The sequence below is a fragment of the Budorcas taxicolor genome, chromosome 1 (genome assembly GCF_023091745.1).
Source record: "Budorcas taxicolor isolate Tak-1 chromosome 1, Takin1.1, whole genome shotgun sequence".
Taxonomy (NCBI): Eukaryota; Metazoa; Chordata; class Mammalia; order Artiodactyla; family Bovidae; genus Budorcas; species Budorcas taxicolor.
In genome coordinates this window covers 4,116,126-4,574,532 of record NC_068910.1, presented here as the reverse complement: position 1 = coordinate 4,574,532, position 458,407 = coordinate 4,116,126, and the positions used below count along the sequence as shown (strand labels likewise).

The 458,407-nt window shown below is 51.4% G+C and overlaps 11 protein-coding genes, 2 long non-coding RNA genes and 2 other non-coding genes across 19 annotated transcripts; 9 read left to right on the top strand and 6 right to left on the bottom strand.

The window, feature by feature from the left end:
- Positions 1-9,896: 9,896 nt before the first annotated feature.
- TRNAG-CCC (transfer RNA glycine (anticodon CCC)) lies at positions 9,897-9,969 on the bottom strand. Its single transcript has one exon. It is a non-coding gene; the product is annotated as a tRNA-Gly (tRNA).
- Positions 9,970-14,790: 4,821 nt separating this feature from the next.
- Positions 14,791-21,953, top strand: LOC128057555 (uncharacterized). Its single transcript, XR_008200326.1, has 3 exons — positions 14,791-14,816; positions 21,637-21,731; positions 21,824-21,953. It is a non-coding gene; the product is annotated as an uncharacterized LOC128057555 (long non-coding RNA).
- Positions 21,954-30,455: 8,502 nt separating this feature from the next.
- Positions 30,456-79,158, top strand: PLXND1 (plexin D1). The gene is made up of 37 exons (XM_052660632.1): positions 30,456-31,784; positions 47,927-48,103; positions 50,821-50,952; positions 51,200-51,300; positions 51,385-51,514; positions 52,725-52,902; positions 53,059-53,167; positions 53,588-53,690; positions 58,264-58,368; positions 61,003-61,092; positions 61,306-61,399; positions 62,336-62,490; positions 63,248-63,399; positions 64,477-64,576; positions 64,660-64,799; positions 65,506-65,673; positions 65,762-65,852; positions 66,018-66,281; positions 66,691-66,840; positions 67,617-67,731; positions 69,851-69,958; positions 70,483-70,595; positions 71,290-71,394; positions 71,892-72,022; positions 72,380-72,578; position 72,703; positions 73,157-73,302; positions 73,418-73,574; positions 73,900-74,003; positions 74,083-74,146; positions 74,817-74,851; positions 75,071-75,175; positions 75,640-75,803; positions 76,815-76,962; positions 77,889-78,029; positions 78,208-78,282; positions 78,580-79,158. Exons 1-37 carry the CDS (start codon positions 30,456-30,458, stop codon positions 78,694-78,696), a joined length of 5,796 nt encoding a protein of 1,931 aa, XP_052516592.1. The 3' UTR covers positions 78,697-79,158.
- Positions 79,159-83,635: 4,477 nt separating this feature from the next.
- Positions 83,636-100,583, bottom strand: LOC128056815 (histone H1.8). The gene is made up of 5 exons (XM_052649625.1): positions 100,478-100,583; positions 87,983-88,242; positions 85,959-86,307; positions 84,170-84,234; positions 83,636-83,872 (listed from the first exon to the last, which is right to left on the bottom strand). Exons 1-5 carry the CDS (start codon positions 100,581-100,583, stop codon positions 83,636-83,638), a joined length of 1,017 nt encoding a protein of 338 aa, XP_052505585.1.
- A 7,815-nt stretch (positions 100,584-108,398) lies between these two features.
- On the bottom strand, positions 108,399-113,344 carry RHO (rhodopsin). Its single transcript, XM_052642022.1, has 5 exons — positions 112,984-113,344; positions 111,108-111,276; positions 109,731-109,896; positions 109,373-109,612; positions 108,399-108,509 (listed from the first exon to the last, which is right to left on the bottom strand). The coding sequence occupies exons 1-5, from the start codon at positions 113,342-113,344 to the stop codon at positions 108,399-108,401; spliced, it is 1,047 nt and encodes a 348-aa protein (XP_052497982.1).
- A 7,853-nt stretch (positions 113,345-121,197) lies between these two features.
- Positions 121,198-186,980, bottom strand: IFT122 (intraflagellar transport 122). The gene is made up of 31 exons (XM_052636854.1): positions 186,879-186,980; positions 180,172-180,238; positions 178,754-178,838; positions 174,533-174,611; positions 172,709-172,785; positions 170,069-170,135; positions 168,762-168,908; positions 167,474-167,650; positions 165,424-165,499; positions 162,585-162,776; positions 162,297-162,435; positions 160,941-161,143; positions 159,314-159,451; positions 157,233-157,397; positions 153,758-153,955; positions 147,973-148,113; positions 144,262-144,315; positions 141,289-141,450; positions 136,856-137,022; positions 134,116-134,287; positions 132,688-132,790; positions 130,678-130,818; positions 129,619-129,713; positions 127,086-127,186; positions 126,699-126,701; positions 125,061-125,226; positions 124,044-124,155; positions 123,407-123,532; positions 122,502-122,581; positions 122,081-122,245; positions 121,198-121,613 (listed from the first exon to the last, which is right to left on the bottom strand). The coding sequence occupies exons 1-31, from the start codon at positions 186,917-186,919 to the stop codon at positions 121,524-121,526; spliced, it is 3,729 nt and encodes a 1,242-aa protein (XP_052492814.1). The 5' UTR covers positions 186,920-186,980; the 3' UTR covers positions 121,198-121,523.
- A 188-nt stretch (positions 186,981-187,168) lies between these two features.
- Positions 187,169-196,304, top strand: MBD4 (methyl-CpG binding domain 4, DNA glycosylase). 2 transcript variants are annotated; one of them, XM_052640824.1, is made up of 8 exons: positions 187,169-187,446; positions 188,935-189,165; positions 189,576-190,378; positions 192,766-192,840; positions 192,918-193,052; positions 194,079-194,228; positions 194,706-194,809; positions 196,051-196,304. In XM_052640824.1, exons 1-8 carry the CDS (start codon positions 187,358-187,360, stop codon positions 196,126-196,128), a joined length of 1,665 nt encoding a protein of 554 aa, XP_052496784.1. In that variant the 5' UTR covers positions 187,169-187,357; the 3' UTR covers positions 196,129-196,304. The 2 variants fall into 2 exon arrangements, with proteins under 2 accessions (XP_052496784.1, XP_052496793.1); XM_052640833.1 differs by having other exon boundaries at positions 187,169-187,450; positions 188,939-189,165.
- A 4,007-nt stretch (positions 196,305-200,311) lies between these two features.
- EFCAB12 (EF-hand calcium binding domain 12) lies at positions 200,312-221,137 on the top strand. Its single transcript, XM_052640845.1, has 9 exons — positions 200,312-200,360; positions 204,445-204,896; positions 207,090-207,272; positions 209,126-209,282; positions 209,630-209,826; positions 210,679-210,892; positions 218,023-218,185; positions 219,799-219,858; positions 220,879-221,137. The coding sequence occupies exons 1-9, from the start codon at positions 200,312-200,314 to the stop codon at positions 221,135-221,137; spliced, it is 1,734 nt and encodes a 577-aa protein (XP_052496805.1).
- Positions 221,138-222,759: 1,622 nt separating this feature from the next.
- On the top strand, positions 222,760-226,938 carry RPL32 (ribosomal protein L32). The gene is made up of 4 exons (XM_052642564.1): positions 222,760-222,837; positions 223,665-223,765; positions 224,316-224,497; positions 226,760-226,938. Exons 2-4 carry the CDS (start codon positions 223,670-223,672, stop codon positions 226,887-226,889), a joined length of 408 nt encoding a protein of 135 aa, XP_052498524.1. The 5' UTR covers positions 222,760-222,837; positions 223,665-223,669; the 3' UTR covers positions 226,890-226,938.
- Positions 223,445-223,584, top strand: LOC128058409 (small nucleolar RNA SNORA7). Its single transcript, XR_008200466.1, has one exon. It is a non-coding gene; the product is annotated as a small nucleolar RNA SNORA7 (small nucleolar RNA).
- Positions 226,939-227,522: 584 nt separating the features above from the next.
- On the bottom strand, positions 227,523-255,327 carry CAND2 (cullin associated and neddylation dissociated 2 (putative)). Of its 3 annotated transcripts, XM_052642538.1 has the most exons (16): positions 255,207-255,327; positions 254,262-254,344; positions 250,047-250,190; positions 246,740-246,894; positions 245,927-246,050; positions 244,390-244,655; positions 242,945-243,050; positions 242,623-242,765; positions 240,189-240,481; positions 238,943-239,084; positions 237,089-238,591; positions 234,766-234,861; positions 232,039-232,208; positions 230,787-230,951; positions 229,377-229,484; positions 227,523-228,462 (listed from the first exon to the last, which is right to left on the bottom strand). In XM_052642538.1, the coding sequence occupies exons 2-16, from the start codon at positions 254,342-254,344 to the stop codon at positions 228,235-228,237; spliced, it is 3,726 nt and encodes a 1,241-aa protein (XP_052498498.1). In that variant the 5' UTR covers positions 255,207-255,327; the 3' UTR covers positions 227,523-228,234. The 3 variants fall into 3 exon arrangements, with proteins under 3 accessions (XP_052498498.1, XP_052498507.1, XP_052498515.1); XM_052642547.1 differs by lacking the exon at positions 254,262-254,344 and having other exon boundaries at positions 255,207-255,326; XM_052642555.1 differs by lacking the exons at positions 254,262-254,344; positions 255,207-255,327 and adding an exon at positions 250,280-250,541.
- A 112-nt stretch (positions 255,328-255,439) lies between these two features.
- LOC128055227 (uncharacterized) lies at positions 255,440-258,228 on the top strand. Its single transcript, XR_008200100.1, has 4 exons — positions 255,440-255,636; positions 255,725-256,025; positions 256,283-256,436; positions 258,004-258,228. It is a non-coding gene; the product is annotated as an uncharacterized LOC128055227 (long non-coding RNA).
- A 6,342-nt stretch (positions 258,229-264,570) lies between these two features.
- Positions 264,571-297,400, top strand: TMEM40 (transmembrane protein 40). The gene is made up of 12 exons (XM_052646251.1): positions 264,571-264,604; positions 282,566-282,637; positions 283,483-283,617; positions 287,063-287,152; positions 291,323-291,376; positions 294,077-294,112; positions 294,477-294,521; positions 294,880-294,927; positions 295,610-295,681; positions 295,765-295,839; positions 296,341-296,403; positions 297,267-297,400. Exons 2-12 carry the CDS (start codon positions 282,574-282,576, stop codon positions 297,284-297,286), a joined length of 702 nt encoding a protein of 233 aa, XP_052502211.1. The 5' UTR covers positions 264,571-264,604; positions 282,566-282,573; the 3' UTR covers positions 297,287-297,400.
- A 46,039-nt stretch (positions 297,401-343,439) lies between these two features.
- Positions 343,440-417,806, top strand: RAF1 (Raf-1 proto-oncogene, serine/threonine kinase). Of its 2 annotated transcripts, XM_052635749.1 has the most exons (18): positions 343,440-343,808; positions 386,757-386,989; positions 396,491-396,603; positions 398,496-398,598; positions 398,895-399,052; positions 401,120-401,218; positions 403,246-403,399; positions 403,999-404,058; positions 406,386-406,413; positions 406,522-406,649; positions 406,969-407,086; positions 412,505-412,589; positions 413,249-413,425; positions 414,554-414,600; positions 415,648-415,766; positions 416,104-416,235; positions 416,344-416,478; positions 416,838-417,806. In XM_052635749.1, exons 2-18 carry the CDS (start codon positions 386,783-386,785, stop codon positions 416,979-416,981), a joined length of 2,007 nt encoding a protein of 668 aa, XP_052491709.1. In that variant the 5' UTR covers positions 343,440-343,808; positions 386,757-386,782; the 3' UTR covers positions 416,982-417,806. The 2 variants fall into 2 exon arrangements, with proteins under 2 accessions (XP_052491709.1, XP_052491717.1); XM_052635757.1 differs by lacking the exon at positions 403,999-404,058 and having other exon boundaries at positions 343,441-343,808.
- On the bottom strand, positions 417,716-457,035 carry MKRN2 (makorin ring finger protein 2). The gene is made up of 8 exons (XM_052635767.1): positions 456,924-457,035; positions 436,295-436,423; positions 435,228-435,409; positions 433,915-434,219; positions 432,804-433,018; positions 430,198-430,308; positions 419,145-419,289; positions 417,716-418,995 (listed from the first exon to the last, which is right to left on the bottom strand). The coding sequence occupies exons 1-8, from the start codon at positions 456,947-456,949 to the stop codon at positions 418,858-418,860; spliced, it is 1,251 nt and encodes a 416-aa protein (XP_052491727.1). The 5' UTR covers positions 456,950-457,035; the 3' UTR covers positions 417,716-418,857.
- Between the last annotated feature and the right edge of the window lie 1,372 nt (positions 457,036-458,407).

Sequence of the window (458,407 nt, the reverse complement as noted above, 5' to 3'; positions counted from 1 at the left end):
GTCACGTCTCCCTGGATTGTGCAGACTTCATTTCAGACTGGCACTTTGCCACAGTTCCTTTACACTGGTAGGTAAGACTGCCTCCTGAGGGCTTCCCAGGTAGCTCAGTGGTAAAGACTCCACCTGCCAATGCAGGAACCACAGGAGGCGTGGGTTTGATTCCTGGGTTGGGAAGATCCCCTGGAGGAGGACATGCCAACCCACTCCAGTGTTCTTGCCTGGAGAATCCTGCGGACGGAGGAGCCTGGTGGGCTACAGTCCACGGGTCGCAGAGAGTCAGACGCGACTGAACACAGAGGCACACAAGACTGCCTTTTCGTTTTTAGGAGGGAGTCCTCTAGAGGCAGGACCTTCCAAATTCAGCACCTGATGACCCGAAATAGGTATAATCATCCATGTCCGTTTTGTTAATTAACAGATGTTACGATGGGACTAAAAACTTGCTTAGTAAAACGTACCATTTGAAGTTCTGCATTCAGGCAAGGAGTTATCTTGTAGCCTGTCTCCATCTGTGGTTATGGTATTGATGTAATAGTTCTGTGATGGTTTTTTTTTTTTAATGATATCTGGGAGGCCTCTGGAAATGGAGAAGCTCTGATCTCGCCTTCGACAGGACACCAAACGGGGTCCTCCTGATTTTGATCCTTCACACCCCTCCCATCTGAATGTCAAGATGTGTAGGTCACTCTTCTGGCTTGCTAGCTCTGTGCCTCCCCTCCCATCTGTCAGCTAGAGTATCTCACCCACCTTGATCCTGCCTGGCAGATGATGTGAAAGGAAGAGACGCCTCTTACGAAAACTTTTTAAATTGCTGTGAGAATGCCCTTGCTGCTGCTAAGTCACTTAGTCGTGTCTGACTCTCTGTGACCCTGTGGACTGTAGCCTGCCAGGCTCCTCTGTCCCTGGGATTCTCCAGGCAAGAATACTGGAGTGGGTTGCCATCCCCTCCTTCAGGGGATCTTCCCAACCCAGGGATCGAACCCACGTCTCTGTGTCTCCTGCATTGGCAGATGGGTTCTTTACCACTAGCGCCCCCTGGGAAGCCCCTTAAGCTGCTTGAAATATGGACCAGCCTGCTATGTGCAGATGCTAAGCTGGCCGGTCTCAATGGGCCCTAAGTAAGCTACACCATGAGTGACAAGTCCTAGAGTTTTCACAGTGAACCCTGACAGCAGATGATGGATAATTTCAAAGCCTGATTTATTATCATCCATTAAAAACATGGGAGTATGGAAGACTAGAAATGGGCTTCCCTCATAAATCTGTGAAGCTGTGGTGTAGAAAACAGACTAGGGAGGCAGGGAATGAGCGTGTGACCAACTAGAAAGTGTCTGCCTTACCTGACAGTCAACTGTGTTATTTTTAAACTAGGAGCTAAACTAAACTCCTAGCTGACTTGTGACCCCAAATCTCGCTAATGAAGAGCTGCTAACATTCACTGAGTCTTTATCGAACTCTGGGCTTAAAGGCTTGGCACTTGACACGCATGCACTGTGCTTAGTCGCTCGGTCGTGTCTGACTCTCTGCGACCCCATGGACTGTCGCCCACCAGGCTCCTCTGTCCATGGCGATTCTCCAGGCAAGAATACTGGAGTGGGTTGCCATGCCCTCCTCCAGGGGATCTTCCTGACCCAGGGCTCGAACCTGGGGCTCCTGCAGTGCAAGCAGATTCTTTACCAACAGGGCCACCAGGGAAGCCCACGGGACGCAGAGCTCTCAATTCTTCCCGAGGCTCTTACACAGGCCTTGTCATCCTCACCGTCTAGCTGAGAAGCAAAGCTTGAGCTAAAGCTTGCCCAGAGTTACACTGTTCAGTTCAGTCCAGTCGCTCAGTCGTGTCTGACTCTGCGACCCCATGAATCGCAGCACGCCAGGCCTCACGTCCATCGAGTCAGTGATGCCAGCCAGCCATCTCATCCTCGGTCGCCCCCTTCTCCTCCTGCCCCCAATCCCTCCCAGCATCAGTCTTTTCCAGTGAGTCAACTCTTCGCATGAGGTGGCCAGAGTACTGGAGTTTCAGCTTTAGCATCATTCCTTCCAAAGAAATCCCAGGGCTGATCTCCTTCAGAATGGACTGGTTGGTTACACTGTTAGGAAGTGGTAAATGAATGGGGTGGAAAATAGGTCTGTGCAACATATGTAACAAAAGATGAGTGTCCACAAAGGGTTAATGGAAACAAAATCGTCAACCAAGTAGAAAATGGGCGGAGGTTCCCAGGAAAAGGAATGAATCACCAATAAGTATTCAAAAGAAAATGTTCAGCCTCATGGGTAAAGCAGTGTGTTAAATGGGGGAAAAGGTCCGTGGTGAAACAGAATATTGTCTACTTCTGTGCAAAGTATTGGGTTGGCCAGAAAGTTCCGAACAAACTTTTTGGCCAACCCAGTAGTTTTGTTTGCATAACTCTATGTATGTAAGTATATAGAAATGAAAACCACATTAAAACTGTTCCCAGTAATTACTTCTGGGAAAGGGAGTGGGAGGGATGGTGATGAAAAAGGACTTTGATGTTTGATTGTAAAGTATGAATCTCTTAAACATGAATGTAGCTGTGTATCTTTAAAAAAATCAAAAGCTTTTCTTTTTTTTTTTTAAGTAATAGGTCCATTGAGAAGCAGGAAAGAGTTGACAGTGTTTCCTCATGCCAGATTGTAATTTAGGTTTGCCTTAGAAGGAGATCCGAGCTAAGTTTGGACCACCCATTGGGTTTCTTCCCAGCCTGGATTTCTGGGTGTGGTGGTCAGCTGGATGTCCCCCTCGGGGGCAGGGGGGTGCCTGGGCCAGGGGTACGTGGGGCGGTGGGCTTGCAGCAGCTGCTGCCACCTTGAGTTATCCTCCAGCCTTTGGGAGCCACTCCGTGCACCAGGCTGGGCAGTGGAGGTGTGCTCTCGGTCAAGGGGGTGGAGCCTGTGTTGTAACAGAGCCAGGAGCCATGTGTGGGGGCGGAGAGGAGGCAGCTGTTCTGAGCCAGCAGTTGGGAAAGGCTGGAGGAGGAGGCGTGGTGTCTGGGCTGAGAGACGATGGGTTTCTGGTTGGTGATGAGTGAGGGGGGCCTTGCACGTTGAAGGAACAGTACTGTCAAGCACCACCCCGGTGACAAAGGCCAAGGCGAGTGGTTTCAGCAGCGGTTGAGAGCCTCGGTTGGCTGCAAGCATGCTGGAAGAACGTGTGAATCAGAGACAAAGTTAACAGCAGTTCTGAAAGATTCTGAATGCCCTGCTGAAGGTTTACCCTGTGGCTGCAGGAAGCTGTCAGGGTGCAGTGACCCACCCTGTGTTTAAAGGCAACTGTAGCCCTTTCGCAATGAACCAGTAGCCTCTTTCTCATGGCATTTGGCTGGCTGAGAAACGCTGTCCAAGGTATTTGGTCATTTGCCTTTTTGATCCTATAATGGAAGAAGCTCAAGTTTTGCTTTGATCTGCTAGGTAAGGGTATGGTGAGAGCATAGGAAGCTCAGAGTTCAGTTCATATACATAAATGGGAGTCAATTCTGGCCTGAGAACCCTTAAAAGGATCATCTACATCAGGAGTCCTTAACAGCTTATTTAGGCTTCTGCATTAAAGAATGCTTAAAAATGTCCAAAGGAATATTCGTTTAGAAGACTCATTTCAGTAGCTGTTGAGACAGTTAAAAGGTACAGCAAACCACGAAGAAAATCCATTATAATAACCACTATACCTAAAAGGTTGTAAGGATGAGATTAAATAATTGCACAGTACCTCTCCCAGCTCCACAAATGGTCTCGATTCTTCATGCTATTATTAATAGACTGAGGACTTTTTGAGGACACGGACCTCTCTCACTCATCTGGATCCCTTCAGATTATGTCCCATCTCTCATTCTTATCTGATGAAGGAACCAGTAGCCAGAATCTGGGCTCTCTGTTGCCAGCTCTAGATCGTAAGTTGGCTTGGGGGGTTAAAAAAAAAAATCAGTATGTCTCAACAATACTGTGACCATGGGAACAGCAAGAGAGAGCATCCCATCCACAGAGAGCAGAAACTAGCAGATGGACGTGAGTACATGGCCCAGGGGCTGACGACAGACTCCACTGGGGACTCTTTTCATATATTTGTTTATTATGTATTTGGCTGCCTGGGATCGTTGGCTGTGGTGAGCGTTAGGCTTCTCTCTAGCTGTGGCGCAGGGGCTTAGTTGCCCCCGAGGCACGTGGGATCTTACTTCCCTGACCAGGGGTCGAACCGGTGTCCCCTGCATTGGAAGGCAGAGTCTTAACCACTGGACCACCAGGGAAGCCCCCAGTGGTGACTTCTTAACCACAGGTAAGGATGGTGCTCTGTCCGTGGCCATGTCCTCAGTGCCTGGTTTGGCGCCTGGCACAAGGTGAGTGCTCTTTGAAAAGTGGAATTTTAGGTCATTTCAAAGAGAGCCAGTGGGACCGAATCCAGGCGCTCTTAACGCTGTGACTGAAGATTGAGTTCTCCATTAGGCTCAGGAGTCACTCGGTGGCGCTGTGTTTCCTGGTGGAGATACAGAAGCCTCTCATAATCCTTGATTGGCGATGTGAGAAAGTAAAGATAAATGTAAACTTCTCCCAAGTTAAAAAAAAGGTGGAGTTTTTAAATTGCTACATATAGAATCCCTAGTCTGTGCCAGGCACCGTGGCACTTGTTCTATTTCTAATTCTCAACAGTTGCTCTGAAGAGGAGATGGTGTGTAATCGCCATGTTGCACATGAGAGCAAACTCAGATAGGTGTTTAGGTTTTATTCTCTGGGCCGGTCATTTCACTCATAAATGGCAAAGGCAGGATTTGGCCTCAGAGACCGTGAATCTCACTGCTTCATGCACCAGAAGCATTTTTTTTTTCCCCTCTTACATTTTCAGTAGGTATCTTCCAGAACATAAACACTTCCTGCTGAAATTCATTTAATTATCATGGCCAGCTTGCCAGCCCAGAGAAGCTGAGTTGGGTAATTGGAGTGTTATGCTATTTGCCCCTGCCCTAAAGTAGCCCAGACTACTGTACTTAATCTTTTTGGAAAATAGAAGCTTTATTGAGGGAACATGCGGTTTACTCATTTAAAGCGTTCTGCTCAGTGGACTGCTGATGCGTCCAGCATCACTAATCCCAGACCATTTCCATCACCTAGAAAACCTTCCACCCATAAACTGCCACCCCGCTACTCTCCCAACCCGAAGAACACTAATCTACTTCCTGTCTATAGGCTTGCCTCTTCTGGACATTTTACATAAATGGAATCACACAGCACATGGTCCCTGGCGACTGGCTTCTTTCACACAGGGCGTTGTCAAGGATCCTCTGTGTGGCCACATTTCAGCACCTCGTTCCTTTTTGCTGCTGAATAATATTGCATTGTGTGGACACACGTTTCTATCCATCCATTGGCTGGTGGGTATTCGGGTTGTTTCCACTGTTTTTCATGGGCTTCCTAGGTGGCTCAGTGATAAAGAAATCTGCCTGCCGATGGAGGAGATGCAAGTTCAACCCCTGGGTCAGGAAGATCCCCCTGGAGAAGGGAATGGCAACCCACTCCAGTATTCTTACCTGGGAAATCCTAGGGACAGAGGAGCCTGGCGGGCTGTAGTCCACGGGGTCGCAGAGAGTGTCAGACACGAGTGAGCGACTTTCACAAGTTTAACTGGGTCCTCAATGACCAGGACTTATTGGGTCCCCATCAATAAGTACGATAGGTGTTTGGGCTTTGTGACTGCTGATCAAGCAGCTTTGAGACTCTTGGTGCTTAGCACCAAGATTTTATTTAAAAGAGAGAGGAAGGAGAGAGAGAGAAGAAAGCCTGGCTTCCCACAAGCACTGTTCCCCGACGCTCCCTTCACGCCTTGTCCTCTTTGCTCGTCTTCTCCTTCTTGCAGTAACCTCCCCCAGCCCTGTTTGTCTGCCTGACAGCTCCTACTCTTGTATTTAACTCTTTATTTAGGAATTTTTCAAACAGGGACCGTCAGTAAATAGTGTCCTAAACCTCAGTCATCAGTCACCAACTTGTGGTCAGTCCTGCTCATCCACACACCTGCCTTCCCCTCCCGTCTCTCTTCAAACTGGATCCTTTGGGAGGAAATAACCAGGTAGCATACATTTTTTGTCCTTTTGGGGTTTTTTCTGCTCAAAATAAATTTTTTTTTAAACTATGGTGAAATTCACATGACATAAAATGAACCTTCCCCCCCCCCACTCATTTCAAATGAGTTGGTTTAATTTCAGGTGGTACAGAGATCAGGATAGAACACAGACTTAAGAACACACTTTGGCAGGATTCTGGACTGGGTTTATGTGCATCTCATGGCTGAGGTAGAAATGGCTGAGAAAAACTAAAGACAAGATGAACCAGTGTGGGATTTTTTTTCCCACAAAAGTTTATTCTTACATGTAGAATGGGTTCCATGACAACACTTCCTTCGAGACGTCGGTGGCAGCAGATACTGTGGCAGCGAATCCAGGCGTTCACACAGGAATGGAACTAAGGGCCATCGTCGCCTCAGGCACAAGGACCAGCTTCCCTTTTGGCCGGATTCCTCGACTCCACCGGGGCCGGGGCCTTTCCCCGAGGCCTTCGCTTTCAGCTCCTTCCCCTCTTCCTCCTGCTTGCGCCTGAACGCCTTATCTTCCTCCTCCACCTCCTCGATGCTTCTTCAGCTGCTTCTCGGGCTTCCTGCAGCCTTCGCGGCCCCACGCGGCTCCTGCCACTAAAAGGAACCGGGTTACAGAGACCGGCTCGGTGGCGTTCGGCGGTGCTGGGCCAGAGCGCTGCACGACCGTCGCCGCCTCCGCCTCGCGTGACAGCCGTGCCCTCGCCCCCGCGCCCCCGCCTCCGCACGCCGCGACCACCGCCCTGGGCTGGGTCCCCGGAGGTTCTCTGCAAGTGCAGTCGCCCCACACGGGGCCTTTCTGGCTGGCTCCTTGCCTCGGCGCGCTTTCAGCGTTCATCCGCGCTGTGGCCTGGATCGGCACTCCTGCCCGCGGCTGAAGCAGATCCTGTCGTGGAGTCCCGCGCGCTTCGCCGCCTGATGGCCGGTGGGACCGTTCCCACCGTCTGGGTGCTGTATGTTATACAGACACCCTGCGGCCATGGGCGCGGGCCCGCACGCACTGGTTGGAGTCCCTGTTTTCAGTTCTCTCGGGGTGTACGCCTACGAGCGACCTTGCCGGCTCACGTGGCACTCCTGTGTGTGACCTGGGGACGTGAGCAGCCTGCCCCCTGTGGAGCCTGCCCTGACTCCCCCATGCACACTCGGGGGACGCCGGCTTTGCCAGCCCCTCCGTTACAGCAGCCCCCTCAGCGAATGACGTCTTTGGTTTACGCGTGGTTTTTGCCACGCCACATGGCTTCCTCCGGTAACCAAGCCCTGGGTTAGGAAACACCCTCCTCTGTCCCTTCTCAACGCCATTCAGGTGCAGTAATCCCATGATCCTGGCTCAGGAGATAGAAGAGTGATTCCAGGCAGGGCAATCCGCCGTCGGTACGGAGGCTCTTGCTGGCTGAGTTGGGAAAGAGGAACTCTTCTGTTTGTTATCGACAGGGACCCTGTGTGTCCAGGGCTGCCAGGAACACAGCCCAAGGTCAAGAGGGAGGGAGGCAAGGCCAAGACAAGGACAAAGCAGGTTCCCGCCAAACCAGTTTGACTCCTGATGCAGCCGTGCTTGAAGCCAGCTTCGGTTCTAGAAGCTCCCGGTTCAGGAGCCAGTGCCTGTGTGCTCACACGCTTCAGTCGTGTCCAGCTGTCTGCGACCCTGTGGACTGTCACCTGCCAGGCTCCTCTGGCCATGGGATTATCCAGGCAAGAACACTGGAGTGGGTGGCCGTGCCCTCCTCCAGGGGATCTTCCCAACCCAGGGATGGAACCCGTGTCTCTTACGTCTCCTGCCTCGGCAGGCGGGTTCTTTTCCACTAGTGCCACTGGGGAGGCTCTCGTGGACCAGTAAATTCCCTTTCTTGCTGAAGCTAGTTGGAGTTGGGCTTTGTTGCCCGCAGCCAGGAGATGCACGTGACGGTGGACTCGTGAGAGACTGTCCGCCAGTCCCCTCCCTCCCGGGACCACAGCGCCCCGCGCTTCAGCCATGCTGTCTGCGCGGGAGTGGCCGCATCGTCAGAATCGAGCGAGGGACCGGGAGGGGCAGTTCCAGTTCTTGGGTTGTGGAAGCAGGTGAGTGTGACATCCGTGAGAGCTGTCGGCAGGGGGAGAGTCCACACAGACAAAGAGAGGTGAGGCGGGGCACAGCCCGGCACCTCGGGCCCCGGCCCAGCTCTGCAGCCGGCCACACGGTCCCCGCCGGGGTTCACTTGTGTAGGACGTACCTGTGCTCCTCTTAACTAGGCACCCTTTGGGGGCCCAATCTAAGAAGGAGCTGTGTGGAAGTTCCAACACCCAGCTGTGTTTTTTGAGCTATAAAACTGGCCGTATCATATGGCGCAGTGTGGCGTGAACAGTGTTCTGCTGATGAGGCCAGAGAGGTCGGGGTCTGGCCCGAGGGACTGTGTGTGCTCTGTCGTGTCTAATTCTCTGCGACCCCGTGGGCTGCAGCCCGCCAGGCTCCTCTGGCTGTGGGACTCTCCAGGCAAGAACACTGGAGTGGGGTGCCATTCCCTTCTCCAGGGGCTCTTCCTGGCCCAGGGATCAAACTCGTGTCCCCTGCATCGCAGGCAGATTTTTTTTTTTTTTTTTTTTTTTTTACTGTCTGAGCCACCAGGGAAGCCCAGGAGGGTGTCGTGAGTTACCTCGTCAGGTACCCAGATCAGCAGCCAAGAGGCAGTGGATACTCAGCGGAAGTCCAGCAGCCCTGCCGGTGTCCTGGACGCCCGTCGCCTCGCCTGACAAAGCGCTCGCTGTCGCCTCCACCCCTTCTCACGCGCTGTTCTCACGGCCCTCTCCTCCATCCGTCTGCTCAGGCGTTTTCTTCCTGCAGAGAGCCCCGCTTCTCAGAAGTCTTCTTTGACCAGCCCTTCTCTCCACAGCCCCCAGACAGACCAGGAAGCCGTCTTCAGTCCCTTCTCCGTGTCTGGGGCCCAGCGGCAGCTGAGCAGGGCTCTGGGATCCCACCATGAGCAGTGGTCGAACAGTTAACATAACTGTCAGCCTCGCTGGGGCTGTGAGCGGACCTGGGAGGGGCCGGTTCCTCTGCTCCGAGACCTCGGGCTTTCACTGTTCTCAGGTGTGAAACAGTTAGCAGTTGAGGTAGACATGTCCCGGACATGGGACAAGTACCCAGAGGAGCCTGCGTCTGCAGGGAGCCCGGCCTGACACTTCAGAGCCAGCTGCCTGGACCCACCCATCGGAGAACTGCAAACTGCTTATCTGGCAGCCCCTGGGAAAGAATTCAGAAACACCGCACCCTCTTACACGTTCAAAAATTGACATCGACGATGTCAAAGCCAAAGTGGAGGCACAGGGTTTACTTTTCGGGGCATGTTAAATATTGACACTGTAAGCTTGAGCTGTTTAATCACTCCACGGTACACATCCCGTGAAGCTGAAGAGCGCAGTGGCCCCGTGTACACTCGTGTAGACAGCACACAAACCAGCTCCTCTGTATTAATGAGGATTCGTGTCAGTTTCTCTGAAACTTGTCTTCAGTTCCACTCCTCTCACTAAGTTTTAGCCCAGTGTAATTTATTTTTGTGGGCTTCCCTGGTGGCTCAGCGGTAAAGAATCCACCGCCAATGCAGGAGACACAGGTTTGATCCCTGGGTCCCTGGGTCAGGAAGATCCCCTGGAGAAGGAAATGGCACCCCACTCCAGAACTCTTGCCTGGAGAATCCCATGGACAGAGCCTGGTGGGCTGCAGTCCAGGGGGTCGCAGAGTCAGACACCACTTAGTGACTAAACAACAACATACACTTTAAATATATATATATTTATTCAACTTTGCTGGGCCTTAGCTGTGGCATGTGGGATCTGGTTCCCTGACCAGGGATTGAACCCGGGCCCCTTGCATTGGGAGTGCAGCGTCTTAACCACTGGACCCCCAGGGAAGTCCTCCACAGTATATCCTCATGCCTGAAAGTCGCTTACTGATACTACCATCTTCTCTGTGACAACAACTATGGATGTAAACCGGTTTTAAATTTTAAAAAATTTTCTGTGCTCCTAAGTTACTAAGTGCAAACTGTTATTCTGCAAAGGTATGATTACAAATACTAGTACGTGACTGATCAAAACTGTAAATATAAGTTTTGATAGATACTGATGACACAAAGTATTATTTCACATGACATTTGTAATGGTTTAACTGGATTTCCCCCGTCTTGTGTACCAGTGGAGAAGTATCTACAGCTCCGTCTCTTCTTCATTCTTATTCTTACGGCTGTAAGCACTCAGAAATCTTGTCACATAAATAAGGAACAGAAAAGGAAGGAGTCCCGGAGGAACGCTAACCATGTTCCCTCCGTTTGCGTTTTACACCAGAAGTCAATAGTAATCCATCAGAAAGAGTTATTTTTTGTTGCCACCTGGTGATTGGCATTATGTGTGCATGATTCCATTTTTCTTAATAAAAGTTAAAGACATGATTACTCTCTGTTAGTTGACAAAAGGATTGGGTTCTCCTGCCATTTTGCTGCAAGCAAGAAATGGAAGCCACTGGACCGGCCAAAGGATTTATCTCCCAGTGCTGGCAGCCCTTAGAGCCCTTCTCCCTCTCCAGACCCAGTACAGGACTTCCCCTGGCCTTGCCAGCTGGGGGCATTTGCCATTGTTTTCCAAAGCAAGAAGCTGTTTCCTCAAGAGGTCATTTGAAACCCTTGGTGAATGGCTGGGGAGCAGCCCTTGGCCAAAGGACCTGGACAAATGGGTTCAGGCCAGGAAGAATGAAAAAGAAAGACTCCATCTCAGGCTGTAAGTGCATTCTCTGGCCCGCTCCGCCTCTCCCACACACCCTGCCCAGAATCTGCTACCTTTCAGTAGAGAAGACCTGAGTGGGACCTGCCCCGGGGACGTGTGGTTAAGGAGGGTGAGGCTGGAACTCTTCACATGCATCTTTTTCAAATACTTCAGCCTGAGAAGGCTTAGTGAATACAGTTCATTTAACATAAAAACGAACAACTAAATGTGATCCGGGATTTGGAATGCAGATGGGGTACGGGAATGCTATAAAAGGCCTCGTTGGGACAACTGGCAATATTTGAATAATATTTTGCAGAGTACATAAGTCTTGCATCACCATTACATCGCCTGATCTTGAAAACCCTACTGCGGTTGTGTAATAGGATGTCCTTGTTCTTGGGAAAAACACACTGAAGGATTCAGGGTTCAAGGGGCAGCACGTCTGCAATTTACTCTCCCCATGCTTGGGGGGGGAACTTGAATATACATAGAGGGGGCTCCGAATGCTAACACTTGATGAATCTTAGTTAAGAAAGTCCTAGAGTCCTCTGTACTAGTCTCAGAATTTTTCTGTAACTTCAAAAACGATTCAGAAGACTCTGGCGCTTCAAGCCCGGTCTCTGTCGCCGCCTAGCGGCTACTGAGGGGATCGCACCCTCCCTGGCGGAGACGTTTAAACTCCCGGCCTCCGGCAGCGGCTCCCGGTGGATCAGAGATTCCCGCCCAGGGCTTCCATCCCTGGCTGGGCAGGTTTGATTTTCCATTCCTAGGTCCATCCGCCATCTGTGAACCACTGCGGGCGCCTTTCTTGTGCAACCAAGGTGAGGTCACGGTAATGTTGGTTGGAGAGGAGTCAGTTTCAGAGCGTCTTCCAACCCAGATGCTTTCTGCAACCAGGGAAAGCGAGGCCGGGAGAGGGCACGTCGTCGTCGAGCGTAGCTGGAAACGAAGCCTTCCTGACTTCTCTATTCTCAGCAAACTGCCGGCCCGTCTCTTCATCGAGTTTGACTCAGATGCAGCCCCTAAAGTCTGGACTCCCACGAGTCGGCTCTCTGACTTCACTCCCTCCCACCAGGCGCCTCCGCCAGCCGGCCTCGGACCGGGGTCTCGGTCCACACGGCTCCTCTGCCCCGACTGCGCCCCACCCCGTCCCCCCGGGCTGCCTCTTCCTCCCGTGCTTTCTGCCAGGACGTCACCTGCCCAGAGCCTCCGGTGACCACCCCTCTCGCTGAGCCTTCCCTCACCGGTCTCCCAGCTTGTGCAACCGTGCAGTCACTTACTTGTCGTCTAAACGATGCTCTGCGCCCCCTCTGCCCCCGCCCCACACTGGAATGGGAGCCCCCTGCAGACGAGACCCTCTCTGGTTTCCCTCGTTCAAAGCGGGGGCGCTGGCAAGGACAGCGAGGTTTGCCCCGTCTCCCCGATTCCCCAGCTTTGCAGCCACGTGACCCTCGGCGAGGGAATGTCTGTGCCACCCCACCCACCCACCCGCCAGCGGCGTCTGTGATTTCGGAGGGGCTCAAAGCCCCAAGGGGAAGGGGGAGCGGGTGGCCGAGTGACCTCTGGGGACGGCGCGGCGGGGCGCGCGGGGCTCGGTCCCGGCGCTGGCCTCCCTCCTGCAAACGAGGAGGGGAGGGCACGGGCAAGGGGAGGCGCCACTGCGCGACCCGGGGGACCCCCAGCCCCGGGCCCACGGAGGGTCCCACCCCCGGGACAATGCGGGGCGGGACCGGAGCGGACGTGCGGACAATGGCCCTCGCCCACCCGGCGCCGCTTCCGGCCTTTCCCAGCCCCGGCGGGCTGGACGGGGCACCGGGGAGGCCGGCGCGGCTCTCGGGGCCACGCGTCCCGGGCCCGGGAGGGACTAGGCAGCACCCGCGCGTGGAGCCTTCCGCGGCCCGCACGACTTCGGCGCCCTAGGAGATGAGTACCCCCCTGCCCCGTCCCGCAAGTGGCCGACAAGGGGAGTGGTGGCTTTAAAAAAAAAAAGGTTTTGCTTTGTTTTTTTATTATCGAGATGTAATTTAGCTAGAGGGAAATGGACAGATGTCAAACATGTGAATGTTTACAGGGTTATACCCTGGAGAAGGAAATGGCCACCTAGCCCAGTATTCTTGCCTGGGAAATCCCATGGACAGAGGAGGCTGGGGGGACTACAGTCCATGGGGCCCCAAAGAGTCTGAGCGACTGAAAAACGACAACTATCCTTATTCATGAGGGCTCCACCTTCACGACTACTCACGCTGTGAAAGATCCCCCCTCCTAATGCAATCACATTGTGGATTAGGACTTAATAGATGAATTTGAGAGGGGGACCGCGTTTGACCCACAGCAGAGCCTCCGGAAGAGTCATTGAAAAACAAAGGAGGAAAGAGGGGAATGAACACAGGTGCCTAGAAGCCCAGGAGGTGGAAGGCAGGCAGCAATCTCATGCATCCGGCAGGCAGGCAGGCCCTGCTCAGGCCATGCTGCGGAGACACCTCCTGAACCTGGGCAGCACCTGGAGGCCTGGCCCTGCCTCCCTTGTGCTCTGAGTTTTGGAAGATGGGGAGGTGGGGCTAGGAGGGGCCTGCCTCCCAGTGTTCAGCAGGTCTTCGTTGCACATGTGCTGTGTGCGGGCCACTCTGGCACAGAGGGCCAGCCGCTGCCCTGGTGGAGGTGCCAGTCCGTCAGGAGAGGTGGTTGGCAGCTCCGATGAGCCGGGAGCGCCCCTGTGGAGGGGGCCGTGGCAGCAGACATTCGAGTGATGAGAAGGCAGCAGCCCCGGGGAAAGGGCGTAAGAGGCAGAGGGAACAGCAAGGGCCGAGGCCGGGGGCTGAGAGCATGCCGGGTGGACTGAAGAGAGCGCGCGGGGGCAGCGGGAGGCGCCAGGACCGGCCAGGGCGCCAGGGGAGAGGGCATCTTGGTTGGCTTCGGGGGCAGAGACAGAGTACCACCGCATGGCAACAGAAATTTCTTTTCCTACAGTTCTGGAGGCTGGAGTGCTTCCCTGATGTCTCACACAGAAAACCATCTGCCTGCAACTGGACCCCTGGGTCAGGAGGATCCCGTGGAGAAGGGAATGGCTTACCCACGCCAGTATCCTTGCCTGGGAAAGCCCACGGGCAGAGGAGCCTGGCGGGCTACAGAAGTCCAAGGTCAAGGCGTCAGCGGGTTTGCCTTCCCCTGACGTCTCTCTCCTTGGCCTGCAGATGGCCCCGTTATCACTCTGTGCGGAGACTTGTCTGTGCCCCAATCTCTTCTTATAAGGACACTGGTCCCGTTGGCCTGGGGCCCACCCATATGACCTCAACTTAATCACCCCTTGAAAGGCCCTGTCTCCAAATCCAGTCACATTCTGAGGTGCTGGGGGGTGGGACTTGAGGATGTGAATCTGGGGACACAATTCAGCCCCTGACAGATGGCTTTTGCTCTCGGGGAGGTGGGGGCCTGGCTGAGTGTTGTGCAAGAAGAGACAAGATCTGATTTGCATATTAATAAGGATCCCTCTGGCGCCAAGGCGGGCGGGGAATAGACTGGGTGGGGGGGAGGAGGATGGGGGGGCTGAGACCAGTGAGGCGGCTACTGCCCAGTCCAGGCTGGAAGCTGGTGGCCGGACCTGGGTGGCATAGTGGGTGGGGAGCAGCAGCCAGACTCTTTGTTCCAGGGTGCAGGGCCAGGAGGTTTTCCCAAAGGACGTAGCTGGGAGGGTGCAGCAGAGGAGGGGTGGGGGTGGGGCCCTGGCTTCCTTATCCAGCAGGTGCCTACTGTGTGCAGCCCTGCCCCCGAGGAGAGGAGAGGCAGGCGAGGCCCCGGGCCTGCTGACTCCAGCTGACTTCTCCTCCTCTGGCACTTCCTTCCCAGCTCCTGGCTGTGGATCCTGACCCCCCCACTTGGACAAACATCTTGCGGCCGTTTCCTCCTCGCCTGCCCGGAGCCCCGGCCCAGCCTGAACAAACACTCGGGACCTGTGCTTCCGGCCTCAGCTCTGGGAAAAGCCCGGCCAGGGGCTGCTGAGGTCAGCCCCGGAGGGAAGTGGGAAGCGGGGCGCCGGGGCCCCCACATGGGGTCCGGCGTGGCCGGCCTTGGGCGCGTCCTGTGCTTCATTGACCCCATCCATAAAATGGGCCTAATCACGCCCACCTCAGAGGCCCCTAGGGAGACAAGATGCACCCTCTGGGCCTGGCATGAGACAAGGACACTGCCCACCGGGCCGTAAGAGGCCTGGGATGGCGGGAGGCTCCAGGGGACTCGCTCGAGGGACCACAGTGCCAGGAGGGGCCAGACTTAACCCTCCTCCTGTGGCCTCCCACTTCTTGTTCCCATTTCCGAAAAGTGTCCCACCAGGCTGCCACTCCAGTCCTGGTCCCGACAGAGCCTCCCGTGTGTCACTATCAGAGTTTAGGAGCTAGGTCCGGGGTCCGGCAGGAGTGGACAGACAACTCTTGACAATGCAAACAGGCGAAGATGGCTGATTGTGAGGAGCGAGCTCCCCGTTGCTGGACGTATGAGCAGAGCCAGCCGGAAGTGCAGGAGGCAACCCCTACCAACACTTACTCCTCCGTACCTGCTCCCAGTGCCCCGTGGACTGGGAGCAAGCTAGTGCGTTCTGAGGGTCACAAAGATCCAGATTCCAATCCCAGCTCCGCTGTGTTCCCAGCCCCTCAGTTTTATGGGTGTGAAGGGGTCTGAGTGAACTGGCCAGGGAAGGCAACCGGCCCCCACGGTGCTCACCCCACTGAGGGGCTGGCAGAGGCGCAGGTCCAAGGGGCGTGGGGTCTCTGCAGGGGATGGGGGTGGCGCCTCCTCCACTCAACCCCCTACTTGAAGGCTTTGCCAGAGAAGCCTCCCAGCTGGGGTTTGATTTTGATTTTATTTTTGTTTTTCAGGCAGGATCTGGGAGTGGAAACAATGGAATTAATGTGTGTAAGGGTTTTGGTGGGTTTTTTTTTTTCTTTTTCTTTTTTTTTTTTCCTTTGGAGCAGTTTTTCCTCATCTGCGGGGTTGGATTCCCACCTCAACTTCCGGTCTTTGGAGGAGCCGCGGGCAGGAGAGGATGGGCGTGGGCGCGGGGTCGGGGGCGGTCAGGAAGGGGAGAGCTGGGTGGCGGGGCGAGGAAGAATGCAGGGCTCCTTCTCGCCCCTGGGTCTTTGCATCGGCTGTGCCCCCTCACCTCAGCCCCTGCCCCTGTTGGTAGCCTGGTGCCTCCTCCAGGAAGCCCTCCCTGACCTCCCCCACCCAGGCTAAACAAACAACGGGAGTCAGCACCTTCCTGCTCTCATTCATCGGCACTTCATCTTCCACTGCGGGCTGGGCCTGTTGGTTTACAGCTCTCTCCTCCACTCAGCACTCAGGGGACACCAGCCGCGTAGAGCATGGGAAGGGGGACCCGGTCCCTACACTGTGGTCCTCACTGTCCACTCAGGGACCTTGATCTGCGATGGAGAAGGCAAAGGGCGAGTCGGGCGGGGTCCCGGGGTGGGGGTGGGTACAGGCACAGAAGTGGGTACGTTTGGGGAGTGCACAAGGGCTGAACTCTGACGACCCTGGTTGGCAGTCTCCGCAGTGAGTTCCCCTTGAGTCTCAACTTCCTCCTCTGTAAAATGGGGATGACAGCCCTACCCGGCGAAACCAACTTGAACGGGCCCCAGCGCCCGGCCCAGGAGGCACCCTGCAGGTGCTTTAACCAGCTTACCAAGGCGGGCAGCTGGGCTTGGTGATCAGGTGGTCTGGTCTCTTGGCTGGGAGGGTCCGGAGCATGGAGGGGAAAGCGGAGCCCCAGACCTGTAACTCACAGGGATCCACTCAGCTACCCGTGCTCAAAGTAATGCGACCGGTTCCTCCGCACGCCCACCTCTCCTTCTCCTGGCATCCTCCGCCAGGGGCCGAGGGTCCTGCAAACGCAAATCTCCGGTAAATAACGCTGATTGTAGCATTTACGGGCCTTTTCTGAGGCTCGTCACTCAACCTCTCCGTCCCTCCTCTTCCACATGGGGTCCGTGCTAGGTGGGCACGTGCGCGTCCAGAGGAGCAAGGCCCTTGCCTCCCATCAAGCCTTGAGGTCCGGAGGCCTTGAGGTTCAGTAAAGACAGAGGGACAGGGCTGGATAGTAAAATGGGGGGCAACCTCTGACCGTCACGCGCAGATACTGGGCCCCCACGGAGGATGCCACGGTCCTGCCCGGCCTTACGCATGCGCCTGGCACTGGGTTCCTTCATGTCCGTCAAATAGTAGAGGCGGTGCGTGTGGACCCACGCGTACATGCCCACGCGTGCGTGCCCAGCGTTAGCTGGCTCCGTCCCAGGTACCCGGGAGAAACTGAGGCACAGAGCACGGTGGTGACTTGTTGGGGAGCTTCAGAGCTGGGGTTCCACCAGTGCTACCTTTCAGAGGGGACCTGCGGACCAGCCAGGTGAGTCCAGCCCTGGAAGTTGTGTCTGAGAGGAGGGTCTGGGGTGGGCAGCGCCGCCCACCTTCTGGGTGGGTGACCCCGGACAGGTGGCCAGCTGTTCTGAGCGTCTGGTACCCCGCCACGGTGGCGTTGAGTCTCTCCCTTGGGGCTGTAGGGCAGCGACAGGGCCTGGGCTGGGCCGAGGTAGTCTCCCCTCGGAGTGCCCGGTCCCCAGGCTCCGGACCCCACCCTCCTTCCCTTCGTAGGTGCAGGTGCGCTTCTGGCCTCTGATTCTCAACAAATACCCACCATTACCCACATCCTCCCAACCCGTGGCTTTTGTCTTCTGTTGCCTTTAACACAAATAATACACAGGTTTCTCTGATGAAACGTAGAAAATTGAGACTCGAAAGAAAAACTTCAAATTCCCCCCTCCCACCCAGCAAAGCACTCCGGCGCATGGGGTGCTGGGGGTGAAGTTCTTGCCTGCCAGTGCAGGAAATGTAAAAGACCCGGGTTCGATCCCTGGGTCAGGAAGATCCCCCTGGAGAAGGGCATGGCACTCTAGTATTCTTGCCTGGACAATCCCATGGACAGAGGAGCCTGGCGGCCTCCAGTCCACGGGGTTGCAAAGAGTTGGACACGGCTGAAGCGACTTGGCATGCATGCAGGCACCCAGCAAAGCATCAAGGGTTCACCCTGCCTGATTCTGCCTCTCCCCGACCCTGTAACCCGCGGCGCACACCCTCGGTGGCGGGCCCTCAGGGTGCCCATTGTTAGCTGCATGGCGCGTCAAAGCCCTCGATTCCTGTAGGGGCGGGGGATGCCCACCCCTGCCGTGGCATGGAGGGGGAAGTGAGAACGGAGGGGCAGGGATGGAATGGCATGGGTTCAGTTGAGGAAGTGAAAGTTCTCCTGCGACGCCCCCCCCCCACCTCTTACAGGATTAACGGCAGCCCGCTGGCACCACCCCTTGTCCCGGATGGATGGTCACAGGGTGGTGCCCCCCTACCTGACCAAAACCATATTGGGGCCCCAGGCTGTGATGCCAGGAGGAAGGGGGTTTCCCTGGTCACTTGCCTGGGGAGCCTCAGCTCAGGGGGGACCGTCCCAGCCTCAGACCCCAGACTTTGACTCTGGCCTGACCAGCCAAGCCTCTTGAGTGAAGACAGGGAAGTCGGGGCCCCGGGGTGGTGGTGGAGGTACTTGTTTGGCTTTACTATTTTCAGATAGAAACTGAACTGGGTCTAGAGCCCAGCCAGGGGGCCTCGGACACCTGCCCAGATGTTAGTGGTGGCGGCCTCCTGTCCTCTGTGATCGCTCTCCCTGGTGGCACCAGGTGGGGTTCGAGTCCCCCGCAGCCCTCTCTGTGGCCATGGCCTTGGCAAGCCCCTGCCTGTCTTTGGGCTTCTGTGAAATGGGACGAGGGATTGCTCGTGCTCCTGAGGGGAGCAGATGGGATGAGCATCGGTCCCCCCGGGGCGGGCCCTGGCTGGGTGTCAGTTGGGTTGGAAGGTTCGGGCAGGTGGCCTCTCCTGCCCCGCCGACCGACCCCAGGTGCGGAGGGACAATGGGCTGGTGGCTTCATCCGTGTGGAGCTCACCGGCTTCCTCTGGGGCCCCACAGGGCCGCCTGTTCTGCTGGGGAGAGGGTCTCCCCTCCTATCCCCTTCCTCCAGGCCTCCTTCCTGCTTCCCGAGGCACGGCCGGCCCTTCCGTCCAGGCGCTCATCAATCGCGCGCGAGGCGCTGAGCGTCCGGCCGGCCTTCTCGGGCCATGACTCACTTCCTGTTTCCCGGAGCTAGAAATAGCTTCCTCTGGACGCTGGGCCAGTGCTGGGGGCTCCCTCCCCGGCAGCTACTCAAAGTCTCTGCAGCCCACCCCTCGCCAGGCCTGGGCACCCACCACTAAGTCTGTGTACAGCTGGACACCAGACCAGCCCAGGGACCCATTCCTTGCTGGCCTAGGTGTAGGAGCACCCGCTAGGGGTCTAGCCCTGGGGCAGCGGCAGTGAACAAACATATGCAGACCTTCCTCCGGGTGTTTACACTCACCAAATAACCCAGCCACTAGGGTGCTGTGAGCCCTGTGCAGGGAGGGCGTGGGGGCCTCTGCCCACTGTGGAGTCCTCAGGGGTCACGGATGAAGGAAAACAGGTGAGGCTTTACCCCCGAGAGCTTTTGCCGGGTTTCAAGCTGTAGAAAAACAACGTGAAGAGGTTTACAATTGGACAGTCTCCCTGAGGCTGCTTCATGGAGAAGGGATTCCAGGAGAGGCGGGAAGGGGTGGGGCTTGGATGGATGATGTCGTCTCAGACTGATGGGAGGGGAGGACGGGGTGCCTTCTGGACAAATGGGAGGAAAGAATGGGGTGTCTGAGCACCTCCCAGGTTCTGCCTTCAGTGCCACGTGCGACGCAGTGGAGGCCTGGGCTGGGTCCAGGCGGGGTGACACATTCAGTCCGTGACTGTGAACAAGTCACTCAGCTCCACTCTGCCTTGCTTCCCATCTGCAGAATGGGTATAATAGAAGGCCCTCCCTCACGGGCCGCTGTTGTGACAAATGAACGTGATCATCCACGTGCAGCTCCTGGGCAGCCTCAGTAAACCGTAGCTGTTTTATTTTTCGCCTTGGGCCCGGTAGGTCTTCTGCTGTGTGCCCGGGGCTGGAAAAAAGGTGATGAGGCTCCAGTGAAGCCGAGAGATGTAGCCTCACCCTCATTTTGCAGAAGGGGAAACAGAGGCTGGGAGAGAAGGGCTCTGTCCAAGGTCCTGCAGCTGGGGAGTGGCGAGGCAGGATGTAAACCTGCTCCCTCGGTTCCCAAAGCTTCCCCACACCGCCCGGGGACCCCAGGGTGTCTGGCCCCTGCCTGTGGCCCTAAGCTGGGAGAATGAGTTGATGCCAGCATGATCAACCCAGCCAAGTCACGTCCTCATAGGAAAATCTGTATTTTTAGACTCACAAACCCTCCCCATGCTAGGGGGATGGGTGTCGGCCTTCCCTGGCAGGTGGGTGAGAGGGCAAGGGGGCATCAGCCGGACACCAGGGCCCTGGAGCTGTGAGGAGTGGGTACCGGCCAAGAAAGTGGCGAGAGGACTGTAGTTCATCTCCTTGCCCATCCATTCACTCATTGCTTCATTCCCTCTCGTGAGCCTGCTCTGAGTCCCTGTGGGGGACCCAGGTATGCCCCCGACACGATCCAGCTTCCGAGACACCCCCCAGTGGGGAGGGAGCCAGAGCAACAGACACATCGTCGCTTGGTGTGGGCGCGTGGGGGGCCGTGGGGGGCCGTGGGGTGCAGAGTGGGAGCACTTACCCAGCCTGGGAGGTCAGAGAAGGCTGCCTGGAAGGGGAGAGGCCAGAGCCGACTCTGAGAGGCAAGCCTGGAGGCTCAGCCAGGGAGACGGGGAGGAGGGAAGTTTCAGGGTCGTGGTGAAATGTAACATGCATACCAGGACATGGGTGGGGGGGCTCCCGGGCTCTGGGGACTCAGACTCTGACCTGGAGTGGGGGAGGGATGCGGGAAAGTACTGGTGAGGATGCTGGCTCATCCTGAGCCTCCTGGCTGTGGTCAGGAGCCTGCACTTAAGTAAGATGACAGATGGCGTCACCCAAAAGTCCCCAAGGGGCCAGTTCCAAGTTCCTCAACTCAGGGGACTGTGGCCAGGCTGAGTAATGCTCATGGGCTGCCCTGCCCGTGGTTAAGGGCTGGACCTTCCTAAGCCCTTGGGCTGGACCTTCCAAGGCTTTAGGCTTAATCTGGTGGCTGAATGGTAACAAATCTGCTTGCAATGCGGAGGACCTGGGTTCAATCCCTGGGAATGGGAAGATCCCCTGGAGAAGGAAATAGCAATCCGCTCCAGTATTCTTGCCTGGAGAATCCCATGGACAGAGGAGCCTGGTGGGCGACAGTCCATGGGCCCGCAAAGAGTCAGACACGACTGAAGGACTAATACTAACTTAACTTCTAAGGCCAGAGGCGGGACCACTCAAGGTCACAGGCTGAAGTGCCCAGGACCAGACTGAACCCTCCAAAGCAGAAATTGGGCTCTTGTCGCTTGATAACAATCTGGCAGTTTGAGGAAGAAATCCTCCTGCAGTCCTAGGGGCAGCAAGCGCAGGCCCAGTGGACACTCCAGAGACCAGAGTCCCAGCGAGAAGTGCACAGGGTGGGCTCTTGTGTCCATCCCCTCACGTCAGCCTGTTACCCGTGTGGAGCTTAGCTTGCACACTCATCCCCCACGTGTACACACGACCCCAACGTCCACACAGACACACACACACATCTCCCCACGTCTGTGCCCATGTTTTCCCTGCTTGGCCCACACCCCCCCCACACACCGATGCGTACACACTGGGAGCCAACCAGAGATGGGTTCCTGCAGGCTTGGGGGGAACGGGCATTACCAGGGCACGCCCCATGGGCCCCCAATGCTTCTCTCCTGGCAGGTGAACTGATGGGCTGCGGCCCCGCCCACCCTGGGCAGCTGTCCATGAGAAGGCCTCTTCAGAGCCATCGGTCAGCGTGGTGCTGTCCCACCTCTGTGAGTTTCAGACAGGGCAGAGTCTGCCCCCAGTGACCAGGGAGGCCCCTCTAACTTAATGCCTCCACAGTGAACTCTGAATCTCCCACCAGCCTGTTGCTCTCAGCCTCTGGAAGAGGAAGCCCCAGGCTGGTGAAGCACCCGACCTAGGAAGTCCCTGCCTGGACCCTGCCTCTGCTCACCCCAGACCACATCATCGTCCCCCAGTCCTCAGGAGTCCCTCTTCCTAAGAACCCGAAAGCCATCTCTGGCTTCCCGCGCTCGCTGTGCAGTCAGGGGGCTCTCCCTGGCCTTGCCCAGCCCTCCAGCGCCTGGAGAGCCCATCCCACCCCACCCTCCTCCAGCAGAGCCCCCAGCTCACCTTCTCTGCGCCTCCAGGGGCCACGCACTGCCCACTCCAGCCGCTGCCCTGGTCCTCGTGCTGGGAAAGCTCTCCCGTGAGCGACCTGCAGATCTCAGCTCAAGGGTCACTGCCCCAGGGAGGCCCTTGCTCACCCCAAGACGGACTCAGGTCCCCCCACTCCCGCCGCAGGAAATCCTCCTGGAACCACGTGGTGTTGCCCTTTGTCGAAGCTGTGGCTCTTCACAGTTATGTGATTATTTGCGCTATTTGATTAAAGACCGTCTCGCCCATAAGACAGAGACCGTGCCTGCGGGGTCCCCATAATACCCCCAGGGCTTGGCAGAGTAGGTGCTTGGTCAGTGGTGGTGGAAGGAAGGAAGGAAGGGAGAACTCTGTTCTGCTGTTTCATTCCACCCAGGGTTCTGCCTAGAGGTGGCAGGACCCTCAGAACCACACCAGGAATCAGGCTGAGGGGTCACCTTGAGGGCCAGTGGGTCTTCCAGGCACAGGGCAGGATGGCCTGGTCTTGTGAAGGGGGGCGGGCAGTGTGGCCACGTGGACAAAGTGGGGGTCGTGGAGGCAGCTTTGGCAGAATGTGTCTGGCGTTGCCCAGGAAGGGGTCTCCAGAGGCCAGCGTGACCATCCCATCTGCTCGGTCGATGTCCTGGGGTGGGGACACAGCGGTCCATCCATCCTAACATTTATAGGCAGCGATCACGTGTCCACCCGGGAAGACCAGCCAGTCCGCTGGGGAGGACAGATGCTCTCCCACTGTGAGGAGAGCAATCTGATGAGAGGAGCTTCTGATACTGCTCCAGAAAGTCCTCTGGAAGGAAGGACTCAAGGTAGTCCTCTCGGAAAGACAGCCATGTAGACTAGACCTTGAGGGAGGCCTGGGAGCTCAAGAGGAAAGGCTTTCCGAAGGAAGCAGCATCTGGACTGGGTGTGGAGAGACGCGTGCGAGGTGACCGAGAGAAGATGCGCGTCTTCTCCGGACACTGGGTTCTCTTTAGAGACTTGTGCAGGCCAGAGGGCCAGTGAGACTGGGCCCTGCTCCTCCGCGCCAGCCTCGCCCATACATGCGTGCCAGTGAGAGCATCTCTGCCCTGTCCTAGAGCCAGGAGGACTTCCCGGTTCTTGTGTGTGCCCCGCTGGAATGGACGGGGTCTCAGAATCGGTTCAGTTGCAGGCCAGGCCCAGGGCACACCTGCTAGGCAGACTCCAGGGAGCCAATGAGGAAAGATCCAGCTCTGTCCTGAGCAGAGACCAAACGCCACTGGCCAACTCTGTTGGGAAGCAGATGCATCATCCCACTTTACAGAAGAGACAACTGAGGCTCAGAGGAGCATGCAGTCTGGAGAGGACAAAAGGGTCTTGAGATGAGGCCCTGACTGGAGGGGGAGGAGGCGGCGGCAGGGGGAAGAGGTGCCTCTGTGGGTACCTGACACCCAAGCCAGCTCTGAGCTCCATCCAGGTGGGGCGGGGCGGGGCAGGGCGGGGCAGCCAGAAGCCAGAGCTGGAAGGACGGGGTTGGAGTGAGGGGGAGCAATGTCTCCTTGCCATCCATGACTTGAGTGATCAATATGATTGATTCTTTACCACAGGCCAAATGGCTGGCAGCTGTACATGCTCTAGAGAATATCTCATTTTGCTCTGCATGGTGTAGAGAGGCTGGGACTTTTAGACCCATTTCACTGAATGTTCACTGGAAGGACTGATGCTGAAGCTGAAACTCCAATAGTTTGGCCACCTGATGCGAAGAGCTGACTCATTTGGAAAGACCCTGATGCTGGGAAAGGTTGAAAGCAGGAGAAGGGGACGACAGAGAGTGAGATGGTTGGATGGCATCACCGACTCTATGGACGTGAGTTTGAATAAACTCCGGGAGTTGGTGATGGACAGGGAGGCCCGGCGTGCTGCGGTTCATGGGGTTGCAAAGAGTCAGACACGACTGAGTGACTGAACTGAACACTGGTGTGGAGACTGAGACCTGGAGAGCCAAAGGGACTCACCCTGGGTCACACACATGGGAAGCAGACGGATCTGAACCCAGGGCCACGGGATGACACAGCCTTGACTGGACTTCCCGCATGGAGAAGAGGGAACAGCCAGACCTAGGAGTTCCTGCTCCAACCTGAGTAGCGGGTGGCCCTGAGCAAGTCACTTCCCTTTTCTCCTCCCCCGTAAATGGGCCTGACAGTCCGTGCGGTGTGAAGGATGAAGTTCATATTCAATCCTGAGTCATCCTGTAAGGGCTCTGTAAACCCTGGGGCTTGGGTGCCCCTTCCCCTGGGAAGCCTGCCTTGGTTGCTCCCAGGGGCCTGGTTGCCTGAACGCTCCTCTGTGTACCCTCAAGGCATCGTCATGGCTGGGTCCCGGGGCATACAGTAGGTGCTCACTCAAAATCCGCTGGAATGAGGATGGCCAGACAGGCTTGGGTTCAAATCCAGGACCACTGCCTTGCCTCCCTGGGCCTCAGTTTACTCATCCATCAAATGGGATCACTAGCACCTCCCTTTGATGGCTTCCGTGAGGATTGACTGGGACGTGTCTGGCGCACAGTAGGTGCTCAGCCCCCATGATTGTTCGGTGAACAGTAGTGTCCTGCTCAGCTCTGGGCTTCCTCTGCCTCCTCGGGGCTCCATCTGTGGGGCACTTCCCCTCTGTTCAGGGATCGCCTGCCCCGGGCAGCTGGCCCCCTGGAGCGGGCAACAGCCTGAGAATGTGGGTGGGGTCCCCGGGGGCGGCCCTGCCCCCGGCCCCCCGCCGCTGCCGGACAGAGGCCTCAGTGTGGAGCTGCCGGGGTCCTTTCCCGGGCCCAGACCCATGACTGGACGTCTGAGAATGCCGCCCATTATCCAACTCACAGAGCACAAAGGCCCACGCAGGGGCTTGGCAGGCCCGGCGCCCGGGGTGGGTGCACGGGGGCTCCGGGTCCCCACCCCAGAGGGCAGGGCTGTGCCCAGAGCCGGGAGAGGGCGTCTCTCACACGCAGGAAGGAGAGCCATTTCCTCTAGCCTCTTGGGGAGACAAAGACAGACAGAAGCAGGCAGGGGGCTCGTCACAGGCAAGGGTGGGCACCCCTCGGGAGCCCTGACACCCGACCTAGAAGTCTACCCGCCCCCTCCCCACCCTGCCACCCCCCAGGGCATCCATCCTAGGGGACGGAATGCTCCAGAACCCTGAAAAAGGTCCACCCCCTGGTCTTCCCCAGAGCTGGCCGTGGGCGGACACCCACCAAACCTCCCCAGCAGAACCAGGGGTCTGTAGTTGAAACCCAGGACGGTCAGGGGTCCCGTGGCCCTGCCCACGCTGGCACGCGAGGGTCACCCGGCCCCACCCTGTCCACTCCTGTAGGATGCAGAGACAGTGATGCTCCGGAGACCCAGCGTGGAGGGGCAGGGCTGCCTAGAGGGGGGCAGGGGCCACTTCAGGCTGACTCTACTGTGTGACCTCAGGCAGGCCCCTAGGCATCTCTGAACCTGGCATCCAGGTTGATAAGAAGAGGGGAGGAAGACCGGGCAGAGGATTCATTAACAGAGGCGATCTTTTGCATCCAGGTGGGAAATGGCAGTGGCATCGGCAGCGTGTCTCAGTGGCAGCTGATATGAGGGTGACATCGTCATCTGGGTCTGGGGGCCTCTCCCGAGTGGGGTACAGATGATCCCATTTGAGGGGCTAGGGGAGAGGACCCCCGTGATCCAGAGCTGGAAAGTCACTGGACGCCCTACTTCTTGACCTGCCAGGCCTTTGATGTGTCGGTTTTCCATTCTCACCGCAGCCTTGTGAGCCGGCTTACCCTCCCCTTTGCCAGATGAGGAAACCGAGGCTCAAAGAGAGGCAGTTGCCACCAAGCTCACCCAGGCAGCTGGGGCAGACACAGCTGGGCCTGGAACTCAGGCCTCCCCAACGCCAGGGCAGGACATAGAGGGTCACAGTGGCCTAGAGTGGGGTTCAGAAGCCGCCGAGCCGTGCCGCTGTGGGCAAAGGGTGGCACCTCCCTGACCCTCAGTGTTCCCATCTGTAAAATGGGGCTGAGAAAACCCACCCATCAGGCTTGTTCCCAGGGGGAGTGAGATGGGCAGAGCCTTGAGGAGGAGCTGCAGGGGGGCCCCTGGCGCTGTCAGGGGGCCTGGGCTGGGGTGCTGAGCTGTCCCAGAGGACCCTGTCCCTGTCACCACGGTGGTGCACGGAGCAGGGGGTGTGTGGGGATCACTTCCTGCAGGGGAAGCGCTGGTGGAGGAGGCCAGCCCATGGGACCGGAGGGCAGGGGCCCCCTCCTCCCTGCCAGCCCTGGCCCCACTGTTATTTTTTCCAATTGAAGAAGGAAAACATTTCCTCCTCCTCCTCCTCCTTGCACTCTGCCCTGGGCGGCCAGAGAGCAGAGGACAGACGTGTCAGGATGGGGAACCCCCCCGCGCCCTGGCCCAGCCCAGGCGACAGGGGAAAGGCCCAGGGCCCCCTTTCTCTGGGCGGGCCTGGCCGCTGGACCCCTGGGTGTCCAGGCAAGGACCTGCCCCATCTGGGCACCGTGTCCTCATCTCCAAGCACACTGGTTTCTATCAGTGTTTCCCAAATGTTAGACTCTTCATACCACCTGGATTATGACCCTATTTGTCTTTAAATCAACCCACATTTTAAAGACTTCCAGAAATGCATTTATCAAGCATGCTTGACATCGGTATTACTTGGAAAGCCAGCTTCACTTGCCCAAGCCATAAAATAAGTGCCAATATTATAAAGAAAACAAGGAGCTATAAGCAAAATTCTAGAATGCTGAGCTTGAGACCACGTCTCTATTAAAAATGGACAGTGACAAATGTTAGAGAGGTATTAAAGATACATGGGCCCCAAGCAGAAACTTCCTCTTGAGCAGACACGGAGAAGGGCCTGATCACAGTGCGACCCAGGGTAGCTGGCAGCCACTCCAGGGTGGGTTAATCCGGGTGAGTTAACTCAGCGTGGGTTGATGGTGGGTACCACCTAACCCCCCCTGCCTGGGGACCATCCATCTCCCCCTCTAAAATCCCTTCTCAGAGGATACCCCCTACCCCTCCACCTCTTAGCATGACTAGGGGAGATACGGGCTCTTCCCTTCCTTCCTTCCTTCCTTCCTTCCTTCCTTCCTTCCCTCAGCCTGCAGCTATCAGCACCTCTCGGGGGTCCAGCACGCCCAGCCGGGGGTCCAGTGTGGCCGCCACCATGATCCATCGTGGCCTGAGGGCAATGAACGGGCAGAGGGGGAAAAGCATGTGATCTGGAGAGAGCTGGGTTCAAATTGTCACCTCGCTGATGCCCCCTCCATTTCTCCATCTGTGAAATGGGTTTGATGACCCCTGCGTTTTCCGCTGGCTGTGAGGATGGCATGAGGTTGTGCAGGGCAGTGCTGGGTACAGTAGCTTGCTCTTGGTGGAGAGTGGGTCTGCGAGCTGCCACGGGGCCCTGATATAAGGGGAGAAGCAGACAGTTACCCAGGGCCTGCTGTGTGCCCAGCACTGGTCTGGCTTCACATCCACAGCCTCCCAGGGGCTGGAGGCCTGTTACGACTCTCCTCATTTTACAGACAGGGAAACAGGCTCAGAGAGGGCAAGGGCCTTGCCCTAGGCCACACAGCACTTCCACCTCCAGCTTCTGTGAAGACGCTTAGACCCTGGCCGTGGCTTCCGCAGCTCACCTGGCCTGCGTAGCCCCAGCTCCCCGGCATCTCCAGAGACCCAGCCCTTGGCTTGGCAGGTAGTTTGGTGTCCAGAGCTACCGGAACCATCCACCATGCGCAGACTGAAGTTGCGACCACAGAGAGCATTCTCCTCAAGGCTCGGTGGGGGGAGCTGCAGGATGTGGCAAGATGAGCTGGGAGCCAGGAAGGAAGCTAGGAGGGGCGAGGGGGGTGGGGAGAGAGAGGGGTTGGGAGATCGGGGGAGGGAGATTAAGAGAGGCAGAGACACAGAGAGAGATGCCCACACAAAGAGACAGAGTGGAAGGGTTGGGTGGGAGAGACAAAGAACGGGGGAGAGACCGGGAGGAGTGAGAAGGCAGGCAGAACCAGAGACCAGGGACGGGGTGGGGAAGGCTGAGGAGGATGAGATGGGGCGGGATTTATTCAGAGGGAGGGGAGCCCTGGGGAGGGGGGCGAGGTGCACTGGGGCAGCCCCTGCACCCGTCCCGGGCTGCCCCACAGGTGGCATAGCTAAGTGCTCCCCACCAAGGCTGGAGGTGGGGACATGGGTCTTATCAGGCTGTCTGCTGAGTGGCCTTGAGCCCCCGGGGGTGGGGGATGGGGCCCCCGAAGCAGAACCTCTGGCTTCCTGCGTGGAGTTCTCCCGGCTGGCTGTCAGGGCAGCAGTCAGACCCGTCGGAGGGCTTGGAAAGAGGCAGGCTGATGCGCACATCCTGATGGCAGGAAGCCGGGGCGTTTGGGGAAGTGGGGGCCTGCTATCAGCCTGGCCTTTCCTGTCTGCCCCGTGGGGCCCTAGAAACACCCCCCCATCCTTCCTTCCTGGCCAGGTGGGAACAGGTGAGGGAGGCTACACTCCCCATCACAGTCTAGACCCAGGCGACCATGTGGGAGCTCCCCCCACCCAGCTCTGAGAGGCTGGAGCTGGCCAGGGCTGCAGCGGGGAGAGTTGGGTGGGGTTCGGACCAGTTGAGTGGGGTTAGGACTGGGGCTTTCAAACATCATAGCTCTGCTCCTTAGGAGCTGTGCGTCTGGAGCCAGTCCCTCCACCCCTGGGGCCTCAGGCTCTGAATCTGTAAGGTGGGACAGTAATCTGAGCAGCCTCAGAGGCGGCTGCGAGGGCCGAGTGAGTCAGAGTGTGCTTGGTGTGGCGTATGGCAGGGGGCGAGCCTTGCTTGGGCACCCGCAGTGGTCAGATGCCACGCGTGTGCGTGCGCCTTGTGCAGGCCCCGTGACCTGTCATCATCACTGCCCACTGCTGCCCCCAGTGCCCACCTGCTCCTCCCACGTGAAAGGAGAAGCAAGCCTGGGGCCAGCGTACCTGTGGCTGTGCCCACAAGCAAACGTGCTAAGTCACTTCAGTCGTGTCCGACTCCCTGTGACCCCATGGACCATAGCCCACCAGGCTCCTCTGTGCATGGGATTCTCCAGGCCAGAATACTGGAGTGGGTTGCCATGGCCTCCTCCAAGGGATCTTCCCAGCCCAGGGATCAAGCCCGCCTCTCTTGCACTGGCAGGCGGATTCTTTACTGCTGCACCACCAGGGAAGTCCCAATGTGGCTGATCTTCCCCTAAATTTGGGGGGATTTTAGATCCTCCTAGAGTTCTGAATAAAGTGCGTGGAAGGGCAGCTTCCACCCTGTGGGCCTCCTGGGGCCATCACACCGCCCCCCCCACCCCCAACCAGGACCAAGGCCCCACTCTGGGTGCCCCGGGCTCTGCACGGCCCTGAAATAGTTCCTCTCCGCTTTCCCCTGATCTGTGTGCTGACCCTTGAGTCCAGGCCCCTGCCACTGGTCAAGGCCCCTTCCAGGCTCAAGATCATGGAATCTGAGGGGGTGGTGCCCCTGCCCAGCTGACCTGGGGGTGCCCAGGCTCTGGGGTCTGAGGCCTGGACAGTATATCCTGTGAAAAAGACTGGAGTGAGGTGGGGAGAGACCAGGAGGACGGGGATGAGGAGGGTGGACAGAGGTGGACGAGACGGGACAGAGGGCTCCAGGGAGACAGAGGGCCCGAGGGGGCGGGCTCAGAGGGAGCCACCAGGCCAGAGCAGGGGAGGGTGGGTGAAGCAGAGACCAGGAAAAGGAGAGACGGCATGCACGGAGCTGGGGTGAGGGGCGGGCCACGCAGAGACGGGGAGACGCCGAGAGACATTCAGCGAGAAAGACAGACACAGAGAAAGATGGGAGAAAAGAGGAAGGAAAAATAAGGCACAAGAGACAGGCCAAGGCAGCCAAGAGGGAGAAGGAACTCAAGCAGCCAGCGACGGAGGCGGGGGCAGCTCCGAGTGCCGCGCGAGAGGGTCGTGCAGGGCGCCGGGCAGCCGACCCACCGACAGCCGAGCGGGACCCGGGGGGGGGCGAGGCCCCTGGCCGCCAGGGGCGGGGGGACCCGGGGTGCGTGCGGGAGCGGGGCCCGCGGCCGCGAGGGGGCCCGGGAGGCGGGGCGCGGCCGGGCGGGGCGCGGCGGGGGCGGGGCCCGAGGGCGTGTCCGCGGCGGAGCCGCCCCCGCCCCGCCCCCGAGTTGCGCGGAGCGACGGAGCCGGGCCGGGGCGCCGGGGCCGGGGGCGGCTGGCTGGCTGGCGCGGGCAGGAAGCGCGCCTCGCGGCCCGGGCCCGCCCCCCGCCTCCTGCCGCCTCCGGGCTCCCGGCTCCCGGCCGCGCCGCGCCCCATGCACTCGCCGTGCCGCGCAGCCCGCGCACGCCCGGATGGCTCGTCGCGCCGCGGGCGGCGCACCCCTTAGCGCCCGGGCCGCCGCGGCCAGCCCCCTGCCGCCGCGCCCGCCATTCCGGGCCCCGCAGTGCCCGCCGCCGCCGCCGCCGCTTTGGCTGCTGCTGCTCCTGGGGGCGGCGCGGGTCGGCGCCCTGGAGATCCAGCGCCGGTTCCCCTCGCCCACGCCCACCAACAACTTCGCCCTGGACGGCGCGGCGGGGACCGTGTACTTGGCGGCCGTCAACCGCCTCTACCAGCTGTCGGGCGCCAACCTGAGCCTGGAAGCCGAGGCGGCCGTGGGCCCGGTGGCCGACAGCCCGCTGTGTCACGCCCCGCAGCTCCCGCAGGCCTCGTGCGAGCACCCGCGGCGCCTCACCGACAACTACAACAAGATCCTGCAGCTGGACCCGGGCCAGGGCCTGGTGGTCGTGTGCGGCTCCGTCTACCAGGGTTTCTGCCAGCTGCGGCGGCGGGGCAACATCTCGGCGGTGGCAGTGCCCTTCCCGCCCGCCGCGCCGCCCGCCGCTCCCGTCACGGTGTTCCCCAGCATGCTGAACGTGGCGGCCAACCACCCCAACGCGTCCACCGTGGGGCTGCTCCTGCCACCGGCGGCCGGCGCCGGGGGCAGCCGCCTGCTCGTGGGCGCCACGTACACGGGCTACGGCAGCGCCTTCTTCCCGCGCAACCGCAGCCTGGAGGACCACCGCTTCGAGAACACGCCCGAGATCGCCATCCGCTCCCTGGACGCGCGCGGCGACCTGGCCAAGCTCTTCACCTTCGACCTCAACCCCTCCGACGACAACATTCTCAAGATCAAGCAGGGCGCCAAGGAGCAGCACAAGCTGGGCTTCGTCCGCGCCTTCCTGCACCCTCCCGACCCGCGACCCGGCGCGCAGACCTACGCGTACCTGGCGCTCAACAGCGAGGCGCGCGCGGGCGACAAGGAGAGCCAGGCGCGGAGCCTGCTGGCGCGCATCTGCCTGCCCCGCGGCGCCGGCGGCGACGCCAAGAAGCTCACGGAGTCCTACATCCAGCTGGGCTTGCAGTGCGCGGGTGGCGCGGGCCGCGGCGACCTCTACAGCCGCCTGGTGTCCGTCTTCCCCACGCGCGAGCTGCTCTTCGCGGTCTTCGAGCGGCCGCAGGGGACCCCGGGGGTCCGCGCGGCTCCCGCCGCGCTCTGCGCCTTCCGCTTCGCCGACGTGCAAGCCGCGATCCGCGCCGCGCGCACCGCCTGCTTCGTGGATCCTGCACCCGACGTGGTGGCCGTGCTCGACAGCGTGGTGCAGGGCACTGGGCCGGCCTGCGAGCGCAAGCGCAACATCCAGGTAGGACGCCCAGGCCGCCGGGGCTCGGGGACCGTCCCAGGGCGCCGGCGGGAGGGCGTGCGGGTAACCGGGCCGGTTGTGCAGCTGAGCAGGTCCCACGTGTGAGCGTACCTCGACCCAGATGTGCGTGTATGGGGACCCAAGTGTGAACTCTGCGCCCCAGGTGCTTTTGCGGAGTCCCGGGTGTTGACCGAGGATACAGGTGTCAGCCGAGGTGGGGGGCACTGGCCTGAATATGGTGTGAGCCCGTTGGGCAGTCCTAGGAGTGCTCCCTTACAGGTGCACGTGTCTAGGTGTAGGGGCATATCTTCTAAAGAGGTATCTGAAAGACATGTTCTGAAGAGAGGTGGGTGTGCAAGTGAGGGTCGTAGCAGTGGGCTGAGGGCACAGAGTGAGTGCCGTGTCTCCCCAAGGTGTGTTCAGGGCTGGCTGTGTGGCCCCTCAGAGCCGCCTTTGGGAGCTGGCAGATGTGTGCATGGGTGTGGCAGGTGTGTGCCAGGGCCCTGCTGGTGGGGGGTGGGGAGAGGAACAAGTGTGTGCAACAGACCCGCGTGTCACTGAGCTGGGTGACGCGGGAGTGGAGGCAGTCCAATGTGGGCGGCACAGGGACCCTGGCATTTGGGAATCCATCGGTGCTCCAGGGAGGCTGCCGGTTGGCAACAGCACCTTTACGGAGCATTTAGCGTGCACCAGGCGTGGGGTTTCGCCTACTAAGCACATCCCAAGAGCGTGACTCTATGTTCAAGCAGTAGTCCTCTCAGGTAGGCTCTGTTCCCATCCCGGTTTTACGGATGAAGCAGCTGAGGCCCAGAGAGGTTAAGTAACTTGCTGCAGATCACACAGCTCAGGAGGAGCAGAGGCAGGATCTGGGTCCAGGCTGTGTGGCCTGGAGCTCAGAGTGTGAGTGTCCAAGGAGGAGTCGGGGTGGCTGGGGTGGGGAGCTGCCGCTCCAGGAAGGGAGGGAGGCGAGCAGGACTGTGTGTGTAGCGCCTGAGTGGGAGCTGGAGGGAAGGGGGAGGGTCAGGTACCCCAGCAGAAGAATGGGAGGCGGCCCAGGCATCTGGGGCTGGGCTCGGCAGGGGCGAGGGGATGTCCAGGCTGGGGGTTTGATATCTCCGTTGATCTGGGGTGAACGTGACTCAAGGGCGCTGGAGGGAATTGTGTGGTCCTCAAGGAAGCCAACCAGCAAGGGGTCCCTTCTTCAGGGGGCCCTAGAGGTGGACCCCCGTGCCTTTTCCGCTTTCTCCATCCCCAGCTGAGTCAGGGGACCCCTGGCCGCTCCCCTCGGAAACCTCGACTTCTTCAAGTGCAGAACTCAGCCTTCCCTGGAGAGGACGGGAAGGAGCCCTCCCTGGGGCTGGTCAGCAAGCTGGTCACGAGATGAATTATTCCCCCTGTGGGTGTGCCCAACACTGGAGCTTTGGTAAAACACAAATTCCTTCGCTGCAGCTGGGCTGGCCCCCGCCCTGGCCCCCACCAGTGCCCACCACTCGGCTGGCCGGCTGCCCTGAAAGTGAAGGTCACGGTGGGTGAGCGGGGTGGGCGGACCGGGAGACAGCAGCCGCCCAGCGCCGTGCTTGGGACATCCACTCTTCCCCTCCCTGAAACCCTCAAGCTCCGCCGGGCTGTGGGACACAAGCTTTGTGTCCAGGGTGGGTCTCAGAGCTGCAGGAGGGGAATGGGGAGTCTCCCTGATCCCTGGAGGAGAGACCCCGTTGGAAGGGCCTTTCCAGGCCTGCGCGGCCGTCCGGGCCCACGGTGTGAGGCCATCTGTGGGATTCCTCAGGCCGCAGCCTCCCTTCCCCCTCCGGCAGGAGCCGCCCTGGTTCCCACGGTCCCTCGTCCCCAGCCTGGCCTGGCCTGCTGCCGTGAGTCACTCTGCTGAAGGGGGCTGGGGCTTCCCTTTCCTGGGGGGCAGGGCCTCTGCAGGGACACCGCCCCAGGAACAGTGGCCCAGTGCCTCCTTGCCACCCCAGGGCCGATTCCTGGCCCTGCCTGGCACTCTCCCTGTGTCCTCCACACCCCCTTCCCTTCCCTGTGCCCAGCTGTGGGCACAGGCCAGGGCTGCTCCCAGATGTGTGCAGGGTCCCCGGTCCAGACCTCTAGCCCTGGGGGGCAGGCGGCAGTGGGAAGGGCAGTGGTTTTTCTCGCCCGCTGCCCCCGTAAAAGCTAAGGATGTGGACTTCGCACGCTGGGTTAAATCCTGCTCTTGCTGCTTCCCAGCTGTGTGACCTCGACAAGTGGCTTCTCTCTCTGAGGCTTAGTTGCCTCCTCTGTAAAGTGGGGACCTTAGATCACTAAGGATTCAGTTCAGTTCAATTCAGTTCAGTCGCTCAGTCGTGTCTGACTCTCTGCGACCCCATGGACTACAGCACGCCAGGCCTCCCTGTCTATCACCGACTCCCGGAGCTTGCTTAAACTCATGTCCATTGAGTCAGTGATGCCGTCCAACCGTCAACCCTCGTCTCTAAGGATTGATAAGGACCAAATCAGTTAATTTTCAGTATCCAGCACACAACGGGCGCCCGGGGTGTTAGTAGCACGTCTGAGCTTAGTCCTGGACATCAACCAGTGACCTCTCCTGGCTTATTCTGCAGCCCTGAAGACCCCAGAAACATTGCCTAAGTCCCTGTGGTGTTACTGGGGCCCAGTGGAGGCTCTCTCACCGTCTGCTCTCGTGGACCGTGCTAGGCGAGTGGAGGCCCGGACACGTGGCCAGGGCGTGGGCGCTGTGATGGGGGAGCTCAGAGGGGCCTCCAGGCCTCTGGGGAGAGTGGTGTAAAAGCGCAGGTGGGTGGGCGAACAGGAGTTGGGCTTATGAAGATGGCAGGAGAAGAAGGAAGGGGTCCAGGTCAAGGGTCACAGGTCCAAGGGCCTGGAGCGGCAAGGCGGGCTGGGGCGGTGCAGGGTGAACAGTGTGCCGGGGCAGGGATCGGGAAGTATGAGCTGGGTCAGGGGGTAGGCGGGCCTGCCCTCGGCACGGCTGTGTCCTGGGGACACGGGGTAGGGGGGTGGGGGACTCTAAGGGCTTCAGCCAGAGCATCCGATCTGAAGGAGCATCTCAGTTTCCCCGTCTGTAGAATGGGAGTGATAACAAAAGTACCGCCCTTCCAGGACTGCGGTGGGATTACCACAGGTGAGGCCTCTAGCAGCGTGCTGGGCACAGGTGCTTGCAGTTACTGGGATTACATTTAGCGGAGCTAGTTTAGAAAGTTGCTAGTTGAGAAGGACAGAGGAGAAGCAGGGTGAGAAGGAAGGAGGCTGGTGCCATCTTACAGGCAAATGGGTTCCTCCTGTATTTGCACGTATTTCTTAAGCACCTACTGCGTGCTGGGCCCTGTGGTGGACGCTGGGGCAGCCGTGGGGGCAGCCAGCCGGGCCTCGTTCCTGGGGGATGGGTATGAGCAGCCTGGCGGGCCTGGTCTGAGCGCATGGATGGAAGCAGGGGGCTCTGGACGGGTTCGCATGCCCCAGAGGTGGGGACAGACAGGATGGAGGAGGGAGCGGCCCCGTCCAGCCCGGCACTAGGGTGGAAAGCGGGGTAGGGGCTGAGACAGAGGTAAATGGGGAGAGAGTGAGTTCGGTCGGGGGCGGGGGTGAGTACCAGGGGCCTAGAGTCCGTCTCCCTCCCAACCTCCTGGGGCCTGACCGCCGCAGCAGCAGGGGGCCTCGGTGGGGCTGACCACGGGGGCCAGGACCCTGGTCTCCCATCTCCTCTCCAGGAATGTCTGACCCCCAAGCGAGGTGGCTCCTCCAGACCTGTGGATACCCGACCCTCATGCTCTTTCCTTTGGGGCCTGGAACTCCAGAGCCCCGGTTGGGGTGGCCTTGGACATTCCAGCTCCTCTCCTGGCAGGCTCTGCCCCTTGCCCGCCACCTTGAAGACAATGAAGAGGTGGGGAACCTTGGCTCCCAGGCTTCAGAGGCCCTCAGCTTTGTCAGTGATTGTTTTGGGCGTATTTGGGTCTTTGGACTATTCTGAGAAAGTGAGGGAGGGAATGAGCCTGCATCGCATGTAGATCGGATCCCTTCCCTCACTTCGTGAATGCGGTTTGAAAGTGGGACAGGAGGTCGCCTCGTGCTGTCGTTGGGGAAACTGAGGCACAGAGCTGCCCAGCACGGCGAGGGCAGGCTGAGTCCAGCTCCCTTCCCTGGGTCTTTCCCTTCAACCTTTGAATGACCGAAAGTTCGTGTTTTTAAATCAAAAAGAAAACCAACAGGGAAATGTCAATGTTGCATTTTCAAGGTGTCTTTTTATAGTAAAGGTGGAAAAAAAATGCTCAGGCAGTTTTAAACTGGCATGCAGTGGGTGGGTGCCCGTTGTCAAGAAGGCGTTTTCTGAGCCGATTTAGGGGCTGAAATACAGGGTGGAGGTGGAGGGAGATAAGCTTGCAAGATGGCTTTCCATTTGGAGTTGGGCTGGAGGCTGGGAGTGAACTCCCCGTAGTCAAGGGTATGAGCAGAGACACCAGGTGGGACTTAGGATGGGGGTTCCAGAGGGGTTGGCAGAATGACCTTCTAGCCTAGAGAGACAGACAGGTTCCTCGGCCAGGAGATGGTTACCATCCCTCTCTGCCCAGGGCATGTCATCAGTCTTGACCGCCAGGTACATTAGGGTAAAGCTGATGGTGACTCGTCTTCTTCCTGCCTGTAAGCTGTGTGACCTGGGGTAAGTCATTTACCTTCTCTGGGCTCCATGCATTCTCCCGGTCAAATGGAACAGTGTCTCCTCCTGAACTGAAATCTCACATGAAGCACTCAGGCCATGGCAGGTGGAGGTACTGGTACCAGGAGAAGAGAAATACCTCTGGGAAAAGTGTGCTCAGCGTGTGGAATAGCCACTGGGGCAGGGAGCACTCAGAGGCGGGAGGAGATGGGCCAAACCAGGCCCTGCAGGTGAGCGGGGTGTGGGGTGGTGGGGAGAGAGGGGAGTGTCGGGTGCCCCCCAGCCCAAGCTCCCTGGTGGTAGGCACACCCCAAAATAAACCAGGCCTGGCATCACCACTGCTATTCGTGGTGTAGGCGCTGCGTGTCTGGTGGGCCTGAGGGGTGTGTGGATGGCTCTTTGGGGCTGAATAGGAACCATGGCTGCGTTCCCGGTTCTGAGAAGAAAGCTCTTCGGGCCCTTCAGAGGCATCAGTGTGTTTGTTCTCACAGCCCCCACCCCCAGCCTGTGAGGGAGGGAGTGCTGTTATCCCCACTTTACAGATGGGAAAACTGAGGCCCAGGGTCTTACACAGCTGGTTAACAGAGTAGGGTCTGCAGACTGGCTGGCTGGCTGGCTCTGGAGTCCGCGGTGGATGTCCTCCCGTGTTAGCTGTGGGCTCTCAGCTGGGGGTCTGCAGTTACCCCCACACCCCAGGGAAATTTGGGAGGGCCTCTGTGTTGACATGAAACGCCCTCTGTGACAGCACCTCCCAGCTGGCCCCAGATGGAAGCCAGGAGCCGCCGCGGCAGTGACTCAGTTCCTGGGCAGCGTGATGCTGGTGAGGATGTCTGCAGAGGCCAGGCCACAAGTTGGGGGCTGGGGGTTGCTGATCGGGTCTCCTAGGGGAAGTCAGGGCATCAGGGAAGGTGCCTGGTAACACTCATTTCTGAGAAGGGGATTGTTAGCCCTGGCCCTTTGGGTGCGTGAGTGAGAGGTGTGGTTGGTTTGAGTGACTTGACAGCTGCTTTCCGCCCTGACCGCAGCCCCGGATGGTGCTGTGTCCTGGGGCAGGGCAGTGCTTCAGGGTCCGGAGTTCACTAGGAAGGTGGAGGGTACGTCACTGCCCCCGCCACGCCCAAAGCCGTGGACAGACTGGTACAGACTCCCTGGATGCAAATCCTGCCTCTGCACCTCCTCCCTGTGGCCTCCAGCTAGTCACCCTCCTCCTCCCAGCCTGTACTTCCCCATCTGTAAAGTGGGCTCGGCCGTCAACGAGAGCAGGGCTGCCTGGAGTCCAGTGGAGGCCGAGCATGCGTCGGCTCGGGCCCTGCAGAATCTGCCTCTACAGGAGTCTGACTTGCCCACGGCCACGGCTGGTGGATTTCATGGAGATGAAGGAAGCAGGCCGGGTTCTGGGTTCTGGTTGCCGGAGGGTAGAGAGCAGATGCAGCGTGTACAGCAGAGGAGCCTGAGGGACCCCCTCCCCGTTCTGGGCCTCGGTTTCCCAGCCTGAACTGGGCTGCGGGGTGGCCAGAAAGCCCTCACTGTGCCGCCAGAGCCTCCGTCAGCAGCAGCATGGTTACGATTCCCCTATTATTGTTGCTTCCTGGGAACTGATTTTCTGTTGGGCACTTCGCGAAATTGCATGTGATGTGTATCTTTTAACCCTGCCAGAAACAGAATGGGGTTAGGATTACCCCCAGGCTACAGAAAGGGAAAACAGAGGCCCAGAGAGGGAAAGTGACTTGCCTGAGGTCACACAGCGGTGGAGCAGGTATTGGGCTTCAGAGTCCGCGCTCATCACCTTCCCTTCTTGTTTGCTCTGAAAATGCTGACCTGATGGGTGTGAGCTGAAGAGGCCCTCAAGGTCACGGTGGGAAGGGGTGGGTGGGTCCCTCATGAAGGTGAAGGACCTGAGACCCAGGGACGTCCTTCCCCTGCTGGGGCTGTGGCGAGAACTCCCGTGCCCAGCATGGTCCCAGGCTGGGACCAGGTCCCCTGGGTGCGGGGCTCCTGAGCCCATGATGACAGCCGTCTCCAACTTCGCCCACCAGAGCCCAGACCTCCCAGGCAACATGCCCTGCCTGTCTGTGCTCCTGGTGGAGGGTGCTCTGGAGTGTGGCAGGGAGGGGGGCTCAGCTCTGTTACCCGGCAGCCCCTCAAAAGAGATGAATCAGCCCCTGCCTCTGTCCTCCAGGAGCCCCCAGATGGTCTGGCAGGAGATCAAGACAGGAGGTAGAACACCCAAGCCAGAGCTGCATGCTGACCAGCCTCCTCTGAGGCAGTCAGGGAGGGCTTCCTGGAGGAGGGGTATTGCAGCAGAGCCTTTGACGGATAGGGCTGGAGGATGCCTTCCAGGCAGAGGGCACGGCTGGGGCAGAGGTCCAGAGATGCAGCAGAACACGGCCTGGGTAGCTGGCAGAGATGAAGCTGAGAAGTCTGTGAGGCGTGGGGTGCAGGCCAAGGGTCTGGACGCTGTCCTGTGGGCTGCAGGGAGCCAGCAAGGCCTTGGGGAAAGAGTGAGACACGGGCGGTTTGGCTCTGGAGCAGACCCAGCACTGTCTGCCCTGCATCAGTCCTGCCTGGAGCCAGCGGGAGCCCCCACTGGGGCTGGACCAGGTGACTCCTGAGGGCCCACTGGCTCTGCCAGTGGCGTAGGGGTCGCTATGGAAACCAGCTGGTCCCCGCGTGGGCACAGGCCCGGGAAGTCTCCTAGCGCCGGCCACGTGGATGTGGATCCCGGCTGTCCCCAGAGCTCGGCCGCTTCCCTTTTCTCCAAAGCCCGTGTTGGGCCAGGGCAGAGCCCAGCAGGCCACCTGGAAGGACCCTGAGCCGCCCACTCTCTCCAGCAGCCCTGGGTCCCGGTGTGATGCCAGTGCCCCTGCGATCGGCCGGGCCAGCAAGGCTCGCCCCGCCCCGTCCACCATCCGTCACCCTGAAATTCAATAAATCATGCGCTGGGGGAGGGAGGAAGCTCGCAGCTCCATTACGAGGCCCCACGAGGCCCCGGTGGGGCGTTAATCACGGAGCGCTTCTGCTCTGATCGGTAAATAATGAGGGAGCGGGTCGTGGGCAGAGGCCTTGAAGCGGAGGCCGGGCCAGTAACAGAACTCAGCCACCATCAGCGCTTACCTCCACCCCCAGCCCCTCTCAGAGCCCTCCACTGTCTGTGGTGGAGGCGGTCATCTCCTTGATGGGCCCCAGTTTCCCCAGCTCACAACCCAGGGCCTTTCCAGCTCCACGCAGCCAAATTCCCAGCAGCTGTTGGTGGTCCGCAACAGAGCAGGGGGATGGCGGGACTGTGGGGTTCCGGAGCCAGCCTGCCTAGGTGTGAGGCTCACATCCGGCTCTTCAGGCTGTGTGACCCAGGGCAAGTCACTTGACCTCTCTGTACCTCAGCTTCCTTTTCTGTAAAGTAGCAGTAGCAAGTGAGGATCTGGTGAGGGTTCCATGAGGTTCTCCGGACAGAGGTCTCTGCACACGGGAAACCATCTCTGCTTTTTCTTGTTGTGTTACCGGTGCTATTGCATTGCTGTAGTTGTAAACTTGTCCCTTCTCCGTTGAGGGTCGGCCCCTGGACTGGGATGCTGGCAGCTAGAGAGAAGGGACACGTCTCCGTGTCTCTAGCACATGGGACCCAGCCCAGAGATGTTTGCTCAGGGCCCCCCCGCCCAACTGCCCTGGGCTGCGGTCACAAGCCGTTGTAAGATGACTCTGGGACCCAGGCCAGCACCCCGGAGGGTGGGGAGGAGGGTGTGAGTTCCAGCCTCCAGGCCCCCTCAGCCCCTGGAGGAGGAGAGCCCAGCGTCCCCAGGAGAGACAGCTGCTCCCAGCTCCTCCTGGCCCTTGTCCCTTCAGGGGAAGGAGTGGGGACCCAAACCCGTCCCCCCAGGGCGAGGAGCTGCCCCGCCCCCACTGGCGAACCATCCACCCCCCCCCCCACCCCGCCCAAACCCCGCAAGCCCCCGCCCCCGCCACTTTGGCCTGAATCCTGGCTGCCGATCGGTCCTGGGCTCCTCTGGGACCCGGGGGGGAGGGCTGGAAACACGGCCAGGCTGGGCCGGAATGAGAAACAGCTTCGAGAAGGGGGAGCTGGGTGTCCAGGGGGCCGTGTCCAGCTAACAAAACAAGGGCTGCTTGAGTCAGCGGCCGCAGCGGCAGTTCCCAGGCAGGCCCCGGGTGAGAGCGGCACGGATGGTCCAGCCTCCGATGCTCGACTTCAGGGAGCAGGGGAGCCGCTGCTCCTGGGGGGGCCCTCCTGTCCTCGAGCATCCTGGTCCCTGCCCGGTGGCCTGCAGAACTAATTGGGAACATAGCCACCCCCTAGGATTGGGGGCCGCTGTGAGCTGAGCCTCTGTGGCGGGTGCAGGGCCTATCCCCATTTCACAGATGAGGACTTGGAAGCTCAGTGAGGGTGGGGCAGCCCACAGGGAGTTGAGAGACTTGGCACTTCAGGAGCCTCAGTTTCTCTGCCTGTTAAATGGGAACACGCTGGGAGAGTGTGCTTAGCGCCTGCACGTGGCAAGTCAGCAGTGTGGCCCAGCCTCTGACCCCAGCCTGGGGCCATCCCTTCAGACTGGCAGGTCAGGGGTGCCTGTTGTGGGTGGGTGGACATGTGGTGCTCAGGGTGGCCCGGCTGGCTGGTCCGCACAGCCCTTGGCGCTGGGTGACCCACCTGCTCCAGAGGTCAGGGGGTCGGGAGACCGAGGCGGGCCTCGCGGAAGCTTGGAAGGGTGCGTGCAAGCTGCTGTGCCTGTTGCCACTGGCCGGTTTTTCCTGCCTGATTCAGGCCAGGTCAGGATAACCGCACCGCGTGTCCTAAGGGAACCTCTGCCCACTCTGTGCCTCAGTTTCCCCAGCTTTCCCCCCGGGCTCAGAGCCAGGCCTCCTGACTGACTTGTCCTCTGGCCTGGTTGGCTGTTCTTTCCCACCCTGCCCCGCATGCCCCCTGCCCCAGGAAGTGAGCATCTTGACTGCCAACGGGGAGGTGCTGGTATTTCCTCTCTTGGCGGCAGGCAGCCTCCTCCTTGGTGTGGGGGCTGTTGCCAGAACCCCCCCAGCCAGTCCCCCCAGAGCTGGATCTGTCCTGCCCCCTCCCAGGGCCCGCACACAGTAGCCCAGGTTTTCCATGCCTCAGTTTACCCTCTATGGAGGGTCACTCAATGGGGTTGTGTCCCGGGAGGCCTCTCAGGCTGACGTGCCTGGGAGGAGTTTGGGTTTGAGGGTCACAGGGGTGGCTTCAAACCTGGAGCCGACCGGTGCCCTCGGAGGCCTCAGGGACCTTTCCCTTTAACCGCAGAGCTTTGGAGGAAGCTTGGGAGAGATGTTGCTCAGCTCAGCTCTGCAGGAAGCAGCGTTCAGTGCGTGCCCTGTTTCTAGGCCTGCCTTTTGAGGGAGGGTGTGTGTGTGTGTGTGTGTGTGTGTGTGTCAGTGTGTGTGTGGGGGTGTGTCTGTGTGGGGGTGTGTGTGTGTGTGTATGTGGGGGGTGTCAATGTGTGTGTGTGGTGTGTCTCTGTGTCTGTGTGGTGTGTGTGTCTGTGTGGTGTGTGTCTGTGTGTGTGTCTGTGTGTGTGTCGGTGTGTGTGTGTGGGGGGGGTGTCTGTGTGGGGGGTGTGTGTGTGTGTGTGTCTGTGTGGTGTGTGTGTGGGATGTGTCTGTGTGGTGTGTATGTGTGTGTGTGTCGGTGTGTGTGTGTGGGGTGTGTCTGTGTGGTGTGTGTGTGTGTGTGTGTGTGTGTGTCTGTGTGGTGTGTGTGGTGTGTGTCTGTGTGGTGTGTGTGTGGGGTGTGTGTCTGTGTGGTGTGTGTGTCTGTGTGGTGTGTGTGGTGTGTGTCTGTGTGTTGGTCGCTCACTAACTTTGCAGCCCTGCAGATTGTAGCCCTCCAAGGTCCTCTGTCCATGGACTTCTCCCGGCGAGAGTACTGGACCTCCGCTGCTACCCTGCTGGGCCCTGCTGGCTCCTGCTTCTCCAGTCTTGTCCTTGGGGCACCCTCCCAGGCCCACACTGAGGGAGAAGGAGCCGTGGGGACAGGGGCTGAGGGGAGCCACAGGGGGCAGGCCAGGTGCACCAGGGCTTTGAGGGCCCGGGAGCAAAGTTTGGGTTTATGTTGAGGGCACTGGGGAGCCACTGAAGGCTGTAGAGCTGTGGGAGGGGCACTACCTGCTTTGCATTTTTTCATTTGTTTTCTGATGGCCACGCAGCTGGGCACATGGGATCTTAGTTCCCTGACCAGGGATTGAACTCGTGCCGCCTGCAGTGGGAGCTCAGAGTCTTAACCACTGGACCACCAGGAAGGTCCCTCTTTTTTTAAAAAAAAAAAAACTGATTTAGTTATTCATCTGCGTCGGGTCTTGGTCTCAGCACATGGGCTCTTTCTTGCTTCATGCGGGATTTTTTGTTGTGACACACGGACTCCGTAGTGTGGTACTTAGACTCAGTAGTTGCAGTGTGTGGGCTTAGCTGCTCTGCAGCATATGGTATCTTACATCCCTGACCAGGGATCGAACCTGCGTCCTCTGCATTGCAAGGTGGGTTCTGAACCAGTGGACCCCCAAGGATGTCCCATGTTTTTTTTTTCTTAAACAACTGTTTAGTTCGGAATAACTTTAGGTTTACAGGAAGTTATAAAGACAGTACGGATAGGTCCTGCATACCCTTCCCTTGGGCGCTAGTGGTAAAGAACCCGCCTGCCAATGCAGGAGACATAAGAGACGCAGGTTTGATCCCTGGATTGCGATGACCCCATGGAGGAGGGCGTGGCCACCCACTCCAGTGTTCTTGCCCAGAGAATCCCATGGACAGAGGAGCCTGGGGGGCTGCAGCCCATGGGGTCACACTGAGTCGGACACGACTGAAGCCACGACGCACGTTGCATATGGTGCTTTGCAGCTGTGAAGGCTCCTTCTGGCTGCTGTGCCAGAGTTGGGGAGGGTCTCGGTCCAGCCCCAGCCCCCTGTGATGAGCGCAGGCCCCCCCCGCTGCCTGCTGTTCACGCCCCAAAGCGATCGTGTTCTTTCGGCTCCTCGGCAGTGAAACCTCACCTTCCTGGGATCAGGGTTCGATAGCAATCAGAAACCTCGAGGCAGGAAGGTACCCCCCATTTCCCAGACACAGAGGCCCCACAGCCGGTGTCGTCCACACCGGGGCCGGAACCGCCTGGGTTTGTAGTCGGCTGTTGACGCCTCATCCTCCTTGGAGCCACCTGCCGTGGGGCTGAGGTTTGGTGGGGTCTGCAGGCAGGAGGCGGGAGGCCTGAGAAGCAGGCTCTGGATGCTCTTGTTCCACTGGCTTCCTGGGGAGAAAAAGTCAACACAATTACAGTTGGTAGTGAAATCAATATGTCAGCGCTCTAATGTGAGAGTGGGCAGAGTTGAGCTTTGGCCCCGGGAGGCAGCCAGCCGGCCTGGGAAGGGAGGGAGTGTTCCACTCTCCTGGAAAAGAGCTGAGGCCAGCAGCCGCCTGCCGCTCATCCCATTTTCGAGAGGGATAAACTGAGGTTCTCAGAGGAATCAGAGGTAGCAGCCAGGTGCTGCCTGGCCCCAAAGACCTGTGTTGTCACACACACCATCGACATACAGTTGACTCGTGTTTTTCCTTCAGTTCAACAGCACCCAGCATGGGCGGTGTTGTTCTCAGTATTTCTGCTTGGCAAAGAAGCAGCTGCGTACAGTCATTCACACTTTAGTCAAAGCTAGTTTCCTTTCTTTAGTTAAACCCGGGGCACAGTCTCCTCCTAAAGGAGCTCATGGAGGAATCAAAGTGGTGAGCAGCACAGAGGAGGGGAGAGGTGGTTGGTTTTTTTTTTTTTTTTTTTTGGAGCTGCATCTTGAAGGCGGGCTGAAAGCTTGCTGCCTGGGCGCACCCAGCAAAGGAGCGGCAAGGGTCGGGACTAGAGGGCCAAGGGGGGTCCAGGGGCTCAGAGGTTTGGGAGGGCGTTGGTTGCTGAAGGAACAGCATTATGAAGGTTCAGCTGCCCTGGGAGGAAAGCGTGGCCACATTTGAGAAAGGGCAGAGACTAGTGTGGTGGGAGCCAGGGTCAAGGCAGAGAGAGAAGTGAGACTCCAGGCTGGAGCCGCTGGCAGGAGCCAGCTCACCCAGGCCTTGAGTGCCAGCTTGACCCAGGGCGGCCAGGAGCCAGGGAGGGGCTGGCCAGTCCTGTGCTGGGAAGGTGGCCCCCATGGGTTGGAGGAGGCCGCTGTGGGCGCCCAGCCCTCCCCCTGCACTGGGGAATTGGTGTTGTGAAAGACCAAGGCCGGGTGAGACTCGAAGGCGGGCCGGTGCTGACGGAGGAATTTCAGGCCATGTCACAGGGTCAGGGCAGGCGGTATTTTGGACCTTGGAGCCGACTGCCACCCCTTGGAGACCGAGTTCGGCTGAGGCCACACTTGGGACGGCCGGCCGCCAGGTCCCCAGAGCCCGCTGACCCCCTTTCCCGGGCCGTATCGCCCCAAGAGCAGAGGCCTCGCTCGCCTGCCCACTGGACGTGCGTGTCCAGCTTCCCTTTTTGAGGCAGTTGAAGCCTTGTGATTTCCCCTGGCGGCCGGGGAGCCAGCCTCCCCCTCAGATTACAGATCGCGCAGTGAGCAGCCAATGGGTGACTTCTCCTTTAAACTTTTTTTTTTTTAATTTTATTTTTAGGATAAGGAAAAAAAAAAGTCAGAGGAAAGGCTTTTTAGAGAATTCCTCCGGTGCAGAATTAATGGCTCTGCACTTTGGGGCGGGCAGGCCAGTCAGATTCCCAGGCTGCCCCGCCTGGCCCTCTCTGCCGCCCTGGCCCGCAAATCACCCTGGTCCATGCGGTTCCCAGGACCCCCCACCCTGCTGGACCAGGGACCCACATCTTGGAAAACCCCAAAGGTGTCCCCCGGGCCTCCCAGGTGGCCCTTCCTGCCCCCCTGCTGCCCCCAGAATGCAGGGAGGAAGCTTGCGTCCCCTGGGCCAGGGTTTGCAATGTTAATTTTAGAACAACGTGTTATTTAATGACGCCCGTCATCCGTATCCAGGAAAGAGAAGTTACGCAATCCCTGGGGAAGGCGTCCTCGTGAAGGTCTGGGGCCCAGGTGCCCACTCTCCTGGCTGCTTGCTGCCTTACCTCTTCCCTGCAGCCCCGGGAAGGGAAGTGGGCCCTGGGAAGAGGAGCAGGCCACCGCCTTCCAGGGCCGTCCCCCAACTCAGACCCTGCGATGAACACAGAGGATGAGTCAGATAGGTTCGGTCCGAAGCTGGAAGATGAGGGGCGAAAAGTGATAAGACAGTGTGGGCGGCGGCATCCGAGGCCGAGGGACTGACACGTGCAAAGGCCCTGGGGCAGGACCCAGCTTGGACCGAGGGGCAGAGACAAGGCCCGTGGCTGGAGTCGAGGGGGGGAGGGTAAGAGACGGGCCCCGGCTCCTCAGGCCCCTGGGAGGGGTGTGAGGGAGGTTTAGGATGTGAGGCTTATTCTCAGTATCTCATCAACCATCAGAGAGGGATGGTTTGAGACCTCTCTGCAGAGGAGCGCTCCGCACCTTTACAGGGCTCGCTCGCCACCTCTGTTCGGGGGGAAATGTTGAGGACAGGGTCAGCCCAGAGAGCAGGGGCCAGCCAGGAGAGCCTCCTTTATGGGAAGACGGCGGTCTTGACGTGGTCCCGGGGGTCCAGGTGAGAAAGCTTCTGAGGCAGGCATGATTTACCCCTAAATTCCACTTGGTAACAGTCATGTCAGGGACCATCACGTCTGAAACAGCAATAGTGTCAGTTCACACTTCTGGGGCGTTGACCGTGGGCCACGCTGTATGCTGGCGCTCCACAGTGAACTGTCTGATCCACGTGCCTGTGAGGGGGGCGCTGGAGATGCACCAGTGTTGGTTTTTTTTAAGGTTTTTGAAAAGTTGTTCATGTCTTTAGTTCTGGCTGTGCTGGGCCTTCACTGCTGCGCGCGGGCTTTCTGAAGCCCGTTGCGGTGCTGGGGCTTCGCGTTGAGGTGGCTTCTCTTGTTGCAGAGCTCAGGCTCTGGACTACAGACAAGTTCAGTAGTTGGGCCGCATGGGCTCCGTTGCTCCGAAGTGTCCGGGGTCTTCCCAGTCTAGGGATCGAACATGCGTCACCTGCACTGGCAGGCAAATTCTCAACCACTGGACTTACCCAGGAAGTCCCAGATGCGCCCACTTCACAGCTTGGTAAACCGAGGCTCGGGAGTGACGTGACTTGCTCAGGTCGCCCCTAACTCTCCTGCGGAAGGCCACCCTGTGATGGGTTGTGGCCCCGGGGCCCTCCCCAGCCCCACCTCATCTCTGGGCTCAGGGCTCAGCTGTGTTTATTTTTCCAAGAATGAAGGACCTGGTATTCATGGTTTGCTTTTGAACACTAGCCGAGATTGTGTACAAAACCCATGTGGGCACATCACTGGTGGCTTCAGCATGCAGGAAAGCACAGGTAAGGGAGGAAAGCTTCTCTCTGAAGCCGTGCCATAAAGCCAGTCCTGCCTGCTTTAGTCCTGGTGGCCTGACGTCACAGCCAGTGACCTGGAGCGGGCCACGTCCCTGCTGAGCCTCAGTTACCCCATCTGTGACATGGGATCTCAGAGTGGGGCCAGGACTGAGCAAACCACAGGCCTGGTGCAGGGTCCGTTCCCAGCAAGCGTGGCCTGTGGTGCGTGTGCTGCCGTGACTGGTGATGTTTATGCACCCCTCTTACCAGAAAGGCCCCGTGACGCCCTGTGAGTTTTCTCAGCCAGAGTCTCCTTCCCCACCAGTGTAGGTCTGTGGTGTCTCCCGGGCTGGGCCGTCCCTGCCGGGGTGGTGCACGCCATCCTGTCCGTCCCTGCCATCCACTCTCCCAGACCACCCTGTGTCCACATCCTGGTGGATCTGCACAGTTGCCTTCTCAGAGGCACTTCCTGGAGGCCTGTGTTGTATTTTTGTGCAAATTGCACAAGAAACCTGCAAAAGATCATCCTGCCCCTGTGAGCTGGGGCTGACGTGGATGCAGGAGTGTGCATTTGGACACCCCTGGCCTCGACTTGCCCATCTGTAACGTGGGCAGATGAAGGGATGTGTGTTGGCGCCTCAGTTTGGGGAGGCCCTCAACCTTTGTCTAGTAACCTGTTGGGAAGCTGGGGGGTGGGGGTTGCTGGGGTCAGAGCAGGAATCTGGCGGAGGGGAGAAAAACCCCATGGTTGCTATGGAGACCCAGCCAGACATGATGGACACCTCTTGGGTATCAGGAAGTCAGTTGGGGCAGAGGTTGCCTCCCTCACATGACCCTTCCTGGCCAGCTCCTGTGTACCTGGGACGGACCCCTCTGCTAGGGGCAGCTCCATGACTGAAACCAAGGGCAGGGGTTGACCTGGGCTCGGAGACGTGGTCCTGCTTGCATTGGGGCCTGAGCCCAGCGCAGAGCAGGAGCAGGACTTTGAAACCTCGGAGGCGGCGGCCGGAGGTCCCGGCTGGCCGAGGGAGGCTGGGAGCTGCAAAAGGTTCTGGAACCGTGGTCTGACGCGCTGTCTCTCTTGCAGCTGCAGCCAGAGCAGCTGGATTGCGGGGCCGCCCACCTGCAGCACCCGCTGTCCGTCCTGCAGCCCCTGAAGGCCTTGCCCGTGTTCCGAGCGCCGGGCCTCTCCTCTGTGGCCGTGGCCAGTGTGGGCAACTACACCGTGGTCTTCCTGGGCACGGTCAGCGGGCGGCTGCTGAAGGTACGGGGGGCCCACAGGTTAGACGGCGTCTTCCACGTCTGTTCCTTCCACTCCGGTTCACACCAGTGAGTTCCCGTCATGCAGACGAGGGAAGCAGAGCTCAGGGGGCCTGTCTCTGGGGGCCTCCAGGACCCGGCTTCAGAAGCTGGCGGATCTGTGTTCAAGTCTCTGGGCTCTGCCACTTGGCAGGCTGTTTGACCTGGAGCAGTGAAGGTGTTCTCTCCCAGCTTCAGTGTCCCCAGCCGTCAAAGGCTGAAAGTTCAGCCTCTCAAGGCTCTTGCCGGGCTCTGACAGGGGGTGGGGGAGGCCGTAGCCTGGCAAGTGAGGGTCTTCCCCTTTCCCCCGTTTCCTCCGTTCCTCCACCAGCCTCTGAGGATGCCCCAGCTCCCAACCAAGGTGACTGGTTTCTGCAGGTAATGCTTCCTGCCCCCGAGATGCCGAGAGCTGGGTGAGAGGAGTCAGTCTCCCTACTAAGCGGTCCCAGGGGAGGGCATGGACCCTGGGTGGCCCTCCAGCCACCTCCCACCCCCGGCCTGTCCAGAGCATCAGCCGTCTGGCCTGGCTCCGACGTGCACCAGGCCCTGGTCTAATTGATTCAGATCTGACAATGCAATTCGCTCAGCTTCCCCGGGCAGACGCCACAGGCTGGTGGTGAGCAGTGGGGGTCAGAGTCCCAGCCTGCCCGGCCCCGGGACCCCAGTTGCTGACATCCCTGGGGGAGACCCCAGTCATGGGAGCAGGGGCAGGGGGCCTTCTCCACCTTCACAGCTTCCACTGAAGGTCCATAGACCGGGGGGCTTGTGCTCGGGGTCAAACACTTGCATGTGGCTCCTGGCTCTCGCCCTCCCAGCTGCAGGACCTGGGGCAGTTTCCTCATCTGTCCAGGAGTCTCCCCGACCACAGCCCATGAGGCCGCAGTTATTAGGCGCCACTGTCTACCCAGCCTCAACAGGCACATCACGGGCATCCTCACGTTTAATTCTCACATTGCTTCGAGGGAGGCAGAGCCGTGATCCCCATTTCACAGATGAGGACACTGAGGTTCTGCGAGGGGAACCGAGTGTCCCAAAGTCACATAGCGGGGAAAGTGAAAGTCACTGTCATGTCTGACTCTCTGCGGCCTCATGGACTGTATAGTCCATGGAATTCTCCAGGCCAGAATACTGGAGTGGGTAGCCTTTCCCTTCTCCAGGGGATCTTCCCAACCCAGGGATCGAATCCAGGTCTCCCGCATCACGGGTGGATTCTTTACCAGCTGAGCCATCAGGGAAGCCCACACAGCAGGAACCGGGAGGAATCCAAGTCCAGTCAGCTCAGAGGCTGCCCTGCCCCTCAGTCCTTACCTCTGTACCCACCACCCTGCTTCATGCCCGCTCATCTGCTGCCCACTCTAGCCTCACTTGAGGCTTTGATCACAGCCCCCAGCCCAGGCCCCAGAGCATGCCAGGTGCTTGGTAGACTTTGGAAAGAGTGGAAACATGTCTGCTGGATGCCTGGGGGACTCAGGGGGCCAAGCTGCCTGGGACAGACTCTGCCAAGAGGCCGCTTGGGATGAGGAGTGTCCCAGGGGCTGGGGAGAGAGTAATTGCAGTTTAGGGTGTGAGGGGGCGTCAGGGAGGCTGTTTTGCTGAAGACATTGGGAGGACCGCTCCCGGCCCAAGGGGGAGAGGAAGGTGTTTGAGACCGGAGCACAGCAGGGAGAAGACATGGGGGCTGGATGTTGAGTTGGGTTTAGTGACTAGAGAGGAGGCTTGTGGAATAAGATGGGGTGGACGGTCAGGGCCCCGAATGCCAGAACACATTGATTCCACAAGCAGGAGCAGCTGTTAAAGGTTCTGGAGCCCACGGAGGAGGACTGGGGGGTTGGAGGCCCCCTCGCCCCAGCTCAGAGCTTGACAAGGCCTTGACAAGGCAACATGGAATGTGAGATCAGCAGAGAAGAGCAGTTTGAGGAGTCTCTGACCAGCCTTGTCAGGTCTCTGGGGGCCGTGCAGAGGGGCCCTCAGCCAGAGAAGCTTCCAGACCCCAGCTAGTCCTGGTCCTTCTCCTGCCTGGACATTGGACCCCAGCCTTGGATCTGGGGTCAGATGGACCTAGACCTCCATCGTGACCCTGAGGCATCTTCCTTTTAGGACTCTTGCCAAGTCCCTTGGCTCCTCTGGGCCTCAGTTTCCTCATCTGTGAGATGGGCGTGTGAGAGGGGAGGGGTGAGACCAGTGGGCCTGCCGCCTCTCCGGGGCCTGGCCCCAGCAGCGCTTCGCCTGCCTCTTCCCCAGCACGCCCCACGGCCCCGCGGGGCGGGTGCCATCCTCAGCCCCGTGAGCTCAGAGAGGGGAAGTGACTCGCATGGCTCGGGCCTGTGCAGCTTGTAAATGTCAAGGCCAGAATTCAAACCCAGGTCCCCACTCCCTGGCATGATGCCCACAGCCTCCCAGAGAATGTTTTCTTAACTGTGAAGCCCGGCCCTGTGCATACCAGGGTAGGACGTGCTGGTGAGGGCAGGGAGTGGGGGTTCCTGGGGGGAGGGGCGCACAACAGAGGACAAAGTGTGGGGGCCGGCTGCCACCGCCAGTCCTGGAAGGGCCCGAGGCTGAGACTCCCAAGCTTAGGGCAGCCCGCCCGCCCCCCACAGGGCCGGTCCCCAGCCTGCCCCTACCTGGGGACGCCCTCCTGGTGCCCCATCCCCTGACGGCCAGCCCCCTCCGCACCCCCCCCAGATCAACCTGAATGAGAGCATGCAGGTGGTGAGCCGGAAGGTGGTGACGGTGGCATACGGGGAGCCTGTGCACCACGTGATGCAGTTTGACCCCGTGGACCCTGGTTACCTGTATCTGATGACGTCCCACCAGGTATGGCCGGGCCTCAGCCTGACGAAGCCCCAGGATGCGCTGAGCCCCAGCCCCCCTTGCCTCTGCACGAGAGCGGCTGCTCCTGCCGGAAGCGTCGCCCCCTCCCTTCAGGCCTGCCTTGGCCTCTGCAGGGAAGCCTTGTTCCCTGCACCCCCCACGCCGTGACAGCCTCAGTTTCCCCAGCCTCTCCCAGCCCTCACCTGGCTGCCCCTCCCCCGCTAAGCTGGGCCCCCCTGCCTGTCTCCAGATGGCCAGGGTGAAGGTTGCCGCGTGCGCCGCGCACACCACCTGCGGGGACTGCGTGGGCGCGGCCGATGCCTACTGCGGCTGGTGCACCCTGGAGACGCGGTGAGGCCCCTGGGGCACAGGCTGGGCCCGGGAGGCCTCGGGGGTGGGGGCACCCCAGACCCTGACCTGCGCCGGGCGTCCCAGGTGCACTCTGCGGCAGGACTGCGCCAACTCCAGCCAGCCACACTTCTGGACCAGTGCCAGCGCGGGCCCCAGCCGCTGCCCCGCCATGACCGTCCTGCCGGCTGAGATCAACGTGCACCAGGAGTACCCGGTGAGTCTGGTGGGGCCAGGACCCCAGCTCCGGGCTCAGGGATGCGGGTAGAGAGCAGCCCTTCCCCTGGCACCCAGACCCGACAGGTGGAGCCTCCTGGGTGTGGCGCCCCAGGGACCTGGAGGCAGATGATGAGACCAGTGCCTGGGTGCTCTTAACATCCTCATCATACAGATGGGGAAACTGAGACACAGAGCGGTAAAGTGACTTGTTCAAGATTATACAGTGAGGAAGTGCCCAAGCTGGGAGTTGAATTCAAGTAGCTGCCCCCCTGGCCCCACAATCCATGTCCAGGAATGCCTAGGCCTGCCGCAGCTGGCTCCCTGCTTACCTGTAGCAGACAGCCTCGGTGCAGGGGATTCCAGGGAGCAGGAGCTGAGGGGCAGACAGGCTTGGGTGCCCTCCACCCCAGTCCTGCCCTCAGAGACTTCTCTGGGGCAGACGTCCTCGTCTGTCACGTGATGGTTCTGATGACCGACAGGAGCTGGGGCTCCCGTGCTCCCCGCTCCCCGTCGTTACACATCATAATCCTGCACATACGTCGTCTGGTCAAGCAGGCAGTCCGGGGCTTTGTCCATCCATCCATTCATTCAGTCATTCATCAATAACAGTAGGTGTTGCTGAGCACCTACTCTGTGCCATGTACAGCCCTGGACTTTGGGACACAGCAGCGAACAAGAGAGGCAACCGCTGGCCCTTGAGGGGTGGACACACTCCCAGAGGAGAGAGCGGAAACAAGATAGAATGCCAAGATGCTGATAAGTGCTGTGGAGAAGAAGGAAGCCAAGCAGAGGACAGGGAACAGAGCACGCAGCCTGGCAGGGGCTAGTATTGACATTTTAGATCAGGTCGGGGTGGCGGGGGGCTCACTGCAAGATAACATCCAAGCAGCGATAGGAAGCCAGCGGGAGCATCTGGGCAGAGGGATCCACCATTGCAAGGCCCTGGGGTGGGGGCAAGACTCATGACTGAGAGAGTGTTAAGAGGCTAGCATCCAAGGTCAGGGGCTGGGTTGTACATGGCCTCTGGCTCCTGCAAGATGGTCAGTTTCACTCTGCAGAGGGGGAAACTGAGGCCCTCATCCCTGTGGCCCTGGAGTCAAGGCTACTGACCAACCTCTTCTCCCCAGGTTCCGGGGTGGGGGTGGGGCGGTGCGTGGCGTGGCCTCCGCCACCCCCCGCACCCCCAGGTAAGGGTCCCTGGCCTCCAGGGTATGATCCTGCAGATCTCGGGGAGCCTGCCGGGCCTCAGCGGCATGGAGATGGCCTGTGACTACGGCCGCGGCGTCCGCACGGTGGCTCGGGTCCCGGGCCCAGCCTTCGGCCACCAGCTCGCCTACTGCAACCTCCTGCCCAGGGATCAGTTCCCGCCCTTCCCGCCCCACCAAGGTAGGCGCCTCTTGGCCCGGGGTGCAGGGGCGGCTGATGGGGCCCTCGGACGGTGGACTCTCAGGCGTGGGGGCTCCTGACGGCACAGCTGCTGGTGTCGGTGGGCCCCCCGTGTCCCCTTGTCCTTCTCTCCCTGGACGCCCTGCTCTGTTCCAGACCACGTGACCGTCGAGATGTCGGTGAGGGTCCAGGGGCAGAGCATCGTCAGGGCCAGCTTCACCATCTACGACTGCGGCCGGGTTGGGCAGGTGTACCCACACACAGCGTGAGTGGGGTGTCGGGACTAGCTGCCGGTGGGGGCAGGAGGCTTTGCTCTCGGGGAAGCTCCTCAAGAAAAATGGTGGTGTCACAGACACAGACGGGACCCTTGGCTATTCACCTGACGGCTCATTTGTGCAACAAACTCTCATCACCCAGTGTGCCCGACGTCTGTGAGCACCCAGGCTAGTCGACGCTCAGAAAAGTGCTTTGATTAGCCCCCTGGAGGCCCTGCTTGCCTGTCTCCTCCTTACATACCTCCTGCACTGGGGAGCTCATTACCTTACAAAATGCCCAGCCCCTCTGGACAGCTCTGATGTTGAGCAAGACCTGGTTTCACTGTGCTGGGATCTGTGTCCTGGGTCCCCGCTGCTGGGCACAGGGATGGGGGGCCAGGTAGCTGAGGGGAGCCCCCCCTGTCTTTCAGTTGCACCAGCTGCCTGTCGGCACAGTGGCCCTGTTTCTGGTGCGCCCAGCAGCACGCCTGTGTCTCCAACCAGTCTCGGTGTGAGGCCTCGCCAAATCCCACGGTAAGCCAGGCCCAGGGGTGCCCTCTGCCTCCACTGTTCTTTTTTTTTTTTTTCATTTAGCACGTTGAGAACATTTCCGTGTCGTTACAGTGTCTTCTTTGGCTCCGACTTTAACAGCCGCCGTGCTGGGCTCGTCACAGTGCATGTGACCAATCCCCTGTTGCCATTCTCTTCTCCAGGGGTTCTTCCCAACCCGGGGATTGAACCCGGGTCTCCTGCATTGCAGGCAGATTCTTCACCATCTGAGCCACCAGGGAAGCCCCTCCAATCCGCTGTTGTCGGACGTGCTGAGCGCGCCTCTTTCTTTTTTGTGTTCTGATACGTGCAGGGCATTGCATGGCCTTGACTGTCCCCTGGAGACCAGTTCTTCAACATGGCATTTTGGGGTGAAAGCCCATACTTTTAGCTCAGCTGACCCCCAGAAAGCCTGCGCCTGTTTGCACTTCCAGCCTTTTAGGACAAGGCCCCTTCTTGCACATCATACTGATTTTCAATTTTATCTTCAAAGTTTTCCGCAACCCTCGCAGGTCAGGGAGTACCAGGCCTTGAATCAAAATCCCTCTTGTTGGCAGCCCATGTTCTCCCCGCTTCCCCAAGTCAGGGGCTGGGCCGAAAGACCCCAGCCTCCGTCTCCCACAGGCACTGGGGCCCCAGGGCCGGGGATTGCTGTGGCTCTCGCTGGGTGGAGAAAGCGAGTGACCTCCAGAGCCGCAGGTTCCCAGGTCCTCCTGTTTGGCTGGCCTGATGGCGCCCTGAGCTAGGGGACAGCATGCCATCAGTTACACGGGGCGGGCGTGTTGGGGAGGGCGGGGACGGGCAGAGACACAGGCCGAGGTGCCACGTACCTTGCCGCTGGCTGGTTTGACTGTGGTCACTTGCGGGGTGGCTTCACGTCTTTACCATAGAGCTTCTATGGCCGTCCCAGCCTTGTGCCAGGGACGACTGGGCAGGACTCCCGAGACTGGTTGAGGTGGGATGGCTGGACTGCGTTGGGTGCCAGGCTGGGTTGGCTGGCCCGGGATGGTGCCAGGTCATATGCCAGCTCATCCCCCGTCAGGCCCGCCCGCTGGATCTTCCGTCTCGTATCAGGGCCGTGAGAGGATCAGGGTGAGGTACCAGGTTCTTGCCTGCAGCTCGTCTCTCCAGGAAAGAGGAGTTCCCACTCATTTTCCAAATGGCACAGTTGAGGTAGTCAGCGTAACCCCTGGCTCCCAGCAGGGAGAGGTCACTGAGGTCTAGCCTGCATCCCTAGGAAGCAACCTGGTGCCCACTGGGGAAGCAGCCGATCAGACACAGTTCTGCCCTCCCCATCATGGATGCAAGAGCCTGAGGCGTGAGTCGTGGCTGTGTGACCCTGGGCAGGCCGCCACACCTCTCTGTGCCCGTCTTCCCGTCTGTGAAAGGGGGCCTGTCTCAAAGGGGGATCCGGAGCGACACCAGCTCCGTACCCAACACGCTGTGGGTGGCCCCTCAGCTGGGAGGACTTCTCCAGGAGGGGAACCTTCTGCCAGGTTCTGGCAGACGCATAGGAGCTCACCAGCCTGGAAGTGTTTCTGGACCAGCACCCCCAGGGATACACCCCCTCCCCGCCCCACCTTGCTGAGGCCTGCGGGTCAGAGATGCGTTGGGGGCACAGAGAGGGCCTGTCTCAGAGGATTATGGTAGTCCAGAGGGAGAAGAGGCCGCTCCCGCCTGGGTCTGGCCTGCTGCTTAATCCAGCATTTAATTTGGAGCCAGCCGGTCGGTCAGTCGTGGAGGCCTCAGGGCTCGGGCCAGGCTGGAGAGGGGTCTAGGGGCAGGCGTGAGCCAGGGACTATGTCTCCTGACTTCCTGTTGCCTCATGGGCCCCAGAGGAAGGAAGTAGGGGGTACAGGATGCTGCGAGGAGGGCTGCAGCTTTTTTCCAAGGAGGGGAGGGGAGTGGAGAAGGCCACTACGTCCGCCCCTTCCAGTTGTCCTGGAGGAGGTGGCTTCCGCAAGGTGGGGTGACCTTAGGCGGTGAGGGTTTGGGCGGGTGCCGGGGTCAGGCTCCCTGGATGGGCACCTCTACGAAGGTGGCTTCGTTAGGAGCTGGTGGAGAGGGCAGTTGGTGGGAACGTGGGGGCAGTTTATAGAAGCGGGGCAGGGCGACTCAGAAAGGCAGGGAGGGAGCAGGTCGGGTGGTTTCAGTGGGGCCACTTGGTGCTCCGCTGGGTTGGGTCGCAAGCTCTGAACCCATGCATGTGGAAAGACCTTGGGGGAGTCTGTGAGCTCCAGCGTGGAGTCAGGCGAGGCCTCGCCGTGGCCCGCACGCGCTGGGCTGACATCTGGGCTTCCTGGGGCTCCCACCTCGCTGTCCCCCCAGCTCCTGTTCTCCCGCCTTCTCGACTCTGCCCAGAGTCGGGCCGTGGTTTCCTGAGCCTGGAGGCTATACTCTTGCCAAGGAGGAGAAGCCACTCAGCTTGTCTCTGAGGCTTGAATGGTTTGGCTTGGGACGGGACAAGGAGGCCGTGGTTCTCTGTGAACCGCCGGCCACGGCCCCAGCAGAGGCAGTCAGCCTTTGTGAGTGCAGAGTCCCAGGGGCGGCATCCCTTCGGGCTCAGCTGGATCCGGAAGCACTGCCTTCGTCACCAGGGCTTCCCCGCCCCTCCGAGTGGCCTCAGGCGCTCCGGCAGGCCCTCCCCTTTGGCCCGGGTGGAGTCCTGATCCCCAGCAATCCCAGGAGACCCTCCTTCTTGTTGGTTCTGTGGAAGTTTTCCAGGGGAACTGGATCACATCCACTCCCCAAACCAATCGCTGAGCCCAGGACAGGCCTGGGTGCCTGCCCATCCCTGGGGCTAGGGAGGAGGGTCAGTCCTCCCATACCACAGGCCTGGGGGGCAGGGAGAGGCAGGCACTCTTGGATCAGCTGTCCCCAGGGGAGATGAGTGACCCTGGGGGCGGCCCTGGAAGAGCGCAGAGGCTCACCCACACTCTCCCAGACTTGCCCACTCTGGAGAGTGCATCCACGGTGGGTTATGAGGATCAAGGAGAGTTGGGCCCTCCGGGATGGTCCCACATTGTTTCCTCTGGACCCGCACGCCTCCAGCCCCTGCTGGCCACCTCCCCTCGGCTGGGCCGGAGCCAGGGTCGCAGCCGCAGGGCCCCCGGCCAGCTGTGAAGCGGGCTGGCAGCGGCGGTGAAACCCGATTGGAAACATGTGGGTTCCATTCCCCGAAATTCCACGGGGCTTACACATGGGACGGCTCAGGACGGCTGCTCAGGGGAGGGACGGCCTTGCGTGTCACACAGCAAGCCGGACGCCAGCTCCTGCCTTGCAGCCCTGCGGTGGTGGCCGGGCTGGGCAGCCTCCTTGGCCCGTGTGGTCGGCAGCAGGCAGCGCTCCCAGGGAAGCTCATCGTCTGGGCACGGTGTCTGGCCTGGGGGTCTGCAGCAGGGTCTGCGCCGCTAGAGCCCACTGTGCTGCCCGCCCCGTCCTGGGCACGCCACTCTGTTTCTCTGTGCCTCAGTGTTCCAGTCTGTCAAGTGGGTATAACGGCGGTACCCACCTCACAGGGCATTTGGGAGGAGGGTTTGGTGAATTAATACAGCACAGGGTGCTTGGAACTTTCCAGGTGCACGCGGAGGGCTGTGGGTGCTGGCCGCTAACCACCGTCGCTACCCTGTCGCTATTTATGACCGTGGTCAATGATAATAAATGAAGCATTGGTGTCCCTCAAGCTCTGGTTTCACACTGGGCCTCTAAGCGTCCCCTCAAGGAGCTCCTTGTCTGCTGAGCAATGCTGAGAAAAGACCCCGGGTCCCCATCTCTCACCTTGGTCCTCAGTTTCAGGCCGCAGTCTCTGGCCCAAGAACCCGGGAAAGATTGAAGGAAGGAGGAGAAGGGGGTGGCAGAGGATGAGCTGGTTGGTTGGCATGGACTTGAGTTTGAGCACACTCCAGGAGGTAGTGAGGGACAGGGAAGCCTGGCGCGCTGCAGTCCCGGGGGTCGCAGAGAGTCAGACACGACCGAGTGACTGAACAACTGACTCTGCATCTGACACGGGAATGCAGATGCCCAGGCTCCCTGCTCGGGGCCCGTGACGCGTCCAGGCAGTGGGGAGGGGTGTGCAGCCTCACACCCTGTTTCTCATGGGCCGCTCTGAAGTCTGCGGTTTCCTCTTTTGTGAATCATTCATCGTTTGTCCATCTGGAAACTGGAATTCCAGAGCTGGAGGGAGCCTCAGAGAGTGAGTGCGGCGCCTCATTTTACAGCTGGGAAAAGATGAGGCCCAGAGCCGGGGAGGTCTTCCCTAAGAGGCTCTCCGTGGAGTGGCCATGGGGATTCCACTGGGCAGGTTACTGCCTCTTACCGTGCCTCAGTCTCGTCTGTGAAATGGGGCCAACACACCTTCCCGCTCGTAGGATCAGGTGAGATGGTGTGTGCGAGGCGGTGGATGTGGCTGTCGTTTTATTAGCAGCGTTTCCTGTCTGCGTAGGCTGCCCAGCGCCTCCCCAGGGAGATGGGACGGCACTGGCTGGCTGGGGTGGTTGTGAATCCCGTCTCCTCTGGAACACCCCAGGGTCAGCCCTGCTTCCTTGCGTTTTGACTGCAGAGCCCTCAGGAGTGCCCGCAGATCCTGCCCTCCCCCCTGGCCCCCATGCCTACTGGCGGCTCCCAGAGCATCCCTGTGCACCTGGCCAGTGCCGCCTTCTTCCAGGTAAGCGGGGGCGGGGCCCACCGCCCATGCTTTGCTTTTCCACTTATGTATTTATTTGGTTGCCTGGGTCTTAGTTGCAGCGTGCAGGATCTCTAGTTGCGGCATGTGGGATCTAGTTCCCTGACCAGAGATTAAACCCAGACCCCCTCCATGGGGAGCTCAGAGTCTTAGCCACTAGTCCACCTGGGAAGTCCCATGCTTCGGTTTTCTTCCTCGGAGTTTCTGGGCTCTGTTGGAGAAAGCCCTGCCCTGGTTGCACGGAGGTAGGGGGAAGGAAGGTGGGTGGTGGGCACAGGCCTTGGGGACAGCCAGCTGCCCCTAGCTCCTGCAGGAAAGGAGGGTCTGGCCAGGACCCCAGACCCTCTCCCCTGTCACGCCCCCCCAACAGGCCCAGCCCCTGCCCAGTGCTGCAGCCCACGGGTGACTTTGTCCATGTCCACCCTGCCCTGCTCCCAGGCTGGGTTGTGACCCTGGACATACCCCACCCCTAGTTTGAGGCCTACACGTCTTCCCTGGAAAATGGCCCAAGACCCCCTTGGCCGCCCCATCCCCATCATCCCGATGGGAAAAGCAGGAGGGGAAGCAGACGCCTCCAGGGACACGGCATCGGGCTAGACTCGCACCCTAGCCCTGGACTCCTTGTCCAGTCTCTTCCCCACCACCAGCCTTCCCTGCCTGCGTGCCACCCCCCACACCCTCGCCACCCATCTGGGCTGGGGGAATGGAGGCCTCCCCTTACTGGGTCCCTCCTGGAGGAGTGTCCTGGGTCGGAAGCGTTGACGAGTCCTGGATGTGTGCCAGCCACCCCCTCCCCAGCTCTCAGGGACTCGCCATCTGTCGCTTCCACAGGGGAGCTGGGGCCCTTGACGACTTCTCACATGTGGGGGCCACGTGCCGGGGAGCCTCGTCATGGCAGGGGATGCTGCCCTGTGAAGGGATGGGGGGCTGTGCCCTTGGTCCTGGAGCTGGCGGGGGGGCTGTGCCCTCGGTCCTGGGGCTCCTCCCCATGGTGGTCGGGGCAGAGCTTCCGGGGCATTCAGAGGAGGGGAAGGCCATGCTGCTCCCCTGGGCTGCCGGAGCCTGGGTCAGGAAGGCCCAGGGCTTGAGTGTGGGTCCTGCCTCCTGCTTTTGAGCAGAGTGTAATTGAGGGGCCCCCGTCTGCCTTCCTGGGGCCTTGGTGATCCTGGCCTGCCTTCCCCTGGGCCTGTTTCTGACTCTGCCTGGGCTCTGCAGCAGCCCGATCCACGGAGCTCACCCTCGGCAGAGCCCCAGACAGGCTGGCCGGCTACCATGAGCCCAGACGCTCAGGAGACCCAGCTCAGTGTGGCAGGGATACAGGAGCTCTCAGCCTGTCAACAGCCACTTCCCTGTGTTAGTTTCGTAGTGAAGCGGGGAGGGGCAGGGCCAGGGGGTGGCTGACCTGCCTTCTCCTCAGGGTAATGTATCTACCAACGACAGGGACATAAACAAGAAGTCCTGCCACGCAGCTAGCCTAGCCCTCTTGAAACTTGGGTTTGTTCACTCAGCAAATATATACTGATGGCTGCTCCCGGGGGGCCTGTGCTGGGCTGAGGGCAAGATGGCATTGGGGAATTGGCCCTGCTTATTTTTTCCCCCCAAACAAAGCATTTATTGAGCATTTCCTGCATACTGATCACAGCCAGCATATATTAGGCGCCCACAGCGTGCAACCCACTAAAGACACATGGTGTCCAGTCTCCTTAGAGTCTGTAGAGTAGGGGGGTCTCTTTGCATTGCTGAGTTTAGAGACCCACACAGCTCAGAGGAGGAGCCGCCTGCACAGAGTCACACAGCTAGGAGGTTGCAGAGGTGGAATTCGGACCTGAGTGGGCCTGTGTTAAGGTTGAGCCTGCGCTCTTTCAACTGCCATCTTCCCGGAGGTGTCAGAGGGCCCGAAACCCAGCCCCCCCACCTCCTCCCCAGTGGGTGGAGAGACAGGTATAGACAGAGCCTGGGCAGGGGATAGGGGAGCAGGTTGGGGAAGGCTGTCGGAGCTTAATGAAGCCCCCCAGCACACACCCTAATATTCATTGCCAAATGGATGGACGCTCAAGTGAGGGGTGTCCCTGTGATTTGGGTGAGGGGCGGTCTGGGAAGGCTGTTGGAACATGGAATGTTTGAGCTGGATTTTGAAGGCTGTGTTGAGGTTTGCTGGGGTGGAAGTATGGACTTGGACAGAGGCTGAGGGCAAGACGGCGTGTGCGTTGTCAACCCGCATCCTGTGTGACTGATCCCAGGCCGTGGGGGGTTTTGAGGCTGCAGGGCAGGCGGAGTCTCCTGGGATGAACCTTGTAAGTGTCATTCGTGCCGAAGAGTCGGGGCTTTACCAGCGGAGTGAAAGGCCCCGGGGTTAGGCCACTGGAAGTTGTCGGTGAGGTTTTTAGTGGTGTGAGAGCACAAGGCCAGAGTTCTGGGTGTTCGTGTGTACCCCCCCCCACCCCGTGCCCGTCCCCGCCTCTGTCAGACGTTGGGCCAGGAAGGAACATTCTGGAGGAGACGTAGTCCAGGGAGAGAGCCCCCGCCCACTCCTCCGGACAGCAGTCTCTGGCATCCTGAAGAAGGTAGGGGGCAGTGGGTGCTGCCTGGACGCCCCCTGACCCCCGTGTCCTGCAGGGTGCAGCCCTGGAGTGTAGCTTCGGTCTGGAGGAGACCTTCGAGGCTGTGTGGGTGAATGAATCGGCCGTACGCTGCAAACAAGTGGTGGTGAGCGACAGGGCGTCACGGCGGGCGTAGCGGGGTGGAGGGGAAGGGCAGGCCAGCCCGAGTCCAGATACATACACGCCTTCCTTTCTGCCTCCCCTTTAGGGTCCCCTTGCTCCCAACGGCCCTGCCCTCGTCTATCCCCCGATGTGCCCTCCCCCCAACAGAGACCCAGACAGCGTCCACACCCGTCACGCATTTCCCCGTCTTTTGCAGCTGCACACGACCCAGAAGAGCCAGGTATTTCCGCTCAGCCTCCAGCTGAAGGGGCGGCCGTCCCGGTTCCTGGACAGCCCTGACCCCATGACAGGTGGGAGGCGCCCCCCAACCTCACATGGCCACAGTGGGTGGGACGCAGCCTTGGGGGGCTCCATCCAGTGCTTGGGTATCCCCCCACCACTCCCTGACACACACTGTCTCTCAGGTCCCAACCCCGCCTCTCTGCCGGCTTGCTCACTCCGCACCTCACTATGGAGCCGCTCCTCTGGGCTGGCACCACACCCTCGGGGTATCCGCATGCCCGTGGCTCTGCCCCCCAGCACCCACTCACCTGCCCTTTCTCAGCCTCAGGGTCCTTCCGTGAAGCACAGGCCCGGTTGCAGAAGGCGGGGCCGAGGTTTTGCTGAGAAGATGCATGCAGAGCCCTGCAGGGCTGTCTGGGATACAGTCTGCGCCCCTAGATGGTGGCGGGTGGCCTTGCTCTTATTAGACATGTTGAATCAACTCTCCAGGGGCCTGTTTAGCAGGAGGTGGGGCCTGTGCACATCTACCCCACCCCCCGCCCCACTTCTGTACTATAAGGTCCCAGACAGAAGCCCCAGAACCAGCTTGTATGCCCTGGGGACCCACCCTGCACTCCTGCCTGGGCCTGAGAGCCTGAGGCTTGCACAGCCCGCATTGCTCAGTGGTTCTCTAGTGTCCCAGAGCTCCGCTGGGGGCTCAGGAGACCCACTTGGGCCTGGCTGTGACTCCAGCTGTCCCGCTCACAGGCTGTGTGACCTCGGGCAAGTCACTCTGCCTCTCTGAGCCTCGTCTCTTTACCTGTCAATTGGGGCTGATAAACAGCCCCCACTGGATAGGATCCCTGTGCAGATGACTGTTAACGGGGCTGTGGCTGCACTGTGCTTATTATTAGCAGCCCCCTGGGGTGGGGCTGGGGGTTGGAGAAGGTACTAAGAGCTTCCTGGGCCCTGACTCTTAAGAAGCAGGACCCAGCTGAGCTGGGCCGGCTCCATGTCTCCCGCAGTGGAGGTCTACAACTGCGCCGTGGGCAGCCCCGACTGCTCCCAGTGCCTGGGCCGCGAGGATCTGGGCCACCTGTGTGTGTGGAGCGACGGCTGCCGCCCGCGGGGCACCATGCAACCCCTGCCTGGCACCTGCCCCGCCCCTGAGATCCGAGCGGTAAGCACCCCACCCCCACTCCCCCCGCCTCTGGAACCTGTCACACCCACACACCTGAATGTGCGCATGCACAGCGCCCCACATGGACTCCGGGACCCGCAGCTCACGTGTTTGCACACACCCGGGCCCCCACGCACTGCATCACCCACTGAGCACCCACTGGGTGCCAGCTCCCCCCTGCCGCCCCATCCCAGGGCTGGAGACACAGCAGTGAACACGCACATGCCTATCTTCATGGAGCTCACGGTTCCATTGGGGTTGGGGGACAATGATGAGAAAGGAGGTGATTTGCATAGAGAAGATGGTGAGGGCTGCGGACGGGCCGGGCATGAGGGAGGCGTTGGAGTCTGGGGTGGAAGAGAGGCTGGGGTTGAGTGTCTTTATAGTGAGGTCTGGGTACACTTGCTGATAAGGGGAAAACTGGGGTAACCCACGAGCCTCCTTTTCAATTAAGAAAACGTCTCAGGGAAGGGTTCTGTTTGCCTTAGCCTGGTTCTCTTGCCCGTCCCAGGCCCAGCCAGCTCTGCCTGGGATTTAGGGTCACGTGGTCAGACATGGGTCCCCGTGGCCACAGGGACTGGACCTCAGCGTCCCCAGGAGACGCCCCTCCAACAGCACTGGCTCTGTCCCTGCGCACTGGTGTCCTTGGGCAGGCTGCGTGTCTCACACACGTCCCCGGTGGCAGCCCTGGTAACCTGCCTCCCTGGACACCCCAGCCTCAGAGCCCCATCCTCCTGTCTCTCCGACTGCCTGGCAGATTGAGCCCTTGAGCGGCCCTTTGGACGGCGGGACCCAGCTGACCATCCGCGGCAGGAACCTGGGCCGGCGGTTCAGTGACGTGGCCCACGGCGTGTGGATCGGCAGCGTGGCCTGTGAGCCGCTGGCTGACAGATACACGGTGTCGGAGGAGTGAGTGGAGGGCGGTCCCGGGGACCCTTCAGTGACCTGCAGGCCCCATCCACCTGGAAGTGCCAGCTGCACCTCTGCCCTCCCCTCGCCACCCCCACCCCTCTGCCCTCGACCACCCCACCATCCCTGGATCCCTTCTGCTCCCCAGAAGTCACTCACTCCCAGGTCTCCCAGACTTTGCTCAGACCATTCTCGCCATGCGTCCTGCCCTTCCCTGCTTCACCACTCCGGAGCCTGCTGCCCCAGGAAGCCCTCCCAGGTTCCCCTGAGCAGCCCTGCTTCCACAGGAGCCTCGCTCTGAGGGAAACAGCTGCTGTTAGGAAAGTGCAGGTCTGCTGCTGTGTGCAGAGACCTGGGCCTACAGCCGTGGGGCCCGGCCCGGACAGGCTTGAGGAAACATCATGGGCAGGGACTGAGCCCGGTTTCCTTTCCAGAGGCCGTAAGCCAGGCTTGCAGATAAGGGCATCAGTCTCCCAGCCCAGCAGATGTTCTCATGGTTGGAGAACTTTCAAGTATCCCCTTGGGCTTCCCTGGTGGCGCAGCGGTAAAAAAGCCACTTGCCAACGCCGGAGACACAGGATCAGTCCCTGGGTCGGGAAGATCCCCGGGAGGAAGAAATGGCAACCCACTGCAGTATGCTTGCCTGCAGAATCCCGTGGAGAGAGGAGCCCGGGAGGCTACAGTCCATGGGGTTCCAGAGTCAGATATGACTTAGCGAGTAAACAACAAAAGACCGCCTTATCCAATCCCCTGCCTACTAGTCGCAGAATTGTGGTAGACTCAGCGAGGGCAGTTCCGGAGAGGAGCTCGGCACCAGGGTGACACCTGGGAACTCGGTGGCTGTTCAGCTGACTGGGAATTGGTTCAGGATTTTGCTAAGGGTGATGCCGATGGGTGTCCTGGCCCAGGTGCCAATCCCAGCTGAGTGGGGGGGTGGGGGGCTGAGTGCAAGGAGACGGGGCTCGCACGTCCTGGGAGTCGAGAGGGGGCATTGTTTGAGGGAGAAACCAGGGGGCGCCTGCCTGGCCCCCGGACCCCACCGCCTGCTCCTTGACCAGACTCACCTCCCCCACCCAGGATCGTGTGTGCCACGGGCCCAGCCCCAGAGGCGTTCTCAGACGTGGTGACGGTGAACGCCTCCAAGGAGGGCAGGTCTCAGGAGCGCTTCTCCTATGTGGTAAGGGAATGCAGCCTGCCCCCGCCCCCACCCTGCCAGGCAGGGCAGGCCTGGGGCCTGACCGCCTACCTTCTTCCCCACAGCTGCCCCTGGTCCACTCCCTGGAGCCCGCCATGGGCCCCAAAGCAGGGGGCACCAGGATCACCATCCACGGGAGTGACCTCCACGTGGGCTCCGAGCTCCAGGTCCTGGTGAATAACACGGAGCCCTGCACAGAGCTGCTGTAAGTCCCTGGTCTGGGGGGGCCAGAGGGCTGGGAGGAGAATGTCCTGGCACTGAGCATCACCGGGGACGTCACTGGCTGTGTCCCCTGGCCAGGCCCCTTCCTCTTTCTCAGCCTCAGTGTTCTCGCCCAGTACGGACAGTACCCGTGAGTTGTGGGGAGTACTGTGCCCTTCATAAGTGATCTTAACCTGTGGTGAAAACAGTGATGATTGTGCATGGTCTGAGACCTGTAGCCGGCCCAGGGGTGTGGCCAGAGGCAGGGGCGTGGTCCAGAATGTCTCGGTGAAATGCCCATCTGTATTATGCACTTACTGTGTACCAGGTCCCATTGATGGGCACAAGATGAGCCCCACTGTCTTAGCCCCCAGGGGACCACAGTCTCGCGGGAACTAGGAACATCCAGTGGGGTTGGGGTTGGGAGGAGGGCTTTCAGGGCTGTAGGGGTTAGAGCTCTGGCTGGGGTGGAAGCCGGGAGGGTATCTCTGGGGAGGCTTCTTGGAGGAGGTGGGAGGAGGCAGGGTCAGAGAGAAGGGGAGGTGTCCAGGGTGGGGTGGACGGCCGGAGCGCAGGTGCGGCAGTGGGAAGGTGGAAATGGTGTGTGAGGCGGGGGCTGGCGGGTGGGTGGCTCGGGGCCATGGGATGATGGGCAGGGGTGGTGGCGGGAGGCGGGTCTGTGCTGACGAGGCCTGCCGCTCCTCCCGCAGGCGCTCAGACGCCAGCATCGCCTGCACGGTGCCGGGGGGCACCCTGCCGGCCGTGGTGCCCGTGTGTGTGCGCTTCGAGCAGCGGGGCTGCGTGCATGGCGGCCTCAGCTTCCAGTACATGCCGAACCCGGTCATCACGGCCATCAGCCCCCACCGCAGCCACGTCAGGTGAGACCCGGGCGCCGCCCTCCACCCCGGCTCGCCCCGGGGCTGCTCGTGCGCTCACGGGGCTTGCTGTCCACCCGCCCCCCTGCAGTGGCGGCAGGACCATCACGGTGGCCGGCGAGCGCTTCCACATGGTGCAGAAGGTGTCCATGGCCGTGCACCACATCGGCCGCGAGCCCACGGTGAGGGCGGGGCCCGGCGGGCAGGGTGGTCGCGGCCCCGGCTGACCAGGCCTTCCCGTGCCGTGTTTCTCATCTTTGCCCCCCCTCTCTCTTTCTCTCCTTCCATGTTTCCCCTGCCCACTGTCCACCCCATTCCCCACTTTGGCCCCCGTGACCCCCTCTCAGCTCTGCAAGGTTCTCAACTCCACCCTCATCACCTGTCCGTCCCCCGGGGCTCTCAGCAACGCCTCAGCCCCCGTGGACTTCTTCCTCAACGGCCGGGTCTACGCGGACGAGGCGGTGGTGGCCGAGGAGCTGCTGGAGCCAGAGGAGGCCCAGCGGGGCAGCCAGTTCCGCCTGGATTACCTCCCCGACCCGCAGTTCTCCACGGCCAAGCGGGAGAAGTGGATCAAGCACCACCCTGGGGAGCCCCTCACCCTGGTGATCCACGTGGGTGCCGGCGGGGGGCGCGGGGCGGGGAGGGGGCCCGTGAGCAGATCAGGCGCGGGGCGGGGAGAGGGGGACCTATGCATATCAGGCGCGGGGTGGGGAGGGGGCCGTGAACCGATCCACATGAGCGCCGTGGGTGCCGGCCGGGGCGGGGTTGGGGGGGGCGCGTAAGCAGATCAGGCGTGGGGCGGGGGGGGGGGGGGCGGGGGGGCGGGGTCGTGAGCAGATTCACATGAGCGCGGGTGGGTGCTGGCGGTGGCGCAGGGCGGGGAGGGGGGCCCTAAGCAGATCAGGCGCGGGGCGGGGATGGGGGGGCGTGAGCGGATTCTCGTGAGCGCCCCTTGCGGGGGGTGTGAGCAGATCGGGCTCTGCCCTGGGCCCCGGGTGAGCACCCCCTCTGCTCCCGCAGAAGGAGCAGGACGGGCTGGGGCTCGAAAGCCATGAGTACCGTGTCAAGATCGGCCAGGTGGCCTGCGACATCCAGATTGTCTCCGAGAGAGTCATCCACTGCTCCGTCAATGAGTCCCTGGGCATGGCTGAGGGGCAGCTGCCCATCACAGTGAGTGGATGGGGTGCTGGAGGCAGGAGCTCAGACAGTGGAGGAAAGCAGAGCTTTATGTCCCCACTGGGCAGATGAGGAAACTCGAGGCCTGAGTGACCTGTGCAGGGTCCGTGACTGGCCCCCAGCTGGGCCCAATGGGCTGGATTCTCAGAGGCCATGAGAGGCGGTCCCTGTTCCACCTGGTGGCATACCCAGAGTCTGGGCCGCCAGTCACCAGGCAGTCACAGAGGGAGGGAAGCAGGAGAGGTGGGGAGAAGGCCCGGAAAGAGGGTCTCTTCTGCACTTTACCTGCTTGCATGCCTCCCGGGATGGGGAGCTCATTCCCTTTCTGGCAGCACACACACCCCATGATGGCTGTGAACTGCAGAAGCTGCCTTTCGCCTGCACCCCAGTCCCAGTTCTGCAGTCTGAGTCCTGAGAACTCACTTGCTCCCCTGGTCCTCGGGCAGCCCAACAGATACTTCAGTTCACAGGCCAGGCTCTGGGAACTGCCTGTAGTCATCACAGAACTAGTAATCACAGTTCCCTGTATTTCTTGAGTCGCCCCTTCCGTGCCAGGCCCAGGACTAAGGGTTTGACAAGTGTCATCTCTTGTAGCCCTCACAGTGTCCCCAGGAGGCGGGTGGGGTTCTCTCTTCTATTGATACTTGGGGCATCCGAGGCTCAGAGAGGTTAGGTGAGTTGCTCCAGGCCATACAGCCAGTGAGGAGAAGAGCCAGGGCGTATGTCCAGGAAAGCTACCGCTCCCTCATCACAACCTCCCATTCCCACAGATCCAGGTAGGGAACTTCAACCAGACCATCGCCACACTGCAGCTGGGGGGCAGCGAGACCGCCATCATCGTGTCCATCGTTATCTGCAGCGTCTTGCTGCTTCTCTCCGTGGTCGGTAAGGAGCCTCTGAAGGTCGGCGGGTAGGATAGGTGTATTGGGCCGGGCACACTGAACAAAGGTGTGGAGCTGGGAGCCGGTTAGGTGCTCAGAGCGGGGTGAGGAGGGCGTCTCAGCGACCTTGCAAAGTGTGCAGGATGGGCCCTGCGTGCCAGGCAGAGGGCCTTGGAACCGTGGGCTGTAGGGCTACTGAAGCTACTTCTGAGGGGGCTGCTCGGGGAAGACGACCCTACGCATAATGGTCACAAAAGTACTATATTCAGTCGCAGGGCAGTGGAGCCCTCGTACACTGCTGGTGGGAATTTACCTGGTGCCGCTGCTATGGCAAACTCACCACCAGTTTCCTCAAAAGGTTAGCATTACTGCATGACCCAGCAGTTCCCTACCCTGGGCATCTGCCCAGGAGAATGAGAACAGTCATCCACACCAGCCCCTGTGTACCAGGGTTCACAGTGGCAACTGCCCAAAATGTCCATCCTCTGATGGACAAAGAAAATGTGGTTTAGCCCTGTGGGGGAATAGTATTAGGTCATACACAGGAAGGAAGTTCTGACACGTATGTCAGCGTGGGTGACCTTGACATCATCATGGTAAGTGAAAGATGCCAGATATAAAAGGCTACCTCTCGTTTGGTCCCACTTATATAAAATGTCCAGAACAGGTAAATCAAAAAACACAAGACACATTAGTGGTTCCTAGAGGCAGGAGGAGGGTGTATAGGGACTGATTACTTGTGGTCGTGGGTCTCCTAGGGGCAGGAAAAGTGTGCTAAAATTCGATCGTGGATGGTGTCACAACCCCATAGTATACTAGAAGGCAGTGAATTGTCTACGTAGGTAGATTAGATGGCATGTGTATTATCCCAAAGAAGCTGGTTTTTAAAAAGCAATATATTCAATGTAGAAAAATTTAGGGAAAACAGAGATAGAATATACAAATATCTTTCTGCTAAAAGAGAAGAGAAATCACCCATCATTCTCATAGCTAGAGCAATCCACTGTTGATCACTATTTTATGCTTTTTGCTCCACAAGTAATTTACTTTTTCAATTAATTTTATTAGAGTTAATTTACAACGTGGTGTTAGTTTCCAGTGTGCTGCAAAGTGACTGAGCTACACACAGACCTCTGTCCATTCTTTTTCCATGTAGGTTATTACACAGTATAGAGTTCCCTGTGCTAGGCAGTAGGCCCCAGTTGGTGAGCTGTTTTATATAAGTAGTGTGGATACGTCCCTCCCCTCACCTTTCCCCTTTGGTAACCACAAGTCGGTTAAAGTCTGTGAGTCTTTCTGCTTTGTAAATAAGTTCATTTGTATTATATTTGTCTAACTCCCTTCACTTGGAACGATAGTCTTTAGGTCTATCCATGATGCTCTAAATGCCTTTACGTCCTTCTTTATGGCTGAGTAGTATGTCATCGCATCCTCTTCATCCACTCCTCTGTCGATGGACATGCAGGTTGCTCCCATGTAAATTGTAAATAGTGCTGCAGTGAACACTGGGCTGCATGTATCTTTTGGAAATTATGGTTTTCCCCAGATATATGCCCTGGAGTGGAATTGCTGGGTCATATGGTAGCTCTCCAGGAGATGGTGATGGACAGGGAGGCCTGGCATGCTGTGATTCATGGGGTCGCGAAGAGTCGGACACAACTGAGTGACTTCACTTTTACTTTCATGCACTGGAGAAGGAAATGGCAACCCACTCCAGTGTTCTTGCCTGGTGGGCTGCCATCTACGGGGTCGCACAGAGTTGGACACGACTGAAGCACCTTAGCAGCAGCAGCCTCTTTGATGATGGCCATTCTGACCAGTGTGAGGTGGTACGGAGTCGTTGAGATTTGCAGTTCTCTAATCATTAGTGATGCGCGTCTTCTCATGTGCCTCTTGGCCACCTGTATGTCTTCTTTGGAGAAATGTCTCTTTTAGGATCTTCCACCCGTTTGTTGATGGGGTGGTTTGCTGTTTTTGGCGTTGAGCTGAGTGAGCCGCCAGAGGAGCTGAGGCTCGCAGGCAGGCTGTCTCCCTTCCACCCAGGCCCTGCACACGGCAGGTGATGACACACACTCGGACACCAAAGGGATCACAGGCCTGACCCACCTCTCTGCTGCCCACAGCCCTGTTCGTCTTCTGCACCAAGAGCCGCCGTGCCGAGCGCTACTGGCAGAAGACGCTGCTGCAGATGGAGGAGATGGAGTCCCAGATCCGGGAGGAGATCCGTAAAGGTAGCGGGGCGGCCACGCGGGGAGACCCGTGAAGGTAGCGGGGCGGCCACGCGGGGAGATCCGTGAAGGTAGCGGGGCGGCCACGCGGGGAGAAGATCCGTGAAGGTAGCGGGGCGGCCACGCGGGGAGACCCGTGAAGGTAGCGGGGTGGCCACACGGGGAGATCCGTGAAGGTAGCGGGGCGGCCACGCGGGGAGAAGATCCGTGAAGGTAGCGGGGCGGCCACGCGGGGAGGAGATCATGAAGGTAGCGGGGCGGCCACGCAGGGAGGAGATCCGTGAAGGTAGCGGGGGCGGCCACGCGGGGTGGCCACGCGGGGAGGAGATCCGTGAAGGTAGCGGGGCGGCCACGCGGGGAGAAGATCATGAAGGTAGCGGGGCGGCCACGCGGGGAGGAGATCCGTGAAGGTAGCGGGGGCGGCCACGCGGGGAGGAGATCCGCGAAGGTTAGCGGGGCAGCCACGCGGGGCCTCGGGCCTTGGCATCGCCCCCTGATCCACTCACGGCCACCTGCCTGCCCACCAGGCTTCGCAGAGCTGCAGACGGACATGACGGACCTGACCAAGGAGCTGAACCGCAGCCAGGGCATCCCCTTCCTGGAGTACAAGCACTTCGTGACCCGCACCTTCTTCCCCAAGGTCAGGGCAGGCTCCCGCCAGCTGGTGATACCTCAGCAGTTCCTTGAGCCTGCCCTTGAGCAGTGTGAAACCTGCATACCCACCTGTGGCAACCCCAGCCACCTTCCCTGGCCGCCCTGCCTGGCCCCAACTTGCTTTCTCTGCTGACTTGATGTTTGAGTGTGCCTACTGAAGTCAGCTGTCAGCCCTGCTTTCCTCCTGGGGCGCTGGGCCTGCCTCTCCTCTCACCAAGGAGCTATCCCTCTCCATCTCTTCCATCTCTCCTGTCCACTGGACTCAGACCCCTCGCTTCCATGCCTCCTCGTGCTGTTCCAGGGGCCGCTGCCCCATCCCCACCTTCCTCGGGCTGTCAAGAATCTCTCTTAGGGTGGCCCCACTCTTCTCAGTGGGACATCAAACCCCTGTTGGGTCCCCTCAGGCCTCTCTGCCTCGTTTCCTCCTTCCACACCGGGCTGCTTTAGCTTCCTCTTAGGCCTGTGCGCTCCAGCTTCGCCACCCGTGGACTTCCGCTGGTTCTGCTTTTCCTCTAGGAAGCCCCCCTGGGACTCCCCTCCCCTCTCCTCTGGAGTCCTGTGGCCCCTGGGTGTGGCCCACTGCCTCTTCCTGTCGAGTGGGCTTGCGCATTTGTGGGGCAGCCCCTGCGTGGGTCGGGGGGTACGCAGCCCTGCTGAGACGCTGGGGGTCTGCTCCACAGTGCTCCTCCCTCTATGAAGAGCGTTATGTGCTCCCCTCCCAGACCCTCAACTCCCAGGGCAGCTCCCCAGTGCAGGAGACCCACCCGCTGCTGGGAGAGTGGAAGGTGAGTAGCCCCCCACCCGTACACACACACACACACACAAGGGGCTGCCTTGGGGCACCCCCACCTCTCTCTGGGCCCTGCTTTCTAGTTCATCTGATCCGTTGATCTTAATCTTGGGAAGTTGGGAGGAACTTGCCATTGTAAGGTAGTGAGCTCTCCATCCCAGCAGGTAGTCAAGTAGCCATTCAGGGTATTCTACATACTGAGTCCTAGACCAGAGAGGGGAAAGGGTTGGGGTCCCCCTGGATATCTCTCTCCCCCTGCTGCCTAGAGAATGGGGAGAGGGGTCCCCACACAGGGATATGGGGTGGGCAACCTCGCCTGAGCCCCCCTTTCCAGCTCAGCTGAGCCATTGTTCCTGGTCACAGGGAGTTAGGCATCTCCCACTAAGGGGTAATGAGCTCGCCATCCCGGGAAGCATTCAAGGTCCCACTCTGGGCATCCTGAGTGCTTAGACATGGGACCCCGTCGACATCCCTCACCGCTTGCCCCCACAGATCCCTGAGAGCTGCCGGCCCAACATGGAAGAGGGCATCAGCCTGTTCTCCTCACTGCTCAACAACAAGCACTTTCTCATCGTCTTTGTCCATGCGCTGGAGCAGCAGAAGGACTTCGCGGTGCGGGACAGGTCAGGCTGCAGTGCGGGCTCTGGGGAAGGATAACGCATCCTGGGTCTGCCGGGCTGGATCCAAGGCTGGGGCAGTTTGCAGGGTACCGTGTCCTTGGGGCAGCTGGCATCTCCCCAGAGTCAGGCCTGAGGCCTTGGCCCCTCCCCATTCTGCCCCTTCCTGGTCCTGCCTGCCCAGGACGGGGCTCGTGGGCATGGTGGTTAAGCAGCAGGGAGGGTAGGCTTTTCTCCAGGGAGATTTCTGCTGCACCTGCCTCATCCAGTGACAAGGGGGGCACTGGAGCCCCCGCAGTATGGTCCTCGGGGTCCCAGGGCCTCACAGTGTGGCTGACCCCCCACTCCCACGCCTGCCCACAGGTGCAGCCTGGCCTCCCTGCTGACCATTGCACTCCACGGCAAGCTCGAGTACTACACAGGCATCATGAAGGAGCTGCTGGTGGACCTCATTGACGCCTCGGCCGCCAAGAACCCCAAGCTGATGCTGCGGCGCACGGAGTCCGTGGTTGAGAAGATGCTCACCAACTGGATGTCCATCTGCATGTACAGCTGCCTGCGGGTGAGGGCGCCAGGCAGCCATGCCCCTGCCCCGGAGATCTCACTTCCTTTTATCTTCCTGCCATCTCTGCCAGGACCAGTGACTGTGGTCTCTGCGCACATGTGGGAAAGGGGCTGGCCCACAGGGTCCGTTATACGGGTGGGGGAATCAAGGCTCAGAGCTACCCTGGGAACAGAGGCCATGTCAGGAAGACACTCTCTCAGCCCTCGAGCCCTCCCTGGCATACCTTTGAGTCCAGCTCTGCCGCCTCCCTGCTGGGTGACCTTGAGCAGCTTGCTTGCCCTCTCTGAGCCTTGGCCGTGAGGATGCTACCGCTACCTGGAAAGGTTACCAGCGCGATAAAATGAATGCGGCCGCCCAGGTTGGGCGATGTCTGAGCTGGGAGTCCAGGGAGATGCCCTGGGTGTGGGGGGTGGAGGGCTGAGCGGCACCAGGATCAAAAGGAAGGTGTGAAGCAGGCAGCTGCGGGGGGGTTGTGGAAGCGGGTATGCGGGGTCCAGGTGGGGGCCACAGGCTCGGGGCTGGAGTCTGGAGAGTGGGCAGTTGGCTTCAGCCTCTGACCGCCCCCCCACCCCCAGAGACGGTGGGGGAGCCCTTCTTCCTGCTTCTGTGCGCCATCAAGCAGCAAATCAACAAGGGCTCATTGACGCCCATCACGGGCAAAGCCCGCTACACGCTCAACGAGGAGTGGCTGCTGCGGGAAAACATCGAGGCCAAGCCCCGGGTGAGCCGGCTCGGGGGGTGGAGGGGCTCCCAGCTTCGCGCCTGACACCCCCGCCCGCAGGCTGTCTGCCCGTCCGGTCGGTGGGCAGCTGCTGAGCCCCGTCTCTCTCCTGCAGAACCTGAACGTGTCCTTCCAGGGCTGCGGCATGGACTCACTGAGCGTGCGCGCCATGGACACGGACACGCTGACGCAGGTGAAGGAGAAGATTCTGGAAGCCTTCTGCAAGAACGTGCCCTACTCCCAGTGGCCGCGTGCCGAGGACGTGGACCTAGGTGGGCTGGGTGGGAGGGCGGCCGACGGGCCCCGCTCAGTCACGTGTGCTGTCTGGGGCTCTAGGGATGTGGAGACGGTGCCCATCAGCCAGGAGCTGATGTTGGGGCCCCGTGGGGAGTTCACCGCAGGTGATGAAGGCCCGGCCAGCCAGTGACTGCCCCGCGGATGGCTGTGTGGAGCCGTGGCTCCGTGCCCCCCCCCCCCGGCCCCACCGCCCGGCCTTCCAGATGCAGGAGTAGAGGCTCAGAGAGCTCTGGGGGGACCCCCGCTTCTCTCCCCGTGGGGGGGGCACCCCGGCCCTCACCCCCAGTCCCCCACCCCCAGAGTGGTTCGCCTCGAGCACCCAGAGCTACATACTGCGGGACTTGGACGACACCTCGGTGGTGGAGGATGGCCGCAAGAAGCTCAACACGCTGGCCCACTACAAGGTGGGCCCCGGCCCCGCCCGCCCCGCCGCGCCACCCTCCCTGACCTCCGCCTTCTGACCGCGGCCTCTCTCCCTATCAGATCCCCGAAGGCGCCTCCCTGGCCATGAGCCTCACAGACAAGAAGGACAACACCCTGGGCCGAGGTAGTGCGGGCGGACAGGGGGCCGGGCCCTCCTGAGTAGCCCCGGCAGGGGGTGGGTAACTGAGGCTTCCAGGGGCAGGGCCGGGCCGGGCGCGGCGCCCCGCCGCAGTGCTGCTCGGGCGGGGCCTGTGGCCAGGCCTCCTCGGCGCTGGGTTCCTGCAGGCAGCCGAGAGGGGCCCCAGGAGCAGGGAGGCGGTTGTAAGAGGTCTGGGCAGGCGCCAGGCCATCAGGGGTTCGGGCTGTGTCCCTGCCTCACCCCCGCATCCCTACCTTCAGATGCCCCAAGCTTGGGGGTCCTAGGCTCCTGGAGGCCTTGGGGTCCCTTCCAGCAGCTGCTGAGGTCTGGGCTCGGGGCAGTGGGCCCTCGTGGGGAGCTGCCCCGTGTCCATCTGTGATCATCTCCCTGCTTCTCCTGCCCCCTGTGGACGCCTTTCTGTCTCTCTCAACGCCCCTGTCTTTCTGTCTGGGCCTCCTTCCATGCGTGTCTCTAGCTCGCTCTCTCCACTGTCTTTCTGTGCATTTCTTGTCTCCTCTCCACACGTCTGTTTGGCTGTGCCCATCTCACTGGGTTTCTTTCTCCAGCTTTTTGCCTCCATTTCTCGTTTGCTCGCTCTCTCTCCCCCTGCTCCCGGCTCTTGTTTATTTATCGTGTGTGTGTTTCCCTCTCGCAGTGAAAGACTTGGACACGGAGAAATATTTCCACTTGGTGAGTGCCCTGCCTCTGGCCCTGGGGGTGCCCGCCCCTCACTGGGAGTGGACTTGGCCTCCTGCCACTCTGGGCCTCTGGAGGCCATGCTCCCAGGCCTGGGGAAGGCTGGGCTGGGGAGTGTGCAGAGCCAGGCACCCTCGGGGGCCGGGGAGGGCCTCCCAGGGGCAGCTGAGGGTGGTGCCCAGCGCCAGCACTGACCCAGCCCGGGCCTCCCAGGTGCTGCCCACAGATGAGCTAGCAGAGCCCAAGAAGTCCCACCGGCAGAGCCACCGCAAGAAGGTGCTCCCAGAGATCTACCTGACCCGCCTGCTCTCCACCAAGGTGGGCCCGCCCCCCGCATGTCCTCACTCCCGGGGGTCAACTGGGACCACATGCTGGGGGAGCGGGGGACAGCTCTTCCCCTGCGGGGCCAGCCACACCCCCAGCCTGAAGGGCGCCCGGCAACAACTTCTCTGTTCGCTGGAGTGACAGAGAAGGCAGAAACATCCCCAAGGCCACATGGCTAGAGGCAGAGAGCCCACACCCCAACCCACCAATTCCCTGCTCTGTGTCCAAGTCCTTCTGACACTCCTGTGCCGTGGGTTTCACCAACCCATTTCACAGACAAGAAAACGGAGGCCCAGGGCACTTAGAAGGCCAGTCTGGGGTCACACAGCTTCCCGTTCACCCAGCACTGCTCAGCCCCAGCACCACAGGCTCCCCACAGCCGCCAGAGGTGCCTGTCACCAACCCCCTCCCGCCCCCATGTGTTCCTGGGCTGATGGCCGCCACTCACTCCCCTGCAGGGCACACTGCAGAAGTTTCTGGATGACCTGTTCAAGGCCATCCTGAGCATCCGGGAAGACAAGCCCCCACTGGCCGTCAAGTACTTCTTTGACTTCCTAGAAGAGCAAGCCGAGAAGAGGGGCATCTCAGACCCCGACACGCTGCACATCTGGAAGACCAACAGGTGGGGGGCCCTCGGGGGGGCTGGTAAGGGGCGGGGCTGCTTCACTGGATCACGCAGGCAACAGTGGGGTTGGGGTTCAGAGCCTGGGTTCAGTCCCTTATGCCATTCCAAGCTGTGTGAGTTTGAACAAGAGACTTCTCTGAGCTTTAGTTTCCCCAGCTGGAAAACCAGAGCAGTAAAAGGAACCCTCCTTAATTGTAAGGATTAACTAGAAGTGAGCATTGTCTAAGTTTTGCCCTGTTGTCCCTCTCCCCCCACTCCCCTCCCCCTTGGGTGGGCACTGTCAGCTCCATTTTGCAGACAAGCACGCTGAGGCTCCCAGAGACGTGCCTGCCTCCATCACATCCCTCCTTGGAGGCACGTGTTAGCTTTTCAGAGACCCAAACCCCAACAGGAAGTTGTTTAAAAGTTCAGCCTGACTCTCGAAAAGAGTTGCCACAGACGCAGAAGTTTCTCTGTTGTTGCAGGGGCTGCTCTCAGCCATTGGTGATGGGGGCGGTGTGTGTGTGTCCCCCTGTCCCAGGCCCCCAGCCACTGGGGAGGCAGTTTTACCAACCCTCCAGCCATCTTAGGCCTCGCCCACCCTCAGCCCTTCCTGGTGACCCAGCTAATGATGCACTGACTCCTCACAGCCACACAGGGCTGGGGGAGGAGCCACGGGCTGCCAGGCAGGGCGGGGGCTCTAATGAGAACCAGGATTGGGCCCTGGCTCCCAGCTCCTGCGCGTGAGCAGGGGACTCTGCGGGGGGATGGGGCGGGCAGCGAGGGCCAACTCAGGCCTCTCTGCCGCCCCTCCCCACCCCCTACCGGCTAGGGACAGTCACCAACCCCATTTGTGGAGGAGACCCCGAGGTTCCCAGAGCTTCCATCCAGTCTCCGCTGGCCTCGGGAGCAAAGCCAGCCTGCCCTCTGGGCCTGCCGGCCTCCCTGGCCGAGCCTCCATCGGTGACCGCCTCCTCTGCAACCCACCCTCCGGCGGGGCTCACACCGCTGCCTCCCTCTGTCCCCCAGCCTTCCTCTGCGCTTCTGGGTGAACATCCTGAAAAACCCGCAGTTTGTCTTTGACATTGAGAAGACGGATCACATTGACGCCTGCCTCTCAGTCATCGCTCAGGCCTTCATTGACGCCTGCTCCATCTCCGACCTGCAGCTGGGCAAGGTCAGCTGCTGTGGGCGGGCCGCCCAGTGCTGCAGGGGCGGCGGACTTTCTGGGAGGGAACTGGAGGAGCTCGGATGTAGGGTGAATGGGGTCATCAGATGGGGGTTCTCCCGGAAACGGGCACCCACAGTCACAAACTCCAGGGCTGCAGCTGCCTCAGCTGTGCCCAGCACCAGCTCCTGAATCTTCAGGCCCTAGAGCCAGGCGGGGAGAAGCCAGGTGGGCGTGGAAAGCCCAGGTGGTCTGATACAGTGTTGGCGACCAGCCAGGCTCCAGGCGACAGCCTTGATGGTCAAGAGCCGCAGGAGGAGACCCGAGATAGAGCGGACTGTAGGGAGAGGGTGCAGCAGGCCCGAGAGAGCCCGGCGTTCCAGGCCGAGGGGCTGTGAGTGTTCATGAGACGAGAGTTAGACCTGGCCCTGCCGTTAGCCCGTGACTTTCAGAGACAGACCACAAAAATGGCAGAAAACGCCATCACCTCTCACAGGCCTTCTGGGAGAGCAGGACACCCGTGACAGACAAAGAACCAGGAGCGTACTTGGCACGCTTTGCTCTCGGGAGTAGGAAACAACGTGCTGGGAAATATTCCACTGAGACAGCAGTCAGGCTTCCAGAAATCTTAGCCACCGAGACCCATAACCCTCAGCAAGGACTCAAACTAAATAGCCTGCGTGTCCAAGAGCTGGCATGAGCTTGTGCACTTTCCCCTCCAAGTAGGTCCCCCGTGAGGTCGTCACCCTGAGAGTCGTGCAGAAAACGGGGCGGAGAGGATAGGAGTGGGGCGCCCCCGGTGCAGAGCCTGCAGCGCAGGGATGCTGGCTCAGGGGTGGCCCCGTGTGTGCGGCGGTGTCGACACGGGCTGGCCCAGGAAGAGCCTGCTGTCTCCACCCTGCGTCTTACTCCCTGGCTCCTGTCCGCCCACCCAGGACTCACCAACCAACAAGCTGCTCTACGCCAAGGAGATCCCCGAGTACCGGAAGATCGTGCAGCGCTACTACAGGCAGATCCATGACATGACCCCGCTCAGCGAGCAGGAGATGAACGCACACCTGGCCGAGGAGTCGCGGGTGCTGCCGGCCCCACGGGGACCTCGCCGGGAGGACGGGGGTGGTGGGCAGGACTCGACCGTCAGAGCTGGGGGCGGCGTGGGGCTGTGTACAAGCAGCAGGTCTTGACTGGGCTGGGCCTGGCTCGGACCGTGGAGTCTCCACCGCAGTCCAACTCCCGCCCCGTCTTTCCTCACAGAAATACCAGAATGAGTTCAACACCAACGTGGCCATGGCAGAGATCTACAAATACGCCAAGAGGTATCGCCCGCAGGTGAGCAGCCCCCAGCGTGAGGCCCAGGGCACCCCCCACCCCCGGCCCCACGTCAGCCCTTCCCAGCCGCTCATGGAAACCCGGGGTGAGCGCGGGGCTCAGGTACTCCGGGCCCCAGGACAGCGGATTGTGCCGTGGGCGTGGCTGCCAGCACCGGGAATCCAGGCCGCGTGTGCGTGTGCACGTGCGCGTGCGTGTGCGTGTGTGCTCCCCGCAGATGTGTGGTGGGGCCGGGGCGGGGGTGTCCTGGGCCCTGAACTAAATCCTCTGCCAACCACTCGCCCTCCACCGCCCCAGATCGTGAGCGCCCTGGAGGCGAACCCCACGGCCCGGAGGACACAGCTGCAGCACAAGTTCGAGCAGGTGGTGGCCCTCATGGAGGACAACATCTACGAGTGCTACAGCGAGGCCTGAGCCGGGGGCGGCGGGCGGGCGCCCCCCACCCCCGCCCTGCGTGCCTCCGACGCCGGCTGGGAAAGGACGCTGCACCAGGGGCTTTTTCTGAGCCCAGCAGAGGAGCCCCCGTCCCGGCCCCTCAGGCGCCGGCCCCTCCCACCTGCCCTCAGACCCCAGCTCCAGGCTGAGGCCTTGAATGCCGTCCACCCAGCACAGCCTGGACAGTGCCGCCCCCAACTCGCTCTGTCCCGGCCCAGCGCCACCGAGGCCGCCGACGGGCAAGGAGGGCCGCCTGGGCCCCAGGCCACAGCCAGAAACGCTACCTCATCCTGCCTGGCGGAGAGGGAGGCCCCGTGACCCAGCCCTCGGTTCGCTTCTGCTTCCACCACCAAGACGTTGCCCACCCCCGCCATCTCCACTCGCCTGTGGAGGAGCCTGGCCCGCTCCTGGCTTCCAGCGGCTCCAGCGGACACCAGCGGAGCGGGCAGCGTCCACGGCCTGCAGGAGGCTCCCCGCTGTCCTGGGAGCCAGGCTGAGGCCGGCGGGGGGAGGGGGGGGGCGTCCCGGGGGGGCAGGGGCGGGAGGGGGTGGGGGAAGGGGGCTGAGTTGCACCAAGGCTGTAGCTGGGCTACGTGATCTTGCTGGAAGTGTTTCTAAAGATAGCACCACTTTTTTGTTGTTTTTTAAAAAGAAGCTTTTATATATTAAAGAAACTTATCACGCGCCAACTGTGAATAGCTGCCGCTAGTGCGGAGGCCCCGGGAGGGGCCCCCCCGGGGCTCCCAGCGCAACACTGGAAATGACTGTTCCAGGGGCAGGCGGACCAGGCAGAGACGCCCCGCCCCCAAACCCCGATCCCCGAGATCATCGCCCTTTCTCTTCTGTCGCAAGCGGCCGCCTGGGGCGGGCCTGGTCAGTGCCTGGACGGGCTGTGGCCCACGGGGGCAGGGCTGGAGGGGGAGGCCGGGACGCTCTGGAACCTTCTTTATAATAAAAGCCTGATGGAAAAACCTGCCCTGAGCTCCAGCCTTTATTCTGAGGTGGCCGTGCTTGTAGCAGAAAGGAGGGCGGGGAGCCTGGCTTAGGACCCCGCCCAGCCCCCTTCGCTAGGGGCAGGCAGACACTGACTCTTGCTTCTGAGCAGCTCCGCGGGGTAACCACGCCCATGCCCACTGGCCGCCAGGACGAGGTCACAGCAGCTGTGTGTCACCTACCGCTGCCCCTAACCTGCTTACCCGTGTAACAGGCAGTGAGGAGAATGTGTCCCCATTTGACAGATGTAGAAACAGACTCTCAGCACAGGCGAGGACTCTCCCAGGTCTTGGGACAGGGAGGGCGCCACACCAGTGTGCTTCTTCCGGGCCGCGTGTCCACGGTGGCCCCCAGACTGCGTGGGGAGCTCCAAGCTGACCACCCTGAAAGAGACTGGATGTTTACATGCTTATCCTGAGTTTGTCATCAGTCTTGACAAATATGCTCGGGCTTCCCCGGTGGCTCAGATAGTACAGAATCCACCTGCAATGCAGGAGATCTGGGCTCAATCCCTCGGTAGCGAAGATCCCCTGGAGAAGGGCATGGCAACCCACTCCAGTATGCTTGCCTGGAGAATCCCATGGACAGAGGAGCCTGGCGGGCTACAGTCAACCCCGTTATGCAGATGAGGAAATGCAGACTGCTCCGGGCTGGTATAACCCTGGACTCTTCCTCACCACTGTCCTTGACTTGGGATCAGCAAATACCACGGAGACCCCCAGCCCTGCCTGCCCCCCAGTTGGCTCTGGGCCTGAGCCGGGGCTAAAGATCACTGAGCCCCAGGAACGGTCACTAGAGGACCAGCCCCAAATTAGAAGCGGCTTAAGTAAGTTTTTTTCCTTTTAGGAAGGAGAAATAACCACACATATATATCAGGAGTAAGAACTAGGACAGAAACATATACAATTTAAACAAAACCCCACCAACACCAGTTCTAGAATTAATGAGCACAGCAAAGTGAGGAGAGAAAAGTAAACAATTTTTAGCTTTAAAAATAGCCTCTTCCTGTCGTGCCTTCTGGGTGGAGAGAGATTATCTTTTCAAATTTTCTATTCTGATCACTGATGTGTTTTTATTAAGCAGCAGATTTTCTAATGTGAGTTATTGACACATTTGATGGGGTGTTTTTTTTTTGGTGGGGGGGAGGTGTGATTCTAGAATGAATACATGTTTTCTGCAGAACTGTCAAGGAGGACAGAAAGCATGGAGAAAATAAAAGCCACCCTAACCCACTCGTGGTGTGAATCTCAGAGAATGTTGTCCCAAAGCCCAAATCATGTACCCGTCTGGGCCGTGGGCAGACGGGTAGGAACTGGAATCAGGACGTGCTCCATCCTGCAAGCTGCCTTTTCCCCATGCGGCCTTTCATCAGCACCATCTTTCTATGCCATTAAATATTCCACAGGCTGTTTTAATGCCTGATTAACATGCGAGTCCTCCTTGAAGTTTAAAGACACATTGTGAGTGGAGGAAATCTCTCGCCTCTGGGGTCGTCTGCTCACCACCCCCAGTCCTTGCCTGGGCCCCCGGAGGCTTGCCTTGCGGCTCCAGGTGTCCCTTGGCTCCATCTGTGGGCCACAGCAGGTGGGGACTTTGGTGGACTGTCTGTCCTCAAGCCGGGGAGTAGGCTTTCCCGAATCTCGTGGGTGCTCCATGCTGTCCAACCTTGGTCAGGTCGGGGCTCCTGGCCGGCCCCCAGCTCGTAGAGATGCCCAGTGATGCCCACCCCCAAGAGCCTGCCCGGGGTGCCTCCCACAACTGGACCCCTCTCGTGGAAAGCGCCAGCCCAGTTCCCTGCCAGCTGCTCACAGTGCCCCTGGGGGCTCTGCCGGCAGCCCCACGACAGAGGCCCCAAGGAAGCTGCGAAGCCCGACAAAGCCTCGCGTGGGATTAGCAAGGCAAGGGCGGGGCTGAGAGGAGGGCAGGGAGGGAAGACGACACTGGGCTGCCTCAGTTTCCCTTTGTGTCCATCTGCCCCTGCCAAGTGCTGTCCAGTTGACCTCTGATGCCCCTCAAATCCATTCCGTTGGTCTCCACCCCACTCCCTGGCTCAGCAGTCACCCCTCATCTGGACCATCTCTCGGCAGCCTTCTGAACGAGCTGAGTTCTCACCCCACCAGGTGGGTGCGCCGAGCAGGTATTCGTGTGGACCCCACATTATGGACTCATCACTGACCCCTTTCTACACACACTCCCTCAACAAATCCCATCCACCGAGCGTAAACATCTACCTAGCATCCACCACTTCTGACCCCTCCCTCCGTGGCCAGCCACCCCTCAGCTGGACCACAGCAGGGACTACCACCCTGGCTTCCCTCGTAGCTTAGACAGTAAAAGACTCTGCCAGCAATGCAGGAGACCCACGTTCGATCCCTAGGTCGGCAAGATCCCCTGGAGAAGGGAAATGGCTACCCACTCCAATATTCTTGCCTGGAGAGTCCCATGGACAGAGGAGTCTGGCAGGCTACAGTCTATGGGGTTGCAGAGTCAGACACGGCTGAGGTACTCACACACACACACACACCGCCCTAGCCTCCTGTGGCTGCCCGTGTCCCCCTGTGGGCACTCAGCTGCTCAATGGCCTCAAATGGGCATTTATCACAATTAAAACCCAAAGTTCTTACCCTGGCTCGCGAGGCCCTGCAAGATGTAACCCTTGTCCACCCTGCAGCTCTTGTTATAGTGTCTCCTGCTGCATAACAAACCACCTCAGTACACAGTGCTCGTGCGTCTGTGATCAGGGCAGGGCTCGCGAGGGAAGGCCCGTCCTTGGTGTCAGCGGGGCCGCTCAACAGGGGCAGAAGATCCAGTTCCTGGATGGCGCATGCCCAAGGGGGCCAAATTGGCGCTGGCTGGTCAAGGAGCTCAGTTGGGGCTGAGAACTGGGGTGTCTCGATTCTCATCCAACAGCTGTTTAGGCTTCCCCACTGCATGGCGGCTGAATTCTAAGCACAAGTGTTAAAAAACGGAAAAGCAACCCGCACACAGGAAGCAGAAGCTGCCGGTCTCTTGCACCCTGGGCCCAGAAAGTGTCCCAGTGTCATCTCCTCAGTACTCGATTCAAGTGATCACAAAGCCCAGAATGAAGGTGCAGGGAGGCAGACTCAACCTCTCCTCGCGCAGAGTGTCAGATATGTTTAAAAATAACCCCAGCCCTCACCTCCGCACCTCCGGCTACCGTCTCTGTGTGGGCTTTAGCCATTATGAACCGCCCTGAGTTCCGTAGCTCACTCCCAACCCAGGGCCCCTGCACTTCCACTTCCTTCTGCAGATTCCCGCGGGACCCACAGTCCTGCTCAGTGACCAGCCCAATGATCCATACTTCCTCTCAGCTCCTCTAATCCTTCCTCTCTGCAGCCACAGAGCTCGTTCTCAACACACGTCAGTCTCTCCTGGCCTGTAACCCTCCCTGGCTGCCACTGCCCCCAGGATGCCGCCTGCCTTCCCTAGCCTACTCCGCCATGCCTTGCTGCCCCATCCCCACGGCCCAGGGCTCATGCCACCCCTCCCCGACTTGTGCTCCTCTCAAAGCCACAATTCGCCCCCGTCCAGTCTTATCCCACTGCCTGCAAGCCCTCCTCCCCTCATCTGTCTGGCAAACCCTGCTCACCCTTTTAAGACCAAAAGCTGCCTCCTCCAGGAAGCAGTCCCAGATCTCAGGTTGGACGAAGCACCTCTCCTGTGCCTCCACATGCCCCTGCATGCCTTTGGATCCCTGTTGCAGTCTGCATCTCCCAGGGCAGGAGCTTCCATCCTGTCCATCTGGGTCCATGCCCTGGATAGCCAAATCTTTAGACCTCAGCCTCCTCTTGCACCCATGAGTGGGGAAAAAAAGCTTTATTGATAAATAGGTTCTAGTGAAATAAACAGAGTGATAGTTTCTAGGGGAATAAAAAAGTAGAATCTGCATCTCTCCACCTCGCCTCTAGCCCTCGGCTTCTGCCTTCTTGCTCGCCGCTTTGGACACTGAAGACTTGGTGGGGATGTCAGGCTTTCTCGGGCCCTTAGAGGCCTCAGCCTTCCCAGCCAGTGGTACAGGCTCCTTCTTGGACCCAGCACCCTTGGGAGGAACAGGGGCCTTGGCTTTGGGCCCCTCCCCAGCAGCCTCTTTAGGGACCTTGCCCCCCATCTTCTTTTTGGCCAGGGAAGTACCATTCTCACCCTGTAAGAAAGAAAACCAGGAGAAGGTGGCAGGGCTGGGCACACCACTCAGAGCCCATGAACTCAGGGTTGAAAGCCCAGCTCTAGGTTGCTTTCGACTAGTGCCCTCCCCTCTCTAAGCCTCAGCCCCCTATCTATAAGATGGGGACGGTGATCTTCCGGGCACTGGAGGGCTGGGAGCAGAGGAAAGTGAAGTAGGTTACCCTCTTCTTATCTGACCCCCGCCCTGGGCTTCGGTGGGGACACTCGAGCTCTGGCCACTGGAGATCAAGACAAGGGAAGTCACCCCGACACCTACCTTGGTGACTGTGGGTTTTGAACTCTGACTTGCAGGCTGTGTTTTCCTGTGGGCCTTGGTATCTGCTGGAAGAGGGATGCTGTGTGAGACAGACTTTTTTCCAGAGGAGCTGCCGCTCGGCAGTAGGGTTGAGGGGCCCCACAGCCCGCACCCTGCCCAGGGCCCAGTCCTCATGCTGATGCTTGCAGGCTGTGTGACCTGGGACAAGTCGTTCAGCCTCTCTGAGGCTGGTGCCCGAGTTTGCCAACTGAAGGTCACAGCCTCTTGCCCATGGGACAGCAGGAGGATTAAGTGAAGGAGGGCAACCATCCCTCATTCCATTCACAGCTCCCCATCCACCCACTGTATCTTCAACCCATCTTCCACGCCATGGCCAGGATACATTTTAAAAACATGCCTCAGGCCCTACCTGTCCCCTGTTCAGAGTCTTTCCATAAACTTGATAAAAACCATCATGGAGAACAGTATAGAATTTCCCTACTAAACTAGGAATGAAACCACCATGTGACCCAGCAATCCCACTAGGAGGGCATGTATCCTGAGCAAACCATAATTGAAAAAGACACACGTGCCCGCCCTGTTCATTGCAGCATTGTCTACAACAATCAGGACACGGAAGCAACCTAGATGTCCACCAACAGATGAACGGATGAAGGGGCTGTGGTCTACCTATACCAAGGAATATTACTCAGCCATAAAAAGGAATGCATTTGAGTCAGTTCTGTTGAGGTGGATGAACCTAGAGACTGCCATACAGGGGGAAGTCAGTCAAGACGAGAAAAACAAATATATATTAATGCATATACATGGAATTTAGAAAACTGGGATCGAACCTTTTTGCAGGGCAGGAAGAGAAACGCAGACATAGAGAACAGACTTCTGGACACAGCTGGGGAAGGAGAGTGGGACGAACTGAGAGTAGCACTGAAATATACACACTGCTGTGTGCAAAATACATAGCTAGCGGGGAGCCGCTGTATAGTACAGGGGCGCGACTTGGTGCTGTGATGGCTGGAGGGGTGGCAGGGGGGTCACCAGGGAGGGGATACACGTACACATAGAGTGGATTCACATCGGTGTTCAACAGAAAAATATTGTAAAACAATCACACTCCAATTTTTATAGTTTTTTTTTTTTTTAGATTCGTAAGAAAAAAAGCACCTCGGGCCCTAACTGTCCGCTGTCCAGGGTCTTTCCGTGGCTCTGCACCGTCTTCTGGATCAAGTGCAGCCTCCCGCCGCCCTTCACGGCGTCCCCTTCTCCCACCCCCAGTGCACACAGACAGGACTATTTAGACTTCTCCACCTTTGGGCTTCCCTGTGGCTCAGATGGTAGAGAATCCGCCTGCAACGTGGGAGACCTGGGTATGATCCCTGGGTTGGGAAGATCCCCTGGTGGAGGGCATGGCAATGCACTGCTGTATTCTTGCCTGGAGAATCGCCCATGGACAGAGGAGCCTGGCAGGCTACAGTTCATGGGGTCACAGAGCTGGACACAACTGAGCGACTAAGCACAGCTCAGCACAGCCACGTCCTTCGTGCCTTCAGGCCTTTGCACAAGCTGGTCTTCTGCGTGGGCCACCTCCTCCAGGAAGCCTCCCCTGACCTCTCTCAGAGCTGACCCCTCCTCCCACCCCCACCAGCTACCCTGAGTTCTCTGTCTGGGTCAAGCCAAGTGTCTTCGGGCACATCGAGCAGACATCCCCTCCTCCCCAGAACTGACCCCTCCATCCATGCGGCCAGTGGTTGCCAGAAACCCCATCCCATGCGCACCCCATTCACACCCATACCTTGGCGGCTCCCTCTTTCTTTGACCTTCAACTTCCCGCCAGGCCCACTGGCACTGGGAGGGGCCTGAGCAGCCTTGTCTGGCCGTTGGGAGGACTTCTTGGCCTCACCCAGCCTTGCCTCTGGGTCCTTGGTCTGCGTGCCTTTCTTGGGGGCATTCTTGGCTGCGCCTGCTTTGGAGGGAGCTGCCCTCCCCTCTCTGGGCTTCCTGGCTCCTTTTTTCACCTCGCCTGGGTGGGCAGGGTCCTTCTTTGACTCACTCGGCTTCTTGGGGTCTTTCCCCTCAGCCTGACCGGGCATCCTGAGGGCTGTCTTCCTGGGTGGGATTTTCCTTTTGTCTTTGGGGACTAACTGGCGGAAGAGAGAACGGGGTGGAACTGAGAGCAGAGGTCTGGGCATCTTCTGCCCCGACACCCTGCGTGAGGCTCAGAGAAGACCCCATCCCCAGGAAAGGGGCAAAGAAGGCAGCCAGGGACTTGGGGCACAACCGCCTCCTAAAAGCCGGAAGCCAGTAGTGCATGCCACCCTGCCCGCACCACGAGAGGCGCCACCAAGGAGGAGCTAAGGGACTCGAGAGAAAACTCGCCCAGCGCTCGCCCAGCGCTCTCCTCACTCCCTGCGTAGGTGGTGGCACGCACCTCCCTCCCGCCCCTGCCCCTGGAAGCCTCACAGTCCAGCACGCACTGTGAGCCCTGACGCTGTCCTCTCATGCTAACCTGTGAAGCTCCTTTGACCGCCCCCACCCCCTAACACCTGCCCGTGGACTGTGGCCCTGACAACACCCCCCCCCACCCGCCTCACGCCACTGCGTCCCCAGGTCTCTTGGCCGCTTCCTGCTCTGCAGCTGAACATGGACGTGGAGGGCAGATGGGCCCCAACCCCAGCCGTGCAACTCGACCTATCTAACTAAGTCTTCTCCTCCCCGCTTGGGCCTCAGTCTTCCCATCTTTACAATGGGGTCATCAGGGAGGGTGTGAGCAGCAGGGGGATTGCAGGGGCCCCTGGCTCTGCCCTTCTAGAGCCCAGCTCTGATGACACTGCTCCCCAATATCCCTGAATGCTCATGGGTCCCTGTTACCCACCATGACCAGAAAACAACCCCCACTCCCAGCGCACACACATCTTGACTCCATGGTACCCGAGACCCCCTTCCCTGCCTCCCAGCCCTTGGTCCAGTTTCCTGACTGCCTCCCAGTCACACACACCCCCAGCACCCCCTCTCCTGCTCCCCTTTCACCTCACCCTGTGCCCCTGGCCTTGCCATGGCAGCTGTCAAAGTTCAGACCCACACACTCAGAGTCCCAGGAGGGGGTCTCTCTGAGCTCAGCTAGCCTGTTCCCACAGGGACTGGAATGGGCAGTTTGAGAATGTTCCACCAAGTTCCACAGTGACTGTCAGAGGAACTGGTACATGCTGGGGCACAGCAGTGACAAGATGGATCCCAGGTTCGGGTCCCTGGGATCTGGGATCCGAGATGTCCCTGGTGGCAGCTGGCAGTCACCAGGCTGTGGTTTGAATTTTGTGCCAAATTTGGTCTTAGCTCTGGGTGACTCGACCCTTTGAGAGAGGAGGACGTGCTGGCTCACAGAGGTGTCAGCCCTGGTTTGGAGACTGTGGGTCTGGAGCCAGGGAGCGTGGGGAGCAAACCCCAAGGCTGTGACCTTGAAGGGGCCAAGGCTGGATCTGGGCCGCCCCTGGTAAAGGAATTCCAGGAAGGGGTCACGGGCGCCAAGGACCCGGAAGTGAAACAGCTAAGACGGTCTCTGGTCAGGGGTCCCACCCAGCAAGGAAGGAGGTGGGTGATGGGCCATTGGGGCTCAGCCTCCCCGGGGGGTGGGGGAGGGCGGGCAGGGGGCGTCTGGGTGAAGACAGAGGAAGAAGAAGAGACAAGAGGAGAGAGGGAACAGCACCCAGAGCTCCGGAAGAAAGAGCTGGAGCTGGAGTTCAAGCCTGGGGCCAAGTTCGCCACACCACACCCGGGGCCCCCTGGCACCTCCCACCTGCCCCTCCACCACCCGGCACTCACTTTGAAGCTGCCGGTGGCCCCCTTGGCTTTGGAGTTGACGGGCCTGATGAGCAGCCCACGGTGCAGGCCTGTGGCCAGGGCCTGCTTCAGCAGGTGGTTGAGCCGGAGGGCATCCACCGTCGGGTACTTCTGCAGGATGTAGACCTTGATGGCCGCCACCGAGGTGCCCCGGCGCCGCTCCCCAGCCTGCAGCGCCTCCAGCACCATGCGAAGCACCGGAGGGTGGCGGCGCGGCGCCCGGATGGCGCCCCGGGCCAGGCCTGCGGGGGGCAGGGCGGCAGGATGTCACCCAGGGCCCAGACCGCTGCAGAGGGTGGGCGGGGGACAGAAACTCACCCAGGGCCCAGACCGCTGCGGGGGTGGGCGGGGGGGCAGGACGTCACCCAGGCCCAGACTGCTGTGGGGGGCAGGGGGCAGCAGGACTTCACCCAGGGCCCAGACCGCTGCGGGGGACGGGTGGGGGCAGCAGGACGACCCCAGGCCCCCAGCTGACAAACGCGCCCAGGGAAGCACCCGCTGGGTGCTGGCCAGTCCCTGCAGCCAGTGGGCAAGCAGCCCGGGGACTCACGTATGCGCTCCCCCAGCCCCACCCACCCCTGACCTTGGCCAGCCAGTCTCCCGGGGCCCGCCGTGGGGCTGGGCACACAACAGCCCTCCACGAAGGCTTATTAAAGAGCACTAAAGGGTCCTTTTAGTAAACAACACTGGGATCCCCTCCCTAGTGGCCCGGGGGTGAAGAGGCCACCTGCCAGTGCAGGGGACATGGGGTCGGCCTCTGGTCTGGAAGTAAGATGCCACACATCCCGGGTGCCTCAGCACTGGGTCCACGACTACGGAAGCCCGCGTCCAAGAGCCCGCACCCTGCGTCAGGAAGCCGCAGCAATGAGAAGCTCATGCGCCATAACCAAGACCCAGCGTGCCAAAATAACTCAAAAAAATAAAAACCCTACACCAGGCCAGTTGTCTAAATCCAACATTTTACAGGAAATGCAAGGGCCACATGAAATCAGTAAAACCCAGATATGAGGAACTCTTCAGGACACGTGATCCAGTGCCTTCTACAAATAAGCAAGGAGGAAAAATAAACATGGGAAAGGCCCCAGAAAGGACAGATCCTACGAGACCAGAAGCAATGCAGGAGCCTTGCTCAGACTCAGAGTATGATCTGAACAATCTGGACTGGGGGCAGAAAAGGCAGCTAGACACATGCGGACACTGGGGTATTTGAAAGCAAGAGAGTTCCGGATAACCGTCTACTTCTGCTTCATTGACTATGCCAAAGCTTTTGACTGTGTGGATCACAATGAACTGTGGAAAATTCTGAAAGAGATGGGAATACCAGACCACCTGACCTGCCTCTTGAGAAACCTATATGCAGGTCAGGAGGCAACAGTTAGAACTGGACATGGAACAACAGACTGGTTCCAAATAGGAAAAGGAGTACGTCAAAGCTGTATATTGTCACCCTCCTTATTTGACTTATATGCAGAATACATCATGAGAAATGCTGGGCTGGAAGAAGCACAAGCTGGAATCAGGATTGCCGGGAAAAATAACAATAACCTCAGATATGCAGATGACACCACCCTTACGGCAGAAAGTGAAGAGGAACTAAAAAGCCTCTTGATGAAAGTGAAAGAGGAGAGTGAAAAAGTTGGCTTAAAGCTCAACATTCAGAAAACGAAGATCATGGCATCTGGTCCCATCACTTCATGGGAAATAGATGGGGAAATAGTGTCAGACTTTATTTTTGGGGGCTCCAAAATCACTGCAGATGGTGACTGCAGCCATGAAATTAAGACGCTTACTCCTTGGAAGGAAAGTTATGACCAACCTAGATAGCATATTCAAAAGCAGAGACATTACTTTGCCAACAAAGGTTATGGTTTTTCCAGTGGTCATGTATGGATGTGAGAGTTGGACTGTGAAGAAAGCTGAGCGACGAAGAATTGATGCTTTTGAGCTGTGGTGTTGGAGAAGACTCTTGAGAGTCCCTTGGACTGCAAGGAGATCCAACCAGTCCATTCTAAAGGAAATCAGTCCTGGGTGTTCATTGGAAGGACTGATGCTGAAGCTGAAACTCCAATACTTTGGCCACCTCATGCGAAGAGTTGACTCACTGGAAAAAGACTCTGATACTGGGAGGGATTTGGGGCAGGAGGAGAAGGGGATGACAGAGGATGAGATGGCTGGATGGCATCACCAACTCGATGGACATGAGTTTGAGTGAACTCCGGGAGTTGGTGATAGACAGGGAGGCCTGGCGTGCTGCAGTCCATGGGGTCGCAAAGAGTCGGACATGACTAAGCGACTGAACTGAACTGAAGGATGATATTGCTTCTGGTGTGCTAATGGAAGTGCAATTATTTTAAGAGATTCTCATCTTTTAGAGATAAATACCGAACAGTTTACAGATGAAATGCTAAGTGTGGCATTTACTCTGAAATAACGCAGTGGTGGAACAAGGGTAACCACGAGCTGTTAGCTGCTGAAATTGACTGATGGGTGCATGGGGCTGAGGGGGCGGGGCTGTCACCGTACCATCAGTCTGCTTTTGTGTCCTTTTGAAAGCTTTCATCATAACAAGTAACAAAAGAATTTCACTCTTAGGTATATACCCAGGAGAAAATAAAATATACGTCCACACAAAAATATACATACAAATGTTCACAGAAGCATTACTTTTGGTTTAGTCACTAAGTCGAGTCCGACTCTTATGGCCCCACGGACTCCTCTGTTCACGGGATTTCCCAGGCAAGGACACTGGAGAGGGTTGCCACTCCGGGGATCTTCCTGACGCAGGGATCGAACCTGCGTCTCCTGCTTTGTCTCCTGCTTTGCAGGTGGATTCTTTATGGGCTGAGCCACCAGGGAAGCCCCTTACATTATCTATAATAGTTCAAAAGCAGAAGCAATCCCGAAGCTCATAAACTAGTGAATGGATAAACAAGACGTAGTCCAGCCAGAACATCGTACAGCCAACAGGAGGAATGAGGTACTTCCTTGAAAAGATGATGCAGAGTGAAAGAAGGTAGTCACAAAAAAGTCACATATTGTATAATGTAGCTGATACGAAATGTCAGGAATGGGGAAATTGGAGCCAAAAAGTAGATTCGTGGTTGCCAGGGGCTGGGAGGCGGGTGGAGACGGTGAGTGACTACCACTGGGTACAGGTTTTTATTTAGAGGAGATGAAAATATTCTAACATTCACAGTAGAGATGGGCCACAACTGTGAATGTGCCAAAAGCCGGCACACTTTAAGTGGGGGAACTGCATGCTGTGGTTTACTGAGATGGCCCAATAAGCTGCTATTTTTAAACGGTTGCAAAAAAGAGTAGGATCCAGGTGAGGAGGGAGACAGTGTTAGAAGCTGTCAGTCACCACGAAGCACAGAAAAGTGGTTTACATATGAAACCTAATTTAAACATGGTGATTAGAAATGTTGATTTCTGACCAATTTCTAAAAACTGAAGACTCAGAAAAGCAATCAAGTAGCTAATATCAATACACATACACGAAGGCAGATGTGCTCAGTTGCTCAACTGTGTCTGATTCTTTGCAATTCCAAGGACTGTAGCCTGCCAGGCCCCTCTGTCCAAGGAATATTCCAGGCAAGAACACTGGAGTGGGGTGCAATTCCCTTCTCCAGGGGGTCTTCCTGACCCAGGGATCAAATCAGCATCTCCTGGGACTCCTGCACTGCAGGAAGATTCTTTACCACTGAGCCACCAGGGAAGCCCCTTTATATATGTATATATATCTCATAGTAAAGTGAAAAGCAGAACTTTGTACATATACAGATTGCTGTATCAAAATCGCATGGGAACTATTAATACAAAACAAAAAACTACAATAGATACACACACACAAAAGAAAAAGTCACCCAAACACAACAATACGGGGCTTCCCTGGTGACTCAGTGGTAAAGAATCCACCCACCAGTGCAGGACACGTAGGTTTGATTCCTGGTACGGGAGCATCCCACATGCCGAGGGGCAGCTAAGCCTGTGCATGGCAACTACTGAACCCATGCGCCCTAAAGCCTGTGCTCCACAATGAGAGTAGCCGCTCTAGTGAGAAGTCCACACTCCACAAGTAGAGAGTAGCCTCCACTCAGCGCAATTGGAGAAAGCCCTCACACAGCAATGAAGACCCAGGATAGTTAAAAACAGACAATAAAAAGAACAAAACCCACAACACTAGTCATCAAACCACGAGAGATAAAAGAGGGAAGAAAGAAGACCACCACCACCAACAACAAATCCAAACAATTAAGAAAACAGCAATAGGAATACATATATCAATAATTACTTTAAATGTAAAAGGATTAAGTGCTCCAACCAAAGACATAGGCTGGCTGAATGGATACAAAAACAATATCCACTTTATAAGCTGGTCTATAAGAAACACACTTCAGACCGAGGGACACATATAGACTGAAAGTGAGGGAAAGGAAAAAGATACTCCATGCAGATGGAAATCAAAAGAAAGCTGGAGGAGCTATCCTCTTATCAGAGAAAATACATGTTAAAATAAAGGTCGTTGCAAGAGACAAGGAAGGACACAACATAATGATCAAGGGATCAATTCCAAAAGAAGATATAACAATTGTAAATATTTATGCACCCAACTTAGGAGCACCTCAGTACACACGGCAAACACCCATAAAAGAGGAAACTGACAGTCACACAATAATAGCAGGGGAAATTAACACCCCAATTACACCAATGAATAAATGATCCCGACAGAAAATTAATAAGGAAACACAAGCATGAAAAGACACAAGAGACCAGATAGACTTAATTGATATTTATAGGACATTCCATCCGAAAGCAACAGAATACACTTTCTTCTCAAACGCACATGGAACATTCTCCAGGATAGACTGTGTCTTGGGTCACAAATCAAGCCTTGGTAAACTTTAAAAAACTGAAATTGTATCTAGCATCTTTTCCAATCACAACACTATGAGATTAGAAATTACATTTAAAAAAAACTAAACAAAAAATCACACAGAAGCTACACAATGCACTAGTAAATAACCAAGAGATCACTGAAGAAATCAAAGAGGAAAGGAAAAATACATTAAAACAAATCACAGTGCAAACACAGCAACACAAAATCCACCACCCAGAACCTGTGGGATGTAGCAAAAGCAGTTCTAAAAGGGTATATAAGGCACTTTAATCCTAGCTCAAGAAACAAGAAACTCTCACATAAACAACCTAACCCTGATGATTCATGTTGAGGTTTGACAGAAAACAACAAAATTCTGTAAAGCAATTATCCTTCAAAAAAAATAATAAATTAAAAAAAAACAACCACCTAACCTTATACCTAAAGCAACTAGAGAAAGAAGAAACAAAACAAAGTTGGTAGAAGGAAAGAAATCATAAAAATTGGAGCATAAATAAATGAAATGGGAATGAAGACAACAATAGCCAAAAAAAATCAATGAAACTAAAACTGGTTCTTTGAAAAGATAATTGAAATTGGTAAACTTTCATAGAGACTTGTCAAGAAAAAAAATGGGGAGAGGACTCAAATCAATAAAATTAGAAATGAAAAAGGAGAAATGACAATTGACACTGTAGAAACACAAAGGCTCAAAAGACATTACTATAAGCAACTCTAAGATGATAAACTGGACAACCAGGAGAAACGCACAAATCCTAAGAAAGGTACAACCTTCCAAGACTGAACTTGCAAGAAATAGAAGCTATCAACGGACCCATCACAAGGCATGAAGTTGAAACTGTAATGTAAAATCTTTCAACAAACAAAAGTCCAGAACCAGATGGCTGTGGATTTGATCAAACATTTAGAGAAGAGTTAACACCTATTCTTCTGAAACTCTTTTACAAAAATCTGTTGGAAGAAGGGACACTCACAAACTCATTCTATGAGGTCATCATTACCCCAATTCCAAAGTCAGCCAAAGACACCACAATAAAAGAAAATGACAAGCCAAGATCACTGATGAACACAGACATAAAAATCCTCAACAAATACCAGCAAACTGAGTCCAACAATATATTACCTGATCATAAACCATAATCAGGTGGGATTTCTCACAATGATGCAAGGATTCTTCAATATCCACAAACCAACCAGTGTGATGCATCACATTAATAAACTGAATGAAAACCATATGATAATATCAACACACACAAAACACTTTCACAAAATTCAAAACACCCATTTATAATTAAAAAAAATTTTTATCAAGTAGGCATAGAGGAAACTTATCTCACATAATAAAAGCCATAAGTGACAAAACCCACAGAATACGTCATTTTCAATGGTGAAAACCTAAAAGCATTTTCTCTAAGATCAAGACAAGGAAGCTGACTCTAAACACTATTATTCAACATAGTTTTGGAAGTCCTAGCTACAGCAATTAGACAAGAGTAGATAAAAGAAACTCAAATTGGAAAAGTAAACTTTCATTGTTTGCAGATGACAGATACTATACATAGAAAATTCTAAAGATGCCCCCAGAAAACTATCAGAGCTCAATGAAACTGGTACTGTTGCAGGATACAAAATGAATACCCAGAAATCTCTTGCACTCTTGTTTACTGACAATGAAAGATCAGAAAGAGAAAATAAGAAACCAATCCCACTGACCACTGAAACAAAAAGAATAAAATAGCAAGGAAAAAAAAAACTACCTAAGGAGGCAAAAGACACACTTTTGAAAAACTCTAATAAGACACTGATCAAAGAAATCAAACATGACACAAACAGAGAGATACACTACATTCTTGGGTTGGACGAACCAATACTGTAAAAACGACAACACTACCCAAAGCAATCTACAGATTCAATGCTGCTGCTGCTGCTGCTGCTGCTGTTGCTAAGTTGCTTCAGTAGTGTCCGACTCTGTGCAACCCCAAAGACAGCAGCCCACCGGGCTCTGCCATCCCTGGGATTCTACACTGGAGTGGAATGCAATCCCTATCAAATTTCCAATGGCATTTTTCACAGAATTAGAACAAAACAATTTATAATTTGTATTTTAAAAAAAAAAGAAACAGAGCTGGAGGAATCAAGCTCCCTGAATTTAGACTATACCTCAGGGCTACAGTAATCAAGACAGCATATGGTATGGCACAAAAAGAGAAATACAGATGAATGAAACAGAATAGAAAACCCACGCACCTACGGTCACCTAATTTATGACAAACGCGGCAAGAATATACAATGGAGAAAAGACAGTGTCTTCAATAAATGGTGCTGGGAAAACTGGACAGCTACATGAAAAAGAATAATATTAGAATACCCCCTAACACCATACGCAAATTAAAGTCAAGGTGGATTATAAGGCCAGAAACTATAAAACTCTTAGAGGAAAACATAGGCAGAACCCTCTCTGACATAAATCACAGCAAGATCTTTTTTGACAGAACATTACTCAGCCATAAAAAGGAATGAAATTGGGTTATTTGTAAAGACGTGGATGGAGCCAGGGACTGTCACAGAGTGAAGTCAGAAAGAGAAAAACAAATATCATATATTAACGCATGTGTGGAGTCTGAAAAAGTTTTGTAGAGGATCTTATTTACAAAGCAGAAATAGAGACACTGACATAAAGAACAAACGTATGGATACCAAGGGGGTAGGGGGGAATGGGACGAATTGGGAGACTGTAGAGAACCTACTGTAGAGCGCAAGGAACTTCACTCAATGCTTTGAGATGACCTAAATGAGAAGAAAATCCAAAGCAGACACACACACACACACAGCTGATTCACTTTACTGTACAGTAGAAATTAACACACATTGTAGAGCAACTATATGCTAATAAAATTTTTTAAATAAAAATAAATAAATGGGACTTAATTAAACTTAAAAGCTTTTTCACAGCAAAGGAAACCATAAACAAAACAGAAAGGCAACCTTGAGAATCAGAGAAAATATCTGCAAATGAAGCAATCGACAAGGGATTAAACTCCAAAATGTACAAACAGCTCACGCAGCTCAATATAAAAACAAAACAATCCAATCAAAAAATGGAGAGAAGACCTAAATAGACATTTCCCCAAAGAAGAAACACAGATGGTCAAGCAGCACATGAAAATACGCTCAACTTCACTAATAATTAGAGAAACGCAAATCAAAACTGCAATGACCTATTACTTCAAACTGGTAAGAACGGCTATTGTTTTAAAAAATCTACAAGCAGTAAATGATGGAGAGAGTACACTGTAGGTGGGAATGTAAACTGATGCAGCCAGTATGGAAAACAGCATGGAGGGTCCTCAAAAAATTAAAAATAGAACGACCATATGATCCAGGGATCCCACTACTGGGCAAATACCGTGAAAAAAAATCTTAATTCAGAAAGACACGCGCACTGCGGGGTTTACTTCAGTATCCTTTAAAACAGCCAGGGCTTCCCTGATGGCTCTGTTGGGAAAGAACCCGCCTGCAATGCAGGAGACCTGGGTTCAATCCCTGAGTCGGGAAGATCCACTGGAGAAGGGATAGGCTACCCACTCCAGTATTCTTGGGCTTCCCTAGTAGCTCTGGTTAAAAAAAAAAAAAAAATCCACCTGCAACGAGGGAGACCTGGGTTCGAACCCTGGGTTGGGAATATCCCCTGCAGAAGTGAACAGCTACCCACTTCAGTATTCTGGCCTGGAGAATTTCATGAACCATACAGTCTATGGGGTCGCAGAGAGTTAGACATGACTGAGCAACTTTCACTTTCACTTTGGGCTTCCCTGATGGCTCAGACAGTCAAGAGTCTGCCTGCAGTGTGGGAAACTTGGGTTCAACCCCTCGGTCCGGGAGATCCTCTGGAGAAGGAAATGGTAACCCACTCCAGCATCCTTGCCTGGAAAAATTTCATGGACGAGGAGCCTGTAGTCCATGGAGTTGCCAAGAGTCAGATACGACTGAGCGACTTCATTTTCTTCTTTACAATAACCAGGACATGGAAGGAACTTAAATATACGTTGACCCATGAATGGATGAAGATCTGGTGTGTGTGTATACACTCACACAATGGAATATTACTCAGCCATAAAAGGCAATGAAATTATTTGTAGAGAAATGAACGGAGCCAGAGACTGTCATAAAGAGTGAAGTTGGTCAAAAAGAGAAAAACAAGTACCGTGTCTTAATGCATATGTGTGGAATCTAGAAAAGTGGTACAGGTGACCCTATTTGCAGGGCAGGAACAGAGACCCAGACGTATGGATGCATGGACCTGGGGGTCAGGGAGGGAAGTGGGATGAACTGGGAGACTGGGTTTGCCATGTATACACTACTCTAAGTAAAACAGCTAGCTAGAGGGGACCTGCTGGATTAGCACAGGGAGCTCAGCTCAGTGCTCTGTGCTGACCTCCAGGGGTGGGGGGGGGGGTGAAGGGTCGATACATGCATACATACAGCTGATTCGCTTTGTTGTACAGTAGAAACTAGCAACTTTGTAAAGCAACTATACCCCAATTTTAAAAGAAGGAGAGCAAGCAGGGATAGCAATACTCACGTCAGACAAAAATAGATATTAAAATAAAGAGTGCTGTACAAGGAAGGACACTACATGATCAAGGGATCAATCCAAGAAGAAGTATATATGTGTCTAACAGGAGCACCTCAATGTGCTGCGCTTAGTCGCTCAGTCGTGTCTCACTCTCTGCGACCCCATGGACCGTAGCCCGCCAGGCTCCTCTGTCCATGGGGATTCTCCAGGCAAGGATACTGGAGTGGGTTGCCATGCCCTCCTCCAGGGGATCTTCCCAGCCCAGGGATTGAACCTGTGTCTCCTACATTGGCAGGTGGGTTCTCTACCAGTAGCCCCATCTGGGAAGCCCAATTGTATGATTTAGTTCATGTGAAATGCCAGGAATGGGCAAATCAGCACTCGATAGTAGATTAGCGGTTGCCAGGGGCTGGGAGGTGGGTGGTGATGAGGAGTGACTAACAGGTTATTAGGCTTTCGTTTAGAGGAGATGAAAATTGACTATAGAAACAGACAGACAACTGTGAATGTGTAAAAGCCACTGTCCACTGTAAATGAGTGCACTGTGTGCCATGTGAATTACTGAGGGGTCTCGGTAAGCTGTTACATTTTAAAATTTGCAAAGGAGAGGAGGATACAGGGGTGAGGAGGGAGCTGGTGAGAGACGTTGTCAGTCACCATAAAGCACACAAAAGTGGTTTAAATATGAAACCTGATTTAAACAGGGTGATTAGAAATGCTGACTTCCAACCAATCTGCAAAAACTAAAGACTGAAGAAAAGGAATCAAGTGGCTTATATATATTTATGTGTGTGTGTATATATATATATATTTAGAAAACATTTTAAAGTGAAAAAAACAAAAACCATCTAAAAAGTCTAGACTTCAGCAACATTTGTAAAGAGACTTAAATTCAACCTGTGTTGTTTCCCGGCCAGGAGCAGCCCAGTGTCTGAGAACATTCATTTTAGGGTCAGAGACCGCTAGTCTCATTCTCAGTCTCAGCCTTCCCAGCCCTCGTCTCCCACGGCAGGAAGGGGGTCCCAGCGTGGTCTGAGCCCTTCCCGCTGCAGGGTTAGAGGGTTTCTAGAGGGCCTGGCCCGGGGTGACAGCTCTAACTGCTGCCCTGTCCCCCCCCCCAAACCACGCCCTGTCCCAGGGAGCCACTCCTGCGTCTCCGTCCTCCCCCCACCCTCCAAATTGTTCAGCTCCTCATTCTGCAGTTACTCGATGCCTGCTGTATACTGGCGTGTCCAAAAGAAGAGCTCAGGGTCCTTACAAACCTGTCCCTCGTCTTCTCTCCCCCACAGTGGTGCCCATCTGTCATACCTACCCAGACACCCAAACACGTGCCCAGGGCGTGTCCTGAGCACCCCTCTCCCCGAGGCAGGAAACAGAGAGACCCCAGGCTTGAATCGTTTCTCCCCTGTGGACAGAAACGCCATAAAAGCAGTGATGGGGGAGGCTGGATCCTGCCCAGATGAAAGATCACATATTCCTCACTGTCGAAGTTACGGAGGCCTCCCCGACGACACAGGCATAGAAAGGCTCCTTGGAGGTCAAAAAGGGAGTGGGTGTCAGCCCATAGCAAGTAACGTCAGCTACCCATAGTCCTCCACGCTAGACTCCATCTTGGCTCGGAGATGCGCACGCACACGTGGGAGGAGCCTGAGACGTACCAGATACAGACGCACAAGCAGGCGAAGCAAGGTGCCTGGCCCGAGGAAACCCAGGAGAAATGCCCCATAAAGGCGATTCAAACCACGAGCACACGACCCTCTCTGAGCCCGTGGATGCAGTGTGTCTACATCCACATGTACTCTTTTTCCGCCTAATAAACACTGGACTTGCTTCACTACTTTCCGTCTCCATGTGGAAACTCACTTCTACACAGGCGACAAGCTAGGGCCTCATCACGGGCCACTGGTCCCTCGGGGTCTGGTGGCCAGGATTCGACGCACTCCCTGCCACTGCCCGGCCTCAGTCTCTGGCCGGGAACCGAAACCCTGAGGTCACGCCTGCTCCCCACAAGCTTCTCAGCCGCCATCCCCCGGGCGCAGACTTTCTCACCTTCACACACATCTCGAATCGTATCCCTCAGCGGCCATTGCCTTCACACCTGACCTCGACCTGGGAGGCTCACCCGATCAGCCCCCGCCCCCATCCCTGCTGTTCCCCCAACTCTGCCCCAGCGGGAGGGAAGACGCACAGCACTCCCTCCCCAAAACCAAGCCCTCCACCAGCACGCTCCCCTCCAGGCCCTGGCCCCAGCCAGGATGTCCCCTCGGCCTGGTCAGCCGTGACCATCCAAGCCGCTGTCACTCACCCTTAGGGCCCAAACAGCACTGAGCCGCCCTGCCCTGTGCTTCCCAGGCACTTGGACCCATTCTGTCTCCAAAGACGTCTTCACAAATACTCTGAACACGTCCCCTGTCCCACCCTCCTTCAGGAGTCGCCTCCCCTGGGAAGCCTACCATGACCACCTAGAGTGGGTCAGGCAACTCCTCTGGGCTCCGACAGCCTCTGGCTCCCCGCCACTCAAGCACATGCCAGCATTATCAAATGGGCATCTACCAGGAGGTGGCATCTATCAGGAGGCGGCTTGCCTCCCAGCCTGGGGGCTCCTGGAGGGGATGAAGCAGGTCTGTGTGCCTCAGTGGACCCCATACCCAGAGAATCCCGAGGCGCTGTTTGCTGGTTGAAAGCTGGGACGCGGCCCTACAGCCAAAGCCCAGTGGCGCCTCCAGAGCTTGCCCGCCTATTGCTCGAGCCCTTCAATTAGCTCCAGCTGGGCAGAGCCCCTCGCCCCGAGCAAATGGGCTCCAGCTGCGGAGGCCCCTGCTCTCTCTCCTCCCTGCCCGCCCCCCACCTCTGGCATCAGCTCTTCTGCCCCTTGTGCGGGTGGCAGGTGTGCGGTGTTTGGGGCCAGCCTAACGAAGGAGAGGGCAGGAAGGAAGTGTTCAGGACCCCCAGGGAACAGGCTCTCTCTCGGAGGATGGAGGGGGCCGCTCCATGAGCTCACCTGGCTTTTCAGACCCTGATGGCCTGGACGACCCCTCTGCGGAGGCTGAGGAGGCCGAGGAGGCAGAGGAAGAGGTGTCGCTGGAAGCGACGCTCCCGGGAGCCATCTCGCAGGCAGAAAGGTACAGGCGGCCCCCTCGCCTGGCGTGAGGCCCCCTGGCCCGCCTGCTCGCCTTACATACCCCCCAATTAGCCCCTGATTGGGCGGGAGGCGTGGAGCTGCTGATTGGGCAGGAGGCTGGGAGAGCGCTGATGATGCCTCAACCCCGACCACCTGCTCCTGTGTGACCTTGCCCGTGTGCCTGACTTCTCTGGGTCTCAGCCCCCACGGTGAAAGGAAGGGGGCTCAGATGCTTGGTCCACCCTGCGCCTCTGCGCAGCAGAGCCTGGGGTTGCAGACGGGGAACTGGAACGCCTGGGCCAGTGGAGGTAGCCGCGGGGAGGTGAGGGCCCTCCCCACCCCACCTCACCTCCCCAACCCCGGTGCCCACCCCTGTGCCCAGGCCTCAGCTGGCCTCCACGGTCTCAGAAAGCAGCAGGTGGAGGCCGGCCAGTGGGTTCACCTGGAGCAGACACCCCCAGGTCAGCCTGTCGTGACCTCCTTCTGTGCTGTAAGAAAGAGTTTCTAAGGAATGACAGAGCAATGTTTAAATCACTCGGCAAAAGTCTCTATAAATAAGGACAACATCCACTGGGAAAACCGACAAAGATGAATTCACCAGAAAGGCAAACAAACACAGGAAAACAGCCTCGACTTCTTTGGCACTCAGGAAAATTTAAATCGAAACAACGACGAGCTACTCCTTTTCTCGTCAAACTGATAAAAACTGAAGACAAAGTGTTGGCAAGGATGCGGGAGCCAGGCCCTCGCTGTCTCTGCCAGGGTGTAAATTGGGTGCAGCCTACTATGGAAAGGTATTCCCTGGAGCCCAGCAACTCCGCCTCTCTCTCCTAGGAGCGCATTTGTTGGAAAAGAAATAATTGCTGTGTTATTTGGAAAAGGGAAAAAAAAAACCAACTTCCAAATGAATCACTCAGGGCCTGGTAGAATTACTTACTGTAGAATACTCTGCAGCCATTTAAAATGATGAGGTGCAGACTTCCGTGAAGTCCAGGGATTAGGACTTCATGCTCCCACTTTGGGGGCTGTGAGTTCGATCCCTGGTCGGGGAACTAGGATCCCACATGCCATGTGGTGTGGCCAAAAATAAATGAATAATAATAAAAATAAAATGACAAGATGGATTAAAACAAGGATGAGGTGGCATTTCACATGCAGTAGGATGACGATTTTTTTTTTTTTTTTTTTTTTTTGGCCATGCCATGTGGCAAGTGGGATCTTAGTTTCCCAAACAGGGATTGATCCCACACCCCCTGCACTGAAAGCATGGAGTCTTAACAACTGGACCACCAGGGAAGTCCCCAGAATGACAAATTTTTTAATGTCCATCGAAATTGAGCATCCAGGATGTGAAGAAATACAGAGCTGCTGGGAAGCAACCCAGAAAAGCAACTGAGTAACATCTATCATGACTAAGATGGATTTGGGCCACATCTACCCATGTCACTCCGGGTATAAATTTGAGGGAAATTCTTACACTGATAGTGCTTCCCCCATAGTTCAGTCGGTAAAGCATCTGCCTGCAATGCAGGAGGCCTGGGTTCAATTCTTTGGGCTGGAAGATCCCCTGGAGAAGGAAATGGCAACCCACTCCAGTCTTCTTGCCTGGAGAATCCCATGGACAGAGGAGCCGGACAGTTTACAGTTCACAGGATCACAAGAGTCAGACACGACTTAGTGCTCTTTCTTTCTCACACTGATGATACATAAGGGTGCTCAGTGCGATCTTGGCAAAAATGAAAAACAACCTAGATGCCCACCAAGGGCAGACTGGACAAATAAACTGTGATCTGTTCACATGGTGGAATATTACACAGCAGTGAAAATGAATGAAACAGAAAGTATCTGTGGAATATGTTCCCCACTTTGTGTGTGTGTGTGAGTGAGTGTGAGTGAAGTCCCAGCAGAAGTTCTGAAAGGATTTATACCAAGGTAACAGCAGTGGTTACCTCTGAGGAGAGTGTAGGGTTTTAAGGGGGCAGGTCTAGGACATACTTCCCTCTTTCCGTGGTCTTACTGTTGGGATTTTTCCAGGGGACTCTCCATTACCAGAGGTCTGGATTGAGGCAGGCAAGGTGTTCTAAAGTGAAACTAGATACCACTGCCTGCCTAGCACCCTTCATAGCTCCCCACTGCCATGGGGACCTCTCCACTGACCTCTCCAGTCTGGCTTATGAAGCCTCCTTCCCCCTTGAAATCCCAGAGTCTAACCACACTGAGGCTCTTGGAACTGGTTAGGTGTTGAGAGCTGGGCTTTCCGCTCTGGTTTCCTGTGTGCGTGTGTTAGACTGATGTAAAAATAGTGCCAGTTTTTCACCCCTGCCCACATCCATGCCCATTTGCAGTGTAAGTCTGCAGCTCCTCCCTCATCCCTGGAATCTGAGCTCACCTTGGGACTTGTTGTGACCAACCCAGTATGAGGGAAGGGACGTGTGGTCCCAGTCCCAGGTGAGCAAGCCTGCTGGATGTGGAGAGGCCAGTGGCCCAGTCTCCCCTGTTGCCCAGCCTACGCTGGCTGGCCAAGCGGCCAGCCCTCGAACTGACCACAGATGCTCGAATGAACCCAGCCAAGGTCAACCAAGCTTGGTCTGGGTCACCTGGCTGACCCACAGAGTCACAAGCAACAGTACACAGTGTGTTGTTTGAAGCATGAGATTTGCAGGTTGTTGTCAGTGCAGCTGATACAAGGCCCTCTTTTATCTATATCTACCTTCTCCAGGGGACTTCCCTGGTGGCTCAGTAGTAAAGAACCCGCCTGCCAATGCAGGAGACGCAGACTCCATCCCTTGGACAGGAAGATCCCGTGGAGAAGGAAGTGGCAACCCACTCCAGTATTCTTGCCTGGAGAATCCCATGGACAGAGGAGCCTGATGGGCTCTATAGTTAACGGGGTCACAAAAAAGTCAGACTTGACTCAACGACTAAACAACAACCTTATCTGAACTGTTTCTCACTCATCCTTTTGGCCTCAGTATAGACATCACGTCCTCGGAAAAGCCCTCTGTGACCCCCTAGGATGTCAGGGGCCCCTCCTCGGGGTTGCCAGCAGCCTCCAGCAACCCGGGTTAAAACACGGCCTTACCTGTCTCCTTGAGCTCTGGGAGGCAGGGGCAGTGGGCAGGGCTGTGTCTGTCTTATTCCTGGTGGTGTCCCTTGTGCCCAGCACAACACCTGGCACGCAGTAGGTGCTTAGCGCCCATTGCTGAAGCAGTCTCAGTGCCAGAGCGGAGCTCGGCTGAGTGGAGGGAGGCCTGAAAACCATCTGCGGGAACCATCTAGAGCAGGAGCCGAGATGAGGCAAAGAGGCATGTGGAAGCTGGTGCCAACGGGGGCAGCAATTTTGATCACGTTTCCAAGAACTGAGAAAGACTCAGGGATACAAACATTCCCACGAGCTTCATCTGAAACCCTGCTCCAGGTCTGTGCCAGGATAGAGTTTTGCATTTGGACGGAAGAAGTTCTAAAATGTGCTGCATGATCTAAAAATTCTTCTAGAGGATTGCCTTTTCACAGGGAAATGGTAATTGTGATCAGGCTGCTGGAGAGAGGACGAGCTGCTTCTGGTACTCATGAGATGTTTTTACTGAGACCTGTACGAAATTTAAGTTTCGCCAAATTTTTTTTTTTTTTTTTTGCCATCTTGGGACACATCGGGGTTCTTCTATGTGTGAACTTACAGTTCTGCAGATTACAGTTCTAAACTCTTTGCATTCTCCTTCCAGAGGCAAAAATCAGGGGCTGAGAGAGCTCTGTGGCTTTGTCCCTGGCCAGGTCACAACCCAGAGACTTGCTCCCTCCAGTCCATCTCTGAGACCAGCGCGTCCTGGCCTAGGGACACTGGCTGCCTGGAGCCTGGAGATGAGGTGGGTAACACGCTCTCCCCAGACTCAGTCAGCAGTTGTCCGCCTTTATATGCGGCAGGTTCCTCACCAATGGCAGTCAAACCAACTGCAAATTGAGGAAGTTAAGTAGGGTTTACTCTCTACCAGGAAAAAGTCGGAGAATGTCCTGGTTTTAGAGGAAATTTTTTTTCCTCTGAATGTGACGCTGATGAATCCTCACAATAAGTGGCCTGTGGGAGGGAGGGGACAGGGCTGACCACAAGGCAGACTAGCTGCAATGTCACTGTGCCTACCACTACTGTGCCTGGTCCCACACAGTATCTGAAACAGAGGGTGGGATCCACACCCGTCGGCCGTGGGAATCCTCTCGTCACTGCTGTGGATGGAGGGCGAACTAGCCGGGTATCACCGACACGAAGCGCACCTCCTCTGGACCGCTGTTGGTTCCGGGCTCCTTGCCTGTGGCCCTCCTCCTTCTGGTAACCACTTCCTGAAGTTTCCTTTCGGCTCCTTCCTATCCCCACCCTCAGATCATTCGGTTAACGTAGGGCTAGCTAATACAACCGGGCTTCCCTCGTGGCTCAGCTGGTCAAGAATCCGCCTGCAGTGCGGGAGACCTGGGTTCGATCCCTGGGTTGGGAAGATCCCCTGGAGAAGGGAAAGGCTACCCGCTCCAGTACTCTGGCCCGGAGAAGTCAATGAACTGTATAGTCAGTCCATGGGGTCGCCAAGACTCGGATGCGACAGGGCGACTTTGATTTTCAACGCTACCTTGGGCGGCAAATGCAATCAGGTGACCGGGGGCCAGGCCAATCAGAGGATGAATGCCCATCCCAGCCTGGTGATTGGCTTAGGAGGTATCAGGTGACCCAGGCCTGGCCAATGAGAGCCCTACCTGGAAACGACTGACAGATGGAGAAGAGAAGCCCCATTTCTGCAGGGTTTGCTGAGCTTGGAATTACTGGTGATTTCCATGCTTACATCTTTGGAACAGTTAACCTGGCATAAAGGCATTACTTTGTCAATAAAGGTCCATCTAGTCAAGGCTATGGTTTTTCCAGTAGTCATGTATGGATGTGAGAGTTGGACCATAAAGAAAGCTGAGTGCCGAAGAATTGATGCTTTTGAACTGTGGTGTTGGAGAAAACTCTTGAGAGTCGCTTGGACTGCAAGGAGATCCAACCAGTCCATCCTAAAGGAAATCAGTCCTTGGTGTTCATTGGAAGGACTGATGTTGAAGCTGAAACTCCAATACTTTGACCACCTGATGTGAAGAGCTGACTCACTGGAAAAGACCCTGATGCTGGGAAAGATCGAAGGCGGGAGAAGAAGGGGAGGACAGAGGATGAGATGGTTGGATGGCATCACCGACTCGATGGACATGAGTTTGGGTGAACTCCAGGAGCTGGCAATGGAAGGGAGGCCTAGTGTGCTCCGGTTCATGGGGTCGGAAGGAGTCGGACACGACTGAGCGACTGAACTGAACTGAAAGGCAACACAGAGGAAAGTGCAGCCAGATGGAGACCTAGAAGCCAGATAACATGGACTTCCCTGGCGGTCCAAGGGTTGAGTCTCCCCTGCGGGTGCAGGAGCCATGGGTTCCATCTCTGGCCTAGGCTCCAGGGCAGCTGATTGGATGAGCCACAGCTACTCACTGAAGCTCAAGTGCCCTGGAGCCCTATCTCAGCAACAAGAAAAGACACCGTGATGAGGAGCCCCAGCGCCAGAGGGAAGGGTGGCCCCCGCTCACAACAAATAGAGAAAGCCAAGGCACAGCAAGGAAGACCCAGTACAGTCCCCTCAAGAGCCAGGTGACCTCATCTGAGCACCTGCACCCAGGCATGCCTGAAGCCCTGAGCTTTTCATTTATGGGAGCCAATCGTGTCTTCCTTTTGCTTCGGTACTATTGAGTGTGATTTCCTGCCTGCTGCAGATAAAGGAATCCTGACTGACATCACCCACCTAGGGAGACAGAGTAGAGAGGGGCAACGACAGAGATCCCAGCTATTACCTGTCCCAGCCCCTCCATGGCACGAAGGATCTGCCTTCTCAGACTCCTGATGCCTTTTCCCGCCTTGGAGGAGGACGGTCATTTGGGAGCTACACCTTCATCCCATTCTCCCTTCAGATGAGGTCCCTGGTAGGGCCAGCCCGGAGCTGAGGCTCCAGTAATGCAGAAAAGCCTCTCATCATCTGCTGAGCTCAGGAAGCACGTTGGCTGCATAAAGCCTGAAATCTCATTAAGGTCAGTTTTAAGATCCCCTTTTGCAGATAAGCAGGCTTCCAAGAGGTGACAAAATTTGCTTGCAGTTTCACGGGCCACCTGGATCTCTGTGACTCCGAGGTTGGAGCTTTTCCCATTCCTGGGCCTGCTCCCCACAGCCTAAAGCACTCCCAGGGGGCTCTGATAGTTGCTCAAACCCAGAAACCCCAGGGTCAAGGATCAGATGAACACTGCCCCGTTTCCACCCATCCTGTAGATAAAGAGCTTGAGACTGACGAAAACCACCACCACTAACACCAAGGATAGGAGCCGAGCTTTTAATACCCCAATTTGCCTTCATCTCCAGGCAGAGCTGGGGAGAGGTAGAGCTTCCCGCTTTGGTATGTAGTTGAGGAGGGGCATTTATGAGGCGGCTGGATTCTGATGTCCCAGAGTCCCAGCCAGCCTCGCAGCAGCAAGGACTCTCTGGAGTGGAGAACGGACTGGAGCCGCTGAAGGCTTGCCCAGCAAGGGAGCTAAAATCTGTGATCTGCGAACTTCCCTGGGGGAAGGTGGGTCCAGCTGGATTTCCCACGCTTTTGTGTTTTTAAGCTCTTTTTGAGACAAAGGTGATGTTGGGGACCCAGCTCTTCGTTAAATGTGGGCAGGTGAACATAACTTCTAGAAGCTCCATACGGGCCCAGAGATGCTGAAGCCTGGGTGCTGGGCAGGAGAGCTAGTGGTTTTTCAGATGCCGAGAGCAAGACCTGTCTCTCTGTGGGTTGCACTGGAAGGGAATGGCCCGCGTCATGGGGGCTCTGCACTGGCCCCAGACTCTGGTCCTCTGCTGTTGTTTTTTTGTGTTTTTGTTTTCTTCTCAGGCCTGATGACTGCACTCTGCATTTCCTTGACTGTCCTTCCCTGTGGCCCACCACCCAGCGCTGGTCTGGCCTTGCTGTCTGTCTAATGTTTATAAGCCTGATGAGGCTGGATGCTTAGGGCTTTGCCCAATCTCAAAATGGTCACTATCAAGAGGAGATGATCATAGGAATGAATTACTTATATTAATTGATATTATTAATAATGTTAACTACAGTCTGTCCAGCTCCTTACTATTTACAAAGAGCTCACACACGCAAGCACATGTGCACACACACACACACACACACACACACACAATCTCATTTGATCTTCCCAGCAGCCGTGTGAGGAGAGATTTGGAATTCCCATTGTATGGGGGAAGAAAGGGAGGCCCAAGGACAAAACAACTGCTCAAGGTCATCAGCCAAGGGCGAGCTGCTGCTGCTGCTGCTAACATGTTATGAGAGAATGACTATGCCCTCCCGACCCGTTCATCTCTCCATTCACGTCTCCATTCATTCCTTCCTTCCTCCACCTAGCATTTATTAATAAGCACCTACGGCGTGCCCCGTCGTGTGCTACTCACTTATCCCTAAGCTGGGACACTTTTCCAGAGCAAGAGCTCTTGTGTAGCTGAGAGATGAGCTGAGGGGAGCGGAACTACAGTGGGCCCCCGGGAAATCAGGACTCCAGATCGGGCCGCCCCTGCCAAGTGAGGCGCCTCCTGTTTCTCTCATTGATTCGTTTGCATTTGGTTGGTTGGTTTTTGTGTTTACACTCAGGGAGCCTGTGAGAGCTGGTTCCAACAGGCGCGGCTCCGGATGGAGCTGCTGAGGCTGGGGTGGGGTGGGGGCTGGGGGACTCCCGCGGCTGGCCATGGAGTCCCTGGAGGGGCTTAGGCAGGCGCCACCTGGCTGGTCTCTGTCTTGGAGACGGTGGTGGAGGCCTCGTCGTCACCCAGCGGGTTCTTGCCACAGCAGAGGGTGGTAAGCATGCAGTTCCGGAACTGGAAGGAAGAGGTAGGGTTAGGGTAGGGGTGCTCAGGGTCCCGCAGAGTCTGGGTAGGAAATGGCATTGTCAGCGCGGTGTGCCGTCTCCCTCTTCTGCCTCTGGCCCTCCCAGCCTCTGATCCCCGGTCAGATGGCTCCCTGGAGGAACTTACTAAGCCTCCCCAACCCCACCCAGAGGTGCTGGGGCCAAACCCGAAGGGACTCTGTCACTGGTGATGCGCCATGATGCCCTCAGTGTGCCAAGAGCCACCTGGAAATTATCCCTCTGAACCCAAGAGTTTAGGATTTCATCCTTTCCATGGATGAAGAAACTGAAATCCAGAAAAGGGAAGTGACTTGCCCAAGGCCACACAGCTAAAACCTAGCACAGCTGGGATTTGAACCCAATCTGTCTGACTCCAGGTTTTCCCCACTGGACCAAAGAACCTGCAGAAGAACCTCTGGTCTATGTTGAAAGGACTGCTTTATCCCTTCATCCCTCAGAACAAGACTTTTTGGCATCCTCTCCAGCTTTGTGGAGACTGGCACCTGTTCCCAGGCCCGGGGCTTTGACCATCTGGACCATTAAAGCCAGCCTTCAGAACCATCTGGACTGGCACTTCTCTTTCCTAAGCCAGTGTCAGAGGGCTTGTTAGAAATGCATATTCCTGGGCCCACCCTGAGCTTCTAATCAGAAGGTCTGGGGGTTGGTCCAGGAATCTGCATCTCTCTCGGATGACTCATGATTACCCCAGGGAAAACCAACACCCCCCCCCCTGCCCATTTTGCAGGTGGAAAGACTGAGGCCTGGTTAAGACTGCAGCTTCTCCACCTGTCGCCTGGGGGGGACCTGGCCCCTTCCCACCCCACCAGCAGGCACCTGCTTGTTCATCATGATGTAGATGACGGGGTTGTAGACGGACGAAGTCTTGGCAAAGAAAGCCGGGATGGTCATGAAGATGGGGCCAAAGTCAGAGCCCTGATGGGTGAAGATGTAGAATGCCACCCCGGCGTAGGGCAGCCAGCAGATCAGGAAAGCGATGACCATGATGATCACCATGCGGGTGACCTCCTTCTCGGCCTTCTGAGTGGTGGCCGACTCCTGCTGCTGGGCAGCCGCCTGTGGGGACACAGGGCCCGGTGTCCAGACTTGAGGCTCCTCTGGGCCGGGGGCCACACTCAGCCTCATCAACGCTCTTGTCCCCAGCCCCACAGCACCCGTCCCCCAAGGACCCTACCTCCTTGACGGTGAACACCAGCTGCCCGTAGCAGAAGAATATGACGATTAAGGGGATGGAGAAGTGGACCACGAACATGTAGATGACGAACGACTCATTGTTGACCTCCGGCTTGAGCGTGTAGTAGTCAATCCCGCACGAGCACTGCATGCCCTCCGGGATGTACCTGAGGACCGGGGAGGGGCAGGGGCCGGAGGGGCAGGGGGAGACCCGCATGTGAGGGACCGGGGAACAGGCCCCGCTGGCCAGAGTCCTCTGCCAACGCCTGCAGCAGGGCTGCCCTCACTCTGGGCCTCACTTCCCCTCTCTGTAAAATGGGGATAATAAACCTTTCCTTGGCTGTGAGGCTCACATCTACTGAGATAAGGGATCCAAGTGTGTGGAAACAGTGTTGTTGCCTTGTTCAGCGCTGTTACCCTGGGACCCTGGTCTCTCCCAGTCTCTCACTCCCAGCGTCCCTACTCTGCCCCCCTGCTTCCCTGCCTGGCGCTTCTTCACCCGGCCTACCACTCCCGAGTGGCCGGAGGCCAGGCCTCGGACCATGAGGTAGGTGGGGAGAAGGGAAAAGCTCCCAATGTCTGTATTGCAGGCACCCAGGTCTTTTTAGGCCACTCACGGTAATTGAGGGATTTTTGCACAGTTTCTGGAAACAAGAGGCCCTGGGGTGTGTGGTTAGGGCGTGTGATTTCAGAGGATGGTGACACTGAACCGACCCCAGGAAACCCACTGTCCATTAGCTGCGTCTACAAGGATGTAACTAGGCCAGACTGGAGAAGGGAGGGAGGGAGGGGCAGGGTTTTTTGCCCCTTGCTAAATTGCTCAGGAGGGAAAACACTGGCCCCAGGAAGACTGAGAGAGAAGGAGAGGGGAGAGAGATGGCAGTTTCCTGGAAGCAGAAGGGCACGAAGCCTCTGGGAACCCACAGAGGCCAATTTCCCAAACCACGTTCCACCCCACCACCATCTCATCTCAGCCCGTTGGGGGATATCAGCCAAGAGTCTTGCCAGGACTGGTTCCCAGGGCCACACCGCCACACCTGCATGAGGGAGGCTCTGCTTCTGCAGGGGCGGAGGCCTGAGGTCAGAGGAGCTGCTCCCGGGGCACTGGACTAAAGAGGATTGGAATCTGGCCTGGCTTAGTTGGGGATTAGGGGCACAGCCAAGGTGAAGGGTTGGGGCGTCTTGGAGTCTCCTTGACACGGGGAGCAGCCCCGTAGTGACGTTAGGAGCTGACCCTCTTTTCCCTGCCCTAAACCTCAACCCTATGACAGCTGCCAGCTCGGGGGGCCTGAAACCAGGCAGCACCGGCCCCCCTCCGGCTGGAGGACCCTAGGAAGCACCCCGGAGACCCTCCTCCCCTCCTGCTCAGGGCCGTTACCTGGACCAGCCGACCAGGGGGGGCGCGGCGCAGGCCAGAGCCATGACCCAGGTGAAGGCGACGCCCATGATGGCGTGGTTCTCTCCGAAGCGGAAGTTGCTCATGGGCTTGCACACCACCACATACCGCTCGATGGCCAGGACCACCAAGGACCACAGGGCGATTTCACCTGCAAGGCGGCTGCTGTCAGCCAACCCGCCACGTGGCTGGACCTGTCTGTCTGAGGAGGAGGTGTGCTCCTCCCGGGGATGGGGAGGGGGGCCGACCAGGAAGGCACCGGGGAGCAGTCCTGGAGTGCAGACTTAAGGAGCGGAGGGTCTGGACACGGACGAGGGGAGGTGGCAGGGCAGACAGGCCGATACACCACATGGAGGAACTCCCAGGAAGGTTAGTGCAGCCAGAGCTCCGGGTTCGCGGGGAACATGGCAATCAGCTCGCAGGGTCATGGCTGAGAGCTGGGAGCCCAGAGGGGAGTTTTCACAGAACAGTGTGTCCTTTGTGGGGCCACCGGCAGAGTTCCAGGCACAGGGGATGGCAGAGGCAGCAGGAGCCAGAGGGGGAGGCCTCCCTTTCCTCCTGGGCAGCGGGCCTCTCAACACCAGGGACATGGAACACCCTGGGCATGGGTGACCCTCTCTCGGGAGCCAGGGACCCGGAGAGCGTTTTGCTCAGAGGGAGGAGGAGGAATGATAATGATGGGGTTCAGACATCTGCCCTGCACATCACCCCCAGAAACTCAGGAGGGAGGTGGCCGTGGGGTTTACCAACCGGGGCATTTCTGAGAGTGAAAGGGAACACTAGTGGATACTCCAGGCCCACGCTTGTCGCAGAGGCGTGCCCACCTGTGGGCGGCACCCTTCTGGCCTGAGACTGGGGGATCGTGGTCATTCAGCAATGGCCAGCACCCCAGGAACAGGGCTGAGGCAGGGCCTGGACACACGTGGGAGAGAGGAGACAGAGCATCCTGTGGCTGGTGCGGGCTCTCTCCGCCCCCAGGCTTTGTGACGATGACCTCCCGCGTCTCCTGCTTGCCCGAGAGGCCGTGTCCCCGCCGGGGGACACTCCTGGGTCTGAGCCAGGAGCCCCAGGCTCTGAGCACTGGCCTGCCACGTTCCTGAGTCAACTCTTCCCCTCTGCACGCTGCAGTTTTCTTATCGGCTAAACGGGATCTTTTCACCCGTTTTTTAGTGAAAATATTTTAAAACCATGGCTCACAGCTACACAGATCACCTCACCGGGTCTACTGTCTCTCTGTGAATGGACTCCTCAAGGGACTCTTCAAGGCAGAAAGCCTTCAAGCAGAGCAGAGAGCCTGGAGGCGGGCTGGGATGGAGTCAGAGAGAAGCCGGGGAGAGACCACACCCGGCGCCCAGTGCAGGCAGAGGCCGGTGCCTGGAGGACTGAGGACTCTCATCCTGCCCCAGGCTGGGGCCCTGAGCACAGGCATCCGTGTCCAGCTCTCTGTCCCCGGGACCCGGTGTGGGTCTTGCCCAGCCCCGCTGCTCCAAGGGGAGCAGAACCGTGGCCTGAGGGGCCGCAGAGACATAGGCTTGCAACTCGGCCTTGCCAGAGACTGCCTGCGACCCCAGCGAGGCCCCAGACTCCTCTCATCTGTCTCCTGGCTGGAGGGCGAGACAACGACCCCAGTGCCAGTGAGATCACGTGCTCGGCGCCCGCCCTCCACCAACGCCGGGCAATCTCGTCATCGCTTATACAGCGTTTATTGACTGAGTAAGGGAGGGCTTTGGCTCACGGGCTCTCGTCCACCATCCGCAAGGCTGGGGCTGTCCCCACACCCCCACCCCCGCCACACCCAAGCTCCTGGCTCCTGAATACACACACACCCCTCGCCCAGCCCACAGCACCCAGCTCATACCGCCCAGGGTGGCAAAGAAGCCCTCCAGGTTGCAGCCCGTGGGCCCAAAGACGAAGTATCCATGCAGAGAGGTGTAGAGGGTAGTGGTGAAGCCCCCGAAGACCATGAAGAGGTCGGCCACGGCCAGGTTGAGCAGGATGTAGTTGAGGGGTGTGCGCAGCTTCTTGTGCTGCACCGTGACATAGAGCGTGAGGAAGTTGATGGGGAAGCCGAGCACGATCAGCAGGAACATGTAGGCGGCCAGCATGGAGAACTGCCATGGCTCAGCCAGGTAGTACTGCGGGGCCTCGAAGGGGCTGCGCACCACGCCCGTCTTGTTGGAGAAAGGCACGTAGAAGTTCGGGCCCTCGGTCCCGTTCATGGCTGCGGCCCTTGCGGCTGTCCGCCGGCGGCGCGAACCCGGGGATGATTCTGAGGCCGGAGCTCAGCCACACGGGGCTCCGGCTGGATGACTCCAGGCTCTGACTGCCCCCCCAGGCCCTTATAAAGTGACCTCCTCTCCCTAAGCTCCCGGCTGAATCAGCACCTCAGAGATTGGGGGCGTTATTAATCATATTAATCCTCACTGCTGCAACGAGGGGCCTAATTGGCTTCCAGGTGGGGCCAAGGTGACTCCAGGTGGAAGGCTGTGGTCGGGGAGAAGGGGCGCGTGCTGGGGACCCTGGGAAAGAGCGGAGGCCTGCCCCCAACTTCCCTGTCCCCCTGTCACGTCAGCTGATGGCCCTGGCCTGGCACTGGGACCCCTAGCTCCAGGCCCACTTCCCTCTGGCTCAGGGCAGGCAAACTTTGCCTTCCTCCCGCCTGGCCCACGAGCTCCCGGAGGGCAGAGTGCTATCATCCCCTCACTCAGCCCCTGAGCCGTCCCTTCCCCACCTGGGTCACCTCTGGGCTTATCCAGTCACCACACACTGGCAGTGCCCACCGGCCAGGTCATGAGCTGCACAAGTGCAGCGGGGCGCTCCGAGGACCGGACACAAGCCCCACGTTGCCCAGGAGCTCAAAAAGCATTTGTTCCCTTGAACTGGAGTTTACTCACTCACTTGTTCAAACCGACATTTATGTGCAGGCCACTGGGGGACCCGAGGCTCCTCCTTGTGGGAAGACCCGCTCCCGACCTGGGGAGGGGAGGCCACCTATCTGCAGAGACATCCAGGGGGACAATGTGTTGAGGGAGGGGCGCTTTGCCAGGTTGCCAAGTGGGGAAGTCAGCATAGACTGAAGACAGAGGATCGGCGAAGGCCCGAGGCCGGTCTGGGGTATGGGCCCTCATGGGCTGGGGTCAGCTGGGGTGGGGCTTAGTGCCAGGGGCTTTGTCCAGGGGAAATTGGGCAGATCGTGGGGAGAGGAAGGTGCCTCAAAAGCCCTCAAGGATGAGCTGAAGGGAGCGATGGTGGAGGAAGGGACCAGGGCAGAGGGGACCAAAGCGGGGAGGGGACAGAAGATCTTAGGGCTCCTGAAGCAGGGCCTTGCCTCCAGGAGGTGAACAGGGACAAGCCTGTGCCGGGCGCCAGATCCCTGTGGTGAGCGAGGAGGTGTGGTCCCGGGAGCTCCCGTGTGAAGGGGAGATGGGCCCTAGGAACAGCACACGGACCGCGGCCTGGGACTGGGGTCAGGCTGGGCTGGGGCCGTGGCCCTTGGGTGCCCTGTGATCGGCAAGCCGTGATGGTGTATCCCAGAAAAGCAGGACGAGCTCAGGGTGCGAATGAGGGCCCCCATCTACAATAGGATCGTGAGGACCCCCTCCCAGGAGTGAAGTGGGGTTGCGGGCAGCCTGGCCTTCGGGGTCCTCAGTGACCACGGTCCAGCCATGACTTGTACCCAGCACCGTGTTCTACACAAGATACTCAGTTCTGGGGAACATGGTGGACAAGAAGGACCAAGCCCCTGCCTGTAGGACATGCCCTTCCGTGGGGGCGGGAAGGGGCCCCCACAAACCATGAAACAAACGACAAAGGAGACTGTTCAGATGGTGACGTCCTCCCGATACACACTTGCCTGGAGCTGCCCACGAAGGCCTCTCTGAGACCTCGAGGATGGAAGGGGCCCTAAAGGGTGGAGCTATCCAAGGAGACAGAGCGGCCAATGCAAAGGCCCTGAGGCAGGGAACGCAAGGCCGGCCAGGAAGCGTCCCAGTGTCCGAGACCTCCGTTGCTGAAGCTCCCTTGTGCTGTCTCTCTTCCCACCTGGGATGTCTATACCTCTCTGCTCAGAAACGTGCCCCCTTCCCTGCAGCCCACCTGGGGCTTCAGAGCCCTGCTGTCCCGGGAAGCAGGCAGCGTCAGGACTTGCATGGGGAGCCTGGTGGTGTGTGCGCTGGGGGGAAGGAGCAAGGGGCAGGCAGGCGTGGCGGGTGGGTGGGATGCGGCTGCTCAAGGTGAAAGGTGCTTGGCCGGGTGATTAGGCCCATCGCTAAAGAGGTCAAGGTAAACAGTTTGATTCTGACACGGCCCCTGCTGGCCAGACAGAGGGACAGACGATGGACTTCCTGGGTCAAGACCAGCACGCGCAGCCCTGCCCTGGCCAGGCTGAGCCCCCGACCCTCAAACTCATGGCCTTGCTTGTTACCCCCTAACGCTTATGACAACCTGGAAGCTTTTAATTCCTATTCTGTTCATGGGTCTCCTAGGCTGTACCTTGAGCCCAGGGGTGGGCTGGGGTCTGTCTTGCTCATCACAGGGCCCCAGAGCCCAGCTCAACACACAGCAGGTGCACGTAAATCGTTTCCCTTACTTCTGCGGTCCCCAACCTTTTTGGCACCAGGACCAACTTCGTGGAAGATAATTTTTCCACGGACCAGGGGTTGGGAGGGGCGATGGTTTTGGGATGATTCAAGTGCATTACATTTATTGTGCACTTTATTTCTAATCTAGCGCTGCCGCTGATCTCCCAGCAAGTACCGTAGGTCCACAGCCTGGAGGTTGGGGACCCCTGCCCTACTTGAATGAGCTGGGATTTCTGTTTGGTACCTGGGGCCTGGCACATGACAGGTGCCCAAGGACTGTCTGTAGACTGAGCGGATGCATCTAGGTTATCAAAGGAAGTGCTGACTTTCTCTAAGACTCAGGTCCACCCTCTGTTCAGTTCAGTTCAGTCGCTCAGTCGAGTCCAACTCCTTGCAACCCCATGAACTGCAGCACGCCAGTCCTCCCTGTCCATCACCAACTCCCAGAGTCCACCCAAACCCATCTCCATCGAGTCAGTGATGCCATCCAGCCATCTCATCCTCTGTCGTCCCCTTCTCCTCCTGCCACCAATCCCTCCCAGCATCAGGGTCTTTTCCAATGAGTCAACTCTTCACGTGAGGTGGCCAAAGTATTGGAGTTTCAGCTTCAGCATCAGTCCTTCCAATGAACATTCAGGACTGATCTCCTTTAGGATGGACTGGTTGGATCTTCTTGCAGTCCAAGGGACTCTCAAGAGTCTTCTCCAACACCACCGTTCAAAAGCATCAATTCTTCGGCACTCAGCTTTCTTTACCATCCAACTCTCGGGTCCATCTATGACTATAGCCTTGACTAGACGGACCTTTGTTGGCAAAGTAACGTCTCTGCTTTTGAATATGTTATCTAGGTTGGTCATAACTTTCCTTCCAAGGAATAAGCGTCTTTTAATTTCATGGCTACAATCACCATCTGCAGTGATTTTGGAGCCCAAAAAAATAAAGTCTGACACTGTTTCCCCATCTATTTCCCATGAAGTGATGGGACCAGATGCCATGATCTAGTTTTCTGAATGTTGAGCTTTAAGCCAACTTTTTCACTCTCCTTCACTTTCATCAGAGGCTTTTTAGTTCCTCTTCACTTTCTGCCGTAAGGGTGGTGTCATCTGCATATCTGAGGTTACTGATATTTCTCCCGGCAATCTTGATTCCAGCTTGTGCTTCTTCCAGCCCAGCGTTTCTCATGATGTACTCTGCATATAAGTTAAATAAGCAGGGTGACAATATACAGCCTTGATGTACTCCTTTTCCTATTTGGAACCAGTCTGTTGTTCCATATCCAGTTCTAACTAAATATGCTATCTAGGTTGGTCATAACTTTCCACCCTCTGTGAAAGAGTCTAAGAGTCCACTCTTTCAGGGTGGGAAGATGGGGGATTAAAGGTCATCCCTGACATGATGGACATCTGCTCTGTAATGCACGATAGACAATTAAAAACAAAGAATGCTTTTTTGTTTGGAAGAACGGACTCACAGAAAGACAGGAAGGTCGTTAGAAGTCACCTACTCTGACCCTTCTTTGCAGGTGGGGAGACCAAGGCCCCCAGTCCATAGGGGGTCACCCAGGTCACCCAACATGCCCGCCTGGCTACTCCTGCCCCAAAGAAGCTCTCAGGAAGACCGTCCATCATCCACAGTGGGGTGCCAGTGACGAAAGCGGGTTGCACTGGGGTGCTGACAAGGGCCCGACTCAGTTGTTCAGGCCTGGGCAGCAGTGGCAGGAGTGGCACTGGGCTCAATCGCCAAGAGAATCTGGAAAGACCTGTCGCCCCCCCTCAGTTCGCTGGGACTAGGAAGCTCCAGGATCCACTCCCACCTGCAGGGCAAAGCTGCCCGCTGTCCCGCCTGGGCCCGGCTCACACACCTACAGACCCGAGGAGTAGGTACCCCCGTCCTCCCACAAGGGACCGCGGCTGTCGGCCACGAGGCTGGGGGCAGCCCAGGCCTCCCTTCCCTGAGCCTGTTTCCTGCCGGGACCAGTGGCCCTTGCTGACAGTGTCCCCCGCTTCTGCGCGCGCGCGTGTGTGTGCTAAGTCCCTTCAGTCGAGTTCGACTCTGTGAGACCCTCTGGACTGTAGGCCGCCAGGCTCCTCTGGCTACGGCATTCTCCAGGCTAGAACACTGGAGTGGGTGGCCAGGCCCTCCTCCAGCGGACCTTCCCGACCCAGGGATGGAACTTGCACCTCTTTCATCCCCTGCACTGGCAGGCGGGTGCTTTACCACTAGCGCCACCTGGGAACCCTCCTGAGAACCTGGTTCAGTCCACAGCCGTGGAGGGCCCCTCCAGCCCTCAACCTGCATTTCCCACTCGGTACCCAACACTGCCAGCCGCATCTGACTTGTCCCTCAACTGCCTGCCCATCCCAGAGTAGGTGCTCGATGAACAAGTGTCCAGGGAAGGGACAGCTCCTCCCAGCCCCACGGGGAGGCCTTCGTGCCTCTGACCACTGGGGAAACCAGCTTCCTCAGCAGAGCTGGGTAGAGGCGGGGGGTCCAGCCTTCCACTTGAGCTCTGCTGTCCCCACTGCCGGCCGGCTAGAAGGAAGCTGGGATTGCACGGAGGGCCAAGCGCGGTGTGGATGACCTTCTGAGCCTCCGCCCCTCTCGACCAGGCAGGCGCAGAACAGGCTGTGAGGGGCGGTGAGCGGTGGGGCTGGGGCGTGGTTGGTTGGTCTCTGCTTCCCCAGCCCAGCCCCTCTGGAAGGCCAGGTGTGGCGAAGGATTAGAGCTTAGCGGGCGGCGGTGCGCAAATAGCTCTTAAGCCTCTGTGTGGAGGTGCTGCTTGGTCAGCAGCCTCCTCTCCATGCCACCCCCCAGCTCCCCTCACTGCTGAGCCACCTGCGTCACCACAGTGAGGCCGAGTGAGGCCTGAGACAACTCAAGGGGGCAAGAGGAGAGGAGAGACCGGCTCTGCGCTTTCCACTGCCTCTCCTCCCGCCTCCCCCTCCCCAGCATCTGGCCGAGGCTGGGGCCTGGGGACATGGAGGTGAATCCTAGGCCACTCCGTCTCCCCTCCTGGTCTCCCCTCAAGGAGCTCCCGGTCTTCAGGGGCAGCAGCCACAGGGAAAACGGATAACCTGGAGAGGCGGAAAAACGCTCCCGCCTCAGAAACATCGGGGCCAGGAGGGAGGGGACAGCTGGGCCAAGGCCCCCGGCTGGTGGAGAGGCGCTGGGGCCCCGGGCTGGGGTGGCAAGGGAGGCCGGGGGTCTGGGCACTAGGTGGCAGCCAGCGGGGCCGCTGAAGCTATGACAGGCAGGGCAGTGGCGTGCTGGAGCCCATTCTGATGTCCTAGGGTCTGGAGGAAGGCATCAGGATGTGCTTGGGCAAGTGCTGGGCCAGGGTGGGAGCCCCGCCTGGAGGCGGCCCCTCTGCCCGGGCTCCTGCCTATCTGACGGAGGGGTGGCCTGTGCGGAAGGCCGTCTGATGCCTGCCCACCTGTCCAGGAGCCACGAGGGGCCCCCGGCTTCAGCAGCCTGCCTGAGGGTGGATGCGGACGTCGGCGGGCTGGCTGAGGCTGGGCTCGAGCTGGGGCCACCTGAGGTCTGGCCCGGGGGCTCTTTCTGGCCGCCCAGTCCCCTCTTCCTTAACTCCTCCTTCCAGGAACAGAGAACAGTGCTGAGGACCCGGAGACAGGTCTGGATGCAGTCGCAGCCGGAACCGCGTCTCGGCGGCCCAGCCTGCGGCCACCGCTCCTCTGTCGGGGCCCCACGTCCTCGTGGGGAGACGGGGCGTCTCAGGATGCCCGCGGGTGAGGCCTTTCCTTCCTCGCCGTGGCCTGCAAGGGGGATGGTCACCAACACAGACCGAGGCTGGGACCTCAGTGTCAGAGCTGGAGGGGTCTCTTGTACAGATGGGCCAACAGCAGTGGAGAGAGGGCTGGACCTGGCCACGGCCCTGCCCAGTAAGGACAGAAGGGGAGCAGGACGCGGCGCTCACACGCAAAGGCAGTGCCTGCCTGTGACCCTGTCTTGGCTCCATAAATATTTCATAAACGGAAGAAAAGAGAATGTTCCCGAGCCTCAGTCTCAGCATGTGTCCAGTGGGCACGATTGAAGACACCAGAGGGTTATAGAAGACAAATGCATGGAAAACCCTCACTCGGGGCCAGACTTAACAGGGAGCTCGGACTCAGGCCTCTGGAGCTCAGCTCCTCTGGGGTGGCAGCACCAGGCATGGCAAGGCTGCGAGGATGCACGCTGGAGTTTCAGGCTGGGCCCCTCCCCCACCTCTAGCCTCGAGCCATCTGATCTGTCGCTGTGATTGACGCCTGTTCGGTGGTGGTGGGGGGGGGGGCTGTTTGCTCCCTCTCCTCTTTCCCAGCCACATGCGAGTGATTTCAGCTCAAGCAATGTGCTAATGGAAATCCTAACACATTAATAAATGTTTAGCACGCGAGAGAGCATGCATGATCGTAAGTAATTAAGACGCTCAACGGAGGAGTTCTGTTGGCACAACTGTCTGGCTCCATTTCTTTCTTTTCCTCCGTCACCTCCTGAGAGTGCTGCAGAGGGCAGGAGGGGGGAGGGGGCGGGGCCAGGGTCCAGCCCTGGACTCACCCCTGGGGGGCCCCCTGCAGCCACTCCCCTATCCTAAAGTCTTCATCCCTCCCTTTGGAGGGGACCTTTGCCCCACTCAGCCCGCCTCACGGATGCCCTGCAAAAGATCAGTATCTAATCACCCGGCTGGTTTTCCACATGTTCCCTGGCAGCCCAGTCCCCCTCTTCCTGCCATCAGGACTTTGCATAAAGCCCTGGACTGCTTGCTGCCTTCTTGGCAGGGACCGGGGAGGAGGGTGAAGGGAGAGGCCTTGGGGAAGGAAGGACAGACCCCAGCACCTCCGCCCACCCGAGGCTGCAGAATGGGAAGTCACCCGCCCTCCGTCACAGAGCTGAGTGAGAACCGAGCCAGCATATGAAGCGTGGCTGGTATAGAAGAAAGTCCCCAATAAATGTCAGCTCCCTTCCCCAGCTTCTCATCTGCCCTCAAGCTGCCAAATCAGACGCTTGCTGACGCTCAGGGGATGGGCCCTTCCTGGAACCTTATGCGGGACCCACCTGCTCCAGAAGCTGCAGGAAGGGGCAAGCTCAGGCCACGTGGAGGACCAGGGAGCAGCTGGGGAGGACTGAGGGCCTGGTCCCAGTTGGGAAGTAGAGGGTGGACTCCATAGGCCCCGGGAGCAGCCCTGTTAGCCACCTTCTTTAGAGCCAGGTATCTCATCTTCTCCTTGAGATGGAGCCCCATTGCGCCAAAATAAATAAATAAATAAATATATTTTTTTAAAAAAAACCTGTTCCCCTACCATTCCCATATTGCCATTTTCAATTAGATTAGATTTTAAGAGCACACAAATGTAATGTTCCTCTCGGATCAAATTAGAAAGAAAAACAGGTGCACTTTTGCATAAGGAAATTAAGTTGCAGACAATATGAAGATTTGCTAAAATGCAGACACTGATGAAAATAAGTAGCCCTTTTATTTGTAATTATTGAGGCAATCTGTTCGCAAAGTATACATGTGAACGGTCTGACAGATCCGTGGACTCCGGCAGACTGCCGCAAACAACTCCGAGCCATTCTGAAACGAACAGATTTTTTTTCTCTCTCTCTCTCTTAGAAAATATATGTTCGTTCTCTCCTCCATCTCCTGGTGCTATTCACAAGACACAAAATGCCATAAATAGGAGTTTCATGGTTACACAAGGCCCCTCCCTAAGATACACACTCGATCGGGGCAGAAGACACAGTCTGACAGTTTAACTCTTCCTTCGATGGCCCCGCGACGGGCAGCGGCCGGGCAGGGCGGCGGTCCTCTGGGGGCTGGTCAGGGGCTGGGGTCGTCCACGCGCCGCCGGCAGTAGGGGCAGCAGGTGTGCTGAAGCAGCAGCAGCTCATAGTCCTCCGAGTGGAACATCTGGGGAGAGATAGCCGTGACCCCGCAACCCTGGGCGTTCAGCAGCCCCGAGCCAGGCGGGGACCACCGCCCTGCTAAGGGCAGGTGGCTTGGCAGTGAGTCGGGGCCAGAAGTACCAAGTCCCGCCCACCCTTGTCTGAGGACCAGCAGGGAGCTGGGGAAGGTCTGAGGCCCCTTCTACCCGAAGCACAGTTCACAGGAACATCACGCTGGCCGGACCCCCTGGATGAAGCGCAGGTACAAGGAGCACAAGGTCAAGGGGCAAATCCACAGCAGATGGTCCAGGGATGCCTGTGAGGCTGGGGAGGCGACTAAGGACAGCCAAGCCTCTCCTCCAGCCCGGGAGCCCTGGCCTTAGCTGCTGAGGGACATGTGTGCTGCCCCCATGCCTGGCCTCCCTACGGGGCCCATCCGGGAAGCGCAGCAGCAGCTGGAGGGAAGGACCCGGGACCATGCGTGGGCGGTACCTGGAAGCAGGAGGGGCACATGGTGATGGAGGCGTCGGGCAGCAGGGAGCGGAAGTACTGCCACTGCAGGGGCGGCGGCCAGCGCTTGATGAGGACGTCCCGCCGGCTCATGGAGCGCAGCACGGAGCGGCTCACCACCACGGGCACGAACTCCGAGCCACCTTGCTGCAGGCCGGGCAGGGAGAGCGAATGGGGCCTCACTCAGCCGGCGGGGCTACACACCGCCCCACAGAGGGCCCCCGAGCCCTCCCCTTCCGGTCCAGTCCCTCGGGAGAACCCAGCTGGCCGTCTCTGTGACTGGGAGCCCAACTCCCTCCCTCGGGGGCCCCAGGGGGAGTGTGCGGAGGAAAGGGACCTGAGCCAGGCCTTGGGCGGGGGGCCGGGGGGGTCTCAGCAGCCCATCACTCAGGGGTGCCCGCACCTCAAAGCTCAGCTTGGCCGTGAAGGGGTCGTCTTCCCCCACGGAGTCCATGCTCTCGTCCAGCCTCAGGGTCTGGGCATCTAGGGGGCACTGGTCAAGGACGGGGCCTGAGGCCAAGGGAGAGCCCCCCCTCCACCCGAAGCATTGAGACTCACAGGGCTGGGGGCTCCCTTTGGGCCAGTGTAGGACCCTCCCCATGGCTCAGGGAAGCATAGCAAGGCGCGTGAGCGGCTTTCCCCATGGAGGAGACGCCTGCTCACATGGAGCCCAGCACACAGGTGGGGGAGGTGGTGGGGGGCTCTGAGGGCTTCTGCTGTGGCCCCTCAAGACCCAACACAGCCCACAAAGGCTGCTGAGATGCAGCGTGGGAGCCAAGGCCTGTGGGCTGCAGGGCTGGACCAGGTATGACAGGCCTGGCGGGAAGCCACAGCCCCTAGCACAGCCAGCAGCTCCTGGAGGGTCTCCCCACAGCTGTTGGGCAGCCTCGCAGACCCTCCTCGCAGAGTAGGGTGGGCACTCCTGGGGATCCCAGGGCCGGCCAGCCCGGGCTGGAGGTGCCCAGGGAGCCACCCCCTTGGCCAGGCCTCCACCCCCCGGGGAAGGGAGGCTGCGGGTGCCAGGTCAGGGCAGGCCGTGCCCCACAGCAGCCACACCCCAGCCTCCTGGGCGGGCACGGGCCCGTGGACGTGGTTCCTGCCTCCTATCCTCCCTGCCCCTGCAGCAGCTCTGCACCCCGGGCCAGCGCCCCACCTGGCTCTGGCCCTGAGCCTGCTGCCGTAGGGGCCTCTCCAGCGCACAGAGTGGCCCGCCCTTGCCTCACCTGGCCAGCGAGCCCCCAAGGCCCCCCTGCCTCCAGGCCGGCGCCCAGCGGACACACACACGGGTCCGGCCGGCACCCAGGATACTGTTGCTCGTGATCTCTTGCCACTTGTTCTCCCGCTTGAGTCTTGGCGCCTCCAGATCAATGAGGGAGACAGCTTCTTCATCCGTGATCCCCTCCTCCAGGCAGAATTCAACCAGGTGCAGCACCTCTGCAGACACAGGCAAGGGACAGGCTGCGAGGCTCTCAGAGGCAGCGCTGGGGGGCGGGGAGGGGGGTCCGAGAGCTCCTTCCCACCCAGTACAGGCCTTGCTGAAAGCCGGCGGGGTGGCAAGGGGAAGCAGGCGTGTGTGGGCAAGGGGCCTCGACCCTCCACCATCGCCCTAGTACCTGGACGGGCTCCTCTGCAGGGGAAGAGCAGGGGCCTCTGCCCAGCTCCTGGAAAGGGGCCTCTGATCCCCGTCAACGTGGAAGGAGCTGGGCCTTGAGAGCCGCGTCAGCTGCCCGGATTGAAGGCCCCTCTGCCCAGGAATTTCGTCAGGCAGAGCAGCACTCCGGGCTCTGAGGGGTCTGGGCAGCACTGGCCCTGCCTCTGGGAACCCCGAGTGACCCTATGTGTCAGGGGGGTGGGGGTGGGGGTCTCACTGTCCCCACTTTGTCCAAATGAGGACACAGGCCGTGCTGTCTGCAGGCCAGCCACCCCGCCTGCCCGCCGCACTCACCGTAGGAAGATGCGGAGAAGACGAAGGGCTGGCGGCAGTTGATGCAGACATTGCCCAGGTTGTTGAGCAGCGGGTTGTTGGTGGAGCAGCGGTAGCACAAGGGCACCAGCTCCTGCAGGACAGAGCGTGGCCGCTGAGGGCTCTACGGGGGTGCGGGCGCAGCCCCGTCTCCTTGCCTGGGCTTGGGCTCCAGCCTCCTGGGCCTGGTGGCCAAGAGGAGAGGCCACCTGGATGGGCGGGGCAGGGGCTCTGCACAGGGACGGAGCAGGGTAAGTAAGGGCCTACAGAGACCAGAGGCCCTGCCCCTGGGGCCCGCTGCCCAGGACACCCCCTTCCCAGGCAGGGCTCCGCAGTTGCGGCTCTTCCGGCAGGAATGACACTGGCCACAGCCACCACTGACCAGCCAGCCACTGTGCTCCACGGGTCGTGCCAAGCACATGACCAACTTCAGCCTCATTCCTCCTCACAGCCTCCTGCAGGAAAGCTGTGACCTGCATCCCCATTTGATAGACGTGGAGACTGAGGCTCAGGAAGACTGAGACACAGCTAGGAAATGGGGGAGCTGGGATTCGAATTTATATCTGATGCCAAGTCTGCTCTGAGCTTGAAGGAGACAGTGGCTGTTTGGGTTGGAGGAAGGGAGGTTGGGGCACAGACGGAGCTGCAGACACTGGGGGTGGATCTGCGGGTGAGTGATAACCTGCCTCCAGAAAGGAGGACTAGACCAGGGTCTCCTAGGACGAGGCCCAGGCAGAGACGCTGGGCCCTGGGGCTGGGGCAGGGCAGACCTGGAGCCCCAGGACGGCTGGGAAGCAAGCGGGCAGGGCTGTGGGGCTTAGGGGGCTGTGATAAACAGAGGAGGCAGAGAGGGAAGGGCAGAGAGAGCTGGCACAACAGGGCTCAGGCAGGGGAGGGGGTGCAGAGCCCCAGGAGCACGGCAGCCATCTTTCAGTTGAACCCAGGCCGGGCACAGAGGTGTCAGGAGAGGCCTCCTGCCTGAGGGGCCAGGGCCCTCACCTCACTGTCATGGAAGGGCTTGGAGCGGATGGTCAGGCTGCCCAGTTCAATGGACTTCTGGAACCGGGCGGGGATCTGCAGGCCCTGCAGCTTGTCGTAGGCATGCCGGGCCAGCTTGTAGGCGCCCAGGGCCTTGCTCTGCTTGGCCAGGGTGAAGAGTGTGTTCCTGCCGATGATGAGGTTAAGGGCGACAGAGGCCACAGCAGGCCCGAGCACTGGCTCTGCCCATCTCTGGAGCGAGCCCCAAGCTGGAATGCAGCTTGTGCACATGCCAGGAGGGCACGGGAAGGAGCCTGAGGACTGCTTCGCTCATCTGTGGGAGGTAAGTGAATTTCTCGGATATCAAGGCCCGGAGATTTTTCCAGATACAGACAGCGTTGTCTGCATTAATATTTTAACCTTGCTTAGGTTTTCTGGGCCTGCTGATGGCTCATCTTGGACCCTGGCTGGGCCAAAATGGCTCTCCCTGCCTCACCCGGCCTGCCAGCCAGCCCCTAGATTGCCTGGCACCAAGTGCCGCCCGCTCCAGCCCCGCCAGGAGGAGCCTGACCCCCAGTGCAGAACACTTCTGCCTGCACTTCACTGAGGCCACAGCGAGCTCTGGGGCCCTTCTCTGAGCTCTTAGTCTGGGGCTGACGGGCTTTCATGCTCCACCTCAGGTCACCTCAAATGCCAGCTGTGCCCAGGCCCAGTCTGCCCTTTCTACCCTCACCCTGACCCTGAACGCCCTTCCCCACTGCCCCCTGCCAAGCCTCAGCTAAGCGAGGCCTGCGTCCCAAGCCTCCTCCGAGCCATCCTTCCCCGAAGTTCCTGCTGCCCACTCCCCACCCCACCCCCGTGGCCCCTTCCACAGTCGTCACATGGAGACAAGGTTCCTTGTCTGTGTCTCCCCTGTCCTCCCTGGAGTCAGGGACCATGTCAGGAGTCGTTTCCACATCCCCAGTGGACGTGAGGGTGAAGCTCAGGGCAGGGTTCAGTCAGACTCTGCCGACCTGAACAGAACTTGCTGCAGGGGCTGCGTGCAGGGGCCGACGCCCCATGATGGGGGCAGCTTCCCCCGAAATGTAAAGGATGGGCCTGAACCCCTTCAGAAAGGCTGGTTCTCACCAACTGGCAGCTCTGAGCTCTTCCCTCAGAGGGTGTGTGATTCACGGGAAGAAAGCAGGGCGGGGGCTCGGCAGAGGCTGAGAAATAGTGACGTCCCCTCCTGAAGGAGGGGACAGGGGCTTCTTGTGACTTCTGTCCTTTTCAGGACCTTCAGGATTGGGGGTGATTTCCTCGCAGTCTCTGGCAGCACAGGCCCTAAGGCTCCTCCATGGCCCTCACTGGCAGCCAGAGGAGGACAGGCCGGCTCCCAGGCAGGCCCTGAGGCTGCTGCCCCTTCAGCCCAGCTCCCAGGCAGGGAGCTTCAGCTCCTCCCTTCTCCCACCTCAATTCCCTCCAGCCCCGTCTGTGCACTGGGTGCTCCCCTGGAACATCTACTCAGGCCTCCCCTGGTAGAGACAGATGTCGCCTCCTCCAGGCAGCCTTCCTTGACTTTGACCCCAACCTTCACCCTTGCACACCGCACCCGTCCCACTGAACAAGGCCCTGACACTTGTCATCTCCCCTGACTGATGGTAGTTTGTTGCCTGCTACCGGCTGTGCGCTGGGGACGCAGCAGGCGCTCATCCACCTGGGCTGAACAAAGCTCTGCCCGCCCCCAGGTCCCCAGCTCAGAGGCCTAGCATTCCCTACATTCTGGTCACATGCTCCTCTGGGGGTTACAGAAGGCCCACACAGTGTGTGGGCCAGAGACCCTCCACCGGGCCCAGAGAGCCCTGAAAACTCCCCCTCCCTCGGCGCTGGCCTGAGCCTCCCCGGCTGACCCTCGCCTTCAGCAGCAGCATGGCGAGCTCCCTCCCTCTGTCCGTTCCCGAGGGCTGCTGGAGAGAGAGGGGAGCCTCTGCCAGCATAGTGCTCTGGAAGAACTCCTGGGGCCATCAGACAGGAGGAGCGGGACAGAGGGCGGTGAGCGAAGGATACACTTTGGAGATGCCCAGGGGGGTGTCCTTGGTCAGGCTGTGCAGCAGGAACCTGGAGATGTTGAAGAGCGTCTCGGGAAGGTGGAAGCTGAACGGCTCCTCCTGCCGCGAGGAAAGCACACAGAACTGAATTTCTCAGCCGAGCTGCTGCTGGGCCGGGTGAGAGGCAGATGCCAGGCACTCGGAGTGACTTCGACAGAAGAGCAATCGCCCAGGAAGCACCTGCCGTGTGTGTGCTGGGAGCCTGTGGCCACACTCATCTGGTCCCCAGCCCAACCCGGCGAGGGAAGCAGCTTCACTCTCACGGCAGTGAGGGCAAAACCAAGGCCCCAGACACAGTCTGCCCATGACACCCGCATGGGGCTGCGATTCAAACCCACTGAAAGTGTTTCTCTGAAGCTCATTGCCTCTGGGGTGGCTAATGATTTCTTCTCCCTGAGCTCAAGTTGTTGCCAATTAGCTCTAAAAGGGGAGACCTTTAGGCAATTTGAGACGTGACCTCCATACAAGCATCTCCTTAAACGGAGGCACTTAACCCTCTGTAGCCTGAGAGCACAGGCCTCCTCTCTGTGTCCAGCAGCAGACTGATGGCAATGCCCACAGACGTGTCAGGCACTGGGGTCCCTGCTACATGCCTCTGCCCCTGCGCCCGGCACAGGCCCTCCCATCAGACAGGCGCTCAACACCCGTGAGTTGAATGCACAGGTCTTCTGCACAGAGAGGCCGCCAGAAGCTCCACACATAGCCTGCAGAGGATGTTCCATCGGGAGGGGTCTATAAGAGGTTAAGAGATCCCTGTTTTGAAGGACGCTGGCACGCTGCTCCAGATGACAAGATGAAAGCAGGCCAGCTTCCCCTGGCAGCGAGCACTCAGTGGTAATAAACTGACATTTCCTCAAGGGCCCTGCTGGGCCGCACTCAGCGCTGAGCCACCAGGACTCGGGCCCTAATTGGTCTCGATCCGCGAGGACTCGCTTTACGCCACTTCTCTGGTCCAGAGCCCAGCCTTCGCTCCTTAGTTCTCACTTACATTTCTACAGCCTCTGTCAGTTCCAAGAAAACCTGAGCCTGCATCCTCTCCTGGGTGAGAGCCAGGGAGAGGCCTGCCTATGGTTTTACCACACGAGGTGTGGAAGCTCAGAAGTGTCCCAGGGAGAGGAGAGGGGGTGCTCCCCTGGGAAAGGCGCCACCACCTCCAAACCAGAGCTGCTCTGCCGGGCCGGACACCACACCCCGAGACACTGGCCGCTCCGGGCCTGCGCTCACACTGGGGACTCTGCCAGGAGTGGCCTCCCTCCGCCCCCTCTTCACCTGCCCCTATCTTTCTCATCTCCCACCTCCTGGCTTGGGGGCCACCTCCTCCAGGAAGTCTTCTTAGTCCTCTAAGCATGTCCTTTGAGGGAAATGAAATGCAACTGCTTGTTTCTAGGCTGATGGAAGGCTCGTGTGAGGTCTCCGCATGGGGCAGCGGCAAGAGCCGACACTCTCCCAGGGTCCCCCTTCCAACTGCCCCCCAGTGTCAACTCATTGGATCCTCACCGACAAGTGGGCACTGTTATGACCCTCATCTTACAAAGGTGGGAGCTGAAGCACAGAGGGGAGTAAACGACCAGCCCAAGGTCACACGACGGAGCTGGTGCGTGAGGCCAGCGGTCCGCCTTCTTTAATTCAGCAGGCGGGGGTGGGGAGTGGGGGCTGTAAGTGCACAGGCTCCAAGGCAGGCTGCTGTCTGGGTTCAAGTCCTGGCTCTCCTGCTTACTAGCTGTGCCACCTCTCTGTCCAGCACCTCAGTTTCGTCATCTGTAAAATGGGATGGCAGTATGTGCCTCACAGCATGGTCAAAAGGCTGATACGACGAAGCCCTCGGCACACTGCCTGGTATGCAGTAAGCACTCAGTGAGGGTCGTCTAGTGCTACTGCCCTCTGACTTCTCAGCACGGGCTAAGCTCACACTGCTCAGTGACTGAGGATAAGCAAGCAAGGAAGCTGAGGGCAATCTGTCACCTGTTCCCAACTATCAGGAGGCAGATTTAAAACAGCTTAAACAAAGGATTCAGGAGTAACTAAGAAAAGCTATTTGGGTCTCTGGAGATCAAGCCAACCCTCTCCTTTATAAAGAAGGAAACTGAGAGTCAGAAAGGGGAAGTGAATTGCTCGAGGTTACACAGGAAGTCAGTGGCAGGGCCAGGGAGAGACTTTGGGCCTTTGGTTAGCGCTCGACCTTCACCTGACTAGAAGACAGGGGCTCCTGGAACATCCCCCACGGGTCATTTAGAGAGACAGCCCTCTGAGTGGCGAGGCCAGGGTCCGCCTGAGTCATCTGAATCCAAAGCAAGCGACCAGAAGGCCCCCTCCAGCTCCGGCTGGCTGATTCTGAAGCCCACACGCTGCACATCAAACAAGCGAACAATCAAGAAAAATCAAAGTTCCAACCTGTCTCCCAGGGGGAGACCAGACTTCTCCGCAGGTCGTCACACCCTGTGAGACATGCCCAGGCCCCCCCGCCTGGCAGGTGGTGCCCCTGCCCACCTTACCACGTATCGGTGGATGGCGTGGTAGCCGTGGTACAGCTCAGCCAGGTGCTGGAAGTGGTGGAACTTGCCGAGCATCACTTCCTTCTGAGCAGGGTCTGCGGGGAGCGGGGAGAGGGCGTGTCAGCCTGGACTAGTTCTCCCGACACCAGCCCCCCACCCCCAAGCCAGGGCGATGGGGAAGGCGCTCTGCTGTCCTGAGGCAGCAGAGTCACTCCCTGGGGCAGGGCTGGCGTGGGGAGAGGCTGATCACCGGCACCCAGACAGGCCAGGGCCCCTGGCAGGGAGGGTGGGCGCACGTTGGGAGCACTCATGCCCACCTCAAACCTTTTCCCTCCCCGTCCTTCCTCCTTGAAGCCCACACCCCTGGCCAGAATACAAAGTGTCCCCTCACACCAGGGCTTGACAGTTTTCTAACTCTACCCACAGCTCCGCGCGGTCATGCGGGAAGCAGAGCGGGTCACCCCTGCTTCACAGATGGCAGGCAGCGCTGGGAAAGGACTGTGCTTTGTCACGAGTCCCCTGGCAGCTCCCATGCCAGCATCCACCCCCCGGGCAGGCCTTGGCCAGGGGGACAGCATCTCCCTGCCCTGTCTGCTTCCAGAAGGCCCGCGGCGCATCACGGGAAGTCTTGTGAAGGAAATCAACACCAAAACTATCTGCTATCCCGCCTGGGATGAGTGAGAATCTGGAGTGTGCACCTAAAAAGTGATCTCTTCTTCACCTTTTCATTTAATTCATTTTTTTTTTTTTTAAGTCAGTGCTCAGCCAGCTCCAGTTATGGGCTCCCAGGTAGCCGGGGAGAGACATGTTCTGAATTAGCAACGCAGGCCCGGACCTCCCAACCGTAACCCCAGCATGGCCTTCATACCATCCTGAAGCTCATGGGCAAACTGGGAAGAGATGCCACGCGAGATTACACTGCTGCAAGACAGGGTTATGGACAATACACCCAATAAATAAGCCCAGGGCTTTAATTAAAGCCTCCCAGCTCTTCCGATGTTTATCTTGGTGCCAGAGCAGGGCCGGGGAAAACAAGGGGCCCGGCTGATGCTTGCTTACCTTGAGCTATATCGAGGCACTGCATGGAGAGCATCCAGTAATAATAGGCGGCATCACTAAACCTGCTCTCGACCACGGCATTGTGAGTGAGCTGCTCCAGCACCCGGACCGCCTCGCCCTGCCGCCCGGCCTTGTGGAACGCTGCAGGAGCACAAGAGCACGCCCTGTGGTGGGGAGTTGGGGGGGGGGGTTCTGTGGGGCTCGCAGGGGTTGGGGGGGGTGCGCTGCAGAAGTAGGACACTCATCGGAGCAGCTGCAGCCCCACGTTGCCGGGATGCGCCTTTCAGGCCGAAGGCTATAAATAACCGAGGCCACATCCTTAAAAAGTACAGTGAGGTATATACTCCTTTGGGGGGCTGGGAAAAGGCAACCCACTTTGGGAAGGCATGGGAGATGGGGAAAGCTGAGGGCCACGCCGCGGGGCAAAGTTTGAGGGCGGAAGCACCGCCTGCTGCATGCCCCGCCCCATCGCAGGACAAAGCCTGGCCGCTCCCCAGGTGACACGGTGACGGGCGCAGGGCTTTGTTGCCAGTTCCCTCACTGCGCTGTCACTGCAGACCTACACAGGCTTTACGACATGGGCCACGCGGGGGAGGTCAGCTGGCACCCCCAAGGTCCCAGGACCGAGCCCAACACAAGTACATGCTCGGTCTTCAACTGAGGGCTCTTGGATGACCACCGTGGAAAATCTGGCTTGGTTCTAGCAACCCAATATTTGTAAAAACCAGCAAAAAATTTCTCAACCACTCTTCCATCCACTTCACAGAAATTTCTAGACTCCCACCTATGTGGCCAGAGCCTTGGGGTGTTGGGGACGCCTGGGGAGGCCCTCCTAGCTGTGACACTTGCCCACACGTGGGCGCTCGGATGATCCAAGCCCCCCACGATCGGGAAGGAAAAGTTCTGGCCTTTGTTCCATTCTCATCTCCAATCTCTTGTCTAAGCACCAAGTTACTATGGCAATGGATTCTTGGATGGGTAGACACAGACAGATGGGTAGGTTGACATGTTTTGCCCAAACATGCACATACTTCAGCACCTGGGCGCTCTGGAAGCACTGAAGCCGTGGGGAACACGCTGTCCTGCCACGGGGCCTTTCAGCTGAGGAGCTCCACAGGGAGACACCCCGAAATGTGTGCAGAGGCAGCCACTGCTCCCACAGAGAAGTGCAAACGGGATGCTACGGAAGATGACATGCCCAACTGGAGCCCTGCCCAGAGAGGCCGCAAACCCGAGTCTAGAGAACCAGGCTCCCAGACAGGCAGACCCTGGTCTGAAGCCGGCCCTCCCATTTGTGGCTCTGGGACTTTGCAGGGCACCATCAGCCTCTGTGTCTCTGCAGGGCTGCAGGCGAGATGCAGGCTTATGTGGTTAGGCACCCAATCAGTGCCTGGCGCAGAGAAGGCCGTCATATTTGAAACTATTGCCAGTTAAAGTTCTAGACGTCCTTTCGCTCCCATGTGCAGCTGTTTTCCCAGTGGGTGCGCTGAGGAGCAGGGGACACCCGGTTTCCCTGAGCCAGAGACAGAGCCCAGGTTCTCTTCTGGGTGGGGAAAAGTGGCCTCACCTACTGTATGGGAGGGCTCTTGTTCCATCCTTGCCCCATCGTGCCCCGCCTCAAATTCCCTCTGTGCCATCCCCTTGCTGTGGGACTTCAGACAAATCCTCTACCTCCTCCAACCTCAGTTTTCTCATCTATAAAATGGTACCTACATCACGGGCCCGCTGTGAGGATAACACGGGAGGACACGCAGAGCACTTTGCTCAGAGATGCAACGGGACCTGCCGGAGGTCCTGGGGCTCGACCGTGAGTGGTGGGCCCGAGAGCATCCCACTCGAAGCCCGTCTCCTTCCCACGGCCCCATGGTCTCCACCACCCGGCCCACCACACCCGCAGGAGGGAGCCATCACTCCTAGGGCCGAGGTGGGAGGGCTGGGCAGCTCCTGGACGCGGGTGTGGCCAGCGCTTTCTCCCGCCCCTTCGGCACGGTTACAGGCTGTGGGGCCTACCTTTCTGGGCTTCCTCAAAACGATCGTTCTCTGCGAGCCACTGAGCATAGGGCACGTAGATGTCATCCTTAAACTCGGGGTGCTTCTCACCCAAGGCGAAGGCCTAGGGGAAGGAGTGAATGCAGGCTTCAGAACCCAGCCCCCGCCACCCCCGTGAAAGCACGGCGCTTGGCTGAATCCATTAGGGATGTCATATTTTGCCGGCCTGACAACTCAGAGAGGGGGAGTGCCTCCCCCTCACCACCACCACCCCCAGAAACGCAGAAACAAATCAGCTTTTTGAAAACAAAAGGCAATTAACAGCAATATGCAAGCGACTGGATTCAATAACAACACAGTCTGTTTCTGGACCACAGAAGCGGCACAGAATCGGAAACATTTTATTTTGAGGCTTTGCGTGGGCTCCCGTAGCGCAGCAAACAGATTTCTTTTAATTGGAGGCGACACCTAAGGAAACAGAATTGACATTATCACCACTGCTGCTTATTAGCTGTCAGAGATGACAGTGGATGCGGTGCTGCACGGCACCCGCTGTCTGCTTCGTCTGAGCCCCAGAACCACCTGTCGGGCCAGGAGAACCGGAAATGAATCACGGGGGCCAGTATGTGGTGACGGGAGAAAGCCTGCCTGATGCACTCATTTCTGCTGCTTGAGAAAGCTGATAAACGCCTCTTGAGACGCCATGATTGCCTCTGTCTTTGGCCCCACCCTCTTTCATCAGCGACCTTGTCACCTCAGCAAACAGAGCCACTGAGAGGGGAGACGAGTCAGACGGCTCTTACCAGCAAAGGCCTCGCAACGGCCCTGCAGACCAGACCACAGCAGGTGGGCACAGCTCGGAGCCCCCTGAAGATGGATTTCAACCCAGGGCATGGGGAGCCAGGAAGCCAGAGGGTGGGGGTCAAGCCACAGAGGGGGAGCACGGCGGCGGTTCCACCAGCGGCCTGCAGCCGTCTCTCCTGCTGGCCTGGCTAACTCTTCCCAGGCCTTGGGGCAGAGGGGTCAGGGGAGACGGCGAGGGCCCGTAATGGCTCTGGCAGCCTGCGCCTGGGAAGTATGGCTGGCGTTTTCCGCCACAACTTGGCAGAAAAATGCCACCAAGCAGGGTTTACATGTCACAGAGGGGTGGCCTGTGTCGGCGACACATCAGCCAGGACCAACGGCAGGCAGCGGGGGCTGTCACGTTAACTCTGGCATCCCTCACGCCCCTCGCAGAGCCAGCAGGCCGTGAGGGTTTCCTGAATGAACGAATGAGCAAAGGCAGAAAGCGAGCGCGGAGAGGCCCTCCAGAACACTCGGGGCTCAGAGAACTCGCGGCCGGGTCTCCTGACTTTCAGGCCAGTGCTCACGTCGAGGGCAGCTGCTCTCCGTGTGAACCGCCCCCCAAGTCCCCGTGTCCCAGGGCTCAGGGAGGGCCTTGGCGCTCACCTCGTCCCAGCGCTGGGTCTCCACATGCAGCTGAACCAAGGACTTGAGGTCACCAATCTTCAGGTAGGTCTCAGCAGCGTAGCCAGGGTTATCCAACTTCTTGAAGAAGTGGGCGCACATCAGCAGCGGCTCCCGCTCAGCCTTGTCCAGCTTGCGGGCGATGTCGATGAGCCTGGAGCAGCGAGAGCACGGGGAGGAGTGGACTCTGGGGAGGCGGCTGGTGGGGAAAGCCCCGTGGCGTCTGGGTCTCTCCAAGGGCGGCTCATCGTGCTGACGGCTCCCCCAATCTGCCCACGCTCAGTATGGTGCCTTGGCCCCGGTGCATGATGCGAGGTAACTCACTGAGGGACTTCACCCAGAAAGGCCGCCTGGTGAAGGACACTCTGTCCCTCACTACATGTGTCTTTCCTGGGAGATACGACCCTGTCCAGCAAGCTCTGGGGGGGTAGCCAACATCTGCTGCTCATCTACGCGCGTCAGCTCAGTGCCATAAGCCTTCCCACGTATGATCTCACTGGATCGTCTCTGCCCTCGGGGGGTCGGTGCTGTTATTCCCATTTCACAGATGAGGACACCAGAGGCCGGCGTCTGCAGCCGGGAAGGGGCCGAGTGCCCTCTCCAGCACCATTAGAGGAATTCTCACAGGGAAGCAGGGGCGGGGGTGGGAGCAGCCTTCAGGGACAGACCGCTGGAGGAAGGGCCAGTGTGCTAATGCTCTGCGCTCTGGGAGGAGAGCCTGCGGGGATCTGCCTCTTCTCCTGGCCATGGTGCTGACCAGGCCAGGGCTGGGGTGGGGGGTGCCACGAGACCACTGGTTCACCCGGCCCCGCCACGGCTCGTGGGCACAGGGGGCTGAGTGGAAAGCGCTTCTCCCCTCCAGAGAGGCTGGGCTTTGGAGCCAAAGCGGCTCTCCCAGGGGAGAGGGGTTCCATCTTCCCAGCTCGCTCTTTGTGAGAAAGGATGGGGAAGCAGCTGTTAACAGAGACATCTCAGAAATCGGCAAGCTCAGGGAGGCTTGTCAATCCGTACTGAGAAGAATAATGGCTCTAAAAATACCACTTCTCAGCAGAGATAGGACACATTTTTAGGGAAAGGTGGTGCAGGCAACCCCTTGGGAGCCCCCACCCCCGCCCCACCCGTGAAACCTAATGTCCCGGGAGAAAGGACAGAGTGTGCTTGATGTCTGTCTTCTGAACGCGGTGAGCACCCCTGGGGTAACGTGATACGTATCAGCTGCAAATGACGGTGATGTAAAAAACTAGAGTGACTGGGGGCCCTAAACCTGCCTGGCTCTCTCCTGCCCCACCCCTTTCCATGAAAAGAAAAACCTGATGGGGGCGGTAGGATAGGCGAACTCTGCACCTCTGTCTTCAAGAAACGCTATTATGGGACAAGAGGACGATGGGGCGGTACAGGAGGGCCCGCTAAAAGGGGCCACACCCACCACGTGACTTAGTCGTTGACCAGCCCCTCTCCCTCTGGGTCCCGGGCCACTGCGGCCCACGGACCGCAGAGTGGTCTCCAGGGTGACCGACAGCCCTCAGGGCACGGGCCGAGCCGACCTCAGGAGCCACTCCCTCACTGCTTTTCCTCTGCCAGCTGCAGCCTGCCCGCGTCTATGCGTGCACAGACACACACACACGTTAGCACGAAGCCCACTCCTGACTGTGGGAGGAGAGAGGCCACCCCGCCCAAAAAGGGTCCTGAGACTGAGCCCATCCTCTGTCCAGCAGCTCCACCGGAAGCCCCCGAGCTTCGGTTCTCTGCCTCCGTCAGCAGCATCGCCCACCAACCAGCCAGAGCTCAGAGTCTTCTGCCAGTTCCCCAGTCAGCCCCACCCTGACGCCACCGCGTCGGGTCCTGCGGTTCAGCTCTCCCAAGTCTCTCGTTCCCTCCGCCGCCACACGGCCCCCTCGGCCCACTTCACTGGACACCTGGTCTCCCTTCCTCCAGTTTTCCCTCCATCCTACACCTGCGGCGGGAGCACGGCCCTGACCGGGGTCCTCCCCACCTGCTGACAGGTCTAAACACCTCAGTCTGGCCCCCGAGGCCCTCCCCGTGAGACCAGCCCAGATGCCCCTACCGCTGCCAGCATCCTCCCCGCCCCTCTCCTGGACCGTCATCCCAAGGTGGCCCAGTTGTCCTGTCTGTTGCTGTTCCTCCCCTTGCGCACCCTCCCCTTCCTGCGCCTCCACCACTTCCAAGTCCCACTTGCAAGTCGTCAAAGGCCCTTCAGGCGAAGACCACGCCTGGCTCCCCCGGGAGAATGCACATCTCCTTCCCCGAGGCGCTTGGCGCCGCTCCTGTTCTTTTCAGCGCCGACCATCACACAGGCTACAGGCCCTGCTCCACGACTGCCTGGTTGGCCAGCCTTGTGTGATCACTCGGTCCCCGAACCCCGGTTTCCTCATCTGAAGGGGGGCATGGAGACACTGACGCTGAGGGTGTCGGGGGAACCACATGCCCGCAGGGAGCAGTGCCGGCTCAGGCGGGGCTCAGGGAACGGCGGCCCCGAAGCCTGGGTGGCCCCCTCACCCTCCACCACCCCTTCCCCAGGGCCTTGCTGAGCAGCTCAAAGGCAGCAACTGCTGCATCTGTATTTCCTCCAAACCGAGTCAGCGTCGCCTACGACCAGATACTTAGAGGAACACTGTTTTCCCTTGTCAGTCACAACCGAGCGCTGACAGGGCGTGACACGCCGCCGCCCACGTGCCTCTTGGGGCCGGGACTGGAAACCTACATGTCGACCCAGCCGTGGTCCCCGCTGATCTCGATGGCCTTGCGGTGCTCGCCCGCCGAGATGTACATCTCCACGGCGGCTTTGGGCTCGTTGATGTTTCGAGCCCAGTCAGCCTGTTTCGCGATTAGCATCTTTGTTTCTTTGGGGTCTTCAGATCCAAGGAAATCCTGAGGAAGCACAACAAAAACACTCGGGATTAGAACTTCCTGCTGCCAGCATGACGTCAGAGCTGCCGGAGGCTACAGTGAGGATGGGCCCTCTCGGTGGCGGCCAGGAAGCAGTAGCAGGCTGGGCTCCAAGGGGCCGACGGGGGAGAGGGGTGGGGAGGGGGAGGATGGGGGGAGCAAGCCCAGGGGCCACCCCACAGGTGCTCTGGGGAGGGGCTGGGGCAGTGTGAAGGACAGCGGCTCTCGACACTTCCTGCTCATCCCGCCAACGCCGCATATCCTCCAGCTGAACAACGCATTCCGGACTCGCAGGAGTGCCGTGCACAAACTCCACGGAGCAGGAGGCTCGTGGTCAAGGCGCTTTGTTTTTTTCTCCTTCATGCAGAGTTTGATGCACGTGTGACTTTACACAATTTCGGACCCTCAGACCTAGTGGCACCTTTACTCAGAGTAAGGATGACGCCCCTCCCCACCCCACAACGCCTCAGAGTGAGGGTGGGGGTGCCCCGAACTCAGACGGGATGGCTTCCAGAGTTCCTGGAGGGCCCCTCAGCTGCCACCGCGCCGCAGGATGTCTGTTTCCTGACTCTGTTCACCTTCTGCCGCCTGAACTCGGGGCGTGATCCCCTCGGCTCTGCCCTGGCTGTTTGCCTGGTAAGCAGCACAAGGGATTCTGGTGAACCACCTCTCAACCGGATGCTCGGAAACCAGGCCTGAGTTTGGGTCTGCGGGGCTGGGGACAACAGGAGGCCACGGGGATCTGAGGCAGAGGGAAGGGGCTTGCAGAGACCCTTGAAGGTGGGAGAGGCTGGTGGACCTGGGGGCTCCGGAGCCTGTGTTCCTTCCACCACAACGGGCCTCTGAGGGGCCATGCCCAGCTTCCCTGGGTTTGGCCTGAGGACTCATGAGAAACAGCTTCAGAAGAGCACCTCTTCTTGGGATACGGTTACCCAATGTACATGTGTGGGGGCCGCCAGAGTTGAGGCACCTTTGGTGCTAACAATTTTAAAGGTGGGGCTTTTCACAAAGGGAAATTGCGAGAGCTTAAGCGTGCAGCCTCACGTGCCTCCTCAGCAGCGGTCTGTCTTGGGAATAAAGTGCCCTGCGGAGTCTGCGCCGTGCGAGCTCACAAAACCTGAGAAAGCATGCCTTTCCCCTGATTAGCACTCACTTCTCAGGAAAGTACAGTCAATGTACGCTGAAAACCCACTCGAACAATTAGCGTTCTCTTTTCTTTTTCCATTTGCTTTCAGGGTAATTGGGTAGCCTCTAAAATAACACATTAGATGGGCCGAAGACAAGCGGTTCTTTTAAGGCGAGGACAGAGCATCACGACCCTGATGCTAAGGCACCAGTGAAAGACAGCTCACTGCAGCTCACAATGGGAGGGGGCTAGGATGGCGGCCGCCGGAACCGGAGACGCCTGGCTTGGGCCCTTAAGGACACGGCCTTTACTCTTGGTAGCTACAGTGCTGACCCTTTATGCCAAAGCAAAGCCAGAGCTCTGCTGACTGGGTTGGTTAAAGGGGGTGAGCGGCTGGAGAAAACAGGCATCCTGAAAGAACAGAAATGTCCTTCAGAGTGAGTGCTCATGGACTGCAGTATATCTGTGGTGAGAAGGGTCAGAGGCCAAGGTCGAGCCAGGAGCTTGGCTGGTTGGCTCAGCCAGGGCCAGAACGCACAGGCTTCATGAAGGAGCCTGCCCCAGCCCCGCAGCCCGGCTCCAGAAGCTCTGACCTAATTGGAGTTGAGTCTAAATGCTTCCTCTAACAAGATGGCTTTCCAGAGGTTCTTTGGTTCCACGGCGCTGATTTACACGTTATCTGGGGCCGTGGCAAAGGCGTTGTCCTGGAGTGGACAGAAAGAGGCCGTGCTGAGTGACGAGCAAGACTAAACAGTGCCCTTGCGCTCCGTGATTCTGATCAGGACATACTACATGAGAGTTAAGAGCACTATAATCCCCTTTATCACCAGATAAACATGTCACTTACCCGGAAAGCATACAATTTATTTGTACGTGGGAATGTAATTTAAAAATTTTCTGAAAACCAGATTGAATCTTGGGAAGCAATTTTCAAGTAAACAAAAACATGCCACGTTAATAAGCACTGTGTCCCCCCGACCCCCCGACGTAATATGTATGTACACATGCTCCCAGACTGTGGGTGGGGAGGGGGCCGAAATGGAACCACCCTACTGGGATCCTACTTGGAATTTTACCAAAGGCTGAGGCCAAAAACAATGCCCAGCGTATTTACCTTTATGGAGAGGCAGACCAGATGGGCTGTGCAAATGGCTGCCTTTCTGAGTGGGAGACTCTAGGCGCACAAAGCCCACCGGAAGTGTGATGGGGGTTCTTTCCAAAGAACCTCTGGAAAGCCATCTTGTTAGAGGAAGCATTTAGACTCAACTTCAGTTAGGTCAGAGCTTCTGGAGCCGGGCTGCGGGGCTGGGGCAGGCTCCTTCACAAAGCCTGTGCGTTCTGTCCCTGGCGGGGTGGGTAGGGGGCAGCCCTGAAGGACAAGCATGCTGTGGTCCCGCCTGGCCTTGCTCGTTCTCCCAACCTTTCTGAGCTGAGCTGGGCAAGGTCACCCTCCGAGAATGAGATGGAGACTGAGCAAAGTGAAGTGCCTCCCCAGGTCACGCACAGGGAGGCCAGCCCTCACGCCCGCTCCCGGGACAGCAGGGCCAGGCACCGTCCCCGATGCCGCGGCTGCCCACGGGACTGCTCAGAGGTTCTGTGAGGGCGGCTGGCCCAGAAGAACCACCATGACTAGCCAATCCCAGTGCCCACATTCTAGACTCAGGGATTTGCTCCTTTAGTTCAAGGTTTTAATCCTTGCTTTAAACGCTATTATCCCCAGAAAGAGAGTTAGGTGTTCTCAGTGTGATCACACTGTTACATAGTGCGCGTGTGTGTGTGTGCACGCACGCACGAGCGTGTGCTGGGGTTTGGAGGGAGGGGAGGGTACAAAAGTTGAAGAGGGCAAAATGGGGTCAGCTGAAGCAGCCAGACCTGAGGGACGAAATGAAGGAATCACCAAGGAAGAGACAGGCTGGGGCCCGGTCCTCAGCCAGGTGCTGAGGACCAGCAAGTCCGGGCCTGCATCACAGCAACCCAGGTACTGCCATTTACCCAAGGCCTCACAGAGGCACCAAAGACAAGAGCGCGCAGCCGTCCTCAGGAACAGAAGTGCAGGGGGATGATGGGGAGGGCTTTCCATCTTAAACTTGCTAGATAATTATCATGAACAGCCTCTAACTGCTTGTGGTTGATGACTCACTGAACATTCTGAGGCCATGAGGTTACTGGGAAAGAGGGTAACAAGGGTACCTTCGTGCTGAAGCTGAAGCTCCAACACTTTGGCTACCTGATGCGAAAAGCTGACTCTCTGGAAAAGACCCTAATGCTAGAAGGCAGGAGGAAAAGGGGGCAACAGAGGATGAGATGGTTGGATGGCATCACCGACTCAATGGACGTGACCAAGCCCCGGGAGACGAAGGACAGGGAAGCCTGGCGTGCTGCAAAGTCCGTAGGGTCGCAAAGAGTCAGACACAACTGAGCGACTGAACGACAAATGGGGGCAGGCAGACCTGGCTGCTCTAGGCGCCCACCCTCTCTTCACCTGCGCTCGGGCCGCCTGCAGGTTTCCTGGTGGTCTGGGCGCCGCGGGGGACCTGCTCTCACACAAGCCATGAGGAGCTGCTCCGGGAAGACCCTTGAGTGCCTTTAACGGCCCAGACCTGGAGATTCGGCTTACCAGGACCTCCATGTGCAAGAGGATATCAGCCCTCCACCCTACATGGGTGACGGGGGTGGTGGGCTTGCACATGGGCAGGGCCTCTGTCGTGGCACCTCTGATGCCCTGCACGAAGCCCAGCGCTAAGAGGAGCCGGCACTCAGGAGGCCTTGCCCAGAGTGAACCACACGGGCCCCCGTGACGACAGCAGAGCCGGCTCGGGCCTGAGGACACGGACACTCAGCGGCTTCTGACAGAGGCTGGAGGGAACTTGTGGGAGACAGAACCCCCAACCCTTACCAAGGGGACTCTGCTGGTTAGGACGCACCATCCACCGGGTCTGAACCACCATGCTCTGCCCCCTGTGACGTCAGCCTAAAAGGTCGGCGGAGGGCCAGCTCTACCCGTTCAGTGGCTGCCAACGGTGCCCCTGTTGACCAACCTGCCCACGCCCTTTCCGAGGCTGCGGGCCATGGTCCGTTCCACGTGGCGTCTGGGAAGACAGCCTGGAGGCGGCGGTGGTTACCTTGGCGTACTCGAACATGCGCAGTTCCGTGTACATGTCGAGCGCGAGGTTCTCGTGCCCGCTCTTCTTGTACAGTTTGGCGGCCTCGTGGAACTTCCCCTGGTAGGAAAACACATCTGCCAGAAACAGGTCATTGTTGGTCTCTCCCCGCTTCTTCCGCTCCTGGAAAAATTAGAAGCACAGGAAATGGTCTCCGCAGCCGTGGCAGGAAGCGCCCTTCGCAAAGGTCCGCCGTGGCTATTTCAGGTTAAGCCCCTGGGCCTTCCTACTGGAACCTACGCTTGGCTCCTGGGCTGCTGTGTCTCTCACCTCGGTTTCTGGTGGGAATGCCTGACAACAAAAGCAGCTTTTTTTTCTTTTTCACCAGATGAGGGAAGATCAAAAGAGATGCAAACTTGTTTAGTGGAAACTCCTCACAGTGGCTTCCTTACGTACCCTTCCAAGGAAGCGACTGCATGGTTAGGATGGGGTGTGCTGCCCACTCCTGGGGACCCCCAAGCTCCAAGAACTCCCAAACCCCCAGGCCTGGCTTGGCTGGGTTGTGACTCGTGATCATGGTGGACAGGGAGAGAGTATTTTAGCATTTCCTCCTGAGAAAAAGAGCAACAGCAGAGGATAGCGAGTCTCATGTTCCTTCCACTGAAGAGAAGGCGAGCGACGCTGTGTGCCGAGCATCCGCCAGGCGCCGGGTGCCCCTCAGCCGGGTCACAATGCCGGGAGCCCAGCCTCGGGAGAGGGGCGGGTGGGATCACACGGTGCTGGGGTTGGACTGCGTCTGACTCCAGACGCTCTTTGCCCTACATAATCCTGCCTGCGGAAACCAGTGACCGTCCCCAAGGACGCACCTGTCGAGTGCCTGCTCCACGCTGCACGCGTGATCGATGTGTACACGATCACACGCACGCAGAGGCGCAGCAGTGCTGAGGCTGACAGCAAGCGGGGCCCTCCTCCCGCCGTGGCAGGGAGCAGCCATTAGTCTGCAGCTCAAGCTACCTGTAAACACTCAGTGGCTCCCATATCTCATCCCCGGCAGTTTCCCTTTGCTTGGTTTCTAGCAAGTGCACCGCAGAGGAGGAACACGCGACACCGAATCAAACTCCTAGACAAGCTGGTGAAAGTTACAACAGCTGGAGGCAACAAGCTTCCCCACTGACAGAAAAGAATTTATAAAAACCAAAAGGAAAACAGAACCACACTATACATAGTTTACGCTAGTCAGCCAAATAAGCTGACTCCTAATTGTAGGAAATAAATTAAAATCTCAGTGAGATAAAGAAATAGGTTTTGCGGGGTGTGGAATTTAGGCCAAATCTGTTGCAGGCCCCAGAACCTCACTAGGATCAGAGCAAACGATTCCATGGGCTTAGCGAGTAAGAATCGCGCAGACAGACTCTCTCTCTCCAGCCTGCTCTCAGCCCAGCGGCAGCTCACTGACCCAAGAGGCGCCTGGTAAGGAACCCGGGTTCTCTGGAATATGGTGAATGCCTAGAAGCAAGCCACTGAGGCCTCCGAGCAAGCGAAATGGATCCTCGCTCAAAGGCCCTTTACTCTTTTTCCAGAGACAGTTCTTTCAAGGTTACTCCGCCTGGCTCAGAACACGTCGGAAGACACTGCACGTGTGATCTCAGGAAGACGTGATAAACAGCCAGAGTCGGTCCTCACAGAGGCCGGTTACTTTTGCATAGAGAAAAAATTACGCACCGTGGCCTTGTCTTAAGACTCCTAGATCCAGACCGGTTGACCTACAAACACGGCCCCTATTAGTCATAAGCAGTCCTGGCCGCTGTGGGTAGACAACTCTGAATACTCCCCGCCCCGTGCAGGTAAGGACACAGAAGATGTGCTGGGGAGGGCGGGGCTGTGCGGGGCGAGCTCTGGGAGCAGCTTCTTAGAAGGCGACACGGCCCCAACTAGGGACCGCAGGGGCCTGGAAGACAGAACTGGCTTGAATTCCAACCCGGCCTTCTGCCTTGGGGATGCAGACACAGCTTCTCTGAGCCTTAGTTTTATTTCTCAAATAGGGATACGAAGAGCAGCTGCCTCACGAAGCTGTTGTGAGGCTGTAAAATCGTGTACACGTGGCTCATGCGTGCGGCCCGGAGCAGGCACTCAACAAATGGCAACGATTACCAGGCCGGGCCGGCTGTGAGCTCCCGCAGGCCTCTTCCATGCGGCTCTCTGCCCATGGGGCTCAGCATGCGGCCTGGCCCGCGACAGGTGTTTAGGATGCTGAACTGAGCCAGAGGGACAAGACATTTGCTGGTTTCCTCGCAACTTCCATATGTGAATTCAAATGTATCTCACATTCCCAGAGCCTCACAATAAATCTGTTCTGAAGGATAAATACGTACACCTTTTCACAGACAGACAGCATGAAGAGACACGGGGATAGAGAACAGTCTCCCATCCCTCAGCAAACGGTGAAGGCGGAACCAGCCTCTTGGGGCTCCCACCGCTCCCAGGGGGGCCGATGAAGAGGGCAGGCTACGGGGAGGGCTGAGTGTTCTGAGGGTGCAGCACCCCCTCCCCAGGGCCCGTCCCGGGGGTGGGTGCAGACCACGTGCATTTGGGAGACGCTGCCTCCACGGGCATGCTGTGCAGCCCTAGAGAGGGTGGTGACGAGCTAACAGGCACTGTGAGCACGGAATCTGGCTCCCAAGAACCTGTTTAATCAACCCTGCGAGGTCGGTCTCATCCCACTGTTTAGCCCTCCCAGCAACCCTGCGAGGTCGGTCTCGTCCCATTTCCCAAACAAGAAGCCAGATCTCTGACAGACGAGGCACCCACTGGGCTCACCCAGCTCCCAGGGGACAGTCCGGACTCCTGGCTCCCACGCGCCGGCCCCCTCTGCGGGCGCCCTGCCCTCTCCCGGACACCTGTGGGCTCCTGCCACGTGGCCTCCAGGCACCCGCCTGGAAACCACCGACAGAGCGTGTGCGCTGCCCCGAGAAGGAAGAACACCTCATCCTTTACCTCAATGCTGTTGATGAGCTCTAAATACCGGAGGTCTTGTACTCTGGTGAAGGCCTACAGGGGAAGAAGAAATGAAAGAAAATCAGCTGCCTTCTGGGCTTCAAAAGTGGGTGATTGGCTGCGGGCGGGAAGTCAAGCTTTAGAAAGTGAGCCAGTAAGGGGGCGGCGAGGGGGGGCAGGGAGAAGTGAGCGCTGATTAATCACCATGTGTTGGGAGGGCTCTGCCACTCACGGAGGCGGGGCTTTCTCCCCGGATTAGTCCGCACAAAGGATGCATCGCTCGCTCTGGGACCAGGTCAACCCAGACGGTGCAGTCGGCAGCGGGGCTGGCTTGCGCATTCTCTATGCACCAGGGAGGGCCAGGCCCACGGAGCCTCTGAGGCAGCGGCATCAGAGGGGGAGTGGGGGCAGGGACCGACCGAGGAGACCCCGCACGTCCACCCTAGTGACCGGGGCTGAGCGTGGGAGACAGCCATGCCTTCCACAGGGCACACACAGGGCGGCACTGAGGGAGGGGACGGGGCAGAGCTGAGAAGGAACAGACATGGTTTCTGGAAGAGGGAGGCAGGCAATGAATCACTCCTTGTCCCTGGAAGCAAACTCTTACATAAACCTGACCAGTGCAGCTTGCCATGGACTCACTGTAAAGCCAGAGATTTCAACCCATGGGCTACTAGAACATTCGAGGCAGCCTTCTGCAGGAGAACGGCTGTTTGCTAAGCCTCTTTTGCAGCTTTCAGATCCTGCAAGGGCTGCAATGGAGCACAGCCCGCCCATCAGGAGGCTCTTCATGGGCCTTTGCTGCCAGCGTCCTCCCAGGCGTGCTCCTCTGCACCGTCCCATGGGAAACGGGCTGACACGCACCCGCAGGAGGCAGCAGAGCCTGCAGCCTTAGAACCACCACCCCCGCCAACTGCTCTCTCTGCTTAGCTGCATGACACCCTCCATCCTAAAAGGCCGGGGAAGCAGACAGGTCACCCGGCCTCCAGCTGCCTCACGGATGACCACAGAGTGACTTCATCTTTTCATCCTGCAGGGCCAAGCGTCCTGTCAGGGGCTGGAGACCCAGAGACCGCTACGACCTGGCTTTTGTTCCCTCCTGCAATTCAGGGGCCCGTATTCTAAAAGGTGAGGCAGGCAGGTGAAAGAGACCACGAACCATCCCTGAGCCAAGAGCTGTACAGTTACAAACTGAACGCCCTGGAGAATGCAGACTCACTAACTAGCAATGGACAGTGGCGGAAGGCAGGACTCAGCAAAGCGCTGAAGGGCAGGAAGCTAACAGAGGGCACCCCTAGAGAGGGGTCCCCTGAAGGAGTCAGGCAGGCATCACGTGAGCAAAGGGGTGGACGGCCCAAAGCACCCATCGCCACGCAGGAGGTCTGACAAGCCACCTTCGAGACCGGGCTTCCTGGAAGCAACGTGACGGGGACGTCTGGCCGAGAGGCAGAGAAGAAAGAAGGAGCCTTCGGGGTCTCAGTCCTGGCTGGGGCCGCTGAACCTGCCCTGGCTCCACCTCCAGGCTGCCAACAGCTTTCTCCAGACGGGGGCAAGGTAGCAGGTCCCGTCTGTGGGCCTTCTAGGTCTGCTTGGCTAGGATTCCAGGACTTGCCACCGTGAGAAACCTGTCTCCGAGTTCTTTCATCCCTGACACATCCTGCAGAGTCAGGGGTGCCCTGGTCGGAGCGGTCAGAGTCACAAGGCCCCAGGATAACCTCAAGCAGGGGGAGGTGTGGGAACGGAGTTCTGCTCAGGCCGCCGTGTGGCAGGCAAGGCAGCTCTCCTGCGCCACCTAGTGGAGGCGCTGGCCTATCACAGGGACCTACCCTGTGCCCTCCGGTGCCTGGGAGACTTTGCAAAGCAGCAAATCGCAGCCAGGCGGTTCGGAATCTGGCTAAAATGATCAAGTTCTAGTCTACGGTTAAAATTCTGTGGGCTTCACACGATAAATAACCTCTATTCTCAGGGAGGGTTTGGGGGATACAGGATGGTGGGGGGAGGAATTTCAGGTTAGTTTTTGTCCAATCATATCTGCTGCACTCCTAACGGTCTGAGGTACCGTGCTAAGTGGGCTTCCCACGTGGCTCAGGGGTAAAAAACCCACCTGCCGATGCGGGTTCAAGGGGCTTCGATCCTTGGGTCAGGAAGATCCCTTGGAGAAGAAAATGGCAGCCCACTCCAGTATTCTTGCCTGGAGAATTCCACAGACAGAGGAACCTGGCAGGCTACATTCCATGGGGTCGCAAAGAGTCGGACACGACTGAGCGACTGGACGACAACAATTGTGCTAGGCAGTGTTGGCTGAGTCTGGGAAGAAACTGATGCCTAGTTCCTGGGCATAAGGAACTGACGATCTCTGAAAGACTTCTCACTGCAATCCAGGCTAAAAACAAACAAAACACCATCTAGGACCCCTGTGTCACCCTTCACCCCTCCTGGCATTTCTAGGGGGCGGCAGGGGGCGGGGGGTATGTGGTGGTGGTGGAAACCCCTCCACGGACTTGCCTTCTTTCCCCTCTGAGTTCTCAAGAATCCGCAACAGCCCTCCCTCCTCTGTTACCACTTTTCAGACACTTCCTAGATCTAAGACCGATACAGATAATTACTACATCATGATAATCTTACTTGTTTTAATCACAGCCAGCGTTTGGCCAACCACTGGCAGTTTTAGAACCCCTTCTACAATGCGGGGGTGAAGCCTAAGGACACCAGGTCATGCAGGCATGTCAGCTGGTGGGTGTTCCTCCCGTCCCTGCTGACGGAGTGGGAGGACGAGGCTCCCTGGGGTCTGCCAGCCCGTGCGGGCACAACTGTGCCCAGCCAGGCTGCCCAGTCCCCAGCCAGCCCGTGAGGGCACCGCAGCACCCAGCCAGCCTGCCCAGTCCCGGCCCAGTCTCCGTCCACTCTCTTTCCAGGCGCAGCAGCCTCAGCCTAGCACAGGGCGGATACCACCCCCTTCTGCAGCCCCCTGCCCACCAGCTGGGGGTACGGGCTAACTGAGGATCTGGTCCACGAACTGTGGGAACAAAAAGGGGAGAGGGAAGCGGGGGAGACATGATTGGAAGCCACTCATTCCCCCGCCTGAGGTTCCAGATGAAAACCCATCTCAGAGATGTGGCTGGACTTTTCCTACCGTGTGATAAGGGGGCAAATGTCTTCAAGCATTTCTGGAGTTTTAACAGACTCAGCCAGGCAGCACCGCCGTGAACAGAGGCCATGAATCCAGCTGTGAAGGTGTGTGTGGAGCGGCACTGGGTCAGAATCAGAGAACCCAACCATTTCGTCCAATGGACCTAGCGGAGCGCCGAGAACAGAGCTGCGTAATAAACTGCCCACTACCGGCAGATGCCCGCACCGATGATAAAAGCCACCGCTGACTGCGTGCCGACGGGCACGCTTTAGCTGGGCGCTGGGCGCGGATGAGAGCTAACAAGGCTGCTGGCAGACTCTAGAGGATGCCCCTTCTGTGCGGCGGGCCTTACACACATCAGGTCCTTGCAAGTCTGTGAGAAGCGGCCCTGTGGTCACCCAGCTCTTACGCGTGAGCAGCCTCGGCAAGGCTGTGAGCGGCTGAGGCTCGCCGTCAGAAGGTGGCTGAGCTGGGGCCCCAGCACAAGCCAGTCTGAGCCCAGAGCCCAGGAGGGCAGGCTTCGGCCTCTGCTAGGGAGCCCGCGAGGACAAGCGCCCCGGCTCACGCGAACGGGCGCTCACCTTCTTCGCTGTCTCAAACTCCAGTCCTTCCAGGGCCTCCATGGCCAGCTCGCGCCAGTCGGTGTCGGTCACGCCCAGGCAGGCGATCTGGTAGGCTTCTCGGAACATCTTCCTGTCCAGGTACTGGTACATCGGGGCAGACTGGAGGGGTTTAGCAGCAGGAGAGAAGACTGCTCTCAGAGCAATGCACAGAGTCAGGTGCACGAAGCCTGAGCCCACAGAGCCGGGCCACAAGGACCCCCAGCACCCAGCTCAGGCCTCCCCCGGCCCCGCTGACGGCCTTCCATCGGCCACTCCGTTCACAGCCACTGAAGCATCGTGTTCACAGCACACGCCTCCACTCACCTCCCCGCCACCCCCACGGGCTGTGCCCGCCTCCAGGGCTGGGGGGAGAGGGGGGCCTCATTACAAGATGTCACCCTCACCTGGAGTGCCCTTGCCCCCCTCATTCTTTGCAAAGTTACGTAAGTCACTTTGTTAATCATTCAGTCATGTCCAGCTCTGCTGTGAGCCCATGGACTGTAGCTCACCAGGCTCCTCTGTCCATGGAATTTCCCAGTCAAGAATACTGGAGTGGGTTGCCATTCCCTTCTCCAGGGGATCTTCCTGATCCAGGGATCCAACCAGGGTCTCCAGCAGTGCTGGCAGATTCTTTACCATCTGAGCCACCAGGGAAGCTCAAGTCACTTCACAGGCCCTGTTAAAATGTCACTTCTCCCTTCCCTCAAGGGAAGGAGTCTGCCCCTTGTCCCGACCTCAGGTTCTATTTTAATTATAAGCCTGCCCCCTCAAGGCCTGCACAACCCGAGGGTGGCAGCGGGGTTGTACTGATCTCCCCCGGCAGGCCCTCAGTCTCCACCTAATGCCTGTTCATCCTGCTGAAGGAATGAACGACGTTACCAAGAGGAAGAGGCATGGGATGGCCTCTTGTGGAGAGGGCCAAGAAACCTGCGGATCCCAAGAAAGGCTGCCCTCTCCTCGTCCCTGGCGCTGGGAACCTTTCTCCCATCCCTCACCTGGGATGCCTCGCCCTAATACCTGTGAATGGTTCCTCTTAACTTCTCTTTTTAGGTTTCCGAAGTGCTTTTGGAGTCCCACCGCCCTGGGTGGTAGGTGTTGTTGACTCAGTCGTGTCCAACTCTTTGCGACTCCATGGACTACAGCACGCCAGGCTTCCCTGTCCCTCACTATCTCCTGGAGCTTGCGCAAACTCATGTCCATTGAATCAGTGGTGCCATCCAACCATCTCATCCTCTGTTGCCCCCTTCTCCTCCTGCCTTCAGTCTTTCCCAGCTTCAGGCTGTTTTCCAATGAGTCGGCTGTTCGCATCAGGTGGCCAAAGTGGAGCTTCAGCATCAGTCCTTCCAATGAATATTCAAGACTGATTTCCTTTAGGATTGACTGGTTGGATCTCCTTGCTGTCCAAGGGACTGTCAAGAGTCTTCTCCACAGTTCAAAAGCATCAGTTCTTCAGCGCTCAGGTGTCGTGATCCCCCGACTACTGCCCAGGGACTGAGACTCGAGTGACCTGTTAAGGGCCCAGAAGTGGAACGCAGAAGCCCTGGGGCTGGGCCGGGGGCAAGCGGACCAGGTTCTGTGCTCCTCTCTGCTTCGTGTGTGTGTGTGTGTGTGTGTGTGTGTGTGTGTGTGTGTGTGTGTGTCCTGCAGAGGAAAACAAGGGTGAACTGGACCGTGGTGGTTTCCACAGCAAAAGGCCAGCAAGTGGGGCTGAGGCGCTGCCTCTGCCCGGGCCTCCTGGGCAGGGGACATCAATCAGTCAGAACTTCTGTGCTAATCGTTCCCAAATGTGGAGCTGGAAGTGCTGTTTTCTCCATTCAGGGCCTTTATCTTTGAAATTTCCTGTCCTGTTTTTTAGCTTCAGATTGAAGGAAACTAACAGCAAGATTGCTGCTGAAGGCTCACCTTTTCCACCCGGCCTCCCCGCCCAGCTCTCCTCCCTCCGAGGTGGGCAGCAGGCTGTGAAACCGGGAGTGGTCGGGCTAGAATCCTGGCCTGGCGAGCCCACATCCTCGCTGAGGGATTTGGGGTGAACGGATCAGCTTCTGTTGCCATGTCCTGCCCAGCCCACTGGCAACCAGTGCTTTGAAAATGGGAAGGTGCCGGGAGAAAGTGAGCCTGCTCCCTCCCACGCTGCACTTCTCAGCACAGAACACATTTGCAGCCCCTCTCCATCTTTCCAAGCCTTTCTGGGCTCAGATGAAGTGTCATCACCTCACAGAAGCCTCCGCACACTCCCCGAGAACGAGGAGCTCTCCTTTCTAAGCTCCTCTGGTAGACCACCTTTGTTCCAAGTTAGTTGTTTTGTAGTGTTTGCTATTTAAAGGTCGAGAAGAAGAATAATAGGAATTGGGCCAGACAAAATCTCAAAGACGGACGCATTCAGCTCCACTGCACGGAGGGCAAGGGGCTGCTCCAGGCCGTGGCTGGTTAGGGGGCAGGGTCAGAACTCAAAGCTAGTTGTCTCCCCTCAAGGGGCCCCCAGGTGGAGCCCCATGAGGGTGGGACGGGATATGGATGACCAACTGAGCACGGAAGCCACAGTTAAGACACAGGCTGGCCTGGGAGGCGCCATCTGAGAACAGGAGCTTTAAAAGTATTCAAACCGAACAAATGCCCTCTGAGCTCTGAGCAGTCTCACTGTCGCATTCCAAGCATGAAGTCACCACCGCCCCAAGGAGCCGGACCGATCCGGGGCTCGCCGCTCTACTTGGCAGCCCTGACGAACCCGTTCTTGCACAAGATGATGTCAATTTCGAAAGGAAACCAGAAATCCCCAGAGCGGGCCTGCTGCTTTCTCCCTCGCCTCTGGGCCAAAACCACAAGCCGGCTGGAGGCAGGGGTGACAGATAAATCGCCTTTGTCTTGGGGCTGCCTCTCCTGACCCCTGGCAGCTCCGAGCTGCTGCGTCAGCAGGACGGCCCTGGTGCGGCCCTGGGGGCCCTGGCTCCTGAATCTGCAGGGCTTGGCAGAGGCGCCCAGGGCCGCCCCTCCAGCTCCTCTGGGCCGGCCACAATCAGGGAGCAACAAACTGTTATCTTCGAGGTCAGGGCAGCAGTGCTAGAGGAAAACTCGCGCTCAGCGCGGCCTGTCTGCTCGATGGAGGAAGGCTGCGTTTCTAGCGGCTGTGGGGCCAGGGCACGGGCTGGGGAGCAGAGAGGGCTGCGGGGAAAAGGTCCTGCGGGGGGAGGGGTTCTTGCCCCTCCTTCTGCCCCGATTCCACCCATCTCTCCCCTCCTTTCTGTGGCTTTCTTCTTTTCCTTAGATCTGAATTCCACTACCACGTACTGAATAATTGCTCTGTGTCAGGCTCTATTCATTCCCGAAGCAGTCAGTAACAAGGGTGTCTTCGTCAGTTTAGAGCAAGAAGCAGGCCCCAGCCCCGCGCTGTACAAGAAGCCAAGGGACTTCCCCAGTGGCCCAATGGCTGAGACGCCGTGTTTCCAGGGCAGGGGGTGTGAGTCTGATCCCTGGCTGGTGGGACTAGGATGTCACATGCCGCCTGGCACAGCAAAAGAAAAAAGAGCCAAAGCAGAGAGCGTGAGTGAAGGTGGGGTGTCTGGAGGGGGCACCGACTGACAGAGCCCAGCGAAGGGCGATCTGGAGACATGTCTACAAATCCTCCACATGGCCGTGACCTTTGACCCAGCAATTTTCACTCTGGGGAAAGTATACCACAGAGCTATATTGGGACTGGTGCAAAGACCTGGCTGGGAAGATGCCCACCACCTACAGGAGCAAAGAAGCTGTAAACGGCATGACTGTCCAACTGGCTGAGTGTGCTGTGGACATCGTGTGACGGGACAGAAAGCAGTCATCAGAACAAGGGGGCAGGGCTTCCCTGCTGGATCGGTGGTGAAGAATCCGCCCGCCAACGCAGGAGACACGGGCTCGATCCCTGACCTGGGAAGACCCCCACGTGCCAGGCCCCTCTAGAGCCTGTCTGTGCTCTAGAGCCCGGGAGCCACGGCGCCTGGGCCCGGGCCCTGCAACAAGAGGAGCCCCCAGAATGAGAAGCCCACGCACTGCCAACTAGAGAGCGGCCCCTGCTCTCCGCAACTCGAGAAGAGCCTGCGCAGCGGCGACAAGGGCCTGGCACAGACGAAAAAAATTAAGTAAATCAAATTATAAAGTAAAAACCAATGGGGCTGCGGGAAGCCAGTGTGGTTAGGGTCCTCTTGGGCTGGAGGTGCTGGTGCAGCGTAGCTACCCAGGTGATAGATTTTGTACTGTGGTTCTGCAAACTGCTACCAGCGAGGTCGCCTCGGCAAGTGGTTACAAAGGATCTCTGTCTGATTTCCTCCGACTACATGTGACTCTACAATCATCTCAGTATTCTAAATGCTAGAGAAACATATTTACTCATGTGGAGTCATGTTTCCAATAGATTGCTGGGTGGAAAAGCCCAATTGCTAGGTGACGGCCAATAACGCCTACAAAGTGATGGGTCTGCAAACATGTAAAATCAGGTTAACTAGAAGACAGAGGTGAGGGGAGGTGATGAAAAGTCTCTCTTATTTAAAATCCGCATTCAGTGAAAATATGGTGAAGCTGAGGTTTCATCTCCAGGAGCAAACAGTATTTACAGTATGGTTGCACTTTTGTTTCAAAATGTTTACATAAAATCATATACTCAGAAGAGTGTACTATGCATCTATTATATATACATATAGGAATGGTCTAGGGCATACATTCTACAATATTTAACATGACTCTGGGGAGGGGGCGTCCCTGGTGGCTCAGTAGTAAAAAATCTGCCTGCCAATACAGGAGACATGGGTTCAATCCCTGGTCCAGGAAGATCCCAGATGCTGAGAAGCAACTAAGCCTCTGAACCTCAACTACTGAGCTTGTGCTCTAGAGCCTGGAAGCCACAACCACAGAAGCCCATGTTCTGGAACAAGAGAAGCCCCCGCGCCTCAGTTAGAGAGCAGCCCTTGCTCGCCGCAGCTAGAGAGGTGCTCACGCAGCAGTGAAGGCCCAGAACAGCCAAAAGTGAATAAGTAAATAAAAGAGTGATTCCCGGGAATTCCCTGGAAGTCCAGTGATTAGAGGGTTTCCCTGGTGGCTCAGCTGGTAAGGGATCCACTTGCAATGCAGGAGATCCTGGTTCAATCCCTGGGTTGCGACGATATCTTGAAGAAGGGTTAGGCTACCCACTCCAGTATTCTCGGGCTTCCCTGGCGGCTCAGACAGTAAACAATCCTTCTGTAATGCGGGAGACCTGGGTTAAATCCCCTGGGTTGGGAAGATCCCCTGGAGGAGGGCATATCAACCCACTCCAGTATTCTGGCCTGGAGAATCCCATGGACAGAGGAGCCTGGCGGGCTACAGTCCACAGGGTCGCAGAGAGTCGGACATGACTGAGCAACCAAGTACAGCACAGCAGTGATTAGGAGTCAGCGCTTTCACTGCCGGGGCCCAGGTTCGATCCCTGGCTGGGGAACTAAGATCTCACAAGCTGTATGCATGGCTCTCAGGGAAACACGCTGTCTGCTGCCAAGCGACCTTCCATACCTTCTCTGTCCCTTCCAGGAGAGGGCAATCAAAAAGACATGGAGGCTCAGGGAGGCTGAGCTGCTTGCCCAAAGACACCCAGAGGTTGCAAAGGGTGGAGACGGGGCTCAGGTTCAGGTCCAGAGCGCCTCCCGCCTGACCATCGCTGCCACGCCCGTCTCTCCACCCTGTCTCCTCTCCACTCCCTCCCTGGCTGCCCCCGGGATCCTAGGCCCTGCCCTGGCTGGGGGCAGACAGGGTGCCGGATCACCTGTGGCACCTCCACGGCCGACATGGAGAAGACGTGGAGGCAGAAGATCTTGGAGCCATTGTAGCCGACCACGAAGCCCTGCAGCTTCTGCTGGTGCACAGGGAAGGTGCTGGCCTTGATGTTGAGGTAGCCGCCGCCCGAGAAGCAGAGCATGTCCTCACACTGGGTGTTCCAGGCCACGCTGTTGGCGTTGGGCTCCTGTGGGCAACGGACGGTGAGGGGATGGCTCCACTCCTACACTCGGCCAGGAACTGGCTCCCAAAGGCCTGAATCACACTAAGCTGCTAACATGGGTTGTAGGGAAGGTCAGGGAAGAAGGGATCAGACACAAAATGGACAGCACAGAGGAGGAGCAAGCTCCTCTCTGCACTGTGTGTGCTGGAATTCTTCAGGTAAGCATCACTTCTGAAAAATTATCCCCAAAGATTAATCATTACATAGGAAGTGGGAAAATCAGCAAAGTGGGATCTAGTTCTATTAAAGAATGAATAAACAAAGCTAGTCACGGAAGAAGGTTTAAAGGGATAGATCCCAAACAATTACCACTGATTGTTTGGGGGTAGATGAGATTGTGGGTAATTTTTTATTTCCTATGTTTTTTTGTTTGCCTCAAATTTTCTTTTGGTCATGAATGTCTATTGTTTTTTATAATAAGAAAGAGAACAGTGAGTTATTTTAAAAGTAGAAAATAATACATTGTCTCTGTGCTGACAATCCACACATGTAAAATCCTTCAAGCTAAGTTTCAACAGTACATGAACAAAGAACTTTAAAATGTACGAGCTGGATTTGGAAAAGGCAGAGGAACCAAAGGTCAAACTGCCAACATCTGCTGGATCACAGAAAAAGCAGGGGAATTCCAGAAAAACATCTACTTCTGCCTCATGGACTACGCTAAAGCCTGTGGATCACAACAAACTGTAGACAATTCTTAAAGAGACAGGAATACCAGACCACCTTACCTGTCCCCCTGAGAAACCTGTATGCAGGTCAAGAAGCAACAGTTAGAACTGGACTTAGAATAACAGACTGGTTCATAATTGGGAAAGGAGTGTATCAAGGCTCTATATTGTCACTCTGCTTATTTAACTCATATGCAGAGTTTATCATACAAAAGGCCAGGCTGGATGAAGCACAAGCTGGAATCAAAACTGCTGAGACAAATAACAACAACCTCAGATACACAGATGATACCACTCAAAAGGAAGAAAGTGAAGAGGAACTAAAGAGCCTTCTGATAAAGGTGAAAGAGGAGAGTGAAAAAGCCGGCTTAAAACTCAATATTCAAAAAACTAAGATCATGGCATCTGGTCCCATCACTTCATGGCAAATAGATGGGGAAACAATGGAAATAGTGAGAGATTTTACTTTCTTGGGCTCCAAAATCACTGCAAATGGTGACTGCAGCCATGAAATTAAACGGCACTGCTCCTTGGAAGAAAAGCTATGACAAACCTAGATAGTGTATTAAAAAGCAGAGACAGCACCTTGCCGAGAAAGGTCCATCTAGTCAAGGCTATGGTTTTTCCAGTAGTCGTGTATGGATGTGAGAGTTGGACCATAAAGAAGGCTGAGAGCCAAAGAATTGATGCTTTAGAACTGTGGTGCTGGAGAAGACTCTTGAGAGTCCCTTGGAAAGCAGGGAGATCCTACTAGTCAATACTAAAGGAAATTAACCCCAAATTTTTCATTAGAAAGACTGAAGCTGAAGCTCCAATGCTTTGGCCACCTGATGCGAAGAGCCAACTCATTGCAAAAAGACCCTGAGGCTGGAGAGATTGAGGGTAGGAGGAGAAGGGGTCGACAGAGGATGAGATGGTTGGATGGCATCACTGAATCAAAGGACCTGAGTTTGAGCAAATTCCAAGAGGTGGTGAAGGACAGGGAAGCCTGGCGTGCTGTAGTCCATGGGATCACAGACAGTTGGACATAACTTAGCAACTGAACAACAAAACTACAGTCACCCCAGGAGGCACCCATGCCCTTCACTTCTCCTCAAAGTTTTCTGCTCAGCTCTGGAGCCCCAGGGACCAGCAGATGTTCCTCCCTTTCTGCCTAGAACCTGTTATAATGGCTGAGTCGTTGATAATGAACATGGATTACTTTCATAATGAGGAAAAAACAATGTAAGTGTTTTCTGTTTGCAGGCGGCCGGGGCAGCAGAGAGGAGAAAAAGATAGCTGGGAACGTCCGTGTCTCCTGGCAACTTGGAGAATTACCTCCCCTCTGCCTCCTGCAGAACCCTCAGCGGGGGCTGGGAAGAACACAGGCTCTTCCACTCCTGTTGAGGCTCAGCTGCAGACTCACAACTGGGGCCCTGCTAACCCAGTGACACCTGCGGCCGTGGGTGCTGAGTCTTGGGAGAAGAGAAGCAACACCGAGGGCCCTCGTTTGTGCCAGGCGCTGAGCCAGGTTCTTCGGCACCTTGTTTAGCCCTGCAGCAATTCTGGGAGAAGGCAAGTGCTACTTGCATTTTAGAGGTAAAGAGCAACTGAGGCTCAGAGAGGTTCACTGACTTGCTCGAGATCGCACAGTAAGCGATGAAAGCAGGGGTGAAGGCAGGTCTGTCTGAAGATAAATCCTGTGCTCTTTCTTTCCTCGAAACCACTCTGGCTCCCAGTGATGAGGGCAAGTAGCTATTATGGAGTCGCTTCAGCCCAGCGATAGCCAGGCATCCCCTTCCCAATCCGAGGCAGCACTCCTCTGCCGCGTTAATGCCACTGCCGAGGACAGAGCGCCGTGATGAAGGGACCTCACTCTGCCCACCACACAGGGAAAGCCGCAGCAGCTGAGGAAGCCAGTCAGGGGAGGGTTCAGCTCTGTGGGGAACTCGCTTCAGGCAAATGGCCTTGACCACTTACAAAGGCCCCAAGAGGCAAAGCGCAGCGCCCAGTCCAGCAGAAAGCCAGCCAGCAGTGGGCACGGGGCCTGTGGGCCCTTTTCTCCAGCGACACTTCCTCCAGCCTAGGCGTTGTGGAAGCAGTGCCTATCCCCTCAAACACTCCACATCTGCTGGCTCCGGGGCACCCCTGTGAAATGGCAGAGGGAGGGTTCCCCCTCCCCTCCCCTTTCAGGTGACAAAACTGGTCCTGTTCCCTGACTGTGTCTCAGGGCAATCATAGGCACAGGTGGGCCTCTGGTCCGTGAGAAGCAGACTTTTCCCAAGAATCATCTTCACGTTAACCCACGTACGGAGAGCCCACAGGGGCCCCACTGAGACTTTTTATTACTCATTTACTGTTCACAGTGATCTTATAAGAAAGGTATAACTTGCCCATCTTCCCAGTGTGGAAACCGAAGCCCACAAGGCTCAGCCAACTTGTGCAGCTCGTGTGCAAGGGGCACGCTGGGCCAGGGCTCTCAGACTCTGTGCTTCTGCACCTCCCTGCTCCCCCAGGGCCCCTCCTGCGGGGGCTGGGAAGTGAGGGGAGGGTCTCTAACCCAAGGGCCCTGTCCTGAGCACTCCGGGGGTCACCTGAAAGAGCAGCTCCTTGGTGTGGATGTCGTACACCAGGCACATGTCGTTCTCGTCCACCACGGCCAACTTGTTGCGGGAGGCACTCATGTCCAGGCAGCGCACGGCGGTGGCCTGCTTCAGCAGAACAATGGCGAAGAGATTGTCCACGAAGATCTTGAGGATCTGGCAGGATTTCAGAGGGGAAAGCGTGAGTAACCACGGCCACAAGACCCTGGAACAGCGGCACGTTGCTGGAACCCCATGTGTTCTACAAGCACCACCAGCACTAACTTCACCAAAGGCTCTGTGCAGAGAAGAGGGAAGGGCGGGGGGTTTCCCACGGGGACCAGAAGTGTGGCCCATCAGAGGGTGCCTACGTAACGGCAGCCCCCGAGACACGACCGACTCACTCGAAGGTCTGCTTGACCGGGGACGGTTAACAACATTGCCCAAAATGAAGGATTAGAAGACAGCATAGAGCGAGAGCTGAGTCACAAACTCATACAGGAAAAGGCTCCTGTAAACAGACAGACTTCCGGTGTAACCACAGCAAGAAGAGGATGATGGTGATGATGGCGAGGATGGGGAGGAGGATGGGGAGGATGGGATGATGGTGAGGAGGATGGGGAGGATGGTGAGGAGGATGAGGAGGATGGTGAGAATGGTGAGGATGATGGGGAGGTGGTGAGGAGAATGGTGTGGATGGTCAGGATGATGGCGAGGATGGTGAGGATCATGGGGAGGAAGGGGAGGATGGTGAGGAGGATGGGGAGGATGGGGAGGATCATGGGGAGGAAGAGGAGGATGGTGAGGAGGATGGGGAGGATGGTGAGGATGATGGGGAGGATGGTGAGGATGATGAGGAGGATGGTGAGAATGGTGAGGATGATGGGGAGGTGGTGAGGAGAATGGTGTGGATGGTCAGGATGATGGCGAGGATGGTGAGGATCATGGGGAGGAAGGGGAGGATGGTGAGGAGGATGGGGAGGATGGTGAGGATCATGGGGAGGAAGGGGAGGATGGTGAGGAGGATGGGGAGGATGGTGAGGAGGATAGGGAAGATGGTGAGGATGTTGGTGAGGAGGATGGGGAGGATGGTGAGGATGGTGAAGAGGACGGGGAGGATGGGGAGGAGGACGGGGAGGATGGGGAGGAGGATGGAAACAGCTACCGGTTACTGACTGTGTTTGACAGTCCGGTGAAACATGTGGGACTCTCATTTGTAAACTCTGAGCCTCAGAGATTGAAGTGACTTGCTCAGGGTCACACAGCTCGTGAGCTGCTAAGCATGCCCACGGCCCCAGGTTCACCTGCCCACAGAGCCCAAGGTCTCCAGTCTTGCACTGGAAGCGACAGCTGACGAGAGGAGAAGCCAGCTCTCCTTCACTGATGCTGACACTCTGCAGCCTCTGCTAATCTCATCCCCTATGACTTTCAGCCCCAGGAAAGGCCTAACAAGCCTCAGCCACAGCCATCTGCTAGACAGCTTGGCTCTCAGGCTTATGCAGTTATATTTTCCCTTTCAAATTTCCATGTAACCCACTTAGAACTTTCTTCTTTTGAGCAAAGAACACACACACAAATCTGTTCAACTTTTTGTAACCTAGATTTTCCACCTTCATTTGAACATAGGGCCCATTTTCCTTGAAACACCTGGTAATAGCCTGAGGACTAGCACCCTCTGAGTTGCAAGCTAGAACACATTCCTTAACCCATTCACTGTTCTAACAGGCATCTGATGTAAGGAATGAGCTCCATCTCCCTTTCTGTGAAGACACTGAAACTGAATCTCCAACAAGTCCCCCACCTCCTGGGTGACCTTAAATCCACGAAGCCTCCATGGCAGCCCAGAGGCTGCAGAGCCAACTCTGCCAGAACGTGGCATGCTGAGTGGAAGCCACCACGGCTCTGGCTTGACGCTGGCCACATAAAACAGGATCCCGGGCTGCCCTCCAACGGGCCTGTGGGGCGAGGGGTGGGGGTGTGGCGGGGGAGCCCTTTGCTTGCTCCAGGAACCCACCTCGGGGTCAGCACTAGTCTGGCTGCCTGTGTCTGCCTGCAGATTACTGGCCTAATGGGAGACGGGAGGGCGCACTCACCTGTCCATTCTTCAGGCCGACCAGCAGACCCTCCCTTCCTGGGGGGCCGCCGATCACCTTAATGTAGCGAATGAGAGACTCCATCTGCCACTCCCGCTCCTTCACGCCGCTGAAGGACAGGCACTGCAGCCGCCTCTCCTAGAAAACAAGCGCAGCTCTGGGTGATCGCCAGCAGGACAGCCGTGCCTGGGCGCCCAAGGAGGTCTGCCTGCCCCTACAGGGTGAAAACTACCTCCACACTCTGTTCCCACTGAACCCATCGAGACCCCGTGCCTGGCAGCTTCACACAAGCCTTCCCGTGGAGCCCGGCTCAGCCTCCATCTTCAACAGACCTCCAGGCAGCCACAGCCAGGGGCCGCACCCGGAAGGACATCTATAACCTGTGGTACCCCTACCCTTGGGCTTCCCAGGTGGCTCAATGGTAAAGAATCCAGCTGCAACACAACAGCACGAGTTCGATCCCTGGGTCCGAAAGATCCCCTGGAGGAGGGCACAACCACCCACTCCAGCATTCTTGCCTGGACAGTCCCATGGATAGAGGAGCTTGGAGGGCTACAGTCCGTGGGGCCACAGAGGCAGACGTGGCTTGGTGACTAAATAACAACCACCACCCCTAACCTGCCTTAATTGGAGATTTTTAGAGAGATTTTTAAAATAGTATCTTACATATGTGATTCCTACAGGATTTCTTCCATTTTATCAATTCCAACAGGCCTAGTTTTGCAAAACGAAATCCACCTCTACTTCCAGGAAAGCGGCTGGGCTGGCCTTCTCTTACGGTCTCCCCAAGCATTCCTGGCATCAACCTAGTCAGCTTCTAGGAAGCTCTAAGTTGACAAATCTTTTTTTGTCAAAAAAATTCTCAGGAAGTAAAACTTCCTTTACTATTTTGAGTTGATATCATAATTTTTTTTTGTTTGTTTAACTGAAAGTGAGCATAAATTTCTGTGTGTACACATTTACCAAAACGACACTGATCTTTATTTTGTGGGATATCAATGTATGCTTCAAGTCATTAAAATATATACAAGCCGAGTTCAACAAAGTGCTTTGTGCAATACAAAAATGAGTACTTCAGTTTTTTTTGTTTTGGGCCTTGAGTCTTATAGGATCTTAGTTCCCCTCCCAGGGATTGAACCCGGGCTCTCAGCAGCGAGAGTGCAGAGTCCTAAGCACTGGACCAAGAGGGCTCAGTCCTTTCAGTCGTGTCCAACTCTTTGCAACCCTGTGGACTATAGCCTGCCAGGCTCCTCTGTCCATGGGATTCTCCAGAAAAGATTACTGGAGTGAGTTGCCATTTCCTTCACTAGGAGATCTTCCTGACCCAGGGATCAAGCCCATATCTCTTACGTGTGTCTCTTGCACGGGCAGGCGGGTTCTTTACCACTAGCGCCACCTGGGAAGACCAACAGGGTAGTTCCCGTATTCTCCAGTTTATAGCCCATGGCTTTCTGGTAGGGTCTAACCCCTCCATATGCCAATAAGCATGAAAGCAACGAACAGCCACTGAGCTTGATGGAAAGGGGCTTTCTTCCAGCAACCAGCTCTAGAGCCAGGAGGTGGGCACCCCGCTCCCAGGGGGAGGATGAAGCGGATACAGCCCTCCCTCTGAGCCGCTGGCGCCCACCTGACAGAGGATGATGTGGTCGGCACACACCACCAAGAGATTGCACTCGAACTTCCTGGCAATCTTCTCTTTCACCCGGTACCGCATGTCCAGCGAGTCCTCAGAGTACAGCTCGTAGATGAGGATCTTCTCGGGCAGTTGGATTGCTAATCGATTCTTGTAGATGGCAATTTTCTTGACAAGTTCTTTGCATTTAATTCGAACTGTGAAACAGGGGGGAAAAAAAACACCCAGCTTGAACAAGAGGCTATTAGGTAAGGGAGAAGGCAGAGAAATTAAAAGCCATCATTTACTTAATGCTAGTGGCAATTAAAGGAGACACACTCATCAAAAAACCTTTACAGAGTGTCTAATACGCAATCAACTCTGCTAAACACTGAGTCGCATACAAATCTTTGTGGCCCCAAGCTTACATCTGAGTGTGCAAAGTAGAAGTCTTTGTGCCACCATCGCTTGCTGAAGATAAATCTCCTCTGAATGGCACTAATAGCCCCTGATGGTCATGAACAGGTCTGGGTAACTGCCCACAGCTCTGGACACTCGCCACCCAGCACTCTTGCCAACAGGGAGCCGAAGGCAGTTTCTGGCACACACTAGGGTCTCACGCTCGTGCTACACGTGGAGAAAGTCCCTCAGCAAGGATAGCGGGGAACTGCCTGACCCGCTGCACCCTCAGCATCGCAGCTGGAGTCTTCCATCAGAGGTGCTCCCAGGTGGAGGACCAGAGGATGCCACCTGACTCTGCAAGACACCCCTCGACCTGGACCCCCACACACAGGCCCCTGCAATGCGCTGTGGCCGGGACACCTGCAAATGAATGTCCTTGAAATAAGCAGATTCTCAGCCCACTGAACCAGCACAGCCACTTGGGTGGACAGAGGAAGGGACTGGCTACCTGAGGCCTGGAAGCCTGGCCTTCTGACCAAGCCTGTGCAACCCACCGCCTCCTTCTCTCTGGGGGAGCACCCACCAGGAGGTGAGTGGACAAGGAGCTGGGGGAGAAGCACCCCAGAAGGGACTGTGATCAGAGAGGACACATGTCCGCAGAGACCCGTGCAGGTCACCCAGCCCCTGGCTCTGACTTGTTATATGCTGTCCTCACTTAGCCAGGCAGTCCATTTCCCCTTAGCATTAGCTGCAAATTTTTGTTTTTGGAGACAGGATTCATTGTTTCAAAGACATCAATATCCTCTCCACGCTCCTACCACACAAAAGAGCGAGACCCGGTGGTCCAGCATGTGTCCGGAACACCAAGGAGCAACACGCCCTACCGTCGCATTTGCCCTGTGAGCAGCGCTGTCGACCTGCCCCTCTCCCCGGCATCTGGTGGGCAGAGGGGCCGTGCCTGCCGCTCACCTTTCTGCTCGGTGATCAGGTGCTGCACGATGACGTCGGTCATGCTATCCCTGTAGGCGTAGCGGTCCTTGTAGAGCCCGTGGACGGTGCTGAAAATCAGCTGGTAGAAGGAGATGGTGCCATCCTGGCAGCCCACCACCTGCAGAGAACGAGCCTATCAGTCCTCAGTCCTCTGTGGAGACAGACCTGCCTGTTAGGAACAAATGTCAGTAGTCTGACTGGCTAAACACGGCCGATGTTCACTGACTACTTGGGCGGTGGCCCAACCAACCAACTCCCCCTTCTTACCACGTAGTTGGAGTCGGGCTTCACTTTACACGTCCACACCCAGGAGGTCTGCTCCCCAACGGCCCCGAGCCGCACGCCATCCTTGGTGAAAAGGGACACTTGCTTGTCTGACCCCCCCAGCAAAATGTACTCCCCTTTAGTAAAGTAGCTGATGCAGCAGGGGTCAAAGTTCAGGGAGTGGTCCTTCCCGATCTGAAGAAAAAGAACACACCAAGGGAGATCCATGCTGAATTCATGATCATCGCAACATGATCCAAGGGCTTTTCTCTCCATCCTTTACATGGAGAGCTGGCCAGCGTTCTCTCCCATGTGACAGATTCCATCATGAACACAGCCCAGCCCTCTAGAGCACCCCGTCCTCTCCACACGGACAAACCCTCCAGGGTCTCCCCCCGTCCCACCCAACGGCCCAAGGGCTGTGTCTTAGCTCCACAGCCAATCCACAACCTAGATGGTCTTTCTCCCGTTAGGCCTCCCCCTCTATTCACAGCCCTTGCTAGGCTTTAGGATTTCCCTCAGTCCTGAAGGAAATTTCTTTTTCTTTCTGCTTTTCTTTTCCTTCCCTCCTTCTTTCCTTTTTTCTTGTACTTCACAAAACTAAGTCCAATCAATTTTTAAAAAATTGTTCTTATTCGGTAATTATACTCATCCTATTTCTCTTTAGATTCAGGTATTTCACACACCACACGATTCACCCATGTCAACTGTATACTTCATTGGCTTTTAATGCACCTGGAGTTGTACAACCATCATCACTAATGGCAACATCCCAGAAAGAAACCCTGTACCTGTCAGCAGTCAATCCCCTTTCCCTTCTCTTTTTCCCCCCCCCGGCAGCCACTAATCTACTTCCTGTCTAGAGATTTGCCTGCTCTGGACATTTCATATAAACGGAAACACAGACCATGTGGCCTCTTGTGACCAGCTCACCCTTTTTCAGTAGCACCAGTACTTCACTCCTTTTCACTGCTGATTATTCCACTGTATGGATAGCCCCCATTTTATTTTTCCATGCATCAGTTGATAAACATTTCAGTTCTTCCTATTTCTGGCTATTATGAAAAATGCTGGATACGAACACTTGCACACAAATTTTTGTACAGATGTACGTTTTCATCTTTCTTAGACATGGATACCTAGTAGAGTTGCTGGGTCATATAGTAACTTCACATTTAACCTTTAATAACTACTTAAAAAGTGGTTGGGTATACCATTTTATATTCCTGTCAGTAGTATACAAGGGTTCCAATTTCTCCATCCTAGTGGGTGTGAAGTGGGTCTCAGTGTGAGTTTGATTTGCATTTTCCTGGTAGCTAATGATGTTCAACATCTTTTCATTTGCTTACTTGGCCACATGTATTTCTTGTTTGAAAAAATGTCCATTCAGATCCCTTTTCCATTTTTTAATTAAGTTGTCTCTTTATTATTGACTTGTAAGAGTTTTTTACTCCTTGGAACACAAGCTATGGCAAACCTAGACAGCATATTAAAAAGCAGAGACATTACTTTGCCAACAAAGCTCCATCTAGTGAAAGCTATGGTTTTTCCAGGAGTCATGTATGGATGTGAGAGTTGGACCATAAAGAAAACTGAGCACTGAAGAATCGATGCTTCTGAACTGTGATGTTGGAGAAGACTCTTGACAGTCCCCTGGACTGCAAGGAGATCCAACCAGTCCATCCTAAAGGAAAGCAGTCCTGAATATTCATTGGAAGGATGGATGACGAAGCTAAAACCCCAATACTTTGGCCACCTGATGCAAAGAACTGACTCATTTGAAAAGACCCTGATGCTGGGAAAGATGGAAGGCAGGAGGAGAAGGGGACGACAGAGGATGAGATGTTGGATGGTATCACTGACAATGGATATGAGTTTGAGCAAGCTCCAGGAGCTGGTAATGGACAGGGAAGCCTGGCATGAAGCAGTCCATGGGGTCACAAAGAGTCAGACACGACTGAGCAACTGAACTGAACTGAAGAGTTTTTTCACATATTTCAGATGCAAGTCCCTTATCAGATAAATGCTTTGAAAAATTTCTCTCCCACTCTGTGTGTTGTCTCTTCACTTTTGATGGTGGCCCCTCTACTTTTAGGATGAAGGTCAAGCTCCTGAGTTTAGTTCCCAAGATCCCAAGTCAAAATGAGTCTCTTACAGTTTCCTAAGCAGCCCATGCTCTTTCAAACCTCCATGCCATTCTCCACAGCACCCCAGCACTAGACAAGGATGTCCTTTCCCCCTTCTCCATCAGGTGTCATCTCTTCCAGGAAGCATCCTCACATCTCCCTGCCCACCCAAGGCCTGAAGGACTAGCCTAGCAGCTGCTTATAAACGTGGGGGTGAATAAAGCAAATACAGGAAGGGGTTCATGACTAGGACCAAGGCTTTACAGACCAAGCTGCATTTCAGTTCAACCGTTTACTGGCGGTGCAGGACCCTGGGCATAATATTTATTCCACTCCCCTGAGACTTGTCTATTCATATCTAAAAAGCAGATCATCAGACTTTCCTGGCAGTCCAGCGGTTCAGACTCCGCACTTCCCCTGCAGAGGGCACAGATTTTATCCCTAGTAGAGGAGGTTCCGCATGCCCTCAGTGTGGCCCCAAAAATGTAAAAAGTTCATCAGCAGAGTACCTACTTCACAAAGTTTTGTAAGAATTAAAAGAGATAATGCATAGCACTCAGCACAGAACCTGGTGTCACAGTAAATGCTCGATAAACAGGAGCTAACACAAAGGATGAACAATCACTAATGATGGAATCTCCAAACGTGAAAACAGACTAAAACCAACAGGCATGACCAAACCGGTGCCTCCCACCGGGCTGGCACAGACCGCATACCTGTTTTCCACTCAGCTGGTAGAAGGAAAGCTTCTGTCCCCAGTCAGCTACAGCCAGGATGTCATTGCGTTCCTCTCTAATCAACAGAAGACAAAAGAGGTTACATGGGGCCAAGGCCTGCTGGTGAGTGTGGCCCAAAGGGTTTAACAAACAACAGGAAAGAGAAAGCCCTGGTCAGGCGGTCAGATTGCCAAGTGCCAGACAGGAGGACAGGGGCCAGAGGGCTGTGACGTGGGCCTACCCATCAACCGGTCCAGAGGGAAGGGGAAGGTGAGGTCAGCCCTCCAGGGATCTGTATCTCGACAGGATGCCCCACCACGTGGGTGCTCATGGTGCAGGGACACAGCCACCATGAAGAGGTGAGACCCCTTGTTTCACAGCTTCCTGGGAGCAGAGCTAAGATAGTGAGGTTGGAGATCCGAGAGCGCTTTCTCTTACACACTGTTCAAGGCGGGGAGGAGCGGAGAGACGTGTCTTCAGTGGTGGGAAGGCATGGATCATCTGACTTTTTTTTTAATGGACAGAGGGGAACCTTCCTTGCTCTTCCTCAAGAAGAAACTAACACCCAAAGCTCAGTTCCCTCGCAGCTGGGGTTCTTGCGCAGGTGGAATGGTTTCTGATTGGATCTAACAGGAAAGAATGGCGGCTCGCTACAACCAGCCCGTCTCTGAAACCGACTGCCATCAGCATCAGCGTCCTGGAATTGCAGCTGCAGAAGCCGCACAGGAGAAACCTCCCCGGCCAGGGCTGCGGATAGGGCTACTCAGGAGTCGAGTTCAAGAGACAGGTTCCCAGCCCTCGGGGGCTGGCCTGAACCCACCGAACACTGCCGCCTCTTCATTAACTCCAGCGTTTTGAGCCCAGGGCCTTGGGGTCATCTGACAGCACCATGCGACACTCAGCCAAAGCGTGGTGAGCCCTGTGAGCACAACCCGGGCAAGGGTGACCAGATGGCAACTCACGCAGGCTCTAGTCGGTAGCCAAGAGGACAAAGACAACGATGGAGGGGGTCGGAGGGACCCACAGGTGAACTCTGTGTGAACAGCACTGACATCCAAACACGACCCGGGGCCCAGGCTGCGGCGAGCCCTCTTGGGGAGACCTCGTACAGCTCTGGGCCAGGCTCAGCCTCCATGAGCTGGATGGCTGGTTTCCAACCTTCTTTCTCCCCCTTTTACCACCTCCCCCCCGCCAAACCCTGGGCAGTGGGACTCTTCACCAAAACAAAAGCTTGTGTTAGTAACTAAAGGGTCCGCTCTGGCTGAACACAGGTTGGGACGTGAAGCCCACCCTCTCCTCCCTTCCTGGTCCCCCATCTCCCACCTTCTTTTCCCAAGGAAGCCCAGGCACCACAGAACAGTCTGGATGAAGTGATCTAGCTTAGGATGTGTCAATCAGAATGTCCTGGCTCTCACACCGCAGCCTCCAATGGTTTCCCTACAGGTAATCTGGGCTGAAGAGAAGGAAGGCCGGCTGGACAACAAGGATTTGACGTGAGGACTGTGGGTAAGACGGGGGAGCTCCTCTCTGATATGTGTGCTAGCAAATGCAGGGTGAGGTGCGGTGTGGGAGCAGGCTGAGAGAGGTGTCCAGTAAGAGGGGAGGTGTCTGATGAACTACGCTGAGGCCAGGCCAGGGCACACAGGCAGGCGCTCAACGTCATGCTTTTCAAAGGACCCCTAGATGCCACTCTAAAGAGTTTACTCTACGATGCTAAGTGGACAAAAAGGGAGTAGGATATGGTTTGGTTCATACAAGACTGGGGGGAAATACACTTAAGATGCTAACAGTGGTTTCCTCTGGGGATGGGGTCTTTCAGAATAGTTGAACTTTCTCCTTTGGACTCTTCAGTATTTGCCAGAGTTTCTCTAAGAAGAGTCTTATAACCCACACACGAGCTTCAGGGGAGCGCTCCCCCCGGCGGGAAGAGCCTGCAGCAACAACACCCCCGGTCTCTTTGGGAAGGCAGCGCCAGAGAGGCGCCGGCCGGCAGGTCTAGGCTGGGGCAGGCCCCTCCGGGGAGGGCTCCGGCTCCCTGGGACACACTCACAGGCTGTCGTCCCCGGCACTGTCGTCCTCTTCCTCGGGCTCGTCCTCCTCTGCCTCACTACCCTGACTACTGTATACTGCAGACTTCAGAGTGGAAGGGATTTCCTGAAAGTATCTGCTGACAATGGCTTCCTCGGAATCCTCGATCTCTATGTTCATCCAGAAATTCTCCCATCGGCTGCAGACGGTAAGGGGTTGTTCAATCGCATTGCCTAGAACTGCACTAGGGATATTAATTTCAAGACCTGTCAAGGAGCCCCTGCCCCTTGCCCGGAAGAGGACAGCAACCAGGCAGACCAGGCAGACCAGGCATCCTGCGTCTCATGAATTAAAAATGGGCCCACGAAGCCACAGAGTCATCTGTGGCCGCAAAAAGCAAACAGCAGGAACTCTGGGCTAGGCTAATGGGCTCTGAAGGCATCAGACATGCATGCCACAGCCCTGGGCTGGACCAAAGTATTCAAGAAGAAGCGTAATCATCTGATGTCAAAAAGGCCGTGACATTAAACAGCCTTCTAAATCAAGTAGGTCCCACCTTTAAAATGACATTGGGTTGGTAAACAATTAAGTCCTTTACCTTCAGAGGACTCTATGGGGAATAGCGGTGGCTTAATAATGTTACAGGATTATACAAGGAGACCTAAAGCTATCAGTGCCCCATCAAAGTCACATGAGCATAGTAAAGAGAATGTGCGTAAGGCTGGAGAAGGTAGATGCCAACTGTTGGTGGAACTAACTGTAGGCTTTGGGGATATGTATACTTAACACTGATGTTTTGGGGGCCAAGGGCAGCAAAAAAGGCTCATGAAATGCAAAAAGGGCTCGTGAAAAAGCGCATGTTCTGTTCAGACTCGGAGGGAAGAACTGAAAAGGGGAAAAGACCAACATAAAGCCATGGCACAGAGGTGAGCTACTGATTCATAAGGAAGTGGCTCTCCTGTGTTACATGCATACACACTCTCTCTGTCACACACGCACACTCACACTCACACACGCACATACACACACACACACACACACACACACACTCTCTGGGCTGGCCTAGATAGCTCATCTGCTCAGCTACACTTCTGGGATGCATTCCAAAACTCAAGATGGGCTCTTTAAAAATTCCATTGAAATGGGAACAGGTTCCAAAACGGATCAGTCACATGGGGTGAGAAGCCTTTGAATCAGGGAGCCTTCGTGAGGAGAGAAAGAACCCAGCGCCTGAGGAAGGGCTTCCTAGAGCTCCTGACCGAGGAGGAGGTGGAGGAGCAGGAGGTGGAGGAGGGCGGCGGTGCGGTCACCTGGATGGGTTCCAGCTGATGGACCAGATGGGGGAGAGGGAGCCCCCCGGCCGCTCGATCTTCACCTTCTCCTCGCCGTTCTTGTTGCGGATGCTGACAACCCCGTTGAACATCCCCAGAGCCAGGTACTGCCCGTCGTTTGTCCAGCTGTTCAGACAACCGCCAGAGGGCGTGGGGCGGGGAAAGGGAACACGGCAGGTAAAAGCAGTGAGACTTGGGCCCTGCTTCAGACGGCCTGATGAGGCAGCAGCGGCCACAAGCACCTGGGCCCTGATGAAAACATCTCAGGGCCACACTGGGAGTCCCGCTGCTTCCCGGAGCGGAGAGCGAGACGAGAAGGTGGGAACACCTTCCCCTCGCCGCCACGGTCTCTGTCGGCACTGCCACAAGGGCCCTGAGCTCTGCGTGCACCGCTGGCGGGGCCAGCCTCCTCCCACCCCCAGAGCCCCCTGAGCACAGGACCTGCATCTCAGTCACTGCCAGTCTCCCGAGCAGGTGCCCACCAGCTGCTGAACGAAAGGGAGGCTGCGTTGAGCAGCTGCTCGGCAAGCACAGCCACCCTTTGAGAGAGTCTACCATCTGCAGGAGCTGCTTGCTTCCAACTCACTACCTTGTGTGCATTTCACAACAGCCCCATCAAGACAGCATCTTTTTTTTTTTCCTTACATACAAAATGGAAATATATTTGTCATTTTTCTATGTTTCACAAACAACTGATTCTTTCCCTTCATTAAAAACCTCCACTCTGTTCTAAAATGAGAATATTCTGATGCTTGGAAAAAGCATTTATTGTAGCTTAAAATTAAAACTGTGAGTGAATGACTCCATATATTGAAGTGTTACATGTTACTGCAAACATCAGATTTCTTTTTAGTATAGTTTCTTTTCTTTGTAGCATCTTAATCCCCGTTTGTCAAATGAGGAACCTCCCGAGGTCACAGAGCCCGTCAGCTGCTGAACTGGATCTGAACCCAGATCTAACGTCAAAGCCTGTGCTTCCTCCAGCGCTGTGCCGCCTGGACAAGGCCAGCTTCACATCCCCTGAGTCTGCCCTGAGCACAGCCTGAGGCTGGGATGCCTGCTGCTAGACAACTGCCCAAAAGCCACCTGCAGTGCTCTTTCGCGCCACGACCAAAGACACGGGTTCTTCCCATCAAGGAGACCACGAGAGAAGAAAAGAGGAAACATGGGGCCCAGAGCAACTAGGAAGCATAAGACCTTCTCTACTGTGTGAACCAGCCACATTCTGAGTCTGTTTGAAGAGCAGGGGAACAGAAAACCACCCTCAGAGCTGCCCCTTAACTTACCTGCAGCAGGTTATCTTGCTGCTGGACTTGTGCTTAGAGACAGACTTCTGCTCAGGAGACCATAAGCCTTCAATGCAAAATGATATGAGAGAGACTGGTTGGACTATTGCTGTTGTTCAGTCACTCAGTCAGTCCGACTCTTTGCGACCCCATGGACTCCAGCAGGCCCTCACCATCTCCCAAAGTTTGCCCGAGTTCATGTCCATTGCCATCGGTGGTTGGAATATTACTCAGCAACAAAGAGGAACGAGCTATTGACACACGCTACAACTCCGATGGATCTCCAGGGTTTCATGCGGAGTTTAAAAAGTCAATCTCAAAAGGTCATATGCTCTATGAGCCCATCTTATATAGAGATGGAGAACAGATAAATGGTTACCAGGCACAAGGAGTTAGCTATAATAGGAGATGGGGGAAAGAAAGTGTTAGTCACTCAGTTATGTTCGACTCTCTGTGACCCCCTGGATTGCAGCCCACCAGGCTCCTCTATCCATGGAATTTTCCAGACAAGAATACAGGAGTGCCATTTCCTCCTCCAGGGGATCTTCCTGACCCAGGGACTGAACCGGAGTCTCCTATGTCTCCTGCGTTGGCAGGCGGGTTCTTTACCACTAGAGCCACCTGGGAAGCCCGCAGGAGATGGGGGAAGTGATGATAATGGAGTATCTTCGCAGTGATGGTCGTTGATACAGGTGACGACGTGATACAACTATACACACACGCAGTGCGCCAGGCCAGTCTCCTGGTCGTGACCTTGTACGACAGTTACATGAGACGTATCCACGGGAGAGAGAGGAGGAAGGGCACCCGAGACCTCTCTGCTATCTCTGCAACTCACTGTGAATCTGTAACTACTGCAACTTATTGTGAATCTATAACCACTTCAAAAAAAAAAAAAAAGAGGAAGATACATTGGTGAATTTCTAGCCAAACTTTCAGGGGTTTAACTCAAAGAAATGCAACTTTCATAATTATTACACTGTAACCAGGATACAACTTAGTGGTCAAAGTAATGAAGGATGCCTCCTGAAAGTCCAGCCTCCGCTCCCCAGCCTTTCTGGGCCGTGCCCTGTCCCTCATATACTGGTTGCCTTTGACTTGCTCCCTCCTGCCACTGACGCAGTGTTGCACAACAGGTCTATGTCTGGGCAACACCACCAAATTCTGCTCTGGGTCTGGGCCACGAAGCACGGCCAAGAAGGAAAATCCAGGGCAGAAATACATTTGCAGAGCAAGATGCAACATCCAACAACTTGCCTCCCCCATCTCTGGCACTGGAAGGCCTCCTCCAGCATTTCCGCCTGTGCTCGAGCAGTCTCCCCTCCACCGCACCCTCCGGGGCCTCTCGGGAGTGGTGTCCGGAGCAGGCGCTAGATGCAATCGCGTGGCCTGGGTCCATCCCTTACCCGCGAGGTGACCTCAGGCACGTCCCTGGACCACTCTGAGCCCCAGTTCTGTTTCATCAGCACAGCAAGGATGAGAATGCTACCGCGGTTGTCACAGAGCTCACACAGGAATTCATTTAACCCTTGGCACAGTACCCACTGGCCTTCCCTGGAGCCTCGGTGGTAAAGAATCTGCCTGCCAATGCCGGAGATGTAAGAGATGCAAATTCAATCCCTGGGTCAGGAAGATCTCCTGGAGGAGGAAAAGGCACCCCACTCCCGTTTTCTTGCCTGGACAATCCCATGGACAGAGGAGCCTGGCGGGCTACAGTCCATGCGGTGGCAGAGTCAGGCGTGACAGTGACTGAGCACACACACCCAGCGCCCACCACACCACGAACGCTCAACGAACATTACTGCTTCACGGTGCATGTTTACAAATTTGACCTCCCTACCTGCCCCCGACCACAAGCTCTTTGAAGGCAGGATTTCTACTTTGTCTCTTTCACCCCAAAAGCAAGCACCCAGACCAGTGCCTCACATGGAGAAAATGCTAAATTTTTCATCAATAACAGTCTCTCCCCCTTTTATGTACACAACGTGCTTTCAGTCACATCCTCTCTTTTGAACCTCTGAACTCTTATCAGTGGACAGAAGGAACGCATTCACTTTAGGTCAGGAAGGGAAACAGAGGAGTCAGATCTCGAGTTCTGCTCTGTGTACCCACTATCTCCCAGCAAGGAAAACAGAACCGATGAACTGAAAGCCAGACTGGACCTTGAACAGGGAGCCTGCAGGCCTCCGCCCGCTCTCCCAGCCTCTGCTCTATGCCGGGACCCCACCAGTGCCATGGGTGGGGCGGGTGTGCTCCTTGGGGAGGACAGCCACAACCACGGAAAGAGCAAAGGGGGACACGCTGCGCACGGGTGCTGGGGACACGGAGGTGGGGACAACTGCACGGTCCCCTCTCAGAGGCAGCAACGCCAGTCACGCCGGGGCTCTCCCGGTCCTCTCCCCACCTCCCTCCCCAGGCCTTCTCCCAAACTGCTGTCTTACCCACCCATTTCTGATCAGACTCAATGGCCTCATTCACTCCCTTGGTTCCTACACAATTTAAAGGACAATTCTCAGCCTCCCCTCAGCCAGTGAAGGGAAAAGAAGGCGAACTGACTCGTCACCACATTTTGGATGGATTTCAGCACTTTTTGCCAATTTCCAGTCATTCCAGGATGAGACGCTGGGAACCCAAACCTACCGATGTCGCTGGAGGAACAGGATGCCAGCTGGTGGGTGACGGGGTTGTAGGAGACACACTGGATGGAGTCATTGTGCCTGGGAAGTAAACAACCGGAGACGATTACACGGCAGACCACAAACACTTCAGCGGCTCCAGCAGAAGCCTGTAATGACGGGCCCGCAGACAGCCTAACTCCGCACCGCGAGCTCTGCTGCAAGTGACCAGTGCAAAGCACAGGGGTGAACGCCCCCTCCTGGCTTGCCTCTCAGCCACCATCTTCCTCTCTACACATTACCCGCCCACCAGACTGGCCACCTCCTCCAAGATAAACGCGCTGAACAGCTCTGGTATACCAGCTGGGAGGAGGACGGAAGGCACCCAGCCAGGCGCACTGGAAGCGCCGCATTAATGGCCATTCCTCTTAGGCTTTGTGGAGGCCTGGAAATACATTCATTCGCACAGGATGGAGGTACAGTGAAGACACTATTATAGACCAAGACCTGGAAACATCTGAGATGACCGTGAAGGCTGAGGGAGGCGCGTCCCACGTGTGGCACCTCAGCTTCAGGCTTACTCCACTTGTGAGCCATACTTGACTTGTGACCTCGTTCATTCATTTATTCATTCATCCAAATGTTGATCTGTACACACATGTTCACAGCAGCATTATTCCAACCAGCCAAGAGGTGGAAGCAACCCAAAGGCCCATCAGCAACAGATGAATGGATAAACAAAATATGGTCTGTAGATACACTAGGATGTCATTCAGCAGCAAAACGTACGGGGATTCTGACACGTGCTACAACACAGCTAAGCCTTGAGGATGTTACGCTCGGTGAAATGAACCAGTCACTAAAGAACAAATACTGTAGGACTCCACGGATATGAGGCACCCAGAGCAGTCAGACTCACAGACAGTAGAACTGTGGTGCCTAGGGCTGGGGAAGGGGGCTGGAGGTGGTTGTTTTTAGGGGAGGAGTTTCAGTTTTGTGAGATGAAGAGAGGCCCGGAGGTTCGCCGCACAGCAACATGGATGGACTCACTTAGCAATACTGACCTGCACACTTAAACATGCTCAGGATGGCAAATTGCATGTTATGTGTATTTCACCACAATTCAAAAGAAAACCATCATTTGTCGAGTACCTACAATGGGCCTGGCAAGGCGCCAGGCATCAGAGACACACGGTAAACTAAACACAGGCACTGTCTGCCCCCACAGAGCTTCCAGGCTGATGGGAGGAATCTGTCATCAGAGTAAGTGCAAAACTACAGCCGTGAGGGGCTTCCCTGGCGGTCCAGCGGTTAGGACTCCACGCTTCCACTGCAGGGGCACGGTCAGGGAACTAAGATCCCGCATGCCACACAGCACCCCCAAAATAAAAGTACAGCTGTGAGAAACGCCATGAAGGAGACCCGACTGAGGCTAGCGGGGCAGGGAGGGCTTCCGGAAGAAGCTATGTCTGAGATCTGCAGGGGATGAGCAGAGCCTCGGCACAGAGAGGGGCCTGGAGCACACAGAGCTCAGGTTTCGGGCTGGCCACCCCGGGTGGATGTGAGGCTCTTCCCTGAGGCGGGGACACTGGAGGGGGGGGCGGGGGGGTGGTAGAACGTGTGACATCAGACAAAGCAAACTGAACTACACGGAGACACCAGCCAGCACCAGCCGCGCTCCAGACTGCCCCCTCCCTCACTCACTCCCCGACCTCCTCAGCACACAGCCCCACAACTGAACTGCCGTCACGCGGAAAAAGTCCTTCCTGCCCTCTTTTCTAAGGGGCTTGTGCCCCGTCCCTCAATAAGAGGCCAACTCATAAGACCGTGTGCCTAAACAATCACTTACGTGTACTTCAGAATGCCTTCCAATTTTGACGTCCAGATTATAACGCTTTTGTCAGCTGATCCAGAAGCAAAGCGTTTGCCTGAAAGTGGTTTTAAAAAGAAAATAAATTTCACTTGTTTTAGGCCAGCATTTTGCAGACAGTATTTCTTAGAAAGCTGCTTCTTTCAGGCCCCTAGGAAGTATCAGTTGCTTCTGCAACCCTTCTTATCAGTGCTGGGCGGCAGCGCTTTGGAGTCAGGAAGTTTGAGTTCATTCCCAGTTCTGTCTGGCACTAACGGAGATGTACGGAGAGCCTGTCGCAAGCCAGCACCACGCCCTATGCTCAGAATTAAGTCCTGATTAAAGCATACGTGATCCCTACCTTCACAGAGTTTGTCTGTTGGGTAAAGCAGGCATTAAGTTAAATTAATCAAATTCAAACACAATGTGGAGAGAAAAAAAGCAGCTCTATGAAAGACAATACATGGGGACCTCATTTCGGTGATGGAGGTTTCTCTGAGAAGGGGATCATTCATTAAGACCTGGAGGCTGAGGGCGTCCCCTGATGGTTCACTGGATAAGAATCTGCCTGCAATGCAGGAGACATGGGTTCAATCCCTGATCTGGGAAGATCACACATGCCACAGGGCAACTAAGCCCACAGGGCAACAAAGACCTTTATTTATTTTGCACAGGCAAAAATAAATAAATAGAATTATTAGGAAAAACAAAAAAGACCTGAAGGTTGAGCAAAGCTTAGCCAGGTGCAAACAGCGGAAAGGCACATCCATATGGGTCAAACAGACGTGCAAAGGCCCTGAGGCAGGAAAACACCGCACCTCTGGAGGGCTGAGCGCAGCCAGCCTGGAACATCACGGGAAAGGGCGAGGTGGGTGGTGGTGGGATCTCTTGGGGCTTCGGGGCCACATTAAGACCCTGCTCTCTGTCCCAAGGAAAGGCTTCAAGCAAATGAGGGCCGGGTGAGGCTTTCACTCTCACCCTACTTTGGCTGGGTGGCACCACTGCAAACACTAAGCCAGAGAAGCTGCTCCTGTTTCTTCTTCCTGTCACGGCTCCCCAACCCCGGCAGGCAGCAGGGCAGGGAGAGAGTGGGCTCCGGGCTCAGTCTGAGTGGGAATTCCCCGTGACGTCACCCGCCAGCTGTGGGAGCGCCAGGAGCCACTGAGCATCCCCAGGCCCTCGTTTCCTCATCGGAAAAGCGGAAGCAACAACAGTGTTTACCTCTCAGCTATTGTGAGGACACAATGAGATTACAGTGCTTAGGGCTGGGGCTGGCCTGGGATCAATGCTGAACAAGATCAGCTACCATTATCACTATCATCTCCTCACATCGTCTTGTATCACTATCCTTGAAGGAAAAAAACTAGTTCTTAACACACTTCTGTTTCATGGCTGCTTATTAAGTATTCAGTAAACTTAAGAGAGAAATCAGAAACAAGCAAAGTCATCATGTTTTAAACAGCAAAACCATGATTCAGTGTTTCCTTATTTCTAGATCCAAGGGGGGGGGACTTTGTTATCACTGCTCAGTGTTCTGAGGGGCGGCATAAGGTACTGGGAAGAATGTGGGCTCTGCAGTCAGAGGACCCAGGTCAGGCCTGGCTCTGCCAAGTCTCCTGTAACGTGCTAAGTCGCTTCAGTCACGTCCGACTCTTTGTGATCCTGTGGACCATGGCCTGCCAGGCTCCTCTGTCCACGGGCTTCTCTAGGCAAGAATACTGGAATGGGCTCCACGCCTATTTTCTCACCCCTTCCCTACCTGCTTCAGAGGCTACTGGGAGGCCAAGTGAGATGACATGTGTGGCAGGACCTTGCAAAACGCTGAAAAATGCCCCTGATCGCAGAGCTTGCTCTGACATCCCCGAGGGCCGTCACAGTGCCGAAGGCCAGAGGCCCTAGACTTATAAATTCTGAGACCTCACAGGTTGTCCCCTGGTATTACTGAGAACTTGAACTCAAATAGGCACATAAGAAAAACAGGACAACCATGGGACAGCACACCTAACTATCAGGCAAGAACCAGCACCGTCTCTGCCACTAACTTGCTATCACGTGACGAAGCGCACGTGACTTCTCTCGCTTATTATGGAGGTCTAAGGTGAAGAGAAGGGACTGGGTCAGGCTAACACTGGGCGCATGCGGTAGATGCATTTTTGAGAGGGGTCTGTAGCTTTCATCAGATTCTCAAAGAGGTCCGTCATCTAAGAAAAGTGAAAACCCTGGAGCCTGAGTGATCTCTGCGGTCCATCCGCACGGTGCCCCTGGTCCTGCACCTTCCCAGCAGTGGTCACAGAGGCCCGTCTCCAATCCTAAGGCCATATGACACAGGAGGAAGTTGAGACTCAGAGAGTCAACCACCACCTCCAACTCACAGAGCTTTTGGGGTTGGAACTGTCTTATCCCAAAGCCCATGTTCCTCCCACAGACACCCAGCTGTGGGAAGCATGGATTTACTTTAACTCCCAACATCAGTTTCACGCAGCCGGTGTGACGGCCATCTCTCTTCTTCCTCACCCCACCTGGTGCCCTAACTCCAGTGACCCTTCAACTCCACTAGAACCTCCCTCTCTACTGCCCCTCAGCCCTGTGGTCCTCTCTCCCCTCATGACTCAGCAACAGTTCAAGGTCAGTGTAGATAATCACTTGTGTGCATACATCCTCTGCCCCTGCCCTCGCACTTCATCTTCAAGAGGAGCCTGTAAACCTACCACTCTGGTTAAACCCCCTCTCCACTTGCTCTGCCCCTCCCGTATCTATGCAGCTCTAAGTGATGGAGAAAAAGACATCATCACACAGCTGAGTTCACTTTCAATCCACAATCACCAGCTTTGGGTGGGCCTTTCGTGTAGCTGGGGTCTCACGACACATCCTGGGGCCATTTACTCAGCCCCTTGGGCAGGTGGTGACTGACTTTCTTCCTTTGCCCTCAACTCTCAGACACCTCCTTCCCCATCCTCACTCTCAGATGTTTCTGATTCCTGCTTCACTGAAAGGATGCGACAAAATTCCGTTGCCAGGACCTGCAGGGACAGCCCCCAGCTTCCCGCCAGGCCCATCTCTGCCCTGGATCTCCTCTCCTCCTCTCACTCAACCACACTGCTCTGGCATCTCCCACTCTCCTCCCTACAGCATCAACTGTCTTCAAATTCAGTGTGTCTGAAACTGAACTCCTGACCTCTCACAGTAAGCTGCAGCCTTCCTCATCTCAGTGGAGGGCAACTCCATCCTTTTATTCCCTCGGGTCAAAAACCTGGGAGTCACCCCGACTCCTTCCTTCACACCCCACATGCAACTGTCAGCCAATCCTACTGGTTCTGCCTCCCAGCTCTATCCACTCCTCACCACCTACTCTGCTTCCACAGAGGTCTGAGCCGCCATCACCCATGTGATAAAATCTGCCGGGATGACAAGATGATGATCCTTCACTTGTCCTCCTCCACCCTCACCCGCTGCAGGCTGTTCCCAGTATTGAAAACAGAAATCAGATCAGATTTATCCTCTGCTCAGAGAAATGGTTCCCCATTTTCAGTGAGGATCAAAATTCTGCGGCAGCCCACGTTAACCAGCCAGCCCACGCCTGTTACCTCTCTGCCCTCGTCCCCTACTGCTCCCCACCGACGTTCTGTCCCAGCCCCAGGAAGGCACAGCCACCTGAGGACCTCTGCAACAGCCGTTCCCTCTACGAGGAGCTCTCCTCCCCCTGGCACTAGCTGTCCTTACTTCCCTAGCTCCCCACCTTCCATCTTTGCTTACTGGTCCCCATCTCAACAAGCCATCCTGACTACCCTGCCCCATCCTGCACCCAGCGCCCTGACCCGCCCAGCACTCTCAAGCCCTCTTGTTGTGCCCTTTTCCTTCTTCCTGACACTCACGACCTTCCAGCATACTGTTTAATCTAATTATTTAGTATAGTCATTGTATGTCTTTCCTCAAACTCTCTCCCCTTCCCCTCCCACAACACAGACATGAGTCGCACAAGGGCAGGGATCTTTGTTTTGGTCTCTGAAGTATCTCAAGCAGCTAGAACAATACTTGGCCCACAGACGGGCCTCAATAAATACTTAAATGACGGAATTAAGCTGAATGACTGAAGTCTAAGAGATTGACTGTCTTCTGAAACTGGAAGTGGTACTTGAGCTCACTAACAATGTGGGCACAGCCAAGGAGAGAGACGAGCCACTGTGAGGCCAGGACAGAGACTGAAGCCGAGCAGCCGCTTACCGTCCTTCGCGTACGCCACACAGTACACCGTGTCCTTGTGTCCCTTTAGGGGCTGAAGCAAGGTGCCATCAGACGTGTCGTAAACCTGGCAAGGAAGAGACGAAGCTACAGATTATCCACGTGGCACCCACGAGTCAGAATTCCTGCAGGTCACTGCTGCTATTTTTATTTTCATACCGAAACATGTGTCAATATTCTCAGTTTGTACCAAGTAAAAACTACATTGAAAAACCAGACTGACTGTGAAAGTTGGGAAACCCAACAAATAGAGGCCACGATTCTGCACGTTATGTGGCTGGGAATGTACCATTAATGCTCGAGAAACAAAAGTTCAGTCCATGGAACTTCCCTGCAAGGTTCACTCCCCTGCATGAATCTGGATCTGCGACCAATCAAGCTAGACCCTCCCAAAGAAAGCCAGCACAGAGAGCCCAGTGCGAGCAGGAAGAAACGCCAGTGCAACCCTGCCCCTACCGCTGACATCACAGAGGCATTCCACGCTTGCTACCGAGAGTCTGAGAGTCACAGACCTGGACCCGGGGTCTGCAAGTGGGAGGGAGTGTTCTAAAGCCCAGCTGTAACATGGACGTAGAATTTTACAGCTGTGTGACATCTATAAATTTTGTGGAGATTGAAAAAAACACACCATCTGGGAAATAAAGGCAAGACCCTCCAGAAAGGATCGGTGTTGGAGAAGATAACCTATTGGAAAAACCTAAAAGGATTTGGACTGTTTACCCTGGAGAGAAGTCATCTGTGGAACAACTGACTCAGGGCTTTAAGATTATGTGGTTTCCCCGCGGACAGTGGAAAGCAGGCTGTCTGCACATCTAGAGACGAGAGAGCGAGACGAAGTGGACTTACGCAGGAGGAAGGGGCGAGCAGGCAAAGGTTCTCAGGTCAAACATAAAGTGTTCTCTGAAAACGACTTTTATACACTGGGACAGCTTCCAGTAGGAGCTTATATTCTTTGAAAATATGAAAAATAGAACAACATCCATATGGAACTCTTTAGGAAGGGCCTGTGCCTAAAAATTGGGGTCAGGCTGTCTGGCTTTTCATGGAGGGGGCCCCTTCAGTCCTGTTGTTTGAATTTTTTCAGGGCGACACAAATGTGAACTGACAAATGGCTCTGTTTCAAAGGCATTTTGATTAATTATTTTTCAACTCGTTCATGGTGTCGCAAAGTAAAAAGGGAAAGATTAATGACTCCAAAGGAGGTATTGTTCACAGGTTCCTAGCTGACAGACAGTTTACCTAGCTGTTTTAAATAGCCCATTTCCTTCCCTATTAAAAAGTAATGACTGGTTTTTCCGCCCTTGCCTTTTTTATCTTAAAAACCAGGTCAAATTTCAGAGCACTTACACGAGGGAGAGGGGAAAAAAGCGCTTAAAAAGGAAATGCAGACAAAATCCTACCAGTAATCTGCTTCCCGCAGCCACGATCAGCTGGGCTCCATCAGGCTTGAACGCGAGGTCATATACACTAAACAGGAGACAAGGCAAGGCAGACGGACAATCAGGAGCCAAAATGACGAGGCTGGCTATCAGCCAGGAAAGCAAATGCTATGTCCATTACGAAGCACGGCTTGCGTAGGAGGAAGAAAAATAGCAGCTAAGAATTGCGTTTGGTTGCAAATTCCATTCAGTCACCACACCTTCCATCGCAATTCACTTGGCAGCTAGGGTTGTAGCCCACTTACCACTTGTCCAGAAGCCAGACGCCAGACTCGATTCAAAGGGTCAACAGTGGGGGGCACTATCTCATCATGAAACCATGAAGGCTACGCAAATGAATGTGTAAGGGCCAGAAAATCCACAGGTCATTTACTGAAATATCATTATTTCCTCCAATTAATCTGGTATTTATCAAGTGCCTCTTCCATGTTAAGAACTACCAGCTACAAGATGACAAAATCAGTCCCTCCCTGCTGTCATGAAATGACCACCCTATAGGAAGGCAAGGCTCAGACACACTCACAAAGAACCACGTGTCATCAAGTCGAAAGCACACCTTTTTCTCCACATTTTAACACTTCTGATGCTGGGATGCGTCTTATAACCGATACTGTGTCAGTTTAGTTGGCAGCATACTTTGCTCTCTTAAATCATACAGAAAATAATATTTTACAAACAGTGACTTCTTAGATTGGATGGAGTATAGAATAATATTGTGACAAAGGCTTTAGGAGATACATTAAAGCACATATTGTGGGATTCCAAGCAGGAAGACAGAGTGTTCTGATTTGGAGAGGATCAGAAAAAAGCTTCACGAAGAACACAATCTGTGAAAAAGGCAGGGCTTTCGAGACAGGCAGGAGGAGCCTGGGCAAGCGCAGCATTTCAGGCAGGGACAACCAAGCAAAGACGGGACGGCGGGAACAGCAGACATCCAAATAACCGAATTTGACTGAAACGTGTGGCCATGTGCAGGGCGACAGGGAGCAAGAGATAAGGCTGGAGAAGACACACTGCAGCCATATGACAAAGATTCTCAAATGCCCCCGGGCAGACGATTTTATTAGTTCCAGTGACCCTAGGAAGAATGGGTCAGACAGCACTGCCGTGACGGCCTACTGTAAAAGCTAAGCTGGGGTACATTAACCTGGCCCCTATGAGGGACGGAAAACTAGACACCTTGGGGAATTCCCCAGTGGACCAGTGTTAAGACAGAGATTTTATTGTCAAGGGCATGGGCTTGATCCCTGATCAGGAAAAGATTACGGGCAAGGGGAGAAGTGGGCAACAGAGAATGAGATGGTTGGATGGCATCACCGAATCAAAGGACATGAGTTATGCGTAAACTCCAGGAGATAGTGAGGGCATCCCTGGTGACTCAGACAGTAAAGAGTCTCCCTGTGGTGCACGAGACCTGGGTTCGATCCCTGAGTTGGAATGATCCCCTGGAGAGCGAAATGGCGACCCACTCCAGTACTGTTGCCTGGAAAATCCCATGGGTGGAGGAGTTTGGTAAGCTACAGTCCATGGGGTCACAAAGAGTCGGACACGACCAAGTGACTTCACTTTCACTTTTCCAGAAGATAGTGAAGGACAGGGAAGCCTGGCGTGCTGCAGTCCATGGGATCGCCAAGAGTCACACGACTTAGTGACTTAACCACAGCAAACAGGGAACTGGCGCAGCCGGTAAAGAGTCCACCTGCAATGCAGGAGACACAGATTCAATCCCTGGGCTGGGAAAATCCCCACTCCAGTATACTTGCCTGGAAAACCCCATGGACAGAGGAGCCTGGAAGGCTACAGTCCAAAGGGTCACGAAGAGTCAGACACAACTGAGGGACTAAGCACAGGGAACTAAGATCCCGCAAGCCTCAAGGTGTGGCCAAAAGCACACAAACAAAACATTCTGGTAACTACTTAAGAGCATTTACCGCAGAGACACCTCGTGTTTCTCTCTTCAAATGCGTTATTTTATGTCGTCCTCACAATTCTGTGAGGTAAGCATTACTGCTCGACTACAGGTGGCGCTAGTGGAAAAGAGTCCGCCTGCAATGCAGGACACCCAGGTTTGATCCCTCGGTTGGGAAGACCCCCTGGAGAAGGAAATGGCAACCCACCTCAGTATTCTTGTCTGGAGAATTCCATGGACAGAGGAGCCTGATGGGCTACAGTCCATGGGGTTGGAAAGAATTGGACACAACTGAGCAACTAACACTTTCACTTTCTCTCGAGGACATCACAGCTCAGAGAGGTCAAGTATCTTGCCCAGCATCACAGAGTCAGCAAGTGAAAGGGCCAGAATTTTAACTCAGGTCTGACTCTAGAGTCCGTGCTATCCCTCCTTCCACTCTCCTGAGTTACTATCAATTTTAACAAATTTTGGCTGCTCTCAATAGTTTAAAAACAGTGGCTGATATTTATTAAGCACATTTATTTACATGTGTGCAAAGTACAGTTTAAATGCTTTACACATGTTAACTTCCTTAATTTTCATAACAACCCTATATCTATTTCACAAATGAGAAAACAGGTGAAAAGAAATTAACTAACCTGCTTGAAAATAAACAGCTACTGAGTGGACTGAGCATGCACTCAATGCAGTTAGAGCCAGAATTCAAATCCAGTGCTCAGTTGCTAGCTATCAGCAGCTTGTACTACGAGCACTTTTATAACAGAGTTAAAAGATAAGTTTAAAAAAAGTTTTTTTAACTCAAATCTCTTTAAAAGTACAAGTGAAAGATACAGTGGAAAGGCCATATGTTTCAAGAAAAGAGCAGTACAGGAAAGAGGAACACCCCTACGGAAAACAGACAATTCCTTGTGTTTAAGATACAAATAAACATCTCCTACTTCTGTTGCCTGCTTGACTCCTACAGGCATTTGAGCCTGCTTTTCCCTGGAACACTGAGAATAATGAATACAGTGGTTCAGAGCACTGGCTCTGGAGAGAGGCAGAAAATTACCCCCATCACTTACTGTGTGACCTTGACAAATTATATACCCTCTCTGTGCTTCAGTCGCCTCCTTTGTAAAACAGAAATAAGTACAGTACCTATGTCAGCGGGTTGTTGTGAGGTGACAATGAGATAAAAAATATGAAGTTCTTAACCCGTGCTTGGCACAGAGTGAGCATTAGCTATTACTGGTACAGAGTACAAAGAGAGCAACTACTTCCAAAGGGAGCCTTAAGGACATTCAGGACTTCACTGTGAGATGAAGGCATGCTTTCCTCACACAGAGAGGCCTAAGAAAAGACAGAGGGGGAATGGCCCTGTTCCAGAAGCTAAAACAGAGGCTTCATAATGAAGCTGAAAAGATCATGAAGAAAGATTTTGAAAGTCAGGCTGTGGAAAACTCCCAAGTAAATCAGTATTCCCCCAAATGCAACCTTATGTGATGAATTTCAGTTCAGTTCAGTAGCACCTGATTCTGCTACCCCAGGGACTACAGCACGCCAGGCTTCCCTGTCCTTCACCAACTCCCAGAGCTTGCTCAAAGTCATATCCATAGAGTTGGTGATGCTATCCAATCATCTCATCCTCTGTCGTCCCCTTCTCCTCCTGCCCTCAAACCCTCCTAGCATCAGGGTCTTTACCAGTGAGTCAGCTCTTCACATCAGGTGGCCAAAGTATTGGAGTTTCAGCTTCAGCATCAGTCCTTCCAATGAATATTCAGGACTGATTTCCTTTAGGATGGACTGGTTGGATCTCCTTGCAGTCCAAGGGACTCTCAAGAGTCTTCTCCAACACCACAGTTCAAAAGAATCAATTCTTCGGTGTTCAGGTTTCTTTATAGTCCAATTTTCACATCCATACATGACTACTGGAAAAACCATAGATTTTTACTAGAAGGACTTTTGTTGGCAAAGTAATGTCCTGCTTTTTAATATGCTGTCTAGGTTGGTCATGGTGTTTCTTCCAAGGAGCAAGAGTCTTTTAATTTCATGGCTGCAGTCACCAACTACAGTGATTTTGGTACGCAAAAAAATAAAGTCTGCCATTATTTCCCTTGTTTCCCCATCTATTTGCCATGAAGTGATGGGACCAGATGCCATGATCTTAGTTTTCTGAATCTTGAGTTTTAAGTCAACTTTTTTACTCTCCTCTTTCACTTTCATCAAGAGGCTCTTTAGTTCTTCTTCACTTTCTGCCATAAGGATGGTGTCATCTACATATCTGAGGTTATTGATATTTCTCCCAGCAATCTTGATTCCAGATTGTGTTTCATCCAGCCTGGCATTTTGCATGATGTACTCTGCATATAAATTAAATAAGCAGGGTGACAATATACAGCCTTGACGTACTCCTTTCCCAATTTGGAACCAGTCTGTTGTTCCATGTCCAGTTCTAACTATTGCTTCTAGACCTACATCCAGATTCTCAGGAGGCAGGTCAGGTGGTCTGATATTCCCATCTCTTGAAGAATTTTCCATAGTTTGTTGTGATCCACACAGTCCAAGGCCTTGGCATAGTCAATAAAGCAAAAGTTTTTCTGGAACTCTCATGGAATGCTCATGTTTTTCTGGAACTCTCTTGCTTTTACAATGATCCAATAAATCTTGGCAATTTGATCTCTGGTTCCTCTGCCTTTTCTAAATCCAGCTTGAACATCTGGAAGTTCACGGTTCACGTACTGTTGAAGCCTGACTTGGAGAACTTCAAGCATTACTTTGCTGGCATGTGAGATGAGTGCAATTGTCGGGTATTTTGAGCATTCTTTGGCATTGCCTTTCTTGGGGACTGGAATGAAAACTGACCTCTTCCAGTCCTGTGGTCACCGCTGAGTCTTCCAAATTTGCTGGCATATGGAGTGCAGTACTTTCACAGCATCATCTTTTAGGATTTGAACTAGCTCAACTGGAATTCCATCACCTCCACTAGCTTTGTTCGTAGTGATGCTTTCTAAGGCCCATTAGACTTCACATTCTAGGATGTCTGGCTCTAGATGAGTGATCACACCATTGTGGTTATCTGGGTCATGAAGATCTTTTTTGTTTACTTCTTCTGTATATTCTTGCCACCTCTTCTTAATATCTTCTGCTTCTATTAGGTCCATACCATTTCTGTCCTTTATTGTGCCCATCTTTGCATGAAATGTTCCCTTGGTATCTCTAATTTTCTCGAAGAGATCTCTAGTCTTTCCCATTCTATTGTTTTCCTCTATTTCTTTGCATTGATCACTGAGGAAAGCTTTCTTATCTCTCTGTGCTATTTTTTGGAACACTGCATTCAAATGGGTATATCTTTCCTTTTCTCCTTTGCCTTTAGCTTCTCTTCTTTTCTCAGCTATTTGTAAGGCCTCCTCAGACAACCATTCTGCCTTTTTGCATTTCTTTTTCTTGGGGATGGTCTTGATCACTGCCTCTTGTACAATGTCACGAACCTTCATCCATTGTTCTTCAGCCACTCTATCAGATCTAATCCCGTGAATCTCTTTGTCACCTCCACTGTATAACAGTAAGGGATTTGACTTAGGTCATACCTGAATGGTCTAGTGGTTTTTCCCTACTTTCTTCAATTTTAGTCTTAATTTGGCAATAAGGAGTTCATGATCTGAGTCACAGTCAGCTTCCGGTCTTGTTTTTGCTGACTATATAGAGCCTCTACATCTTTGGTCACAAAGAATATAATCAATCTGATTTTGGTATTGACCATCTGGTGATGTCCATGTGTAGAGTCTTCTCTTGTGTTGTTGGAAGAGGGAGTTTGTTATAACCAGTGCATTCTCTTGGCAAAACTCTGTTATCCTTTGACCTGCTTCGTTTTGTACTCCAAGGCCAAATTTGCCTGTTACTCCAGGTATCTCTTGACTTCCTACTTTTGCATTCCAGTCCCCTGTAAGGATATCTGTTTTGGGTATTAGTTCTAGAAGGTCTTGTAGGTCTTCATAGAACCACTCAATGATGGTTTAGGTGATAAAATAATGAATTTAGGTGATAAAAATCGAACAGAACATTAAACAATATTGACTCACAACGTGAGACAGTCATTCTCTTTCGAGACTCTTGCAAACCTTCTCACAAGACACAGGACAGTCTTGGTTTGATGCTATTCATCTCAAGCACCTCTCCGACCACACTTGCTAAATCTCCAGCTTTAAAGACAGTACCCTTGAGGCTCAAAGGTTCCCTAGCAACAGTATCTAGGTACAACTTCTTAACCTCCTTTTGTTTCTCCCTGCCTTAAATCCTACAGTTATCTTACATTTACAGCGATTGCTACCGGTTTTCATATACGGAGTAATAAGGGTTCCCTGTAGAATGTAAAATCATATTTAAAGAAAAATAAGTCAATTTTGAGAAAAAACAAACAAGACTATAGGCAACACGTGGATGTGGCAAAAAGTTGTCAAGTTGGGAAAACACCGAGGAGCCCAGGATGGATTTTTGAGTAAGGCAACAAGATCAGATTGTGAGGACGTGTAAAGCCGCCTCCAAAGACCGCTACCTCATACGTGGTACATCCCCTCGCTCCCACTCCAGGCCTCAGTTTCTTCATCTGCAAAGGGGTGGGAGGGCGACCTTGGAGTCGCCTAGACCCGGGACTCAGTGCCCTCAGCCCAGGCCGCAGGCCCGTTGCCGTTGGCAACCACCGGGATACACGCCAAGGCACCCGCCATCCCTGCTGGCCCTCGGCCTCCCGCTCCTCCCGGACAGCCCCGCTCCTCACCACTGTTCGACTTTATCTCTCCACGTCAACACGGCCCTCATCGCGGCTTCCCTGAAGCCTCGGGCCCCTCCTCCCCGCCTCAGCAACAGGCCTCACTCAGCCAGCCACTTTGTCTACCTGCGTTACCCCTGGCAACGCACATGCGCAGTGAGCTGCGCGCGCGACAGCGTTTCGAGTGCGCATGTCTTAAAGGGCTGGAACGGTGGAATCGGAACCTAGAGGCGTCCGCGATTGGTCGGAACGGTGCGTCTTCCTTGACGAAGGATTTGATTGGCTGAGCCGTGGAAATGGCTGCGGTCGAGGGGGCGGCCGGAAAGCTGCTGAGGAATCGGACAGACTTTCACTGCACTCCTCTGTTGATTCCAGGCTAGCGCTCCGAACTGAAGAAAATTTCACCTCTTACTCCGCTGCACACCCAGAGCGACGCCCCCTCTCGGCCTGTTGCTGCCGCCGGAGCCCACTTGAGGGGCACGTCTGGGATGGAGAGTCCGAGCCTGGGGGACTGCGGAGCTGCCCCCTCGGTCGTCGACCGTGAGCGCCTAGTCGCAGACCGGCTGTGTGACCTCCGGCAAGTCATTGTCCCCTTTCGGGCCTCAGCTTCACCAGCTGTATAACGAGTGTTGGTTGTGGGGGTGGGAAGTAGAAGGTGGGTGGGCCTTTCTCAGCTAGGGTGGATGGAGCCTTGGAGGCCGCCAGGGTTAATTCCTGCAAGCAGAGGCTGGACGAGGTTGCTGGGAGGTTTTCTGGTGCAAGGAGATGACTGCCTGGGAGTCAGTCATCTGACTGGAGGATCATCAGTCATCTTGGAGGATCTGAGAAAGACTTTGGAGGAGATGTCGTGTTAAGCAGCCAGCAGCGCCCGAGAAATGGGTGCTGTGAGAAAGTAACACAGGAAGCTGCTGTCATTGAGTCCTTGTGTATGCGCGGGATGGGGCTAAGATGACTTACGTACTCCCCCTTCAAAAAAAAAAATGTAATCTTCAGAACTACCTTAAAACAGGTATCATCTCCTTTTTACAGGTGGATAAACAGACTTTGAGAGGTTGAGTAAGTTGCTCTTGGATCACACAGATAGTAAATGAAAGAGCTGGGATTTGACTACATTCGGTTGATTTTAAAGTTTGTGCTGTTTTCACCAGAACTCAGTTTCCTTATCACCAAAGCTGTGAAGGGTAAAATTTGTCAAGATCCACCCCGAATCCCGCAAATTATTTAACCCCTAATTGCATCAGAAGACCTTGATTCTAATTCTAGTTAATCACTGATTCATGCTTAGTTTCCCTGTTTGTAGAAAGGAAGTTGGTTAGACAGACTCTCTAGACATTCATCCAACTTTGAAAATGTATGATTGAGTGATTAGGATACCCAACAGTAGTACAGGGACAGAAGTATTAGACCAAGATTTAAGTATACGTGGGTTCTGGAATCATTTCTGCAAGTAACAATCTTCCTGTCACTCAGTTTTATCAATAAAATGAGAGGAATCCTTATCCTACCTACCTTCACAAGGTTATCAGATCAAGAATGAATGAGAATTTGAAAATTCTATATCAGAAGTTCTTTACCTTTTTGAGGGCTACAACTTCTGATGAAAGTAATAGATACTTTCCCACCACCCCCAAAATGCGCATATATTACAATTTTTACCTCACTTATTTGGGGGGGAGGGTGAAAGAAGTATCTCAATAACTCCTTTAAGCGTTTCTGTGTATTCCCAGGTTAAAAACTTAGCTCTTTGTTCATATGTTTCATTTTATGCCGGGTATCACCAGAAACCTCTATAACGGTGCTATTCAATGATTAACAAAAAAAATTTTTTTCTAGCAAATTGCTTGAGTTTTTCATTGTGCAGAGATTTCAAGCCCTTTTTAACCCCTATTGGAGGACGGGAAGGTGTTGAAAAATAGGAAGATACTCTCATAGCATGACTGATCCATACTGACTCTAACCTCTCCCATAGTCCATGTAGTTCCTTCTCTGTCACTGGCTGAAACTGAATAAGCAGAATCAAATTAATTTTAAATGAGCTAATCACTTGGACTTCGGTTTTTTTCAGGGAGGAAGATGTTGCTCTGGGGTCAGAAACAGTGGGAGAGGATGAAAAGCAAATGGTGATGAAAAGCAGCAGTGAATGTAATCTCCCGCTACAAGAGCCTATTGCTTCTGCTCAGTCTGGCAGGAACGCAATGACAGAGTGCCGAAAGTCTGTACCGTGTGGATGGGAAAGAGTTGTGAAGCAAAGGGTATCTGGGAAAACAGCAGGCAAATACGACGTATATTTCATCAGGTGAGCATGCAGAGTCGTAAAGACAGTACAGCCAAATAATTTTGTCCAGACAGATGGTAGGAAAGCATAGCAGAAATTTTGACTTTTTTCTGTCTTAACCATAAAACCATCATGGATTCTGTTCCTTCATTGTCACTGCTTAGTTATATCAGGTGAGCTGGGGACAAATACTTAACATTTTCTCTGACTGCGAATGGCTACTGGGAAGACTGGTTGAGTTATATTTGTAAAATTGTGTTATCAAAAAGGAAGCTATTTAAAAGCACCATTTTAGCAGTTTTTTATTTTAAATAGCAATGTCCATGGCAAAATTTGGAGGTTATTAATAAAACATCTGAAACGTGACGCAGTTCTTTTTAAAAGTCACTTTTATTTACTAGCAGTAAGTGTCCTTTAATATCATTTTCTAGCCCACAGGGACAGAAGTTCAGATCCAGAGTTTCACTTGTTAATTATCTTCACCAAAGTGGAGAGACTTCTCTTAAGCCAGAAGACTTTGATTTCAGTGTACGTCCCGAAGGGAGCATCAAGTCAGGATGTAAAGGCCGAAACACAGCAGCTCTGACATTCCAACTGCAACACCAAAGTAACAGTTCAAACCGGAACCTCAGGACACGGAGCAGGTGGAAAAAAGATGTGTTTCCCCTGCCAAGTGCTTGTTTGGAATTGCAGGTTAGCGGAGAACTACCTAACTTGAAAGAAGATGAGGGTGTTCATGATATTGCCTCCAGAAAGGTTAGAAAGTCCAAAAGAAAGGTGACTGTTTTGAAAGAGATTCAAAATAAGAAAACAAAAATAGGGTGCCGCAAGGGTCTTCCCGATCCTGTCCAAAGTGATAGAGCATCTCAGAGTGAACCTGTTGCACAGGAAAGTCACCTTGAGGGAACTTGCTGCATCTCTGATGCCAGAGCCCGCGACCAGGCCCTTGGTGTGACCACTGAAGAGGAGAGGCTTGGTAAAAAAAAATCGTCATGTTTGGGACCAGACGTTGAACGGATCCCTTCTGGCATCGTAAGCAAATTATGTTCGGCCAAAGAAGCGGAACCCAACAATCAGTGTGAGGACACCTTTTTAGAATCTGAGGAAACAAGAACCAAAGTAGAAGCTGCAGAGAGGAAGGAGTATTTGCATATGGACATTTCAGAAGGTGGCTCTGAAACAGACGACAGCTCACAAACAGAGAAAAACCCTACATCTGCGAAAGTATCTCAAGGTATTCAGTGCGCTTAAGTGCTGTTAAAGGCGCGATGAGTTTGCACTGCCTCCCTGTAGCCAGTTAGGATGTGGGAACAGAATGAAGTTCTTGAGCCCTGTTATCAGATACATCCTACCAGTTGGTCCTAGTGCTTGTCTAACTGATGTTTAAGCCCTTTGGCATGGCAGAGAAGGAATCGGCGGGCTGCCACTCTGATGCCCCCAGCAGAGGATAATTGTGCCACAGACAGTTGCTACCGTGGCTCCCGGTCCAACACCTGGGACTCTATCAGCAGTGCTCTCCCTTCTTCCCTTTTGTCCAGTAATCTTATAACTTTAGAGCGGGAAAAAAAGGCTGCCCTTGTGAGGTTTGAGGAAGACTCCTTTTATATGTAAACTGTTTGAGATTAGGCAGTATCTTCTCTTTGCACCCTTGTTACTTATTACCTTTATGTGACTTCCAGTTTAATTTTGCATTTTATTTTCTGTTGGAATGCTACTCTAAAATGCTTAAGAGCTCTAAATAATTCAAAACTAATCACATAGTTCATCTATTATTTGTAATACACTCTTAATACAGAGTTCAGGGCTTAGAAGTTTTGCCTTTATGATACTTCAGTGAATAGGAGATGAAAAGGAGACCTTTGAGCAGCCTCTGTTAGTTATTCATTATGCCATTATGATATAATGAATAACTCCTTTAAAGAAGAATAGTAATTTTACTTCAAGTCCTATGGGGAGACAGCGTGGACAGACCCGTAGAGCAGGTGGTTAGACTTGGTTCCCTCTCTTGGTCCCCCTCATGGTTTTATTATGTCTTTGCTGTGCCTGGAGTTTCTCTGCCTTAAATGGAAGATGACCACATACACCTAGGAACTGCATAAAAATTCTTCAGATCTGTCCTTTAAAGACCTTGAGCTTCCTAAAGTCTTGAAGTTTATGTAGATTTATTGCTAGGCCAATGAGCAAATAAAATACTGAAAACATCCTTTAGTGACTAAAATAGAAGTATTCTATTCATCGCATGCATAAAGTCTACTCTTAACATGAGATGATACGGTTACTATAGGTAATAATAGGTGTCTGATGGAGTAGTAAAGACTTGCCCATTGTCTTAGTTATAAACTGCCAAGTGAACTGAACTTAGTCTCCTATTAATAAGAAGGCTTAGACAGCATATACTTATAGGAATCCGCAGAAGAAATTAGCAAGTAGGTAGTAAGAGCAGTTTCTGTTGTTCTAATTCTTTTTACTTTCCACTGGGCTTTGTGTATTCAAACTAGAATAGCAAAAAACCCCAGACTGATTACCTAGAGACGTGGATACGTATCCCAATCTATGGTCAGTCTCACTGTTGTTCGGATAGTTGCTTAATTTCTAAGCCTTAAGAGTTCAATTGTAAAATAACAAGCGGTAACCCTCACTAGTCCTGTTTTTCCCATCATGAGTGTTGTAAAATGGGAAGTGAAAAAGATGGCTTCATACTAGACAAACACAAGGTATTATTAACTGACATGCAAATTTAGAGGGTATGGCTCTAGCGAGTATTAAATGTGATGATTTTAGAAACTTGAGAGGCCTAATAATGGTGGTTAAAGAGTCTTTGTTAAATTGAACATCCCAGTAGATGTGGCCTCTGGTGTTGTAAGGTCCAAATCTTTGGGTTTTTCTGCAGGTTTTGTTTTACCTGTATCCTTTCTTGCTGTTTTTCTGATAAAAGTATTCACTGCAGAATATTTGAAAAATACAGAAAATTACAAGAAAAGTTAACAACAACCATTGTATCATTTTGGTTTATTTCCTTCTAATCAGTATCATATTTTTTCTTTTTTTTTTAAATTGGGATCATGTGTTGAGTATTGCTTTTTTCACTTAAAAATTAATGACATGGGAAAAAATTCATGATCCAGTCTTAAAATATTTTAATGACCACATTGTACAAATGTCATAATTTAAAATATTCAATATTATTTCCAGTTTCTGAAAATAGTGAACTCTGAACATAAAGAGAACTAGTAGAGTGGTTAAAGGCATGGACTCAGGGGCCAGGTTGCCTGGATTAGAATTTTAGCTCTAACCACTAATTAAATAGAACAAAGAAGTATAGCTAATAAGAAAGAAAAAAAAAGGATTGCAGCTCTGACACTTACTAGCTGTGTGACTCTGGGCAAGTTACCTAGCTTCTCTGTTCCTCAATTTCCCCATCTTCAAAGTAGAGATAAAATAGTACCTGCCTAGCTCCTAGGTTATTAGTAGGGTTAAATTGGTTAATTTTTGTGAAGCTTAGAGTAGCACCTGGGGCATTCTAAACACTTTTTAGTAGTAGTGGACTGTTATTTGCAGTCCTGAATATTTCTGTAGACTGAACCATGGATTCTATAAACAATGTTCACACTTCCTTTTCAGAAGACACCGTCCCACGAACACAAATAGAAAAAAGGAAAACAAGCCTGTATTTTTCCAGCAAATACAACAAAGAAGGTATGCCTTTTCCCATCAGAAAGCCAGACTTTAAATCTGCGTCAGGTGTTCAGCTCTGATACAGTGTGTCTGTTTAGCTCTTAGCCCCCCACGACGCAAGGCCTTTAAGAAGTGGACACCTCCGCGGTCACCTTTTAATCTCGTCCAGGAAACTCTTTTTCATGATCCGTGGAAGCTCCTCATTGCAACTATATTTCTCAATCGGACCTCAGGTTTGGGATTCTTTTCATCTTTGTCTTGGTAGAGACTCTGTGTTGAGGAGAATTGTTTAGGAGGCCTGGCCTCAGGTTTGATTTTGACCTCGGTTCAGTCGCTCAGTCGTGTCCGACGCTTTGACCTCAGGTGAGGCCTTCTTTTAATCTTCAAATTTTTCACCTGTGAGGAAGTTAGACTAGATAACCTCTAGCAGCTTTTTTTTTTTTAATAATTAAACATTCATTTTTAATTAATGGATAATTGCTTTCCAGTACTATATCTGTGTCTCTATTACCAGCCTTTTTTTGCATTAAGGAGCAAATTGTCATTTATTTTCTGCTTCCAAATTATGTTTGGTCATCAGTGAAAATCAGTTACTTGACATTCCTCATGTCTCTGTCATGTAGAAATGCAGTTCTTTTTCACTGAATGCTTTCTTTAATGTCATTGGCATCTTTGTGTTCTGTACGCTTTTACACCAGTTATCTGATGATCTGATAATTTAAACACTGACATCATGCAAGGCCAGATTTCAGCGTAATCTGGACAACTAACCAAATAGGTTAATGATGTTAGGTTTTGACCCTGAAAATGGTTGCTGTTTATTTAGGTAATGTCTTCTTGTGCACGCTAGATCACTTAGTCGTGTCCGACTCTTTGCAACCCCATAAACAGTAGCCTGCCAGGCTCCTCTGCCCATGGGATTCTCCAGGCAAGAATATTGGAGTTGGTTGTCATTCGCTTCTCCAGGGGATCTTCCCAACCCAGGGGTCGAACCCAGGTGTCCCACATTGCAGGCAGATTCTTTACCATCTGAGTCACCAGGGCAAGTTTCATATAGAGAGTTTTTTGTTTTTTGTTTTCATTCTTTCTTTCTTGTTAAACCATCGATTAGAAGATGTTGGTTTCCCAGATGGCTCAGTGGAGATGCAAGAAACACTTTTCACTTCAGTTTCATTTGAGATTTGTAGACAAGGAAGTACCTGCACCTGAAATCAACCCATCCAGAGGCATGTAATCGCATCCTTATTTTTACTTCCCAGGCAAAATGGCCATCCCTGTGCTCTGGCAGTTTCTGGAGAAGTACCCTTCTGCTGAGGCTGCAAGGACCGCAGACTGGAGAGATGTTTCAGAACTTCTTAAACCTCTTGGTCTCTACGATCTTCGAGCGAAAACCATTATCAAGTTCTCTGGTAACTTTACCCATACACCCAAAAGAGAAAACATAAAAATGTGCCTATTTAAGAGAGAGCTGCACCTTAAATTTTAGTGTCCTCAATTGCGACATTAATAGAGATCTTTCAGCCCAAGCTCCAAAGGCATTTGAAAATCGTTCACTTGCCCCAAACCACGGTATCTCACTGACCCAGGAGATAAATCTTTGCCCAGCACTGGGTCAGGCTGTGTGAGCAGGATTAGGGGAAGAAGGCAGTGAAGCAGAAAGTCCAGCTGACCTCTGGGATGTTACCTCTGTCCACTTAGCCAAGCTCAAGACAATAAGAGAGTTCGTGATAACACGAGCGGAGCCAACAGGACTTGTGCTGCAGGAATTCAGAAGGAAGCAGTCACCACTGAGGCTATTAGGAGACATGCTTTCCCGTCCCTTTCTCCTTTTTAGGGAAAGGATTTTTCTAGAGGCTGACCTGATGTGTGGGGTGTTGTATTCTCAGATGAATATCTGACAAAACAGTGGAGGTACCCGATCGAGCTTCACGGGATTGGCAAATACGGCAATGACTCGTACCGAATTTTTTGCGTCAATGAGTGGAAGCAGGTAAGGCCCAGCTCCAGCGCATTCTGTCTCTGGGGCAAAATAAGTTAACCGTGGTGGTTCAGACGATTTCTTGGACCTAACTCGCTATTACGATCACAACCAGTTTCACTCCAAGCTGGAGGGGTAGTGGAGGCTTGGGGTTTATTGATGGCAGGAGAGGGTCTAGAGGTTTTCCCGAGTTGATGAAGACTCCCTGGCCTCTGAGTGACCCCATCGGCGTGCCTCTGCTGGGCCTGTTCCTGTCGTTCCCATTCACATACCGTCTCTAGGCCCGATGTGGTTTTCCTCATGTCGTAGCCGTACTCACCTTCACAAGCCCACCCCTGGAGAGCAGGCAGGTGTGGGATTAGGTGGTCTCAGTTTGTATAGTCGGTGGTTCCTTCATCAGCTGCCCATTCTGTCGAGCATGCCCAGCCTGCAGGCATCCGGGAGGCATCCTGGCCACTGGTAGGCACTGCCTCAGAGCCTGGCACACTGCCCCCTCAGTCTGTGACTTGCCCTGAAGCATTTAGCTGCTCAGTCTAGCCAAACCCAACCCTGCCTCACCAGGTATTGTGACCTGAGCAGGTTGTTTAAAACTCTCAGGGTCTATAACCTCCTTCTGGAAAAATAGCCTATTGATATTTGACTCACGTTGTCACCGCCTCACACACTGAGTCCTGGGGAAGATCAGTTCCAAACTGGAAAGTATCTTGTAAACTGTGAAGGATTCCTTTGATGTAAGGTGTAATTCTAAACATTCGTGAATCCCGTTAGGTTACAGATTATTGTAATTTGTCAGGTATAGTATCATAAGGTACTGTTCTCCCACCTTTTTTTATTTTTTTAAATAATTTTAATTTATTTTACTTATTGTTGGCTGCACTGGGTCTTCACTGCCTTGTGTGGTCTTTCTCTGGTTGCGGTGAATGGGTGCTAGTCTTCATTGGGGTATATGGGCTTCTCGTTCCACCGACCTCTCTTGTTGCGGTGCCTTCTCTTGTTACATAGCACAGGCTCTAGGGTGCCTGGACATCAGTAGTTGTGATGCGTGGGTTTAGTTGCTCTGCATGTGGGATCTTCCCAGACCAGGGATCAAACCTATGTCCCCTTCATTGGTAGGTAGATTCTTATCCACTGTGCCACCAGGGAAAATACACCCCCACCACCACCACCACTATATCTTTAAAAAGCCAATTTAAGAAATGCATTTCTGACAAACTTACATAAGGCACCTGTCTCCTGTGCTGTATTTCTTCCAGGTACACCCTGAAGACCATAAGTTAAATAAATATCATGACTGGCTTTGGGAAAACCATGAGAAATTAAGTCTATCTTAAAAACTCTTTGAAGTTTTCAGACTTGTGTTTTATACATCGCTTTGCATTTCGATTCTTCAGAGCTCCGTTAAGCACAACCACCTTTCCAGGTGTATAGATTTTAATCAGCCCAACGACTGCCAACCTACTGTTTTCTTAATGTGTGTGCCACTGGTAGATCTTTGCTACGGAATGTGCTGGACCATGTTTTAAGAGTTTTTTGATTTAAGAAAAAATAAATTGTTATTTGACAACAGTCCTAAAAATGTAAATGTATATGACTTTCCAATAATGAAATGTGATTTGAAGTTGGGAAAAAACTCTTCCTAGTTACTGACAATATAAAGCAAATTTCTGTCAACCCTGTTTGAGGGAAGATTAGACTTTCTGCTCTCTTTCTGTAGAAAATGATACCATTGCTGTTTAGTTGCTAAGTTGTGTCCAACTCTGTGCAACCCTGTCTGACTGTAGGTCACCAGGCTCCTCTGTCCATGGAGATTCTCCAGGCAGGAACACTGCAGTGGGTTGCCATTTCCTCCCTTTAGGGGATCTTCCTGACCGAGGGAGTGAACCTGCGTCTCCTGCATTGCTAGGTGGATTCTCTACCACTGAGCCACTAGGGAAGCCCTATCAATAAAAATATTTTTATTAAAAAACACCTGTGAGGGTGATCTGGCCGTGTCATCTGTCACCCCATTGACTGCCGGGGTTGATTTGACTGGTTGATTGGCTAGGCGAGCTGCATATTCAGCTGAAGAGGACAACCTTCCCCAATTGAGGAGGACCATTCTTTGATCAAGGATATATGAGTACCTGCACTTCCCTGCTAGGACCTCCAAACAAGCTCTCAAGGTCCATTTGTAGGAAAACATAGTATATTCAAGCTTCCAAGACTCCAGACTCATCTAAAAAAAAAAAAACGCTAACCACCAAGGAAAAGTAAGATTATTTTGTCATCGTGCGTGTGTGTGTGTGTTTATAGGCCCTTTCCTTCTATTTGTTTTTTTCACTGTACCAGGTCTTAGTTGCAGTATGAAGGATCTAGTTGCCCAACCAGGAATTGAACCCAGGCTCCCTTCATTGGGAGCACAGTCTTAGCCACCGGGGAAGTCCCTGTCGTGTTCTTAAGGACTCTCTGTTGACTTTTAGGAATTGGAGATTTGACCCCGGCATCCATTTGATAACCTAGTGTGAATACCTGCCTGCAGTTATGTTTCCAAGTATTGCCTTCTGACTCATGCGTTCACTGTGATCCCCATGTGAAAACTCAAGCATTTACCCATCTCATCTTCCAGCTGGAGGACAGGACCTTTTTAGTTTTATGCCATTTTTAATACAGGCATTATCATGGTATAACCCAAATACTAAAACATTTACTTTAGAAGGAATTCATAAATGAAAATCTAAGTTATCAAGCCTCAGTTGTCAATCATTTTAAGATGAGAGGGTAACAGGCAGGGAGGCCAGGGGTTTCCAAACAGGAAATAGGCTGCAAGTGTCAGACATTTTTTTCTCTCTCAAGTGGCAGGAGGAAACAAGTGTTAAGATTATTTCTCCTTCTCTATATGAATTTAAAAAGAGGTTTATCTTAAAATTATGTGTTGCCATCATGACACCTGGTTCCACCTGAACTTAGCTTTTCTGAAATGCATTTTGCTTGAGCTAACCAGTGCATTTTTCTTATGGAAATATTTGTCTTAAGCTATGTTAATATACTATGTATTTACCCTAGATTCCACCTAAAGGCTCAGAACCAACTTGACAAACCAGTATGTTATACATTGTTCTCCTGATCTATGTGAATGAAACTGTATTTGCTTGGAAATCTGCCTTTCTTCAAGATTCATGTCAGTGGTTTTATGGCCTGAGATGACTCACCTGGTGCCAATGTTATCTCAAAATACATGTTGTGGGTGAGGGGCCTGGTGCCATACTCTGAGTCTGAGACATTCCCTTTCTCTAATTAGCAAACTGCTAGTAGCTATATAACATCCAGCTAAAGACTAGCAGGGGGGCACTCTTTCTGCCCCCTTCTGATGTCTATGTCAGAAGCTTTCTCTATCTCTTTTGTAGTTTAATAAACCTTTATTACACAAAAGCTCTGAGTGATCAAGCCTCGTCACTGGCCCCAGATTGAATTCTCCAGAGGCCAAGAATCCCGGCATCTTAACGTGGTTCAGCAACAACCTTCTAAAGGCATAATTTGCAAATTAAGCTGATTGAATAAATGAAAAATATATTGTTGGAAAACTGCTTTTGTTGTAGGGTAGAGCGTGAGCAGAACAAGGAGACGCTGCTGCAGAGTACTGGTTTCCACTTCAGTGAATGAGTTCCATTTTTTAGAGAAGGATGGATTTTGAACAGAGCTGGAAAACTGGCCACACACCCGCCCACAAGGCAAGCATCCGCTTCATAACCTCCCATCACATTTTTATGTAACAGACACCAGAGTAATTTACCAAGTGCGAAAGTCTGTGCTGGCTCTTTGGGGACCTTCACAGGACAGAGAAAGGTATAAATAATAATGAAAAAACAGAAGGGTTAAGGTGTGGGGACAAGATACCCAACACTGGTGAAGAGTCGAGAGAGTCCCCTACAACCCTGGCCACAGCTGAGGTCAGAGGGTAGGGCAGGCAAAAGTTGGGTTTCAGCAGTGGCGGGGCCCAGGTCCCATCCCAGCATCTCCATCAGGATTGTGGGCCTGTGGACATCACAGGGAAGCTCTGCATCAGGACCCCAGGCTATATCAAGCCCTGCCTTTTCCCTTTTCCTGCAGATGACCTGGTCTCTGTACCTGTTCCCTCTTCTCTTTAGAATGGGTCAGTTATGATTATTAAGTCAATATATGAAATAGTTTACATGGAGTCTGGCTTATATGGGCATTAATGTGGCCCATAGGGGTGGTCCAAGAGAAGACCTCAGATTGTTGAGAGGGTTACGAAACTAATGCATTTTAGGGACTTCCCTGTCAGTCCAGCGGCTAAGACTCCACCCTCCCATTGCAGGGGCCCAGGTTCGATTCCTGGTCAGGTCACTAGATTCCACACGCCACAGTGAAGTTCCAGCACAGCCAAATAAAACAGTTTAAAAAATAATAATGCATTTCAGTAAGGATGATATTTTATACAGAGTAAGCCCTCAAGTGTTTGGGTTTTTTCTAACTTTTTATTGAAACAAAATTTGCCCCCCCAAAATTGATTTAACCTTTTTTAAAGGGCACAATTCAGTGGTTTTTAGTACATTCATAATGTGCAACAGTCATCACTAACTCCAGGATATTTTCATCTCCCGAGCAAGAAACCCCTTACCTGTTCATTTTAGTCCCTGCAAAGAGTCGGACATGACTGAGCGACTTCACGTAGTTTCTTTATATTTTTAGTTGCTCAAGGAGACATTTGTCCTGGTGTAAGCACTGCAGCCAAGGGTCCCAAGTGTCAGCCTGTCACAGCAGCATGTGTCAGTACTTCCTTTTTAATGGCTAATATTCCATTGTGTGAATAAGACCACCTTTTGCCTGTCCAGTGGACAGGTCACATTTTGGATTGGCCAAAAAGTTCCTTCGGGCTTCTTCAGCTCATGGAAAATTCCAAGCGACCTTTTGGCCAACCCAATGTTTCTCAGGTTCTATCATTCCAAAGCATGGCATCGTGTATTTCGGGGACCAAGCATACAAAAAACACTGCCTCTATTCGTGCAGGATTCACTAGGGGTCTACCTGGAGGAGGGAGGGCGTGTTCTAAACGCCCTCTAAACGGGAGACCTGCTGAAGTCCCTACGGTTTAGGGGGAAACCAGGGATTTATTACTCCAGATTGAGGGGCCACGGGCCAATCTAAGAAATCCAATGGGGTTTTGTTTGTTTGTTTGCGGAGCCAGAGGCTCTGCACCATTTGCTCCCGGCCCCTCCCAGGACCCTTGCAGGGAGCCAGGCTGTCTCTCCTGATCTCCAGGTCTGGCGAGTCTTCTCCGGGCGGGCCTCCTGCCACGTGGTGGAGCCCAGCCAATCAGCGCGGGGCGTCCGTAGTCCTGGCAACAGTTGTGTCCAAGCTCCGCAGGTCTCGCGTCTCTTGCAAACTTGGTTATTACTGCTTTTCAGATACCCCATATTCCCGCGCAAGCACACACACACACACACACACATTCACACACACACACACACACACATTCACACGCGCTCTTCAGCGCCGGCTCCCAGCGCCGGGACCATGGACGACTCTAATGAAGAGTACGAGGCTGCGTTCCGGACGCTGCTCCGTAAGCTCACCCTAAGTTCCCGGGAATCGACACCACCTCCAGGAAGCCCTCGACCCCCAAGTGGACGGGTGCAAGCGGGGTGAGGGCTAGGACAGGGACGGGTATCCCATTGTGCCGTCCCCTCTCTGGGTGCGGGGTTGCCAGGGAGTCGGGGGCAGGTCATGCGTGTTTCTCAGATTTCCGGCCAGGGCTGGAGGAGCCGGCCGAGTCGCCTTGGTTTGGAACCAGAGGTCCAACCTATGTCCCCGGGAAAGGTGTCCAGGCCCTCTGGACTGTCCCTACTTCCTCACCAGACTTGAGTTCATTCAGTACTGGAGAACCAGCATGGAAAAGAACATCAGTCTTCAAACTTTGTACGGTAGCCTGCTGTCCTTGATCAGCACCACAACTTTAGAGGTGAATGACAGATACATGGATAATCCCAGAAGAAGGGATGAATACTGGGTCCAAGGGTGACACCCAGGAGTAAGAGATCTGCTAAGCGCAGAGGAGGCGGGGGAGACGGGGAATGCTTCCACGGTCCTGGAAGAGATTTTACAAGGAGTCCTCCAAGCCAGGAGGAGGAGGAAAGGCCTTCCAACTGCTCAGAGTTTAAGTGCTGCTGGAGATGAGTGGTGAGAGGGGTCAGAAGGAATAAGATCCCGAGATATCTTGGGAGCCAGGAGATGGAGAAGCTACTGAGAATAACGGGATCAGATTGGGAGCATCAGCAAATGCAGAAATGAATTGGCAGGCTCGGAATGTTGGGAGTGGGGAGCTCTCCCAAATGCCCCGGCCATAGAATCCGGGAGGCTAGGGAAAGGCGCCGGGTGAGAGGGGACTTCAGGGACTTGGGGCTGATTAGATAGAGAACTTGGGAAGAGCAATCAAGGATGACACTCAGGGTGGTAGCCGGGCTGACCTGGCAGATGAAGGTGCTTTCTATAGAGATAAGGAACCTCCCGGAAGAGTAGACAGGGATGTGGAGATAAGTTCAGTCTTGCTTGAGTTTGAGTTCTTTGTCAGCCATACAAGTTGTGCTTTGGGAGCTACTGTAAGTAGAACAGTATATCTCTTCAGTCGTGTCCGACTCTGCAACACTATGGACTGAAACCCACCAGGTTCCTCTGTCCATGGGATTCTCCCAGCAAGAACACTGGAGTAGGTTGCCATTTCCTTCTCACTGTATATAGAGTCAGAGCTAATTCCAAGTCATATTGATATGAGAGTCCTCTGCATATGGAGGGCCACAGAAATGAGAGTGGAGGAGACTGTTTGGAAAAAAAAAAAAGAGCACCCAAGTGTAAACCTGGAAGCCACTGACTTTTTAGTAGTGGATAGGAAACAGAGGCCCAAGAATAAGTAGTCAGAGAAGTAGGATGGAATTCAGGGAGAGATTTGTAAAAAGCCCTGGGTAGTTCTCAATAAATGCTGGTTGGATGAATGACTACATTCTCAGTCGAACCCAGCATCTTGTCGTCAAAGAAATAATACGTGGGTTGTTGAGAAGTGCTTACTTCTGTCCACATTAATGTATACATAGTCTAATTATTTTCTGACTATGAAAGGAACACATGTGCATTGTAAAGAGACTTAACAACTGTACTGACTGTTCACTTTGTGCCAGGCTGGGTACCAGGGATACACAGGAAGTAAGACACAGTTCTTACCGTTGGGAGACTCACAGGCTGTTGGGAAAAAGTATCGGCATCAAGAAAAATATGGTAAATGCTATGAGAGGGCTAAGCTTGGGGGCTCTGGGACCCAGAGGGGCAGGAGGGAGGGGTTGGGATGAATCTGGGGACAGGTGATGCCTGAGCTGAGCCTCTGAGGCCAAGTAGGGAGTGACCAAGTGAGCTCGGGAGAGGGAAGTGCATTCCAAAGACAGAAAGGGAGGCAGGGGCAGAAGGGGATGCCTTGGAACCACAGTCAGGTTAGCTTGGGAACCAATCCAGGATGAGGAAGCAGGGATGAGGAGGCGGCACTGGACAGATTTAGGGGGGTTGGCAGGGGCAGTGTGACAGGTGGGGCCACGTTAAGGAGATTGCACTTTATCCTGGAGGCAGCTGGGAGTAACAGAAAGGTTTCAAGCAGGAGAGTTTTCATTGTAGCAGGAAAATGATGTAGCAGGTGACAAGATATTTTTTTAAGATTTTTTTTATAATAATGTTCTCTTCCTTCTGAATTTTAGAACATTCCCACACCTGTTATTCATTTGCTCTTCATAACAGTTTTTGAAGGTTGCTAGAGCAGAGTTTATATCATTTTAGTAAAAGAATTGAGACTCAGTGGGATTAGGTCACAGCCTGGGGTAATATCAAGAAATGGCTAAGACCTGAGCTCTGGGGCCAGGCAAGCCAAAGTTCATGTCCCACCTCTGCTACTAATCAACTGTGTGTTCTCTGGCCTGTCTGAGCTCAGTGTCTTAATCTGTAAAATGGGTATAATCATGGTGCCAACCTTTTAGGTCCATCCACTTGTAAATCACTCACTTACCAAAGTGAACTAAAGAGCCTTCTGATGAAGGTGAAAGAGGAGAGTGAAAAAGATGGCTTAAAACTCAACATTCAAAAAACTGAGATCACGGCATCTGGTCCCATCACTTCATGGAAAATAGATGGGGAAACAATAGAAACAGGTGACAGACTTTATTCTGGGAGGCTCCAAAATCACTGCAGATGGTGAATGCAGCCATGAAATTAAAAGATGCTTGCTTCTTGGAAGAAAAGTTATGACCAACCTAGACAGCACATTAAAAAGCAGAGATGTTACTTTGCCAACAAAGTTCCATCTAGTCAAAGCTATGGTTTTTCCAGTGGTCATGTATGGATGTGAGAGCTGGACCATAAAGAAGGCTTAGCACTGAAGAATTGGTGCTTTTGACCTGTGGCATTGGAGAAGGGACTCTTGAGAGTCCCTTGGACTGTAGGGAGATCAAACCAGTCTGTCCTAAAGGAAATGAACCCCAAATATCCATTGGAGGGACTGATGCTGAGGCTGAAGCTCCAATAATTTGGCCACCTGATGCAAAGAGTTGACTCACTGGAAAAGACCCTGGTACTGGGAAAGATTGAAGGCAAGAGGAGAAGGGGACACAGAGGATGAGATGGTTGGATGGCATCACCGACTCAATGGACATGAGTTTGAGCAAGCTCCAGGAGATGGTGAAGGACAGGGAAGCCTGGCGTGCTGCAGTCCATGGGGTCACAAAGAGTTGGACATGCCTGAGTGACTAAGCAAAAACAACCAAATATCTACTGAGCTCCCAGTTTATGTTTGTACTGTGGAGGTGCTGGGACTCCAGCAGGGAACAAGAGAGATGAGATCCTGGTTCACAGTGTACTGGAAAAGATAAACATCAACCAACCGCTTCCCTGGTGGCTCAGCAATAAATAATTGCCTGCTAGTGTAGGAGACTTGAGTTCGATCCCTGGATCAGGAAGACCCCATGGAGGAGCAAATGGCAACCCGCTCCAGTATTTTTGCCTGGGAAATCCCATGGACAGAGGAGCCCGGCAGGTGACAGTCCATGGAGGGCCGGGGGATCACAAAGAGTTGGACATGACTGAGCACGCTTGAGCATTATGAATAAACGACCAGATTCTAATCATCTCTACCACACAGTAAGGCAGGTACCATCATTATCCCCATTTTACAAATGAAGAGATTGAGACCCAGAAAGAATAAGAGATCATGCTGCCCATAAGCAGCTGGGCTAGGACTCAGGTGAGAGCACTCTGGCTGCAAATCCTCTGCTCGTTACAGCACTGGGCTGCCTCAGATGTTCAGACCGTCAGAATGGCACTTTAAAAATATCATTCTGATTGCCAGTGAGTAAGGCGCAGGCAGAGTCGAGTGGAGTAAGATTAGAACCTAAGTCGGGTTCCATGAGAAAGCACGGAAATCTCTTAGCACAGTGCCTGCTGCAGGGAGTGCCCAGTCACGTTAGATGTAAATATTTTCACCATCATCGCAAGGCAACAATGAAGTCAGGCCTGGAAGCCAGGCGCCCTGACACACAGCCCGGTGCTGAAGCATTTCTCCTTCCTGACTCCTTTGGTCCTCATCCTGATAGGAACTCACCTTCTAACCCTCTTCCCCAAAGGGTTCTACCAGTCTAAGTCCCTGTCGGATGATGAAAATGCCAGCAAGGAGCCGGTGTTCAACCCTGAAGCGGTCATTGCCCACTGCTTCAAGCAATTCAAGCAAGAGGACTTCCACCTGCCCAGGAGCCGCCGGCGGGTCATCATCCTGCCGCAGAAGGAGGCTCCGAGGCCCGTCCGTCCCACGCCCCAACCCCAGACTCCCCCGGAGCCCACCCCCAGCCCCAAAGCCCCGGAAGTCGGGGACACCCAAAAACAGCCAGAGGACCCAAGGGCGTGGCTCAGACAGAGGCTGAAGATGAGGAAGGACCTGGAATCGTTCGGCAACGTTGAGAGGTGGCTGCAGAACAAGGCCAGCCTCACGCTGTCTGAGGCCAAGGTCCTACGTGACATCCACAAGGAGCAGCCCGTGGCTCGGCTGCCGAGCGAGCTGGCCATGAACAGGGACACCACGGTGAGCAGCCCCGTTTGCCAGGAGTGGATACTCTAGGTGTTCAGGGCTTGCTGTCACTCATTCCCTCAGATTAGGAAGGGTGGGGATCTTTCACCCTAACCCCCACCGTCCCTGCTCCCAGTCCAGGGGAGTCCTGGGACAGAAGTCCTGAAAAGGAGGTGTACTTGTGACCTCTTGTTGGGCTTCCCTGGTGGCTCAGACAGTAAAGAATCCGCCTGCCTGCAATGCAGGAGGCCCGGGTTCCACCCGAGTCAGGAAGATTCTCTGAAGAAGGGAAGGGCACCCCACTCCTGTATTCTTGCCTGGAGAATCCCATGGACAGAGGAGCCCGACGGGCTACAGTCTGTGGGGTCGCAAAGAGTAAGATGCAACTGAGCGCACACACACGTACACACACACCCCGCCAGTGTTCACAGGGCTGTTGTGAAAATCACAGTTGTGAGATTGGAAGAAAATCTTATAAATCTTTTCTAAGAAAATCTTTTACAACATTTGTATATGAATTTGTGTATATTATACATATTGTTCCCTCTATAAATGTGAAGACAGAAGCTCAGTGAGGCCATGCATTGTCCAAGCCCAGAGAGATAGTAACTGGCAGTCAGTAGCCAGGGCCCTCATCTGCCAAGTGCATCCAACACAGACACTTGAAAATTCTCCCAGTTCAGGTAAAGCCGGCATAAGAGGTCAGATAACTTGGGTTTAAACCCAGCTCTGCTACTTCCTAGCCATATGACCTGGGCCTCAGTTTCCTCAACTGTTAAATGGGGAGAACCATTGTGCCTGCTTCCCACGGTGGCTGCAACATCCAAATGGATTAATATATATAAGGTGCCTGAGACATGCTGAGCGTATAGTGAGCCCTCGTTCAATGTCTGTCATTTTTATTATTATTGCAGAATTACCGGTTTCATTTGGGTTAGCCCCCAAACTTCAGAGTCAGTCCTTGGTGTAATCATAGTCAAAACCCAACTTTCATGGTTCTCACACACCCTTTCCTGCCAGCAGCACAGCCTCTAGGTATAAGCACAGGACTTGGGGTAGAAATCCACTGCTGACTTGCTGTGTGACCCTGGGCAAGTCACTTCACCTCTCTGAGCCTGTTTCTTCATTTGGGAAGGGAAGCTTCCCAAAGGGAAGCTAATACCTAATATCGAATTCATGGCATCCTTCTTTTCCATTCAGCAAACCATTACTGCCTGCTTGCACAGGGCTGGGGGCTTTGTTGATTACAAGCCTAGGAGGTGGGGAATGGAGCTGAGTAAGATGTGGTCTTGCTCCCAGGGGGTTCACATGTTAGTGGGCGAGGCAGACACAGAGATTAATGACTCTGCAGTTGCCTCCAGGCCGCTGAGGAGCTATCAGCTAGGGCATAGAAAGGCCTTTTGTAAACTGTCAAGTGTTCCACCACACTAAAGGAACAGTATTCCTAAGTTGCTTGCCCTGCTATCTGTTGGGGGGCACCCCAGGGATACCAACATCTGAAGATGCTCAAGACTTTCATATAAAAGGGCAGAGTATTTGCATATAACCCAGGAGCATCCTCCCTTACATTTGAATCATCTCTAGAAGACTTAGAATACCTGATATAATGTAAAGGTTATGTGAACAGTTATACATACCAGGTTAAGTGTGACATAAATAGTTGACGGCCATGGCAAATTCAAGCTTTACTTTTTGGAACTTTCTGGAGTTTTTAAATCCATGGATGCAGAGTCCACGGACATGGAGGGCTGACTATATTCCCGTTCACCTGCAAGGGAAGGGCAGTAGGATTCTGACAGAGAAGGGAGAGGTATTCCAGGCGGGAGGCCCGGGGCCAGAGGCTGGGGAGTGGGGGCAGCAGAGGCCCCAGGCGGCTTCAGGCAGGGGCTCATATTTTGATGCACTGAGAGCCCCGTGGGATTATGATTGTGACTGGTCTGACAAGAGAGATGGGGATAAGAATGAAGTTCTAGTTCTCATTTTGTCCAAACCTCTTGTGCCTGATGAGAAGTCGGAGGCTCAGAGAAGCCAAGCGGCCCAGTCCTCCCGTGGCAGGACGTGCCTGCCGGAAGCCCACGCCCTTTGCCCTCCACCCTGCCGTCTGGGTGGCGTGGCTCGGCCTCTCTCTTTCCCGTTTCTAAATCTGGGGACCCAGCTCCGTGGTGTCTCCTGAAGGCTCCCCTCTGCCCCCTCTCTTGCCTCTTTCAGAAGAAAAGCCAGCGACCCTCCCGCCGGCAGGTGCCCCAGCTCCGACTGCCCAAACCCCCCGCCCTGTCGACCTTGTACGCCCACCTGCACTACCGCAAGATCAAGATCCTGGAGCTGTTTCACAAGGTGGATCAGGGCGAGCACCAGATCTCCAGGGAGGAGTTCATCGTGGCTCTCAAGGTGGTAAGCGCCTCCCCCGCCCCCGCTGGCTTGAGGTGGGGTGGGGGTGCCCATGCACCTCCACAGCCCTGCGGCGCTATCCCCAGGTCCTGCTCTGACTATCCCCCATATTACTTGTAAAGCCGGATTGGAATATGTGGCTTAACCTGAGGCCCCCATCAGACCCCTAAAGCCACCTTGCCCCAGTCTGACCTTGAAAGGCCCTACCTGAGGGGGAAGTCTGTAGAGCCAGCCTTGTAACCAGCCTGCTGCTTAGGGAATCACTGTCTTGCCAGTGAGACCCCAGAACTGAGCACAGAGAGAGCTGGATCTTCAGTCCTGCCTTTAGAACCTTCTAGAACTTCTGGAACCATCACTAGCATGTGACTCACATAGGGGTATTGTTAAAACGCAGCTTCTGTCCCAGAACCTCTGTGTGGGGGTCCCAAGATACTGCCTTCTTTTTTTTTTGATGGGGAGAGGCACCACGCAGCTTATGGGATCTTAGTTCCCCGACCGGGGATCAAACCTGGGCCCCCAGCAATGGAAGCAGGGAGTCCTAACCGTTGGACCACCAGGGTAGCCCCCTCAGGATGCTGCACGCTAACAAGCTCCCAGCAATGCCCATGGTGTGGGTGCTCAGACCACGCCTGGACGGGTTATTCAAAAATTCAACTTAACTATAAATAAATAAAACTAGAACTCCAGTTCCTCAGACACAGCAGCCACAGTTGGAGTGCTCAGCAGCTGCTCTGCTGCCGGACCCCTCAGACGCAGCACCTTCCCATCATCACAGAAAGTCCTGTCCATCTAGCAGAGCTCTGCTAACTCTGCCCCAGGAGTCGAATCCAACTGGTCTCCTGTTTTTTTGTCAATAAAGTTTTATTGGAACACAGCCATACACATTTGTCTATGCATCATCACGGCTGCTCTCATGCCAGGAGGGCAGAGCTGAGTAGTGATGACAGAGACCCACATGGCTCCCAGAGCCTAAAATACTTACCATCTGGCCCTTTCTAGAAAAAGTCTGCTGACTCCTGGTCTGGGTGACTTAAACTTTTACATATTTTGAATACATGATACCTTTAAAAAAAACTTTAGGAAAGAAGGGGAATGCTACACTTTTTTCAGTCTTAAATCACCAGCAGTTTCACGCTTTCATTTTATGCCATGTAGCTATCAAAACAACATTTCAAAGCTGTTAAAACAAAAAATAAAGGGTCCTTAATTCAACATCACCAAAAAGTTCAAACACTAAATCCTTTAGCACCAGGTGAGTTCTGATCGTCTTTAAGTAAAGCTCAGAGAATAACATCTACAGTGTAAAGAAGCTGGCAAAGATACACTTCCTTTCACACTGTTTTTTCTTGAATATTCAGTATTGCTGGCAAGTTTCGTATTTCTCCAAAGTTTGCCCGCCACCCTTAAAATAGTTCTGGGCATTAGATTTCCGACTCTATTTGACTTCAGTTAAGGGAGACTTCTGTGTCCCTCACAGACAAGGATGACAGATGTGAGATCCTCCTTCCAGTCTGGCACTGGAAGGCTGAGATTGGAATGGGAGTGGGCAGGGAGGCCAGAGGGAGAAGTAACAGCCTCTGCAAAGATGGGGACACGTCTGGACTGGGGTTTGGAAGGAGGGATGGGAGATGTTCAGGTAGAAAGTGGGAAACGCCTGAGTCAAGGCAGAGGGTGAGAAATGTGCAGGGCCCCGGGGAGAGGCTCTGAGTTCCTTCACAGGGACCCTGGATGTGAGCTGGGAGCGGCTGAGGATGAAACGCGACGGGGAGGAGGGGCCAGGCTGGCAAGGCCTTGGCCATCCTAGCAGAACATCTGGAACCAGGCTGCCCGCCTGGGGGCTTCTCTTGTCTCCTCAGATCAGAGTCCCTCTGAAAAACCAGGAGGTGGAGGATATTGTGATCTACCTCAGCTCTCTGGGGAAGCACAACAACATCACGATGGATAACCTGGCCAGCACCTACAAGCAGTGGTCTTTGGCTCAGCAGCAAAGCACCCTGACCGCTGCAACAGAGGGTATGTATCCTCCTCCGCCCCTCCCCATGCAGGGAGGAAGCTGATGCTCAGAGAGGCTGGCCACCTGGCCACAGTCTCAAATCTAGAAGGCAGCAGGGCCAGGATCTCACTTCTGCCCAGGGCTGCAGAGGACTGAAGCAGGCCTGGAAAAGCAGGATGCTGGAGGATGGGAACAGAAACAGGAAGGCTGGGGCTGGGTGCAGGAGAGGGAGGAGAAGGCCACAGAGGACCCGGAAGAAGGGACACTTTCAAGGCGCCCGCTCGGCGACACTGGCACTGCCCAATGGGCTCCGTGGCCGGGCACCCTCTCAGCTCCTCCTTCCTCTGCCTCTTCCCTCCGCCCCTAGATTCCAGATCGTCCAAGGACAGCGGCTCCGCACAGAGTCCATCCCTGAAGCAGAAGGCGAATGTACCCCCAGAGGCTCCCAAGATGGACCTGCTGACGGTGCCCGTGGTCGACACGGAGATGGAGGCGCGGCCCATGACACTGGAGGAGATGGAAGATGTGGGCAAGCACTACCGAGAGAGGAAGCGGCAGAACAAGGTGCCCCTGCCGACAGGGGAGGGACGGGGCTGGGGGACCGGGCAAGCTGGGCCCGCCTGCCCCACGTGCCCCACCTTCTGGCCGGGGGAGCTCTGGGGGTCCCCGCTTCCTCGCTCCCTCTTCTGTGTGTGTGAACAACACCTGCCTCCCAAAGTTTCTGATAAGATGAGTTGATATGATGTTTCTGAAAGTCCCGAGTACCCTTCCTCCAACTGTTGAATCATGACTGACTCCTGAGACCAGGACTGCATGTTCGTCACAGCTGGAATCCAAGAACCTGGCCTGGGGCCTGGCACTGAGCAGGCACTTCAAGCACACATGTTGAGTGAAGGAAGGAAGAACTGATTGTATAAATTAATTTACCAGATAAATATTTATTGAGAGCCTGTGATGCGTCAGGCACTGTTCTAGGTGCTTTCCTGGTGGCTCAGATGGTAAGGAATCTGCCTGAAATGCAGGAGACCCAGGTTCAATCCCTGAGTCAGGAAGATCCCCTGGAAAATGGAAATGGCAGCTCACTCCAGAATTCTTGCCTGGAGAATCCCATGGACAGAGGAGCCTGGTGGGCTATAGTCCATGGGGTTGCAGAGTTGGACACGACTGATGCAACTTAGTACACACACAAGGAACCTTCTGTATGTGTATACAGTCGTGTGTGCACTTCTGTGTAAGGAGCTGTGCACACAGAACCTTGTGCCCGGACCATTCACATGTTATGCAGGGGTCACCTTGACCACGGGTGATTTTTCCTCCGGAGTGGCTGACATCAACAGCTGCACTCACGGGGCCCCGGGAAAGGTGGCCTTGGAAGGGAGGCGAGGAGGAGTGAGTGCCTGCCTCCTCTGCCCACAGCTGGCCCTCCCCTCCATCCAGTACACGGAGCAGTGCCGCCTGGTTCGCAGCGGGGACAAGCACTTTGACGAGCACTGCCTGCCGACCACCGTCCACGGGGAGATGGAGGGTATCCTCAACAGGTCCCGCGTGGACACCTTCCTGGTCTACCTGCAGTGCTGGAAGGTCTGCGAGGCCCACGGCCTCCCGCTGACCGAGGACACCCTCATGAGAGGTACGGGCCTCGGGGGCCCCTGAGAAGGTGCCAAGGGGGGCCCCGAGCCGTGGGCCAGGGTGGCAGCCACCTGAGGCTTCTCCTTCCCCAGCCGACGAGCACCCAACCACACCGCAGAGACGCTGGGGAGAAAGGGGGGCGGGGGAAGAACAGCCCCACCGGCTTCACCTTTATTTATTTGGGGCTGTGCTTGGTCTTCGTTGCCACGTGGGCTTTTCCTCTAGGTGCGGGGAGCGGGGGCTGCCCTCTAGCGGCGGTGCACGGGCTTCTCATGGCGGTGGTTTCTTCCATTATGAAGCACGGGCTCTCGGGCACAGGCTCAGCAGCTGAAGCGCTTGGGCTTAGATGCTCCGCAGCACGTGGGATCCTCCCAGACCAGAGATCAAACCCGCTGTCCCCTGCACTGGCAGGCAGATAACCGTCCCCTGCTCCACCAGGGAGGTCCCCTGGTTCCCTGTGAGAGGGGATTTTACAACCCTGCAGAGCCCACACTCTGCTCCATAGTCCAGGTTCCCCAGCCTAGGGAAGGGAGCACCAGGACTGGAGTTCCAGGTGAGGTAGCCAGAGGTGGGCCAGGAGGAACAGTCCTGAGTGAGCACCGACTGTCGTGTCAATGTGGGAAATCCATCAGTGTTATAAGGGAGTGACAGAATGTGGTCCACTGGAGAAGGGAATGGCAAGCCACTTCAGTATTCTTGCCTTGAGAACCCCATGAACAGTATGAAAAGGCAAAATGATAGGATACCAAAAGAAGAACTCCCCAGGTCAGTAGGTGCCCAATATGCTACTGGAGATCAGTGGAGAAATAACTCCAGAAATAATGAAGGGATGGAGCCAAGGCAAAAACAATATCCAGCTGTGGATGGGACTGGTGATAGAAGCAAGATCCGATGCTGTAAAGAGCAATATTGCATAGGAACCTGGAATGTCAGGTCCATGAATCAAGGCAAATTGGAAGTGGTCAAACAAGAGATGGCAAGGGTGAACGTCGACATTCTAGGAATCAGCAAACTAAAATGGACTGGAATGGGTGAATTTAACTCAGATGACCATTACATGTACTACTGTGGGCAGGAATCCCTCAGAAGAAATGGAATAACTATCATGGTCAACAAAAGAGTCCGAAATGCAGTACCTGGATGCAATCTCAAAAACGACAGAATGATCTCTGTTCGTCTTCAAGGTAAACCATTCAATATCACAGTTATCCAAGTCTATGCTCCAACCAGTAACACTGAAGAAACTGAAGTTGAACAGTTTTATGAAGACCTACAAGATCTTTTAGAACTAACACCCAAAAAAGATGTCCTTTTCATTATAGGGAACTGAAATGCAAAAGTAGGAAGTCAAGAAACACCTGGAGTAACAGGCAAATTTGGCCTTGGAATGCGGAATGAAGCAGGGCAAAGACTAATAGAGTTTTGCCAAGAAAATGCACTGGTCATAGCAAACACCCTCTTCCAACAACACAAGAGAAGACTCTACACATGGACATCACCAGATGGTCAACACCGAAATCAGACTGATTATATTCTTTGCAGCCAAAGATGGAGAAGCTCTATACAGTCAACAAAAACAAGACCAGGAGCTGACTGTGGCTCAGATCATGAAGTCCTTATTGCCAAATTCAGACTTAAATTGAAGAAAGTAGGGAAAACCGGTAGACCATTCAGGTATGACCTAAATCAAATCCCTTATGATTATACAGTGGAAGTGAGAAATAGATTTAAGGGTCTAGATCTGATGGATAGAGTGCCTGATGAACTATGGAATGAGGTTCATGACATTGTACAGGAGACAGGGATCAAGACCATCCCCATGGAAAAGAAATGCAAAAAAGCAAAATGGCTGTCTGGGGAGGCCTTACAAATAGCTGTGAAAAGAAGAGAGGTGAAAAGCAAAGGAGAAAAGGAAAGATATAAGCATCTGAATGCAGAGTTCCAAAGAATAGCAAGAAGAGATAAGAAAGCCTTCTTCAGCGATCAGTGCAAAGAAACAGAGGAAAACAACAGAATGGGAAAGACTAAAGATCTCTTCAAGAAAATTAGAGATACCAAGGGAACATTTCATGCAAAGATGGGCTCGATAAAGGACAGAAATGGTCTGGACCTAACAGAAGCAGAAGATATTAAGAAGAGGTGGCAAGAATACATGGAAGAACTGTACAAAAAAGATCTTCATGACCCAGATAATCATGATGATGTGATCACTAATCTAGAGCCAGACATCTTGGAATGTGAATTCAAGTGGGCCTTAGAAAGCATCACTACGAACAAAGCTAGTGGAGGTGATGGAATTCCAGTTGAGCTGTTTCAAATCCTGAAAGATGATGTTGTGAAAGTGCTGCACTCAATATGCCAGCAAGTTTGGAAAACTCAGCCGTGGCCACAGGACTGGAAAAGGTCAGTTTTCATTCCAATCCCAAAGAAAGGCAATGCCAAAGAATGCTCAAACTATCGCACAATTGCACTCATCTCACATGCTAGTAAAGTAATGCTCAAAATTCTCCAAGCCAGGCTTCAGCAATACGTGAACCGTGAACTCCCTGATGTTCAAGCTGGTTTTAGAAAAGGCAGAGGAACCAGAGATCAAATTGCCAACATCCGCTGGATCATGGAAAAAGCAAGAGAGTTCAGAAAAACATCTATTTTGGCTTTATTGACTATGCCAAACCCTTTGACTGTGTGGATCACAATAAACTGTGGAAAATTCTGAAAGAGATGGGAATACCAGACCACCTAACCTGCCTTTTGAGAAATCTGTATGCAGGTCAGGAAGCAACAGTTAGAATTGGACATGGAACAACAGACTGGTTCCAAATAGGAAAAGGAGTACGTCAAGGCTGCTTATTTAACTTTTATGCAGAGTACATCACGAGAAACACTGGACTGGAAGAAACACAAGCTGGAATCAAGATTGCCGGGAGAAATATTAATAACCTCAGATATGCAGATGACACCACCCTTATGGCAGAAAGTGAAGAGGAGCTAAAAAGCCTCTTGATGAAAGTGAAAGAGGAGAGTGAAAAAGTTGGCTTAAAGTTCAACATTCAGAAAACGAAGATCATGGCATCTGGTCCCATCACTTCATGGGAAATAGATAGGGAAACAGTAGAAACAGTGTCAGACTTTTTTTGGGGGGGGACTCCAAAATCACTGCAGATGGTGACTGCAGCCATGAAATTAAAAGACGCTTACTCCTTGGAAGAAAAGTTATGACCAACCTAGATAGTATATTCAAAAGCAGAGACATTACTTTGCCGACTAAGGTCTGCCTAGTCAAGGCTACGGTTTTTCCAGTGGTCATGTATGGATGTGAGAGTTGGACTGTGAAGAAGGCTGAGTGCCGAAGAATTGATGTGTTTGAACTGTGGTGTTGGAGAAGACTCTTGAGGGTCCCTTGGACTGCAAGGAGATCCAACTAGTCCATTCTGAAGGAGATCAACCCTGGGATTTCTTTGGAAGGAATGATGCTAAAGCTGAAGCTCCAGTACTTTGGCCACCTCATACGAAGAGTTGACTCATTGGAAAAGACTCTGATGCTGGGAGAGATTGGGGGCAGGAGGAGAAGGGGACGACCCAGGATGAGATGGCTGGATGGCATCACAGACTCGATGGATGTGAGTCTGAGTGAACTCCGGGAGATGGTGATGGACAGGGAAGCCTGGCGTGCTGTGATTCATGGGGTCGCAAAGAGTTGGACACGACTGAGCGACTGAACTCAACTGAATAAGGGCGTGTATCTGTGCATGTGATGTTTCCTAAAAAAAGGAACTTGAAGACCTCAAAAGGCAGTTGTTAAGATGAAATAATGTAGTTACAGCATTATTATTTGGTATTCATATTTACTGACAATAAGAGCCATTTCCTTAAGCAGATAAAACTGTTGTAAGATCGGGGAAAAGATGGTTGAAGAATGAGCCTTGCGGACAATACATTGTTTCATTTAATATTTACGTCTAATATATTTTTTTACAAATATGCTTTTGTCCTTGGGAATTGTGATCGCATGATAAAGGGAAACTATTTTGTTATTCCTAAGTATGAATTAGTTTGCTTATTAGAGTAAGTGATTTCGGACAGGAAGCCTGGCTGGGAGAGGTAACCATGACAAAACATGGAGTGTTCCAAACCCATGCGTCTCAGCCAGGCCTGTTTCTTGGTGCTTCTGCCACACGGAGGGAAGACTGCACGGGTTCTGTGGAAGCCCTTCGCCTTCTGCTCAGCCCACAGGTCTCAATCCTGAGCTCTTGCACTAGTCCTGCCCTCTGCTTGGGGCAAGAGCTGTGTTTTCATGTATCCAAGCAGATCTGAACCCTCCAGTCCTGGGTGGACCGCGTGCTTCTGAGACATGGGACAGAGTAGCAGCCCCATAGGCCCGATGACCATGTAATGATGCTGGCATCCCACATTTATGAAGTACACGTTTAATGGGCCGGTCACTGCTGCACTGGAGGGCAGAGGTTTTCCTGTACGAACCTCGCAGCAAGGAGCTGTGGCCGTTCTAGGCTGTGGTTTTCTGAGAAAGGGACAGACGGAGGGTGCCGTGACTTCCCTGAGAACAAGAGTTAACAGTCACAGTTGGTTGTTTCCATTTTTTTCCCCTGGGAGGGGAAACAAACACTCAGTGTAGAGGACCTTGGGTCTTGTATTAGTTTGGTAGAACTGCTGTAACAAAACACCACAGACTGGGGGCTTACACAGCAGAAAGGTATTTTCTCGCCATTCTGGAGGCTGGAAAGTCCAAGATCAAAGTGCTGGCAGGGTTCATGTCCTCTGAGATCGCTCTCCGTGGCCTCCAGATAGTCATCGTCTGGGTGTCTATCCACACGGTCGTTTCCGTGCACACATGCGCCCCTGCTGTTTCTCTGTGTTCAGATTTCCTCTGCTTAAGGACACCAGTCAGACTGGATGCAGGCTTTCCTCAGTGGCTTCATTTTAGCTTTATCACCTCTTGAAAGGCCTCATCTCCAAATACAAATTCTAGGGGTCAGGGCTTCAATATGTGAATTTTGGGGGATACAAGTCAGGCCATAAAAGGTCTATACAGGAGGAAGTGGCCAAGGGCCTTCAGGAACACAGGCCAACCAGCCTAAACGGTCACTGTCTCCCACACAAGCTGCACACCCCTCGCCTGAGTAGACGCTTGCTGCCATCTGGGCCGGGAGGGCAGAGATACGGCAGGTGACCCCTCAGCTCTCGACCCTGACTTTTCACGAAATCATCCTTCCTCCCTCCTTCCTCGGGGAGCCTCATGCTCCCAGATCACCTGGGCTTGGCACGGGGTGAGGCTGCAGGTGTTCTAAAATGCAGGCAACATTCCCAGGCACATGACCGCTCCTGCGGGCGAGGTCTCGGCCCCGGACGTGCCGGCTGGTCCGTCGCCACCAGAGAGGATCGAGGCTTTAGTGATTCTCCCCACCACCGGCTTCTGCTGGCTCCTGGGCCCGCACACAGCTGAGCTGCACCTGTCTGCGGGATCCATGGGCACATCGGAGCATCTGTGGGTATGCTTCCTTTTGCTTCTGACTGGTCCAAAGTGGGAAAGACGCGAGTCCATCTCTGACCACTGTCCTGGCCACTGTCTGTTGTCTGTCCTTAAGAGAGAGACCAGAAGCACAAACCCCGGCACTTCCAGGCCTGTGCCTGGAGGTTAGCGCTTGGTGGGCTCAGACCCCAGGCCTCAAGCTCATGGGCCAGACTTCTAGAACATCGAGGCATTTCCCCTCCCCGCTGAATATAGCTTTATTGTTCTGCTCCCCCTAATTTTATAGATAAATCTTGCTCATTTACAGTTTTGAAAACAAAACAAAATCCCCCAGCCAGAGTTGACCACCGATAATATTTAACGACCGTCCTTTCACAAATCTCTTTTTCTTATTTATTTGCTATTCACATGGATTAGCTCTATAAGTCATATTTAAAGTCCTATGTGTATATACGTTAAAAAATGTAGTTTAAAAATCATGTAAACCGTTTAAAAATGATGTTGCCCATCTCCCACTTCCCTGCTCTCCCTGCTCACCTGTGCAATCCCTGCCCTCTACCCAAATAGACATTAAAAACGTGGGACCTCCCTGGTGGTCCAGTGGCAAAGACTCCATGCTCCCACTGCAAGGGGCCTGAGTTCGACCCTTAGTCGGGGAACTAGATCCCAGATGCTGCAGCTAAAGATTGAAATTCCGTGGCAACTAAGACCCAGTGCAACCAAATAAATAAATATCAATTAAAAAAAAGAACTCTTGGACTTCCCTGGCGGTCCAGTTGTTAAGACGCTGAGCTTCCAAAGCAAGGGGCATGGGTTCCATCCCTGGTCAGGGAACTAAGCTCCCCCAAGCCTCTCAGCCAAAATAGATAATGTAAATAAAGAAATAAATTTGTATTGGCCAGATAAGGAGGGGGCATTCTAAGTAATAAACTGTAGTTGATTCACCAACTAAAAAAATAAACAAAAAAATCTTAAAAAAAATTACTAACCTGGAGAGTAAACCTTCATCACTGTATCCAGAAGACGAGATGCCGGGGCGAGCTCTGCTCAGTAGTTGCAGGAGCGCTTCTTCTGCACGAGAGAACCCACCGTCCACCGAGTCTAAGTTAATCCAGTGACGTCTTGGGAGGCCTCCCTCCCTCCTTCAGGGACTCCTGACCAGGCCGCCCCTGCAGAGCAGGGTGTGGGGCCACGCTTCCTCCTACCTGCGCCCAGGCCTCAAACCAGCCCCACTTCCCAACAGCGTGCTGCCAGGACGCACTCACCACCCTTGATTGGGGGGTGTCGTGCTGGAGAAGGGCTTGGGGACTCGCTGAGCTATTTCTTGCAACTTGCTGTGAACCTACCATCATTTAAAAATAAAAAGTAAAGGGACTTCCCTGGATGCTTAATGGTAAGCCTCCAAGCTTTCCATACAGGGAACTGTGGGTTCGATCTCTGGTCGAGGAACTATGATCCCACGTGCCACTGGAGACGAAAAAAAAAGGTAAATAAATAAAGTAAAAAAAAAAAAATGTATATAAGAAAAATCTTTTCAAACAAGAATGTGAATTTGTTTTTAAAAGTAGCCCCCCTCAGCCCCAAAGGCTGGGGTTGGGGAGGGATCTCAGGCTGAAAGGCTGTGTTTCTCCTCCTGCTCACAGCCCTGATGTACCCGGGGGACAAGATCATTTTCCAGAAGGACCAGATGCGCCCGATCCGGCAGCCAGGAGGCTACTACTCAGACTTCAAGCCCTTCAGTGCGAACCTGGCCCTGCTCCAGCCCCAGGGCATTCCTGAGCCTGTGGCTCAGAAGAAGCCTGACAAGCTGAGTGTCACCCCCTCCTCCCCTGCCCTGCGCTCCTGCCCACTGATGCCCCATGGCTAGGGGGGTGGTGGGCAGTTATGGGGGGGTCACGGGCTGGTGTCTGTGTCCTTACCTGGCATGTCCAGCCCACCTGATGCCCACGGACTGGCCGTGTGTTCCCCCGGCACGTGCCTCCCCAGCCTCCTTGCCTCACCCCGACGCAGCTGCCTTCCTGACTACATCCTACGCGACCTTAAAGTCTCTGGAAAAAGTTAAAAGGACTTCTTAGAGAAACCGGGGAGGCCTCTTCACGAATCATAGGCTGAGTGTAGGGCCCCTGCCAAGGACAGTGGTGGCAACCCCTTCTCTGCCTTCTCTAGCAAAAGGTGGGCTTGCACACCCCTGCCCGGAGAAAAGAACTCTGCCCTGGGGCCTCCCCCGACCCTCAGATCAGCCCAAGGCCGCTCTAAGAGAATGTCCTCCTTTGTCGGGAGGTGAGCAGTGAGCAGGCTACCAGCCAGCTTTGGTGGGGACTGCAGAGTGGAGGGAGGGAGGGGAGAAGGGGCAGCTGACCAGACACCGTGACAGGGGAGGGGCTGAGGACCTGCCCACACCATCCATCGCAGCCAGATGCCTGCTTGGGTGGTCTGGCCAGACAGTGGGGTGGGAAACCAGTGGAGCACAGACCAGAGGTCAAATGGACAGTTACCTCACTCACTGAGCCTCAGCATGTTCATCTGTAAAATGGGCCTAACAGCTCTATCACACACACGGTGAGGACCCTTAGCACCTGAGCACTGATTGTCATAGCCTATCCCTTAAGGCCATTCTTGAGTGTAGGAGTGGGCTTCGCCTGCAGGTGGAGCTGACCACAGTCGTGGTGGGGAAGAGCTGAGGGTGAGCTGGGCAGTTGGTCACCTAGAGAGTCCTCTCTGATCCCCTGGTGATCCCCTGTGTGGCTGCCACCAATTCCTGAGCCATGAACCTCAAAAAACTGAGAAAGTGACTTCTGTCCTGCTCTGACAGGCCCCAGTTATAAAGGATAGCGATCCCCCAGGGCAGGGGTGGACTGGTTTCATTGGCTACTTAGCATGCCTTATCAAAGATTCCGAGGCCAGATGCAGGCTTGCTGGGAAAGAGTGCTGTGGTGATTAAGTGATGTCTACCAGGCCCCAGGTTTGGGGAGTTAACTTTTACCACCCTTGTCCTCAAGACGGGGATTCAGCTCTGGAGGGCAAATGGGAGTCGCGGGTGCAAAAAGCATTCAGATGACTGAGCATGTCTCATAATGGCTTGAGAGGTCTCCATGCTGGGGACTGAGAAACCCGAGGCCCCCACAAGGGGACTGACTTGTCCCAGGTCGCCCAACCAGCCAGGCTAGGAGCGCAGGGCTGCCATCCTGTCTGCCTCCCCAATAGGGGCCCAGAGGTCTAGAGACTCCAGTCCACCGAGTGTTCCACTGGAGCATGGCGGACACAGTCAGGGCCCCGCCCAGGGAGCAGCAGTTCTCTTTCCAGGGCTCTGGTCTGGACTCAGAGGTGGGCCCCCGTCACCCTGACCTACTTACTCCCTGAGGCCCCACTGACCTGGATTTCCTGTCTCCTGACAGGATACCCCTCTCTCTCTCCTCCACCAGGAAAATGCCAAAGAAAATCAAGAAAATCACTTTTAAGGAATTTGAGGAATTCACCAGGTCTGTAGTGATCATCTACCTCTGGGAGGGGGGCAGGTGAGAGGAAGGGACCCAGGACTAGAGTACTGCAGGGTACATGGGACCCAGCATCCGGGAATCAGTGCCCAGGAGCTGAGGATCTGTAAAGTGACCCTTAAGTGTGCCAGGGGCTTTTCTGGTGGCTCAGCAGTAAAGAATCCACCTGCAGTGCAGGGGCCTTCGATCCCTGGGTCGGGAAGATCTGCAAAAGGGCATGGCAACCCACTCCAGGATTCCTGCCCAGAGAATCCCATGGACAGAGGAGCCTGGCAGGCTACAGTGCATGCGGTCGCAGAGAGTCGGACACGACTGAAGAGACTTAGCACGCATGCGCACACTAGAGTGCCAGGCAGACACTGCTCTCCACTTGTTAATTCATGTAAATCCTCTCCACAACCCTATGAAGTTACTCTTCAGTTCAGTTCAGTTCAGTCGCTCAGTCGTGTCCAACTCTTTGCGACCCCATGAATCGCAGCACGCCAGGCCTCCCTGTCCATCACCAACTCCTGGAGTTCACTCAGACTCACGTCCATCGAGTCAGAGGAGAAGGGGACGACAGAGGATGAGATGGCTGGATGAAGTTACTCTTAGCATTCCCATTTCACAGAAGAGGAAACTGCCATACAGGATGGCTGACTACCTTGCTCCAAGTCACGGATCTATTAAGTGGTGGAGCAGAGATTTGGACCCAGGTGTGCTGACTCCAGCGGCTGCCCTCTGAACAGCACGTGACAATGCCTCTACAGAACAGGTGGTGTGCACGTTAAGAGTCTGGATTTAGAGGCGGCCGACTGGCAGTCAAGCCCGCCCCCGCCACTTGCCAGCTGTGTGGCCTTGGGGAAACGACTTCGCCCCTCTAGGCCTCCGGGTCCTCGCTGGCAAGGCAGACAGGACAACAGAGTACTCGAGTGCTCAGCACAGAGCTGCACCTCCGCTGGGGAAGGTGCAGCCCCAGCTGCCCGCTGTCTCCATGACGACTGTCTCTGTCTTCTCCTTCCCCAGGAAGCTGAAGGAGAAGAAGCCCAGCGGTCCGCAGCTAACCCATCCCAACTTCTTCTGGCCGGGTCACCTCCTGGACAAGCTGCGGCTCTACCTGCCCGCCGTGACTGTGGACCGGAGCCTGGCCATCTTCAGCTGTGTCCAACAGCGGCCCCACGTCTACCCGGCCACCTACCACCCCGACCGCTGGTGGCCCATTAAGGACGTGAATTACGTGACCTACGCCTATTATGATGCCCACAAGATCTATCACATCAACTAGAGTGGCCCAGGTGTCACCAGACCTAGCCATCCTGGGGCCAGGCACCAATGCAGCTAGCAGCCCAGAGCCGTAGACGCAGGGAGGGCGTCAAAGAGCCAGGCAAGAGAAGTCGTTTCAGTGGGAAGGCCTGGGCCAGCTGTCACCAGACAAAGCGTCCAATGTCTCAGAGGGTGGATGTGTCCAGGGAAAGACGTAGTTTTTGAGTGTCTCCCTCTCCTGACCTCTGTCCTGTTGAAATAAAACTGGGTTGGAGTTTTCCTCATTTCACCTGTGATTCAGCTGATGTAATTTCCAGATTCAGGAGCTGTGGCCAGAGGGGTGTTGGAAAGCTGGGGTCCAGGGTCTGGGGAAAACAGCAGGCACATTTCCTGGGGTGTTGATGGGGGTGCTGGCATGACCTCTCCAGCCTCTCATCCCAGACCTCAGTGCCCAGCAGGAAGCAGCAAGTAGTATGGGTACCCCTGTGCCCTCCTCTTGAAATAAAATAAGTATGTCCCTCATCCCTCCCAAGACAGAGCCCTTTGGGTCACTGCTTCCAAAACTCTTGGGCCTTTTGCAACTGCAAGCATACTCTCTGGTTCGTGAGCCCTTCCCCTGACTCACCCATCTGACCCTGTCAAGACCTTTTCCATCACGACACACACCCTGTGGGCTGCTGTTAGCTCAGTGCCTCCATGCTGGGCATCCCAGCTGACTCCTTCGGCCGCAGGACAAACAGGATTCCTGAGGTGTGGTGCCGCCAGCGATGTGATTTTGGACAAGACATTCCCTTCACAACTCCCATCTCACTTCTCCGGGTCTCCTCACACTCCCCCTCCACAGTCAAACTCTCACCAAGGAGTTGTCAACACTCCCTTCCCTTCTCACCCATCACGCAGTCAACAACACAATCAATCCATCTCAGCTTCTGTCTCCATCTGGCTGTGTAACTACCAAGATCGCTGATGACAAGACATCTGTATTGTGTTCGGGTCTTGGAATCAGAGGCCGTTTTCTTTTCTCTTGAAATCTGATTTTCACATTAATGTTAAAAACAAAAGCTAAAATTCAACAAACCAAGAACAATGAATAACCAGACCGCCTAGACTAGCCTTATGGTTAGAAGTGTGGATTTGTGTGTGTGTGTGTGTGTGTGTGAAATCTCCAAACTTCACTGTATACATATGTAAAATGAGGAAACTAATAGAACTACCTCATGGAACTGTGTGAAACCCACCGAATGAGTGTTTTAACAGTCTCATTGCTGTTTATAAACTCACGTGAGAGAATTAGAAGTCTATGTTTTGCTCTCTCCTGGCCACAAGGAGGCGGACTTCGGAAGAAGACACGCGGGCGGAAATAATCTAAAAATTGGATTATCCTCCGGAGGGACGGCTTCAATTCCTGGCGGAAGTGAATGCCGCCTCACCAGGTCTTAGAAGTTCCAAAAAGAATTTCAAATTTTTATGCGGTCCCAACTGAAGGCATGAAAATTTTTAGTGCTACTCCTAGTTATTAATAACTAGGAAAACACAGGCAGCCTCGGCTTTTTTTCAGTATTATTTCTCTGACGTGTCTTTAGTATCTTTGAAGGGCTAAACGCCGGAAGTGCTGGCCTTTTCTCTGTCAGGATGCGAAGTGACGTCCCATCAGCCCCCGCGCGGCACCATCCTCTCTCTTCCTCGGCGCTGCCTACGGAGGTGGCAGCCATCTCTGACTCGGTGAGTGTTAATCGTTGGCCATCCGCGTCTCTGCGGCCTGCCTCTGGCCTCTTCGCCGCCTGTCGGGAAAGCTCGTCCTTCCGAGCAGCCGTCTGGGTGGGCATTGCCCTTCTTGGTTGGCTGGAGCGCGTACAGGTTCCGAGCGAAGCGGCCCGGCGGGTGATGGAGGTTCGCTTCCCGGGGCCGCTTATGTTCCAACGGAGGCCGCCTGGGGTCAGTCAGAGCTGCGGCAGCTTGTTTGAGCCCTGGGGACGCAGGGCGCTGGTTGGGGCCAGACTATGCGGGGGTCCTAGGGGGCTGTGGAGCGACTGGGAGGGTTGCGGCCCGAGTGCCCTGGCTCGAGACCTCGCATCACCTCTCTTAGCCCTGTCTACTCACGTGTATTTGTCTGTTTCCACTGTTCGGCGCTCCTCCAGTTTCTGGCCCCGGAGGTTGCTGCTGTGGCGGGACCGCCAAAAAAGGGCGAGCTGCGAGTCGAATAGTGTAATTAACCGAAATTCTGGTAGCGGGTCAAGATCTCTGGGAATGTGAAACTGCGTCTTGATCTTCGAGGATGCCCCCTTTGGCGGCATTCTCTCTTGGCTCTGACTGTGCAGGGTGACCCCCTAACCTCCCAGGATCGCATCTGGAGAATGGCTTGTATTCTGCCAGCTTCGGAGTCGGGAGGAAAAGCAAGCCTGGCAGAGGTACCCATTCCATTCCCAGTTTGCTCAGTATCTGGTGATTGGAAGACACTCTGCAACAAGAGTTCAAGCCCCCGGGCAGGGCGAGAAAGCCTCGTTCCAAGAAGTCATCTTTGACGTGGTCTCTTGCCGCTTTTCCTGAAGGCATCATGGCTGCCCTCAGACCCCTTGTGAAGCCCAAGATCGTCAAAAAGAGGACCAAGAAGTTCATCCGGCATCAGTCAGACCGATATGTCAAAATCAAGGTATGTGACCCAGAATGGAAGTGTGTGTTGGGTGAAGATAGATGGTTCCTAGACAGGCTGTTGGGTTTCTGAGCTTTGCTAGATGACTGGTCTCTGGCTGGTGGCAGGGCTATCCAGAACCCCAAGTGTCCGTGCCTCACTGCCATTCAGTCCCTTGATGTGTAAGTTGAAATTTAAATGACACGGGGCATGGGCCTGTTTTGAGGTATCTAGAGGCTTATATTAGTTACATCTCAGGTGGCCTGATGACAATATGAGGGAGAGATTATACTTACTGCATAGGTGCTTAGATGCTGAGTGTGATGTTGAAAGCCAGGCTCCTCATCTTTATACACAGGCCCCTCACGGTTCATAGCCTGCTTGTCCTTTGCTTGGAAGGGGTGTGAATGTGGGTGTGTTATTTGTGCTGGTCAAATGTAGGAGCTCCTATGAAATCCTGTTACCCAAAGACAAGTAGAGTTTGGCACATTGCCTTTTCATCTGGCCCCCTTTTTTCTCCTGAAGGCAGAGTTGGCGTCTTCCCAGACACTCACCGTATGTTTTCTTTTAGCGGAACTGGCGGAAACCCAGAGGCATTGACAACAGGGTGCGCAGAAGATTCAAGGGCCAGATCTTGATGCCCAATATCGGTTACGGGAGCAACAAGAAAACCAAACACATGCTGCCCAGCGGCTTCCGGAAGTTCCTGGTCCACAACGTCAAGGAGCTTGAGGTGCTGCTGATGTGCAACAAGTGAGTTGGGTCTCACCTCTGGGTTCAGGTGTCAGAAGCCAGCCTGTGAGATTGGTTTGGGCAGGTGACTCTAGACCTTCTCGAATGCATTTGGAGGAGTCTTGTGTCCTCGGGAGCTTGGAGGACGCTTGTCGGGGACTCCAGAATGTTACCTTTGCTAGGGGGCGGGGGGGTTATCCTGAAAGTGCAGAGGCCTGGGACCTGAAAAGAGGTAATGGCTTTGCTTGGCACTGCAGCGTCCTCTGGCGGTGGTTTTCAGAACATTACTTACGTGGGGGGAGGGGCGGGGATGAAATAGAGCCCCAGACCCAAGGGATCCTTAGTGCTGTGGCCCCGGGAGTCTTCAGAAGGCTGGAGTAGAGGAGTTGCTGCCTCACTTGGGGCCCTGCTGTGGAGAAGGGAGAGGCTGCAGGCAGAGGACAGCACGTGGTCTGAGGAATGTAGACGCTTGGGGAGCACTGTGTATAAATGACCTATGGTCTTCTTAGGGCAGTGGGATGAGAAAAGTATTTTCGTGGGGAGTGATTTAGACACAATTTTAATCTGGATTGGGGAAAATGGCATTTCTTGCTTAAGCGGAGGAGAGTGTGTTTTCTTCCCCTATCTGTGGTAATTGTGGACACAAGTGATGAACAACCAGTATTCTCACTTACCGTTGAGTTTCTCTAGGTCAGGAATTTAGCCAGGCGTTAAAATGCTGGAAGTATTTTAGAGTGGAAGGGATTAGGAATTAATGTAGGATGCCCAGACTGCACGGAGTTGGCAGGTTGGTAGACAAGTGTGACAGAACGGTGCAGTTTAATCACTTTTGTGTAGCAAAGATTGCCGTGCATATGTTGGCAGTTGCCATGAAGATAGGTGTGTTTTTAATAGTACCTTTAATAGCAGTCTGTTACCGATAGCTACAGAAATACTGTGAATCTAATTTAATTCACAAATTCCATTTCTGGGCATTTATCTTTAAATAATTGAAATTTAAGTTGATGATTGCAGTAACTGAACACATCACTGGTGAATGGTGGGGGTACGAGCACCAGGTGGAATGTTGTGCCTGCATTAAAAACAGTGGTCATGTATGGAAGATGCCCGGGCAGAGAGGAAAGTATTTTAAATATGTGCACTGTGATCTTGATTATTCAATACACATGGATGAGGACCTGGGTGTTTTTTTTTTTTTTTAAGATGGAAAGTGTGATACAACTTAAGTCTCCTTTAAGATACTGGCATGAGTAGACTTTAAAACAAAGCCGTTCTCTGTCTGGATTGGTTTGTCTCTTACTGTGAAGCTATTTTCCTGCAGAGTTCTTAACTCTGCCTGCTGACTTTAAAGTCTGCTGAAATTCCTCCAGGGGTGTAGAGTGTCCTGTCTTAATCCACTGTTAATGGCATTTCCTTGCTGAAATGTGCTCATGAGACCAATTTGTTGACAACCTGGGGTGGGATGTGGCTGTGAAGGAATGAATAAACCAGTACCTGGAGAGTGCTCAGGAATTGCTGCTGCTGCTAAGTCACTTCAGTCGTGTCCGACTCTGTGCGACCCCATAGACGGAAGCCCACCAGGCTTCCCTGTCCCTGGGATTCTCCAGGCAAGAACACTGGAGTGGGTTGCCATTTCCTTCTCTAATGCATGAAAGTGAAAAGTGAAAGGGAATTCGCTCAGTCGTGTTCGACTCTTAGCGACCCCATGGACTGCAGCCCACCAGGCTCCTCCATCCATGGGATTTTCCAGGCAAGAGTACTGGAGTGGGGTGCCATTGCCTTCTCCATTAAGGTGTTGTCATTCACTGGGTGAGTCTAGACATTGTTACTTTTCAACTTGAATTTTGTCTGCAGCAAATGATGTTTATGGTCTGGGCGGGGAGCCCGTGGCTTCATTAGACTGTTGCATTTTGGTTGTTCGTTGCTTTGCAGAAAGTTTACCTGAACTTTTCACTGGCAAGGCCAAGCTCCCTGAGACTGCCTTGAGCTGTGCAGGTTGGCCCAGAGGGCTGAGTCATCCTGGCCCCGGTGGGCCTTGGTTTCCCTGTCTGTAAAATGGAGGTGATGCCTGGGCCGCAAGGCCGCCGGGAGGGCTCCGTGAGGGGTCACTGCCAGGGAGCACTTAGGAGCTTGCTGCTGGTACCATGGCGTTAGGTGTCTGCAGCCCCTGCCTTCAGTGCTGTGGCTCTAAAAGCAAAGGAGCCGAAGCGCCCGCCCTCCTGCTGGAACACGGCGCGCCTTCCAGGCAGGCCTCCTTACCCGTGTACTGATTGTCTCTCCCAGATCTTACTGTGCTGAGATCGCTCACAACGTCTCCTCCAAGAACCGCAAGGCCATTGTGGAAAGAGCGGCCCAGCTGGCCATCAGAATCACCAATCCCAATGCCCGGCTGCGCAGCGAGGAAAACGAATAGACGGCTCGCGTGCACATTTTGTTTGTGGTAATAAAAGCATAAAACCCGACCATCTGGCATCTCCCCCTTGGTTCTTACTCTTCAGGATGACAGCTCGCCTCAGATTGGTCTTCTGCCTGTTCTGCTCTCTGGAACCTTCTGTTAGGAAGGGGTGTTTGTAAAGGACCCATGATGTGCTCAGACCAGGGTAGGTTCTGAGACCCAGATGGAAGGACCTTGCACTTGGAGCAGGTAGTCATTTTTAGCCTGTGTAAAGTTAGAACAGAAGTCACCCCGTGTGGTTCTTAGGAAGACTGAGGACAGTCGGGTTTCCCTTCCAGCTGCAGCCGCAGATCTCAGGCAGCAACAGCTGGAGTTCAGCTGTTCCATGAAGTTTTATGAACCATTTTTCCAACACATGGTTTAAGCAGCACAGGTCACGTGGGACAGGGCATGTCGCACTCTGGCACAGGACTGGGTTTAAATCCCATAGTTCTAGTAGATGGATGTCTCAGATTGACTGGGTCCTGTTCAAAACCTAATCTGACAAAACATTTGTTGAGTAAATTATTGGTCATTTCATTTCTCTGAAAGACTTGGGAAGCATTCTGACCGTCTTAACTACTGAGGAGAGGAATTGTGCAGAGAAAATAATGGTGATTCAGGATCTGTCCTTTATTGACCTGGGATGGCAGAAAATTCTTTGGCCTGACATTTACTGTTTCTGTGTCCTTGATACTAAAAAGTAAAGAGGACGGTTCACAAACCATCCGGTGACACGTTTGCCGATTTGCTACATAAGAGTCTGGGGATTAGAAAAAAAATTACATCTTATTTCCTACCCAACCCACCTGGCCTTGCAAAACTGTAAAGCATTTTGGATTCTAAAGTGTGAAGAGCTCATAGAGGTATCTTGAGTTTTTCAGATGCCCAGCCAAAGCACTACTTTTTGGCAGATCAGAACAGGTGAAATAGAAAGGGGAGCAGGGGAGTGACGATGTCTGGGACAGCGGCAGGGAGGAAGGTCGGCCCCCTGCCTCCTGTGAGCACGAGGGTATTTCTAAAGACCGAACACTATGAGCAGGGACCCCCGGCTGGAGGGAGCCAGGCTAACCTGTGTGAAGTCACGTCCATCTTTGTGGGAGGCCTGGGAGGACTACCACGCCCCCTCTGAATGACTGTCCTGAGTTAAAGGGCCCAACTGTTGGCAGCTCTGACAGAGCCTGTGAGTTGGGGTCCCTAGAGAAGGTGCTGGAAGCCCCGAGCAGGAGAAAGGGCAGGAGTAGAGGCCTGCAGTGGTAGGGTGAGGCTCTGGCTTTGACTCTGGTGGGCCTCCCTGCATGTTGGGGTAGCCAGGGGGTAGGTGTTAGCTGAGTTCCATGGAGTCTGTGCTGGGAGCCGAAACGGAATCTTTCTGGATGCTTTCAAAGAGGGCAGCCAGCTCGGGGTTGGATCGAATTTGGGACAAGAAGTCAGCCATGATGGGGCTCTTGCCCACTTCCGGGATGGTCAGCAGGGCGGCCACTGCCCTCATGGCCGAGCGCTTCAGTTCGTCTTGCTTCTCAAACTCCTGTTTCACGGAACCAGCTTTGACCTAAAGTGGAAACGATGAGCTGGTCACCTGTCATCTTTCCCAGCTCATGCCCCATCTCCTAGCTTCATTTACAGTGCTTAAAGTAGGCTCTTGGCACCGCTGGACTTGATGAATGGCTTGTTCTGACAGCCTGCTAGCTGACCCCTTCCCCCCACTCAAGTGCAACCCGTCCTGCTTACCAGCCCAAAGTTGGCTTGCCTGCCTTCTGTTGCCTTATCCCCACCTCGCCCGCCTATTCAGAGACTCAGGAATTTCCCTGCTGTTTATGGAATCAAGTCCAGGTTCCTGGTCTGCTCTCAGGACACTCCGTGACTCAACCCAGACGACACTCAGGCTCTTCCTGGTAGAGGTTAAGAGCTTGGCATTGGGGCTGGGCAGTGCTGGATTCAAATGGCTCTGCCCTTTCTTGGTTAATTTGAACCCTTCCAAGCCCCAAATTAGTTCTTGCATTTGGCAGGCACTTATTGGGTCCCCCTGGGTGTGACAGGCTCTTCTCAACGCACAGCTTTCCGTGAGCCTTCTGCCCCAGGTCCTCCCTCCCCGGACCCTGAGGCACTCCAGGGTAACTGCCCACTAGCTAGCAATCAACCAGCGATTTCTAAGTGTCTGACTCAGTTTCCCCATTAGGATGTGAGAGGAGGGAGTCCACCGTGTTCAGTATCGCACGCCTGGTGGTACCCTGCACAAGGCCGGACACGAGCTAGGTTTGAATACCAGCTTTGCAAGTTACTGTGTAGCCTGTCAGTAACCTCTCTGAACATTTGTTCTGTGTATAGAATGGTAAGAATAAGACAATGATAATGACTGAAAGTGTTTCACATACCACCTGTATCTCCAGAGATTCTCGGTAAATGGTAACTGAACCATCTGCAGGGGACCCGGCAGGTACACCCAGAGCTGGGCAGGGGGCTTACCTTGGCAGTGCAGGTGGCCCTGAGGGGCTCGATGAGCCGGTCCACCCTCTGCAGGACGGGCACAGGACACAGGGTAGCCAGTCGGGCGAGCATGATGAAGGTCAGCATCTGACAGGGGGAAGGAGACAGTTCTTGGTGAAATAGCCCAGGACCGAAAAGAGCAGGCCCTGGGGGAGAGCAGAGGTCTGGACCCGACCCCCGGAACTCAGGTCCAAAGTAGCAGCCGGCCTGCCTGTCACCCTGATCTCCGCTGGCGCTCACCAAATACTGGCTGACTAAGGAATGCTTCTGTGCGTTTGCCCAGCAAACACTGAGATTTACAACTCCGGCTCTTAAGTGTGTGGAACTTTTGGGTGATTACCACTCCATTTATTCACTTTTGTATTGTCTAAACAAACACAATTAATGACTTGTCTTACATTGGTTTTTCATTATAAAAGGGATTCATGCTCATTGTATATATATTAAAAAGCTCCAAGAGGACAGAAGGTGAAAGCTGTCTGCCCCACAGGTAATAAAATGGCCGAACTTTTACAACTCACTCTCCACCTGACAGTGGGTCTCGGCCACCTTCCACACCAGCCCACAGTGTCAGGATCCTGTGACGGGAGGCACCCAGTGCACTGAGCCAACTCCCGGTGAGCGTTTCCCAACTCCCAGAAAGCTGTGGAGAACCACCTCTCACCTAAACCCTTGGAACGTATGTTTAGGAGTCAGTTCGTGGAGTGAATTCCACATTTTGAAATGTGCCTAGGGCTTCCCTGGCGGCTCGGTGGTGCAGAAGCCACCTGCCAGCGCAGGAGACACGGGTTCATTCCCTGATGAGGGAAGAGTCCCCATGCCGCAGCGCAAGTAACCGGAGCCACAGCCACCAAGCCTGCGTTCTAGAGCCTGGAGCCACAACCACTGAGCCTGTTCTCTAGAGCCCCGGAGCTATGAGTACCCTACACTGTGCCCCACAACGCGAGAAGTCACCGCAATGAGAAGCCACACACTCTAACCAGAAAGTAGCCTCCGCACGCCGCAACTAGAGAAAAGCTCATGAAGCAACGAAGACCCAGGACAGCCACAAATAAATCAAGCAATAAATACATAAAGCGTTTCTAAGTTCTACATTTTCGTAGTTCTGGCCAAACCAACCTCCCAAGGCCTTGTCCACTCCCACCAAAGGTGCGAGAACTGGGTTCTGACTGGAAAAGAACAAAGCAGGGTACTTCCCTGGTAGTCCAGTGGTTAAGACTTGACCTTCCTGTGCAGGGGGTGGGCATGAGCACTGATCGGGGCACTAAGATCCCACATGCCATACTGTGCAGCCAAAAGTAAAAGAGAACAAAGCAACTACTTTCGTGGGGGTGCCTGGGGCGGGCGTGGGGGACAGACAGGCAGTGGGTCCGGCGGGGATCCTCCTACCCGGATGTCGTAGTGGTCCTTCAAGCCGTCCTCCACGTGGTTCAAGAACTCGCAGACGTCCAGCTGGCCCAAGCAGCTCTCCAGCAGTGAGTACATGCACTCGAAGGCCGCCTTCCGCACATCCAGCCCATCGTCCACCGTATGCTTAAAGGGCCCCATCTCCACCTGCAGGAAGGAGGGTGAGAGGAAAACGGGCTGAGGGCTGTGACCCCGGGGCATGGAGGACACCTCCCCAGGCTCCTGCTGTGCACCGCTCCCTCTCTCGTTCAGTACTGTGTCCTGTCCCCAAATCATGCCTTAGACTCCAGTCTCCACGCCTGTGCTCAGCCTGCAACGCCTTTTGATAATGATAATAGTAATGTTCTAATGGTAATTATAATCCACTGAACACGTTTGCTCTGCCAGGCACTGTGCTGACTGCTGGTCAGATGACACTTGACCAGATCATCACAACAGTCCCAGGAAGACTGTGTTACTATAAACCCCGTTTAATATATGAGGAAACTAAGGCTCAGAAATGTTAACTTGCCCAAGGAGACGAGCCCAAGTTAGTAAGTGGTTCAATCAGAATTAAAAATGCAGGTCTCTTTGACGTCACAACCACAAGGGTTTGCTTGTAGTGGTAAACTCCTACTCACCCCTCAAAGCCCACTTCAAATGCCTTCTCCTTTGGGGGAACTTTCCTAACGTCTCTAAAGAGAATCGGATTTTCCTCCGAGATGCTAGGTGGTTCAGACCTTCTCTTTATATCGTGCAAGGACTTAGCTATTAAGTCACTTTGACTCTCTGCCTCTTAAATCCTAACTTCACCACGTGGGGTCTAAGTTCAATAATCAGGAGGCCATTAGCAAACTGGTGGCTTGTGTCTGGGCCAGCTGAGTCCTGGCGCCCAGGCGCAGGGCTGGTGTCCCTCGAACACCTGCTGAATGTCAAGTGATCACAAGAGTTGCCTACATTTAATGAGCGCCAACTGTGCCAGGAGCAGTTTTGAGCACTTGCAAGATTTAGCTCATTAAGTCGTCTTCAACAACTATAATGTGGACACCATTATGTCTTCCCTTTGGCCTGTTTGGAGAAACTAAGGCTAAGAGAGGATTGGGGCTGTCCCAGCCAGGCTCACACTGCCAGGAAACAGAGGGGCAGACGCAACCCTCTGGGCCAGCGCTTGCTCTGATGAACCTGACCCTAACCCTCTCCCCAGCCACAGCAGTCCAGCCTAAGGGCACCTGGCTGTGTTCTCCCCTGGCTTCACCTCTCGGATGAGGTCGCGGCGGATCTTCGTCTCCTGGTAGAGGAAGGGCAGGATGTCATCCAGCAGGTCGCGGACCAGTGAGGGCTTGTTGTGCACGGCAGAGTTGAAGAAAGCCAGGGTGGCCCGGCGCACGTTCAGGTCCGGGTCCTGCAGGCTCTCCATGAACTCTCCTGGCAGCGAGACCAGAAGCAGGGGTGAGGGGCGGCACAGCCACAACCAAACACCCAGCTGACCCCACGCGACCTCGCTTCCCTGGTTAACGGGCCACTCAGACCTGGCTGATGGGTATGGATATGTTCTGAGCATCTGCTTTGCACAACAAAGTCCAGAGAAGAGAGTGGACTTGAGTGTGGCCTGGGTTTAAATCTATGCTCGACCATGCGGTTCCTGTGGGATCTTGGGCTGCCTCAATGTCCTCATCTGTAAAATGGGGGTAACAGCTGTACCTACACTGCAGGACTGGTTTCAGGATTTAAAACGTGGTCATGTCTAAAAAGCACATGGCAGAACAGCGAGGGAGGACTCTAAAACGTTACCTTGATGTTATTTCAGATGAGAATCCTGAGGATCAGCGAGGTAAAGAGACTTATACAAAGTCACACAGCATTTCTTTGCACATACACCTTTTCTGTGTAGGTTAGACTTTTTAACGACTATGTTCATGTTTTATATATTCAATAAATAAATAAAATCAAGAATGAGAGGGGTCCCTAAAAAAAAGAAAAAACTGTATTTCAAATGATATAAGTACCCAGGTTATGAAGGAGAACAACTCACCTAAGTAACTTCCCAAAGTATTGTGACAAGATGCCCCTCAGGCTAAAGATGAAAGAATTATAAATGAATACTGATTTTTCACAGATAAGGGTTAGCAGTTCTCATGACTACCTTCTGTGTATTCCAGGATTAAGTGAATAAGTATCTTGTGGAAAATAGAAGCTGGCATTCTCCCATAACAGAAGGGTACGTGGAAAGGGAGAAGGCAAGAATGAACCCTGTGGTGCTGGGCTAGAATAGGAGGTAACCCGTGTATATAGGGGTTACTGTGTAATACACATAATAAATGCCATCCTCCACTAAAAGGAATCAGGGCTTCTTGGAGAAATGGTTGATTCCAGGGACGAGACAGGAAAGGCTCAAGATGAGTCTGAAGCATCTTATTGTGCAAAAGATAAGGATATGTGAAAAGAATGATAGAAGCATGTCATCAGAACATAGGAACCAGCTTGAAGAGCTCCCACTGGCTAAATGTGAGACTGTCTTGAGAATCTAAATAAAAGACAGTAATAGATTATAATCCACTGAATGAAATACAAATCCCTGAGTCTATAATGATATGAACAAATCAGTGAATAAAAAATGGGGGAAAACAAAAAGTTATTCCTGAGAATAAAATGCAAACTAAAAATATGGAAGGAATGCTGAAATTAGAAAGTTGTTCCTTAGTTGTCATAACTGTCAGTAATCATTTATTCAGGCAAGAAACCACAATGCATGCAAAATGTAGTGTGTAAAAATTTGATGAGGAAGAAGATATTTCAATAGGCAGAAGATCTAAAGACATTCCTCCAAGGAAGGCATACAGGTGGCCAAAAAGTACATGAAAACATGCTCCACGTCACTAATGATTAGAGAAATGCAAAGCAACACTACAATGAGCTATCACCTAACACCAGTCAGGATGGCCACCATCAAAAAATCTACAAACAATAATGCCAGAAAGGATGTGGCAATCAAGTGACCCTCCCACACTGCTGGGGGGAATATGAATTGTATAGCCATCACCAAGAACGGTATGGAGGTTCCTTTAAAAACTAAAAACAGAACTATTGCTACCGTATGATCCAGCAATCCCACTCCTGGACATGTAACTGCAGAAAACTCTAATTTGAAAAGATACAACATTCATCCCCATGTTCACTGCAGCACTGTCTGCAACAGTCAAGACACGGAATCAACCAACATGTCCACCAACAGAGGAGGCGATAACACGTGGTACGTATATATCCACACTGGACTACTGCGTGCGTGTGCGACCTCATGGCGTGCAGACCCCCAGGCTCCGCGGTCCATGGCATTCTCCAGGCAAGAATTCTGGGGATCTTCCCGACCCAGGAATCACACCTATGTCACTTACATCTAACCTGCATTGGCAGGTGGGTTCTTTACCATTAGTGCCACCTGGGAAGCCCATAATGGGCTATTAGCCACAAAAAAGAATGAAATAATGCCACTGGCAGCAACATGGATGGACCGAGATCCTGTCAGACTGAGTGAAGTCAGTCACATAAAGACAAATACAATACTGCTCATATGTGGAATCTAGTTTTTAAAAGTGATACAGATAAACTTATTTACAAAACAGAAACAGGCTTAGAGATATTGGAAACAAACATGGTTACCAAAAAGGAAGGGGGAGAGGGATAAACTGGCAGATTGGGATTGACATATACACACGACGATATATGAAATAGATAACTGTTAAGAACCTGCTGTATAGCACAGGGAACTCAATACTCTGTAATGCCCTATATGGAAAAGAAATCTGAGAAAGAGTGGGTTTATGTATGTGTATAACTGATTCACTTTGCTGTACACCCTAAAGTAACACAACATTGTAATAATATTAGACTCCAATAAAAAATTTTTTTAAAAAATAGGAAGAAAAATCAAGACCAAGAACAGGGTGGAGAGGACCACAGTGGGCAGAGGGGAGGGGGTGCTCACCGATGAAGGTCTTCAGGAGGGGATCGATGGGGTGGGGCTGATCGGAGATGAGGTACTTGGCTGCTGTGATGGCGGTGCAGCGGGTGTGTGGCTGACCTGCAGGACAGGAGGGGTGGCATTGGCGGGGGCACGCCAAGCTTCCCCTCGCCTCCGTGGGAGACAGGATCGGAACCTCTTCCCATGCAACCCCACACGTCCATCTTCAAGGAAGTCAATTACCACTTTCCTCGGCAGCCCGCAATCGCTCCTGGATTCCGGCTGCAGCTGAGACAGTACAACTGCTGGTTCTCAAGCACCCACCCCGAGGTCACGAACAGAGAATGAGAACCCAAGATGGGGCTCAACCCGAAAAAAGGCCTCTGCCCAGGCCTTGGAGCTGTGTTCTATTTTTCAGATATTTTTTAGACATATTATCTCAATTAATCCTCTGGCTTAATCCTAGTCATTGGTTGATAATAATATTAGTTAAAATAAATTCAAAAATTATTGTTAATCTCCACTTTACAGATGTGGAAAGAGAGACCAGAAAGGTTAAAATCAGATCTAAGGTCACCCAGCAGGTCCAGAATTCACCAGCTGCTTCTGAGCTCTCTCTGGTACCCCCTGCAACCTGCTTTCTCCAAGGAGAGAGCAGTTGTGCTTCAGACAGGCTAAAATCACTTAATTTTGCTTTTCTGTCTTGCTTTCTGAGTAAAGAAGCTGCAGAAAGGGAAGGAAATACACTTCCCATCAGGGTGGAGGAAATTAATTGGCCAGTTCTCTCTCTCCACCTCTCACCCCTCCTAGCCCATAGCACTGAATGGGTTAAGGCTGTTTCCACCCACAGACTTTAGTTCAAGACTCAGGACAAAGTTTACAAGTTGATGCTTGGGTATAAGGGAGTGAGTTATGGACTTCAGACTTGCAGCTTTTTTCCTCATTCTTTTTCCATCCTGACTGGCTCCTAAGAAGATTCAGGGTGGCTGGTGAAGATAATACATGTAGAGTAGGATTAAGTGAATTAAGAAAAATGAGGCCAAGGACAAAGCGAGATGGAGACCAGAGTGAGGGGCATGCAGAGAGAGGAAGTCCCATGAACTTGCTGGTACCAGGCAGCTTATTTGGCTCGAAGCGTCCCACAGCTGGTGGTAAAAAAGGAAATGTGGCCAGTTAGCTGGTTCAACAGTGGGTGCAAGGCCCAAGCAAACCTGAGCTATGAAAAGGTAGGGCTCAGACTTCCCTGGTGGCCCAGTGGTTAAGAATCCACCGTGCAATGCAGGGTACATAGGTTCAATCCCTGGTCCAGGAAGATCCCGCGTGCCGAGAAGCAACTAAGCCCGAGTCCCACAACTACTGAGCCCGTGCTCTGCAACGAGAAGCCACCACAGTGATAAGCACCACACCAGAGGGCAGCCCCACCTCACCGCACCTAGAGAAAGCCTGTGCACTCCAACAAAGACCCAGTACAGCCGAAAATAAAGGAGAAAAAAAAAAAAAAAAAGGAAAAAAACTGCCTCTCATGCCTAGAACCTCGACTCCCAAGGTTTCTTGTGGAGGTCCCTATGGGTGTAACAGGTGATACTCTCAACACAGTCATCCTGTCCACACAGCAGTGAGGGCCAGAGCTGTGGCTTCTACACCAGCCACCCAGGAAGGGCCTAACTGGAACCACTAGTACAGCAACAGCAGCAGATGCTAACAGCACGCATCAGGTACCACCCACCAGACCACGCGCTCTGCCTGCGTTACGTCAGCTAACCCACCACGGACCACATGGAGGCCAGCAGACCAGGCCTGGAGGCCTTTCATTCCCAGGGGCTTTGACTTGCCCCAGAGCCCACTGTCCACCTACCCTTCTTCCTCCCTGAGCTGCGGAACATCCTGACGCGCTCTGACCCCACGACGTGAGACCTGCCCTCCTCACCCCGTCCCTGGCCCTCTCCGAGCCACGGGGCCTGGCATCCCCTCCGAGGCCACGTTTACATTTGCTGCTGGTCCCCAGAATGAGCTGCATTCTGTGGCCTGCCGTTTCTGGCCCCTCAGAGAACCGCCTTTACTAACCTTCACCCAGGGCATGTGGCCGCTGACAACGCCCAGTGGCATCTTGAGTTTACTTGTTGGAAGGACACGTGAAGAATTGTGTCCCCTCCATCCCAGAGGGGCCCCCTGGAAAAGGCCCCTGAGTCTCAGCAGATGCTGTTTTTAACGGCTCCTCTGCATTGAATCTTATCAACACCATGATGCTCAGACCCCCATCACCTGAACGAGCTCATCCAGTGTGGACCTCTAGGGCGCATTGCCCACTTTCAATTTGGGCTGCCTTTGCCCATCCCCAGGCCCCTACCTGCAGCAAGCTGCTTCCGGAACCGGGGCAGGAGGAAGGGAGGGTTTACGAGGACGAGCTTCCCGATGCACTCGGCCACCACCCCCCGGGTACCCTCCTCGGCACCCTCGCAGCGCTGGAACAGCAGGGCCCAGATGTCCTCGGCGTAGGGCTTCAGGCTGTCAGGCTGGGCGGCCCCCAGGGCCTCCCGCAGCGAATGCAGCAGCAGGTACTGCCTCCGGGGCTCGGCCTCCATCTGTCCCAGCAGGAAAGGCAGGAAGTCAGGCAGGTTCCCCGCGCCCACGCGGCCCAGCGCATAGGAGGCGGCCGCCCTCACATCCTCACTGGGTGAGCCCAGGGCTTCCAGGAGCACCGCCTTCAGCTCCCGCTGTGGGCCTGGCCCGGCCACCTGGCCCACCTCCGCCAGCGACAGGAACGCCAGGACCTTGACCCCGGGGCTCGAGCTGGGTGACCTGGCCTCGCCGACCAGGCGGTTGGCCGTGCCTGCTGCCTCCTGGGGACAGGCCGCGGCGAGGGCCGCCACGCAGCGGGCCAGAGAGTGGAACACTTGCTTGTGCAGGCCGGGCCCGCCGTCCGCTGCCTGCTCGTACACGGGCGCCGTGAGCAGGCCGATGAGCTTGGCGTAGTCCACGCACGGCGGCCGTGTCCCCACCAGGGCCTGCAGGAAGCCTTCGGTGGCCATCAGCACCCCGGCTGGCAGCAGGGGTGAGCGCAGCAACCGCAGCAGCTCGGCCAGCACGGGGCCGCTGACCTCGGCCATGGAGGCTGGCTGGGCGCGGGTAATGGTAGCGAGGAAGTCCACGGCCAGCTGGGCCACGTGCATGTCGCTCTCGCTGACCAGGGCGGGCAGCTCGGCCAGCACGGCCCGCACGGCGGGTGGCGGGAGACCAGGGCCCTGGCTCTGGGCCAGCGCAGCCAGGGCCGCCAGCGTGGCCAGCCGCAGCGCCCGCTGGTTCTTGCGCAGGAAGGAGGCCAGGATGGGCAGTGCCTCGGCCAGGATGGGCTGCAGGCTGATCTTCAGTGGGGACACGGCCACCAGCGTCAGCGCCTTGACGGCCGAGAGCCGCGTGATCTCGTTCCGCAGGCGGTCCAGGAGGAGCAAGAGCGACGGCTCCAGGTCGTCCCCGAGCCGGTCGCCCAGGTGGCCCACAAGGTGGCCCATGCAGGAGATGGCCCGCTCCTTCACCTCCTGGTCCAGGTCGGTGGCCCGAAGCCGGGCCAGGGTGGCTGCGGACATCTCTCCAACGTAGGGCTCGGGGTCCAGCTTCCGAGGCCCGTCCAGTGGCCACAGCGCCCTCACCAGCTCCTGGAGCACCAGCAGGGCCTCGGCTGCGATCTTGTAGAAAGGGTCAGCCACGCAGGCCAGCACTGGTGGCAGGAGAGTGGGCAGGTGGGGCTGGAAGGCCTCAGCCGGCTCTGTGCCCAGCAACCCCTGAAGGAAGGCCAGGGCGTCCATCCGGATGGTGGAGGAGCTGGAGCGGTCGGCCAGTGAGAAGACGATGCCTGTGGGGTGGGTGCCCAGGTTACCAGGACACACACCCTGACCCAACTCAGCCTTCCCTGGATGCGGGGATGGAGGACCCACAGGAGTCTGAGCTGGACCCAGGCACCTGGGCCCTTACTCAGCAGCAGGTTCTGAGAGGTCAGGGCTCAGCTGGAGCCAGGGCTGAGGATACAGGCCAGGAAACTTACATGAACACAGGACAGAGGGCCGCACCCCAGCCCTGTACTCACTGCTGGCAGTGGGGAGCCGCTGTAGGTTGCTGAACGGTGGTACTGGCAGGGAGTGGGGGCTGGGGGCTGGGTTCAGGGGAGAAGCCGGAAGAGCAGAGCCCAGGTTCCAGGGCACCCTACCTGCTACCAGCACGGGCATGTGCTCCGCCAGGCTGCCCGGGAGGACGCCTGCCAGCTCGGTGAGGAGGCTGAAGCAGCCCTGGCGGGCCCTGGCACTCCAGTCTTTCAGCTGCCGCTGCAGGGCCTTCATCACAAGAGGCACCTGTGGGCAAGTCAGGGGCGAGGAGGAGGCCAATGACCACCCAGGAACCCAGACACCCCATCCACCACTGGGGGGCTCTGCCCAGGCACCTGACAAGGAGGGACCCTCAGTTTGTGGAGGGGATCATCCCACCCTGAGCTCCCCATCACTCACTCTGTGCCAGACACCTCATTCCACACTCACCCTCTGAGGCAGGCACTAGTCCTGGGCCCACCTGACACTTGGGAGACAGGCAGAGAGTAGCAGCCAGCTCAAGGTCACCGGATCGGGGGCCCTTCTGCCTTCCCCAGCTGGATTCCCTCCCTGATGAGCTTACCCACTCCTGAGGTTCGGATTCCACTGAAGCAATGACTCCCAGATCTACATCTGACACCAGACTTGTTGCTACCTGCCCACCCGACATCTCAACTTGGGCATCCAACGAGGACTTCGGACAGAATAAATGTACAGAACAAAACTCCGCACATTCCCCGCTCCACCATCTCGGGGACTGTACTTCATGCTTTAGCCAGAGCAGAGAAGTCACGTGACATCTCCCTGTCCCTCACCTTCCACATGCATCTGCAAACTCAAAACACTGCGTCTCGGGGCTTCCCTGATGATCCAGTGGCTACGACTGTGCCCCCAGCGCAGGGGACCCAGGGTTCAATCTCTGGTCGGGGAGCTAGATCCCACGTGCTACAACTAAGAGCTGGCATGCCACAACTAAGACCCAGCACAGCCAAATAAATACCTAAATAAATAACTATCAAAGAAAAAAAACTACCTCTCAAGTCCAACCTCCTGCCTTTCACCTACACGGCTGCAGTGGCCTCCAGCCCATTACAATCCATTTCTCACACAGCAGCCAGAGTGAACTTTTTCAAATGTGAATAGGATACCATATGCCCCTTCCTGCGGCTTCTACCCTCTCAGAATAAAACTGAACCCCCTTTCTGTGGCCTGGAACCCTACTTGTGCTACTGGCTATCTGCCCGAGACTGTGCGGTCCAGGCACTTCATACAAACGGTCAGGCACACAGCAGGTGCTCAATAGAGGGGGGGCAGTGGGTGGAGGGAATGGCTGTGAGGTAGGGGGGCAAGGGGGAGGGTAGGCAGGCACACCTGTCCTCGCAGCATCTGGAGGTTGCTGCTGGTCTGGGTGGGCTCCTCCATGACCTCCATCCACCCCTTCGGGGGCCGCGTCTGCCGCAGCAGCACGATGTAAGCCCCGAACACGTCGGCCTTGACGTTCTCCTCGCGCTCCTTGAAGCGATGGATGAGCGCGGGCGCCAGGGCGCAGTGGAAGTCAGGCAGCAAGTCGGGCCGAGAGTCGATCAGGGCTGCCAGGCACTTGGCCGCTGCCCGGCGCACCTTCCAGCTCACGTCGTCGTCATCGCTGTACTCCTCCTCGCTCTCTAGGGCAGCAATCAGGACACCCGTGGAGCCCTGTGCCCCGAGGGGGGAGCCGCCAGCCCCACACAGGTGGTCTTCCAGGACAGAGCGGGTGAGAAGTGAGGGGGCAGTGAGGAGGGCTCAGGTGGGGCTTCCCCTTTCTCTGTAGCCCGCCATGGGATTCTCCAGGCAAGAATACTGGAGTGGGTTGCCATTCCCCTCTCCAGAGGATCTTCCCGACCCAGGGACTGAACCTGGGTCTCCTGCATTGCAGGCAGATTCTTTACCTCCTGAGCCACAAGGGAAGCCTCCGTGGTCACTACTTCTAACTACTAAGAAGTTGCTGCTTAGTCAACTGAGTTGGGTCCGACTCTGCGACCGCCAGGCTCCTCTGTCCATGGGGATTTTCAGGCAAGAATACTGGAGTGGGTGGCCATTTCCTTCTCCAGGTTAATGAGGACCTGCTGTGTGCTGGGGATGGCGCCAGGCAGGGAACTAGCTGGAGGTAAACCAGGGTCCCCCCATCTGCCTCCCTTGATTGTTGTGACTGCATCCGGCAAAAACTGACTCCCAAGTGAGGATTTAGGAGACCCATTTGGGGCATAAGACCTGTCCTTTGGTTTTAGGACTGGCTGTGTGATGTTTTATCTACTTGGCTTTCAGAAGGGAGGCAACAGTTCCCCCGCCCTGGGTAGGGTCCTGATTCTGGTTTCCAAGCAGGACTATGAGAGAAGCTGTGTTTGCGTGGCTCTTTGCTCTCCAAGCTCCCCTCAGAGGCCAGAGCTCAAGTCTTCACCACCCCTCAGGAATGAAGGTGTCTTGAGGCTCTTTTGTAGACATGAGTAAGGCTCAGAGAGGGTGAGAGATTCTCCTGAGGACACAGAGCTAGAAACAGCAGAGCTGAGTAAGGCTCACCCATACACATGGGGGAGACATATGTGAGGCTCAGAAGAGGACGGTGCTACCTAGGGACACCCCCAGCCACAGGCTCGAAGACCAGCGTGATCCTACTCACTCTGTAGAGAGCTCAGACTCTCAGAACACCGCAACTGGACAAGCCATGGTGGGCCAGGGGGATGGTCCCCCAGATGTGCCTGGTCAGCTCAGCAGATTGTCCCTGATGGCCCCTTGTTTGTTATCTCCAGCCCCATGTCACCCATGGAGAAACATCCAGAGCTCCTAGATACTAACAAGAAAATGTCCAATCTCCTTGGCCTGCGACTTGAGGCCCCTACATGCCTGTCCAATCTCATCTCCTGCCACCGCATCTCGCTCCGAGTACCCCACCGGGACATAAGTCCCTCGCCTCCATCAGTACCTCCAGGGTCCAGGGGCATCCCCCTGAGTGACAAACAGGACCACAGGCACAGAAGGAAAGAAGCTATTGAGTCCATTCCCCACCCAGGCATCTCTCCCTGTCAGGGCCAGTCAATCCATCATCAGAGCTTCACGTTGCTGGGGTAAAGCAATGGCTCTTGGACACTGCAACTCAAAGGGTACAGGGGGACTTCCCTGGTGGTCCTGTGGCTAAGAATCCACCTAGCAATGCAGGGGATGCAGGTTTGATCCTTGGTCAGGGTACTAAGATCCCATATGCCTTGGGGCAACTAAGCCCATGCACAGCAACTGAGCCCACAGGCTCTGGAGCCTGCACACTGCAATGGAAGATCCCGCGTGACACAGCAAAGATCCCACGCGTGGCAACTAAGACGAGGCAGCCAAATACATTTTCAAAAAAGGGTACAGAGATGGCAGCACGAGATGGAGGAGCCTGGCAAACACAGCTTCAAGTCCCACCTATGCCACTTCCTAGCTGTGTGATCTCAGGCAAACCTCTAAGTCTCAGTTTTCTTGTCTGAAATATGGGCATGATAATAAATATCAGGTTTTCTAGGTTCATCGTAAGGAACATGAAATAAGAGGGTGCTTTGGACATCAGGAGATGCTCAATAAAAACAGTGGTCACAACTCGCTCGTGATCTGTGCAGTCAGAGGGTGTGGGGATGACAGAGGATCTAGATTTCCAAGGGCGGGACTGGAGCCCCAGGAAGAGTTGGGATCAGGATGGGGGGCACCAAAGGTGGCCCCTGTCTTCGGCTGGGGGATTCATGGGGAGGCTGAACCCGGTTCCACCCACCAGCCCAAGGACAAGCTGGCTACCCACCTTGCTCACTGAACTCGCTGTCCTCAGTCTCCATCTGCTCCTCGTCCTCGTCACTGTCGTAGTTATAGTTGGGGTCGTGCTTTATGTACTGGAGGCAGAGGCTGGTCACGTTGGGCACATGAGGGGCCATTTCCTTGGGGCACCTGTGGGTGGCATGCAGGAGGCTCTGCTGGACCCAAGCAGGACAGGGTGGGGGGTGAAGCCCAGGGCTGAGCCCCGAGATCTGACTGCTTTGAGGCCAGCATCTTGTGCCCACTCCATCCCCAGCAACTTCTCAAAGAAACCCCAGGGCCCCCATTCCTAGGATCCCCGCTGCACCTACTTCCTCAGGAAAGCCTCAAAGGCCTGGAGGCAGGACTCCCGAAGTTCGTCATCATCCAGGTTGCAGAACTCCTCCACCAGGGGCACCAGGCGGTCCAAATGGGCCCCTGCAGGACCAGGTGGGTCACTGAGGCGAGGCCAGCCCGTCTCCCGGGCTCTCCCAACCCACAGCAATCAGCCTGTGCCTGTTCCTGCCACCTTGGCCACTGCAAACTGTACCTCAGAGGCTTCAGCAGATGTGGGTTGTAGCCCCGACTTAGCCCCATCTAAGCTATGGGACCTTGGACACAACACAACCCTTGTTTAACCTCAGATCACTCATCTTCACAGTAGGGAGAACAGTGCCCACCAGCCAGAGTTTGTCAAGAGTACGGATAAAAGGCAGATAAAGATCTACCTGGCACAGAACAGGCACTCGATAAGTGGCAGCTGTTGTCAAAACTATTACTCATGTTCTTGATTATTCCTTGTGCTAGGCTACAGCCCTGAGTGAGGAGACAGGCACCGCTCTTACAGACCAGGCCAGAGGGGCCCCCTGCCTGGTCCCTGGGCTTAACAAGGAACTCCAGCTAAGCCCTTCTCCAGCTACACCCTTCCCTACTTTCCTGCCCAGTCAACCCTGAACCCATGTCCGGTCCTGTGCAGGTCTCTTTTCCAGGTCCACGCTTCTGAGGGTGGCCAAGGGGTGGCTGCCACTGGGGAAACGTGGACAGATTTGGACTGGAGGCTAAGGTCTCCATGTGTGCTTGTAAGGGCCCTTGCAGTGAGAGCGCCAGAGGGCAGACTGAGGCCACTCTACTTACACTGCCTTGTTCTAGCCCAGACTGACTCCAAGGAGTTTGAGAATAAATTCAAACCTGATCGCTGAATTCCATTTCTAAAAAACTAACCTCTGGTGACAGAAAGGAGATCAGTGGTGCCCTAGGGTGGGGCCTGGGAAGGATGTGCTGCAAAGAGGCACAAGGAAACTTCTAGGGGTGATGGAAACATTCTGCGTCTTGATTGCGGTGGCAGTTTCACTGGTATATGGAAAGGTCAAAACACACTGAAGTGCACACTTTAACTAGTGTGGTGTGTTGTACACACGTCATCCCTCAATAAAAAAAATTAAAACCTTGTTAATCACCTAGGTTGTTATTAAGGTACAGTTGTCAAAACGGGACGACAGAACATATTTTACTTAAGTCTGGGGGCATGACTTACAGTTACCCGCGCGAGCCTCTGGGTAGCGCTCAGAAGCAGATCAAGCTGAGCGCCCACCCGGCTGCCTCTTGAGCCCACCCTTTCTCTTCCAGGTGCTCCAGCCCCACCCCGGCCCCGCCCCTCTCCTCAGCACCTCCCCACCCAACCACATCCCCTAACCAAGGAGGTAGCGCACCCAGGCCCCGCCCCTCTCCCAGCACCCATCCTCAGCCCCGCCCCTCGCCGTGGGCCCCGCCCCCTTACCCAGGCGGTGGCCTGCCTGGCGGCCAATGCTGCCCAGACACTGGATGAGAGTGCGGATCGCCGCGGGGCTGGCTGGCGCGCGTGGGCCGGGCAGCCGGTCCAGCAGGTGGTCGGCGAGCTCCACGAAGAGGTCCGTGCTGCAGGCGGCCGCCAGGTGGCCGAGAGCCCCAACGGCCCGCTTGCGCACGGCCAGGCGCGGACTGCTCAGCTGCGGCAGCAGACAGTGCAGGAGGCTGGCGTGGAAGGCGCCCAGCGGAGCGCCCAGCCTGGGGAGCCGGAGGGGGCGTCGGGCGGGGCCCACCCGGCGGGCAGCCTGGGCCGCACCTCCCCTCTCCCCATGGTCTCCTGGCCTCCTTCCCATTATGACAACCCAATGGCCCTAGGTAAACAAGGTACCCTGCAACTGTGTGCAGTGATTACTTATCACAGGAGAGGAAGCAGAGAGGAGAAGAGTTTTTCTCAAGCCCACTGTGCTCACCTGGGGAGGAAGCCAGATGTGCTGGGGCCTGGGGGACTCCAGTGAGCTTTCCCAACTTCCCCTGAGTCTGGCCTTGCCTCAGTGCTCATCCTCACTCACTCACGCTCACTGAGGCCAGACCCATCTCCAGTGTACCTCTGCCCAAGTCCTCCAGTGGTTCCCCAATGCCCCTGGGATGAGCCGAGCTCTGGGCTCAAGGCAAGAGGGAAGTGCAGAGAATGGTTTCTGCACACATAAATGCAGCCCGTGCCCACCCTGGCAGCTCCCATCCCTCCTTCAAGCCAGGCCTATGCCTTCCCTGTCCCATACATGCCCTGAGACCTTTCCTCTCACTCCACACCTACACATTGACCTCACCCTCCCCTCTCTCTCTGTCCAGTGCAGACCTCTTTCCTGGGTTTCATTTATTCATTTGCTCACCTACTAGAAAAGCTATGACACCCCACATGACACCCCACAACACCCAGGGACCCCATGTCTCCGATGCCCTCTGTCCTCTGGGCCAAGGGCAGCCTCCCCATCCAGGGTCCCCCTATGCCCGCCCACACCTGGCCAAGTCCTGCCCACCCCTGAAGAGTCAGCTGACTGGACTCGTTCTGGGAGGGTTCCCCCTTCCTCAGCTGGGTGAGGGTCTCCTCCTCCGAGCTCCTACTGGTCCTCTTAGCCGCGCTGCTGTCCTTCCTGCACTCACAGGTTTAACATGTCTGTGAGCTCTTCCCTAGAGGCGGCCAAGACCCAGCCAACTCCATCCTCCCAACACTGGTCTAGCACCTGACATTTTTCTGGTAGGTGTTCAAATCTTGAGAAGCTGAATGAATACTTTAGAAAAGTGTAGTGCAATTGAAAACAATGGCCCAGCTATTAGGTTCCTCATGTCCTGACTGTAGTGAGGAGAACTCGGTGACAGTCAAGTTCTCCTGGGACACTGCTGGGGTGATTAAAGGGCCCTGAGCACCGGGCCTGCGGTACCGTAAGTGCCCGCTCTGTGAAGCTGAGTCCCTCCCTGTGCCCTTGCCACCCCTCCCTGCCATCCTCGTTGCTCAGGGTGGCCTCCCGCACCTGCTCAGCATGTCAGAAAGGATGTCCAGGGCTTCCAGCTGCACGGCCACATCCTCCTGCTGGGCGATCGCACTGGTGAGCTGGCCGGTGATCTTCCGGCACACGTTGGAGGCCAGGCTGGAGCCTGCACAGAGCGCCAGGTGGGTGCAGTGAGGCCCAGGGCCGCCTGGGGCTGGCCTTCGCTCTGGTTGCACCCCTGAGCCCACATCCCCCACCCCCCTAAATGGTGTTGCTCAGAGAAGCCAGGACGTCCAGGGTCCAAGGTGTGACCCAGGGTCCGGCCAAACTAAAGGAGACAGCTGGGGAGCTGAGGACCGAGGGCAGGCCTGCTGGCTGGCCCACCTCACATCTGACCCTTGCCCTCTGCCTTCCAATGAGGAGTCTTTCCCAGACCCCCTGGTGGCTTGGAGGGGCCAGGTGACCAGGTTCTGGCCAGTGAAATACAGGTCAGTGTCTTTGGGGGAAACACGCACTTTTCTTATAAAGGGCAAGAGACATGAGGAGAGACTTTACCCCTGTCCTAACTGAGCTTCTCAGTAAATTGCTGCAAAAATGGAGTGGCTGATTCCTTCCGAGTTAAGTCAGAAAAGCAACTCCCCATGTCTTCAAGCTGCCATTAGTTAGACTGTGTTAACTGCAGAGTCTAAGAGCATCTCTGAAACACAGCCATGAAGTTAAGCAGATGTGAGTCTGAATCCTCTGCTACTTACCAGGCTGACCTGGGGTAAGTCCCTTCACTCCGCTGAGCCTCTGCTTCTTCAATCATAAACTAGGACAAATAACAGAAGCACCTGGTCCCTGGGACCTGGGTACCTGTGGCCGCAGTGGGGAGCTCCGACAGGACGGTCTTCAGGCCAATGCCAGCGATGTCTCGGAGCTGCTCCTTGTCCGACCGCATGTTGGCACAGAGGGCGTCCACGATAGTCTCCACCTGGTACTCCTTCACTTTGCCCACCAGAGGACCCAAGCTGAGCAGGGAGGGAGAGAGTGTGAGAGCCCAGGCTCAGCCCGAGTTGGGGTACCCCTTAAGTCCCCTCAAGGCTGTGGGGCCACATGTGCTGAGGAAAAGACTCAGATCAACAAGGTACTCCCTATTTTGCCAGAAAGAAAGGTACCCTCTGGCTATGCTGACCTCATTCCTGACACCTCCCAAACCTGCATCTCCTGGATGCATCTCAGCACATGGCTAAAACATCCAAGCCAGGAACCTCAGTTGGAAACCAAGGAATGCCCCCAGAGCAGGGTTCTCAAACTTCCGCGTGTATCACCATCTCCTAAAGGACTCGTTCAAACAGAGTGAACCCCAGATTTTCACCCCACCCCAGATTTTCAGACTTAAGGGGTCTAGGTAGGGGCCTGAAAATTGACATTTCTAGCAAGTTTGCAGTAGATGGTCCAGGGACCACACTTTGAGAACTTCTGCCTTAGAGGCTTGCTTCTCCAAGTGTGATCACACATCAGCCTCATCAGCTCTATCTGGAGACGCAGAGCTCAGGTCCCACCTGAGAGCTGCTGGACTAGCATGTGTGCTTCAACAAAACCTCCAGGTGACTGGAAAGCACATTAAAGTTGAAGAACCGCACGAGGGCTTCCCTGGGAGCTCAGTGGTAAAGAACCCGCCTGCAAATGCAGGAAACACGGCTTCGATCCCTGATCCAGGAAGATCCCACATGCCTTGAAGCAACTAAGCCCGAGCACCGCCACCACCAAACCTGTGCTCTGGAGCCTGGGAGCTACAGCCCCAGAGCCCGCAAGCCCTAGAGCCAGTGCTCCACAGTAAGAGAAGCCACGCGATGAGAAGCCCATGCACCGCAGCGGGAGAGTAGCCCCCACTCGCTGCAGCAAGAAAGCCCATGCACAGCAGCAGAGACCTGGCACAGCCGGAAATAAAGAAAGAAAACTATTTTTAAATTAAAAAAATTACCACACGAGACACTGTTTCTCAGCCTTAAGTCTGCACTGCCATCACCTGGGGCCTTTTAAGAAATCGTTACCCAGGCACCAGCCCTAGAATGTCTGAGTTAAATGGTTTCAGGTGTGGTCTGGACGCTGGGGAGTTTTGTGTGTTTTTGTTAATTTGCCAGGTGATTCTAATAGGCAGTCAAGGCTGAGGACCTCTGACCTAAGAGTGGTTCCCAGACGGTGGTGTACATTAGAATGCAGATTCTTGGGGGCACAGCCTCATCTGCCTGCTCCGGCCCCCCTTCTGAATTAGAATCCCTGGGTGAGGAGTACACAGTTTAAACAAGGGGCTCACATGTCTGCAGTGCACACCAGTTTGCAAAACTCAACTTCTTTCTCCATCTAAGAAATCACGGTCCTCCCACTCAACCTCCTATAGCACTGGTTCCCAGTAGGGGTAATACTGCTCTGAGGGGTGTTTTGGAAATTTACTGGCAGGCCTTCTATTAGTTATGCTCATCATAGCTAATCAGATAAGCTTTACTTCTGGCTTTTATTGAAGGGAGAGAGGGGAGGCCAGGTGTGACAGAAAGACAATATTGCAAAACCATGTTTCTCGTCCTGCTGGAGTTTCTAACATCCCATGGGGCAGTCACACAGGTAAAAAATCCTTCTATAATTATCTGAGTCCAAAATGAAATTATATGTAATTTCATTTTACATATAAACACAAAAATACTTCTTTGTACCATTTTAATATACTCTGAAATTTCCCAAAAAATGCAGTTATCAAGTAACTTGAAGAAAGATTGTAGTTTGTTGTTCTGGGAAACTTTACCAGGAGATGGTCACCATTTCAGAAATCTTCTAAAAGCAATGCCACTGTGCTGGTATTTGAGTCCCCAGCATCTGTACCTGTCTCCACCTGCTTCCTGTCTCAGCGCTGACAGCAAGCCTACACTCTGGTGCAGGCTTCCCATAACTTTATTACACGTCTACCATCAATGCGCCTGAGCATTTATGCACTGAAACACACACTATCTTATTATCAACTGCATTCCTCTTTTTCCTTTCTGTGCCAGTTCACGGCATTATATAAACTGTTTTATAATCATGGGTAGAGGCAGGTTCTAGTATGCATGAATTTCATTTCATGGTAAGAAAAGAGTATTTCAGATTATGTGTTATAAAGAGGGGTTACTGCTTTTGCTAGTAGGAAACCAGTCCACCTGATCTCAATTACACTGTCAGAGGGATGACCAGACCACAAGCCTGAGCATGTCTTGTTCCCCCGTGAGACTCTTTACTGAAATCCCCTACTCTCGGGGTCAAGTTGAAATTCACTACCAGCCCAGGAGGCCAGGATCCAGCCCACAGGGTACTGTTTTGAGAGACAGTGCCCCAGTTCTCTGCTGACCCCTGCCATTCCTCAGTCCCCTGCCCACCCAAGCACACACACAGACACACACACACACACGTGTTCTGCACATAACCCATCTTGCTTTTTCAACTCTGGGGGTAACCAGCAAAGGTCTCAGGACCACACCTCATGAGGCCAATGGCAAAGACCCCCATGTTCTTTCACTCCCACCATTTCTGTACATGCCAGCCTGACTTTCCAGCTGCCAGCATTCGCATCTGTGTCTGAGGGTTTTCTCTACCTAGAGGTATCAAGGAATGCATAACCCCCTGCCTACCCCAGGAGCTGCCCTCAACCAAGGAAAGCTGACAGCTGGGACCACCCTGAAGGTCTTGTCCTACACTGTGTTCCAGGGACCACCCCCCACCCCAGCAGGGTTAAGCGCCTCTTGCCCACAGCAGTAAGCTGCTTGAGAAGTCATGTTTATTGCTTTTCTTCCTTCCCTAAGGCCCCACCAGCTTCCTGGGATCTCTTCCCTAATAAACTTACACGTGAATCCCTGCTGCAGGGTGTACTTCCGGGGGAACCCAGACCAAGGCACTGTCCAGCTCCACTGGCACTCTAAGGAGTTGCTTGGTTGTGTCCAACTCTTTGCGACCCCACAGACTATAGCCTGCCAGGCTCCTCCAGGCAAGGAGGAGTGGAGGCAAGAATACTGGAGTGGGTTGCCATGCCCTTCTCCAGGGGATCTGCCTGACCCGGGGAGGCGCTCCAAGAACTTCTCAGCCAGTCTTCTCCCAGCGGCTGGACCCCCAAAGGGGCAGGGACCCTCTGGCTCCCAGCGGGGCTGACACTTACCACTTGACCGCCAGGTTCTGCACCTCCCCATTCTTGTCCTCCAGGAGCCGGAGCAGCATCTTCACCACCTTGCGCTCACTGTCCTCGTCCAGCTGGATGGAGTCCTTCTGAAGCTCCGACATCAGGTCACTGGTGGCCATGAACCTGGGCAGGGAGGGCAGAGGGGCATTGCCGAGCAGGCCCCGGGCCCTGGTGACTTGGGCAGTACCCTTAGAGTTCCCTCAGGAGCACACCTGATACAAAGGGGCAGTCAAGAGTAGGTGGCTCATCTGGGCTATGGGCACGGCTAGGCCATCACAAGCAGTCCTGTGTGTGAGCATGTACTGACTTCCAGATTCTCTTGTCTGAATACAGCCGGGTCTACAATCTATGGTTTTTCCAGCAGTCATGCATGGATGTGAGAGCTGGACCGTAAAGAAGGCTGAGCACCAAAGAACTGATGCTTTCGAACTGTGGTGCTGGAGAAGACTCTTGAGAGTCCCTTGGACTGCAAGGAGATCCAACCAGTCCATCCTAAAGGAAATCAACCCTAAACATTCATTGGAAAGACTGATGCTGAAGCTGAAGCTCCACTACTCTGACCACCTGATGTGAAGAAGCCGACTCACCGGAAAAGACCCTGATGCTGGGAAAGACTGAGGGCAGGAGGAGAAGGGGACGACAGAGGATGAGACAGTTCGATGGCATCACCGACTCAATGGACATGAGTTTGAGCAAGCTCCGGGAGATAGTGACCTGCTGCATGGGGTGGCAAAGAGTAGGACATGGCTGAGCGACTGAACAATAGTTTCCGGTGACAGTACCTGGCTCAAGGCAGTGACAGCTGCCCTCTGGAGGTGGACACACACTCTCCAGGCCTGCAGGATCTCCCCAGGCCCACTGCACCTGCTTACTGGCTCTTGCAGGCACTTGACAGCAGCAAGGTGAGATGCAGTGAAGTCCAGATCACAGGGTGGGCAGCCCCAGGAAAAGAGCCAGGCTTTTGATCCCCCACCAGCCTGGTTTTCTAGCTTTAGCAAGTCAACCAAGAACCTCCCCCAGCCCTGCACCTCACAACCTGCCAAGCCAAGGCTCCTAGGGCAAAACTGGTCACAGTAGGATTCCAGCCTCATCTGTGCAGGCTCAGACCTGCTGCTCGATGTCACAGTGGGCCCCAGGGCCCCTCAGGCAGGAGGGCGCTTGTCAGTGTCACGGCTGTCTATCTTTAACAGCTGGGATATGCCTCAAGCTGCTGAGAGAAGGAAGGAGGTTAGGCTGGAGCCAGGGAGAGGGTGGCAGGGTTGACGATGCCCACCTCTGGGCCTGCCTGCTGCAGAAGCAGCAGCCACGGTCAGATGAAGGAAGAGCTTTGGATCTGAGCCAGGACAAGGCCGAGGGTATGGGCTCCCCAGGCGGCTCAGTGGTCAAGAATCTGCCTGCCAACGGAGGAGACGCAGGTTCCATCTCTGGGTTGGGAAGATCCCCTGGAGGAAGAAATGGCAACTCACTCCAGCATTCTCGCCTGGGAAACCCCATGAACGGAGGAGGCTGGTGGGCTACAGTCTGTAGGGTCGCCGAGAGTCGGACACGACTAAACAACAACAGTAACAAGACTTGGGTAGCCACCTGCACTCCTGAGTCTGTCCAGCTGAAGGGATGTTCAGAGAAGGCAGGCAGGACCCTGAAGTTGAGTTTCTGCTGCAATTTGTAGAGACCCAGCTCAGCCTGGCAACCCAAGGGATGTGCTCCTTTGCCCAAGATGGGCCTCCTGCCCCTTTCTTTCTTTCCCACCTACCAAACTCCTATTCATCTGCCAAGGGCCCAACTCAAATGTCCCAGTCTTGGTGAAGACTCCTCTCACCGTCCTGCCCTATCCTCCACCCACAGTCTCTAAGCACACTTGGTCTCCGTGGACAGGAACCTCTCAGATACCCTGCACCCCTTCATTACAGTACCTCTCACACTGCACTACAAGCTTGGTTACCAGTGTCTCCTCCATTTAACGTGAACTCATAGAGGCCTGTCAGTTCATCTCTGAGTCTCCAGGCCCAGCAAACAACTAGCCTAAAGAGGCCCTGAGGGGGCAGGGTGAGGGCAGGAGGGGGAGGAGGGTTAGAGTCAGCACCTAACAGAGCTCAGAGCCAGAGAGCTGTGTGGAAATCCAAACACTGAAACCCATTCATCTGAAACATGCTCTAGCATTCCAGACACTGCCAAGTTCCTGCAAATACTCAGCTCTCAGACATATATTAATATCTGTGTATATGTGTACGGTGGTGGTAAGAAGGGTAAAGAGGAAAGGGTATAACTTGGTAGATAGGAGCCTGGGCACTGAAGTTTGGCTTTAAGTAAATATACTGGTCATGTCATTTACCACCCAGGTGACCTTGAGCAACTGGCTCCTCTCTCAGCCTCAATTTTTCCTTTTACAAAAATGGGAATTTTCTTTGCCCCACTTCATAACATCCCTGGGAGGTTGTAATGGGACAACCAACTCTTAGCATGAGGCAGGTGAGGAATCTAGGCTCAGAGAGGTTGCAAGAACTACCCATTGTCACCCAGCAAATTGGGAAAAGAATCAGCCCGCCACTCAGCTCTCCTGGCTCCTCAACCAATACTACTGTGTGTTTTCAAGAAATGATGTTGCAGGGACTTCCCTGGTGGTCCAGTGGCTAAGACTCTGTGCTTCCACTGCAGGGGGCCCCGGTTCTATCCCTGGGCAGGGAACTAGATCCCACACGCTGCAACTAAAGATCAAAGATTTCATGTGCTCCCAGGGAGTGAGACCTGGCATAGCCAAATCAACAAAGAAATATTCAAAAAAATGACGCAGGAATCCCTGCAAGATCCCTCAGTTTACTCGTTTCACTGCTAGAGTCTGAGTGGGAACAGAACAGCCCCCTGCTCACAGAGTGGGGACTGGGAACTACAGGGATGGAAGATTCCCTCCACCTGCCCGGGACCCCCACTTGCAGTCACCACCTGCCTCCAGGAGCCAGAGGACACAGTCTCAGTTTCATTCCAGAGAAACCCTAGAGGCGACTCAGCTGAAACACTGGGCCACATGGGTGCCTGGACAGCTGGTCAAGCAGGACCCAGCCCCCCTGGTATTTGGACTGTAAAAATAGACACCATCCTCATATGCTTGGGGGTGGTTTTAAGTGTTCTCAGGATCGCTGGCAGAGCAGACTGGGCGGGCTTCTCAGGCTCCAGTTGGCAAGGCCGATTCCCTCTCCTGGAGCCTGGCCCCGAGGCCCTAGACAGTGGGGCACATCCCCTCGGCCACCGGCCGGCTGTGTGACCTTGAGCAAGTCACTTCACCTCTCCAAGCCTCTGGAGACCAGGAAGAACAATCACGACCACGCAGGCAGACGGGAGGACTGAATGAGATTATACTGGACGACAGGGAGCCCAGGACACAGAGAACCTTCACTGAGCACCTGCTGTGTACCCAGAACAGCCTCCGGGACACAGAAGGAGAGTTTACAGTCCAGTGGTCCAGGAGCTCCGAGTCTCCCAGGCTCCAGAAGAGAACGCAGCAGAAACACGGGCCGGGCACTGGAGGCATCCCAAGGAGGCAAGGACTGAGTAGGAGCTAGCCTGGTGAAGCAGGGAAATGAAGGGACAAAGAACTTCCAGGTAAAGGCTCAGAGCAAAGAGACGCCTTCTGATGTGCACAGGATCACAACCGTGTCCCTGGGGCTTCCCTGGTGGCTCACGGGTAAAGAAGCCGTCAGCCAATGCAGGAGATGCGGGTTCGACCCCTGGGTCGGGAAGATCCCCTGAAGAAGGAAATGGCAACCCACTCCAGTATTCTTGCCTGGAGACTTCCATGGACAGAGGAGCCTGGCGGGCTACAGTTCATGGGGTGGCAAAAGAGTCAAACACAACTTAGCCACCAAACAGTAACAACAAATTAAGCATTCACCTGGTGCCAGCATCCCACATATGGCTAACTCTTCACACCAACCCTCCAGGTGGGTTGCTATTATCCCATTTCACAGAGCTTCTGAGGCTCAGAGGGGTTAAGCAGCTTGTTCTCAATCACACTGCCAGTAAATGACTGGAGGCAGGATCTGAATCCAGGACTGTGGCTCTGAGGGTCTGCTAAAGGGGGGCTGTGGAGGAATGAGGTGCTGAAGGTGGGGATCAGAGCAGGAGGGCAGGGCCTCAGTCTCCTCCCCAGTCAAGAATCAGACAGCCTTGCTGAAATCTCATCCTCCGTGTTAGACTGACCTGGATGTGGACGCGGATTCTCCACTTCCTAACTCTGCGACGGTGCCTGAGCCCTTTCTGCCTCTGAGCCTCACTCTCCCCATCTGTAAAATGGGGTAACAGACCGAATGCTCAATGGGTGGGCGTGGCTATCTCCTCTCTGAAAATTTCTTATAGCTCGGAGAGAGGGTCCAGAACAGGCTGTGTGATCACGGGCCAACCCATTTTCCCCTCCTTGGGCCTCAGTTTCCCCAGAGGAGGAGGGGGTTGGAAAAAGGGAGTGGCCCACAAAACGTAAAAGCCCCCATCCGAAGCATCACCTACCCGCGTCTGCAAAGCCACACAGCCCAGCCTCCTCCCGCAGGCAGGGTCGGAGCAAACCCGCGAGGGGAGGGTGGGGAAGGGGTACCCCTCCGAAGTGCGGGGGTGGAGGGCTGCAGTGAGGTCGCTGAGAGGGGGCAGAGCTGAGGGTCCCAGTGAAAAAGTCAGCCCTGGGGGCTGGAGTCCCGGGAAGGGAACGGGTTTCAACGCGGAGAAGAGGAGGCAGGAGAGGCCGAGGGCTTCAGCGTGGGTTGGAGAGGAGGGCCGGGGCCCGTGGCACGCGCGGAGAGATGCGGGCTTGGGCAGAAACACAAGAGAGGAGAAGTGGAGAAACGGGGCGGCCGAGGCCGAGCGGCGGGACGGGAGGCAGGGGCTGAAGTTTGCGCGGTGGGGATCGCAGCTGGGCTGGAGTCCCGCAGAGGGCCGGGCAGCGACCCGTGGACAAGGGGCGCCCTCCCCCAACCCCGAGCTCGGGCGCGGGGCGCAGAGGCGGGGAGGGGGCGTCTCGGGGGGCGGGGTGGAGCTCCGGGAGGGATGCGAGGCTGGGGCTGCAGGGTCCTGGGGGGCAAGGACCCGAGCTCCGGGAGGGGAAGGCCGGGGGTTCAGGGCGGGGCGGCCCGGCGCGGGGCCCGGCCGCGGGCGCACCTGAAGTCCTTGTCGCTGGACGTCATCTTCTCCAGGAGGCTGGAGATGTGGAAGGCGGCGGTGCTCATGGTGGCTGCGCCGCGGGGCCGCCGGCGGGAGGGAATATGGCGGCGCGGGCCCCCTCCCCCGCCGCGCGCGGGCTGCGCTCAGCGGACAGAAATAGCCGCCCCCGCCCCGCCCCGCCTGCCGGCGCCGCGCTCGCCGCGGCCGCGGCCGCCGCTGCGGGAGGCGGCAGGCGGGAGGGGCCCGCCGAGGGGCTCGCGGATCCCTCCCCGGCGTCCTTGTCGCAGACGAGGGCCCATCACCGGCTTGCACACTCCCGCGGACGGGGAGCTCACCACCTCTCAGGGGACAGCTCCTCCCTACGACTCCCCGTGGTACCCTGGATCCCTGCTCGCGAGACACAGTCACGGTGACCAGAGAGTCTCAGGTGGGAGCCCCCACCTCGGTCAGTTCTGCTCCTGTGAGGCCTTGGCCAAGTCACTTGACCTCTCTAAGCCTAGCTCTCTCATCTGCAGGCATTCCAGAAAACAGGAGCTGCTATTGTCGGTCAAGCCAACCAGCGCACTTTCCATGCGGCCCACCCCAAAGCCAGACAGGATATGAAGAGTAGTACCCTGTCGCACCAGGCCTTCTGCCTGCCTCATCCAACCCTCACGACATCACGGCCGGTTTCCTCATCCTACACCCAACGCAACTGAGGCCACAGAGGCAGAGGGGCTTGCTGCAAGTCACACAGCCAGTCAATCAGGGATGGAATCAGGACTGACCCCAGACTGGGCAACAATTCTTAAATGAAGCTGCCCAGTTTCTCCGCAGGTAGGTACAAGCTCAGGGTGGCAGGATCTATAGGAAAACAGGTAGAGCAATTAAGCCTCTGTGCCACGACTACCCTCGAGCGGCGCTCTGCAGCAAGAGAAGCCACTGCAATGAGAAGCCCCCGCACCACAATTGCAGAGTAGCCCCACTCGCTGCAGCTAGGGAAAGCCTGAGTAACAACCGAGACCCAGCACAGTCAAAAATAAATAAATAATATATACATATATATATATATAATGTTTTTTTTTTTTCTTAAGAAATTCTCTAAACAGCCAGGAGGCCATTGGTTCTTGGAAAAGGGAGTCGTGTGTGCAAGACAACCCTGCGTTCAAATCCCCGCGAAGTTGCTTCCTGACTGTGACGCCTTGGGATAATGACACAACCTCTCTGAGCTATGTTCGCCTCACCCTTGTAAGAAGGGGATAAAGGAAATCTTTATTTTATAACACACTTCTTGGGTACCTGTTATTATGGGCTTCTGGGCTCCAGAGCAGCACTGTTCAACAGAACTCTGCAATGCTGGGAATTTTCTGTACCTGCATTGTCCCGTATGATGGCCACCAGTCACATGTGGGCCTTCCCTGGTGGCTCAGTGGTAAAGAATCCACCTGCCAATGCAGGGGACACAAGAGATGCGGGTTCAATCCTTGGGTCGGAAAGATCCCCTGGAGAAGGAAATGGCAACCCACTCCAGTATTCCTGCCTGGGGAAATCCCATGGATAGAAGAGCCTGGTGGGCTACAGTCCATGAGGCCACAAAGAGTTGAACATGACTTAGCAACTAAACAGCAACAACCACAAGCTATTCAGAAAAATGTCTGGGCTTGAGGCAAACAAGGTTAAACTCTTGTTCCGACCTATCTTTTTGTTCTGTCACATCTTTTGGGACGGGAACTAGGCGGGCAGCTTGCTGGGGCAGCTCCAGCCCTGTAGGGGGAGCCAAGGATCCAAGCGGTGAATATCCGTCTGTGCGTGCTCAGTCACTTCAGTCGTGTCCAGCTCTTTTCCACCCCGTGGGCTGTAGCCCTCCAGGCTCCTTTGTCCATGGGATTCTCCAGGCAGGAATACTGGAGTGGGATCCCATGCCCTCCTCGAGGGGATCTTCCTGACCCCAGGGATCGAACCCACACCTCTTACATCTCCTGCATTGCCAGATGAGTTCTTTACCCCTGTCTCCACCTGGGAAGCCCTGAGTTTTCCTGTCAGTCTTTACCAAAGAGCTGGGCTGTTTGCTAAACACAGGGGGGATATGGAGGGAAACTAAGAGAGATGTGGTGGAGAACGACTACTTTGGTGAGAAGACAGAGCTGAATTTGAGTCGCCTCTAGCTGTGTGACCTCGCATAAGTGGCTCAGCCCCTCTGAACCTCAGTTTCCACATCTATAACATGGAAATAATAGCACCCACCCAAGAAGGAAAAGCTCTTGGCTAAATGCCGGGCACACGGCAAACCTGCAGTGAACTGTAGCTATTAGTTGTTTTTATTATTGTTACAGCTTGTAGAGGAGACGCACACTGAGTCGGATGGTGGAGGGAAGGATTGTGGGAACAGAGGAGGGAGATGGGAAGTGTGAGCCCACCCTTGAGGAGCAGATACATCCTCCAGGCAGAGAACCAGGCCAGTGTTCCAGACACCCATGCTTGTATCCACAGTCTCAGGCTCCATCACAGGGTGCCCTGCATCCACTCCTCATACCTGCAGGACAGGTGTGTCCTGTGACATCTCCCTGGGCTTGAGCCCAGTTAGACACTGCTCACAGGAGTGTCACTGCCCAGACAGAGCTCTTAGGAGAATTCCCAGGCTATAGGCACTGTGTCCTTCCAGCATGGGTGAGACTGTTCCAAACATTTGGGTCTTGGATCAGAAGACGATCTCAAAAGCTGTTTTTAAAATCTCCCTCCCTCCCTATTTCCTTCCTCCCCCGCTCCTTTCTCCCTCCCTCCTCTCTTCTTTCTGTTCTTTTTATTCATCATAAAGGTTAACGACTTGCGCATTTATTAAAAGAACTTTATGACTACCTCCTCAAGCACAGAACTATACTTGCAAACCCAACAGCAAGTATGGGACAGGATGACCAAGGCTAACACAATTCACAGCTGGAAATTTCACAGCAGCAGTTCCAGCCAGGAGTTTCCTGATACCCAGTTGCTTAAATACAGGCTGCAGACGAAGCAGTGGAAGCCACAGTTCAGACACTGGGGTAGGACGAGACCGCCTTTCTGCAGGTGAGCTCAGTAACACTGCATGCTCAAAGACTGTTTTTATGGAAATGTCCTAATGTACACGGAAGTAGAAAGAATAATATTGATCTAATAAACTCCCGTTTACGAATCCCCTAGCCTCTGCTATTCTTCACATTGGTTGATTGTCCTTCCTGTCTCCCTCTCCCACATTTTCCCCAAAGCTGGAGTGCTTTTAAGCAAGCAAATCCCAGACCCAATGTCCTGTCACCAGCAATTGCTTCAGCCTGCCATGCCAACAGATGACATTTTTACATAGCTGCTGTGCCAATATCATACCTCACAAAAATAGCACTAACCTTTAAATAATCTAATATTCAGTCCATATTCAAGTTTCCCAGATTGTGTTAAAGATGTCTGTTGGCAATTCGTTTGTTAGAAGAGTGTTCACAAAATTCACTGGGCTCCGATTTCTACAACTACGGCACTTCATAGGTTTTGCTTTCTGGATGGCCTGTATGGGGCACAGACACAGGAAATGCATCCTGCCCCATCTAAAAAGCTCCAGCTGTGTGCTGGACACAAAGTAGCTCACAGTAGGCCCTCAAGATAGCCCTGCAAGGTGACGCTGAGCAGGTGCTCCCATCGATAGCCCCAGGACCCCCACTTCAGCTAAAAAGAAGTCCACTCTGATGTGATAGAATGCCTTAAATTTTACTTGTCAAGAGGATCTTTCTGCTTAAAAAGAAAAAGACATTAAAAGCCACCTAAATTGAGTCTGAATCCCTTATTTTGCATTTCTCAGAATGTCCTAGGGTGGATTTTTTCACCACTCACCCCCTTCTTTAAATTTGTTTGACAAGTACACACTGTTTTATTTATTTATTTATTTATTTTTGACTGTGCTGCGTCTTCAGTGCTCTGCGAGGGCTTTCTCTGGTTGCGGGGAGTGGGGGCTACTCTCTTGTGGAGCACGGGCTTAATTACGCCATGGCACATGGAATCTTCCTGGACCAGGTATCCATTTCCCCTGCACTAGCAGGCGGATTCTTTACCACTGAGCCACCAGGGAAGTCCGCCCACCCCCTTTTGGTAAAAAAATAAAATTAGCTCTTGTTTTTGTTCTTTAGAGGGGGCATTGAGACACTGGTGTCTGAGAGTCAGAGGGTTCTCAAGATGACCAGGTCCAACTTCTGCCTTCAGCTGCAGAAGTTTTCCATTGGCCCATTCCATAGTTGAAACAACTGAGGCCTGGAGGCCCAGGGTGAGTCAGGCTTAATCTAGATGTAAAACTATTTTCAACTCCATCTCAGATTGCCTCAGATACACCCATTGTTTCTTAAAGAATATGGAATTGCAAAGGCCAGAGGCTACCTCTTCAAACGTAGATTTAAATGACACATACAGGAGCTTTTAAGCTAGGTTAGGTTGGAGTTTCTCCATGGAGGAGTGAAGAAAGTCCTGCCTTTGGAGTTAGGGAAACCTGGGTTCAAGTCCTGAATTAGCCATATCTGTTAGGTCACGCTGAGCAGTCCTTTACTCCTCTGGTTCTCACTTTTCCCATCCATGGAATGGGGCGATAGTTCCTGTTTACAGCATTCATTTAAGAAATGTTTGAAAATGATTAAGACAGGCCCTGCCGTCAGAGGCATCTGTTTGGTGAGTAAGTAGAAACTCACGTCAGGAACTGGGCTTGGGCTCCCCTGGTGGATCAGTGATTAACAATCCACCTGCTGATGCAGGAGACACAGGTTCGATCCCTGATCTGGGAAGATCCCACATGCCGCACAGCCAGCAAGCCCGTGCGTCACAACTACTGAGCCTGTGCTCTAGAACTCGCACGCTGCAACTACTGAAGCCTGAACACTCTAGAGCCTGTGCTCCGAAACAAGAGCGGAAGCCACTGCAGCGAGAAGCCTGCACACCACAGCTAGAGAAAAAGCCGCGTGGCAACAAGGATCCAGCACAAATTAATTAATAATTAATGACAATTAAAAAGAGAACCAGGCTCCAGGGTGTTCATAGTAGGAGCACGTTCTCCAGCCCCCTACACCCCCAGGGTATCACTCTCAGACCAGACCCAGGAAGTCTCTGGGGAGTTCCCATCAGCCTGAGGGATCCCAGAGCTTCATTACAAGTGTGTCAAGGCCTAGGAAGGGCTGGCTACGTCCAGGCACCGCCCGGAACACTTCATACAAATAGTCTCACCACGGGCTGGGACAGCTGTCTCCCCCATTGTGACGGATGTGGAGACTGAGGCCAGGCTGTCAAGCTGTGTAACTGTTGTCTGCAGAGTTCACGTGCCTGCTGAGTCAGGGGGCCCCCCACTCCCGCTGTCAGTTCTGGAATGCAGGGAAGCCGGATGCCACGCTCAGCTGCTGAGCTTGCTCCTCGGGGCTGTCAGCTGTGCCCACAGGATGGTGGGAGGTTGTCCCATGAATCATTCCCCCGACATACACACAGCAGTGAGGTCACCTCAGGATGGAGCTAAGTTGGACTTCCTCATGCCTCTGGCAGCTCTGTCGTGGCCCTGGAGATCCGCCCACGGCAGAGAGGTAGGAAATGCCTGGAGGTCCTCCCTCCATCCTTCCGGAGGTCAACTCTTACTTGCTCAGAGAGGGGAAGTACCCTCACCTGGGACTGCTCTGTACTGTGCGCTCACTCCATTGTGAGGGACGGGATGTCACTCCGTTCGTCTTTTTCCAACCCCATTGACTGTGGCCTGCCAGGCTCCTCTGTCCATGGAATCTCCCAGGCAAGAATACTGCAGGTTGCCTCTTGCTTCTCCAGGGGATCTTCCCCACCTGCGTCTTCTGCTTGGCAGGTAGTTTCTTTACCACTGAACCACCTGGAACTAGAAGATAGTAAACACGAGGTATTGACTGGGTCTTATGGGCACTACTACGTGCCAGTCACTGAAACCTTTCAGTGGTAGGAAGTATAACGTAGTCCATTTGGTTCTTCAATGTGAGCAAGCACCAGACTCAGTCAGCGTGTTGGAGAATGGCTAAAATACAAATTGCAGTTCCCACCTCCAGAGTCTCTGATTCATTAGGACTAGGATGGGACTCAAGAGTTTGCTTTTCTAAAAAGGTTACAGGTGATGCTGATATTGCTGGTCCAGGGACCACATTTTGAGGATAACTGATTGATTAGTTCAACTTCCTTCCCTTTGCTTAATGGTGGTTCTCAAGTTTATTTTTTCAGGGATGGAGATCTCATTGCCTATTCTGTCAACCTATTTCATTTCTAGATAGTTTTTACTGTGAAGATATGACTTGTGTGTGTCCTGTACTGAAATGAAACTAACCCTCTTGGCTCTCTCTTGGCCAGTTCTCTCTGCCACTGGACTGCAGGGTCTCATCAGAAAGGAGCAATTAGAGGGGAGAGGAGACGTGCTATTAGACCAGAGTTCTCCCTCACCTGCACAGTCCAGACCACCAAGCCCTCTCAATTCTCCCTTCTAAATCAACAGTGTCCAATGGCAATATATTGTGAGGGAATTCCCTGGTGGTCCAGTGGTTAGGACTCTGGGCTCTGACGGCTGAGGGCCTGGATTTGATCCCTGGTTGGGGAACTAAGATCCCACAAGCTGCATAGCCAAAAAACCCAAAACAAATACACACACACACACATATGTATTCACTATATGTGTATATATGGATATATATATAATATATAAAGAATGTATTGAATAATATAATATTATTATATATATGTAAAATATAATAAATAATACAATTATATTATGTTCTAATATAATTATAATAAATATATAATATAGTATATTATAATATATTGTAATTATAATAAATATATATCATATATTATAATATATGATATATATTATATATGACATATAATAATATATTTATTATAATAATTATATGATGTTATATATTTGTAATATATATAAGTTATTATATGTATTTATATATTATATAGTGTATATAATATATATATAGATATTATATATGATATATATGATAAATGTATATTATCTATATAGATATTATGTATTATATATATTTATATATAATATATGTCATATATATGAAAAATATATAGTATCTATATAGATATAACATAATATATGTATGAAATAATATATATGTATATATATGATATATATGATATAATATATATGGTATATCATATATAGGATATATATGTGATATATGTAATATATATTATCTATATAGATATATATTATATATAGATAGTATCTATATAGGTATTAGATATTATAATAGATGTATTATAGATTATTATTTATATAATATACAATATTTATATTATATATTATAATATTATAATATACATCGATACAATATATCACTATAATATATTATATATAAAATATTATATGATTGTAATATATAATATATAGATTATATAAATAATATAATATTAATAATTAACATATAATTATACTATATATTTTAACTTATAGTACATCTCAACTCTGCCCAGCCACATTTCAAAGGCTCTGAAACCACACATGGCTGGTGGCCACTGTTTTGCACAATGCAGTGCCTGTTCCCTAGTCCCCTCTACTGCCACTGCACCAGCTCACCAGAATCCTGCGCCTCATGTTTTGCCCCCAATCCACAATACAGCGGCCAAATCATTGGTACGAAACGTAAGATTTGATCATATCCCCATCACCCTCAGGATAATGCCTGATCTTGATGTGGCTTCCACGTCCTCTCTCTCTTTCCCTTCTCCCCAACTCTAGCCGCCAAGCCCCCCACTCTCCCACTTTACTGAATTAATTTGCAGGTCCTCAACACAATAGTGCCTCTTACCTCTAAACCTTTGCACACTTGGTGCCCTCTACCTCTAAACCTTTGCACCTTTGGAATGCATCTTGGGCTACCCTTTCAGCTCACTCTCATTCAACAAAATTTATCAAGCACCTACTATGTGTTGGACACTGTTCCAGATCTTGAAACTAACAAACACATAAGAAGGAAGTATACATAACAAGAAAATAGCGTGTCTGATGGTGAGCAGTAAAGTAGGATGCAAGAGAAAGGTGGTGCTGGTGGTTACTACTATATACAGGGTGGTCAGGGAAGGCTTCTTGGAAACGGTGACATTTGGGTAGAGAGACCTGAAAAAGTGAGGGAAGGAGCAAGGTGGCTGTCTGGGAAAAGCACTCTAGGCAGAGGGAAGAGCCAGGGCAAAGGCCCTGAGGAGGGACGGCCTAACTGGAGTGTCTGGAGCACATTCCTGGGTGGCTGGGGCAGAGTGAGAGAGGACGTCATAGTAATTAACGTCAGAGAGGGCAAGGAGTGGGTGGCACAGTACAGGGCTGTGTAAGAATAGAAGTTAGTAACGGGGGAGTCCTGGGAGGGTGCTGAGCAGAGGGACATGAGGGGGGACATGAGCTGACTTGGGTTTTAACCAGATCCCTCTGGCTGCCATGATGAGAACAGATAGTGGGTGGTGGACAGGAGCGAAGAGACTAGTGGATACCAGGGTGGTTGCAAGGAGATGGCATGAAGAGGCTGGATTCAGAATATGTTGAAGGGAGGGCCAATAGGGTTTTCCAGAGAAGTCAGAACCAGAGTACGAGACAGCAAAGAGTCAGGGATGATTCCAAGGATGACTCCTGAGCTTAGATGATTCCTCTTCCAAGCTGCCTGGGTCTTGCCTTCATGGAGATTGTCATGGCCTGTCTCCCTCAGGGTGCTACCCAGGGCAGGGTAGGACTTGTTTACTGTCCTTCTTCCAGAGTGTTTGAGAGGTGAGTGAGAGAGGCAAGCTGAGCTGGGGTTAATTCTGGCCTCAACGTTGAGAGGTCTGTCCCCAACCCCCACCCATTTGGGATCCACAAGTCAGTAGATATTCTAGCCTTTGCATAGTTTCCTCACCACCGGAGGGCACTGCCAGCCCCACTCACAGGAGTCTCTCAAGGCAACAGTGAGCCTGGAGCCTGCTCTTCTGCTGCCGGTCTAACCTCCGTCCTCGGGGGAGCATCAGGTTGGCCCACATGGCTGTGCCCTGAGTCAGCCTCACCCATGGCAGAGAGGAGGCGGCCCTAGGACGGAGCTTGACATAGCCAGAGTGGTACAACAGGCCCTGAAGTTAGATGGTATGGCCATGGCCCCGGGAGGAGGAGACAGGGGTCTGGGGGTGCAGCCGCCCCATCTGCCCTCCTGGCATACCGGGTAAGAGTCAGGTCAGACAGGAAGGCCGGGGGCCGACGGCACCGCGGGAAGGAATGCCACGCGGGTGAGCATGTGAACCTGGGGCCCCCGGCGCAGCGTCAGGCCCCGCCCCCTCCCCGCCGGGGGCGTGGCCACCTCTCCGACCTCCTCCCCCGCCCCTCCCGCGGCACCCGCAGTCCAAGGTCGCCTCGCCTCCAGCGCGCACCTGCCTCCGGAGCTCAGGTAAGGCACACGGGGCGCCTGAGCGGGGCGGGGGATTTTTTTCGGAGTTTTGGGGAGAAAGAAGCTCTTCAGCAGGCCTGACATTCTGTGGTTCCCGGCGGGCCTGAATTTGAGTCCCACTCAGGGGCTTCCCAGTCAGGTGAGCGCCTCCGTCTCCTCTGGAGAGTCAGGGGAGACTGGATACTCCTCCCCCGTGCTGGGAGGGTCCCGCCGGCCCACTCCGGGTCTGTCGCTAACTTGCTCTGCGGGGCCTTCAGAAACATTACGACCTCAGCTTCCCCATTTGTGAGGTGAAGAGTCTGACGAACTCTCGGAAGGCTTCGCCCCCTCCGCCCTCGTGGGACCCACAGCTTTGGCGGGTGTTTCCTCACACACGCCCTCCTCTTCCCCGCAGAAGCTGCCCTGGCCTCGGGGCTCGAAGGCATCTTTGAGGAAAAAGTACTGAACGGAGAGCTGGGGGAAGGGGGAGCCCCGCTGCTGTCAGAAGCTCACGGCGCGGGGGTGCGGCCGCGAGGGAGCCCCAGTCCCCTCACCTGTGCGCAGAGCATCCTGGCTTCTCTCCTGGGAGGCGGCTTTTGGGCCAGAAACCAGCCCATTTTTCCTTTCACTGGGGACGGGGAAGATTATGGTCTGGGGCTTATCATTTTGACTTGGTTTGTTTAGAAACTGAGAGAAAAGTCACGTAAGAAGGGTGTGTTTGTCCTGTTTGGGGTCCAAGCAGATCTATGCTAATGAACCCCCTCCTGTCTCCGCGTCTCCCTGAATTTGGGCTGGCGCAGCCTTCTGAAACACTGGGGTCCTTGTACTTGGAGATCGTTGCCAGGTCACCCTGTTAGAGCGTGGTCTCCCACATGCTGGCCACATACCCGGACTGGGGACCCTACTGGTCATCGTCAATGGAGGCCTTCTTTCATTTTCATAACAGCTCTATGTGGGAAATTTTCTTTTAAAAAAAATTAAATAACTTTATGGAGATATGATTCACATGCCATAAAATTCACCTTTTTTAAAGTGTGCACGTCAGTGGTTTTCAGTTTATTCACCAAGTTGTGAAGAAAGTGAGTTTCAGTTTATTCACCACCATCTAATTTAGAACATTTTTATCCTCCCCAAATAAACCCCATACCCTCTAGTAGTCACTCGCTGTGTCCCCTTCTCCCTGGCAACCACTAATCCACTTTCTGTTTCTATGGATCTGCTTATTCTGGACATTTCATGTAAATGGCATCATACAATAGGGGCTCTCTTCTGACTGGCTTCGTTCTCTGAGCATAATGTTTTCAAGGTTTATGCATATTTTAGCGTGTGTCAGCACTTCATTCCTCGCTATGGTTGAAGAATCTTGTATGATGATATCACATCTGGTTTATTCACCCATCAATTGATGGATATTTGGGTGGTTTCCATTTTTTCTCTATTATGAATAATGCTGCTGTGGACAGTCACGTACAAGTCTTTGTGTGTACATAGGCTGTCAATTCTCTTGGATATACTACGAGGACTCGCTGGGTCCTGTGGTGAAACTGTGTGTAACATTGTGAGGAATTCAAACTGTTTTCCAAACTAGCTGCACCATTTTACATTTCCGCCGATAATATGTCAGATCTCCAAATTTTCCACATCCTCCCCAGAACTTGTTATCTGTATTTCATATTGTAGCCATCCTAGTAGGTGTGAAGTGGTATCTCACTGTGGTTTTGATTTTCACTTCTATACTGACTAATGATGTTGAGCATTTTTCCATATGCTGTTGTCAATTTGTACATCTTCTTTAGAGAAATGTCTGTTGAAAGCCTTTGGCTATTTTGAAATTGGGTTATCATGTTATTGTTGAGTTGTTGATGTGGCTATTCCAGGGGAGATTCTGAGGCTCTGAGACTGGGGGAGACTTGCAGTGATCTCACAGTCGGTGGTCGGTAGAGGTGGGAAGTGAGTCCGGGTCTGTCTGACATTCAAGAGGCAGCAAGCTCTTTCTCCTGCTCTGGATGCCTTTTGTCTGGTCTTTGCTGTTGCCAATTGTGTGTGTGTGTGTGTGTGTGTGTGTGTGAGAGAGAGAGAGAGAGAGAGAATGTGAGATACTGCTGAGAAAAGATAGAAAGAGAGAGAAGACAGAGAAATTGAGAGCATCTGGGATGAGAGAATGAGAAAGAGGAGCCTGACCTGGCTCTGGCTGTTTAACAAGACACCCACCTTGGAGAGTCCCAGCCATGGAAAACCTCTTCAGAGTTTTTGGTTTCTTCCCATTAATTTTCACACATTGTGGTTGTTGTTGTGAACTTCAAAAAAGTTTACTCAGGAGCACACTTCCCACTAGTTTTTTTGTTCCTAAATCCAAAACAAATCTAATTAGACCTCCAACCTAAACAGGGAATAGCATCCCCTAGTGTCTAGCTGGGCCTAAAAATCCAGAGCAGTGTTCATCAAACTTTTTGATAACACCGTCTGCCCAAGAAAAATGTTTAGGCACCCCCAACACATATATTTATTTATGGATTTAGAAATTATATACGAATTGTTGTTGTTCAGTTGCTCAGTCTTGTCTGTCTCTTTGCGACCCCATAGACTGCACTACACCAGGCTTCCCTGTCCTTCACTGTCTCCCGGAGTTTGCTCAAATTCACGTCCATTGAGTCAGTGATACTATCTAACCATCTCATCCTCTGTTACCCCTTTCTCCTTTACCTTCAATCTTTTCCAGCATCAGGGTCTTTTCCAATGAGTCAGCACTTCGCTTTAGGTGGCCAAACTATTGGAGCTTCAACTTCAGCATCAGTCTTTCCAGTGAATATTCTCAGGGTTGATTTCCTTTAGGATTAACTTGTTTGATCTCCTTGCAGTCCAAGGGACTCTCAAGAGTCTCCTCCAGCACCACAGCTCAAAAACATCAGTTCTTCAGCAGTCAGCCTTCTTTATGGTTCAACTCTCACATCCATATGTGACTACTAGAAAAACCATAGCTTTGACTATACTGAACTTTGTTGGCAAAGTGATGTCTCTGCTTTTTAATACGCTGTCTAGGTTTGTCATATACAGGTACTGCAACCATTAGTTAATATCTCAAGGCCCAACATAGTATATTCAGAGTTCCATCACCAACACCAGAGTTCAGACTTTCCATCACCAACAATAATGAATGGAAGCCCACCTTTCAAGGAGTTTTCTTATTATGATTTCAGTCAGCAGCAGTGTGTGTGTCTGAGATCCTGTTCATTATCATTTGCAACATTAGGGTGGCTGCTGTAGGACTTGAACTAGGAGCGGTGGTGGGTCTCTTCCATGCTTTTCTTGTGTCTGGCTTGTACGTTCTTGATAAGCACTATCTCCTTCCGTGGTTTCTTGACAGGGACTCTTTGAAGCCCCTTGTCCACACTACAGGGGCTGATTCAGTTAAAGCTGCATTGTTTGATCCTAACCCACCACCAGGACATGGCAATATAGGGCAATAGGCTGACCATGGAGGAATGGGAAATGTGGCCACAGCAGACCTGTCTGCATTGTGGGCTTCCCTACTGGCCTCTAGGGACCCCACTTAGTGGACATGGCGTTGGGTGTCTGATATATGGCCAAGGGTGCACATCAGAGTTGAACTATGTACTCTTAACTATTTTTAGCTAAAAATGAAGTAGAAGTAGGGTCCTTGGTGACTCAGTGGTAAAGAATCCATCTGCCAATGCAGGAGACACAGGTTCGATCCCTGATCCGGGAAGATTCCATATGCCTCATTGCAACTAAGCCCGTGTGCCACAACTATTGAGCCTGTGGTCGAGAGCCCAGAAGTCACAATTACTGAAGCCTGTGTACCTTATAGCCTGTGCTCTGCAACAAGAAAAGCCAATGCAGTAAGAAGCGTGTGTGCCACAACTAGAGAGTAGCCCCCGCTTGCTGCAACTGGAAAAAAGTCTGCACAGCAACAAAGAGCCAGCAAAGCCAAAAATAAATAAATTAAAGTTTTAAAAAGTTAAGTAGCAATGGATGAACCGATTTGTCCTTCCTGTGCTTTGGAGATTATTATTTGAGAGACTAATAGGTTTTGAGCTAAGGACATCTAAGCCCACCACTGCCACACCTCAGCTTGCCACCTCTCATGCGGGGTGCTCGTGACATGAAGCAGTTATCATTTTTAGACAGTTTTTCCATATATTGAGCTGGCATCTGCCTCGGTGACTCCCCAAGATCCTGACTGCTCCCTCTGAGCTCACAGCCCCACCTGGTCCCCCTGTCCTGGTGGAGCCCTGCAGAGACCTGGGGACAGCGACCAGGTCTGTTTATGCAGTGCTTATCCTTAGGCTGAGCAAGTCGGACATGGCTGTGGACTAACACACCTGCTCCTTCATCCAATTCTCTTGGATATAGTCTCCACACCCCCCTTATCCTCTGAATTATCTTGATTTGTCCAGACTCTCTTCTGTTCAGGACCCAAGATTGAGCCCTAGGATAGGAGATGGTAAGGTAGAGCTCACCTTTCTCACCATGGACTCTGTGCTTCTGTTAATATCAACAAAGGCTGTGTTAGCTTTGCTTTGTCATGTCTGACTCTGCGACCCCATGGACTGCAGCATGCCAGGCTTCCCTGTCCTCCACTATCTCCTGGAGTTTGCTCACAATCATGTCCATTGAGTCAATGATGCCACCCAACCATCTCATCCTCTGTTGACCCTTCCTCCTTCCTCCTTCAGTCTTTCTCCCTCAGTCTTTCCCAGCATCAGGGTCTTTTCTAGCAATGAGATCATTTTACTGTGTACTATCTTATCCACAGCCCCAGGTGAGCTCCAAAACCCTCAGTGAGTGACATTATTTTCTGTGTCAGAAATGAAAAAAAAGGGCCTAGAGAAGAGAAGCAATGGGCCCAGGGGTTGGTGGCAGGGTCCAGCCAGGCCCTCAGTCTCACAACAGCTGACTCAGTTTCCTCCCAACCCCTCCCCTGAAGGTACCAAGAGGATTTCCCACCCACGTCATGGGATCTGGAGCTCTGAAAACACCATTTCTGTTCCAAGCCCCTGCTTCCCAGGGTCTGTTTCTGATTCATTCCCTTCCCCAACTGTCCTGCTTGAAGGGTGGACAAAACCCTGGCCACCAAAAGTTGACACTGTTCAGAGTGGCCAGTGAGAGTGCCCAGGCCTGGATGCCAGGATGAAAAGGCTGGCCCCAGACATGGCAGGGATTGGAGCAGATGACAGTTTCCAACACTGTGCCAAAAGACATGGAGCTACATTCTAAGGGAGAGGACTGTGCTCTTGTGTAGTTTGCGGAAGGACCAGATTAGCTTGACCGAAAGAGCTTTCTCTCCTGCAGGCCTTCTCAGAGCCTTTCATATGTGACTGCACCTTGTGCAGCTCCTGTTGGAGCCTACGGAGAGCAGCATGGCCCAAACTTCTTTGAACATAAAATCCACTTTTTCTTGGAGTATTTTGAGGGGCCCATAAAAGGCTATTTGTAACTCACTTTTAAAACATGCTGTTCTAGGCCTTTGCACAGGTCATATCAACCCTGAGTGCCTTTGCTGATTGAGTGGATGAACCCTGAAGGCTTTAACAGGAGCACAGCATTAGTATCCTATAATGTCAGAGCTGGAAGAACCTGTAGTATGCAACTTCTACATATGGGGGAACTGAAACCCAGGGCAGCCCAGCAACTTGTTTGAAAGGAGGCCAGAGGCAGGCAAGCCTGCTGGGAGATTATCATAACACTCAGGGGAGAGGTTCTGGCGGTCTGAGTGGACCACACTCTGCCTAGCATGTGTTGCCTCTGTTAACGATACAGATTTCCCTGAGCACCCTAACCCTAACCTTGCTCTGAACATCAGACTCTCTGAGTGAGAGAGCTGGGGGATCTGCACTACCAACAGTGCTCCCAGGGGCATCTGACCATTAGCCAAGTTTGGGAGATGTTGAGCATGGCGAAGGAAGGGGAAACTCATTTACTGGGTGACAGTATTCTGGGCTAGTTGTGGGAATGATATCCTTCAATCCCCACAACACTCAGGGGGAGAGATATTAATACCGCATTTTACAGAAGCTGAGCAGCAAACAGGGATGGGAACACAATAATAACCGGCTCCAAAGCCCTCAGTCCCCATGTAGGATCTCTTGGGAAGGAGGCAGTGGGAGTGGAGAAACCAGCTCCTCTTGAAGGAAAAACAGGACAGGCTTGGGCTTTGGCTGGCGGGAGAGGAAGGAGCTGGGTCATCCTTCCTGCCTTTGGAGCTTGAGGGTCCAGAAGGATGGTGGAGTCAGAGAAGCTCGGAAGGAAGATGTTCGGCCTCTGAAAGCTCTGGGCTGAGCCAGGCACTGGGTTGGGGGGAGACTGTGGTAGGCAGAGTGATGATCCCCAAAGATGCTTGCGTTCTGATCTCTGGAATCTGTGACCCTTTTAGTTTATGCAGCCAAAGGGAATGGACATCGTAAGTGGAACTAAGGTTGCTCATCTGCTGACCTTAACATATGGGATGATCCTAGGTGATCATGGGTGGTCTGGGTGGGGCCCAGTGTCATCACAAGAGTCCCTAAATGTGGAAGAGGGAGGCCAAAGAGGTCAGAACAGTCCAGCGTGAGGACTTGCCCTGACATTGCCGGCTTTGAGAATAGAAGAAGAGCCACAAGCCAAGGAATGTGGGTGGCCTCACGAAGCTGGACAAAGTCGGGGGTGGGAGAGGAAGGAGGAAAAGCAGCAGCAAGGAAATGGGTGTTCCCCTTGGGCCTCCAGAAAGGCAGGCAGCCCTGTGGACACCTGGATTTTAGCCTGGTGAACCTGTGCTAGACTTCCAGCCTACAGAACGGCGAGGTGCTAACTATGTGTTGCTTCCAGCCACTACGTTTGTGGGAGTTTGTTACAGAAGCAATAGAAAACCAGAGAGGCGCCAAACCAGCTCCAAGATGGTCTCTATCCTCAGCAAGTGTACGGGTCTCAAGGGCAAGATCTTGAAGACAACTGGCTCAGATGGTTACCGCGATGGGGAAACCCAGGAGGTCCCCAACCCAGCCTGGAGTTGTGACAAAACACCTCATATGGTGTGGGGGCCTCAGGGGCCCTGGCCGGCCTTGCAAGCCCCGGTTTGCTCTGCCTACCCTTTCAGAGTGCCCCTCCCCGAACCTCCCCCACCACCCCACCACACACACACACACACATTTGTCTCAACTCAAGAGCTTTGGCTGCGCATAAGAGAAACCACGACCGGCTACCATAAAAGGGTTTCTTTGGGAGGATATGGGGGTCTCGCAGAGCAGAGCGCGCATGTGAGAAAGGCGACCGCGGAGAAGATGGCGCCCAGGAGCAGAAACAAGAGGGCCCTGTGGCAAGGCAGAGCAGCGCCGGCTGGTTGACAGCTTGTGTCACTCACACTCATCACAAGTCAGATCCCTGGGAGGAAGAGGCTGAGAGTCTGGCCTGGGTGGAGGGCAGTCACCCCTCAAGCACTCCCACATGCTTGTCCTGGAGCTGCGTCTGCCTGGCCGGGATGTGGTTGATGTTACGGCGTGGGCTTGTCTGGGGTGACTTGAGCAGCCAGAGGACATCATCCAGAGCTGTGACTTGCTCCTGGGCTAAGACTAGCATGCGTGAGGTAAGATCGTGGGTACTGAGAATGCCCTGGTAGTCCAGTGGTTAAGACTTTGTGCTTCCACTACAAGGGGCATGGGTTTGATCCCTGTTTGGGGAACTGAGATCCCTCAAGCCATGCCTCCAGGATCATACCATGGGCTCTCTCCTGTCGCCAGAAGGGGCTTTGATGCCTGGTGGACGAGAACGGTCCACGCCTCTGTCGGCTCTGTTCCCCTCCCAGCTGCAATTGCTGCTTGCAGCGCCCCTTGAATCCCACCTCCTGCCCTGGGCATGTTTAACTGAGCTGGCCCACCATTGGCAGCCCCAAGGCACGACGTTACAGTACACCTATGGGAAAAGTTGGTCATCAGTTGAGCTTTCAAGGCCCAGGATGATTCCCCAACCTCATGGGGTTCCTACCCCGTCACCTCCCCACTACCGCCCACCTCTTCCACTCAGCCCTCGTCCCGCTCTGGCCACTGTTGAAAATCCAACTGCAGGGACCTCCCTGGTGCTCCAGTGGCTAACACTCCACGCTCCCCATGTAGGGGCCAGGATTCAATCCCTGGTCAGGGAACTAGATCCCACAGGCCTCAACTAAAGAACCTGCACGCTGCAATGAAGATTGAACATCCCGTGTGCCGCAGCTAAGACCGGGCACAGCCAAATAAATAAAGATTTTTTAAAAATCCAACTCAGTCTTAGCCCTCTTCTCCAAAGTGGGACACCTGAGGAAGATAAGCAACCTGTGAATTGGGAGACAGTGTTCTGGAGCCAGCCTTGCCCCTGAATCGCTATGTGACCCTGGGCAACTTCCTCTCTCTTCTCAGTTTCTCCATCTGTTAACTCAGACACTAATGCCCCACCCTAGCTGGGTGGGGAAGGCGCTGTGAAGCTGGAAACGCTCAGTGTCCCTTACTGTCCCTCCCACCCTTGTAATAGCAGGAGCTTAGGAAATCTGTGCTGAACTGAAGTGGAAATCCAGTTTAACAAAGCCTGTGGGTGCAGCGGCCCTGGCACCACCGGTGACTCAGCAGGGCTGGGGTTTGCAGAGGAAAATGCAAAGTATTGCATGTCCTTGTAGGACCAGCCTCAGAATGAGGGCAGGCGGCTGAAAGAGGGAAGCCTACAGGCCTCTAACCAGGACTGGGGAACGGGGCATCACGTTAGTAGGGAAGGGAATCGATATGAGTCTATCCGTAAGCTGGGTAGACCTTGAACAAGTCACTTGTCTCTATGAACCTCAGTTTCTTCCTGCGTAAAATAAGAGTAGTGTGCGTGAAATGAGATCATGGGAACTGGGAACTCCCTGGTAGTCCAGTGGTTAAGACTCCGTGCTTCCACTACGGGGGGCATGGGTCTGATCCCTGTTTGGGGAACTGAGACCCCCCCCATGCCGTGCCTCCGGGATCATACCATGTGCTCTCTCCTCTCTCTGCTTTCTTCTTTCTTCACTTCTGTCTCAAGCCCTGTGCTCCAGTCTTGGCTCAAAAGAGGTCACACGCTGTGAACCTGCCTTTCCGAAGCCCCTGGCATCAATCCCTCTGTTTGATGTCCCACCCCTAGTGCACTGTCCTTTTGTCTCAAGCCTCGCCCTGCACAGTGACTTTAAGAGTATTGCACCTTTACAGTTCTGCTGATCCTTGCTTATAGCAGGAATATGGGCGAAGGAGAGATGAGGAAGGACATTAAGAGGAGAAACAGGGCTCCCTCGGGTCCTGCCTCCATGAGCATTCTGTTTCCCCTGCTGTCCGTTTCAGTGTCCTGAAAACTGCTTGAGGAAGTGCCCTGGGTTCTGGGGACGCTTGCTCAGGGCTCCAGTGGGCTAGGTGTCAATAGAAGCCAAGTTGGTGACGTTTGCATAACACTCCAGTGACTGTCAGTGGCTTCTTTCCTGGTGCTAATGACAGAGGCCTGGGAAGAGCTGCCGGCATCAACATGGACTAAGCAACTACGCTTGCTCAACCACTTACTAGCTCCCCGGTCAAGTTTCGTAGCCTCTCTTTGCCGCCGCATTCTTACGTGTAAAGTGGGCACAAGCGCAGTGGGCCCTGGTAGAGTTGTGTGAGGCGTACGTGAGGCACGTGTGTCATTTCCTCAGACCCTTGCCTGACAGAGAGGAAGCACTTACTTGTTGCTGTCTTCGTCATTATCCAGGTCATCATTTTTGTTTTCCACCAGGCCTTGTGCAGGGCACAGGTGACACGGATATGAATCAGCCGTAATCCCTTCCCTGCCTGGCTGGTGATCTAGTGCAGGAGACTCACCCTGGGTGTGTCAGACCCTCTCCCAGGCCCTGAGCAGGGATCAGAAAGTGAATAGAACAGTGGCTCCAGCAGTTGTGGCAAGCCAGCGCCTCGAGAAGGAAGATTCTGAAACAAGACACAGCTAACGTAAGCTCAGGAGAGCAACGTGCCCCCAGGCCCCCCCAAATCGCGTCCTTCTTTGGAGTTGCTTCCTGCCAACTGCTTTGCATGTGGGCCAAGGCCCCTTGCCTCTGTGCCTTTGCACGCTGCTCCTTCTGGCCCTTCCAAGCTCCCCTTCCGCATTCGCTTCTTCAGGAACTCTGACTGACCCTGGTGTGATTTGACCCCTGGGCTCCCATGGGACTCCCACCCGACCCCATCCCACCCCACCCCCTGTCTACTATGAAACACCCTGAGGACAACGATACAACTTAGTCACCACAGTATCCCGGATGCTAGCACATAATACGTACTGTGTACTAAGTTGCTCGGTTGTGTCCGACTCTTTGTGATCCCATGGACTGTAGCCTGCCAGGCTCCTCTGTCCATGGGATTTTCCAGCCAAGGATACTGGAGTGGGTTGCTGTGCCCTCCTCCAGGGGATCTTCCCAGGGACCAAACTCATGTCGCTTATGTCTCCTGCACTGGCAGGCGGGGTCTTAACCACAATGCCATCACCCTAGCCTAAGCACACAGTCGATACTCAATTAATGTATGAAGGCAGGGGAGGAAAAGTATATCAGTCAGAATTATTTTCAGCTACAAATGCTGAGACTCCTGACTATCGAGGCTTAAACAAAACAGGGTTTGTTTTTCTTAAATAACTAGAAAGCAGGTGGCTGCTGTCAAGGGCTCAGCAGCTCAATGTCCCTGCATTAGCTTTGGCTTTCCCTCAAGGTCACAGAATTGCCACTGTGGCTCCTACCATCACATTCAAGAAAGAAAGGAGAGGCAAGACACAGCACCAGTACTGTTGGCCTCTTTTGTCAGGAGAAGCAAAACTCCTTCCCAGAACCCATCAGACTTCTCACTTCTTTTTGGCCAAAACTGGATCATATGGCCACTCCTCACAGGGAAAACAAGTATCTACTTGATGCATGCTTGCATGCTAAGTCACTTCAGTTCAGTTCAGTTCAGTCACTCAGTTGTGTCTGACTCTGCGACCTCATGGATTGCAGCATACCAGGCTTCCCTGTCCATCGCCAATTCCCAGAGCTTGCTCAAACTCATGTCCATCAAGTCAGTGATGATATCCAACCATCTCATCCTCTGTCGTCCCCTTCTCCTCCCACCTTCAATCTTTCCCAGCATCAGGGTCTTTTCCAGAGAGTCAGTTCTTCACATCAGGTGGCCAAAGTATTGGAGCTTCAGCTTCAGTATCAGACATTCCAATGAATATTCAGGACTGATTTCCTTTAGGATTAACTGGTTTGATTTCCTTGTTGTCCAAGGAACTCTCAAGAGTCTGCTCCAACACCACAGTTCAAAAGCATCAGTTCTTCAGTGTTCAACTTTCTTTATGGTCCAACTCTCACATCCATGTATGATTACTGGAAAAACCATAGCTTTGACTAGATGGACCTTTGTTGGCAAAGTAATATCTCTGCTTTTTAATACACTGTCTAGGTTTGTCATAGCTTTTCTTCCAAGGAGCAAGCATCTTTTAATTTCATGGCTGCAGTCACTACCTGCAGTGATTTTGAAGCCCAAGAAAATAAAGTCTGCCACTGTTTCCATTGTTTCCCCATCTTTTTGCCATGAAGTGATGTGACCAGATGCCATGTTCTTTGTTTTTTGAATGTTGAGTTTTAAGCCAGCTTTTTCACTTGCTTCAGTCATGTCCAACTGTATGATCCCATGGACTGCAGCCTGCCACGCTCCTCTGTCCGTGGGATTCTCCAGCCAAGAATACTGGAGTAGGTTGCCATTCCCTCCTTCAGGGGAGCTTCCCAGCCTGGGGATCAAACCCCTGTCTCTTATGTCTCCTGCATTGGGAAATGGGTTCTTTATCACCAATGCCACCTGTGAAACCCAAAGGGTTAGTTTCTCAGTCATGTCTGACTCTCTGCGACCCCATGGACTGTAGCCCACCAGGCTCCTCTGTCCATGGAATTCTCCAGGCAAGAATACTGGAGTGGGTTGCCATTTCCTTCTCTGGGGGATCTTCCCAATCCAGGGTTCGAACCCAGGTCTCCCGCATTGCAGGCAGATTCTTTACCATCCGAGCCACCAGGGAACCCATCTACTTGATATGGAGGAACAAAGTTCAGCTTTGTTAACAAGAAGGAAGTGCAGGGGTGAAGGCGGGCACAAGGATTAAGGGGATGGGGGTAAAGAGGGTGGTTTCTGGTTAGACCTCGTCAGCAGAAGGTTCATGAACGAGGTGGTATTTGCACTGTGCCTGGAAAGTCACATACAATTTTGGCAACAAGGAAGAATGGCCTCAGTGGAAGTCTGCTGCTGCTGCTGCTAAGTGGCTTCAGTTGTGTCCAACTCTGTGCGACCCCATAGACGGCAGCCCACCAGGCTCCCCCGTCCCCAGGATTCTCCAGGCAAGAACACTGGAGTGGGTTGCCATTTTCTTCTCCAATGCATGAAAGTGAAAAGTGAAAGTGAAGTCACTCAGTCGTCTCCGACTCTTCACGACCCCGTGGACTGCAACCCACCAGGCTCCTCCATCCATGGGATTTTCCAAGCAAGAGTACTGGAGTGGGGTGCCATTGCCTTCTCGTCTAGAGGCCTGCAAATGTGAGTGTGCCCAGGGGCTACCACATGAGCAAGACAGCTAAAGCAGGCAAGAGGTAGGAGCAGCTTGGCGAACTGTTGACATATTTGGCATCCTCCAGTAGCTTGCTTGCCCTCATACAGCTCTGAGTCTCTTCTTCCCCCTGAAATTCCACCATGAGAGATGATCTCAGCCTCTGAGATGTACTGGATACCTGCTATGTACAAAGGATCCTCTTCAAAATGTAGATACACCCCAGGACTCATGGTCGTCAGTCACTCATTCCTAGATATCAGTTTCATTTTATTGGCTAGTGACTTCCTAATGCTGAGCTGAATTCTGCCCTGAGAAATGGGAATTTTTATTCCAGAAAAGGGTAATGGAGCCTGGAGTCTAGGAGATGGGAGATGGGAGGGACTGGGGCTGGACCCCGAATGCCCAAGGGTCATAGGAGGTCTATGGAAGAGGGAACTCATGCTTATGGAGCCCTCCTTCAGGCAGGCACTGGCCGGCTTTCTTCTCTAAGGTGCTGCCATCACAGTTCACAACTGAGGTAACTAGAACTTGGAGAAGGGGACCGCCCGGCCAGGGTCATCTCGTGCACAAGAGAGGTTGAACCCTGCTCTGTCCAACCGCACAGAACATGCTGTCTTGTTGCTGCCCCCGTCATAATAATGATCGTCATCTCAGCTGGCATTTATTCACTCCCTGCTCTATACCAGGCATTGTTCTGAGTGCTCTATGGGTTTTAACTCATGCCATTCTCACAATACACTGTGAGGTAAGCACTATTATTGTCCTCATTTTGCAGACAAGGAACCTGAGGTCCACAAGAAGTTAAGTCACTGGCCCGGAATCCCACAGCTACAAGGGTCAGGGTTCACACCCAGGCTGTCCAGCTCTGAGGCATGGGGAAAGATGCTGCCTTGTCTGGGTCTTGTGGTGGATTAAAAGTAGATTCTCTACCAAAGACGAACAAAACCCCCATGAACTCATAGGTACAGAAAAGAAATTGGTGGTTGCCAGAGGTGGAGGGTGGGTGAGAATGGGTGAAATGGGTGAAGGGGGTCAAAAGCTACAAACTTCTAGTTATACAATAAAAAAGTCCTGGGGATGTGATGTACAGCATGGAGACTATTAGTTCAAAATACTCTGTTGCTTATTTGAAAGTTGCTCAGAGGATAGATGTTAAAATTTCTCATCACAAGAAAAAATTTTTGTTTAGCTATATAAGGTAACAGATGCTAACTAGACTTAGTATTGTGATCATTTTGCAGCATTTACAAATATCGAATCATTATGCTTTGCCCCTGAAACTAATATAATGTTATAAGAGCATTATACCTCAATAAAAATTTTTAATTAAATTGAAAAGAATTTTTAGGGCTTCTCTGGTGGCTCAGTGATTAAGAATCCACTTGCCAATACAAGAGACTTGGATTTGACCCCTGGCTCAGGAAGATGCCCTGGAGAAGGAAATGGCAACCCACTCCAGTATTCTTGCCTGGAAAATCCCATGGACAAAGGAGCCTGGTGGGCTACAGTCCTTAGGGTCGCAAAGAGTCAGACGCAACTGAGTGATTAAACAACAACAAAAAGTTTTTAAAGAGTGGTTTCTCTTGGGGACTTCCCTGGTGGTCCAGGGGCTAAGGCTCCATGCTCCCAATGCAGGAGGCTCAGATTCTATCCCTGGCAGAGAGCTAGGTCCCACACACGGCAACTAAAGGTCCCATGAGCTGCAAGTAAGACCTGGCACAGCCAAATAAATAAATACGCATACTTTTAAAGTAGGTTCTGTAGACCAGCAGTTCCCCCGTAGACATGATTTTTACCCCCAGGAGACACTTGGCAATGTGTGGTGACATTTTGACTGTCACGACTGTGGCGGGATGCTACCTGCCTCTAATGGGGAGGATGCTAAACGCCATACAACGTGTACACTGGCAAAGGAGCATTGGTCCCAAATGTGAGGCGTTTGGAGGTTGAGACCCGGGTCCAAAGCAGTCAAAGAGGAGTGAATCTATCTCCTGTCAGAGTTGAATCCCTAGACTGAAAGCTGGGAGGAGAAGAAATGGGGTGGGGTAGGGATCTTCAGAACAAAGTCAGCACAGCTTGGCTAAGATGCTGTAACAAATACCGAATCCCAGTCCCACAGAAGAGAGAAGCTGATTCCCTACGCACGTGGTCAACCAGAGGTAGGTCCAGGTGGGCAGGCGGCTCTAAGCCCAAGGCCTTGTGGGGCCCAGGTTGCTTTGCCTCATTTCTCAGGGCTTCCCTGGGGTGTTGACTCAGCTTGTGTGACGGAGGTTGGCCCCCCACCACAGATCAGGGTACAAAAAGCAGGAAGGAGGAAGTGGAAGTAGCAGAAGTTTAGGAGCCCAGAACTGAAACCAGATTCCCACATGCGAGAACTGATCGTTAAATCTTTAGGAATTTGGGGAGCAGGTTGTTAAACAGAACCAGTTTTAAATTAAATTAAATTCTATAAATTAACTAAATCTTGCAACAAGCAAGGCTAATAAGTACTCAAAATGTATCACTTCCTAATTTATTTGACTACATTCTGCTGTTCCACGGGCGCTTGAGGTTTTCGCAGGTTCTGCTGCACGAGGCTATTTGTGTTCCGCTGCCCACCTCTTCCCAGCTTTGCACTCAGTGACAGCACATTGATATCAGTTAGTGGGAGTGTTTATATCACAGAAATCAGGAACCTATACAAATCAGAGCTTTATGGTTTGCTTTGTTGATGGTCTGAATTTAAGAAAGTGGTCAAGCAAATGTTACTAATGCAGACTAAACCTCAAAACTAGGCATTACATTTTACTTGTTGTATATGAAATTCGCAATACAGAGGACCTTATTTTTTTTATTATTTGTGTGCTATGCATTCTTTTAAAATTTTTATTATTTTTTTTCTTGAGATATAGTTGATTTGCAGTGTTTCAGGTGAACAGCAAAGTGATTCAGTTATACATATACATTTATAGCTATTCTCTTTTAGATTCTTTTCCGTTGGAAGTTATAAGATACTGAATATAGTTTTCTGTGCTATACAGTAGGTCCTTGTTGTTTATTCTACATACAGTGGTGTGTATCTGTTAATCCCAAATTCCTAATTTACTCCCCCATCCATTCTTTACAGCAGTAAAATTTATTGCAGATGTGTGTGTGTGTGTGTGTGTACTTTCCCCCCAGAACCACAGAACATCTGTCAGCTCCCCACTGTACAGCTCCAATCCACTCTCAGTCTGTTGGCAGGAACATGAGTCACATGGTCCCTTGGCCAAATCTAGCATCCAGGGATGCTGGGAAATATTGTCCCTGGCTGGACAACCATGTGCCCAGCTAAAATCAAGGCTTTGAGGGGGGCAGCCCAATCATGGCAGCTCCATGTATTTCCTCTAGAGAAGGGCACCAGCTCACTGAGGTTACCTGTTTAGATTTTCCGAGGCCACATGCCCAGCCTTCTCAGGGCCTCACTTGAAGGCCCTCTTCGAGTTACCACCAGCACCCACTCAGAACTCCAAGAAAGCACAGGGTATGGTGTCCTGAAGGGACAGGTTCCCGAATCTCATTCTGCAGCTCCAGGTGCCTGCTTCCCGCCCTGGCTTTGACCGCTTGTGTCTGTAATCCCAGCGGGTATTCCAGCAGGGCCTGCCTGCATGATGGCCTTTGAGCAGTTTTGGGCTCCAGACCAATGTTTGGGGTTGCATTAAACAAAATGTGGTTCTGGAGTCTCAAGTTACTTCATCTCTTTGAGTCTCAGTTTCCTCTGCTATAAAGTGAGGATGATAAAATTTACCTCACAGGGTTATAGTAAAGGTTAAATGAGACAATCTTTTGCAAAGTTTTGTTATCTAGAAACTATAATTCAAATGTGAAGTAATTAATCCCAATTCTCTCCAGATTGGTTTGTGATCTGGCTCAGGTGGAATTATGAACATATAAACCCATGGTAAAACTGCTTAGCACTATACTGAAGTAAGGTGGCATATAACATTTTAAGTTATTTAAAAAAATGTTATTTTATTATAACAAAAGCAGTACTGTTAAAAATTTAGAAAATGCAAAGTGAAAATAAGAAACTAAAAATACCCATAATGCTACCACTCAGAGATAACTGTATGTGTATACAAGATCTCAGAGATAACTATATATATTTATATATGTGGACCTCTAGGGAATTCCCAACTATTTATATTTTGATATAGCTCCAACAGTTATTAACTTGTCCTGTTGTTGTATTTGGATTCCCCCCTACCTTGCCCTCCAACTCCCTTATTCAGATAATCAAATTATTTTGAAGCATGTCCCAGACATCATATAATTTCATCATAAATATTTCAATGTTCATCTCTAAATTGAAGGATATTTTAATTGCTTTTGGCTGTGCTGGGTCTTTAGATGCTGCGTGGGGGCTACTCTTTGTTGTGGTGTGTGGGTTTCCAGTTACGGTGGCTTCTCTTGTTGTGAAGCATGCGCTCTAGGTTTTCTGCCTTCAGTGGTTGTGGCACACGGGCTTAGTTGCCCCCCGGCCTGTGGAATCTTCCCGAATCAGGGATCAGCCTGTGTCCCCTGCACTGGCAGGTGGATTCTCATCCACTGGACCACCAGACAAGTCCTGAAGGATATTTTAAATAAATATAGCCTCAACTTAAATATCACACCTAACAAAATAAATTCGCTAATGGAGGATGTCGATAACAGGGAGAGGCTGTCCATGTTTAGAAACGGGGGGTATATGGGCAGTCTTTGTGCCTCTGTTTAATTTTTGTGTTTTTTTGTTTGTTGCTGTTTAGTCACCAAGTTGTATCCAATTCTTTGAGACCCAGTGGACTGCAGTGTGCCAGGCTTCTCTGTCATTTACCATCTCCCGGAGCTTGCTCAAACTCATGTCCATTGAGTCCATGATACCATCCAATGCCCCCTTCTCCTCCTGCCATCAATCTTTCCCAGCAGCAGGCTCTTTTCCAATGAATTGGCTCTTTGCTTTAGGTGGCCAAAGTATTGAAGCTTCAGCTTCAGCATCAGTCCTTCCAGTGAATATTCAGGTTTGATTTCCTTTAGAATTGACTGGTTTGATCTTCTTGCAGTCCAGGGGACTCTCAGGAGTGTTCTCCAGCACCACAATTTGAAAGATACACCCAACTGAATGCAGATTTCCAGAGAATAGCAAGGAAGCATAAGAAAGCCTTCTTAAGTGAACAACGCAAAGAAGTAAAGAAAAACAGTTTTGCTGTGAGCTGCTCTAAAAACTAAAGTCTTAAAAAAATAAGTTCTTAATAGTATCAAAACTTGATCATTACTCAGATTTCCCTATTTTTGTGTTTCTGTTTTTATAAATTGTTCTTCTTATACCTTTGAATAATGGGTGTTTGTACTTTTCTTATTTATTTGCCAAGCTCTTTATATATTAAAGATATTAACTAAGGTAATATTAATTACTTCCTCCAGGGAAAGCCATGGAGACTTCAGGATCACTTCAAGACCACAGTCAAGTTCATGGAGAATCAGAAAATCTAGACTGTATGTTTGCTTTCTCTAACCCTCTGGCAAAGCCACATGGGAAATAGTGTCCAGTAATGACTGAAACAGAAGACCCTGCCCAGCTCATGTGGCTCAATGAATGGCCCAAGTTACAGTTGAAACCTCTAGAGAAGTAGTGATTTTATCCACTTGCACATGTGTGTGCTTGGTCCAGTCTGTCCCCCAGCACTCTCTAGCAGTGGGAACCCCAGTTGCTCCCCCAAATCTCAGAGGCTCTGGGAGCTTGGACTGGCATTAGGGAGAGTTCCCAGAAGAGGAGAAGGGTCCTGCATGCCCCTAGAATGGGAAGGTTTAGGGCTTGATTGGATCCCACTTGCTCTGTAATTTACAAAGAATTTTAAATTGGCGACTGTTCTGCACAGGGTGGGCTTCCCTGGTCACTCAGCGGTAAAGAATCTGCCTGCAATACAGGAGATGAGGGTTTGATCCCTGGGTTGGGAAGATCCCCTAGAGAAGGAAACGGCAAATCACTCCAGCATTGTTGCCTGAAAAATCCCGTGGACAGAGGAGCCTGAGGACACAACTGAGCAACTAAACCACCACCACTGACACTATGTAGGGGTCTCTTAGAAAGGATGACTGGTTTAGAAGCCCCTCTGTGGGCTCCATGTTCAGAGAAATGCCTGTCTTTGGCCTTCCTAGAGCCTCTGGAGCCCTGATCTCCTGCACCTCCCATGGGCCCTAGAGGTTTGGGAAGAATCCAACCCCACAGAATCCAGCCACTCCTGGATCCCCAAGTCCACATAGACCCCTAGGAAGGCCTGGGTGGTCCCTAGGGTGGGAAGGGCAGGAAATACTCCTCCTTAACTACGTGTGCCTCCCAGCTGGAGAGACGGATTTCCACAAGCAAGACCGGGAGGCCAGACTCGTTTCTCAAGGACAAGATGAGAGAGACAAGTCTTCCTCCTCTTCATCCTCCTCCTCCTCGTCCTCCTCGTCCTCCTCGTCCTCTTCCTCAGGTAAAGCAATGACTTAATTAAATACACATGTACTAAAATATCATTGAAGATGAGCATTTACATGGAAAAAACAATCTCCTGTCCTCTCCCACCTCGCTATTGCAGTTCTGGTTTTCCACATTCCCTTCCTGAGCCTGTCTCTCCGTACACATGACTTGTACAGTTAAAACTCCCACATGGACAATTCTGTCCTCAGTTTTTCAATTCCTTTGCTATCTTATCCTAAGCATTTTGCCATGTTATTCCGTAGTATCTTAGCAACTGTTCTTTTGTGTTTCCCATATAGCCACTCATGTCAAGGAACATCTTAGTTTCCTAGGAGCACACACAGGCCGTACATGTGGGCCTGAGGACACAACTGAGCAACTAAACCACCACCACCAACACTGTGTAGGGGTCTCTTGGAAAGGATGACGGGTTCCTGCCTGCCTGGGTTCACACCCTTTCTTTACCACCAACAGCTTTGTGTCCTTGGTAAATTGCTTAAACCTGTGTGCCCTGGGGTCCTCATCCATCAGATGGAGACCATAACAAAAGTTATTATATCATAGGATTTATTGCTGATGTTATTGTTCAGTCGCTCAGTCGTGTCCGACTCTCTTTGCAACTCCATGGACTGTATAGCCCGCTGGGCTCCTCTGTCCCTGGGATTCTCCAGGCAAGAATACTGGAGTGGGTTGCCATGCCCTCCTCCAGGGGATCTTCCCGACCCAGGAATCAAATCCACATCCCCTGCTTTGCAGGCGGATTCTTTACCACTGAGCCACCAGGGAAGCCCAGCAGCTCATCAGGAAGGGTCTATTTTTACTCACATTTAACAGGTGAGGAAAGTGAAGCCAGTGAAGTTAGCTGTTGAAGAACTTTCAGAGGCAGGGGGCCTCCAGCAGGGGATTCCGTCCCTATTTCTCCTCCCTACCTGGGCAGGGACGTTCTGTCTTCTGATTCTGATTGACCCTCTGGGGATGCTGCTTCCCTGCAGATGTTCTCCACCAAGTGCAGCCAGAAGCCCCTTCCTTCCGGTCTCCAGAGTACACATGGGACTGGTCATATCAATCAAGAGTTAGCAAAACTGAGCACTAAGAGAAAGCATCAGGAAAACAAACACAGAGTCCTGGAACCTTCGAGACAGACTGACATTCAGGATCCTCGTCCCTGATCCTACCCTGGTGGCCAGCCGCTGTATCTCGGACCCTGAGCATTCTTCAGGCTGAGACAGACCATTAGTCTTCGGGGCCCGGAGCCTGAATGTCTCCCAGCTGCCCCCAAGCTCCCTCCACACAAAGGACCCTAACTCAGAGTCTGGCATCCAGCACCACTCTCCCTATATATCTATTTGTTCTTAATGCAGCCTATTAGTTTTTAATTAAAACTTTTTTCTTGTAAAAGATTACACAGGGGCACATTATAGAAAATGTGAAATATATAAAGAAGTAGAAAGAAGAAAGAAAAACATCCTTTGTTCTGTTAGATAACCACTAAACACATATTACTGTATCTCCTTACATTTAGTCAATATATGTTAAATTGTATATGTATATATATTTTTTGTCCATGCTGCACAGCTTGTGGGATCTTAAGTTCCTGACTAGGGATCAAACCCAGACCCTCTGCAGTGAAATCATGGAGTCCTAACCACTGGACTGCCAGGGAATTCCCATCAGTAAATATTTATTGAACAGCAACCATGTGCCAGGCTCTGTGATGGTTACTGGGGGGGCCAACAACTAACTGATTTTTTTCTGCCCAAGTTAGTTTTTTAAACAATTGAATTAGCACATAAAAAAATTATCCTCATTTTAGACAGCATACAATTATAGTACCTTTTATTAAAAATTATGCAGAGGGAACTATATTCAGTATCCTGTAATAAATCATAATGGAAAAAAGTCCTTGAGCAAATTTTAAAGATTATATATTTTGAATATATCATGGAGAAAGCTAAAATAATTTTTGTTTGCATATTAATGGAGGTCATCCCTGTTGGATAGAATTTGGAGTAATTTTTGTTTTCTTATTTTCTGTATTCTTTGATATTTTGCAAAATGTGATGAAAAAGCCTTTTGGGAGCATTGATTAATGTTTATAAAATACAGAAAGGAAGAAAATAGAAGCCTCTCAGAATCTTATCTTCTGAGATAAATACTATTGTTGTTATCTTATTAAAAATATTTGTTTATATTTATTTAGCTGCACCAAGTCTTAGCTATGGTGGCATGTGGGATTAGTTCGTTGACCACGGATCAAACTCAGGCTCCCTGAACGGCAGTGCAGAGTCTTAGTCACTGGACCAGCAGGGAGGTCCCCCATTGTTATCTTGATGTACTTCCAGTTCCTAGTTGAGATCGCATATGCACTGATTTGTAAGCACAGTTAACTTGCTTTCCTGGAATTTAAAATTTTATCCGTGATAGACCAGAAGTTTCCCAAACACTGTGTGTGTACATAGTTGCACAGTCATGCCCGACTCTTGCAACCCCATAGACTGTAGCCTGCCAGGCTCCTCTGTCCATGGGATTCTCCAGGCAAGAATACTGGAGTGGGTTGCCATTTCCTTCTCCAGCGGATCTTCCCGACCCAAGAATCGAACCCAGGTCTCCTGCATTGTAGGCAGACTCTTTACCAACTGAGCTACGAGGGAAGCCCCTCACCAAGCTCAGTGAGGGACATTTGGACTGCTGGGGCTCTGTGAATCATCCCAAGGGAAAGGGAGTCCTCTGAACCTGAAGCCAGAAATTCCTAGGCCTGTATCCCTGGAATGCTGACTGATCCCAGAGTGCAGACGACTCGGTCATTCTTCAAGGCTTGATCAAGTTCCTGCACCAGGCTGGGCAGCCTTAGGACAGTGATGCCCAGGCCTCGTCCTTCAAGAACTCAAGGTGGTTGGAGGGATGAATAGCACCATGGACCCTCATGCCCACAGTGTCAAGTACAGACAGCTGACGCTAGAAACCGCAGAGGAGGGACTTCCCTGGTAGTCCAGTGCTTAAGACTCAGTGCTTCCAATGCAGGAATGCAGGGAGCACACCTTCGATCCCTGGTTGAGGAACTAAGATCCCACCTGCTGGGGAGGATGGGCAAGACAGTGTGCTGGGACAACTAGAAAAGCCCCTCTATAGGAGGTGTTACACCAGCTTAACTTCAGGATAAGGGAGCAAGTGGAAGGGCGTTCCAGATGGGAGAACAGCACGAGCAAAAGCACCTCATAACAGTACCTCGTGGGCCTTGTCTTCTCATCATGAAAGTCGTAATAGAAATAGTAAGTGATTTGTTCAAAGTCACACAGAAAGTTTGTGACAGTTCCTGTCCCCCAGCCCTCAAAGCAGACTTCTTTCCCCCAGACCACACTGCTCACATAAACTAAATTCCAGGAAGCAACAGCAGAATGAAGTATTTCCGGCTCAGTCCGGGCTGAGGTTCTCCTACAGCGTGTGTTTGTTCCCTGCAGAGAACAGTGATGAGGACCCGCACCCCCGAGTAAGCAGAGAACGTCGGCACAGCCAGGGGGCTGGACTCCCCCGCAGGGGCGGCTCACCCGGTAGGCAGCAGGCCTCGGCATTTCTCCTTTGTCCACTCAGTGGAACTAAGTGTGTCTGTGTGAAGCTGTTCCTTTCAGCATTGTTTATAGTAGGGCAACCACAGAAATAACCTAATGTCCAACAGCACAGCAGGGCTCTGGTCTTCATCCATCTCTAAAGCGAAAAAGAGAAATTCAAATCATAGGGTTGGTTTGATCTCATATCAGTTCAGTTCAGTCGCTCTTTGCGACCCCATGGACTGCAGCACACCAGGCCTCTCTGTCCATCACCCACTCCCGGAGTTTACTCAAACTCATGTTCACTGAGTCGGTGATGCCATCCAATCATCGCATCCTCTGTCGTCCCCTTTTCCTCCTGCTTCCAATCTTTCCCAGCCTCAGGGTCTTTTCAAATGAGTCAGTTCTTTGCATCAAGTGGCCAAAGTGTTGGAGTTTCAGCTTCGGCATCAGTCCTTCCAGTGAACATTCAGGACTGATCTCCTTTAGGATGGACTGGTTGAATCTCCCTGCGGTCTAAAGGACTCTCAAGAGTCTTCTCCAACACCACAGTTCAAAAGCATCAATTATTTGGCACTCAGCCTTCTTTATGGTCCAGCTCTCACATCTGTACATGACTACTGGAAAAACCATAGATGGACTAGATGGACCTTTGTTGGCAAAGTCATGTCTCTGCTTTTTAATATGCTGTCTAGGTTGGTCATAGCTTTTCTTCCAAGGAGCAAGTGTCTTTTAATTTCATGGCTGCAGTCACCATCTACAGTGATTTTGGAGCCCCCCAAAATAAAGTCTGTCACTGTTTCCATTGTTTCCCCATCTATTTGCCATGAAGTGATGGGACCAGATGCCATGATCTTAGTGTTTTAAAAGTTGAGTTTTAAGCCAGCTTTTTCACTCTCCTCTTTCACTTTCATCGAGAGGCTCTTCAGTTCCTCTTTGCTTTCTGCCATAAGGGTGGTGTCATCTGCATATCTGAGGTTATTGATATTTCTCCCAGCAGTCTTGATTCCAGCTTGTGCTTCATCCAACCCCACACTTTGCATGATGTACTCTGCATATAAGTTAAATAAGCAGGTGTCAATATACAGCCTTGACGTACTCCTTTCCCAATTTGGAACCAGTCTGTTCCATGTGCGGTTCTAGCTGTTGCTTCTTGACCTTCATACAAATTTCTCAGGAGGCAGGTAAGATGGTCTGGCATTCCCATCTCTAAGAATTTTCCACAGTTTGTTGTGATCCACATAGTCAAAGACCTTGGCATAGTCAATAAAGCAGAAATAGATGTTTTTCTGGAACGCTCTTGCTTTTTCTATGATCCGACAGTAGTTGGCAATTTGATCTCTGGTTCTTCTGCCTTTTCCAAATCTAGCTTGAACATCTGGAAGTTCTTAGTTCATGTACTATTGAAGCCTTTCTTGGAGAATTTTGAGCATTACTTTGCTAGCATGTGAGATGAGTGCAATTGTGCGGTAGTTGGACATTGTTTGGCATTGCCTTTCTTTGAGAATGGAATGAAAACTGACCTTTTCCAGTCCTGTGGCCACTGCTGAGTTTTCCAAACTTGCTGGCATATTGAGTACAGCACTTTAACAGCAACAACTTTTAGGACTTGAAATAGCTCAGCTGGAATTCCACTAGCTTTGATTGTAGTGATGCTTTGTAAGGCCCACTTGACTTCAGACTCCAGGATGATTGGCCCTAGGTAAGTGATCACACCATCGTGGTTATCTGGGTCATTAAGATCTTTTTTGTATAGTTCTTCTGTGTAGTCTTGCCACCTCTTCTTAATATCTTCTGCTTCCGTTAGGTCCATACTATTTCTGTCCTTTATCGAGCCCATCTTTGCATGAAATGTTCCCTTGGTATCTAATTTTCTTAAAGAGATCTCTAGTCTTTTTCATTCTGTTGTTTTCCTCTATTTCTTTGCATTGATCACTGAAGAAGGCTTTCTCATCTCTCCTTGCTGCTCTTTGGAACTCTGCATTCAGATGGGTATAGCTTTCCTTTTCTCCTTTGCCTTTAGTTTCTCTTCTTCTCTCAGATATTTGTAAGGCCTCCTCAGGCAACCATTTTGCCTTTTTGCATTTCTTTTTCTTGGGGATAGTCTTGATTACTGTCTTCTTTACAGTGTCACAAACCTCCATCCATAGTTCTTCAGGCACTCTGTCTATCAGCTCTAATCCCTTGAATCTGTCTGTCACTTCCACTGTATAACTGTAGGAGATGTGATTTAGGTAATACCTGAATGGCCTAGTCGTTTTCCCTACTTTCTTCCAGTTAAGCCTGAATTTGGCAATAAGGAGTTCATGATCTGAGCCATAGTCAGCTCCGGGTTTTTGCTGTTTTTGCTGACTGTGTAGAGCTTCTCCATCTTCAGCTACAAAGAATATAATCAATCTGATTTTGGTGTTGACCGTCTGGTGATGTCCATGTGTAGAGTCATCTCTTGTGTTGTGTGTTGTTAGAAGAGGGGATTTGCTATGACCAGTGCGTTAAGAATGCACTGGTTCTTTGCCCTGCTTTGCCCATTAGCCTTTGCCCTGCTTCATTTTGTACTCCAAGGCCAAACGTGCCTGTTACTCCAGGTATCTCTTGACTTCCTACTTTTGCATTCCAATCCCCTATGGGGAAAAGGACATCTTTCTTAGTGTTATTCTAGAAGGTCTTGTAAGTCTTCATAGAACTGTTCAGCTTCTTCAGCATTAGTGGTTGGGGCATAGACTTGATTACTGTAATATTCAATGGTTTGCCTTGGAAATGAACAGAGATCATTCTGTCATTTTTGAGATTGTACCCAAATACTGCATTTTGGACACTTTTGTTGACTATGAGGGCTACTCCTTTTCTTCTAGGGGATCCTTGCCCACAGTAGTAGATATAATGGTCATCTGAATTAAATCTGCCCATTTCAGTCCATTTTAGTTCACTGATTCCTGAGGTGTCGATGTTCATTCTTGCCATCTCCTGTTTGACCACTTCCAATTTACCTTGATTTATGGACCTAACATTCCAGGTTCCAATGCAATATTGTTCTTTATAGCATTGGACTTTACTTCCGTCACCAGTCACATCCATAACTGGGCGTTGTTTTTGCTTTGGCTCCATCTCTTCTTTCTGGAGTTGTTTCTCCACTCTTCTCCGGTAGCATATTTGGCACCTCCTGACCTGGGGATTTTATCTTTCAGTGTCATATCGTTTTGCCTTTTCATACTGTTCATAGGGTTCTCAAGGCACGAATACTGAAGTGGTTTGCCATTCCTTTCTCTAGTTGACCACATTTTGTCGTATCTTTTGTAAAAAATGACCCATATGTGACTATAAATAAGACTGGAAAGCAAAATATCAAAATGTTAACAATGGTTATCTCTGGATGGTTATATTAGGAATGATTTTTCTTTTCTTTTTTTTGAACTGACTTTTACCATAGATGTTTTACGATAAGATTCTTTTATTTTTATAATAAGAAAAATATAATTTTGTGGGTTTTTTTTTAAAAAACAACTTTAATAAATGTTAGCCTAAATTGATCATGGGAAGAAAAGAACTGGGAGAACGAGACTGCATTAATGCCTACTACAGATCCTGACACACACAAGGTGTTTAATAAATGTTCCCATGACTCCACACCTGAGCTCTGGGTCCTATTTCTGGAGATAGAAATGACCAGGAAAGCAGACCTTGGTGACAGACCTGGATTTAAACCTTAGAATTGCCACTTCCTGGCCATGTGACCTACAGAGAACAACAGCTTTTGTGAGCCTCAGTTTCCTCATCTGTAAATTGGGGAGGGAGAGGTACTAATACCGTCTTCACAGAATTCCCAAGAGGGTCAAATGGAATATCAAGTATAAATTGCCTAAGTTCAGTGTTGGTATATAATAAGTGCTCAATACATGGCTGCTAGTATTACTGACTTTGCACATGGCCCAGGTCCTCTCTGGCCCCCAGTCCTTTCCTAGTCAGTTGAACATGGTCACCTCAGGATGTGTGAGGGGTGTCAGACAGAGCAGCAGGAAATCTCCTGTAAGGCTGTCTTGCTTCCTGAAAACCTCCCACCTCACCCTCAACATAAGGACTCTGTTACTTTTTAAAGCTTCAACACCAGAAGAGGGAAGCCACTCTGGGGCACTGTTATTGGGGAGACCTAACTAACAGGTTTTTGTCTCCACCCAGGTGCTGAGCATGGGGAGCCTGACGTTTTGAAGGATGAGCTTCAAATCTATGAAGGTAATTGTTTGTATGGTGGCTTTGGGTGAAACATAATAAAGCAAAGGACACAAAGGCTTAGGGCCTTGTTGGGAGGAAGCAAGGTGATGAGGGTGTTTCATGAGCTGAAAGTCGTAGGTGGATGTATGAGATGCGGCAAGGTAAGTGGGTACAACATGAGGAGCAGATGGAGGTGGCGACAGGCCTTTCCTACCACAGTCAGACTGTGCCAGAGTATATTCTGATCCATAGCCCTGACTTTCAGGGTGACTGTCACCAGTTACCTAACCTTTTTGGATCTCAGCTTTCCAACCAGCAAGATGGAGCGTGATCAGTACCCTCTCTCTTGGAATACTGGGTTGTTTCAGGGCTTCCCTGGTGGCTCAGAGGTTAAAGCGTCTGCCTGCAGTGTGGGAGACCTGGGTTCGACCCCTGGGTGGGGAAGTTCCCCTGGAGAAGGAAATGGCAACCCACTCCAGTATTCTTGCCTGGAGAATCCCAAGGACGGAGGAGCCTGGTGGGCCCCAGTTCACAGGGTCCCAAAGAGTTGGACATGACTGAGCGACTTCACTTTCACTTTCACTTAAGCATGCATGGGAAGATTAAGGACCTGATCTCTACAACACTTACATTATAGAGTAATTGTCTCTAAGCATCATCACTTTTACAGCAAGCAGATGTAAATATTATGCCACTTTGCTTGGTAGCACTGTGATGAGATGGAGGAATTTGTAGGGATGAACTAGTTTACCAGAAAGCCTCACAAATGCACACTGCCAGATAAGAAAGACATTTTAACTTTGTTTAATCCAGCAGTTCCATAATCTGCTTGGTCTCTTAACTCCTGACAATAGCCCAAGGAATACAACAGGAAACACAGCCATTCAAAGAAATGTAAATGAGATGTCTTGGTGTTCTGCATCGGGCTTCCCTTGTAGCTCAGTCAGTAAAGAACCTGCCTGCAGTGCAGGAGACCCAGATTTGATCCCTGGGTTGGGAAGATCCCCTGGAGAAGGAAACGGCAACCCGCTCCAGAATCCTTGCCTGGAAAATCTCATGGACAGAGGAACCTGGTGGATTGCAGTCCATGGGGTCGCAGAGTTGGGCACGGCTGAGCGACTAACACACAGTGTTCTGCATCAAGCTATTACCAGTGGCTGCCACTGGGTGGCGGCATTGTACTTAATTGTCATACTGTCTTTGAGTTTTCTGATTTTCTTTAACAAAAACAGGCATTATCAGATTTAGAAAAAAAAATGTTTCTAATTGCTCAGGTCATGCAAGAAAGTCTTCACTGGATGTAAAATGAGAAACTGTTTTATATATATATACACACACATATATTTTAAATGTTTTTTTCTCTTCAAAAAGTAAGTCATATTCACTGTCAAAAACATAAATATCATCATGTATTTGTGAATTAATTCCTCCAAGTAATGAATTGCCCCCAAGACATTGGCGGTAGTTGGTAATTACACTATGGGAGTCGCAGTCATGCTGTTCCTGGTTGCTCTCTGTCCCCTCGGTGCTGGCCTCCCTTTGATCGCTTGCAGACTGTGGCTCCTGTTTGCACATCAGCCTGAAGACAGTTCAGCGTCCTGGATGTTTGTTGCCAGGAGTTGAGTGCCGGCTGCAGGTGTTTGTGTCTGGAGGCTGACCTGGAGGAGGGAAGTGTACAGAGTGGGGGCTCCTGCCTGCCCTGAGGGGAAGAAGATGACAGGCTAGGAGAGGAGTCACTGGGGATAGGAGAGGCCCCAAGAACCAGACGGTGATGAGGTGGAGGGCCGCCCAGGCCAGACTGAAGAGAAGGCTGCAGCGCAGCGCAGGAGCAGGCTCGGCCCATCTCGGGCAGCCCCGACCAGGAGCTTGACACTGTGGTCGGGGCCCAGGGCCCCCAGCGTACAACCCAGCTTGGCTTGTAAACTCTGGGCCTGATCGGGCTGGGGGCGCAGGCCTAAATGTCCTCACCTGCGTCAGGAGAGCAGTGAACAGGCGCAGATTGCAAACTGGTGGCCTGTGTGTGCAGATGTGTTTTATCTGGATCCCAGCATGTCTTTATTATTATTCTTAATGGTGCATCTATACTCAGCTGTGTCTGACTCTTTGTGGCCCCATGGACTGTAGCCTCCCATGCTCTTCTCTCTATGGGATTTTCCAGGGAGGAATACTGGAGTGGATTGCCATGCCCTCCTCCAGGATCTTCCTGACCCAGGGATGGAACCCACGTCTCCTGCATCTCCTGCACTGTCAGGTGGATTCTTTACCTGACAGCCCCCATTATTCTTAATATAGTTCATCAATTCAGTTGTGCGACTAATAGTATTTCACATCTGGACATCTGTGAAATCAGGGCGCATCTTAAACTCACTGGCAACCCACAGTTATAATTGATGTCATTCTCACAAACCATGACATCTTTGGATAGAATGTGAATTGCCAACTTTTTTATAGTCAAGAAGTTTATGAAAAAACCTGAATTTCTAGCCTCTCGTGAGACATTAGAAGACCTGTATCATGGGGCAGGCATTACTGTGGCAGCTTTCAGGGACTGCTGCGTGGCACCTGTCCCTTTCGATGGAAAAGAAGCCCTCCAGTTTGCTCCAGTGCCCCCTGCAGATCAGTGGAAAGCCTCTGGGTGACAGAGTTCCACCTTCCCTGGGGTATAACTTCTTACCACCCAGAGCATACAAGTATATAATCATTGATTTCTGTTCTGTGCAGGTGTGCCCGGGGAGGTGGTGCCTTCAGGAGAATCAGGTGAGTGTCTGTTAGGGGCGGGGGGTCATCGGTGCTGGTGTTGATGAAGTCTGGGTATCATCTTTCCCCCGAGACAGCCAGCTGCTGTCAGATGCATGACTGCAAAAGATGGGACCCTATGTCCACTCTGGGCAGGGGCTCTGACCTGGGCTCAGCAGGCTGGCAGGGCTGGCTGTGGTATGAGCGGGGCCAGGGGAGGTGAGAAAAGGGGTCCAGGTGAGACCAAAGGGATTACTGATGACAGTCTATAGATAGATCCCCTGGGGACTGGAGAATCCGACAGGGGCATTTTCAGAGATCACCTGTGGCATCTGCTAAAGATTCAAGCTGGCCTGGGCACTAATGTTGAGTTTCTAATTTTCAGGACTCCGAAGGAGAGGCTCTACCCTGATGAGTGGTAAATATGCAGGTAGAGGGGGTGGCCTGGATTCCAAGGCCTGGGATGGACTACAGACAGCTTGGGAGGTGGGAGTGGGAGTCCGTTCCAGCAGCGATGCCATCACCACCCAAGTTGTCATGTGACCCAGAAAAGGGGCCTCCGGGCTCAGGGGACGTGGAGCAGAACAGACTCAGGCCTGTGGAGCAGGTGGGCATCAGTGGGGGTCCAAGGACAGTCGCCCCACCTTCCAGCTTTGCCCTGACCACCCTGAAGTGAGCGCCCTCTGACCCAGGAGCTAGAACCCGGGAGAGCCCTTCTCAGTGAGGCGTCCTCAGAGCGGATCCCCCGAGTTGTTCCATTAAACACTCATCTCTCTCTTGTTCCCAAGGAGAAGTGGAGGCCTCTCAGCTAAGAAGACTGAATATAAAAAAGGACGGTAAGGAAATTGAGGTTCTAGGGCTGCCGCCACTGTCTAATTCCAGTTTCTCTCGGGAGGAAGTCAGCTGGTGGCCTGGAACAAAAGTAATCACAGCCCACCTCTGCCACCGGCCTTGCAGTTCACAAACTCCTCAGCTTGGAATCAGCTTGAGAGTGGTCCAATGATGCCCATTTTGCAGATATGGAGACTAAGGCTCAGGGTCAGGAAGTGGTCTTACAGCTAGTGAGGGGCACGACTTGGGCTTGGACCCTGGTAGTATACTCTTTCTGTTGTAAACAGAGTCACTAGGATGAGAACTGCCCTCCAGACCTTATGGCCATGATGGGGAGCAAGGACTGGGTGGGCTGGACTCTAGGGAAGGGGTTATGAGAACCGGCGAGACCTTCTCAGCTATAGTCCTGCAGCTGTGGGGGTCTCAAGGAGAAGGGTGACGGTAGGAAAGGAGACAGTGGTTTTATTTTATTTTTGGCCACGCTGGCAGCACACGGGCTCTTATTTCCCCAAACAGGGATCAAACCCAAGCTCCCTGCAGAGGATGCTCAGAGTCTTAACCACTGGGCTGCCAGGAAAGACCCTGGAACAGTGAATAAAGCTCCCTTTGAGCAGAGATAAGAATACTTTTAATTAATTAAAAAGAGAGAGAAAGAGGTAAACAGTAACCCCACCTCTGCCTTGACAGATGAGTTTTTCCATTTCATCCTCCTCTGCTTTGCCATTGGGGCCTTGCTGGTGTGTTATCACTATTACACAGGTGAGTGGGGGGTGCGGTGTGGGAATAGGGGGCGGGGGTCTAGATCTGCAGGCTGATCATTCTCTCCCTTGCTGCCCCTGCAGACTGGTTCATGTCCCTTGGGGTCGGCCTGCTCACCTTTGCCTCCCTGGAGACTGTTGGCATCTACTTCGGCCTGGGTAAGGCCCCACCGCAGGCAGAGTCTGGTGTGGGGGCAGTGGCTGGGCCGGCCACAGAGGCTCACCAAGGGCCGGAAAGCCACGACCTAAATATTTTGTAAAGATTTCTTTATGCTCATGTTTGCTTCCTGACCGCCCTCAAGGTCAATGAGAGGTCGTTGGCACAACCCCGTGGAAAAAAATGGGCAGCTCCATGAAAATACAACAGAAACAGTTTAAAGTGGCAAACAAACAGAATTAGCCAGATCCTGAAAACAAAGCAGTTAATGGAGTGGGGTGCCGAATTCGCCTAGTTTCCTGGCATTGTTACTGCTGTTCATGGTTGTTTTCAATAATAATAACTCAGGTCTATTATCTAAGCTTATCCTGCTGCCTGAAATTCCATCAGAGCTCTGTTTGTATGGGTGAGGCCTTTGTCCAAAGTGGGCAGGGGGAGGTCTGCCCCTGGGGTCCCTCGAAGCGGGCACAGGGCTCCATCACCTTTCTCTCTGTTTCTGGCAGTGTACCGAATACACAGCGTCCTGCACGGCTTCATCCCCTTCTTCCAGAAGTTTCGGCTGATAGGTAATGTTCACATTCTCGCTCCGTTCACTTTGGCTCTCCCCACCGGGGTCTTCTGTTGCAAATGAGACTTAGCATATAGGAAAGAGACAGAGCCTGGAGGTGAGGGCCTGGGTTCAAGGCCTGTTGTTGTTCAGTCGCTCAGTCGTGTCTGACTCTTCACAACCCCATGGACTGCAGCACGCCAGGCTTCCCTGTCCCTCACCATCTCCCGGAGTTTGCCCAAGTTCATGTCCATGTTCAAGTCCTACCTCCTCCAAGTTCCTTTTTCTGGGGAGCTTCTTTTAGCCTCAGTGTCCTCAGCTGGGAAAATGGGCGTCATAATACCTACAGAACAAAGGTATTGTGAAAATCAAATGAGGAATGGATGCAAAAGTCCTTAGGTGTGAACCACTGTGGAGAAGTACAGGGGACCTGGGTATTCCTCATTTGCTCAGAGAACTTTGAGCGTCTCCAAACAGTGTCTTCTCTGTGATTTTATTTGCTTAATAGCAACTTGTGTTGGGAGTGGGTTTTAGTTCTACACTTGACCAGTGAGGAAACTGAGGCTCAGAGAGGTAGAGTAGGCCAGAATCACACAGCTAGAGTGGCCGGCCAGGGCTAGAGGAGATCCGCTTTCTTGACCAGCAGCTCTGTGCCTACCATTGCATCGCAAAACAGACGGGCCAGGGGCTGTGTGTGTCTAGGTTGGAGACATCCATCTCCTTTAATCCATCTGATGCTAAAGGGGAAACGAGCTGTAACGGCTGTGGGTCATGACTGCTTTATGTCAACTGTTAGGGGCATTTGCGCCTCTGGGGTAATGGTGGGGAGGAGGCCTGGCTGCCTTCAGAATCCCGTGCCATCCTGTGGGCTTTGCCTTCCAGGCGTCAGGAAGACTGACTGAGGCCAGTGCCCGGTGGGCGGCCAGGCCAGGCCCCGGTGTGACCACCACCGCATCCTCTCCACCCATGAGGACAGAGCGGCGTCCTGGGAGACACGCGGGCGGGCCATGCTAGAGCAATAAAGAAAGCACTTTGCCTTCCATGTGGTGTGAACGTTGGCACCAGCCGGGCTGAGGTGTCCCTCGGGCAGTGTCGGCATGAAACCCAGATGCCAGGATGATGGCAGGAGCGGGGAGGGTGCGGGCCTGTGCCCTTCGCGGGGGCCTGGATCAGCAGGGGGTCCTGGGACTTCACTCCTGTCTGGAGACAGTAGGAGCCCCTGGGCCCTGCAAGCTGTCATCTGTCTGGGCTTGTGATTTCTCTCAAGTCCCCAGGCCATCCTGGCCTGCTGCTCTGAGGCTGGGGAGCACCACGTTGGGCCCCAGGGGTGAGCCTGACACAGGTGAGATGTTGGGGGACTAAAGCCGCAGCATCTGGCGTCTTCCCTTGGCTCCTCCAGGGCCAGCCCTGCTACCCTTGGACTCCACCAGGATTCAAAGAAACTCTCTCTTCCCTAGACTACAAAGAGTCAGCTAATTGTTCCTTTAGGTTTCTCGAGTGTGGGAATATATTTGAGGTCTTCTCTGACCCCATTGAGTCAGAGGGTTACCTTTTCCCATTGGACAAACTATAAAAGGGAATAAATGCAAAAAGCCTGTCAATTTAGGTCCAAGATTTCAATTGTACAGGTTTCGAATAGGTGACAGGGTTTTGCAAATATTCTTGTGAAAAAAAGATCTAGAGCTGTGAGGTATTCTTAGTAAATACCAAAGAAGTGAGATAAGAGCACAAAAAATCCACGGTAAACTCGGGTTTTGTTAATCAAGGTATAGAGTCTAGATTGAAGGAGGTGGGTATGTTCTCTTGTGCACAGTCAGGCCACACCGATAGAATCTGTTTTATATTCACACGTTAAGGGTGACAGTGACAATCTAGAGAAAACACAGAAGAAGAAACCAGTGTGGATATAAAAAATAATTAGAGAACTGAGGACTCTTCAACTTGCAGAAGAGAAAAATGGGGGCCTTCTCTGAGCTCGTAGACTTGAAAGACACGTTCTAAAGTGCTTCCGCAGGTCCCCGCCCACTGTGTTGGTTGAATTTTCACAGCAGCCTCGATGTATGTGCATCCCCCTCATTCTGCAGATGGACAAACGGAGACTCAAGGACATGGAATAACTTGCCAGGTCCCCACAGCAAGTCCGGGGCAGAGTGTGAGTGGGCCAGGCCTGTGTTCTCCTAGGCCAGTCCCCACGGCAGGCAGAGCATCCCTGAGGCAGCCGCAGTTTCCCCCAGTATTTCTCAGCTTTGGGGTTTCTCAGAGTTACAGAAAATTTTTATCAAGTGAGAAAAGGAGGGCTACCAACTCCTTACTTTGCCCATTAAAGAAAAATAACAGAAAACAGGGCTTCCCTGGCGGTTCAGTGGGAAAGAGTCTGCCTGCCAGTCAGTGCAGGAGATACAGTTCGATCCCCGATCCCGGAAGATCCCGTTTGCCTCGGAGCAGCTCAGCCCGTGTGCCACAGCCATCGAGCCTAGAGGCTGTGCTCCGCAACGAGAGAAGCCCCCTCAGTGAGAAGCCCACGCACCGCAGCTAGAGAGCAGCCCCTGCTCACAGGGATTAGAGGAAAGCCTGAGCAGCAACGAAAACACAGCACAGCCAATAAACAGACTAAATTATTAAAAAAAAAAAAACTGTCAGCATTGTTTTATAACAGAAAGGATAGTAGTCCCAAATCAAAACAGCAGGGACATTATCCTTAGAAACAAAATGGGCCTTAAAATGAAAAAAAAAAAATGAAGCTGTGAACATCTTACTGGGTATCCTTTGCCCTCCAATCACTGTGGTCTGGTGAAAACTTAATCTCTTGGAAACTGTGAGACTAGAGAATTCCTCAGAACTTGTACGTTTTCTTGTTTCTGGGATTTTCCAACTCAACTCCTACACCTCAAGGGATGAAAAGCCTCGCTGCCTCCCAGAGCGCCTTGTACTGCAAGAATTTTCCTGCTCTGTTCTAAAAGGCCTCTGTCAGTGAAGCTTAAGGCCTTATTTCAGGAGGATAAAGTGACCCACGAGTAGGGAATGTTCCTGATAGTCATGGCTATGTTCTCTCAACACTCAGCTCTCAGCTCACCCCTGACAGCGTCACCTGGGGCCCAGCCCTCCAGCCATGTTCCTTCTTTCCAAGTTCGTTCCGGCTGTTCTGCGTCTCTTGCATTTCCACACAAGCTTTAGGATCAACTTGTCAGTTTCTGCCGAGAAGCCAGGGGGAACTCTGCTGGGATCGTTTTGCACCTGCAGATCAGTTTGAAGAGGATTATCTTCTTTTTTGTGGGGTGTGAGGTGGGGGTGGGGGCTTCTCAGGTGGCGCTGGTGGTAAAGAACCTCCCTGCCAATGCAGGAGACCTGTATTCTTGCCGAAAGAGTCTCATGGACAGGGGAACCTGGAGGGTTACAGTGCATGGTGTCACAGAGTCAGACACGACTGAAGTGGCTTAGCACCCTTGCTTCTTTTTAGTGATGTATTACTTTAAAAAAAAAAAATTTGTTAGGAAAAAAAAATCTCCCCGAATCCCAGAACTAAAATGAACCACAGATGGTATTTTGGTGTGTTTCCTGTGAGTCTTTTTAGTGCATGAGTTCATTTATTTTGATTTCAGACCTTTTTTTCTCTCATACATAACAAGCATTTTTCCGTTACTACATGCTCTCCATAAGCATCATTTCCAGCCGCTGGGCATTTCATACTTTACAGAATAATCTCTCTATATTTAGATGATAGTATCAGCTGCTAGCATTTGCTCAGTACTTGTTACGTTTCATTTCATCCTTACCATCCTGATGTCATTTCATCCTCGTCATAATTCTGAGAGGTAGCACCTGTCCACCATCCCCGTTGTACAGATGGGAAAACTAAGACACAGAAAGTTGGCTTCTGAGGTTTAGATTTCAGTCCCTCGTGTATAACTCACTGTCCTCAAAAGGGAGCCTGGAGTGCGCCGACAAGATATTCATCAAATAGACAAACAGAACGCAAGGTTTCACCACAGAAATGTGAACCTGCTGACCAGCAGGCACGGTGGTTTAGCCTTCCTGACCTCAGTTTCCTCATCTGTGCAATGGGGATCACAGTAGCAGCCTCGTCACAGTGTGTGGCGAGGGTTACGTGAGATCACCACGTTTCGAGTAAGGGCACTTGATTCAGGGAGGAGGGCACATCAGAGCCCTCAGGGGCAGGCGGAGTCAGCCTGGGGGAGAAAAACGGGGCGTGTAGGGACATCCCTGGTAGTTGAGTGGCTTAGACTTCAGGCTCCCAGGGGAGGGGCCCCACAAACCGCGACTAAGAGTTTACGCGCTGCAACTAAAAGATCCTACGTGACGCAACTAAGACTCCGCACAGCCAAATAAATACTTAATAAAAATGAAAGAAAACGGGGACCATGGGAGAGAGTGGCCAAGGGAGCTGACTGAGGAGGGCAGCGACTGTCCAGTTTTGCCAGGAACACCCGCTGAGTGGGACCAGCCAGAGCTGGCCAGGAAAACAGAACCGCAGCTGGTGTTTAACAGAGAGATCTGTTCTAGGGGATTGTTAAACAGATACAGGAGACTGGAAAGGCACAGAGGAACCACGGAGGTCTCACAGAGCCTAACTGGGGAGGCAGCCCTCACCACCTACGCAGGGCTGGGGGAACACAGGGAAGAGGTTGGAACCACGAAGCTCGAGGGAGAGTCCTGGGGAGCCAGACCTAGAGCTGCCCGCAGTGGGGGATTGCCCAGTGAGACTGATTCTGGGAGTGATGTTAGACCTCTCATTTCTCAACAGAAGCAGGAAACCCAGATTTTGTTTAACGCTGGCAACTAATTTTTTTAAATTTCAAATTCTGCTGTGGAAAATAGTATAGCGGTTCCTCAAAAAATTAAAAATAGAATCAACTTACGATCAAGCAAGTCTACTTCTGGATATATATGCATGAAAGAATCAAAAGTAGGGATGAAAGAAATTTTTGCACACCCATGTTCATACCAGCATGAGTCACAGTAACCAAAAGGTAGAAGCAACCCAAGTGTCCCATCGGCGGATGAATGCTTAAACGAAATATGGTCTGTGCGCAACAGTGGTGTATTATTCAGCCTTAAAAGAAGAATAAACTTCTGGGACTCCCCTGGTGAGTCCAGTGGTAAAGAGTCCACCTGGCAATGCAGGGGACACAGGTTTGATCCCTGGTCGGAGAACAAAGATCCCACATGCAGCTAAGCCTGCACGCCACAGCTACTGAGCCTGCGAGCTCTGCAGCTAAGACCCCAGCCAAATAAATAAATAAGTTAATAAAGAAAAAAAGAATAAATTTCTGACACATGCGAGGGCATGGATGACCCTCAAGGACATTGTGCTCAGTGAGATAAGCCAGACACAAAAGGACAAATCTGAATGATTCCACTTATACGAAGTCTCTAGAGTAGTCAAGGGTAGGGGTGGGGGGAGAGAGGTTAAGGGGTTAGGGTTTAATAGGATAGAGTTTTAGTCTGGGAAGATAAGAAAGTTCTGGAGCTGGGTGGAGGTCATGGTTGCAGAACAATGTGAATGTACTTTATGCCACTGAATGGTACCCTAGAGCATAGTCAAGATGGTGCGTTTTATGTTGTGTGTATTTCACCACAATTAAAAAAATTTTTTTTCCAGTTATTTATGGTCAAACAAATCTGGATCCTGGGACTTCCCTGGTGGGAAGACTCCACCTTCCAGTGCAGGGGGCCCGGGTCCGATCCCTGGTCAGGGAACTAAGATCCCATGTGCAGCAACTAGAGAGCCCACATGTACCGATGAAGAGCCTGCACAGTCAGACAAACAAACAAACAACAGTTGATCCCATCTGCAGGCCGTGGACAGCGGGGGCTCGCCATAGCATGAGCTGGGAGACGGGAGCTGGAGGAGGTGCACACAGAATGGCAGAGAGCCAGAGCAAGGAGAAGGCCACAACCATTTCTCTTCATCTTTCCAAAGTTTGGCAGCCTGACTGCTTTGTGAGGACGTGGGTTTGACCTCCTGCTGGTAACCTTGGCCTTTCTGGGCCCAGTGGTCAAAGGACAGTCTCAGATGGGTCAAGTTGTAGGAGCCCCTTGTGCTCTGGGAGAGAAAGCCCCCACCTCCAGATCTCAGCAGAGGGTCTCTCCACCCTGGTGCACTGCCTCCCTGGGGGCACAGCCCTGGGAACCCCTCACCGCTTCTCTGCCCAGCTAGGGCTCAAGGCCAGTGCCAGTGGGGTCTGGTTACACCTCAGGCCTCAGGCAGATTCCAGGAGCCCCAGTCCAACAAGTGGTCTAAAAATAGAGCCCCGAATCCTGAGTCCAGGGAGGCAGGGTTGTAATGCAGGGTGGGCAAGAAGGGCTTGGGGGTGGGGTGGGGCAGGAGGGAGCTTCTGTCTCTGGTTCCTTGCACACCGTGCGCTGGGTTTCTGCAGTGACCACAGTGGAAGGAGGACATGGGTATGAGACCATTTTGAGGTCATCCAAGCCAGTTTGCCTTAGGAGGAAAGGTGAGAAGCCCAACCGTGTCGGGCTTGATGTCTCCTTCTCCTGACACAGCCCCAGGGAATCCTCCTCCATCTACTCCAGAGGAGCCAGGCAGGACCAGAGGTGGAGGCAGGGATTCTGCTGACAGCCTGGGAACCTGGGGGAAGCGCTTCATGTAGGGACTGGGCTGTGTGGGGAAGCTGTAGGGAAGAGCTTTGCAGGCAGAGGGCCCAGGGTGGGCAAGGGTGGGGAGGAGTGAAAGGATGGGATGTCTGGGGGCAACAGGGCTCAGCCCAGCCTGGCTGAGTAGGCATGAGGATTAGTGGGCCAGACAGCACACAAGGGCAGGTGGCCGCCTTTCCCCCAAAGGACCTGGGACTTTAGCCAGAGGACACTGGGGAGCCTTGGAAAGTGTTTGAACAGAGGAGGGGCATGGAGATTGCCTTTTAGAAAGATCACTCTGGTGGCCCCTTGGGAGCCATGAGAATGAGTGTGACCTCCAAGTACAGGGAATCTCGTTGACCAAGGGCTGCTATGCTCTGGGATTGCACTGAGGCTTCCCGTGGGATGCTCCCAGCCATTGACTTCGAGGCATACCAAACAGGCCCTTTCCCAGGAGACATGGGACTCCTCTGACAGCTGACTGGCTTGAGGACTCCCCGACACCCACCAACCTTCCTTAGACTACCCAGAAGACGAAAGCCTTCCACGTGACTCTTTTTCCTTGTCTTCTTCCCCTGGAGCTTGATTTGCATCATCCCAGACTGCCACTCTCTGTTTTCTCTCCCATGGATGTTAGGGAAGGAAGTTCTTTTTTATTTCTTCTCATCCTGTGCTAGCTTCTCAGAGGGCCCAGACTAGGGATGAGACTGCAGGCGGGGCCACAGGAGCAGAGAAGAAAGGCAGACTTGGTGACGTTAAGGTCTAGTCCACAGGATGGCTGGAAGTGTGCACCCACCCACAGCCCCTCTTCTCTCCCCAGCCCTCACCACCTTTCCCCAGGGCGGGAATTCTTTACACAAAGTCGGGCAGTCCTCTGTGTCCATACTGGTCTCCCCAGCTAGGCTCCAAGTCTGTTCAAAATAAATGAATGAGTCACTGAGTGAATGAATGAATGAAGGGAGAAAGTTAGTCTAGAGTGATCCCGGAACTCCACTTTGGGCCACTTGCTTGTAGCCAGTATTTTTGCTATTTGCATGGTATTTTTTCTGTCTCTGAATTTTCCTTTGAAGAATACACTTGCGCTCTTTTGTGTATCAGAGGAAACTCTCAGGAATAAAAAGACAGGAACTTCTCTGGTGGTCCAGTGGTTAAGAACCTGCCTTTCAGTGCAGAGGACATGGATTTGATATCTGGTCGGGGAACAAAGATCCCACGTGACTCAGGGCACCCAAGTTCACACGCTGCAACTAGATGGTCGGTGCTCCGCGAGGAGAGATCTCACGTGATGCAGCAAAAATCACAACTAAGACCTGACACAACTAAATAAATGTTTTTAAAAAACTGAAAAGAAAACCCATAGAAGGACAGACAGTTTTTGCAAGTCATATATCCAGTAAAGGTTTAACATCCAGAATATATTAAAAACAAACTCTTACAACTCAACAACAGCAAAACAAACCACCCAATTCAAACATGAGACGGGAAAAAAAGACAACAGAATCGAAAGGACATTTCTCCAAAGAAGATATTTTTTAAATGGCCAGCAAGTACAAGAAAGCAGGTTTTTGGTGCATTGGATGAGGCTCATTCACTTTGGGGAGGACAATTTGCTTTGCTCAATATTGTTAGTCATTAGGGAAACAAAAATCGAAACTACAATGAGATACCACTTTGCATCTCTTAGAATGGCTATTACGTTAAAAAAAAAAAGAAGAAAATAACAAGTATTGGTGAGGCTATGGAGAAACTGAAACCCTTGTGCACTGCTAGTGGGAATAAAGAAAATGTACTCTGCACACTCAATGGAATATTGTTCAGCCCCAAAAAGAGTGAAATTCTGACATCTGCTACAGCATGGCCGGACCCTAAGGACACCATGTCAAGCGAAATAAACCAGTCAGAAAAGGACAAATATTCTCTGAGAAATGAGATCCACTTATAGGAGACACTGGAGTAGGCAAATTCATAGAGACAAAAAGTATAAATAGAAGTTTCCAGAGGCTGGGAGAAGGTGAGAGAAGGGGTAATTGCATAATGGGGACAGAGTTTGTTTAGAGTGATGAGAAAGTTCTAGAAACGGATAGTGGTGATGATTATAGGACACTGTGAATTTACAAATGCTGCTGAATTATACACTTTAAATGGTTAAGTGGTAAATTTTATGTTACACACACACACACACACACACACACACACACCATCAGTCATCAGGGAAAGGCAAAAAAACACAAGGAGGTGCCACTTTTTCGTGGTATGTTGTTCAGTCGTCGGTCGTGTCCAACTCTCTTTGATCCCACGGGCTGCAGCACGCCAGGCTTCCCTGTCCTTCAGTATCTCCTAGAGTTCACTCAAACTCATATGAAGACACTATCTAACCATCTCATGTCTGTGCACCCCAATCCTCCCCACTAAAACACCTGCACTTGGTGGATTCTGGGGGTGGGTCCTGATCCCCCACTTGCTCTGGCAGTGGGTTCTGAGAGGCTTTAGCCAGTTGGCACGTCCTCGCTCTTGGCTCAGGGCTGGGCCTGTGGCAGAGACACTAGTTGTTCCCCGGGATCTTTTTTTCCTTTTCTGGGTCTCTCTGACACGGCAGCTGAGGCTGTACACCAACTAATCCAGACTCAGCACTCAACAGAACCCACAGTCACCGGGTGGCGAGTCTCCCCAGAGGGACCCCAACCACCTCTCCTTTCCGTGTGCTACCCCACCACCACGGGGTGGGTGGCGGTGCCTATTTCCTCAACCCGTGACTCTCCCCTGGAATTGTGACTTATCTTGACCAATGGAATGTAACACAAGTGATAAGTGACTACCCCAGGCCAAATCTTTAAGAGACCTGGCAGCTTCTGCTTTTCTTCCTGGAATTCAGGCTCCGGGTAAGAAATCTGACTGTCTTAAACCCCCTTTGCAGTGAGAAAGCCCAAGCTAGCTGTGCTGGGAAGCCAGGCAGAGAGAGGTCTGACCAGTCCTAAGTTTGGCAGCCACCCCAGCTGAGGCACCAGACAGGCAAGTGAAAAAGCATCTTGGACTTTCCAGCCACAGCAGATGCCATATGAAGCAGAAGAATCACCCAGTGCAGCTCAGACCATCTTGAAAAACGATGAACACAATAAATTGTTGTGTTTTAAGCTGCCAACTTTGCAATGGTTTGTTACATTGCAACAGATCGCTGAGACAGAGATCTGTGCTGGATATATTAGCCAGGGTTCTCCGGAGAAACAGAACCAGTAGGAGATACTCAAATACCTTTATTTATTATAAAAGAATTGGTTCTTGTGATTATGGGGGTGGTGAAGTCCCATGATGTGCAGTCTGCAAGCTGGAGCCCCTGGAGAGCCCCAGAGATTGACCCGTGTCTCCTGTATTGACAGGCAGATTTTTGTTGTTATTGTTTTTAACCACTGAGCACCAACGAAGCCCCAGTTTGGGAATTTAAAATGATGCTTTGGAAGAAGTTTGTGAACTAAGTTCCCACTTCTCCATTCTTCAGCCGTTAAAGAAAGCTTGCGCTATTCCAGTCTTAAGAAGAAATAGCATAAAATAAAAATAAAAGATGCTTTGGAACCCAGTATCACTTCTGTGATATTCCTGCCTAAATGCACAGGCTGAGTTTGATCATGAAGAAATATCTAATAAGCCCAGATCAAGGGACATTTTACAAAACAACTGATCCAGACCCTTCAAAAGCATCAGTGTCATACAATACAAAGACAGAGGAGTTGTTACAGATTAATGGAGGCTAAAGAGACGTCATAAATGAAGGTCAACACAATCTTGAATTTTCTTCAGTTACAGAGGACATGATTGGGACCATTGGCAAAATCTGAGTAAGGTCTGTAGATAAAACATTAATGTGTCACTGCTGCTGCTGCTGCTAAGTCGCTTCAGTCGTGTCCGACTCTGTGCGGCCCCATAGACGGCAGCCCACCAGGCTCCCCCGTCCCTGGGATTCTCCAGGCAAGAACACTGGAGTGGGTTGCCATTTCCTTCTCCAGTGCATGAAAGTGAAAAGTGAAAATGAAGTCGCTCAGTCGTGTCTGACCCTCAGCGACCCCATGGACTGCAGCCCACCAGGCTCCGCCGTCCATGGGATTTTCCAGGCAAGAGTACTGGAGTGGGGTGCCATTGCCTTCTCCAATGTGTCACTAGTAAGACACTATTAAAGTGTTGGTATTTGTTTCCTGGTTTTGATCACTGTACTGCAGTTACATAGGTTTTTAGCAAACATGGACTGAAGGACTGAAGGATTTAGGGTAACAAGGCATCATGTCTGCAGTCTGCTTTCAAAAAGCAGAAAAGTTATTTACCAGAGACTAGTGCTTAGTCACTCAGCCGTGTCTAACTCTTTGCGACACTTTGGACTTCTCTGTCCTTGGGATTTTTTTATGAGAGAAGGATAAAATAAATGTGGTAATATGTTAACATTTGGAAATATGGTGAAAGGGATCTAGGAGTGTTTGGTTCTATATTAGCAACTTTTCTTTAAGTCTGAAATTATTAAAAATCTGTTTATCTGAGATAATAGCTGGCCAGTTTCAGGGACTACAGGTTTTTGCTACAAACACAGGCAACCCAAAAGAAAATGGATTAAAAATTTTGATGAGACTCCAAATAAGAAGAAATCCAATTGGCCAATAAACATACACAGATGTACTTGAGCTCATTAATTATCAGGAAGTACAAACTAAAATGACAATGAGATACCACTACACATTCATCCGACTGGAAAAATTCATCTGACAATATCAACTGTAGCCCTGTGGAACGCTGGGAACAAACATCTGATGCCAGGTGGGAACGTACACTTATTTGTTCAACCACTTCAGGAAACTGTTTAGCTATTATCTAATAAAGTCAGAGATGCACACTGGTTGCCTGGCAGTTTCACTCTGAGGTGTATAACCTGTTCACAGCACCACTGTTCAAAATAGTCCCAGGCTAGAAACAGCCCATTGTCCATCAACAGGAGAATAGATAAACCGGAGCACAGTCACACACTAGAAAGTTACCCGGCAAGGAGAATGAATGCACTTCTGCTGTATGCAACACTCAGATGAAAACTTAGAAACGTAATATTGAGTAAAACCATGTGATTTTATTTAGATAACCCCAGACAGATAAACCAGAGCTCTGTTGTTTCAGGTACGTGTACAGGTAACAGAGCCATGAAAGTGAAAGTCGCTGAGTCCTGTCCAGCTCTGTGATCCCATGGACTGTAGCCTGCCAGATTCCTCTGTCCATGTAATTCTCCAAGCCAGAATACTGGAGTGGGTAGCTGTTCCCTTCTCCAGGGGATCTTCGAAACACAGGGATCAAACCCAGGTCTCCCGAAATGAGGGCAGATTCTTTACCATCTGAGCCACCAGGGAAGCCCAGTAGTAAAACCATGAAGGAAAGTGAAAAAGGGATTACCTAAGCATTGGAAGGGGTTTTTATCTGTAGAGGGAGGTGTGTGATGGGGGAAGGGTTATTTTAATGTGTCCCAGGTGCTGTTAATGCTGTTTGTTTACCGAGGTGGAGGTTACACGTCCTCAAGCTGTGAGTATATCTTGGATACTTTTCTACATATTATATTGCACAATAAAAAATTACTGAAATCAAGTATAAAAAACAACAAAAAAGTAGTCTTTGTTCTTTACTCAACTGAAAGTGCTATTACAGGGCATGAACGCAAGAGGGCGCGCTAATCAGAGAGCCTAGGGAAAGCGAGGTTTCCTGGCAACGGAGAAACACAAGCGAGCCGGTCTTCTGAGAGTTGGGTAAGAAGTGCATTCTGGTTCCTACACCTGCCAGGTGGGCCCGAGGTGCGCTTCTGGCACCTGGTTCTAAGATGAGAAGGGCTCTTCTTCCAAAGGCAAAGTAAGGTTTGCTGAGCTGGGGAGGCTGTGTCTTCGCGCCGCTGTGCTTTTTCCTGCTACAGTCAAGGTGGCCCTTCTCCGGAAAACTCCAAGCACGTTATACTGTTTCCCTCAAAAAAAAAAAAAAAAAAAAAAAAAAAGCGGAAAAATTTAAGAAAGGTCTTTGCTCACAGCCTTCGAAGCACAAAAAAGAAGACTTTAAAGATTTGGGCCGTTGTTGGAAGTTTGCTTGGATTGTTGACAAAACAGAACGTTTTAAAATAAATTAGTAACAGGTACATTTGAAGCTGAGTTGTTGTTCAGTCGATTAGTCGTGTCCAACTCTTTGCACCCCCACAGTTTGCAGCACACCAGGCTTCCCTGTCCTTCAGTGTCTCCCGAAGCTTGCTCAAACTCGTGTCTGTTGACTTGGTGATGCCATCCAACCAGCTCATCCTTTGTCGCCCCCTTCTCCTCCTGCCTTCAGTCTTTCCCAGCATTAAGGTCTTTTCCAGTACACGCAGAATACATTGTTAAAAAGCGCTTTCCCATACTCTGTTTCACTTGATTTCCCAGTCACTCTGGTATCACTCCATTTTGTAGATGAAGAAACTCAAGCCCAAAGATGTTAAATGGTGAGAAGTCCAGAGCTTTCCTCCCATCTCCATTTACAAAAGAGCATTTACTATTTGTTTTGAAAGGGGAGCGGCTGTTGTCTCTAATAAAGAAATGAAAATTAAAACAGCAGGAATATAACTTATTTTCTCCGTCAGATTAGCAAAGCTATTTTAAATCATAATCCCTCACACTGCAGAGGCTGTTTGGAAACTGGCAGTCTTTCCAGTACTTAGTGGCAGTGGAAACCAGTAGCCGCTCTTTGGAACTGCAGCCTGGCAACACCCAGCAGGAGCCATAAAAATGTTTCTACCCTTGGATCCTGCAACCCCACTTCAGAGAACCTCTTTGAAAAACATGATTTGAAATTTGGGGAAAAGTGTATGAGCAGCTATTCATGGCAGCGTTACTCATGACAGCAAAACATTGAAAACACAGAGGAAGAGTTAGATTGCCAAGGGAACCATCATAATTAAGTGACATTAATGCCTCTGTTTTTTAATGATAATTCTGAAGTCTGTGGCATCATGGGCAATGCTGCTGTGTAATATTAAATTTTAAAAAAAGAAGCTGCAAAATGGCCTGGATACTAATTAAGTTCATAACTACACTATATCCCATTGGTGTGGGGTGGAAGTAAAGTGGGGGAAAGAAAAGAAAATTAGGGAGGTGGGAATGCTTTTTTTTTTTTCTAAAATATATTTTACTGAAACATAGTTGGTTTACAAGGTGGTGTTTCTGCTGTACAGCAGAGTGATTCGGTTATTTATATATATGTATACACAACAAAAAAAAGATATAAAAGTGTTTATGTCTTTTCCATTATGGTTTATCACAGGATGTTGAATACAGTTCCTGTGCTATATGGTAAGACCTTGTTATTTATCCATTCTATATGCAATAGTTTGCATCTGCTAATCCCCAACTCCTAATCCATCCCCCCATGCTTCTTCATAACTTTTTTCTCCCCTTTCACTTCCACTCAGAATCTAATTTTTCTTTTTCTTCATTTTTTTAGTGGAGTATTTTTGTCATATCACTTGGCAATATCATGCTGACATACTCCAGGAAAGTCAGAAAATATAACACTGAAATACCCCACTCACAAAAAGCAGTCTCTAGTAACACTTTAGAACGGTGGTTCTTAAACCTGAATGTGCATTGGTGTCACGTGGAGGGCTTGCTAAAACCCAGTTTACTGAGCCCCATGGGGAATTTCTGATCCAGTAGGTGAGGGGTGGAGCTCAAGAATTTACGTTTTTACCAAGTTTGCAGGTGATGCTGCTGCGGCTGTCTCCAGACCACACTTTGAGGACCACTGCCTTAGTGTGTAGCCTTACAAAGTCTTTCTGTGTGTCACAAGTCTAGACACCTCACCAAAAAATGATGGCTGTTTAGGTTGTTTTTCTAGGAGCATTCTTGTGGCTTTATCTCTGAAGTATCCTTAGTTATTAATTATCTGATTAATTAAGATTATCATCATTATGAATTCATGTTATTAAAATTATTAGACTTCAGTTTCCAGTTCCAGAAGTGGAATCGTTGGGTCCGAAGACCTGTGTGGGGGACTCCCTGGAGGTCCAGTGGTTAGGGCTTTGTGCTTTTTTTTTTTTTTTTTTAAACTTTGTATTTTGTATTGCGGTATAGCCGATTAACAATGTTGTGATAATTTCAGGTGAACAGCAAAGCAATTCAGCCATACATACACGTGTGTCTATTTCCCCCCAAACTCCTCTCCCATCCAGGCTGCCACAACATTAAGCAGAATTCCATGTGTTATACAGTAGATCCTTGCTGGTTATCCATTTAAAATATAGCAGTGTGTACATGTCCATCCCAAACTCCCTAATTATTCCTTACCCCGATCCTTGCCCCCAGCAACCATAAGTTCGTTCTCTAAGTCTGTGAGGACTCCATGCTTTAATTGCCGAGATGGCAGGTTCAATCCCTGGTCAAGGAACTAAGATTCCATAAGCCATGCTGTACGGCCAAAAAAAAAACCTGAGTGTTTTTCATGCTTTTAATATACCTTGTCAAACTGCCACCATAGAATCTAATGTTGTCTTGTGCTGTGACAATGTGCCATTTCATTTAATCTGTAAACTTCATTAATTCATTCAGCACATAGTCACTGAATGATATTTTGTGTCAGGTATTTTAGAGACTCAGAGATAAACAAGAGGCACCAATCATGTGGGGTAGAGATTATTACTATTCCCATTGTACAGATGAGGAAACTGAGACCCATGAGCCCGGGAGATGACTTGGGTATGAAGACATGGAGGGTAGCTGAACCCTCTTAGGGCTGCTCCACCATTTGCACAAAAGAGTCAGTGTTGGCTCTAGGCAAGTTCATGCTGCCTTGTTCCACATGGAAGGGAATATTTTAATTTGGGGTGGCAACTCTCTCTCTCTCTTTTTTTTTTTTTTTCCATCACGCTCCTGGAAAAATCAAATGAGGAAACATCCTGGCATCTAGCTTAGGAAATAAACCTGATCCGAAAGCTGCCAGAAATAAAGCTACCAAAACTTTCTAAACTGAGTTTGAGTTTTTAGTCTTAAGAAATTAGCTAGAATTGGCCCCCCTCTGATTCCAAAGTTAGACTTGTTGGGAAAACTTCTAACAGAAAGCATGATAGACGTGCGTGGACATGTAGAAATTCAGTGACATCTTGTTTTTCACTTTCCTAAATGAGCTCTAATTACAGCTGTTGATTGGGCAGCTTAGTGGTGAAGTGCAAATACTTTGGTTTGGCAAAGCAGAAGGTTTTATAATAAGTAAACTATCTTTTTTTTTTTTTTTTTTTTTTACTTTAAGCTTCAGTTTCCTCATCTGCCAAATGGGTCTAAGAATACTTTCCTCAGAGATCTCTATGTAGGAGCTAAAGGATTCAGGGAGTAGTGGTCCCTACCTGTTCCCTGCTTTTAAAAATATTCACATTTATTTGGCTGTGCCAGGTCTTCGTTGCAGCGCATAGGCTCTTTGATCTTTGTTGCAGCTTCTTTTAGTTGAGGCGTGTGAACCTTTCACTGTGGCATGTGGGACCTAGTTCCTTGGCCAGGGATTGAACCTAGGCACCTTGCACTGGGAACGTAGAGTCCTCGCTGCTAGACCACGAGGGAAGTCCCCATCCACCCCCCTTTTAATTCAGGAATCGAACCCATGCAAAATCCAGGGGTTCCTGGAGCCTGACGCTGAATTCCTGCAAACCTGGCCGTGTAACAGCCCCAAGTGCAGTTGCCACCTTGGATGTGGCAGCTCTGCTGCGCAGCTGAGCACAGCTTCAAGTTCATGGTATCCAGTCCGTGACCTAGCTTATGCATTCTTTTCCATCCCTAACAGGAAGAAGGGCCAGAAACAGTTCACTCTCATGTGGGGCAGACAACAGTACACATTGACCATCCAGCTCAGGCTCTGCTAACTCTCCCGCCCTCTGTCATAACATAGTCTGAAGGGACTGGACCATCCAGACACTGTGCAAAATAGCACACTGTTCCGCTCTGTTGGTGACATAGTGTGAACAGGACTTGATGAGCAAGAAGTGGTCCCAGAGGGTAGGAAATAAACCCTACAAGAATACAAAGACTCTGGAAGATGGTCAGTTGACCCTAGTAGGTTTCAGGGGCTCACCACGTCAATGGTTTGGGGGGTGTTCAGGTGGTCTGGGGCATGCCGGGATCACCCTTCCAAGGTAAAGGACATCTGATTGCATCTTGTACTTCCCACCATTCAGAAGGAAGCTCAGCACCCGGTGGACCTCTGCAGGCTGGAGCCCACATGTCTGATACTTGGGAAATCTTATCCAACCTATTTTCTGAGTGGTGTGGAAGGCTTCCAGCTTTGAGCAGGTCCTGGGCAGAGAAGAGCACTGTGGAAGCCTCAGCCTGTCCTGCATAGCAGTGCTGCCTCTTGGCCATATGACCTGGAAAAACCTGTGCTATGAGAGGGAAAAGATGCCACAGGTTTATGGCAAGCCCCCACAGGATCATCACCCAGCTCCCCAGAGTTCTGGAGCAAGGCCATTCACTCTGTAGCTGAGAATTAGCACCCTCTGAGAAAGTCCTCCTGGCAGAGACGGAGCATGAAGTGAAGCCCACCCAGCCCCTCCTGCATGCATGCTCGGTCGTGTCTGACTCTTTGCGACCCCAAGGACTGTAGCCCTCCAGGCTCCTCTGTCTATGGGATTTCCCAGACAAGAATACTGGAGTGGGTTGCCATTTCCCACCTCCAGGGGATCTTCCCAACCCAGGGATCAAACCCACAGGTCCAGCATCTCCTGCATTGTCAGGCAGATTCTTTACCACTGTGCCACCTGGGAGGCCCACACAGCATCTCACGCTGGCATCTGTCAGACCTCCCATGGCATGAGGTCAGGAGGGCATGGCAATCTGAAGTCAGATGGTGTGTCTGGGATGGGGCACAAGTAGAGCAGAGGGCACAAGTAAGCTGCCCAGGCAGGTGGCCAAGCCCACCATGTCACCCACTGGTGCTGCACCACGTGTCCCCTTCGTCTCAAACCTGTGGCTGCCTGGGGCCCCCTGTGGCCACCTGACGAGGAGAGAAAGGGCCAAGCTTGAGCCTCAGATGGATCTGATTGGTGTGTGGGTAGAAGCTGAAGACAGAGGCTAGCCATAAGGCAACCTCATTCCGCAGTGACCCTCACAGATGATAAATGAGGCAGAAACTTCCCACTGGGCAGGGCTTTGAGCAGATCACGTGGGCATCACATCCACTCTGTGGGCAAGAGAAGCTGCCCGAGGTAAGAAGAAATACAGACTTATGGGCAGTGGGAAAAACGGGAAGGATAAATACTAAAGATTGGGAACAAGGAGGTCTGGAAAGCGGGACGTGTGTGGACCCACAGGAGTGGACACAGGGAGGGAAGGTCTTTGTGCCATGCATCAGCGTCCGTGGGAAGCATTCATCATTGAAGAGGTACTAGGTGACCAAGCAGAAAGGGCAACTCAGCTACATCAGCAGTTAGCTTCTGTCACTGATCTCCTCAGATTTGGCACAGTAGGCTCACTAGTGGAGCTTACGTGGCAGGAGAGAGGCTCTGCATTCACTGAGAATGATTTGGGGACTTCCCCGGGGGTCCATTGGTTAGTAATCCACCTTGCAATGCAGAGGATTTGGGTTCAATCCCCAGTCGGAGAAATAAGATTCCACGCGCTGCAGAGCAAGGAAGCCCACACGCCGCTGGAGAGTCCATGCACCGCAACAAGAGATGCCACATGGCGCAACTAAGACCCAGTGTAGCCAGATATGTAGATCGATATTAAAAAGAGGGATGATCTGGTTACTGCTGCTGCTGAATGTCCAATTTTCCAGCAACAAAGATGAACGTGGAGCTGCCAACATGGCACTGTTCTTCAAGGAGCTCACCGCCAGTCACTCGGCGGCAAGTTGATTACAATGGACATCTTCTACTCAGGAGCATTTGTGTTGACTGGGACTGACACATACTTGGACCATGGGGTTAGCTCTCCTGGTTACAAGTTCTCAGCCAATCTAAAGGTTTATAGAGCGTTTGATCCACTGGCATTAGGTCTCAGAAAATATCACATTGGACCAAGGGATTCATTTTACAGCAAAGAAGTTACAGCCGTAGACATTTGACCATGGGACCCCCTGGAATTACCACACACCACATTGCCCAGGAACTGCTGGGTTGGGGGAGGCTTTGAGCTTCCTTTGTGGCCCAGCTGGTAAAGAATCTGCTTGCAATGAGGAAGACCTCGGTTCAATCCCTGGGTTGGCAAGATCCCCTGGACAAAGGAAAGGCTACCCACTCCAGTATCCTGGGCTGGAGAATTCCATGGACTGTATGGCCCATGGGGTCGCAAAGAGTCAAACACGACTGAGCAACTTTCACTTTCGGACTTATGAGGAGTTCAGGGCTAAAATGTACATCCAAACCATCAAACCAGGCCCCCAAAAGATAACAAGTTTTGGGTCTCTCTCCCAAACCCAGAAGTATTATCTCATTTCCACCCCCACAGACCTGTAAGAAGGAGGTGCAAGCGTGCTCAGTTGCTACAGTCGTGCCCGACTCTTTGCGACCCTGTGGACTGTAGCCCGCCAGGCTCCTCTGTCCAGGGGATTCTCCAGGCAAGAGTACTGGAGTGGGTTGCCATGCACCCCTCCAGGGGATCTTCTTGACCCAAGGATTGAACCCGTGTCCCTGGCATCTCCTGCTTTGGGAGGTGGGTTCTTTACCACTAGCGCCACCTGGGAAGCCCCAAGGAGATACTTTAGTTCTTAAATACTTTCTGACTTGTATCTTTTCTCTCTTCCACACACGCAATAAATTCTGCCTGAAAGCTAATGTACCACCAGGCTCCCTTGAGGACCATTTGCCAAAAGCTGCTTCCCACAGACCTCCCCGGCCTGCCTGGAGGCTTTCTTGGTCAATACTTGGCAAGACTGCAGCCCTGCTGGGCCAAAGGCTCTGTCATCCCTTTCCCTTCCAAACATCCAGCGGACCACGATGCTAGCTTTCCAGAGTCATCAGCAAGACATCCTGGCAGGAAGTAGGCTCACACTCAGTTTCTGTTCTTCTCCCAGGTGGATTTTTAGCTCTTTTCAATCCAGCAGTCTCTAGGAAACTCTATCCTATGCCCCCAAAGGCATGGTCAGCAGAGCACTGAAGAATGATGAGTTTCTTCTCAGTAACAACCACTTCCCTCTTGTCTCCTAAGCAGATCTGGCTTTCCCGAGAAGTGGCAATGATGTCATGTTGGAGGGGCCGCCTTACAGTGGGCTGTGCAGCCCCTGGCCTCTGGCTGAACCGCCTCGTCCTCTGCAAAGACCATGTTCTCACAGGCAACAGAGGTGAAGGAAACAGTCAGGAACCTAAAAAACTGTCTTTCCCCTTCATAGCCCCACCCCTACCCCACTCTGTAGATGCTGTTGTGATGGAACTTTGTATATTCAAGAATTGTTATATTAAAAATGTTTGATAGGTCGAAACTAAAACACTTTAGCAGGAAAAAAAAGACAGAGATGAAACTCAGGGACCCACTTGAGGAAAAAATCATTTTTCTATCTCTTTCAGGGTTCATCTTAAACCGAAACCATGAATGGGTGCTGCCTACAATACGCAGAAATGGCAGAGCTGGGGTGTCAGTAAGTAAAGTTAAGAGTGCCCCTGTCCCCGTACTCCGAGTGAGCCAGGGGGAGAATCTGGACTTCCCATCCTCACCACCCTAGGCTCTGTGGGTCTCGAGGTCTGGGCTCCCAGCAAGGGGATGGTTCCACCAGGATACACAAGAAGCCCACTGAACTTTCAGCTCTAGCCGCTACCTGATTGCTTCAGGTTCCTTGTGCCAAGAGACCAGCAAGCAGGAAGAGAAGTCAGCCTCCAGGCAGATGAATCGACTATGACCTCAAGAGGAGACCAGGCTGCTGCCATACCACCGGACAGAGAAGAATCCATTCAATCTTCCAGGCGACCCTTGTGAGCGTTTCTTGGTTCTTCTTTTATATATATATAATTTTATTTATTTATTTTTGGCTGTGCTGGGTCTTCGTGGCTGTGCTGGTTTTTCTCTCGTGGCAGTGAGCGCGGCTACTCTAGTTGCAGTGTGTGGGCTTCTCATTGCAGTGGCTTCTTTTGTTGCAGAACACAAGCTCCAGGGCTTGTGGACTTGAGTAGTGGGCTCAGTGGTTGTGGTACATGGGCTTCGTTGCCCCGGGGCATGTGGGATCTTCCCAGACTAGGGATTGCACCCACGTCGCCTGCATTGGCAGGCAGATTTTTTACCACTGAGCCGTTAGGAAAGCACCCCCTACCCCGGCAGGTGTGTTGATCATGACATCAGGAAGAGACAGGGCTGCTGTTATACGACTGGACAGAGAATACACTCGGTGGTCCAGATGATCCTCTTGACTGTTTCTTGGTTCTTCTTTGACCGATTTTGATGGTAAATAGACAGATGCAGCAACCATAACCAAGATGAGCGTGGTGACCAGGGTCTCAGACCTCTCAGGGATGAAGGTCTGGGCTGTCTGGTTAGGTAAGCCACCTAGACCAGTAGAGGATCCAGCTGAGGGTTGGGGGGGCATCTAGAATGGGTACTAGGAGGGAGATAATGATATACTACCTGGATCGTGAGAGCTGTAGCTAATTCTACTAACTGAAAGTTTCCCCAGAAAAACCAATAGATCAGAATCCTGGCAGAGATGGTCTGGGATAGTGTTTTATTTAATGAAGGAGAAGGTCCGGATGGTCCGGAACTGTAGTGAATGGTGTGGTGTGCACCCGGGTCTCCTGCAGGGCTGAGGCACCAGCTGCCAGGAATCTTGCCCTCTCATGACGGGGCTATCTTGTCCAAGGTTAGGACCCCTCCTTAGGGACACCCCCCAGCCAGTCAGCCAGTGAGTAGCCAAATCAGGGGGTGGGGTGGTGGCGGCGGTGGTGGTTTAGTTGCTCAGTCGTGTCCGACTCTTTTGCAACCCCATGGCCTGTAGCCCGCAAGGCTCCTCTGTCCATGGGATTTCCCAGGCAAGAATACTGGAGTGGGGTGCCATTTCCTTCTCTAGGGCGTCTTCCTGACCCAGGGATCGAACCTGTGTCTCCTGCATTGCAGGCAGCCTCCTGCATTGCAGGTGGATTCTTTACCACTGAGCGGCCGGGGAAGCCCCAAATTAAGGGTACCAGGGCTCAAAGCCCCACCCTGTCAATTCAGGACAGCTCTGGAGGTCTCTCCTCCTCCCTTGCAGGTGGTGTTGCTGACAGCACTTTTCAGTAAAGCTCCTGCATGCAATCCTCCTCAGAGTCTGTTTCCTGGGGAACCTGTCCCAACACACCATGCGCATCCTCAACCACACCAGTTAATATCAAACCAAGATGCCGTGATGGTCGTACCAACTTTCATTCCTACCAGCAACGCCTGAGAGTTCCGTTTGTTCAGCATCCTTGCCAAATCCTGGTATTGTTTGGCTTTTTATTTATAGCCAGTCGGGTGGGTGTGAAATGGAATTTCATTGTGGTTTGAATGTGCATGTCCCTGAGGACTAACGAGGCTGCGCGCTTCTTCGTGGATTTGCCGGCCGCTCGGATGTTCACAGTTTGGGAACAGTCCCAGGTCCTTTGCCAGGACTGCTTTCAGACTCGTTCATTTAACGCTGCCCACGAAGGGAAGAAGTACAGGACTAAGCCCAAGGAGAACGTTTTACAAATAATTTTATGTATTTATTTATTTTTGGCCGTGCTAGGTCTTCTGGGCTGCACAGGTTCTTCTCTAGTTGCCATGAGCAGGGGCTGCTCTCTAGCCTTGGGGCAAGGGCTTCTCACTGTGGGGACTTCTCTCGTTGCGGAGCGCGAGCTCGCAGTGCGTGGGCTTTGGCAGTTGTGGCCCCCGTTTCTAGAGCACAGACTCAGTCGTTGTCCCGCACGGGCTTTGTTGCCGCACCGCATGTGGAGATCTTCCCGGATCAGGGATCGAACCCATGTCTCCTGCATTGGCAGCCAGATTCTTCAGCACGGAGCCACTGGGGAGGCCCCAAGGAGAACTTTAAATAGCTTTCCTGAGGGCCAGCAGTCTTGATGAATCTTTCGTCCTCCTCTCACCTGACATCCGAGCAGCGTGAGAGTTGGTGGACAGTTCCCTCCTCCCATCACCTTCTGCTCTTGGCTTCCCCGACAGTGCACAGGCCTAGTGTTCCCTGCCTCTCCGGCCGCCCCTTCTCTGTCCCCTCTGCAGGCTCGACCTCCTGCAAAGGCTCTACTGTGAACTGTTGGGGTTCCTCCGGGAGTAGCCCTTGGCCCTGTTTCCATCTTACTCTGACCTTCTTTGCCTCTTCCACGTCCACTCTCCCGCTTCCCTGCCTCTGGAAGCTGATTATGTGGGCACCTTGAGTGGGCTTGCCTGTTCTTCACTTTCGGATCGGACTAGTCACTGCTGCATAACAAGTTCCCTCACAATATAGAGGCTGAAGAATGCTACCATTTTATTCTCTCTCATGACGCCTTGGGTTGGCTGGGCTCATCTGGGGTCGCTTCTGCTCCATCTGCTGCCATGCCGTGGCAGGCCACTGGGGACTCAGCTGGAGCGTCCAAGACGGCACCCTCGTGTCTCACGGCGCTTGGTGGGGATGGCCGGAAGTTTGGCTACAGCGAGACAGGGAAGGCTGAAGCTCTCTTTGCAAGTCGTTTCGGGGCCTCTCCTTCTCCATGAGCCCTTTCTCTCCTGTGGTCTTTCCGGTACAAGGGGCTTCTCAAACTGCGGAAGCTGAAACTGCCTGGGCCCTTTGATTTGTGAGCCCTGAGCTGGCACTGCATCACTCTGCCACCTCTGTTGATTACAGCAGGTCCCGGACCAGCCCAAATACGACACTGGAGGGGACTGCGCAAAGGGATACATGCCGGGCACCATGATTCCTTCGGGGCATCTTTGGAGGCCATCTCCTACCCCGTCTCCAAGCTCCCCCGCTTGTGCAGAATGAATGTTTTCCCCCACTTCCCATGACCCCTAGATTCTCACCTGATTTCAGCCCCAAGGGCAGGGTGGAAGTCTGGCTTCTCAACCAGTTGTTGATGAGGCACTTGGGCCAGGCTCCCCTTGATCTGAAGGCCTGGGGACTAGAGGGAAGTCATCTGCCCCCCGTACCTGGCATATAAATGAGACAGGAACTGCAGCACCGCAATGTACACGCCATTCAGAAGGGGAGGCAGCGCCGTCACAGGTGCATCGCAATTCTGAAATTCTGCTGGGTGCAGTTCTCCGTGCGCCAGAGCTGAGGAATCTGTGTTGTCTGGGGCCCAGGTCTGCTCCCTGGGAAGGGTTCTGCTTGGCTCCACCCTCTGAGTCATCCTTCTTTTCCTTAAGAAATGGTTCATGTTTGTCTGATTCCTGCCCTTAGGCACTTGGGAGTCACAAAGGTCACGCTGTTTTATCATGTTTCTTTTAAAAATTTTAATCATTTTTTTAACCCTTTGACCCCCTTCACCCATAAAATTACATATAATGCATGTCTATATATATGTATTTTTATTTTACATACAGTTGGCCCTCCATACGCAGATTCCACCATCCGTGGGTCAAAAATATTTGGGAAGAAAATTCCAGGAAGTTTCAAAAAGTGATACCTGAATTTGTTGCAGTCCAGTGACATTTTTTTTTTCCCTGCAAAAAGCTTTCTTGTTTCCATTTGGCCTGCAGTTTGGGAGAGGGTGCCAGGGCAGTTAAAAAGCTGCCTAGTGGCTGCAGGCAGGAGCCGTGATACCAGGAGTTTGCCCGAGAGGCTCCCAGTTGTTCTGGAGGGTGATCCTTGCAGAGGTTAGGCAGGTGGTCACCCTTCTTCTTGATGATTTTCACCTCCTCACCCAGGAAGAGGCTCTCCAGGAAGTCATGGAGGTGGCGTCTGTGCAGACAGAACTCAGAACTTGCAGATCCCAAAGGGCCCAGCTCAGGTTCTTCTCTGGGACCCTAATGGCTTGCCAAGCATCCAGGTTTTATCAATACCTCACTCATCTTGGGACGGCTCCTGCGTGTCCTGGAAGTGTGGGCGGCAGCCACGTGCATCTGCAAAAGACACTCTGCCCCATCATGTCTCTCTTCCTCCGACTCGCCCAAGAAGTGGTCCACGCCCTCCAGAGCCATGTGGTCACTGGTGGAAATAGACGCCCAGAGAGACGTGGGTGTGGGAGGCCCGAAGATGCATGTTGACGGGGCGGGTGATGGTGGCCTCCACCACAGTGGAGTAATTCTGAGGAATGCGGGAGCTCCGTTGATCTGCAATAAGGAGCTAAGATCAGAGCTTGGCATTGGCTGGTCCTGGAGGCCGAGGATGGCTGAGAGATTGGTGCCAAAGGTTGTGGCTAGGAAAGAGGTTGGAGGGTGGCCGAGGCTGGAAGAACAGGTGTCCCTTGTTCTGTTCGGTCCAATCACTGTAGAAAGCAGAGACAGATTTCAGGGATTGAGGTGCACACCCCGCCCCCACTAAAAACTATTTACTGTTGTATTTACAACTATTTATATAGCATTTACATTTTATTAGGTATCACAAGCAATCCAGAGAGGATTTAAATTGTATGGGAGGATATATGTAGGTTATATGCAAATACTAGGCCATTGGGAAGTCACGGAGGTGGCGTCTGTGCAGACAGAACTCAGAACTTGCAGATCCCAAAGGGCCCAGTTCAGGTTCTTCTCCGGGACCCTAATGGCTTGCCAAGCATCCAAGTTTTATCAATACCTCACTCATCTTGGGGCGGCTCCCGCGTGTCCTGAGGTTAAGACTGCACTCTCTAATTCAGGGGGTGCGGGTTTCATCCTTGATTGAGCAGCTAAGATCCCACATGTCTCGGGGCCAAAACCCCAAAACATAAAACTGAAGCAATATTTACCAAACTCAATAAAGACTTCTAAAAAAATGGTCCACATAAAAAAATAAATCTAAAAAAAACCCAAACCCAAACACTGCAAATACCTGGCCATCGTATATGAGAGATTTGAGTATCAGTGGATTTTGGTATCCATGGGGGTCCTAGAATGAATCCCCCATGGATCCTTAGGGACAACTGTATACATATAATAGTTCTGTTCCTCTCAGTCCGAATTAGTAAAATGAAAGCTTTTGTGCATTTCCTATGTAGTAAATGATCTATTTCGTTAGGCAAAAGCCACAGCTTTCCCAAGCGTTTCTTCCCAAACCCAGACCCTCTGATCCACATGCAGGTTGCTAAGGGACACACCTTCTGAGATCCCTAGAAGCATGTTGTCTGGCCAAGAGGCCCTATCTGTGTACCCTGAAATGCACCTAAGGTCTTAAGAAGGGGTCTTGTGTCTGCATTTCGGATCTGATCTTGACCTGATGGCCACCTCTCACAGGCAGCACCCTGGCTTTGATCTTCGCCACCAGGTTCCTTCCTTCCCCTGGGTTCTTATTTCCCTTGAGAATTTTTGAGGGGCTTAGAGGTTGGAAATGAGAAACAGTCTCATTTTCCAACCTACCAAGTTTGAGATAAGAAGCATTTCCTCTAGATTCCAGAGGAATACAGAAAAGCTCTTTCTCAGTCTCATCCTCTCTCCATCCCTCAGTTGAGATGAACCAGTTGGCTCTTTCAGCATTCTGCCTTGACCTTTCCTCAGCCAGAGCAACGAGTCCGTGAACTATAATTTCTGTTTTCCGTGTTATTACAGGGAACACTGAATTCTTCAGCCAATACATAAGTTGGGTCCCCTTTCCTCAGGCTCCCATAACAATTCCCTCACAGTCTCGTAGATCCCAATACAGCCTCTTCAAGGCCGCCCATACTCTGCCCCCTGCCCTGTTCCTAAGCCAGTGTCCCGTGTTTTCAGTGGTATGTATGAGAACCCCAAGTAGATAGCAATGCCTCGTATAGACACACATAGGCTGTTATCTATGGCTGAATAGCAATCCCAGCAAAGTTGAAAACAGCAGCAATTTATAATCTTGCAGTTCTGTGGACTGGCCAGCTCAGCTCCCCATGGTGTTGGCTGGGCCAGCCATCTTTTGCGGCCCTGTGGATTATAGACCACCAGGCTCCTTTGTCCATGGAATTTTCCAGGCAAGAATACTGGAGTGGGTTGCCATTTCCTACTCCAGGGGAGCTTCCCGACCCAGGGACTGAACCCGCATCTCTTTTGCCTCCTGCATTGCAGATTCTTTACCTCTGAGCCATCGGGAAAGCCGGAAAAAGGTGCTACTTAGAACAACAACAAAAAAATAACTGTAGGCAGAAATAGTGGCTCTTGACCCTGGCTGTGTACTCGAATCACATGGGGAAATTTTTTTTAACATATCAGTGGCCAGACCTGCCCCCAGAGGTTCTGATTTAATTCATCTGGTTTAGTGAGTGGACATTTGTTTTTCTCGTAACTCACTAGGTGATTTGAAGGTGCATGTAGGGCTGAGAACTACTCTGTGAAAGGAAATGCCTGTGTTGGAGGGGCTGGGAAGAGGGATACGGTGACCAGCCACCCCAGTTTGCTCAGAACTGCCCCAGTTTTAGTCCTGAAAGTCCAGTATCCTAAGAAGCCCCCTCAGTCCTGAGTAAACTGGGCCACCTGTAGGGGAAATGATATGCAAATATTGATTCGTGGTACTTACAGTTAGGATTTCCTTCCAAGTGCCAGGTTTGAAGCCAAAGTACTTCTAGAAAGTAAAGAGCAAAAAGCTGCCTACTGTGGCCAACAGAGTCTGGAATGTACAGGAGACCGAGGCAGGGATGCAGTTAGGGCAGCATCTCGCAAACCTTGATGTGCTTGAGACTCACTGTAGGGTCCTGTAAAATGCTACCTCTGACCAGCAGGTCTGAGGTGGGTCTGAGACTGTGTGTTTCTAACAGGCTCCCAGGTGATTCCGAGGCTGCTGGTCAGGGACAATGTGTGGAGGAGCAAGAGTCTAGAGAGATGTAACTTCTCTCTCTCTCTTTTTAATAGAAAACCACAATCACAGAAAAATAACCAAACTGGTCACATGGATCACAGCCTTGTCTAACTCAATGAAACTATGAGCCATGCTGTGTGGGGCCACCCAAGACGGACGGGTCACGGTGGAGAGTTCTGACAAAGTGTGGTCCACTGGAGAAGGGAATGGCAAACCACTTCAGTATTCTTGCCTTGAGAACCCCATGAACGGTATGAAAAGGCAAAAAGATATGACACTGAAAGATGAACTCCCCAGATCAGTAGGTGCCCAGTATGCTACTGGAGAAGAGTGGAGAAATAACTTCAGAAAGAATGAAGAAATGTAGTCAAAGTGAAAACAACGCCCAGGTGTAGATGTGACTGCTGACAGAAGTAAAGTCAAGGAGACCCAATCAGTCCATCCTAAAGGAAATCAGTCCTGAATATTCATTGGAAGGACTGATGTTGAAGCTGAAGCTCCAGTGCTTGGCCGCCTGATACGAAGAGCCAGCTCATTGGAAAAGACCCTGATCCTGGGAAAGATTGAAGGCAGGAGGAGAAGGAGACGACAGAGGATGAGACGGTTGGATGGCATCACCGACTCAATGGACATGAGTTTGAGTAAGCTCTGGGTGTTGGTGATGGACAGGGAAGCCTGGCATGCTGCTGTCCATGGGTGTGCAAAGAGTCGGACACGACTGAGTGACTGAACTGAACTGATATGTAATTTTACTTATTTTTGGCTGCGCCGGGTCTTTGCCGCTAGGCGGGCTTTGCTGTGGTTGTGGTGAGCCAGGGCTACTCTCGAGTTGAGGCGTGCAGCTTCTTTGGCTACGGCAGCTTCTCTTGTTGCGGAGCATAGACTCTAGGTGTGCGGGCTTCACTAGTTTTGCAGCAGGTGGGCTTTAGAGCACAGGCTCAGTAGTTGTGGTACACGGGCTCAATTTGCTGCACGTGGGATCTCCTCGGATCAGGGATCGAACCCATGTCTCCTGCATTGGCAGGCAGAATCTTTACCACTGAGGCACCAGAGAAGCCCTGTAACTTCTCTCTTACAACGCACATAACCTTGAGGGAATTCCTTCTTCTTTCAGATCTTTTGATTTATCAGGTGTACATTGGGGATACTAATCCCCTCATCACAGGGTAACACCCAGGAGTTTTCACACTAGAAGTGGACTGTTGTGAAGATTCAGAGTGCCTGGCGTGTTGTCAGGGGCTGCCTGGATGTAAGCCATCTTTCCAACCTCATCGTCACCCAACTTTAGCCTCTGATGGTTGCAGGGCTCTGATTGGTTTCTTAACAGTTAGCAGGATCCTTCATGGGGAGCAGGCACTTCAAGAGCAGTTGCTGACGTGTTCAGAGGGATGCTGAGTGGAGGCAGATGACTTCAAGCCAGTGCCAGGGCATGGGGCCAGCTGCACCTGGGATCTAACCATCTGTGCGCCCTGCGGAGAAAAACCTCATTTCATTTAGAGACAATGTTGGCAGTCAACATTTTTTATTTCAAGGCAAAAAAAAAAAAAAAAAGAGAGAGAGAAGTGCTACAGGGAGAAAGTTTTTCTCTTAATCACTATTGTCAGAAAGTTCAGGTTGGAGGAAATGTTAAAGAAGGAAAGTATGAAACATAAATAGCTTCAGAAGTACTGTCTTTGGAATCAACAATTCTGGTTCCATCACACACTATGCTGTATGACGTTGGATAAATTGCTCCCGCTCTCTGAGCCTCGGTGACTCCTCTGTAAAATGAAGACGAGAATCCCTATCTAGTTAGCTGGTGCCGCCTCCCTTTCACCATGGGTATCTGTGACTCATCCTGTCTCTCTGTCTGCTGCTGGGTGTCAGGGCTCCTCTGGGGAGCCAGGACCATTGAAGCTGCCGGCTGACCGCCTAGGGCCAAAGGGCTCTACAGACCCTTCTTGTCATTGTTCAATTTGTTCTTGTTGTTCAGTCACTAAGTTGTGTTTGCAACCCTGTGAGTTGCAGCGCAGCAGGCTGCCCTGTCCTTCACCCTTTCCCGGAGTTTGCTCAAACTCATGTCCATCGAGTCAGTGATACCATCCAACCATCTCATCCTCGGTCACCCCCTTCTCCTCCTGCCTTCAGTCTTCCCCAGCACCAGGGTCTCTTCCAATGAGTTGGCTCTTTTGCATCAAGTGGCCAAAGTATTGGAGCTTCAGTTTCAGCATCCGTTTCATGAGCCAACACTAAACTTTAAGAGACTTGCAATAAAATCCTGGAGTCACAACTCTTTCAGAAAATGCTTTGGATCTTAAAACACTGCAGCCTGGACTTCCCTGGTGGTCCAGTGGTTAGGAATCCGCCTGTCCATGCAGGGGGCAAGGGTTGAATCCCTGGTCTCAGAAGATCCCAAATGCCAAGGAGCAACTAAGCCCACATACCGGAACTACTGAAGCGCTCGCGCCCTAGAGCCTGTCCTCTGCAACAAGAGCAGCCCCCGCAAGAGAACTGCATGTATTACATCTAGAGAAAGTGCGTAGCAACCAAGGCCCAGCACAGCCAAAGAAAAACAGCCCTCTGCAGCCCCTTCCTGCCACAGTTGTGTACTTTCCTGATTGCCACAAGCCTTACCCCTTGGAGTCCTGATAGCTGCTGACCTCTCACACTTGCTGGGGCCCTGGGGGCTTTGCTTTTGCATCCCTTTTTCTTTCCTCTGCGCGCTGAGGTGTTGGCTACTGGCAGGCTCCTTACAGTGTTCCCGATGCTGCCTCAAGCACTTTTAATGAGTTCATCCTCCTGCCCAGCCTATGAGATAGATGCTATTATTAGCCTCCAATTCCGTAAGTGAGGAAACACACAGAGATGCTAGGGGAGCTACCCAAGGTCACACAGCTGGGAAGTGGCAGTGCTGGGGCTCCTGCTCCTGAGTGGTGTGCTGTCAGCCTCGATACACGCCACCTCTGCCAGAGACACTGAGCCCTTGCTCCTCCTTATTTTTCTCAAACTATTGTTTTTCTGATGATAATAAAAATACATGCTCGTAAAAAAACACAAACGAGAACATGTAAAGAGACAAGTAAAAAAAAATGTCTCAAACTTTCACTCCCAGCCCCTCCCTAGAAGTAGTAGCATTTGGGGCTCATGTTAGCAGATGGCCACAAGTATGTGTAGTACAAGATGGGGTATTATCATCTGTATGTACTGAAAAGCTACAATGATGAGAGAATGATCTAGAACTCACACAGGGAGCCATTCGGGTGGGTTCAGATCTGCCAGCCTTTGTCCTCTGCCTGTGTGACCCTGGGCACTTCAGTTTTCTGCAAAATGAGAACCTCCTAGAACAGCAGGCTTAAAAACTTCATTGAGATAACAGAGGAGAAATGCTTAGCATGGTTTCTGACAGCCCGTGAGCACTCCCTAAAAATCTAGTTGTGATTATGATTCATGGCTGATGGGAGCTCTTTCGGTTGGGAGCCACAGGGCCACGGGAAATTCATTCTCTGGCCACGGAGAGAAGCAAAGAGTGAAGGTTGCAGATGTTCTGAAGGCTGAAGGGAGACACCCAGCATGAAAGCCGGGCCCTGCCGTCATGACCTGGAGGACTAGGAGCAGCTTAGAAAGTGAAGTGTGTGTTGGAGGTCGGGGGACAGGATATGGATTGGGTACTGGGGTGGGGCAGGGGCTGGAGGAGTCCTTGGGGTAAAGACCTAGGACCCCGCCCTTGATGGGGAACCCTCTCTCGCGGGCCGACTGTACTGGGTCCCCCGGTCTGGATAATCACCCGGGCGCTGAAACTCGCCCAGCAGTCTCCTCCCTCCGAGTAAATAGGTGTTGCTATTCTAAGCCGGCCTGAGAGAAAAATACTTGCTTTGCTTTGGAAGGATTTTTTTTTTTAAGCCGTGAAAATAACAGGGCAGTAGGCTGACTATTTTAGGTTGGGGCCTTTGGCTGGCTTTCAAAGGCCCGGCCCAAATGAGATCTATTTAGAAACAGGTCGCGCTGCACACTCCGCACGCGTTGATCGTCCGGTAGAACAAGCCTGGATGGAGGCGTCCAAGAGACTCTGGGGCGCGGACCCGAGCAGCAGCGTTGGAGGGAATTGCGGGCCGCTGTTTACCCCGGGACTGTAAACGCGAGGCAGGCCTCTCGCTCTGAGGCTCTGCGCTCTTCCCACACCTGCTCCGCCCCGCCCGCCCCGCCGCCGCCCCTGTGAGTTCTCAGGGGGCGGAGCCCACAGTCTGCCTGTCTCTCCACTTTAGGAATCCCGGGTCGGGGTGGGATTGGAATATGGGGAATGCTCCCCACCTTCTCTATAAATCAGCGGGGTAGGCGGCAGCGTCGGGGCCAGGGAGGAGCCTGCCCTCTGGAACAGGGCTGAAATTTTCCACTCTCAGTGGGTCACAGGGTGCCTCTGGGGACTGAGAAAGACACTCCGGAGGTGCCGGCCTGAGATGGAGTAGAAATAGCCCGAGCCGAGGAGACTGGAGTCTTGACCCTGGCCCTTTCAAGCTGTGTGATCTTGGAGAGGTAACTTAACCTCTCTGATTCTTTGTTTTCTTTTTGGTGAAATGGAGCTTCTAAAAGCAAACCTAGGGCTTCCCTCATAGCTCAGTTGGTAAAGAATCCACCTGCAATGCAGGAGACCCCGGTTCGATTCCTGGGTAGGGAAGATCCCCTGGCGAAAGGATAGGCTACCCACTCCAGTATTCGTGGGTTTCCTTTGTGGCTCAGCTGGTAAAAAAATCCGCCTGCAATGTGGGAGTCCCGGGTTCGATCCCTGGGTTGGGAAGGTCCCCCGGAGAAGGGAAAAGGCTTACCCACTCCAGCATTCTGGCCTGGAGAATTCCATGGACTAAGTCCATGAGGTCACAAAGAGTAGGACTTGACCAAGTAACTTTCACTTTCAAAGCAAAGCTTACAGTTTCAAAGCAAAGCTTACAGGACAACGGGAAAGATTTAAGAAGATACGGTATTTAAAAACATCTAGCAGAGGAGCCTGGTAGGCTGCAGTCCACGGGGTCACTAAGAGTTGGGCACACTGAGCAACTTCACTTTCACTTTTCACTTTCATTCATTGGAGAAGGAAATGGCAATCCACTCCAGTGTCCTTGCCTGGAGAATCCCAAGAACAGAGGAGCCTAGTGGGCTGCCGTCTATGGGGTTGCACAGAGTCAGACACGACTTAGCAGCAGCAGCAGCACATATGCAGTGGCCGCCAAATCTGGAAGCACAGAGTTTTTAAGAATAAGTGGTTTGTTGATTACACACAAAAAAATTTTCTTCCAAATGTTAGGGTCACCCTGTGGTGGTAATAATATATGGTTCTTACCATGTGGCAGGCACTGTTCTAAATGGTTTGCATATATAAACACATTAAGTAAGTGTTAGTTGCTGAGTCGTGCCCGACTCTTTGCGACCCCCATGGACTGCAGCCCACCAGGCTCCTCTGTCCATGAGATTTTCCAGGCAGGGATACTGGAGTGGGTTGCCATTTCCTTCTCCAGGGGATCTTCCCAACTCAGGGATTGAACCTGGGTCTCCTGCACTGCAGGCAGATTCTTTACCGACTGAGCTACAAGGGAAGCCCCATAAACTCATTAAGTCTTCATAACAACCCTATGAAGTAGGTGCTACATTATCCCCATTCTATAGATGAGGAAACTGAGGCTCAACATTAAACGACTTACCCAGGATCATACAGCTAGCAAATGGCAGAACCAAGAATCAAACTCAGATTGTTAACCTTTACACTTTAGTTAACCATTTGCTAGAATCCCCTTTTCAAATACAACTGATGGCTTGACCCTCGGATAATGCTAATAGGTAAAAATATGACCCGGACAATTATGACCCCCAACACTGCAAAGAATCTTAAGAGGTAACCCAGCAACTGTGGTCTTGACCTTCTGCCTTTGTCAGTCAAGAATAGACTGAAAACATTTGGGAGGTAATTGGCAAATTTCTTTTTTTTTTTTTTTTAACTTTGGTCCAAGCTGTCTCACCCAACAGTGTGGTTTCTCTTATTAGGGTGGTGGCTATATTTTTATATATTTCATTTATTTGCATGTTCCCTCCTGTGAATTGTCTGTTCACATCTTTTGACTTTTTCTACCTGGTCTTTTCTTGCTGATTTTTAGAGCTCTCTTTATTAAAAGAAATGAATCCTTTGTCTGTGAATTGAGTTGCAAATATTGTTTCCCAGTGTGCCATTTGACCTTTGATTTTGCTGAAAGTATTTCTTATGGTGCTGAAAGTTGACTTTTGTGTGGTTCAGTGTATCAATTTTTTATAGCTTCTGGCATTTGTATATATTGCTTAGAAATGCCTTCCCTGCACTGAGAAAAATTTGTTTCCATGTTTACCTTTAGTATTCTTAGGGTTTCTCTTGTTAACGTTTAAATCTTTCAGTCATTTGGGTTTTATTTCAGTGTAATTTGCAAGCTAGAGATCAAACTTTCCCCTCTTTTTTTCTAGATGGTAGGAAAACAGCACTTTTCTTCTACATGCCTGGCATGTCCACATGTATCATTGGGATCATCTCTGCCTCATTCTCCTTGGGTCCAATTTTAATAGGAAAATTTGGCCTTAGTTTGGCACATTCAGTTCCTGGGCTGACACAGCAAAGTACCACAAACTGGGGCCGGGTGGGTACGTAAAGCGACAGAAAGATACTGTCTCACCGTTCTGGAGGCCAGAAGTGTGAAATCAGGGTATCAGTGGGGCTATGCTCCCTCTGAGACTCTGGGTCACATCCTGCTCTGCCCTCTCTTAGCTTCTGGTGGTGGTCTCAATCCTTGATTAGTAGCTGCATCACCCCAGTCTCTGCTCCTGTTGTCACATGACCTTCTAGGAACAAACACTCACAGTAAATGTATAAGAAGTTAATTTGTTTGTTGTAAAAAATAATTCAACATATTAATTTAAAAAATACTGATTCTCCAATAGTCAAAGGTCACGAACAAGCAAGCCGGAAAACAGGGAATATAGATGTGGGGAAATACTCACCTGCTGATTAATGAAAAATATACAACTTAACACAGTGATATGATACTTTGCTTTTTTCTAATACCCGAAAGGAAAAAAACCAACAACTTAGGCCAAGAAATGGTGAAACTGGCAATCTCAGGTACCACCAATCACTGGAACCTTCTGGAAAACTCGTTGGCAATACAGATCAAGGGTCATGTAAATTTTTATTCCAATTGACCCAGTAATTCTACTTCTGGGGCTGTATTCTAGAGGAATCATCCTAAGTAGGGAAAAAGCTATTTGAAAAGGCAGAGGGGCTTGCCTGGCAGCCCAGTGGCTAGGACCCCACACTTCCATTGCGCAGAGCACAGATTCAGCCCCTGAAAGGGGAACTGAGGTCTGGAAAACCAGACCCCACAAGCCATTTAGTGGGGCCAAAAAAAAGTAGAAAAAAAGGGACATTTATTGTATCCATGCTAAATGCCAAGGTCTTCCCGAGCTTTTCTCACTTAATTCTCTCCATAGGTGGCGCTAGTGATAAAGAACCCACCTGCCAATTCAGGAGATGTTAGAGACTTGGGTTCGATCCCTGGTTGGGAAGATTCTCTGGAGGAGGGTACAGCAACCCACTCCAGTGTCCTTGCCTGGAGAATCCCATGGACAGAGGAGCCTGGTCGGCTATAGTCCATAGGGTTCCAAAGAGTCAGACAGGACTGAAGCGACTTAGCACGCAGCACGTATAACCTCCTGAGGTCAGCATTCTTAGCTCCATTTACTGGCAAGGAAACCGAGGTTCTGTGAGGTTAGGCCTTGTCCAAGGTCACACAGCCTCTAAGTGACAAGGCTGGGCTTCCAGTTCTAAGGCCCCTGGGTTCCCAGCTCCCCATGGCTCCTTGGGAGGCAGAGCACCCCGGCTGCTCACCCATCAGCTACACGTGGGAGGTGGGGCCAGGGGTTCCACTGAAGGGTCTCTTAAGACTTCTCTGAGCTTTTATGAATCTATTTATTGCTGTAAGTAAACCTCAGGAAGGATAAATACAGAACTGAGTAAGAATTGTGCAAAAAATATTAGACACCCTTCATTTCCCCCTTCGGCTTTGGAACTTTCAGCCAAGATTAATCTTTGTTTTGGATTTTCATTTTGGGTATATTGGTGCTTTCTGAATTAAGATGAGCTATTTGCTGTGTTTGAGAACCTATTTATTCCCTGGACAAATACATTGTGATGATTAAAAATGCAGGTTCTATATATGGGAGTTCCTTTTCTCTTTGTTTGAAATTGTATCAAAATAGTTTTTTTTTTTTTCTCCCTTAAAAATAGAGGTGGGTGGAGTCGGACTGCTTCAATTTCTCCCGGAGCTCACCTGCTATTAGCAGTGTGTTCGTGTCTAAGTTCCCTTGTGTGTGAAACAGAATGACGCTGGTGCCCATCTCACGGAGTTGTTACAAGATGCAGTGTGATTTACTACCCTATGCCTTATGGCATCATCATAGTTAGCTGTCAGTCACCATCACTATTAATTCCCTTCTTGTCAACCAACTTGCTTTGGAGTTGTCTGCCTTCTGAAATTGTCTCTGAAGAAAAGCACTGACTTTCCTGATAGAGCAAACGTGGACAGGACACCAACATTACTAGAAAGAGTCCCAAGAGGAAGATAAAACCAAAGTGGCTGAGAACCACGATGAGGAAATGAACCAAAACAATCTCTAGAATTTTAAGTGTGCAAACCATATTTGAGGCTGAGAGAAGGGGCTGTCTTCTCAGGCCTGATTTCTACCAATCTGGTGTCAGAAGCTGCTGGCTAAGGTTGCCTTCTTATACCACCTCTAGGTCTTGCCCTTCCGGAGAGGTAGGTGAAGGGGTACAGATGATCACCTATTGAATAAATAAAGCCCCCCAGTTTTCCCACTCACTCAAAGTTATGAGGCCAATGTCTACTTGGAAAAGGATGCAGATATTGCTACTAATGATTGGGTGCAGCTTCTGTACCGTTTGCTGGCAGCCTGAGCCACCATGTAGCAGTTCCAACTACCTTCAGGCCGCCATGCTGGAAAGGTCAGGAAGTGGTCAGGCAGACAGTGCCCTCTCCCACCCCCTGCCTGCCCTTCCAGCCTCCCGCCTGGATGTACCAGACATAGGAGTAAGGAAACAGTTTTGGAAGTGGACCCTCCAGTCCCCAGCCATTCAGGACACTGCCAGTCCCAGCCATCGTGGGACAAGCCATCCCTGCTTGGCTCTGCATTCCTCACCCACAGAATCTGTAGGCATAACAAAGCAGTTCATGTTTACACCACCGAGCTCACAATGGCTCCTTACAGCACGACGGGCGACTGGAATGGTCGTCTGCCACGGCAGGTGCCATCTGGTGACAGGGCTTCAGGGTAAAACTGCGCCATGAATGGTTCCTCGTTTTATTCCCATCAGTGTGCCTCTTTGACCTTGTTTGGGGAGAACTGGCATTTTTTAAGACCCCTCCAGGGCCATATAACCCTGCTGGCCTCTCTCCAGGGTCATCTACATAATTTCTGAGGCCCAGTGCAAGGTGAAACTGTGGGGCCTCTTGTTTGTGAAGCTGGGAAAGTTGTCATTAGAGGTACAAAGATGTAGAACTTTTTCTTTTGTCTGGACCCGCCATGGCGTTCTGTATCTGCTGTTTAATGTCAGGCTCCTTGAGGTATGAGGATGCTGGTAGCCTGAGCGCAGACACCAGTAGGGGCCCACGGGTGCCTCCTGGCTTCTGAAGTCCCCCCCGCCCCAACCCTGCCCCGGGGGGCTGGAGGACAAGCATGGCAAATAATCACTTGATTATTGGGGTGGAGACTGGGAGGCCGGGGAGGAGGGAAGTGCCAGAAAGGAAGGGGAGCAGGCAACAGAGAACCCCTGGGAGGTGGGAGGCGCCACCACGTGTGAGCAGAGGCTCCAAGCCCCTTGGGGCAGGCTCCATTGTCCCATTACATTCACGGGCCAAAACAGGTTCAAAGATGAAATTATCAATAATTTCGAGGTTTTTTAAAAAAAAAAGAATTTCAAGATAGAAACCAAAGAGCATCGAACCCCAAGTGCTGGGCCTCCTGAGTGTCTGCCCTGTGTGACTGCCCTGATCTCACATCCACACCACCCGCCCTGCCCCTCATGAACACAAGATAAGATGCTTTAGTCAGAATGTCAGCACCGCCCCAGGCCTGTGAAAGTGCAGTTGCTCAGTTGTGTCTGACTCTTTGTGACCCCTTGGACTGTAGCCCACCAGGCTCCTCTGTCCATGGGATTCTCCAGGTGAGAATACTGGAGTGGGTTGCCACGCCCTTCTCCAGGGAATCTTCCCAACCCAGGGATCGAACCCAGGTCTCCTGCATTGTGGGAAGATTCTTTACCATTTGAGCCACCCAGGAAGCCCAGTCCTGTGAGGTGGACATTACTGTCTGCATGCACAAGCCAAGAGGACCTCTCAGACAGGTGTGTTGGCTTGTCTGCTTGGCCAGGAGTCACACAACTGACAGGGAGAGGAGGTGGAATTCAGTGTCTGGTTCCAGACCCCTGAAGTTGTCCGAACTCGGGTTGGAGAAGAATTTGCAGACACAGAGTTTTGCAGAAAGGAGTGTTTATTAGGATCGAAGAGCAGAGATAATGTGGGCACTGCAAGGGCATCGGGCCAACACCTCCTGACAGGCCAGGGAGAGTCGACAGCTTTTGTGTGTTCATAGCCAATTTGTTCGGAGAAGTCAATGGCACCCCACTCCGGTACTCTTGCCTGGAAAATCCCATGGGCGGAGGAGCCTGGTAGGCTGCAGTCCGGGGGGTTGCTAAGAGTCGGACACGGCTGAGTGACCTCATTTTCACTTTTCACTTTCATGCATTGGAGAAGGAAATGGCAACCCACTCCAGTGTTCTTGCCTGGAGAATCCCAGGGACAGGGGAACCTGGTGGGCTGCCGTCTATGGGGTCGCACAGAGTCGGACATGACTGAAGCGACTTAGCAGCAGCAGCAGCAGCCAATTTGTTATAGCCTCAAGGCAAAGAAAATTCCTGCTGCAAGGTGGCATTGGGTGATAGGTTAAGGTAACTACCAGGGTGAGCATTTTTGCTTAATTTAGGGTCAGGAAGCCAGCTGGTGATGATCAGGGCAGGGGGCGGGAGGTTGGCAATGGTGACAAAGGGGCTCAGCCAGCTTCAGAAGTGACCTTGGTTCTGAACTGTGCTTCTGCGGCCTTGAGGGCCGGACTCAACACAGACCTTGTGCGTCTTCCGCCAGTTGAAGCTGTGAGAGCCTGAGAGAAGGCACCCCAGAGAAGGCACCCCCATGAGGTGTGAGCTGAAGCGGGAAATGCGGGAAAATGCCAAGGAAGGACAGACACTGAAGGTGTGAGGTGGAGCCGGAGCCCTTGAGCTGGGGTGGAGAGGAGAGAGGAGCTTTTCCCTCTGGCAAGGAAAAGAGCAGGAGCCACTTGGCGGGTGCTCTGGTTCCACAGGAGAACGGGCACCATTGCTGAGACAGGAGGTGTCGGGCAGAGGCAGTATTTCGACAAGAGGGTGTCCTTTACTAAACGTCAGAAAAAGGCACTGAGGCCTGGGCTTGGCGAATTCCCCTGGTGGGAGATCTCAATGAGCATGGATGAGAAAAGGGCTTCCCAGGTGGCTCAGTGGTAGAGAATCCACCTGCCAGTGCGGGAGATTCGGGTTCAATCCCTGGGTTGGGAAGATCCCCTGGAGAAGGGAATGCCCCCCAACTCCAGTATTCTTGCCTGGGAAATCCCATGGACAGAGGAGCCATAGGGTCGCAAAGAGTTGGACTCAACAGAGTGACTGAGTATGTACTTACGCACAGGTGACAAAGTTGAGCCTGAGTCTAGACCAATTTTGGATAAATTTGACCCTAAAAGGGAAGAAAGGATTAGGGTGGTAACTGAAAATACAAAAGGGACATTTGAAAATGTGTGTTTTTTTTGTTTTTCCTTTTTCAAGACCTGGCAGACTTGTCCCTTGAGGGCGGAAAGTGGGAAGTCGGGAAGAAGAGGGGAGGAGGGGACGAGGAGCAGCTCTCCCTGAGTACCCGCTGTGCGCCTGGGCACCTCTTAAGTACCAGGGCCTGCACCTCTCCATTCCCTCTCTTCCCAACCACCCTTGAAGGCAAGGGTTTCTGCTCCTCCATCACCTGAGGGACAGGCCAAGAATCCCTGCAGGGAGGGCAGGGCTGGGGTTTGATCTCTTATTTGCCTGATTGCACAACTCATGCCTACTCTTCTGTGCAGAGAGAAGCACTGGGATCACCCTGAGGGATGGGATGGGATGGGGTGGGAGGTGGGAGGGAGGGTCAGGATGAGGAACACATGTACACCCATGGCTGATTCACGTGAATGTATGGCAAAAACCACCACAATATTGTAAAATAATTAGCCTCCAATTTAAATTAATTTTATAAAAAGGTTGGGTTTACCAGGGAGAAACTATGTGTTTTTCTCATCAGCTGCTGAAACAGGAATATGGTGGAAAGGGGGTGGTGACCAGAGGCTCTTTGTGCCCAGTCTTCAGCCCCAGGTGTGGTCCTGGGCTGGGGGGAAGCAGGCAGAGGTGAGCCTCAGAGGTGGTGGGAGAGGCCCTGGGAGGCTGTGTTTTGGCCACACCCATAAGGCAGGTGGACACCGCCCCCCTCGCCCCCCCACCCCCTGAAGATGCTATAGGTGAGATTGTGCACTCAGGGTATCTTTCATCTCCAGACCCTGTCGCCGGGGAGCTAGAGTGGAAACGGATGTGGTCCTGTGGAGAAGCTGGTCAGACATCCAGGGGCCCAGGCATCCCAGAGGGCACTTCCTGAGGCCTAGCCCTGGAGTCCTGAGTGGTCAGTGTCCTGGTGAGGATCACACTGAGTTTGTGGGTGGAGGGAGTGTGGACACCAGAGGAGGTGGTGGGGCTGGCAGACACACTGGTGACCCGGCTCCATCGCTTATTGCCCCATTCCCAATCTCCATTTCTGGTGTGGACCATTCTATTTGACTTCCAAGGCCTTCTTTTTTTTTTTTTTTAATTAAATTCGGAGTGGGTAACAGGCTCACATGGTTCAACAACTTAAATTTATAAAAGGTATAAGAAAAAAGTAAGAACAATAAATAAAAATAAAACATACAGAAGAAACCAAAATATAAATTAAAAAAAAACTTTCATAATTTTAAAACAAAACTTATAAAAAGTTAGGCAGTGAAAGCTATTTTTTCCACTCTGGTACTTCATCTACTGAGATCCTACCCTCCCCCTAGCCTGTGATCACCATCGGTAGCATTCTGTGTGTTTTTCAGAGTTAATTTTAAGCCTTTACCAGCAAATGTTTTCCTTCCTTTTCACAAGAAGTGGCATATACAGTTTGAACTGTTCTGTTCCTTTGTTCCTTTTTTTCTTTCATTCAACAGTATTTCTTGGACATCTTTCCATATACACATCATTTCACATGTTTACAAGGTCATCTGTAGGATAAATTCCCAAAAGGGGAATTTCTGGGGCCAAAAAGTTTATGTGTTCATAATTTTGATATTGCCAAATTGACTTCTCTTTTTAAAAATATATTTTTTTAATTTATGTATTTGGCCGTGTTGGGTCTTAGTTGCGACACGTGAGATCTTTAGTTGCAGCATGAAAACTCTTAGTTGTGGCATATGGGATCTTGTCCCCGACCGGGGATTGAACCCAGGCCCCCTGCATTGGGAGCAGGGAGTCTTAGCCCCTGGCCCACCAGGGAAGTCTCTCAGACTGACTTCCATGGAGATTGTTCCAAGTTATAAGCCCCAAGTAATTTCTGAGAGTGCATAGGCCTTAATAGTTGCTGGTTTCCAAGATCACTGAACTACGTTTCCCTGCCTGTGACTCCACAGAGTGCATTGTGGACCCCCCCAGGAGGCAGCCTCGCACCCCTCATTACAGGCTACCCCAATTTGGCTTGAGGGAGGTTTGGCCCTCCTTCAGCATTCTCTGCAGCACTCTGCCCCAGGGAGGTGATCTCCCACCCCAGAGCTGCTTGCTGGTCCCCGAACACAAGTCACACCCCTATGCTTTTGCCCATACTGTTCCTACCTCCTGCCTTGCCCCCCGCCCCCCCCCCCCCCCCCCCGACCTTTCTCGGCCTGGAAAATTCTGACTCCTCCTTTAAGCCTCTGCTGAAAGGTTGCCTCTGCAGAGGCCTCCCTGACCCTCCCAGACAGAACCGGTCATTCGCCTGCCTCCCCAGGGTGCCCTCCCACAGAAAGAGGCCAGCTCCTGCCCTTACAGCATGCCGGGACCAGGTGGTGGGGTAACTGTTTACATGGCTCTGTCTCTCCAGCACCCAGCCCAGGCTGGGCCCACACTTCACACTCATCTGGGACTAAAATTAAACTCACTGGAGAGGCAGGATGGCATGGAGAGGGCACGGGCGTGGGAGTTGGGCTGGCATGACGCCATCCTCTGTCATCTCCCCACTGCGCCAGCCCCAGCTCCCCGCTTCCCTCCTTCTCTGAGCTCTGACCGCACCGGTCTGCACGCCTTCCCACTCATGGCCCTTCAAGTGCAGTTCCAACTGCCTGGGGCTCTTTCTTCTTTCTTCTCGTTCTTCTCTGCCCAGCTTAACTAGCACCTCCTGAGAGAAGCCTGCCTTGGCTCCTGAGATCAGGGCTAGATCGCAACCTCTCTGCATTGGAAGGTCACCTAGCCCCCCATTCCTTTGTTCTGCGGTCATTGCTTCCATGTGTTTACTGGAATCCTGATCTCACGTTGATGTGTTGGTTTGCCTGTTCACTGCTTGTCTCCCCCGCTGTGACCCCACAGTCCTTGAGGGTAGAGACCATGGTCCTGGGACCCAGGGCTAACACGAGGCCTGGTACACAGTAGGCACAGCAGAAGTCTTCGGCAACTGGATGAGGAATAGACAGAAGAGATGGTCCAGAGCCAGCCCCGCCACGGCCCCACTTTGCGTCTGTGTTAATTACCCTCCCCGAGGGGCTCCTCATTTGAACAGCAGGTTTCTCAACTTGTGATGTGTTATTTTTTAAGATTTTTTTTTTTTTGGATGTGGACCACTTTTGAAGTCTTTATCGAATTTGTTACAATATTGTCTCTGTTTCATATTTTGGTTTTTTGGCTGCCAGACATGTGGGATCTTAGCTCTGGGACCAGGGGTAGATCGCAACCTCTCTGCACTGGAAGGTGAAATCTTAAGCACTGGACTGCCAGGGAAGTCCTTGTGATGTGTATTGGAAATTGTGAAAACTGCCTAGTCACAAGAGGTGCCATAAATGGTAGCTATTATTTGTGAAATTTTACTTTCTTTCATCTGAAAAATGTACCCTTTTTCGCCAGGTTTGAAGACCTTAGATGGCTCAGATGGTAAAGAATCTGCCTGCAGTGAGGGAGATCCAGGTTCAATCCTTGGGCCAGAAAGGATGAGACGGTTGGATGGCATCACTGGACTCAATCGACACGAGTTTGAGCAAGCTCTGGGAAATGGTGAAGGACAGGGAAGCCTGGCATGCTGCAGTCCATGGGGTCACAAAAGGTCGGTCACGACTGAGAACAACAGGGCATGTCTGGGCTTCCCAGGTGGCGCTAGTGGTCAAGAACCTGCTTACCAACGCAGGAGACTAGGACTCGGGTTGGATCCCTAGTATTGGGAAGATCTCCTGGAGAAATTTCTTCAGTATTCCTGCCTGGAGAATCCCATGGACAGAGGAGCCTGGGAGGCTACTGTCCATATGGTCACAAAGAGTCGGAAGCAACTGAGAGCAGCATATGGCATATCCATTTTTCCTTCAAGGGATTTCTGACTCATTCCTTTTGCCACTTCTGTTCCTCTTCTGAGACCTTTCCTGATTCTAGCTCTCCTGCCTTCTCCTACCACCAAACCAGAGGTCTCCAAAATAGGTATGTGCGACCCAGTGGACTGCAAGATGGTCCAGCAATTCCACTCCTCGGTATATGCCTGAAAGCAAGTCAACCAGCCTGAAAACAGGTACTCAGACAAGTACGTGTACAAGCATGCCCATAGCAGCACTATGTACAAAGGCCAAAAGATAGAGACAGACCAAAGGTCCATTGATGGATGATGGATAAACTGTGGTATATACTTAATATTTGCTGTTGCTCAGTCGCTAAGTCATGTCCAACTGTTTTTGACCCCATGGACTGCGGCCTGCCAGGTTCTTATGTCCTCCACTATTTCCTGGAGTTTGCTCAAATTCAGAAAAAGACCCTGATGCTGGGAAAGATTGAAGGCAGGAGGAGAAGGGGACGACAGAGGATGAGATGGCTGGATGGTGTCACTGACTCAGTGGACACGGGTTTGAGTAAACTCCAGGAGCTGGTGATGGACAGGGAGGCCTGGCGTGCTGTGGTCCATGGGGTCACAAAGAGTCGGACACGACTGAGCGACTGAACTGAACTGAGTCGGTGAGACTTGCACACTCAGCCATAAAAGGGAATGAAGTATTGCTGCATGCAACCAGGAGGGTGAACTTTGAAAATATTATGCTGAGTGAAAGAAGTCAGAACAAGAGGTCACATATTATATCATTTCATTTATATGAAATGTTCAGAATAGATAAATCCATAGTGATACATCCATATAGTGGTGATTGTCAAGGGCTGAGTGAGGGTAGGAGGGGGAGAAACTGCTTAAAGGGTTAAGGTCTTTACTTTGCAGTGATGGAAATGTTTTGGAAGTAGAAGTGGTGGTTGTATAACATAGAGAATGCACTAAGTGCCACTTTAAAATGAACTTCGTATTTTTTTCTTTTTGGCTGCACCCAGCAGTATGTGGGACCTTCATTCCCTGCCAGGGATTGAACCTGGGCCCTCTGCAGTGGAAACATAGAGGCTTAACCACTGGGCCGGGGGGGAAGTCCAAAGTAATTAGCCTCCAATTAAAATAAATAAATTTAAATTAAAAAATAAAAATAAAATGAACTTTAAATCGTTCACTTTAAAATGGCTAATTTCATGTTATGTGTACTTCACCTCAATATTTTTTTTTTTATAATTTGATACATCGTATTTTCGTTTTTATTTAGTCCAAGAAATTTTTTTTCTCTCTCTTTTTTTTTTTTTTTTGACTTGGGCTCTTAGTTCCCTGACCAGGGATCAAACCCGTGCCCCCTGCAGTGGAAGCATGGATTCAAGCCCCTCAATAAATTATTTTTGGGACAATGAAGTAACCACTTCAGCTGGTCAGCTGACAGGTTTGAATGAGGTACAGTTTCCTTCAACTTTCATGCTGGGCAAATACCAGCTAGGGGTGGTTGAAGAAAGGAGTGGCCTAGGGGTCAGTCAGTGCTGCTTTGCTGCTGTGCCCTACTCAGTAATGATAGGATAAGAGAAAACTGAAATGATTACAGTTAACACTTCTACAGTGTTTGATGTGAGCCTGGCACTGTTCCGAGTGCTTTACATCCTAGACTCACTAAATCCTTACAACTCTGAGCTGGGTAGTATCCCTTTTTCATTACAGATGAGAAACTGAGGAACTGAGGTTTAAATGACTTGTCCAAGTCACAGATGAGGAAGTGGCAGAGTTCAAACTTGAACCTCGGCGGTCAGCCTCAACTCCCAGGCTCTGTGCTAAGTGTTTTCCATGTTTTATCTCATTTAATCCTGTGAGTCACATATTGTTGACTCAGGCTGGGACCTGGGACCCTTCACTGCAATTCTTATACCTTATCTGCCCTTTGATCAATTTCTATTGAACAAGGAGGCCAAGAACCTTCACAGGAAATGACGTTGTGAAATTCGCTCAGTAGTGTCAGACTCTTTGTGACCCCATGGACTATACGGTACATGGAATTCTCCAGGCCAGAATACTGGAGTGGGTAGCCTTTCCCTTCTCCAGGGGATCTTCCCAACCAAGGGACTGAACCTAGGTCTCCTGCATTGTGGGTGGATTATTTACTAGCTGAGCCACAAGGGAAGCCCAAGAATACTGGAGTGGGTAGCCTATCCCTTCTCCAGCAGATATTCCCGACCCAGGAATCAAACCGGGGTCTACTGCATTGCAGGTGGATTCTTTACCAACTGAGCTATCGGGGAAGCCCAAACATCATTATTATAGGAAATGTCATTATTCCTAATTAAAAAAATATCCCCTCATGGTCCTCCCTATTCAATGTCTTCCTGTCTTTCCCCTGCATGGAGTCCCTTTCCATACTTATGCGTATTTGTATACTTATGTATTTGTCTTTACATATTACTTTATATTTATATATAGGTCCACATACTCTTTTTAAAAAAATAATTTTATTTATTTAGGCTCTTCTCTAGTTGCAGCAAGTTTAGGGGCTACTCTCCAGTCGAGGTGTGCAGGCTTCTCATTGCAGCGGCTCTTGCTGCTGTCGAGCATGGCCCTAGCTAGGGCTTGCAGGCTTCACTAGCTGCAGTACATGGCACAGTAGTTGCCGATCCTGGGTTCTAGGGCACAGGCTCAGCAGTTAAGGCACATGAGCTTAGCTGCTCCTCGGCATGTGGGATCTTCCCGGATCAGGAATGGAATCCCTGTCTCTTGTATTGGCAGGTGGATTTTTTTCCACTGAGCCACTGAGGAAGCCGAGTCCTATACATAGTCTTGCTTCATCTTCATTTCCATTTATACTGTACATAGGACTGACTATATTTTCTTTGGCTTTCTCTTTACAAGACAGAGCTTTTGATTATTGCTGACTTCCCAATACAGAGAATAACGTGTGGTACTAACAGGCTTTCAATAAAAATTTAAATTAAAAAATGTACATGGTGTTGGGTAGCATTGTGTGCCCCTGTGAGAATGAATAGTCATTCTATACATGTTCTACTTTTTAAAATGTAATGTCTTCGATGAAAAAAAATCAGTATATAGAACTAGCTGATTCTTTTTAACAAATGGATATCATGGACTGTGGAGATAGCACCCTTTATTTGAACAGTTTCCTTTTTAACTAAGTAACATTTTTTTCCAGTGTCATCTCTAATGCAAACAGCATGGCAATGAACATTTTAGCGAGTGCCTTTTTGTGCTCTAGAATTAGTGTCCAGAGCGGACCTGCTGGGGCGATGGGTATATGCATTAAAATATCCATTTGTTGTTGCTGTTTAGTAGCTACACTGTGTCTCTTTTGCAACCCTATGGACTGCAGCCGCCAGGCTCCTCTGTCCATGGGGTTTCCTAAGCAAGAATACTGGAGTGGGTAGCCATTCCCTTCTTCAGCGGTCTTTCAGACCCAGGGATCCAACCTGGGTCTCCTGCAGGCAGATTCTTTCCCGTCTGAGCCAGCAAGGAACTGAGACTCAAAAGTTTACTGACTTTCCCACATGATGGGTAAACGACAGAGTCGCGACGTGTCTCCTGATGCGTCGGACTCCAGGGAGGACACGCCAAAGCTGGACACTGTTCTCTACACTGAGTCCTCGGGCTCATTTGGTTATCTCTGGACCTTGAGATATCACCAGGCTGGCCGCCTTCTCCCTTTTAAGTCTCAGACTCCTTCGGGGCAGCTAAACTCTGACCCTCCTCGACCGCCACTCCGTTGGCCGATCAGCACCCGCCCTAGAGCCTTCACGGCTCGGAAATGGCGACCAGCGCGATCTCTAGGCTACGCCCACTAGGAGGTGGGACCAGAGTTCAGGCCAGAGCGATGGATGCCCGAGCCAAGTTTGAAGTCGGCTCCTAGGCGGGCTCGCGCAGAAGCAGAGCTGGTGGCGGCGCAGGTCGGGAGGAGGAGCACCGAGTGTAGGGCTCGCCTGCCGGGGCCGCCCGAGAGTCTCTCAAGTGCGGGCGCTGGGGCCGCCATCTTAGATGGCGGGATTAAGGCGAGAACGAGAGTGAGACGGGAAGGCTTTCCTGCCACTCTTGGGCCCCGGAGAGGGACAGGTGGCCGGGCTTTGGGGTGTGTGCCCTGAGGCCGCGGAGCGCGAGTGGGACAATGCGAGAGCTGCCCGGGGCCCCGTCCCCTGGGCTGGGGACGCGCCGAATGTGATCGCCTCCCGCTCCCTCACCCGCCGCGGGGAGGAGGAGCGGACCAGACGCCGCCGCCGGACGACTGGACGCGGAGGCGGCCGGGCTCCCCCAGGTAGGCTGCAGGGCCGGGCCCTGGGAGCGGGGCGGCGGGGCTGAGTGGGCCGGGTTCCCGGGCGGCCCGGCTAGGGCGTCGCTGACGGAACGGCCCCGCGGCGGTCGGGCGGAGGGCCGGGCCAGGCCGCTGTCACCCCGGGTGGCGCTGGGCGGGCGGGGGCCCCGGGGCTCGGTGTCATGGCCGGCGAGCCGAGTCCCCACATTCCCCACTCAGGATTTCCTTGTGTTTCGGGGAGACGTGCGGGCGCCACCCGAGTTCCCGTTGCACAGTCCTTGTGTTTCGGCCACGGGAAAATCCGCCCAGAGACGCCTCGAATCCGTGTTGTCACTGAGGTGGACCACCGTCGTTTCTTTCTGGCCGCAGAGTGGGGGGACCCGGGCTTGCATCTTCTCTCAAGTGACACCCTTTTCGGGAAGGTGAGAGCTGTCGGAGACAAGAGGAGGAAGTAGGTCGGTGTCCCACCACAAAGGAAGGGATCGGGGCCTCCCCTTGGGGCTCAGGACTCTGCGGGTTACTGATGATACCGTTGGGATGCTTATACTGACGGTCGGCCCCAGGATGCTTGGGAATTAAGATCCAGGGCTCCTTTGTGTGAAGTGAGAGCCGCCTGGACGCTTCAGCTGTGCAGCTGCAGAGGCTCTGCAGAGCTAGTCGATGCCCCGAGAGAGGCGTTTGGACGTGAGGAGAGGCGAGGCGGCTGTGTTCATTCATTGTTCTCTCTCAGGGGGCCAGGGTGTGCCCCTTTCTCTGGTGGGAGGAAGGTTAGGGTCTGCTGTGCCTCCTCTAGGTGTGACGGGGTTCTGAAAAGTCGTAAGGAGGGAATGGATTCAGCCCGCGTTCATTATTTCTGCCTGCTTCGTCCGCTCGGGTCTGAGTGGAGGTAGGCGGCCCCTCTGTTCGCTCCCAAGTGTGAAAACAATACGCTGTGATTAGGATGGGTTTACCTAGGGTCGTGCTAGTTTGGTACGACTCATTTTGCTTGGGGGAGTTGAGGGAGCATGTAGACTGGAGGGGACTTTCGTGCTGAGCAAATGCTCTTCAGGTGGGGAGGGCGGAGCAGGCTAAGCTGAGGAAACAGCTGGTACAGAGGCCCCGAGATGTGCAGGAGTTGGAATGAATTTGGGGAGCAGCAAGCCGTCTGGGGTGCAGGAAGGAAGTGGTGAGAGATGAGGGTCTGGAACAAAGGTTGCCTAGCTTGCGAAGGCTCTTTCTTTGTTGAAGATAGTCAGCTAGTTGGTTTAATTGGAGTTATTTTAGACGAATGTTGCTAGTTTTCTTGCTGATAATCGATTTTCCCCCTTCTCTTGATGATGTTAAAGCTGTTAGTAATTGCACAGATTTACTTTGTTAAGCTCCGTCAAGAACATTTTGATAAATGCTTTATGTCAAATATTTTGCTCTTGCACTGTGGTGAATGAACAGAATTCATATTTCTCGGGATTCTTGCAAAAGGTTCTTCTGAAGTTGTGCTTGCTCACAAAAGTGTTGTCTTTATAAAAGTAAGACAGTCTACTAATACCGCATTTTAAATGGTTGTTGACAACATAAATTGTGCTCCCCAGTTGCTTAGAAATTGGCAGATTATATGAAACATCTGAAAAATTGTAGAATGCAACTATTTTTAGTTGAGTAGATGTTTTATATAGTAAACTGTTCGGATTGATTCTGTGGATTCCAGTTCTGTTTTAAAGTCTTTAGCTCTATGAACATAATTTTCCCCAAAGAGCTGTATTGTTGTGCTTAATGTTTGTGCTAAAGTGACTATTATGATATTAACAGACTTCATCTAGAAGTTCCTGAATCTTTTTTGGGTTGTGATGATTATATACCACTCCAGAACATTAAGATTAAAATTCTTTTGGTTTGTTTTCACCCTTATCACTTTAAGGGCTGTGCTGTTTAAAATGCAACAGAAACATTTGACCCAGTTGAACACAGGATACTTGGGAAAATTAACCTGTTACTCTTTCTGTGTAAAAGCTTATTATCTTTTAGATATGCAGTGTTTGTGATTATAAGTTGTAGTGAAATTGCTTAGTTTTCTAAAATTCTTATTTAACAACAATTAAAAGATGTGTATGCCTTCAAAGGAGAAGGCTTGAGTGAAGTACAGGAGAACATATTTTATAGGTTTTGGTTTTGCAGGAGAAAACAGTGAGAAGCAGATTAAGCTGGTCACTGATGATGAAAAGTAACTAAAAGATCAAATGGAGAATGGTTAAACATTAAGTATTATATTTTAACTGCTCTGAGACTAGTTGGTTTTAGTTTAAAACAGGCCATTTGTGAAATCCAAAGTAGAAGTTTGCTCTGAGGATTAAACAACAACTTCTTGGAAGTTAAATTTGACTTCTCCAGAAGCACTAGGTTACTTATTAAATGGAAAATATAATTAATAACTTCAAATTACTATTTCAAGTAACCTGTTTGTAGTAGGTGCGTGATTCTATCACATTTTAATTCCAGATAAAGCTTTGTTAATAACCTGTTGCCTAAAAATAGAAAAATGTTACATGGGGAGTGCTTTTGTTTGCATGTTAACATAATAGCCCATACATCATAATCCTGGTCTTGGGAGGAGCTTGTTAGATGAACAGCATGCCTTAATGTTGACTTGCAGAAGAGAATTTTAACTAGTGCCTTTGAAAGGCAGTGGACTATGTGACAGTGGGGGGGTTTATGAAACCATAAAGTCAAGCTTTGACTTAAAAAGATCTTTTGTTTTTTAAATCATGTGTGTTGTGAAAGTCACTTCTCCTAAAAAAATGACTGTAGTTGGAAAATTGTTCACCTTGACTAAATTAATTGGGACCTCAAGGGACACTTGGGTTCATTTAGGATGAGGTTGTTTAGGGTTTTGGTTGTTGTGCGTGTGTGTGTGTTTATCTTTGTGTATGGATGTCTAAGAATTCTTATTTGCTAAATTGCCCAGGTTGCAAATGTGATACTAGTTATTTGTGTTATAATATATTATTTGTGTTATATAGTTAGTATTTTTGGTACAGGGTACTACCTTGCCTATAATCCTTAGGATAGTAAATGGCTGGGTTTTTTTTTTTTCCTTGCCTTAAAGTTGTGAGTAAAAATTCCTTAATTACATATTATAGTTTTCATCTTTAATTTTATAGTGGTTGAGTCATTCTGTTCCTCCTTTTCTCCCAGGATACTTGTGAAGCTCACAATGATTTTAGTAGTTAACTTCAGATCTGTTAGCCTTTCTCCTAAAATTACTCCTAGAATGTCAGTTTAACCAAGGAAAATGTCAAGTGGGTGTTGTTCCTTTGTTACTGGTTTTGGCCCAGGCTATCTCAAGTCTCTTTGGCAACTCACTCAAGAAGTGTGTTAATTGCTTCACATTCCAATCAGTGTAGATAGTTTTTCTTGAGGAACACTTGACACATAGTTTTATTTTTAGATCAGATTCTAAGGGATTTTACTGGGTGGGGATTAACAATCGTAAAACTGATTTGGAATTAAAACCTTTGTGATTTAGAAATTGTTCACATTTTTGGTTAATGAATGGGAAGTCACAGGCAGTGAAAATGTTTTAGGGGAACCAGATATGTCTAATTGCTTCTGAGGATCCTGGTGGACTGTATGGGTGACATCGTCTTTCTGCCTGTTGGGTTTCATGTACTGTCATCCAGTAGCAAGAGTAAATAATACATCTTTACTGTTTTAGTCAAGACTTATCTCCTGTTTATTGTCTTCCATCCTGCTGGGGAAGGGAAAAGTGGTATGATTTCTTTGAAGCTACTTAATACTAGGCATCACATTTGGACAGAGTATTTACTTTCTTCATCCGTAAACATTTCTGATGGAAGAGTCTGGCTAGTAATGGTTAACTATGTTACTGGGTCTTTAAAATTATGAGTTGTCATTTTTAATCTGGGTTTTATGGGGACATACTTCTTTTTTTTCTTTTCAAAATTAAAAAAATACTATAGTGTAATTGCTTTACAATGTTGTGTTACTTTCTGCTGTGTAACACTGGGAATCAGCTATATGTATACATATATCCCCTCCTTCTTAATCTTTCCCCAGCCTTCGCCCCACCTCTCTAGGTCATCACAGAGCACCCAGCTGAGCTCAGCTTCCTTACAGCTATCTGTTCTACACATGGTAATGTATATATGTCAATGCTTACTCTCAGAATTCACCCCATCCCATACTTTTCCATGTTAGATGGCTTTTAACATCTGTCCTTTACCTAGGTTTCAGTTCAGTTCAGTCGCTCAGTTGTGTCCGACTCTCTGCGACCCCATGAATCGCAGCACGCCAGGCCTCCCTGCCCATCACCAATTCCCGGAGTTCACTCAAACTCATGTCCATCGAGTCGGTGATGCCATCCAGCCATCTCATCCTCTGTCGTCCCCTTCTCCTCCTGCCCCCAATCCCTCCCAGCATCAGGGTCTTTTCCAGTGAGTCAATTCTTCGCATGAGGTGGCCAAAGTATTGGAGTTTCAGCTTTAACATCAGTCCTTCCAATGAACACCCAGGACCTATCTCCTTTAGGATGGACTAGTTGGATCTCCTTGCAGTCCAAGGGACTCTCAAGAGTCTTCCCCAACACCACAGTTCAAAAGCATCAATTCTTGGCGCTCAGCTTTCTTCACAGTCCAACTCTCACATCCATACATGACCACAGGAAAAACCATAGCCTTGACTAGACGGACCTTTGTTAGCAAAGTAATATCTCTGCTTTTGAATATGCTATCTAGGTTGGTCATAACTTTCCTTCCAAGGAGTAAGCGTCTTTTAATTTCATGGCTGCAATCACCATCTGCAGTGATTTTGGAGCCCCTCAAAATAAAGTCTGACACTGTTTCCACTCTTTCCCCATCTATTTCCCATGAAGTGATGGGACCAGATGCCATGATCTTCGTTTTCTGAATGTTGAGCTTTAAGCCAACTTTTTCACTCTCTTTCACTTTCATCAAGAGGCTTTTTAGTTTCTCTTCACTTTCTGCCATAAGGGTGGTGTCATCGGCATATCTGAGGTTATTGATATTTCTCCTGGCAATCTTGATTCCAGCTTGTGCTTCCTCCAGCCCAGCGTTTCTCATGATGTACTCTGCATAGAAGTTAATAAGCAGGGTGAAAATATACATCCTTGACGTACTCCTTTTCCTATTTGGAACCAGTCTGTTGTTCAGTTCTAACTGTTGCTTCCTGACGTTAGGGTAGATGGAATCCTGAGTTTTCCTTAGAAGAACATGACTTTTGTTCTCTGTGGCAAATCTCATTAGGAATCTCAGTTTCTGGGAGAGGCATTTCCCTGGATCTAGATAGATTATTTTGAAAGGAGTTCCCATTTGCATTTTAAAAAGTTTGTTTATGGTGGAAAAAACTGGAAAAACTTTAGATGTTCAACAATAAGTAAACTGTGGGACAGCCCCTCATGGGGCACAGTGCTTTTCTTGAACTGTGGCATACATGAAGCATTTATGACACAAGAAATGCTGTATCTGAATGATTGTAGTTCTGTTAAAAACACAACATTTAATACAATGGAGTGTTATTCAGTAGTGAAAAGGAATTCATCTGAGCAAACTCCAGGAGATAGTGAAGAGCAGGGAAACCTGGCATGCTACAGTCTGTGGGGGTCTCAGAGTTGGACATGACTCAGCGACAGAACAACAACAAAACTGATACATTCTCCAGTATGTATAAACCTTGCAAACATCATGTTAAATAAAGGAGTCAGTCAGAAAACCCCACATATTCTGTGATTCTTTTTGCATGAAGTGCCCAAAACAGGCAAATCTGCAGAGACAAAGTAGATTTGTGGTTACCAGTGGCTGGAGGGAGAGGGGAATGTCAGTGAACAGTGATAGGGGTTTCTTTTTGAAGTATTGAAAATGTTCTGAAATTGATTGTGGAGGTGAATGTACCACTCTGTGAGTCTAATAAAAGCCATGGAGTTGTACACTTTAAATGGGTGACTTGTATGGAAAGCTTTAAAAACAAAAACTCAAAGCCTACACATAGGAAGAAAGTACATGTAGATGTTACTAGTTGTTGTTAAACAGAAATTAATTATTATTACTTTATATTACTTTTCATTGTCTCTGAATATATTGTTTTATAATAAAAAACACATATAAAGATATAAAGATAAATTCTATTCATGTTGTGGGCCCTTATGTCCCTCAGACATTCAGTCACTCAGTTGTCATGACGACTATATTTTTGCGCTTCTTTCAGCTGTGTTCTACTTTCTCCAGGTTACTTCAGGCTTTTATCACTGAATTTGCCTGGGCTAACCTTAGAACTTCTAAACTGAACTCCTTTTTCTTGTTTCTTTCAGTTGCATTTTTCACGTTACTGCCAGATTCACTTTTTAAATGTATATTGTTCAGTCGTGAAATCGAGTCCAACTCTTTGTGACCCCATAGACTGCAGCATGCCAGGCTTCCCTGTCCCTCACCAGAATCTTTTTTTTTTTTTTTTTAAATTTATGTTAGATGTGGTGGGTCTTTGTTGCTATGTATGGGCTTCTCATCGCGTGGCCTCTGCTATTGCTGAGCACAGGCTCGGTTCTTGCGTTGCTCAGGCTTAATTGGTCTGCAGCATGTGGAATCTTCCCGGAGCAGGGATCGAACCCACGTCCCCTGTGTTGGCAGGCAGACTCTTCACCTCTGCGCCTCCAGGGAAGTCCCCTCACCAGAATCTTAAAAATTAGGTTTTATAAATCCTTTGTATAGATTATGCAGTCACATGCTCCAGAATTTAAAGGATACAGAAAGTTACGCTGTTTAGAGTAACTCTACTTTCTCCTTTGTTTCCCGTACCCAGCTTTCTTTCGTGGAGGGAAGTGTGTTACGAGATTCTTGGGTATCTGCCTGTTTTGTGATGATACAGGAATATTCACATGTTGTTGAGCTGCCCTTACTTCCTTTGGCAAATCGTCCAAGAGTCTCCTTTGCTTTTCAGACTAAGCATACAGTTCTTGCTTTTATATCTTGGTAGTGTGGATTTCTCTTACTATCTTCAGTGGAATTCAGAAGCCTTTTTTTTTTTTTTTTTAAAGCACCTAAGTAAGTGCAGCAGGCTAGTGTGGTGGAGGGTGAATTAGGCAAGTTCCTGCCTCAGTAACCTTATCTACTGAGGAGAGATTCACACGATTTCCTCACTTTTATCTGTTCCTCTTTTAAGAGCCATTTTGAACACCATCTTCTAAATACATTTCCTGATCTTTTTCTCATTATGTTTTCTTCCTTGAACCCTACCTTAAAACCCTTGCATTTATTTTTCTGACTGTCTTTATCATATAGCCATTTGTGAGTTTATCATCCCATTAGATTATAAATTCAAGTTAATGCTTTCTACTCAGTGTGCAAGTCCCTCTTTGTTGACATTTGTGAAAAAATTTGAGAAATTGAGGGACCAGGTCTGTGCATTTTGGTGAAACTATTAAATCTAAATCACTACATTTAATGCTAGACTTTATAATAAGACCTTTATTTAAACTTAAATGGTTTGTGTATGTGCTTTTTTGGTAGTGTACACTGTAGACATGATATGTATTTATTGTGGTATGTATTTTATTAAAATATTTGTTTGCCTCTCATCTTTTCTCACAGGATTGTCTCTTAATCACCTTTGAATACCCAGAGTTTAGCACAGTGTTTGGTGCCCCTGATTTCAGTTCAATTTGTTGAGTGTAAGGTGCTAAATGATGTTGATTGAACTGAATTTTTTATATAGATGTCTTACATCTCTGGCTAGATATAAGCTCCTTAGAGCCGAGACATGTCTAATTTATAAATCTCTAGTTCTTGAAACTTTGTCTTGATGATGTAGTAAACATTATTTACATAAGTAGAAATTCACAGGTTAATCACCTGTGGATTGTTCCTGCTGCCCATCACACACTAGCTTCCCTGGTGGCTCAGATGGTAAAGCGTCTGCCTACCAGGTGGGAGACCTGGATTCCATCCCTGGGTCTGGAAGATCCTCTGGAGAAGGAAATGGCAACCCACTCCAGTACTCTTGCCTGGAAAATCCCATGGAAGGAGGAGCCTGGTGGGCTACAGTCTGTGGGGTCGCATAGAGTCGGACACGACTGAGTGACTTCACTTTCCTCACACACTAATGTTTACAATTAAAATTGTAAACTCATACTCAGAACTTTGTAACTTAGGATTTCTATGGAAGGAATCAACCTTGCTTAGCTTCCCCTTCTGTTTTGCATTATCAGTAGAGGGCTCTGGGTTCAGCTCCCTGAGGACGTTTGCCTGCTTTAGCAGCTCGCTGACGCATTGCTTCAAGTGGCTCTTGCCACACTGGCTCTTCTCTTCTGCATTCATAGGCTTTCTACATGGAGGGTATAAATGATACTCTTTTATCTTCCTTGGTCTTAGTCTGGACTGGAATTAGACAAATGTGAATGTGAGAATAAGAGAATGTGAATGTGAGAATAACCATCATAAATACTCCATGCCTAGTATTTAGCTGTCTGACAATTCAGAAGTGGGCCCCTTCGGCTTTTTTGGAGGGAGTGGTGGAGATAAGCTATACATAACTTATACATAAGATATACATAACATACAGTTTACTGTTTTAACCACATTTGAGTGTATTATTCCATGGCATCAAGTGCGCATGGTGTTGTGCAAACATGACTGCTACTCTGTTTCTAGAAATTTTTCATCATACCAGATAGAACCTTGTAACAATTGCATTGATACAATAACTCCCAATTCCTCCCTACCTCCAGCCCCTGGTAAACTCTGCTTTCTCTCTGAATTTGCTAGTCCAAGTATCTCATATAAAGGGAATCATTGTTACTCAGTCAGTTGTGTCCCACTCTTTGCAACCCCATGGACTGCAGCATGCCAGACCTCCCTGTCCTTCACCATCTCCCAGAGCTCGCTCAAACTCATGTCCATCCAGTCGGTGATGCTATCCAACCATCTCACCCTTTGTCATGCCCTTCTCCTCCTGCCTTCAGTCTTTCCCAGCATCAGGGTCTTTTCCAGTGAGTCAGCTCTTTGCATCAGGTGGCCAGAATATTGGAGCTTCAGTTTCAGCATCAGTCCTTCCAGTGAATATTCAGGGTTGGTCTCCTTTAGGATGGACTGGTTGGATCTCCTTGCAGTCCAGAGGACTCTGAAGAGTCTTCTCCAGCACCACAGTTCAAAAGCATCAATTCTTTGGCTCTCAGCCTTCTTTATGGTCCGACTCACATCCATACATGACAACTGGAAAAACCATAGCTTTGACTTTTGGACCTTTTGGGGAATCATACAATATTTATAATTTTGTATCTGGGTTATTTCACTTACTGTTTTCAGGATTCATCCACATTATACTGTGTGTCAAAATTTTATTCCTTTTCGTGGTTGAATAATAATAATATTCATGCACGTGCACACACACATACACATTTTATTTATCCTTTCAACAGTTGATGGGCTCTTAGGTTCCACATTTTGGCTTTTGTGAATAATGATGCTGTTAACATTGATTTGTAAGGGTCTGTTTGAGTCTCTGCTTTTGTTTCATTTTACTATATATACCCAGGAGTGGAATTGCTGGAACTGATTGTAATTCTGTCTAACTTTTGAGGAATTGCCAGATTATTTTCCACAGCAGCTGCATCATTTTATATTCCCACCAGCAATGCATGAGAGTTCCAGTTTATCTGCATCTTTGCTAATACTTGTTATATTTTGTTTTTTGATAATAACTGTCCTAATGGATGTGAAGTGGCTCTAGGCTTTTCTCTTAACTGCAAATTAGATCAACTAAGCAAACCAGAAGTTTAGGAAGTTGGCTGTATTTGCATCTATGGAATTTTTCCTCCTTTATAAATGTATTTGTATATAATGTTCTTCAAAGAGATATATTAATTACACAATTAATGACTCTTTTTTTGAAAAAAAAAAAAAAGGTTTTTTATTAAGTTGGTACATGTAGTTGTTGCTGTTACCTTCCTTATACCCTTCATCCCCTTTTAATCTAAAATATATTCAGTTAACTTATAAATATTTCAATTAATCTTGAGTGGTAAGATATACCAAGTGAAAAAAGTAGGGTACTAAAATATGTACATTAAAATTCTATTTTTTATAAAGAAAAACATTTACATGCACCTATTAAAATGCTTCCCCTTCAATTTCAGATACTACAGTGAAATCATCCTGTATTGTCTGCCTCTTCTCTGCTCAGGCTGGAAGTGGCCGTTCCATGCTCCACATTCTTACAGCTTTCTTGAGAAGGCACTCCTTTTCCCCCCGTCACCGCACACACACAGCTGTCAGTTCTTGCTGTTGTAGCCTCTGTGTCATCCTGAGAGCTCTTAGCACATAGGCAGTCTTTGGTAAGTCATGATTTTTTGTTTTTTTTTTCTACTTTAACAAGGCAAGGGCTATTTTTTTGAACTTTATATTCTTCAAAGCCACTGGCAGTTGAAATAGATTATTAGAAATTGTCAAATGATGTGCTCCTTACACTTTTCCACTCAGTTCTGTGCCAAGTTGCAGTATATAGAGAGGCATTCTGTTTTATTGGATTCTATGTATCAGTACTTTCATGTGGTAGGTAGTGATTCAATATCCATGAGAAAAGTTTAGGGTAAATAGTGTACTTACATCATTTCTCCATTAATAGTTTATTCAGATATTTAAACATTAATTTTGTGCAAGGTACTGTACTGGCGTGTGTGCTAAGTCACTTTGGTCATGTCTGACTCTTTGCGACCCTATGGACTGTAGCCCACCAGGCTCCTCTATCCATGTGGATTCTCTAGGAAAGAATACTGGAGTGGGTTGCCATGCCCTCCTCCAGGGGATTGTCCCGACCCAGGGATTGAACTTGTGTCTCCTTTGACTCTTGCATTGCAGGTGGATTCTTTACTGCTGAGCCACCAGGGACGCCCTACTGTACTGGCTGATAGAGTATATAACAAGATGTAGGAGACACATACAGCTCTTTTCCTTAAGGCATTCAGACTTTGACATGTAATTACATAGGTTACATTTTCATATTTAGTTTCTTTTTTTACTCCTGTGGCAAAGTAGCTGGGTGTAAATTAAGAGTTTTAATGAATTAATGGTCCAATTTACAGTGGAAACCTCTGAACATGTCCTTGGTTTAAGAAAAATATTCTTGAAAAGTTGATTTAAAGTATTTTCTGGGAAACAAATGGTTTTACAGATATACCTTATTGTAATTCTTACAAGTTCTCAAAACAAGCAAGATGCTTACCTTTGGTGGTATCATTGAAGACCAGGGAATTTTTCTGTATGAAAGCCATTGACTCCAAAGGAATCATTGGAGAAATGACTGAATCAGATGGTTACTTCTTGAAATAGCTTTGGCAAGGTTGTAAACCTGGAGGAGTACTTATCTTGAGGGTAAATCTCAGTGTCTGCCCAAGTGAGAGAGGCCAGTGTGCAGAATGGTGGATTCACTTATTTTATATTTCATGTCTTTATTTTGTTAAATTTTTTTCGTGTCTTTATTTTTGAAGAAAGCTCATGGCTATTTTTTAAATCACTTGTTGATTATGCAGGATTTGCCACTAAAATTTATGCCTTTTATGTGGAACAGAAATTATTGGTATGGTTAAGTCAGTGTTTCCAGGCATTAGCTTAGCAGGATGACATGTCTGGGTGGTTTTTATTTCCTCTTCTTCCCCTTCCACTATGTAGCTGTTTTTTACTTCATTATTACCCGACCATCAGAGTGATCATACTTAAACCATATTTTATTTGTGTGTTGCATATTTTTCTAGTTGTGTTTAAGGATATACTTTGTAAATAGCTCCGTTCATTTAAAAATGAACAGTTGCTGCTTAAATGAAGAAGCAGTGACTGATTTGGAGATGAAAAGTAAAACGAATTAAAGAGTTTAGACAAAGTGACTTAAAATGAAAATAATGAAAAACTAAGAGTTAAAAATAAAATCAGCTCCATTTGTCTTTCACTGTGGAACTGATGTTTCAATGTAATTGTTTGAACTAGCTGATGAACTTTTTAAAAATTAGTTATCCTTTAAAAAAGTTAGGTTCTTTTCTAAACTTGGGCAGCCCAGCTTGCTAACTATGAGAAGGGTAGAGTATCACATTTCTTCATGTGCGTTTATGCTGGCCAGTCATCTGATGAAGTTACCAGTTTGTGGTCAGAAGTTGAGAAAGAGGGGTGAGGAAACTCAAAATATTGACACACACCCCACCTTGCAGTGTCTTTGAGCTGCCCTTTTGGACTGGTTGGGAAACTAGCTAAGCCATTTCCAAACCAGACTTATTATTGTTTCCTAGCTTGGATGAGATGATATTTTAAGTGTTGGAGTGTGTCTGTTTCAGCAGAAACTTTTTATGTGTGAGGGTGGGTTTTTTCCAGTGTTGTGTGACCAGTTGAATGAAAAAAAGGGAAAAAAAGAAAATAGAAAAACACGTACTCCTTAAAGGAAGCTTGGAGTAATCTTGAAAAATTGATCACCCAGTCCCTCAAATGGAACAGAGCTAGACTGAGCAAAGAAATGAGCTTAAAGGAGAAACGAAGAGTGAAACTGCATTGTCAGTATATTAAAGTGAGCAGGGAATTCCCTGGCAGTCTAGTGGTTAGTGTTCTGCGCTCTCACTGCGGGGAACCTGGGTTCAAGCCGTGTGTTGTGGCAAAAAAAACCCACCAAAACCCCAAAAAACAAAAACAAAGAAGAAATAAGTATTCAACTATGTTTTGTCCTGCCAAAAAAGTATTTTAATAGTCCAGGCAGTTTCAGCCATCACTCACTCCTTATGGTACTGAGCATATGTTCTTGGGAGATTTTGATTGCAGTTGAAGAAAGTGAATCTATTCTTTGTCATTCTCAATTCTCCCATGCCTTATAATTCGACCATCTCATAATTGAGTGTGGTTTTTTTGTCTAAAGATACATTTAAAAAAAAGCCATCCTGAAGATAACAGCTTACCTTTATCTTAACTACTGCATACCAGATTCTTTTAAGAGTTTACCTTAATTCGTTTAATCTTCCCATAAACCTGATGATGTAGGTACATTGTAATCCTTACTTTAAAGAGGAAGAAGCACTGAGGAAGATGGAGTACATACTCTAAATATAGGCCATCGACTTAAGGAGAGATTTAAAGGGCTTTCTAGGTTAGTTTTTGACTGCATCCTACACCCTCTCTGCACCTCAGAATGTAACCCAAAGATGTGATGCAAACTTAAGGTTTTTGTTAGGTTTCTGGGAATGCTGTTTTATAATTTTCTTTATGGCTTAGAGTAGATCCATTTCCTTCTCATAGGCCTTGTATAATTAACCCCACCTTGTCCTTGTGTTACTTCTTCATCTAAACTATAAGTTTATTGAGGGCTGGGATTGAGGCTACTCTAATTTGCCTCTCCAGGTACTTATTTTTCATAGGACCCTCAGAGATATCCGCGCCCCCCCCCCCCCCCCCCCACTTTTTTTGACTGCACCATGCAGGATCTTAGTTCCACACCAGGGATCAAACCCCCACCCTCTGCAGTGGAAACGAGGAATCTTAATCCCTGGACCACCAGGGGAGTCCCGAGATACCCCTGTTGACGAGTTGTCTTTTCTAAACCTTTTTGACTTGAATAGAAATAATTAGTTCCATTACCTTTTTTCTGTAAGATGATAATCATAGTGCTATGACTTTGTATGTGAAAACTTTTCTTCTAATCTTACGAGTTTAATTTAGGGAATTAGGTTAAAATAGCACTTTAAGAAGTATTCTTTCTCTTTACCACTAATCAATATTTCACAAGCTTCTAGGAACACTTAATCACTTGCATATGTATAAAGCAATTGTGGGCTCACCCTAAAGCCTTTAGAGTTTAGAGTGGTTGGGGGTACCCACCTAAGTTTGCCAGTTCTTATGAGAATATTTAAGCTGCTTAGACTTTTATGTGATAGTAGTACTCTGAAAAGTGAGCTTAGTGCAGAGATTTCTAAAATGATGTACTGGTTTTTGTAATTTTAAAAGTTCTTTGTACAATTCAGTAATGATCCTGAGTTGGTGCCAGGCTTTGGAGTGCGTTCGTGTTGTGGTCAGAGTGGCTGTCGGCGTCTCTGAGGCTAATGGGCTCAGCTTCAGTACTGCCATTCCCCTACTTTGTGCTCTCAGCCTGGTTTCTAATTTTCCGATTTACCAGGAGGATACGGAGTTAGAATACTTTAAGTAGTTAACTGGTTACAATCGACATAAACTTCACGTATACCCTCTATAGTTAATAGAGCTACTTTTAACTGTATTTTACTTTTTAGAACAGTGAAGTAGGATATTTTACATTTCTTCTAAGGCTTGTTGTAAGTTGTACATAGCATTAGGTTTACTTCTCTTTGATGGTAAATCTTGTCTCATTTCTCCTACCATGGAGAAATACAAAAATAAGAAGCTCTTTGAGGAAATGATAAGTCTAAGCAGAGAAGGAGGTATTTTTCAGAAAGTTACCTTGGTTGTTAATTGCAGGTAATTTAGGCATGTGTTGATGTGTAGATAATTTAGGAATGTGTTTACAGGTTCCAAGATATAGACTGATGGTTCAGCATCTAGAATTATTACTCCATGCAGGCTCTGCAGAAGATCTCTGGGAATAGAGAGACCATTTTCAGAGATCAAATGAACAAGATAGCATATTAGCTGTGTTATTCCCCCAACTGGGCTTCCCAGGTGGCTCAGTGATAAAGGATTCTGCCTGCCAGTACAGGAGATGTAAGAGATGCGGGTTTGATCCTGGGTCAGGAAGATTCCCTGGAGGAGAACATGTCAGCCTGCTCCAGTATTTTTGCCTAGAAAATTCCATGGACAGAGGAGCCTCGTGGGCTACAGGTCAAAATGGGGTCAGAAAGAGTCAGACACAACTGAGTGACTGAGCTCACAGCACACGTTAACGCGAGTAGCGTGAGAGCTAAACAGTTGATCTGTATTTTGGAAGCTAGGACTTAATTTTGGAACACAGTAACCGTAGTAGTGAAGAGTGTTAGGCTTTGAACTCAGAAAAACCCAGGCTGGAGGTTTATGGCTGTCTAGAATTCCTGACTGTTTCATCATAATAGGGAACATTTACTGTGTCAGGCCAACACTCTGTGCTTCACATACATTGTTTAACTTTCACATTTTGTAAAACATGCTGAGTAGAGGGAGTGAGCTCCATGTCCACCTTAAGTAAATGTCATGAGTAAAGGGCTGTTTAAAGCTGTGGGCATCTTAGTGTGTTCAGGTCATTTAGTCTAGCAATAGTCTTTTCAAGCCCTTGCTACCCATTTCTCCTCCTCATTTCTCTCCTTTTGAACCAAGGAAAAACTCACAGCAGCTACAAAATATTACAACAGAATTTTAACTCCAGGGCAGTGCCCAGGTGATTTTGATGTATAGGGGTTCTTTTGTATTGATTAATATTCAGAATTAGTGAGTCATGGTTTGTAGTTTAGCAGTCTTCTAATTACATGGAGATTTTATTTTATCTAACTTCTGTTTGTTACCAACTCTGAGTAGAAAATTTTGGAGTGAAGATTAAAAAAGAATGACTTAAAAACAGTTTACGAGACCAGTGCTCTAGTCCCTGAGCCATAGAGCCGTTGAACACAATGGAGCCTTCATTATGTTTGTCTTCACTGGCTATTCACTTGCTGCAGATTGTGAGAGTTAGCTTCTAAATAAGAGATTGTCTGTGCGCATTTTGAAATACTTACTCGGCAGCGCCAGGCCTTGGTTGAGGCAGACGGGTCTGTAGTTGAGGCGCTCGAACCCTTAGCTGTGGCATGTGAGCTCTAGTTCCCCGACCAGGAATTGAACCCAGGCCTCCTTGAATTGGGAGTGTGGAGTACTAACCTCTGGACTACCCACGAAGTCCCAGGATTATATTTTTGATACTCTTCTATTCTGTATTATTTAATGGATAAGAAGAAAGAAAGGGTATGTGAGAAAAAGCACTGGGAAAACAACTGCTCTAAGGTAATGAATTTGAACTAAATCATTATTTAGAAAGGAAGTAAAACTCTCTTAAATATGAAGGACATTTAAATTGCTTATGCTATGTAAAACAAATATTTTCCTTTATTCCGTATACTGCATCACCTATAAACTATTTATTTCAAAGTAGTAATAGTAATAATGTTAAACAATTATTTTTGTTTCTTAATGTGTTAAGATAGACCTGTAATTCATAGAGTCTGAGAACCTGAATTTTTTTGTTTGTTTTCCTTCCCTTATTGTCACTAAACCTTTTGAACTTCTTGTTTTCTTTGTCTGCAGAAGAACTAGGAATAATACCTGGTTTTAGCCTGTTTAATAGCACTGTGAGATAGTGGAGAGGAATAAACTGTAAATTTATGTTAAATTTTAAGTTCTCTTGATTGAAGTAAACTTTCTCCCGTCTATCTCAACCACAGAATGCATTGCTATGTTCTTAGAAACTCGATATTAGGCTTAAGAATATCTCTAAAATCTAGTTTAACACCAAAGTGCTGGTTGCCTTAGGTATTTGTGTTCTACCACTTTAATATTTTTAAGTGAAATAAAAGAGAGTGGTATTTGAATAAAAGCTCACAAGTGAGGTGTTAAGACAGATTTTATATACTGATTCACTGAGGCATTTTCAAGAAAAATGCCATCCGTCTCTGTGAGATATTTACACGTGTGTGTGTGTGTTTCCCTACTCAGGAAAGAATAGTAAAATTTATTTGGTTGTTTGGCTTGGCTGAGGTAGGGAGAGGGTAAAGCAGTCAACCTTAACCCCAGGTTGGCGCAACTGCTTCTTGACTCTTTTAGGCCGAAGTCTTAGAACACTTTGGTTCTTGTACACTGAACTCCTGAAGAGCTTTCTGGATTAATCGGGGTTGTTTTCATTTGTTTTACTTACCATGGTCCAAAGGTATCTAACCCTTCAGGAGAGTAACTGACAAGACAATCGATGAGGAATGTTTGAGCGAGTGCTCTGCTGAGGTCTGTATCTCCTGACGTCGATAGGATGGTGTTTCCAGTCAAACATTTATCCATCAGATTAGGCCCTGAGTTAGATGATGGACCTTAAACACAGGACTCGAGTCCCTGAAAGGCGCACGCTGCGTGCTGGCGGTCACGTTTTCATAGCAGTGCTCGCGCCGCATCTGGCTTGTCTTGGGCTGTTTATTAGCACTTTGTATGTGTGCTGCTCCCTAATAATCTTGCACCTGAAACAGGCTTGCTTTCTGAACACTTTTTTTATAGCACATGGTAAGCCAAAAAACAAAAAAAAAACACAAGACTCTCCCAGAGTAATTGATTTATTACTGTTTTATTAATCTGGTGCTATTTATTCATTTTTAGAAATGCCTCTGAATGAAGCAGTTCTTTGAAGTTACTGCTAGAGCTGAGCCACAGGGTGAGAAGTCTGAAATGAATGTGTTGAGTTTAAAATGCCTGTATCATAACCTGTGTATTCTGGATTCTGAGTTTCAGAATAAAGATCCCAGTTTCCTTTGTAATGTCACTTCTCAACAGCTTGTTAGGAATTGACTAGGAAATAACTTGATTTCTCTAAAAAATTTTAAGCAAGTCAGTTTTCACAGACACAGTATGGCCCCTGTATTTACTACCCTTTTACTTTGTTTGCATATCCAAGTGTTCCTTCCTGCTCTAACCGGCTTCTCAGTCATGTGGTGTTTTGTGTAGTTTGGGGCATGAGGATTGTGGGAAGAGTGCTCAAAACTCTGCAGACTGTGGAAATGCAGCCTGCAGAGTTCTGTAAAGCCTTTTGCCTTAGCCAAGAGAATGTTTGTGACTTATCTCCTAATCCCTGGGAGTTGAGTGGTAGGTGCTGTGCTCTTATGGGCCATTTGAGGACAGAAGTGTACCTTGCTTTGCCAGTGTTCAGACTTTTATAAAGATAATCTTACTTCTTGAAAGCGTAAGATGAAAATCACTGGCACCCTGTTTCTGTTCCATTTCTTCAGTTTTTTGCTTGACTGTCCTGGTGCATGTTGTTCATGGAAACTCCCAGGAATGGGTTATTGATTAAAAAAATAAAAAAAGAATTTGCTATAAAAGTTGAGTTCAAAAAAAAAAAAGTGAGCTTTTCTTAACATTCCTATATTTGAATTATTTTAAAAAGAGTTGAGAAATTTATCATTTTAATCATCTAATTAGCTGTGGCCTGTGAAACGTGCTGACATTCAGCAGTTCCTTGTTTTTGTTCACTGAGTTACTGGTTTCATCATTTTACTAAAATGGAGACTTATTTTTAGAGGTTACAACATACGGCATTAGGCCCATAGCAAATATAGAGAAGGTGATGACTAGTAACTGATTCTAGAATCATTTGCAAACCTGATGTGAAAATGTATCAGTTTTCTCAAATTTTAGCTTTTGTATGTTCTGAAATTGCTGAAAACTGTAACAAAACTTTGATTTTCTGTTTAATTTTGTTGATTAGTTTCATGGTTCCCAACTTATGTATGTGAAGAATACTTTTTTAGATTGACATCCAAAAATTTAAACTGGTACTGCCATTGTTTGGTTATGCTTAAGAAATCATTCTTGTTTTGGGACATGTACCCCAAATATTTGTTAATTATTGTATTTCTGTTAGGCTGAACCACCCCTCCTCCTGTCTGATAGCCTCCTCATTCTTTTGGATTCTACATGATCTTAGGCATGTTTAAAAACACATTTCAACATTTCTTTAGTAGAGGCACTGTGGCTTAAAACCACTTTTTATTTTCAGCAGTGTATATTTAGGACAAATGGATGTGTGTGTAGCTGGAACATGTTTACAGTTTAGTTTGACAGAGCAGGTGAACAAGAATGGTGCTTGGTTTTATTTTTACAGTAAAACAACTCTGAAGAAAAATGCCAAACAACACTAGGAAATCAAACTTTGGAAATAGCTCAAGCATGGTCGAATTCCATAATGGCTCCCACTGGCTATTACCAGCTAGCTTTTGTCCGTTTGGCATCTGTCTGGTAGAGCGGACTGCTAGCCAGTGGTTACACTGTGCCAATTCTGCATTTGCAGAATTCCACAATTGTCAGTGTTCTAGTCCTGGAGTGTAGCCCCTCAGCATCGTGTGGATCATAAATGACTGGACTGATGATTTTTAGTAGAACTCAGCACTCACTGACTGGACCTAGATGCCAGCCTTTAGTATTCATTCAGGAAGTGTCTTTAATGGCCAGTTGTATGCTAGACACTGAAAGGTGATGGGGTTTTTAGGGTAAACTGAACGTAGCTTCTTGGAACATACTGTCGAGGGTAGACAATCACTGGGTAGCAGGTATCTAATATAATTTCAAAGTATTGTAAAAATGGCGTAAAGGATGGTGGGAACAGTAAAGCTCAGTAAAGAGGGGAAAATGCTGGGGAGAGACAGGATACACTGAAACAGGATGGCCAAGGAGGTCCCCTGTGAGGTACCACATTTGAGTGGAAACGGGGTTGACAAGCTAGCAACAAGAAGGTCAGTATGACAGGAATAAATGAACTAAGAGAGAGGATAGGGGATAAGGTGTAGAACAGAGATAGAGGCCAGGTCATCATGTAAGGCCTTGTAGGTCATAGTTTTGAAGAATTTGGGTTTTATTTTGAGTGTAATAGGGAACCAGTCACACTCAAAAGTAAGGACTTTAGCAGAGCAATCATGTGACCAGATTTGTGCCTTAAGGTAGTAGGTAGAGAATAGATTCGCAAGTTTTGAGAGTGGACATAGTGACACCTGCTGTAGTCTAGGCAAGACATGATGGTGCTTTAGGTTGGAATGGTTGGGTTAAAGTGGTAGAGTTTGGAGGGTCTGACAGTATGTGTTGGATGATTAAATGTGGTGGGTGAGGAAAATACTAAAGGAATCAAGGATCATATCTAGTTTACTCTGTTGTGTGGGTAAGCACTATTATTACCAATAATATCATGTAGTAATAGCTATTTTGAATTAAGTGCCCACAGTGTACCAGACAGTGAATTTTGTATTCTTCAGAATTTTTCATTTATTTCTCATAACCACTCCACCTCTTAAAATATATTCTTATTTTACAGTTGAAGAAATTAAGGCGTAGATGTTTTTTGCCCAATTCCACACAGCTAAGAATGTTATTCATCAGCAAATCTCTGCACTTAAAAGTGCATGCTTAGTTTATTTAGTCATTCAACAAGTACTCTTCTAGGAATTAAGTATACAGAGGTTGTCAAAGCTCAGTCTTTATTTTCATGGAGTTTAATAATTTGATTGTTAAAAATTTTACCACAAGAGTCTATATAGTTTTGTGGACCAAGTGTGTAGGAGGACCTTGCTTAGCTGAATGTTGGATTTTTGGTACTCTTATTAATTTTCTGGACTGTAGGTTTGACCTTGCAAATAAGCCTATACTGAAGCTTTTTTATTACTCAGTAGGTTAGGCCTTCTCTGGGTTTCCCTTGTGGCTCAGATGGTAAAGAATCTGCCTGCAATGCAGGAGACCCAGGTTCATTCCCTGGCTTGGAAGGATCCTGGAGAAGGGAACGTCTACCCATTCCAACATTCTTGCCTGGAGAATTCCATGGACAGAGGAATTAGGGAGCTACAGTTCATGGGGTCACAAAGAGTCAGACACAACTGAGTGACTTTCGCGCTCTGGCCTTCTTTCTCTTCCTATTGTTTTGCTTAATATATAGGCTTGATTCTTCTCTTTCTCAAATCAGGTCGTCAAGAGCGAATGCTGAGGAGTAGGGCAATCAGCAGAAGTAAAACTGTCAAGTCAGAAGTGGTTCTGGCAGCTGGAGTGCAGGAAGAATCTGAGAAACAGAGAGAAGGCACAGAACTCTGTTGTCTGTTACAGTGATTGTCATTATTGTTTTGAAGCTTTTCCATCAAACTACCACTAATATTAGATTAAATGCCTACTCTTTAAACCTGAAAGTTTTTTGAAACATTTCATCTTAAATCTTTGGTTTTTGACTTTTACTTCTTAATAGATACGTTATAAAAATATTTAAAACTGTGTGTTAGTTGCTCAGTCGTGTCTAGCTCTTTGCCACCCCGTGAACTGTAGCTCGCCAGGCTCCTCTGTCCATGGAATTCTCCAGGCAAGAAATGCTGGAGTGGGTAGCCGTACCCTTCTCCAGGGGATCTTCCCAACCCAGGGGTCGAACCCTGATCTCCCACATTGCAGGCAGATTCTTTAACGTCTGAACCACCAGGGAAGCCCATATTTAAAACTGTAATTACCTTATTAACCTCCCCAACTCAAATCTGAGTAAAATTATTGTTTTTTGGAAAATCTGCTGTATTTATATTTTGTAGATAACCAGAGGTTACTCATTACAGTAACTTATAAATCATTAAGAGAAGGTTGCCATATAGTCTGTTTGGAAAGCCAGGGAAGGATATTCTGTATCAGAAAATTGTAGTATTTGTCATATTTTCACGGCAGTAGAATCATTACAAGGTGTTAGAGCTAGAAGGGTCAATATAAGTCATCTCTTCCAACTCTTTTTTTTGGGGGGGGGGGTTGGGCAGAAGAGGCAGGTAACTTGAGGTTATGTGGATTAAAGGAAATAGCATTTGAATACCTATATGCTTAGCACCTAGCTCGTAGTAGATGGTTGAAAGTTGCTGGTTTTTGTTTTTTTGTTTTTGTTTTTTTTAAATCTGTCAAGTCTGTTCCTTTTGTATTTTCTCATATTTTGCTTTCTGGAAATTCCATTTTCCTGGTCCTAGTGATAGATGTGTTCCACAGAAGTGATTGAACAAGAAAACATGTGGTATTTTGTTCCCTCCCTGCTCAAGGATCTTCCCCTAAGATTTGCTGAAGAACAGAGTGACAAGAGCTTAAGAAGACCCATGTCACTTGCCTGATTTGTTGTGCGTGTGTGTGTTTACAAATAGTGGCAATATTTGAGAAGCTTGAAGTTAAAGGTATTACCTGAGTTTTGATTCTACCTTTAAGAGTATGCACAGTAGGTCAATTTAAGGATATATCTCTTAGGCTCCTTCCTTTAACAAACCCTTGATCTTGGTGATTGTCACCTGAAAACTGGTGAAGTGGACACCTGTTGTTTGTTTCTATTACCCCCTTTTATTGTAACTGTACCCATATTTTTCTCTGAGGAACTGTCAGCCCTTATTCTCTATTACATAGGCACTCAGTTTTAATGAGACTGATCTCATCGTTAGCTCTAGTGGAGAGCCTGATTTGCTTCAGTCAGTCTGTAAAGGCCAACCATTTGGACGTAATGATTTGTTCACAGTGACTCACTGGAGGCCAGTGAAATGTGAACTTGTGTGGGGCTCATTACTCTGAAGAGCTTCCCTGGGAAATGCTGTTTACCCGAAGGCAATACCAGAAAGTTCCAAAAAGCAGAACTTGAATTTGTTCCTTTGTCAAGGCAACTATATACATATCATTTACATTGCATTAAATATTGAAGGTAATCTTGTTGTTGTTCAGTTGCTTGTAAGTAATCTAGAGATGATTTAAAGTTTGGAAGGATGTGTGTAGTTTTTATGCAAATATTACACCATTTAATATAATGTACTTGAGTGTCCTTGGACTTTGTTATCTGCAGGGGATCCTGGAACAAATCCCTTGCAGATACCTAAGGGTGACTGTACCACATTTTATTTATTCATTCATCACTGGATGGATATTTGTGCTGTTTCTACCTTTTGGCTGTTAGGCATAATGCTCCTGTGAACTTTCTGATGTCCTAAGGTTCTAATGGACTTCCCAAGTGGCTGAGTGGTAAAGAATCCTCCTGCCAAGCAGGAGACTCAGGTTTGGGAGGATCCCCTGGAGTAGGAAATGGCAACCCACTCCAGTATTCTTGCCTGGAGAATCCCATGGAAAGAGGAGCCTGGTGGGCTACAACTCATAGGTTTGCAGAGAGTTATACGTAACTGAGTGACTTCATAACAGCAGCAACATCAAAGGTCCTGATAACTTGCAAGTCTGCTCTGAAGTCCTGTAGCTCCAGTCTGCAGTAGATAAAGAAGCCTGATGATTTTTGTTGCTCCGAGTGGATTTTTGGAAGGTAAAAGAATAGATTATTAGTTTTAGTTTGGAAATACTGCAAGTAACCAGAGGTTTTATTTTTATGGTTTTTGGAATCTTAGTTCCTTGACCAAGGATTGAAAGTAGTGAAAGCATGAAGTCCTAACCACTGGCCCACCAGGGAATTCCCAGAGGAGTTTTTCTTTTTTTTAATTGGTTTGGCCAAAAAGCTCATTTGGGTTTTCCTGTAACATATTATGGAAAAACCCCAGCGAGCTTTTTGGCCACCCCAATTTTGTGACATTTGGGGTTCACAGGAGTTCTGAGACTCCGAGTTAGGGTAGGTCTGATTTAGTCCTTTGCACCTGTTTTTTAAGATGAAACCATGAGGTCCAGGGAGATGCATGGGCTTTCCCAGAGCCTCCAGATTTACTATCAGTGACTTTGATGGTGTTTTGACATGCTATCTTTAAAAAAAAACATGGTAGGTTTAGGCAACTATAAACATTATTTGTAAAAAAATTTGTTGTGGTAAAATATAACAAATTTACCACCATGCACCATATACATCGGAGAAGGCAATGGCACCCCACTCCAGTACTCCTGCCTGGCAAATCCCATGGGCGGAGGAGCCTGGGAGGCTGCAGTCCATGGGGTCGCTAGGAGTCGGACACAACTGAGCGACTTCACTTTCACTTTTCACTTTCATGCATTGGAGAGGGAAATGGCAACCCACTCCAGTGTTCTTGCCTGGAGAATCCCAGGGATGGGGGAGCCTGGTGGGCTGCCGTCTCTGGGGTCACACAAGAGTTGGATACGACTGAAACGACTTAGCAGCAGCACCGCATACATAATATAAACCTCTGCACAGTTCAGTGGCATTAAGTACCTTTACAGTATGTTGCAGCCATCACCACCATCCATCTCCAGAACTTTTCCATCATCGCATACTGAAACTCTGTACCCTTAACCTCCCTGCCTGACTCCCCACTCCTGTCCTTGTGAACTGCAATCCTACTTTCTTTATGAATTTGACTACTCTAGGTATGCCATGTAAGTGGAGTCATAGGATATTTGTCCCTTTATGACTGGCTTAGTTCACTTAGCATAATATCCTCAAGGTTCATCCATGCTGTGGCATGTATTAAAATCCTCTTGCTTTTTAAGGCTGAATGATAACTTCCTTGTATGTGTATAGCATATTTTGTTATCATTTCACTGGTCAGTGGACACTTGGCTCGTGTCCACCTTTTGGCTGTTGGGAATAATACTGTGAATATGGGTGTGCCAGTATTTTGAGTTCCTGCTTTCAGTTCTCTTGGGTCTGCATCCAAATGTGGACTTGCTGGATCGTATAGTAACTCTGATTTTTTGAGGAAGTACCGTACTGTTTTCTGTAGAGGCCATACACCATTTTACATTTCCCACCAGCAGTGCACAAGAGTTTCACTTTCTCTGTATCCTTGCCAACACTTCCCTCCCTCCCTTCCTTTCTCCCTTTTTCTTTCTCTCTTTTTGATAATAGTCATGTAAAGTGCTGTCTCATTATGTTTTTGATTTTTCGTTTCCTTGAAGATTAGTAATGTTGAGCACTTTTGCATGTTCTTGACTGTTTCTGTGTCTTTTTTGGGAAAATGTCTATGCAGATTCTTGGCCCGTCTTGAAATTGGGTTGTCTTTTTATTATTGGGTTCTAAGAATTCTTTAGCCTGTATTCTATAGAATATTTATATTCTAGATGCAAATCCCTTATGAGTTACATGATTGCAGATTTTCCCCCCTTTTCTCAGTTAATTAATTTATTTTTAATTGAAGGTTAAATGCTTTACAGAATTGCGTTGGTTTCTGCCAGACTTGATTATCTTTTTATTTTCTTGATTGTGTTCTTTGAAGCAAGAAGTTTTTAATTTTGATAAAGTCCATTTTATCTGTTTTTCTTTCTTTGCTTGTGTCTTTAGTATTATATCTTAAAAACCACTGGCAAGTTCAAGGTCATCCAGATTTCCTCTTTTGTTTTCTTTTAAGTGTTGTATAGTTTTAGCTCTTACATTATTCAGGTCTTCATCTGTTGGTTTCATTTTTGCATATTCTCTGAAGTAGGGGTCCAGCTCCATTCTTTTGCATGTGGATAATGAATTGTCTGGTGCCCCCCTCATTTCTGCTCTGTTGCTCTAAATGACTATCGTTATGCCAGTACCACATTGATTACTGTAGCTTTGTGTAGTAAGCTTTGAAATTGGTAAGTATGATTCCTCAAACTTTGTTCTTTTTCCAGATTATTTTGGCTATTCTGGGTCCCTTGAATTTTCATATGTATTTTAGAGTCAGCTTGGCAATATCTATTAAGAAGCTGGCAAAGAAGCCTATTCCGTTAGAGATTGTGTTGAATCTGTAGGTCAGCTTGCAGAATATTCTTCTCTTAATAGCAAACTTGCTTTGACTGCTTTGAACATACATGGACCAACATTCTTATAGCTCTTGAGTTTCTATGTTGTCAGTTCAAAGGATCATTCTTTATAGTCTCTCAGTTTCAAAGCAAGTTTCTGCTTGCTTGTTCCATTCAGTTGTAGTGGGGCCTCAAGGGGTGGGGTCATGAATATAAAGAGATAAATGTCGCTGCTTGGGGCTTATTCCTGTGGATGAAGGAATGAAGTTCTCAAAAGAGGAATGTGGGGTTGAGAGACAGCACAGTGTTGTTTGCTGCGCTTTTCACTGATGGAGGCAGTGTGTGTAGGCCAGGTTGGAAAGGCTGTGGAACACTTGGGAAGTTAGAAGTCTTCAGGTGCATCCATGGTTTTGAGGCAGGAAGAAGAACAGAAGCCAGCAAAGCAGGTGGAGAAGATAGAAGAAACCCCTGCAAGTGCCGGATAACGAAAGTCTCTTAGGAGGAAGAGAGGATCGTTAGGCTGAGAAACCCTCTAGATTCAATTACTAGGATTTTATTGCTCAGACTTGCTTAAAAGCCTGAAGGATAAGTAGTGGCAGAGTACAGGGTCAGTTTTTTAAAGAATGTATTGCCTCTGCTAGACTACTGTTTCACCGGTTTCAGTCATTGAAGTGCTATCTTCCTGACTTTAACTAGAACAGAGAACCACCTCTAGTAGTGCTTATTTAATATATTCTCTTAAAATAGCTCACTGCTTTTTTGTTTTTTGGCGATGCCTTGCAGTTTGTGGGATCTTAAGTTCCCCGACCAGGGATTGAATTTGTGCCTCCTGTGGAGTCCTAACCACTGGACTGACCGCCTGGGTATTCCTGGAATTTTAACTTTAAAAATAGTGAAGTAGTTTGAGACTGTAGAGTTATAGAGGTAAGGGCTTGGTGCTAGCATCACCTGAAATTGCAGGAGCAAACCATCAAGGATGGATGGTGATGGCTTACTCTCTTGCGTTGACTTCTTTTGCACAGAAATGGAGGGAACTATGTTATGTGCACTTTGAAAATACAGTCAAAATGAATCCGAAAGAAGCTGCCAGGAGAATGGGGATCGCGTATAGTACTGTATTCTTTTGCTGCTATTTTAATATAATAAAAACAACCGTATTAATTTTTAGTTAGAGTTTGTCAGTGGCTTTTTTCTTTTTTTAATGGCGATTAAGAAGTGTTAAAGAGGTATTAAAGATCCCAAACTGGTAATTCTTCTTTATCATAATCTTTATCTGATTGATTCAGTGTTATTTTATGTCATGTTCACAAATCCTCTAAAGTCACCTTTTAAACCATGAATAATGTATGGCCCATGCTTTGGGAAACCCTGTATTGCTAGACCGAATATTCTGTTCATGTTGATCAACCACCCAGAATATATCAAGGTGCAGCCCAGCTCTCACTAGCTCCTGTATAAGGAAGAGTGTACTTAAAGGGGTATAGGATCATGTCATACATTGTACTGATGTTTTCTTAGGTCAGTCTCTCAAGGCAGTAGAAATACAAGCAAAGATAAATCAAACTTATAAGCTTTTGTACAGCAAAGAAAGAAAAAGTCACTCAGTCGTGTCCAACTGTTTGTGACCCCATGGACTGTATAGTCCATGGAATTCTCTAGGCCACAATACTGGAGAGGGTACCCTTTCCCTTCTCTAGGGGATCTTCCCAGCTCAGGGATCAAACTCAGGTCTCCCACTTTAGGGGCAGATTCTTAACCAGCTGAGCAACAAGGGAGCCCCAGGCCCCAAGAAAACTTGAGTGGGTAGCCTTTCCTTTCTCCAGGGGATCTTCCCAACCCAGGGATCGAACCCAGGTCCTCCTGCATTGCAGGCAGACTCTTTACCAGCTGAACCACAAGAGAAGCCCTTTGTAGAGCAAAGAAAACCACAAATAAAATGAAAATATAACCTATAGAAGGAGAGAAAGTATTTGCAAATGATGAGACCAACAAGGGCTTAATTTGCAAACTATACAAACATACAACTCAAGAATAAAAAACAACCCAATCAAAAAATGGGCATAAGAAACTTAAATAGGCATTTCTCCAAAGAAGACAGACAGATGGCCTTCAGGCATGTGAAAATATGCTCAACATCGCTAATTTTTAGAAAAAGGCAAATCAGAACTATAATAAGATATCACTCCATATCAGTCAGAATGCTCATCATTAAAAAAGTCTACAAGTAACAAATGTTGGAGAGGGTATGGAGAAAAGGGAACATGCCTACAATGTTTGTGGGAATGTGAGTTGATGCAGCCAAAACAGTATGGAGGTTCCTCAAAAAAATAAAAATAGAGTTGCCATATGACCCATCAGGACTTCCCAAGTGGCTCAGTGGGTAAAAGAATCTGCCTGCTGTGCAGGAAACATAGGAGATACTGGTTCGATCCCTGGGTTGGGAAGATACCCTGGAGAAGGGCATGGCAACTCTCTCCAGTATTCTTGCCTGGAGAATCCCATGCCAGGGGAGCCTGGCAACCTCTGGTCCATGGTGTCAGAAAGAGTCAGACACGACTGAAGTGAACGCATGATGCATGCACATGGCCCAGCAATCCCACTCCTGGGCAGATACGTGCACCCCTTTCTTCACAGCAGCACTCTTCACAAAAGCCAAGACACGGAAACAGCTTAAATGCCCTTTGACAGATGAGTGGATGATGAAAATGTGCACACAGACACGCACGCACCGGAATACATGCAGCAGCAGAGAAGAAGAATGCCGTTTGCAGCAACATGGATGGTGTCAGATATTATCACACCGAGTGAAGTAAGTCAGAAAAAGGCTGCTGCTGCATGATGCCGCCCTATGTGGACTCTCAAGTATGGCGCAAATGAGCGTATCTACAGAACAGAGACGGACTCACAGACGCAGAACAGGCCTGTGGTTGCCCAGCGGGAGGGGCTTGGGGAGGGATGGAGTGCAGGTTTGAGCTTGGCAGATGCAAAAATTATATATAGTGTGGGCAAACAGGGTCCTATGATATAGCATGGGGAACTTCAGCATCTTGTGATAAACCGTAATGGAAATGAATATAAAAAAGAATATATGTATGTATAACTGAGTCACTTTGTTGTACAGCAGAAATTAACTCAACATTGTAAATCAGCTATACTTCAGTTTAAAAAAATATGGAGAGTATAGGATCATGTAAAACTAAAAATGTGGGCTGTTTCCTTCTATCTCTTCTCTCCCCACCGCTCTTCCCTTACCTCTCTCCCCCTCCCCTCTCTCTACTCTGTCTGTGAAGAAAAGAAAAGGCCATTGTGCAGGTGAGTGTTGTTGGTGGCAGTTCACGGTGCTACAGAGGGTCACACAGTTATGGATTCTTGTCCCTGATGCACAGGTGTGATTCAGAGATTTCTGCCCACTGGCCTAGGGATTTTGTTTTGCTTCTTTCTTGTGTTAGATGCCCCTTTTCCTATATCTCATCTCTTTCTTGATTTATTCTTAATTATGTAACAAATCCCTTGAGACATGGATCTTGAAGGGTAAAATAGTAGTAAATGTCAGAAAATACCTGTTTTCTACAATAGTTTCGGTGGTTATTCTAAATTGGAAATAGTTTCCCTTTGGAATTTAGAAGTCTTTTCTTCATTATTTTTCTAGCTTCCAGTGTTGATAAGTTTGAAGCCATTCCAATTCCTGATCCCTTTTATTTTTTTTCTCTAGAAGTTTGTGAAATTTTCTGTTACCCCATTACTGTAAAATTGAATGTAATGAGCATTTGATGGGCTCTGTTCTGATAATTTCAGTTAATCTGATAGCTCAAGTCATGCAGGGGTGTATGTGTTTCCTATTGTGTTTTGGTCTTTATCATCCATGTTAAAGTGTCTGGTAATCCTTGGCAGTCTTATTTCTAAAAGGATTGGATTAAATAGCTGATTGGAATCTTTGAACGCTTGGGTTAGGCTTATTGTCTTTGAGCTTCATCGTAAGGTAGGGGAGCTAATGTTGGGGTTTTTTTTGAGCGTGGTTGCCCAGCTGTGGAAGGAGCTCTTTGGTCTCTGCTTTCAGGCATTCAGTTAGCATGGTTTTCAGAATAGCACCCATGCTCTCAACTGTACCTGAAACCTCCCAGTGTAGAGACCCTCTGTTTTACTTTTTCTGGGAATAAAGACCTGAGCCACCTTATTAGAAGAGTTTAGGAGACCTCTTTGGGAATTAGGCTGTTGAGTGCTCCTTTCCTTCCATGGAGTATAAAAAACACAAAATAATCTTACTTAATACCCAGCCTGCTGATGGAAAGCTGACCTAATGTGAAATTCTTAAGAAAGTTACACCCATTGGTGTTGCCTTTATCAGTCTGTATCTTTACCCTCTCTAAACTTTCAGAAGTCGTTGTCAATTCTAAGAGTGAAATAACACAACCCTCCTCTTCCGGGTTAAACCTACCCTAACCCCCTAACCCACCCCGCCACCCCACCACCCTGCCACCCCGCGGTAAAAAAGATCAGAGAAAATAGCCACGAGTTGCTTCAGAAAATAAGCTTATCTTAAAGACAAAAATTCATCCCAGACCAATTTTAAAATATTAACCTTGTGAGAGTAGCAGCATTCGTCCATAATTCTTACCTTCTGACCTAGTATCTCATACCTAGGTTATGGAGCAGAATACTCACGTATCTGATGGTGTTCTCCGGTTCTCTGTTGGGACAAGTAAGGGACAGCATTGTTTTTTTTCATATGTTCTGATTTCAGAGACTTTTAGCTCTGAAAAAAAAATGTGACTTAAGAATAGGTTAAGGATGAATTATATGCAACACAGTGGGGTATGATTAGACAAAGAATTATCAAATATTTAAAGTTGGAAGGAGAATAATGTAACAGTGTTTGGACTGAGACAGCAGTTGTGCCTATGTACACGTATGGACAAGGATTGAGGCCACAGTTAGACCCAAAGACAGCATTGCTAAATAGTGAAAGTCCGTAGCTCAGCTCCCAGAACCACCCACTTCACGGGATTTAGGAGAAACCCTTCCTTCAGCCTGGTCTGTCTGCATACACGGCACACTGAGGCACAGGCTCGTTTTCCGCCACTCTCATTCTCCATGCTGAGTGGCCTTGGTAAGGCAGAAGCTATAGCAATATTAGCGTCAGGCACAGCCGTTTACAAACACTGAACCATTTTCATGAAAACTCAGTATTATTACCCCTTTTTACGGTTAATCCTTCAGCACAGACATCTTCTGAACTTCATAGTTGGATGTCTACTGCGCATGTAGTTTATTTACAGTGTAGCAACTGGGCTAGTCCTTCTAAGACTTTGGTTGTGTGTCTTCTCTGCTCGAAACTTTTCAGTGGCTTCCCATTTCCCTCAGTAAAAGGCAGAGTCCTTCCAGTGGTGACCTGGGTGACCGCATTGCCCCCTCCCCCAGATGTACTCTCACTTCATTGAGCTCCATGATCTTTGCTGATTGTGCACGGGACACTCCTCGTGGAGGTTTTCACTGGCTGCTCCTTCTGCCTTGTCTGTCCCCCTCAGCTGCTTGCAAGTCAGACTCCTGACTTCCTCACCCAGCTCCACCTCCTCAGTGAGACCGACTCTGACTCTGACCTCATTATATAAATTGCAACTTGTCTCCCTTCCCCCAGCACTTGTCACCCGCTATCATGTTATATAATTTACTTTGTTTTGTGTGTGTCCTCTAGGAGATCCACTTCTCCGGAGATCAGGAGTCTTTGTCTCTAATTCACTGAGTTAACTCAGGCATGTAGAGTAAAACAGTGTCTGGTACATAGTAGTTGCTCCGTAATGTGACTGAGTGAAAAAATTAGTATGGGGGAAATTAAGTACTTTGGCAAAAGGCCACACAGCTTATAAAAGGGGCAAGTAGATTCTGAACAGATATCCATGTCCCACGCTTCTAATATTAGGAGATGGTATCCAAAAATGTTTTGTTAGGATGAATAAGGTTATGGGTAACTTTCCTCTTTTATGCCCCTCCCCAAATTTAATTATATCATATTTTAAATAAAAGTGTAATAAAAACAAATGATCAGGGTGGAAGGAAGAAGCCTTTAGCAGGAAGCTAGAGCAGGCAGCCACAGGGTTGAAATCTGGCACCTCATCTCAGCCTGCCACCCAAATGCACTGATCTTATCTGCCTGAACAATAAAGAGTGATAGTGTGATAAAGCTGTGGCAAAACTTGTGAGTGCTTTTGACCTTAGATATTCTGTCAGTAATCTTGGCTCTCTATCTTACTGTGTAACCTTGGACAGTTTTTTTAACTTTCTTGCTCTTCAGTTTCCTTATCTCCAAAATCAGGATAATAGTATCTCTCATAGAGTTCTTGGGAGGCTTAAATGAGAGATTTAATTAAAGAACTGATGCTTACATAGTGAAATGTGACAATTTCAATATTACTCTGCATGTTGTAGTCTGTACCTCAGTAGTATCGTACTTGCTGAAATGTCAAGAACTCAGTAGCAATGAACTAATGTTATCATTCTTGCTGTATAGTTGGTACAGAATTTTAAGAAATTCATTTTTGGTGAATATATCTCATTTCCTAGTCAGTTTTGGCAGGTGTCAAAATAGAGAACAAACCAATATTGTTACTGTTCAGATAACTAGTCTTTGTTAAGTTATTTGTATTTTTCATGGATCCTTGCTTGTGGTTATAATCTTATATTACATATTAAAAATAGCCCTTTCCCTTAATAATTTACATAAATCTAAATGTTTACTATGTTGTGGATTCTGCAACAACCATCTCATTGATTTGAAGTCTTCGTTGAATAACTTCTTTGAGTCACATGTTGTGCTAATAGTAAGTTCTGGGGAAACAAAGGGAAACAGAGAGGCATGTGTGTGCTGTCCTCAAGGCGCTTATAGTCAAATAGGGATACAGACATGTGAATAACTAGGGAAGGGCTATTAATAGCATGCATGTGAATAATAGCAATATAAAAAAACAAGAGAGAGTGGTAAATTCTTTAGGAAGCAAAGAAAGGAGGTTTTATGGGAAGAGTTTTACCTGAAGGACATCGCAAAGAACCCAAAGCTCAGTAGAGGCATGTAGAATTTTTCTACATAGAGGCTGCCTTCAAAGACTTCTGGAAGCCTACTTTGTATGTTTTGAAGTTCTCATGCTTGCTATCCAGAGACTTAATCTCTGGAACTCTCCAAAAGAGAAGGTTAAAAAAAAATTACGAGACTCTGAGTGAGGATAATCTTTCTCACATCCACTTTGGAGAAGGATTTAAATTGGGAGTGGAATGTGCATTAAGTTCAGTGACATAGATTTAACCCCACACTCTTATTTGGTATTTCCTTTAAAAGCAGAAAAGAATAGGAAACAGAAGATCTTATAGCAACAACGATCATTATAAGGAGTGATAAATGAGACGATAAAGAGGAAGGGCAGTTTTGGGAGAGAACGAAATACTACCGCTTCAACATGGAGTAAACTAATTTAGTAATGAGGCTTTGTAGGGGCTTCCCTGGTGGTCCAGTGGTTAAGACATCACACTCACGATTCCTGGTCAGGGAACTAAGATCCCGCACACTGCAACTGGGGAAAAGAACAGATTCGGCATGCTGGAAACTAAGACTTGACACAACCAAACAGATAAATATATTTACATATATGTTGAAATGAGACTTCATCATGGGAGTATAAGTTCCATGCCTTAAAAATGTCACAGTATTTAACAGTTAGTGAGCCATGTAGCCCAATCAATGTTAGAGAATGGTCTCAAGTTCCTGTCAGGGAATCCACTGCAGTAGATACTGTCACAGTAAATTTGAATGATAAATGTTCATTGTTCAGTCGCTTAGTTGTGTCTGGATCAAGCTCATGTCCATTGACTCATTGATGCCGTTCAGCCAACCATCTCATCCTCTGTCACTCCCTTTTCCTCCTGCCCTCAATCTTTCCCGGCATCAATGTCTTTTCCAGTGAGTCAGCTCTTCGCATCAGGTGGCCAAAGTATTGAAGCTTCAGCATCCGTCCTTCCAGTGAATATTTAGGGTTGATTTCCTTTAGGATGGACTGGTTGGATCTCCTTGCAGTCCAAGGGACTCTCAAGAGTCTTCTCCAGCACCATAGTTTGAAAGCATCAATTCTTTGGTACTTGGTCTTCTTTATGGTCCAGCTCTCACATCCATACATGACTACTGGTAAAACCATAGCTTTGATTCTGTGGACCTTTGTTGGCAAAGTAATGTCTCTGCTTTTTAATATACTGTCTAGGTTGGTCATAGCTTTTCTTCCAAGGAGCAAGTGTCTTTTAATTTCATGGCTGCAGTCACCGTCCTCAGTGATTTTGGAGCCCAATAAAATAGTCTGTCATTGTTCCCATTTTTTTCCCATCTGTTTGCCATGAAGTGATGGGACTGGATGCCGTGATCTTGGTTTTTTTGAATGTTGAATTTTAAACCAGCTTTTTCACTCTCCTCTCTCACGTTCATCAAAAGGCTTTTCAGTTCCCCTTTGCTGTCTGCCGTAAGGGTGGTACCATCTGCGTATCTGAGGTTATTGATATTTCTCCCAGCAGTGTTGATTCCAGCTTGTGCTTCAGCCAGCCTGACATTTCCCATGATGTACTCTGCATTTAAGTTAAATAAGCAGGGTGACAGTGTACAGCCTTGACGTTCTCCTTCCCAATTTGGAACTAGTCCGTTGTTCCATTTCCGGTTCTAACTGTTCCTTCCTGACCTGCATACAGATTTCTAAGGAGGCAGGTCAGGTGGTCTGGTATTCCCATCTCTTGAAGAATTTTCCACAGTTTGTTGTGATCCACACAGTCAGAGGCTTTAGCAAAGTCAGTGAAGCAGAAGTAGATGTTTTCCTTGCTTTTTCTATAATCCAGCAGATGTTGGCAATTTGATCTTTGGTTCCTCTGCCTTTTCTAAATACAGTTTGTTCATCTGGAAGTTTTTGGAGCCTAGCTTGGAGGATTTTGAGCATTACCTTGCTAGCATGTGAAATGAGTGCAATTGTGCTATAGTTTGAATATTCTTTGGCTTTGCCCTTCTTTGGGATTGGGATGAAACTGACCTTTTCCAGTCCTGTGGCCACTGCCGAGTTTTCCAAATTTGCTGGCATATTGAATGCAGCACTTTCATAGCATCATATTTTAGGATTTGAAATAGCTCACCTGGAATCCCATCACCTCCACTAGGTTTGTTTGTAGTGATGCTTCCTAAGGCCCACTTGACTTCGCACTCCAGAATGTCTGGCTCTAGTGATCACACCATCGTGGTTATCTGGGTCATTAAAACGTTTTTTTGTACAGTTTTTCTATGTATTCTTGCCACCTCTTCTTAATATCTTCTGCTTCTGTTAGGTCCATACCATTTCTGTCCTTTATTGTGCCCATCTTTGCATGAAATATTCCCTTGGTATCTCTGATTTTCTTGAAGAGATCTCTAGTCTTTCCCTTTCTGGTGGTTTTCTCTATTTCTTTTCAGTGTTCACTTTAGAAGGCTTTCTCATCTCTCGTTGCTATTCTGTGGAACTCTGGGTTCCATAAATATAGATGGGTATATCTAACGTTTTCTCCTTTGCCTTTTCACTTCTCTTCTTTTCTCAGCTATTTTATAAGGCCTCCTCAGACAACCATTTTGCCTTCTTGCATTTCTTTTTCTTGGGGATGGTCTTGATCACTGCCTCCTGTACAGTTTTACAAACCTCCATCCATAGTTCTTCAGCACCTCTGTCTGATCTAATCCCTTGAGTCTGTTTGTCACCTCCACTGTATAATCATAAGGGATTTGATATAGGTCATACCTGAGAGATCTAGTGGATTTTCCCTACTGTCTTTAAGTCTGAATTTTACAATGACGAGTTCTTGATCTGAGCCACAGTCAGCTCCTGGTCTTCCTTTTGCTGACTTTGCTCCGTCTTAGATTGCAAAGAATATAATCAATCTGGTTTTGGTATTGACCATTTGGTGGTGTCTATGTGTAGAGTCATCTCTTGTGTTGTTGGAAGAAGGTGTTTGCTATAATCAGTGTGCTCTCTTGGCAAAACTCTGTTAGCCTTTGCCCTGCTTCATTTTGTACTCCAAGGCCAAACTTGTTACTCCAGGTATCTCTTGATTTCCTACTTTTGCATTCCAGTCCCCTATAATGAAAAGGGCATCTTTATTTGGTGTTAGTTCTAGAAGGTCTTGTAGGTCTTCATAGAACCAACCGGTCAACTTCAGCTTCTTCAGCATTAGTGGTTGGGGCATAGACTTTGATTACTGTGATACTGAATGGTTTGCCTTGGAAATGAACAGAGATCGTTCTGTCATTTATGAGAACGATAAATAAGCTCACAAAATAACTAATGGAACCTGAGAAAAGAATGAAAGCTTAGTATACTGAGTTTCTTTGAGTCTGCTTGGCAGTGAAATACATGAAAACTGGAAGAATCACATGAATTAGCAGAAATGACTATTTTAGTACCTAACATAAGGTGGAATTAGCAGACACATGGAGAGAGTTCATTGGTAAAACTAAGGCAATCTAAGACTACATGGATCCTTAAAAAAACTGATCATTCAAGCGCAAGGAGATATATTCTGAGTGGATAAATGCGCTTGAGACCTCAGTGAATGATCTGTAGGGATTCTGAGCTTTTTAATTACACCAGGAGTTTTCAGACTTAGTAGTGATCTGTACTAAGGAATACATTTTATGATGTGTGTGTACCTGAGTCAGAGATTTCTCAAAGTAGTATTTAACTCTGCTATGTGGATACGCGCTGCTCTACCGTACTTGAGAAAGCTGGTCATAACTCATGAAAATGATAATTCTGAACAACTAGGGGTCACACTCCACAGTGTGAAAAAGTGCTGAGTTACAGTCTAGGAGAGAAAGAGAAGAGTTTTGGAAGTCTTCCTTGAAGAAGCTGGCTATTAAGAAGGTACTTATTCTGTCCTTGTTTGAAGCACGCCGGATACTATTTTAATTACATAATAGTCCCCCCTTACCTGTGAAGGATACTTTGTTAAGTGTCCGCCCCCGACTCCCCCTTGGGTGTCTGAAACTATAGATAGTTCAGAACTCTTGTACTGTTTTATCCCATACATACATATATACATATGATAAAGTTCAATTTATAAACTAGGCACAGTAAGAGAATATTCGAATCGCCAGCATCACAACTCTTGCACTTTTGGCCATTGTTAAGTGAAATAAACATGCACTCCCATACTGCGACAGCCCATCTGGTGACCCAGAAGACCCCTAAAGGACTGCAGAGCAGGTGGAATATGTAGTGTGTGTGTGCTGGACAGAGGGGTGGTTCACATCCCGGCAGGAGGGGGCCAATTGCTGTGAGATTTCATTACACTACTCAGATGCGAAGAGTTGACTCATTGGAAAAGACTTTGATGCTGGAAGGGATTGGGGGCAGGAGGAGAAGGGGACGACCGAGGATGAGATGGCTGGATGGCATCACTGACTCGATGGACGCGAGTCTGAGTGAACTCCGGGAGTTGGTGATGGACAGGGAGGCCTGGCGTGCTGCGATTCATGGGGTCGCAAAGAGTCGGACACGACTGAGCGACTGAACTGAAATGAACTCGGAAATCAAAAAGCTTTGAAAGGCGTGCAGTTTAAAGCTTAGCAGTTGTTCATTCTGAACTTTTCTATTTAATATTTTCAGATGGGTAACTGAAACTGCAGAACGCAAAGCTTTCTAAGATGGGGCACTACTGTACCAACCAGAAGGGCCTGGAGAAGGCAGCTGAAATGGATCTCAAGATAGAATTTAGCAGATTATTCAGGGTTTTGGTCTTCGACTCTTCCTTGAGTCCCCTTGCTGCATGATTCAGGGCAGTGTGCTTTCTGTGTAGTTCTTTTGTTCGCTCCGGAACTCCCTGGTGGCTCAGATGGTAAAGAATCTGCCTGAAATGCGGGAGACTGAGTTCAGTCCCTGAATCGGGAAATCCCCTGGAGAAGGAAATGGCTACCCAGTCCAGGATTCTTGTCTGGAGAATTCCATGGACAGAGGAGCCTGGAACAGAGGGCTGCAGTCCATGGAGTCAAAAGAGTTGGACAGGATTTAGCAACTAAACCACTACCCACGAGACTCAGTACTACTAGAATTTCTAAACCACTTTTTAACTTAGATATAGGATAGATATCATTCTCTGACTTTCTAAAAGAATATTCATGCAGAGAATAAATGAGGTTGAATGCTTATGACAAGGGAACTATGGTAGTAAAAGCAAACATTTTGAAATAGATTCAGCTTTAAAAAGAGTTTAGACTACAAAACCTTTAAATTCTAGTATGACAGATGAAGCATGAAGTCAGTAAAAGGCAAGCTTTTTGGTGAAGCTATGGAGTTATGCTCAGCCTCAGAAGTTATGCTCGAAGTCATAGATTTAGGGGACATTTTGATCAACTAATGATTGATAGATATAGAAGTTATATCAGAAGTTATGCTCGAAGTCATAGATTTAGGGGACATTTTGATCAACTAATGATTGATAGATATAGACTGAGTGACTCAGGAAAGCCATGACACCTATTAATTGATGAATTGTTCCCCCCTCCCGTCCTTTTTTTCATAAAATGTAGACCCTAATGGTGTCTTTCAGCGACGGAATTTGGGGGTAAGCCCATTTTGGCATATCTTTATTGGAAGAGTCGCGGAGGAAGCAGAGCAGAGTAGGATCTGGGTTTTTTGATTTCTGTGGTGCTCTGTAATGGGGATGACTGGAGGAGAAAAGGGATATGAATGCAGAAGGAAGCAGCTTGAAACCAGTTGAGCCTAGCCTGTTCTAGAATGTTCTGTTCTAGAATAGGCTAGAATTCATGTTAAGCAAATTGTAGGCTTCCTAAAATTATAGCAGTTCGCTATCATAGTGAGATTGTGAACATGCTGTGTCCTTTCTGGTAAAAGGTCAATGTTTAGCTTGTTGAATACAAATTCTTAGGCTGTCTCACTATATATATGTATAAACACAGAGGTGTTTACAATCAGGGGTCTTTTGACATAATGAGGCTACTACTTTGTATAGCTTTGAAGAGAGTTATCTAAAAAGTTATTTTTTAATCATGGGACAGAAAGGAGCTTTTAAAATTAGGTTCCATATAAACTTTTTGTTTCCAAAGTTATCTTTAAATGGCTTACTGAACAATCCTGTTTTACACAATACACTTTTATGTAAGGGTTGAAAAGGTTGGATAAATACCAAGAAATACTTTATGAACATTTTAAACTTCTTTTTTAAAATGTTTGCTTTACTTTTGATATTACACAGCACATATAGTCCTTTGAAGTATTTTTTAAAAGATGATATCATTGGCTCCATCTTGAGAAGTGTGAAAGTGTTAGCCACTCAGTCGTATCCGACTTTTTGCGACCCCATGAACTGTAGCCCACCAGGCTCCTCTGTCCATGGGATTTCCCAGGCAGGAATACTGAAGTGGGTTACCATGCCCTCCTCCAGGGGATCTCGACGACCCAGGCAGTAAACCTGGGTCTCTTCCCTGGTGGCTCAGACGATAAGGAATCTGCCTGCAATGCAAGAGATCTGGGTTTGATCCCTGGATGGGAAAGTTCCCCTGGAGAATGGAATAGCAACTCACTCCAGTATTCTTCCCCGAAGAATCCTATGGACAGAGGAGCTTGGTGGGCTACAGTCTGTGGGGTCCTGTATGACTGAGCGACTAACACTTTATCTGCATTGGAAGCAGATTTTTTGCCATTTGAGCCACCAGGGAAGCCCTGGACCCATCTTGTGGATGAATAATTTACAATTTTAGCAATAATGTCCAGTGGTTTTCTACTTAAATATGAAAATATGAAATATTCCACAATTAAAGTTTGAAAATTTTCTTATTAATTTTCAGGAGTTCTTTGTATGTTAGGAATGATAATCCTCTTATATTCTTGTGTTGTAGGGAAGTATATATGTCTTATTTTAAATTATTTCTTCTGATATAATGAATTTCTCTATTCATAAGAGAATGTGTTTGGTTTGAAACTTTTCTTGGGAACTGTGAAAGACCTTTTACTATCAGAAGTAGATTTCTACTTTGGACTGTCTAATTTTATTATATCTTTAGGAGGATATGTGTGGGTGTGTATATATATATTTTAACTTAGAGCATTTGGTCAACAGATCAGAGGGAGAGATCACAATATTAGAAACTAGATTTATATTTACATTATGCATACTTTTACGTTTGGGAGTAGTATCAATGGGGTTTCTGAATGTCTCCATTTAATATTGAAGTATGTTGGCTGCTATATGGTTTTTTAGAAGATTCTTTGTTCTTGGTTTTAGATGTGTATCCTTTCTCGTTAATTGATTGCAGAATTCTTCGGTTTACAGCTTCCTGTGATACAGTGGTCAGCACTGGGGCAGCTGGTAGGGGCCTTGGCTTTTCTGGGCTTGTCTGCTTATCTCAGCATGCCTTACAGTTAGGATTCATCATTTTCTGTGAGTGGCATGAAAAAGGCACCGCTTTAGCATGCTTCGTAGCCTGTAGGTGGTCTTGACATAAACATGAAAACTTCAAAGTTATGAATGATAAATAATCAAAAACTTGAGAATTAGAGTGGATTTGCTTTTGTCAGTTTTTATTAACAGTTTTGTAATGTGTTCCTACTAAGTACCAGCACTGTTATTTTCTAAGTGCCCACAGTAGGGCACAGAATTGGTCATAAAATAACTATGATCTTGAATTTAGGCTGCAGTTAAGTCTTGTAAGTGGGTTCTTTAGCCAGTAGATTATAATACAGAATGCAGTTTATTGCCGTTTGTCTTTTGCTGAATAATAGGTTGTGGTTTTTTTTTTTAAAGATGTACTACCAGATGGAGATTTAATTCACATTTACTAGTTCTTGACAGGTCTTTTCTTTTAAAATATATTTTTTGCAGCATTATTCTGGCTCCTAACTGAATTCATTTAATAAATACTTGAGTGCTTTTGTGATCCAGGCACTGTATCGAGGACTAAGAACACAGTAGTGAACAAGATTGGCAGGAGGCACTGGCAGGATTGGCACGGAGCAGAAGGAGGGTGGGAGGTACTGACCAAAATCTGTAAGCAGTTAACATCAGTGGTAAGTGGCATGAAGAAAGTAAGACTGGGTTATTTGATGGGGGAAGGGCGGTGGAATCTTACGGTTAGGGTGGAGAAAGTGTCTCTAAATGATATTTTAAGTAAAGCCCTTAATGATCTGAAAAGGACAGCTTGACTATTTGTGGAGGTTTTGGCTTTCCAGGTGAAGGGGACAGAATGTTCAAAAGCACTGAGATGCGAAGCTTGGATGGGAGTTTAGCTTTTGTTCTGAGTCTTAAACAGGGGAGGGAAATGATGAGTTGCATTTTTAAGATTAATCTGGCTGCTCTGTATCTGTCGATTATATGAGCTACACCTTTTCAGGCTACTGAGATGCTCAGATAAGTCTTCCTCTTTAGTTGGGGAAAAAAGGTCTAGGGAAAAGAAGCTGTAGATGCCCCTAAAAAGTGACCTCATGGTAATAGAATTAGGAATGTGTTGGAGCTTGGGTGGTGTCAGAAAGAAATGGGAGGCAATGCGTCATGGTCCTGCCCCTCGAAGGCTGTAGGATCTTGTCCTGCCCTTCCCCCTTACACAAATAAAATAAGCTTTTCATGTAGTAGTAAAATATAAAAAGCAAAAAGTAGATAGATATAAAGTAAAAATTTCCTAACCATCCTGCTGAAATAGTTATTGGCACATTGTTTATTACTCTAGATTTATCACCTTTAAAAGAAAGATTTTAGATTTTTCTCCTTTCTAGATTAGTATGAAAGAGGTTCAGACTACATTTTTCATTTTGTCTTGGGTAGCTTTTTCTGTCTCTGCACATACAGAGCAACTTTGTCACATGGGAATTAGCATGATTTGTGTAGTTCTCTGTTGTTAAGTATTTGGCCTTTTCCCCAGTATTGAAGATGCTTATACATATATCTTTTGTTTTGGCTGTGCCGTGTGACATGTGGGATCTTAGTTCCCCGACCAGGGATTGAACCCACGCCCCCTGCACTGGAGGTGCAGAGTCTTACCCACAGGAGCATCAGGGAAAGCCTTGCCTTCTACTTCTGTAGGATAAATTCCGAGAGCAATATTGAATTACCAAGTTAGTCTTTAAGAACATTTCAAATTTTTAGTAGTATTTTGTTTTTAACCATATTCTCCTCCAAAAAGTTGTGTCGAGACTTTGTGTGAGAGTGATGCCAGATAGTGATCCTGTCTCTAAACTTCTCTAGTTTGCTCAGCTGTCAGCTCAGAATAGTTAGTATCTATCGTCCCTTCTGGATTCAGGCATGTGAGGTGAGAAAGAGCTTACTGCATAGTGGGTGTGCAGACAGAAGCTTCTGGTACAGAGCAAGACGTTTAGATTAAATGGTCTTTAATTCTGGGCCATTTTAGCTCTGACTAAATGAGTTCAAGTGTCAGGGTTACGTATGACAAGGTAAGGACTCTGGAATCAGATAGAGCTGCCCAGTTCTGAATCCTGTCTCTGCCAGGTAGAGGGAAGTGGATGTCATTTCCACCTAGAGTATTCCCTAAGGATCCGGGTGGATAATAGGAGTGGGGTGTGTGCAGCATATGCTCGTTCTCATGATAGATAGTAGGCATCTAGTAAGGTAACTACTGCTGACAGTGGTGATAATAAGATAAAACAACTTTCTGAAGGAGGAAGGCTTGAGAAGGATGGGTTCCCTGTCGACCTCACTGTTCTGTAAAGGTGGAAGCACCTCTCACTTCTGCCAAGATTGATTGCCTTCAGGATGGTATGGCTGTGGACCCCCTGTCACTTCTGCATGGTTGCTGACTCCCAGTCGGTGCCAGGGCATTGCACATCCTCACTGCAGAGTATCTCTGACTTACTCTCATTGTGTGACTGTCTGTGGACTTCAACTGCGGTTTTCTTGTTGCCCTATTAAGACATTTGATTGTTTTTTGTTACTATCTCTGTTTGCATCTGTTTATAAGCTTTGTTTCTGCACTAAAACTGAATGTTATGTTGTAAAGTTCATGTACTTTAAATACAAACAGATATAGAGTCTGGTTATTTTACCTATCAACCTGGATGTTCTTGGGCAAGTAGCATGGTTTTCCTCTGCCTCATTTGTTTAAAAATTAAAGCATGGTTGGAGGAAGGTATTTAAAATCTTTCTGGGTCCTTATTATAGATTAAATGAGATAATTTACATATAAAGTGTCTAACATACATCTTACAAAAACTAATTTCTTTTTCTTCTTCAAAGGCAGAAAATGATGGCTTACACTTTTTTTTTTGTATTTCTCATAGTACTAATGTGTTACTAATATTCAAAGGTAGCTGTTTGTGCTTAATATACAATAACAAAAGAAAAAGTGGAATTGAAACAGCATTAGACTAGACCTAGCTATGTTCCGTGTTGACTTTTACCTGGTTGTATAACCCTTGATGAGTCTTTTGATCTCTAGTCCCCATCTGGTTCATTTTTGGTTGTCTGTGAAATATTCTATGGAAATACACTATAATAGAAGTTTTCTGAATAATGTATTTAAACAGAATATGTCACCTACAAAAAAAACCCAATAGTACTGTTTTCATAGTTACTCTGTATATTGTATTGTTGAGCTAATTAGTTTTACTCAAGAATTATTATATTTTTTCGCTAGGTTGAAGTGCTGCGTAAGCTGCATCAATGGAGCACATACAGGGCGCCTGGAAGACGATCAGCAACGGTTTCGGATTCAAAGACACGGTGTTTGACGGCGCCAGCTGCATCTCCCCTACAATAGTTCAGCAGTTTGGCTATCAGCGTCGGGCGTCAGATGATGGCAAGCTTACGGACCCTTCTAAGACAAGCAACACTATCCGTGTGTTTTTGCCAAACAAGCAAAGAACAGTGGTACGTGAACATTCCTCTCCGAAAATGCAGCTGTCCATCACCTGTGAAATCATTACAGATCCTGTTGCCCATCTCATAGATAGCAGAGATCTTCACTGTCACTTAGAGGCTTTATTTTTCAATGTTAGTTTAGTGTTTTGTAGTCGCACCTTTTTTTTTTCAGTTGAGATGTTGTTGATTTACACTGTTGTGTTAGTTTCAGGCACGCGGCACAGTGACTCCAGCATGTGCATGTGCTTCAGACAACTTTCCGCTGTGGGTCATTACACGATGTTGCCTGGTTCTGCATGTCGTACAGGAGATCCTTGTTTCTAATCTATGTAATGTATCGCAGTTTGTTTCTGTTAATTCCACACTCCTGACTTATGCCACCTTTCTTTCCCCTCTCCTTTGGTAATAAGCTTGGTTTCTATATCTGTGGTCTGTTTTGATTTTGTATGTAGATTCATCTGTTTTTAGATTACACATTTAAATGATAATTACATAATATCTGTTTTCTCTTTCGGACTGACTTCACTTAGTATGGCAGTAGTTCATTCTTCTTTATGGCTGAGTAATACATTGGTGGGCACTGGGGTCGTTTCCATGTCTTGGGTATTGTAAATAGTGCTGTGAACACTGGGGTGCATGTATGGTTTTGAGTTAGAGTTTTTGTCTTTTTTGGATATATGCCCAGGAGTGGGGTTGCTGGATCGTATAGTAACTGGTTTTTGTTTTGTAAGGAACCTCTATACTGTTTCTCATCGGGTGTGTACAAATGTTCATTCCCACCAACAGTGTAATAGGGTTCTACTTAGAGTCTTTGTTAATTGACTTTCTAGTTGTTGATTTTATTGCTTTATCTTCTCTTCACACCCCCTTGCTTTTTCCTTTCTAGCTCTTGGCCTTCCTTCGACTTAGCCTTGCTTAGAAGGTCTTTTCTGACAATTCACCTAAACAAATAGTACATTTTAAAGAAAATATTTACTGAAATATAGTTGATTAACAATATTGTGTTTCAGGTATATAATAGTGAATCATTTATACATACACATAGATCCAGTTTTTTTAATACTCTTTTCCCACAGGCCATTGTCGAGTATTGAGTAGAGTTCCCTGTGCTCGCGGTAGGTCCTTACTAGTTATCAGTTTTGTATATAGTAGTGTATATAGGTCAGTCCCGGTCTCCCAGTTTATTCCTCCCCCCTCCCTACCCGCTGGTAAGCACAGATTTGTGTTTATAGGTAGCTTTCTGTTTTGTGGATAAGCCCATGGTAACCCTGTTTTTAGATTCCGTGTGAAAGTGATATCATGACGTTTGTGTTAGTCTCTCTCTGTCTTCACTCAGTCTGACAGTCTCTGGGTCCATCGTGCTGCTGCAGATGGCAGGGCTCCGCTCTTCTGTGTGGCTGAGTAATAGGCCGTTGTATGTATAGGAACCACATCTGTGTCCGTTCCTCTGCTGGTGGACATTTAGGTTCCTTCCACACCCTGGTTGCTGTAAGTAGTGCTGCAGTGAATATTGGGGTGTCCGTATCTTTAGAATTATAATTTTCTCTAGATATGTCCAGGAGTGGGATTGCTGAATCATAATGGTAGTTCTGGTTTTAGTTTTTTAAGGAACTTCCATTCTCTTCTTCTCAGTGGCTTATCAATTTATGTTCCCCCCAGCAGTGTAGGAGGGTTCCCGTTTCTCCACACCCTCTGTGGCATTTATTATTTGTATTAGATTTTTTTGATAATGGCCATTCTGATTGGTGTCAGGTGAATGTAGTACATTCTTAATGGGGATATATTTCAAAGGGTTCTCTAAGAAATCCCCTTAGACATTTCAGGCCCATTACAAACTTTGTTCAGTGTATTAAAGCAAACTGTTCATTTAAATTTTTTTGATATTATAGTCAAGTATATAGAAGAAAATAAAATTACCTGGAAAAAATTATTTTAGTACATTTCCTAGGTTCTTGGGCAAAGCTGGAGGTAGCCTGGAAACCAGACTTTTTTTCCAAGGCCCTGGACTAGCCAGTTATTCTTGTGTAGCTTCTGACACAAAATCTCAACTTTTTAAAGAAATTACTGCTTAAAAGCTTCTTCCTTTTCTGGGGGAGGCAGGGGGAACACCACCTGGTTGAAACCAAAAAGTGAAGCTGTGCTAATTGTGCTGGGTGTGTGGCTATCAAACACCGATAAGGTGCGAGAAAACCTTTGTTCAGAACATCCAGGCGTCATCCTTTCCCACCCTCTGTTCTTTCTGTGAAATCGGGGCCTTGTGTTTATTCTGTGTTCCAAGGTTGGGAAGTTCAGTCCAGAGTTTTCTTTCTAACAGTTGCACTCTCTTCACTAAAATTTCCTTTTACTTTTGTGAAACCTAGAGAGCCTCCCAGTTACAGTGTTGTACATTAAGGTACATTTTTAAACTGAAGGCAAAACTCAAAGGCATTTAAAGTTTGAGTAAATTTATTTTTGTTCTCTTTCCTGGAAATGAAACTTTAATGACTGGCAAAATAAATAATAATAATCTCCTTATTTCAGGAGTAATCTTTTGTTTGCAAAGTGAGTTTTCTCATTAATTTTCTGACCTTAAGAAAGGGGGAAGTGTGAGTGTGCCGGGGAGCTGAGACCCTCTGGTGCTGCTTCTGGGTGTTGCTGCCCCGTCTTTTCCACCCCTGTCTACCCGTTTGCCTGCAGACTGGGAACCTTAGTTTTGCACAATGGTTTAAGTGTTTAGGCCTTTAAGACAACAAGGTCCAAATTTAAATCCTTGTATTGCCTTTAATAAGCTGTATCATGGCAAGTTACATAATATTTTGAGCCTCTCTTCCTGACCTTCATGAAATGAGGCTGATGCTAGCTACAGTGACTAGTTTCACAAGGAAAATGGTAGTTATGATAGTTTCTGGAGGAGGAAATGGCAACCCACTCCAGTGTTCTTGCCTGGAGAATCCCAGGGACAGAGAAGCCTGGTGGGCTGCTGTCTGTGGGATTGCACAGAGTTGGACACGACTGCAGCAACTCAGCAGCAGGAGGATGGTTTCTGAGAGTTTCCTACATCAGTGTGTCCTCGGTAGCCTTCAGCTGAGCGCAGCTGGGGGCTGGGACCACCGATTTGAAACGCATGACACCTACAGCAGCTTTTGAGAAGGTTCTATCAGAGAAAGCTAGATTCTCTTGTTTCTTTGTCCTGAGGCGGACTGTGTGCTTCTGATACAAACGCTCACACGTGAGAGAGCCAGGACCTGTGTTGCACACTGTGCGGCAGTACTCTGAAAACTGAACGTGATCTCGGTGATATTTAATCTTCATTAGAAGCCAGAGCTCCAAGAGCGAGACTGTTCTTTAAATATCCTCTAATCCAGCGGGGTTCCCAAACGTGGCTGGTATGAGTACCCAGCTCCAGGGGTACCTTGGAGGAGGAAGGCGTCACGTGCTGGCCGGCTTGGCCAGTCAGCTGTTTGTAGTCCTCCCCAGGTTGCTTCACCGCTGGAGCCCAGAATGACTGTCATAATCACTTAGGGGGCTCCAGAGATGAGCCAGACCGTAACTGAGCACAGCATGTACCCATGGGGAGTCCAGAGAGAAGAGTGACCGAGAGCGTGTATGTCTGATAAGGAATTTTTAGAATAGTTAGTAGTTGCTTGGTTTTTGAGTTTTTCTTGTCATTTGTTTTGTAAACATGTGTCTTTGACTTGCTGCTGCTGCTTTTTATTAGATGAGTGATTGGATCAGAGCTCAGGCTCTTTAATTACCATTGGAATCATGTCAGAAGCAGCTTAAGCTACAGATTGCTGAGCTTCATTCAGGATGAACTGAATCAGATGAGTGTGTTAGAGGGGGCAGGCTGGGAAAAGACATTTTCCCAGGCTCCTCGGATGACTCTAATACCAGCCACGTTTGGGAACCCCGCTGGATTAGAGGATATTTAAAGAACAGTCTCGCTCTTGGAGCTCTGGCTTCTAATGAAGATTAAATATCACTGAGATCACTTTTCAGTTTTCAAAGTACTGCTGCACAGTGTGTGACCCAGGTCCTGGCTCTCTTACTGTTGAGGGTTTATTACTTTTCATTGTCTTCATTCTTGGTGCCGTCACAGTTCAGATCAGTCTCTCTCCCTTTACTGAGTTTTGTTTCTGAAAAGCTGGAAGTCGGTGGGATATTTCTAAGGGTATCACTGCTTCAGGAAACCTTAAAAATAAACTTGTTGTGAAACATTGAAGATGGACAGTTGAAAATATTCTAAACCTTTAAAATAAAAAATCACTTACCTCTCTCTGGAAAGGGGCTTGATTGGCCACTGTCAGCTGTCACATTTTCAGCAGAAGGACTCCACTGTGGGCAGTTTGCAAGCACCGCAAATCTCATTCTGCTCACCCTGCTGCCCATCCTGAGTCTAGTTGCCTTACTTTTGATTACGTTTATTGGCTTTTAAAACACTGTATAGGACTCTTACTGAAATGCTTAAAATCTTGGTTGAAATGTTTATCTAGCTGCTGATATTAGCATGCTGGGTGCTCACACTTTCTGTTAGGCTCTGAAGTGCCTACTGAGCTCCTGAGGACTGGGTACATGGGGGTGTGAAGGGGTCTATACTGCTGAGACTACTGGATGGGTGTGCACACGTGTTCAAACCAGCAGTGCTGTTTGCCCTGACAGCGGGGCAGAGACTGTATTTCCTCTACTTCCTGCTTGCCCGCCTCTACTGTGCAGTGTACGTGAGATGGCTTTTTGGTTAGAAAGATGAACCATTTTGTTGAAAATAAGTTAAAATACAAATTTTTAATACAAAGAACTCATGTCATAGATTGGGTTGGTTAATTTTTGTTTCTGGTGGATATTTATGTTTGCATGAATATTTCATTGACTCAGACAACTTCAGTCAATTCACTTCAGTCGCTCAGTGGTGTCCGACTCTGTGACCCCATGAACTGTAGCATGCCAGGCCTCCCTGTCCATCACCAGCTCCTGGAGTTTACCCAAACTCATGTCCATTGAGTTGGTGATGCCATCCAACCATCTCATCCTCTGTCGTCCCCTTCTCCTCCTGCCCCCAATCCCTCCCAGCATCAGGGTCTTTTCAAATGAGTCAGCTCTTTGCATGAGGTGGCCAAAGTATTGGAGTTTCAGCTTCAACATCAGTCCTTCCAGTGAACACCCAGGACTGATCTCCTTCAGAATGGACTAGTTGGATCTCCTTGCAGTCCAAGGGACTCTCAGGAGTCTTCTCCAACACCACAGTTCAAAAGCATCAATTCTCCTGTGCTCAGCTTTCTTTATAGTCCAACTCTCACATCCATACATGACTACTGGAAAAACCATAGCCTTGACTAGACAGACCTTTGTTGACAAAGGAATGTCTCTGCTTTTTAATATGCTATCTAGGTTGGTCATAACTTTCCTTCCAAGGAGTAAGCATCTTTTAATTTCATGGCTGCAGTCACTATCTGCGGTGATTTTGGAGCCCTATGGTTTTTCCAGTGGTCATGTATGGATGTGAGAGTTCGACTGTGAAGAAAGCTGAGTGCCGAAGAATTGATGCTTTTGAACTGTGGTGTTGGAGAAGACTCTTGAGAGTCCCTTGGACTGCAAGGAGATCCAACTAGTCCATTCTGAAGGAGATCGGCCCTGGGATTTCTTTGGAGGGAATGATGCTGAAGCTGAAACTCCAGTACTTTGGCCACCTCATGAGAAGAGTTGACTCATTGGAGAAGACTCTGATGCTAGGAGGGATTGGGGGCAGGAGGAGAAGGGGACGACAGAGGATGAGATGGCTGGATGGCATCACTGACTCGATGGATGTGAGTCTGAGTGAACTCTGGGAGTTGGTGATGGACAGGGAGGCCTGGCGTGCTGCGATTCATTGGGTCGCAAAGAGTTGGCCACGACTGAGTGACTGAACTGAACTGAAAATAAAGTCAGCCACTGTTTCCACTGTATCCCCATCTATTTGCCATAAAGTGAAGGGACTGGATGCCATGATCTTAGTTTTCTGAATGTTGAGCTTTAAGTCAGCTTTTTCACTCTCCTCTTTCACTTTCATCAAGAGGCTCTTTAGTTCCTCTTCACTTTCTGCCATAAGGGTGGTGTCATCTGCATATCTGAGGTTATTGATATTTCTCCCAGCAATCTTGATTCCAGCTTGTGCTTCCTCCAGCCCAGCGTTTCTCATGATGTGCTCTGCATATAAGTTATATAAGCAGGGTGAAAATATACAGCCTTGACATACCCCTTTTCCTGTTTGGAACCAGTCTGTTGTTCCATGTCCAGTTCTAACTGTTGCTTCCTGACCTGCATACAGGTAGAAAGGGAAAGTTGATCATTTTCTCTCTCCCAACTACTGTCTCTTGGGGCTTTCCTGGTGGTTCAGTGTTAAAGAATCTGCTTGCCAATGTAGGAGACGTGGGTTTGATTTCTGGGACGGGAAGATCCTCTGGAGAAGGAAATGGCTACCCACTCCAGTATTCTTGCCTTGGAAATCCCATGTAGCCTGGTGGGCTATGGTCCATAGAGTCAAAAAGAGTCAGACACATCTTAGCGACTAAACAACAAGAAACCACTTCTCTTAGGGGTAAGAGCTATTTTTTCACATGCAGATGACATATATAAACATATATCGGTTCCCCACCCTTTAAGTAATCTTCTTGGCATTCTTCAGTTGCTAAGTCATGTGTGACTCTTTGCAGCTCCATGGACTACAGTACGCCAGGCTCCCCTGTGCTTCATTATATCCCGGAGCTTGCTCAGTCTTACGTCCATTGAGTTGGAGATGTTATCTAAACGTCTCATCCTCTGTCACCCCCTTCTTCTTTTGCCTTCAGTCTTTTCCAGCATCAGGGTCTTTTCCAGTGACTTGGCTCTGTGCATCAGATGGCCAGAGTACTGGAGCGTCAGTCTTTCCACTGAGTACTGGGAGTGGGTTTCCTTTAGAATTGATTGGTTTGATCTCCTTGCAGCCAAGGGACCCTCAAGAGTCTTCTCCAGCACCACAGTTCAAACGTGTCAATTCTTCGGCGCTCAGCCTTCTTTATGGTCCAGCTCTCATACCTATATGACTACTGGTAAAACCATAGCTTTGACTATTCAGACCAATAGGCAAAGTGATGTCTCAGCTTTTTAATGTGCTGTCTAGGTTTGTCATAGCTTTCCCTCCAAGGAGCAAGCATCTTTCAATGTCATGGCTGCAGTCACTGTCTGCAGTGATTTTGGAGCCCAAGAAAATAAAATCTACCGCTGTTTCCACCTTTTCCCCTTGTATTAGCAATGAAGTGATGAGACCGGATGCCATGATCCTTGTTTTTTGAATGTTGAGTTTCAGACCACCTTTTTCACTCTACTCTTTCATCCTCATCAAGAGACGCAAGTTCCTCTTCACTTTCTGCCATTAGTGTGGTATCATCTACGTATCTGAGGTTATTGATATTTCTCCTGGCACTCTTGATTCCAGCTTGTGATTCATTCAGCCCAGCATTTCACATGATGTACTCTGCATGTAAGTTAAATAAGCAGGGTGACAATATACAGGCTTGATGTACTCCTTTCCCAATTTGAAACCAGTCTGTCGTTCCATGTCCGGTTCTAACTGTTGCTTCTTGACCTGCATATAGTTTTCGCAGGAGACAGGTAAAGTGGTCTGGTATTCCCATCTCTTTAAGAATTTTCCATAGTTCGTTGTGATCCACCCAAAGGCTTTCACATAGCTAGTGAAGCATACAGTTAATTGGACTTCCCTGGTGGCTCAGACGGTAAAGTGTCTGCCTACAATGCGGGAGACCTGGGTTCAGTCTCTGGGTTGGGAAGATCTCCTGGAGAAGGAAATGGCAACCCACTCCAGTATTCTTGCCTGGAAAATCCCATGGATGGAGGAGCCTGGTAGGCAACCCACTCCAGTATTCTTGCCTGGAAAATCCCATGGATGGAGGAGCCTGGTAGGCTACAGTTAATGGGGTCGGAAAGAGTCGGACACGACTGAGTGACTTCACTCAGTGAAGCAGAAGTAGCCGTTGTCCTGGGATTCCTGTGCTTTCTCTGTAATCCATCGAATGTTGTCAGTGTGATCTCTGGTTCCTCTGCCTTTACTGAACTCAGCTTGTACATCTGAAAGTTCTTGGTTCACGTATTGCTGAAGCCTAACTTGAAGAATTTTGAGCATAACTTTGCTAGCATGTGAAATGAGTGCAGTTGTATGGTAGTTTGAACATTCTTGAACATTGCCCTTCTTTGGTATTGGAATGAAAACTGACCTTTTCTAGATGAAGACTGACCTTTTCCAGTCCTGTAGCCACTGCTAAGTTTTCCAAATTTGCTGGCATATTGAGTGCAGCACTTTAACAGCATCATGTTTTGGATTTTATGTATTTATTTTAAAAATGTGTTTATTTCTTAGTTCCCTGATCAGGGATCCAACCTATGGCCGTTATGGTGGAAGTGGAGAGTCCCGAGGTGGAGAGTGCTAACCACTGGACCACCGGAGAAGTCCTCCTTTTAGGATTTTAAATAGCTCAGCTGGAATTCCACCACCTCCACTAGCCTTATTTGTAGTCGTGCTTTCCAAGGCTCACTTCACTTTACATTCCAGGATATCTGGCTTTAGGCGAGTGACCAGACCATCAGGATTATCTGGGTCATTAAGACCTTTTTTTTTTAAATAGTTCTGCGTATTCTTGTCACTTGATCTTGTCTTCTGTCAGGTCCTTACCCATTCTGCCCTTTATCCTGCCAGTCCTTTCGTGAAATGCTCCCTTGATATCTCCAGTTTTCTGTTCTCTGAAACTCTGCATTCAGTTGAGTATATCTTTCCCTTTCTCTTCTGCATCTCTTCATTTCTCAGCTATTTGTAAAGCTTCCTCAGACAGCCACTTAGCCTTCTTGTGTTTCGTTTTCTTTGGGATGGTTTTGGTCACTGCCTCGTGTACAGTGTTACGAACTTCTGTCCATAGGTTTTCAGGCACTCTGTCAGATCTAATCTTTTGAATCTAATACTACTCTTTGTGTTATTCTGAAAAATATTTTCCCCCAATTGAGATGGGGGAACCTGTCCCCCTTCTGACAGGTCATTGGAAGTAGTATAGTCACAGCACAGCGTGACACGTGCTGATGCTCAGTGCTTTATTCCAGCTCTTACCTATTGCTGGGCATCCTGGTTGTTTCCCCTGTGTATGTATTTGCCGTTATATTTGGCTCTTGAACAACTTGAGGGTTGTGGGTGCCCTCCCTGTGTGCAGTTGCAAATTCAAATATAATTTATAGTCAGCCCCTGGGTATGTTGCTGTGTATTTCCTGTTCCGTAGCCTTTGGATCAAACAACCACGACTCATGTAGTACTGTAGTATTTATTACTGCAGAAAGGCCATGTGTAAATGGACGTATGCAGTTTAGAGCCGTGTTGTTCAAGGGTCAGCTGTCCGAGCAGCGCTCTTCTACATTTTCTCCATACACCTTTACGGACCGATGCCTTTATTCTATGCTTACTTTCCAAGGAGTATGCTTGCACAGCCTGTGTTTGTTCTAATGGTGGTCCTTCGTTTGTAGGTCAACGTGCGGAATGGAATGAGCTTGCATGACTGCCTTATGAAAGCTCTCAAGGTGAGGGGCCTGCAACCAGAGTGCTGTGCAGTGTTCAGACTTCTCCACGAACACAAGGGGTAAGAGCTTGGAAGTCAGCCAGGTCTTCCTTCACACTAGTAAGGATCTCCTAGCTTCAGATCATAACTCTTTTCCATTAAACAAAAACAAGTACTTGCTTCCTATTGAATAGTGAATATTTGAAGATCTTGTAAAGAGACAGCTTAGAAAAGTAAGATACCAAGAACTTGAAAATTTTGCTTAAATATCACATTGGAAAATAAAATACATGTTAGGTGTTGGATACTGTTTCCACAGAAGGAAGCAGTAATGTCAGATGGTATGTTTTTTGAGAGCAAGGCTTTTGTGTTTGCTGTAAGGCAGTTAACAGAATGGGGACTCAGAAAGTGTTTGCCTTATTTATAGTTAAAGAATGTTGTCTGTAAGAGAGAAACTTTTACAATTCACTCATTTTTATTCAGTTCTACTAAATCCCAGCAGTTTGACAGACACAGGGGTAAAAGATGTAGGAGAATTTGCCTCAGGGATTATCCATATAACATGCTATTTCTAATGATGGTGGAAAGATAGAGACATCACCTCACAGTCGAGGAGTAATAATAAATACCCTGGAGGATCAGAGCTGTCTGTGACCATTGGTTACCTGTTATCTTCCCCCCCAGAAATCTGGGGTGATACCTTAACTTTCCGTTCTTTTTTTGCTTGCATGTTTTATTTTTCAAGGTACTCCCTAGTTTGAGAGAGGAGCCTAGGGAATGAGTCTGCTCAGAAGGGTGAGCATAAAGTCATCTGTTGATGATGCTCCTTTCAGCTTCGGAGGCTTTTTGCTGAAGTGCAAATCTTTGAAGCAGATGCCAGCTCTGTCTGGTACAATTGTGGGTTGGTCCCCAAGCTCGTACATAGAGCTCCTTAGAGACTGGGGTGCTGAGATGGTGGGGGGGTTGGTGCTTGAGCCCCCTGGGTCTCCAGGTGCGTTTGTTTGGAGCCATCCTCAGTTCTCCCTTGGGTGGAGAGCACCTGAGGGCTGATCAGAAAACAGCACGACCCTCACCTTCGCCACTACGGCGAACTGGGGTCAGGTTGGGTTTCCTGTACCCTGTCCAGGGAACCGTACTAAGGAGTGGATTGTCTCCTGTTCAATAGTCAGAGAGATGGCTCTGAGGGCTTCTTGTGGGTGAAGGGAGAGGCTTGCGTGGTGCCGTGGACGCGGTGTCCTCTTCCTGTCCCGGGCCGCCTTCCTTCAGGAGGTGGGCCGATGGACTGCGTAGGACACGGGAAAGGAGCTGGGGGTTCATTTCCACTGACAAGTACCTGCTTGTATGTCTCATGTAGGCACAGAAAGAATAGTTTCAGAGTAAATATTAAGACACTTAATGTCTTTCCTCAGTTTTATATTTATAGACGATAAACAGTTCTACAGAGTTGAGCCCATTATTAATAGAAAAAGTGCATTTTATTTGTGATTCCTTTCTACCTATTTATTTTTAAAAGTGAAATAGGCTAGTGAAGATTAAATTTTGCTACTCTCACAATATTTTTAACCCGTTTTACAGGATTTTTATAGGATTCTAATGTTTAAAGATGTCTCCAGTTTATTGCAGATTTTCTTTATTATGAGATTGTTTTATTGCATTGTTTAAAGAAAACTTTATTCTAAGAGTACCCATTTGGAGTCTTACTGACCTAGATTCCAAATAGGCCCTTAAACTCTGTGTAGCCTTGAGCCAACTCACCTTCTTAGAGCCCCAGTTCTCTTATTTTTAAGATGGAGGTAAGAATGCCTGCTTTATGGATTTGTTGTATGAATTAAATGTTAGTGTTGTGTATGGGGCTTTAAGTTTTATGTTTATGTAGCATGAGCTAAATGGTATTTATTGTTTATTGGTATTCAACTCTTTTACCTTGTTTAAATATTTCCCTTTTGTGTTATGGTTTTAAAAATCCTCTTTAGTAAAAAAGCACGGTTAGATTGGAATACTGATGCTGCCTCATTGATCGGAGAGGAACTTCAAGTGGATTTCCTGGATCATGTTCCCCTCACAACACACAACTTTGTAAGTGGCGGATCTCTTCTCTCTTTGTGGTATGTTGGGTGCTTTGGCTGGCACAGTAGGAATTTCTCAGAGATAATAAGCATGTATGTTGTTGGATTGTTTAAAGCTATGCTATTATTGTTTACAGTAAAAGCAGTTTAGGTTTCACTAGATCACAGATGTACCTCAGTTTCTGTGTATGAATTTTATTACAGATGTTGGAAGTGTGATTCTCCATTGTAATAAAACCTCGTGGGGGCCGAGGAGGAAATTGTCTTTTATTCAGCATAATTTACTCACCTGTGTTCTTGTTGCAGGCTCGGAAAACCTTCCTGAAGCTTGCCTTCTGTGACATCTGTCAGAAGTTCTTGCTAAATGGATTTAGATGTCAGACTTGTGGCTACAAGTTTCACGAGCATTGTAGCACCAAAGTACCCACTATGTGTGTGGACTGGAGTAATATCAGACAGCTCTTGTAAGGCATTGTTCTTTTTTCAAAGAATATAAGGGGATAGGGAGGTATAAACCCCCTTGGGGGATGCATATTGTATATTTGACAGGTCTGGGTTTTAGACTTTCTAAGTGAATTATCATGATCTGGAAATGATCTCCTTTAGAAATCTGACAGTTCTGAAATTAGTTAAGTTTTAGTTTGGCTTGTATACAACTTTCTAAAACGAGCTGGGAGGATTGTCAACTAGAGATTGATATAGTGTGATTCTGTAAGATAAAGAGCACAGTGACATGGACAGCCCCCAGGGTTACTAGGTTGCTAGGAGACACTCCTCTGTGTTGTATTAAGTAATGCCGAAGAGGCCTCTTCTTCAGAGAGGGAGTAGTTGGTATGGTTGGTGCTGTTTTCTTCTCCTCAAACTAGGGAAAACATTAGTCTTGAAATGATTTTACAGTAAACCTTAAACACATATATCTCTCTGACGACAAGCTGGTTACTCAAATATATTCCACATAGACAAACTATTTTTTTTAGCAAGGTTTAAAGAAGCACTCCAGAGCATCTCTCAAAACCTGTGGACAGGGATAGGAAACGTCGGAGTTGCGCTTCACCCCTTTCTGAGGGCACCAGAAAGATGAGGGGCGTGTCACCATTAAGCCACCGTGGGGGCATCTGTTTGCTTTCGTGGCAGTCACATGTAGCTTTTGCAGAGAGAACTTTGTAAGTGGCCCAGACTTTGGAGTCCAGCAGACACTGGTCAGAATCTCACTGTTGCATTAACTAACTGTTATTACTTCTGAGCTTTGGCTCACTCATCTGTAAAAGGAGGCATTCCCCTGGCTGCAGCATTCTTGTGAGCCTTATGGGAGAGAACGCATGAGCTTTCTAGTCACTGAGTGCTCATCTCATGGAGGGAAGATGCCCAATTGATGTGAATATCACTTTTTTCTATGTATGACTTTTGGTGCTAATGGTGATCTGTCCTTTCATACTTCAGTCTTACCATTTGTGCATTTCTGAGACAGAATGTTTCCAGAAAAGCTATATGATTTAGGTTACAAAGTGCCCTACTATATATAGATTAAAAAAAAACAACCCATTATTTTGATGTAGTTGGACATTAGGCCAGTATTTCCTAGAACTGCACGCTAGAGACTCTGTTCATTGGCAGGTCAAGATTGTTCGCGTTCTGTAGTCATTAGGCCAGTCACTTAGGTTGGTAGTCCATTGGTGGACTCCCCAGGTGGCTCAGTGGTAAAGAATCCATCTGCGATGCAGGAGACCTGGGTTTGATCCCTGGAGAAGGGAATGGCTACCCACTCCAGTATTGCCTGGAGAATTCCAAGGATAGAGGAGCCTGGCGGGCCACAGTCTGTAGGGTTGCAAAGAGTTGGACGTGATTTGAGCTACTTAAACAACTTACTCTGCTGCTACTGCTAAGTCGCTTCAGTCGTGTCTGACTCTGTGCGACCCCGTAGACAGCAGCCCACCAGGCTCCCCCGTCCCTGGGATTCTCCAGGCAAGAACACTGGAGTGGGCTGCCATTTCCTTCTCCAATGCATGAAAGTGAAAAGTGAAAGCGAAGTCGCTCAGTCGTGTCCGACCCTTAGTGACCCCACGGACTGCAGCCTACGAGGCTCCTCCATCCACAGGAGTTTCCAGGCAAGAGCACTGGAGTGGGGTGCCATTTCCTTCTCCAATGAATGTGGTTGGCTCTCATCATAACTGACATGCCCATCCACGTCCCCTCCAAACTGCCCACAGTAGAAAGGAAAAGACTGAAACCCAGAGAGAGAAAGTGACCGCCGCTCTGAGGGGCTCCTGAGTCTCCTACCTGGCTTCAACTCTGAGGCCTCATTGTTGATCAGGGGCTGCTGAGCTGCTGTGTCTGAATCCTCTTCCCCTCTGGGATCCTGTGGCCCAGCGGACGTGAGCAACAAGAAATAGCTGGCCAGCAACTTACTCTGGGTAGCCTAAAATGGTCCAGGAAAGTGTGACTAGGAGAAGCTGAGTTTGGAAGGCCAAGCAGGCTGACTGTAAAATCACTATCACAAGTCTGTAAACCAGCCTTTCTCTGATTTCATTTAGATTGTTCCCAAATTCCACTGTTGGTGATGGCGGGGTCCCAGCGCTGCCTTCTTTGACGATGCGTCGGATGCGAGAGTCTGTTTCCCGGATACCTCCTGGGTACTTTGCACCTACTGCTTTTATGGGAAGTTGTACTGGGGCAGATGGAATTGAAAGTGTGAACACATAGGACAGGAGTTCCCTTGGGTTCCCTTCTCTTTCCATGTAAACTGTGCAGCTTCTGTGGAACTCAGCATTGGTGTTAAAGCAAAATGTAGAACTTTCCTTTTGTAGTCCTTTAGTTCTTAAATTCTGGAAAGTGAATACAATTAATTCTGGTATTCTGGCGTGTTCGTTATATCTCATTTGTGTGTTTTGCTTTTGTATTTTTTATTGAAATGTAATTGCTTTACAGTGTTGTGTTACTTTCTCCTCTGCAGTGAAGTAAATCAGCTGTATGTATACAGGTGTCCCCTCCCTCTCCCACCCCAGCCCTCTAGGCTGTCATTTCACTGAGCTGAGCTCCCTGCACGGTACAGCAGCGGCCCTCTAGCTATCTGTTTTACACACGGTAGTGGATACATGTCAGTCCGAATCTCCCAGTTCATCACAGCCTCCCCTTCCCTCACTGTGTCTGCAAATCATTTCTCTACGTCTGTGTCTCTAGGGCTGCCCTGCAGATAGATTCTTTGGAGCCGTGATTCCAGATTCCATATATATGCATCAGTAGTTGACATTTGTTTTTCTCTTTCTGACTTACTCTGTATGACAGACTGAAGATCCGTCCACATCTCTACAGATGATCCTGTTTTTTCCCTTTTCTGGCTGACTGAGATTCTCTTGTCTACACGTACCACATCTCCTCTCTCCGTTCACTACATTTCAAAGACTTTGAGATTTGCCTTTGTCAGTATGCAGTGAGCCTCAGGGGAAGGGTCCCAAAATGATATACAGTGATTCAATAAAAGTAAAACCCTCGACTTTGAAATACTATGGCCTTGCATTGCTAAAACCATGATGTTTAATAAACTGCTATCTTGAAAAAATCTAATTAGATTTTTAATATAAAAAATCCATTTTAATGTGCCTGTAAGTTTGCACATAATCTGTCTTTACTCTGTTTTCCAACTTTAAAATCAGAGTTTTGTTGAGTTCACATGCCTCACTCAGTTTTACACATGAATTTCGAACCTAAAATAATTCTACATCTTTGCCTCAAATAATCTGACTTAATTTATATGTAGTCATATAATATTTAATGGCCTTTGTAAAACTAACATAGAAATTATTCAGGGCAGCATATCTTAGAATAAGGAATTTGTATTGAAATGATACTTGGATGTATTAGTGTATGACCTTATTTTTCTTGATAATTTGAAAAGCATGTCTTTCTGAAAAACTGTACTTGCTTCTGAATATTTAGATAGAAGAAGCCAGGCCTCTGAGGCCATTCATGTTGAATTGCCTGGAAAGGCAGTTTTTCAAGGCCATGAAATAATTTCTCTTGAAAAACTCTTTCATCCCTTGAATTCATGCATGGTGCTAACCTTGTCTGAACAAAACTCAGAGTAACCTTTTGAGCAAATGACAGTGTTACGCTGAATGCATGGGTAAAAGAAGCCAGTGATAAATGTCAGAGGTATGCAGATCTGAAAATCAAAGTCATTGTAATTGATTTTGTGAGCTGTTTATGGGGAGACGATGCCCATGAGTAAAGTGCTACTTGTGTGCAGGCACACTGGGCAGGTCTAAGATGGTTAGAAATCTTCCTTCAGGTTTTCTCATTTAGTCTCGAAATGAACCTGGGAAAGTTCAGCTAGCTTAATTGTAGAGGGTAGTGTTGAGATGGTCTAAAATTTTGGAGTATTCTGTAGACGTGATTTATTGAAGTATCATTTCTTTTTACATGAATTCTGAGCACATATGTTATTTCCTTTTTAAAAATTTGCATGCAGAGGCACCTCAACAGAAGAAAAATTTTAAGTGGTGCATATTTAGATTGACAAAAGAAAGGAATACCTTTGTCGAAGGTCATAGCGTAAGTAGGGTTTGCCCCGAGAATGTTAATGAAGTAAGTAGTTGAAAGATTTTTCCATTCCAGAGGCCTGAGTGTCAACCGTGGACTTTTGTTTCTCCTTGTTGCCTAGTTCCCAGCACAGATACTCCACACCCCATGCTTTCACATTCAGCACCTCCAGCCCCTCCTCTGAAGGCTCCCTCTCCCAGAGGCAGAGGTCGACGTCCACGCCAAACGTGCACATGGTCAGCGCCGCTCTGCCCGTGGACAGCAGGATGATCGAGGTAACGGCCTGCGGGTGGAGGCAGGAGTCAGCCCTCGGGTGGGTTGACAGTTGTGTCCGAGAGGTTTGGGTTTCTAACCTGGTAAGGAATGTTGCAGCAGTTTCTGAGGCCCTTGGACTTTCTGAATTTTTTATTCACTATATCCTCAGACTAGCTTAATAATCCTGTTGGTATATCATTCAAATGGAGAACTGAAATTTCCTGAAAAGATGTTAATATTTGAGCTCATTGTTTCCAGGTTAGATATGAAGAGAATTTCAGTGAACTGGTGGATAAGTTAGAATAGAGAGTCCTGTTGTTTTGGAGGGGGAGTGGGGAAAAGGAAATAACAGTGATGGAGGGCTGTGAACTCTTTGAAAGACTTGTGTTTTATTTAGAAATAAAAGGGTGGAGGCCTAAGATTTTAATAAGCAAGTATTTAGGGATATATGAAAGTGCCCAAAGCTAGTGTTTTCAAACTGCTGCTTTTTCTTTGCTTTGCTTTATGGTATGTTCTATTTGTTTGGTTTGCTTTCTGGTTCATCTTTATTAACAACTGAATACACTTAAAATACTTCCTTTGTTCTTTATTCTTCTTATTTCTCATTGCTTTGGACTAGAATAACAGCCTGAATGCTTCTCCCAGGGCGTGGTCCAGACGATTTTGTGTGAGGGGAAGAGTAGGTATTCTTCTTCATGCCTTTGCTTTCTTGTAAACTAACAGGATTTCTTAGACTGTCAGACAGTAGACTATCAAAAATGAGACAATCACTGCATTTTATATTTCTCATCAGACTTGCTTTCATGTTTTCTTTTTTGGCAGCAGCGTATTTAGGAGTTTAAAAAAATACCAGTTTCTCAGGTGGGATTTTGAGTCTAAGGGTATTAAAAATTGTTCTTTAAAAATAATTTTCAACCGGAGACTAATGCTAGTTTATTTACTTCATGTTGGACACCGTCAGGATCCTGTTACATTTTGTTTAGAAACACAGTGTGTCTGCTTGGTTGGTACACCCTGGAAACCCTGTGATAAGAGGTTTCTTAGAATCAGACAGCTGTGCCCTGTCTGCCTCCTGAATTGGTCCTTGAAAAACCTCAGGGCCACCTGCGCCCTCAGACCCAGCTCACCATGCTCAGACCTCAAGTCATTCCTAACATACTTGTCCTTTGAATGTGGGGTCTAAACTGGTCACTTTGGGGCTCTTCGGTCATGACACGATTATTGTGAGGTTGTGTGTATGCAGACTATGAATCTTATTATTTTATTGTGATGAGCCAGTTTATACCAGTAATATGGCCAGTAGTATACCAGTTTTCTTCTGATATATAATCTGTTCTTGTATAAACACTATATTATAGTTGGAGAGAACAGCAAATGTGAAAATTCTTGAATTGTAGGATAACTGGCACATCTGTTGTGCTTAATCCTGTCTGTACTTCAGAAGCAGAGCAAAATTTTGACTCCTGCATTTTAAAAATTTGACTCAGCATTTTTAAAGTACACTGTCTTGCTTGGTATAAACCATCTTAGTTCTCTTTAATATTTAGATTTCAAGATGACAGGTCAATCCAGCTGTAGAAATTAGCACAGAAAAAACAGGGAAGAAAATTACTGTGGCATTAAGAAAAAAATCCTAATGCATGGGGTATATAATTCTGGTCAATAAAAATACATTGTGCCATGCTTTGACTGAAAACAATAGATTAGTTGAATAATAAAACTACAGCTGGTAAATATCTACTGAAATTCAGGTTTTTTTTGGATAAAGGATTGTCCACCTGGCAGTCATCTTGTCATTCTTAAAAGCATGCAGATTCCTAGATTTCCCACCTTTTCTCCCAGACATTCTTAGATCAATTCTGCTGGTGGAGGGGCTTGGGAATCTGTGTTCTTACATACCTCTCCAGGTAATTCTGAAGACTGACCAATTTGGGGAACCCTGGAACCAAGCTTTATTGGTAAACTCTGAAGATGGGGCTGCCAATGTTGCGGGGCTTGGCCTGTGATTTCTCTCATCTCTTGTAAAGATACCACAGAGTGCAAGCATTTTGATAATAATTCTGTGAAAAAAGTATCTGTGGTTACACAAGGAAAACAGAGTAGGACTTCCAAGAAAAATATCCTTTTCAAGGATATGGGGATGAAGTGGTTTTATACTGTTGTTATTTATATACTCCAAGTGAGCTTTTTATAAAATGAGGATTTAGGCCTCATGGGAGAGCCCTGTGATTTAAACTGTTCCAACTGAACAGTTTCTAATAAATTCTAAAGGTAACCTTTGCCCTCTCACCTGAGTAGAATGTGGCTCATTTCCGAGCGCACCCACAGGGTCTAAGGAACACTTTGTGATGAGTGCGCTCCTGGCTGAGGTCCTTGGGTGGTATTTTTAGTTCCGTTTCTTCCACCTGCTGGTTGTGTGGCCCTTGCCACACCCCTTTGCCTGTTTCCATAAGCTTTCTTATATGTAAAAAGTAGGTTTCAGACTAGGGGATTTATGGTTCTCCCAGCTTTCCATGATTTTAGGCTTGGATAAAGTATGTAGTCATGGGGCTTACCCTTCGCAAGTCTAACTCCTAGGGGAGTAAGAGTGAACTGGGCACTGAATCCCTTGCTAAAAAATATTATTATTCTCTTCTTTTGAGCTTCAGTGGAGCAAGATCCCCAACCATTGGAAATCTCTCAGCTTGATAGTGACTCTGTTAGCCTCCCTTTAAAGAGTGCCAGTCTGCTGTGTGCATTGCTTTCTTCAGAGAAATAAGAATGTCATGTCCATCGTGTATGAGAAACTAGTGTCAGTCCTCCTAGTATGTGATAACAGTCCTGGAGATACTGGCCACAGACATTTGATGAATTGAATCGAAGAAACGTTAGTGTATGTAATTAGACCTTCTGTGATTTAGAGATTTTATAATCTCTTTTGCTCTTGTAAATCCTTATCCTCCCTCTCCCTCCCCTAGAGAACATCTTTTCTAGGGCAGAAATTGACACTTTCCTTTTCTGTTTCAGGATGCAATTCGAAGTCACAGTGAATCAGGTACTTGCTTAAGTCATTTAGCAGATAGTAATGGGCTCTTTCTCTTTATGCTGTTGTATATTCTGTTGGCTTATCCATGAGTGGATCCTGTTTGTCTTGTCTATTAAGGCTCCCCTTCAGCCTTGTCCAGCAGCCCCAACAATCTGAGCCCGACAGGCTGGTCACAGCCCAAAACCCCTGCGCCTGCGCAGAGAGAGCGGGCGCCAGGCTCCAGCACCCAGGAGAAGAACAAAATTGTGAGTGTGCCCACAGCACCCCCTGCATGTCCGGGTTCAGCAAGAGAAGCCTAGTCAGAAATGGGGATGCCAAGCGAACATGTGACACGTGTCAGTGCTGATTTTCGCATGCTTGCACCAGAAAACTTGCTGGTTTGTTGCAAGGCAGGGCACAACTAAAGTCGCATTTTCTCGACTGACAAAAACTAGACTTACAGCTAATAGGCATTTTTGAAAGATCTGGGAATGGATGGAGTTGGGTTGATCCTTTCTTTGACACCCTCATGAAACAGAGTTTTAACCATTCATGGAACATATTAATGATCTGTGCTTGCTTTAGAGGCCTCGTGGACAGAGAGATTCGAGCTATTACTGGGAGATAGAAGCCAGTGAAGTGATGCTGTCCACTCGGATTGGATCAGGCTCCTTCGGGACTGTTTATAAGGGCAAGTGGCATGGTAAGTTTGGCACCCCCCCTGCCCCCGCCAACTACCAGGGTGAAGTCCTGTTTCAATCCAGAGAGGGCCAGGCAGGCTCCTAGCAGCACTGTCCAAGGTTACCTATTCTGTCTCAGTGACATTGCACACTGTTCTTTGTAAGACTCAACAATCTATAATTGGTACAAAAAAGTTTTCAGGATAACTTCAAATCGGTGAACAAGGGTTGAACACTATAGTCAAATGTCACAGTCTCTTCTTTCTTATAAATTGACTAGATAGTGTGAACCTGGGAGGGACATGCTTTGAAGCTCCTTAAATGTGTTTAAGAGTCTGTTAGGCTCATGCATTCCAGCAAGTTAAAACTGACAAGGCCCTTAGAGATTTTACATGCAGAAAAGCAAGGTCTCAAGAAGGGGAACTGGCACACCCATGGTCAGACAGTCAGCACAGTAAAGCCTGGAGCCTAAGGCAGAATTTCTTTGCTCTGCCCTGGAATTGGTTGTGGGAACCTCTGTCAGACAGGAATGCACAGACTGTATTCTTGAATCTGTATGGAGTTGATGTTCTTATTTGAATGGAAATACTTCGTCACTTGGAAGAAACTTTCTATTTTAAGGTCTGTAGCCACAGCTTCTTTATTTTGGCAACACGCTTAACATTTCTCTGTCAGGTTTTTATTGCCTCTGCCTTCAGAATGTCAGCAGATAAGAGTATTTTCTTGAAAATGCTACATGTTCCCCAAAGGACATCTCTCCTAAATTCAGATTTTAATAAAACAAAAAGGCAAGCAAGCAGACCACCAAAAGCCCCACAAAACCACACACAGAATCTAGAGTGCCTGCATTTCTACTTTGGATGCCACCGTATTTATCTTTACACATAAGTGGACAAAGGCTGAGAGAAGTCATGAGCATAAAATGCGTTGGAGCATTAAGATTCAACTTAACAACTGAGAAACACTGGCAGCATTGCGAGTAGCGTATTCATTAACCTATGGGTTTTCCTCTTATAACTAACCATCTGACAAGTCTCTGGTTCTTTGTAAGAACTGAGAAAGGACTGAATGTTTGTAAATTACGTGAAGGGGGATTCAGGTCACCACGAAATTATGCTATTGCTGAATATTTTGTAAATAGATGTCATAAATGTTTTGGTGATCCCTTAGAAAAGAAAAACACAATTTTGTGAGATAAGAGTGCTTATATTTGAGACAGCAAGCCTGTAAGTAATTGCAGGAAGTGGAGCAGAAAATGCTTCTTTTAATGCTTCCATTAGGAGCATTTTATCATTTTTATACATTTTAAAGCCTCTGCCAAAAGCCAGTTACATGCAGTTTAAATGTTGCCCAAATTTAAACCTCCTCCGATTGAGCACTTTTATTGGGGGTTCATAAGTTTTAGAGCATTAGATTTGCCATAGTACTGCCTTTGAGATTGTAGATTTTCTCTTAGTTGTGAGCTTGTAGATTACTGTAAGGAGGTATATTGCGCTAGTGTTACTTCCATAAAGACAACCGTTAGAATGTGGATAACATCTAATGCTTTTAATTCTAATTTTTCTGAGTTAAGAGTCTCAAAAGTCAGAGGAGTGAGGAGCCGTGGACTTTTAGGTCAGCCTCTCAGAAAGCAAGCTGTGGTCTGCAAATGAAGATGAAGAAGGAGGAGAGGGTCAAGGAAGCCATGATTTCAAGAGTGAATGTTTCATGCTATGCTTGCTTCCTTTTTGCCTCCCCCCCCCCCATGCTTTTCTGATTCCTATATATAAAATATAATGTTTTATTCGATTCCTTAAAAATTATAGCTGTTTTGGTGATTTTTAAATGCTTTTTATTTTTCCCAGCTGCAGAACAAAAATAAAAAAACAGAAAAGGTCTTAAAGCAGCCAAGGTGGAGGCCTCAGATCCGTGAACGGAGCCTACTGACTTCACATACAGAAGAGACTCTTTGGGCCCGAGAGCCGAGTCTCCTTTTGAGTGTGAATTTGGCGTCTCCTAATTGCAAAAATGCATTAAAAACGATAAAGACAGCAGCTGAAGCTCTCTGACTGTTAGCAGGGTCAGTCTCTCAGGGCGAGAAGAGGTAGCAGATCCCCAGACCGAGGACACTCAGGGGCCCCATGTGAGGCCTGCAGCTGGTGGAGCCATGCGTGGGGCCCCCAGCCCCACCTCAGGCTGAGGCTCATGTTGACTGAGTCAGTATGAAGAGGAGGAGTGGGGTTCAGTCTGTTTCTGTTCGAGAAAGCAGGGTTGTGTACAGTAAGTTTTAGGCAATCCCAGATGATTAAAACAGGGAAGGTAATTGAAGTATAAAAAGGTAAAAATAAAAATTAAAAAAAAAAAACCCACTTGAGATTCATCAGTGATGGCAGCTCTTTCTTCTTCAGTGGTGGATGAATCATACCAGCTCAGTGTCTTATTGAAACTGTGATAACCAGTAGCAGTGTATCTTAGAGCTTGTACCACGTTTGCCTCTGACATTACTGTGGAGGGGAAGTGAGACGTTCTTGGTTTAGTAGCGCCTGCGTCACGTGGTCACTCAACAGTGGCGCTGAGCCTGCTGCACGGAGCGCTGAGAGGGCGACGCTGAGTGGTCCTGATGCGCCGGGCCCCGTGGGCCATCTCAGTGCCCGCTGTTCCCTGTCAGAGGCTATGCCCGCTTCCAGCTCCAGAGCTTCAGACAGACAGCTTTTCAGTTCATGACTTGGCTTGCTGACCAGTGCCTCTTAGAATCCACTCATTTCTTCAGCCAGTGTTTCCTGAGCATTCTTCTAATACCAAGCATTTCTCTTAGGGCTAGGACTGAAGCCCTGAGCAAAATGGATACAAATTCTTTCTCTTACGGAGTTAATATTCTGGTGGGGATAATAACCAAGGAAAGTCCAGCAGATGGTGTGTGCTGAGCGCTCAGGAGGAACTTGGAAGAAGGCGGGTGAGGAGTGGCAGGCCTGGTTCCCTGCATTTAGTTGATGGGTCAGTGGGGAGTCCGTGAGGGAAGCAGCAGAGGTGGAGTGGGCTGCACCCCGGGCCTGTCTCAGGGACCCCAGGAGCTCTGAGGGGCTGCTGGGGAGGCGCGAGGGAGAGGCTGGGGCAGTGGGGTCAGGCTGTGGCCTGTGAGGGCCCGGAGAGATCCTCGTCTCACTAGGTGCAGCGGGCATCCCGGACTCTGCCCGGCCTTCGGGAGGTTGCCCAGCCTTGGCCTAACGACCAGTGACGGGAGCTTCTGAGTGACCTGAAAACTCAGCCTTGCTCTGGGCGGTTCCCACCAGCAGAGAGCCTTTCTATATGGGAGTTGAAATTGGTTTTCCTGTCTTGTTTGGCCATTGTTCTCAGCAAACTGGATCCCTGTGATGGCCTCCTTGGGGGTGCTGTGACCCAGACTGTAGTCTTAACGCACAGTCCGCTGGCAGAACTGCTAACCTGAGCTGGCGGGCCTCTGGGTCCCGTCTCCCCATCAGTGACGGGCACGACCTGGGGAGTAGGGTTTGGACTTAAGAGAGAGTGATGGTGGAACAGAGAACAGATGACTGCTTTAACAGGAGTCCGTCTTGTTCCCAGCTCCAGAAAGTAGAGGCTAGAGGGGGAGGGTGCCAGCTGAGCTCAGGTCAGGGGACGTTGCTGGGGCAGCTGTGGCTGCTGCTGCCCTCTCTGCAGTTGCCGTGCTGATCAGTCCACAGCAGGACTGCGTGTGCCCGTGTGTCCGGGACTACATGTGCCCATGTGCCCGGAGGAGAGCCGTGAGGGGGCAGGGCGTGCCCGACCAGGCTCAGCGCGGGGAGTGGTTCCCCCGAGGGGCGGCCAGCCTTGCCCGGCTCTCTCCCGCATCCTCCCCAGCCTGGCCCTTTGCGTCCCGCCCCGGCCGGCCCTGGCCCCGGCCGTGCCTCTCGGCTGACTGCTGCGTTGAGCCGGTTCACCTTCACTGGGTTCTGGCCTCTGTCCCTTCCAGCCCTCCGTCAGCTCTGCCTGCGCCGAGCTGGGCCTGCTGCAGGCTCCCCCAGCCCCCTCCTGGCCTGCAGGCGTCGCAGCACACGCTAGCGTTTCCCTCGCCTCTCTCTCCTCCCCATCACCTCACTGCTCCTGGTGTTCCTCGTCCAGAACTGCCTCTTGCCTTGGCTGACCTCCCATCTCCCTCCGAAGACCGCCACCCTGAAGACCGCCACCCTCTCTCCCGGCATACTCGCTCCTCTCTGGGTCAGCACGCTCACCTGCGTTCTGTCTTGGCTCGGATGCTCCAGAATGGACAGTTACCCAGAAGGCTCTTGTCCGTTTGTCCGTCATCAGAACTTGGGGTCGGGGCCGCACGGTTCACCAGCTCCATCTGCCCAGGTAGAAGGCAGCTCTGAACACAGAGTGCATCTCTGCCGTCCACAGGCGGCCTGGGCCCTCCGCAAATTCATGTGGCAGGAAATTGGTTAAGAACCAGTGTGGAAGCTGCTGTTAGGTGATTTTATTTTCACATGATGCAGAGATTGCAGGGCAGCAGTCAGTCCGTCATGAGAACCATCTCTCTACCATTTGGTGCCCCCCGAAGTGAAATGAGTGCCCCAGTAGAGGTGCCGGGGTGCTGCGGGCACGGGCTCAGGATGCGGGGGAACTCGGTCACCTCCGGGGTGCCGCTGAGCTGGAATCCTCTGTCTGATCGCTTTTCCTGAAAGCTGACGTCCCTGTAGGTCTTCAGGCGGTTTGTCATCAGCACTGTTACTGAAAGTGGCTTCTAAATCAGCCGTACCTATAAAATAGAGTTGCTCTGTGGGTGTTTCTGAAATTACATGAAGAGTGATTGACAGTATGTTAGTTATAAGTACAGCTGTTGGACTGGGGTTCTAGCCTGGCTCTGGCTTTTTGGGCAATGCTACCGTGGCCAACTGGCCGAGCCCCTGCATTGCTTATAGGGTGAGGTCAGCAGTGCTAGCGGGAGAAGGCAGCTGAGGATTGGAGCAGTGCCGCCCCTTGAAGGCAGCGTGCAGGCTTAGTGAGTGGTCAGGGGTCGTTGAGAGGATCGGTTTCTAATGGGATTGAAGGCAGAGGAGCTTCATTACAATGCAGATCTTTGAATCTGTGCAAGGAGCATCTGGGCCGTCACTGGCCCGCTTCTGGGCACCAGCCTCTGGCCTCGGAGACTCAGCATCTGCTGGGCGGTTCACACCCTGCTGCCCTCATCCTTATGGGCCCAGCTTGTGACGGTCACCTCACCACCGGGGATGCCAGGCTTGACAGGAACAGCTGAAACTGAGCCGGTTCAGGGCCTTGGGGTGGAATTTTAAGGATCGTAGTATAACCTATTTTTTTTCCAGCCACTTGAATAATTGAGAAATTGGCGCAGTATGTGTCCTGTGCAGGTCTGTGATCTTTGAATAAGGGATTTACTATCTCTTAGACGAGTGTGCGTGAAAAGTGAAGTGAAGGTCCGTCAGCTGCACTGACTGCACACTCATTCGCAGGAGACGTTGCAGTGAAGGTTCTGAAGGTTGCCGACCCCACGCCAGAGCAGTTCCAGGCCTTCAGGAACGAGGTGGCTGTCCTCCGGTGAGTGGAGAGCGGGCCTCTGTGGAGCTGCGGAGGGGCGGGCGGGACCTGCCTCTGGGGGCGTGCTCCTGTGCAGCTCCCCTTCAAGTGGAAAGGAGTGGAACCTTCTTCCAGCTCCTGTGCTCATTAGGCCTTGAGAAGAGCCGCTCTGATGGCACCGCCCTCCCACTGCCTCAGCCTCTGGGCTTACCACTGCAACAGCTCAGGTTCTGTTGCTGGGTTTTGGTTTGACATAGGGAGAAATAGGTTCTATTTTCACATTTATTTCCAAGAACTCTTTATAGCCAAATGGCCTTAATTTGGACTTCAAAACCATTAGCTTTTCAGTCTTTGTGGAGTCCCTGATTAAACTCAGGACTAGGCTGAGTGGATGGTCCCCGCAGATGCAGGGTCCCTGTGACCCCTGTGGGGAGCTTGTTGGGTCTGTGCTGCTGGGAGGGGACGCCTTCTCTGCCGTCCAGGCCGGCACCCGGGCGGCCGCCCTGCTAGCCCAGAGCAGCGGCTGTGTGGGTGCAGTCCGCCATGCTTGCTTTGTGAGCCCCGGGATTGTAAGCGCGGCGGTGTCGGTAGCACACCAGCTGCGCTCGGGGGCAGGATGCACCTCCCTGTCTGCAGAAGCGCAGAGCCTTTTGTCCCCCCCCCCCCCCCACCCCCCCCAGCAAAACCCGGCACGTGAACATCCTGCTCTTCATGGGGTACATGACGAAGGACAACCTGGCGATAGTGACGCAGTGGTGCGAGGGCAGCAGCCTCTACAAGCACCTGCACGTCCAGGAGACCAAGTTCCAGATGTTCCAGCTGATCGACATTGCCCGGCAGACGGCTCAGGGAATGGAGTGAGTGGATGGCTTGACGAGTAGGAGGTCTGGGGTCCATGCACCTTGTCCCTAAATCAAAACCAAGATTAGGGAAAGCTCAGTCTGTTAAGTGGATTCTGTGATATTTTTGCATAGCTGGAAGTGAACCTGTGGGGTGGACTGAAAGAATGAGAATGTCAGGTTTCTTGCCTGAGCTATCTACCTGCTTAGAGCTCAGATTCAGGTTCCAGCTGCTGCCCTCAGAGTTCAGCCAGACACCCCAGAACAGAGTGGGCCGGCAGCTTCTGGGGGGCACCATGCCTCTGAGGTGTAGCCGTCCAGTGTGGTTTATCCACCTGAGGGTTTATCAGATGTCACTTGTCTGATAATTTACATCACCGACTTGATGGACATGAATTTGAGTGAACTCTGGGAGATGGAGATCAAAAGGGAGGCCTGGTGTGCTGCGATTCATGGGGTCGCAAAGAGTCGGACATGACTGAGCGACTCAACTGAGCTGCAGTTGTGCTTGCAAGTGGTTTATAAAATCTCCTGTCGTGCTTGTAAAATTCATACAGAATTTGCATGGTATACATTTTCAGAAATGACTAGTGACTCGTTTTATTCAGAGTTGTGCAGACATTACCACTATCCAATTTTAGAACATTTTCAAGATTAATTAGATGGAAGTCTTTTGTGTCTGGCTTCTTTCCCTTGGCATGTTTTTGAGGCGTTCATCTATGTTGCAGTGTGTTAGTACTGTAGTCCTTTCTGTGGCTGAAGAACAGTCGGCTGTACAGATACGGTTTTACTTGTTTATCAGCTGATGGACATCTGGGTTGTCAGAATTACCTTTTGAATAAAACGGATGCTAAAAGACAACCCTGTTTGTGCTGTGGCCTTGCTTTCAGGTCTGAGTCCTAACAGGGACCACGCTGAACCAGGGCAGGACCAGTACCCATACTGGGGTGGCCAAAAAGTTCAGTTAGGCTTTTCTGTAAGATGCAACCAAATAAATAACTGAACTAACATTTTGGCCAACCCCATAACTCCTCACCTGGGAGTCAGGCCTTCCAAGTGGTTTGCTTCTTTGATGTAATTTGAAGGAAGCTGCTTTTTACCAATGTCTCTCAAACTGGTTTTAATAGATTTATTTTCCCTTCACAGCTATTTGCATGCAAAGAACATCATCCACAGAGACATGAAATCCAATAGTATCCTTTGGTGGTAGTTTCATCAGACTGCTCAGTTCTAAATTTAGAAGACTTCTAAAGTTTACCTCAGCAAAAGTGAGTTTGGAAAGAGTTCCACCAAAGTTGAGATACTTGTTTTGGTTATACTTGAAACAGGCCTAATTTAGAATGTTATTTATTAATAAATCTGAGTGGGGGGAAGGGGCCTTTTGTCTCATGTTTATTTCTGGTTTGTGGATTATATCTGGTCAGAAAGTAGATGTAAGTCGAAAGTTACAAGATTTTTAGAATTATTACTTGAAATTGTTTTTCTTGAATGTACAGAAATGGTTTCCTTAGAGATGACTGTTGGAATCAGCCCTTTTCTGACTGGAATGTGCTTTTGCAGAAGGGGAGTGAATAAAGGCGGTTCTCGTGCGGTAGGCGTGGAGTAGACAAGCTGCATACCTGCCTCCCGCCCCCCGCCTCTCAGAGGAGCAGCTTTGCAGCCAGCTTTGCTCCTGGCCGGTGGGGGGCACAGCAGTTGTGTTGGGCTGGAATTTGGGATGTGACCTACTTGGGGCATGTGTCTGAGGCAGGAAGTACCTGTAAAGTGGTGGGTTTGGGGGCTAACACATCACACCGCGAAAGCAGACACCCGATTCTAAGGAGGTACGGATTACTGGGCATCAGCAGATCGCATGCGTCGGCCTTAAGCCGCCTACTTTACCCGGAACAGAGGCAAGTTTGGTTCTGATTTTGAAGTCACCGCGGTACCTGTTCTCATGGGAAATGTCTGAAGGCAGACAGCACTCAGGACTGAGGTGTTTCTCTTGGTCATGGGAGGGCGAGGTGCAGGCCGAGCTCGCAGTCGTGGGGTGTGAGGCCCTGCAGGCTGTGGGGAGCCCCAGCTGCCCGTGAGTGCAGCGGGAGGGATAGGGCTGCCCGGGCCCCTCGCTCTGGTCCCCTCAGCAGCACCACAGGTCCAGCGCAGGGAAGGCCGAGAGGTGGTGCCAGGGGGAACTTGGGGCGGCTTTTCAGGAGGAACGGGACCGTCCTTCTAAACTAGCGTCCTTAACGAGCATTGAGATATATTTCTCCACGAAGGCCTAACGGTGAAAATCGGCGATTTTGGATTGGCCACGGTGAAGTCGCGCTGGAGTGGTTCTCAGCAGGTCGAGCAGCCCACCGGCTCCATCCTGTGGATGGTGAGGTGGCTCGGCACCCACGGCGGGTGGGGGGCTGGGGGGCCGGGTGCAAACTCCAGGCCAAGCCCAGAGCACCTCCATGCTGTCCTGTGCCGGCAGCTCCCGGGCATTACGGGCTTCCTGGAGGGAGCTGGCCGCACAGCACGGCGTGGAGTTGGGTGGCGGGGGTGCTGGTTTCATGTCGGGCTCTGAGCTCATGGATCTGAGTGTGGGAGCCCTTGGGGATGAGCAGCCGCGGGGCTTTCTGAGGACAGGACAGGCACACTCAGCCCCAGGACAGACAGCCTGGCTCCTGGACGGCTGGGGCGCCCAGTGACAGATGCACTTGGTTCTGTAGGCCCCAGAGGTGATCCGGATGCAGGATAATAACCCGTTCAGCTTCCAGTCTGACGTCTACTCCTACGGCATCGTGCTGTATGAGCTCATGACGGGGGAGCTCCCTTACTCCCACATCAACAACCGCGACCAGGTGCGTCCCCGGCGCCCACCTGCTGGCTCTGGGAAGCCGGGCCGCCATCTGAGCGGCAGGGTTAGAGGCGCTCTGCTCACTGCCTGCCCTCCCTTGCTGCTTCCCCAGATCATCTTCATGGTGGGCCGCGGGTACGCCTCCCCAGACCTCAGCAAGCTGTACAAGAACTGCCCCAAAGCCATGAAGAGGCTGGTAGCCGACTGTGTGAAGAAAGTGAAGGAAGAGAGGCCTCTTTTTCCCCAGGTAAGGCTAGGTCCAGGCGCTCGAGCACGTTAGAGTGGGTCTGATGCTAGGAGGGATTGGGGGCAGGAGAAGGGGACGACAGAGGATGAGATGGGTGGATGGCATCACTGACTCGATGGACGCGAGTCTGAGTGAACTCCGGGAGTTGGTGATGGATAGGGAGGCCTGGCATGCTGCAATTCATGGGGTCGCAGAGTCGGACACGACTGAGCGACTGAACTGAGTGATGTGGAGGCGGGCAGACACACGTCCTGCACACACCGTGCGTGGGGGTGGGAAAGGCCTGTCTGGGGCCCGAGGGGAAGCTGCCGCAGGGACACCTGGCATGCCCCCCGAGACCGCCCTGGCGCCTCTTTCAGATCCTGTCTTCCATCGAGCTGCTCCAGCACTCTCTGCCCAAGATCAACCGGAGCGCCTCGGAGCCCTCCCTGCACCGGGCGGCCCACACCGAGGACATCAACGCCTGCACGCTGACCACATCCCCTCGGCTGCCCGTCTTCTAGTAGCCCCGCGCCTCTGCCCGGGCTGCCGGTGGGAAGGGCGGTCAGCAGGCACCACCGTCTGTTCCCTTTCTGTGGGGACGGAGCTGGTCTTCCGAGAAGCTGCTGCTAAGGACCTTCTATACCACTCAACAGGGCCTTAACTTCACGTTGCCTTTTCTGCCCTTACTGCCCCGGGAGGAGGAAGCCATTCACCAGCTGGTTTATCCTGCTCCCCCGGCGGCTCCCGAGCTCATGAGCCGACCTCCTCCAGACGCACCCATGGCTGCTGATGGCCACACAGTGGGCCCAGCTGTCAGCTGCAGGAGTGTCTTTGGAACAGCCGCGGTCAGAGGGGAAATGAAGGTGGCAGGCAACCAGCCGTGATGTGGGACGTGTGGACTAAGCCAGCTCCTAGGAGGGTCGCTGTCACAGAAGGCCTTCTCTGCAGACTCCTGATGTGGCGCCAAACAGGTAGCTTTGCACATAACGCTCCAGATGGCCCAGGGCTGTCGGGACTGCAGCGGCCTGGATGAGCCCGCTTTGGTACTAGGGACTTGACTTGGGGACACATCCTTTCCTGATGGGCTCCGGTGCTGGGCTTGGTTGCACCAAAGGTGCTGGGCCTCCCCGCCCCAGGGAGCAGTCCTCAGCGTGCTGAGTCTTCCAGGAGCGGCCCCCGTGGGCGGGGCCTGGCCAGCCTTGTCTCTGCATCCCATTATGTGTGCAAGGAAGCCAGGAACACCGGTTTTCTTGATAATTTGCGTTTAATTTTGTTTTTATTGCGCCTGACAAAATACAGTTATTCAATTATGTTATTTTAATAAAATAAATTAAATGTAGGTTTAATGGCTGTTCTCTCCTCTTAAAGTAATCCTGAGCTTACAGGATTGAATTCAGTTTGTTCAGAGCAGAACTCCAGAAGCAGGAAATGGGCCAGAGTGTCTGCCGGAGTGAATGGAATCCAGCCTCTGTTCACCCTCCACTAAAGAGTTAACTGTAGGAATTATGCAGAAAAGCAGTCTAAACTCAGGTGAAGAGTAGACTTTCTTTTACCCATACTTTGATACAGTTTATAAAATATCTGGTATCTACAGATGTCTATAAAAATAGATAATTCAGGCTTGGAGTGAGTTCTGGGATTGGCAATATTTTAAGCTCTTACAATCACAACTGATGAGAGACTTGTATTCGGTTTTCCTTAGGACCACTGCTGGGTTAGAACTGGAAACTGTTCTTAGGTGCTGTTACATTTGTATAAAACTTCTACTCAAACAAAGCCAGTTTACAGAGGAGAGAGCACAGCAGCCCTTGGCACAGGGTCCCTGGGGTCACAAGCCAGCAGGTGAGAGCCAGGGCGTGTCTGCAAGGTTGTTATCTGCCCGGCGACTCCAAAACAAACCCTGAACGGGGGGCCGTATCTGCTCTGCCCCCTGCTGCTTCAGGAGCCCCCCCTCAGAGGAACACCCAGCTGCAACGCTCCTGCCCTGCCTGGGGCCCTGGAGTGCCTCAGCCAAACTGAGCCAGGCAAGTTAGTGTTCTAAAAGCCGCGGTGTTCTAAAATCAAGGTGCAGACCCCGTGTGGAGCACACGCTGAGCACTCTAGGAGGCTCGCCACACAGGAGCCCTCTGAAGGGGGAGGCTCCTTTGGGGATCCAAGTACCCGCTGCTGGAGGGGCGACTACAGTAGCAGCTAGAGAAGCAGGACCCCATCTACGTGTTAGGTTAGTTTATATCCTTCCCTCTTCCCACCGCTGGAGTAACGGAGTGGCTGAGACCCAGAGGCGTAGAGCCCCACTGACTCCAGCACCCGCTGCCCCGGGCTGCCGTGGTCGGAGCTCGGCACGCCTGGCGGCGGGAGGCTGGGCCGCAGAGCCCCCGAGGAGGGCGCGGCCGCTCTTCAGGTCTCGGACGGCGCCACCCCGGACAGGTGCATGAAGAGGTCCCCAAGCTCCGTCACGTCCACGTCCTCAGTGGTGGGGGCGTGCCGGCTCTCTCGGTTTTCGATGAAATCCCAGAGCCGCACGGAGTTAAGGAACTGCAAAGACAGCCAGCAGACATGCTTGGTTATTGCTAACCGCAATGCGAAAGCGGAGTTGCTGAGACTCCATTGGCATCCCTGTGGCCAACGCCCTGAAGAGGCCAGGAGTGGCCCCAGCAATGCCCACAGGTGGGCAGAGTCCTCACCCGCACGGTGCCTTCGGAGCTGAGCTGTTTCCGCGGTTTCTCAGGCTCTGCCAGCCGCCCGTCAGGGTAAGCATGACGGTAAAGGCATTTGCTCCCAAATGGACAGGTCCCTTTGCCTTGCTCAAAGTACTTACAAGCTTTTTTCCTGAAAAGCAGAAGAGGATAATGTCAAAACCTGGATGCAGATGAACCACTCCTCCGCTGACAGGGAGGCTCAGAGTCGCTGGAAGCCGATCTCCACGCTGGACCGGTGGTTCACCACGCTGCACAGCCTCCCGCGGAGTCTCACGCACCTGGGGAGCCCCGTTCGGCCAAGACTCTGAAGCCGGGCCACTCGTCTCAGCCCAGGGTCCCAGCACTGGCTCCACCTGGGCAAGCTCCCCGTCCTCCCGGCCAGCAGTCATGTCAAGGTGAACACAGGAGCCTGGACCTCAGCAGCTGCGTTACGGGTCTCATTCTGATTTACCTTGGTCCCACCCTCCAGGGCAGGGCTTCTTCACTCTGGGCCACAGACCCCTGTGCGCCTACAAAACATAGTCGGAAAGCTAAGCTTTCCCCATCTTCAGCTTCTAGCTACAGATCTGTTAAAAATCCCTGTTCCTGAAACTCAAAACCAGACAGACAATCCACATTCCTTACTGAAATGAAATCTGTGATCCAAAGTTATCCCAAGCTGAAGAGATGCCCAAGAAGCCGGAAGGTGTCTGGAGAAGGTGAAGAGGTGAAGCCCGACCCCAGCTGACGAGAGTGAGGCTGGCCGGAGCCCAGGTCCCCACAGCCCGCCTCCCACAGGACTGACCCACACATAGGGGCCGTGGCCCCCTGTTCCCGAGCTTCTGAGCAGGTCCTCAAAGAACCGCCCAAGCCGGGGGTTCTTAACCAGGGTCTCTGGGACACTGGCTTTTCAAAACGTGTCCGGTTCTAGAGGTTCTAGACTCTAGTCCCCAGCCTTACCTGGTCACCAAGTCTACAGAGCACCTCCCCAGACCACCCTCCTCTCAGTTCGGACAGGACTGTGACCAGAGTCCCCTGTCATCCTCTTCCTGAAGACCCCGGCCAGGCTGAGGCCCTTCAGGACTTGTGTCTGTGTTGCTGTAAATGCCACATCTTCCCACGTTTCTTTTAACCTGAGGGACTGCTCCCCAAACAAAATCTGCACCCCGTCATTCCACCTGCCCCCACAAGCCCAACACACAGGCTTGCTCACGCGTCCGGGCTCAAGGTCCCCGCCCCATCCTGCTCTCCTGACACTGCCAGGTGCCATGAGGACTACGTAACTCCATGCGTAACTTCCCGTGCAATTTCTTACCCGCTCTCCCACACTGGCATTCAGCTTGAAGGGGCTGGGCCCACAACTCAGTAAAATCTGTGCAATGCACAGAAACACTCATCCACAGAAAGCGAGGCCATGAAACCCAACGGCTGTACTGGGATGTTTTCAGGTGGCTGCAGCAGAGCTTTCTTGCAGCAGAGCAGCCTTGCTGCTCCTGCCCTCTGGTGGACACAGAGGACCACCACAGGAGGTAAATCGATAAGCTCTCAAGCCTTCAGTAACTTAAAGGAGCTAGTTTTGCTCTTAGTACCATTTCTGCAGATAAACTAGTGCCTTCAGGTCTTTTAATCATATCTGTATTTCTAGTTTATGAAGAATGAACAAAAGCAGCGTTTTTCAAGGGATTATAGACACCTGGAAGAATGGAATGGTAAGAGGCTGAGTTACCTTTTCAAGAAATAATAGTGCTCAACCTAGAGCAGGCCCCAGTCAAATACATTGGCAAGGGAGCTAAAACTCCAGTGGAAAAGCCATGTCTTTGTGGCCTGAAGAACGTCAAGACAGAGCTGGTGGAAATCTACTATTCGAGGTGAGGAAAGGTCTGTCGCTGGCTCTTTGTCATTCCCCACCATTCTGGTTGCTAAAAATACAAGATGACACACAAGAAGAATCAGTAAAAGGTGCCCCATTCACACCGGAGGCTACCTTCAAGATGACAAGGGTTTCAAAGCAGCTGCTTCTGAAAGGTGTTCAAGATGAACAGAGAAAAAAAGATTGTGTGTGGGGGGGTTGGCGGGGAGGGGAGAAAAAGAAACTGAGTGGGCAATATAAAAACGTTTATCAGCTGCAGAAAAAATACGTGATGAAATGATGGTCAAAATTTATTCTGTCAGTTCCTAACAGTAATACTTACATGTGACAATAAAACCCTCTAGCATTTTTGGTCTCTCACAATATTTAGCCCTTACTTGGAAGATGATGGTCTGAGATTATCTTCTGTTTTATAGATTTCCCTAAGCTGAATTATACGGTCTCTGAGGATAAGATCTAACAGATAATGGTGCGAGTTCTTGTTGACTTAATAAGAGCACACTGATCTGCAGTAATTCTCCTGAGGTCAGACACTGGAAGCTGTTTAGTGTGTGCTGAGTAACATTCTAAAACTGATCCTAATGCAAACAAAACATACGCTACAGTGCTGAGAGCCAGGTGAAAAATCCCAGACTACCTGTTAGAGTTACTTGCGCCATGGCCTTCCACTGGTTTGAATATGGTTAGCTGAGTATCATCTGATAAGTCTGTAAATTACCCAGAAGCCTGGCTTGTATTATAAGTCTGCCTACCTCTTGACACTGCCAGTGTCCTCTGAACTTCAGGAGGCTTACTTGCAAGCAGAAAAGTACCTCACTTGCTGAAGTAAGTAATATCTCACATCGAAACGCCCTTAGAGCACTGTCTGCTACGTCCTTAAGTGTCCAGCAGATAGATCTGTCTTCTTACCTTTAAAATGGAAGTTAACCACTTTGGGATAATACAGGTTTACATTATCCAGACTATCAAAAGTTTTCCATTTCCATACATTCCTTCACATGTTCTAGACATGTGAACACAATGGCCCCCTTCTTTCTGCTGGAGAAAGTTAAGTACTCATTCTCCATATTCTTTTGCTTTGCATTAGCAATTAAATATTTTTAATGTAAGATAACCAGATATTACTTTACTGTTTTGTCTTACACTTTACGTTAAAGACCTCTTAGGTAAGACTGGGCAACTCTGCTTCATTAGTTGATTAAAAGAATGCTAGTAAGATCCTAACGGAGAAGGCGATGGCACCCCACTCTTGCCTGGAAAATCCTATGGACAGAGGAGCCTGGTGGGCTGCAGTCCATGGGGTCGTGAAGAGTCAGACACGACTGAGCGACTTCACTTTCAGGCACTGGAGAAGGAAATGGCAACCCACTCCAGTGTTCTTGCCTGGAGAATCCCAGGGACAGGAGAGCCTGGTGGGCTGCTGTCTATGGGGTTGCACAGAGTCGGACACGACTGAAGGGACTTAGCAGCAGCAGTAAGATCCTAAAGTATGTGCTGGTTGGTTGGTTTAGTTGCTAAGTTGCATCTGACTTGCAACCCCATGGATTGTGGCCCGCCAGGCTCCTCTGTCCAGGGATTCTCCAGGCAAGAATATTGGAGTGGGTTGCCATTTCCTTCTCCAGGGGATCTTCCTGACCCAGGGATCGAACCTGGGTCTCCTGCATTGCAGGCAGATTGTATACCAACTGAGGTACAAGGGAAGACTAATATTTAACATACTGGGAAAGAAAAATGGAAAAGAAAAGTTTCGAGAAGAAAACACTGTATAAAATACAATGACACTTCAAAGAAGCAAGTCTCATAGACTGCTGATGTAAAGATAGTTCAGTGATTAGCATAAAACTGGGAGCTTGACTGTAACCAACTGATGTATTTCAATAAAGATGTCTCAAGAAACACCTCAAGGACATTAACCTTCCCACACAGGACTCCCATTAGGTGCTGGAAAAAAATATCCTAGGGACCTACAGCAAAACAGAACACAGACAGTCCTGAGTCACCTTTTACTAATTCTTCAACACCCTTGGTCATTCAGGATGGGATCAGTCCACAGACCCAGGAGGGCCATGCCTACAGTTCAAGCAAGCTGAGGGAACCCAAAGCTCAGAGCACCCTGTGGACTGTAAGGGGTCCTGAAAACTCCTCCAGTCGGCAAGGGCCCTGGTGGTGGATTCCCTTCCTCTTTCCAGAGTGACGCCTCCCTGCCACGACAGATTAGCGTGCACTAGGTGATATATACACAGATACACTAGCACACACAGATCCCCATAGTGCACACACCCCAGTCTGTGAACGGTGAGGGGGAAGCAGGAACGAGGCACCAGCCCTCGCGCCTTCCTCTGGCCCAGGCCCCACCCCACCAGCACGCCTTTTTCTAGGGCTTACCAGGGAGGAAATGTAGGCGTGCTGCCGCCTTGTGGACGCTTCCTTTCACAGCACCTCGATATCCCGGCTCACGGGCCCTTCTAAGTCACAAGGCCAGAGGGGCCGAGAGTGACACCTGCCACACAGCCACGTCTGGGGTAGGTCATCAAGAACAGTTCAAAACAGAACTGCCTCTCAAGAAGCAAATTCAAGGCATTCATCTAACAAAGAACAGGCCCCCCACCCCTTTTCAAGCACGTGGAGAGGATGCCGCCTGGCTGATTATTAGACAGGGCTAAATCATCTCATCACTGACAGTGGCCATCCTCAAATCTCTACAAACAGCACCTAGCACAGAGGGCAGAGAGCAAACGGACTCCCCCGGGGCTGTCTCTGGGAAGGTATGTTTGTAAAAGGCCCCACTGACAAGGGGCCAGAGTTTTCTAAGAGAGCTCAATACACACACACCAGGTGAACCGGCAGTGACAAACGTGGGCCCACAGGTGAAGTGCTCCATCACCAGCAACAGACACGGCACAAGACGCCCATCGACAAATGCGAGGGTTCAGAAGATGGGGCACTTTACAGAAGGGACTACTCCCTACTCAGCCGAAGAGAGAGAATGAAATGATGCCTTTTCCAACAACCTGGATAGCCTCGGACTTGGCATACAGAGTGAAGCCAGAGACGCAGACGTTCCGGAAAACATATATGCTATTAGTTGCAGGTGGAATCTACAACATGAGACAACTGAACCCACATCAGAAACAGAAACCGACCGCCAGGCCCATGACACAGCCTGACAGCTGCCCAAGGCAAGGTGCTGGCGGTGAGAGGGGGAGGGTCTGACCGCCTGAGCACACGCGCAGAGCGACGGTCCCGAGAGGCCTGGTGCTCAGCGCAGAGTCCAGACCCCACTCTCATAGACTAGGCCACAAAGTGAAACAAAAACGTGTGTGTGTATAAGTGAGTCAAGTGGCTGGACACCCAGGAGAAACAGCACAGAAGAGGAACCGTATGCCACAGGAAGACGCGCACCGAAGACGCAAGGCCAGCGGCATTCCCCTGAGGTCTCTGGCCCCGGGCTGTGACCCATCCCTGAAGCCTGAGCAGTCTTGGGTCCCTGTGCTGGGCAGGAGCTGGTCAGGATGAGACTGCACACGGTGCCACTGGGCCCTGCACGGTCTGGCCCCGTAAGGTGGGGACCACATCCTGCACAGCCAGGAGGGCCCGCCGACAGCAAGCCAGGTGGAACCAAGGTCAGCGCACCCTCCGGTCGGTGCGGGCTCCAAAAGGCACCGCGTCTGCCAGCATCCTGGTGCCAGACCTCCCACTCTCCATGAGAAGCCCCTGCCGGGACAGCACCCTCAGCCCAGCTGTTTTCCAGTGGTTGAGATCTGCCTGCTGGGGCATGAGGCTAAGGCGGAGGTGGGAAGGAGACGCAAGTCCTCTGGCACACCCCACTCTCCCCTAGCACCCAGCACCCGGACCTTCTCTAGCTTCTCACTGCCCTAGCAACCAGAACAGAAAATGCAGGAATGCTGCCATCCTGTGTAAATGTCCACCAGCAACTTAAAATATGGTGCATTCAGGCCCTTTACACAGATCTGGGGATGTAAATGCCACCTGTCTTCGAGCCAATTCCTACGTTTTGTCTTCCGTCTTTGCGACTGCTTGCGTTGTGGCCCACCTGCCTTCTCTGTGCGTGGAATTTTGTATGGAAGAAGATTTGAGTGGGTTTCCATTTCCTTCTCCAATATATATTCCAGATCCCTGGACTGAACTGGCATTTGCTACAATGGCAGGTGGGTTTTTTACCACTCAGCACTTTGTGCACGCATGCTCAGTTGCCTCAGCCATGTCAGAGTCTTCGATCGTAGGACTCCTGCCAGGCAAGAATACTGGAGTGGGTTGCCATGCCCTCCTCCATGCCATCTTCCCCACCCAGGGATCGAACCTGCATCTCTTGTATCTCCTATATTGGCAGGTGTGATTTTTACTAATAGTGCCACCTGGGAACCCCCCTGACCCACCAGGCAAACCCCAAAACACACGTTCCAGGAGACAAGGAGACCCTGCCATTTGTGACAGCCTGGACTGTCCTGGAGGGCATCGTGCAAAGTGAAGTAAGACAGGGAAGACGAACGCTGCAGGACGTCACACACGTGCAGCTCTCAGGGCAAAAGTTAGACAAATAGAAATGGAGTGGAAACATGGTGGCCAGGAACACAGTGCTAAAAGATAGGGACAGCGGGTGAAAGGTTACAGACTCTCACCTGTAGGATGAGCACGTATTTACCGTAAAACACAGTGACTGACTGAGAGCACCGCAGCGCGCCCCGGAAGCTGCCATGGAGCCAGCAGACGCTGCACACGGACACCAGCACGGGCAGCGCCACAACCGGACTGCTCGCGCTCTCTACAGTCAGCGGAAACAAGCCCGGGGTGGCTGTGGCTCAGACCATGAACTCCTTATGGCCAAATTCAGACTGAAATTGGAGAAAGGGGGGAAAACCACTAGACCATTCAGGTATGACCTAAATCAAATCCCTCACAATTATACAGTGGAAGCGACAAACAGATTCAAGGGATCAGGCCTGATAGACACAGAGCCTGAAGAACTACGGACGGAGGCTTGTGACACTGTACAGGAGGCAGTGATCAAGACCATCCCCAAGAAAAAGAAATGCGAAAAGGTAAAATGGTTGTCTGAGGACTTACAAGTAGCTGAGAAAAGAAGAGAAGCTAAAGGCAAAGGAGAAAAGGAAAGATATACCCATCTGAATGCAGAGTTCCAAAGAATAGCAAGGAGAGATAAGAAAGGATTCCTCAGTGATCAGTGCAAAGAAATAGAGAAAAACAACAGACTGGGAAAGACTATAGAGATTTGTTTAAGAAAATTAGAGACACCGAGGGAACATTTCATGCAAAGGTGGGCTCGATAAAGGACAGATGGTAAGGACCTAACAGAAGCAGAAGATATTAAGACGGGGTAAGAATACACAGAAAAACTGTACAAAAAAGGTCTTAATGACCCAGATAACCACGATGGTGGGGTAACTCACCTCAAGCCAGATGTCCTGGAATGTGAAGTCAAGTGGGCCTTAGGAAGCATCACTAGAAGCTAGTGGAGGTGATGGGATTCCAGTTGAGCTGTTTCAAACCCTAAAAGATGATGCTGTGAAAGTGCTGCACTCAATATGCCAGCAAATTTGGAAAACTCAGCAGTGGCCACAGGACTGGAAAAGGTCAGTTTTCATTCCAATCCCAAAGAAAGGCAATGCCAAAGAATGCTCAAACTACCGCACAACTGCGCTCATCTCACACGCTAGTAAAGTAATGCTCAAAATTCTCCAAGCAACGCTTCAGCAATACGTGAACCGTGAACTTCCAGATGTTCAAGCTGGATTTTTCTTTAGAAAAGGCAGAGGAACCAGAGACCAAATTGCCAACATCTGTTGGATCATGGAAAAAAAAGAATTCCAGAAAACCATCTACTTCTGCTTCACTGACTACCCTTTTTTTACTGTGGAGATCACGACAAACTGTGGAAAATTCTTAAAGAGATGGGAATACCAGATCACCTGACCTGCCTCTTGAGAAATCTGTATGCAGGTCAAGAAGGAACAGCTAGAACTGGACATTGAACAACAGACTGGTTCCAAATTGGGAAAGGAGAACGTCAAGGCCTGCTTATTTAACTTACACGCAGAGTACATCGTGAAAAATGCCAGGCTGGATGAATCACAAGCTGGAACCCAGGTTGTCGGCAGAAATATCAATAATTTGATATTATGCAGATGATACCACCCTAATGGCAGAAAGTGAAGAGGAACTAATGAGTCTCTTGATGAAAGTGAAACAGGAGAGTGAAAAACCAGCTTAAAGCTCAACATCAAAAAATAAGATCATGGCTTCCCGTCCCATTACCTCAGGGCAAACAGATAGGGAAAAAATGGAAATGGTGACAGACTTCTACTTTCCTCTCTCCAAAAATCACTCCAGATTGTGACTGTAATCAAGAAATTAAGACACTTTGCTCCTTGACAGAAAAACTATAACAAACCTAGACAGCCTATTAAAAGGCAGAGACATCACTTTGCCAACAAAGGTCTGTATACTCAAAGCTGTGATTTTTCCCATAGGCACGGATGGATCTGGGAGTTGGACCATAAAGAAGGCTGAGCGCTAAAGAGCTGATGCTTTCTAATTGTGCTGGAGGGTCCCTGGGACAGCACAGAGATCCTACTAGTCAATCCTAAAGGAGATCACTGTTTCCACATTCAAGGGAAGGACTGATGCTGAAGCCGAACCTCCAATGATCCGGCCACCTGATGTGAAGAACTGACTCACTGGAAAAGACCCTGATGCTGGGAAATACTGAGGGCAGGAGAAGGGGACGACAGAGGATGAGGTGGTTGGATGGCATCACCGCCTCGGTGGACGTGAACTTGAGCACACTTCAGACGGTGACAGCCGGAAGCATGCCTGGCACGCTGTAGAACATGGTGTCGCAAAGAGCTGGAGACAGTTCAGTGACCGAACAAACTGCGGTTGCCTAGTATACCTCAGCCAAGTTTTAAAACGGTACCACCACCTTGTGTAGCCTTATGTATGTAAATATAATGCATACGTATTACATCTGTACCACAAAGATGCTAACAGGGAGGTAACTGCATTTCATGTATGGCAGCAGGAGTATTAACTGCCTGAAAAATTAGGAATACATTGTAATCCCAAGGGGAAAAAAAACAGTTAAGAAAAAAGAGAAGCTAAAAGATGTCAGTTAAAATGGAATTCTAAAAAAAATACTCAAAATAGCTCTCAGTTGTAAACAGTAGCGGTGTCCTTCAACAGAGATCAGCGCTTCAACAGGCAGGCCTGCTCTGCTGGCTTTGGTGTGTGTGCGTTTCAGCTGTCACGGGTCATGGTGTGAGTGTGCGTGAGTTCCCTGCAACCCACATGCCCAGCAGGACAGGGTCAGCAGACAGGTGATGGAGTCAGGAGGTGGGCCCTCAGGAAGGGGAGCAGCGCTGCTGCAGGGGCCTGCGAGCTCCTGCACCCTCCCAGCACGTGAAGACGCGGCAAGGGGGCGCAGGCCCTCACTGGACCCTGACCGTGCCGGCACACTGATCTCGGACCCCCGGCCTCCAGAACCGCAACAGTAAACACGCCTGTTGTTTTTAAGTCCCTCGGTCTCTGCTGTTTTGTTACACCATCAGAAACAGGCTGAGAAACCACGTACAGTGAGATGCATCGTGGGCACATCCGAGCCCGTGGTTCTGGGGACCGGGACCTCCTCTGGAGAAACCACGTCTGCTGACGCAGCGAGAGACCTCGAGAGGGGCTCTTCCTGGGTTAATGGGAGGGTCTCACAGGAGAGCCTCACAGGAGCCGGAAGGGAGAGAGGCAGAGGTGGAGGGTGCTGCTCCCCGAAGCCGGGAGGGGCCCGCAGCCCCAGGGAGCCATGCCTGCCCACACCTGGTTTGGGGCTCCCAGCCTGCAAACCGTAGGGACGCCAGCGTCCGTTGTTTCTAGCCATCCCGTCGGGGTCATACTCCAGCAGCCATGGGAAACAAAGCCCAGGGTTCTGCTAACAGCCACTGTGCCCCCGCGACGCGGTTCAGATTCCATCCTCGCGACCCAGGCCGCAGGAAGCACAGCCAGCTCTCCAGACCAGCCCACCACAGCACACGGGCGCGGGCAGGACCGACCGTCTGGAGCTCTTCTCACGCCTGTCAGTGGCCGGCCACCCAGCGGCGCCGTGTTGCCGCCTCGTTTCCCCGTGCTAAATCCTCAAGAGATCTGACGAAAACTGATGGAGAGGAAACTGGCCAAAAAGACAGGCGCGCAGCCAAGCAAACGGAGAGCGGCGCCTCTGGGGCGAGAGTGAAATCCGGCGTCTCAGCCCTCACCACGTTCAGGGCCCAGCAAATTCACCCTGATCCTCCTGCAGAACGGAGAATCCAGACCAGTCCAGAAGCCTCCACGCCTCCCGGCCCGGCCCCCGCCTGCCGTGGCTCGCCCGGCTTGTAACAGGCTGACTGGTCTCCCCTCTTCCCGTCTCCTCTTTCAGGACATTTGCAGCGGTTCAGTCACAGGTCACGTCAGTCCTCCGGTCAGAACCCCATGGCGGCTGCCCGCCTCGGCCAGAATGAAAGCGGGGTCCCACCCAGTGCCCCGAGCCCCGCACGATGCGGCCGGCCCTCCCTTCCCACCTAGCTCCGCCCTGCTGGTCCCAGCACCAGGCGCTGGCCCTCAGCCTTCCTCTGCAGGGACCAGCCCCTCCCTCGGGTGGCCGCTGCCTCCCCTCCCCCAGGTCTCTGCTTCCTCTGCTGAGGCTCTCCAGGCTCCACCACGGACACTGCAAGCCCCTCACTTCCTGTCCCCATTCCCAGGCTTATTTCTCTCCTTAGTCCCACCGTCTCATATCCTGTTTATCTCATGGGTTTACTTGATTCAGTGGAATGTGGACGGTGTGCCGGCTGGGATGTCTGCCATTTGTTTAAAGCCGTATCCCCAGCAACTAGCAAGAGCCTGTCATACAGATCCTCCCTGTCATCTGCTGCATGAGCGATCAGTAGGGCAGGCCTGCCTCAGCATCACAAGCAGGGTTTCAGGGGCATACTGCTCAGCTTCGGAACCAAAAGGCAAGCCCACTTCACCCTGGCCGCGCTCATCTCCACGCCCCCAAAGCCCGGCCCGCCGCCCGAGAGAGAGAGCAGACGCTGAGTGGCCTCAGGCCCCCACAGGCAAGGCCCCGCATGCCGCGCGATGGAACGAGCCAGGCCGGCACCAGACCATGCTGGAGCTCACGGCACTTACCCCATTCCCTGTTTGAAAGCTTCAATCAGCTCATTCTTTTTGTTCTGATCTTCTACCCAGTACACACTTGGAATTACAAACTCTGATATCACGCGGCATTCTGGACAGGACCTGCAACAAGCAGCGGGTTAGGAAGGGAGAGACTCAGTCACACACCCCATGCCCACTCCCCACTACACCTCGTGCTCAAGTGTGTGACCAGCCCGGTGCCTCTCACCCCTGAATTCTAAAAGGTACAAACACAATCCTCTAAGCCTAATCTACAGTTAAAACATGTTCAACAGTAAAGAGACAACCTAATTTTAAAATGGGGAAAGGATTTGAGTAGGCATTTCTCCACAATGGCCAACAAGCACACGATGTTTAATACCATTAGTTATCAAGGAAATGCAAATTAAAACCATACTAAGGTATCACTTCACACTTGCTAGGATGGCTAACATCAGAAATCAAGACAATTTCAAAATAAGTGTTGGCAAGAATGTGGAGAAACTGGAATCCTCCTCCGTTGCTGAAAGTGAAAAGTCAAAGTGAAAGTCGCTCAGTCATGTCTGACTCTTTGTGACCCCGTGGACTATACAGTCCATGGAATTCTCGAGGCCAGAATACTGGACTGGGCAGCCTTTCCCTCTCCAGAGCATCGTCCAAACCCAGGGATTGAACCCAGGTCTCCCGGATTGCAGGCAGACTTTACCAGCTGAGCCACAAGGCAAGCCCAAGAACACTGGGGTGGGTAGCCTATCCCTTCTCTAGCGAATCTTCCCGACCCAGGGATTGAACCGGGGTCTCCCACATTGCAGGCGATTCTTCACCCACTGAGCTATCAGGGAAGCCCCTGGGGGTATAGAATGGTTCACCCATTTTTTTTTTTTTAACAGACTAAGCGCTGCGGGGCGTCTTTATCTGGCTGTGCTGGTCTTAGCTGCAGCGCACAGAGTCCAGTGGCGCACAGCGTCAGGAGCCACGGGGTGCCGGCTTGGCTGCTCCGAGGCATATGGGATCTCAGCTCCCTGACGAAGGACTGAACCCACGTCCCTTGCGTCACAAGGTGGGTTGTTCACCACTGGACCACCAGGGACATCCCTGGTTCAGCCACTTTGGACAGCAGTCTGGCAGGTTCTCAAAATGTTAGACACAGAGTTCCCATATGCTCAGCAACTGTGCTCCTAAGTGTATACCCAGAAGTATTGAAAGCAGGCAGGCAAACAAATACAATAAATATTCACAAGCACAAATAGCCAAAAGATGTAAATAGCCAAAAAGCCACTGTAATAGCCAACAGATGAAAACAACCCGGAAGCTCATCAACCGGTGAACACATAAACAAAACGCGGCCTTGGCACAGGATGGAACATTACTCGGTCACCGAAAGGGAACAGTATGTTGGCTCATGCCACAACGAAGGTGAACTCTGACAACAAGCTGAGTTGAGGAGCCAGACAGAAACGCCTGCTATGGCAGGGTCTGCTTCATGTGGCCAGAACAGGCAACGTCAGAGCAACACTGATTTACTGACTGAAACCACCCTTGGCTATTCACTGAAGGACTGATGCTGAAGCTGATGCTCCAATACTTAGATCACCTGATGAATGGACTCACTGGAAAAGACCCTGATGCTGGGAAAGACTGAAGGCAGGAGAAGGGGACGACAGAAGACGAGATGGTTGGATGGCATCACCGACTCAAAGGACATGAGTCCGACAAGTTCTGTGAGATGGTGAAGGCCAGGGAGGCCTAGCGTGCTGCAGTCTGTGGGGTCGCAAAGAGGCAGACGCGCCTGAGCGCCTGAACGACAGCAAAGCAGTTGCCAGGGGCTGGAAGGAGGGAACAGGCAGTGACTCAAGGCAGAGTGCTTTCTTTTTAAGATGATGAAAATGTTCTAAAATTAGCCTATATGACAGCTGCACTACTCTGAACATAATACAAGTCCCCTGAACTGTACATTCTATCTCAATAAAGCTGTTATCTCACCACACACGTGTGACTTTAGGCCAGTCACCTGACCTCACCAGGCCTGAGTTTCCCTACACAAAGCGAGGGTGATGATCACGGGGTCACTGAGGGAATGGCGACGTAACGAGTGTGACGTTTCTCACGCTGCACCACGTGCGGCGGCTTCTCCCTGCGGGCGAGCTCTGCTCCCTCCCGCTGAGGAGCTGAAGACTCCTGTGTTCCTGCGTGCGGGTTCACGCTCAGTAGAGCTGGGGCCAAGCCCAGTGCGCACTGAGGACGCCCAGTGTCCGATGCCACGTGCAGTGGGCTCCGCGCCCTCCCTCCCTCAGGCTTCAAGGGGCCCCTATGTGGCAGACGAAGATAAAGACAGGCAGCTGTCCTAAGGGCAGACCGCCAGTTACGTGAGCACCAGAGCCCAGTGGGCCCTCTCGCACAGGGGTGCCTGCTGAGGTCCCCCCAACACCGCAGACGCCTGCAGGAACTGACACCCACATTTAAAAGGAGAAGGCATCAGGGCTTGGGCGGGGGGGGGTCCTGCAACTTGCTCAAGGCCCTGCAGCCTGGAAGACGAGGAAGGCTTCAGAGCGAACGGAGGCAGGTCCCGGGTTGAGCCTCCTCCCAGCGTCTACAGCTCCGGCCCCAGCCGCACTTACTTGATGATGGGGTTTTCAAACTGCCTGGCACACCGCCACTGCCGGATGCAGGACAGGCAGTACGTGTGGCTACAGCTGGAGAGGATCCCGAACCTCCGCTCCGAGGCCGACGCCTTCTCCAGGATCACCTCCATGCAGATGCTGCAGGCCTTGTCCTGGCTCGCCTGGAGGGCGAAGGCCTTCTCCATCTCGCGTTCGAATGCTGACATGCAGACCTGACGTACGGGGGGGCGGAGCCTGAGGCCTGGGAGCAGCTGGCGCCCACGCGGCCCAGCTCGGGCAGGAGGGCCGGGGACCCCGGTTGCCGAGGCAGGGCCTGCGTCCGGGACACGGCGCGCGCTCAGGCCGCCACCGGCTCGGCCCTCCGCCCTCCAGCACCGCTCCTGGGTCGCCTCCAATTTAAACCCGAGATCAGAGGCCCAAGGAAGTTACAGGGCTGATGTGGGGTCACAGAGGTTGCCAGGACTGGGACCCTGGTGTCCTGTCCCCTTGGGCACTGCCCTGCCCCACACCAATACCAGACATGGTGAACAATTCTTAACCTAAAACATTGGGCTGACAGGCCAGGGTCGGAGGTCGGTAGCATCACTTCCTCCCAGGACACGCCCCTCCACTCAGGAAGCAGGTGAACACGTCCCGGTGCAGCACCACATACCAGGCACCGGCGTCAACGTGAAGGATACGCAGACCCAGGCCCTGGCACGGTGGACGCACACGAGCCGAACCCACAGGCACACGGGACACTGCATCCCCGGGGGAGGGCAGCTTCTCATCGGCGCTCACCGCCATACCCCCTGGAGACGGCGGGGGGCGCAATCCCCCCTCACCCACTGGAGATGGTGGGGGGAGGGGAGCAGCCCCCCTCCACAGCCTGTGCTGAGCGGAGGCCGCCAGAAGACGCTGGAGCCCCCGGCCCTGCCAGTCCCTCCAGCAGCGGGTGCCTCACTCTCGCCGGGGCTTGGCCTGGCTGGCCAGGCCCAGGATGCAGGAGTTACTGGCAGAAAGACACGGACAGAGCTGCCAAGGGTTTCGTCACCTAGTGCACCCCCCCCCCCCCCCTCCCCCGCAACCCGCTCCTTCAGACGCGTTCACGTAAAGCTGGGCGCTATACCTTCTCGTGAGCTTTCCTCTGCTCGGGGTCGAAGGGGTGCAGGACGCGTAACCTACAGATCTCGCACACCTCCCCGTGCAGGTAGGCGCACGCGTCCCCAAAGCGGCACTCCCCAGTGGCCGCGTAGGGGCACAGCTGCTGCCCGCCGCCATACGAGCTGCTGGCCTCCAGGTCGTCCAGGCCGCTCCGGATGGCGTCCAGGTAGGAGTGTGGCCTCAGCTCGGGGCCGCTCTGCGCGTCGCTGCAGCCCCCAGGACCACTCCCCATGCTGGGGCAGCTCTTGTCTTCAGCCATGCCGGAGAGATCTGAAGAGAAAACGCACAGCGCACACACTCGTGAACCCTGGCCCCACCTTTCTGGGAAGCCATCAGTCAAAACCTGACAGATGAACCCTGACTTTGGGAGTTTCACCCTTGGAAATGTATGGAAAAAAACAAAGGCCAGAGGGGAAAATGTTCAGAGTGATATTACTTAGAATTGTAATAAAAACCAAAAAGCCATAATTGGCAACATAGGGAAACAGCAAAGCAGACGGTGATATATTTATATAAAAGAATGTGAAAGTTGCTTTTTAAAAACGGCAAGTATGGAAATATCAACACATGGACCAGTTACACTCAAAAAAAAAGAAAGTCGAACGGAATCCGGAATGATGTCAACAGAACCGCAGGGACTCCCTCTTCTCCAGTCGCTCTACGGTGAGGAGACGGAGGACCCAGGGCAGATTCCTGCCCTTCAGCCACCGCCCACCTCTCAGCCAGGAGCCGCCGCCGCCCTGGCACATGCTCCTAACCTCCCCAGAGCGGGTAGCTTTGGGATGGACCTGTTTGCTTAGTACAGTATCTGCCTATCTTATGCTGAACAATTTCCAGAAGTAGAAACTCCTTTACCTGGTGAGAACCAGCCAATAAAACAACTACCGTTTGTAGTCTCTGACCCAGGCAAACCCTGTTCCAGGGCATAGACCACTTCCCAAACCGCGGCGGGCTGTTCTGTTTCTGAAAGTGCAACTGGCTCAGCGTTGAGGACTGAGACTGTGAACCAGCGGAGACGGCAGTGAAACGCGCTTCATCAACACGCGGAGCTTTGCGATGAGCAGCCTGCGGCCTCTCAGAGCGGGGCCAGCACCCCAAGCGGTGCCAGCAGCGTCCCTTCCCCACCACGGGCACGAGCCCAGACATGTGGCCCGAGCGCCCTGCAGCAGGGCAGGCTGCTGTCAGGGGGCTCTGGGTAGGTGCTGAGGGGCCCCCTGACAGGGAAGCCCAGGACACGAGGGTGCTGCTCAAAGGAGAGACAGGGCCGTGCCCACTCACTTCGGTCTCTCAGTACCAACGTCCTCTTTTCACGTTTCCCAGGCTCGTGTAAGTTAGTCTTCACGATCGACGCAGTGAGCTCAGAAGCAGGGCGAGGACTGTGGAAAGCCGGGGAGGGCACCCCATGGGGCACAGTGCCGATGGCCCCACCAGCCGCAGCAGAGGGCCTTGTGTGATCATACCTGGACAAGACACACGCAGAGGATCAGGAGCCCCCCCCACACGCCTCACCCGCCCCAGGCCGCAAAGGCTCCGTCCGCTTCTGCCCCATCTGTGCACATGGACGGGGAGACAATCTCCTGTACTTTAATCGATAAAACTCTTACCAATTGGAAAGAACTGCCTGGCAATTCAGAGTGGGTGGTACACTGCTGTCTATTACTTCCACTGAGTGCCCTGTGGAGCTCGAGTGGGACGGACGTGCTGCCCAGACCATGCAAGAGCCCGACCCGCCAGGAGATGCTGGCTGTTCCCTGGACTCCTGGGGGCGCCCGCTGGCGGGAGCAGAGCAGGGCGGGCCGAGTGCCCGCGTCCCGGGAACTCAGGGAGGGACAGAGGGCGCTCCCAGTCCAGGAGGCAGAGCAGCCGCTCTCTGCGCGCCCAGGGAAAGGCACCTACGGACGGTGGATTCAAATGAAGACCACGCGCGCATCAATGCTGCTGCGTGCGCGCTCACCCACAAAGTTGGACGCCACTCACGTCTCCAAAAGTAGCTAATGTGGACGAGCTGAATGATGGGACATCAACATCATGGAAGGTTATAAAATCGCAGTTAGCACGCAACAGTGGCAGCACTGCGAAGAGCTTATGACATGTTATTAAGAAAAAGCAAGACATAAAATCTTGGGTATACTGTGACTGCAAATCTATAGTTACAGACTCATAAGAGCGGGCCTGAAAGTGACTTTGGAAAATTAAAGTTGTCTGTAGGGCACTAAGTTTGAGGTTTCTGAATTATTTTGGCACACTCCTTTTTAGGTTCTCCCCTCATCAAGACCCAAGGTTCAGATGAAGGATTTAGGGCCCCGTGAGCTCCGCGTAGCAGCCGGCACAGGCGCGGCTCTTGCCTGCAACGAGCCCCGTAGGCGCAGCAGCCCTTCTGGTAGTATTTGCAGACGGTGGATGGCTTGCTGTTCGCCAAGTCGTGTGAGAACAGGCACTGGCTTCCTTCCCGACACACACCGTGCATAAAATACCTGGAGAGAAAGCAGAGGCACAGGGCTTTTAGAGGCACACTTTACTTTCCACATCACTGTATTCTTGAACCGAGTACACACACACACACTCTCCATACACTATGTGTTAAGTGGGCACTGGAGATGCCCCGTGTCCTTGACTCGAAGACACAGTGATTTTAGACACACCATAGCTATTTCTGTGGCAGCGTTTCGAGAAGAAACATGATCCCACATATTTCATCCTCCAAACATCCTCTTGATTTAAGAAACGTTCCCCGCGTAAAATGTGAGCCTCCTAACCGAGAAAGCACATGCTGAAGGCCTGCTCTGTCCTCACGGAGTTAAAGGGTCTGCTGTGCAGAAGTCAGAGACCTGGGCTCGAGCCCCAGCGGTGTCAGCCATCAGCGCAAAACCAGCTTTGGCGGGCCTTGCTACCTTCACCTGTGAAACAAAGCTAACACGACCTGCCCTACTAAACCGTGCCGAGGGCAGCGCCGAGACAGGCACAGAGGAGCATCCGCGGGCCGTCCCAGTCGGGCCTGAAGGAGCCACAGCGAGGCATCCTGGCTCCGTCCCGCCGGAGCACGGAGGCACTTTGGCATTAAGGGCAAACTCACTCTCAAACGGAGAGACTTTAGGTCTGCCCCAGTAACGTTCAGAAAGAGACAGAAAAGCTCCAAAACGAGCTAGATGACAGCAAATAACTTACTGGCAGTTAAAACAAACTTTAACATTCTGTGAGGGAGGAGAATAAAATCTAAATGCTCAAAAACACAACGTTTGGCAATCAAAAATCACTGGATATACCCAAAAGCAGGAAAATGTGACCCACAACCAGGCGAACAGTCAGTAACAGGAATGGCAGGTGGCAGACTCAGGAGACCAAGACTTTAATTACAGCCATCACAGGCTATGCTCAGTATGCTGAAGGGTTTAAGAGAAGCGCAAAAACAGCATGAGGAGAAATGGACAGCACAACACAGAACCGAATGAACTTCCACAACATATGAACCAAATGAGAAATGACAGTTACACCATGACGGCAAAATAGCACTACCTAACACAATCTCAGAAAACTTGAAGACAAAGCAACGGAAACTGTCCAAACTGAAGTACAAGAAGAGGAAAGAGATTTCTGCTTCCAGCCAGGAGGAGCATGGAACTTGTCCCTCCACTGTGAAACACTAGGACACAGGACAAAACACATCAAACAACTGCTTTCAACGTGGACAAAAGGTAACACCAGACTGGGCCGCGGAGGCAAACAAAGGCGCCAAGCCCGGCCTCCCGCCGCGAGGCATAGCTGGGCCCGGAGCAGGGAGGGCGACCCCAAGCGGGGCCCCGCGGTCTTGCTGACACGAAGAGGCAGACACTGCAGTTCAAGGAGGCGGAGGGAGGCTCTTTTAAGAGCCAATAAATAGAATCGCACGTATACAGTGACTGACTTTTGATAAAGGTGTCAAGGTAATTCAACAAATGATGCTGGACCCAGTATACACACGAAAAAAAAAACAACTAAGTCTGCTGATGGTACCCAATGTGAATGAAGTATACAACGAAACTGCCACGCATCCTAGGCAAAAACACTTAAACTTGAATCCAACAAAACTGCGGATCTACACCTCAAAGAATAACATACCTAGGAATAAACCTACCTAGGGAGACAAAAGTACTCCAAAGACTGTAAGAAGACAGACGGAAAAATATCCCATGTTTGTGGACTGAAGAAGCAATATTGTCAAAATGACTATACTCCCCAAGGCAATCTACAGATTCAATGCAATCCCTATCAAATTTCCAATGGCATTTTTCACAGAAATAGAACAAAAATCTCAGAATCTGTATGTAGACACAAAAGACCCCAGACAGTCAAAGCAATCCTGAGAAAGAAAAACAGAGCTGGAGGAATCAGGTGCCCGGACTTCAGACTACACTACAAAGCTACAGTCATCAAAACAGTATGGTACTGGCACAAAACGAGAAATATACATCAATGGACCAGGACAGAACACCCAGAAAGAAGCCCACGCACCTATGGTCAACCGATCTATGACAAAGGAGTAAGACCACACAATGCTGGAAAGACAGTCTCTTCAACAAATGGTGCTGGGAAAACTGGACAACCATGTGCAAAAAAATGACCACAGGTCATTCTTTAACTCCATATAAGGTCAAACAGGATTAAAGACCTAAATGAGACCAGATACTGGAAAACTCCTAGAGGAAAACACAGGCAGAACACTCTGTGCAATCAATCACAGCAACATCTTTTTCTCACCCATCTCCCAGAATAATCAAAATGAAAACAAAAATAGACAAGTGGGACCAACTCAAACTCAAAAGCTTTGCCACAGCAACGGAAACTATAAACAAAACGAAAACACAACTCACAGATTGGGAGAAATATTTGCAAATGATGCGATACACAAGGCATCAGTCACGATCAAAATGTGTACAAACAGCTCATGCTGCTTCAGAGTGTCAAAGCAATCAACTCACTCAACAAATGGGGAGAAGGCCTAAACAGACATTTCTCCAAAGACACACAGACGGCCAACAGGCACATGAAAAGATGTTCAGTATCACTAATCATTCAAGAAACGCAAGTCAAAACTACAATGAGATCTCACATCCGCCAGAATGGCTATCATGAAGAAAAATCCACAAACAATAACTGCTGGAGAGGGTATGATGAGAAGGGCACCCTCCTACCCTGTTGGTGGTACAGCCATTACAGAGAACAGTGCAAAGGTTCCTTAAAAAACTAAAAATAGAGCTACCATCTGACCCTGAAACCCCACTCCTGGGCATGCACCGACGGGTAAAAACATGACCCAAAAGGATACGAGCACCCCAGTGTTCACTGCAGCCCGGCTTACAGCAGCCAAGACAGGGGAGCCCCTGAATGCCCATCGGCAGGAGAAAGAAACGCGGCGCACGCAGACCAAGGGCTGTGGCTCAGCCACCGAGAGAGAACGACAGGACACGATTTACAGCAGCCGTGGACGGGCCCGGGGGCATCCTACTGAGTGCAGTCATCAGACAGAGAAGGAGAAATGCCACGTGACAGCCCTTATATGTGGAATCTAAAAAGAAATTATACAAATGAACTTACAAAACAGAAACTCACAGACTTAGAAAATGAACTTATGGTTGCTGAGGGGAAGGAACAGTCAGGGAGTTTGGGATGGCCGTGTACACACTGCTGCGTCTTAAATGGATAACCAACAGGGACCTACTGGATAGCGCACGAAACTCTTCAATGCTATGTGACAGCCTGGATAGGAGCGGGGCTTGGGGGAGAAGGGATCCACATACATGCATGACTGATCCCTTCCCTGTCCACCTGAAACAGTTACAGCTCTGTTAATCGGTTATACCAAGACACAAAATTAAAAGTTCAAGAAAACCCAAAGCTGCAGATCTTTGAGTTTATAGGAAATTCAGGAGGACTGGGAACAAACTAAAAGACTTCATGATAAAGCAACCAGGTAAAAACAAAAGAAGAGGCGGCATGCGGGGCAGGTCTCTACCAAGCGAGTGTCATGGGAAAAGAGTAAGGGGAGAGGGCCTTGGTTTGGAAAACAGTTTGGCAGTTTCTTAAAACTTAAACATAAATTTACCACAGGACTCAGCAATTCCATTCCTAGGTGTTGACCCTGTCTACCCAAGAAAGATGAAAACATGTTCAAATACTTGGACAGGAACATTCACAGCAACGTTATTCATGTTATTCATAATAGTTAGAGTGAGAACTCTGACAATTCCAAGTGGTGAAGGGATAAACAAACTGTAAGACATCCACACAGTGGGGTATTATCTGGCAATAAAAAGGGATAAGCAATGACGCGTGCTACAAGGATGAGGGCGAACACATCACAGCAAGTGAAATAAGGCAGACACAAAAGGCCACCCGCTGCATGAATTCATTACGTGTGGTGTAAAGGGGCGCATCTACAGGGACAGAACGGTCCTTCTACAGACTACTATACAGCTTATACAGCCTACATGCAGACACAGTCCCTATAAATGGCATGAAAATTACACTTCAATAAAGCTGTCAAAAGAAAATTTAAAAAGAAGTAGACTGCACTAGCTTAGCAGACAGAATGTAAGGTATGCAATAACCGATGCAATATTTGGTCCTGGATTATATTCTGGTTTGGACAAAGCAGCTCCAAAAAACACCTGTGGCCCTGGAGAAGGAAATGGCAACCTGCTTCAGTATTCTTGCCCGGGAAATCCCATGGACAGAGGAGCCTGGTGGGCTATAGTCCATGTGGTTGCAGAACGCTCAGACATGACTTCAGTGACTCAACAACAAAGTGGAATAAAACAGTGAATACATTGTTTAATAAAGTACTCGGTGAAAACGGGAAAAAAATCTGTGGGACAAATGAGGAAATCCAGGTACAGACGCATACAGACTAGATATCAGATAATTCATTGACATGGAAAACTGAAGCGTATTAACTGAAACAAGTGTATAACAAAACAGAATATACAGTAAAATGGTGCAGTCATCACTATGCAAAACAGTACAGTGATTCCTCAAAAAATTAAAAGTAGAATTGCCATATGACTCAGCAATTCCCCTCCTGGGTATATACACAGACGAACTGGAAACAAGAACTCAAGTATTTGTACACCCCACATGATTCACAATAGATAAAAGCTGAAACAATCCAAGTGTTCCCTCGTGGACGAATGGATAAAAACAACATGTATCTGCACATGCAAGGAAGGAAAGCCTGACCGTTGCTGCAACATGGAAGGCCTTCAGACACAGAAGACAAGCACCACAGAATTCCACCTCCACGAGGTGCTCAGCACTGTCAAACTCAGAGAAAAGTGGAACGGCGGTGCCAGGGGCTGGGGAGGCAGATGCAGGAGTGAAGTGTCGAAAGGGCTTGGGGTTCCGGCTTCGGTTTGGGGTTGGGAGAGTCCTGGAGGTGGATGGGGGAGATGGGCGCACGAGCGCGCGAATGCGCCAGCCACGGCACTGAGACTCGGCTAAGACGGGAAAGTGTGTTACGGACATTTTACCACAGACTTTAGATCATACAGTATGCTCTCACACACACACGTGTTTGCATTTCAAAAATGCAGAAAGGTGTTTCTACCATGAATATATACTACTTCTGTAAGAGTAAACGATGGTTATTTTAGTTTTTTAAAATTATAAAAATATCGAATACTGGGGAGAGTGTGTTTAAAAAAAACAAACATAAACGCTCAGTATAATACCTATCTCACCCAACCCCCAAAGTTCACCTCTGATTCAGCTCAGTCCCTCAGTCGTGTCCGACTCTTTGTGACCCCATGGACGCAGCACGCCAGGCCTCCCTGTCCATCACCAACTCCCGCAGTTCACCCAAACTCATGTCCATCGAGTCGGTGATGCCATCCAGCCATCTCATCCTCTGTCATCCCCTTCTCCTCCTGCCTTCAATCTTCCCCAGCATCAGGGTCTTATCCAATGAGTCAGTTCTTTGCATCAGGTGGCCAAAGTTTTTGAGTTTCAGCTTCAGCATCAGTTCTTCCAATAAATATGCAGGACTGATCTCCTTTAGGATGGACTGGTTGGATCTCCTTGCAGTCCAAGGGACTCTCATCAATTCTTTGGCGCTGCTTTCTTCACAGTCCTACACTCACATCCAAACATGACCAGTAGAAAAACCATAGCTTTTACTAGATGGGACTTTCGTTGGCAAAGTAACGTCTTTGCTTTTTAATACGGTTGGTTACAGCTTTACTTCCAAGCAGCAAGCGTGTTTTAATCGCATGGCTGCAGTCATTCACCTCTTTAAAAGAGTCAGCTCTTATTAAAGTTTAGTAAAAAAACACTGACGATTAAGCTGACAGTTACAAGACGGACCCGTGCCTTACCACAATGCACGCACAGGGCTGAGGAGGCATAGGACCGAGGCGGGGAGGACCCAGGGGGCTGTGCGAAGCAGTGTGCAGAGCGCAGGGCTGCCATGGGCGGCAGGAGGCCGTGTCTCTTCCGAGAAGAGACAGGAAGGCAGACAGGGGAGCCGCCTGAGGGCACAGCAGGCCTGCTGAGACGGACGGGAGGGTCACGGCCAGACCGCGCCAGCTTTACTGACCAGTGTGCCCCCAGTAAGGGACAAGGGGCTGAAAGACATGACCCCTTCCCAGGCCTTTTCCAGAAGGGCTACGGAGCCGCAGGGGGCACACAGACTAGAGAGGCTGGAGAAGTCGGTGAGGAACTCATCAGGAAGGTGCTCTGAAAGGGGCTTCATCTGTGAACCCACGTTTTAACTTCAGGCACAAAAGCAGACAGAGTGGAAGGCTCCCAAGACCCACGCCAGCTCTCAACTTGGCAGCGTGGAGCACTGCCCATTTCTCCCCTCCCCGGGAAGGCTGTGACAATGTATCTTTTTGAAAGAGTGATTCTTCTTAACTGTGGCAAAGGGGGCCTTCCCTCTCTGAACAAGTTTCCAGAAATACAACAGGAAGGAAAACTACAACAGGTTCAAGGAGCAGCACCTTCACTGAGACTCTGTCTAGCACTTTCGCTTCTCCATCTCACTTAATCCTGACACTACCCTGGAGTACCAGCTCTATACCCATGATGCCGACAGGAAAGCTGAGGCTCAGAGAGGTGGGAGGCTTAGAGAAGATCTAATTGCTGGGCAGGGGAGCCCAGACCTCTTCTTCCCGAAACTGACTTTCCGGTCACTCTGCCTCTGGTCAAACCACGGCCTTGTCTGCAGCGCTGCGCCCCAGCTTTCACTGCACCCAACGGTGATGGCCCACCTTCCTCCACGGCCAGACGAGTCCTGGCGGGACCAAGAGACCATCCCACCCCCTCCAACCCACCACATGCTTTCCTGACAGCTTCACTGTGTGGTGCTTCCCAACGTGGGGGCCCTGACCTGAGAGAACTGCTACTCTCAAAAACATGCTTGGGGCCGTCTGGTCAACACCACACGCAAACACAAACTCAAGATGGACTAAAGACCTAAATGTAAGACTGGAAACCATAAGACTAGAGGAAAACACAGGCTGAACATTCCTTGACATAAACCACAGCAATATTTCTGGGGATCTGTCTCCTAAAGCAAAGGAAGCAAAAACAAACATACACAAATGGTACCTAATGAAACATGAAGATTTGCACAGCAAAAGAAAACACCAACAGAATGGAAAGACAACCTACGGAATGGGAGAAAACATTTGTAAATGATTTGACTGATAAGGGGTAAATATCCAAAATATATACACAGTTCATACAACTCAACATCAAACAAACAACATGATTTTAAAAAGATGGGCAGAAAACCTGAGTAGACATTTTTTCCAAAGAGGACATGCAGATAACCAAGAGGCATGTGAAAAGATGCTCAACATCGCTACTCATTAGGGAAATCAAAACCACAAGATCACTTCACACCACTCCGAACAGCTATCATAAAAAAGGACACAAATAACAAATGCTGGCAAGGATGTGGAGAAAAGGGAACGCTCCGGCACCGTTGCTAAGAATGTAAGTTGGTGCAGCCGGTGTGGTGAACAGCGTGGAGATTTCCCAACTAACTAGAAAGAGAACCAGCAATTCCGCCCCTGCTGCTGCTGCTGCTGCTAGGTCGCTCAGTCGTGCCCGACTCTTCGCTACCCACGGACTGCAGCCCACCAGGCTCCTCCGTCCATGGGATTTTCCAGGCAAGAGGACTGGCGAGGGGTGCCACTGTCTTCTCCGAATTCCACTCCTAGGTATATTTAAATAAAAAGTTTTTTTTACCCAGAACACTAATTTGAAAAGAGGTGCATGCACCCCAATATCCACAGCAGCGCCATTTAAAGAGCAGCGCAGACACCCGTCAGCAGACAGGCAGGGAAAGGCGTGGCTCACAGGCACAGCAGACCAGGGGCAGAGAAGTGGACGGACCCAGAGACAGCCACACGGACAGGAAGAAGCCAGAGAGGGAGAAATAAACATCATATACTAAGACATATATAGGCGTGGCTCACAGGCACAGCAGACCAAGGGCAGAGAAGTGGACGAGCCCAGAGACAGCCACACGGACAGGAAGAAGTCAGAAAAGGAGAAATAAACATCATATACTAATACATATCTGTGGAATCTAGAAAAAAATGGTGCAGCTGAACCTATTTACAAAGTAGAGATAGAGAAACAGATGCAGAGAACAATCGTATGAACAGCAAGAGGGGAGGGGTAAATCCGGAGACTAGGACTGACATACACGCACCACCACATACAGAACAGGTAACTAACGCGAACCCAACACTGTCTTCAAGACGGCAGAGTAGAGGGACGTGTGCTCACCTCCTCCTGCACGAACTCCAAAACTGCAACTTGCTGCTGAACAAGCATCCACAGGAGAATGCTGGATCCCAACAAAAAATGATACCCCACACCCAAGGACAAAGGCGAAGCCCCAGCAAGATGATAGAAGGGGCAAAATCGCGTTTAGAATCAAACCCCATACCCACTGGAGATGCTCGCAGGGCTCAAACAAAACCGTGTGCGCACCAGGCCACGAGGCCCCAGAGACCAGCCACACCTGCCTCTCAGTGTCTGAGTGTCTCCTGTGGAGGAAGGGTCAGCAGTGGCCTGCCGCACAGGGGCTCTGCAGCAGCCCTGGGTCACGCGGCGTGTGGCATAAGCCCTCTTGGAGGAGACCACCACTGTACCAGCCCCACCACAGAGCCACTGAGCAGCCTAGAACCCCCAGGCAATCTGACTTCGGAGGCCAGTGGGACTTGATTACGAAGTTTCACAGGACTGGGGAAACAGACTCTCGCAGGGCACTAAGAAAACCGAGTGTACCAGGACCAGGGGACGGGAGCAGTGACCCCACAAGAGACGGAGCCAGACTCGCCCGGGAGAGTCCAGGAGCAGAGGCGGTGGCTGACAGCTTGACCTCAGGCCAAACATGGAGAGAACACCGCCCTGCCCGGCAACAGAAAACTGGATTAAAGAGTTACTGAGCATGGCCCCTTATTAAAAAGCAGAGACAGTACCTTGCTGACAAAGTCAAAGCTAGTCTAGTCAAAGCTATGGTTTTCCCAGTAGTCATGTATGGATGTGAGAGTTGGACTATAAAGAAAGCTGAGCTCCAAAGAATTGCTGCTTTTGAACTGTGCTGTTGGAGAAGACTCTTGAGAGTCCCTTGGACTGCAAGAAGATCCAACCAGTCCATCCTAAAGGAGATCAACCCTGAATATTCACTGGAAGCACTGATACTGAAGCTGAAGCTCCAATACTTTAACCACCTGATGTGAAGAGCTGACTCACTGGAAAAGACCCTGATGCTGGGAAAGATTGAAGGCGGGAGGAGAGGGGACAACAGAGGATGAATGATTAGATGGCATCACCGACTCAGGGACATGAGTTTGAGCAAGCTCTGGTAGTTGGTGATGGATAAGAAGACCTGGTGTGCTGGAGTCCACGGGGCCACAGAGTTGAACAGGACTGAGCGAGTGAACTGAACTGATCCTGGCCCCACGCATCAGAACAAGACCCAGTCTCCCCCCTCAGTCAGTCTCTCCCATCAGGAAGCTTCCATAAGCCTCTTATCCTTATTCATCAGAGAGCAAAGAGAATGAAAACCACAATCATAGAAAACTAACCAAACTGATCACATGGACCACAAGGCTTGTCTAACTCAGTGAAACTAAGCCATGCCATGTGGGGCCACCCAAGACGGACAGGTCATGGTGGAAGGTCTGACAGAATGTGGTCCATTGGAAGGGAATGGCAAACCACTTCAGTATTCTTGCCTTGAGAACCCCATGAACAGCATGAAAAGGCAAAACGATAGAACACTGAAAGATGAACTCCCCAGGTCAGTAGGTGCCCAATATGCTACTGGAGAAGAGTGAAGAAATAACTCCAGAAAGAATGAAGGGATGGAGCCAAAGCAAAAACAATGCCCAGTTGTGGATGTGACTGGTGATGGAAGTAAAGTCCGATGCTATAAAGAACAATATTGCATTGGAACCTGGAACGTTAGGTCCGTAAATCAAGGCAAACTGGAAGTGGTCAAACAGGAGATGGCAAGACTGAGTATCGACATTTTATGAATCAGTGAACTAAAATGGACGGGAACGCGTGAATTTAACTCAGGTGACCATTCTACTGCTGCGGGCAAGAATCCCTTAGAAGAAATGGAGTAGCCCTCATAGTCAACAAAAGAGTCCGAAAGGCAGTACTTGGGTTCAACCTCCAAAATGACGGAATTAGCTCTGCTCATTTCCAAGGCGAACTATTCAGTATCACAGTAATCCAAGCCCATGCCCTAACCAGTAATGCTGAAGAAGCTGAAGTTGAAGGGTTCTATGAAGACCTACAAGACCTTCTAGAACTAACACCCAAAAAAGATGTCCTTTTCATCACAGGGGACTGGAATGCGAAAGTAGAATCAAGAGATACCTGGAGTAACAGGAAAATTTGGCCTTGGAGTACCAAACGAAGCAGGTCAAAGGCTAACAGAGTTTTGCCAAGAGAATGCACTGGTCATAGCCAACACTCTCTTGCAACAACACAAGAAAAGACTCTACACATGGACGTCACCAGATGGCTAACACCAAAATCAGACTGACTATATTCTTTGCAGCCAAAGATGGAGAAGCTCTATACAGTCAGCAAAAACAAGACCGGGAGCTGACTGTGACTCAGATCATGAACTCCTTATTGCCAAATTCAGACTTAAATTGAAGAAAGTAGGGAAAACCACTGGACCATTCAGGTATGACCTAAATTAAATCCCTTACGATTATACGGTGGAAGTGACAAATAGATTCAAGGGATTAGATCTGATAGAGTGCCTGAAGAACTATGGACGGAGGTTTGTGACACTGTACAGCAGGCAGTGATCAAGATCATCCCTAAGAAAAAGAAATGCGAAAGGCAAAATGGTTGTCTGAGGAGGCGTTACAAATAGCTGAGAAAAGAAGAGAAGCTAAATGCAAAAGGGAAAATGGAAGCTATACCCATCTCAATACAGAGTTCCAAAGAGTAGCAAGGAGGGATAAGAAAGCCTTCCTCAGTGATCAGTGCATAGAAACAGAGGAAAACAATAGAATGGGAAAGACTAGAGATCTCGTCAAGAAAATTAGAGATACCAAGGGAATATTTCATGCAAAGATGGGCTCAATAAAGGACAGAAATGGTATGGACCTAACAGAAGCAGAAGATATTAAGAAGAGGTGGCAAGAATACATGGAAGCACTATACAAAAACAGATTAATGCTCCAGATAACCATGATGGTGTGATCACTCACCTAGAGCCAGACATCCTGGGGTCCAAAGTCAAGTGGGCCTTAAGAAAGCATCACTATGAACAAAGCTAGTGAAGGTGATGGGATTCCAGGTGAACTATTTCAAATCCTAAAAGATGATTCTGTGAAAGTACTACACTCAATATGCCAGCAAATCTGGGCAACTCAGCAGTGCCCACAGGACTGGAAAAGGTCAGTTTTTATTCCAATCCCAAAGAAGGGCAATGCCAAAGAATCCTACTGCACAACTGCACTCATCTCACATGCTAGCAAAGTAATGCTCAAATTCTCCAAATCAGGCTTCAACAGTATGTGAAGCAAGAACTTCCGGATGGTCAAGCTGGATTTATAAAAGGCAGCGGAACCAGAGATCAAGTTGTCAACATCCACTGGATCACAGAAAAAGCAACAGAGTTCCAGAAAAACATCTACTTTTTCTTTATTGACTATGCCAAAGCCTTTGACTGCGTGGATCACAACAAACTGTGGAAAATTCTTGAAGAGATGGCAATACCAGACCACCTGACCTGTCTCCTGAGAATCTGTATGCAGGTCAGGAACCAACAGCTGAAACTGGACATGGAACAAAGGAACGGTTCTAAATTGGGAAAAGAGTATGTCAAAGCTGTATACTGTCACCCTGTTTATTTAACTTATATGCAGAGTACTTCATGTGAAATGCTGGGCTGGAATCAAGATTCCCCCCCCAATGGAAAATTATTCAGTCTTTATTTTTTTTACCTTACAATATTGTATTGGTTTTGCCACACATTGTCATGAATCCGCCACGGGTGTACATGTGTTCCCCATCCTGAACCCCCCTCCCACCTCATCCCTCTGCGTTATCCCAGTGCACCAGCCCTGAGCACCCTGGAATCAAGATTTAAAGGAGAGATATCAATAACCTCAGATATGCAGATTACACCGCCCTTATGGCAGAAAGTGAAGAAGAACTAAAGAGCCCCTTGATGAAAGCGAAAGAGGAGAGTGAAAAAGTTGGCTTAAGACTCAACATTCAAAAAACTAATATCATAGCATCCGATCCCATCACTTCATGGCAAATAGATGGGGAACAATGGAAACAGTGACAGACTTTATTTTCCTGGGCTCCAAAATCACTGCAGATGGTGACTGCAGCCATGAAATTAAAAGATGCTTGCTCCTTGGAAGAAAAGCTATGACAAACCTAGATAGCATAATAAAAAGCAGAGACACTGCTTTGCCGACAAAGGTTCATCTAGTCAAAGCTATGGTTTTTCCAGTAGTTGTGTGTATATGTGAGAGTTGGACTATAAAGAAAGCTGAGTGCTTAAGAATTGATGCTTTTGACCTGTGGTGTTGGAAAAGACTCTTGAGAGTCCCCTGGATAGCAAGGAGATCCAACCAGTCCATCCTAAAGGAAATCAGTCCTGAATATTTATTGGAAGGACTGACGCTGAAGGTGAAACTCCAATACTCTGGCCACCTGATGTGAAGAGCTGACTCACTGGAAAACCCTGATGCTGGGAAAGATTGAAGGTGGGAGGAGAGGGGACGACAGAGGATGAGATGGTTGGATGGCATCACTGACTCAATGGACATGAGTTTGAGTAAGCTCCGGAAGTTGGTGATGGACAGGGAAGCCTGGTGTGCAGCAGTCCACGGGGTCGCAAAGAGTTGGACACGACTGAGCAACTGAACTGAGGTGAATGAGAACCTACTGTATAGCATTGGGGTGGGGTGGGAAGAAAGTACAATCTGTTTGTAGGACATACATTAACTTAACCTTAAAAATGCATCCCAATTTACAGTGCAGACAAATACTGTTTGATTCCCACGTATACGAGGTACCGAGAATACCTAGTCAAATTGAGAGAGTCAGAAAGTAAGGATAAAATGGTATATGCTAGGGGTTGGGGGGGTGGGGTGGTACCAAGAATACCTAGTCAGATTCAGAGAGTCAGAAAGTAAGGATAAATTGGTAGATGCCAGGGGTTGGGGGGGGAGGGGCATGGGGAGTTAGTGTTTATGAGAACAGAGTTTCAGTTTAGGAAAGTGAAAAATATTCAAGAAAGAGATGATGGTGAGCCATACAGTGGCTCGGTGCTCAAGCCACCATAAGCTCCACCTGCAATTCAGGAGCTGTGGATACTTGGTTTGATCCCTGGGTAGGGAAGATTCCTGGAAGAGGAAATGGCAACCCACTCCAGTATTCCTGCCTGGAAAATCTCATGGACAGAGGAGCCGGGCGGGCTACAGACCACGGGGCCACAAAGTGTCAGACGCAACTGAGCACGCACGCACACGCACAAGTTGTACAAGAGTATGAAGGTACTTAGTGCCACTGACATGTACAGTTAAACATGGTTAAAATGGTATGTTTTCTATTATGTGAATTTACCAGTGACCACAAAAGCGGCGAGACAGGCCGCCAGGAAGCACAGGCGCGCGCTGCGCCTCAGCCCGCCGGAGCCCGGGGCTGCTCAGCGGAGCCACGGTCTGAAGGCCCACCCGCCCTGCTCTGCACGCTCCTCCCCGTCTCCCCGCCTGCCCGTCTCCCCACCGGCAGCCTGCTGACCAGGCCCACGGGGCAGCTGCTCTCCTCCCAGAAGCGTGGAAAGGGTGCCCACTGAGTCTGGGGGCCGCGGGCTCAGCCGCTCAGCTGTCGCTCACATAAAAAGCGACACCTGGAAAGCCCCTGGGTAGCACGTGTCACCTCTAAACACACCAACAGAATCTAGTTTCTGAGCCTACAAAGATGACTGGACCTGCGGTGCAAGCGGCAACACTGAGGCGGTGTCCTGCCTAGGTGGTCAGCTGGGCTCTCCGCAGGCGACACCCCCCGGGGGCCGCCACCAGACCAGAGACTTGTGTAGTAACTTGCTATAAGGCCGGATGTAGTTTTATGTGAAAAAAAGAAAAAAGGCTCAGAACCTGGCAAACTAAGGGTATTCTTGTTAGAAACATTAAAAAGAAAAAGGGCCTAAATAAACCTTGGTATTCATAATACTGGCTTTCGAAGTGTGCAGAAGCATTGTGAATACAGCAGGCCTGAGCCCGCCTAGAAGGCAGGCCCCTGCCTACAGCCCCTGGGGCCCAGCTGGTAGACGGCCCCCCACACCGAGAGACGGTCTCTGAGTGACGAGACGCTCACTGCGCGTCTCCTGTGTAGGATCTAGTTGGCTCTGCGCATCGGCTTTCCCAGGAGTCTGGTCTGGGAACACGCTAGGCAGAGGGCGAGAGGCCTGGGCACAGAGCCTCTGATGGCCTTGCCTGTGTTTCTGCTGCAGGAGGAAAAGGGTGCTGTGACCCTTTATGGGAGGAAGTGAGGGCAGGAAGCCTGCACTCAGGTTCCCCAGATGCCACTGGAGTCTGTCTCCCTTAGGGTCCAGCTGTGACCCCTCACCACTCACTGTGATCAACCTTTGTCTTCAGTACAACGATATGTTGAGTTCCATGGGTCATTCTAGCCAATCACCAGCTGTAGCAGAGATTCTGGGATCCCCGACATGAAAGCGTATCACACTTCTCAACAGTTGGGTAACTCTTCTGGAGAAACACTACTCAACATCGTGACATAATTCCGGGACTTTCCCGGGTGGCCCAGTGGTTAGGAATCCGCCTTGTAGTACAGGGGACGCAGATCCAAGCCCTGGTGGGGGAACCGGGATCCCACGCGCCGCGGAGCAACTAAAGCCCCGCGCCCCGCAACTGAAGATCCTGCGTGCCACAACTAAGACCAACTCAGCCAAACAAATAAATATAAAGGAAACAAACACTGATAGATCCCAACCATCCTCAAGTATGGTAATCTTTGAAGGTGTTAAAAAAAAATCAACGACGAGAGCCAAATCCAGTTATCAGAATTAGTAAACTCCTAAAGAGTGGAATGCAGATGACACCAACGTTATGGCAGAAAGTGAAGAGGAACTAAAAATAAAAAGCCTCTTGAAAGTGAAAGAGGAGAGTGAAAAAGTTGGCTTAAAGCTCAACATTCAAAAAATGAAGATCATGGCATCTGGTCCCATCACTTCATGGGAAATAAATAGGGAAACTGGAAACAGTGTCAGACTTTATTTTGGGGGGCTCCAAAATCACTGCAGATGGTGACTGCAGCCAGGAAATCAAAAGATGCTTACTCCTTGGAAGGAAAGTTATGACCAACCTAGATAACATATTCAAAAGCAGAGACGTTACTTTGCCAACAAAGGTCTGTCTAGTCAAGGCTATGGTTTTTCCAGTGGTCATGTATGGATGTGAGAGTTCGACTGTGAAGAAAGCTGAGCGCTAGAGAATTGATGCTTTTGACCTGTGGTGTTGGAGAAGACTCTTGAGATCCAACCAGTCCATTTTGAAGGCGATCAACCCTGGGATCTCTTTGGAAGGAATGATGCTAAGGCTGAAACTCCAGTACTTTGGCCACCTCATGTGAAGAGCTGACTCACTGGAAAAGACCCTGATGCTGGGAGGGATTGGGGGCAGGAAGAGAAGGGGACGACCGAGGATGAGATGGCTGGATGGAATCACCGACTCGATGGATGTGAGTTTGAGTGAACTCCGGGAGTTGGTGATGGACAGGAAGGCCTGGCGTGCTGCAGTTCATGGGGTCGCAAAGAGTCGGACACAACTGAGCGACTGGACTGAACTGAACTGAAAGAGTGCAAGAGAACAGGTTCCAGTTGGCTACAAAAACAGTTCCACACAAGTAAGACCTCACAAATGCTTCATTAATGATTTCTTTTGGAGAAACTAGACAAAATTTCCTCAAAGAACCAGGGCAAGACTGGCAGATACCATCTGCTAAGCAAGCAAGAGGTGGAGAGATGCTCAGCGGGGCCTGCAAGTGTCTCTTATATTGAGTAATTCTACCACCACCTCCCACAAGTCCTATTTGGAAAACACACGTTCCCAACTGCACTAATTATATTCTCCATCAAAAATTCAAAATACTTCACCACCACCCAAGTTCCCAGTTTTCTCACTTAGAAGCTGGTGACTCCATACAAGGCATTTCACCTCTGTGACTAAACTGAAATTCAGTTTCAAATATAACTTCTAAGCCTCCATCATTGCCTCAAGCAAGGCAAGCGGGAAACAAGAAGTGGAGCCGTCCAGTCCTGTTTCTGTAGCACATGTCAGCATTTCCACTGCCCAGTGACAAACCCAGAACTCCCCTGGGAGCGGCCGGCCAGTCCTTCAGGGCACCTTTGTCAGCTGCTCACAGCGATTCCTCACCATCCAGCTTATACTAAGTTTAACCCCGGCCTCCTTCATGCGGTACATATCCTGTAACGAGTTTCCAGCTGCTCACCCTCTGGATGGCCAAGCCATCCCTCACACAGCTTCCTAGAGAGCAGGAGGAGACACGAGCTGGAGAGGACCGTGGGCTGTTGGTATATGAGGGGGATGTGCACAGCTGAGACTCAGAGTAGGGAGGTTCTTTCCAGGGACACTCCGAAGTCACCTGTTATCCTGGGTAACCCTAGAGATGGTTTCAGATGGTGCGGCTGTTATCTGTTGCAGGGGGTATCAGGTTCACTACCAGCTACAGGACCGCCAGCAGCTGTGGCTGAACGCTGAGCCAAACAGAACCAACCTGGTTTCGTGCAGGTCTTTCCATAGTGCCCGCCACTAGCAGGACATGTTTGCAAGTCACTTCCAAGTACACGGGCAGTTTGCATTCTCAGCGTCACCTTCCTGCACCTTTTCCCACGTATTTTCACAGGCTTAAATTTTACAGCTGTACTGCCTGTGACAACTGGTCCATCAAGGGGGAAGGCAGATTTGGACTCCCCTGGTGGCCCGGGCCCCCACTGCAGGGGGCCCAGGTTTGATCCCTGGTCAGGGAACTAGATCCAGCATGCCACAGCAAAGAGTTCGAATGCCACAGCTAAAGCACCTGCGTGCTGCAACTAAGACCCACTGCAGCCAAATAAATAAAAACAAAAGCTTTATAAAAAGGGGAAGGAACTTAGCTAACGGCAGGCACGGCGACAGGCTTGACGTACCTGATGAGTGGTAGAGATGAAATAAAGAACAATGTGGTGGTTAAAGGAAGACCGTGAAGTTAGCTTCCTATACGACCTTGAGTAAAAAATTTAAATCTCCAAGCCTTTCCCGTCTGTAATATGATTATAATTCATAGTACTTCATAGACTGCATGTCAGTGCTTAGCCTAAAACATCCTCAGTGGTCTGAGGATTATGTTATTATCTAATTTCTTAACCAACCCTACTGGTTGGGCACTGTCGTTCAGTCACCCAGTCTTGTCTGACTGCCACCCCATGGACTGCGGCACGCCAGGCCTCCCTGTCCCTTGCCACCTCTCCGAGTCTGCCCAAGTTCATGTCCATTGCATCGACGATGCCGTCTGGCCATCTCATCCTCTGATGCCCTTCTCCTTCTGCCCTCGATCCTTCCCAGCACCAGGGGCTTTTCCAAGCTGGGTGGGCATGGCCATCCCCATTTTACAGGTGAGGAGACTGAAGCCCAGGTGAAGCCAGAATCAGAATCCAGAGCTGCCCGAGGCTGGAGCTCAAGCGCTTCCTTCACTCAGGGGCCGCAAGGTGCCCCGAGGCTGGAGCTCAAGCGCTTCCTTCACTCAGGGGCCGCAAGGTGCCCCGTATTTTGTTGGTGCCTTTCAATGAATCACAAGCTCCGGGCCTGACTCTATGGAAACCGTAATTAACAAAGGGACCTACCGCTCTCACATGAGGCGGAGGACAAACAAACTGGTTACCCAGCAATGATAAAGGCCTGCACCAGGCTTTTGAAAACAGACTGGAAACCTAGGGAGACGGTTTGGAAAAAAGAATCAGCAAAAAATTGAGATTCTGGACAGACTGAGATTCTGGAGCGAGTGGAATGTTGAGGAGTGAGGGGAGCTGACCAACAGCGCAGAGGTGTGAGTGGCCATTCTTGCATTCCAGGCAACAAACGGAATGTCTTTGTCCTTCAGCCTGGGAATCCTACCATTTAGCTCGTATTATAATGGAAGCAAAACAAACACTTGTTCCTGCTGACATGCAGCATAAACCAAAACCCGTCTGCATCTTGACATAAACCAAAAACAGGAGACCACCCAGTTTTAGATCTGGTCTCCCAAACAAATCAAACCTTGCACATTTCATATAAGTTGCCAATGTCTGGAGATAAGACCTCAGTGTATAAGGCACTGAAGCGAGAAGAGATTTCCCATCACTAGCGCACTCATGGTAACCTGGCACTCTTGTTGCCACTGCCATTTTCCTATGTAAGTACGTCTTCTGTTTCTCCTTGGGTAAGGCAGGCCTTGCAAGCCAGACTCTTCCGCATCCCTTTGCAAGTAACCTTTTTTTTTCTTTAACACGGACCATTTTAAAGTCTTTACTGAATTTGTTACAATACTGTTTCTGTTGCTTCTGTTCTGATATTTTCGGCCCTGAGGAATGTGAAATGTTAGCTCCCTAACCAGGGATCGAACTGGAACCCCCTACTGGAAGGCGAAGTCTTAAGCACTGGACCGCTAGGCACAGTCCCACTGTATAGTTTTGGATGAGTTTTCCTTTTTGGTATGAGCAAATTTAAAACTTTGAAAATTCCCGCAGTAAAGAAACTTTAATTTAGCATTTCCCGAACTTATTTGGGGGCCAGAGCACCTACAAGAGCACAAACTCTGATGCCACATGTGCCACCTGGAAGCTGAATAACCTTGGAAGTCACTTCACTGCTGAGGTTTGGTTGGTGATCCACGGAATGGTGTGTGTTGCTGGATGACAAGCAACATGGCTGGTAAGGAACCTCAAAGAGCACCCAGGGCACCGCCAACAAACATCGCTTCGTACAGAACTGATCCCTTCTCAACCTTCCAACCCACTCTAGTTTCTCTCACCGACGCCCTGCAGGACACTCCCATCTGGGAAAATCAGAACCAAAGCTTTTAGATCAAGCCATCTCCTAGGATAGAAAGAACAACCCCAAGGTAATCTTGATTTACATTTCTGTTCCTCCAGGTCGATGTGAGTTCGGGGCAAGCTTCAAGTCGGAGCACAGCTTCTCCTCATCTGTCAAATGAGACACCACGCAGATGGGAGATTCTACTACAAAGCAGCGCAGACACAAGCACCCTTATGCAGACGCGGCTTAGGCGGGGTAACCGGAATTTGGTATACAGACCTCAAGGATTAAAGATACTGTCCAACAGGGGGAAGTTTACAGAAATATACATAAACATACCCACAGATGCTCACAAAAGACCTTCTATTACAAATAACCTAGTGAAATTCTTTTCTATCCACACAAACTGCCAATTTCTGACAACAGCACATAGGCCTTGGATTAACTGGTTAAACGGTTAATAGAGACTAATGCTAACAGGACACTTCTTACATCACACTTTCTCAAAGATTCATAGTAAGGAAGAGAAGTAGTAACACAGATGATACTTAAAACTCTTCATTACATATAATCGAACCACACGACTATGGGGCCGCCCATCATTGTGTCCCACACAGATTTAACTCAGACCAACTATTAAAAGCTGTACTTTTCAGGTTCAGTAAGAGCAGGACCCCCAAACCTTCGAGCCACATCCCTACCGAGGAATGCGGTGTTACACACACCAAGCTCCTTCTACTTAACGGGCGCAGTGGAGCCATCCGGTTTTGAATTTTCTACAACTCCCCGTCCACCCGTTACCGCTGCATTTCTCCACAGAAATGGGTTTCTCCGTAAGGGGCGGCTCTCACTCACCCTTTGTCGGCCTGAGTTCCCTGCCCTACAAAACAGGAATAAAAGTCAGCCTAGTACGTTACTGTGAAGGCTGCTCAACACAAGCCTTGGGGACACGCGGGAGAAGAAAGAAACTTCCAGCAAACGCTATTTCCCACACAGCAGCTTCCAACTCGCTAACTGTGCACGGGAGTTCTCCAGACACTTAGGAACCGAAGGCCGCTTCCGCAGGCCCTCACCGACGATGAGAGCCTACACCTGGGTGGTATCGCCATTTGTAAACGACCTCCTCGGCCCCCTGGCTGCGCAGCGGCGGCTTGGCCCCAGGTCTCGGGCCCACCTCCCAGCCCGCACGACCCGCCAGCGCGCTCTCCTTCCAGCCGTGCGGCGGCCGGCGCAGCGCCCGCGGGGCTCCGCCACGCACCGCCGGGTCCTGGGCACCGGCCCCGCCGGAGCCCGAACCTCGGGAGAGCCGCTCCCCACCGCCCCACTCCGGCTCGTTTCCCTGGCGCGGCGGTGAGGCGCGCGCGGGGAAGGACTCGCGGCGCCGCGCACTGACCTGCAAGTGACCTGCTTGGTGCTCATGGCGGTCGGATCGGAGGACCGTCGTGCGGCCCCCGCCTCTAGCTCTCCCAGCCGCCGCCGTCGCCGCCTCGGCCTCGGCCCTGCCCATCCCGCGGGGCCGCGTCACGCCGGCGCACGCCGGCGTCTCGGTGCCGCACGCTGGGGGCGCCGGCAGGAAACCTCGCCGCCGTCACAATTGGTTCCGCCCCGGGGTGACGCGGGGCCAACCGCCAATCGCTGCACTCCTAGTCCCGCCTCCGCAGGCCTCCCGGGCGGGCGTGGCTAGCCTCAGGCCCGCGGGTTTTACGCCCGGGGGCCCATTGTTGGTCCCTACGGGTCTCTGCTTTTCTTCTTCACCATTCCTTAGCGACTTCTCGTGGCCTAGGCTCACCTCAGCCCTCCCGCGGCCAAGCTCTCCCCTCTCCTCTGCGCAGTTCAATTCAGTGTCTCACACAGAAGGCAGTGGCACCCCACTCCAGTACTCTTGCCAGGAAAATCCCATGGACGGAGGAGCCTGGAAGGCGGCAGTCCACGGGGTCGCACAGAGCGACTTAGCAGCAGCAGTAGCAGGACTGCGGCGCGCCAGGCCTCCCTGTCCATCTCCATCTCCCGCAGCTTGCTCAGACTCACCTCCATCGAGTCGGTGATGCCATCCAACCATCGCATCCGCTGTCGTCCCCTTCTCCTACCGCCTTCAATCTTTCCCAGCATTGGGGTCTTTTCCAATCAGTCAGCTCTTCGCATTAAGTGGCCAAAGTATTAGAGTTTCAGCTTCAGCATCAGTCCTGCCAATGAATATTCAAGGTTAATTTCCTTTAGGTTGGACTGATTTGATCTCTTTGCTGTCAATGGGACATTTAAGACTCTTTTTACTGCTGTAAAAACATTGTCTTCTGATGAATGAACATAGAATATACTTCCAATTAAGTAGAACTTGAAATTTCTTTCAGAAACTTAGGAAGAATACTGGAAAATTTGTAGTTTTCAGTGTAGATGTCAACAGCTTTTATTATGTTTATTTTCACGTACCTTGGTCAGTGTTTTGGACGCATTTTAAATGATATTTTAAAAAATGTCCTAATTGTTTATTGCTTGCTCCGTGCTATATTCATGTATTAGTTCCAGTGGTTTCTTTGTTGTTTTGGATTTTTTCAGTTCAGTTCAGTTCAGTTCAGTTCAGTCGCTCAGTCGTGTCCGACTCTTTGCGACCCCATGAATCGCAGCAAGCCAGGCCTCCCTGTCCATCACCAACTCCCGAAGTTCACTCAGACTCGCATCCATCGAGTCAGTGACGCCATCCAGCCATCTCATCCTAGGTCGTCCCCTTCTCCTCCTGCCCCCCAATCCCTCCCAGCATCAGAGTCTTTTCCAATGAGTCAACTCTTCCCATCAGGTGGCCAAAGTACTGGAGTTTCAGCTTTAGCATCATTCCTTCCAAAGAAATCCCAGGGTTGATCTTCAGAATGGACTGGTTGGTTC

Excerpts from the sequence above, each read along its gene's own strand:
- PLXND1 (XM_052660632.1), top strand. The coding sequence starts at position 30,456 with ATGGCTCGTCGCGCCGCGGGCGGCGCACCCCTTAGCGCCCGGGCCGCC. Across the intron at positions 61,093-61,305 it reads TACGCTGCAAACAAGTGGTG|CTGCACACGACCCAGAAGAG; the intron begins GTGAGCGACAGG and ends CGTCTTTTGCAG. Across the intron at positions 73,575-73,899 it reads TGCCGAGGACGTGGACCTAG|AGTGGTTCGCCTCGAGCACC; the intron begins GTGGGCTGGGTG and ends CCCCACCCCCAG.
- LOC128056815 (XM_052649625.1), bottom strand. The coding sequence starts at position 100,583 with ATGGCTCCCGGGAGCGTCGCTTCCAGCGACACCTCTTCCTCTGCCTCC. Across the intron at positions 88,243-100,477 it reads ATCAGGGTCTGAAAAGCCAG|GCCTGGCCCGGGGCGCCATC; the intron begins GTGAGCTCATGG and ends TGCCCCCCGCAG. Across the intron at positions 83,873-84,169 it reads CAAAACCCACAGTCACCAAG|GGTGAGAATGGTACTTCCCT; the intron begins GTAGGTGTCGGG and ends TCTTTCTTACAG.
- RHO (XM_052642022.1), bottom strand. The coding sequence starts at position 113,344 with ATGAACGGGACCGAGGGCCCGAACTTCTACGTGCCTTTCTCCAACAAG. Across the intron at positions 111,277-112,983 it reads CTTCTTTGCCACCCTGGGCG|GTGAAATCGCCCTGTGGTCC; the intron begins GTATGAGCTGGG and ends GCCGCCTTGCAG. Across the intron at positions 109,613-109,730 it reads TGGTGTTCACCGTCAAGGAG|GCGGCTGCCCAGCAGCAGGA; the intron begins GTAGGGTCCTTG and ends GTGTCCCCACAG.
- IFT122 (XM_052636854.1), bottom strand. The coding sequence starts at position 186,919 with ATGAGGGCCGTGTTGACGTGGAGAGATAAAGTCGAACAGTG. Across the intron at positions 161,144-162,296 it reads CCTGATCACCGAGCAGAAAG|TTCGAATTAAATGCAAAGAA; the intron begins GTGAGCGGCAGG and ends CCTGTTTCACAG. Across the intron at positions 123,533-124,043 it reads CTTCTCCGCATCTTCCTACG|AGGTGCTGCACCTGGTTGAA; the intron begins GTGAGTGCGGCG and ends CTGTGTCTGCAG.
- MBD4 (XM_052640824.1), top strand. The coding sequence starts at position 187,358 with ATGGAGAGTCCGAGCCTGGGGGACTGCGGAGCTGCCCCCTCGGTCGTC. Across the intron at positions 193,053-194,078 it reads ATTTCTCAATCGGACCTCAG|GCAAAATGGCCATCCCTGTG; the intron begins GTTTGGGATTCT and ends TTTACTTCCCAG. Across the intron at positions 194,229-194,705 it reads AACCATTATCAAGTTCTCTG|ATGAATATCTGACAAAACAG; the intron begins GTAACTTTACCC and ends TTGTATTCTCAG.
- EFCAB12 (XM_052640845.1), top strand. The coding sequence starts at position 200,312 with ATGGACGACTCTAATGAAGAGTACGAGGCTGCGTTCCGGACGCTGCTC. Across the intron at positions 209,827-210,678 it reads AGAGGAAGCGGCAGAACAAG|CTGGCCCTCCCCTCCATCCA; the intron begins GTGCCCCTGCCG and ends CTCTGCCCACAG. Across the intron at positions 210,893-218,022 it reads CGAGGACACCCTCATGAGAG|CCCTGATGTACCCGGGGGAC; the intron begins GTACGGGCCTCG and ends TCCTGCTCACAG.
- RPL32 (XM_052642564.1), top strand. The coding sequence starts at position 223,670 with ATGGCTGCCCTCAGACCCCTTGTGAAGCCCAAGATCGTCAAAAAGAGG. Across the intron at positions 223,766-224,315 it reads ACCGATATGTCAAAATCAAG|CGGAACTGGCGGAAACCCAG; the intron begins GTATGTGACCCA and ends GTTTTCTTTTAG. Across the intron at positions 224,498-226,759 it reads GTGCTGCTGATGTGCAACAA|ATCTTACTGTGCTGAGATCG; the intron begins GTGAGTTGGGTC and ends TGTCTCTCCCAG.
- CAND2 (XM_052642538.1), bottom strand. The coding sequence starts at position 254,344 with ATGGGGAGAGTGAGGCTCAGAGGCAGAAAGGGCTCAGGCACCGTCGCA. Across the intron at positions 250,191-254,261 it reads GAATCCGCGTCCACATCCAG|GTTCATGGCCACCAGTGACC; the intron begins GTCAGTCTAACA and ends CTCCCTGCCCAG. Across the intron at positions 230,952-232,038 it reads GCCGCGACCTCATCCGAGAG|GTGGAGATGGGGCCCTTTAA; the intron begins GTGAAGCCAGGG and ends TCCTTCCTGCAG.
- TMEM40 (XM_052646251.1), top strand. The coding sequence starts at position 282,574 with ATGGAGACTTCAGGATCACTTCAAGACCACAGTCAAGTTCATGGAGAA. Across the intron at positions 294,113-294,476 it reads GGTGCCTTCAGGAGAATCAG|GACTCCGAAGGAGAGGCTCT; the intron begins GTGAGTGTCTGT and ends TCTAATTTTCAG. Across the intron at positions 295,840-296,340 it reads TGGCATCTACTTCGGCCTGG|TGTACCGAATACACAGCGTC; the intron begins GTAAGGCCCCAC and ends TGTTTCTGGCAG.
- RAF1 (XM_052635749.1), top strand. The coding sequence starts at position 386,783 with ATGGAGCACATACAGGGCGCCTGGAAGACGATCAGCAACGGTTTCGGA. Across the intron at positions 399,053-401,119 it reads AGTAATATCAGACAGCTCTT|ATTGTTCCCAAATTCCACTG; the intron begins GTAAGGCATTGT and ends GATTTCATTTAG. Across the intron at positions 416,479-416,837 it reads AGAGGCCTCTTTTTCCCCAG|ATCCTGTCTTCCATCGAGCT; the intron begins GTAAGGCTAGGT and ends CGCCTCTTTCAG.
- MKRN2 (XM_052635767.1), bottom strand. The coding sequence starts at position 456,949 with ATGAGCACCAAGCAGGTCACTTGCAG. Across the intron at positions 430,309-432,803 it reads TTTGAAAACCCCATCATCAA|GTCCTGTCCAGAATGCCGCG; the intron begins GTAAGTGCGGCT and ends TGCTTGTTGCAG. Across the intron at positions 419,290-430,197 it reads GCTTTCAAACAGGGAATGGG|GAAAAAAGCTTGTAAGTACT; the intron begins GTAAGTGCCGTG and ends TCTGCTTTTCAG.